At 42.8% G+C, this 576,716-nt stretch overlaps 1 protein-coding gene across 8 annotated transcripts; it reads right to left on the bottom strand.

Annotated features, from left to right (window-relative positions):
- Positions 1 to 197,129: 197,129 nt before the first annotated feature.
- Positions 197,130 to 562,130, bottom strand: Rbfox1 (RNA binding fox-1 homolog 1). Of its 8 annotated transcripts, XM_038326053.1 has the most exons (14): positions 562,032 to 562,130; positions 376,113 to 376,352; positions 319,654 to 319,797; positions 311,813 to 311,866; positions 304,632 to 304,724; positions 302,836 to 302,896; positions 293,455 to 293,508; positions 274,577 to 274,657; positions 251,364 to 251,496; positions 240,784 to 240,823; positions 228,909 to 228,973; positions 212,441 to 212,493; positions 198,847 to 198,922; positions 198,321 to 198,468 (listed from the first exon to the last, which is right to left on the bottom strand). In XM_038326053.1, the coding sequence occupies exons 1-14, from the start codon at positions 562,128 to 562,130 to the stop codon at positions 198,321 to 198,323; spliced, it is 1,341 nt and encodes a 446-aa protein (XP_038181981.1). The 8 variants fall into 8 exon arrangements, with proteins under 8 accessions (XP_038181983.1, XP_038181982.1, XP_038181986.1 ...); XM_038326055.1 differs by lacking the exons at positions 198,321 to 198,468; positions 212,441 to 212,493; positions 562,032 to 562,130 and adding exons at positions 197,130 to 197,252; positions 530,552 to 530,638; XM_038326054.1 differs by lacking the exons at positions 198,321 to 198,468; positions 212,441 to 212,493; positions 240,784 to 240,823; positions 562,032 to 562,130 and adding exons at positions 197,130 to 197,252; positions 234,637 to 234,679; positions 530,552 to 530,638.
- Positions 562,131 to 576,716: the final 14,586 nt, after the last annotated feature.

Genomic DNA, 576,716 nt, shown 5'->3' with positions numbered 1-576,716 from the left:
TGGCTGATGTCAGAGTATTTCTCTAGTTTTGTTCATTGTTGTCTTCTAGCTGTTTTACAGAGGATGCTCTGTGGATGGTTTGTAAATAAGGAGAAGTTCTGTGTGTGTTTATTGGAAGAAAATACATTCTATACCTAGAATGCTTCCTCGGGGGCTATATCTGCTGGGGCTAACTCACCAGGATCCTGGGACAATATTCAATCTCAAAGGTATATTTGGCAGGCTGGAGAGATGGCTCAGCCAGGAAAGTGATCATCTAGAAAGGATGAGAACTTTAGTCCAATTATCAGGACACATATTAAAAAGAAAGAAAGAAAGAAAGGAAAGGAAAAAGAAAAATCAGGCACGGAGGCTTCCACCTGTAATCCCAGTGCAGGGTAGGCAGAGGCAGGTGGATTCCTGGGGCTCACTGGCCAGTGAGCATAGTCTGTTATGTGACTTCCAGGCCCGTGGGACACACTGTCTCAAAAAAGGTTCATGGAGTTTGAAGAATAACCAGAGTGTCTCCTGATCTCTACATGTACATGGACACATACATGCTCCTGCAGATACATGAATGTGCACCGACACATGCACACTCCCTTCATTACAAGAGCCCTTTAAAAACAGGGTAGATGTGTATATTAAACACTTCAAAAAGCTTTCAACACACTTCGCTATCACTTCCCCCAAGTCACAGCCGCTGTCTGTCATCAGTATCACAAGGACAACCCCTGGGGTTTTTGCAGGAAGGGAAACCCTTACATATTTTTGATGGGAATGTAAACTAGTACAGCCACTGTAAAAACCAGTCTGGAGGTTCTTCAAAACACTAGAAGCAAAACTAGTAAATGACCCAGCTATATGAATCCTGGCATAAAGCCAAAGGACATGCTATCCTGCTACAAAGACACTTCTCACTCAGGTTCCTTGTGGCTCAATTCACAGGAGCTAGGAAGTGGAACCAACCTTGATGCCTATTAACTTGGAAATAGATGAGAAAGATATGGTACATATACACCATGGAATATTTAAAATACTTAAAAATAAATAAAATTATGATATCTGCAGGTAAATGCATGTAATCAGAAAATACTATACTGAGCAAGGTCACTTAGGCCCAGAAGACAGACACCACCCAGACATAGTCTCTCTCCTATGAGGAGTTTAGCTTCAAATGTTTTGGTTTGTTTTATATGTCCAAAAACAAAATGTGCCCTACTGGGAGGGGGTGTTTGAAAGGAGGGTGGATATTAAAACATGGATAAAATAAAAGTAGAGAGGAATATTAGAGATATATTTAAATTTGGCGGGTGGTGGAGACAGAGCAAATGAGGTCTTGGCAGAAGACATAAGCAAAATGAATGATGCATGAAAAAGCTGTGTGGTAACCTACTGTCTTCCACCTGAAGTAAAAAAAAATCAATTAAAGAGGATAACAGGTGACATGAAAGGTTAAGGGGTTATGTTCAGGGGTAAGGGATTGGTGTACATAGGGAAGCTGGGGAGAGGGGAAAGAAGAAAGGGAGGAAACCTAATGCTAAGGATGCAGGAGGAAGCTTTATTAAATCGACTGGTTTATTAATTGATTATAAATATGTAGGGAGCTGAAGAGATGGAGCAGCAGGAAGGAATGATGACTTCTTGTGCAGAGGACCTGGGTTTGATTCCCAGCACCCACATGTCGTCACTTCTGTCTGGAACTCTAGTTCCAGGGATCTAATGCTGTCTTCTGACTCTGAAAGCTACCAAAGGCACATGCTTCATACAATCTCATATAAGCATATAATCCTCAAAAATTGAAAATAAATAAATTTAAAGGAATACATTGATAAATAAGATGTATTTACATTAAGGGAGTTTTAACAGAAGTATGCTGCCTAGCTGGGCAATGGTACTCCCAGAAGACACAAATTATTAAATGAAAATCTCAGTGCAGGTGTAGTATACCTCTCTAGGAGTCAGTGCCAGGCATGACATACTTCCCTTGGGGTTATTTGTCAAGGAGGCCCATAAGCACACAAATCAACATACCCTATTGCCATCGCTCTTGGTTACTCACCATAGCCACATGGTAAGACCGTATTGCTGAAGATACCACTCAGACACAGAGAAATCAACCTTACATTGGTCAGGAAACTCTCCCTTGGCTGGGTAGCTTGCACAATACCGTAAGATGTTATTAAGTCTTCTGTGAAAAAAAAAAGACATCAATGGTCTTAACTAGCATAGGACCTTATATGCTCTAATGCTGATGTGCTGGCAGGAGTGCCCGCTGATGCAATGGTGGCACAGCACTTATTGGGGTAACCAACTGCTTTTTGATTGGTTATAAAGTCTGTTCCACTGGGGGATTTAAGTGGCTGTGGCTGGGATGAACCCAGAATATAAAGGAAACCTATTGTTATTTTGCTAAATGGTCATGCTGCCAAACTGTTTTCTGAATATTTATTTAGGAAATAGATTTTCACTTCTCTCAGTTTTGTTCAGAGATGCTTCTTTTTCCAGTGAGTAGTGATTAATATAGGGACTCCTACTCTGAGTGTTCAGCTATGGATGGGTTAGGGAATGACTTTTGCTGGGTAGAGTCCCTCATTCTGCATCCATCACACGTCTCATTTGGTAGTTGTGCTGGGTAGTTATATGACAAGTTGACACATGCTAGAGTCATTTTGGAAGAGGGAACCTCAGTCGATAAAATGACCCCATCTGACTGACCTGTGTGGTCTATTTTCGTAATTGATGATTTAGTTGGGAAGGCTCAGTTCATTGTGAGTGGTGGTCCACCTGGGCTGGTTGCCCTGGGTGCCATACACACCAGAATGAACAAGCCATGAGGAGCAAGCCCTCCTCCATGGCTTTTACTTAGTCCCTGCCTCAAGAGTTCCTTCCCTGACTTCCTTCACTGACTAACTGTGAAATGTAAGTATAAGCCAAATAAATCATTTCCTTTCTCAAGTAGCTGTCTGTCATGGTTTTATATCACAGTAATACAAGCCCTAACTAACATAACAGTATTGAAATGGCTCAAGAATTTTGTAAATCTACCTAATAGTGTGAATTCCACACATCTCGCTTGGATTGATCATGGTATACTGTACTAATTTTCAGTCAGTTTCATGAAGAATTGCAGGGTTGCAGTGAGCCAGGGCGTGATCACCTCGAGGAATATGTGTGCTAACGTCTGTGTATATTCACCACAAATCAGGTGGAAATGGTAAACAGAAATTTCATCAATGTTCCAATGAGTCCAAGCATGTGAGAAATGACCTTGTGGGAACTTACTGAAGTGTGGTCCTGAGCGGCACAGTAAGAGCAGGTGCATCACAGGACTTTGGAGAGAAATGGGCTTAGTGGAAAGACCAGAAGGAACCTCATCTAGTTTATCTCAAGGCAAGAGCACAGCCTCTGCCATGTTCTGCTCATAAAGCTTCACATATCACTCTGGTTTCTTCTCTTTGTAGTATACTGGGAACTATGCAAGCAAAAGTGACTAGCTTCACACAGGGACAACTGTGGTAGTTCTGACTGAATATGATTACAGTAGCGCCAAGCTAAATACATATGATGGGGATACACCTACCTCCAGCCCTCCAGATAAGTGAATAGTGACAAAAGAAATAAAATACCATGTTGAGGATTGGAGAGATGGCTCAACAGTTATGACTACTTGCTGCTCTTGCAGAGGACCAAGTTTGGTTGCCAGCCCCCACCTTCAATTGTTCACACCACTTAGAGTCCTAGTTTCAGGGAAGTTGATGTTCTTTTCTGGCTTCTACAGGCACCTGCACCCATGCACATACACATATAACACACGCTTACATATACACAAAAATAAAATAAATCTTTGGGTGGAGGTGAGGATAGGGAGGATCAGGGAGGTATTGGGGGAGGGAAAACTGTAATTACAATATATTGTATGGAAAAGTCTATTTTTAACTTAAAAAAAGAAATAAGACTTGGGATCAGGTTAGAGTTTTTGTCTGACTTGCTCAGGATCCCATATCCCACCACGTACTCATTACTTTTGTTAATCAGACATAACTTAGAGTTGCCTGGGAGATGGAACCGCAACTGAATAATTGCCCTTGATCAGAACGGCATGTGGCCATGCCTGCGAAGAATTGTCTTGAAGAATGACTGATGGGGGAGGGCTCTGCTGACCAAGGGCAGCACCATCCCTAAGCAAGTTGGTTTGAGTTATATAAGACAGCTACCTGAACATGAACCAAGGTTCAAGCCAGTAAGCAGAGTTCCGCCATGGCTTCTCTCCTTGAGTTCCTGCCCTGATTTCCATGATGGACTGTGACCTGCAAATGTAAGCTGAAATAAAATCTTTTTCTCTCTCCAGTTTGCTTTCAGTTGTGATGTTTACCACAGCAGCAGAAGGCAAAACAGGACATATCCTTGATACCACAATTAAAAACACCTGAAATGTAGGAAAATAGAAGTACAGCCATAGCTGTACGAAGTGTGTCTAATCATTAGCTGCTCAAAATTAAATGGAACTCATTTGTGTATAATAAAACATAAATATATCTACCGGCACAAATACATGAGAAAGATTTGCTTATTGTGACTTTAGATGTTACACGGCTCTCCTTCCGCACAAGAAGCATAGTAAAGAAAGTTCATTGGCGGTCCTGAAGGTCTGGGACAAAGATCCACAGCACTGCAACACACAGCAGGAAACCTGTGTGAAAACTGTGTGCTTTTCACAGAACAGCATCAACAATAGAAAAACACTCCAATCAACAAAACAATTATCCTCCTTCCCTCTCTGCAGAAAAAGAAACACTATAAAATTGTTGTCATATGAAGAAGCAATCAGAAATTTGCAACTAAAAGATGTGAGTAAAATGTATCCTGTAGGTGTTTGCTAAAGAGATAATAAGGAGAAATACATCATTTCTCTGCATTTTGTGATGTCTGTGCTGTGGTAAAATATGAAGGTTGTGGAAGGTGTGTCTCCTCATTTCGTGTGAATGTTCATTTTTTATCACATTTCCCTGGCAGGACATATTCTTTTCTTACATATGGCCTTGGGGATGGTGTGAGATAGCACGTCAGGTACTTGCTGCTGCCTGTGATGGGCTTCTGCCTGTCATGGCTGCTGGCCTGTGAAGGCTGGTCTTGGGTCTCAAGGGACACACATGTGAAGAAGAAGCCTCAACTTAGGAATGGAGGAATCGCCTCCAACAATTGGCCTGTGGGTATGACTATGGGGCATTTTCTTAATTGCTAATTCATGTAGGATGTCCAACCAGAATGGGGTGCTACCATCCCTCATCAGATGAGCCTGGGACAAATAAGAGAGTTATATGCTGGAAACAATTTAGTGAGCAGTATCCCTCCATGTCTCTGCTTCAGTTCCTGCCTCCCAGTTTCTGCCTTGGGTTTTTGCCCTAGCTTCCCTCAATGATCAACCATACCTGTAAGTCAATTATTTTTTCTCCCCAAGTTGTTTTTGGTCGGTGTTTCATCTCAGTAATAGAGAAGTAAACCAGAACACTGCCAATCCTGATGCCCTGGGACCCATATAGTAATAAGGAAAAAAACTGACTATCACAAGTGGTCCTCTGACACACACACACACACACACCACCCTGAAAAAATGAAATATAATACATTTAATAAAAATATGGCTGGAGCCCAATTTAGGTTCCAGAACCACAAGGTTAGCTCACAACCATCTGTAACTCCAGTTCTAGGAGGATCCCCCATGTCTTCTTCAGGCTTCCAATGGGCACTAGGCACACATGTAGGGCAATACATACATATAGGCAAAACACTGTGAATAAGCTTAATCTGAACTTAATTGATTCAAGAACCATGTATTTGAAATGTTATACCCCAAGGTCCCTGGGATCCTTACCCTTGCCATGCCCACAGGAAGAACGTCATGAACTTCATTGCTGATGCCACTCCTTTTCCATCATGGGCAGCCCCTTGCTTTTTCCCACTCCTTATTCTGAGAGGTAGGATGCAGAAGCCAGGGATATTTTGCTTGAAGGTCCATGCTTATTTTTTAAAAACTGATTTTGTAAGATTTTTACACAGATGCTGTAAAATAGACACGAAAAGAGACATGTCAAAGGCCTGACATTTCTCTATAGCACATCTGGCATCCTGTCCCGTTTGACTCCAATCTCCCCTGGACCATCTCTTTGGCATTCTGAGGTGCGTCGTGAGGAAATTCTTAAACAATTTAAGATAGGCAAAATGGCCTGCCTTGGATGCCCACAGCCTGATACCTCAGTCTGGGGGCCAGAATTTTATCATAGGTAGAACCAATGTAGTTGTCCGGTGTACTTCAAACTGGGAGGTCATCCAGGTTTACACAGTTAGGCTCAAACAATTCTGAAAAGTGAAAGAGGGATACCAAATCTACCATCAAATCAATATATACTCACAGAGGATCTCTCTGATTCTGTGTCATTTCATATGTATATGTATATGTGTATGTGTATGTGTATGTATATGTGTATGTGTATGTGTATGTATATGTGTATGTGTATGTGTATGTATATGTATGTATGTATATGTACATGTACAGGATCATATGCATATGATCTGGTTTCTCAGAGTGTGTGTATATTCATGTGTGTCAGGGAGGCTACATGTGTATGTAGGCCAGAAGTCAACCTCAGATGTCTTTCTCCATCATTTTCCACTTAATTTTTTGGCTCAGAATCTCTCACCCAACTGGAGTTTAAACAATTCAGCTGGACAGGTTGACCAGCAAGCCCCCAGAATCCTCCTGTCCTTCACCCTGCTAGCACAGGGATTATTAGTGCATCCCACTACAGTCAACATTCTTAATGTCTTTGGTATTGGGATTGAACTCGGGTCCTCGTGTACTCAAAGAAGGCACTTGGTCCACTAAGCCATCTCCTTGGCCTCCTCACATTTATGTTTACTGTATCAGCTCCACATGGCTGCTATAACAAATATGACCACAAACTCACTGGTGCAAATAGCACACATTATTTGTAACTGTAGGTCAGAATTTTGAAATAGATAGATGGAAGGAAAGATAGATGGTAGATGGGTACATAAATAATGCATCAATAAATCATCATAAGGCTAGGACAAAGCTCAGTGTTATAGTGTTTGCCTAGATATATCTCACTGAGCTAAAATCTAAGGTGTTCGTAGGGCTGTGTTGCTTTTGGGAGCCTCTAGGACACAACACAGTTTCTTAATTTTTGTTCCTTCTTCGGGGTTCCCACTACTGCCGTCCTGCCTTCCACCTGTTTAGCTAAATTGTCAAATTCTATGTTCACTGAGAGATTCTGAATCAAAATTAGGTGGAGAATGATTGAGAAAGACATCTCATGTTGAACTGTGGCCTACAACAACACATGTAGCTTCCCTGACACATATGAATATGCACCCACATTGAGATATAGGATCATTGTATTTATATATGTAAAAATGCCATTAGGACTGACTTATAATGAAGGAAACTGTATTGGCTACCATATGATAATGACTATAAAGATCTATGTCAAAGACAGAGCAGTCACTGTGGCCAGGTAGTGTTATGATCTAAGTGATCTAGCCCATGCCCTGAGTTTCCGATCTTTCAACTAAGAAAGCAAGTCAGAATCACCTCTTCACCAAATGGGAATCAGGTTTGATTGGGCTGCGAGGAGACAGGGCCATTGGACAACAGGCAGAGTCCATGCTCAGTAGCTCAGTTTCCAGTTTCCCTTTCTGCTAGTTTATAAAAGACAGTTTTCCAAGCTTTTCAAGCACAGACACATGAAAAGAGGCAGGAGAAAAAAACGTTAATAATTCTGATGTCAGTACACAGATCTTCCAATTGGTGAGCTGTTTCTTACTGTTTGCTTTCACTTGCTTTTAACCTCGGTGGAAATACTCTAGTACTCCGGTCAAGAGCATGATGAACAAACCTTCAAGAGCTGGTTATCTTGAAAGGATTTGTCTGAGTCTTTCCATGCTCTTGTGTTTGTTTTTGTAACTAAAGGCCACCGAGTCAACCTTCCTTTCCCTTGACTTCCTCTTCCACTAAATGTTCAGTTGCTGTTGATTGCAATCTCTTTACTGAAAATAGGTGATATTTTTCCCTGTGATGCCAGGAGCCCTGAGCTGTGTTTGCTTATTAGTGCTCTGTGCAGCTGAACACATCCTGGGCCAGCAACTGCCTGGGTAAAGGATTAAGGAGCTAAGTGAGTCTGACTAGAGAAGGAATTGTTCAATTTGTTGTCTCTCACTCAACTCTTATGAAAGTGATTTCTGTTATGACACACACACATACACACACAATTTGTGACGTCTGGTGACAAAATAATTACATTTCTCAAGATCCAATCAATGCATTTTATGCAACTTTGAAAATTGAAAATATCAGCTATAACTTATGCAGTCATTCAAATAAAGTTTTCACTAATAAATTGCTGTTCTATGCTTAGAGATACCCACCCCCAAATATATGCTATCTATTTACCTGCCTAAACCATTCATTCATCTATCTACCTATATATTTTCCTGATTACCTATTATCTACATTGATTTGGTTTATCATTTATCTATCCACCTCTATATTTATTTATCTCACTTTGTCCTATTTATGTATGCACATATTTCCATTAGTAAATCTGATAGAGCCACTTTCAGACACTCCTCATCTGTATAAGTACCTATTCATCCATCTTCATTCCATCTATCCATGAATCAGCATATATATTCTTCTGTCCAGTTATGTATTTATCTAACTCACTTATCTGCTTATGTATCTCTGTATCTTGTCTATTTGCCTGTATACTGACTTAGCTATCTACTATTATCTCTATTATATGTAGATATATATATATATATCTATTTTTAAATGTGCTGTTATTTGGTTAGAAGTGTCCCAAATACCTGTACTTACATCTGCATATATATATATGCTTTGGTGGTTTAATTGAGAATGGTCCCCCAGAGGTTCATGTTTAAATCCTTGGTCCCAGTTGATAGAACTCTTTGGGGGAGGATCAGGAGGTATGGCCTTGTTGAAAGTCATGTGTCAGTGAAGGTTGTTTTGAAGTTTGAAAAGACTCATATGATTTTCAGTGTTCCTTCTTTCTGCCTCATGGTTGTGGATCAAGACATGAGCTCCTAGCTGTTTCTTTGTCCCACCATTCCCAACTCTAACCCTCTGTGACTGAAAATCAAACTAAATGCTTTCTTTTATAAGCTGCCTTGGTCATGGTATTTTATCATGGCAATGGAGGGTAACCAAGACATCTACCTATCTATAGTTCTATCTGACTAACTATGTATTTTGACATCTGCCTTTATCATCTTTCTATCTGTCTCATGACTTATCTACTGTTCTATTTATGTATATACAAATCTTCATTAGAAAATCTGCTGATCTTTTAGTTAGAGGTGTCCCCAAATACATACCATCTGCCTGTATCTCTCTCCCTGTCGCCTGCCTGCCTATTTATCTGTCTGTCTGTCTGTGTATATCTATATATTATCTATTTGTTTACCTATAATATTTTCATCTCTATAGATTAGGCTATTTGTGCATCTATCTTTCCATCCAGAAACAAAACAATTCACCTTGAACACAAACAGAAATGGAATTGATTTCACTACCTGAAAACCATTTCTGCCAGACATATTTTAGTGTTAATGGTGGGTAATGACCTACAACACATCCTGACTGGTAAGAATATATTGCAGGGAGCTTTTTATATCTGAAGATGAAATAGTCAGGGAATTCCAGAGTTGAAGTGAAATCTAAACCTCTCTAAAGGGAGTGTCTGTCTTCCATTTTCTATGCAGTCCTACTATTCCTCACAAAGAGGACTAGAAAATCAAAGATGCTGGCATACATATGCTAAAGCATAGTATCTAATTTCAGGGGCCTCAATCAACTACAATATATATATATATATATATATATATATATATATATATATATATATATATATATAATCAGTCAAGATGGTGGCAATCCCAAGGATTATCAGCACCATAACTTGGCATGGACTTGACAGAATTACCATACCAAACTCTCAGATGTTCATGGAATGGTCATTCCTGCTTTATAGTTGAGGGAATTTAGTTCTAAAGTACTTAAGAAATGCTCCTATTAAGACCAGGTTTCTCAGTCTCAACAATATTGACACGGGGAGGATAAGCCATCATCTGTCATGGATGTCTCTCAGTGCTATGTCATATGTTGAGCAGAATTTCTGTTCTGTGCCACCTAGACCTTTCTTCCCTGGGTATAATCAATGGTCAAACATTGTTGTGGAACATTGCCACATGACCCCTGGAAATCTCTCAGTTGTAGTCAAGAGCACCATGCTAGAAAAAAATGGTATAATCCATACTTGTGATCACTCATATTATCTCAGAACTCCATTCTCCACACCATACTACCATTGCTAATTATTACTGCTTGTATCTAAAACACATTCCTTTTTTCAGTCTCTAGACAAAAGAAATGCTGTCTTCCCTCTTTCCATATATCCAACTCAGAATCTCATTTTATCTCTCTGCTATGGCTTTAATTTTTTATAGCATGTCTTATTTTTCCTCGTTGAATGATACTCCTCATTCCCTAACTGTTCTGTTTATTCTCCTCTCTCTCTCTCTCTCTCTCTCTCCTCCTCTCTCTCTCCCTCTCTCTCCTCTCTCTCTCTCTCTCTCTCTCTCTCTCTCTCCTCCCATCTCATAACACTGACTTTCAACATCACACTCCATGACTCAATTTTGAAACCTCACAGTCATTCTCAAGCTCTCTCTCCAGTATCATTTTTAACTTATAATTTATTTATTTATTTTATATTCCAGCCAGTTCTCCGTCTCTAGTATCTTAATTATTTATTTTTTGTGGCTCTTTCCTCATTATTCAATTTTTTTCCAATTCTCATGGGAATACATTCACAGGACAGAGACAACATGGACCCTTCAATGGTCAACCTTAAGAGACTACAATTAGTTGCCTAAGTATATTGATCATTTGTGTATTCATGTTCATATAGGATTGCTTGCTTATCTTTTGAAATCCATGGCATATCTGACAGTTTACCAACAAGGTATAGGGATCTCCAGTCTAAATAATGAATTGAGTCCCTTCATAATGTTGGTGTCCATCATGTAGACACCACCTCTTTTAAAATTCCAAGGACTTCTCAATACAAGTAGATGAGAGGATCAAGTAAGACCAATATGACTGTTAATGGCCCTGTCAGTAGAACAAATACTGACTGTGACTCCTATTTCAAAATTTAATTCCCCATGTGTCAGTGGCCTAAGAGTGATGATCCTGAGGTCACATTTACTGGACAGTCTGTGTTTGAGTGTTAGCAATGCCAAAGTAGATGGCAACACTCCCAGATGGCTTATTTTAAGGTCATTCATATGACAGTTGTTGAGATATTAGGGAAGTCCACAGTCCCCAATATGTTTTTCTTTAAATTTCATATCACTAAATTAATAATAGGATAAAAATTGTTTTGTTCCACAGTTATTCACCACTAACGAAAAATCATTATTTCATCTGTCCTGTCAGAGACAATATTTAAATTTAATTAATGAAGAAACATCTATCAAAACTTGAGATTTATGTCTTCCAGAAATCAACATATTCATTTCTTGATTTGGGAATAGCAGAAACCCAACTCCAGCTAACTTGTAGGAAAGAAACAATCAAAAAGTTTGGGCACAGGATAGCACTTACCATCCAAGCATTTTGCAACATGACTTCAGATCTACACCACCGACCTGTGAAGCTAAGGGGTTAGCATGCACCTATATTACCAGTTTTAAGGCTGGGGACAGAGACAGATTCTAGGTTCATGGGCTAGCCAATCTAGTCAAATCTGTGACCTTTATGTTCAGGAAGAGGCTGATTCAGAGCCGTAAAGTGAAGAGTGATTAAGGAATAATATGCCTGGGTTGACTTTTGACCTTTCACAACAACGCACATATGTGTAAACACAACACCACACACACCACACACACACCATAGAAGGAGATAGAGAGAGAGAGAGAGAGAAAGGAGAGCGAGAGCGGAGGAGAAAGGGGAGCGAGAGAGAGAGAGAGAGAGAGAGAGAGAGAGAAAGGGAGAGCGAGAGAGAGAGAGAGAGAGAGAGAGAGAGAGAGAGAGAGAGAGAGAGAGAGAGAGAGAGCACTAGTACAAACAGGGATTTGCTACTTAGTAGATTCTAGCAGAAGTAGGGAACTTGAGTGCTGTTGTCTTTGTAACTGCTTCCCCCCTTCAGGAAGCAAGACATTATAAAATTCAAAACTCTATTTTCTAGGCCTTAGCATTGGAGAAAAGGCTAGTATCCATACCTGGCTTTAGAGAACATTCTAATTGGTTCATTAAGTTCAGCCCTGATTCCTAATCATTAGGTTAAGGTTGGTAAGGTATTTTACTGATAGACCTGAACAGCCCAAGCCCAGGTTTGGAGATTTAAAAGGCCCTTTTAGTGCTGCAGAGGATGCGGAAATGGCAGTCCCTGAAGAAAAAGCTTGAACGCTACTTACTTCGGAAAAAATGGGACGAGTTGCTGCTAAGTCAAAAGCCAGATATGCTTGTCTCAGCACACATTTTCATTCCTGACATACCTGGTTGGTGTAAATCTTCTCACAGGATGCTTCCATCAAAGGTCAGCCAAAGGTCAGCATGCCAGCCCTAAGGTTGGGGCTGAAGCTCTGTCTTAAAAGCTGCTGCTTCATTTCATGGGGGTTTTCAAATCCTTCTCTGTTCAGCTTGTCTCTTTCTTACCTAACTGAAGGTGATTTCAGGAGGAGAGAATTTTTCATTTTCTCCTCCCCCCCTCCACAACCTGGTCTCAGAGTTTCCAGAGAAGAATCAACAACAGCATTCTTACCTAGCCTAATTCCCACCAGTGAGTTGCTTCACTTCCTTCGTGTTGGCCATGGTGATCTGTCCTAGATCTCAACACTCATTTCTTCATTTACCCAGCCTGCTACCCAATATGGTGGCCACTAGCAGCGTCTAGCTAGCAAAGAGTAAATTCAATTAAGCAAACAGAACATACAATTCTTCACTCGTAGCAGCCACATTTCAAGTACTTAATCCATGTGAAGACTGGGTGCCACGGTGATAACCCTGCACAGGGAATCCTCATTACCCCACATTCTATGAGTCGTAGCTGATCTAGACCCCAAGCTTACTACAAGTGAAGACTGGGTGCCACGGTGATAACCCTGCTCACAGCATCTTCATTATCTCACGTTCTGATCTAGACCCCAACGTCCCTACATTTCCATCTTTGCATCTATTTATAGTCATGCATATGGGCCAGCCACAGAAAACAAAAAAAAATAATTTTTCCTTAAAATTATAAGGAATAGGACTGAAAAGATGACGCAGCAAATGAAGCCACCACACCTGAGGGCCTGAGTATAGTGCTCAGAATTCTCACAGTAGGAGAAAACTGACTCCCATACATTGTCCTCATGCACACACGCACGCACGCACGCATGCACGCACGCACACACACTAAATAGATGAAAGCAATATTTTAATTATAAGAAGTAAAATGAATGCAATATTTTAATTATAAAGAGTAAAAAATGTGGAGTGCTGAAAATATACTACAAACCATATACCATTTACAATGGGCATTCAGTGTTGGCATAATAAGTACTCTTTCATTGTGACCCTTAAAAAGTTTATAATTCAATTCCTGGTAAATTAAGTATTCCAATTTTTCTTTTCCTATTTGTTGATTCTCATGTCTCACCTCTATTTAGTTATCCTCTGTCAGACTATGTTTGTCACGCTTGTTCCTGTGCTAGGATATCTTTACTTATGCATCATGGTCCCAGGGAATGATCTTCCTTGCTGTTCCCCACCTGTGCATCAGTCTCTTTCCCCTGCTCCTCAATGCACAGTTAGCATCCATGCAATGCCTTTTCATGCTTTTATTTAGGAAATTTGTCACCCATCGTGTGGTGATTAGCACTTTGTATGTCCTGGATGCTGTTTTCCCAACTGAGCCTGCATCACCAGGCCAACGACCCTATTAGATTTCAGTACTTTTTTTTAAAATTTGAACTCTGTCAGGATGTTGTTCAGACTCTAATGTAAATCTCACACTTCCTTTGCTGCCCTTTCACACAGACAACATCTCTTCTACTCAGGACCTTTGTCTGTTATTCTCTAGTGATACATGAGAGGCGTTTTGAACGGGAATGGTCCCCAGAGGATCATATGTTTGAATGCTTGGCACCAAGTTGGTAAAATTCTTTGGAAAGGATTAGGACGTGTCAGAGGGAGGGGTGTGTGTGTGTGTGTGTGTGTGTGTGTGTGTGTGTGTCAGTGGGGGTAGTGCTTTGAGGTTCAAACGCCCATGACATTTCCAATTAGCTTTCTGTGTCTCGTGCTCGTGCTTATGGACAAAGATGTAAACTCTCAGTTCCTGTTGTAGCATCATGCCTGTCTGTCATGGCCATGTTACCTGCCCTGATAGTCATGGACTTAATTTCTCAACCATAAGCCATAATTAGATATTTGATTTTTAAGTGGCCTTGGTCATCGTGTGTTGTCACGGCGCTAGGAAGGTGGCCGAGACGCCACCATAGTTTCCACACGTTTGTTATTGGTCTCACTGCTGGGACAAACCCCTGACACAATCAACCTACGAACGGGAAGACTTGCTTTGGTTGACAGTTTGACAGCACAATCAGCTTCCGGTGGTGGGAAGACACAGCTACAACACGCTCCAGAAGCAAAGAGAGACGAGCGCGGATGCTTAGCTCACCTGCTGCTTTTTATTCAAGCAGAGGTGCCACTGTCATGGCGGGCCCTCCTTCTTCAGTTAAACCTTCCAGGAAATGGTCTGATACATACAAAGACATATTTCCATGATGATTATAAAACCAGCCACACGGCCCGATGAAGATGGACCATCACACACCCAGGCTCTCTACTGTCAATAGAGACGCCTCTTCTACCCTGTAGCCCTCATCTTCCATAGCCGAGCTCATAGGCTGTTTCTGGAAACCCACCTGGAGCTTTTCCCACCTACATGGTTTGTCTGCCCCATTCCTCCCTGGTGATTCATACCGAATACCTCTCCTGAAGTACTTACCAAGACCTGAACCTTAGTTACTGTTAGTTCTGGCCAGATCTAGCCCACTCACTAGTGGCGCTCCACAATGACACAGACCCTGTCCTCCTCATCTCTCCTTTCCTCTTGCACTTAGCACAGGGTATTACTTGCAACAATTCCCTTTTTGAATTGAGTCTTTAAAACAAGGAACCCCATTCCCTCCCCCTTCAAAAGAAACCAAAGGAAAGGAACAGCAAGCATTTTCCTGAAGAGACTGCCATCAACTAAAAGGCTACCAGCTCAGATCAAAACCCCCCCCAGGGTCTCCGCAGTCACCTAGACATGGTTCCCTAGTATCTTTAGGAGCCCCCAGGCTTTCAAAAATGAGAAAAAAATGAGAAGTACAAAAAGAAAGAAATATGAGCAGAGAGAGGTGTTGATTCTATATGCTATGGCAGAGTTTAACCTCAGAGAGCTGTTTAAAGCCAAGACCCTCAGCAACGTGGAGTAACTGCATTTAGACACATATTTAGCTCCTGCGGTCCTGAAAACAGAAGCCACAATCCTGAACGTTTTAGAAGGCTGATGCAGATGTGATATACTTTCTGTTTGCTTTATTTTTATATTTGAGCCTGGGTCTCCCACAGCCTCAGCTGGTCTCAAACATGATTCCTAGCTGAGAATATGCTGGAAATTTATCTTCCTGCCTCAGTTTCCCAACTGTTGGGACTCAGACAAGCACATTCAGGCCTAACATTTTCAGTGACTGTTCAGTGAGGGTTAACAGAATGAGGTGTCCATAAGCATCAAGAAAATATTGAAGGGTTTTAAAGTAGTAGAAACCCTTCCACTTTGCAGGATTTAGAGGTAATCATTTACGCTCCCCCCCAACACACAACCTTGATTATAAAATTAGATCAAAGTGTTTATAAGTATTTTTATTTTTATTTAACTGTTTAGTTGCTTAGATTTTAAGTGACAGTAAAATCATACGGGCACTCATGTTATAACTCTATTTGCTTGATATTTATCATTGATTACCTGGGGAGATGCATTTTTCAATGTCTGTAGAAAAATGAAACCAAGGCAGTGCTCAAATTTCCTCAAAAGAGACAATGCTCTACGTTTTTGTCTGGTTTTTGATGAACCACGGGTAAGGCTTTCCAAGGTGCTTTTAAACCCAGTGCAGACGCAGCATACACTGACCATTTTGTTTTCCTTCCCAGAAACCGCCAACCGGAGATTCTAACAGACAGGGAACCGACTGTTCCCCCCCCCCCCCAGCCCGAGTCTGGGACTCTGAAAAACTCTATTCAACCCGCCACGGAGTCCGTGGCTTCGGCAGCGCCATTGTGTAGTTTGGTTGGTTTCAGAGACAATCTCATGCAACCCGGGCTGGGCCTCAAACTCACCTATGTAACCAAGGCTGACCTTGAACTTCATATTCTCCTGGCCTCTACCTACTCTAGTGTGCTGGGGTTCAAGTCTGTGTCACCATTGTGCACTGTTCTTGAAGAGTGAATATATGAGTTCAGAATGGTGTGTAACCTAAGCTTGCTGGAGGAGCATTAGAGCTCAGAGAAGGGAGGGGTTTTTCCCAGGAGACTCAGTTAATCAGTGAGATATTGACCTCCAGTTCAGTTTCTTCCCACACACCACTCGGCCCTGTTCTGATTTCTTTGCTGGTAATGGGTCCTGAGAGGAGTCCCATATTACAGACAAAGCCTATATAGGCAATATCTCAGAGTAAAGCCCTTACAGTACAAAACCAAGCAAGAAATCGTATGGTTGTGTGCCTCCACTTGGGAAAACAGCCTTCCTCTCCCCACCATCGAAAACGTGTTTTCCGAGTAGCCCATCTGGACTCACACTAAATCACAATGTGTTTCCTGGATATCAGCCTTTCTTCTCCAGCCCAGGATAAGGCTTCTCAGGGCACTCCCTGGACGAGGCATCCAATCATGAGCTGAGTTTGGCTGAGACTCTTCAGGTCTCCTACCATCCCTCACGCTGCTGCAGTCCACATGAAGGTTGTCTGGGTAAAGCCCGGGGCTGCTGGATGGCACTGAGCCTGGGTTCCAAAGGCTTAGTGCTCTTCTGCTTTTCCCGTTCAGTGCAGCTGTTAGCAAGGCTTCCCAGAGGGAGAAGTTGAAGAGGGCATCTTAATAGCCTTGTTCAGAGCTCCAGAGGAGAAATTAGACCTTTTGCAAATTCAGCATAGAGCTGTGTTTTGGCAAGACAGACATCTCAGATGGCCTTACTGCTCCGGGGGCTCTAGGAGGCTTAACCTTTCATCCCTGAGAGGCTATAAGTTTCTAAGAGATTGAGGGGATTTATATCCTACTGTATAGCTCCTAGCACATCTGTGGTTTTTAATGTGAGTTCCCCCAGTCTCACGTTGGGCTTTGTATTTTTTTTTTTTACAGTGCTGGAGAGCAGAACCAGGACCTTGTGCGCAGTAAACAAGTGTCCTATCTCAAAACCACAGCCCCGGGGCTGAGACTTTGTATTTTGAATGCACAGAGGCATGGCAATTCCTACCTCAGTTCCAGAGGTGACAACTGATAGCATAGTAATTCAGGTTCTAGTGACGAAATCCCATCTGGAGCCACTACTGGGGAAATGCCATGATCATTCTAAAAATTATTTTTTAAAAATAGCCTTCTAAAAGTTATGCAACAAAAAGCTTTTGTCTCCTCCCTACTAAGGATTTCTACTCTAATCAAAAGCTCGGAATTGGAGCTGTTCATGTTTTAAACCCAGAGAGAGGGCTTCCTAGAAATAGTTCTGTAAAGTGGAGACACAGTAGGAAGACTGACGAGTGACATCATGGGGTCACTGGATGGAAATCTGTTTGGACGTCATCCTTAGTCAAGGAAATTGCTGAGTGCAATGTGTCATTTAATTTGCCTAAGTATGTTAGAGTTGTGTTTCTCTTGCTTATAATTTTAAAAGTCACAACTAATAATCTGCTTATGAAAAATAAGAGTCACAGAGCCAAAATTAATTGGGCAACTTCAGTTCAGCAAAATTAAACACTGCCAGATTCTTTACACTGGAACAGAATTTCTTAATGATTTCCTTATGCTTTTGCATGCTCCGTAATAATTTATCAGATTATGTGGTTGGTTTGTGCGCTTCTGCTCTCTCTCTCTCACCTCTCTCTCTCTCTCTCTCAGCTCTCCCTCTCTATCTCTCTCTCTCTCTCTCTGTGTGTGTGTAGTATATGCACACCTGTGTATGTGTGTGATATCCGTGGTCCTGTACTATCATTCTCGTCCTTCCTTCTTTCCCTGAGACAGGGTTTCTCAGTGGACCTGGGACTGGCAATGTTCAGTTTTCTCTATGCAATTTGAAAATGCACGCCTCTTGGTTTTTGAATTAGTACCTGTATTTATTGGGCAGCACTCATGTGAGGGTAGATGATGGCTGGCCGAATTCCGTGGATCCAGAGAGCAGGTTGTCAGGCTGGGGCACAGAGTACCTCGTCCTGCTGACTGACATCTTTCACTGGTCCTTGAAATACACTTTATTCAATAGTTCATTTGGTATGCTTATAACACTAAGGTGTATGCACAGGAGGGAGTGAATAGGAGTTTCAGGTGCCTGTGGATGTCAGAAGCAAATGGATCTCCCTGGGGCTAGAGTTATGATGTAGTTACTAGCTGTCTGACATGGGAATTGAACTCTGATCTGTCCAAGAGTAACTAAAACACTTTAACCATGGAGTCATCTTTCCAGCCTCCAGGAATCATATTTAAGTGATACATAATATATGTGTTTGGTAGGAAGCAAAATTAATTGTGGTATTAAGTTAAAATATCTCCTTAGTAAAAGGATTGCAGACAATTCAGGGTCTGATGTCAATGATACCACCTGGGTAAGTATCAAAATACCAGCCCACAGTGCTTAGCGCAAGCTCCCCACAAGTGGCCTCATCCAGCTGGTCAGGACATTTGCAACACGTCGAGGCACCGCAAAAATAATTAGGGAGATGGGACTGGAGAGATGGTTCATAGTTAAGGGCCACCAACTGCTCTTGGCAGAGAACCTGGGTTCAGTTCCTAGCATGCACACAGTGGCTCACAGATATCAGTAGCTCCAGATCTGTGATATCTGGATTTGTCTTCTGCCTTCCATGGGCAACTGTGTACATGGAATACATTTGCATACATACAGAAAAATACTCATATATATAATAAACAAGTGACATCAATCAATCAATAAATTATTAGGAAGTTCCATTGGCCTACTTGTAATGTGTGGCTACAGAATTAGGACTTAATACCAGGTCACTGCAATGTCCTTAGCCACTCTGCTAGTCCTCTGTTATAACCAGCTTTTCTCTGCTCAGTTTAAATCCTTCCTTTAACGCTCTTGGGGACCCTGTATTAGTTACTTGTTTATGTGGCAGACAGAGTACCTAGCAAATACAACTTAAGGAAGAGAAGTTTACTTTGGTTCATGGTTCAAGGTTACAGACAACCCTGATGGGAAGGCATAACATCAGGCCTTTGGGGCAGTTGGTCTCATTGAATCCACAATCAGAAAGCAGAGACAAAAGAATGCAAGGCTCAGCCTACATTCTCCATTTTATTTAGTCCAGGATCTTAGTGCAACATTTAGGTGTGCCTTCTACCTCATCTGATAGAATCCCTCTCAGGGATACGCAGAGGCTTATCTCCTAGTGATAGTTGACTCTGTCAGTTTGTCAGTATTAATCATCAGAAATAACCAGGCCTTTTGTTTTATCTGCTAGAAATGCTGCCATTTTCCACAAGCGCCCTATTATTAGTGAATAGAAATGGTATATAGGGTTCCTATTTTGCTTCTTGTCATTTCTTTGTCTCTAACAATGTTGTCCTCTGGTCTATCAGTCCTAGAGATATGCCTTGAACTTCTGTTCCCTTCATCCCCTACCCTGATCTCTGCCTCCCATTGGGAGGTAATGCAGATGCATTTACAACATCCTTTTTTCTTTTTTTCATATTTTTTGATTAAAAAGTTTACTTTCATTTTACAACACCAACCCCAGTTTTCCTCCCTCTCTTTCCCCAGATCCTTCTTCCCATCCTCCATTCACTCTTCAGAGGAGGTAAGGCTTCCTTGGGGAGTCAACAAGGTCTGACATACCAACTTGAGGCAGGACCAAGCAGGCTGAGTTAGCTATCCCACTATAGAGAATGGGCTCCAAAAAGCTAGTTCATGAACCTGGGATAGGTCCTGGTGACACTGCCAGCCCCCCCAACAGACCAAGCCACATAACTGTCACCCACCATTCAGAGGGTATAATTCAGTTCCATGCAGGTTCCCCAATTGTCAGCTTGTAGTCTGTGAGCTTTCGCTAGCTCAGGTCGAGCTGTTTCTGTGGTTTTTCCCATTATGTTCTTGACTCCTCTTGTTCATATGATCCTCCTCCCTTTCTTCAACTGAACTTCAGGAGCTCAGCCCAGTGCTTGGCTGGGGTAACTGTATCTTTTTCCATCAGTTACTGGATGTAGGTTCTATGATGACAATTAGGGTAGTCAACAATCTGATTAAGGGGAAGGCCCTTTCAGACACCCCTCTCCACTATTGCTAGGAGTCATCCCTGCAGGTTCCTGAGAATTTCTCTAACACCAGGTTTTCTCCTTAACTTCATAACGGCTCTCTCTATCAAGATATCTCTTTCCTTGCTCTCCCCCTCGGTCCTCCACCAACTCTGTCTTCTTGATCCCTCATGTTCCCATCCCCATCCATTCCCTTTTACCCTACTTCCAGTTTACCTAAGAGATTTTAACTATTTTCCTTCCTGGGACCCTTCTAGGGTCCCCTTTTAACCGAGCTTCTCTAGGGTTGTGGGATTTTAGCTTGGTTATCCTCTGTTACACCTAATATTGACTTATGAGTGAGTACATACCATGGTTGTCTTTCAGGTCTGGGTTACCTCACTCAGGATAGTTTCTCCTAGTTCCATCCATTTGCCTGCAAATTTCAAGACCAATATCCTTCTTTTCACCGCAGGCCTTGCATTCCAGCAGTGGGCAGTGAGCTCCCCAGCAACCACTCTCATGGTTCCCACATTCAGAGTCTGCTGGCAGCTTAGGAGAGTCTCCACTAGTGAGACTTCATCTTTCTGGGACAACCCAAATCCCATAAGAGCTTGGCTATGACAGTCTAACATGCAAAATCTGCAGGCACCATCTCCTTAGAGCTCTTGCGCTCATGATGGCTGCACTGCAGCATTACCTATTTCTTTTCAATAGGACTTCCTCAGCTTCCTTACATAAGTATTGATCTCTAATCATGACCTTGGTGTGCCAAGTTCATCTCAGCATCTGCGTTTGGACACCTACCCTTCAAGAGAGTCATGGATAGTGTGAGACTTCTGTATTTCTAGCTGGTGTCCTCAGAAGCAAGTGCATATGGCTCTTCATGGTAACTAAAACATTTTTATATTTGTGTTTCTAGGTGAATTCACTCACTTTAAAAGTGTAGTAAGTATCAGGCATATGCTAGGCAAACAGGTTAGCTAAGTGCTTTTGATCTCAGCACTCAAGAGGCAGAGGCAAGAGGATCTATGGGTTCAAGGCCAGTCTGGTCTACAGCATGAGTTCCAGGAAAGCCAGGGCTACACAGAGAAACCCTGTCAAAAAAAACTAAGGAAGAAAGAAAGAAAGAAAAAGAAAGAAAGAAAGGAAGAGAAGGAAGAAGAAAGACTGAATGAATAAAAGGGAAAGGAAGGAAGGAAGGAAGGAAGGGATGGAGGGATGGAGGGAGGGAAGGAGGGGGAGGGAGGGAGGATGGAGGAGAATGAAAGGGAGAGGAGGAAGGAAGGAAGGAAGGAAGGAAGGAAGGAAGGAAGGAAGGAAGGAAGAAATTTAAACCCAGTGGTTCACTGCATTTCTTATATGGCTCACAAGGGCTCACAGAGCATCAATTCTTTGCAAAATCACAAGCAAGTGACAGCAGAGTAGGTATTCAATTTATACACTCTGTTAATTACTTTTCTCACTGCTGAGACAGAATACCCACTGGGGAAGCTTTCCAGAGGAGAAATTTAATTTGGTTCCCAGTTTTCAATGTGTGGTCCATAATATTGGGGAAGGTGCAGGGGTCTAGAGTTGGTTAACCTATGGTGACAGGACAGGCATTGTGCTACTTAGTTCTGTCTGATGACAGAAACTTGCAGTGGGACTTATGCACATCTTTGTAGTAGGAAGGCTGCTTGTTAGTTTCCCAGCTGCCCCGGCAGCTCAGAGCTGAAAATAATCACATAGAAACTGTATTTTTTAAAACACTGTTGGGCCTATTAGCTCTAGCTTCTTATTGGCTAACTCTTACATCTTAATTTAACCCATCTCCATTAACCTGTGTATCACCGCAAGGCTGTGGCTTACTGGGTAAAGTTCTGGCATCTGTCTCTGGCAGGGCTACACAGCTTCTCCCTGCCTCTGCCTTCTTTCTCCCAGCATGGGTGCAGTTGGTTTTCCCTACCTAGCTCTGCTCTACCCTATCACAGGCCCAAAACAGTTTCTTTATTAACTAATGGTATTCAACATATGGAGAGTTATCCCACATCACATCTTGATGGATTAGGAAGCAGAAATGCTAGAGTAAAACCAGGGTGGCATAACTTTCTTGGACTGGCCCAGGTGGCCCATTTCTGTCAGTTAGGCTCTGTGTCTAAAAGACTGCATGGCTTCAGATGCAGCAACTGGGGACTACTGGCTCAAACATCTAAGTCTGTGGAGTACATTCACAGGACATACTCTTTAATTTTTGGTTTTATTCTTCCTTCATCCAGTTTCATGTACCTAAAACTGATCAGATGTTCACATGAGATTTCAGGTCACATTTGTTGTGTCTACAACCCTCTACGGACAAGCTGGTTTACAGCTCTGCTAAGTGGATTGCTCCGAATGTAGCAGATGAGCAACCCAATTACCAATATCCTCCATTTCATTTTGGAATGGAAGAAGGCATTTCTACCACTCTGTCTGGCTCGGCCCCAGGCACATACTTCATGGCACTCAGTGGAAACTTGGAGTATCTGAGCTTGGCAATCCCTATATTTGAACACAGGGGCAAGCCCTGTGTAATTGAGTTCCTGGTCTCCAGGGTGCTCCCAGAATGCTATTCTTTCTGTGTCTTAGCCCCCAAAAGCAGTAAAGGATGGAGCACACACATGATGATGTCTGAGTAGTGTGGGTAGACACAGACAAACCAACAAAAAGAATTAGTCTACAGTAAAACCATACAAGCAGATGAGCTTTGCCATGCAAGTCAAGATTATGTAGGACAATTTTGAGAAAATAAAATCTGGGATTTTTGTTGTTGTTGTTTTGTTTTATTTTTATTAAAACAGGGTCTCATGTAGCAAAACCTGAGCTGAGCTGACAGAGCGCATACCTATCAGGCATGAGATTATGGGTTCCATCTTCATTGTTTTATAAGCCAGGCATGGTGGTACAGCATAAACTCCAAGTACTTTGAGGATAGAGGCAACACTACGAGAAGTTCAAGAGCATCTTCTCCAACCTAAAAAGTCTGAGGTCAACCTGGGCTACCTTTTCAGACAGAATTCTAATCTTAATCGCATTCATTCATATGTCCTTTAAAAACCCTCTTAGCAGAGTCTCTATGAAGCTTATCACTAACCCAAACCTCCAGGGCTGTCAATAACTGCTCATTGCTACATGGAATTCACTGTGGGGAAACAATTACTGGAAGAAGATGATGAGAGGGTTAATGAAAAAAGAGTCTAGCAATGCTAAGTCTAGGAAGTCAGATGATGGAGAGAGAGAGAATCCCTTAAATCTAATTTAAATTAAAAAGATGTTGTGAAACCCAAAATAAATCTCGCTCCACAGTGATTACCAGATGAAACATTTTAGTTAGTAGATGGTGAACTGGCCCATATTTCATGTTTCTAGTCCACGCGCCTTCTTTGCATTACCTGAGGGCCTGAGTGCTCAGCTGATAAATGTTCTGTAAGTTTAAAAGATCATTTATCACCACCATAGCTAATGTCATTTTGAAACTTAATCCAGAAGCACTCTGAGAAATGCCTTTTCTGCCAGAAAGTGTCTCAGCTGTCATTCTTTAAGGGTGCCGGCGGGGGCTGCCCTCCTTCTTGATGCCTCTCCACCTCTGATGGTCCCATGTCAGTGCTACTCCCAGTCCTAGAGCTTGTTTCTCTTGAATGTGTTTTTTTTTTCTCAACATAGCCGGAATGAAGGTCGTTTGGTTATAATATCATAACCTCTAGTTGCATGAGATGATGTTGCCTTGTGTCCTAGACCTAGTCCCTGGAGGTATTGCCTTGTGGGTGTGTCTGTGAAGAATTGTCTTGATTCTTGATTGATGTAGAAGGACTTGTCTACTGTGGGCGTTGGCAGCACTGGGCAGGTGATCTTGGGTTATATAAGAAAGGTGGGTTGTGTGTGACCTATGGGCAAGCCAGCAAGCATGGTTTCACCATGGTTTCTGCTTCAAGTTTCTGTTGAGTTCCTGTCCAGACTTTCCTCAGTGATGCAGCCTGGAAGTATGAGCCGAAGAGACCCTTCCCAAAGTGCTCCTAGTCACAGCAGGAGAGTGGAACTAGAACTCTGAGGAACAAGCTCCACAGTGGGCAGGATGCTTTCTGTAGAAAAACTGAGATGAGGAAAGATAATCAGGAAAACTTCATGCCTCAGTGAAGTGGAAGGACTTGGGATGGGACTTAGAAGGAAAGAACCATTTGTGGGCCTCAGAGTGAAGTGCAAGTAGGGTCTGTGTCATTTCAACAGGCAGCTCTGTCAGCTAAGGGGAGGTGACATCAATCCAACAATAATTATATAAACATTAAAAGATTCCAGTGGTGCAGATAGAAGCATTACCAAAGGGCAGAGAAGGAGTTTATCAGCAACAAGTTGCCATACTTTGCCAAGATTAGCATTTCATAAGTCGTCTCTATTGTTAGGATGATGTGTAGTAGACAACATGCAAGTTTCATGTTTAAATTAACACATTAAACATGATAAAGGAGCATAGAGTTTTATGACTGTCACCTATGTCCACCCATTTACAAACTGCTAAATCTAATCTCAACACATTCCCCTTAGGTATTTCTACTATTTTTAAGAAAATGAAATATTGATCTGAAGTTGGTGTATCACAGTTCTGTAATTCCAGTTGCCTGGGAAGCCCAAACCAGAAGACTACAAGTTCAAGGTCAGAGTGGGCAAGTTACTGAGATCCTGGCTCCATATAAAGAGTCAAAAGCGGGCTCGTGTTGCAGTCAGTGGTGCAACACTTGGATAGCACACACGAGGCCCTGAATTCAACCCTCAGCACTGGTAAAAAGAGGACAGAAAATATGGCACGTTGACCCTAGAAAATTTATTTTTAAGTATATTCCTCAAGTAAAATGAAGGGACATAGTTTTCACATCACCAAAAAAGCCACATTTTTAAAATCATTTTATTTATTACAATCATCTACATCTTGCAATAATCTAAGTGTCTTTCAGGGTAGAGAGAAGAAATAATAAATGTAGTACATCTGTACCAAAGAATACTATTAAGCAACAAATATTAAATAATTGCTATGAAAAACAACTTAAATGCATTGAAAACAAAGGTACATACTGTAAGGTTTCATGTTGATGTGATGTTATATATTCGTATTATGTTCACACTACATTTTGTGAAAAGCTAATTATATGGGCATAACAATAAATGTATAGTAGACATTGGAGGGAATTGGATGGGGGGGTATGAGAATAAGTATGAAAAGCATGAGAGATGAGAGAATGATAGGAATGGGGGATGAGAGGATGAGGAGATGAGAAACAGATAGGTGGATGAGAAGATGGGGGCAATGAGAAGATACTGGTGATGAGGGGATGAGAGGCATTGGGGAAACTTGTTGATGAGGTGGAATGAGAAAGATGGGGAAATGGGGGGGATAAGGGGGATGGAAGAGTCTGTCCCATCGTTGGATTTGTTGTGGCTGTTTTAATTGGCATTTGTGAAAACTCTCAGAACTTATCATTGTATTCATTTACGTTGTTGTGTAAATGGTTTTCGCATGCCATGGCGCATGTACAGAGATCAGAGAAAAACCTGTGGACATCAGGTCCTGGCCACCCACCATGTGGGACCTGGGTAATCACACTCAGGTTGTCAGTCTCGGTAACAAGCACTGCTGATGCGGATCCATCCTGCCAATCCAGTACTACATGTCGCAATGAGTCTTTAATTTCTGTTTCAGTTTGAAATAAAAAGGTAGGTTAAATTTTTGTGTGAATGGGGTGTGTCTCTGACTCAAAACTAGTGAGACAGCTTTAAAAAAGATGCTTGGTGTTCTAAAACTGGGAGCTGAAGACCAGAAGGATGGAGGGGCTGGAGGACAGAAGACGATGTGGTGTATATGCCAAGGCTGGGAGAGAGTTCCATCCGCCCTTTAGGTAAAGTGCTGCAAGAGTCAGTATCCATGAACTGCATAGAAATTCACAAGTCAAAGCCTTATGTGGGAAAGAAATCACACAAACAGTGAAAGCTGCCTCTCCTGCTCAGAGTGGGGTCATCTCTGCCTGCTGTTATGCTGGGTGGTAAACACTGACACACTCTTTCTCTCTCTCTCTCTCTCTCTCTCTCTCTCTCTCCTCTTCATCCTCTCTCTCTCTCCCTTCTCCTATCTCTCTCTGTGTGTGTGTGTGTGTATGTGTGTCTGTCTGTCTGTCTCTCTCTCTCTCTTTCTCTCTCTCTCTTTCTCTGTCTTTCTCTCCTTGTGGTGTGGGGCTGCGGGCCCCACCACCCTGCTCCCGGCCTCCTGGCTAGCATATGCCCCAAAATAACAACACACAAACTGTATTCATTTAAACACTGCCTGGCCCATTAGTTTCAGCCTCCTATTAGCTAATTCTCACATCTCTTGTTTTAACCCATATCTAACAATCTATGTAACACCACGAGTGGTATCTTACCGGGAAGATTCTATCGTACTTCCATCTTGGGTGGGAGCTTCATCGCATCTGTCTCCCTGAGGAGAGGCACGGCGGTCTGCCCCAGAGAGGCATGGCAGTCTGCCCCAGAGAGGCAAGTCATGGTGGTCTGACTAACTTAGGAAAGGCGTGGCATCTGACTGAGCCATCTACCTCACTTCCTTCTTCCTGTTCTGTCCACCCACCTAAGGGCTGGCCAAGGCAGTTTCTTTATTAACAAATGAGATCAACACAAACAGAAGACTCTCCCACATCATCTCCTCTCTTTCACACACACACATACACACACACACACACACACACAAACACACACACACATTTCTTTCTGGTTTGTTTTCCAATGAAAATGTATTGTTCTGTTTTTCCCTTGACTTTACTCTTAAAAACTGTTCTACACAGTTGTGGAAATGACCCAGGACTGTTCCTGCAGCACAGGCCTGTGGAGCTGTAACTTGAGAATGGTTTCGTTCTTCCAGCACTGCTGCTGCTGCAGGCTTTCAGGAGTGAGTGAGCACACCAAGGGAATGACTTCAATGCGGAGACTCCTCCAACATTAGGGGCCCCCGTGTCAACCTCATAAACTTCCAAAGGCTTCCAGAGATCCTCAGGCAAAAAGCTCCTGGAAGAGGAAAGCTGCTGGCCCCGAAGACACTTCTCCTTGCTTCTTTCTGCACGATCTATGTTTTTTTTTTTAACCTCTCCCAGCATGTTCTCTGGTGCAGTTATATGAAGCTGCCTTTCTGGTTGCCTGCCTCGTCTTATACACCAGAAATCTCCTGAACAATGTCACTTTTAAAAACACTTTCCAATAGTTATAAAGAAGAAGAAGGAGGGGAAACCTTCCAGTGAATCAGATTTTCTTAAATTTTCCACTTTGTGATCTTGATTGGGTCAAACACTTGAAAATTATGTTAAGAAGCCCGAATCAAAGTGAGTCAAATAGAGTTGGATCAAATTCACTGTAACTTCAGGCCACCATCACTAAACACAAAGTCATTTCCTGGCAGGCTAGAAGGGGGAAGTTACAGGCGCTTTCTCCCTAATGAGAAATTGAATGGCAATTGGCTGGGTTTGATCTCAGAGGCTGGGGATGGTTTATGATTTATTAAATAAGACATCAGCAAAAAGAGACAGCCAAAATAAACCTACATAGCTGAAATGTAGAATTACATTAAAAGCAGAGAGCAGAAATTCATGTTTTAAGAGGCAGAGAGTTATAGGAAAACAGTTGTCACAGGGGAAAGAACTAAAGGACAGATGGAAATGATGGACAGAGGCTCCGTGAGGAACCTGCACACCTAGGGGTCAGCACTCATGCTGTGGAGAAGATGCGCACATAGAACTAGAACACATGTGACATTACTGCTTGGATTTTAGTAAGACAATGTTAAGACAGAAAAGCCTTGAAATACAAATACAACAAACACTCATATATATCCCTTCCAGAGCTCACAATTAATAATATTTACCCAAACTTGCTTTAGGCAAACCTATCTTGTTCTATGTGTATATTAGTCTCCCCTCTCCTTTCCTTTCCACTCCCCTCACCTCCCTTACCTTCCCCCTCTTCTCCTCTCCTCCTACCTCTCTTTCTTGGTCTCTATCTGACTTTCCCCACCACCAGTAAAGTTGAAGATATCATGATATGATCCTTCATTGCTAAATCTCAGGGCATTCTTCTACATAACTTAAATGGGCTTTTCAAGCCATGGCCTGTAAATCTTTCAGGTCATAAAACTCAAAAACATATTCATTTCACTCTCTGTGAATTGTCTCTGGTCTAGAATGACTGTGGGCAAAATACATTCTGGCTTTGGTTTTATTCTTACTGCGTCTATTCAGTTTGTGTGATTTATTCTATGGAGAGGATGAAATAGCGACGCTGCCCCCCCACTCACCTGACAGGACTGGGAAAGTTTTCCCTCTGGGGTTTGAAGCCCAGTTTTGAGGCCGGAAAGTTTCAGGCTGAGGAAATACCAGCCTAGCGAGGTGCTGAGGCCTACAAGGTCAGACTTGAATCCACACATTGACCCCACCTATGTTTTTCAAAAGCTGGTAATGGTTAAAGACAAACACCTCTCAGACTCAAGGATGAGTGTGTAGCCAGGCCCTGCACTGGGAAGACCAGACACTTGCAACTCCATCTCTCAAAGTGGCTCTGGTTTTCTTCATTTAAATGTGCTAGTACAGTGACTAGAGACCACAGACTGGTGTCTTAAGATGACTAAGTTCTTTTCTAAGATGAACGCAAATGCTCCCTCCCATTGCTCTGGTTAGACTCACATGCAAAGCAAGCAGCCCTTGAAATTGGTCTGCCCCTCCAGGGCTTCCTTGACCAAGCTGTGTATGTTGACATAGAGTTCAACGCTGCGATTCCCTCACTCTTCGTGGTTTTGTGGAGAGGACATGTGATTCTTTCTCAAGCTACTTTAGACTATCTGATAGCCATGTGTGGTGGTTCACACCTGAGCCCAGAACTCAGAAGGAGCATCTGGGAAGACTGTAACTTCAAGGACATCTTGAGTTACAAAGTGAGTTGAAGGTCAGTCTGGACAACTTAGTGAGAACTTGTCTCAGAATACTCTGTGGGAGCGGGCGGTGGTGGCGCACGCCTTTAATCCCAGCACTCGGGAGGCAGAGGCAGGCAGATCTCTGTGAGTTCGAGGCCAGCCTGGTCTACAAGAGCTAGTTCCAGGACAGGCTCTAAAAATGCTACAGAGAAACCCTGTCTTGATAAACCAAAAAAAGAAAAAAAAAAAGAATACTCTGTGGGAGGAATTGGGGGAAAAGGGGAAAGAGGAGAAGGAAGGGACAGAGAGGGAAGGAAAGGGTAAAACGAGGAGGAAAAAGAACATGAAAAGAAAAACAAGAGAAGGGAAAGGTGAGAGGAGGAAGAGAAAGAAGAAAGATCAGGCATCACGCCTTCACTGTAACTGCTCTACTGTGTAGCAGACCACAAAGCAGCCCTCTTACGTCCAGCAGCTAGTCCTTATGCTTACTCACAACCTGGCCCCCACATGATCTATTGCCTGATCTCTTTATGCATTCATACACTCACCTTGAGAACTCCCCCTGAGTGGGTACCACGTTGGCAATCCCTTTCCTTTTCTTCCAATTGACTTCCAAAACAAATACTTCCCAGTGTTTGCCCTTATCCTAAGTAGTTTACATAGACTGACCCCAGTAAAGAACCTCCCTCCCAAACGTCAACATCAGTTTAGAAATGGACAGTGAATTTGAGGAATGTAGAATTGGAAACCAATTTCAGAAGAAATCTAGGTCTGACCCTGGCCAGACCACTTTTGTGATCACAATGTTCACATTAAAGGTCACCTGAGCCTCCAGTGAGCTTTCTGCTCTGTGGCCACCACCCAGGCCCCCAAAACAAATGAGGAAGAGAAGTGGGAAGTCAGTTTTTTGGAGCAAACATATTTTCTCCTTCTCAAGTCATAGTTGTATCTGAGACATTGGTGAAGGCTTACCAAAGTTCGGGAACATGGAATTCTGAGCAGCCTGGTCCCACCAGGGCCAGTCATTGCAGCAGGTGACACAACGTATTTAAGAGAGAGCAGAAGGGTACATATATGGAGAGCAAAGAAAGACAAATAAGTAAACATCTAGCTTGTAGGCTACATTCATGTCAGTTTAACACATGCTAGTCATTTTAGAAGATGAACCCTCAACGGAGAAATTGCCCCCCCCCACATTGGTCTGTGGGCAAGCCTAAGGCATAATTTCTTACTTGATGTTTGGCACGGGAGGGCATATCTCATTGTGGGTAGGGCAACCCTGGGTCTTAAGGCTCTGGGTGCCTTACAAAAAGCTAGGTGAGCAAATCATGAGAATGGCAATACGCCACATTCTTCATGGCCTCTATCAGCTTCTGTCTCCATGTTCCTGCCGTGACTTCCCTTAGTGACAAAGTGTGATCCGGAAGAGGATACAAAATAAACCCTTTCTTCCCCAAGTTGCTTTTGGTCATCGCCTTTTATCACAGCCTTGGAAACCCTAAGATAGATTGGTACCCAGTCATGGATATTGCCTTGACAGACATAGTCTTGTGTTTGTGGGAGGGTTGTGCATTTGAACTCCAGGCTGGAAAGCCACTGAGTGTTGAGAGCTCGGTGGATGCTTCCAAGGAAGCTTTAAAGTTAAAGATGTCAAGCAATGCAGGCCATGGAGGCCCGGCTTGTGAAGCCTGAGGGGAAAAGCAGTGGTTCTCTGCCTTTGTATCACTATGACCCTTTAAGATAGTCCCTCATATTGTGGAGAACCCCAACCATTAAACTATTTTGTTGCTACTTCATAACTATAATTTTGTTACTCTTAATAATCTTAATGCAAATATCTGATATATAGGATATCTGATATGCAACCCCAAAGGGGTCATGACCCACAGGTTGAGAACCACTGATTTAAAATTTTCTTTAAGATCAGCCATGATTAAAAAGAGACCATCACCACTAAAGTATAACCTTTGCTTTCAAGATAATTTATGCTGGTCAGCTGGAGCTCAGGTGTTAGTGGTGATGAAAGAGAGACCAGGCTCATTGGGGTGGTATTAGGGAACCCGAGCCTCTAGGGTTATCCCACAGAAACTGTGTCCCAGAGGAGGCCAAGGCTTTTGATCATGGTGTTTTGTCAAAGCAGTAGGAACCATAACTAACACATCCAACACTATGAGTCAAGATATTGAATACACTGGTTCCAAACACATCATATATAATCCATAAGTAAACTGGAAGGTCCTTTGTTTGGAGCATTGTCAATACTTTATTTGATATTCTCTCTCTCCCTCTCTCTTTCTCTCTGTCTCTCTGTTTGCCTCTCTGTCTCTGTCTCTGTCTCTCTCTCTCTCTGTCTCTCTCTCTCTCGTGTATGTGTTGCCACAGTGCTGTGTATTTGCACTGCTGCTCATGCCTTACCTAGGAGACCCCAGGAGACAGTGTCTTCAAAGCTCCTCCACCTTCCCCAGCCATTACAGTCTTCCCTCCCCTTGTCCCATGATGCTCCTTGGGCTTTGAAGGGGGTGATACAGATGACTCAAAGTATTTTCAATTTATACTTATCATTTAATTATTTTAATGATAATTTTGTTAACATCATTAATTTGATCTAAGTCAGTGACCTTCTCAATGGTGTCAAGTTGTGTTATCATTCTGTTCCCACTATAACAACATTCCTTGTGATTTCCCAGGTGAAGTCAGGGGAAGTCCACACACAGTGTCTCTAGGTTCTCTGCTCAAAGCTGAAGTCGAAGTTTGACTTAGTCTAAAATCTTATGAAAAGCTCTTCCTTTTGCAAGCTCAAGAATGTTCAAGGAATCCATTTGTTTTCTTTTTTTTAATTGAAAGTTTATTTTTTTCATACAATATATTTTGATTACGACTTCCCCTTCTGGGTCCTCCCCACCCCTCTACCCAGTCAAATCCACACCCTTTCTTTCTCTCTTTCATTAGAATGCAAGCAGGTATCTAATGAGTGTAGGCCTGGGGCCCTGTGTTCCTAGGAGAGCCTCTGTGGGCTGCTACTGTGGACAGCTGGCCATTGTTTTCCTTTCCTGATACTTGGATGATACATTATTGTGAAGTTTGCCTGATTAGCTCAGATTCACCTGATACAATCACAGTTCGGATTCACTGGCATTTTATTCTATTGACAGGTTTCTCTCACACTCAGAGTCATGAAATGATATGAACACGTGGCTCAATGGGAGGCGGAGACTTGAGATGTCATCTGCAAAGCTAGCCATTACAACTTACTGCTATTTGTAGTGTTAGGGTGATAGTTCAACTGGTAAGGTCAATAAAGTTAGTAAGCTTGCCTTATAAGTCAGAGACCCAGAGTTTCATTCCTAGAACCTCTATTAAAATAAAAAGATAAGTGGGGTAATCAATACTAGTCATCCCAGTCCTGGGGAGACAGAGACAGGAGGATCACTAGGACTCACCAGGCCACCCATCTTAGCCTTTTGGTGAGCTCAAAGGTGCTTGCAGACTCTGTTTTTTAAAAAAAAAGTTAAAAAACAAACAGACAAGCAAAGACTGGCAGGCTGGCAGCTAAGGGATGCCAGCAGGGACAGTCTTCTGGCCTCCACTGATACACAGGCAATATTGCGTATATCGACTTTTCTCTTTCATTCAGCCTTGGCATTACCCTATCTTAAACTATTTCCAAAGCCTTTATATTTATAAACGTGCATCCTAATTAGTGGTCCATGTTTCCCCCTCCATATGAATAAGCACACTGTTACCAGCTTGAAGTCTCTCTTCTCAGACACCTTCACTGAGCAGCCCCCAGGATGGCAACCAGAGGGAGGAACCATCTTACCCAGGGTGGCAATCAAAAGGAGGAATCGTCTCACCCAGCATCTCTACAGAATTTGTATCATATCCTTCTCAGTCCAGTGTTTACAATCTGTGTAGGTGTTGGTGATTAAAATAAAATGGACATGAAATCTTAACGGGGCTAAGTACATGTGATGAGAAAGAGGTGTAAAGTTGTGACTCGTGTTAGTTTACATGCAGCTGGGCTCCAGTGGGGTGTGCCAGCATCTGCTCTAGCCACAGGCAAGCGGTCAGGCCACATTATTGTTTTATATAATTGCCAAGCACGCTGGTGTAGCTGATTCCCGTGGACAACAAAGAAACAAACATACAGTAGCTTCTTTGCTCCTTGCTGTGGCAAAGTAGCTGAAAAAAGCAGCTGAAGAAGCCAGGGTTTATTTTGGTTCACAGCCCGAAAGTACACAGGGGAGGCATGGCAACAGGAACACAAGGGATGTGCTCATAGTATATTTACAGAAATGAAGTAGAGAAACGAATGCTGGAGCTCAGTTTGCTTTCTCCCTTCTTATTCAGTTCATGACCCTGGACCATAGAATGGTGCTGCCTATAGTTAGAGTGTGTCTTCCCACCCCAGTTAACCAATCCTAAATGACCCCTCATAGTTACCGCTAGAGCTTTGTCTTCTACGTGATCTGGGTCTTGTTGATTGACAGGCAATATTAACCAGCATACTGACAAAAGAGGGCAGAAAATAAAAGCGCTTGCATTTTGTCACATTTTTAAAAGCTATACTTTCCTGACCTTCTAGTACATATCTGTCTTCCTAGTTTACCTGGAGCCTGAGACAGGAAGATTCTAAGTTTGTAGTTAACCTGGGCTACAGAGGGAGTTTCAGGACCAGAATGGGCACCTTAAGAAAAGCCTGTCTCAAAATAAAAGAAGCGGAAAGAGGGCCAGGGACACAACTTGGTGGTGGAGCATCTGTCTACCGTGCACAAAGGCCCTAGGTTCAGCCCCACAACTAGGGTGGGAGCAGTAGTCAAGCACAACAGCCATTCTGAGAACCTGACTGCATGAGCAGATGTGCAGAGTGTCTTGGTGGTTGTCAGTAATGTTCCTTCTACCAAAGTGTATCCAGGCCTCCTGGAGGTGCTAATGCCCCTACTACCCTTCAAAATTAGATTTACTTGGTTACAAACCGCACACACTAAATGAGCAAAACTATTAAATGAGGAGGGCTGCTGAGCTAAATAGCTGAGCATTTAACGGTTCACCGTGGCATTACCATTTTTATGGTCTATTAAAGCAATTGGAAGAATACCAGCTGAACGACGAATCAGGTAATTTATAAATTACCACATGCCTGTGTAAAACACAGAGGCCCACCCCACATAGTGAGATGTTAGAAAGAAGCTGCCTGTATCCATTGGTGCTTCTGCCAGTGACCATGAACTCTTACCTTCCCATCCCTCTCCTCCCGAGTCCATGCCTTAGAGAGAATTACAATATTCCAGGTCCTGCCCTTCAATGTGTCTTTCTTCCCTGATCTATTTTCAATCCTACTGAGGAAGGCAGAGAGTCATTATTAAGAATTAGAAGAACCATTTTCTAAGTTGCTGCCCTTAACTTTGGCAATTTAAAATTGAAAAGAAAGGAGCTCCGGAGTAGCAGGCTGGCTCCGTCTCCTGCCAGCCCCTAATGAAGCTTGCAGCACCGACGTCACCTTCCACTGACTCTCTCCCCCTGAACTGGAAAAAAAAAAATCAGGAGAAAGAAAATGTGCTGTTCCCTTTTAGCCAGCTTCTGGGAGTTTAAAAGAGAAATAAAGAAGGGGCAAGATGAGCCCCTCTGCCTACCTAAATTAAAGTCATTTTGGAAATATCTAACTGTTCCTGGTGCCAGCAGCCCAATGACACTCCAGGTAGAAGAACTTTTCACAAATGGCTGCTTCATCACGACAGGGGATATGCAGAGCATGTCACATGCAGAGTTGCTGGCTCCCATAGTCCCTAAGAAGCCATATATTCCATGGTAGCTTCGGAGAGTTCATATGGGGGAGGGAGTAGTAGCAGAGATACCCGAAGAGTTCGACACCGAGAATCATGGAGCCGTGGGGATTTTGAGGGAGCACAGGCTGAAACCGAAGCGAGGCGGGCACCAAGATCTCTAAACAGAAGAAAGATTTCTGCCACTCTGAAAATCTGGAAAAGCCATCTCTCTCCAGATTTCTTCAAATTTGAGTAGGTGCTGGAAATAATAAAACCAAGAGATGTCAGTGAGGATGAGGCTTCTGAGCCGTGGGGGGAGGGGGGGAGGGTGCCAGCTGGACATTTGCCCTCGCATGCCCTTTTGCCCTGACTCTCTCTGACAGTCTTCTCTCTCTTTGTTCCACCATAGAAGGGGACAGTTAAGATACAGTTATGCTGTCTGCCTCAAACACTCTATTACATCCTTAGTCTGCCTGGCTATTGTTGAAGAGAACAGGACGTTACATTGGTGTGGTATCTCAGGCAATCTCCCAACACATACTCTAGGCGAACGCGCAGTGGTCATTAGAATATAACAAATCATTCGAGTGTCTGCAGTTGTTACACGAGACAATACTTTCTAAGCTTATTTAAGGCATCCACCCCTAGGCTATGGGGTGTGTCTATTTCAGCTCACCTGCATCTCCAATTAGTGGAAAAGCGCTGCCTATGGAACCAAGCTCACGATTCTTGTTTCATTTAATTCCTCTCTTCTCAGAACCTTATGAGATAGGAGATCTCATCATTTTTTTAAGATTTATTTATTTATTATGTATACAACATTCCTTCCATGTATGTTTACATGCCAGAAGAGGGCACCAGATCTCATTATAGATGGTTATGAGCCACCATGTGGTTGCTGGGAATTGAACTCAGGACCTCACCTTTAGCCCCTCATTGGGAAAATATTCTTGGAAGACCAAATATTAGTTCTGGAGTTTAAGTAACTGGGCCTTGCGGAGTTAAGTTTGTGTTGGATTCCAAGCATCATGCAACAGACAAATCCATTTCATTTTGTCTGTTGCATGATGCTTGGAAATAGGGGATTGCATCCCAAGCATTGATCTTCTTGTGTTCACAGCCCAGATCCACCATTTTTTACAGACTGGATGTGAAATGATACCCACAGGCTGAGCCCTTGTTTCCCAGTTGATGATGCTGTGGGACATTTACTAGATGGAGCCGAGCTATAGGAAGCAATTCAATGAGAAGGTGACATTGGAGCTTATACCTACCCCTGATTTCTGCCACACCCACTCTTTCTGCTTTCTGGTCTATCAAGATGCAACCAGCCTGAATCACAATCCTGCTGGCACATGCTGATGCCACCATGACCCGAGCTACCTTTACCACCATGGTCATCTGAAATAATGAACCAAAGTAAACTTTCCTTTCCCAGTTTGCTTCTTGAGATATTTACTCACAGTGACAAAAAACTGACTGCTCATGGGAGGACATCATTGAGCCTCTCAGGCCTCAGTTTCCCTATGTGCAAAGTATGGCTGACAGTATGCATGGCATGATGTAGAAGTGAGAAACTCCTAGGAAAGGGTGTAATACCTTGGCTTGGACCTGAGAAGAAGGCTCAGTGAATAAAGTGTTTGCTCACAATCATGAGAATCCCAGAACCCACGGGAAAGCCAGGTATGAGAGAGCGCATCTGTAACCCAGGGCACCTGTGAAGAGATGGGAGGTACAGGTAAGGGAGTCCCAGGAAGCTCCCCAGCACACAGCAAAACAAGAGACCCTCCGTATCTCAAACAAGGTGGGTCATGGAAAGCTCCTGTACATACAACACACACACACACACACACACACACACACACACGAGAGAGAGAGAGAGAGAGAGAGAGAGAGAGAGAGAGAGAGAGAGAAGAGCTTGGCTTAGCACTGATCCACAGACTTGCCTTTGTTGTCTGTTGACATCCTTTGATTGGCCAGCATGATCAGCACCATTCATGACAACATTTTCATTTTTATATGTTGGTCTCATGGCATTGTGATAGCACTTCAGAGTTTGTGTATGCAGAATTTGTGTGCATCTGTGCTTTCTTTGTGTGTGTGTGTGTGTATGTGTGTGTATCTGTGTCTGTGTGTGTATCTGTGTCTGTGTGTGTGTGTGTATCTGTGTCTGTGTGTGTATCTGTGTCTGTGTGTGTATACACATAGATGCTCATGTACATGTGTGCATGCTTGTGGAGGTCAAAGGTCAACCTCAATTGCCATTCACCAGCTCATCAGTTGTTATCCACTTTTGTTTGTTGAGCAGCGTATCTTCAGGATCCTGGACTCATCACTTCAGCTAGTGATGTAAGCAAGTCAGTAAACCCCAAAGATTTACCTGTCTCTACCTCCCCAGGGCTGAGTATGTAAGTACAAATCCCCAAGCTCACATTTCACAAGTGGATTCTGGGCACTGAACTCAAGGGCCCATTCTTGCAAAGCAAGCACTTTATGGACTGAAGTACCCATCTTCTCGACTGAGTTTGTCTTTCTCTGTGTATGAATTTCACAGTTCTATTGTAGTTTAATTCCTATGCCATGAAACTCACCCATATGCAGTCTGCAAGCATGACCAGAATCTACAGCTTGACATGTCCATCACTCTCAAAACATTCTGTCATGTCTATGTGCAGTTAACCCACTAACCCATCTCAGTCTCAAGCAACCACTGACCTGCTTCTGTCTTTATTGTTTTACCTTTTGTAGAAATTTATACATTGGCTTTTTTCTTTCTTTTGAATTCTAGTCCATTCATCTTAAACTCTTGAGTTGTTTGCTAAATCCCAAGGTTCTGCCTCAGACTTACTTGGTTGGCCTCAAGGGCAAAGACATCCTACAATTTAGTACATGGGGTGAGTGGGTGGGGGTATCTGCATAGAGCGAAATGTAAGCACCTTTAGGTAACAGACAGAGGATGGCAAGGTTTCTCCTGGGCGAGTAGATCCCCCACAGGTGAGTAGAGAGGTGCTAGGGAGACTGGTTCCCTGCAGAGAGAAACTGGGGGTAACTCCAACCAATTGCTTTGCCAGTGTAAATCCCTCAGCGTTACCATTAGGCCTGTCAACAAGCAGTCTGGCATCTTCTACCCCATGAGAAGCACCTGATGGACCCCAAGGACAAGCCTCCTTGGTTCTCATTAGCTTCTTGTCCCTGGGGAGGAAGCAACACCACCATATTTCAGGCTGCTGCTCCTTGGGCTGTCTTCAGGGAAGAGATCCTCAGCTCAAGCTATTCCTGAAGGATTTGTGAATCGTCCTCAGAGAGCACAGTCTTGCTAGGCCGCCATGAGCCTTCGATGAAGAAAGTGACATCCCCAACTACAGAGTGCAGTAGGCGGGGTCCACAGGGACAGGTGTTGACATACTGAGCATCTCCTGTGACTATGTTAATGTCAGGATGGAGCTTCCTAAGCCTGTAGAGACTCCCAGCTGCGATGTTTCATACCCAAACCGTGTGTGAAGGCTGAGGCTGTGCCAGCTCCGCTACATTGGTGCAGGTCCATAGAGACATGCTTCTGGGAGGAGAGGGATATGGTGATTTGCAGAATGTATGCATCAGCTAAAAGGGACAGCTATAGGTCAGTCATTGTTACTTGTCCCCGTGTAGGTTATAAAAGCCATCTTAACAGAACTACCGAGGTCCTGGACTGATTGAAACCCTAATCCTCATGTGAAATCTTCTGTCATAAGTGACAATAAAATCATATGCAGGCTGGAGAGGAATTCGGCAGTTAGGAACACCTGCTGCTCTTATAGGGAACAGAAGTTCAGTTCTTAGCACCCACACCTGGTGGCTCACAAGTGCCTGTAACTCCAACTCCAAGGAATCCAGTGCAAGCTTTTAGCCTTCATGGACATTGAAGTACTCCTACTTAGACACACATATACACGTAATTATATGTAATTATACATATAATTACACAGGAGACCAATGTTCTTAAGTTGCATATGTAGACAGTGCAATTTGGAAGTGTTCCACCCACTGAGCAACTGTCTTTTACTCTGCCCCTTCTCATGTAAACAACCATAGTCTATGCTTCATTGAGTCAGACTGTTTTCAGTGTCTCTAGTAATGGAGATCTTACAGTATCTTTCCCATCTGCACCAGGCTATTTCTTTTGGGCCACCAATCAGCTCTCATATCATGACAGAGACTTTTATTAGTTACAAATGCTCAGCCTTTGTCCACTCTCTCCATATCTCTTCAACATAGTTCTTGAAGTTTTAGCAATAGCAATAAGACAACATAAGGAGATCAAGGGGATTTGAATTGGAAAGGAAGAAGTCCAACTTTTGTTATTTGCAGATGATATGATAGTGTACATAAGTGACCCCAAAAACTCTACCAGAGAATACCTACAGCTGATAAATACCCTCAGTGATGTGGCAGGAAACAAGATCAACTAAAAAAAAATCAGTAGCCCTCCTATACACAAAGAATAAAAAGAAGCTGAGAGAGAGATCAGAGAAGCATCACCTTTCACAATAGCCACAAATAAAATATCTTGGGGTAACACTAACCAAAGAAGTGAAAGACCTATTTGACAAGAACTTTAAGTCTTTGAAGAAGGAAATTGAAGAAGATACCAAAAAATGGAAGGATCTCCCAGGCTCTTGGATAGGAAAGATCAACATAGCAAAAATGCCAATCCTACCAAAAGCAATCTATAGATTCAATGCAATCCCCATCAAAATACCTACACAGTTCTTCACAGACCTTGGAAGAACAATAATCAAGCTTATATGGAAAAACAAAAAATCCAGGATAGCCAAAACAATCCTATACAATAAAGAAACTTCTGGAGACATCACCATCCCTGAAATCAAGCTCTATTACAGAGCTACAGTAATCAAAACAGCTTGGTATTGGCATAAAAAACAGAGACATTGACCAATAGAATCAAAATGAAGACCTGGATAGTAATCCACACACCTATGAACACCTGATTTGTGACAAAAAGCTAAAATTATACAATGGAAAAAAGAAAGCATCTTCAACAAATGGTGCTGGCATAATTGGATGTCAACATGTAGAAGAATGAAAATAGATCCATATCTATCACAATGCACAAAACTCAAGTCCAAATGGATTAAACCTCAATATAAATCTGAACACACTGAACCTGATAGAAGAGAAAGTGATAAGTAGTGTTTAATGCATAGGCACAGGAGACCACTTCCTAAATATAACCCCAGTAGCATAGACACTATGAGCATCAATAAATAAATGGGATCTCCTGAAACTGAGAAGCTTCTGTAAAGCAAAGGACACAGTCAATAAGACAAAAAGGCAGCCTACCGAATGGGAAAAGATTTTCACCAACCCCACATCAGATAAAGGACTGATCTCCAAAATTTATAAAAAAAAAAAAAACTCAAGAAATTAGACATTAAAATTCTAAATAACCCAATTAAAAATGGTATACTAAACTTAACAGAGAATTCTCAACAGAAGAATTTCAAATGGCCAAAGGATACTTAAGGACATGTTCAACTTCCTTAGCTATCAGAGAAATGCAAATCAAAACAACTGTGAGATACCATCTTACACCTGTCAGAATGGTTTAGATCAAAAACACTAATGGTAGCTTATGCTGGAGAGGATGTGCAGCAAGGGGAACACTCATCTATTGCTGGTGGGAATGCAAACTTGTACAACCACTTTGGAAATCAGAATGTGGTTTCTCAGAAAACTGAGAATCAACCTACCTCAGGATCCAGCAATACCACTCTTTGGAATATACCCAAAAGATGCTCAATCATACTACAAAAGTGTTTATTCAACTATGTTCATAACAGTATTATTTGTAATAGTTTAACCTAGAAACTGTCAAGTAGCTCCTCCAAGAAGGTACTGTCACTCTCAGGACACATGTTCTGCAGAGAAAGTCCACAGCCTTGGCCTTCAGGAAAACATGTGCATACTATTTAATAATTAATGTCTCGTTGTTCACTCTCCAGTGTGTTTTGAATGGAGTCAAGATACAGGCACTCTTGGTGTGAGAAGATACTCCATTAATCCGAGCACTAGGGAAACTGAGTCAGGAAGTGTCTTGGGTTTTGTTTTTCCTTTCTGTTGCTGTAACAAAGCAACATAAGGGAAGGTTTGTTTTAGCTGAGTTACAAAGGGGTGCTGTTCCATCACAGTGGGGAAGATAGGGAGGCAGGACCATGAAGCAGTTAACCACATTGCATTAGAAATCCGGGAGAGACAAAGTAAAAACAGTTCTATGCTATCCAGACATGAGTCCCACCCTCCAGCAAGGTTCTACCTCCTACAATTTCCACAGCGTTCCCAAACAGCAGCACTGGCTGGGAACCAAGTGTTCATATGCCTATTGGGAAGATTTTATGTTCAAACTACCACAGGGAATCATGAGTTTCCGGCTAGCTTAAGCTACACAACAAGATCCTGTCTCCATATTAGAACAACAAGAACAAAGACAGCTTATGGATTTGTCTAAGCCAGAGTGACATAAAGACAAAAGCTAAAGCTGTAACAATGGGAGGATACAAACTAAAAATCTGTGTGAATAAGTGCAAATGGAAGAAAAACACAAGGCCAAGGGAGAGGGATACCTACCCCAACAACAGGAGCTTACAAGCCCATTCTTGCCATGCTAGAACAAATTTGAAAAGCAATAATCATTACTCAAAGGTAAGATAATATGAAAATACTAAAAATATATATGATAAGCAACACATACAAGGGACAAATTAAGGAAATGCAAGGGGGACAGATGACAGTGCTGATTGGTAACTGTCTGGTGTACAGGGAATACTTATAACTTGATGACATTAATAAAAATTTAAAAAATATTCGAACAGTCTGAGTGAGGATAATAGTTACGATAGATAAACATCAATGACTTAAAATAAAATGAAAATGAGTGTCCTTATAGGAAAGTATTCTGCAAATAGAACAAGAAGTTAAATGTCTTCCAAGACAGTACACAAGGAAAAGGTTCTAAAATGTAGAAACAAAACAGAAAACTGAACTATACGAATAAGGGACATGATGTTTTGTTAGAAAACTTAATATAAAATATATAAAAGACATACTTCTATTTTTAGATAAATAGTTTTAAAGTAACTTTTAAATCTTTTTTATACATACACATTTAATTAATTTTATTTTCCTGTACATTACTAATATTTTTGTTTGTTTTGTATTTTTATTTTTGTTCTCTCATATAGTACACCCCAATTACAGTTTCTCCTTCCTCCCTCTCTCCCATTTCCACTCCTTCCCACTCAGAAAAGAGCGGGCCTCCCAGGGACATCAACCAAATATGCCATAACAAGCTATAAGACCAGGCACATACCATAATATCAAGGCTGGACAAGACCACCTAGTAAGAGGAAAGGGTCCCAAGACCAGGCAAAAGAGCCAGAGACATCCCCGGCTCCCACTGTTAGGAGTCCCACAATACCAAGCTGCTCAGCCAAAGCACATATAGAGGACCCAGGTAAAATCCATGCAGGCTCCATTACCTCTGCAAACCCCCATGGGTCCCAATTAGCTCATTCTGTGGGCCCTGTTCTTGTGATGTCCCTGATTCCTTTGACTCCTCCAGTTTTTCCTCCCCATTCTACCTAATTTTGGATGGGGGACTCTGCATCCACTCCCATCAGTTGCTGAATGGAGTCTCTACATTCTCTCTGATGATGATTGTGCTAGGTTCTAGTCCCAGATTACTCTCTGGGCAGGACAGACTGTAGGCCTAAGGTTTTGAGGCTGGGCTGGTTTCCTAGTCCCTCCACCTGAGTCCTTTTCTAGTTACAGAAGATGGCCAATTTCCCCAATGCTAGGAGTCTTTGCAGGGTTTCTCTCCTAGATTCCAGGAAGTTTCCATTGTACTAGGTTTCTACCTTGCCCCTGAAATGCACTCCAAATCCAGTGGTTTCTGCCAGTATTTTGTCCCTTCCTCTCCCCAGCCTGATCCCTGCTGTTCCCAACCCCACTGCCCCCAATCCACATGCAAAATCTACTTTACTTCCCCCTTCCCAGGGAAATCATGGCATCTACCCTTATGCTGTCCTTGTTACTTAGCCTCTCTGGGTCTCTGGAATGTAGCATGATTATCCTTTGCTTTACAGCTACTGTCCAGTTATAAGTTAGTACATAATGAGTTTGTCTTGCTGGGACTACATTACCTCACTCAGGATCTTTTATAATTCCATCTTTTGCCATCAAATTTTATGATGTCTTTTTTTGACAGTTGAGTAATAATCCATTGTGTAAATAGCACCTTTTCTTATCTATTCTTTAGATGAGGGATATCTATGTTGTTTTCTGTTTACAGTTTTTATGAATAAAACTACTATGAGCAAAGTTGAGCAAGCGTCCTTATGGTAGGATAGAAAATGCTTTGGGTATGTGATATGGCCAGGAGTAATATAACTGGGTCTTTTTTTTTGATTCTTTGTAGACTGTAGATTTCATATCATGCATTCTAGCTGCATCTTGAGATAGATCTATTCCCAATTTTCTGAGAAACCGCCATATTGACTTTCAAAGTGGCTATACAAGTTTGCACTCCCGCCAGCAGAGGAGGAGTGTTCTCCTTACTCCATATCCCCTCCAACATAGGCTATCATTTGTATTTTTGATCTTAACCATTCTTACAGGTATAAAATGGAATCTCAAAGTCATTTTGATTTTCATTTCCCTGGTGGCTAATGGTATTGAGTGTTCCTGAGCCACTTGAGATTCCTCTGTTGAAAATTTTCTGTTTAGGTCTGCACCTCAATTTTTAATTGAATTATTTGGTTTTTGATGTCTAGTTTCTTGAGTTCTTTATATATATTGTAAATTAGCTCTCTGTCAGATGTGGGGTTGGTGAAGATTTTTTCCTATTCTGTAGGCTGCCACATTGTCCTATTGACATTGTCCTTTGCTTTACAGAAGCTTTTCAGTTTCCCGAGGTTCCATTTATTAATTGTCAGTCTTGGCGCCTGCACTGTTGATGTTCTATTCAGATACTTGTCTCCTGTGCCAATGAGCTCAAAGCTATTCCTACATTTTTTTTCCATTAGGTCCAATGTATCTGGTTTTACTTGATGTCTTTGATCCACTTGTATTTGAGTTTTCTGCAGAATGATAGTTAGGGAACTATTTGTATTTTTCAAGATGTAGACCTGCAGGTAGACCAGAACCATTTGTTGAAGATGTTTTCTGCTTTCCATTGTATATTTCTGCTTCTTTATCAATAATCGATGTCCATAGGTGTGTAGATTTATATCCGGGTTTTGGATTTGTCTCCCTTGATCGAGGTGTCTGTTTTTATGCCAATATCATGCTGTTTATGTTATTACAGTTGTGTAGTTCAGTGTCTTAGTTAGGGTTTCTATTGCTGTGAAGAGAAACCATGACCATGGCAATTCTTATAAATAAAAACATTTAACTGGAATGGCTTATGTTTTTAGAAGTCAGTCCATTATCATCATGATGGAACATGGCAGCATGCAAGTAGACATGGTACTGACTGTATCTTGATATGTAAGCAACAGGAAGTGGTCTGCCTCACTGGGAGTGGCTTGAGCATATAGGAGACCTCAAAATCTACCTGCACAGAGACACACTTCTTCCAGCAAGGTCACATCTATTCCAACAAAACCACACCTACTCCAATAAAGCCACACCTCCTAATAATGTGCCTCACTTTGGGGAGCATTTTCTTTCAAACCACCACAATTGGCTATATGCTTGCTGTAAACTGCCTTTACTATGTTTGGGTATGTCCCTTGTATCCCCAATCTTTCCAAGACTTTTTATCATGAAGGGGTACTGATTTTGTCAAAGAATTTTTCAGGATCTAATGAAATGATCATTTTCTTTTTTTTTAGTTTGTTTATATGGTGGATTACATTTTCATATGTTGAATCATCTCTGCATCTCTATGATGAAGTCTACTTGACTGTGGTGATAATCATTTTTATGTGTTATTGCATTTGGTTTGCAGGTATTTTATTGAACATTTTGCATCAATGTTCATGAAGGATATTGATCTGTAATTCTCTTTCATGGTTAAGTCTTTGTGTGGTTTGGGTAGCAGAGTGACTGTTGCCTTATTAAATGAATTTGGCAATTGTCCTTCTGTTTCTATTTTATGGAATAATTTCAAGTGTATTGGTATTAGCTCTTTTACGAAAGTCTTTTAGAATTCTGCACTAATACCTTCTAGATCTGGGAATTCTTTGGTTGGGAGACCTTTGATGACTGCTTCTATTTCCTTGCAGGTTGGTTAGAGGAGTACTTAAGTTGTTTATCTGATCTTGATTTAACTTTGTTAAATGGCATCTATTAAGAAAACTGTCCATTTCTTTTAGATTTTCTAATTTTGTGGAATACAGGCTTTTGAAGTATGATCTAATGATTCTTTGGGTTTCTTTGGTATCTCTTGTTATGCGCTCCTTTTTGTGTCTGATTTTTATTAATTTGAATATTCTCTCTGCCTTTCAATTTGAATAAGGGTTTTTTTCTCTTGCTGATTTTTTCAAAGAACCAACTTTTATCATTGTTTTCTTCATTTCTATTCTATTGATTTCATCCCTCAGTTTGATTATTTTCTGCCATCTTCTCTTATGTGTTTGTTTCTTTCTGTTCTAATTTTTTTATGTGTGCTCTCAAGTTGCTAGTATGAGATCTCTCCAATTTTTTTTATATAAGCACTTAGTGCTATGAACTTTTCCACTAGCACTTGATGGGGAAGCTCAGCCAACTACCTTGTTTGTGGGATGTGTCCCCTCCCCGGGGCCCCAAATAGTCTATAAAACCATCTATGTGTGCTTGTTTTTGCACTACTTTTCTTTATTGTGTCCTATAAATTTGGATATGCTACGCCTTTAATCCCAGCACTTGGGAATCAGAGGCAGGCAGATCTCTGTGAGTTCGAAGCCAGCCTAGTTCCAGGATAGGCTCCAAAGCTACAGAGAAACACTGTCTCAAAGAACAAGAAAACTAAAAAATGGGGTAATTTGGGTATGTTGTGTATTCATGTTCATTGAATTCTAGGAAGTTTTTAATTTCTTTATTTTTTTCCTTGACTAGTAGTCATTCAGTAGGGAATTGTTCATTTTCTGTGAGTTTTTTAGACTTTCTGTTTATTCTTTTGTTGTTGAAATTCAGTTTTAACCATTGGTGGTCTGTTAGGATGCAGCGGTTATCTAAATTTTTTTAATCTGTTGAGACTTGCTTTGTGACTGAGTATGTGGTCAATTTTGAATAAAGTTTTATTAGGCAGTGAGAAGAAGGTATAATCTTTTGTGTTTGGGTGAAATGTTCTATAGATATCTGTTAGGTCAATTTGATTCCCAATGTCTGTTAGCTCCATTATTTCTGTTTAGATTTTGTCTGGATGACTTGTTCATTGGTGACAATGGGGTATTGATATCTCCTACTTTTAATGTGTTAGGTTTGATGTGTGATTTAAGCTTTAGTAAAGTTTCTTTTACAAATGTGGGTACCATTGCATTTGGGACATAGATGTTAAGAAATGAAATGTCATCTTGGTTTATTTCTTTCTTTGATGGGTATGAAATGTCCTTCTCCATCTCTTTTGATTGATTTTGGCTTGCAGTCTATTTTGTTAGATATTAGGATAACTACACCAACTTGTGTCTTAAGTTTATTTGCTTAGAAAATTCTTTTTCAACCCTTTCCTCTGAGGTGATATCTAACTTTGATGATAAAGAATGTTTCTTGTATGTAATAGAAGGATAGATTCTGATTTCATATCCATTCTGTTAGGCTGTGTCTTTCTATTGAGGAATTGAATCCATTTATATAGAAAAATATTAATGACTAATGATTGTTAATTCCTGTTATTTTGTTGGTGTTTGTTTGTGTGTGTATGTGTGTGTGTGTTTGGGTGTGTGTGTGTGTGTTTCCCTTCTTTGGGTTTGTTGGTATGAGATTATTTATTGCCTGCATTTTTGTAGGAGTAGTTAACCTCCTTGTGTGGGTGTTTTCCTTCTAGTATCTTCTGTATGGCTGTATTTATAGATACCTAGTGCTTAAATTTGACTTTATCATGGAATGTCTTGTTTTTTCCACATATGGTGGTTAAAAGTTTTCCTGGGTTTGGTAGTCTGGCGGGCATCTGTCATCTGTTAGTCTGCAGGACATCTGTGCAGGCCCTTCTGGCTTTTAGAGTCTCCATTGAGAAGTCAGGTATAATTCTAACAGGTCTGCCCTTATAAGTTACTTGGCTTTACCTCCTTGCAGCTTTTAATATTTTTTCTTTGTTCTGCATGTTTAGTGTTTTAATTATTATGTGGATATGGGAGTTTAATTTCTGGCCCACTGTATTTGGTTTTCAGTATGCATACAGGCATCTCCCTCTTTAGGTTAAGGAAATTTTTTGTGATTTTCTTAAACATATTTTCTGAGTTTTTGAGCTGGGATTCTTCTCCTTCTTGTCCTGTTATTCTTAGGTTTGGTCTTTACATAGCGTTCCAGGTTTCCTGGATGTTTTGTGTCAGAAATATGTTATATATAACATTCTCTTTGGCCAGTGACTCTATTGTACTCTTCAACACCTGAGATTCTCTCTTCCATCTCTTATATTCTGATAGTGATGTATGCATAAGTAGTTCCTATTTGCTTACCTAGAGTTCCCATTTCCAGAATTTCCTCAGTTTGTGTTTTCTTTATTGCTTCTACTTCCATTTTCAGAATTGAATGATTCCCTCACCTCTTTGTTTTTCTTGGCTTTCTTGGCATTCCATAAAGGATTTATTGATTTCCTCCAATATTTTGTTTCCTTTCCCTTAGTTTCTTTAAGGTCATTTCTCATTTTATCTTTAAGGACCTCTATCATCTTCATAAAATTAATTTTAAGGTCATTCTTGTGCTTCATCTGTGTTGGAATATTTCGGTCACTATTCCAGGATAGCTGGGCTCTGGTGCCCTGGTTGTTGTTGACTATGTTCTTACACTGGTGTTTAGGCATCTGGGTTTGGGATGTTCATAAGTCTAGGTGCTTATTTCTGAGTTTGGATGGGTAGTTGTTTTCTTGGTCTCTGTTTCCTCTTTGATCTTCTAGTATTTGTTGCCTGGATTTCTGGCACCCGGTGTGACCACCATCTAGTAGGGATTCTGTGTCCTGGTTTCTAGAGTCTAGTTTGACTTTTGGTGTAGTGGGGGGTGTCTCTACATGAGCTGAGTAGTGGGGTAAGGTGATGAGGAAGGGGTGGGGATTGGAGCACTGAGTGATTGGAAGAGGTCTACTGGTAGGCAGCGAGTCTGTGGTTCTGGTGTCTGATGTGGTCTCTGGTCCAGCAGGGAGTCTCTGAGCTTGTTGACTTGTTTGGCCTGTACCTGTTCTTCATCCTGGTGTGGCTTGCACCTGGGAAGTAAAGGTCTGACCAAATTGGGGACAGGGCACAGCAGTGTGAGGGCACAGGCAGGATGGCAGGGGGCAGTAGAATGGGTCATTGGGAACCAAATACAGAATCTAGGGATTGAGGGAGTTCCCCAGGCAGGTCATTTACCTGTTATTCTGACTGATCTGACTTGCACCTGAGCAGCCGAAGTCCCCAATTTTTTAATCTTTAAGAATATAAAATGCAAAAGTCTGATTTAAAAAGAATGAGACTGTATTAGTTCTTACATTTCTCTAAGTCATATGTAATGCTAGAAAAATAAAATCTGAGATGTACATAGACGTCATTCAGATGTGTTCCCAGCCAAAGGGATTGGTGTGTTCCAACAGTAGCATGCAGAGAATTTATGGAGGAGACTGGAGATAGGAAGCAGAGGTAAAGAGTCTCTGGAAAATCATGGGCTGCTAGTCTGGTAGGCAGAGTGGATAACAAGAAACTGTCTCAAACAAGGTAGGAGGTGAGGACCAACTGCCCGGAGGTTGTGGCCTCTGGGCACGCACACTATCATGCATACAAATGCAAGGTATAAACACTCACATAATACACACATGCTCAGGCTCACATATGTGCACCTGTGCATGCACCATACACATATACACATGCAGATTAAAGAAAAACAGTGAAAGGCCAGAGAGCTGGCTCAGTGAGTAAAGGCATGACCTTGAAATGCGAAGCCCTGAGTTCAAGCCTTAGTACCCATCTGCATCCACCCCACAGCCCTAAGAAGAGAACCCAGAGAACTTGAGACTGAATAAACTGCACGCCAGCACCAGGAGCTTGAGCCACACAGTCTGTAGTTCTGCAGAGCACTGATGTTCAGCAGTTGTGAGAGTTATGGCCATAGAACAATGTAGACTGTCACACATGCCGTAAAGAAACAACAAAAATTCTTGAACAACCTGAACCGTGTGGGAAAGTGAGCTCATGATCCATTCATCCTGAAAGCATCAGCTCTCGCAATACAGTCACACCACACATTCCAGGACATTTAACCCTTGTATCTCCTGGTAAGTTGAAGGTACCCCGGAGGAAGGTCATATGGGTAGTGCAGACCTCATTGATGTTTGTTGTTGTTGTAGTTTAAAAGACACAGTTAGGCGAGCATGGAAGGGGTGTGCATCTGGGAAGAGTTTGGAGAAGGAGGTAAATATTACCAGACACATTGCTAAAAAGTGAAAAGAAATACATTTCTTAAAAACAAACAATAATTAGCTTGATGTTATCTAATATTAATGAATGTCTGAGGCAAGTTATATACTACTACTTAGTTGTTTACTGTATTTATCTACTCCCTCTATAAAATAAGAAAACATCCAGGTGCCATGGCTTGTACTTATGATTCTGAAACTGAGGCAGGAAGATCATTGAAGCCAAGAAATGGAAGAGTAGCCTGGGCAATACACTAAGATACTGACTCAAAAATTAGAGAGAGAGAGAGAGAGAGAGAGAGAGAGAGAGAGAGAGAGACGGACAGAGAGAGACAGAGACAGAGACAGAGAGACGGAGAGGTGGGGAAGGGGGAGTTGTTGAGGTCAGGAAGAATGAAATTATGCCATTTGAGGGAAAACAGGAGACCATAATGTTAAATGAAATAAACCAAGCCAAGAAAAACAAACACAGCATTTCCCCCTCTCATATGTGGAATCTAGACTGGACAATAATAAGGCATAAAAATCGAAGGGAAAGTATTTGGAAAGAGGACATGGAACATCCTCCATGAGGAACCTCAGCATCACAAATTAATCATTGAATGATTGAATAAGCAATCCTAAGAGAGGGAGCAGATGCCATCCTCCTTCGCGCAAAGTCCTTTCCTCTGCTGCATTCTGGTGATGGAGTTTGCCCCACCTGTCACACACATACGGTCTTTTCCATTTCATTAAACTGCAACCGCTGGGGCTGAGCAGGTGTTGCTATGGTGAAGAGTGTGCACTGCATTTACAGAGAGCCTGAGTTTGGTTCCCGGCACACATGTCAAGCAATTCATAACTGCCTGTAACTGCTATTCCATTGGTTTCAACATCTCACCTCCTTCTGACCTCCAGGGGCACTGCACCCACATATACACACACCTCGAGACACACACTCCTTCACACACCTGAAAATTAATAATAAATACTACAAAAAGAAGTTGGAACAGTCAAAAGGGCAGGGAGTGGATGCATTGCCACCATCACTCAGCTTCCTGGTGACACGGGAACGGGCACGGCATACTCAACACATATTTTGAGATGGATGAAGAAGTCCGGCTTCCTCCTGGTACAGTAGTCTTCTTCCCAACACTTGATCGCGGCTGCACTTCTGACTTGAATTTTTAAGTAACTGAAAGACTGAAAGCTCCGATGACCTTTTCCCAGCAGGAATCAGGAGGAGGCTAATTGAGACTGTAGGTGCTCAGCCCTTGCAAATCTGATCTTTGAGTTTGTATGTACATGACTTTTTCGTGTTGGAATGTGGCTTAATTAAGGAAAATGTCTTATGTGAGGATTCAAATCCCCATGTAGATTAAATGAGTCTATTTTGGATCCACTAAGACTTTGGAAGTTGGCTCACCGTGTAGTGCGTTACATTACATCCCCATACCACAGGGGGATAAAAGAAAAGTTCAGAGTGAGAATCACCGAGTGTTAGAGGCCTGTGGGACCTCGGAGACTGTTGAGAACAACCTCACATTTCTCCCATGAAAGCGACACACTCTCAAAGAAAATTGGCCTTGTAGAAGGAAGTGCCTGGTGATTTCTGCAGGAGATGCCACCCAATGATACTGTGGTCTGATGGAGGAATGAGTAGCCAAATTGCACAATACCTCAGTTTAGGGCCTAACTTTGTCCAACAACATAATGAGCAAATCCGGGAAAGTCAATTCTTTTTCTTTATTATTAGTTCCTATCCATGAAAATGAAAGAATCTTATTGATTCTTTGATTCCATAAAAGGTCTGGGGCGCTGACAGCTCTTTTAGTAAAGTTCTTGCTTTGCAGGTATGAGAGTCTGAGTTCAAGCCTTGCAATCCAAGGTTAGTACTTTAAAAAGCCAGGTACAGTGGCATGTGTGCAGAATCCCAGTGCTGGGGTGTCGGGGCAGAGACTGGAGGATCATTCCTGGCCTACCTGGTGCGTTCAAGGTCAGTGAGATACTTTCTCCCAAATGTGAGATGGATGGGGCCCGAGGAGTGAGTCAAGGGCATTCTCTGGCCTCTGTATGAATGCATATACTAGTTATATTTATCAGACCTCGGGAGAAATCAGGACGAGACGAATAGCAGCTAGGTTCTCCAGACAGCTCAGTTCCAATCTGGCAGTAGAATCCCCTCTCCTTTCATCTTTAAACATATGCCAGACTCTGCAACCCTGATATTAACCAGTTCTCTGATTTTCCATTGTCCCGTCCCCCTGTTCACTTCATAAAGGAAGTGACTTTGAAATGACCAACCCACTCGCTCTTTCCTTTCTTCCTTTCTCAGCTCTTTTCTGTCTATAAAACCATCTTCCTTTGCCTGGCTTACCCAAGTGGTTATTATTCTATTTTATGCATCTGATTCCTGAATCAAAGTTAAGCCAATTAAGATCTTGAAACAAAATTGTTGCAATTTCGTCTTTGACAGCGGTTGCTCGTCAAAGTTTATTATGGCAGCCATGGAATGCTGATTTAACAGCAACAATGCAATTAATTTACAAATTGGCCTGAATAAAGTTGAGGGACTTTAGTGGAATTTGAAACACAAGCTTAATCTAATCCTGCTCCTACTGCTCTTTTGATAAGCAAAGATCCCCATCAACATTGGCACTCATACTGACTTCTAGAAAAATACAGAATGGTGTGCATGTGGGTGTGTATGTGTTTGCCTTTATGCTTGGGCATGTGTTCGTGTGTGCCAGCCTGTGGAGGCTAGAGAACAATCTTAGTTGACCTTTTCCGGCACTTTCTACATATTTTTGAGACCCCATAAGAGATCTCTGTCTGGCCTGGAACTCACTAAGTTGACCTGGCTAGCTTCCCCATGAGTCCCAGGTACCCAGATTTCTCTACCTCCCAGCAGGGATTATAAACTCAGACTGACATATCCAGCTTTTTATGTGGATTCTGGCGATGGGACTCAGTTTCTCTCGCTTGTGTAGAAGTACTTTACCTATTAAACTGTTTTTCCAGCCTGGGAAAATCAAAACAGTAAGAGTACGTCACTGTAAGCAAAGGAACAAGAGCCAGGAACCCCACACAACCATGGGATTTCTTTTTGGCAGGTGTGCAATGGAACCTCATCTCACAAGGTTTACTTCTTATAGAAAGGAAAGGGCAGCTGAAAAAATGTTTTTCTAGAAACTCTATGGCCAATGAGACCTGTATTTATTTTGAGTGAAGTTGAGCTAAGTTGCCCAGGACGATGGCAATGGGCAAAGATCAACAACAATCAGTGTGGTATGCCTGTCCTTTCCCAAGAGAGACGTGACTAGCACTGACTAATAATAATGGTATTGCCACATGAAGTAACCAACCACAGAGGCCAAGCCTACGGGTCCATAGTTGAACAAAACTGGGTCTTATGTGGACAATTTTAAAAAATTAAATGTAATTTCTCTTTCGATTGAGCCAATTCTGTTGCTCAGTCTTTCATCATAGTCTCCTGAAATAAGTCTCTTATTGTTATTTCTTTTATGAAATGTTGGTAGAATAAATAATGGATAAAATAACAAATAACAATCATAGCAATCACTGGAAATTTTAGCATGCTTTTATACTTGTAACGCTTGCCCTAAATTTTCTGAGTCTCTTTGAATAGACAAATGAAGAAAACGCCCTAGCATTATAGAGGCAACCAGTTTAAATGCTAAGCCAGTTGTGATTAGCAGTTTAAATGAAGACATTAACCTGAAATCTTTGTTGTTGAGAACAGGGCTGAGTTGCATTAAGAAGAAAAAAATCAAATGACTATTAGTTGAGCTACCACAGAAAGAGGGCATAGGAAGTATTCATGGGGGTCTAGGTGTGTTGATGAGGGGTAGAGAGACTTGCTTAGCATATGACAGCTGTTGGGTTTAATATTCAGCACAACACAAGAGAAAGCAAGTGCCAGTGGCATGCAGATCACTTCAATTAGACATTATATTTTTTATTTATTCATCTTTTGCTAATTTGCTTTGAATGCATGAACCTCTATCTGACTCTCCGCCAGGTAACTGAACTCTGAGACCTCAGGCATTTTGCATAGCTCTTGTTTATCTCTGTTCCCTTTAGATAAAAGGTAAATAATGAAATCTACTGTGTACAGTGAGATAATGATGTGAAAATCTCCTGACAGCGAACCTCGTAATAATGGTGATTGGTAGGTGAGAATGTAGCCACATGCAATGGTGCTCACAAGCCCAGACACAAACATGGCTGAGAAATGCGTGGAGAGAGATCAATGGCTCACAGCAGCAGTCAAAGCTGCTCCTTCTGATCAAAAGGATTCAATTGCTGGCTTGGGTGGAGGCTTAACATCCCCTTGGGCTGGTCAATCTCCTGGGCAAGAGTCTATCCCTAGGAAGGCAGGTTCACCTCATGTGATGCTAAAGAGATAAGCAGAGTTGGTGCCACTTTAAGCAGATGCCAGGATCCCTGTCCCCATAATGGTCTCTTATAAAGTACAGTCAGGATGCCGGGTAGGTCAGTCTTCTTTTCTGACTTACTCAGATTTTATATATATATATATATGTGTGTGTGTGTGTGTGTGTGTGTGTGTGTGTGTGTGTGTATTTACTTTTTTCTGCCTCCATTCTGAGCATGCTTTCTCTAACACTGAGGGTTTCCTTTTTCTCTAAGCCTTCTTTCCCTGATGCCACAGACCTCAATGACTTAATTCAAAGGGCTTATGTTTTTTCTCTCTCTTCTTTTTTCTAGTTTCCTCCTCTAGGCAGCTGCTGAGATTTACATTTTGCCTGCCCCGAGGCTTTTTTTTTAACTCTAATAACTGAAGCTTCAGTTTGAGTTTCTTCTTAAATTATTATGTTAATGACTCTAAGAACCCAAAAAGAAGACCTCAATTTTCCTGGAATCATCAGGCAACCATTCAGGGATTCCCAGTTTCTATGGTGAAGAGAGCATAGGCGATCTTTCTGAAGCAAGGTGCCCCTCAAACAGAGGATTCATTTGTGGAGCTTGTATATACTCATGTAGAAAAGCAAGTAAGCACCAGCACGCTTCTCAAAAAACTCAGTTAAAAGTTCATTTCCCCAGAGAGTGCACATAGAGTCATTGTTTAAGAAAAACAGTAGACATATTTTTGAGAGTCCTTAGTTTAAGTTCATTACGTTTGAAGGGCTGGAATGGCAGACAGGAATGTATGGGAATGTTCATTTTGTATCATAAAAATGATAGACAAGAACACCTCTGAGCAAGCTCAGCTCATTTATAAGGATGGCTGACAGGAAGGTATCTGGGCATGCCCAGTTCATGTTGCAGTAATGGTGACCAGGAATGTTTCTGTACATGCTCAGTTCATGTTACCAAGATGGTGGATAGGAATATGTCTGGGTATGTTTATATTCTTTTAAAATGTTTTAGTCCAAAAAAAAAAAAACTCTTTGAAAATATCCATGTAGAAGTTGTACACTAAATATGGCTGCTTATAGAAATGGCAGTGTGTAACCGTTTTCTGTGATCATATACTGCTTCCTCTTTCACTGCCAGTACTCCAGAGCACAAGCTCTGTCTCTTTCATCCTCGAGTTCATTCTAGCAGGAACCCCCATAGATGCTGAATTAATTAATTAATTAGGAGGATATGGATGTCCTCCTCAGAGTTAACTGACTGGATTGAATACATTCTCTAAGCATGGAATTGTAGTATCAATTTCCCCTAACGATGGTTGTGGTGGCATTGTTAAATTTTCAAGGAAGAGCCCACAGAGAGCCATTGTAAGAACCTGACTTACACTTCCTGGATACTGATTGTGACAAAATATTCTAGCTGGAGACTACAGATGGTGTCTCTTCCACCATAAAGGTGTCTCGTCTGTTTGCCTTGCCACTTCGTAGGCTATTTGCTGTATTAAGTACAGCAGCAGAAAGTCCCACTGGCTGCTTTATGTTGTGTTTAAAAAGTTAATTAAATTGCCAAGTTGTTAAGTTGTTAAATTTAAAGTTTCAAAAAAGATTCTATTAGCAAGTTTCATTCTGATTAAAGCTATGAGACTCGTGTGTTTGATTTTCAACTTGGTCCTACCCAGCAATAAACATTAAAAATAAACCAATTCCATTTTATGACCAAAGCCTCCTTGATGCTTTGTGTATGACACATTAGGGAGAACAAAAGAGAGGGGCTGGTGGGGGGGTGATGGGGTAGGGGGTAGTGAGGTGGTGATGGAATGGTGGGTTGGTGGTGGGGTGATGGGTGGTGGGGTAGTGGGGTGATGGAACGGTGGGTTGGTGGTGGGGTGGTGGGGTAGTGGGGTGATGGAGCAGTGAGGTAGTAGGGTGGCGGTGGGTGGTGGAGTGGTGGCTAAACTGCAATTCATCAGTACACAAAGAACTTCCTAAAAACTTTTTTCTTCAGGCAGAGTGGGTAAAAGCTGAACACCTGTCAAAAGTTAATGCATGTCATGTTGTATTTGATGATCCGATCTTACGGCATGGGAAATAAGAGGCTCGTTCTCATCTCATTGCTTCTGTGCTATCTTCTGGGTGGATATCATCCTGTGGTGGTTTTAGGAGACAAACTGATCTTTTCTGATTTGCATTGGGGCTAGTAGACCTTCCTACTCTTCTGTCTGTCTGATGGTCCAGTGAGGCTATACAGCGGGTGCCTCAGAGACAATGAATGAGACCACAGCACACACCAGTCATTTTTAAAATGTAACTGCATTTGGAGAGACTGTGTTGTAAGGACAGCAGTCTCGCGGGTGGGTCTGTCATTCCCATGGCAGTGCAGCCAGAAGGGAAACCTGGAGAAGATACTTCATGCTGTTTCACAGGTATCAAACTGGTGAGAGGAGTCTGATGATGACTGGTACATATAATGTTTAAGATTAACATATCAAATAAATAAAACATAACTAATGCATAAAGGATGCCTAGCACTAAGTACATTATTTGGTATAGATAGGTTCTTATTATTAGGGGTTCCACATCATAAATGTTCTGGTGTGTGCCTATATTTGCAGTGTATCTATGTATTAGCTTATCTTTCTGTATCTATAGCCACTCAGAGGAGAAAATATAATAAATCCATACCTTAAAAGATTCGTTAATGGGGCCAGTGTTAGAATAACTGAAGTCTTGGGTTGGCAGAGGCCTTAGACAACATCAATTCTAGTATAACTGCTAAGCAAATCTACCTTGCCATCCTCTGATGGGTTGTCATTGGAAATGTGATGTGCAACTGTCTGTCTTCTGACAGCCTGTTCTGCCGCTGGACAGATCTAAGCCTGGGCAATCTCATTCTTCTATCGATCTGAAGCCCGCCTACTTCCCGGAGAGGGTTACGCTGAAGACATCTGCTCACTCTTCCACATAACAGCTCTTCAGAGGCTTGAAAGCAACAGTCAAGAGTCCCCAGGCTTCTCTTCTACAGGATAAAAAGCTCCCATTTTTCATGAACATGTGTTCAAGAGTCACTTGAAATACCACCACCTTTTGAAAGCTCACTTGCTCTCACTGGGAAGCACAAAGCACACTCCTCCCACAACCCTTGGGCTTTCCTGGCCAATTCTCTATTTGCCCCCACATTTCACTTACTATGGCTGCATATTTATATGATCATTTTTCCCAACTAAGCTGCTTTCTTAGAGGCTTTATGTTCTTTCATCTCTGTATCCTGATGGTGACTAATTATGGCTAAAAAATAGTACATGGCATGGTTGTTATCAAATAAGTAAAACTGGAGGCTGTAGAGACAATTCAGGGATTAAGAGCCCAAAGAAATTCAGAACACAGAAGAAAGTAACTAACAAACTGCCAATATAGATGGAACTGTCTGAAATTTCCTGCTTCCTGGAAAAGTTTGCAGGATACTATGGGCCTGGGGCTAAAGATGGATGCTCCAATAATACAGAAGAACTCTGGGTGACTGTCCAGGCAGCAAGACATCTCTGTCATTTCTAGAGTTTTGGAATTTTCTTACAATGCATTTCCTATTTACTTCTGTAGTATTATATCCTTTTGGAGTCTTTGATGAAGTTGAAGAACTTATAGTTATAGTTTTCCTTAGTTATGATAAAAGATAAAGTAGATATAATTATTATAATTGTAATTCTTGCTTGATAACTATTTTGTGATATGTAATTTTGCTATGTTAAAGTTAAAACCTTCCTTTTTATTTAAACAGAAAAGGGGAGGTGATGTGGGACTCCCCTCTGTATGCTGTGATTACCATTGATTAATAAAGAATTGCTTTAAGCCTATAGCAGAGCAGGGAAGAACAGAATAGGCAGAGAAAACTAAACTGAATGCTGGGAGAAAAGAGGCAGTGTCAGCAAGAAGCCATGGAGCCACTGCTGGAGGCAGACACACCAAAACTTTGCTGGTAGGCCCATGACCTCGTAGTGATGCACAAATTAATGGAGATGGGTTACATTAAGATGTAAGAGTTAGCCAATAAGAAGCTAGAGCTAATGGGCCAAGCAGTGATTTAAATAATATGGTTTCTGTGTGATTATTTTGGGGCTGAGCCTCCGGGAACAAACAAGCAGCTTCCTTCCAGCATTTGTGTGTGTGTGTGTGTGTGTGTGTGCCACAATATACCTGTGGAGATCAGCAGACAACTTGCAGAAGTCAATTTTCTCCTCCACAATGTGAGCCTTGGGGACCAAACTGAAGCCATCTATCTTGGAAACAAGCATCTTTACTTGCTGATCTATCTCTCTGGTCCTTTGGATAGTTTCTCATCCTATAGTTTTATACAGTCCATTTATCAGATGATGAAGGGAATTTGGCAGATCTGAATGGCAAGTATAGACCCTACTGGATGTTCTCTCTTCCTGTTGCTATCAGCCACATTTTCTGCTTGAAAATATTTCATTGATGTTCTCAACAGCACTGCAGGTGGAGAAGGTCTGTACCCAGGGTAACTATCTCTAGTCAGTAGAGCACACATTCAGTGAGACTCAGTTTTCCCATTGCTGATGCCATGTGAATGGTCTTCTACACTTACAGAAAGTAATTTTCCCCAGGACACCTGGCTTCCATCTTACCTTCATCAGGTCAATATATCCTTTGGCAACTGAGTCATCTCTCATAGAATACCAGTTTCCTCAACTAACAAGGCATTTCATTTTTCTTATTGTCATGAGAGCCAAGAGATGTACTGTTTGTAGTCATGTCAAGCTGCCTCTTGTACAAGTGCCTACATTCAATAAATAGTAAACTTGGCTGTGGGAAGCCATACAGTGAGCCTTGGCATTTCCTTCCTTAAAATGGGGAGAGTGATAGACATTGCCGTAGACTTGTTTTAAGATCCAAGGACATGACCTTTAGAAGTTGTTAAGGGGGTAGGGGAAGATGGCCTAGTTGGTAAGTTGCTTATCTTACAAACATTAGGACCAGAATTGGATCCCAAGAAGCCAGGTATAAAGACAGGTGTGGTGGCATGTGACTCTAATCCCAGTATTGGAAGAGAGAAAGAAGTGAATCTTTGGGGATCACTGGCCAGACAACCTAGCTAGCTTACTTTCAAACCATAGGTATTGGTGGGAGACTCTACCTCTAAGACCAAAGTGGTGCTGGGAAGATGGGTCAGTCAGTGAGGTGCTTGCTGTACAAGCATAAGGAACTGAGTGGGTATTCCAAGTTTTACATAAAATGCAGAAGTAGTGGAATGTGCCTATAACCCCACAACTGTAGAGGGAAGCAAAGATGGGAGTATTCCACAGGCTCTCTGGCCAACCATTCTAGCTGAATCTGCAAGCTCCAAATTCAGGGCTACATTTTACCTCAAAAATTAAGGTGGAAAGCGACACACAGTGTTGACCTCTGCCCTACATGCACACACAGATTAGTGTACACAAACACATGTATACACTAAAAGAACAATGAAAATAGTATTTTAAAAACAATAGCAGAGGTTGTCCTCTGGCCATATACATGTGTGTGCATGCACACACACATACACATATTTATGTACAAACACATGAACCCACTCATACACATGAACACACAGACACTTTCTTACCATGACACACAGCACTCAACTCACTTTAGTTTCTGCTTAAAAACTCCTTCCTGCTGTAGATTTCCTTGCTTGGAGGAAGTTTGTCCAGCCTAGAGACAGCAACCAACAAGAGCTGTGTCCTTGGTTAGGCTGTACTGAATGAGGACCAGAGTGTTCCTTTTCTATACAGTGAATAACTTGTTATCATGGTTCTTAGGAAAGGCAAGAAGACAAGACCCAGACACAAATGATTCAACGGCCCTTCAGAAGACATCACAAAGCACACATTAGACACTAGTCATTCAGACTTAGCATGGCATGGTTCATCTTGACTGTCAATTTAATTGGATTTGGAATTGACAATGGAGCACAACTCTTGGCTGGACTGTGGGTGTATTTCTAGGAATGATTTAAAAATGACTCTCTCCCAGAGCAGAGGAACTTCCTGTAGAGGCCTTAAGAGCCCTGCCTACCTTGCCCTCTTGCTGGTAACGTCACCAGTATCCATCACTGACAACGGGATAACTTTTTCAGTCTTTCAACTTGGAGTGAAGACCAGTTGCTCTCCAGGAATGCTCCATGACTTCAGAACCAGATAGAAAGCTCTGAGGCACTCAACCTCATGGACAGAGCAGCTACCGGGTTCTCAGCTTCTCCAGAAGGTAGTCCAGACTGTTGGACTACACAGAGCTTTGTAAATCCATTTTCATAACACATGTTCATTCTATCGGTTCTATCCTGTGGGGGCCCTCACGAATACCCACACCTAACTTTACGTTACTTCATTTCCTCTCGTGTACACCATATCATTTCTGCTTGAAGGGCTGTGGCATCCCATAGTAATCAAGAAGCTTTCCCCACTCACTTTGCTCATGTCAACATTTGCTTGTAGAGCCTGAGCCCTGGACTTGGAGCTTGACTTGCTGCTTATGTACCAGCACATCAGGATTTGAAGATATCATTTGTTTTTCTGCAGTCCCAGGGACTAAAACTACAACACACTTGCTGCTCAAGTCTTCTCCCAATGAGCTATATCCTTAGCCTTTTTAAAATATCACTTTTCATTTGAAGACAGGGTCCTAAACTTTCAATCCTCCTGCCCCAGCCTCTAGAGTAGCTGGGATGGTAGGACTACACCCAACATGTGACTTCAGCCGAACAGTATCCCACAAAGTCGCTGGCTTCCAGATTCAAGTCATGATCATTCCCTGTGTAAATGTGTTCTTATTCATGATGCCACCTCATGATCTTATTCTACATATGTTTGAAGCGTACCTCCCAAAAGAAAGTCTGTTGCCAAATCACAACTTGGACACATGAGTTTCCAGTTTCCAGAGCAAGATGGACAAGACCAAGTAACTGTGGGGTGTATCTCACACTGCCATTTGCTGAATTCCTTACATGAGGCAAACATTCAGCCTTCATTTTGTGAACCGTCAGCTATGGCTACACAGTTGCCTGTAACTGGATTCTGTTATGGAAATGTTGCTAAAGAGGACCACAGGCTCCAAAATCCATTAAACTGTTTTCTATTGGTTTACATATTCTTCTGCGGTAAAAATAGTCTGATATTTGAATTTAAGAAACCTCTGCCTAAAGGGTACCAGATGGATATTAAGAAGCTTATAATAAAGAGGGGATTATCAGAAAAAAAAGAAAATGGGAGTTGGGAAAAGGATGGTTCTCATACTTAAGTCAAATCAGTTTTGGGGGTAAAGTGCTTTGCAAAGTCTGATACGACCTTCTTAGGAAGGAAAGCCCCCCCGCCCTCCAGCATCTTGGTCACCCCATGGGGATCTGCAGTAGTGTACAGCTGAGTATTTAAGTCCGCAGCATCTTTGCTCCCACTGCCCATGGCCTGTGTGTAAAGCATCTCTTTCTGAAATCGCACTGTGCATCCTGAGGTCCCCTCCCCAGATTCACTGCTTAAAGGAACCTCTGTTGTCTGGGGCGATGGCTTAGTTGGTAAAGCTTGCTGCTTGATTCTGGCCCACTGCACTTCAGGGTCAAGTCCTGAGACAGGGAAGTGTTTCGGCATAAAGAATTGTGTCTGACTACTGGGTGATTTTCCCACAAGTGGCCGGCCTTAAATAGCTCGATCCTTCTTTATTTATACTTCAAAAAACAATCATGTTTCTCCATTCTCCAGGATTAACTTCCAGAAAAAAAAAGTTTCCTTCCTAACTTATATATCTAAACAACTTTAAACCAAAAACAGAGCTCAGCAATTTGTTAGCTTGGCTAAATATCGAGCCAGGCACATCCTGTCCTTACAAAGCTAAAAGGTGAAAAGCACAGGCACACATTCTCAAGAACAACAATATAGTTAAAAACTTGACAAAGCATATTTACAGAAACAGGGGTGATTTGTCATGAACTACATACATCCAGCCAGCTTGTATGTCTCCAACTGTTCCCTTGTCCTACAAAAGGGCCCTACATGTCTAAGCCTCTCTACAAAGGGTAAATTTGATAAGGCGCTCTTTTTCACTTTTAATGTTTTATCCCAGAATTAGGAGATGTAGTTAATATCCTCTGTGTTGCTTTCTTAAATGTGCCCATTAACTTTTATTGCCTCTGATCCTGTCAGCACTGAATCAGAAAAGTTCCCCAGGTCTGGAGTAACAGCTGGTATTTCCAGATAAGTAACCTGAGAAGCATCAGTTCCTAAAGAATTTTAGGGGAAAATACTGGAGAAAAATGGGTTTTCAGGAATGATAACCTCTGTCCCATGCGTGACTGTCACAGTTGAACTTTGAGTCACCAAAGAAAATCACCAACACTGTGTGGGAAAAGAGAGTGTGCAGGCTTCGTGGTCCCAGTAGCATTCTGTCCTGTCCCAAGGTCTCACTTACCAAGTGAGAGACCGTGCCCATGGACTTTGCCTCTCAGAGACCCATTGGACAAGTGTTCATTTGCTGACCCGAAACTAGGCCATAGGGCTCCCAACAGCTCTTCAGCCACAAGAAGCTTCATTTAAGGTTCCACATGTGGACGTGAGAGATAGCTGAATGCGAAAAGGTACTGGTTTCCAGGCCTGATACTTGGGGTTCAAATCTAGGGACCCACATGGTAGAAAGAGAGCACACTGCTGACTGAATGATACCCTCTGGCCTCCTCATAGGTACAATAACATGCATGCGACACCAAATAAATAGAAAGTAAATAACAGACTTTTTGAAATGCCCCCCAGTGTGGTGGTGCATACTTGTAATCCCAGTGCTGAAAAAAGTTATTTTGAGCCAAGGATGGATGCTGCTAAAATTTTAAGTGTGTTGAGTTTGGCAGAAATGCTAGTTTGTGGGAAGTGTATGGCTGTGTGTGAGAGGTGAATGGCTGTGTGTGGCTGGAGTCTCTTGGTGCTCACTGGTCAGCTGGTCTCTCAGCCACTGAGAAAATTTATCGTATTAAAAAGAGGGAAGGCTGAAGAGATGGCACAGGGTACATCCTGATCTTGCAGAGGTGCTGAGTTCATTTCCCAGCACCCCTTCGAAAATCACACAATTGCCCCAGGGAATCAATGTTCTCTTCTGGCCTCTATAGGTGTCTGTGCTCAGTCTACATACTCCTACACAGACAGACAGGCAGGCAAGGGGACAGAAGGGCAGGGCAGACAGACAGACAGACAGACAGACAGACAGACAGACAGACAGACACACACACACACACACACACACACACACATAGGAGAGAGAGAGACAGAGACAGAGACAGAGACACAGAGAGAGAGAGATCTTTCTGTTGTAACAATTATCCTCTGGTGCCTCTTCTCCAAAAAGAGTATAGCCACAGGCTTCAGTACCCCCCACACACACTGCAGTCACTTCCTACACACTGCAGTACACCTCCCCCACACTGTAGTACACCTCCCCGACACTGCAGCACACCACCCCACACTGTAGTACACCTCCCCGACACTGCAGTTCACCACCCCCACACTGCAGTACACCTCCCCCACACTGTAGTACACGTCCTACACTGCAGTACACCTCCCCCACACTGTAGTACATGTTCTACACTGCATGCATCTCCCACACACTGCAGCACACCTCCCCCACACTGCAGTGTACTTCCCCCAAACTGCAGTACATCTCTCCCCACACTGCAGTACACCTCTCCACACTGCAGCACGCCTCCCCCATACTGCAGTGTACCTCCCCCACACTAACATTTCTGAAAAATTAAACTCACTTAGAATTTGAGCAACATTCATCCCTGGCTCAAAATCATTTTGTGTTAATAAGTGGGAGTTACTGCTCAGAAGCACTAGCATTTGTCTTCTGGATAGTAACATGGAAGCCCTATTTGAAATCCAAAGCAGGTGCTTAGAGCTATGTCTTTCCCACTGGCTGCCAAAGGTTCCACCTCTCTTCTGATGTCCCTTTCTCCTTTGTCCCATGTCCCTGATACTCTTTACTCTCACAGGTACACAGAACATTGAGAGACTCAGTTTCATAACATCATTCAAATTTTCCAGATTATCAATCAGAAGCACTAGCTCTCATGTGAAATCTCATGATGTAACAAAAAATTGTAATTCTCAATGATAGGACACCACTAGTCAGCCAATGAGGCCTGATTTTAACATGATGGCTCTGCCTCTCTCCTGTTGGTGTGTCACTCTCTATCTGTTGGTTCTATTCACTGCTCTTCATGGTAACACTTTTTCAAGCAACTCATTCAGAAATGTATTTTTTTGCTGGTGAACATGGGTGATATTTTATCTGGTGGCAAATGGTTTTTGTCACTCTCCTTTTCTCACCATGAGATATCCAGTGTGTTCAGCATGGAGGCTGAAGAGATGGCTCAACTGTTATGAGTATTTATTTAGTTCTCTTGTAGAGGACCCAAGTTCATGTCCCAGCACTGCCATCAGATTGTTCACAACCATCCATAACTCCAGTTCCGTGTGACCCAATGCCATTTTCTGGCTTCCACAAGAATATATGCAGACATGCATGTACACACATATGCATAAACATAAATAAAACATTTCAAAATATTGATTATGATACGTAAGATGTAAAAACTCATTCTCTGTACTGGTGGCCTGTTCTTTTCACCAAAGAAGTGAGCAAAATTAATTTTAGGCTTGGTTATTTCCGGAGAATTTGCCAGTGTAATGTGCATTCATTTTCTCCAGGGGATATGAGTCCTTGTAATACAATGGTTCAAACGACAGTTCAAGTGTTTCTTTTTGTATTGTTTTCTCTCTCAGCCACTTCCTTCTGACTCCCATTACCAGCCAATATTTGGATTTTCATTTGCACATAAATAAAATGATGGGTTGTACACTAATTTATGTGTGGCTTTTGGATTCAACATTAATTTTCTAGAATTTATCTGGATTGCCTGATGTCATTACTCACCATTTTTATGACTGTGTCACAGTGCAATTTCCCATCCTGGTCCTGCACGTCCTGCTGGTTGCTTGGTGTCTCTAAAAGTTTAGAGACAGTATTTCCTTTTCTTCTGGGCTTCGTCTGGATAGCCCGGTGAGTATTGTCCCCTGCATTGCAGTCTTTGCTCTGGGGATTTAAGATCATTCTCTGAATATCTGATGGAGTTTGTTGTTGCTGACTTTGTTGATTTTTTTTATTCAATTTTTGTCTTTCCTTTGTTTTATGACTTGAGGCAGGGGCTCTGGTATCCAAGCTGAGGGTCCTCGGAATTCCAGATCCTCTTGCCTCCATCTCTCAAGTGCTAGGATGACAGGGGTGTGCCATGTGCCACCACAGATGGCTGTATCTGATGCCTTGGTTTTCCTTTGCAATATCTGAAAATAGACTCACCTGCTTATTCTGTGCACTGCTTGATATTTCCATGTGAACAACAAAGGCTGCTATAAACTTTTTTTTTACAGTCAGAAGGTCGCATACTTGCTTCATTTGCTCCCTACAACATTCCTGCAAAGAACTGACAGCTGTTTTATCCTTCTCACATGTCAGCAAAACCACCACTCAAAATGTGAAAGATCAAGAACAGGTTCTATTAATTACTGCTTCTGAATAGCATGCATCCTGAACAACTTCAGCATTCCTGGAATACTTGACTCTAAATGCATTGTGTTCTGATGATGGCCAGCTACCCGCAGTAGATCAAGAGTTAGCCATGGTACTCAGTACAAACCAAAAATATAAGTGAAACCAGGAGTTTCCTGAATATTTTTAGTAAATGTTAAGCTAAAAAAAGTTCACTTATTTTACTTTAACTACAAGACTTCAATGCTTTAGTAGGCTTACGTACTCTGGACATTTTCAAGGGGAAGACGGGAAGAATAAAGAGGGTAGCACTTCCTACATAGACAAGCCTTTAAGAGATTATGCTCTGTTTATTTTTTTCCAACATTCTTCTATGAAAATTTTCAAATAAATTCAAGGTTTGAATTATGGAGTGAGTGTTCACATACCTATTATCATTCAAACTCTAGAGTTGGTGCTTTGGTTTAGTTGCTTATTGTATACCCACCCATTCACCTATAGAGCCATCCATCCACCCACCTATACCCATCTATCCAATCCACCACCTACTCATTTATCCAGCCAGCCAACCAGCTATCCATTCAACTAACTATTCATACCTCTCCCATCAATCAACCCACCATCAATCTATTCATCTACCCTTTCATCCATTCACATGCCCTCTGTCTGTCTGTCTGTCTGTCTGTCTGTCTGTCTATCTATCTACCTATCTATCTATTTGCCAATCATTCTATCCATCTACCCATTCACCTACCCACTTAACCCATTCATTCATCCCTCAATCTATACAGATAACTAGATTTCAATATAATTTAGAATATATATATATTTATATATAGCATAATGGAATAGTCATTTCCCTTTACTTTGGACAATTTGTGTATATGTATATGATGCATTGTGATCATCTAGAAGTAAAATTGCATAATGCAAATGCACAAATTTTAAGGCTTGCTTCTTTACCGCTGATTTTGACGTGTGTGTGTGTGTGCGCATGCGTGTGTCAAGTTGATCAGCACAGAATGCTTCTTCAGCCTCTTCACAGACAACATCTCTCCTACCCACTCTCCTAGAGAGAAATTGCTGCCCAGGACTTTCTTACTACTGTGGAGAAAAATCACCATTCCATTTGCTGTTTCTCTCCCCCTCACACTAACAGAGGACTGGTTTTGTTCATTCTAAAACTTTATTTAAATGGAGCCTGCTTTCAGCTAGGAGGAGGCTGTGGGATTTATGCATATGTCTTTATGTATATGTACATTCTTCTTTCTTGAGTGTGTCACTGGGGGATGATGCTATGGAATACACTTTAGAGATGCTGGGATCTGGAGAAAGCTTTGAGAACTTAAGAAAACAAAGATTTTTATCTTTAATGTGAAGAAGTAACCATCACCTTTTGGCTTGGATTTATTTTATTTTAATTTTTCATAAGCTTTCATAAATGCAAGTATTGTATATTGAGCATCAATTTGGATTTTTAAAATGTCTTTCCCACATAGGTATGGAATGTTTCCCAACTAGAATGAAAGAGTCAACATTGTTTTTTTTTTTTAACTTATCACTTTGTTTTTGGTTTGGGTGGTTGTTTTGTGTGTATGCACATGCATTGGTCCCATATGTAGGGACTTCCGGAAGCCAGAGGTCAGTGTCAAGTATCTTCCTCAGTCTCTCTCTACATTATTTTTTAAGACAGGTCTTTCATTGAATTTAGAGCTAATTTATCGATTTTAGCTAATCTGATTGGCCAGTGAGCACCAGAGATATCTTGTATTGCCCTCTCAGTGCTGAGGTTATAGACGTGGGATACAGGGTCCCTGCTTTTTCCTGGGTTCCCAAAATCAGGCTCTCAGGTTGTGCAGTTAGCACAATCCATCTGGGCCACCTCCAGGAAGCCTGGATTATTTGTAGAGTAACATACTTGAGTAACTATTTCTATAACAAATTCAAGTTAATGTGCATTTGTTTCACAGGGTCACACACAATAGATTGCTTATAGCTCAGGGTTGCACAAAAATCAAAATGGACCATCCAAAATAAAGAACTCTCCTAACTGTAACGTTCTATGTGCTTGCTGACCATTGCCATTGCTGAAAACAACATGAATTTACTTTCCCCCCACTCAGGGCTCCTGGGAATTTAAAGTTGTAAGGCTAGGAAGATATTACCTAATTCACGGAGCACTTTAATTTTAAAAATATTTTATTGTATTTTTATTTCTTTCATGTGTGTGTGCACATAGGCCACGGAATATATGTATAGGACAGGGAAGACTTGCAGGGATCAGTTCTTTCTTCCCACTGGGAAGGGCCCAGGGATGTAACTCAAGTTATCAGGGTGGCAGTCAGAGCCTTTAGCCACTGAGCATCTTGCTGGCCCATGCACATCAAATCTTAGATATGCTTTTGAGACCTGGGGGAAGAATGGGCAACCAAATGGTTCTGATTGATCTAGGATTGTAATTGAAATTACTCCAAATGGTCTTTCAACTATATCCTTGTTATATCAAGATTTTATCTCTTTTAGAATCTAGCTTCATTAGATAGGTTAAAAACGTCCTCTGAATAGAATTTGGCTTTAACCAAACTTAGAAACACTTGTATCCACATGCCAATGTCTGCAACATCACTGTAGGGTCAGGATAGCCCTGCATCAGCCCTCAGAGTCCTGTGTGCCTCTAAGGAGTCCCTAAAACCTGGAAAACGATGCGGCTGGAAGCCCTAAATTTCCTTTCTGATTTGAAGTAATTTCCAATAGCTTCATTTCAAAGATCAGTCCCTCTAAAGGACAACCAGGAAAGACACTTCCTCTTATTCTTTCATTTTCTGCTCACATCAGGTGACAAGACCATAGAGGACATGTTTTAAGTGTCATCCCAACAGGAAGTTGTCTTTATCTTGTTATTACCAAACCTGCGGTGTCCCCACAAAAGCCAACAAAGGAGACTGAGTCCCATATGTATATGTAAAAGCAAAGAGCCTTTATTTTAAATCAAGTTTGCAAACTCGGTCTCTCCACATGTCCAACGTATTGGAATAACCAGAGAGCCCCCCCACCCCCGAGCTCAATTAGAACTGGGTTTTTATAGTAGTAAAGGTGGGGATGAGGTTCAGGACCCCTGATTGGCTGACATTTGTCTAGGGGTGTCCTGGTGAAGTGTGCTGGCAGGTGATCCTATCTACAGAGGTCTGAATGTCAGGAATTTTCTTTGAATGGTCTGCTCTTGAATGGGGGTCAGGTAATCTTAGCTTGTGGTGTTTTTCTGCTACCAGGTATTGCTTCAGGGTAAACTACTGAGACTCAGGCCTCTTATTTAAATTTATCGATGGCCAGAGTCCCAGGTGATTATGGTTGGAAGTAAAGAACATCCTTTGGGTGACCTGCCCAGACTTAACTTTCATGACTGGCCCCCACAACCCCACGGAGAGATGACAAGATAGTTAAAAGATAAGGATCTAGGAATTAATTTTCTACATGTGAAATTATCAGTGAAGGAATTTAATTTTAATAATCTTTATAAGCAGAGAGGAGACCCTGGCTATAACTCTCCATCTGCTCCTTATCAGCTGCCCTGATTAGTTTTGTCAACTTGACACAAGCTGGTGTCATTTTGGACAAGGGAACTTCACTTGAAAAAAAATGCCCCCGTGAGACTGGTCTGTGTGAAACTTCCTTGATTAACGATTAACGTGAGAGGACCAAGCCCACTGTGAGTGGTGCCACCCCTGGACTGGTGATCCTGGGTTATATAAAAAAGCAGGCTGAGCAAGCCATGAGGGAACCCAATGGGCAGCGCTCCTTCGTAGTTTCTGCTTCCATCCCTACCTTGACATCCTGCCTTGACATCTCTCAGTTATGTTACATGAAAATGTAAGATGAAGTAAACCTTTTCCTCCCCAAGTTGCTTTGGCCATGGTGTTTATCACAGCAATAGAAACCTAACTAGGGCAATAGCTATGTGCATTTGAACACTCACTCCATGAAGCCCCATAGGCTTTGTCTTTGGGGAGAGGGGAACGAGCATCTATCTTGTGTGACACTTTGTGGATGGAATGAGCTCACCTGTGCCCTGTGCTCTGTTGTGTGGCCAGCATAGGGTAGCATGCTGTCAAAGAGAGCCCTCTGGGGAGTGATGGAATTTCAATGCAGTTGTGACTTACGTTTCTCTGATGGCTGGTGATGTTGAACATTTTTTTTTACATGTGTTTTGGCTATTTGTACTTCAGCTTAAAGGCAACTTTCTGCTCCTTTCATTTTCTCTTTATTGACTGGGCTGAGAAAAACTGTTGCAACTGGAGATTACGATATTGAGCAAATGAAGGCGGTCTCGGAAGGGCAAATTCTTTATCTTTTCTCTCATGTGTGGGTTCTAGGTTTTCCAAAGACATAAAATGAGATACCCACAGATGACCTGAAAGTAGAATCAAAACTCTGGGGAGCAAAATTGATTAATGGGGAGGGGAGGAAACAAGCTGGAGTGTGGGGGCATGGGCTGCAAGGCCAGTGTGTACTTACAGGAAGGGCTGGGGAGCTGCCTTTGTGGGTAGAGCGCTTGCCACTCAACTGTGAAGACCTGAGTTCAGATCCCTGGCACCCAACCCATTCCAGATGCAGTCGGGTGCATCTGCAATACCAGGGCCCCTGTGATAAGACAAGAGAACGCAAGGAAGCTTGGGGGACAGCTAACCTATCCCACACAGCAGCAAACAAGAGAACCTGTTTCAAATAAGCTGGAAGATGAGGCTGTCCCCTGACCACTGCATTTGTGCCTTGGTACACATGTGCTGTGACACATACTCCCTTAGATCTATGCATGTAAGCACACATACACACACACACAAACACACACACACACACACACACACACACACACCATAAAAGCGTCGAAAAATGATTGTGTGTAACCTCACATAGAAAAATAAAAATAAAACAATAACAACCACAGTGCAAACAGTTGACTCTCCTGCTTTTCCTCCTGCTGTCTGAGCTTTGGGAGCGAGCATAAAGCCCAGATGGGAAGCAGCTTCCCTGGAGACCCTCCCCACCCCATGCTTCCTGGTGGGGTTCAGTAGGGAAGTTCTATTCTACTAGATGAAAAGCAGGAGCCTGGGCTGAACAGCAGGCATCCGCCCCAGCTCTGAGGGTTAAACAAAGAGGTAACTGCCTGCACATCGGGATGTTTTTGTCAGCCTCTTTTAAGGTAAACCCTTTTCATCTGCCCCGCAGCACCAGAGGGCATCTCACTGAAGTCAAGGTGAGACTCCTGCTAGCAATGAGACTTTAATTACCTTTCTTAGACACAAGGATGGCTCTTGTCTTTAAAGGGGGTGGTAGAGAGAGAGAGTGCGAGAGAGACAGAGAGACAGATTGAGATTTTACATCTTCCTCAAAGCTTGCATTCTTTCATCTTCGTGCCTTCTTTTTCCTTTCTTTTCCTTTCCCCCACGTAGTGAAACCTTTTGTTCCTGGCATCTTCCATATGCCACTCTTTAATATTTAATCAGCCCCCACCTCAGCAGAAGACTGCTGGCCTCATTAGATAATTAATGGTTGCCCACATCACACTAGCTTCAGTTAATACATCTGCAGCCGGCAATTAGCGCCCAAGTTTATTCGTTGTTCTGGCTTCATTTATTGGGGAAGCAATTCCGCCTTGATTGAAGCCACTGGGACTGGTAAATGCGGACAGCTTTCCCCCTGTTCTGTGGAATTCTTTTGTTTACTTTTTTTCTTGCTACAGTTTAGCAATAGTGTGCATCCAGACTGCCTGGAACCGTTGGTGGGGGAAGAGTCTCCTTTTATAATTTAGAAGATAATTGGATAATTCTGCACAGGAGAACACGGTGGCTGGATGATTCTACAGCGTTGGGCAGGTTGAGGGAGGGAGGAGGAAACTGCTGGATCGTTCACTCTTTCTGAAATGTCGGTTTTGCTTTGTTTTTCGAGCTACCGACCCAGAACTAGGAAACATGTTCAGAACTGTGCTAAAAGACAGGATCTAATGCATGCAGCAGCTGTGTCAAGGGTGTGTGTGTGTGTGTGTGTGTGTGTGTGTGTGTGTGTCGGGGGCTGGGGGAGCTGCCACTTGAGAAGAAAACCAATGCTCTGCCGTCTTCATTCTCTATAGTCGACTTATGCTCTCTGCCCCATCCCCACTCCACAACTGCTGTAGAGGTACGCTCTGCGGTGCCTCCGATGAAATCAGTCCATTCCAGGTGATTAAAACCTTGGCATATCACCAAGATAATATCCCTGTTCAAGCCCCACATGGCTGCTGATGCCAGGAACTGGAGAGATGGTCATTAAGAATGCAGCAATGGTGATGGCTGGGCTAAGACGAACTGGCCTTTTCATGGGTCTATGGGCAGGGGGCGCAAAGAAAGTGTAATTGAACCACCCAGAGGCAAAAATGGGAAATAGAAGCAGAGAGGAGCAAATAATGAAGTCACAAATAATGTCTTAGTTAATTTTTTTTTCCTATTGCCATGATACAAAATACTCTGACTGAAGCAACTTACAGGAGGGAGTCCATTCTGGCACACAGATCAAGGGTACAGACCTTCAGGGTGTGAAAGTGTAAATAAAAACACCTGGGAAGAAGCTGTGTCTGCAGACTGATGGACTGATTAGAATTTCAGGACTGTGAGCCGGGCGGTGGTGGCGCACGCCTTTAATCCCAGCACTCGGGAGGCAGAGGCAGGCGGATCTCTGTGGAGTTCGAGACCAGCCTGGTCTACAAGAGCTAGTTCCAGGACAGGCTCCAAAGCCACAGAGAAACCCTGTCTCGAAAAACCAAAAAAAAAAAAAGAATTTCAGGACTGTGGAGATGTGGAGAGCTTGGAATGTTGCAAGTTCAGAAGCTAATCACCTTGTCTGAGGCTAGTTCTAGCCATTCCTTGCCTCCCGTGTTAGATTTAACGTCTGTGACTAATAGGTTACAAAACAACAACAACTTTTGGAATCTATTATTTTAGCAACTCACTAGCGTCCACCAACCCAAACCTAAGGCTGTCATCAGATAGCATCTTGGGCCTATAGAATAGCTTTCCCCATCTTAATGTACCTGCCTCTCTGATGTTCCCACCAATGTATTTCAAATTTGCCTTGATTTATGACTTTCTTTGTTTTGTGAAGCTATAAAAACTTCATGAAACTGCTGCCATGGTGGAAAATGGGATTTGAGGTAAGCTAAATCTATATATGCTCCAGAGTTGTGGTCACTCAAAATGGCGCCAGAATAAAGCATCTCTTCTTCCCTTCAAATTGAGAGCTGTGCTTTTTGTATGGGCAGAAGTCATAGTGGCAGGTAGGAAAAGCTGCTGGTCACATTACATTGTCAGTCAAGAAGCAGAAAATGCTAGGGCTCATCTCCTCGTCTCCATATAGATGGTCCAAGACCCCAGCCCAGGGAATAGTGTTACCCACTATGGTCAAATCTCAAATAACATAACCAAGATAGTCACCTGACCAATGCACACACACATACTCACACACACACACACACAAGACATACACACACACATACCACACACATGTACACAAAACACACAGAGAGAGCTAGAGAGAGAGAGAAACAGAGACAGAGACAGAGAGAGAGTCAGAGAGAGAGACAGAGACAGAGAGAGAGAGAGAGAGAGAGTCAGAGAGAGAGAGACAGAGAGAGAGAGAAGCCTAGAGCATCATCTCAAAACTGCTTCTAGGTTCTGTCAAGTTGATAGCACTAACAGCTACCTTTTCTAATTTTTAGGCCAGATTCCTAAATGAAAACCAGTCTTCATACCTTCCATGTCAACATAAGGAAGCAATGATAGAGACAAAGAAAACAATTATTCATTGAGCATTTTCAAAATGTCTGAAATTCTACTAGACATATGGTCTTTAAAACTGAGGCATCTCCACACAGTTCTCATTCCGCAAAGGAGCTAGGAGACTCCACATGGGGCCACACTTCCTTTGGGTTGCTCGGCTGGTGGACATTAGTTCATTCGCCAAGTTCCATGCATGATTTCGTGCATTCCTAAATGAATGCTGGGAACTCATTGAGACAGTCAATTGCAAAAGACCACTCTGCAAATGGGAAGGCTATCGACATCCCAGGATTCTCTCAGCTGCCACCATGGCTCAAAACATCTGAGGGCCAAACTATGGCTTAGGGAAGGTCAAGTCTTTTATGTTTTTATTCCATGCAGGATAAGGTAAGAAAGCTTGGGATTGGGTGATTATGATAACTCCAACATCCTTTGGATAAGCAACTGCTTCATATCTTTTTAAGCTAAAACGCTAAGGCTCCTACATGTTTATTGGCTTCTTGACTGGTTTTGCAGAGTTGGTGGAGGTTTTACCCCTGAGCAGGATGTTGTAAGCAGGAAGACTCCCTGTGGTAAAGAAGCTGAGGGTAGACAGATGCTCTTACCAAACACGAGTGCATATGAAAATGAGATGAAGGTTGTTCACAGGTAGGCATGGGCCGTGAAGGGCGAGAAGATTCTGTAATTCTGAAATTCTTGCATGACCTTAAGGTGGGTATGCAATGCCTCACAAGGGTACCTTAGTGGCATTGCTAGTGTTTACAATCTGAAAAACCAATTTCTAGGCAACATCCTGGTAAATTCAATTAATATCTCTGGGGTCATACTTAAATTTGATATATTTTTAAGTACCTTGGGTGGTTGTGATTTATTTTCAAGTCAGGGTTTCTCTGTAGCTTTGGAGCCTGTCTTGGAACTAGTTCTTGTAGCCCAGACTGGCCTCGAACTCACAGAGATTCACCTGCCTCTGCCTCCTGAGTGCTAGGATTAAACCGCTCTGCGATTTTGATTGTTAATATTGATTGTCAAATTGACAGGTTTGAGAATCGCCTGGGGGACAAACATTTGGCCAAGCCTGTGAGAAAGGCTCTGGATTTGGTGAGTTGACATGGGAAGACCTACCACACATGTGGATTTGAAAGGCTAGAGCCTTGGGCTGAAGAAAAAGGAGACTGGTAACTGAATACCTTATTCCTCTCTCTCTGCTTCCCACTGAGGATCCAATATAACCAGCTGCCTCAAGTTCCTACCGGCATGCCTTGCCTGCCATGATGGACAACACTGAGCCAAGATGAGCACTTCCTTGTATGAGTCCCTTTCATCAGGCATTTTACTGTAGCGACAGAAGAATTATGAACACAGGGAGGCTAATATGCATCCGAATTCACCAGCTTAAAGGGAAAGGCGTTAGTAAACCAATTATCATTTGAGTGTCAGAAGCTGAAGGAGCAGACAAGGCAGGTAAAGGGTGTTCTCATTTACAGGGCAAGAATGAAGACTCCTGGACTTTCAGGCACCTGCCTGTGCCATTGTTCCTTAAGTGAGGCACACACAGAGAGTCGCGATCATAGCTCCATAGCATATGTTTTAGGTCACCATGACACATTAACAATGTCACAGTATCAACATGCTCATTGAATGAAATGCAGCCAACCTGTCACCTGCTGATGGACAGAGAGACAATGAGAATGAAGGGAACGGAGAAATGGGTGAGCTCATCACACCATCTCCAGTGGTGCTAGCTGAGCTATGACAGTTTCTAAATACGCTTTACACTTTGAGGGCTGAGCAATGTGAGGTTAGGATGGAGCCTAAGGCTAGGAAGGTAGAGGCAGGTGGATCTCTGTGAGTTTGAGGCCAGCCTGGTCTACAAGAGCTAGTTTCAGGACAGGCTCCAAAACTACAGAGAAACCCAGTCTCAAAAATAAATTAAGATAACCCCCCAAAGATTTGCCCACAGACCAATCTGATCTAGGAAGTTTCTCCACTGAGGTTCTCTTCAAAGGTTATTCTAGGTTATAGTAAGTTAGTCTTTAAAACTAACCAGCACACCATGCTAAGATCTGATGTCTTGGTGGACATGGTGGTACATGCCTTTTATTTCAACATAAGGGAGGTAGATGCAGAGAGATCTCCATGAGTCAGAGGCCAGCTTGGTCTACATAGTGAGTTCCAGCCCAGCTAGATATACCTAGTTAGGAAAAAATGCTTAGAATTTTCAAATGCTGTTGCAGGAGTCCCCGCTAAGAAAAAGTAATGGATGTGTTTAACTCCTGCTTCAAGGGTGTACATTGCAGCTGGGCTTGGTGACATGCTGGCACTTGGGAGGCAGAGTCAGGAAGGTTCCTAGGCAAGCCTAGAACAGTTGAAGCCTGTTTCAAAGGAGAGAAAAGGAGATGCACACTGCCATCACTCTTATAAGACATATTTTATTAGGTTGGAGTGGAATCAAATGTGTTCTTAGGTTAAACTGAATAAAACTACATTTTTTTTCTTGGTAAAACCATCAGCAGTCAGGTGTCTCCTAATGGGGAACTGTTAAGCAAGCCAGGACAAACTGTAATAACACTCTACAGCTGTCTGCAGCAAGGCTGCAGAATATTTACTAGGAAAGAGTTTGCTCAAAAAACAGTCTTTTGAACACGACAAGATAAATAAAAAGGAATTCAGCAAAACAACAAACAGTGCTATTTGTTTCGAATTCATTTATGCATAGACAATGATATAGCATAATTTATATCAGCCTTGTGGGCTTTTTCATTTTTCTGCCCTCCATGGTCAGGATGGTTTCTAGTTTATTTAGGAAGGCACTTTAGAACTAATTTTAAATAAAATCTTAAATGGCTACACCCAATTCTTAGCCAGTTGCTAGCCTCTCTCCGTCTGTCTGACCGTCCAGCTCTCCCCTGCCCCACGCTGCTGTCCCTATGCCAGGACTCCAAGTCATGTCCTTCCTGCTTTGCTTCAGCTTGTGAGCTGCATCAGGATGGCTTCTTGGCTGAACAGCCTCGCTGAACACACCACAACTCCAGGCTCCCATTTCTGGCCAATCGGAGCTGCCATCCAAGAAGTCATTGATTTCCTTCCTTTGTCTGAATCCCTCTCTCCTCGTCCACAGCTGGATTTCCATCTTCTTCACTCTCTGACCTCATCCAGACATAAACAGCTGCAAGAGGAATTCCTCCGCCTCAGTGGTTGCTGATAACACAAGGTCATTTGGTGGGAGCACAACCCCGTGTAGAGACGTCACTAGTGTGAGGATTTAAAGGCCCATGTGCCCACAAGTCCCTCAGACCAACTGTGAGGCTCAGTTCTTCTAGTGCTCATCTGGGTTAGAAGAGACGAAGATGGACAACGGATCTACTATGCTCTCTGTGTGAAGGGCAGCCAAATGAAACCTGGGTAAGAAGGATAGTCTGACCTCTAGACTGCAGACTAGCTGTGAGGAAAAATTTTATGGAGGAAATCCACTTAGTTCAGAACTCACAGGGACAATTTCTCCAGCCTCTGACCATAGTATTGGGGGAATTTTAGCTTCCCAAAATTGTATTCCCAAGTTTCTCAGGCTAATGTAAATGGGTTGCAGGCTCCTAGTTTCTGGGACAGCCTCTTTAGCTCCCATTTTCTGCAGGTTGGTTTGAACCTTCTGCCATAGTCAGGCTAACCCTTCCTGTGAGCATTCAGGGAACCTTCTCCTCTGTGGCTCTGGGACCACACAGGAGTGCACAATGATCTTACCTGGAGTCAATAATACTTTTCTCGTATCCCATATTTAAGACAGGAGAACTCTCTGAACTCCTCAGCTGTGACTCCATCAATAGAAATCCCTAAAATTCAGTTTCTTAGCACTGCTAATATTAAGCTATGATTATGGCAAATGAGCTTATTTTTACTTTCAAATGAAAATATAAATAAGTAATAAGTAAATATTAGCAGTCTTGGTTCCATAATGAATAAGGATAGAATCAGGAGCTGAAAGAGTATGGGCCCATTAGAGAAGCTGAGAGATAACATTTGTTGACATTTTGCTGCTCTTAGCTTTAATGTAAACGAGAGGCAATTAAGTTATGTGCAACACATTTCTCTTGTAAATATTTTCTGTTTCTCATATAGTAACCAAGATGTCTTACACCAGCGCCACATTAGTGGAGCTGGGAACGGGGAGGAAGCCTCACCTGTCATCTGCCGGGACAGAAATAGAAGGCGCACACACTTGAATAATTCAGTTCTGAATCTCTTCCCTCTCCTAGCCACGCTGTGACTCTGCCATTCACTGTGGCTGGCGCAGTCTACTTCTCCAATTGTTTGTTTGTTTGTTTACATTGTTGATCCCTAGGTAAATCTATAAATCTCTCCTCAGAGAAGATGAATCACCCAATGCTTGAATGGAATGAAGACAAAACGAGCTTGAATATTTAAACGTGCTGCAGCATCTCCAGTGACGGGGCCTTTCAGACACCGGCTCATTCTTTTCTTTGATATCTACTACTGGTATAAAGTCCCAGTTTATCATATAACATTACAATTTATGGTGTTACCAGCTTGTGCACTGACTATAAACCCTTCATCAATGCCACTGTAAAGGGTTTATAGTCCATAAATAGAAGAGCAAGACTGTCTTCCCTCCTTGTTTTGCCCACGACACAGCACTTCAGACATGTCAGCCTAGTTATTTGTTTTACATGCCGGCTGAGTTACGGGAAAATAAGTGGATGTATTGTTGTGCTCTCCAAAATCCAGAGACAGTTCAGGGTCACAGGGGAGATGAGCAATGTGATGCTGGCGAGGAAGATACGAGAGAACTCGCCGATCCCTGCCAGGTCATCAATCTGTAGGAAGGAAACAAAAAAATCAAACTCCGGCTTCCAGTCATTAGGAACACACTCCTGCTTCTGAAACCAGCTAACCATGTAATGATGTCACATCTTAAATGAATGAAGATGGAGAGCGAGCCCTGCAGCGTCTGCTGTTGTTTGGTCACCTGTCCCACAGGCTCATTCCTCTCTTTATCAGTTCTCTGTCAGGGAAAGGGAGCAGAGCCTAGAGGGTGTGAAGAGACCTGGGTTCAAATCTAGCATAGCTCTGTCTTCTATGGGAGGTCAGACAGGCCTTTCATCCTGGGAGACGAGTGTTGTTGTCTACAAATGCCAGGGAAGATTCAGCAATAGATGAACAGCAGGGTGGATGTGAGTGCTGACACTTAGGGTGGTGACAATGGTAGTCTTCGCGAGGCGGAACGATGGTGATGGTGATACGGCCATTGCGATCACGGTAGCGGTGGTGATGATGATGGTGATGATGGTAACGGTGACCGTAAAGAGGAGCGGTGGCATCAAGATGGTGAATGCAATGATGGTGAGGATGACACAAAGATGATGGGGTCGGCGGCAGTGAAGGTGATGAAGATGGTGATGGGGACTGTGATTGGTACTGGGGAAAAGTCACAGATGGTTTTGTGACTTTTTTAACCAGATGACCTTAAGTGTATAGGCATTTAGTCCCAGCTAACTTGTTTGTCAGAAGGAATGTGGAGTTTCACTGTCGTCCAAGGACTTGTCCACAGTCATGCGCACTGAGTAGGGGTTAAAACTCAGCATTTGTGCTTGGTAATTCTCTGTCTTCATCAGGGTGTCACATCTTCCTTTTACAGGAGAGTCAAAGTCACAATATAATAACAAAATTAAGTCTACTCTTCTTCTATCAGCATCAAAATGCATCAACCCATTCATCTTGCAGGGAGAACACCAGGAGGCCAGGAACTGGTCTATTCTTGCCTGTATCTGCATAGCCTCATTGCTTGAGGAACCAGCCATCCAAGCACCTCATAGCAGGCACTGGAGCTTAAGAAGGAGCTGATGTTTCTACAGCCTGAAGCTGACATCTTCTCTGCAAATCCCCAGTGCTCTGCAGCAGCTGATCTCTACACATGCCATCTTCATGGTACCAAAGACGAGTGAATTGGGAGAAAGTTGAAGAGAACACCCTTACTCCTCACTTCAAACTCTGCTAGTCTTCTTGGCTTAGGACAAAGATGCAATTCCGTCCATCCTTCCAGCCCCTGATACTAATCACTTTGACCTGGCCAAGACAGAGACTCCTACTTACTGGACCAGAAAGATGTGTCTGTGCCCATCAAGGTCAAGGCCAGTTTCCTTCCCATCATGCAATGACTGCTCAACTTTGCTGCGTTTTGTAGCAGTGGGAATGGGGACAGTCAACTCTGTACTTAGTGAGAACTTTTAATCATATTCCAGAATGTTCTGCTACTAACTAGATCTAGAGAGAAAACCTCCCAGGAAGGGAAAGGGCTCAGTGGAAAACGTCCTTCAGTCCTGAGTTGCTGAAGAAGGGAAGAAGGCCCAAGTTTAATTATCGACACATTTGAATATCTTCATTCTGAGCAAGGCACAAAGAGGCTCAGGTGAACCCTGAGGGATTTCGAGCCAAAAGCTGGCTAATCTCCAGTTAAACAGGGCCATTATCTCTCACTCCCCGGGAGAAAGTCAAGCAGAACTGATTTGATTAACAGCAGATTAACCTCTCTCACACAGCCATCCTGGGTTTTACACCTGTCACTTTAGTATGACAATTTATATTTATTCAAAAAGCCATGAGACAGTAAATTAAACATTGCCCTAATTAGAAAAGTGTCATATGTTACAGTGGGGAAGCCACTTGATCTAATTTTCCAACAGGCCCTGTGCAAAGAGCACTGGCAGTATGGCATTAGGCAAAGCCCGATAAACACCAGCACTCTTGGGGACACAGAGATCCAGGCAGCTGCTGCTCCATCTTCACCAGTGAGAGGAGATACGTGGAACTCAATCCACTAAGCGCTGGTCATGACCCTGCGAAGCACATGAAAGCGTGCTGTCCTTTGGCATCGCTTGCACTTGGGCAGGATTTGGCGCTTGAGGGAGTCGAGAATCCAGTAAGAACCATTTTTGCTTCAGATTTGTGAGGAATGCATACTCAATGGTTTGAAGGCAGATATGAAACACTTTTATCTAATGCAGCCGTGGGGACAGGGTGGTAAAACAATTACCCTGGAAGGGAACTGTGGTAGTTAATCTTAATTGTTAACGTGACAAGGTCTAGAATAACCTAGGACACAAACCTCTTGTTATGTTCATGAGGGAGTCTTTAGACTAGGTTAGTTGAGATGGTCAATCCCACCACAAACGTAGGGAGCACCATCCCATGGGCTAGGACCTGGACTAAATCAGAAGAAGAAAATGAGCTGAGCGCCAACACTCATCTCTCTCTGCTTCCTGACTCTGGGTACAACGTGACTGGCTGCCTCATTGATATACTTCCTCCAGCAAGGCTCCATGTTGTAATGGTGCTCTTACCTTCACAAAGGTTACCACCAGCTGGGAGAAAAGGGTTCAAATGCCTGAGCCTAGGCCAGAGATTTAAGACTTAAGCCAGAACATTCACCCCACTCTCTCCCCTAAGCAACACCACCTTCCCCAGCAAGTCCCCCTTCTACTATTTTGGTTTTGCTTTGTGGCCCACACAGTTTAAGCAGAGCCACTCACATGGGCATGGGTGTGAACAACCTTCCAATGGCTACACCACTGAAGAAAATGACTATCCCCTCTCCAAGCAGCTATTAACTACCAATAGCTCCCCGTGGAGGCAACATCTACCACCAGTTTCTATATTCTATTTTTTAACTTTATACATGAAATAATATAGCATAACGACTTGTCTAACTCCAGTTACTCATTGTTTTCTGTGTGATATTTTATTTCATTTAATTTTGTTCTTTTTATTTCTGTGTAGCATCTCATTGTTTGAAGCATCAAAGTTATTCCACCCTGTTCTAATGTTGATAGGCTTTCGGGTTATCAGCAGTTGTAGATAAGACAGCTTAAGAATAGAGATCAGGCAAGTATTCTAATGCAAGTCTTTTGGAGCATGAGATTGTCCCTTCCATTGAGCTCATACCAAGAAGGGCAGATATATGACCAGCAGGAAAGAACAGTCTTGGTATATATTTCCAGACCATTTTCCAAAAATGGTTATTATTGCAGAGTCCTAGCACCAAACAAAGAGATTACAGATAGTCTAATAATATATATAACATATATCAATTATATATATGTACATATATAATTTATTTATTATATTTACTTCAATTTAAATTAAAAGTACTACTATAATTTCAGGGATAATTCTGATGATTGCTTTATTCACTCATCATTGTTTAGTAGATGTAGGATTGTTAATACATACAGATGTAATATGATCTTTATAACAGTCTTTAGGTTCAAGTCAATACCCATTCAATATCTTTATACTGACAGATATGTAAAGTTTATTACAATTTATTTTAGTGAACATTTTGCATACCTCTTTGGACATATGTCTCTTTTCTCTTTTTCTCTTGTTCTGGAAATAGACACGTGTTCCAATTTTTATTCAGCATTGTAAAAACTCTAATTATGAATTTGAAAAGTCTGTATGTGGTATGTATGTTCTCACATGAGTGTGGCTGCCTGTATAGGCCAAAAAAGAAAGTAAAATTTCCGGAAGCTGGAGTTACAGGTGGTTGTAAGCCACTTGACATGGATGCTGGGAGCAGGGCTCAAGTTCTCTTGAAGAACAGTGCATTACTATTGACTTATTATTCCAGCACCTCCTTCTAAGTATGTATTGATAAATTCATTTAAAGGTAAATTGGAGAAGAGAAGGAAGAGGGAGACAGAGAACATGAATGGACAGGGTAAACTGTTACCAATGTTAAGGGCTGTTACTTGGTGGTTCCACAATGAGCTAAGATCCAGAAGAATTTATTTCCTTTTTATGATTCCCCATGGTTTTCTGGTTTCTATTAAGAAAAAGAATCCGAAGAAACTTGCAATTAACTATGACCATAACCCTCTGATGCAGGCTAAGCACCCTCTTCTCTCATTCACATTCTCAAAAGAATAATAAATTTAGACTAAAAGCCATGGGTATACCTATGCAGTGTAAGTGCATCCTGAAGTCACCATTGAGGTGAGCATTGCTTTCTACTCTCCTGTTAATCAGATGAAGCACTTTCAGCTTCTGAATGTTTATTTTCGGTGTTCCCAATTTCCCCAGGCCATGGCCTCCAGGTCTTGCAGGAAATGTGTAGTCATGCTTCATGCTGGCGAGAAATTCTACCATTGCTGTGTCAGGTCACGACCTTGCACCTGCCCAAATCCTCTGGAGCCCTCCAAGAAATAGGCCTGCCAAGTTTTGTTCCACATCTCAGGCTTTCTGTGTTATAACTTTGTGCAGAGTGTGCACAATCCTTCACAGCTGCTCCGCAGGTGAAGGTCTTTTCTCTGAAGGGAGCCATTTTTCTACTTACACCAGAAAAATGTCACATGATACACTCGACTCTCACCCTATCACATTTCTTGGTCACTGTGTAAATGACCAACAGAGCAGTGATATGGGTAAGACTTGGACCGTTGAATAATGAAGCCAATCGCGATAAGTACTAACACCGAGCACTCCCCGTGTGTCAGGTACTGTATTAAATGTTTTATACGTGTTGTTTTATTTAACCCTCATGACAGCACTATGAATTATTACCTACAATTCATTATTGAAGAAATGTGCTCAGTCAAGAGAAACGACCCATTCACTCCACAGCTTGTATGATGCAGAGGAAAGCAGAGCGGCCAGATCTGTCTTATTCCAAAGTTGACCCTGCTGTTATTTGTACGTAGGGCCACAGGCAGGGACTCAGTCAAATAAGAAATAAGATTTCATCAAAATTAGTTTTTAAATAATCGACACCCAAATGTTAAATGCTGCTTCCAGAAGGGACTCAGGAATGCCTACCTGTAGAGCCCTGGTTAAGGGGAGCACTGTAATGGAACAAATTCAAGTGTTCAACGAACAGGAGTCAATTAAGAAAATGCCCTTAATATGCACAATGGAATTATTGCAAACATAAAGAAGGGTGATGTTATGTCATTTGTAGAAAAAATTGCATGCAACTAGATAACATCTTTTTTTAAAAAAAAAAATGGAAGCTAGGGGAGCAGGTGACCACGCCTTTGATCTCAACACTCAAGAGGCAGGCTGAGGCAGACAGAAGACCACTGAGCTCAAAATCATCCCGGGAGTTCTAAGATGGCCAGGGCTGCACAGAGAAAGGGGCAGATGTGAACAAACAGACAATGGAGCGTGCTTGACAACATTTGATGTCCTCTGACCTGCACAGGTTTATCTGTCACACACCCATGGCTATGCACACACAGATGCAGAGTACGGATGAGGAAAGCCTAACTCTGGGACGCAGATGTGTCCCCGAGACCTTGTGACTGCTTTCTCTGTAAATCCGGTTGTAGGTGGAGTGGGGCAGACACCAGCCATCTCTCCCCTTTGTTGTCTCTCTACCTGCAAGAGCAGACAAATGGACCCAGGCCACGCTTTAGACATTAAAAGTGATTTTTTTCTCTCTTTGGCTTTGCTGCTTTTCAGTCTCGTGTACAGGAAAGATAAATAATGTTGGAACATAATAAAAATGCTTTCAGTTTCCCCGAAGCTAAGAAAGCATTTTAATGTAGCTGAGTGATGTTACAAGCCCTTCTTTATCAAGCAACGTGAAGGGAAAGCTCTTCCAATCTGGCTGCATTTGCAGACCTCTCTAGAGAGGGTCTGGGAGGGCTTTGGGGGAGAAGTGCTTGATTTACTCCATTGGCTGAACATTCCAAAAGAAGACACCAGGCTTCCCATGAGCTCTCCCACTCATTACCAGGGTGACTCACGCAATTTCAGACCCCAAGACAGACTCCTCACCTACCCATGCTCCACCTTTAATGATTATGCTTTCCCTTGCTTTTTCTTCTAATTCATGTTCTTGCTTTAAGAACTCCTGTCAGATATTTTTGTCCTAGAGAAGTGTTCTTTGAGCCTTTGGTCTCAGAAAAATGCTTTGATTTTCTGCTAAAATGCATTTGAGTAACTTCATTGTGCATATCTCCTTGAACCTCTTTCTCATATTTTTCTCTCTTCCCATAGGTAGAGCTAAAAGAAATCTCTATAATCAAGGATGAGAGAGAGGGCATCCTGCTAATATCATAATTTAATAAAACACGGCGCGTGTATCAGGCTGGAGAGCTGGGTTGGTATTTAATAGCTGGTTGTGCTTTTCCATAGGATTCTCTCTCAGCACCCATATCTGGCGGCTAATAGCCACCTGTAACTCCAGCTCTAGGAGACCAGATACCTTCGTCCATCCTTTGCAGGTATGTGACATGCATGGAAGACTCTCATACAGACACAAGCAAAGACACATGAGTAAACTGATAATTTTAAGTATCTCTCTAAAAGATGCTAGTACCAGCTGATGTATAATGAAAGCCATGAAAACTGCACAAACCTACGACTGATTCCAACTTAGGCTGCTAAATTTAGAAAAGAAGTCTAACATTCCAGAAGTCAGCCAGGCCCGGCTCCAAGTGCCAAGTGTCTCCACCACCTGAATATATGATTGACATGTTCCCAAGCCCCTCAGTGATTTAGGGGTGCAATCTCTCTGACCTTCAAAGTTTTAATGAGGTCACCTTCCTCTTGCCATGACAGAAGTTAGGACACTCCAGTGGCAGATAGTCTTTCAAGAGGCTTAAAGGAGGGATGTCGTACTTTTAGGAAATTTTTTTTTCGTTTACATGTACGTAAGTGTGTCTGCCTGTATATACATGCAGGGGTCTTTGTGGAGGCCAGAGGAGCTTCTCAGGTGACTTGGGTCTGGAGTAACAGGTGCTTGTAAGCTGAATGATATAGACTGAGGGAACCACACTAGGGTCCTCTGAAGGAGAATTGAGTGTTCTTAGCCATTTCTGCAACCCCTAAGAATCACTTTAAAGGTTTTCCATTACTGTTTCAAATTCTCCCACAACATGAAGTATAAAGTCATTCTGCTGCAGAATACATAGATTTGCTTGTTCTTAAGAGGCTTGATCCAAAAATGAAAAGAGCACAGGACTTGGTCATCAACGTATCAAATCCAAGACCAGGCAATTAGGCACAATGTTGGCTGTCAAAAGAAACTGAAGTCAGGACAAAAAGCTTAAAGTGGGGACAATGCTGATGGAACTGTACATGGCTCATAAAGCTGCTATGGAGGGTGAATGGTCAAGATGTGCAAGTCATTTAGAAGCACACACAAGCTAAACAGACACTTCATATGTGTTGCTGGAATATTATCCAATGTTAAGTACTGTGCTGGCCACAAGGGAACTAGAGATGCAGAAAAGTGTGAGGACACTGAGGATAATGAAGTAATATTTACCATTCCAGTATTTAAAGCTTAGCCTAAAGTGCTATTGACAAAGTGACTCCCATGTAATGAGAATAATAAATACTAAGAAGATAATGAGCACAGAGTGAGCCTCCAAAAGGGCCAATTGCTTATTCAATTATTCCAAATTGCTTATGTGCTTCCTATAGATTATGAATTAAGCCTACTTCTTCAAGCATGGTGCTAGACTTGTGTTTCCACATGCACGTCAATGTACATGTTTGCATGCTGTGCAGTTTTCTTTTCCTTTTTGTTTATTTGTAAGTGGTGATAAGGATAGCACTCTTTCATAAATTATTACCTGTTAACATTTGCATTTATCTATCTTTTATTGCTATTGTATTCTTGTGTGTGTGTGTATGTGTGCATGCACATGTGCCAAGGCACCCATATAGAGGTCAGAGAATAAATTTTAGGGGTCATCTCTCTTTCTACCTTGTTGGGTGAAGGTCTCTCTTCTTTCTTCTGTTCCAGCACTGTGTACTCTAGGCTTGCTTGTCCCTCAGCTTCTGACTGATTCTACTATCTTTGCTTCTCATGTAGCTTTTTTGGTTTTCTTATTTTATTGTTTTTATTGAGCTATATATTTTCCTCTGCTTCCCTCCCTTCCTCTTCCTTCCACTTCTACCCTTTCCCATCTCATGTGGCTTTTTATGTGGGTTCCAGAGACTGAATTTGGATTACCACACTTCTGCCTCTAGCACATTTACCCAGTTAGTGATCCATCTCCCTGGCTGGCCTGTTCACCAGTTAATACTTGGTTTCATAGAGACTTGATGTAGGAGTGTTTCTATCTATCTGTTGTTTCATTCATTAATTAATAAAGAAACTGCTTGGCCTGATAGGTCAGAACATAGGTGGGTGGAGTAGACAGAACAGAATGCTGGGAAGAAAGGTAGTGAGGTAACTGCCATGAAGCAGCTGCCATGACTCTCCTCTCCGAGATGGATGCAGGCTAGAATCTTCCCGGTAAGCCACCACCTCATTGTGCTACACAGATTACTAAATATGGGTTAATCAAGATGTGAGAGTTAGCCAGTAAGATGCTAGAGCTAATGGGCCAAGCCGTGTTTAAAAGAATACAGTTTCCATGTAATTATTTCAGGGCATAAGCTAGCCAGGCAGCCAGGTTCTGGGCGGCAGGAACGCAGCCTGCAGCTCCTCACTACAGACTTGAACAAATTTCTTTGTAACTATTTGAAACATAGCAGAACAATACTCAGGCAGCAGAAACCCACAGGTGGCTTGGAAGGCAGTCAATAGTCAGAGTTATCCATGTTCTAAGTCAAGGATGGCCAGGCACTTTACAGTTGCCTGTGCAGTGCAAAGACAGTAATGTAAGATGAAAATTAAGTAACTCTTGTCATTGCAAATCTTCAAATCAATATCACTTAGGTATAAAGGATAAAAATAAGAAATATAGAAATAATTTTTAAACTGTACCAAGCATGTAAAATAAAAGTATTTTGTTTGTTGCTCTAGGTTCTGTTCTTCAACCATAACTTTAAGAACTGTAAGAGTGTGTGTGTGTGTGTAGACATGCTTGCTATAAATGCTGAGATCAAATTTTATTTTATTTCCTTATTTTCTATAAGTGATTAGGTGCTATAGTTGTCTTCTACACTAATTAAAACAATCATCCTTTATTATGTATCTTTTAACCAACTTTGCAATGTAATTTTATACATGAGATTTATCCACCTTATGCTTCCATTTCAATAATTTTTCCAAATACTTTTATGTATATTTCACTACCACCATCAATATTCATCAATAAATCTACTGTGACTCTATTCAGTGAACTGTATCGATCCCACCCCCAGATTCACTAAGTTGGAGTGTTTTATATCTTGTTTATTTGATTCACATTTCTGTGTTTGTCAGCCTTTCATTGTATTTTACAGCTGCATAGTATTTCATTGTATGGGCATACCATAGTTTTATTATCATCTGTATTGCATCCTTTAAAGTTTTGGGCTATTTTGAAGAAAGCTCCTGTGAACATTCATGTCAGGGTACGGCCTCAATGGTATTCGCACATACCAGGGTAGGGGCGTGTGGATTAGAAATGACAGGCAGACAAAACAGAGATACAAAAGGAAAAGACAGAGATATAGACTAGAACTGGGAAGGCAATCCAGTGAATTCACCTTTGTTTATTTTCCATATGCTTTTATACCCTAAACCAAAATAGGGGGAAGAAGGAAAAAGACTGCTTTAACATGGAACAAAAAACAAACAGGGCAATTACCACTTCAATACCTGAAGTATCAAGCAACTATACCCTGAGTTAAATATTCTGTTTAAGCAGGACATGCAGCAACCACACATTAGACCAAATATCCTGTAGGCAGCCACTCCGTGGGTCAAGACTCTTGTCATATCCTTGAAGGCAGGAATATGCATGAACTGTGGCCTTTGGTCAAAGTGGACTGGATCCACCTTTGTGACCATCTTAATACTTAAAACACCAAGTAACCACACACTAGGTCAAGACATCTTGTTAGTAGCCACACACTTAAGTCAAACTTGTTGTCAACTTGAAGGAGCAAGACTAGGCCTGAACTCTCTGACCTCCAGTCAAGGTTGAATAGATCCACTTCTGTGGGCTCATTCACATTCACAAATATAATCTGTATGTAAATAGCCTCAAATTTGTAAGTTAATTTATGGTAGCATAAGCATTGACTTATATGGTTATGTTTATGTTTAAATATATGAGAAACCAAACATATTTTCAAGTGAAGCATCAAATTCCCCAGTAGTTCCATTGCTCTTTATCCTTGCCAACATTTGGTGTTGTCATGATTTGGATAGTCCTCAATGGAGAAAAAGCTGGAGGTCAGGTCATATCTTCACTCTGTCAATGATCCCTTGTCACCAGAACACAGCAGAGATATGTTCGTACATACGATAGGTATGTGGTTTTCAGTATAGAAAGAATAAGCCTGGTCTTTGTTAAACCATCACATTTAGAATGGTGAGGGACGGGGTTTATTTTCACCATCTAGCAAGATGCTTAAACTGTGGCTGTCAAGGACTCATATATACCTGTATATGTCTTATATGCTTCTTAGACTGTGGCTTTTGTCCTTGTGTTCACAATAGGGCTACTCTACAACAGAGCAACATGTCATCTAGAAAGGTAAAAATATGACATACCAATGTTTTATATTAAAATCTATCAGAGCTATAGAGTAGAAACATGAACTGTAAATTTATAGTCTTATATATTTACACAGTTTTTGGTATTTCATTTCCATGAACAGCTAAACAACTTAATACTTATAAATGATTTTCAGAGTTTCCCAAAAAGTGGATAAAATGGCATTTTTCATAATGAGAAAGCACTGTTACACGTTTATTCTGTTCTTTAAAACACAGCATAAAAGGCTGGAGACATGGATCCGCAGTGAAGGCTGGAGAGATGGATCCGTGGTTCAGAGCTCTTGATACTCAGCACCCATATTCTGTGTCTAAAAACTGGCTGTAACTTCAGCTCCTGGGAATCTGAAACCCTCTATGGCCTCTAAAATTAGTACACATGTGTGCACAGGTACACAGACACACACATGGAGAGAGAGAGAGGAAGAAGAAAGAGAAGAAGAAGAAGAAGAAGAAGAAGAAGAAGAAGAAGAAGAAGAGGAGGAGGAGGAGGAGGAGGAGGAGGAGGAGGAGGAGGAGGAGGAGGAGGAGGAGGAGGAGGAGGAGGAGGAAGAAGAAGAAGAAGAAGAAGAAGAAGAAGAAGAAGAAGAAGAAGAAGAAGAAGAAGAAGAAGAGGAGGAGGAGGAGGAGGAGGAGGAGGAGGAGGAGAATCTTTAAAACTAACATGTGAAATTGTGTGTGTGTTTGCTTTGTACAATGTGATCTTTTGGAATATAGATCTACAAATGAGAAGAATAAGAAAGAACACAAATACATATAATATGAAGTGGTGAAATCTGGCTAATTGGCACTATTGTTTTTATTTCTTTATTTCTATCTGTGTGAGAGTGTATGAGCATGTGTGTATGTGTGGTTCCCGGTGCACATGTGAAGACCAGGAGAGACACTCCTCTATCAGCCACCTCTTAGTCCTTTGTGTCAGGATCTGTGCCTCTCTCTCTCTCTCTCTCTCTCTCTCTCTCTCTCTCTCTCTCTCTGTTTCCAAAACAAAAACCATCCACTCCTTTGGTGACTATTTCACCTGATTTTAAAGCATATATTTATTATGTTCCTAAGAATGTAGCTACTAAATCTACTGTGTGATTTTAATTTAGTATTGATCGTGTAATGTCAAAACTCGACACAGATGACAGCATTATTTATTGATAGAGCGCTTCAGGGAAAGGCATGTGCCTGTGGTCCAGGTGTTCTTTGAAGACATGCATGGAAAGGTCTCCCTAGGGATTAATGATTTTATAAAATAAACTATCTGGAAGCTCAGCCTTCCTAAGTAAATTTAACTGTTATTCTCATGTCAGGAACAGAGGATGTACTTTCTTCTTGATGGCATCAAACTATCCCTTATAAGGACAGAAAGACATGCAAGGGACAAATCAACAAAAAGGGATGCTTTGCCTAGAGTTATTTTCCTCCTCACAGACTGAACCATACACCCCTAGTCATAAGCAAGAGAAAACAGTCAACTGCTTTAGTTGACACCAAAAGGAGATTGTTGAGAACCTGTGTGATAGGTCATTGGGTAATAGCGCTTGTTACCTAACTGTGTGAGTTGTATCCTTGGGACTTGATGGATTCTACTCCTGAAAATTGATCTCTGACCTCCATATATTTGTCATAGTGCTATTTCTCATAGAAGAATAATTCTGCTCTACACCATGAATATGAGGTACTCTCATTAGTTAATAAAAAAGCTGATTGGCCTATAGCAAGGCAGGATAAAGTTAGGTGGGACAATCAAACTGAAGATGCTGGGATATAGAGGGACCTGGAAGTAAGATACCAGCCAGCTTCTAAGGAAGCAGGACATACAGAAAATGAGGTAACAAGCCAGGATACACATGGCGAAGCATAAATAAGAAATATGGGTTAATTTTAAGAGTTAGATAGTAAAAAGCCTGAACAAACGACCAAGCATTTATAAGTGATATTAAGCTTCTGTTTCAGCTGTTCAGGAGCCGGCAGTTGGGACAAGAGAACTCCACCTACACCATGACATGTACATGACCTGTTATCTCCAAGCCAATGAATACATGTGGTTTTCAAAATGTAATGTTCAAATGAGCTCTACACTCGTGCATTAATTCAAAGCAGGAGCCACGAGCCACCTCCTGTGGTATGGGATGAGCTCTGTCCTGGCTGTTGCCTGGCTTTATTCAGCACCTTCCTTGCCTGACAATGGTCGCAGTGTCGTCTGATTTACAGTGTCTTCCTGACACCACAGCAAAGTCCCCAAAGGAAAGGGCTAGATTCCAGCCTCTGTGGGTCACTTAATGCTGTCTGAGCAAAGGAGTTCTTTTCTGCTCATAAACCCTAACAATTCCACCAGATCTCTCTACAACACTTAGGAAAAGCCCTTTCCATAAAGGAGAAATTCAGGATCAGATGAGCCAGGCATGGTGGTAGACAGATGTAATCCAAGCTTGCAGGACGCAGAAGCAGGAGTGAGGTAAGCTCTCTGTCATCCTGGACCACATTGAGACTGTCTCAAAGAAAGAAAGAAATCTGGGCATGTAGCTCCATCTAGCATGCAGGACGCTCTAGGTTCAATCCCCAGCATCACAGAAACTGGGGAGGGCAGCACAGGCCTGTAATTCAGGCATTCAGAAGGCAGAGGCTTGAGAAGGAGGAGTTCAAGGATATCCTTGCCTACATTGCCAGTTCAAGGTCAGTTTGAGCTACATAAGACCCTATCTTTAAAAAAAAAAAAAAACTGGGCTGGAGAGATGGCTCACTTGTTAAGAGGACCCAAGTTAGGTTCCCAGAACCTGTATCTGCCTGTAGGTCTAGCTCCAATAGCATCTGGAGCACCTGTAATCATGTGCGCTTTCTAGCTCTGTCTCTCTCTCACATAGAGCTATAAATAATGAAAATAATTAAGAGAAAGGACGAAGACAAAGAAGAGAAGCTGATGGAACTGCACCCCTGGATTCCAGGGGTTGGTCATGCCACTAGAGTTCTGAGCACCTCCCCAGTGGAGGCTGTTATTGCTTCTGGCAAGATAGAGCTGTTTTCCTTTTTCCTGTTAAAGATAAGCATCTCCTGCCCATGACACTATCCCTATGGGGGAGAAGCAGGCTCTGCATCCCAAATATGTCATGTCTCATAAGTAGAACTTACAGACACTGGAATCAGGGCTCAGGATATGGCTCAGTGGGTAAAGTGCTTGCCTTGCAAGAATGAGGACCTGAGCTCAAGCCTCAAGGACTTATGCTAAAAGAAAAAAAGAAAAGAAAAGAAAAGAAAAGAAAAGAAAAGAGGAGAGGAGAGGAGAGGAGAGGAGAAGAGAAGAGAAAAGAAAAGAAAAGAAAAGAAAAGAAAAGAAAAGAAAAGAAAAGGAAAGGAAAGTCAGCCATGGTAGTGTTTGCTTCTAATGCCAGCATTGAGGAGGAGGAGGAGACAGATGGGGCTTTCTGGCCAACCAGCCTAGCCTACTCCTAAGCTTTAGGCCAGTATGTGATCATTCTGAAAACTAAGATGGACTACTCTAGAGGAATAATAGCAGAGGTTGCTCTCTGGTCTCTGCACTGCATGCACACACACACACACACACACACACACACACACACACATGCATGCATACACACACACACAGTAACAGAAGCTTATTCACATAGACAAAGGTACGGATTTTGATCTTTCAATGCTAATTGATCTATAAAAATGTTATAATCCAAATGCCAGAGTGGCATTAGGAGAGGCTGCTCTTAATATCTAAAACAAGCATAGAAACAGATACACAGTTTTCAGACCTCACCCCAGCCTCTCACGAACCCAAGCCAAGCAGGACAGGCTCCTGCCTAGCTCCTTTTCTGTCTGAGTGGAGTTTTGGCAGATGTAACTCCTATGTGTTTGTTTTTGAGATTTGTTGTTTTGCCCGAGTAAGCAACAAGCACAAGGAAACCTGTGTCTCAAGGTGAAAAATTACTTTTAAATTTTCCACTTAGCAAGCTGTGTCTTGGCTTCTTCACTGCAGAGTCGCAGAAGGGTGACCCTTGGGGGCTCTGGATGGAGCTGAGACAGCTTGCAGCCAGGCCTGTCTGCAGAAGAGATCTCCCTTGCCTTCCTGCTCTCTATCCAACTTGCATGGTTTCAATCTTCTCTCTCTCTCCCTTTGTTTTTTTTTCCTTGGAAGGTCTAAATGACTTTGAAAGCCTTTGGATCAACAGATTTCCTCTGTGATGCCAATTTGCACGGTGCTTTCCTATTGATTTAGCTTGTAATTTATTTCTTTATTTCTGACACATTTCACTTACACTCCCAGGTAAGGGGGAAGTGCTGGAGCCAGAAAACTGTAATTAAATAATCGGGCTGCTGGCAGCCCTGGGAGAGGCTGGGAAGCTGGTGTGTGTTGTTCTCATCTCTCTGCCTGGCTCATCCACTGAAGAGGCAGTCTTGGGGTGACACCCCCTCCCAATGAGGAAGCAGGCTCAATTTTTGTAAAAATAAAGCAGGCTTGTACATTGAACTGTGTATGGCAGTGCCTTCGTAGTGCCATGAAATGGTCTCTGATGAGCCCCGGCATGCCTAACTCACCCAGCTGGAAACCAGTGAAGACACGGGTCCACCACATTATCCATACCAGACACTTTAATGAGATGATGGGGCGTACAAACTGCGCACCGCACCGCATTTTTTCTTAGAGTCAATCTATACTAAGTCGATAGCCTGCTGAAGCCCAAGGTTTCGTGCATTTTTTCAATTTAGTTGCTGTCGATGGCTCTGAAAGTGCTGATCACATCAAAGCGCCCCTCTCCCACACAGGCTTCAATAATGCTAGGAAGAGAGAGAGATCCTGGTAGCTAGCGATGGCTCCTCCAACAAACAGTGTTCCATCTTCCCTCTCCATCAGTTTCTACAACACGAGGACTTCTCACTGGGGGCGATGTTGTTACTGAAGCCCCTTGCCACAAAGGACGGCTGGGATAGATGTATGCTCACTCATCAAGTCCGGAGTGATTGATGGTGGTGATTTACTGAGAACAGGAGCTGTCTTGCAGAAAACAAACAAAGAGCTGGAGAGAGGATGGCTCAGTGGTTAGGTGCACCTGCCAGTATTGCAGAGGACTTGGCTTTAGTTCTCAGCAGCCACATGGGGCAACTCACAATCACCTGTCACTCCAACTCCCAGCATCTGATACCTTCTCCTGGACTCCCAGGGTACCTGCACTCACATGGTGCGGTACACACAGACGCACACACGTACATTAAAAAAAATAAATCTTGCAAAAGAGGAATAACAAAAGTAAATCACCACAAAGAAAAAAATCAACTCTGAAGATGGGAATGGCATCAAGGAATAGTAGTCTGGGACCAGTATGCATTTTCTACTAGGGCCACAGATGAGATAGTCTGTTTTGTTGGGTTAAAAGCACACCAGATACGTGTTCCCCATTGTGCCTGGTCAGGCTGTTTTATAACCCTTTAAACATGTTTAAAATTTAAAAGCAAAACAAAATGAAAACCCAGTTTATTTCAAGGACCACACCTAGAGAGGTTATGGCGGTTTGTCTTTTTCCAAATGATGTCTAGTTGGACTTGACCTCGGAACTCACTTTTATGGTCATGCGAAAACCCTTTGTATGTCACTGAGGAATCTTAGGGCTTATAGAATTTTTCCTGAGTTCAGCCTCAGCTTTGCCCAGTGTTTGTGGGGTCACTTGTTACCAGTCCTTGACTTCTCAGAGCTACATTCCTCTCATCTAGAATACATGAATAACAGCTGCCTTATCAAAGCCCAGAGCAGTCAGTTTTGAAAGCAATAACCTTGATTTTTTTTTTCAGTTCAATGTTCTAACCTTAATTCTTGCAGTAGTGGCTATCCTGCAGTATATGGTCAATAAATACTTAGTGGATAGGATTAATATTTAAAAAGGCATCTCTTATGAGACCTTTAAAAAACGCCACCTACAAGTTTGGAAACTATGAGCAGTTATAAGAATGAGGAAACGAAGGGCAGAAATAGCATACATTTGCTTCAAGAATATATCAGTGTAGCTGGGTATATGGTGCATGCCTTTGGTACCAGCTGTTTGGGAGTCTGCAGCAAGAGAGACCTGCTACAAACAAACAACAAACATACAAATGAAATTGAATAGAAATTCAAAAGTCAGTTCTGTCTCACAGCTAAATCCTGAGAGAGATGAAAGGGCAGCTCCTAACCGTGTCTGAATATCGGCAGTCTTCCTGGTTTGGTTCAAACTAGATTTTCAGAATGCTGGAAGCAGAAGAAATGTTCCTAATGCCTGTGAACATGCCATGACCCTGGGGACAAAGAAGCGTTGAGCTGAATGTCTATGTCAAAGTGGTTCAAGAATAGGGGGAACCAAGAAAACACCTGGTGTAAAGACCACCAATCAGGACAGGAAAGAGAAAAGGAGCAATCATTCCCAAGTTAGTTGCTGCAGGAAGCAGAATACATCACATGCTGGGGAGACGACTGAGTGGGTAAGGAACTCCCGGTGTACGAGGACCTGAGTTCCAGTCCCCAGAACATACCTAAAGCTGTACATGCTTGAAAACAACTGTAACCCACTGTTCTAGGAGATGAAGACAGGAGACTCCTTTGACGCTGAGAGGCTAGCTAGCCTAGTGATTATAGGGACAACAGTAAGAGACACTGCTGTGGAAAGCAAAGAACGTTGGCCACGATTGTCGTCTGTCCTCTGAGTGTGCACTGTGAAACACATACCTACATACAGACATAACACACACAGAAGCTAAAGAGCCATGAATACTGGAAGTGCTGTGATATTTCTGAAATTAGCATTTGAAATGACTGTGGGAAGTTATCATGATTCAGCCCGAGTGTTAATAATCTTGTTTGGTGGAATGTGTGGGGTGTGGAGAGGAGCGTGTGCAGCAGAGACCCTAAATAAACGTTCACTTTTTCTCATCCTTTAATTTTGTGAAAAAGCTGATCTGGGAAAAGGTTTGTCACAGAATCTAAAGTATACAAGAGGGAGACTAGGAGAAAGGAGGAGGAGAATTAATCAAAATAAGGGTGTATGTGCACGAGTGTGGTGTACATGTGTGTGTGTATTTGTATGTATATTAACATTTAACATATTTTGAAATAGAATGCTTTAGAAGTAATTTTTAAATACTTACCTATATCTCACCTGTACATCACCTATACACCACCTACACCTCACCTACATTTCACCTATACCTCACCTACATCTCACCTACACCTCACCTACATTTCACCTATTCCTCACCTAAAGCTGACCTACTCCTCACCTACTCCTCACCTACAGCTCACCTACATCTCATCAGGTCCATCATTGTCAGGCATGTAGTGACATGTGATGGGGTGCAATGTCTTCAAGCCTTCTGTGGCTCTCAACACAGAGATGGATGAAAAGTCGACATCCAGTACGTGTTTGCTGTGACCTTTGTGCGTACATTAGTTTGATAGACTGATGGCTTTTTCATCTTCTCTCCTGGGAAGTGACTGATTTGAGGTCAAGAGTATGTGTACCTCAGGTCATCCCACAACAGCTACTCAGCCAGTGATTGGGGAATTAAAGGATGGAGACAAATACTTTCAAATTTTTCCTCATAGGAGAAAGAAGATAGATCAAAGCATCTGTTGGTTATACCAATAGTAAAACAGGTTCTATTAGAAGGAACCTAAAACCTCCTTTTGATTAATTTCTTTACATACTGAAATCAGTGGTTTGATTTATGTGAGAACTTCCTGGGATTGGAAAAGATGCTGCAGAAAAGACAGTGGAATGTGCCCTACAATGGAACAGGATACAGCACACTCTCCCACCCCAGTGATGTCCTGCAAGTGGAACAGGATACAGCACACTGCCCTACCTCAGTGGTACCTTGTAGTGGAACAAGATATAGCACACTCCCCCACCCCAGTGAGATTTGACATCTTGCTGATCGATGCTATTAAAAGAATGAGAGGAGAAAACTCTGACTACTGGAAACTTTATGGGCCCAAGGAATTCTATGTTCACCCTGCACTACAGCGAGGTCAACATGTACAGCATTTAGACTGAGAAAACTCTGAAACTGACACATGTCTCACGTGAAACTTTTTAAAAAAATATACCATAGTGGGATGGGGATATAGGTCAATGGTGGAACTCACATACACTGCTCTAGGTTTGCTCTCCAGCATACACACATACACACACACACACACACACACACTCACACACACACACAAACACACACCTGATTTTGGTTAATCTTCCTCCTCTATTTCTTTACCAGTACCCCTGCCCTTCCCTAACTTGTACCCCTCTTCCCTCAGTGACCCCTTTTGGAGTTCTATGTCATATGTATTCTACAATCCCTTCCCTTTTCCTCCTTTCAAACCTTTTTCCCTTTCATGGACTCATTTCTAATTGTATGAGCACAATTACCACAACCACAACTACTTCCACATAACTATAAAATTAAATGCTAGGATCTACAAAGGAAAGAGAACATGTGGTGACAGTCTTCTTGAGTCTGGATGGTTTCATTTGATGTGATAACTCATAGAGCCATCCCTTTTCTGCTAATTTTATAATTTCATTCCTCTTATGGAAGAATAAAATTCCATTGAATATATACACATGTTCATTCTCTATTCATCTGTTGATGGACATCTAGGTTGATTCATTTCTTTGTCTTATGAATACAGCAGAAATGACTGTGAATCCATAAGCATATCAAGGGTGAGAGTTTGAGTACCTTGTATATATGCCTAATGTGATCAGCTGGATCATAAAGTAGATTTACTTTTGGTATTTTGAGAAACTTCCAAGTTGATTTGCATAGTGACTGTACCAGTTTATATTTCCATCAACAATCAACAAACTGGAGAATGTATTGAACAAACAGTTCTCAAAAGAAGAAATAAAAATGGTCAAAAATAATTTTAAAAGTATTCATCCTCTGTGGCTTTGGGACAATTTGAATGAAAAATATTCTGACATTCTATCTCACTCCAGACAAAATAAGCTCATAATATTAAAAATGAACTTAAAATGCTCCATGTGGAAGCTACACTGAAAGAAGCTATTCTGACTTTGGTTTCTGGCTATCTGTCATATGAAGGTGTTTAGCAGTAGGATAAAAAGAGAGAAAATATATTGTTTTACATAAGATGTCTTCCATGTAAGAGAATATTGGGTGAGAGAGAGGGATTCAAGAAAGCCAAGTTCCTGAAGGAAACGCAGGAGGCAGGTTTAATAGACAGAAGGAAGTCTTTGTACATTTTGTCATTGGCCATACAGCAGATTAATGACTAAATGACCACAAACTACATGGCCAGGAAAGCAAAAAAGAATGACACAGAAGGCAGCTATGCTCACCACCACCACCAACGCCGCACCAGGAGAATGAGAGGGAAGGCAGCCCAGCAGAGAGGAGTTTTCTTGGCAGATATATAAATAAATGGCTACAACAGTGGTCAACAGAACACGGCCCAGTTTAGAGAGAGAAAGAGAAGTAGGTATCACTTAGCATTCTGCTGAGCATCTTCCAGCAAGACAGGAAGGACACAGGTGAGAGAACAACTTTTGTGCTTCCTGGACCATGTTTTTAAAATGTCAAATAATTCGATAACAATGTTTAGTTGTCAAGGCATTTCACGGGATCTGAGATGTTGTATTGATCTGACCATTGCTCTTAAATAGCACATTATGATGTGAGTACGGAAATTAAAAACCAAAACATGAGCAAGTATTTAAGAAGAGCAGTTACTTTGCCAGAGCATCTTGACTAGGCACACAACCTGATACTTCAGTTGCCCCTGACAGACTCCTGGCTGGTCCAGATGTAGAGGATGGATGGTGTGGAGAGTGGGTTCACAGTGTCCTCGGTCATATGACAGTGAGTATGCAGATGCAAAGTAAACTATAGTGTAAGTTACTAGAAAATCGTAGGTGAGATCTGTGTCTTATGGCATGCTCCAGTCTTATTAGAATTTGGAAGCTAAGGAGGATAATGAGTTTGAGACCAGACTGAGGCACATAGTGCAATTCCTTGGACAGAGAGATAGGGAGGGAAATGTTAAAGGAGGAAGAGGACAGGAAAAAGAGGAGGTGGGTGGAGAGAGGAGGAGAACGAGAGGGAAGAGTAAACTGATTGGAAAATTAAGATGATATGAGAGATGAAAGAAAGGAGGAGGAAGAAAAGGAAGAGACAGAAGAAGAAGTAGAAGGGACAGAGGAGAGAGAGCTAAAGGGGAAAAATGACTGAGTAATGAAGAGAACAAGATGCATCTTGAAAGTCTAAATTTAGGCAAGAACTTCATCTCACTGATATCTACAATTGAATGTAGAGACCAATGTGGTTGTCCTACAGAACTATTGGAATGGATACTGTTTTCAATGTCTGTCAAAAGTAGAGGGCTAATGATTGGTAGCTCCTTGTTGAAAAGCGCCTTAGGCTCATTGAATTAGCTTGCTGCCAAGGATGTAGTACTGTTCATTAATTCTATTTTGTAATATAATTTCACAGATGTAAATTGACACATACTGAGCTCATTTACCATGTGGAATACCCATAAAACTCTCCTTTCCTCCTCCAGAGACCGTCTTTAATACCAACAAGATAAGCATCCTAGGATTTCAGCCTAAGGATGGAAGAGCCAGACCTGGTATACATGAGGGTAGTGGGGGCTCATAGGGTGGTTCTTCAAAAATAAGCACTATAGCTTTTCAATGGACTCTTAAAAACCAAGAGTAGGTGAGAAGCTTAAAGTTGAGATTGGGTTTGAGATAGGGGACAGTCTTAAATAATCTTGGGCATAGGAATTTCATCTTCAGTGATCTCAAGATCATTTTCAACATTTATACAGGAAGTCTATCAGCTTAAAAATAAAGAACCCAGAGCCACACTGAGAAGAACTTCTAAATTTTCAAGTGTCCACAAATCCCAAGATTCTATGGTGTCCAAACACTGGAACATCCTACAGAGGAAGCATGCATAAGTGGAACGTCACAGGTTCTCCTCCCATCTAGTGTCTGTTCCCTTAGTTTGCCATGCTTAGAGCAGAGGAGATGATGCCCCAAACATAAGGATATGACTCAGATCCTCAGAACCCACATAGAACTGGAAGTAGTAGAGCCATGACTGCTACCCCAGTGTTCCTGTAAGGAGATGGAGACTGAGACAGGAGGATCTCTGGAAGGTCACAGGAACCTGCACTTGCAGCAGTGAACAGAAGACTCAATCACAAGCAAGGGGGGAAGGACCGACATCTGACATTGACCTCTGATATCTACACATGTGACATAATATATGGACCTTCATTCAGACACATACAGAAACTGTACATGCAAACACACATACACACACACACATGAATGCATTCAAGCACACATGTACATAGAGTTTTGAAATAGTGCATTATTCCTCCATATTTAAAGAGTTAAAGAGTTTCACCTATTCACTTTAAATAACAGCTCTTTTCATAGTTGGATTTCTTCTTCTTCTTCTTCCTCTTCTTCTTCTTCTTCTTCTTCTTCTTCTTCTTCTTCTTCTTCTTCTTCTTCTTCTTCTTCTTCTTCTTCTTCTTCTTCATCATCATTTATGCCCCAGCAATATTTAAGCCTGCATGGGCAGCCTGTTATGGGGGTTCTCCAGTTGTTCCTATCGTGGGCAGTTCTAGATGCTTCTGCTATTGTCATACTCAAGGTTCCACAGTCTGTCTTTATGTTTCTATCCAGCGTTTTGGGGACCTTCTTCTTTGCCTTATACCAATATGGATTTCATTTCAGACTCTTCTAAATCAGTTCCCATGTCAAAACAAAGGAACAGATGCAAACAAAGGCTGAGTCACTAGGGTTTATTTACCTGTCACATGACACCCCCTTTTCCTTCCTTGATACCTTAGCAGAGGCACAAATGACTACAGGACACATCAATGGAATTTAGGTGTTTTAGAAGAGTAGAATCTTTGATAATAATAATAATCTATGCCTATCATAGTGTTTCTACTTTCCATGAAGACGTAGAGCATTGTTCAGTATCCATCAAATCTCTGAAAAGACAAGCTGTTACATTGATGATAGCAAACAAGAAGTACAAACACACACACACACACACACACACACACACACACACACACACACACATGCACAAACACATGCAATCACACATATAACCATACATGCTCAGAGTCTGTTTCCAGATCTGTTCATTGAAGAACTATTCATACCATCAGAAGACTGGAAGCAAAGAATGTCACCATTGAGAAGGTGAAGAGAAGCAGATAGCCCCAAGGCTCACCGACCAGGCAGCCTAGTTTTCTTGGTGATCTCCAGGTCCCACTGTCTTCTAGTCTCCATATACACATGTAAACTTGTGCACACACACACACACACACACACACACACACACACACACACACACACACACACACACAGAGATAGAGGAGGGGGGAAAGGGAGGGGGAAGAGATTTGCTGCTGCTGCATGCCCAAGGAGAGGATTACACTGTGGGGCAGTCGAGGATGTGATGCCATCAGGGGAGAGGGAGAAAAGAAAAAGAGGGAGGGAGAGAGGGAGAGAGAGGGGGAGAGGGAGAGAGAAAAGGAGGAAGGGGGAGAGAGAGGGGGAGAGGGAGAGAGAAAAAGGGAGGGAGGGAGGGAGGGATAGAGAGAGAGGGAGGGAGAGGAGCATTTTTATTCAGACAGAAAGTGACTGAGCCAGGAAGACCTTGGTGGCTATTTGTCTTCAGAGCTCATTGTCAAGCACTGACAGGAATGTGTCACTAGACTGAGTGGTCACATTGTGGAGACTAAGAGCAAGCACAGCTGCTGTCTACCCTGAGGCCTCTGCTGTGCCATGAACTGACTGAATACTTCATAGGTATAATCTCTAATACAAGGCGATCTGCTCAAGTAATCTGGTAACATCCATTTCACAGAGAAGAAAGCCAAAACTTACCAAGAGAGAAGTAACTCGTCCCTGATCACTTAGGCGATGGCAGAGATGTTATATCGTATCATTTAGCTACATCTATTGTGCTGCGGTTTGTGTGAGAAGTGTTCCTCACAGGCTTGTGTATTTGAGCAACTGGTGCCAGGCAGCAGGGCTGTTTGCGAAGGTGCTGGAACTGTAGGAGGTCCTGGAGGAAGAGCATCACTGGGGGTGGGGTGGGCCTTGAAGTTTTATTATCTCCTCTTCTCGTTCTCTATCTCTGCTTCTGGAATACGGATCAAATGTGATCACTCTGCTTTAAATAATAAAGCTTCTGTGTGATTATTTCGGGCTGAGCAGCGGCCTCCTCCAACACCTGACTGCCATGCCAGCTGCAGGATCCTGTGGTCATGCCTTCCCCACCATGCTTGGCCTGTGTCCCTTCTGGAACCGTGAGCCAAAACAACCTTTTCCCCTCAATGTTGCCGCTTCCTAGCATCACAGCAGAATAAACAGGTACACGTGGGTCAAATTAGTCTCTGTTAAGGGTGGGATGTTCTGCTAACCTTTGATCGATTACTCCAGTGTCACCACCATAATTTAGCCAACCTGACTTGTCTGAAGCCTGATGGGTGAGGCTCTCAGCGCTCGGCAGTCTCATGCTTCAGGAAGCTGCTACCTTGGACTTGATTTGACGGTAGGATCAGAATTCCAGGAGCAACGGTACCCTCGGTCAGAGCACCCCTTGGGTGAAACTCTTTAGACCAAGACATGTGAATTATAGGCAAGATTCCAAAGTACAGAAAGGGGGTGGGGCTGAAAAGATTGCTTGGCAGTTAAGAGCACTTCCTGCTCTGCGAGAAGACTCGAGTTTGCATTGTAGCACCCATGCCAGTCCGCCCAGGGGATCCAGTTCTGCCGTTTGGTCTCCATGGTCACTACACTCAAGACACACACATACGCACAAATAAAAATAAAAATAAGTTTGCTTGAAAGTGGAGAAAGAAGTTCCGTTTACTGTAAAAAGAAACTTAAAAGTGACAAGGTATACCGAGTCATCCAGAAAACACCTGAAAACTGGAGCCATTTATTCCTACAAAACTATGCAGGAACCAACCCAGCCTTGTGAAATTCGGAAACTATTGCGTACCTTTTCTTCATGTTAAGCTCTACTGAAAATTTGGATTGCCTCCCTCAGCTGAACTTATCTCAAGCGGAATTCTCCACCGGGCTAAATTCCCAGTGCTCAGCCCAAGTACCAGAGCAAGATAGCAAAGGTTTGCTGCTGCGGCTTGCCCAAGGAGAGGATTACACTGTGGGGCAGCCAAGGATGTGATGCCATCGGGGAAGAGCATTAGTAGAGGCCCCAGTTTGCAGGTAATGAGAGCCCCTGACAATCAACAACAGGCACGCAGCCATAATAGAATTTCAATGAGATAAATTCCACTTCCTACCCAAGTTTAGCCACTCACGGAAGAAACAATTACCTTGTGAAAATGGAGCACTCTCCCTATATTATCCCTTCATTAAAATATTCAAATGAAGGTAACAACACAGTTATAAGCCCATTTATAAAGAAAAATAACATTAATGCATTTAGCACTAATGCGCTTACCTCGGAGCGTTTCTCAGAGATGTTAAAATGTGAAGTTTATAAAATGTTCAGTGATGTTGAACTTGAATTACAACCTAATGCTTGAATTGCTACATTTAACATTAAAAGCATGTTATTAATCTCCAATTTAGGGGAGAATAATTTTCACTCACTGTGCAGAATAAAAAAATATCCAGTTATGATGGAATTTCATTCAGATCAAATTTGCTTTAATTGCAATTCTATTAAATTAGAAATAGACATTTTATCCTGATATGATTCTTTGATGTCTCCAGTTTTAATGCTAATAAAAGCATTATCGCCACAGGTGTGAGCTGCATTATGTACAATAATTAGGACTTAAATTAAAGATGTGTCAGGCTACCCAAAAGTAATTTGGGAAACTAACACAAAAGAATTAAGCTAGGTGAAACTTTGGGGCATTTTTAGTTCTCAGTACCCTTCCTGACATTAGTTTTTGTTTTTTCACTTTATTTTTATTTCAGTGCAGCAATAATGACATTAAGAGTAATACCTCTGAACCACAATAAATAAAACACTAAAAAGCAGCCGAGTGGAATATTTTGTAAACAATGAAAGACACTGTAGAATAAATATCTAATGAAACAAAAAGTGTAAACAATGAATATTAAGTCAATAAAAAGCAATATATTAGTATGGATAGCAGTTAATACTCGCAAAATATGCATAGAAAAGTCTTAGAGGAAATGCAGCCAAGTATTTCAAGTAGAGAATTACAGCAAATTTATCTTCTAAGGTTTCCTTCTTATATTTTATATAGTCATTATTATTTTACTTAGGGAAAACTACAAGAACTCCAAAATGTATATAGCATAACTGAGCTTGTGACAATCAAAGAATATGTTGTGCTTCTTGAATAAATCTAAATATCAAGATGCCTTTATGTAGATAGTATCCCCTGGAAGATAGCGTAATGGGTGCATGGATCGGTCGATGTGCAGGTGGCTGGATCCATGAACAAGCAGTTGAATAGATGGATAGAAGGATGCATGCTTGGACTAATAAATGGATAGATGGGTGGAATAATGGATAGAGAAGTGGCTGGGTTGATTGACGAATATGTGAATATATGCAAGAATTCCTAGACCTGGGGTTCAGTACAAACCTAATGGGAACAAAAATCATGAATTGTGGTTTTCAGGAATGGGAAAAGATGAGTCTTGAAAGCAGGCAGACTTGAGTCCAGCTTCTCAGAAACCACATCAGAAAACAGACAACAGCAGCAATAAAACTGTGGAGTTGGAGAGGTGGCGATCGGTTATGAGCACTGGCTGCTCTTCCTGAGGACCCAGGTTCACTTCTAATCTCCCGCATGGCATCTCACAATTGTCTCCAGTTTTGGGGGAACCAGACTTCCTTTTTTAACCTCCATGGGAGGGAAACACTCACACGGTGCACAGGCATACATGCAGACAAAGCATCCTTAAATAGAAAACTAAATTAAGTCCACAAAGCAGAGCATGGTGGGGCGGACCTGTAATCCCAGCGCTGGGGCAACAGAGATAGATGGATCCCTGGGTCTCACAATCAGCTAGCCTAGCCTACTTGGTAAGCACAATGCCAGTGAGAGGCTGTCTCAAAGCCAAGGCTCCTGAGGAAGGACACCCAGGGTTGCCTCTGTCCTCTGTAAATACATGCACACACAGGTGTGCATGCACTCAAACATTTTTAATAATTCACCTGCTGACATGCAAGCTTACCACCTCCCACATGCACAAACACACACACACACACACACACACACACACACACACACACACACATTACAGCTTTTAATAAACAAAATATCAGTATCAGGTATGTGGCACCTCTCTGAAGTCCCCAAACAACAGAAGCAATTGGCATTGCTTTTTGTTTCCCACCCTTGCTAGATACTAAGACCCAATTTCTGAAAATACCACACCCACTTTGGCTGCAGTATATAGAGAAATCAGCCTGGAATCAACCCAGAAACTTCTCTGATACAGGCCAGCTTCCATAGTGCAGGGAGAAGGTGAAGTCCTGAGTGAATTGTGCTGCTGACATGGGCGCAGTCATGTAAAGGACCCCACTACTTCAGCTCCATGGGAGTGCTAATGCCTTCCTTAGGTGAGGCTAAGAGGGATGATGGTCTTCTTCAGGTCTAAGTGTTGACTGTGCGCAAAAGTGTTTCCTGCACCTTTCTTCTCCCAGATAGTTACACTCTCAAGACAGTTCCCCTTCAGAGCCTGTTCCTACTGAGTTTAGCTAAAGGTGCTTCCTTGTTCAGCTGTATGAAATAATATTGCCTCCATTTATCTGTATGCAATAACTCAGCTTCCTTTTGCAGTTGTATGCAATAACCCCTCTTAGTTCAACTGTATATAACAAATATGCTGAGCTTTCAAGTGCTGAGGCATCTCCATCAAAGAGCTCACTCTTCCCAATCCCAGCTTTTGTGTGTATGTGTGTGCATGTGTGTGTGTGTGTGTGTGTGCACATGCACACCCTCACGTGTCTTTTGTACATTCTCTTTTGCCTCTCATTGGGGTACCAGGGGGGGTCTCATGCCTGGAACTCTAAGCCTGATCTAAAACTCATGGCTGGGAAGACCATAGGCCATAGGGGAGAGCCTACTGTTGCTTTGCTGAATGGCCATGTTGTAAACCTGCCTTCTAAATATTTATGTGGCACTACTTCCAGTCTTGATCTAAATAGCTTCTTTTTGCAGTAGGCAGCTGTGAAGGCAGGGGCTTATAACTAACTGGTCAAAGTGTTGAGAATCAGTCTTAAATTAGATACACACATATGCAGCTCACAAACACACAGAAACTTGCCCACACAATTCACACACACACACACACACACATGCATACACACACACACCTAACACACACGTGCATACATGCAAACACACATACACAGCTCAAAAACACACACATACTGCCCACACAGCACACCCATGTAGGCATACACACACACACACACACACACACACACACACACACTGGAACATTGACGCAGCAAAGGCACAGAGAATAGGCCTGGCATAGGATGGGGAGAGGTTCTGAGAAATACTGACTTCTGAATATGATGAGGCCATTGTTCTCATAAACAGCTGTGGTTACCTGTACAAGGTCAAATCTGTCAACCTTCTAGCACGGACTGAGGAAGGGCTCACAAAGTTCCACCTCTATCTGAGTTGTTGATAGCCATTGGTTTCTGGGGTAGCGATAGTTATTTCTCTTTGAGTATTTGGCCACTAGTATGTTAGCCATGCTCCACTGGGCCCCATACCATGTACATATGACAGTACTATTTGGATTCAGTGGTGTGTGTGGGGGGGGGTGTAGAAAGAGAGAGAGGGGGTGGAGGAGAAGACGGGAACATGAAGTTAGGAGGGTGTGTTGAGAAGGGGTCTGGGAAAACCTGGGTGAGAGGTCACAGATAAGATTTAAAAAATTGAAATTCTCAAAGAATAGACAAAACTATTATGTATAGAAAGAACTGTGGTCTGCTGTTTGCTTCTTTGTTTTCTTCCCTTCAAGACCTAACTGGATCCATTTACTGAAGAACATTGGAAGAGAGGTAGCCATTGTGACTGTGCAATGTTCAGCTTAGGAATGAACCAGATTTGGGCATATAATTCATATAACTAGACGGAAAGATCCTCGACCCTGGAGCTGGAGATGAAAATATCCCTCTGTTCACAGAGAAGTAAATTGACCCAGATATGGCAAAGCAGTGTTAGACTTCTGCACTTTTTCCCTAACCTTTGTTAAATATTTTATTAATGTCTGCACCCACTCTGTGTCAGGAAACAACCATATGCTGTTGAAAAGGCAAAAATAAATGAAGACATGTTTTCTGCCCTCAGGGTTGGTTGGAATAGAGCAAAGGGAGTGGGCTTTGAAACCTCATGTTCCTAGGGCCTAATTCAAACTCTCTTGGTTGAGTGGCAAGTGGCTCACCCTACTCGAGCACCAATACCCTCATTTAAATATAATGATTCTCTACCCTTTTTTTTTTATTAAACCATATGGTATAAAAATAAGTCATCCAGAATAAGACACCCAGGCAGTATCATAAAAGAATAAGAAGCCACAGTAAAAATGTCATGCAAGTATTTGGGCTTGAAGGAGGCTTGAATTACCTGATTTCATTTCTTCCCAATCCTGTTTTCTCTAACCGCTGAGGACAAAGGGGGATCTTCTGTAGCTACAGAAATCTGACACTATCAAGAATAATTACAGTGACCAGCACAGAGGTTGGGGGACATCCTAGAAATAGTGTGGACTTAGAGTTCCCCTTGGTGTCCTTATTCTTTATTCCCTCTGAATCTAAATCTCTGTTCTAAAATGATGCTCAAAGCAGCACATACAGATTAGCTGTTTAGTTTCTATGAGTCAGGAGGCAGGATTTGCCTAAATTGGCTTCTCTTATGCTGCCTTTGAGGCTGTAATCAGACTAGCCAGGGTCTCATCCCAAGGATTAACTGGGGAGGAACCGGCTTCCAAACTCAAGCACCCCTTCACACAGCATCTAGTAGATTTAGGCCCTGGAAGTCTGCTGATTAAAGGCTAGCCCGAGTTTACTTAGTGTATGGTTTCTCATAGGGTTGCTCACAAGATAGCCACTGGCTTACTCAGCCATGGTGACACAGAGACAAATGAAAGACAGAGACAGAGAGACAGGGAAGAAAGGGGAAAAGACAAAAAGAGGTGGAATGGGAGAGAGAAATGGAGAGAAGGAGTTAACATATACACACAACACTTGTTCCTATCAGGGGAGGGGGGGTGGGAAGGGGAGGAGAGGGGTGCGGATTACTATCTCAGGGAAACCATCACTTGCTTTTGTTTCACCAGTACAATGAACGCTCTTATTTAGGTCCAGCCATACTTGAGGGATGGAGTAGGAGTGACCACATGACTACAAGCATGTGAGGACGGGGAAGTACTCGTGAATCCCAGACCCCTTAGCACCATCTGGTGGCTTACAGGAATGCCCGGGGGATGCTGGGGCCTGGGCCTTCAAGGTAGAACTTGAAGAGATTGGATCGCAGAGTCTAAATGCTGACTGTATATTCATCTCATCTCAGTGATTTGAAGTCTGAAGACCAATTTCCTTGAGATATTGAAGTGAGTCAGGAGGAACAATATTTAAGACATCAAAAATGGCCAGTGCAAGCATACTTTAGTAGATGGCCCCACACATATTCACATATGGGTAGCACTAATTAGATTCAGTGTGTTGTTAAAAAAAAAAAACAGAGGGAATGAAATTGAGAGGATATGTGAGGATGTTGGGAGTGAATTTGAACAAAAACATTTTATATATATATATATATATATATGTGTGTGTGTGTGTGTGTGTGTGTGTGTGTGTGTGTGTATGTATGTATGTATGTATGTATGTATGAAGTTCTCAAATAATGAATAAAAGTAGTACATTAAAAATAACTGCTATTTTTTGCCTGGCGGTGGTGGTGCATGTCTTTAATTTCAGCACTCGATAGGCAGAGGCAGGCAGATCTCTGTGAGTTCAAGGCCAGCCTGGTATACAAGAGCTAGTGCCAGGACAGGCTCCAAAGTAAAAGAGAAACCCTGTCTCTAAAAATAAAACAAAACAAAAACTATTTTTAATTTTTAGTATTTATATACATTTTTTCTTTTCTCTTTTTACTTGCAGGTCCTTTGTGTATGCACTGACTTTCACTTTAGTGTTTTTATGGGATGCCGGAGTGTGCAAACTAGTGGGTCCTTGTTTTGTGTGTCTTCTCTTGAACCCATTTCATTCTGGTTGTCTGTTTTGTTTTGCATTTTATTATTATCCTTTAGGAACCTGTCTGTTTTCTAATGACAGACAGAAAGGGGTGGATTTCCATGGCAGGAGAGGCAGGAGGAACTGAAAGGAGCAGAGAGGGGAACTAGTAATCGGGATATATTACATGAGGAAAAAACTATTTTTAATAAAAGGAAAAATACTCATGGATCATAAAATGCTACATTAAAAATGCTTATGGACCACATAGCAGGTGTTTTTTTTAATCAGAATATCTCACAGTTTCTAGGACACAGAAAGTTTAGTGGATAGCAATTCAACAATGATTCTTTTATTTCAACAGATACTGGCTAAAATTGCATGGTTTCACTAGACAACCATGCAAATTCTAGAATTTCTACCCAGTTTAGGTGACCTTAACCTCCCGAATCAAGTCCTCCTACCACTACAACAATAATACCTCCTTAAGGGCTGCCATAATCCATGCATGAGACCATATTCCAAGTGCCCATTATGACACCCCACATCCCATAACTGTAGGTGGTATTATTATCTAGCTCATAAAAGACAACTTAAGTTCCATTTCATAATTCAACTTCCCATGTCTGATCTTGAGAAATGTCGCTCTTCCCATATTCTAAGAAACATCATATATTAACAAACATTATTTTAAGATTTATTTTTACTATTTTAAATTATGTATATTTCTTACGGTGGTAGCTTATGTGCAGGCAAATGCAGGTACTCAAAGAAGCCTGTGGGCAGGGGTTCACTATTCTGTAGCTGGAGTCATAGGCAGTTGTGAACTATCTGATGTAGGTACAGGGAATGAAACTCAGATCCTCTGCAAGAGCTGTGGGCCCCAAATACTTATTTTTATCACATCTCGTTTTGTTTTTTAAGATGTATTTATTTATTTTGACTTTGGATATATAAATGTTTTAAACTGTTTGTGTGTGTGTGTGTGTGTGTGTGTGTGTGTGTGTAGCATATGCGTGTCTGACGCCTTTAGATAGAGTGGCAGGGTTGTGTCCCTCCACCCAGCTAGCTTTACACCCGAAATAATTACACGGAAACTGTATTCATTTAAATGCTGCCTGGCCCATTATCTGTAGCTTCTTATTGGTTGATTCTCATATCTTGCTTTAACCCATATTTAGTAATCTATATAGCACCACGAGGTGGTCGCTTTACCAGGAGAGATCTTAACCTGCATCCATCTCAGAGAGGAGAGGCATGGCGACTGGCTATGGAGACTGCCTGAAGTGTCTGTCTCACTGCCTTCTACCCAGCATTCTGTTCTGTTTACTCTAATTTTCTGTCCTATTAAAGGGCCAAGGCAGTTTCTTTATTAACCAATGAAATTAACACATAGACACTCCTCCATCAGACGCCCTCTGAAGCCAGAAGAGGATTCCCTTGAACTGAAGACAGTGGTGAGCTGCCATGTGGGTGTGGGCAAGGGGCTAAAAAAATGTGTTATATTATGATACGGCGCAAGCGGGGCCATGATGGAGTGTAGCCAAGGGGCCTCATGGCAGGTGAGAGGCAGACACACCAAGCAGACCACGCTCATAAAGAGGGTTTTTATTGGAAGAGAGGGGGTGAGGAAAAAGGGGAAGGGGAGGGGGAGACAAGCCTCTGGGTATAGAAGCAGTGGAAGAGAGAGAAGGCGGGGGTGTGAGGGAGAGGGAGAGAGAGAGAGAGAGAGAGAGAGAGAGAGAGGAGAGAGAGAGAGAGAGAGAGAGAGAAGCCTCCCTGACTCTTCAGATGAGCTGGGGGAGGGAGGAAGCAACCAGGAATGGGAGGATATTGTCTCTTAAAGAGGACTTTTGTGCATGTGTAGTTATGTATGACCATAGGGCCCTGGGCTGCCTAAGCATTTGCCTGGATTGCTGACAGGCACAGCCTGCCAGGTGACAGGGGGCAGGTCAGCATAATGCCTGAATGCTAACAGCATGTCTATATGTAAAGAAGTCATTGTCCTTGGGAGTCTGCATGCAGAAGATAGGGTAGATGGAAGAAAAACTGTAAACGAATATGACCTGGACATTACATTGGTAATGCCAACGAATGCCTCTTTTTCCATCTTAGTAGGAAGCCTTCTGAGCATCACTTTAAATACTGCATACATAGACAAGGCTTTGCTGTGTAGAACTTTGTGTTCTTTGCATGTGTATGTGTGTGGTGTTTGTAAGTTTTTTGTGTGCGACTACTGGAGAGGTCTGTGTGCACTTATGTGAAAATGCACATAAAGGCCAAAGATCAACCTCAGGCACCCTCCTCTGGTAGCTCTCTACATGTATTTAATTATTTAATATATGTTGTAAGACCAGGTCTGCCACTGAAGTGGGAACTCACTGATACAGCTAGACTAACCGACCAACTAGCTCAGGGCCCCTCCTGTCTCCACTACCGGCCCCATCGCTATCATATGCTACCACACCCAAGCCAGGCATTTTTAGGCACACACATTCTAGGGATCTGAACTCACATTTAATGCTTGCACACAAGCCCTTTGCTAACTGAGACATCTCTCCAGCCCCCTTGTGTATATTATGTTTTTCTTAATCATTCTCCTATCATTGGCAATTTTTAAATGCTTCAAATCTGCTTCTCCAGAACACTGAATACCATGCAGTGGACACTGATATCGGAGCACCTGCCTTCAACGCTGCGGAGGAGGCAGAACCTGTGTGCTGGAATCAGCCAGTGTGACTCACACAGCTTCTTAAGCGAGGGAATATTCACAGTCCCCGAGGCCAGCCTGACAGCTCTCACCCTAGCTCCATTGCCTCTGAATTGGGAGAGTCAGAGATGTGCCTGAGTCAAATTAGACTTGACTTGGATTCTATTTTCCTCCATAGAAGCAAACCATCTATATTATAATATTCAGTAGCCAGCGCCAGGGAAGAACAACCAAGGCTTCGAATGATCACAGGGCTAAAATATCAAAGCATGGTAAATGCTTCCCAGCAAAGCCTTCCCCTTTCTGCAGCGTGGCTTCGCAGGAGATATAACTGCAGTCAGGAGGTTTTGGGTTTGCAGAGAGTGCAAGTGAAATGCAGATGTGTTTCCTCTTCATTCCATCCCAACAGCAGTTATTCATAACAGCTTAATGTGCAGCCTCCGCGTTTCCCAGATGCAATGTGTTGAGGGGCTCTGTGCAGTTAAAATTGGTTTTATAGGCAAGGGAAATGCCGCCAGCACTGCAGATTGTTGCTACATTTCTGCTTCCCTGAATCTGGTCCTCTAGTATGAGTGCTCAGATCCTAGAATAGTTGTTGCCTGGTAATGCAAAATTCAAACTGGTATGTCAGGATTATGCTTGCACACACACACACACACACACACACACACAAGCACACACACACACACACACTGCAGCAGCTTATATAATGCTATAAATTAAATATGATGCCTCTTTGTGCTTTCAAAAAATCCAACAGAATCAAAGGCTGGTACAAATTCTTCTTACTCTCCTTGGAGATATCACTGCCCTTGAAAGCTTTTGCCTCCTGGGTCCTGACACTGTTCCTCGGTTTTTGGTGTGTGAACAATCTACTGCCCAATGTTTTTAATTGTGTTTTATGATACTTTAAAATAGATTTGTCTCCTAGTTTTAAATAGCATGGCTAGTTATTTATTAGAAGATGAAGAAGTGAGAAGCTGTTGATAGTTCTATTATGTAATTTTTATTTTATGTATTATTGGCTTGTGTGTTTGAGAGTGTAGGTGTGTAGGTGCCATCATGTTCATAGGGTGACAGGAGGACTTCTTGGGGCCAGGCTCTCCTTCTGCCACATTTTGTGTGCAGATTCTCTCCTGGTTTTGGCATGCTGCACTTCCGTACAGACAGGCTATCTGGCCTGTCTGCTTCTGGCTGATGCTCCAGCATCTCCCTGTAAAGGTGTTGGGATCACAGATGCAGGCCACTTCATATGGATCTTTACATGGAGTCTGGGGGTTGAACTCTGGTCATCAGGCTTACATGGTGAATACTTTTGCCTGCTGGAACATCTCTCCGTTTTCTGTTCTCTTTCTTTCTTCTTTAAGCTCTGTGTGGCTCTTCAAAAGCAGTTCATTTACCTGCTCTGATTACAGTCAGGAAGACAAGTCAAGCTGTTACTAAGTACTTTCAAAAATTCACTGGGACACAAAGTACATGTACAAATAGACACACGTACACACAGAGAAACACAGACAGACACCCTCACTACCCCAGCACACTGCTCTTTATGTATAAAAATTTTGTTCTGTTGACATTGGCTTTCCATTATTGCATCTGAATGTATAGTCTGGTCTATTGTACAGGTCTTCCCTGCCTTAAGACCAGAGACTTTGTTTGCCTGTAGTTTTTATAATAGCTTTATGTTAAGCATTGGGATGAATCTGGGTCTTCTGATTCTGCTTCTGTAATGCAGAAAATATCTTAGGATTCATCACAGCTTTGAAACAATTTACTGGTGAAAACTCTAGCCCAAGCTGTCTGACTGATGGACAGAACTCCTTCAACAGGCAAAGCATATCCAGCATACCCAACACAACAACACAAGCAGACTTCAACATAACCAACACAACAACACAACACACACAGATACAAGCAGACTCTAACATAACCAACATAGCAACACAAGCAGACAACAACAAAACCAACACAACAGTGCCAAGCAGACTCCAACATACCTAACATAAGCAGACTCCTGTGAACTCAAACTTGCTATTGCTAAGAATTGATGGAGGACTCTCATTGGTTAATAAAGAAACTGCCTTGGCTTTTTTGATAGGGCAGGATGTAGATAGGTGGAGTAGACAGAACAGAATGCTTGGAAGGGAAGTTAGTCAGATGCCATGCCTCTCTTCAGTGCGACAGACGTGATGGAGCCAGCCGCCAGGTCAGACATGCTGAATCTTTCCCAGTAAGACACCACTCGTGGTGTTACATGGATTATTAGATATGGGTTAGTCAAGAAGTGAGTAAAAGGCTGAAACTAATGGGCCAGGCAGTGTTTAAATGAATACAGTTTGTGTGTTGTTATTTCGGGGCATAAGCTAGCCAGGCATGTGGGAGCTGGGCAGCAGGAACACAGCCCACCGCTCCACACTACAAAGGATGACCTTGAACTACTAATCCTTCTGCTTCTACTATTGTGCTGAGGTTATAGGCATGCGTCACCCTGCCTAATTATATGCAATTTTAGGGCTCAAATTCAAGGCTGCATACATGCTAGACAAGCACCCTGCCAACTGAGCTACTTCTCCAGACTCCCACCAAGTAAGCTGAGTGGAAGGGAGACAGGAGATACGCTTCAAAGAGTCCCTGCGAAGCACAGGATCTTCAAAGCACTCAGGTCACCAGTGATAGGTTCCTTATCATCATATGGGCAAGACCCACACTGAAGTTAGACTTCTGTAGTCAAGTGATTCTGCTTGCGGGAGGCAGTGGCTTTTGTGGAAATCTAGTAAACGATCCTTTCATGAGGACTACCATGAGTTGTATTTTCCTGCCGGTCATTGTTTAATGTAATAGAATCTCTGGGACAATTAAACAATGGCATGTTTGGGGCAGTCAAAGGCATCCACAAGGACACAAACCATTAGAAACAACCAGGATGCCCTCATTGGTTCTAATCAGAACCTGACTGAGAAGTTAGAGATGCCTGCTTCCATCAGAAATAAAATTCTTACAGCATCACTTCTTGAGTCTTCATTGGACCATAGACTTAAGCTGGACTGTGATTGGCCACAAGAAGCCAGTAAGCTCATCTGGAAACTGGGGATATGTTGTCTTTTCTGTGGTAGTTAGAACACAAAGGAGGATATTCTAAAGCATTAGTTCTCAACCTTCCTAATGCTGTGATCCTTTCATTCCATTCCTTATATTGTGATGACCTGAGACCATAAAATTATTTTTGTTACTACTCCATAACTGTAATTTTGCTGTAAATTGTAATATAAATATCTGTGCTTTCTGATGGTCTTAGGTGACTTCCATGAAAGGGTCCTTCAAACCATACTGGGGTTGCAACCCATAGGTTGAAAACCACTTATCTAAAAGATACCTGTGTACCCCCCTTTTTCTATCAGACTATGAAATAATAAACCCTAAAAATTATAATTTCCCTATAAATCTCCTCCAGAGAATAGAAAAAAGGCCCAGCAATAAGGGGAAATTTTGTCTCCCAGAAACAGAACTATAACATGTCAGGGGTTTCAGGGAAGACTGGAACCCAGATAGACCTCATCCTGACCTGGGCCCACAAATAACTCTGGCCATGTACTAAACATAAACCTCATGCCAAAAGCCTGAAAGACTGAGCTGTTGATGAAGAAGAGGGCATTGTGTCTCTTTGTCCCTCTTACCAATGTGGCCACATTGAATATATGTTCTTTATCTGCTTTTTACAATTATTTGTTTCTTTAATTGGTCTATTAAGAATGGGTGACTGGGCCTGGTTTTTCAGGGCTGCCAAGGACCAGGCAGTGACCATAACAACGCTGATAAGAATTAGTTTTCTTGTCTCTGTGACAGAATACCAGGCATGTACTTTTTTCCAGGGGATGTGGGAGGAGGGGGGATCATTGGCCTTCACTGCTCACTCTGGGATTGCATTGGGAAGCCTCCAGCAGATCTCTCCAGGCTCACCTGCAGAGCTTTGCTCTATTACACAAGAATCAGATTTGCTGCCTAATGGCAGACAGAGGTGAGAAGACAGCATTTGCTATCTCATGCCCACTTGGACCTCTTCACCCGTAGGAAGCTCTCCAGTTTTCCTAAAGAAATCCTTGTCATTTTCCTGCCCTATGCCCCCGACTGACTGCTACCCAAGGTGACTAAGTAATGTATTGTGGTTGTCAGACTGGCCAGATTAAGAAGAACCTTCACCTGGCATTGGATGGAGAAAATGACAGAGCCCCACATAGGAGCACCAGACTGAGCTCTCAAGGTCCTGATGAGGAGCAAAAGGAGGGAGATCATGAGCAAGGAAGCCAGGACCGCGAGGAGTGCTTTTACCCATTGAGACGGTGGGACAGATCTAACGGAAGACCACCAAGTCCAGTCGGAATGGGACTGATGGAACAGGGAACCAAACCGGACTCTCTGAATGTGGCTGATGGTGGAGGAGGACTGAGAAACCAAGGACAATGGCAATGAACATGAACTCTACAGCATGGACGGGCTCACTGTGAGCCTTGTCAGTTTGGTTGCTCACCTTCCTGGACTTAGGGGGAGCTGGGAGGACCTTGGACTAAACATAGTGAAGGGAACCCTGATGGCTCTTTGTCTTTGGAGAGGGGTGGAGTGGGGGTATGGGTGGAAGGGAGGGGAGGGAAGGGGGAGGAGAAGGGGAGGAGATGGAAATCTTGAATAAAAAAATGAGGAAAAAAAGAGGCTCCTTTATATATCTTTATAAAGATGCATTTTGGCCTGGCTGAGAGTGTTTTCAGAAAGGATTAAGTGAAAGACTCATCTTGAATGTGGAAGTACTACCCTGAGCTGGGGTTCTAGACAGAGGAGAAAGGAGAAGTAAAGAACACCAGGTGAATGCTGCATTCTTATCTCTATTTTCCTATACCTAAAGCCATAAGGAGGAAGTCTCAGCCTCATGCCCCTCATCTCCAGGGAGCTGTCTACTACCTCCTTTTAGCCAAAGGGAGGGACTGTATCTCATCAAACTGTGAGCCAGACCAGAATAAGCTGTTCGTTCTTCAAGTTGCTTTTACTAGGAATTTACAGCAACTGAAAAAGTTACTAATAGAGAAAACATTCTCCACCATTCACAGGTGGGTTTACATACGTGTGTGTGTGTGTGTGTGTGTGTGTGTGTGTGTGTGTGTGTAAATGTTGTGGAATAATCCTTTTGTACATTGTAAAGATTATTTGTCACTTAAATTGGTTTAATAAAAAGCTAACTGACAGGTAGTCAGGCAGAAAGTATAGGCTGGACAGTAAAACTGAGAATGATGGCAAGAAGAAGGGCAGTCTTAGAGGAGTCATGAGTAAATACAGAGAGACACAAGATGGCACATCATGATGAGAAAGGTACCAAGCCATGTGGCAATGCATAGATAAGAAATAACTCTTACATTTCATTAATTTAAATGTAAGAGTTAGCTAGTAACAAGCCTGAGCTATTGGCCAAGTGTTTATAATTAATATTAATCCTCAGTGTTTTTATTTGGGACCTGCCTGCAGGACAGGAAAACTCTGCCAACAAATGTCACCGAACATTCAGTAATTACATCCACATAAAACCTGAGAGAGCTTGGGAAAGGGTTCTAGACACAGAGAAATGGAGACAAGAGCAGCTCCTTAGTCTCATGTCTCTCATGCCAGCTGTGGTACAGGGATGTCTTCTCGTCACAGCCTATGGGCTTGAACTTCCATTATACCATGAGCTAAGCTGAATGTCAGGTTCCTGCTGTCTCTCACCCTGGCCACAGTACAGAAAAACTATCTCCTGGCAACTGCCTGTGGAGGGAGTCTGTCACAAACCTCCATGCACTACCACTATTTGCTAAGCTGAGCAATGCCAATAGCAGACATAGCAGTGCAAGATTTACTTCATGTGATCAAAAACAGCAGCAACCAAGAGGCAAACAAACACATACACATAGACACACACACACACACACACACACACACACACACACACACACACACAAATACAGATGATTAGTAAAACAGATCCAGATAGTAAAAAGCCTCTGAATGGGTTAGAATTTGAACATTTACATAGGCTTGGGAAAGAGAAGATTTTATATATATAGTCATAGATTTAAAAAGCCACACAAAGAAGAAAAATATACAGAGTCTGGATACTGTATGTTATTGTGTTGTCTTTGAATTTTTTGACTGCTGTGAAAGGAGCAATATCTGCTAAGAGACATTTGATCATAAATGCTGCTGGGTTAAACAAACCTATGTATGTTAAAAAAATATCTTCACTTCCAAATTGAAGTTGAAAGATATGTTACTTTGGGGAAGTGGTTATGCTTTTATTTCCACAGAAAATTAGAGGTTATGTATTTGATCAATGCTAAAGATGATCAGGTTTGATTGAGAAAGGCCCCCTGAAAATTCTGGCTATAAACATAAAGAAATAATCCTGGAAGAATTACAAGACACATGACATATATTATACCTTCTCAAATAAAACAAAAAAATATCTTTAACTGACTTGAATACAGCCCATATTCCATACTTGTAATGTATGTTTACCTTTAAAAGTTTATATATTTTCAGAGTAAGGGGATCAGACACCAATGAAAATGGATGGCTCTGGTGATCCAGTATCCAGAACAGTTTCAAGGCTGCTGGTTAAGATGGTTCAGCCTCATAAAGTATTTCAATCATGTCCTAACAATTATCCTGATTTTCTCATGGTTCCCCCAAAGATTACCAGCAACCCCAAAGAATAGGAAGTAGTCTAGAGAACAACACCTACATTCCCAAAAGATGGGTTATAGATATTTATTACTATTTAAGGTAGATTGGAAACAAGTCATTATTGGTAGTAGTAAGGGAAAAAACCAAGGAAAGGAGTTAAATTCAAAGATCTCCTTCTGAAAGAAGAAAGGGGGAATATAATATAGAAATGATAAGATAAAAGGGTAGATTATTGAATCTACTTTTAAACCAAAAATGTAACTACTAATTTAAATATTTTACTTTGTTATGGATTTTTGTATATTGGTATAAATTTAAAGTTAATTTTCTTATCCTGTATATATGTTTCTACTTTTGTTTGGGGTATTGTGCTTATGCAACTCATTTAAAACTGTAATGTATAATTAAGAAATATAATAGTTAAGCTTATAGTCATGTTACATATGTTTTCAAGGTCATACACAGATATATTTAGATAGACGGTCTTCAAACAATTCAAAAACCTACAGACTATGAAATCTCAAATATTTTAATAACACAAAGCTTTTATTGACAATGAGACATATCTGCTCCTGTCAGCACCAATTTACTTCAGAGAAAACAATAGATATTGATAAACCTAATATGAAGTTTGCTTTCTTTAAGGCAAAAAGAGCTAGCCATTTGACCAAAAACTGTCTTTGCCTCAGTTGCTGACAGTATACTTTCCAAACTGGACCGGCCAGATATAACAGAAAGTGACTGCCAAACTTTCCCCAGACAGGGTTGGACAGTCTTTCAAAATTCCCTACTTTTCAAAAATGTCTGTCAGATATATCAGGCCTTTAGGCCAAAGTTAAAAGCCCCAACATCAATAAGAACCTAGGGTGACTATCCAGGCAGCCAGATAGCCTTGTCATTAGGTAACAGTTCACCCTTCTAGGGTCTTTGATGGAGGTAAAGACTAAATAGTCATAGTTAATGTGTTCCTTAGTTATGATAAATGGTAAATTAGATATAAAACTATAGAGTCACAATGATAAGCTAGATAATAGAATATTTTGTCTAACTTTGCCAAATACAAATGGACTGGATAGTGTAACTGTAATTCTTACTTAATAACTGTTTTGTTATATATGGTTTTGCTATGTTAAGGTTAAAATCTTCTTTTTTTACACAGATAAAAAGGGGAAATGTTGTGCAATAATACTTTCATGCACTGTAAAGATTTGTTATTCAAATTGGTTTAATAAAAGCTGTCTAGCCCGTAGCCAGCCAGGAAGTACAGGCCATTCAGCAAAACTGAAAATGATGGAAAAAGAAGGACAGAGTTAGAAGAGTCAGAGCAGATGCAGAGAGCAGTAATATGAACGTGCCATACTGAGAAAAGGTACCAAGCCATGTGGCACTACATGTGAGAGTTAGCTAGCCTTAGCTGTTGGCCGAGCATTTATACTTAATATTAATCCTCATTGTATTTATTTATGAGCTACTGGTAGGATGGGAAGACTGCCAACATTATAACTCATTGGGCGAGGCTCATGCTACGGTGCAACTCGCAGGGGTTGGTTTTCTCTGTCTGCCATGTAACTCCCAGGGATAAAGGCAGCATTTTAACCAACTGAGTCTTCTTGCAGGCCTGAGGCTACTAACTTCTGACAGTGAGCCACCATTCAGTTCAAGTCGATGGAGATCCAGGACTTGAGAGGTAACAGTTTTTGTTTAAGAGATCTGGACTCTCAGGTTCTGTTTTCTTAACCAACTTCCCTGGAATCAATGGGTCCTTTTCAAGCATTTGTTATCTGTGAATGTCAGTGCAGGGTGATTGCTTGACTGTAGTCTGTGGTCTCTACTGTGTTTCAAATCTTTATAATGACACAAAAAATTAAGTTAATTTGTTTAAATACTGTAGTCCAGTGTGGCAAGTTGACAGCCACCACGGGGTCTTGTTCTCTTGCCACTTGGATGCCTGTCTCCATATGCCTTGTTCATGCTGCTGGTCCACCCAAACCCTCCATTCTCCAGAGGTCTCCTGTATCCTCCTTTCACAGCCACTCCTCTCCAGCACTGACTCATTTTCTCTTACCTTTACTTTGAGTCTGTGTTTCTGGACTTTGCTTGAAACGATCTCCTCAATTCTGCTGCCGACTTGTTCAGGACCTCCCCATTCTGGCACCTAAGTGATGCTGATGACTTGCTTTTCAGAGATGTTTACTGTCGTCCTGCCACCTGTAACTTTGCTTGGCATTTTCTGGGGGAGGAAGGAGTAAAGAGGGGTAGGGAAAAGGAAAAAAAGGATGAAGAAAAGAGAAGAAGAAGGAAGAAAGGAGAAGAGGAGAAAAGAAAGGAGAAAGAATGGAAGGATATTGGGAGAGAGGGAGGGTGGAAGAGAGAGAGGGAGGGAAGAAAGGAAGGATGGAGGAAGGAAGAAGAGGAAAGAGAAAAGGAAGGAGGAAGGTAGGTGAGATTTAGCTGGGAGGAAAGAGCCTGAGGCACAGACAGGCTGACTGGAGAGCTGAAAAAGAGGCAGCAGGTAGGAGGGTAATGACTTAAACTCCCACAGGACTCGATGCCTGTGTCTTTTCCTGTGTCCCCTCACTATCTTGATGGTTGTCATGCTTTTATGCACAGGTGTTTCCTGAATAATGTCCATATTTTCTGCATCGAAGTAACCCCACTGCTACTCCAGGTCTACCATTCTTGAGACATTTTCTTTGCCTCCAACTTCAGCTCTGCCCCTCTTCACTTGTGCTTTTCCACACGCAGAAGCTCTTTCGGCAGGTGCTTGAAAGTAACAGAGAGCAGTGTCTTTCTATTCTGTCTGCTATTGGACACTCAGGAGTCTGCGGGGAAACTAGGATAAATAGCTCCACCTCTCTCTTTGCACATGGCACCTGCTTCCTCACAAACATCTGTCCATTGATTATTCTTAGATGAAGAGGAAGTACACACAGGTCTGGGATGGATTTGGATTGTGTTTTAAATTATTGTTTAAGATAGTTCACATCTCGACAATCTCTCGAGTTTTTGCTTCGTTCCAGATACGTAAAACATCCAAGTAAAAGAAGCACCTGGTTTTTGATAATTTTTAAGTACTTACTAAAAACAAATACCAACAAAAAAAATAGAGAATTTAATCGAAAGAGAATCACTCTTGATCTCTATGAAAATGTAGCCAATTATCAAGACAGTTTCCAAGTCACCCCAAAGCTGTGTAAATGTCTCTCATCACCAGAGGAGTAAAGCTAAATATTTACCACATGCCAAATGAAATTAAGATTTATCTGGCACCAAAGGAAACACAAAGAAAGCTCCTGAAATCCCATACTACAAAGAGGAGCAGAGCCGGTGGAAAAGGAAGGCGTTTGAACCATGTTTACAAGGGGTATTTCAATGTTTTTGAAAGTCCGCTACTAAATAATGCATGTTTCTCAAGTGTAAAAATAAAGCAGACAAGTAGCCTTTTATTGAAAAAGCTTAGCTGTCCAGATGGAAGAAGACTCCAGAAGCTGAGGCAATATGAAGTTTTTATCTTTTCAAGATGGGTGGGGAGGTGCAGAGCAGAGGACCACTGGGGCTTGTATGTGATTTGTACTGTGTGTGTGTGTGTGTGTGTGTGTGTGTGTGTGTGTGTGTGTGTGTGTGTAAGAGAGAGAATGTGTGTCTATGTCTGTGTGTGTGTGTGTGTGTGTGTGTGTGTGAGAGAGAGAGAGAGAGAGAGAAAGAGAGAGAGAGAGAACAAGGGGACATTGGACAGTAGGGTGGTAGATGCAGTAGTAGTGTTGGATTAGAAGGTAGACTGTACTATGTGGGCCAGGGTCATAGGGTCATAATTAAAGCCCTTCCCTGTGAGCATATTGCTTAAATCCACTTACCTTGTAGAGGTGCTAGTGTTTCAGTTTAGTGGTAGAGGCTTACCTGGCATACACGAAGCTTTGGGTTCCAGTACTACGTACATACGAAATATACTACAAAAAAATTGGCCAGCCAGGTGATTCAGTGGGTAAAGATGCATGCAGCTTTATAATCTTTCTAAACTTTATAATCTGGGTTCAATATCCTGGAAGCCATGTGGTGAAAGGAGAGTACAAGCTCCCAGAAGCCTTTCTCTAGCATCTACAAGCACACTGCAATGAACAGCCTCTGTACATACATGCACACATAATAAACAAATACTCATCCCAGAAGCCTTTCTCTAGCATCTACAAGCACACTGCAATGAACAACCTCTGTACATACATGCACACATAACAAACAAATACTCATAAGCATTAAAAATGGTAATATGGGCATGAAGAAATAAATTGAGTTACTGCTCAATAACTAGTAGAGTGTTTTGAGAAAGGGCCTCTTATGACCCTGACTGGCTTTAAGCTCCCCATATAGCTGAGGATGACTGAATTTCCAATCCTGTCTCTACCTCCATAGTGCTGGGATTGTGGTCATTCAGCATCATGCCCAGTGTATATATAGTCCTTGGTCTGGAACCTCGGGCTTTGTGCATTCTAGCCAATCATCTATCAGTTAGGGTTCATCCTCAACTCCCCAAACTGAGATCTTTTTCAGCAACTCAACTGTGTTCTCACTTATTCATCTAATTTCAATGAAGAGATACAAGGATATACAATACCCAGTTACTGACTAGGTGGTGTAGGAGGTCGTTCTGTCTTTGTGTTGCTTTCATTAGTTAATAATGAAACTGCTTTGGGCCAGTTGATAGGACAGAACTTAGGTAGGCAGAGAAGACAGAACTGAATGCTGGAAGGAAGAAAGCAGAATCAGAAAGAAGCCATGGATCCTCCACCTGAGATGGACACCAGTTAGAATCTTTCCCAGTAAGGCACTGCCACGCAGAGATATACAGATTAATAGAAATGGGTTAAATCAAGATGTAAGAATTAGCCAATAAGAAACTAGAGCTAATGGACCAAGCAGTGTTTTAACGAATACAGTTTCTGTGTGGTTATTTCGGGTATAAACTATCCAGGCCACCAGAATGAACAAGCAGCCTCTCTCCTACAACAACTAGGGAATGCCCACTATTATTTTCTTGGCTCATACTGCTTGTGGACATCTAGTTATTCCTCTGTCCATGGGTTTAACCTACTTCAGATAAAAAAAAACTCAAGGAAACTAGACATCAGCATGGAACATGCAGCAAATACATGGATAACAATGGGGGTGCAGCATCTGTGAAGGATTAACAGGAACATGGACACCTGCAGATGAGCCATGAAGACATGGTGCTCAGTGAGAAGAAGTCAGTCATGGAAGACAGCATATGGGAATGGAGAGATGGCTTTGTGCTCTTAACTTCAGTCCCAGGGAACCTGATGCCCCCTTCTGGGCTTTTACACACACACACACACACACACACACACACACACACGTACACACACATGCACACACGCCATCACCATCATACATATTTTTTTAAATAAATAAAATACAATCTTAGCTGGGTGGTGATGGTGCATGCCTTTAATCCCAGCAGTCAGAGGCAAATGAATATCTGAGTTCAAGTCCAGCCTGTTCTATACAATGAGTTCCAGGACAGCCAGGGATGTTACACAAAGAAACCCTGTCTCGCAAAAGCAAAAATAAATAAATAAAATAAAGCCTTAAAAATAAGCATCGTACGATTCATTTTCAAAAAAACAAAAACCATCAGGAAGACTAACATTTAGGAAATAAAACTGAGGAACCATCAAGGTGGTTCAGTGGATAAAGGCACTTGCCCCCAAACCCAAGGACCGGAGTTTCATCTCTAGGAACCAACTCCTGCAAGTTCTCTTCTGACCAAGATATGCTTTGGTATACCCGCTTCCAACTCCCACATATTGACACACATTAAATAATAACTATAATAAACAATACTACAAAATTAACACAAAGGAAAGTTGAGTCACGATTTTGAAGCACTAAGATTAGCCAGAGTAGGGGAATGAGTGCTAGTGAGTCTGAGGGCTTTAAGGTATAGTTAAATTCTTTAAAATTGTCATGATGTTTACACAGCTCCCTAAATGTACCATCTTAGTCACACTTGAAACAGGTTAATTTCATGGTATGTAAATTCTATCTCATCAAAACTGCTTTAAAAAATGTCAAAGGCCAAAACTCATGGAATGGGGGCACAGTTATTTTAGGTTATGAAAACACGTGAGGTAACTGTTTAGTGGTTTTCTTATTTATTTACTGTTCTATTGGCCCAGCCTGGTCTGGAGCTCCCTATGTAGTTAAGGATGACCTTAAACTCCCAGTCTTGAGGTCATAGAGTCACTCACCAGTACCAAAACCAAAAACATACAAAATTAAAACTGCAAGCTTGTTTCCTCTCATCCTGTTTTCAGTTGGGTATCAATTACAAATTCCTCGCAGGAACAGACTTTAGAGAATTGAGAAACTCAGAGGAAAACTGCAAAGCAAACCAAATCATATTCCCCTTTTTTTCAAACCGCATCAAAGCGTCCATGCTGTCAGTTAGTGTGTAAACCACATCACAATATACAGAGCAAAGGACGGCTTTGATTTTCTTTCGTCTTCCTTAAGCTTCTGTCCAGAAGTCTCTACTCTCACCTTTTTCCTCCTTTGTCTTAGACTCACTCAAAATGAACACAGGGCAGTAGCACCAGACTGAATCCTAGACCCTGTGATACAGACACACTGTGTAACCCAGTGCCGTGTTCACGGTGGGATGCAGACACACTGTGTAACCCAGTGCCTTGTTCATGGTGGGATGCAGACACACTGTGTAACCCAGTGCCTTGTTCATGGTGGGATGCAGTCACAGGTGGCTCCCTTTCTAGGGAGATGACTGTTATTCTTATTTTACCAATACCATTTTCTCCCAGGTTGCCAAATAGTCTATTTTTAATATGAGTTTGGTTTGTTTCCTTGATCTATTTTAGTCATATGCCACAGTTCATATATAAATTATTTATTTATTTATTTGGTTGCATGCCTTCATGTGTGTACACACACCATAACATACATATGGAGGGCAGCTGATAGGAGGAGCTGGTTCTCTTATTCCATTCTGGAGGCTCAGAAGGCTAAGCCCAGGTTTCCTGGATCGACAACCTGGGTGGAAAAAAAATTGATTTCCAATAAATAAAAGAAAAACATGCTTTTTATAGCTTCATGGACATATTACTGTCCTCTGTCTTTCTCCACTACTGATAAAATCTTCTGGAAGTTCCCCCACCTAACTGAGTATATCTTGATAGCTACAGCTACTCCAGCCACCTCATTTCTGCAGCCTCAAATGGAAGTAAAATCAAGAATCCTTTTCTTCGCAGTGTCTGCCCATTCAGCAGCACGTCACGAGTGTGGGGTGATTTGTCGCTTGAACGACTGAGACAAACACTTGGCAGAAAATAGAAAGAAGTGGGATGAGACCCTAATTGGAATATTTGTCTCATTTATTTTTGATAATGTGCCATATTCCACTCCATTGGCCAGAGGTGATTGTTCACAAGATGTCTTACACCTGGCATCCTTGCTTATGAAAACCACATGTGAATCATTGTTACAAGCTATTTGAGGGCTGGAAAAATGGCTCAGTGGTTAAGAGTACTTACTGTTCTTGCCAAGGACCCAAGTTCAGTTCCTGGCACTCAAGTTAGATGGTTCACAGCCAGGGACTTTGACGCCCTCTTCTGGCTTGCACAGGCCCCTGCACTCATGTGACCATGCACACGTGTGCTCACACACACACACACACACACACACACACAAATAAAATAAATCACTTTAAAAGAAACTTTGAAAAGTAAGAGCAAGATCACTTACTTTTCACTAGTGCCATATTCCCCATTCTTTCTCTCTCTCTTTTTTTTTAAAGATTTGCTTTATTTTTAATGGTGGGGGGAACAAAATTACCAGAGAGTTTATTTATGAACATTCAGTGTCTGTGTCTCTGAGGAAATATGAGGTCTCATGACTGCCATTGCTTGGGTGATGTTCATCTACAGGCTTCCCCAACTTCACTCTCCCACAAATGAGTCTGGAGTTCCAGGGAGGAAAGGAGGGGAGGACCTTCCATGAGCCTGCCTATGAATCCGATCATCCAGCAGATTCCCCAGGTGTTAGGATCCCAGAAGAACGATGGTCACCCTAATTCTTACTCCAGATAAAGAAGTTAAAAGCCTCAGGCTACCTCCATTCCCTTCTCTCCGGGGACTCACAGACAGCACAATTACAGTCGTGTTCTATGAACTACTCCTCAACCACTGACATGAAACCTCCCACTTTCTGGAAGGGATCCAGTCTCCTCAGACCCCACCACACTCTCTGTCCATGGTGTTCATGACTCTTCTAACAAATTGCTCATTCAAAAGAGCAGTCCATTCAGTAAGCATCCCCCTGAGGCTGCACAGGAGACTTTCTGTCTAATTTAGGATTTCTATTGCTGTGAAGAGATACCATCACCACAGAAACTCTTATAAAGGAAAACATTTTATTGGGATTGGCTTATGTTTTCAGAGATTTAGTCCATTATCATCATGGCAGGAAGCATGAATGTGTAGGCAGACATGGTGTTGGACAAGAAACTGAGAGTTCTGTATCTTCTTGATCTACAGGCAACCGGATGTGAACTGAGTTACACTGAGCATAATCTGAGCATGGGAAACCCGAAAGCCAACCTCCACAGTAACACGTTTCCTCCAACAAGGCTGTACCCACTCCAACAAAACCACTCCCCCTAATAGTGCCACTCCCAGTGAGCCTGAGGAAGTCAGTTACATTCAAACTGCCACGCTTTCCCGTCTTGGTGGCCTCTACTTGTTCATACTATGCAAAAATTCAGATCATGTGATCTGCACAGTAGGTGGTTTTTACTGTCAGCCCGTGCAGAGAATGTCATCCTGGCTGCTGTCGCCAGCATAAAAGTAGACCTGTCCTTCAAGGAAGGGTATTGCTCAGGACAGCGGCAATGTGGGAGATAAGACCTGTAAACCACAGTGTTGACTTGGAGTAGCAATGATCATTCAGAAAATTAATATTCCAACCAAATAGGATAAACTCCATAAGGGAAAGGATTGCTGGCTTTTTCTTCTTCCCACTCTCCACCCCCTGACCCTTGACTGCTATTGACTCTATATCTGCATAATTGCTTTCCTTTCTCGTTTACTGCTGACTAATTGAATTAAGGTAGCAAAAAGAAAAAGAAGTAAAAAGAAAACCCACTTTAGACTTAGTTGCTTACAAACTCCTATAAATAATGCAAAAGTGAAGAAGACAGAGGTGCTCAGATCAAATCCAGAATCAAGGCTTTTTTTGTTTTCAAACTTGCTCATTCTTTTTTAAAAAATATTATTTCTTTTTAGACTGTAATATAATTACATCATTTTCCCCTTCCCTTTCCCTGTCCAAACCATCACACATACCCTTCCTCACTCTCTTTGAAATTAATGGTCTTTTTTAAAAATTATTTGCTGCTATAAACATATTTGTATATGAATCTATATGTATATGATGCATGTGTATATTTATATGTATGTGTACATGTATTACTGAATACATAATACAAACTGCTCAATCTGTATAAAGTTACTTGTATTTATGTGAACCTAAAGATACAAATTAACATCATCTCATCAATAGTAGATGATTTCAATACCGAGTTTTACCCAATAGACGGGTCATCTGGACCAAATAGCATGCTTGTTTAGCTTTTCTTTAGGTCTGGTATGTAGACTTTGGATAGATGAGTATTTCCTGAGAAAGGCATGCACCCTGCCTGGCCTGGAGATGTTTTCAACCACGAGGCTTATGCTTGCAGTGTAGGGAGGCGAGGCGATGCAGAAAGTTTCCAAACGTTAGCATTTAAATTGTAGGAAAGGGAGGCATAGCTCCCCAGTGTCACCCTCAGCAGCCTGAGATGTCCCCCTCAACTTTTAGAGACAACCACTCAGGCCAAACCAGGATTAAGACGTTGATGCTGAATACTTTTATGACCAGCTGGTTTAAGAGAGAGAGCTGGAGATTATGTTAAAGATATTTGCTAAAGGCTTAAGCCCAAGAAGTAGGAGGAAAAGCAGCACTTGTGAGACAGCAGGGCGCAGCCGAGAAGCCCCGCGGGGATGGACCTCTTAGAGTGTAGCTCAGAGTTTCACAGTAGCCAGACGAGGATTTGGGCGGGGTTTGAAGTGACTGTGTTGTTCCCCTCTGGCTCCGGACAGGCAAGTCTAGCTCACATGGATTCAGGAAGGTAGATACTTCACTGTGAGCAAAGCTAAGTTCTCTTTGAGGTTCTCAGACAGTGTCTAGGGAAAGGAATGTAGTCCTCTCAAGTTCCTATACCTTGAGTTCTTTGGTCTGGGTCACTGATACTTTAACATAAAACATCGACATGTTTGAAAATGTGAGCAGCCTTTGTCAACAGTCTTTACAATGGATGTTGTTATTTACTCTGGAGTTCTTGCTTCTTTCTCAGCTGCCAGGGACTTTATTCCCACTACTGGCTATTGGGCTCCTTTTTTTTTTCATTATGAGGTCCCCATAATTTCTCTGTCTCTCTGGCCTATAAAGCTTATGCCCTCTATCATCTTTAAAAGCTTTCTGGCAGGACTTGGAACAGGAATTTGGGGCCAGTCAATTGATTCCTCCTTCCTTTTTCAAGATGAGGAGTCTTAGCAAGGGGAAGACTGGGGAGCCTTGGGAAGACTGGGGAGAAGTCTCAGGGGGTAAAGTGCTTGTCTTGCACATAATCATGAGGTCCAATCCATGATTTAACAATCCATGTTAAAGCTAGGTGTGGAGGCACACCTTACAATCCCAGCACTGGAGGGATAGAGACAGGCAGATCCCTGGGTCTCCCTGGCTGAGCAGCCTAACCAAATGAGCTCCTGACCAGTGAGAACGGCAAAACAAGGTCAAAAGGCACCTGAAGCTGACCTTTGGCCTCTACATGCACAAGCACACAGATACACACACATACATAAAAGAACAGGGATACAAAAAACCAAAAGAATTCTAGCCAGATCTCATGCTCCTTGATTATCATCCTAGACACTTTCAAGGCTGTCAGGTTTATAAAATGAGTTCAAGGACATCCAGACAATTTAATGATACCCTGTCTCAAAGTAGGAAGCTAAAAGGGTTGGGATGTAGCTCGGTGATAGATTGCTCACCTAGCATGCATGAGACCCCACTTTCAATCCCCAGTATTAATCAATCAATCAATAAAAATAATAAAATCTTTACATGAATCCTACGAGTTGAGTTTGGAGGCACTTTGAAATGGGGGACTTACATCCTACCTGAGCCCAGGACCATGCATGTGGTAAGCAAACCCTTCATCACTGAGCTACAATCTCATCCCTCCTTACATTTAGATAAATACTTTAAGACTGGGTCTTGAGTTCCCCTGGTAGCCCAGGAAGGGCTTGAACTTACGATCGTCTTCTGTCAGCCTCTCGAGTTGCTGGGATGATGTGCATCCACCAACAGAGGATGGCTTAAAGTGTGCACTCTTACACTACGGGAACACAGTGGTCACAGTCTCTCTGGACAGTCTCAACGCTTGCCTACCAGACCAGAAAGGATGCTTGGAATCAACACAATGTAAGCATTTTATGAACTTGCCAGGAGTTCGAAAAGGCGCATATTTTTCTGTAAAGACGTTTAGTTATGGCTTGGATACAGCACATGTCTTATCATGCTCAATTGCATGTTAAAATTAACACTTAGAAGCAATTTTTACTTAAATACATTGGCTCTTTTCATGGTCCCAGAGGTAACTAAAGACAGAAGCAAAGCCTGGCATGTCTGCTTTTATGTCCATCGCCTCCCCTTTGTCTCACCTGCTTCCTTCTATGGATGCTAATTACTCAGAGAGAGTGCCTATATGCACAGCCCACCCCCTGAATGCTCAGAGACGAGTGGGCATCCCAAACCTTCAGTCACCTTTCATCCCAAGAACAGCAGAACTTTTGAAGCACAGACCTCTTCACAGGTGATGGTGACTATCCGTGGAGATAATGCTGTATCCTGGGTTGAAAATGATCGTCTCCCGGGAACCAGATTGGTCCCCAAGTAATACACACACTTCAGATCACCTTGTAGTACCAGCAATAAAACAATAATTTGAATACAAAAAGAGTGCCTTGGGCAGGCAAGGTGGCTCAGTGGGAAAGAGTACCTACTGCCTAGCCCAATGACCCAAGTGTAAGCCCCAAGACCCAAATGTCAGAGGAAAACAGTGACTCTCACACAAGGTGTGCTCTAGCCTCCAGCAGAGGCTATGATACGCACACCCCACACAAGCACATAAATAAATGCAATTTTAAAATTAAAAAAAATGAAAATACCTTGAACTGGGCAGCTTGACTGTGTGCTACAGTTTTCATTTCTCTGTTTAAACCCTGAGTTCCTGTCAGTACTACAAAGATGATTGCGGTAATTAGGCCACTTTATGCTCCTTCTTCTCTATGTGGCCTATTTTCAGCATTACAGTCCCTTGAATTGATGTATTTGAGATAGGTGGTGGAGCCAGTTATGACAGAGTTCAAATCTTGTCAGAGCTTCAGCAAACTTAAGTCCTGGCAGCTTCCTTCCCTTGAACTCTACCACTTTAACTCAGACAGGGCAATCATTCTTTGATCCTTCTTCACCCTGCAGAAGGAGAAGAAGAAGAAGAAAGAAGGAGGAGAAGGAGGTTGAGGAGGAGGAAAAGGAGGAGGAAGATGAGGAAGAGGAAGAGGAGGAGGTGGAAGAGAGTTCGAAAGCTGTCTTTGAACATTGTGGTGTCTTCTGCTTGTATTCCTAGCACTCTGGAGCCGAGGTTTAAGAACCACTAGTTAAAGGTTATCCTAGGGCACGCAGTGAGAACAAACTCAGAAAGAAAAAGAAAAGGATTAGGTCTTCATTTCTATGCCATCCTCCATCCCTGCTGCCGTGCTTCACCCCATCACTATGTGCCATCTCTGTCCCTGTCTAAGCCGACATCGCTGCAGAGGGAAGCACAGAGCCTGACTCGGCCCTTCATTCCAGGTCTGCATCACCCTCTCCTTCACTTGCCTTGCTTCAGTTCTCCTCTTCTTACAAGGGACTGTGCTACCTGCTTAGGCCTCGGCAAGAGGCTCTAGCTGGGAAGCAAATCCGTGTCACGGGAGGTCCTGCCTCAGAGCAGAGTCTTTCAAAGAGGGTGACAGACAATAGCAAGGACTGAATCTTTAAACTATATCCCCATAATGGTCTCTGACACCGTGGCCCCACAATATTGCTGAAAATTCTATTGTCCTCTCTCTCTCTCTCTCTCTCTCTCTCTCTCTCTCTCTCTCTCTCACTATTGCAGCCTCTCTCTGTTCTAGGAACAAAGAAAACTTTTATTTAAGAAAAGAGCAAAAGATCAAATACAGTCTTAACTTTTTTATATATCCGTGGAGCCCAGAGCACTGCTCACAGTAAGGGAAGGGTGGGGGTCGGGACAGCGGAGTAGGAAGCAGTGCCTAGGAACCACTGACATCAGATGGGATGGCAATCCTTTCAGGAGAGGAACCTGTCACCTCTAATTACATTCCCTGACTCTGGCTGAATGCTACTTCAGAAACAGAATACTTTGATGTGAAAAAGAAAAAATAACAACTTTCACCTTTTCCTATTGACACCCCGTGCAATGAGGAGAGCGCCAAGGCCTTTAATGTTGAATTATCTGAACAGCTCTCTAGGAGATTATGGAAATGGCATGCTTTTAATCCTTCTATAATATTGGAACCAGAAGGAGAAAAATGTGATTCATTTAGAAAGGCCGGTATTAATTTCTCAGTGCAGCCAAGGCAAGCGAATGGGTTAAAAAATAACAGCTGGGGCTTGGGATACAGCTCAGTGAGTACAAGAACTCACTGTATAAGGGTAAGGACACTAGCTCAAATCCCTGGTATCCTTGTGAAATCTGGATACTGTAGTGCACATCTGTAATCACAATGTTCCTACAGCATGATGGGAGGAGGAGCCATGAAAATCCCGGGGACTTGAGGGCTAGCTAATTCAGTGTGTGTGTAAGCAGGCAACAGAAGCACTCTTCCAAAGAGTATAAGGAGAGAGGGCTGACACCTGACTGTCTCCACCTGAGGGCCTGCAAACAGAGGGGGGGAGGGGGAGAAAGACGTGGGATGGTTAAAGGGGAGGGCTTGAGAAGCCTCACTGGGTAAATGTGATCCTTGCCATATTAGGACCTCCACACATGTAATACACCCTCAAGTAAACATGATTCGAATTTAAAAACAAAGACAATGACAAAGTAAAGGGAAACTTGGTTATTTTTCTGATTCAGGAGGCACACTGGTAAATTTCAATTCCTCCTTGAGACTCCCTGTTTATTAGATGCTAAGCAGATGTCCTCTTGGTCATTTAGCAGAGCTGTGGCAGATATTGTAAGGGAGCACGGGGAAGTGATCAGATACTGCATCTTAGGTATGTGCTGTCTTAGCTCAATGTGCTTGCATGCTAAGCAGCCTGCTACCCACTTTGTAAGCAGGCCTGAGTGGTGGCTTATCTTCCTCAAGGTCATGGATAATAAATTTATATATAATAGAGCACTGCTATGTGTCAGACCTACATTAGGAGTTGGAAAAACGGTTGCATATGCAGGCGACCAGAACAAGGGTAACAGCTGCCCTCAAGGGCTGTCAAGGCAGATGCCAGCTAAGACTCACAGAGAGGTGACTGCAGAAACAATAGTCCAGGGGCAAAGGACCTGGGTAGATGTGTTTAAAGAAAACAAGTAAGAGTGGACCGCGCGTAGAGCAGATGTCAGTCCGTCTCACTCACCGCCAGGGCCATGCCCACCAGAAGCACAGAGAGGGCCTGTATGATGCCTGATGGATGATTGCCAGAGAGAAGCGATGAAGCAGGTATGGCAGCGCTTGCCTGTAATGCCAGCGCTAGGATGGGGTGGGCTGAGGCAGAAGGATAAAGGGGCGAGGTCAACACAGTGGCAGAGCAAGACCCATGTTTAAAATAATTAAGCAAACAGACAAGTGACTGAGCAATAATAAGTGTCATCATAGCCACGGGCAAAATGAGAACACTGGTACACCCTGGCACTCTTGGTGATGGTGTAAGTTAGCAGAGTCATGATGGTAGGGTCAATAGTAAAAACAGACCCGAGATTCCACTTTTAGGTATGGCCTTGGGCAGCTTTGGGCCATTATGACAAAACATCTAAGATTGTATGAATTATAAACAATAAACATTACTTTCATATTTCAAAATTGTGAGGTGCCTGTGTATCTGTGTGTGCATGTGTGTGTGTGCTCGCGTGCACGCACACACATGTGCGTGCACATGTGTATAAGCATGTACATGTGTGTGTATAATAATGAGTATCTGGAGGCCAATTGGCATCCTTAGGTGCTGGTCCTTACCTTTCACCTTGAAATCGGATCACTCCTTCACTATAAATTCCAGGCTAACTGACTAGCAAATTTCTATGGATCTGGATCTGCCTCCCATCTCTCCTCAAGAGTGTTGTAATTCCCAATTTGCTCTGCTGTGCGCAGCCTTCACGGGGTTCTGGGAGTCAGAATGCTGGTCCTCGTGCCTGCATAGCAAGCAGTTTACCCACTGATCTATTTTCTCAGTCCAGAGTTTGATTTCTTAGGGTTTCCTATGGTTCCAGGTGAAGGGGTCCATGTCTGAGGAGGGCCTTCTCCAAGGTCGAGGGATCCGCATCTGGGGGGTCTTCGTCCTATAATAGAACAAGGAATTATAAGAAAGCAGCTGGGAGCTGAACAAGACCATGTAACAAATCTGCTCTTGGGATAGCAGTTCTCAGCACAGTTCTAGTGAGGACCGAGTTTCCAGGACATGACCTTTGGGGAACACATTCAAACCATACTGGATACAGAATCCAAAGAACTGAAATTGGTGTTTTAAAGGAATATTCTTTACAGCATTATTCATAATATTCAAGACGTGGAAACAACACAAGCATCCATCCATGGATGAAATAAAGACCATGTTCTCCATACATACACATGCACATAAATATATGCACACACATGTGTATGTGTGTGTGTATACACACAGTGGAATGTCGTTTAGCTTTAAGAACAAGAGACTCTTCCCAATTGTAACAACACCAATGTTTCTGGAGAGCATTGTCCCAAAACAATAAGCCAGACACAGAAGGAGAAATACTTGAGTATCTCAGGCATACAGGTAGATCTTAAAGTAACCGAGTTTGAGGAAGTAAAACGGTGTTTGCATGCATGTTGGGGGATGGGAAAAATTGGCCACTGGGTCAAGTGCCTTTGGATATGCAGTACATGCACCGGGTCGTAGTTTAACAAGCTGCATTCTTTTTCACGTGAAAATAGATAAAAACAGATCTTAAGGGCTGAACTCACTGTGCGAAAGTGCTTCTTGTAGACAAAGAGATCAGTTCTCCTGTAAGTCACCCTTCCACAATGCAGCTCCTACACCAGCAAGAAATCCTAACACTACACTACTTTCCCCATTGGTTTTTCTTCCAGCTCAAGGCCAGCAACGTTCTAAACAATCTCCTAAGGAGCCATAGCCAATACCGATGCTGAATCCAGTTTGTTTGGTTTTGCAACCTAAAGAACATAGGAATCAATCTTCCTGAAGGTGCTTTCTGCAAGCACATGAGCAGGTAAAATCCAAATAAGGTCTTTGTTTATTCTCTATTATTAAAAATTAAAACAGAGAGTGAGATGACTCAGTGGATACAGAAGCTTGCAGCCAACCCCGAGGACGTGAGTTTGTTCCCTGTGACCCACATGGTAGAAAGGAGAGAACCAACTCCCTCAAGTTCTTGCTCTGTCTCTCTCTCCTTTCTCTCTCATCACAGGTGCACACACACAATAATAATTTTAATCAAAATAAGCAAATGAAGGAACAACCAAAACCCAATTTGCCATGTATCTGGCGTCATTTACTCTGAAGTAGTTTCTCCATTTACAGAAGCCCTGGTGTCCCCCGCCCCATTTCTCTGGCCGATCTCCTTAAAACCTGCCAGGCCTGAGTTCCTAGAACCGATATCCAATTCCACGAGAGCGTGCTTGTGTGCGGGTTATTTTCTTGTTCCACCCCCACCCACCTCCTTCCCTTTTCTTTCTCCATTGGAAATGAGTGTCAGGACGGATACTGCAGTACTGTGGGCTGGAAACCCAAGCCCACGAGCCTGCGCTGCTATTAAAATGCGATTTCATTGGAAGGAGGCAGAGGGAGAAGGAGGCCTTCAGTGTAAAGGGCTTCTGAGAGAATATGTCAGGATGCCGTGAGGCTGGAAAGTTCGCCGGCCCGAGATTTGCTGCGTTCTGCTCTGCAGTCACAGTTGAAATCCAGTTGTCTAAAGTTGATGCAATTCAATAGAGTGCGACTTCTCCAGCGGCCGCGGTGAGCCGACCCCATTATTCTTCCCCAGCAAAGTGGGCATGCCGGGCTTGGGAACTTTTGAACTGTGTCCTCAACACTCAAAATCCAATTTCCCAGAGTTCTTCTCTGAAGAAAATAAAATGACTGTGGCTGCAATTGGTGGAGCTTACAGGATACTTTCCTTCTTTCTCTTTCCTTTTGTTCCCTTTAAAACAGAGAATGGATTTTTATTAGAATGCAGAGTTTAATTAAGCTCCTCCCAATCTACAGTAACCTGGGTGGTTAGCCTGATGGGGTTTGGGGGATGATGAATGCCCAAGGCTAGGTCCACTAATCTATCTGGTATCTTTGTTAGCATACTACCCTGGTTCATCTTTCTCCTGAACTCACCAAAATTTAGAATCACCCTGGGGACACATCTTCAAGTGTTTCTAAGGGTGTTTACAGAAAGAGGATTAAGGAAGGAGGGTTGACCTGCCCTGAATTTGGGAGGACACCATTTCACAAGTTGGGGCCCAGACTGAGTACATAGGAGAGAGTAGTCAGGTCTGTGACTCAAAGAACGGAAGATCAAGAAGTTTAAGAACAACCTGTGGTGTCTATGACCCCCCCCCCTTCTCAAAATGAAGCAGAGACGAGGGAGATGGTGCCACAGGTCACACTGGTGTCCTGCTCTCTTGTTCCTTGGCTTATTTCTCTGAGACAAGGTTTCTCTGAACCTGGAGCTTAGCTGGCATCTGAGAGGCCCCAGCAATGCTTCTGTCTCCACACCCAACTTTAACATATGTGCTGGATTCAAACTCAGGTCCTCCGGTTTGCATAAAAGACGATCTCGACCACTGAGCCCCAATGCATTTCTTTCCTTAGTAGCTTGTATTTTCATCATCACGGCCCTTGCCATGGTGGCTTTCTCTTCGGCAGGAAGCATGTTTTCTCATGCAGAGAACCGGCGCAATGTCTGTTTTCACTCGGGCACGCCTTCCATTCGTAGTTAAGATCTAACATTACAATCTCCTTAAAATTGAGTGATGCTTTCTGTCTCTCCTGGTGCTGGAATGAGACCCACACAACATGAAGAAATAAGTATTTAGTTACATTCCAGGGCCAATCGTATGGCTCAGCTGGTAAAGGTGCTTGCTCACCCGATTCAAGAGGAGAGCTCCACAATGGGGAGCTCCAGGTTCTACAAGATATGGTATCTCGGAATGGTTAAGTGATTGAGGAAGATGCCACCACACACACACACACACACACACACACACACACACACACACACACACAGTTTGTTCCATCTCGGTATCATAAAACAGTATTTACAAAAGCGGACTTGAAGGGAAGGGACAGTGACCAATTAACTGGCAGAGAAGTTTTCCTCCTCACAACCAATTTTCTTTTGTTAAATCACTTACCCTCCTCTTTTCTCTAAGGCACCGCACAGCAGTCTCTTAACTATTAATCTTCCATTTGTCTCTTTCCTTCCCTTCACATCATGAACTCTTTGAGAGCAAGGCTGACATTTTATTTAACTCCATGTCCCCAAACATTATCACCCTTCATCTCATAGTCACTGCTCCCTACATGTTTGCTGAATGACTGCACGGATGACCGAAAGAATACGGCACGGAAGCAAACGACAAAGTTGAAAGAAAGGTCCTTGTCAGAAAAAAGAAAGAAAGCTTGGAGAGCAGTCAAGGTGATAGACGCCAATTGACAGGGGTGTGTGTGTGTGTGTGTGTGTGTGTGTGCGCCCGCGCGCGCGCGCGCACATGCGTACTTGCATGTGTGCACGAGGAGACAGAGAGAGTTGTGAGAGAGTTGTGCTTCTGCGGTGAGCACTCAGCCAGGCAACAAAGACACAAGGGCACAGAGAAATCTGTTGAGGGTACCGTGAAAGTCAGATGCCCTCTAGGAACACGGCTGTGAGAAGAGATTGGCTGTGAAGAGGTGTGTAACCAGAACCACCACCAAGAGAACGACCCGGGTCAGGGGCAGAAGCAGCAGAGCCGACCTGGAACGTAGAACTCCCCAGAGTTGAAAGTCACCTATGCCCTCTGCTCCACTGCTTAGTTCACCTCTTCCTGTTCATCTCTTCCTGTGAGCTCCTGCTGCAGTTTCCCTGCCTGTGATGCAACTCTACCTTCCTGTTTTACTCCCAGTCAGCCTGGAAAGCTGGAGGTGATGGTCTCTTCTTCCTTGTAATTTCCCATTCACACTGACCTTATCATAGGCATCTGTGACTCCCCATTCTCTTCCCACAAGCTGACTAGAAACAACCTGTAGATTCTAGAAGTGAATCATGACCTCACAAGTGACTGTCTATGTGTATTTTACCTTCTCCTCAGTTTCTGCATTTGTAAGACAATCAAAATGATAGATATTTGAAACTGGAGTGTGTGAGCCACACAGGAGATGTTTTAATAAATTGGTCAGCACGAAGACTGTTGATGTGTGACGTATTTGTGTTGGTAGCATGGCATACTATAATAGCTTCCTACATCAATCTCCCCTCTCTGAAACACCTTGGAAGGGATGGTGACTTACTACCTCCTATCTTCTTAGAGCCTGGTGTACAGAGGGCATTCGGTGCCTCAGAAATTAATCAGAAAGCCAAGTATGTTGGCTCCTTTCTTTGTCATGCTGAGAAAAGTGACTTAAGGAAGGATTTTTTTTTTTTTTGACTCACCATTTGAGAGTGCAGTCCTTCATGGTGAGAAGGAGCGTGAGTGGTAAGCCTCTGTCTGAAAAGCATCTACGAATGGGGTTTTTGCTCTCTCCGATTCTTATTTCTGCTTAATATTTTCTGAAGTGTGATTATTTTGTTTCACTGATTTATAAAGACTGCTAAAGAATTGGAGACACTACAGAAACAAGATGTTAAGGCAGGCGCTTTTAAGTTTAGGAGTGAACTGAGAGCATATGTGATATTGGGAGAGGAGACACCTGTGTGTGGTTCCTGTTGTTCTACTGTTGCTGCAGTCAGTCTAAATTCAAGGTGTTATCAGGGCTGAGTTCCTGTGTACAAGCTCCAGAGGAGAATCCATCCTCTTGACATTTATAGCTTCTGCATAGTACTTACATACTTTGGCTTGTGACCAATTCACTGTCTTTAAAGCCAACAGAGTAGCACTTCCAAATCCTTCTTCTCTCTATGACTGTAAATCTCCTGTTCTCTCTTAAAAGGGTTCCTGTCATACATGTGGTCCTCATATATAACCCCCTACATCTTACTATCCTTAACTTCAACCCATTTGCAAAGTCACCTTTTCTATATAAAGTAATGATTACAGTTTGTGTCAATCCCACCATGAACGTTTTGGTGGAGGAAGAGGAGGTGGCCTTTTGAAGAACACCATAGGCACAATCTCTCTCCACAGTGTTCATTGCATTTACTCCCAGGAAGGTCAAATGCAAATATTAAGTGGTCTTAGGCTGGGCATGGTGGTCCATGCTCTACTCTCAGCACCCATGAAACTGAAGCCAGGCTGGGAACATACTTCAGTAGGTATTACGTCTGCTCAGTATTCATGAAGTCCTGGGTTTGATCTTTCATGCCCCATAAGCCGGGTATTGGTGACATACATCTGTAATGTCAGGATTTGGAAAGAAGAGCTAAGAGGATGAGAAGTTAAGGACATCCTCAGCTATACAATGTTTGAGACCAGTCTAGGATACATAAGAACCTGACTCACCAAAACAAAACAAGGAGAGAGAGGTAGAAGGGATAGAATCACTGTTGTATAACGAGACACTGGCTTAGAATATCCCACACCACCAATATGATTGCTCTCAGTTCACTCCTAAACTTAAAAGCACCTGCCTTAACATCTTGTTTCCGTTGTGTCTCCAATTCTTTGGCAGGGTGTCTAGCATAGCAGGGAAAACGGCATAGAATGCATGACCAACATACTGGTGAATATTGCTCTGTATTCTACCACTAGTCTTTCCCTCCAAATAGCTTTTCTCTGTAAGCAGAACAGGATGGGTCCTGCTAGCTACTGAACCTTACAAATCTTTGCTGCTAACGCTTGGGAGAGGTCTGTTGCCTTCATAGTTACATTCGAAAGTCCCAAGAACAATTCTGGCCAGTCCCTGGTAGTTTGGTCTTGTGAACCAGTCATTCTATGTAAGGTAGGATGATTTTCATAGGGTCTGATCTGGTTGTGAGTATGACTGGCATTCATGGTGTGAAATTCTCAAATAATCAATAAAAATATTATGTTAAAATGAATGTAATTCTGTAAATGCTAGGATTGCCCTTGCTTTCCATATAAATAAATGGGTGTTTGAATATATATCATATAGACCGATGTTCCTGTGAAGATGGGTATCTAACAGGCTGGATGTCCCAAAACAACCCATATGTTAAAATGCTATTGTCTAATGGAATAGTGCGATGGCCACATTTAATTGTCAACTCAACACTACCTAGAATCACTGGGGAAGAGGGTCTCGATGAGGGGTTATCTCCTATGGGTTGGCCTGGGGTATGACTGTGGGAGGTTGTATTAACTGATGTGTAATAACATAGTGCTACTATGTGTGGCAATACTTCCTAGACACAGAGGACCGAACTGTATAAGGATAAATACACAAAGCTGGCTACGAGCAAAAAGAAAATAGGTATGTATGCATTCGTTCTCTTTGCTCTTGACTGTGAAAGAAGTGTGGCCAGTGATTTGAAGACTCTGCCTTGTCTTCTCTGCTGGGACGGACTGTAACCTGGAGCTGTAAGCTGTACTGCTGGGACGGACTGTAACCTGGAGCTGTAAGCTGTACTGCTGGGACGGACTGTAACCTGGAGCTGTAAGCTGTACTGCTGGGACGGACTGTAACCTGGAGCTGTAAGCTGTACTGAGCCCTTTCTCCCCCCACGTTGCTTTGTGTCTGGGTGTTTTATCAAAGCCACAGACATTAAACAACAAGTGGTGCTCAAACTTCAACGTTCTGGAAGCAATTGGGTTGTATCAAGTTAGGAGACTAGAGTCTTGTGAAGCAATTGGTGGCCATAAAAGGAGGGGGAGAGAACTCTCATTCTCTGTGTGTTGCTGTCTCTCACACACACAGCACAGGTATGGAAGTACAAGAATCTGTCTGTCCTTTCATCATATCATCTTGGAGCTCACCAAAAGCCTTTACTTGCTGAGTCCTCCCAGTCCTTGAATGTTTCACTTTATTTCTAAGACCAGATCATGGCCCAACACCGCCGTCTACAACATCACTTTGACCACAGAGGTCTTAGATCAGTGTGCTTCAGCCCTGCCAGACCCCATACCCCTCCCGTTACAAATAACTTCTGATTCCCTTTTTACACTCGTGAAGTGAAGCCCATAAATAATGTATATATTTGCACCATTTGAGAACAATTAGTTCTCCAAGAACAGAAGAGAATTGGGAAGTAATTGTAATAAATATAGTTCGTTTTCACAGCACCATTTATCTAGTAAATTCCTCCCCACAATTCTAAAAGGTTGGTTGGAGGCACTTCCATTCCTATTACAATTTATGTCTAGTTCCAATTGGGTACAATGTATTTAATGAACAACCAAATTCTGCCCTGTCCAGTGCTGATCCATCTTTGTCACATGATGCTGTTGTGATCCCTCACCACACCTTTTCCTACCTGCAGCTATTTGGTTCAATGATTTTGACTCACTCATTGACTGTGTTCTCTACTTGAACATAAACTACATGATTGCGGGAATGTTACCTGTCTTGTTCAATGCTGGAACATTGCAGAAGTTCATTAAGCATGTGTGTATATGCATATATATCTCTATCATCACACACACAGAGAGACATACACACACACACACACACAAACACCTATTGGATGATTGAATCAATGCATGCTTGTTTTTTTATAAACAAAAGCACTCCGGAGCTAAAGAGACCATTTTTAAAAAATTTTCTTGATTACACCAAGAGTCAGAGAGTCTGTAATCTCACCCTTGGTTATACAACTATTAGATAGATGTATACAGGTCCTCTGGGTCCCTATTCTGTGCCCTTACACACAGACAATACCACGCCCATGTGATTTTATCCTTAAGTGACTGAAAATGAGATGTTTGCATTAAATGACATGGGTGCTGTTTCTCCTTCTCCTAACTAATCAATGGAAATTTGAACACAATCATATTTCATAAAGGTGAGAAATATTTAATGCATGCTAGCTATGATGTAGTAGATTTTATTTTTTTCTTGATAAAGAAGCTTCCTACATATGACATGTATGATCCCAGATTATACTCCTAGGTACTCAGCAGCATTGGTTCATAGCAATTAAGCAGTATAGCAAAGGCTTTCTAGTGTTTCTGACACGTCTTCCAGAAAGACACATTTTTATTGATTTTTATTGAGCTATATATTTTTTCTCTGCTCCACTCCCTGCCTCTCCCCTCCCCTTAAACCCTCTCCCAAGGTCCCCATGCTCCCAATTTACTCAAGAGATCTTGTTTTCTTTTTCTTTCTACTTCCCACATAGATTCGTTTTCCATGTATGTCTCTCTTAGGGTCCTCATTGTTGTCTAGGTTCTTTGGGGTTGTGATTTGTAAACTGGTTTTCTTTGTTTTATGTTTAAAAACCACTTATGAGTGAGTGCATATGATAATTGTCTTTCTGGGTCTGGGTTACCTCACTCAATATGATGCTTTCTAGCTCCATCCATTTGCCTGCAAAATACAAGATGTCATTAATTTTTTTTTTCCTGTGTAGTACTCCGTTGAATAAATTTACTACATTTTCCTTATCCATTCTTCAGTAGAGGGGCATTTAGGTTGTTTCCAGGTCCTGGCTATGACAAACAATGCTGCTGTGAACATAGTTGAACATATGTCCTTGTAATACGATTGGGGATCCTTTGGGTATATACCCAAAAGTGGTATTGCTGGGTCTTGAGGAAGGTTGTTTCCTAATTTTCTGAGAAATCGCCACACTGACATCCAAAGGGGCTGCACCAGTTTGCACTCTCACCAGCAATGCAAAAGTGTTTTCCCTTTTCCCCACAACCTCTCCAGCATAAGTTGTCATCAGTGTTTTTGATTTTGGACATTCTTACAGGTATAAGATGGAATACCAGAGTTGTTTTGCTTTGTATTTCTCTGATGACTAAGGATGTTGAGCATTTTCTTAAGTGTCTTTCAGCCATTTTAGATTCCTCTGTTGTGAGTTCTCTGTTTAGATCTGTACTCCATTTTTTAATTGGATTATTTGTTCTTTTGATGACCAGTTTCTTGAGTTCTTTGAATATTTGTATTTTGAAGATCAGACCTCTGTCTGATCTGGGGTTGGTAAATATCTCTTCCCATTCTATAGGCTGCCATTTTGTCTTGTTGATCATGTCCCTTGATTTACAGAAGCTTTTCATTTTCAGGAGGTCTCATTTATTGATTGCTTCTCCTAGTGTCTGTGCTACTGGGCTTATATGTAGAAAGTGGTCTCCTGTGCCAATGTGTTCAAGTGTATTCCCCACTTTCTCTTCTATGAAGTTCAAAGTGGTTGGTTTTATATTGAGGTCTTTGATCCATTTGGACTTGAGTTTTGTGCATGGTGATATATTTGGATTTGTTTTCATTTTTCTACATGTTGATATCCAGTTATACCAAAACCATTTCTTAAATATGCTTTCCTTTTTTCCATTTTATATTTCTTGCTTCTTTGTCAAAAATCAGGTGTTTGTAGGTGTGTGGATTAATATCTGGGTCCTCTATTTGATTCCATTGGTCCTCCTTTCTGTTTTTATGCCAATACCAGACTGTTCTCAAGACTGTAGCTCTGTAGTAAAGTTTGAAGTCAGGAATTGTGATGCCTCCAGAAGTTCTTCTATTGTACAGGATTGTTTGGGCTATCCTGAGTTTTTTTGTTTTTTCCATATGAAGTTGAGTACTGTTCTTTCAAAGTCTGTGAAGAATTTTGCTAGGATTCTGATGGCAATGCATTGATTCCATAGATTGCTTATGGCAAGATTGCCATTTTTACTATGTTAATTCTGCCTACTCAAGAGCATGGGAGGACTTTCTACTTTCTTGTGTCTTCATTAGTTTCTTTCTTCAAAGATTAAAGTTACTGTCATAGAGGTCTCCCACTTGTTTGGTTAGAGTAACTCAGAGATATTTTATGCTGTTTGTGGCTATTGTGAAGGGTGATGTTTCTCTGATTTCTTTCTCAGTTCATTTAGTATCTGTATAAAGAAAGACTCCTGGTTTTTTTTTTTTTTGAGTTAATCTTGTATCCTGCTACATTAAACTGAAAGTGTTTATGAGTCATAGAAGTTCCTCTTTCATGAATCAGGAACTCTGAAGAACCATCCCATCTTTAGGCAAGTTCAGCAGTCATTTTTTTATGTGGGTCATGCATGCCCAGTTCACAAGGCATACTATCAAGCAATACAGGCAACAGAGTTTCTTGCCCAAATTTCTAACAAATTCCATAAGGAGCCTCTTCAATGCCAATCTTCCTCTTGAAGTAATTAGTGCTGCTAGGAGCAGTGTGCATCCCTGTCATGAAAAATCCTAAGTTCTTAAAACATTTTAAATGCCATATTCTGTAGTCTTTGAAAAATTTGAAGAATGCCTATCCATCTGAAAAACATCTCTGTATATCTAGACAATCTAACTAATATGACTATAAGCTTGGCTATCATAAATGACTATTAAACTGTTTTTCTTAATTATACATTATATTTTTAAATGAGCTGGACAAACACAATGCCTTAATCAAGATCAGAAATTCATACACAGTATTACAAAATTGACCTTAAATTTGTATCAATAAACCAAGATCCATACCAATGCAAATTATTCATTTCTATAGCATATCCCTCTTTAAATGTAAACAAACATTTGTAAACATTATTTGGGAATATGGGCAAAGTTCTCTCTAAACTGCTTCCTACTTTTGTTGGGTAAAGTAATGGGTAGGTATTTTCAATGACCTTTTGAGGGGGGTCTTTGTCCATCAAACCACATTAGTCTGGAAGCAATCCACAGGTTCTCATCTTCTATGGAAACAAAAGAAGAACCTTTTTTCCAAAGCAACATATCCTTACTCAAATTCTGACATCAAGATACCTTTAAAGTATATATGTAGGTTACTTAGTTCCTTCACAGTCAAAAAACTCAAAGAAAACACAATAAATATACATAATCCAGACTTTCTGTGTATATTTCACCTTTACATGACTTATTTGTTCTTACTCTATTGCTTTGTAATAGTTATTTTATTATCCTTACTCATTTAATCTATGACTGTCTGTACTCTGTCTCTTTAGAGACTGTAGTTTTTTATAAACCATTTACTTCTTTTTATAACTCTCTATACTCTTTTTCTTTTTCTCTTAAGCCTACATGAATTTTTTAAACACATTGTGTCTTGTTTAGAGGTATTTTATATCTGAATCTGTCCTATTGTGTATCTGTAATCCTTTTCTGTACTAGAGAGCTTTTAAAATGGTAAACATCAGGGCTGGAGAGATGGCTCAGAGGTTAAAAGCATTGCCTGCTCTTCCAAAGGTCCTGAGTTCAATTCCCAGCAACCATGTGATGGCTCACAACCATCTGTAAAAAGGCCTGGTGCCCTCTTCTGACCTGCAGGCACACGCACAGACAGAATATTGTATACATAATAAGTAAATATTTTTTAAAAATGGCAAACATCTTGGTTGCAGTGCCCCTGAGTGCTGACTCTGCTTTTCAAAATGACAGTAGTACCATTACCTCAAGCTCTGGGACTGCCAGGTAGGAGCCACACTTATCACCTTAACTCTGAGAAGGAGCATGCAGCAATAAACCCTTTTTATCTAAGCAATAGCTAAATCTGCCATGCAGCACAATACTTGGTCTAGAAATATCTCTGGATATGGTGGCAAGAATTGACCATACTCTCCTGCCTGTGTATGCCTAGTAGACATGATTGTATCGCCTGCTCAGGTGGGGAGTGCTGAGCAGTTGGCATGGTCTCAGTGACTTTCCTCCCAACCCTGAGTGGGTATACAAACACCTGGACCCACAAATGCCATTCAAGTGTTCGACCTCCTGAAAGAGCCAGAGTTCATGCTGGCAATAAGGCCCAGGAAGCTGAAATTTGAAATCCATGCTTTATTTTTCTACTACAGCCGAATCAGCATGCCTTTCTTAAAGGAGAAGCAGCATGCTGCCAGCTTAAAAATAAAGTGTGGGCAAACTTTGGTTTTTGTGTGTGTTTAGAGTTCCTTTCCAAGCTTTCCCAGGTTTTACATGGATATAGTTGACCATGTTGGAGTGTCAATTTGTAGTAGGAGGTTCCTTGTTTGTATCCCAGCCACCCAGACTCCCAAAATAACCACACAGAAACTATATTATTTAAATCACTGCTTGACCCCTTGGCTCTATCTTTTTATTTGCTAACTCTTACATCTTAATTTAACCCATTTCCATTATTTTATATTTTACCATGAGGCTCATGGCCTATGGGCAAGGTTCCAGTGTGTCTGTCCCCAGTGGCAGCTCCATGGCTTCTCTCTGACTCTACCTCCTTTCTTCCAACATTCAGTTTAGTTTTCCCAACCTAGCTCTACTCTACCCTATCACAGGCCTAAGATGGTTTCTTTATTAACCAATGGTGTTCACAGCATACAGAGGGGAACCCCACATCAGTACAGGATTTTAAAATATGACCTGATGATTCTCTGTATTTCCTCCATGTATGTTGTTATGCCCCCTTTTTCATTTCTGATTTTGTTAATTTGGAAATTCTCTCTCTGCATTTTGGTTAGTATGGATAAAGGTTTGCCTATTTTGTTGATTTTCTCAAAGAACCAACTCTTTATCTTTTTGATTCTTTGTGTTGTTCTCTTTGTTTCTATTTTGTTGATTTCAGCTCTCAATTTGATTATTTCCTGCCATCTAGTTCTCTTGGGCGAGTTTGCTTCTTATTGTTCTAAAGTTTTCAAATGTTCTGTTAATTCACTACTGTGGGCTTTCCCAGCTTCTCTATGTAGGCATTTAGTGCTATGAGCTTTCGTTGAAGACACATTTCTTACTGAAGAAACAGGCAGAGTGTGCTTTATACAGGGCATGAGAAGGGAACTAGACAGGGGAGTGCACATTGCTGAAAACGACACATGCCAAAAGCTTCTTCGCAACAGCTCAGGAATTCCACCAGCTCAGGGAGGCTTCAGCTGCAGCATGCCACTTGAACACTCACTCTTCCCCCTCCCTGTTCATTCTATTCAAAGTGGTGCTACATCTTGGCGGAATACAAAGCAATCCTAACAGCAGTTAGGGTTGCTCAGATTTAGAAGTGAGCTGAAAGAGCAGTTTATATCTACTTTTGAGCTTCCATGTGAGAGGAACGCAGTGATTATTTCCAGCAACTTTGAAAGTCATCTTCTAAAAGCCAGAGAGAAGCCTGTGAAAAGGCAGCACCAGCGCACTTAAGGCAGAACAAAGGCAAAAGAGTCGATGACCAATGCAGCAGTTACTACAGGCTCAGAGATAACGCCTGAGAATTCACCCCAAACCAACGAGGATATGGATTAGTAAAGGAGTGATTTCAAGCCGGGCTCTGGTGGTGATGTTACCAAGTCCACTCCGCTTCCTTCCTGATCTGATAACATCCATCAAGCCTTACAAATCTAGGTGTTTTATTTTTCTTGGCATTGTGGGTGATGTCTTTAAAATGTCACCACCCCTGCATGGTGAGAAAATTTACAATGTAGCAGTGATGCTTCTTTTTTCTTCTTTTTGAAATTTATTTATTTATTTATTTTACATCCTGACCACAGTTTCCTCCCCTCCCTTGGCTCCTCCCATTCCTTCCCTGCCCCTGTCCGCCCGCTCAATCCACTCTTCTTCTGTTTCTGTTAGGAAAGGAGCAGGCCTCCCATGGGTATCAAGAAAGCATGGCATATCCAGTTGCAGTAAGACTAAGCACTTTCCTTGTATTTAGGCTGAACAAGGCAATCTAATAAGAGGAATAGGTCCCAAGAGCTAGACAAAGCCTTAGGGGCAGCCTCTGATCCCATTGTTAAGAGTCTCATAAGAAGACCAAGTTACACGACTGTCTCACATATGTAGAGTGCCTAGGATGGTTCCATGCAGAGCCACGTGTTGTTGGTTCAGACCCTAGGACCTCCTGTGAGCCAGGCTAGTTGCTTCTGTGGGTTCTCTTGTGTTGTCCTCCCCTTGACTCCTGCAATCAGTCTTCCCTCTCTTCAGAAGAATTCCCCAAGCTCTACTTAATGTTTGACTTTGGCTCTCTGCTTCTGTTTTCTCTATTTACTGCATGAAGGAAGGCTCTTTGATGACAGTTGGGATAGTAACCAACCTGGTCACAGGAGATGGCCAGTTCAGGCTACTTATTCCTGGGAGGTTCCCTTGCATCACATTTCTACCTGAACCCGAAAAGCACCCTCTTTCCTGTCATCTCTTTTAGTATTTTCCCTTCCACTCACACCCAATCCAATTCTTCTAATTCCCATCCCCACCCACCCCTTGTCCACCCAGGAGATCTCTTCTATGTCACCTTCCCAGGGAGATCTGAGTCTCCTTGCTACCTATCCTCTCTAGGTCTGTGGATTGTATCATGGTAATCCTTTACTTTATAAATAATATCCACTTAAAAGTAAATACCATGTTTGTCTTTCCAGGTCGAAATTACCTCACTCAGAATAATTTTTTCTAGTTCTATCAATTTGCATTCAGATTGCCTGATGTTGTTGCTTTTAACAGTTGAGTAATATTCCATTGGGTAAATGTACCACATTTTCTTTATCCGTTCTTTGGTCAAGGGGCATCTATGTTGTTTTCAGGATCTGGCTATTACAAATAAGGCTGTTATAAACATAGTTGAGCAAGTGTCCTTGTGGTGTAATTGAACATTCTTAGGGTATATGTCCAAGAGTGGTATCTTGGGTTTTGATGTAGACTTTCTGAGAAACTGCCAAATTGATTTTCAAAGAGGCTGTACAAGTTTGCACTCCTACCAGAAATGGAGGAGTGTTCACCTTGCTCCACATCCTCTCCAGCATAAGCTGTCATTTGTGTTTTTGATCTTAGCCATTTGACAGGTGCAAGATGGAAATTCAGAGTCAGGTGGTAGTGGTGCACACCTTTAACCCCAGCACTCAGGAGGCAAAGACAGGCAGATTTCTGTGAGCTCAAGGCCTGTCTGGTCTACAGAGTGAATTCTAGGACAGACTCAAAAGCTAGAAAGAAACCCCATCTCAAAAAACAAAAACATAAACAAAAAAGATGGAATTCAGAGTCGGTTTGATTTGCATTCCCCTGGTGGCTAAGGATGTTGAACATTTCTTTAAGTGTTTCTCTGCAATTTGAGATTCTTCTGTTGAGAATTCTCTGTTTAAATCTGTACTCTCATTTTTAAGTTGGATTGTCTGGGGTTTTTATGTCTAGTTTCTTGAGTTCTTTATATATTTTGGAAATCAGCCCTCTGTTGGATGTGTGGTTGGTGATGATCTTTTCCTATTCTGTAGGCTGCCATTTTGTTCTATTGATGGTGTCCTTTACCTTACAGAAGCTTTTCAGATACATGAGGTCCAATTTATTATCTATTTCAGTGTTTACGCTATTGGTGTTCTATTCAGGAAATTGTCTCCTGTGCCAATATGCTTAAGGCTCTTTCCTGTTTTCTCTTATATAAGGTTTAGTGCATTTGGATTTATGCTGAGGTCCTTTATTCACTTGGACTTGTGTTTTGTATATGGTTATAGATATGGATCTATTTGCATCCTTCTACATGCAGACATATAGTTACACCAAAACCATTTGTTAAAGATGCTTTCTTTTCTCCATTGTATAATTTTGGCTTCTTTATCAAAAGTCAGGTATTTATAGGTGTGTGAATTTATGTCTGGGTCTTCAGTTTGATCCCATTCATCTGCCTGTTTTCATGACAATACCATGCAGTTTTTATTACTATAGCTTTGTAATAGAGCTTGGGATCAGGGATGGTGATACCTTCAAAATTTCTTTCATTGTACAGACTGTTTTAACCATCCTGGGTTTTTTTCCATATGAATTTGAGTATTGTTCTTTCAGTGTCTGTAAAGAACTGTGTTGGAATTTTGATTGGGGTGCTTTGAATCTGTAGATTGCTTTTGATAAGAGTGCCAGTTTTACTATGTTGATCCTACCAATCCACGAGCATGGGAGATCTTTCCATCTTCTTATATCTTCTCTAATTCTTTTCTTCAAAGACTTAAAGTTCTTGTCATATCAGTATTTCATTTGCTTGGTTAGGGTTAATCCAAAATATTTTATATTGTTGCTGGCTATTGTGAATATTATTTCCCTGATTTCCTTATCAGCTCCTTTATCATTTGTATATAAGATGATTTTAGTTAATGTTATATGATGTGGGATTTTCCTCTGTATGCTATGAATATGCTTTATTGCTATTGGTTAATAAAGAAGCTGCTTTCAACCAATAGCTTAACAGAATATAGTCATGCTGGAAAATATATATATATATATATATATATATATATATATATATATATATAGAGAGAGAGAGAGAGAGAGAGAGAGGGGGGGGGGGAGAGAGTAGGCAGAGTCAGAAAGACACCATGTAGCTGCTTCCAAAGGAAACAGAAACCCAGGAACTTTACAGGTAGACCATGAGCCTCTTGGTGATTCACAAATTAATAGAAATGGGTTAATTTAAGATATATGAGCTAGCAATATGCTTAAATGATTGGCCAAACAGCATTGCAATTAATATAGTTTCAGTGTGGTTATTTCTGTTATGGATGGCCAGGAAAACAAACATGTGGCCTCCATTTACAGTTAAATCCAGCCACTTCACTGACGTTGTTTATCTGCTGTTGGAATTCCCTGGTAGATTTTTGGGGTTGCTTATGTATACTATCATATCACCTGAAAAGAGCAATAATTTGACTTCTTCTTTTCCAACTTGCATCCTCTTGATCTCCTTTTGTTGTGTTATTGTTCTAGCTAGAACCTTAAGTACTATATTAAACATATATGGAGAGAGTGGACAGCCTTGTCTTGTTCCTGATTTTAGTGGAATTACTTTACATTTTTCTACATTTAATTTGCTATTGATCAATAGCTTTCTGTATATTGCTTTTATTATATTTAGTTATGTTCCCTGTATCCCTGTTCTCTCCAATACTTTTATCATAAAGGGATGTTGGATTTTATCAAAGGCTTTTTATAGTATCTAATGAAATGATCATGTGAGTTTTTTCTTTCACTTTGTTTATATGGTAGATTACATTGACAGGTTTTCATATGTTGAACCATCCCTGCATTACCGAAATGAAGCCTACTTTGTCATAGTGGTTGTACTTTCTGATGTGTTCTTTGGTATGTGGTGTCTATCTATAAAATTTTGTTCATTTCTTTTAAATTATTAAATTTTGTGGAGTACAGGTTTTCAAAGTATGGCCTAATGATTCTCTGGAGTTCCTTGATGACTGTTGTTATGTTCCCTTTTTCATTTCTGGTTTTGTTAATTTGAATGTTCTTTCTCTGTCTTTTAGTTAGTTTGGATAAGCGTTTGTCTACCTTGTTGGCTTTCTCAAAGAAGCAGCTCTTTGTTTCATTGATTCTTTGTATTGTTCTCTTTGTATTTGTCATATTGATTTCATTCCTCAGTTTAATTACTTCCTGCTGTCTATTCGTCTTAGGTGGGCTATCTTCTTGTCGTTCTTGTTGTTGAGACCAGCATAGTTTACAGAGCAACTTGTTGAGTTTTCATGTGTGCTATTCAGTTGCTAGTATGAGATTTCTCCAAATTCTTTATGTAGGTGTGTAGTGCTATGAACTTTCCTCTTAACACTGCTGTCATTGTGTTTCATAAGCTTGAGTATGTTATGTATTCATTTCCCTTGAATTCTATAGGTCTTCAATTTCTTTCTTGTTTCTTCCTTGACCAAGTTGAAATCCAGTGGAGTTTTGTTCAGTATCCATGAGATTTTAGGCTTTCTGTAGTTTGTGTTGTTGTTGAATTTCAACTTTAATTCATGGTGATCTGATGAGATGCACAAGGTTATTTGAATTTTCTTGTGTCTGTTAAGACTTGCTTTGTGAGCCGGCAGTGGTGGTACATGGCTTTAATTCCAACACTCAGGAAGCAGAGATAGGAGGATCTCTGTGAGGTTTGAGACCAGCATAGTTTACAGAGCAAGTTCTAGGACAGGCTCCAAAGCTACAAGGAAACTTTTGGAAAACAAAAACAAAAAAATGAGAGAAAGAAAAAAGAAAGGAAGGAAGAAAGAAAGGAGGATTTGGACACAATTCCATGACATGTTGAGAAAAAAAGGTTTCATAGATACCTATTAGGACAAGTCATAATGTCTGTTAGTTTTTTTATTTCTCTGTTCAGTTTCTGTCTGGATGACCTATCACTGGTGAGAGTTGAATATTGAAATTTCCCTCTATTAATGTAAGTTATTTAAACTTTAATAATGGTACTTTTACAAATGTGGATGCCCTTGTATTTGGGGCATAGATGTTCCAAATTACTGTAATGAATATGAAATGTCTTTCTATTTTTTATTACTTTTGGTTTGAAATTTATTTTGTTAGATATTAGGATAGTTACATCAACTTGCTTATTAGGTATATTTGATTGGAAAATCTTTTTTCCACACTTTACTCTAAGGTAATGTCTGTCTTTGATGTTGAGGTATGTTTCTTCTCTACAGCAGAAGGATAGATCTAATTTTTATGTCCATTTTGTTAACCTCTATCTTTTTACTGGCAAATTGGATCCATTGATATTAAGAGATATTAATGATTGGTGATTGTTAATTCCTGTTATATGTTGTTGTTATTGGTGGTGGTGGCAATGGTGTGTATGTGTGCATGTGTGTGTCTGTGTATGTGTGCATTTCCCTTCCTTAGATTTTGCTGATATGGGGTTATTTACTGCCTGTGCTTTTGTAAGTGTAGCTAACATTCTTGGTTTAGAGTTTTCTTTCCTGTGCCTTCTGTAAAACTAGATTTGCAGATAGATATTGATTATATTTTACATTTTCATGAAATATCTTGTTTTCTCCATCTATGGTGATTAAAGTCTTGATGGGTATAATAGTCTGGGCTGACATTTATGGTCTCTTAGAGTCTGCAAGAATGTCTGTTCAGGCTCTTTTGACTTTTAGAGTCTCTATTGAGAATTCTGGTGTCATCATGATGGCTCTGCCTTTATATGTTACTGGGCCTTTTCCTTTGCAACTTTTAATATTCTTTCTTTGTTCTTTGATCTATATGTTCACTGTTTTGATTATTATGTGGTGAGGGGACATTTTTCCGGTCCAATCTGTTTAGTGTTCTGTAAGTTTCTTAAACCTTTATAGGTATGTCCTTCTTTAGGTTGAGAAATTTTTCTTCTATGATTTTACTGATTTATTTTCTGGGCCTTTGAGCTGGGATTCTTCTTCTTCCTCTATCCCTATTATTCTTAGGTTTGGTCTTATCCTAGTGCCCAGGATTTCATGGATGCTTTCTGTTAGGAATTTTTTAGATTTAACATTTTCTTTGACCAATGAATGTATTTCCTCTATTGGATCTTTAATGCCTGAGATTCTCTTTTCCATGTCTTGTATTCTGTTGGTGGAACTTGTAATCTTTGTAATCTCTGTTTGATTACCCAAGTTTTCCATTTCTGGAATTCACTCAGTTTGTGTTTTCTTTATTATTTCCATTTACAGGTTTTGAACCATTTTATTTGTTTTGGTCAACTGTTTGTTTAATTTTTCTTGGTTTTCTTGACATTTTTTAAGTGATTTATTAATTTTCTTTCATTTTTTTGTCTTTTCCTTAATTTCTTGAAGGTGTTTTTTTCATTTTCTCTTTAAGTACACCACCATCATCATAAAGTTCTTTTAAGCTTGTTTTCTTGTGCTTCAGCTGCATTGGACTAGTCAGGTCTTGCTGTTGTAGAATGGCTGGGTTGTGGTAGTGACACACATTGCCCTTTCTGTTATTGGTTGTGTTCTTACACTGGCATTTAGGCATCTAGATTTGGGATGCTTTTAAGTCTAGGTGTTGTTTCCTGTTTATCTTTTTTGGAAGTGTGTTTTTCCCTTGATTTCTGTTTCGTCTCTGATCTTCTGGTCCAAATACCCAAGAATTCTAGTGACTGATAAAATTTCAGATCCAGTAGGGTGTCTCTGTTTGGGGTCTTTTGGGTCCTTTGATCCAGTTGGGCCTCTGGTAAAGACAAAGTCTTCTTGAGTCTCTAAATCTGGTTTGGCCTCCAGTAAAGCCTGTGTATTTCTTTGGTGTACCTAGCACCAATCTGGCACCTAGTAGAGTTGCTATGGCTGTTATTTTTACTTGTGTAGAGTATACATGAGTCTACAGCATCTGTTCTTCCAACTGGTATGGGCTGTGTCTAGGTCTATGGAGTCTGCTGGACTTCTGGGGGAAGGGCCACTTGTCAGCTGGTGAGGGCAATTGTAGCTGATATGGTCTGAGCCTCAGTGACAGAAGTACTCTGGGTTTGGGGACAAGGCCTAGTAGCAGTGTGGCCAGGGACTAACTGGACTGGCATTGGCCTTGGGAAGGATCATAGGGGACAGAATCCAGGGGGTAGCACATTTCTGCTGGCAGGTGGTTCACTCACCTGTTGGCTTGTGTGGCCTTGGCCTGCTTGGCAAAAGTCTTCTGGGGTCAGTGGGAGGATTGAGCAAAGGAAGTAGGGACTAGTTGGTACAGCGTGGGTGTGAGGAAGGGTTACAAGGGCAGAGTAGTAGATGCTTCTTAATGCAAAATGATCACATTAGGTCTGAATTACTGAATTACATTAACATTTTAACATGATAAGTTAATAAAATCTTTACTTAAATTCTTAAATTGCATCCTGTAAGTTGAAACAAGTGAATTTTTCATCATCATGGGTAGAAGGGATAATTATTATGTAGCACTCCAATTTCTTTTGGCTTGTGATCTAGTCTGTGGTGAGTGATGAGCTGACCAGGGTCTGGAAGTAACCAACCCTGACTCCTGCAACCGAAATGAGTAACCCTTTCAAGTCACTGTGTCTTGCGATTTTCTCTGATTTTCCCTTTCATGTGTGTGTGTGTGTGTGTGTGTGTGTGTGTGTGTGCATTTGTGCTTGTGTGTATGTGTGCATTTGTGCTTGTGTGTGTGTGTTGTACATACTGTGTGAATATGGGTTTGCATGCTCATGCATACACCAGCATGTAGGTGGCAGAAGAGGACTTAAGGTCCCTGCTCTATCACTCCCTGCCTTATGTCCATGAGACAGAATCTCTCCTACTGACCCTGGAGCCAGAATGTAGCCAGTATGCCCCAGCACTCTTCCTGTTTCTGCCTGTCACAGCAGTGGAGGTTGCAGGCGTGTATGCCTGGCTCTTCCTGTGAGTGCTTAGGATTCCAACACAGGTCTTTTTGCTTGTGCAGCAGGTGTCCTTGCCCAGTGGGCCATCTCCCCAGCCTCTAATTAGCATCACATTCTAGAGCACATTATGTACCTGTTTTGTGAGTCAGTTTTACCATCTGTGAAAGAATGTAGACAAACTAGCATTTTCTTTGTAGAGGTGGTGCTTGGGATAGTGTCTTGTCAACTTGACATGTGCTAGATCAGTGGTTCTCAACCTGTGGGTCACGACTCCTTTGGAGTCACATATCAAATATTCTGCATATAAAATATTTGCATTATTATTTGTAATAGTAGCCAAATTACAGTCATTACTGAGGTGTCACCACAGCATGAGGAACTTATTAAAGGGTTACAGCATTAAGAAGGTTGGAAATCACCATACTAGAGTCATCTGAGAGAAGAAAATGTCATTGAAAAAAACATTCCTCCATAAGACTGGCCTGTAGAGTCATCTGGGAACATTTTTTTTTTTTTTTTTTTGGTTTTTCGAGACAGGGTTTCCCTGTAGTTTCTAGAGCCTGTCCTGGATCTAGCTCTTGTAGACCAGGCTGGCCTCGAACTCAGAGATCCGCCTGCCTCTGCCTCCCGAGTGCTGGGATTAAAGGTGTGCGCCACCACCGCCCGGCTAGGGAACATTTTCTTGATTGGTTATTGACATGGGATGGTATAGCTCACTGTAAATGATGCTGTCTATCCCTGGGTAGGTCATCCTGGGTTATATATAAATCAGGCTGAACAAGTCAGGAGGAGCTTGCCATGTTTTCTGATTAACTTCCTACCTCAAGTTTCCTGCCTTGAGTTCCTCCCCTGACTTCCTTTAATGATAGACAATAATCTGTAAAGTGAAATGAACCCTTTCTTCCTCAAGTTGCTTTTGGTCATGGCATTTTATCATAGCAATAGAAAGCAAACTAAGACAGATGGCGAGCAAGCATTAACACTGAAGTGTGTGAAATTCTTCATTTGACTCTGGTCATCTCCAACATACTCACCAGTAGCTTGCTTTCTTCTCAGAGCCATGATTCCCTCTTAACATCAAAACTATATTTGTTCGTAGTTCTATGCATGGGTAATGAACTGGCTGAAGTTATTTCAGGGTGTGTGTGTGTGTGCATGTGTGTGTGTGTGCATGTGTATGCGTACATGTGCATGTGTGTTGTTTCATGCATGCTAGGTAATTGCTTTGCTACTGAGATACATCCTTAGTTCTGATGGGTTTTTTTGGAGACATTGTCCTCCTATGTAGCCCTGGCTTGCCTAAAATATAAGATCTTCAGTCTTATCCATAAATGTTAGCAATACAAGTCAGAACCACCATACCCAGCAAATATTATAGTTATAAAAGCTGGGACAGAAGCATCCAAACAGAAAAACAAAGCTACAATTGAATAAGCTGTCTGTCTCCTTGACTTGTCTGCACAGTTCTCCAATTTAACTAGATTTCATTTCTTTATTGAGACATCACACACAATATAAGCTTAATCTTTAACCAAATGGAGAGGTTTTTTATATAGTGTTTGGTTAATGCCTGTAGGCAGTTGTGGACGGTGAGTGTTTCACCCTGTATAGCCCGCTGTTTAAGCGTTCTTTTTCTTTTAATTATTTAGAAGATAGTTCAGCATTTCAGCCATACTCTTGGCTGCTTAGGATTAAATCATAAAAATCAAAATGCTGATTTTACTGAAACTTCCAGTGGCAATGCTGAGAAGATAAATCTCAAGGGGGTTTGTCTAAATCCTGATGATGTCTTGAAAAGATAACAGGAGACCAAGTCATTCCACAACCAGAGCCCCAGGCAACCAGAGTACAATGAATGTCTAATAAGTCACAAACATAAAATGTAGCAAGTTCAGAAAGGAAACCATTATGGTGGCAAAATAAAACAGGTAATGTTTAACTAGTGTAAGAATAGGGGTAGACTTCTCATCTTATGTGAAATTTCTTTTTGTGTGTGCTATGAGGAAAATCACATGGAACTTACTATCTAATGAGGCATGCACTCTACAAGGGTAGAAACTTGACCTACCTTCCTCATTGCTGGGTTCTCAGTGCCTAGGAGTGTGTGTGCACGTTTGTGCACGTGCATGCATATGTGTGTGTGTGTGTGTGTGTGTGTGTGTGCTAGCTAATGTACTGTCGTGTGCAAGAGAAACCCCATGCCATTTACTGGCACACAACTGGGCACTTGGACTGCTTACTTTCCTCTCACTATTATAGTACTCTGGCCCGGGGCCTGCTGGTGAAACTGGGAGAGAAATGATGTCACTTCGTCATGGCCTCTCATCTTGGACGAGATAAGGGTACAATTAGAACTCAGATATGAACACGAGGTCTGTAGTCCTTCCTTTGCAAAGGTCAGACTTCCATGCTATAATGTCAGAAACTCACAGTTGGAGTCTCAGCCAATAGCCAACACCACCCCCATGTCTCTGTGACAGTAGAGGGTATGCGGGAGCCTTTGAGGCAAGGGGTCTCCAGAAAGTGCTGGATGAGAAGACCTCATCTCTTCCCCATCTGGACATGTCACCAAGTATCCCTTCCTTCATGACTGTTCTCACTAGGTTTCCTCTTCCTATGGACAGACATAACTCCAACTCATTTGGAGCAAATAAAAACATAAATTTTTATATTCCAGAGACTTATGTAAACATTTTCAGTCTACCTAAAATGTGATGCATCCAAATCACTGGAAAAATACTTTCAAACTAATTTTGTTTTAAATTATGTGTGTGAGTGTTTGCCTGTATGAGTATATGTGGTTTGTCAGTTACCAAGTGGGTTCTGGGAACGTAACTAGAGTCCTCTGCAAGAGCAGTCACTGCTCTTACCTCCATTGGGAATTTTTATGATTAATTGTTTAATATTATTATGTTTTTATTCCACTCTACATTTTCTCTGTTTTATATTTCTTACTCTTTTTTTCTCATTTTTTATTAAAAATTTCCATCTCCTCCCCTCCTCCTTCCCCTTCCCTCCCCTCCCCTCCACCCATACTCCCCATCCCTCCCTCTCCAGGCCAAGGAGCCATCAGGGTTCCCTACAGTATGTTACTCTTTCTGTTGCTTTTTATTCTGTTCTTCCTTCCTTAAAAAAATATTTAATCAATAAATTAATTTTTATACTTGTTTTTCTTGGTTAGTGCAGTCTGTCATTAGACAGGCTATGTGATTGGGGATAACTTTGAACTTCTGGTCCTCCTGCTTCATCGTCCGTGTTCTGGAATTATAAGCCTGTGCCTGACTGGTGCAGTTCCTGTGCATGTAACCCAGGACTTGCTGCATGCCAGACGAGCCTTCTACCAACTGAATCGTATCCCAGACTTGCCTCATGTTTTCTCATCTGTGTACATATGTTTAAGTTTATTTTATTTTATTTATTCATTGTGTGTGTGTGTGTGTGTGTGTGTGTGTGTTGTGTGTGGTTTCACAGAGGGCAGAAGAGCACATCAGATACCCAGGAGCTGGAGTTATAGACAGCTGTGATCCACCCCATATGGATGCTCACAACCAAATTCAAATCCATTGGAATAGCAGTATGTTCTCTTACCCATTGCAATATGGTTTCAACCTCATCTGTGATTAAGCTGTGTGACATCTCACTTTTTAAGGAAAAAGATGACTGTGTACTATCTCTACACGACCCCTCTCTGTGTGTGCACGCACATGTGTGTGCACATGTGTGTGCACAGGTGTGTGCACAGGTGTGTGCACAGGTGTGTGCTCATGCGCACACATGTCTCCAAAAATACCTGATCCCTTTGCTATCCAGTCTTGAGAACTTGAACTCCAGCCAGTGCAAAGAAATAGAAATATTGCTGGCATTCATTTCAATCAGAGCCAGCCAAAACAAGCAGGCATGCTGAATGTTGTTTTCTGTTCCTGTCTCCAAGAGCAGCCATCATAGGATTCTAGCCCAACCTCATCCTCTTTGGAACAAGGGCCATCTCTCTCTTTTGCAAGCTCTAGGGCCCTAAATCTGACTTCCTTGGAGGGGAGGACAGCTCTGGTCTGCCAAAGGTAACAGAGGCCCCCTACATCTGTCATGCTGATCCATCCAGTCCTCTGGCCAGATCGCACATGCTGATCCATTATGCTGACCTGCAGATACTCACATTAGTGTGTGCACACCCAGCGCCAAAGGCTGGAAACCAACTCTATAGCAAGGAGCTGAATGGGCTGGCCAAAATGAACCAGGACTTATTCTATTAGAGAGAATATTCCGTTTGCTCCAATAACGAGAACTCTATTGAGATCGGTTAATTCAATTCTGCCCATCTTATCAGATTTATTTTTAATGAAACTGAACAATACTTTCATTTGTTATGTTATTAGTTTTCCCAGTAGAAGCCACGAGACTTCAGTACAGAAAGCAGAGCAGACAAGCTTCGCCAATGTCTCTGGCTTATCAGTGATGCGTGCCAGTTTGGATATTACACACTGAAATACTTCTCTCCTCCTTGGGGTCCCTTTCTTGCTTTTGGGACCTAAGAGCCGTGAGGCTGTCTCTCCTCTCATATTGCCTCCATGGGCTCTGTCTAATCTTTCCATTCCCTTGTTAATTAATCTTTCAGGGCCCCTTATTGCCTCATTTCCACTAGTTACTAGCTGAGTGATTTTGGCAAAATAGCTTAACCTTGCTAAACCTTTATTTGTTTTTGCTTGTAACATTTAGAAAATGATGATAAACCAAAACTTTTCACAGCTTTTCAACAAGAATGTAGTGCATCTTGAAAGTGTGTCAGTGCCTATAGTGGCACAGAGGAGGTATTCGGGAAGTACTGTCATGGATATATATATATATATATATATATATATATATATATATATATACACTTTTTTCTCCATCTTTTTCATGTTTCTATCTAACTTTCTTTCAGAGCATAATGACTCTTTGTTTGTTCTGTTTTGTTTGTTTTGGTTTTCTGTTTGTTTGCTCAATTTTTGTACCAGTAATTGAACTGGGCCTTGTGTGTGCTACGCAAGGAGTCTTATGCTGAACTAACCTGAGACCTTTCCAAATCTCTCCCTCCCTCTCTCCCTCCCTCTTTCTCTGTGCATGTGTGTGTGCGTGTGTGTGTGCATGTGTGTGTGGTATAAGTACAGGTATGTACACAGGTATATATGCACATGTGTGGAGGACAGGGGAAGACATGGGGTATCCTGCTCTATCACTTTCTCTTTTAATCCACTGAGACAGGGTCTTTCACCCAGACTGGAGTTTGTCATTTTGGCTTTACTGGCTAGAGAGGAAACCCCAGCAACCCCTTGCCTCTGCCAGAGCATGGTGCTACCTATGTAAGAGGCCTAGCCAAGGATTTCTGTGATGCAGGGGATGTGAGCACAGTTCCCTAGGCTTGATCAGCAGGCATTTCTCCCAGCCTCTGTGCTCTTTATTCTAAGACCAGGTCTCACCAAGCTGCCCAAGATAGCCTTGTACTTACTAAACAGCCTTGTTGGGTCTTGAACTTGTGATCTTCCTGCCTCAGCCTTCCTAGGAACTGAGGTGGATGACAGGCCTGCATCAGCATCCCCTGTGTATGGTGACCTTGTTGACACCTATTTCCTGTGCCTGTCTGAACAAGTATTTAATGACGATTATGACTAGCATTTTGCTGTGTCCCAATCTATCTCCATTGCTGTCATTCTGATGTGTTTTTCTATGATACTTCTCTTGTTCTTTCATGTTTTAGTGCAGGTGTCTCTTCTCTCAAGCCCTCTTCTCATTACGGACTCAGAGAATATATTCTGGCAGCCTCATTCTCACTTTATGATAATTTTTTAATTAAACAAATGTACAAACGCATACCATGCTTCCGCCAAAGCTCATGTTTTAAGAAGACACTGGTCACCTTCGATTTGGTTCTCCATAAAGAAAGCTTTTCACTCCTAGTTAGTGATGCTTATTGTGAAGGAACTCGGGAGAAACAGTGAATGGAGGAATGCCTGGCACACACGGCAAAGGAAAACGTGAGACAGAGATTGGGCACCCTGGCAAGCCTAGCCTCAGCTTACAGTACATTCTAGAAGGTTGATCATACCACTGAAGTTTCCCAAATCTATCTATCTATCTATCTATCTATCTATCTATCTATCTATCTATCCATCCTCCATCTATCTATCTATCTATCTATCCATCATCCATCCATCCATCCATCCATCTATCCATCTATCTATCTATCTATCTATCTATCTATCTATCTATCTATCTCTATCTATCTATCTATCTATCTATCTATCTATCTATCTATCTTCTCCATCTCTGTGACAAAAACACATGGCGGAAGCAACTTCATAAAGGAAAGATTTCCTTGGGCTCATAGTTTTGTAGAGTATAGTACAGCATGACTGGGGTGTGTGGTGGCCACATTGGCTTGGGAAATGCTGGCGTTAGCTTGCAGCATGTTCTTTCATCCCTCAGGAGATGAAGAAGCAACAAACTTGGGCCGGAACCAGAAACAGTGTATACAAGGCCTGTCCTCAGAAACCTATGTCTGCTAATGAGGTTCTGGAGACTTCCAAAACATCACTGGCACCTGGAGTCCAAGATTAAATACAGAAGTCTATCAGGGGCGTTCCTTATTCAAACTGTAACCCTATTTATGAGGGAAGGGCCTAGGCTGACTGTTCAGTCATGTCATTTGGGCTCTGATTTGAAATACCTTGGTGGATGATATACACAAACTTTTAAACATCTTAAGAGGTGTCCCTGACAGTCAGATCTCTCAGAGTTCGAGGGCAGTCTGATCTACAGAGCTAGTTCCAGTACATCTAGGGCTGTTATACATAGAAACCCTGTCTCAAAAAACAAACCTTTTGATAAAAAACAAATCTTTTGATAAATAAAAGAGGTATTCCCGGAACTGGGGCCCTTGTGTACGCTAGGCAAGTCTACCACTGAGAAATATCCCCAAGTCTAAAATCATCTCCTATGCGTGGGTACAGATGTGAGGGGAGAAGAGTTAAACTCTGCAGTTTTGGAACGAGGGATACTGGGCTGGGAAAGAAGCAGAAATAGGATGTCCAAAGGTCTGTGCTCCAACAGCCATGGAAGCCACTGGGTTTGGGGCCTCTAGAAGAAGCTCTGTGTCCAACATCTTACAACATCCCAGGAGTGCTCACCATTCCAGGCTCTGTGCCAAAAGATGCCTGGAAATGTTTTGGTGATATTCCAGAGATGAATCATTTAGTATTTCTTTGAGGTTGAAAAAAACAATAGGGTAGGAAGAGTTTGGAATAGTACAGAACTGATACCTCCCCCCCCCCATACTCCTACTTCCATTTTGAGCATGTTTAATTGGAGTGCTGTGTAATTAATTGCATGTCTATTGCAATATGGTGTTTACTTACAAAGCACTGTGGGCCATGTCAGTGATTAGCCGCTTTCTCTGACGTCTGTTGGAGTGCTAATTACAAGCAAACACGGTACACTTTCCCTAACAAAGACACAGGCAGCATGGCAGAGGTTTCTATCCTGCTCAGCACACCTTTTTTGCCTGGATGGGGCTCCTGGTTTGCTTTCCTGGAAGTGCTGATCCAGCAGTGCAATGACGAGTTGCCAAGAATCAAAGATGGCCCAAGTTTCTATCAACGGTTCAATGGTATTGATATTTCAGGAGCACTCCCCACCCCCAGCATGTTCATGGCCCCAGAAATTGGAAAGTACCAGACAACCTGTGTCTAATAAATCACAGCCCTGGAAATTCCTTGCTTGTTCACAGTCTCTGCCAAACAATTATGCAGCGAAATGTTCTAATTGTCCTCCGATTTTAATGTTAATACCCATTTCCATAATTCCTCTGGATCTTTACGACACTGTTTGACACTTGCCAGTGAAGCAAATGAACTGAAAGGAACACGCACAGATGGCTTGCACTCCACATTAAACCTGCACTCTGGGATCGGCTTTTTGTTCCTGTTAGTTTAGGTGGCTGCTCTGTTCTCAGAGAGGCTAACCCTAGTGCCTGCCTCCTTTTTAATATGGCCACCTCCACACAAGCCCATCTTGGCTGGGGAGAAGACACAGGGATCAGAGCAGAGTGTATTTTGCTGGGTCGGACGGGGTCCTCTGCAGAGCATCCTCTGTTCAGTTGCTGCCTCACTGTGCTCCTGGACCAGACCTTCTGTAAAAGAATGAAGCCTGCCATCACTGAACTGCTCATGAGCTTGCGTACCTAGAAGTGCAAGCTTTTATGTCTTCATCCTTTGAATTTCTGTGAAAAACGTTGAACAGAATTATTGAATTATTGCCCTAGCCCTCCTGAGTCCTACAAAAGAGTTCAACACGACACCAATGCCTTTTGTTTGTTTGCTTCCTCCCACAGTCAGGACTGGATCAGGGAATGGGATCCCATTTCAAGTTACAGCAGCATGGCCTGGTTGTCTTCAAAAGTGTCTTCCCTTCAATGGCAGACAGGAACCCAAGCACAGTGGATGAGTGACAACAGCAGCTAGAAAAACTGGCTAATTCACCTCTCTTTTCCACGCCTGCATTCCCCTGCTGTAGCTCCAACCATTTCATGAAGTCTATGACTCAGCAGGCCAGGACTTCCTGCTCTTGTTTTCCACGGATGCCGGTGAGTTCCTCAGAGCCAGTGATCATCTGTATTAAGAAAACACAGTCTACCAAGGAAATGCCACACTAGATCCTGAAGAGGGACTCAGCCATTGTAGACTGTGGTATGTTTATGAGACTTCCACAACTTATCCTGACCTACACCCACACACACACACACACACACACACACACACACACACGGATGCACGCGCACACGTACAAATAATAATGTTTCTAACAGCCATGTGTAGCCACAACTACTATTATTGGCATTTCATCAAAAGGATGCCTTGGGCTTAAGATGCTCTCCCCACTGCAAAAGGAAGAGCTGGTAAATTAACATAATTTTCTTAAACTTCAAAGTTCATGTTTGGAAACACGCATACTTCCTCTCACTGTCAGGTGTGGTACCGGTTATTTTCCAGAAGTAATTGAGATGACAGTTTCCCAGTGATGAGGACTATGGAGCCCTGAAGAAGATATGAGGTGCAGTGAGTAGCATCCTGCATAAAGGATGTCATGAATGGACATTTGACACCAGGATACTATACCCGAGGGAATGTCTAGGAACCGTGTAGGTCGCAGCACCACTGGAGAGGGCAAAGTGGAGAGAACTTTAGAAAATGATACCTTTAAAGCTCTACATGCTTGCTGGTGTTGAGTACTTTCCATGTGTCTACTCATACAATCTTCCACTGCAATCCTGCCCATCCAGAATCATTCCCGTTAGAGTGATGGGGGAGCCTAGAGTTCAGTGCATGTCTGCCTAGCACACCCTCAGAGGCCTCTGCTCTTTACACAAGAGAGTGGTCAGGGTTATCATGAGGACTATAATCACTAGTCAACTTCACATTGGAAAAAGGGCCAAGAAGAGACAAAAAGGGAATGACTAGTGACCTTTGTTCCGGCTTATATAGTTTATTAAAGTCATATCATGAGTATCTGGCCTAGATATTGAGGCTTGGATGCTGGTGCACCAAGATTTTATTAAAACATTCCCATGCTATTTTTTAAAGGGAATGTGAGGGCAAAAGACAGGTTCATTTCCACAATTCAAAGGTAAAACTAAACCGTAAAGTATATATTCATGCGGGTGCAAGTCACTTAAGTTGCCTCTAGACCCCAAGATACAGCTATATCGTCATGCTGTAATTTGCAGAAGTGTTTGACTCAACTGTGAAGATAACATTCTATTCAGTACTGTTTAAAGCTTTAGTAGCTAAAAATCACAAAGGCATTTGGTTTTGTGAGGGAAAACACCCTGTAATTTACATGCTTCCATTATTATGGGGACATATACGTATGGGGTGAGGGGAGAGATTATTGTATCCACATCCCATTCCTTTGGCAAGTAATGCATTTAATTAATCTATGTGGAGTTCTAGTACAGCACAGTTGATTAGCATAGTAGACAGTGCCTTTTTAATATAACAACTCTACTGAGAATTATTCTTTGTTAATGAGTTGCATCATTCGGGGAAAGGTTGTCTTATAACCAGTTCCTGAAAACAGCACTGCAGGTTTTATGCACATGCTCAGAGCTGACAGAGCCATCCTGAAAATGCATGGAGTCGTTCACTCTCTGGAATCCCTTTCTCAGACTCCCACAAGCTCTTTTTACACTCGCTAGTCAGATGTCTTATGAATGACTGCAAAGGGAGGCTCTCCCTAGGATAGTGAGTCTTGATAGTTTGGAGGGCTTTAGCATCACCATGGAAGCAAATTTGTAGGTATCTCTGTGGGGATTGTCTAGGCTAGAGCAACTGAGATAAGAATAGCAATGCTAAGCATGAAGAGCACATTCCACCGGCTGGGTTCCTGGACTGAATAGAAAGAAGAAAACAAGCTGAGCATGAGCACTCACTGCTCTTTGCTTCCAGACTGTAGGGGCAGCGTGGCCAGCTGCCTCCATGTGTCTGCTTCCATAGTCTTCATGTCACGCTGGTGTGTGTCTTATAAACTTTCAATGAAAGCTTCTTCTATGTCATTTGAAGACTACATTTATAACCAACATTTTATAATGAGTGGTTTTGAACCCCTTTCTGAACCTGGGTGCAAACCAACCTTGCCATGTTCTGCAGGAGTATATATGGATGGGCTAGTTTCTACACATTTATACAGAATGACTACACCAGATAGGTCTCTCTCTCTCTCTCTCTCTCTCTCTCTCTCTCTCTCTCTCTCTCTCTCTCTCTCTCTGTGTGTGTGTGTGTGTGTGTGTGTGTATGTGTGTGTATAAAATTTCACTATGTAGCCTTGGATGGTCTGGAACTTGCTAGGCTATGATGGCCTTGAACTCATAAAAATCTGCCTGTCTCTGCTTTCTGAATGCTGGCATTAAATGTGTGTGTCAAAATGCCTAGAATTCACTAGGTTTATATATTTATTTATAAATACCTTATATTAATCCTTGAGAATTTCATGCATGGATTCAATGAAATATGATCATATCCACTCCAAACTTCTTTCTCCAACTCCCTCAATGGAACTTCAACATGTGACATGTCCATGTCGTCCTCCCAACTTCATTATTTTTATTTTTTCCTCCTCCTCCTCCTTGTCCTCCACCTCTTTCTGCATAAGATGGTAAGTTTTAAGTCTAGTTATGCTACCAGTAAGTGTATAGGTGTGGTACCATCCACGGAGTATGAGAAACCTACAAGTGACCAATGACCCCAGGAGAATGTTTCTTCCTCCCCTAGCAGGTATCACTTCCCAAAAGTTTCTCAGTTGGGGAGGGGGCATTGAGATCACCTCCTTCATTTATGTTGGGATTTTAACTGCTTTGATCTTGTGCCAATGATCTACAGCTTCAGAAAATGCCTCACAAATGCATATGAAGTTTGAGATACAATTTACATAAAAAATTACTCAATTTATAACTACTCAGTCCCCCAAATTTAACAAACTCACACACCTATATAACCAGATTCCTATGAAAATGTTCAATTAACTTCTTTTCAGCTAGAAAGGTCTCTTATTTACCACCCAAGTCAATCTCTAAAGATAGCATTAATCTGATATCCATCCCCACAACTTCATTTTTCTTGTTTTAACAATAAAGATGAATAGTATTCCATGGTGTATATGTATTACATTTTTTATTATCCATTTGTCTGTTAAAGGACATTTATGTTGTTTCGATTTCCCAGCTATTGGGAATAGAATAGCAATGTAGAATAGCAATGAAATAGCTCCAAATCTTCAAATGTGATCTGGACTAACCGCAAAAGCCAGGAGAGTAAAAGGGACCATTGTGGGGTGGGAGATGAACAATAGAGAGGGAATATCAGAGTACAAGTGATGCGAAGGGGAAAATCAGGGGCTCTAATTAGGCAGGGGCAAGCCTCAGCCCTAAACAAAGAAATGAAGAAGAAAAGAGGATAACAAAATAACTGTAAGGACGTCTGAAAAATCATAAGGAGCCATACTATTAATTATCTACCTAAAAATACCTAGAATACAAACAAGTAGGTCAGCATTTAAATATACATTTACAAGTTAAAGATTTCCCATCTGGACTGACAATGCCCTTCCCCAAGAGCCAGAAGCCAGTTAACAAAAACCCCAACACCAGCATGAGAGTCCTTATTTAATTTAAAAAAGAATGTTGGGGATTAAGCAAATAACTATTTTTCTGAACCAGGAAGATGGTTCAGTAGTTACGAATATTTGCTGCTTTTCTTGGGGACTCAAGTTTGGTTCCTAGGACCTACATTGAGTGACTCATAACTGTCTTTTACTCCAGTATCAGGGATCCAACACTCTCTCACCCTGAGGTTCCTATTTCAAGTTGTGCTCTTAAACATAGGCAGAGACATGTACATGCCCATTAATAAATAATCTATCTAAAAACAGAGCAAAGCAAAACCTGTCATGACTTTCATCATGTTATGCCCAATTTCCTTCATAATCTTGAGAGGAAGGTTGTGTAGTGGCATTTCATTTGTATTTTAATAAATAAAGCTTGCCTGAAGATCAGAGAGTAAAACAGCCTCACAGGTCTTACAGACCAGGCAGTGGTAACACACACCTTTAATACCGGCAGAAACCGGGCAGTGCACGCCTTTAATCCCAGCCTTAGAGAGGAATATAAAACAGGAGGAGACAGCTCTCAGACACAGTCCCATTCTGAGATTACTGAAGGCAGGATCACCATTTTTGAACTGAGTTAGAGTCTAGCTGCTTTGTGTTTCAGGTCTTCAGACTGAACCCCAATTTCTTTCTCTGAGTTTTTTTTTATTAATTGTGCTTCAAAGTTGAATATTCTTACCTGAGATTCTTGGTGTCTCAATTCCCATTCCAGGTTCTATGTGGAGATAAGTTGAGATGGATTTCAGGTAGGAATGCATTCAGTAATTGTGAGGCCCAGGAACCCACAATGGAGGGTCCAAGCTCAAGCTTGAATAAAGGCTCTTTGTTTTGGGGTAAGAGTTTAGAACCTGTGGTGGTTTGGGTGGACCCCATGATCCAACCATAATATGGTGTAGGAGGTCCTTCTGTTTATGTGTTGCTTTCATTGGTTGAATAAAGAAACTGCCTTGGCCTTTTAATAAGGCAGAGCTTAGGTAGGCATGGAGAAGACAGAAAGGAATGCTGGAAAGAGGGGCAGAGTGAGAGATGCCATGGATCTCCTGCCTGAGATGGATGCTGGTTAGAATCTTGCTGGTAAGCCACAGTCATGTGGTGGTACACAGATTAATGGAGATGCGTTAAACTAATATGTAAGAGTTAGCCAATAAGAAGTTAGAGCTAATGGCCAAGCAGTGTTTTAATGAATAGTTTCTGTGTGGTTATTTCAGGTGTAAGCTAGCCGGGTGGCCAGGTCAAATAAAGTCCCCCCACCCCCACTCTCCATGCAACAATAACATTTGGGGGCTCGTCTGGGATTCCCCCAGGCCTACTAGGACCACTGCCAGTAGAACCTTCAGCCAGCCTGTAAGTTTTCTGTGTTTATCTTTGGAAGAGATAAGACAAGTAACCTCTACCCACCTTGAGCATTTCATTAGAAAGAATCAGCCTCCTTCCATTGCTTTTGGCCCATAGTGCACTGGCAACATGAGCAGGTAGGGCGGCTTGCCTTGGAATGCCAGACAAGCATGGGTAGGGCTGCAGGGCAGTATACTTGTGTGGTTGAGGAATACAATGCAGCAAGGCTGCCAGTCACAGCTTGCAAGGGGAGGATGATATGCCTCAACAGGATTTCAACACTGAACAGAGAACCTGGAGTTAACCGCAATGGCCAGAGAAATCAATCTTTATCCCCCCTGCTCCATGCCACCCCCTCCCATGTTGGTGGGTGGGGTTCTCATGGCCTGCCCTGAGGGCTGCCTACCTCCACTTCTATCCAAACCTGCCTAAGGTTTTGCTCCACAGGCCAAGGGCAGGGACTCACTACCTATGGTTGCTAAGCTACAGCAGTTGTTTTGCGATGCTACAGTAGAGTAGCTGGTTATAGTTGGACACTTCCCTCCACCACAGCTGCTTTGGTCATTCATATCCAATGGGTTATAAATATCTGTCATCACTTAGAGAGGTTGGTTACAAATTATTGTTGGTTAGGTTAAGAGAAAACCATTCTTAGTTTCAAGTGCTTCATGCTAGTATAAGTTTGTATGTGTTGATGCAAATTTAGTTATTTTTATTATAGTATATGCATGTTTCAGTTCTTGTTTAAAATATTGTAGCCATACAATACATTCTAAACAACTGAGGAAAACCACAAGAAAGACTTTGATAAAAATTTTTGCGTTGTCTGGAAAGTGAGAGAGGAAGCAGGAGATGGGAATAATGAAGAGAGGGAAAGAGGAAGAGAAATTTGGCTGAAGTAAAAATGTTTGAGGTAGCTGCGTGGTGGTGGAGCACACCTTTAATCTCAGCACTCAGGGAGGCAGAGGCAGGAGGATCGATGAGTTCGAGGCCAGCCTGATCTACAAGAGTAAGTTCCAGGACAGCCAGTGATACACAGAGAAACCCTATCTTTAACACACACACACACACACACACACACACACACACACAGTTTGAGAAATTAGAGGAATAATCTAAAGGTATGTAGAAAGTTATAGAAAAACAGAGGGGATACGAACTCTATTTGCTATGGTTTCTCATACCTGCAAATACTGAATTTGAAAAGAATCCATAAAATAAGTAGGAAATTTGAGCATATTAGGTTAATCCTGGTTGGAAAGTTTTGTTTTTCTTGTTTGAAAGTTTTGTTTATTTCTTAAGAAAGTTGTGTATGCTTGTTTTTTCTGTATTTTTTTTTTTTGGTGTATTCGTAATTTTTGTTTTGCAAGTGTAGAGCTGAAACAGAAATGGTTTCAATGTTTTTGCTGTCTCTGATGCTGGCAATAGCCAGTCACCACTTAGTGATACAGTGGCTGCATTGTGGTCAGGGCTCTGAATTTACCTGTTAGCTCTGGTCACTGGATTCAGGATAGCAGGAGTTTAGATGTCTTTTTGATGTAGATAACATTAAAACTGTTCTATGCTGGCTCTAGAGTTGGATTGTGGCCCTTCCTTCACTAGACCCAGGCATGCTTATTTAAAAGTTTTCTCTTTGTCGGTCTGTCTGACAGAGCCCCTGGCACAGAGACAGAGAGAAGAAAACAAAGCAGAACAGCTAAAAATTTAGACTTGGTTTATATGAACATTCTGTACCTTGAGATTCCAGAATTTATTTTGTTGGATATGGTTAAAATATGTTAGAATTAAAACTAGTTTTAAAAAATTCAAACTAGTAACACTGGAAATTGACAACTTAAAATTGAAAGTTATCAATTGAAAGAACTATATGACATCATTCCATTTTGGATTGATATCATTTTTTTGTCAACCACATGACTGTTTGCCATTTTGCTAGAGTTATGACATTATGTGATTTAATGATATTTGGTGATCACATTTCTGGCATCCATCTTTGCTAGGGTCTGAGAAGAGGCTCTCATATGATTTCTCCACCATCTTTATTAAAATGACCATGTTGAGTGGGCCTACTAAGGAGGCAACAACAGGTCTCTAAGATATGTTGGATTGGGGTGGATTTCTGATATGTCCTGCTCTGAAAACAAGGTTTATTTTTAAAAAATGGGTTTTTAAACAATGCTTGTTTAATAAGATACTAAAGCTGCACCTCAATGGTTTTATACAAAAGAATATGCCTTGCTCTGGCAGCTGAACTTTGTAATTTAAGATTCACTCAGGTGATAATAGTTTTTTTTTTTTGGTTTATTTTTTTATATTTAAAAATTTCCATCTCCTCCCCTCTTCCTCCCCCCTTCCCTCCCCTCCCCTCCACCCATACCCCCCTCCCTCCCTCTTCAGGCCAAGGAGCCATCAGGGTTCCCTACTCTATGTTAAGACCAAGGTCCTCCCAACTCCCCCCAGGTCCAGGAAGGTGATCAACCAAGCTGAGAAGGCTCCCACAGAGCCTGTCCATGCAGAAGAGTCAAAGCTAAAGACATGAAGGGACCATAGGGAACAGTTGAGGTTTGCAAATGTATGGCAGGGCTAGGGTTCCAAAAAGAGTCCAACTTTCTCTTTGGAACCTTAACAGTTTTAGAGATAGATGCCTGTGACAGGTGATACCAGAAGCACCAGCCACAGTGAAATGGAGCAGCTTGAAATCTAAAAGGCAGGCTTTGTACATGCTGCTGAGGGTGGGGCCCAATCCAAACCTCTCAGAAGAAAAAAAAAGAGCCAAAAAAGATTATGAATGAATCCCAGATATTGAACTTTAAATTGTTTGCATTATTGGAGCTTGGTTTTGCCTTATACAGATTGTGGTTATTGTGATGGTAAAATAAAAATGCTGCAGGTTCCCAAGTAGCTGCAGCAAGCAGCAGACAAATAGTCCTGGGAGCAGCCAGTCCCAGGCAGGGGTGGCACAGGAGACCCTGTCTCCAAAGGCAGCTGGTCTCGGGCACGGAGCCATGAGGCAGGCGAAAGAAAGACTAATGGGCACACCATGCAGAGCGAGGTTGGATATTTATTTAGTGGGTTATGGAGGGGAAAGGGAGAAGGGAAGAAGGAGGAGGAGGAAGAAGAGGAAGAGGAGAGAGAGAAAACAGAAGGGGGAAGTGGGGAGAATGGAACGAGGCAAAAGCTGTATCTTCGGGGGGAGAGGGAAAAGGAAGAGACTCAGGCTGCAAGCAGGAAGGAAGATCTGCCTGTCTCAGGAAAGGGGAAAAAGTTGCTGGGGCTTGTCTCTTAAAGGAACAGGACAGATCGTTATAGTTATGCCATGTTTTTTCCCTCTTTTTAAATATTTATTTATTTATTATGTATACAATAGTCTGTCTGTGTGTATGTCTGCAGGCCAGAAGAGGGAACCAGACCCCATTACAGATGGTTGTGAGCCACCATGTGGTTGCCGGGAATTGAACTCAGGACCTTTGGAAGAGCAGGCAATGCTCTTAACCACTGAGCCATCTCTCCAACCCCTTTTCTCCCTCTTAAAGTTAAAAATAGTACTTTATTTTTGATATTTCAGGAAGACATTTGAGAGATTTTAAACTTTTTGAGAGGAATTTTAGAGTTTTACAAAATTTTTTAAAAAGCGGATTTTTTTTTTTTTTTTTGGTTTTTCGAGACAGGGTTTCTCTGTGGCTTTAGAGCCTGTCCTGGAACTAGCTCTTGTAGACCAGGCTGGTCTCAAACTCACAGAGATCCGCCTGCCTCTGCCTCCCAAGTGCTGGGATTAAAGGCGTGCGCCACCATCGCCCGGCTTTAAAAAGCGGATATTTTTTAAGGAATAGTTTTTAAACTATTTAAATTTACAAGGCTATGGTGTTATGGTTTTGGTCCCTGGACCCTTTAAGAGACAAGCCACGCCCACTCCCTCCCCATGTGCTGAGGCAGGCTGATCTTCAGCTTCGGGCCTGAGCTCACTCTTTTTTCCATCTTCATACTGGAGAGGCAGCTTCACTTCTGCCTCTCTCCCCACTTCTTTGCTTCCCCCGTCTCTTTCTTCCCCCTCTTCCCCTCTCTCTCTCCCCCCTCCTCTTCCTTTCCCCTTCATAACCCCCTGAATAAATATTCAACCTCACTCTGCAAGTCGTGTCTGTCCATGTCTCTGTCTCCTGGCCGCATGGCCCGCCACCACCGATCGGGGCCACTGCTCTGGGACCAGCAGCCGTCTCTGCCTGGGACTGGCTGCTCCTATGGCCCACTATCTGCCGCCACATGACCCGCTACCACCATTTGGGACCTACAGCATTTCTGCCTGCCTATAGCTGCCACCTGGGACTTGATAGCATTTTTTTAAAGAAAAACATATGGGACATTTTAAATTTATAAAATGTTCTATATTGTTAATAGTTGGACTTAACATAAAAGGTTAAAAATTAGAGTCACTTCCATAAAGACCAAATACTAATCAGAAACTGGGATGTTCATTTCTTGTGGTGCAGCAAGACAATAACCTAAGCACTCTGGCAAATATCATGGAGCAGCTTCTGAGTCTCCATCCTTTGTGGGTTGAAAAACCTTTTTAAAGGGGTAGCCTAGGATCACTTGCTCGACAGATGTTTGCATTGAGATTCATAGCGATGGCAAAACTGCAGGTGTGAATAGCAATGGGAAAAATTCTGTAGTGGGGGGGCTGGGGAGAGGGGATCACCACAACAAGAGGAACCTATATTGAAAGGGAAAGGTAAAAGCCAGTGGCTGAGAGAATCTCTCTCCATACTCAAGGTCTATCGTGTGTAAGGATGTACATCTAGCTCCTTGTCTTTGCTAACTTTGTTAAACTTAAGCTATTTGGATAAACTGAGTCATATGAGTATTTAAGTGTTTTATATTTTACTAAAAGAAGCCTCAGTTGTTGTTTTTTCAGTCTTTTCCCCAAGGTCAGGCATTTAAACAAAGCTCCCATTCCCCCAGAGGCTTGGAGAAAGAAAGTTTCTTTCTTTCTTTCTTTCTTTCTTTCTTTCTTTTTTTTTTTTTTTTTTGAGAAAGTTCTTACTTTCTAAAAAGGGAGTCACCCTCCTTATCTCTGGCAGGAGATAAAAGGAACTTGTGGCCCTTCCATTAGCATTTGACTGTGGCGGCTAACTTGTCAAGGACAAGGCTCCTCCCTGTTCCCAGTTTGCCCTATGACCTTTCCCTTGTCACTTTTCTTTGCCTTCCCAGGAGACAGCCTTAACAGCTTGATACAAACTTGGGTTTTGTTTTTACCCATGAAATGGCTAAAATCCCCACTGATATACCAGGAAAATAGACTCAGAGTTGTCAATTAATGGATTTATTAACTAAAAAAGTTCTTCAATAAAACCTTGACCTTCTTTATGCAGAATCAAAGAGATATTATAAGGCTTCAAGAAATTATTATCTGTATATGAATAATTCAGCATTATAATCGGGTTGTACTCAAAGATCAGAATTATAGGACCTTAAGAATGGCAATAGAGGCAAATGCTTCCCCCCCAAAATATATTAGCTAATGGCTCTTAGGTCCCAATACCACCCCCTTTGAGCCCCTAGGCAGGCAGGACCCATGATTGGATCCTGTCATTGGTACTTGTGAAGAGGGAATGTGGGCCAAGGGAAGTTTGGCTTTAAGGCTGCCATAACAGGCTCAATAGAAGCCAGTCAATAAGGTGGTCTAAGTTGCAGTTTATCCTAAGGCAATACCTTATTCCAGGAAAGAACCCAAACTGAGATCATCCAGGTACCACTTGGAAAGGGACCAATCACCATCCAAGGGGAAAATACCTAACATTTCAAAGGAAATACCTAACATTCCAACCATTGTAGATAGGCTCACCAGCTGTCTCTTAGCCCAGCACACACCCATCCACTTTCACCAAGACTCTAGACAAATGTCAGCCAATCAGAGGCCCTGAACTTTAGAAATCCCCTCACTCCAACCTCTGCTATGATTAAAAAAACAAAAACAAAACAACAACAACAACAACAAAAAACTAGCCCAACTGGCCTCAGGGATTTCTGATCTTATGGCTACATGGGACATACAAGAGGGTCCAAGCTCGAGCTTGAATAAAAACTCTTTGCTTTTGCATATGAGTTTGGACTCTGTGGTGGTTTGAGGGGTACTCAGTGATCTGAACATACCAGCAGTTTTGGCCATTCTCTGCAGAGGAAGCTGGGATAGGACAGCATCAGTCCACAGAACAAAGGAATACTCTAAAGTGTATAGACTTTAGAGGGGAGGGTTCTGAGCTTAGAGGACCATGGTCTCTGAGTTTAGGTGGGAAGGGTCCCTAAGGGAGCCTCTGAGTTTAGCAGATTAGTGAAGGTACTAAACAGGATGGGAGGTGGTAACTCAGGAAGCTGTTCTTGCTGTCCCCACCTTTCGAGCACTGCTCCATACTCTAGGAACCTTGGGGCTCCTGGAAGCAGTTAAATGGGGTCTACAGGATGCTGGCTCTATCTACAGCTTCACATCTGTGAGCTAAAACTTGGGACCAGAATTGTGGGTTTCAGATTATGTTTCCTGATTTTAAAATGATTGCTTACGCATCAATAAGATATCTTGGAAATAGGACCCAAGTCCAGAAACAAAACAAAAGTAATTTTGTTTATGTATACATAGTCTGAAGGTAACTTTATTCAAATATTTCAAGTAGGTTTCTGCATGAAAGAAGATTTCTGTATGTGGAATTTTTCCATTGTGATTTGCTGGTTTTGACATTTTATTTACTTATTTATTCATTTACGATTTTTTTGAGACAAATTTTCTCTGTGTAGCTTTAGAACTTGGAACTCGCTCTGTAGAGCAGGCTAGCCTCAAACTCAGACATCTGTCTGCTTCTGGCTCCCAAGTGCTAGAACTAAAAGGCATGTGCCACCATTACCCATCTGGCCCAAATATTCTTTTTGTGCCCTGCATCCTTTATAAGGGTGCTGTGTCTGGATCTAAGGCTCAAGTAGGAGGAAGTCAACTTCCTGTCTTGAGTATGTTGTTGAATTTGGTCACATTTCCATAAGACAGGAACTTAATTCCAACGCTTAAAAAATAAGAGATTTTGAACAATTAGAAAAATGAACGTAGACTCTAAATTGCTTCCTAGGAACAACTGAAGTTGAGTGATAACTCTGCTAATGGGGTCTTGGGTAAGGGGGGTCATCTAAGGGTACTACCCAGCTCACTGGACAAATAATTGTACATCCTGGGAAGAATGCCTGTGCAGTCAGGAAAGTAGAGTGACAGCTAGAGACAGAAGGGTCCCTGACAGAATCACATCTAGAGATCAGAGGCAGGGATGGGAAAGCAGAGCCTCCCAACAGCTGAAGGTAATAAAAGATGGGAGCCCCTGCCTGAACTAACAGCTCAGTGGAAGAGCGGCCCAAGAGTGAGGGTAGAGATTCTGATTGTCCTGGACACAAAGTAACAGTTACAGCTCCTGACGCCCTGACAAGAGAGTAAGCTGAAAGGGTTCCAGACACAGAATAACCATTATAGATCTGGGGCAGCCGACAGCGTGAACAACAGTTATGGATTGACGGAACTGAACCGCCAGCCACAGGAAGAAGAGGAACAGAAACTGCCAGCTTTGTCGTAGCAGAAAAACAGCTCCCATCAAGGGCTCAGGAAGGACAGCAAGGTGGGAGTTGATCAAGTTGCTCTAAGTTGGACTTTTTTATAGGTTCCTGTGGGCAGGACTTTCCAATTTTATTGGTCCTACCTAAGCCATCCTTCCTTCCTTCAGTAAGCTCTTTTAACCCTGCTGGCCTTTAGCAATTTAGAATTTTTGCAATCTCTTGGGGTTGCATGAAGCAGCCCTTCTTAAAGGAACCCATCCCTATTACCCAGGTCTGCACAAATTCCTCTGACTCCACACCTTCCCAATTACATGAAGAGAGATCTTCATTATTCTTTACACTATTACCGACAGCCAACCTGAACTCCATGGTATTTGACTTTTATTCTCTTTTTTTCCCCACTTACGGATTTAGCAGTGTTGGAGTGGGAACTAGTGTTCCATGCAAGAAAGGCATGTGCTCTACCACTGAGCTCGACACTCAACTCTCTTACTTGCTGTTGCACTGGAGGGCTTGTGTGCAAACAGCTTGATCTGAGGCTTTTATTTTGCTTATGTACTTGTGTATGTGAGCCTGTGCTACTGTTGTACACATAGGACAGTCAGAAGACAATTGCAGAGTCTGGTATCTCATGCGTGTGAGTCAGTCTTGGCAGCAAGGGTTTGTACCTAACTAATCTCAATGATCCCTATTTAAGATTCTTTTAAGTGGCTCTAAGTAGAAAAACAAAGCAGAGCAAAACATCTCCTGAATGTTAGGTCCCTGAAAACTCAGTACAGTAAAAGGGAAAACAAAGACAGAAGAGAAAGACGAACATGGAGAGAGGAATGAAGTATGTGGAGCGAGAAATACATGGAAGGAGGATGACAAAGAAGAGAGACAGAGGGAGAGACTTCCTCCCTAAATGATCTAGCACACATTTGTATGTGTAATAGATGCACAGCTTACTTTGAACCTAGCGGTTATTAGATGCACTATGGCATTTTAATGTTTTAGCCCAGAATTCCACTTCCCTTTTGTCATGTTTTTATCCTTATTTTCTCTGGTATAGTTCCTCCCAGCCTTTCCACTGGCCTTAGCCAAAGGAGCCACACTGTAAGGTACATAATGACTTTTAAGCTGCCAAATAGATTGGCAAAATAAACAAACAAGTATATGATGGATTTAGGAGCACACCATGTGCATGTATGTGTATGTGTGTCTCCTGCCTCTGCCTTCCATCACTCATTGCCAAAAGCGTTATCGTTCCAACATGTCATGAACTTTAATCACATGACGAAGATGGCTTTGCCACGCCTCCCCCTGCCTCCCCCCCCCCCCCCCCGCTATCTGTGGGAGCTCACACCACAGCATGCCTCAGGTTGGACCAGCCATGTTTCTAGCGCTCTAGAACTACAGCTGATTCAGGGCTCCCATGTCAGGACCATACATCCTCCCACCTCCAATAACCCAATTGCATATCTTCATCAGGTCTTCTCGTAACCTAAGCCTTGGGATGGAGCTCACCCCGCAGGAGATGCTATCACCATCCTGCCATTATTGTCAGATAGTGAGTAGAGGTAGGGCCTTGTTTTCCAGCCCCTGTATTCTCATAAAGGTTAAGACAGGCTTGCCCACATCAGCTGCTATCCTTTCAGGAGGTTTCTCCTTAATCGTCTTCTAGTTGTGGTTATTAGTACACAGATTCCTTTAAAGTTGGCATCAGGGCTTCACCATGCATGGTGCTGGTGCATGGTGCATGAGCTGCATAGACATTTTCATACAGGGATGCATGGGCTGCATAGACATTTTCAAGCAGGGATATAGCAAATTTTGAAAATAATATTGACGCCTTACCCAGAGCATACTCAAAGCTTGTCCTTGGGAGGTTGCTGTGACCAAGGTAGGACATTCTGAGTCCTGAACCACAAATGTGGATGACATAGCAGTCACTTAGAGCATTAGACTGCGCAGAAACTCCACACGGGCCCCAGCTCCACACGGGGCCCTATACCCATTGCCATGGGCAAACAGGACAGGTGTCGTGATCATAATGAGGCCACACAACAACATAGGCTGGATACTCTGAGCTTCACTCCACCCTTGAGCAGTAATGTCTTTATTGTGTGTGTGTGTGTGTGTGTGTGTGTGTGTGTGTGTGCATGTGCAAGTGTGTGTTAAACAATTACACTGTATCTTTAAAACTCTACACCTGAGGCAGGGCTTCAGGTGCCCCCAGGCTATGTGGAGCAGGAAGGCCTGAATGTGGCTGCTCTCTTTGGGTAGCACACCCCCATTGCAGGCTCAGGCATCCAGCTGCACCACTTTGAACTCGCAGCTCCAGGAATGAAAATCCGGGTGCCTAGAAGCAGATTTTAGAGTTGGCTCCCTCTTCACAGTATCCTTTTTCCTATCTCTCAATCAGAATCTTGATACACAATGGCAGCCGTGTGTACGTAAAACGGGTATTATCAAGCAGAACTATCTGGAAGCATCTATTTCCAATCCTGAAGGGAGCTTTACCTAGCATTTGTCATAAACCTATGTATTCTTCTCTTGCAGATGATTACAGCTGCCAAGTAGGGCTTGCTTTGACATCTGTCAAAGGACAGCAGTGTGCCACTACCCTTCTGTGGACACCCCATACAAACACATGAAACCTATCCCTCAACCTGAACCTTGGAACAACAATGGAGGACTACACAAATGAATGTGGAAAGCCAAATTAGGAGAAAAAGAGCGACAAGCTTAGAACCACTCAGCAAGGTGTTTGCCACAACAAAGCATCACTGGTCCCTTCACAAACATCGTAAGAAACCGAACACTACAGGAGAAAGGTACTGCTCTAGATGCCATGAGCATCAAGGAAATGTTGCCAGTTGAGAAAATGCAACCTGGTGTATTAGTTAAGATGTTATGCAGAAAAATATGAAAATATTGAATGGAAGAAAAACAGACACATACTTAAGATCTCACTATTTCCAAATGTAGGTTGCATGGGTTCAAGACCCAAGATCATCTCAGCTGGAAAGAAGATGTTGACTACAGTAGACAGAGACGAGTTTCCCAATCTCATCATGGTTATTAGCAGAACTGGGTTCCTTGAGGATTGGAAGCCCTATGCTTAGGCTGGCTGTTAGCGGGTGCCATCTCTTAGATTTCTGAATCTGAAAACTACCTGTAGTTCCATCCTTTGGGACCTGGTGGGAGCTTTACAGTGCGAACATTTGTCTGCTTCTGTGAGTGCAAGCACAGGGGCACCTGTTGATTTTTCGCTTTCTCTGGTTAGCATGGGATCAACCGCTCCAGACCAGCACAGTCAGTGTCAGAAGAGCCCAGCACCATCACCAAGGTTCTCCTATGTTCTCACAGCATCAGAGAAGCCCAGCACCACCAAGGCTGTTCTATTGTCTTCAGGCTACTCATCCTACCTGCAAGAGCAGATTTAGACCAGAAGTTTTTATAAGAATGAGAAAGTCTTGGCATCCTGATGGAGGAGAGTTATCTGTCTATGTTACTTTCATTGGTTAATTAATAAAGAAAACTGCCTTGGCCCTTTAAGAGAACAGAAAATTAGGTAGGCGGAGTAGACAGAACAGAATGCTGGGTAGCAGGGTTGGGGAGATGCTTCAGGCAGTAGCCATAGTGAGTCTCCATGCTTCTCTTCGAGATGGACGCAGGTTAAAATCTCTCCTGGTAAGCCACACCTCGTGGTGCTACACAGATTACTAAATATGGGTTAAAGGAAGATGTGAGAATTAGCCAATAAGAGGCTGAAACTATGGGCCAGGCAGTGTTTTAAAAGAATACAGTTTCCGTGTAATTATTTCGGGTGTAAAGCTAGCCGGCGGCCGGGTGGCGGGACGCAGCCCCGCCGCTCCTTCTACAGCATCCTTCCCATGACAGTTGTTTACATCAACAATGGTTTGAGATTAAATGAAACAATGTAGGGCCTCATTGATTAAAAATACTTGCTCTTCTGCAGAGGACCAAAGTTTGGTTACTCACAATCTCCTATAACTCCAGGTCCAGGAGATATTAACAATTTCACTTAGCCTTGATGGGCTTTGTTCTCGTGAACACACACACACACCACAAATACTATGTTTTTTCATGTAGAAAATAATTTTCACTTCTGTTATGGGAGGCTGCTTATTTGTTTGCTGGCCACCCAGACTCCTGAAATAATCACTCAGAAACTATATTAAGTCACTGCTTGGCCCATTAGCTCTAGCTTCTTTCTAGCTCTTACATCTTAAACTAACCTGTTTCTATTATTTTATTTTATATTTTACCATGAAGATTATGGACTACCAGCAAGTTCTGGCTGGAGTCTTTCCCCTCTGGCGACTCCTTGGCTTCTTCCTCACTCCGCCTTCTTTTACACAGCATTTAGTTTAGTTTTCCCTGCCTACCTCTATTCTGCTATGCCATTGGCCATAAGCAGCTTCTTTATTCATTAACCAATAAAAGCGACACATAGACAGAAGGACTTCCCATACCACCCTCCCCTCAATTCTTTTCGAATCCTCTCTCCTTCTCTACCCACCCAACTTTAAGTTCTTTCTCAAAAACACAAATAAAACTCAAATTTCCCAAACCAAGAAAACAAAATAAAGCACCACCCAAAAAAGAAAAAGAAAAAAAATTAAAGAAAATCAAAACACTAACATATAATCAAATAAAAGGACACACACAAAAACAACTGTGGAGTTCCTTATATGTTGGTCAGCTACTGAACATGAGGTTTGTCATGGAGTAGTTGATATACCCAGTGTCGTCACCAATGAGAAAACCCACATAGTTCCAAGCCTTCTCTTTTGTAGGAACTTGTACCAAATACCAAGTATATGCCAGAGAAGGTTCTGGTTGGCCCTCGCTGTTCTCTTCTGGAGAAGACTGGCTCAGTGGCATGGACATTTCCTTTGTTACCACAAGAGAGAGGCTCCTCAAAGAAATGTCTCCGAAGTTGAAAAAGAAGAGAGAAGGGGAGGAGAATATGAAGAAAACTAAGGATAAGGGGAAGGAAGGGAAGAGAGGGATGGATGTAGGGTATGAGTTTTCAAAATGAAAACTCCATCCCACTGTGAGTTGAGCAACCATAACACATCACGACTCCCGAAATTTTGTCATTCCAACGTGTGTCCTCAGTGGCACATGATAACACTGGTAAAATTGAGGAACAAATGTTAGCAGTGAAGACACCAAAGCATCATCGAAATTTAATTTTCTCTACATAAATGACTGTAGCCATTCAGACTAACCATTCTCCCCATCCAAGAGTTACTTTGTGAAGCCTTGAAGAAACCAGAAACACAGGCATTGCCCACTCTGCAATCAGTCTTTCCTGGTTTGGATGTCTGCTGAGCTAATAACCCACTGACTACAGTTTAGACTTTTGAAAGCTAAGTTCTAACATCAAACTTTCATCAGGGCAATAGCAGCCTGTCTCTAATGAATTTTTTATTTGTTTACTCATTGCGTCTCTGGGATATGGAAGAAACGCTCATCTTTTTAATATTAAAAATAAAACTTTAAATCAGGACCTCATCCAATAGCAAACTGATGAGATTCCCTTCAGCCAGGAGGGGTTCACAAGTGGGAAAATTGCACTCTGAAATAAAGGGAGATGGGGCAGCAGGGAAAGGGTGGCATGCCGTTTGAGTGTTCTTCTGCTATTTCTTTTTAATCTTTTGTGAGCAGAGGTAAATTATTCATAGCAAACAATGTACTGTACATCATGTGAGTTCCAGGAACTCATCCACCAAACAGCTGAGCACCCTCCCAGCTTTGCAGGACCTGACTCTGCTCGCTGCCCTCTGTGCTCCAGCTGTTTGCTCCCGGGGGCTCAGGAACCCACAGAGCAGAGAGGGTCAGGCAGAAAAGAGTGGAGTAGGGGGTCTAGGTGTCACTTGTGCTCTGGGCTGTGCAGCTTTGGGTGTAGCGGACATGGTCGGTCGGCAATTGGAAATAACCAAACTAGCCTTATATATAAAAATACTCAGCTTTAATAAAAGGAGAAAATGGGAGAAACTTACAGAGCCAGAGTTCCAGTGAAGAGCAGGGAACCAAGCAAGCCAAACAAACAAACATGGATCTTTTAAAGGTATTTTGTGCTCCGGAGGGGTCACGCCCCTCAGACAAGGGAGTGGTCAGCTTCCTCATCATTCAGGTGCTGTTTCTTTTACTTGTTAGAGAATTCAAAAAAAAAAAAAAATATGTGCAATTGGATAAGAGCAAGCTACAGGATGTGACATCCCTGTAGACAAGGCACTGGAAGCATTTAACACTGAGAGTGTTGAATAAGGTTATTCAAGGCAGGTAAAGGAACGAGGGCTCTACCAAGAAGCAGCTGGGAACCCCCAGCAATGGATACATATGGTTAGCCCTTCCTTCGTGTAGAAAGAGGTCACAGCCCACTGAGTGTGTATTTTGCGGTGTTTTTAATGTTAATCACATATAAGGGCTTCATTCTGAGATGCTCTGACCTGTCCGGCAACACATGGTCCTCAGCTGGTTGTACTAGTTTAGGAAGCTGAAGGTACTTGGAGAAGTAGGCTAGTAAAGACAGGAGTTCAAATCCAGCCCAGCTTTCTTCTGCCTGCTGTAGGCATGTGACCAGGCATGTGACCAGATGCATACTTCTGTCCATCCAGCTGTCAAACCCTCTCTGCAATTATGTCCTGATATTACCTGCCCCTGGGACCCAACAGAAACCCTATCCTCTTTTAAGTTGCTTCTGTAGAATACTCTGTTATGGCAAACTCAAGGTTAACACATTATATATTTAAAATCCTATTAACACCCACACAACTACAGGATTTGGAAGAAAAGCAATAGGTGTTTGCTTCAAACTCTGCCTGTATTTGCTACAAAGCATGAACTTTGTCTCTGAATCTCAGAGATAAAACTCACAAACTAGTGTTACTAACCTTTTCATTTAGTTGCAAAATTAATGCAATAATGAGACCTGCCATGTTATGCAAAGAAGTATTCATCAGACTGTGTGGTGGTGCTTGGAAGAGGAGGCAGGACGATCAGGAGTTCAAAGTCATCTGGAGCTTCATAGAGAGAGTAAAGCCAGCATGGGCTACAAAAGCACTTTCCTCCCAAAACCCCAAAAACAAAGAAGAAAGAGGAAAAGGAGGAGAAGAGCAGCAGGCAGCTCAGCAGGAGGATGGGTTGGGGAAGAAAAAGAGGGCAAGGGGGAGTGGAAGGAGGAAATGGGGAGGAGAAGGAGGAGGAGGAAGAAGAAAGAAGTGCTTAGTACTGTCATTGGTTAGCTGACGGTGTCTCTACTTCCCTTCCTTTCTCTCCTCTCCCTTGTCTACATGACTCAGAGGTATTTCTGCTGGAGATACTTCTTATAATGTCACATCAGTCCCTGAAAGTTGAAGATCTATCAACAGTACAAATCTACACTTGTTAATATATATAAACTAAAAGGTGTCAGGTTGACTGTGGATGTTCCTGTGTCTTCAAGACATTTCTGATTAATTTAATCTGTGTCACATTCTACTATGTGACAGTGAACCATATCCAATTCCTAAAAGATTTATGAGAAAGGTATGTGTTTTCTGGAATGCCCCAGACACCGGCTCTTTATAGAATGTGGCTATAATGTCTTCAAATACTCGGAAACATCTACCCAGCTCTAAAAATTCACAAGTGGTTTACTATGCACGGTATCTTGGAATATTCCTTCATTCTATTTGAAATAAAAATTAATATATAAATAATAACATTTTTTTCCTGGAACTGGTCTTTGCAAGACTTCCTAAAACAAGATATACCAGTGTTCTAGTCAGGGTTACCACCGCTGTGATGAAACTGTGACCAAAGGCAGTTTTGTGAGTGTTTAATTGGCTTCTGCTTCCACAGCCCTGCTCATCACTGAGGGAGGTCAGGGCAGAAACTCACATAGGGCAGGATCCTGGAGGCCAGAACTGATGCAGAGGCCATGCAGGGGTGGGGCTTACTGGGTTGCTCCACATTGCTTGCTCAGCCTGCTTACTTCTAGAACCCAAAACTACCAGTTCAAAGATGGCACCACCTACAGTGGGGCGGACCCTTCCCCCATCAATCACAAATTAAGAAAATACCTTACAGTTTCTATAGCCTAATCTTTTTTCTTTTTTTATTCGTTTCTCATATATTATATTTTGACTGAAGTTTTCCCCTCTCTTCTCTCTTCCCAGTCCCTCTCCCTCACCCCAGTTTCAAAGAGATGCACTCCTCCTCCATTTCCCTTCAGGAAAGAGCAGTCTTCCCAAGGATATCAACCAAACATGACATAACAAATTACAGTAAGGCTAGGAACATATCCTCATATCAAGGTGAGATGAGGGAGACATCCCAGTAGGAGGAAAAGGATCCCAAAAGCAGGCAGAAGAGTTAGAAATAGCTCCAATTCCCACTGTTAGTAGTCACACAAGAATACCAAGCTACACAACCATAACATTGGACCTAGCACAGACCTGTACAAACCCTCTATTTGTTGGTTCAGTCTCTGTGAGCCCCTGAGTCATAGTTAGGAGTTTTGTACAGACAACTGACTCTTATGGAGGTGTTGTCTCAATTGAGGCTCTCTCCTCTCAGATAACTTTAACTTGTATCCAGTTGACATAAAGTTAGCCGGCACAACCAGGTTCATCTAGGACCCAAGAAACAAACACATAGCATTCCAGGTTAATATACTGAAGTCTGGAAAATAACATATTAACACCTGGCTCTCCCATTTCCTCTGTGGATGAAGCTAGAAAATTCACTTAACATCTGTAGACCTAACTTTCCTCACTCTCAGAGGAACTTGACTGGTGTCAATATGAAGACAGATATCCAATGACTCATTCATGTGTATGAATGTGCGAGTGTTTGTGCACATGTGTATGTGTGTGTGCATTTGAGCACATGTGTGTGCAGGCGCACATGCCCAGGTGGAGGTCAGGAACTAATATCAAATGTTTTTCCTTGACTGCTTTTCCATCTTTTTTTTTTTTTTTTTTTTAAAGTTCCGCCCTGGAGCCCCTAGGATTTGCCTGTATCCCTACTAGTTTCTAGTTCCCAGTAATGACATTACAAGCCCAAGGCTTGTTTTTTAGGTCAGTGCTGGGGACTCCAACTCAGGTCTTGAACTTTACCCACTATCTCCCCACCCCTGACCCTCTGCTGTCAGAGGGCTTTGCTATATGGAAAGTGCTTCCCAACAATCCTGTGACATCACAGGTGGGGAGACAAACAACTACGGGTCCTCACCGGCATCTCCTTATATTGTTTTAGAAACAGGATTCTATAACCCCAGGGGGTCTGATGCATGAAAAATAAATACTCAAGGACAGATATTAGGGTTCAACCTGAAGGTCAGAAAAGCAAAACAGCCAGTCAATGGCTCTTACTTCTACTTCACTCCAAGATAGCGACTCTGCCTCCAGGAATCTCAGAATAAGACTGAATCCGCGAGCTGTCTCCTCCTGTTTTTATATCCCTCTCTGAGATTGGGATTAAAGGCATGCACTGCCCAGTTTCTACGGCAACTAGTGTGGCTACTGGGATTAAAGGCGTGTGTTAACACTGCCTGGTCTGTAAGACTGACCAGTGGGGCTGTTTTACTCTCTGAACTTCAGGCAAGCTTTATTTATTAAGATACAAATGAAATATTACTACAGTGTCCCTGCAGGGGAGGATGGAGTAAGAAAGCCTCTTGGAGGATAAAGCTTTTCTTGAGTTTAAGCCTCTTCCTTCTATTTCAGGACAAGCATAATCAGGGTTCCTTGCATTTGTTTACCTGGGTGTCAACCCCACCAAGGGATCCTCAGCCCCTCCCATCCCACAGCAGATGGACAAGAGGACTGCAAGTAAGAACACTATGCCATCGACCTAGCATCCTAGCAGGGGCCATTGACCTACTCCTATGTAAGCCTGTTTGTCTGCTCACTACCCAGCATGTGGTCTTGTTACTAGGGTTGCTTTGCTCAAGCACCAGATTCCAGTTGGTTCTTTCCCTGAATCTTTGGGTAATCTGGAGATTTCTCCTCTGCTCCTCAAATCTACAATTGCTGCCTATGATAAAACAGAATAAATGAAGCTATGCAGGATAAAGTAGCAGTTACGAAGGTTCACTTACACCTGGGTGGGAGGTCAATACAATGCGTTCCTGCTATTGCTATCCTGATCACTTTTATTCCAGATGCATCTCTACAGTTGGACACATTTGTGGTGGGAGTGGGAACTCCAAGAGCATCTTGGTGTTCCTGTCCTTGGAGTGGAGTTCATTGTGTATGTATGGCTTCTTTTCTGGCTCCTTGGCCTGGATCTCTATCGGGATAAAGGGTTTCTACTGACAAATTTTCAAATGCATTAGGAAAAAATTGAAGGGAAATAAAGAAATAAAAAGGATTGCACTATTGCTGAAAATTTTTGTTCAAGGACAAAAATGGGCTTGGTCAAAATTCTGAAGGCATTTCAAAAAACTGTAGAGTATACTCCACTTCTCTTCTTGAAGATCAGAGGATCTGGTGCATGATGTGGGCTGGCTGGGGATGAGGACAGACATTAATGCCATACTGGCTTCTCTGAAATCTCCACTGACTCTTTCAAATGTCTGCAGGTGAGCACTCAATAGTATGGGTGCTCTATCTTGGTATCTGTGCTCAGCTGAAAGCCATGCAAAACTGTATGCTGCCCCATGTCCAGCTGTGCACTGCCCCATGTCCAGCTGTGCACTGCCCCATGTCCAGCTGCATGCTGTCCCATGTCCAGTTGCGGACTGCCCCATTCAGCTGAAAATGAGAAGAATGGTTATGAGATTTCACTACATCTCATCTACCACAAACTCCAACTTCCACAACTGACAAATGGGGCTAATACTGTTTAAAGATCCCAGGTGGAAAATCCAAAATCTAGAATTCCCCTAAATATATAAAATATTTTGAATGTCAAAAAAAAAAGAAAGAAAAAAAAAAAGAAAACTGGGTGGTTGTGGCACAGGCCTTTAATCCCAGCACTCGGGAGGCAGAGACGGGTGGATCTCTGAGTTTAGGCTAGCCTGGTCTACAGAGTGAGTCCCAGGACAGGCTGCTAAGCTACACAGAGAAACCCTGTCTTGAAAAACCAAAACAACAACAACAACAAAGACTATTTGGACTGGGACTGTAGCCCAGAGTGGTGAAGTATTTGTCTATAAAATGCTGGTGTGATCCATAGCATTACAACAACAAAAATAAAAGTTCACTTCCTTCCTCTGGGAAATGAGAGTTTGAAACTGGTATTTTTAAGACAACAGCAAGGACATATTGGAGTATCCAGGGATGTGATATGCTGTCTTCCTCCAAGGCCATTGACCTTTCCTAAATCCCTCTTTTCCAAATCCCTCCTTTCCTATGCACTCCTTGATTCATGAGGATAAGTATGGTGTTGTACCAAGAGAGAAGCCAACCTGATGGCTAGGGACTCAGAACAGGGTTGGTCAAACATTCATCCAAGCCCTTCCAGAATCCCCTTAATCCACAGTGGCCTGTATGGTCTGCATGCATGACCTTCATTTCCCCTTCCTTCCTTCCTTCCTTCCTTCCTTCTTCCTTCCTTCTCCCTCCCCCCTCCTCCTCTCTCTCTCTCTCTCTCTCTCTCTCTCTCTCTCTCTCTCTCTCTCTCTCCTTTTTCTGAGACAGGTTTCTCTATGTAACAGCCCTAACTGTCCTCAAACTCACAGAGCTCTGTCTACTTCTGACTCCCAAGTATAGTACAGGTATTAAAGGGGTGAGCCACCATGCCCAGCTCATTTTTTTAACCTTTCATTTTCTGATCCTAGAATCTATGTGTGTGTTGAGGGGGGTAGGTGTTTTGGTAACTGTAGCGTGTGCATGCGTGTGTGCGTGTGTGTGCGTGCGTGTGTGTGTGTGTGTGTGTGTGTGTGTGTGTGAGAAGAGTATGGGGAAAATGAGAACATATATGAATGAGAGCTGTGAGGGCCAGAGAACAACCTTGGGTGAAATTCCTCTGCAGTTACCCATTTTAACTCTTATTCAAAGTTTCTTTTTATTGCAGTTCACATTATATTGGGGAAGCCAATCAATCCAATTGTCTGCCAACCACATTCTCTGCTGTCTTCATTACGTTTCTCCGCCATAGTTTATGCTGCTTCAAATTCTGGATGTTGAGAACTGGAGCCCCAGATGGTTGTGAGCTACCATGAGGATGCTGGAAATGGAACCCAGGGCCTCTGCAATAGCAAGTGCTCTAAACCATGGAGACACCTCTCTGTCCCACACCTCATTTTTTTGAGACAGGATAACTTATTGGCCAGAGACGCTCAGGGACTTGCCTGCCTCTGCCTCCCCCAAACCATAATTATAGGTGTGTATCACCACACTAGACTTTTCTACATTGATCCTGGGGGTTGATCTCAGGTCCTCATATTTGTAAGGCGAGTGCTTTACTGACTGAGTCATCTCTCCAGCTCTCTGAGTTGGAGGCAGTGTTGAGACTCTTGGAAGGGAAAGAACGGTGAGGTGGATCCTTAACACATTTCTCCCACATTCCTGTATTCTGAGAACTCTGCTGTAAATCTCTTTCTGAATCAGATTTCAGGGAAATCAGAGTTCCCCTATGTTCTTAAAGAGGAAGTAGATTGGATACAGTCATATCTTTACCCCAGGTCAAGTGCAATAAATGACACCTACACATGGGGCAGAGTGGTCCAGAAGCTAGTGTCCTGCTGTTTTGGGGCACCTGGACATCTGGTGTTGTCTTGCAGACCCAAAGAACTGTTTGCCGGTATTTTACTGGATGGTGCTTGTGGGGCACACGAACTGCAGGACACTGTGAAGATGTTCCAGTATTTCAATAAGTGAGCAACCCTCTATGCTTTTTAATTTAATCTCACTTGGGGTTCTTTGTTTATTTTATCAAACACAATGTCTCACTTTCAAATATGGGGTTTTATGTTTGTCCTCAAGACAAAGGCAAATGGCTTTTCCAGAACCCAAAGCTTCAGGGCTGTACAGTCTTGAGCCCACACTGAAGCCTGATGAAGCCACCCACATAAAAGCTCAGGGAGGCTCATTCAGTTGCTTAAGATCTTGGGGAAGAGGTAGGATGTAGAAGGGGAGGGTGATGTGAACACAGGTGGCATAGATGGTGAGAACAATCATAAGAAAAAATAGAGATTAGTCCAGAAGTTGTTTTAAAGAAATAGTTTTTTTAAAAAAGAAAGAAGGTAAGAAAGAAAGGAAGGAAGGAAGGAAAGAAGGAAGGAAGGAAGGAAGGAAGGAAGGAAGGAAGGAAGGAAGGAAGGAAAACCTTTAGCCACTAAATTTTCTGTTCTGTCTCCTATTTGTGCTGCTGCTATGATTAGGTCTTTGGCCTAATGGAAAACACCCATTTCTGGGTTTTGTTTTTGTTTTAAACTTGGGTGAGTCATTTTGTTTTAGTATCAGGGAGGGAATTTGCTTTACAAAAAGGCAGGTTTTATGTTTTTCTTCACTGTACTAGGCAGAAGTAACTCTGGATGTCAGTGTTTGAATTACATAATGTATATTTCTATAAAGTGAAAATATTTATAGGTTTGCTCTTCCTATGCCTCTACCTCTTTTGGTAAAGCATCATTTTGGCTGTCTTTCGGCATCTGCCCCTCCCCCAGCATACATATACATGTTTGTGAGGGCGGAAAGGGTCTTTGAACAAAGGGAACTGGTTGGAGAAACATCATCTAGTCAGGAAGCTTAGGAAAGCTCAGACAGGAGAAGACTGCAGCCAGCTGGTTCACTCCCAGTGCCATCCAGCAGCATGAGGGGTTGGGAGAGGTCCTCCTCCAGGTAATGAGCTGCAATACCTCACTCTGGGCAGCCTGGGAGTGTTTGGAGGAGACAAAAGGCCCCCAGCTGTGTGCTATACCTCTAACCTGCTTTCTCAGTTCCACACTACTTCCTGATGTGGCCACAGAAAGTTTGACTTTCCATGTGTGAACACAGTAAGGGGCTTGGCTACCTGCAGTTGTCATTGCTGTATGCTCCAGGGTGGATTTTGCAGGGAGCAGGAGCTGAGATGCAGGGCTGTGGGAGATACAGTATTTGTTGGCATCTGGAGGCTGAACTTCCAATTTGCATTCCGAGCCTTCTTAGCCATTCCCTGCCCGCTTAGCACCATTACCCTACTTTTTTGGGTCTCTGCACTTCTATTTCCTACCTACACCTGCTATTTTTTTCCCTTCGTTTCTCGAGCCTGGGGAATACTCTTGCTCTTTCTGACTTTTTGCTTCATTCAGGCGACACACCATCTGTCTATTTCAGTCAGAGAGCTAGATGTCAAAGTCACCAGCACATTCAAGGTGTCCTGAGGGAGAATCCTGGGAGCAGTGATCTGTCTGCTCATAGGTATGCAGAAGCAAGAATGGGAGGTAGTCTCTGGAGGCCTTAGTGGTATTATTTCCACTAAACCAGTGGTTCTCAAGCTCTGGGGTGAGACCTTTATGGGGATCAAATGATCCCTTCACTGGGATCACCTAAGAGCATCAGAAAACAGATGTTTACATTCATTTCATAATATTACAAAATTATAGTTATGAAGTAGCAACAAAAATAACCTCCTGGTTGGGCTCCCTACAACAGGAGGAACTATATGTATTAAAGGACTGCAGCATTAGGAAGGCTGAGAACCACTGGACAAAAGGCGCATGACCATGGTTAGTGCAGGGATTCCTCCCAGTATTGAGACAAGAGTGAAAGGTTTCTGATTGCACAATGACCCCAAAGCAATTCCAACTGAAGGAAGATGAATTCAAGTTGTTTCTGAAAGTGCTCACCTATGTGGCATCTCAAGACTTCACTGCAGTATTGCGCTAAACCCACAACACATGCAGTTTGCATTGTGCCTGCTGTCATTTCATACCCTTGGAGATGCTCAGAACACCTTGCTTTAGGTTTGAGACCATTGTCTGTCATGAATTGTAGTCTTAAAACATTTTTTTACGATTTTATTTATTTTGTGTGTGCACATGTGTGTGAGAGGTTGGGGGGAGTATGTAATATCATGATGTCCAATGGGAGGTCAGAGGACAACTTTTGGGAGTTGGTACTCCCCTTGTTACAGGATGGATCCTGGGGAATGAAATCAGATAATTGACTCGGGGGCAGGAACTTCTACTCTGCTGAGCCATCTTGCTGGCCCAGTTGCTGTGTTTTTATAATGCATGTTTGCCCACTTTTTTAGAATTGTTATGGTGTAATTATGGAAAGCAAACACTTCCAAATATCTTTCTGTCATCATCTCTCAGCATGTTGATATCAAATTGGTGTGTTTTTTGGATTGCATTTTGTTACAAATACTGGCCCATCCACTTTTGGTGTACATATTTGCTCCTTAATACATACTCCATTATACATACCATAATTGTTTTAGAAAGTATTTCCTTAAGATGTTTATTAGTGAATGATTTATATATTTACTTTATATACTTATATACCTAGTGTCATATCAAAATCTCTTGATGGAAAAAGGATCATGAGTGGAAAGATTTCAAGTGGCTCTGATCTAGGTCAGGGTCTACCAGACAATTACTGGAGGCAGACATCTCTGAGAGTGCAGTATTCCAGAAGGGAAGAACCCTGGATTTGGCGTGTATCTCCAATGCTTCTAAGCTTTGGGACGTGAGGCTAATTACTTACCTGGGCTCCTGCAAGAAGTTTAGGATGTGTGTGAAACCTGTGTTTTCGTGGGACAGCAGAAACTCTGGAGCCAGTCAGAGCGTCCCAGTTCTGCTGCTTAGAGCTGCACACCCTGGGCATGTCTCCAGCCTGTTTGAGTTCCATTTCTGGTGGGTAGACAGTCGCAGTACTATACCTTAACCATAGAGGGCTAAGGAAGAACCAAATAATAAGTATAGCAGCAATAATAGTCACAAATCCCTTTTTCTGCTCACTTACTTTAAATGAATGAGCATATACTTAGGGAACTATTTGTTATGCATAAAATTAAATATATTTATTTAATGAACATATCTACATATATTTAAAATATTTTAGAGCTAGGTATGGCAGTGAATGCCCCAAATCTCAGCACTTGGAAGGCCTAGGGAATACTGTGGTTCAAAGCTAGACCATCTTAAAACAAATTACAATGAAATTGTGGGCAGCAGAGGCAGCATCGGTGGCAGAGCTTCGTGAGCAAATATGACAGCTGAGCTGCAGGTGCGGTGGTGTTTGTTCGCAACCCTATAGCTAGAGAGATGGAGAATGGTGGGGCCCCGGAGTGTGATAGCCTGCCAAAGTGCTGGCTTTTTACCAAGGCTCCTTCCCAGGGAGTAGACGGAGGATTTGCATGACAAGGTCTCTCACTGAACCTGGAGCTGACCAGTTCAACAAGAGTAGCTGGCCAGGAGCCTTCGGATCCTCCTCAGCACTAGGACTACAGCTGTGTACCATCATGCCCCGCCCTTTCTGTGGCTTCTGGGGACCTGAACTCAGGTTCTCATGATTGTACAGTAAGCACTTTGCTAAGTCAGCTGTCGTTCTCATCTTCAGAATCCATGATATTTAGGCAACGGTTGATGTAGAAAGAGTACAAGAGACCAAAGGTATTCATCAGACATTCAGGGTAGAAATCCTGCTTCTTAAGTCCTGATTGGCCGTTGGAAACAGTCCCCATCATTGGCTCTGTGATCTTACATTAACTAAGCTCTTTGTACCTCTACTGTTTTACTGGTAATACTAGTCTATCATTCCTGAAGGGTTGCTGCAGGCACATTATACAGATGGCAGTGAATTTCATGTGTATGAGTGTATGCATGTGTGCATGCTGTGTCTACAAATTGGCAAAGGGTTTGGATTCCTCTGAAACTGGAATTTTAGGTAGCTTGGAGCTGCTTGTGGGTACTGGGAATGGAATCCAGTTCCTTGGGAGGAGCACAGGCACTCTTGACTTCTGAGCCTTATGTTCACATTCCAGAGAATTAGGAGGTGCATCCACCTGGACCAGATCGGCGAAAAGCCTATGACACAGGGATGTTGTTTAGCTTTTCTTCTCAACTTTTTGACCTTTGTTGTTTTCAGATTGACAGGATTGTTAAAATAATTACATGAGACAGGATTATTTCCAGCACCCATGTCAAGCGGTTCTTAGATGCCTGTAATTCTAGCTCCAGGAGAATCTAAAGGTTCTGTTCAGGTACCTGCATTCACACACACACACACACACACACACACACACACGTATATACACACACACACACACAATTTAAAAACAATTGATTTTGCAGATAGGTTTCACAATGTGGCCCAGACTGGCCTTGAACTTGAGGACAATCTTCCTGAGGCTGGGATTACAGGTATGGGTTACCATGCCACAAACTTCTGGTGGGCTTTTTAAAAAATATGTTACACATTCTGTGCATGTAAATTCATGTGTGTGCCACAGTGTAAATACAGAGCTCAGAGGGCAACTTGTGGCAGTCAGGTCTCCTTCTATCATGTGGGTTCCAGGGATTAAATGCAGGTCCTTAGACTTGGCCAGACACGTTTACCTTATCTCTCTAGGTCATGAGGGGATTCCTAAGTGAATAAGTTCGATGAGAAACCCGAAAACAAAACATGCTGCCTGACCCATCCAAGTGCCTAGTAGTGTGAACTCACCAGCGTCTGCACAAATGCCCCAAACTAGCTGTCTAATTACTTCTATTTGAAATTTATAGTGTGCTGATGTTGAGGCAAAACCACAGACTGTATCATGCTGGAGAACAGGGAAAGTTTGGTAAACTGTTTCTTACACACCCTTGTATGTGTCCATTGACCTTTTTGGGTAGACAAGTATGGAAAAAAAGGATCTGACCCAGAGGAACAGGGTGGCTACAGGAGCATCTGGTCTACCCCGACCACTATGTATTTTGTATTTTGGTGGCACCCACCCCAGACCCCTGGTGGGCACAAGGTTACAGGTGTGTGTGTGTGTGTGTGTGTGTGTGTGTGTGTGTGTGTGAAATTGACCCTATAAAGAAATCCACAGAGGCAGAAAAACTCAGAACACCAACTTATAGGTACCTTTTCAGACTAAGCTTTTATTTTTTTGATATTACAAACCAGTTTTCTTTATTCACAAACCACTGTAAGTGATATAAACACTAATTTCTAAAGACAGGTATACACATTTCTGGGTTTGCAGATTGAGTGATGTGTGTTAAGAAGTCACTATATGCCACATTAATCTTTTTTCCATAATTCATAATAGCAATAGTTATTTAGATAAATGAAAACATTCCAAATAAATACTGTTTTTTAAAAAAAATCCAAAATGTTTGTTTACACCTCTGACATGACATTTTAAAACGACTTATCGGCAGCTCCGCGGAGTTGCCTAGACAGAAGATCCTGCGACATCGGTTGGCGCCCACTTGCTCTAAATGAGTTTATTAAAACTACAGACAGCCGTGGGGGAAAGTACATTTCATTGATGAAAATCAAAACTGCAAATGAGTTTTACTTTAGCCAGCACAGTAAGAATTCCATGTTTGTGATTTCATACACAATGCAGGTTCTGGGCTGAAAGCTGGGGCGGCTGGGAGGGATCCGTCGACCCTTCTGCAGCCCTGTTTCTATCACTATCTTTATCCCATCTGGGGTCGAATGCGACAGCACGGCAATAAGTTCTTGCCTTGGGTAGCATCAACCAGGTGCACACACGGCCATCCCACTGAAGTAGGTGGGAATGGGGATTTTCAAGACTTGCCGCCAAATAGTCTCCTCTCAGCCCTGTCTCTCCCCCCTCCGAAGGGAGAGAAAAGCCCAAGCTCTAGGTTTTTCTCTTCTTAGCAGTTCAGCAGTTTCTCTCCCTTCCCCTCCTGGCCCTTTCCTTTTCTTCCTCTCCCCAACCATAATCATCTGTCTTAGGTATCAAAGCTACAGAAACTTTGTGTTCAAATCTCATGAAACTTTATTGATGGTTTAATATCCAACCGATCTTACGGGCATGCACGTAGGATGACTAGGAAAAGCTGGATCACAAACACTTTTTTTTTCTTTTTAAACTTTTGTTTGGTTTAGATTTTTAAAGCAGTTGTTACAGCGGACTGGCAGGTTCACAGCGTGAGTTGATACTTACTAAAGTGCGCGCCATGGCCTGCACTGCACACACAGGCAGTAACGCTACTCAGGGAGACAGCTTGCTGATACTTTATAATTTAAATACAAAAACAGGAAGACCCATGACAGATACCCCAACTTAAGTTAACTTGTAAACAGGACAACATGGTGGGGATTCAAACAGCAGAAGGTCACAAGCTGCAATTTTTCGGCTGTGCTGCTCTGGCCCTGCGTCCAAGAAAGACGGGGCAGACGCTGCTCTCCGGGGGAGGTGGGTATGGGGGGGAGGGTCTAGTTTTGGTTTTTGTCTCGTTTTTTTTTCCTTCTGACACAATCCTCTTGGGCCTTGGAGACAGAAGTAAAGATACCAGTTTAAGATAACCCTGGGGCACTGGGGAGGGGGAGGGCGGGCTCTCACAGACTGAAAAATTGCAAGTTGCTCACAGGCGTCATGTTTTCAAAAAGTATCAAGCTGATGAAAATACCATGGTTATCTCTATCCAATGATCGCGATACTTGTAAAATGCGACTATAAATCCAGATATGATTATCATGTAATTCCATAAAAATTATATGTCTGTCTCTAACAGTTAATCTACTAAGCTAAAACTAAAGCCTCAGAGACTGTTTCTAGAACATAACTCCACTGCACAGATGTAAATTTTATACATATTTTAACTGGTACAAAGAATTTAAGTTTTTATTACTTTCTTTTTTTTGGAAAAAAAGAAAAAAATAGAAACAGTGCTTTTTTAATCACCTTTTTATTAATGTTAATTTTTCCCTCCCATAATATAAAAGTCAGCAGTGATATCAATAATTTCTCATACTGGAAGAAATATAAAAAGAATGCTTATTGATGGCCTAACTAGTAGTCTTTGCTTAAATAACTAGTGGGTAGGTAAGAAGCTGAGCACTGCGGGTGGAATGATAAGAGGGTGGACTTACACAGCTTCCTTCACCTCCAATCTCAGTGCCATAAGAAGTGGTTTCTTAGCAGAGCCTTTGGCTTGACTTTGCCAGGAGTAACTTAGAACCATAGATTTAGGATCGTTGGTGCAGTGGGTCATTTTAGATTCATCAGTTACTATATATATCTATGTATATATATAATTTTCTTTCAGTCAAACCCCAATCCCAAACCCCTAAGCCCCTCCCGGCCTCCCCTTTCACAGAATAAAATAATATAGATGCAGAAAGAATGACTCGTCACCTAGACTCTTCCCAAACACCTTAACCCCGGTAGCTTCGTGGTCAGCATATAATTCATTTACATAATATAGCACTCTGGATATGGCCCTAAATCGGTTTTTATTCATATCTAGCCTCTCTCTAGATCAACCACAAAAACTTCTACAGCCAGCGACTGAACTACGAGAACCTTCAGAAACCAAAGACCCACAATATTAAAATACACAGAACAAAATATCTGAGGTATAAGATAAAAAATGTAATTTTTTTCCTCTTTTTATTTTTAGTTGTTTTCTTTGAGTTGCTAAAATGATGTCCTACTGCGTGTGTTGCAACACTCAGGCCTCGGGAAGCTTTCTCTCTCCCCACACTGGAAGGTTGTTTTTGTTTGTGTTTGTTTGTTTGTTTGCTATGATTTGTCATTTAATATGGAGCAAAGCGGTTGTATCCCCCTCGGTATATACTAGCCTGCAATGAAGAAAGAACGAGACCCACATCATCAGCATGGCTCCTAGTCTTGGCATCAGTCAAGGGCGCAAAAGCATTCTGAAACAAAGCAATTTGAGGGGTGTGGTTTTTTACATGTTTCCTTTTGTAACATGTGGATCATCAAAAAGACTAATGTTAAAAAAAAAATAGACACTCAAAACCAACCAAAATAGAGGGCATCCCCTTCCCCATTCCAGGACCTATTCAGAAAGCTAATTGGTATATGGTCAGTCCTGACCTCTTCCAGCAACTCCTTACGGAGAACAAATCCCCAGGAAACTGAGTGGGTCCACGGGTCCTACTAGCAATGAGGACTCCAGTGTACAGACGGGACGGTGGATGGATAGGCTCTGGCTCATTTTACTGGATTGTTTCCTTGGTGAATGGATGGATTGACCGATACGGTGCTCCACTGGGAGAAGTTCTAACTACAGTCAGTGATGAGTCTAGACGGTTTGTTGGATGTAGGGATTCCGTTCTCCTTTCCTCCCTTTCCTCAAAAGGCCTAGGTGTTGAAATGGAGTTGTTGAATGCCACATTGAAGAAAAGAGAAGGGGGGAGGGGATCTGGCCAGGAACTTTTGGGTTCTGATGTTGTGGTGGGGGTGGAAGAGGGGCACTGCTGGGTGTGGTTAAGCTTGTGTCGACGTAGAAGAGTAGAATTTTCTAATCCTGCTTGGGCTTTTATGACCCAGGGTCCAGGGACCTGTCTGACCAGAGCTTTCTATGGCTATGAGGTGACCCTTAACCATTTCTTTTTGCTAAAAGTATTGGCGATTCCAATGAATGCCTGTGGGGCTGATTTCTTAGGAAGAGGACTGGTATTCTTGACTCAAGCAGAAGACTGCATGCCAAAGCGCTGTACTGATCGCATAGGCTCTCAGCGATGGGCACGTCTTACTGGACTCAAGAGTTTTAGTGCATAGAAGTTTGAACAAGTACAGGCAAATTCACCCCACCCTTGCCCCCCACGTTGCCCTCCCCTTGCCCTTCCCAAAACAAAAATAAAATCCCAGACTTCCCGCCCCACCCAAGGAAAAAAAAATAAAAACAAGACAACCCCCAAAGCCAGCTGATTCCTTAATTTCTTATATACTAGGCACACACACAAAGTGTGCCCCACTCTCTACTTTCTCTCCTGGGCGACTATGACTTTAAACATGAATTGTAAAAGGGGAGGAGAGGCAGGCAGATTCTCAGCTGCCTGACAGCAGAGGCCTGGAAGAGTGCAGCTTAGCTCCTCTGAAGTCTGTGCTGGGGCTGGAACCTTGGGGCTATGTGAATGAGCAGCACGGGAGGGAAGGGAAAAAAAAGAAAAAAAAAGTTCTGCATTGACACTGCATTCCGTTAGTGATGGATTTAATTATCAAAATGACTAATTATTCCATTAAGGTAAGTGCTCGCTAGGTGAGACTTGCAAAATTAGAAATATAATAACTTACATGCACTACATTGCCAAGAAATTAAGACATTTATCAAGTTTACTGGGAGGATTAATGTGGCATTTTAGCTGCTGTTAGCACAAGAGACAAATTCAATTAAGGGAAAGTGAGAGGACTTCAACCATCAGCCCATACTGAGGCCCCAGCTGGGGGTGGAAGGGCAGGGAGGAAGGGAGGAAGAGCAGAGGGCAAGGAGGAATTGCTACTCACCATGGCACCAACGCCGTAGGTGGGGGCTGGAGCAAGTGTGTGGTGGTAGGGGTCGGCAGCATAAACTCGTCCGTAACTGCAAAGGAAGAAGAGGTGAGACTGGTCCATCACATAGGGTTCCCATACTACCAAGACATCGTGAAGGAGCTGTACTCATCCTAAACCATGAAACATCCCCACTCTGCCACAGGATACGAAGCAGCTCAGTCTGAGCATGGTGGTCCATTTAACACAGCTGGTCATACAGACGTATTCCACATAGTCATGTGCAAGCTAATGACAGGGACCCATTCTGAGAAGCGCAGCATTGTAAGATCTTGTCTTTGAAATATCATAAAGTACATTTACACAAACCAAGAAAACCTTGGTGGTGAAATACCAGGGAACCATGGTCATAGGTGTGGCATGGACTGTAAGCACATACACATGCGCGTGCACGCGTACGTGCACACACACACACACACACACACCACACCACACTTTCACATTCTCCCCCACTGTGATAAAGTTACTTCAGAGTCTGAGGCAGACAGGAAGCAAACACTAGAGAGACTGTTCTTAAGAATTCCAGTGTCCCAGACAGAATTTAGTGCTCAACAGTAGATGGGTGGATGAAGGTCTTTTCATCTAGTTTGACTGTCACCAAGCAAATGGGTTCTGGCACATCAGAAAGAGTGCAGAGATCTGTCGGTGCAGTTCCTGTCCAGGACTTCCTGCAGATTGCCAAGTAGCGGCTGTACTCAGGTGAGACACCAGGAAAGGTCTGTCGGGGCTCCCTGGGTCAAACAGAAATCATAGCCTGGTTTGGTTTTGATCTTAGCATCCCAGTATCGCATTTGTCCTTGGCCCAGTTCTTGAGATAGGAATATTTGGAGCAGCGTATTTTAGTCATACTTTCTGAACTTTTGACTTCTCTTCTATCTCTATTGTCTTTCTTCCTCAACTACTGTAGCTTCAAGGGCTCGCATTAAATGAAAACAAACAAGGGACAGAAGCAAGTGTCCTGGGTGTTCAGTGAATTTCTAGATTGGAACACTACACACATGTTGAGTTTATTTCATATGTTGTATGGTGGACAGAACTGGAGGGAACTGTGGAACCTCTCAGGGTGACATGCATACTTGATTCACAATATGTCCTTGCTTGTTTGACAACCCTCCCCAGACACTTTTCTGGAGATGGTTTGAACAGTGAGATGTTGATACTAATCAAAGATCAGATGCAATCTGAGGATAGGATAGAATAGAATAGAATAGAATAGAATAGAATAGAATAGAATAGAATAGAATAGAATAGAATAGAATAGAATAGAATAGCATAGGAGGATAGGCTGGGCTGGGATGGGACAGGATACGTGACGATAGCATGTGGTTTTACTTTATTGATTTGTATTGTTTCTTAATATTTCACCTGGCAAATCTGCTTATGTTAGCAGAAGACACAGAACAGAATTCCTAGGGCATGTGCTAAGTGCCAACTCACAGAGTTCCTCACCGCGGGTGTAAAGATGGAAATTTAGAACAATTTGTATCTAATCTTGAGAATAGTTTTCCTGGAGCAATACTGGACACTTTGGACTGGGGCCGTAGTTTACTCGGTCAAGTGCTTGTTTTGCAAACATGAGGACCAGAGTCAGAGCTCCCAAATCCATATTTTCAAAAACGCGATGTGTGGTGGCACTGGAAAGGTAGAGACAGGTGGGTCGCTGGGACTCAGTGGCCAGCCAGTCTAGGTTATTGACAAGGTCCAGGCCAGTGAGAAATTCTCAAAAAAAAGAAAAAAGAAAAAAAAATCTCACCCTCCCACAAAAAAGTATGGGATGTCTTAAGGAATGGCACCTGAGGTTGTCCTATGGTCTCTATACACAGGCACATATGTGTATCTGTGCACATATACATATATGTGTGTCTATGCACATACACAAAAGAGTCCAGTTTTGGGGAACCAGCTGAATGAATTGAGTGAAAACACAGCTTTCATCTTCGATTCTGCTCTAATCATTTTGGGGCTCTGATACTGGGCATAGCTTCAACCTTTGCAGAAAACTCGAAGTAACAATTGGGCAAACACTCTCTTCCAAGGCTGAAGAAAATACAGCAGCCCCAAACTGCTCCTCCCAAATGAGAAGGCACTTGTTCCCCTCAGGGTGACCTCTGCCTTCAGAATACCATGGTTTTTTAATGATTAATAAATTTCATTTCCAGGGAGGAAAAGGGACCCTGTCAGCTCTAACAGAGAGCAAGAAACTTCTCTTCAGATGCTAATCTCTAGACACGCCCTTGTGTGACACCACAATTTAGACACAAGGTTATTGGGGACTAGAGTACTGTTTCTTCAGCAGAGATGCCAGGCATGTAGGAGCACCAGTGTCCTCAGAGCTGGCTAAGCACAGCCTGAACAAGAAGCAGCAGTTTCCAGAGACCTCTGCAAGCATGAAGGAGACACTTCTATAGCTGCTGTGTTAGGATCTGACCTGGGATGAGGTTATCTTTCACATCATTTCTGGGAAAACTGGAAAAGATGTAATCAGCCTTTGAGATTCTCCTGGACCTAATTCCAGCAAACCAGCTATCTTAAGGGAATATGAATTTGCTCATTGCATTCCACATATCACTACCCTGAGAGAAGACACCAATGTTACATCAGATCAAACTTAGCCACCTTTGCCCAACTCTAATCCTTTCCAATCAAAAACCATTTACAGTTCTCAGATCCATGTAATCTGTTCATCCATCCTTTCATCAATCCATCTATCCATTTCTCTACTTAATTAAATGTAAATATATATAAATTGTATCATCTCATCATTTTTCTGCTCAGAATCCTTTAAGTGATTTCCTGTGGATTCTAGGACCATATCTTTTCTTCCTCTTTCAGTCCTTAAGTTATTCCTATATAGTCCATGGTCTCTGTGTTCTAGGCACTGGTCTCCTAGTCCACAGACACGGGCAAACCGTGCCTTGGGACCTGAGGTATTCACTCTTCTTCCCCTGGAACCACGTCTTCTCAGCGTTTATGTTTGGGATTATGTCCAAATGCTGCCTCCTCCTCTGACCACCCTTTCTGAAAGCTACTTTCTATCCCTGTCCACGGTTAATGCCACATCTCTGATAATTTTATTTACTTTTCTACATGGTTGTTTATCTTTTCCCACTATGGTAAAAAAGGCCCGTGGGGCTGAGGCTATGTCTTTTTTGTGGATATGGCTATAGGGTGAGAGAGGAGCGAAGAGGAGAGAAGCAGGATTCTAAAGATGTTTGTAAGTATATTATGATTTTTTTAATTTAAAAATTATATATATAATTTATAATTTTATATGTGTATTGTGTAGTGTGTGTGAGTGTGTATGTAGGCATGTGTATGCCACTGTACATGTCTAAAGGTCAGAGGACAAAATGCTGCTTAGTTGAACCTCTCCTTCCACTGTGTAGGTCCTGGAACTTGAGCTCAGGTTATCAGGCCTATCGGCAAGCATCTATACTCATGGAGCTATTTGCCTTGGTTTTATAATTCCATCATTAGCATCTACCATTGTGTGTGTGTGTGTGTGTGTGTGTGTGTGTTTACTATTATCATTCTTCACATTATTGTTTTGCCTTCAAATCTTTCACTGAGCCATACTGACTTGGCTGGCTGACCACTGAGTTCTAGGAATCTGTCTGTTTCCATTCTCCAGTTCCCCGGTGTGAGGGTTACAGGTGCATGCAGCTATGCCTAACATTTTACACGTGCACTTCAGATTCAAACTTGGATCCTCACACTCACAAACCGAGCACACTTTTCTGACTCAGCTATCTCCCCACAACCACACTGCATATTCTACCAGTAGAGAGATCCTTTAGGATATACTACTGCTAAACATTCTGCTGGCCACTGACAGAAATTCAAAACTCTTCAAGATATGGAAAAACAAACAAACAAAAAAAAAACTGAGGGCTCTTGAAATGGAATGTGGAGCTTTGACCCCTGCTTGATTACAAACACGAGACAACTGGCTACAAAATCTAAATCCCTTTCTGAGAAACACACAGGATAATGGATGCCTCTCTTGTTGGCCACTTCATGATGCTTTACAGCCATAAGGGCTCAAGTTAGAACAAGGAGGCTACATGAGGCCTTAGGGAGAAAGCCAAGAATCTCCACATTCAAGTTCTGTTTTCATACTGTCCTTGTTCTTTTAAGTCAGGCAAGACTTCTGTCTCTCCCAGAGCCACATCTTTCGCTCTCCAAAATCGTGTGCATCTATTTGAGCTCTGCCAAGTTTGCATGGGAAATGCTCAAAATCCATTTTCAAAGCATCCAAACAGAATGAAAACATTAGGGTACAAGGCTTCTTATGTGGCCACTCACAAGATGGCCTCCCCCTGTTACTCATAATTTTGATGTCAGAGGCAACTGAAGGGTTCTATTCTAATATGCTCACAGGTAGTTCTAGCAATCAACTTAAAAATGCCATGGAATTAAGATCCATCTAACTTATAAGTTACAGCTGTAGCTTCAATTACTGTCCTTGAGCTCAAGGTTACATTGCAGTGAAGTGAACAATTCTTTTATTTGTTGAATGGGAAACAGGAACTTATGTTTTTATTTGTATGCATATGGATGGGCAGGGTGTGTTTGCATGCATATGTATTTGTACATGTGTGCTGATGCATCCACATGTAAATGCCAGGTGTTGATACAGGGCATACATGTGAAGACCAGAGGTTAATGTTAGGTATCTTCCTTGCTTGTTCTCCACTTTATTTACTGAGGCAGGATCTTTTGCTGACCCTGAGGGCTTGCAAATTTGGCTAGTCTAGCTAGCCAGCTTGCTTGTGGCAGGCTGCCACACCCATCCAGCTTCTATGTGAGGGCTGGGAATTTTTTCAGTCATCTGCATACTTGCATGGTAAGTGTTTTATCCACTGAGACATCTTCCGAACCCTGAATCCAGTGGTTTATTTTTTTTTCTCACAGTGTTTCTCTATAGCTCTGGCTATCCTGGAACTTGCTCTGTTGACCAGGCTGGCCATGAACTTAGAGATCCATCTGCCACAGCCTCCCAAGTAGTGGGACTAAAGGCATGCACCACCACTGTCTGGCACTCTGAATCAATATATTTTAAAAACTGTTATGCCAATTCTACTGAGACATATAGATAGTACTTATTATTGATGTTTTCAAAAATCTAGTTAAGACAAGCTGGGTGCTAATGAAATACGATGTGCTTGCGTGGGTAGCTCAGACAGCATTATAACAGTCTCACAGTTTCTTATAAGGATGTAGTAAGTACAGTGTAATTAATTTCACCCCTTTTCAATTAAGAATCTTTTATGATCTCTTTAGAGAAAGCGGGGAGAATCCCTGTGGGGCAGAAAGGTAGGTAAAGTGTGTTCACTTTGGAAATGAAGTTTCTGAGGTGGTGTGACCTTCCGAGCCAGTTCAGTTGTGCCAGAGAAGCACTGACTTGTGTTCCTATCCCTCCTGCAAGAAGAATGACAGCAGAGGGTACGTTCATATCAGCATGTTTCACTGAGACAGTGAGTGTACTCCACTCTGTATGGTGTCTCGAGGGACTATTGTACCCCTTTTCCTTAAAGCTGGACTATATAGTCTGTAGGTATTTAGGGAAATGACTCCAAGCTTAATCACATACATATTGCACAGGTGTGAGGGCCCAGAAGCTGGGGTTAGTGGAGCTTCTCACTCACCTTCCAATGGAGAGCTAACAAAGTCTACAAAGCTTGTTGGCCCATACCCCCACCCACTTTGGCGAGACTCTCTGAGACAATGTGGAAGGAGGAGATGGAGGCTTTTATACCATCCAGGTATGCATTCTATTTGATCATTCTCATCTGGTGAATTCTAAGGACTTTGCCAAACGAAGGTGAGAAGATTCAAAGAAAAGCTTGTTGCCTCCCTTTATTGCTGGCAGAAGGCTCTGGCGAACTATAACTTCCTCCCATGCAGAGGGGAATACATTCAGAACACATAGAATCCTGAACAAGTGGGTGCTTGTTTGGGCCACACCCCCTGTTCTCCCCAGGGACTGGAAGGGGGAAGGAGCTGTAGCGAGCATAAGGGGAAGGAATAGCACTCGAAAGGCACACGGCCTTTAGGGACTTCTGTCTCCTATAGCTGGTGTTAATTCCTTCCTTGACTCTGGCCATCCATTTTCCAGAGCAGGTGTAATGAGCATTATGCTTTTCAAATCAACCAGGTGCTATTCTCACCTCCAAAATCAAGAGAGCACACAAAAGCCTACCAACAAACAGAGCAAGGTCTTAGAGACTTCAACATGGAGGTATTTGCTCAGCAATCTCTGGTAATTTTGCAGATACAGACTCTCATAAACCCCAAGGCTCTCTCTGAGCTCAGAATGGGACAAACTTCTTTAAAAGACTCAAGAAATATTGCTTGGGTTAGGTTAGCCTGAAAGACCATCTATGGACAGTCTCTCAAGTCCCTGGGCTGGACCATGTTGACCTATTTCTGAAATGAATGAGCATCCTTTTCCTTCCATGTAATTAAATATCTACCAGACAACCCAGGAGAAAAATTTCCCCTGGCCAATGCTGGATTCCTCTACTTTCTGACTTTTAAGCTGAGGATGAGGCAAGATGTTCCATGTGGAGCAGGTTTTGAAACATGCTGGTTTCCATGTCTCTCTGACAAAGCTGGACATCCACAGAGGAAAGGGAGGAAGTACTAGCCAGTTTCTCCCATGAGTTCAGCGCATCCTGACTATTCACCTCACAGTGCTCAGGAAGCAGAGAGGACTGTGCCTATGGCAGTCGCTTCTCTCTTTCCTTCTCATTCTATCTGCATTGCCAGCCTATAGGGATGGTGTTTTATACATTTAGGGTGGGCATTTTTCCCCTTAGCTAATGCCCCAATGGAACACCCTCACATGTACTTTCAGAGGTGCTTCCTTATAATCTTCTAGGGGATTCCAAACCAGGTTAAGTTGACAATGAAGATGAACCATGCTAGGTTCATAGTAGCCCCTATTTGTTTGGGACAGATCTTTCAGAGGCAATCACATAGGTCTGTAGCATCCTTACTGAAAGATTTAATTACCAGCACCATAAATCATACAGCCTGGTTTTCTGCAATAGGATCTTCCTGAAAATATTAAGATGACAATTGCTTTTGTGCTTTGAAAAGAATTCAAAGGGCCACAGTTAATCCTGGGAATGCTTCTGTTCACTTTCTTGTGAAGTGACCAACTGAAGTCTGAGTATCAGGTCTCAAAATATTTCCCTACAATAATACTTGCAAAGACTTATTTATAAATCATGGACAAGGCACCACCCTTTAATTTACCCTAAAAGCTATAGATTAGGAGAACTAAACCAGACCCCAAGTGCAAAACAGCTGGATGCATCAAGCACTCTAATGAATACACAAGTAGAGATGGAAGACAACTCAATTCATCTTCACAAGGCTCTGTCTGGTTTTTCAGATTTGAAGTAAGTGGAATTGAGCAGTAGCTAAGAATCCATAGGCTTCAACTCCCTAGAGTAGTCTGTCTCTGCTACTCCTTTGCTAAATCAAGGTGGGAATCCTGACAGTACGGAGCGTCCAGCTGTAGTGGGGATGAGGTGAGGGTGATGGCTTGTGAGCTGCCAAACAGACATCAGTTACAAGCTGAGAGTGCTATACATGATGCCCTCTGTCTCTTGGCTCTGAGATGGGGTTACATATCTGAGAGCTGCCCCTGGGTTGGGCCAACCACAGCTCAGGGCTCAAAGTCAAGCTAGTAAAGGACCCACATCCAGAAAACTCTTCAGTATTCTCCTTACTACCAGATAGAAAAGACTTCCCAGCTCTGCGCGGAACTCAGCTGTGGAGCTGCCTGGAAGAGCTTGCTAGAAAGCTGATATTCACACTCCCTTTTAAGACCCAGGAATCCAATGCCTAGGGTGAGGGTGGTGAGGTGGGGGTACTGAATGGGCTCACACTCTGAATTTAATAATGATACTTCTTTCTTAAATTTTTGCTGCTGTCACCTTTTATTTAGGTAATCTTAGAGTTATCTATATATCTCTAAATTTACCAGGTAAATGGCTAAGGACATTTTGTTTTTATGAGTATGTTTTATTGTTATTGCATGCCACACGCCTGGAACAGTGCCTCAAATACAGTAAACTCACAATAAACAGGATATTATTTTTACTAAGTACCTTTGCTTACATGTCCCTTCTGCATTTGGTACTTCTAGCAAAATACACATCACATTCCATTGGAAACAATACCAAATAACCACAAATCAGTTTTCTTTGTGACAACTTTGCTGAGCAATCAGAACACTCGGATGCAGGAGGACAATTAGAGGGAGCATGCTGAAAGATCCATTAGAGGAATGGCCAATTTAGCAATTTCTTCTAAATATTATCTGAAAGTTTATTCCAAGTGTGAGCATGCTTGTAGGCTCAAGGGTAATAAAGGAAGGAAACAGTGCTCACACTCAACGTGGTACCCTAGATGTGCCAAATACTGCTTCACTGTTTAAGAGACCTGCCGCACAGTGGAAGGCTCCAATGGCTTTTGCTACTTTCATTTAGCTGGGATTTTTCAGAGACACCTACTGGGGTATCATAAGCATTAGAATCTGGGGCTGCTTTTCTGTATTAGTTCTGGTGCTTGAAATCAGCTCTTCATGATTGTACAGCAAGAACTTTACTGACTGAGCCCGTTCTCTAGCTTCTATTGTGATAAATGTGTGTGTGTGTGTGTTTATACACTCATACATATACATGTGTATATATCCTAGCACACAGAATTCATTCAATAATAGTAAGTTATTGAAGCATCCTGAAGTAGGGTCCATAAAAGAGACAGCTGTTACAGGGACAAAGGACTTAATGCAACAGTCCACACTAGGAAATGACTCTCATACCTCAGTAGAGGAAGAGAGAATGTTGGGATGGTCAGTATTGATTGTCAAGTTGACAAGGACTACCACCATCTAGGAGACAAACCTCTGGCACATCTGTGAGGAAGATTCTAGATTGATTTGCTCAAGGAGGAAGATCCACACTGAAGATAGGTGATTTTATCCCCCATGGATGGAGTCCTAGACTCAATAAAAAGAGTAAAGCATTCATTACTCTATGCTTCTTGAGTGTAGATGCAGTGTGACCCACTGCCTCAGTCTCCTGCCACTGTGCCTGCCCCACCATGGTGGATGGTGCCTTCAAGCTGGGAGCCCAAATCAAACCTTTCTCTCCTTAAGTTGCTTTGGAGGGGCATTTTGTCACAGATGGAAGAAAGGTGACTGTAATCTAGGAGTCACATTTAGTATGGACTGGACTTGTGTTTCTCAGACCTACCAGTACGTCCTGCTTATCCTCTTATCGAGTATTGTTCAAAACCGAACATTCCTCAGCATTCCGAGGCCAAGTGTCACTGGCAGCTGCCACCACCGCTCTCTGTACTTTCAAGAATCTCTGTAGAGGTTTTTATCCCCCTGTTCTTATCACAGACCTTTCTGGTCTCTGTCAAGATCTCTAACTGACTGTGCTAAATAATGAGATCAAAATGAGACCCCCCCAGTGATTATGGAAAATGGCAGACGGTTTCACAGCCCTCTAATCTAGTCTTACCTTGTCTGTGCTGCCCTCTGCGCTCCTACGATATCTCTAAGATATGCTGCTCTGAGCACCCTGGACATTTTGCTCCTGAAACTGTAAGCATGCCTAATTGCATGGCCTCTGTCCTGGTTGCCCTGTGCAACCTGATGAAATTTCAGTTGCAAACTCCGGGGTGCTGGTTAGTTACGAGTGTTAATGTGTTGCCACTTAGACTCTCGAGAAGAAAGTCTCAGTTGACTGTCTTTATCAGGATGCGCTATGGACATGTTTGGGGTAGCAAGACCTAGCCCATTGTGGGCAGTACCATTACCTGATCTGGGTCCTGACCTACACAGAGCTGAAGCAAGCCGGATGAGAGCAGGAGTACAGCACGTATCATTGTATCTTTCTTGCCAATGGAGTGATGTGACTGGATATTTGAGTTCCTGCCTTGCTGTGTCCCAAGAGAAGGACTGTAGTTTAGAACCACAAACAGAATAGACCCTTTCTACCTTAGGTGGATTTCTGTTGGTTGTTTTTTTTTTTTTTTTTTTTTTTTCACAGCAACAGAAATGAAACACTTGGTTCATCCCTTGACTAGATTTGAGTGTCTTCACAGTGCCACCCGAGCACCCGAGTCTAGAAAGTGTCACTGATCATGGAAGCTAAAGCTGCATAGTATCTTAAAGTTCTTCTCCCCTGCTACTTTTTTATTAACTAGAGATGTTGCAACTCTTTTAAATTTATTTTTATTACATTTTAATTTTTATTTTGTGTTCATGCATATATGTATATGTATGGGTTTGCATGTGTCATGACAGGTATGTGGAGCTCATAGGGCATCTTTGGGGAATTGGTTCTTTCCTACCATATAGGCCCTGGGAATTAAATTCAAATGATCAGGTTTGATGGCAAGCACCTTTAATCACTGAGTTGTCTTGTTGGCTCCAGCCCAACTTTATATATAGGCTATATATGTTTTGTTCATCTATTTTTTCGTCTATATGATTTGTGGTATGCTCTCCATTAGAATAAAAATTTATCTGTGGATGGCTCATCCTGAATTATTTAATGCTGTGACCTCAGGAGTTAGATGCAGTCCCTGAATGTGACATAGCTCTGTAGCTACTAAGACTTGAAAGAATCATAGTCATTAAGTAACTTGGTTTTCAGCTATGTTCTCACCTAACACCCATCTTGTTCTGCTACAGTCACTAGTTTATCCTGGAAGTGTTCTCATGAATCACAGAGGCAGGGGGTTTTCCCAGAAGGAAAAATCATCCCCAGCACGCTTTACACCTCCTGCTGCCTCCAAACTATGAAAGGTTCTTGATGTTATATGGTAATAGATGGTTCAAGGGGGGTAGGTCGATGCAACAGTTAGCTCTATACCCTGCTGCTAAAGGGACAGTCTCTAGTTGCTCCCTTCAAAAGTGACCAACTCAAATATTGCAAATTTGGAATCACAGAATAAGAAAATTGTTGTTCCCACAGACAGTCTCCCAGAGAGTTATGTGGATGGGTAACTACCCCATGCAGCTAGCAAAAGCGGAGTCAGTGTGAGGGCATCCTCTGCAAAATATGTGCCCTTTGCCTTGGGGAGCTCAAGCCCCAGCTCATGACCTGCCTTTGTGGATGCCAAGGATCTCAGCACCACTAAGCCACAAACTGCCTGCTCATGTCTCCCACCGTCTATAGCCATTCCCAAAACCCATCCTTTTAAGAATTTTTATAAAATCCAGCAAGCCTTACAAAGCAAGATTTTAAGAATCTTGATTTTTTTTTAAAAAAAAATTCAATGTAGTGGATCAAGCTCAGAGGTTTATTCCTTCTAGGCATGTTTTCTACCACCAAGCTCATCCTCAGTCTAGCTCACTGATAAGTTTCTCCTCTTAAGAAAAAGGGAAGTGCCTGTTACTGAACTCTGGTTGTTGATAGAGACCAGGATGCAACAGACTTGGTGCCCGTGGTACTGCAAGTGGGGGTCCTTACAGGTGGGCTGTGAGGATATACGTGCAGTGGGATTTTGCAGCTTCCAAGGGAAGATCTCTTAGAAGACATTAATTTCATTGCTGTTCTGAGTTTTCATTTTGGCTCTGTATGGGAAGTAAGCTATCTGCAAGGGAATCGGATTAATATGGGTATCTTTTTCTTCCTGCTTGATTTAAAACTTCCAGTTCAAATGAGACCTTATGAAGCACACAACACATTATTAATATGGCCATCAGAGCAACAATGGCATCTTTGAAATGTAATCCATTTAGCAATTCATTAAGAATTTACTGAGCAGTTCTCCAAGAGAAGACAGGATATGGGGAGAGCTGAGATGTATTCATGCAAGCATTACATGTTGCTTCTTTAGGTTGCATGTGGACCACTTGATAACCTTACAGGGTTTGTCAGATCATGGGATGGAATTAATATCTTTGATAATGTCTTTGATAATGTCAGTTTCCAGTTTTTATCTATGATGTCAAAATACAATCTGAGATGCATGAGTCTGGAATACACGTGAAATGTAACACCACACACCCACAGACAGCAGTCCTTCACATGCTAAACCACCAACCTTCCCAACCCCATTCTCGTCCTATCCCATCTCCTTTCCGTTGCTCCACTCTGGAACTGTTAAGTTATCCCAGTTGGTATCCCAGAAAACTATTTCTCACCCTGTCACTCTCAGAAACGCAATTAACAGGCCACCTTCCATTGGAAGGCCTTAGTGTGGTATCAGCTATAGCAGCACCTCTAACTGGGAGGAGCAGAGATGTGAACTTAGAGACGGGGAGGAGAGAGCAGCATTAGCAAAGGAGCTTTGTGTAAACAGAGTAAGCAGTTGCGTTAGAAAATGGGCTTGTGTAACTCTTGGAATAAAACCTCAACCCCATTTTATAAAACGCAGAGAATGCCTTTCTAAATGACCCATGTGCGGAGTCCTGTGTGGCCTTGTCAGAAGCATGTTCCTAGCTAGCTCTGTCCTTCCCTTCATTCATTTTCTCCTAGGACTCGGAACAGGGCCTGAAACATTCTTAGTACTTCGCACCTTTGATTACTACTCCATTGATAAAAAGTGACTGGCAACAGATGCACGCTGTGTGTGTAAGGCTGGGTGGTATGTTTGCTTTCAAGCATCATGTGACATGCTTGGTTATGGCTGTTACATCCACTTTCCTTGGTCAAAAGCATCCCATTGGCAAGACTGCCTAGTGATTATCTGAGGTAGTTTAGGCTTTAGCCCTCTGCACACACATACAAAAAAAGAATGAGAAGAGAAAAGAAGAGAAGAGAAGGGGGAAGGGGAGAGAGATCTAGTCTTCATTAAGGGATCTTGGCATTTAGTCCAGTAATTCCAAATCTAACTGTTCTGAACCACATCAAAGCAAAATGACAGGGATTATTTTGATGAACATATCATGCAACTAGGTAATTTCTATTTACCAAGGTCCTGGCTTTGGTAATAAAATGAACCCTCCTTTCCTTAAGCCCTGATACTTGAGCATATGTTGAAGGAAGGAAGCAGAGGCTCCTTAGCTAACAAAAGGAAGATCCCTGTCTTATAAGACAGACATAATTTTATTTCCTAACTCACTGGCTTCATGGATGCAGTCTCTTATGGCCAGTAACATTCTATAAAGATCCAAATAATTCCCATTTCAACCTCTGTGAACATAGATACAATGTGTCAAAAAGCATGGAAGTCACGTTCTGTCCCTAAGCTCCCTTGGTCAGCATTTTACAATAAGAATACTGATTATTCCATGAATTTTATTGTGAATTTGTTCACCACAAGTGTTAGCCTTCTGAACCACGTATTAAAATCAGAAATACAAACATCAGAGTTAGCAAAATGCCTCATGTATTTTTCATGTGGTAGGTCCTAAAAGCTTCAGCTACACTCAAACGTATATGGTCTCTTTCGCTCTTTATGAAAACTAAACTTACTATAGTGACTAACTGCGGCATGTGAGGAAGATAAAAAGAAAAAAAAGGATATTGAGACTCAGATGGGAGCATCAGGAAGTAGGAATGTCTGTTACCTGCAGAGGTGTTACAAGAAATTTCATCTGTTGCAACGAAGACGAACTGATTTCTGGAAGAGAAGATAAAATTCACAATACTGCTCACTCAGGGGGAAACGTGCTCTCTGGCAATTGGTTCCATGTGCACAGGTGAAGGGCGGGGAAGGGGCTGCGTCTGCATGGGTGTGGCAGGGAAATGTGCTGATGGACTGTGGATTTGGAAAGCTTGGAAAGATCACAAAACAGGCATGCGGGACCACTTTAATGAAACCATGAGGGCATCGGGATGTGGGCGTGTTCAAGCTATCATTGTGCCAGGGCATTAATATTGCGTGTTACCGAAACATGCCAGGGTATATAGCTAAGGCCAAGCTATTTCAAGTTGTGCTTACAAAGGTTTTTGTATGCTAAATATATTAAAACTTTTTAAAAATAAATCTATGATTAGGAAAAGGAGTGTACTAACTAGAAAGCCATAAACTCCATATATTATAAAGCACTATTCAAAGCTGTTTTTAAAAGGAAAGAAAAAGATACTTTCATTATAGAAGAGAACATTATATGGAATCAGGTTATGGATAATAATTTCTTATCAAACTAAGCTTGCTATATGAAGACAAAAAGCTCGCCAAGTGAAACAACACCTATCTTTCCAAATTATCCTTTTAGCTGGGGCATGCATGTGCATACCACGATGCACACACGGGAGTCAGAGGACAACCTTGGTATTGGTCCTTGCTCTCCATCTTAGTTGAGACAGCATCTCCTGTTATTTCTAGCCATGTACACCCGGCTACTGGCCCATGACTTTTCAGGCATTCTCCTGCCTTCCACTGTAGGAGTGTTGTAATTACAGACACACACCACCATGTCTGGCTTTAACTGGGTCCTTGAAAGATTTGAACTCAGGTCCTTACAGCTACACAGCAAATGCTCTACCCACTGAACAATCTCCACTTCTCTCAAGTTATTTTGTAAAGAGGCATATTGGAAAGAAAATTTTTAAAAAATGGAAAATGCTGTTTTGCTTTGGTTTTCTAAATCCAGACGATAAAATCCCCTTAAGGTATTTTCAGTGGTGGCAATTCCACAGTGTAGGGTGTTTGAATGCAGAGGTACTGTTGATTTCCCTAGAAATATGAATATCTATACTGTGCCTGTTAGAATGGCTTGTTGATATTGGCTAGGGTCTTAAATGCCTTAAAAAACCCCAGAGAGGTGCTGGGTTCTCATTTTTTAGAATTTTTACTGTGCACAGGGATCAAGAACCCAGATAAATGCATTTCTGGGAGAGTCTTAGTATGATTGCTTTTGTTCCAATGTTTCAAAACGATCCAGCATGAGCATTTCATAAGACATCTTAGGAGAGCCTTACAGTCCCAGGTGGTGCACCTTTGAATGTAAACAGAGATGCCTCGCAAATGTTCCCTGGAACTTAACATTCGGTTGAAAATTCTAGTTGCTTCTAAACCAATAAAATCCTAACAAAATTATACATGCTCTGAGAATACTGTCTTCTATAAATCAAAAGTCAAAACTCAGTTCATTTGTCACCTATCTTAAAACAATAAAAGTTAGTTTTGCTGGATCTTTGCTACATTTTTATTATGTTCCAAACTTTTTGAAACAGAGAAACTATTGGGTTTCACATTCTCTAGGTTTGAGGAGCAAATAGAATTGATAAATCTGAAAATGAAAGATATGGGTGATGTGGAATTTGATTTAAGGGGTAGTGAGATTTGGCATGCCAAACCTGCAGGTAGAGTATTCCCAGCATGCATCAGACAAGCACTTAGCAGGACCTCTGTTCACAAGGTGCCCATAACAAGAGCTCAGCCATAACTGAACATGGCAGCTTTGCCCAATCACAGGGTGGGCCCTTAGAAGAGGCATTCCCATATTCACGATGTGTGTGAGCTCTCCCTGACTCTGCTCCTCAGTTTTATAAGACGCTGCAAACTTGTATGTTGCTTCTACATGACTCCCTTCTGAGGAATAGCCTATATAACTATTGATAACCTTGAACTGATCCCCCCTCCTCCACATCCAACATGTTACAATTACAGGCATGTGTCTTGACACCTAGTTTTACCTGGTGCTAGGGATCTAACCCATTGGTTTCATGAATGGGAGGCAAGCATTCTGCCAACTGAGCTACTACCTAACTCCAAGGTTGCTAGTTGGGGTGAGCAGGGCTGATTTAGGCAACCCACACATTGAATGTTATTGAATGAATAGAGAAAACTGACAAAATTAAATAAATGCATAGGTTATTATTATAAATTAATTAGATCTTAAATTTTCCAGACATTTAAGCAATATGATGTTGCCTTTAAGAGTGATTTTTTGAACACTATAATTTTAACTTTTAAAAAGCTACATTTTTTTCTCCTACTGTTCTTTTCTCTTTGCTTCTTGCTTTCCTTCTCCCTCTCTCCCCTCTCCCTCCTTCTCTTCTTCCTTCCTTCCTTCTTTCTTTTTATTCTTTTTCTTCATCCTTCTTTTCTACCACCCACCACTGCTTCTGGTAACCTTCCTCTCTTGGATTTTCTCTTCTCACTGGGTCTTTTTTATTTTTGTTTGGAGGTAGAGTCTTAGTATATCATACAATCTGGTCTCGAAGTGCTAGGTTCAACCCATCTTGCCTGAGGCTTCTGAGGAACTGGGCCTGTATTCCAACATTTTTACAATTCTTGACGAAGTTTTTGAACAAAGGAGATTACATCTGTCCTGAAAACTCACTTCCTATAAAGAATTGGCTTAGCTGGATTCTGTTAAGTAAGGTTAAATCTCAAAAATATAAAGGCAATTTCCAGTAGTAGCAAAGAGAAGGGAATGGCACACACTGTTGTAGTACCAGAAGGACTTACAAAAAGTCTTTCCAAAATTGATGGTCATTTAAAGCATCTCTGTGCTCTTCTGCTTTATTTTCAAACACCCATAATCTGTCACATTCACTATCAGAAAGAACCCCATAAAATGTCAGTAAAGCGTTTTTCTACAGAGCTCATTATATATGTCTGTGTGGCTACCAGCCTTCCAAGTGTTTGCTTTCATTTTTTATGAGTAAGATCAAGAAGACAGTTGTGTCAAAGAGGCTCAGAAAGGAGGGCAATGCGATGACCAATCAAGCGATGGTCCTGGGTTTCTCAAGGCCTTCACATTAGTGTCCATCACCCTGTCCTGTGCCATTTTATGGACATTTCTGTTCCTTCTACTCTGAAGGACCATTTAAGAAAAATGTTCTATTTAGATGCATGTAAATAACCCTTGTGCTGATTTGTTCTATGAAGCCATTATCCCAAATTACCAGAGAGAGACAAATAGGAATGCAAACTATAGCTGAAAAGAGTGTTGTTTCCAAACAAGCTCGGAAGGAATGGAATGATCCTAGCTGTGAATGGAATGATCCTAGGAGCTGTGGAGCGAGCGCTCAGGATAAGAAAGGAGGCTGGAACATGGGCCATCTCCTTATGCTAACCATCAGGCGTTCTCCACACTCTGTATAGACCCACACATTTAAACGCCACCTTATACCTTATTTATTTATTTATTTATTTATTTATTATTTATTGCAAACTGGCCTGTATGTTGATCAGATGACAGTGTCTGGCTGAGTCACTCTGAACCTTGATTGAACATGGTGATTACCTGGGGAACTTCTGATAATCCTGGCAACTGAGCTACACCCAATACTCACTGAATGAGTATCTTTGTGGGTGGAGCTCCAGCATGGGCTGCATCTGCTCTCCTGATTATTTTCATGTGCACTAGAGTTTGAGTGCTGCTTGTCTGGTTGAATGGTTTGTAGTTTGCCTCATCCACAGACCCACAGCGAAAGCTCAGGGGAGTGTACTGGCTGGGTCTCCTCTGCTCTGCATTCTGGTTTAGCTGATTTGGGTCAGAGTCCAGTGGGTGGTGTCTGAAGGTGATCATAGACAAATAATGAGACTGAATTGGTGAATCTTTACTTCCATATGCTAAGAGCTATGCTTCTCAAGACTTCAGATTCTATCAAATACGGATTGAGAACGTGCCTGTGATATGAGGATGCTAAGTATCATTCATACCTATATTTTTATTTCATTTTTCTTATAATCCCTCTTCTGTTTACCCTGACAAAGGATGAATAAACTGAGGCAGGCCACTTGAGGCAAAATGCATAATGGTGGAAATGGAAGATGAGCACAGCTGTCTGGAATCCAGCCCTCTACCCTCGCTTCCTCTGAGATTCTGGACAGGGGATGTCATATGGGGAATGCTCCAGCCCTACTAGTAGTGCGCCTCTCTAGGGAAATTTCGTATTCTATTGTTTTAAATCTTAGCTTCTCTGAGACAAAATGATAGATAGTTGAAATCCTCTTTGTACATAAGATAACTGAAGCTTGAGAGAGATGATTATAAGTACATTCAACTTTCCATGATGTAGAAATGGCTTATTTAACTTATCCACAAACTTCCTTCCATTTTAAGATGGTTTCCATAGATCAACCATCCAGAGTCCATCCTGACTCAGCTGGTGGCATATTTAAATTAGTCTTGTGGCTTACTATATATCATCTTTATTTCTCACTCCCCCCACCCCTAGGTTAAATCTCATCTATTTGCAATTTTCTTCCAAAAAATAATTACCCATCGAATTCTAAGTGTCAAGTGTAAAGAGTGGTCTGCTAGCATTTTTCAAGGGGGTTTGAAGAGTCAGACAGAGGTTAAAGGGTAGGCTTTGGCATTAGCAAGTAAGTGAGGCCTGACTGTAATTGTCCTTTCTCCAAGAGCACCGGTGCTAAGTTTTATTGATAAAAGTTCTGTCTCCTCATTCTTTGGTTTCTCAATTCTCTATTGCTATTTTGTTAAAAACAAACAAACAAACAAAAAAGCTCCAGATCTGTGTTCCTCATAGTGAGTTTTTGTGAATCAAATGCTGTAGATTTCAAACCGAATATAGCATCTATGCATATTTAAAACCCTGCAAGATGCTGACTACAAAAATCCTTACAGCCTTATGAGAGTTGTTCTCTTAACTTGGAAGGTGACAGCAGAGGTTCCCCAACATAGAAGTTGGGTGAAGTCAATTTGATTCTACCTGTAAATTCTGAGCAATCTGCTAGTTATAGACCCAGAAGGTCCCAAACTTGATGATCAATAAAGAAAGATGTCTCTCTGTCTCTCTCTGTCTCTGTCTCTCTCTGTCTCTGTCTCTCTCTGTCTCTGTCTCTCTCTCTCTCTCTCTCTCTCTCTCTCTGTGTGTGTGTGTGGGTGTGTGTGTGTGGGTGTGTGTGTGTGTGTGTGTGTGTGAAGATGCTAGGCCAACTTTGGGTGTCATTCCTTCACTTTTTATCTTTATTCTTTGATGATGATGATGTTTGTTTTGTTTGTTTGATTAACTCACTGAGATAGAATCTCACTAGGTCATCGTGGCTGGCCTGTTACATGCTGGATAGAGTGAACTGGCCTCATAGGCAAAGCTTGCCTCCACCTCCTGTGTGGTTGGATAAAAACAATATGCTACCAGGCTCAAAATACATTAAATACACTAAAATTTACATTCATTTATTCGTGTGTGTGTGTGTGTGTGTGTGTGTCCATCCACACATGCCACAATACACAAGTAGAAATGAAAGGAAAAGTTACTGTAGTTGGTTCTCTGCCATCATGTGGGTCCTTGGGATCAGGCCACTAGGCTTGATGGCAGACACTCTCACCCACTGATCCACTTTGCTAGCTCCATTGGTTTTTCGGATGATCATTGAGAACACAGAGCTAAGCCACAGGGATGGGGCATGTTAGGGCCTTTGTATGGTTTTAGAAGGCCTATGATGGACATGTCAGTCTTCAACCTCATAGTCTCGGGCATATTTCAGTTTTATTACTTAGAAAGAGGAGAATGATACAGTTGCTTGTCACCATTGCTCAACCTCCCTTCCCATGTCCAATCCTAAAATTCCATAAGGTACACAAGACTGCCTTCCTTGTGGTCATTTTTATTTAAGTTTCAAAGTATATCACATATATTATACATATGTGAGATGTGACATATGCATACAAACCTACAAATAATCAAATGAAATAAAAAGGCTCCAAAGAGAGCTACCATGATCTCTTATAAAAAAGGATGAATATATGAAAGCATATTTAGAGTAATTGCATGTAGGCACAACTCCTTTGATTATATTGTATTAAAAAGGCTTAAATTAAGAGAGTTTCCAGTTTCTCCTAAACTTGACTGCTTGACCAAACAACTCTGGACTTTGGAAAGTCATTTCTAAGGACCCTTCTCTTACCTTGAGACCATGTATACTTTCCCCATCATCTCAATCTCTCTAACACCTACCATTTCATTCACTTCCCACTATATTCCCACTCAGATGAAACAGAGCTATCAGCAAATCCAGTACAAGTTGTGTCTCTTTAGAAAAGGTATTTCAACTTTCAGGGCTTTAATCTTCTCACTGGGAAACTGAACGAACAATGAAAATATATGCTCTTCATAGACTGTGCAGATTTAACAGAAAATAAAACAGTGGAGAAGATAGTGTCATCTTTTGCCCCATTCAAAAGAAGGGCAGTGAGCAGTGGTTTGGAGGCTGGGTTTGTCACGGAAGGGGTTAAGTGTCTGTTTGAGGAAGCTCGTACATCTCTGTCACTCCATCCCTTCTGAAGGTTCATAAGGAGAGGATCTACATCCAAGCAGAAGCATGAGAATGGGGGAAATGTGTTTGAACTCACTAAACCCCCACGGAGCTGAGTGACACTGTTGATGTTGATGGTGATGATGGTGGTGATGCTGATGGTGGTGATGCTGATGGTGGTGATGATGGTGGTGATGCTGATGGTGGTGATGGTGATGGTGGTGATGCTGATGGTGGTGATGGTGATGATGGTGGTGATGCTGATGGTGGTGATGGTGGTGATGCTGATGGTGGTGATGATATAGAGAGTGCTGACCTCAGGCTATAGTTGAAGAGCTTCCATTCAAAACCATGTACATTTTACCAGGAAGCCAAGGAGCTAGTGACCCATATTTCTCATTTTATAAATAAGGCAAGCATAAAACTTATAATCTCTAGAATCTGCCCATACTCTCTCATGGATTAAATAATTCTACTGAGATTAGATTTGGCTTTACCCTAAATTTGTGATTATCTTCTGTATATCAGTAGCAAAGATTCATTAGCATACATATGCATTAAAGACCATGGATGATACATAAAAGATCCTATTTAAGAACATAACTCAGTCACATACTATTGTGAGCTACTAAGCATCATGTAGAATCTCAGCATAATGCTGTTCTTGTGAGTCTTAGAGATGATCAGGCAGAAAAACATCTCAGAATTTAAATGGAGTTAACTTATTGCTGAATCCTCCATCAAGCCTGTAATTACAGTGAATCATCTCTAAGACAACCATCAATCAGAAATTACATAACTAATAACATTTGCACCAGCTTATCAATTTATAGCATTTGCCTCATTCTTATAATGGGTCTGTATGATCTGTCCTCTGAGTAGATGAGAAAACTAAGGCTCAATTATGTCCAAAGTAACCAGATGCAGTCCTTGCAGGCTTTGTTTTATATTGACGCCAGCCTACTATGCAGTCAATGACAAGATCTTAACATGGGAACCACTTTCTCTTCTTGTGACCTTGGGGGTTAAAAAAATAATATGGCCAGAGGCCAGTTGAAGCAGGTGGTCACAAGGGAATATATTGTGAGAGATGCCAAACATTTAGGAGGTCACCAAAGAAGAGGAGAAGGAGGAGACAATAACAGGTGTCTGGAAAGATGGGTGAAGGTTATCAGAGATGTGGCATCCTTCTCCTATCTCTGGCTAAAGCATTTCAAGGTAAATTATGAAGATAGCTAAGGTTTAATTATTTGAATAACACTTAGGTTTAATTATTTGAACTCCTTGGAATCTACTCTCTGTCTAAACATTATGCATTATTGCATAGCAAAACTGAGCCCGATGCAAGGCCAGGCAGCTCGCTAATTAAGTCTCTTCAGTTCTCTCCCACCAACATCCCATCTCCCTGACAGTAAGTAGGTTTCCTTCTAACTGTTCTGTATGTTAATTAAGTATGAAATGCACCACAGTTTTGAAGAGCATTGAATTCCTGAAGAATCAATCACAGTGTTCTCACTGGTGAGAAAAATCCAAAAAAAAAAAAATCATCATTCATTTCTGTCAGATGAGTTTTTTGCATAAAATGGCTACATACAGATATAGAAATAACTCAGATGCCACAAGCCAGTGGCAGCCAGTTCTGGAAGTCAAGCTGTGCTCTTAGGCACCGGGTCATAACTTGATTTGATACCCTTAGAAAGAGTAGGAGAGAGTTTTTATGGAAAAATTCCATCTCATTCTAAAAGATAACAGCTTTAGCAAGTGAACTAAGGTCAAAATAGAGAACAGAAAGGAAAAGTCAGCCCCCAATAAAAATAACATTTAAAGGAAAAATACGGCAAAGAAGTTGAGTGTTTTAATTTGATTTGAAATTTGTGTATGTACAGGTGTGGTATATGTGTGTAAGCACATGTGTGTGCGCCAGTGCACGAGTGTATGGGGCCACAGGTTGACAGCAGAACGGCCTTCAACCACTCTCCATCTCGTGGCTGAGGCAAGTTCTTCCCTGAATCTGGAGCTTGGCATTTCAGTGAGGCTGGCTCTCAAGTAAAGTCTTCAGATTTGGCTGTTTCCCAGCATTGAGATCACATGTGCATGTCACCAGGCCTTGCTTTCATATGACTGCTGGGAGTCTGAACTTGGGTCCTCTTGCTCCGGTTTGAGGGGGAGACATCTATAAGTATTCCATGAGCTAAGATTCTACCTTAGTATGTATCCTTCTCTTCTGCTGGATAAAAGTCATTACCAAGTTTACTCTTACTGGTAGTAGAAAAGGCTCACCCAGAGGCTGTAGAGTCTGTATTCTCACTACAGGTTTCTGACCTACCTCTAGGAAGTGAACATTTTCTAAGCATTCATTCACAGTGGAAGGGCCATGATGGTAATACTTAAGAGATGGGTTTCGTTTGCTTTTTTTTTTTTGTGACCCATTAAGCCAATGATCTGCAACCTGAAAAGCATGTAATCAGGTCATGGCATGACCAAAGGAGCTGTTATACCTTGTCTTGTCACCTGCAGAAGTGGCTCCCCACGTGGCTATGACAGCCATGGTCTGTTGGGTTTGGAATGTCCTTAATCTCTCCCTGGCCCCTTGTTGGTCCAGTCTGTGGATTATTACAAGCCTATTTTTTAACTGTCTCAATTACATATTCATCCAACAGTGCATCACACTAGAGAAGCTATGGTAAGTTATGGCTAAAAGGTAATTAGCCTCTGAGGCAAAACTTGGGCACATTTAAGGCTTGAGATAACCCTCTCTCTCTCTCTCTCTCTCTCTCTCTCTCTCTCTCTGTGTGTGTGTGTGTGTGTATGTCTGTGTGTCTGTGTGTCTGTGTGTGTGTCTGTGTGTCTGACTATGTGTGAGTATGTATGTGTGTATAAACATGTGAAAATGCATGTGTATGAATGGCCTCAAGTCAAAAATCAGAGAAAACTGGAAAATAGGTCTTTTATAGCATCAGTATTGCTCCTTGCTGTTCAGTTTGGCATCCATAGACCCAAATTTCAATTGCTTTCTGCTTCCTTCGTTAGGATGTCAGAATAATCTTAGTGTTCTCCAATCAAATCAATAACAAGTTAAAGGGTATGTTGGGAGAAAGTAGAATTGGCCTAGTCCTAACTTTTTGGAGAATGTAAAATCAGAACAATTTTTAAAAGCAGTGACATGTGCACATGGCTTATTAAAGAATTTGCTTTTGCCTGGCATTTCAGTCTTATGGCATAATTCTATCAGAAATGTGTTCCTTTTAAATATCTAAGAACTTTCTAGAACAAGAAACTTCTCTTTCTTTTCTTGAAGGGGCTGTGTGTCACTCAAAATTGTGACTGAACCTGTTAAGGAAATAAACTTTAAATTAAAAAAGACATAAAAATAAGACAATGTGCATAAATACATATGGATGCACATGTACCTGTGTGTGCATGTGAGCATGCACACGTATGAATGTTTTCAATACAGATATTCAATAAATTCTGACTATACTTTCAGCAGAGGCTTGGGGATACAAACGGATATAAATAAAGACACTGGTGACTCATTCTTGCTACATTCCTGTTACAAGGTGACAGAGCATCTTTTGTTTGAAAAAGAAAAACTAGAATTGCTCATCACAGTGACAGAAATGACTAAAAAACAAAAACCAAGAGCAACTTCAGTCAGTTGCTCTCATAGGCGACTGAGAAAAGGGTTCTTCTCACTACCACTTCATGCCTGAAAGTCAAGAATGACGTAAGTGGCTTTATCTCACTGGGCCATGCCACATAATACTCTTGGGTCTGCCCTGAGCCCTCATGACCTATCTATCCCCTTAGCCCTCTGCTAACCTGGGAGTATCATTCTTGTTTGGCATGACCATGTTTTGTCCTACCCTCCTTAGGTTCTCTCAAGAGTTTCTTAAATAGATTGAAATGTGGCCAGGAAGCCCTCACACCACTGTAAGGGTTTATTTTCCCAACACAGTGTCCAGAAAGAGAATAAACTAACAGAAGAAGACACAAAGGTACCATGTTGTGCTGTGGCTCATTATTAGGGGAAGAGCATTTTAGCCGCATGGTAGAAGGAAAAACAGGCAGAACTCCCTAGACCTCAAAGAGAGAGCTGAAGGCTGTATTCCACTTTCCCAGCTCTCCTGGCCCTGGAAGGCAGGGTGTCTGTGAACTTAGCCCCACCCTTACACATGCCTTGAAGAACAGGCATGAAGCTTGCTTCTAGTTTCTGGATTAGCTGAAATTCTTATCACACCTGTTTTGAAAAGGAAGAATTGAGAAACCATGAAATGCCCCTACTCCTCTGTGCTGTCTGTTCTAATTAAACATTCTACACGGTCTATATATTAAACTCTATATTTTAATGTATGGCTAGAAGAAAGTACAAAATCATCAAGTTCAGATGATACAGTAATTTTTGTGAAATAATCTTTCTATAATAACATCCTTAAATGTATTAGCTGGTGAGCTATTTATTCAGGCTGCTTTCTTGCTTTTACGGTGCCAACACCCAACATTTTCCGTGTGTGTGTGTGTGTGTACATATACATATATAAGGATGCTAAGTAAAATGGTTTATCATTTTAAATGAAGCTATTTGCCTATTTTCATGGTGGAAATTCGGTAATCTTAAATCAGAATCCAGAAAATAGCTCCTAAGATAGACTGAGGGGCTGTGCTAGGACTCAGATCACTCAGCTGCATTAGTCTTCAGACAAAAGTTTTACATAAGAATTTCTTTCTGTTCTATGTAGATTTGCTCATGATGAAATGGAAGAGAGAGAAAAGATGGTATGTTGCTCTTGACATTTCCTCTTTCGTTCTTTGTTCTTTCTTTCGTTTTTTTTTTTTTTTTTTTTTTTTTTTTGAAACAGGATTTCTCTGTGTAGTTTTGGAGCCTGTCCTGGAACTCGCTCTGTAGTCCAGGCTGGCCATGAATTCATAGAGATCCACCTGCCTCTGCTACTGGCATGCTGGGATTAAAGGTGTGCACCACCACCGCCTGGCTGGCACTTCCATTTTCATTTCTTGTGCCCTCCCTCCCTCTGCATGTCCTGCTTCTCTTTTCTTCTTTCTTTACCCACCTACCCATGGATCTAAGTACCATCAATTTCTATTCTCATCCAGCCAGCCAACTATCTCCCATTTACATGTGTTTGGCATTTCTGTCCCTATCATCTATAAATTTTATACCAAAGACATGCCTATTTGTGCCTATTAAGTTTTACAAAATTTACTAATCTATCTCTCTGAAATGAACCCCCTCTTTTTCAGCTGCGGAGTGCCTGGTTTGAATGGTGCTTAGCATACATCATGTGACTGCCTAAGCTCCACAGGTCCTGGCTTTCTTGTTCTGAGATTTATTTCCAAAACTCTTAGAAGTTCCATACAAGTGTGTAAGATGACAAAATTTTGTTTGGGTTTATATTAGGTTGATCTCTATGGAATTGCCAATACTATACTGTCTTTTCTTATCCTATAAAAACAATAAAACTTTAAGGGCTCAGAAAATGAAGAAGAATAAATTGAAAGTGGAACCCTGCTGCTTGCAGCCTCCTCGCTTAGTCTAAGGACACCTGTGTTCCTGGTTCATCACTTTCTTGTCAATTCAACTCTGTCGTTTGTTGATCTTTAGAGCAAATAAATATATAGGCTTATAGGTTTGTCTGACTTTCAATGAGCATCTCGTACCCAGAAGATACCTTTACATAATTGTGAATATTCCACTCTACCTTCTGGAACATATATTTTTGGTCACTTAAAAATGTATTTTTATGTAGTATACCAACTCAAAAACTTTCAGTTTAATAAAAATATAGGGAAATAAATTTAGGATAAAAATTATTTGATAAAAATTATTTTTAACATAACAATATTTTCTAAAAGTGTCAGCTGGGACACTAAATTTCCATTGAGAAGATCCCTCTACTCTAAACAGAACATGATAGAAATTATTTTCCTTCCTAAGTGATTGATTGTTATGCCTCAATTTTCAGTATTATGCACTATCTTACTTTTCAAAATGTAGCTATATTTGTTTGAAAGGAAAATCATGTTTCAGTTGGTAGAAGAAATGGTCTCAGTTACAGCCATATTGTTGTTAAACTTGACAGTAAGACATCCTGTCCTTGGTTCTTTTGTAACCTGCCTGTGTCTAGCTATTCTCTTCCGTAACGTAGAGGGACACTTTCATGTCCCAATCCCTAGGGGGTGTTAGAGTATCAGCAAGCAGGCAAGCATGGCCAGGGATTTTTTTTTTCTAGCCAGAGTATTTCATCAAATGCTATATACACATCACATCTATTCCCCCGATATGAGTAGCATAATTCATTGAACAGGGTACCTTCCCCACTTCCCACCTCCCAGTTGGACAGCCGAAAGATGCAACAAGGATCAAGCCATAAAACACAGGAACCAAGAGCCAATCAGTAAAGAGAGACCTGTACCCCAGGCTTATTCCAAGCAAGCCATTCATGGAGCTAATGTGATGGACCTATCCAACCCAACATGTACCACAGACACATCAGCAACACCAAGTAGCATGCAATGACCAGATGACCACAGGCCCCACCGCCATGCTCTGATTGGTTCAAGCTCAGAAAACAATCTCCTTGAGAGTCTGGACAGCTGGCTTCCATTACATCAAAGCGAGATGAACAAAACAAAGAGTTGATCAGGTCAAGTGTTTACCAAATGTTTATAAAATGTCGAGGAAAGCTGTTTATTCTGTTTCCACTCAAATCATCAATGAAGGTATAATGTTCAGTTCAATCTTTGTGATTTGGGAAAAGCTTGGCCCGTAGCAGATGGTCTTATTTAGGACATCAACACCCAAACCCTCTTGGGCTGCTCTGAGATTGTCAGCATGTGGTTATTTAAGCAGAAAGATGATGGGCAGGGAGCTGCAAGGTGCCCACTAAAGACCTTCCGGGCAGCACCACCAGAGTTAGCGTGGGTCAGTAGTTTTCAAAGGGTTCCTGAATCTTTTATACGGGTATGATTTGCGTTGAGTAAAGGTAAAATTCTATGAATGGGAGGGGTTGGGGCAGCCCACTGGATGGATTTTCACTTTGGAGAAGACTGAAGATAGGTCACAGGGAGGGTCTGTTCCTGGGCTTCCTTGAGTCCAGTTGATAACCAGTGACCATTTCTCAACCATTCCCAACTTCGATTTCCCTACAAGTTTGAAAGGGTTTCTTTGGGTTTGGAATTATATCTCTTTGTCTTCCTATCTGTCTTCCAGAGAAGAGGAAGTTAATTACTACTGATGCTATGGTATGAAAGTGTTAAATAGATTATCATACTGTTGCCCTGATAGTCTCCATCTTTAGTAGAGATCCAAAAGCTCTTCTGCTAATTCCCTATTTTCCCATGAACATATTTTAATAAAGCCCTTTCCTTGCCTGCATTGATTAAAAACTAAAAAGAAGGCTCCACCACTTAATAATGATAAATCAAACCAGAAATTCTATTTTAGAGATTGTTTTCTGGTAATTCACCTATTACTGAATTTACCTTAATGAATAATTCCATAGGTGACAAGTATTCTGCTTACAGTAAAGTTAAATAGAGCCAGTAATCAATTTCCACAGCAACAGAGAGGACCTAACGTTCAAACATCTCTAATAAACAGCAAGAGGCCAATTACATGGAAAAGAATATAGTTAGCGGATTCCTTCAGCCGCAACTGTTACACTAAACTGGGAATTGCAGTTATTAAAGATTTACCAATTCAAGAAAGAGTGTTTTTCAGTAGAATGTATCACCAATAAGAACTCTTAGTAATGTTAAAACTGCAGGTTTTATACAGATATTTCCATATATGGTGTTCCACAATGCAGAGAATTTGGACAGTTTCAGATGGATGCAAGGGAGAGAGTGGGCTTCATCAGTAACTCTAAGCAATGTATTAAACACTTTGTTTTGATCAAGTGTCTAAATTGATCTTATTGAAGAGGCGATTTAAAGTCTATCTTTGTAAATAACCTTTCTTCAACTTGGGGCTAGATGCACTTAATCTGAGGAGAAGCAAGAAAAACACTCAAAGAAATAAATCTGTTTAAGATTCTTATAATTAGACAGCAGGCTAAAGTTACTATGATTATAATTACATACAAAGTGGGCGTTTGAGAATTTAGCATCTAGAGATATTTTCATAAAAATAATTAAGGGCTGTAGCTGAGCCACACTACAATTGAGACTGTGTGGATCTTCAGTGCATGGAATTTAATAACATTTAAGCCTTTTCATTTGTAGAATGATCTCAAGTATTTCAAAATTGTCATCATTTTTATTAGCCTTATTGACCCTCTCAATTTTCTTAATCCGGTGTCAGAGAATACTGAAGATAACAATTTATATGAAGCATCTTGCATCTTGGCAACTGATGATTGGGGAAATGGATAATTCATGTATTTACAAGTGTGTCTGGCCAGTGGCTTGGATTTCTTTGAAGATTCTCTACAATTTAGAAAATGTGTTCTGAGTGCTCAAGAGAAAACAGTAATAATTCCTGTGCGTAGCCAGACAGCAAATCTCACCTTGGCTTGCCAAAGAGTCATTTATGACAAGTTTCTCCGTGGAGCTAAGTACAGCATTTTAAATTCTGGAATTTCTTTTGCTTTATTAAACTGCAGAAAAATTATGCAGCTGCTACAAGCTAACAACACTTGTTGTGAGAAATGGATGGAGGTGCAGAAAAAGCGCACCACTGCAAACCGAGAGGAGCTGCATGGCTGCAAGCCAGGCAGAATCCCAATGTCTTCTGACAGTCTCCTTCATGGGCCACATCCCTTGCCTGCTTGCTTACCTGTCTGATCCAGCATGCCTCAGCCACACATGCAAATCGTTACCATTATCATTTTATTCATGAAACATATCATTAAATTAAGACAGTCATCACGAGAATAAGCACCCTCCGGGACATTCATGCATGCCGAGCATCTGAACATTCACATTGCTGTCCTCAGAGATCAGAGCCAGGAAGTCGCATTCAGTATGGTGACACACACATTTTGTTTGTTGGCTAGTTTACTACCCCCTCCCCAACAAGGCACCTATATAGAAATAGTTATAATTGTTTTAGAAACCATCACATCGCCAAAGCCTGGGGACCAAGGCAGTCACACACATCCATTCGGAATTCTGCATTTCTCAAATACGTGTCTGTACCTCCAGCTGCCATTCTTCATGTGAGGTGTGCTGTGCAAATGAAAGCTGGCTTATGTTTGTAAGTTTGGGTACTGGGCACTGCCAAGATCAATGAATCCCCTTATGGAAGCCGGGTATTCTGCCCATTCCTTTATTTTGAATTCAGTGGAGCAGAGGTGACAGCCTTCCTGGGTGTCAGGAGGGAAGGAGGTGAACCTTCAGGCTTATTACTTTGTCATTTTCTTCCTATGAATTAGGCGAAACTATGGTCTTACATAGAAGGCCACGAGAAGGTTGAGCAGGTAGGTGTGTGTGTGTGTGTGTGTGTGTGTGTGTGTGTGTGTGTGTGTGTGTGTGTGTGCTTGCATGTCTAAGATGTATGGTTTAGGAACAAAGAGACCTGAAAACAGCTATCCAGAGATAGAGCAGATTTCTTTTTTCTTTTCTTTTCTTTCTTTCTTTCTTTCTTTCTTTCTTTCTTTCTTTCTTTCTTTCTTTCTTTCTTTTTTGCATTGCATCTGTCAGGGTGAGGAGTTTACAATGAGCAAGGCTTAAGCATCCGAGTTCTCTCCACATAGCCTGTGCATAACTTCACCATGGGACCTAATTTCCAGGGGCTTCCTCTTCGGTAATCATGCATGTTTCAAGCAAGACCAAATAAGAATAAGAATTTCCTGTCCCACCAGCTGTTTTCAAGTCACCGAGAGAAGGAAGACCCGTACCTGTCGCTGTAGGCAGCAGCAGTGGCAGGGGTGGGCTGGGCGTAGCGGTATGCAGTATAACCACCCTAAAACACAAGGAGAGAGGAGGCTTAGGGATGCAGAGTTCAGTTCAGCAATACCCAGAGGTGAGGAGCCCGCACCAGAAAAGCAGGTACCCAAGTCCTCCCATCCAAGCTTGAGGTTAATGGAAGCTTAGTATCAGAGTGGAAGAGAACAGCACTGGAGAGAAGAGGCTGAAGACCCGTCCTGGCTGTGTGTTAAAGGTTAGGAGTCCTAAATGTATCCTCAGAGGCAGAACCCAGAGGCCCTTTGAGGGAAACACACCAAAGTGTTAATGGTGATGGTCTGGCGGTGAGGATAAATATTCTTCCTACTTTGCTGAACTTTCCAGGTTTCCAGAATTGACCATGCTTTACCACAACTTACCAAATATTAACTTAAATTTTATTATATTATCTTTATTTTTCATAAAACTAGATGCTCTCCTGCATCATATTGATTTTAGAAACAAGATCAGTCAGTTTCTTAGCAATTGTGTATGTGTGTGTGTGTGTGTGTGTGTGTGTGTAGTCATTTAATCACTGATGGCTTTGTAGAAGGCTTTATTAATGTTCCATAATTATTACAAAAGTGAACGGCTGTCAGAAATCTGTCTTCTCAGTTGAAAACATCACACTGCTACTCGCCACACAAATTCAGGCGGAGGATTTGGTTCAGGGATGGGGAAATGTGATAAAGTCTTACAATTTGTAAATAAAATCATTAAGAGAAAAAAATCTGAAAAGGAAAATAATTAACATTTAGTTCTGTGTAGCAGTAATTGCCATTGTTCAATTAAGCAAAGAGAAAGAGCAAATGGGCTTATTGAAAAGGAATTGTGTGCAGTGGAGCATTGATTATCAAACTGAGAAAATAACGGCATCTTGCTCAACAGACCAGGGCAATATGTCAGCCACCATGGAATGATCTCAGCACAATTAACAGACTGGATCCAGAGTCCAGAAGAGACAACGGGCTTCTTCAGGTTCTAGTGAGAACGCTCAGTACTGCAGTCCCTCAAGGGCTGGATGGAACCTCACCTTTACAGTGAGGGGCTAACTCAGAGTAGAGTGGCATGTCAGAGGGCTGGCGACAGCTCGATGCCCAATGACAGCAGGACAAAGTTGACAGGGGTCATAAGTGTGGCCTTACACACAGAGATGAAGCCAGGCTCCAAAGTAACGTTAAACATACGGGTAGTAGCGCTCGACAGTCTTTCCAATGTTTCTGACTGAAATCCTGTATCCTGTGTGTCATTGCTCAAAAGAGCCAGTTTTTCTATCAGGAAATTTGTTCTTTGGATCAGCCTTGGTAAAGATACAACCAAGACATCTTGGTGGATAATCACCAATAATACAGAGCCGGGAGTTTCTCTGACAGCTTTCCTTAAGGAAAAAAATGCGTAATTTAAAACAAAAAAGGTCTTAGCCAGACACCACCTGGTGTTCCAAACACAGTGCTCTCTAATGAGGAATGGAGGAACTCATTAAATGTGCTGAGAAGTCACAAAAACAAGGCAGGTGTCAGCCCAGCACTGAGCTCCAGAAGAGGAACGATGGGCCATGGAGAAAGCAGGCCACCAGGTGTCTACCGTGGTTCTTTTAATCTGCCTGACTATTTGTCTCGGCTTTCATGATCTATCAGAATGATATAAGTATGCAAGTATGTGCATTAAATTTAATGAGGTAGGAAGCCGTTAGGATTGGCCAGCCAATGACTATGAGGCTTCAGCAACAACTGGATAAAGTGTGCGTGTGCATGTGTGTGCGTGTCTGTCTGTCCAGAGCAAAACATTTTTAAAGTTATTTGCACAGATATATCAGATTCCCAGTAAATTAGAAGTGATGATGGAACCTGTACACAGCAATGTCTGCTCTGCAAGCCCTTGGACGCAGATTTTTTCGTCTGGACATCCGCCGAAGGGTCTGTCATGAGAGCAGGCAGGAATTAGACAAAGGGAAGTTTGGCTACAGTGTAAACGGAAGTAACTCATATGGGCTTTATTGCCTACGAGGCTGACATTTGTCATGGGAATGTAAATGCAGCTATGCACACTGGCACTGCCTTTTAAAAAAACTTTTTTTTTTACTTTTTCTTTTTAATTTTATAATTTGATTGCAATTTCTCTCCCTTTCCTTCCCTCTCTCCTAAATAAGATGAACTATGAGAGTTTGGGAATGATCTCTTTATTGTGTGTATTTGTGTGTATTTATTTATGGCTTCAGCATTGAGAGGAAATCAGTTTCTATGCCAAACAGCCACAGTGGTCAGGACCCTGAGATTTGGTCTGTTGCTTAGGAGTTTTGCTTTCAAATACTCATTCTCTCTCTCTCTCTCTCTCTCTCTCTCTCTCTCTCTCTCTCTCTCTCTCTCTCTGTCTCTGTGTCTCCATCTCTCTCTCTCTCTCTCTCTCTCTCTCTCTGTCTCTGTGTCTCCATCTCTCTCTGTCTCTCTCTCCCTGCTTTGTTTTTTTTTGAAGCAAGATCAAATATAGCCCAGGCTAGCCTCAAACTTGTTTTGTAGTTAAGAATTACCTTGAATTTCTAATAACCTGCCTCCATCCCCTGAGGTGCTGGAATCACAGCTGTGTTCCTCCATTCCTGGCTCACAAGGAGCTGGAGATCTCCAGGGCTTCATGAGTGCTGGGTAAGCACTGTACCAGCTGGGCTACATCCCCATCCAAGTTTATGTTTTCATTTATTGATGTGTATGTATGTGAATGTATGACACATGTGTGCATGTGCCTATATAGGTCAGAGGAGGCCACTGGATACCCAGTCTGTGTAGTTATGGGTGGTCTGAGCCGCCCCAAGTCAAGGTTGAAACTTGAACATCCGTCCTCTGGAGAGCAGCAAGCACTGGTGACTGCAGCACCATCTCTCCACCTTCCACCAAGTATCCTTCAGACTCCATAGCTTAGTCTGCTGATAGGTTCAGAGTAAGAGAGGTGGGTTTGAGCTTGGCAAACAGATCACGTGGTGGTGACAGCAATGCTCTGCCTGTTTCTTGTCCAGCGTGGTGGCCGACAGTCTTAGGTGTTTTCTTATTACTTGAAATGCGGGGACAATATTGTTAATTAACTTAGTTATGTTACATTAACTTTCATTAATTTGATTTGCTTTCACCTTATCATTTATTTTGTGGTACTAGGATCTTGTACACGCTGGTGAAATGTTCCACCATTAAGCTATGTCTCAAGCCCTCCCTCCTTTTTAAAACTTTATGTGTTACTTTGAGGTAGTATCTCATGAGTTCAAAGCTGGCCTCGAGTTGATCCTGTAGCTAAGCAAGCCTTGAACTTGTGATGTTCCTGACTCCACCTCCCAAACACTGGGATTACAGTTACACCAGATTAACTATTGTCAAATGAATTAATGTATGCTGCACAAGTTAAGTGAATTAATGTGTGTTCATGTGTGTGCAGCTGAGTGTGCATACAAGAGTTCATGTGTTTGAGCCAGAGGACAATCTCCTCAGGTACTGTAAACCTTCTATTTTTCTTTCCTTTTTTCTGAGACTGGGCTCTCATTAGTATCAGACTTGCCAAACAAGCCCTACAGATGCTTTTGTCTGCCTTTCTGTCTCTGGGGTTAGAAAGAAATGCCCCCATGGTTGGATTTAAAAAACAAAAACAAGAGAAACACAAAACCCCTCAGTTCTGAAGATCCATCACAGGTCTTCCTGCTTACAAAGCAAGGACTTCACCAAAGGAGGCTCCCCTCAACTCCTAGCTAATTTAAATGTAAGCCTCTATGGGCTGGTGGCTGTAGTGTGTGAGAATGGGGTGAAAAGGATTTGGCAGCTCGATCAGGCCACCTCTCTTCACTGTGTGTTGTCTTTCCTAATACTCTTCTACATGAGACCCACGGTACAGCAAGAGTGGAGCTGCATGCTAACTTGGGGCACATGCGCACGCTGTAAAATGGCCCACAGATAAAACTGCTTTAATTTGCTTTGCAAAAAGGAGACTCGGGTGAGTCGCATTGCTCTGTACTCTGCAGCTTGCTGAACACAAGCAGAGCTTCTGCGTGGTGCAGTGCTGATGTCTGAAGAATGAAGTCTGCCTCCTGTTTAAGGACCGCAGACACAGGTCTTGTTGAACCTGGTAGCTGCAGGTCTAGTGGTGAAAGGTGTCACTGACAGGCGACTTTTCCTTCCCTAAACCAAATGAGAAAAACGTACAGCAGTTTTAATCTATTCTATGCACACAAATACTCTTGTGTGTGTGATATATATATACATATATATATACACACATATATATGTACATATATAATATATATATATTATATATATATATATATATTGCTGGACGTTGAACCCAGGGCTTTATGCACATTAGGCAAGTGCTCCTTCACTGTCCTACAACCAAAGTCTTCCTTTGAGTTTTTGTTTTGACACAGGCTTGCATTAACTGCCCATGGTTAATACTGACTTACCCTGTGGCCAGCCTTGAACTCTCAATCCTCCTGCCTCTGCCTTTCAAATGCTGTGATGACAAGCCTGGGCCGTGGAGCCATCTATGCTACCATCTTCCAGTTGCATGGCAGTTTTAAGATTAGCTGTAGACCACATTTTAAGACCCTTGGCCAGCGGTAGATGTGTTGAATTTTTTTCTCTTTTTACTTCCTATGAATTTACCCATTTTGGTGTTTCTTTGGCAATGAGAAATAAGGTTGGCAACTGGAAAGAAAAATTTCTAACCATCTATAATAAAAGTGGTGAGTTATAGAAGATGGAAGGTTTGCAGCCCCTCAGGCTGGAAGTATAAGAGAATTTTGATTGAAAGATTAGTGTATTCTAAGAAAAGCCAACGATTATGGAGAAATTGATTCTAACAAAACCTCTAATCTCCCACCTCATGGTGTGTGTGTGTGTGTGTGTGTGTACATGTGCCATGGTATGGATGTGAACGTCCCCTTGAGTGTTGGCCCTTGCCTTTCACCTCTCTGCTTCTTCCTATGTACACCAGAATGCTGTCCTGTGAGTACCCTGGAATGCCCATGTCTCCTCCCCACATCTCTCTGTAGCAGTGATGGATGACACACAATTGGTGCTGTGTCCAGCTTTATTTGGGTTCTGGGGAATTCAAACTTTGGTATCATGTTTACACAGGGAGGGCTTTGTCTACTGAGACATCTCCCTAATCTGAAAATTATTTCTTTCTAATTTATTATTATTATTAATTAGTGTGTGTACATGTTGTGAGTGTGTGTTTGGTGTGCAAGCATGCCACAGAATGTAGGTGGAGGTCGGAGAACAACTTTCAGGAGTCCACGTTCCCTGGCTAGCTACCTTAGTTTCTGCAGATCAAACTGAATTAGGCTGTTAGGTCTTAGTAGTTAACGCTTTTGTCTGTTGAGACATCTTCCTGGCCCTTTTTTATTTTTGACTGTTAAATTTTTATAATTCAAGAAATTAAAAGCCACATTAGACCTCTACTGTGGCATATTCATGATGGAGCCAAGTGTACAGACACAGTGTTGGTATCTGGAAGGAAGTGTCTCCAGTCCACTGTGAAAAATGTCAGAAGGTAAGAGATGAATCTGTGTTAAAACTGGAAAATTCAGATAAGGCTTCCCTCTGTTAGAGAACACTTGCCCTCCCAAGAACCATCTTGTTAGTCAGAATTTCAGAGCAAACCCACAACCATGTGATGAGTGTTTTTCCGTCAGTCAGGAATTCATACCTGTAGCAATTTATTGCCATACACTGGCTCTTGATACACTACTCTATAAGGAAACAGAGATGTAATGTTTTCAATGCAAAAATGAAATAAATAAAAGAAAGTGCACAAATCAGACAGCAACCCTGGAGCAATTCATTTACAAGTTTGCTTCTCTTAGTTCAGTGTTGAACGTGATCCCCCAAACCAAAATGGGGCTAGGCATGGCCCAGTACTGGACTTGCAAATCCCCACACTGCTGGTTCTAAGGGAGGTGATCATGGAGCCCAAACCATGCGGTCTGCATTCAGGATATACCATTCTGTTTTTAAGATGAAAGGATAATTTCACGGCTTCTCGCCTTTTAATCTGCATCCCAACAGTTTCTGTATGATGATTCTCTCTTTACCTCATGGATGGGAATTTCTGGCTTACCTGAGGATTCAGTTTTGATGTTAATGACTTAGTTGGTCAAGATCAACAGTTTACAGGGACAGCCATTTCTGTTCCCACAGCAAAATGGCACTTCCCAGCTGCCTTGACCGCACTGAGGTCCTTCCCTAGTGAGTCTGTGGGCGCACCTAAGATGGTTATGTGTGATAACCATGTTTCACTCAGACTTCATTTCAGGAGAGCCCCACAGACTGAGAACACCTGTAAATGAAAGAGCTGTCCATGTGGCTACTTCATGCCGTTCACTGGAGGTGGGAGAGGAATTATTTGTGTTGGAAGAGAAAGTCTCTGGCTTCCTTGGCAGATAGCAAAATGGTTGACTATTTGAAGACATTTAGGGACCTGCCTTATGGATCTATGTATGCATTTTTAAGTTACCTGGCTTTCCTTGCTTTTGATGACATTTAACTTTTCTCTGCTAAAATTGAAGATCATGGAGCTACACCTATCCAAATTTACTTTCATTCCCTCTTCTCTCCCCTTCCTTTCCCTCTCTCCATTCTCTTTCTCTCTTTCTAGTTTTCATTGTTTATTTGAATGTTTCAGGGACAGATAAGATTGTCTAGTGGTCTGCTCAGCCCTTCAGATGCTCTTTTCTTTCTTCCTATGTGTGTGAGTGGGTGTGTCTTCATCAGAAAGGCCAGAATTCTCATCACCTGATTTATTTTGTGGGTCCAGGGTCTAGACTCAGCTCCTCGTGATCGAACAGCTGTTAACTGTAAAGCTGTCTTCTCAGCCCCACCCCTCATAACCTCTGTATTATCTTCCCACCCTCTTCCCCCACCCTGTCTCTTATGGAATTTCTAGAATCCCACCCTTTTAAATTAACCTATTTTCCAGTGCTTAAGTATTGAACTGTCTTTGGATCATATGGGCTCAAGCTTTGGTGTCAGAGAAGATTTTTGAAAAACTCATTTCATTTTTTTTTCTGGAAGGAAAGCTCCCCTCTCTGAATAAAACAGAGGTGATAAAGTCCCTGTCTCATGGCTGTGGTGAGGAAGAGAAACTGTGGCAGGGACTGGATGCTGATGTCCTCTTCCATGTCAGCCTCTTTGACACCACTGAGTCCTCACAATGACTGCGGAAGGCTGGTCTAATGCTCATCCCTACCCGGATCCCTTTCAACATACAGTCTTGGAAAGAAAAAGCTTGAGGGTTAAGTTTGCAAGATTCCTGGTCTCTGTGTTCCCAAAGCTCCAGGCTCAGTCCTCTTATTCCCGAGCTCACACAACATGGAGGGAGCACACTCTATTTATTTCAAGTGATTTGAATGAAAAACAGTTTTGTTGAAACACCAGAAATTCCAACAAAAATTAAGAGTAGTGTGAAATGCACTGGAATCTTGTGGAAATTTACACACTTGGGGTGGTGTAGGGGTCTCAGCATTGCTCTTCCTTCAGAAACTTGGGGTATTCCTAACGAAGGCTCAGGTAACAGTGATTGATACTCTATTCTTTCTCCTTCCTCTCCGCCCTTCCATTTCTATCCTACTATCTAATTCACTGTTGTCTTATTCCAATTTCCACCAAGCATTAACCACATTTCCATTGCTCTACTATAATTTCTCTGTCCTTTGTCCATTTTCACCACCGCTGATCAGATGCTGTCTTTGAGACTCCCTGTTCATGTCAACTAAGTAGCACTTAGTTCCTACTCCTTGTGCAGCTTTGAGACCTCTGTAGCTTCACTGGTGACGGATGACCTGGCTTTGCAGGTCTAGGGAAGTTAATTTCCACAACTTTCACTTATTGCTCTTGCTATTGTTTATTATTTAATTTGATACATTTTTAATTAAAATGATCGTGGTAGGTAATTAATTATCACCTCGACAGGATCCAGATTTACCTATGTACCACACTCTAGACATGTCTGGCAGGAAGTTTCTTGGCTGTGTTAATTGAAGCGAGAAGACACACCCAAAGTGTGGGTGGCACCCTCCCATGGGCAGGGGCCTCAAGCTGACCAGAAAAAGAAAAAGCAAACTGAGTCCTGGCTCTCCTTTCCTGACCGTGGATGCCTGTGACCAGCTGCCTCAGGCTCCTCCTCCTGTGCCTTCCAGCCATGACTGACTGTACAAGCAGACACTATCCCAGATAAGCCTACCCTTCCTTAAGTTTCCTTTGTTGAGGATTTTGCCACAGCAGTCAGAAAATGAACGTATGAGTTTATTTCAGTACTTTTCACTAAAATGCAAGCTATCTTTCAGACTCAATAGACCGTTTATAAAAATGACATCTCTGTCTTTTAAAATGGAAGTGCATGTTACAGCCTCCTTGGGAGGAGGACTTGGGTGATAGCCCTGCACATGCTCTGCTCTGACTCAGAACTACCCGTGCCTGTGATATGTAACCATCTTCACAGTGCGCAAGCTTGTCCCAAAGCCCAGGGGCAGCAACTTTCTGGCAGAGACGCCCCCACCGCCTTGTATAGGAAGGTTGCTTTTGTCTTCATAGATTTTTTTTCTGATCACGTGATCCATGGCATTTCTTTATTCTCTATGGCAATTTTCTGGCATCCACAATCATTTCTCCCTCTTTCTTCAACTTTCCCTTCTCTGAAAAGTTGAAGAAGATCACTGGAGGTGGGAGCTGGTGGCTCGCCTATCAGAGTGGTCTGAAAAGTCTTTCCAATCCTTGGTGCTCCAGTAGTACTTAAAAATCCTAGAAATGCCCAAGAGACTCAGCTTCAGGAGGTATGGGAGCAGGACCTCAGAGGACAAAATGAGAAGGATGTGGAGAGCAGCGTACGGGGAATGAGGCAGTAGTTGGGGAGCGTGTTCTACCATGGGTGTGATGGTCCTCTCAGAGAGGCTGCAGGGTGGAGAAGGGATTGAGCAGGAAGAATGTTCCTTGATTAGATCAGACCAAATGTAGAAACTCAGTGTTTTAGCTAATGGATTATAAAGACATATGAGATAACACTCAAGTGGAGACAGACTGAGCTCACACATCCCAGAATCTCTGACAATTACCCTGGACCTATTTATTGTGGAACATTGTAATGAGATTGTCGGCCTAAGGAATAAACTTTTCTTTAAGTAAAACAGAATCTGAAATGATTTTCCAGAAATCTCTCCAGCAACCATCACTTTAAAATGTGTGGTCCTCAGGCTGTCTCTGCGACTCATAGTTCAGACTAATATCACAGCGGGGCAGCAGGCCTGTGGCTTAAACCCACACATTCAGGGTGAACTTTCCAGTGGGGCCGAGCCTTGCTTTGTGCAGGAAATAATTCATGTCGTTTGCTTCCTTTGAACTTAGAGCTGCCCGTGGTGGCCTGCTCTGCTGCTGAGGTGGAAGGGCCACCAGGCTAACTCACTCCCATCTAACTGGCACTGTGGGAGCCCAGAGGACAAATACTGGGCAAGCGGTAGGCTAACCTAGTACTTCAGCAGGGTAGGTTCATCACATATTTGGAATATTGAGAAGACACAGTGTTGTCACGCTACCAAAAAATATCTTCCCTTCAAGGCTTGAGCCTCTCCTCATCCAGCACAGAGTCTCGCAGACCCACATTCCTGAGCCTCCTTTGTTCTCTCTGATTTTCTGATGTAGCCCCTAGCACCCCAGGATACAGTGCTGAAATCACTCCCCTCTTTTCTCTCTCTCTCTCTCTGTCTCTCTCTCTCTGTCTCTCTCTCTCTGTCTCTCTCTCTGTCTCTCTCTCTCTCTTTCTCTCTCTCTGTCTCTCTCTCTCTGTCTCTCTGTGTGTGTGTGTGTGTGTGTGTGTGTGTGTACAAATGCACACATGTTGGGGTGTGCATCCATATGCGGAGGCCACTGTTTGACATCATGTGTTACTCTCAACCATGTGTCGCCTTCTGTTATGAGCCGGGTCTCTCACAGCACCAGGAGATCACCAGTTCACCAGGCTCAATGTTCTTAGGTCCCACGGCTCCACCTGCTTCTGCTAGCCCCGTTCTGGGATTACAAGCATACAAAGCTAAGCCTGGACTCTTTATGTTGGTGCTGGGACTCTAAACTCGGTGTCTCTTGTTTTCATGGCAATCACTTAACTGACTGAATCATCCCCCGACTCGTGCTTTCTGTTCTTGTGGCAGCCTTGCCCCTAGCTAACACTGTCTTCAGGCTACACAAGAATATATAAGGCCAGGAAGAGATAATCCATTTGAAACATGTATGGGAGGGCACAATTAATGAACTATTATAGCTTTTACGTATGAGAAAATGAGGCACAGAGAGGGGGTACCCAATAACTGACAGCCAAATTATAATGATTTTATTTTTAACTGGGGATATCCATACTCCTTTTTTCTTGAACAGATATTAACCGAGATAGTTTTCTTCCTAGTGGACTTATCTCTTATGAACACCCTTCCACCTCTCAAGTTTAAGGGCATAATAATAAAGCTCTAAACTCAGTGATGCTGTGCCCACTTACATAATCCTCTCCAGGCTACCTAAGGGCTGTGGCTATGGACCGACGCTCAGATTCATTTTATACCTGAGTGTAGGACCAGGCTCTCCCACCTCACATTTGAAATGCATTAACTGAAGGTCTGGAGAACAGGGCATGGTATGGGCAGCTTCAGTTTTGTAACTGAGAGGAGTTAATTGTTTGGGGATAAATGAAAAACATGTTCACTCACACTCGTCTAGCAAGATGCAAACACTGCAGTAACCTGGAGGTGACAGCGAGTGTCTCAAAAACAATCAGATCCAAACTAAGTCCATCACTGATGTAGATTAATACCATGCTGCCAGACTGTAGCAGTGTGAAATTCAAAAGGAATAAAAGAAAATAAACAGTGTCTCTCGTTTTTTAACAAATAGCATCAGTTTGCACAGAAATATGGTTTGATTTTTTTTCTTATCTAGTATGTGAAAAATAAGTATGATTCTGGAAACTTAGGTGAGGTCATTAATGGTACATCTGTGTGCTCGTGTGTGTGTGTGCGTGCGCGCGCGCACGCACGCGCGCGCACGTAAGAGAGAGAGATTTAGAAAATGGACTCCTCTGCTACCCACTTAGCTCAAACTCTGTTCCAAGCTCCTTTCATCACACCAGAGCTGCACTGGGGTCTAGACCAGGGTAGGGAAGGTTCTCTGCAGTTCTGAAGATGAGACACATCTTTCTAAAGAGGCCTATCATGAGATGGGGTCAATGAGCAAACAGCTCCACCCCAGAGAACTGTTCAGAGAGGGGAGAAGATGAAAGGTTGCAGAGGAGGGAGCTGACACTCCAGGCCGCACACATTGCCAGGGCAGAGAGTTAGTGCTGTGCTCGGAGAAAAGAGAGAAAGGCAATATTCCTAGTGCTGTGTCGATAAATAATTACACTTATAAGGAAAGCATGGAAAAGTACCAACCATGAAAATCCCTTCCAGTTCTCAGCAGCTGGTAACTACAGCTGTTGTTCTGAATATCAAACTGAAAACACAGAGCACATATTGAGAACGGTAGAGAGCATGTCACTGTGGGCGGAGCTTTTAATTTGGCAAGAGAGAAAAACCACCTTTTCTATTAGATGCAGTCATGTTCATCTGTTCCAAAGTTGAACAAGTCCAAGTCATTAATTCCCCTCAAAGAGCAAGTCATGTGTCTTTTGAGCTCATGATCACCTTGAAAGACACACTATGGTGGGAACTCCTTGTTGACCAGGAAGGGGTAATCTGTCCCCACTGAGTTCAGAGCAAACTTGTATAAAGAATGGCTCCCGGAGGTAAGGAGGACGACATGCACGTTAATGAATACTTACATAAATGTCTGCACCATAAAATCCATCCTGGTAAACAACACTGTAAAGATGCACACACAAAGAGAAACATTCGGATTAGTGCAGTTCCCCATGCAGACGCACCAACCCCCGCACGGGCCAGGTTAGTCTGCTCTCATGATCCGAAACACAGGAACGGAGGAGAGTGGCAAACTGATTAAGGAGGTTGGAGACAACAGCTGTCCATCAAATCGGGAACTTTAGGCTGGGGTTCCATGTGGGACCAGGGTCTGAGTGGTTTTGCTTGGGCACCAAAATGAACTTCCCACTCTCAGAAGAAGGTGCATTGCACGGCTTAGAAAGGCGAAAGGACTGGTGTGCATTTCCAAGTGACCTACACAGGCCTGAGAGTCTTAACAATATTAAAGTTTACAATCAAACCCCAGCTCCCATCCCCAACAAACACGAAACACAGCATCTGTTAAAGAATGGGCTTGCAAGGGCAGAGACTCAGAGCAGAACACTTTCATGATGCACTAGAGTTGAATGGCCTCAGGGGATGCCTAGGTGGTTCAGATGGGGTCAGATGGTTTCTTCTGTAAACATTTCATACAGTAGCATTACCTGTGGTCGTTCTGTCAGACTTTGTCAGTATAACAGAAAACCTATCTGTGTGTAAACATATGCAGATATGCATATGTGCAAAATATGGATATTTTCAGATGTACAAATGTATGCGAGTGCATATATGTGTTTATATGCATCAAGGTCTTATATATTTGTGTGTGGGGGTTGTGTATGTGTCAGTATTCAAATAAATCATATTCGGGCTAAGGCAAGATTCTACTTTATGACAAATAAACCTAACTATATGGAAGCTTTGCATAGTGCACCCAGTCCCTGGACTTAGAATCCCAGGAAAAAGCCACTTTCAGGGGGCAAAGAATGATCTTGGACTTCTCTGAGTTCCTTGGAATAGCAAGGCAAAGAAACTCATAGGAACATATTCTATGACTTAAGTGTCTGAGTGAGTCTACCAAGGCCATATGTACTCTGGACACCTCGCAGGCTTTTGTGAGGGCAGCAGATACCCTAAGTACAAAAGGCTGCATTTCTAAACTTTTGCTTTCAGGTAGTCATCAGTAACCTCCCCTAGCATCTTCCCATGAAGTTTCTGGATGATTTATGATGCTGGCAAAGGATCAGCGAATCCATTGTTGAGTCAAGCCAGGGCCCTAATAGAAGCACAACTTTGATACGAAAGGATTTCATGAGTAGAATGAGCACGGAGAAAAGCCAGCCATCTCAAGCCAGGGGAGAGCGCACTTCATCATCTACCCGCACACACAAACGCACACGCACACACAGCAGTGACACTGGCTTGCTGGAGAACACGGAAGTGCACTTCTTTCCCAGAGCTCTTTCAGAGCTGATTGGCAAACCCCCAAGGACCATTATCCTTAAAGTGTGGCAGGGATGTCACACACTAAGGAGGTCAGTAGGAATGCCTTTCAGCTGTTGTTTGTGTTTGATCCTGGCAGGCTACAATGCTAGGAGCACTTGTCAAGCAGTGCTAAGCCCTAATCCAAAAGGCAGGCTGAGGAGTGTAGGGTCATGAGCAAGCTTTGAATCTGCGTTTGACATTAGCAACGTAAAAAGGCACTGTCTGTTGTGGGGTCAGGAGGCAAGGTCAGCTCCTACCAACGGGCCTTAGAACAGATCTGAGAAAAAGCAGGCAAGCAACTCGGCCCCAGAGCACAGATCAAGCCTTAGCTGCATCAAGACCACGCCTGTGTCAAGTTTTCATGCCACCATGCCTTTATTCATGCTACCACTTGGTTGCCAGCATCTTGTCTACCAGTATCCTCATTCAAAATCAGCTAGATCACCACTGAAGAGGCAGGCAAGGTGCAGAAACACGGACATCTGTATCAAAGTGCTGCTTCCCTGGTATATGGCTTCACAACCGGAACAAAGTTACTAAGACAGCTGAGCTTGGTTAACTCTTTGCAAAATGAGAAAAGTGGTAGCCAAGGGGCTACCTCAAGGCACACACGTGCAAAGAGGTATAGGATTTAGTCAGGTGATGCTTTCGAAGGAATGCTCAGCATGCTTAGCACTGAGGCAATAAGTTCTCTAAATGAGACCCAGGCTACCTGAAGCTGAGTTCCATGTCTTCCCTGTGAGTACCAGCGTCCATGTGTCAGACTCTGTCTATCTAGGCGGCTCATTAGTTTCCTCCCCCAGAAAAGGCATTTGTGTCTGTGATTTGTTTGGACATCGAGGCTGCACTCATAGGAGTTCCACCTATTGCATCTCATCTAAGGTTTAATTTCTTATTTCAGGCCCAGAAGACATACAATAACTATCTATTCAGAGGATTGTGTCTGCACCCTAAAGAGGTGCAGAAGACAAAGAGTCTTTTCTTTGTCGGCTCCAGGTAGAACTTAATCATTGGTCAGAGAATGATGTCTCCACTTGAAGCTTAAAGTCAGGGCTCTAATTCGAACACAGCACAAGCCTCTTGGTGAGACACTACCTTCTTATTTTATAATTATTGCTGCTGTTGTTGGGGGCCTGAGGTTTGAAGCTTGTGTTGTGTGCTGTAACAGTTGTTGGCGTTCGAGGAAAAGAAAAGAGATAAGATTAAACAATCCTGAATCCTACCAGTACAGAAGACTAGGGGGGTGTGAATAAATATCAATTATTTTAAAAAAATATTATTCATGTAAATACTGGAAGCCTTGCATTTTCCCAACTGTCTACTGGATGGACAAGGTCTGTTTTATTTTGTGGAAAGTAGAGAGAAAAGCCAAACCTAGGCCTAGGGGGCTCAGGGGCACACAGCATGGAGCAGGGTGGAGAGCCATGTCATGTGACTGAGACTTGGGTCTTACTCTGCCAAGGAGATGAGGAAGAGCTGAGCTGTGGTTGCTGCTTCCTCCAGAAACTGCTTGTGCATAGGGGGCACTGCCATGTCAGTCTCCCCATCAGCACTGTGTTAAGAGCTCCCAGAAACCAAGGAAGAACACATTGTGCCATTTGCCTTTCAGAGCCTTTCCTGTGGAAAATAGCCCAGCTGCTGTGGTTTGCCCTCCACCACGGGCGATGGAAGGTTATAAGGTTATTCTGAATCCTCTGATACCCCAAATTTGTGAGACGTGGAGTTGAAGGGAACCTGGGGGCAAGCTTCCTCATTCTGACAAGGGCAAACAAATGGAATGCAACTAGTCTTCCTGAACTGGAAGGTTTCCTCTCCCCAAGCGCTGTGCTGGGCATCACAGGTGAGTCTCTCCCACCACTGATCTCTAGAGGTCTGGCGTCCCCAGAGGGGAAAGTGCAGCCACAGCCATGCATCAAGCTGCAGTCACAGCTGCAGCCTTTGCTGCAGAATGGGGAAATGGGGGTATCCTGAAAGAGTAAACAATAGGAAAGAGGCAGGACCAGGGGAACCTGGAAGGACTAGCAGGAAGGCAAAGGGAATGACAAGTGTGAGGACCCATGGTTAGAGGTGTCTGGATCCTTGGAGGGCCTGGAGGAAGGGCACAGTTAGTGGCTTTGGGTCCCAAAATCCCTTTATAAGGAAGATGGTGGTATCTGAGCAAAGAAGTCAAGAATTTCATCTGTTACCAAACACAATGAGAAGGATTGCTTGCTTGTGCCAAGTATATTTTGGAGGCACAAGGGAAACAGTGAGTGATATAACCTTCATGATGTTAATAACCCCGGGAATCTATGAGCTGATAGAGCCATCCTCATTTTACTAGCAGAGTAGAATAAACCTCCAGGAATGGGCTGTCAGTTTCACAAAACTGCTATTTCCCCTACATTATTAGTCATAGCACAAGTACCATTCCTGAGATGATGCAGGTTCGCAGGATGACTGCTCTGGGATGGGCCCATCAAAGCCCCCTGTGATCTTTACCATCCCCCCCACCATGGACAAGGCCCCCATTCCCTCCCTAGACATGAATAAACTGACTTAACTAATAAATATTCTAGTCCAAGTCTTTTGGTTCCATAGCCAAACTCTTAATGACATGGCAGGCAGCAGTGGTTGAACTTCAATGTGCCTGAGATTCACCTGGGGGACTAACTGAAATATTGATGGCTGGGCCCTATAGCCAGCCCAGAGCTATTGATTCAGTAGATCTGGATAGAGTGGGTAGCTAAAGGATTTGTATTTCTTTCAGGTAATGGGCAATGTCACTGCTGGTAGTTCAAGCCTTAATTCACTATGCAGTCAAATACAATCTTGAACTTCTGATCTTCCCACTTCAGCTTCCCCAGTGCTTCGAAAACAGATGTGAACCACTATGCCAGGCCTTGCAGTGCTAAAGATCAATTCCAGGACTGTATGCATGTTAGGCGAGCATTCTGCAAATGGGGTGACATTGCAGCTGCTAAGGTGCTGTTCTTGAGGCATGGTGAGTGTGGGAGAGCCCTTGCAGAGCTGAATGGTCCTTTCTGGGAATGGCTCCCAGAGCTTTTCTAATGCCTCAGCCAACAGGTGCATTAAAATACCAGATACATATATGGGAAAAGAAGATGGGGTTTCACGTGGAGGATGCAGCTATAGATACACAACGGTTCCCACACTGCAGAAGGGAATTGCTGTCATGCACTGAGCAGATGCGGTCCTATTTTAATGCAGAAATAGTCTGTCTAGTCATGCAAAGGTAATTGTGTTGCCTGTCAATCACTCTAGGCCTGCAATATGCTTTTGCAAGAGCATGATGCAAATGCACAACTCATTTTCTTAAGGAAGTAATCATGGTAGTTAAATATTTGGATAGAGGCAAGCAGGGAACGATCGCACTATAGCAAATTAGCTTACTTTAGAAAAAGAAAAAAAAGGAGGAAGGACAAGAAGGAACAAAGGCAGAGGATGCCCCAAACTAAGCAATCTGTTTGTGTAACAGTATATATACCAACCACAATGTATTTTTGTAGGAAAGGCATTTAAAACCTCTTTTCTCTACTGACCCTTTTGCCTGGAAAATAAATTATATTTTTGAATATGTTCAAATGTAACTGTCTAGAATGGTTATCAGGTGGCTCCATGCACACACTGGGATTTGTACATAACTGTGCATGTGTTTGTATATGCACATTTTCCCAGGGAAAGTACTTATTTTTGAGAAGATTACCAAAAGAATCTGTGCAGGTCCTGCCCTCCCTGGAGCCATTGTGAGTATGTAGGATGAAACACACCTTTCTTGTGCCCAGGGTGGGTTGATTATTACTCCCATGTGTGAGGTGGAAGGCTCCTAGGGACTTGCTGGTGTCTGCGCACAGAACCCTGAGCCTCTGGGTCCACATCTTCCTGGTGACCCTTGAGTGGACTAATGTTGGATGCTGAGGGTTCATTACTTGCTGTGCAGGAGCCTATGGCTGTGGTCTTGGGCAGTTTTAAGAAACTTGCCCCTGGGATGCTGTCTGATTTTTATTGTGGTGGTACTGAATTATCCTAAACTACTTTTCCAGGTAACTCTAGAAACTGTGTACAAGTATCCTAATAAGTTACTAGAGGATGTGCGGAATATCACAGTAACAAAAGACTGCAGTGGTTAATAGATGATTAATAGATTATCAATTAGACATGACCTAGAATCACCTCGAAACAATCCTCTGGGCATGTCTCTGAAGAAGTTTCTAGATTTGGTTAACTTTGGTGGGAGGAACCATCTTGGCTGTGGGCAATGCTGGTCCTGGGGTCTCAGAATGAACAGAAAGGGAAAAAGCCAAGAGAACACGAGCAAGCATTCTTCCTCTCTGCTTCCTGATTGAGGCTGCAGCGTGTGCCGCTGCCTCAAGCACCCGCTGCCTCAAGCTCCTGCTGCCTTGCCTTCCCTGCTGTGGTGAACTGTATCCTGTGTGAGCCATGATAAAGCATTCCTTGCTTTCTTAAGTTGCTTTTGTGTGGCCTTTTGTAGTAGCAACAACAACAACAAAATAACACATGTTATAAAGACCATAGAACAAAGACTAAAGCCCCATAGCCAGTGCTGGATGTTTAGCCAGTTTACGTTTCCTGGAATGCTTCCTAAGGGCAGTATATTATATCACCATGCAACATACATAGTACATACATGATAAACATCTACTTAGCGTGTGGTAAACCAAGACCTATGCTACTGTTGCTCTAGCATTGGGGTTAGCTTCTGTGTCATTTATGGGATGTTGTGCTTACTATAGTGAGTGTGTATCCAATTCCACCTATTTTGCCAGCCTGCAAGCTACTTTAAATGGTTGAATTTAAATGGAGAATTTCTCATGAATATGACTCATTGGATGATAGGACATTGTGGTTTTCCAACAAAATGTCAGTAAAAACAAGGAGAAATAGGAAAATCCTTATACAATGAACTCTGAGAAAGTCCACTAACTAAGGTTAACTATGATTAGTATATGGAATCCACTAACTTTTGGTGTGCCTCTCCCTAAGACTTTGCCTGTGCTTTGTAGTGGTAATACAAGGTTTGTGAACTGCAGGGGCTCCCTACTAAAGAGGTGAACTATCCACGAAGGAAGAGACACAAGATTAACCCTGTATCACCTAAAAGGGGGGGAAGCACTGAGTGAGGGGAGCATGGGCGACTTACAAAAACGTCAATAGTCACATCAACCTCAACAAGATTAGCTGCAGTCCAGCCAACAGGCCCTAGCATTGGTCTTACTGAGCCGTAACCTTGTGGGACTCTTCCTATTTCATCCTTCGTCAACCCTATGGAGCTGGTGCGTGCTTTACTCTCCTATCAAGTACACTGTGTTCCTTATAGCTTTCCAGGGTGGTAAAATCCGATATTCACTGTCCAGAATCTGATTCATTTACTATTGGCAGTGGGTAGTGAGTAGCTGGCTATGTTTAGTGTCGTCTGCTTATTCCTTTGATCCCTCTATTGTTCATGGGCAGCAGTATTGTTTCAGGAGTGATGATCACATGTTGATATTTCCAGATTGCTCTGTTTAGGTATACCAGAGAAAACAGAATAGGACCTCTTCATAATCTACGCAGTTTTACTGCGGGAAGGGCAGAAAACAGATCCAGATAGGAATGCCTTTAATGAGTTTCCTTGGATTCTTATATCAACGTTGGATCTCTTTAAGCATTATCCTGGGCTCCACAGAGGTAGCTACGAAGTTTTTGTTCCATGTCACATGTGTGAGTGTGAGAATTGTGTGTGAATGTGAGAATTGTGAGTGTGTGTGTGTGTGTGTGTTTTCTATCAGAGAAAAAGTACGGAAGCCCGTGTGGACCTAGAATAAAGAACATATTTAGGGCTGTAAGTTTTAGTAACATAGACTCCTTTTGGATATTGTATAAAATATAGGTTGTAGATAGATGTCATTTGGTGACAATAAGAAAAATATTCTTCTTTAGTAAATTTTGTGAGGCAATACCAGAGAAAAGATGGAGATGGCTGGTATGTGGGTCCTCACAGGACAGGATCTTACTATGGCAGTTTGGAACAAATGGACATGACCTTGTAACCCACGTCTTCTCTTCTGGGAAGCCTTGTTTAGACACCCATGCTGAGCTAAGGACCCTTCCTTGGTAAACAGGCCTCTGTCTTACCATCTATCAGGTCAATTGCAATAGTTAGCTTGCATACTGGGGTCCAGATCTCACATGCAGAAATTCTCGTGAATGTGCCACAGGTAGCAGACAATGGGGCACAAAATGTGGCTGAATGGGGATGGAGGAAAGATGGCAGTCAAGCCTAGAAACCTTCCTCCAATGGACTTTTGAGAGAGTAGCTCTGGGAATTCATAGTTTCCAGACCACCTCCAATCTGGTAGGTCAGGCCATGGAAACAGGCTTGGGTCTACTGCACCATTGCTCATTGGGTCAACTCAGAATCAGGTACCTCTTTCCTCTGGGAGACCCATGCTCTTGGTACCAGGTTGTTTTCTTCAAAAGATGGCCTACCTTCCTTGTAATCTAAGCCAATGAATCCAGAAGGGAAAGGGGGAACCAGGCACCTAACCAAATCTCCATTTTCACCAGTACTTAGTGTCTTACAGATACTTGATACCAATCTTCGGCCTCCATGTGGAGAATCTTTTATAATTAATTAATTACCGACTATAATTTGTGTGTGTGTGTGAGTATGTGTATGGTGCTCGCACACAAGTGCGCCTGTGAGTTTCTATGCAGGGCAAGGCAGGGTCTATGGCATTTCTTATCATCTCCACCCTACTATCTTGAGACGGGCTCACTGAACTGGAAAGCTTGTTCTTTTGTGCTAGTCTTGCAGGCTAGAGAGTTCCCAGGATCTGCCTATCTCCAACCTCCCAGTGCTGGGACTACAGGCATGCCTAGCCATGCCTAGTTTTTTTTTTTCCCTAACATGGTGTTAGATTCAGAGGTCTTAATGTTGGCAAAGCAATTGCTCTAAGTCAGTGACCTATTGGTCCAGCTTCTGGCATTGAGGATTCTATTTTAATGTCTAATTCCAGAATTTCAGCCATAAGATCATTCCCTGAGTGTAGTTCACTAAACGAACATCTTTCCTCGGCACTTGACATTATTTGTGTTCTGTTGTGTGTTCTGCATGGACCAATGACACGGTGAAGGAAGCAGAGGGAACAGGTCACCAACGCAGCCAGGAGAGTTAGGAGGACTCCTGGAATATTACATTTTCATCCCTTCCAAAAGAGTCACAAACATGTCGTGTACCATTTGGAAGTGCCTCTTTCTCCCTGGCAAACATGGCATTAATTAGTGATGCATGGTTATTCCTGGCAAAGAGCACATTCATTATAAGTTAGTAAATTCCAATTTTATAGCAGCTGGGTTATGTTGGGGGTTTTACAAACTGTTCATGGGAGGATAGGCCATATCATTTTACTTATTTTTTTTTCCTTTTCAATATAGTAGTGAGATACTGACTAGGGGGTCAGTGTATATACAGAGAAGCTAAATTACCATGTACTAAGATAAAGATTTTCAGACAGAATAAAGTGTCCATTTTACACGTATGGCTCACGAATCTTTCTTTAGCGCTAACCTGAACCCAAATGATTGTTTAGCTGTTTCTGCCCCGCCATGTTTTCCATAACCCACTTATCAAATGGGCTCCTGCTAGGTGGGCATTCTACTGGTTATAGAGTCAAAGGGCCTTTGTATGATAGGTGGATGCATTGGGGGCATGGGAGACAGTAAAGCCAGTTGGCTCTTACTTTGTTATCATCTCCAGCCTCTCTTGTCATTTTGACCCTCTAAGAAGCCCTGCACTGACTAGCGCTAATCTTCGTCCTCCTCTTGCCTTTTTGCTCCTGTTTTGATGGATTCCTCCCAGCCTCCTTCCTGCATCGTCTCCAGCCTGCTTCATGCTCTCTGGCTTTTCACACCCTTCATATGGGCTCTGTGCAGTGGGCGGGATATGAATAAATAACAAAAGTATTTCCTTTGTTATCAGTACAGCAAGGGAGCTGGGGTAATTCAGGCTTCCTAAAGGATGTATGTGCCGCAAAGCTTTTAAGAAAATGCATTTAACCCTTTCTATATGATCACGAGCATAGACATATTCTTTCTATAGATGAGAAAGCTAGTCCTTGGCCTGCAGAAGCTCATGCCAGATTCTCCTTAGTATAACCGAATCTTCTCTGCATCTGGAGAAGTAAGTGGAGCACAAAGCAGACTCTGAGCCAGACGGTGCTTTGCCCTGAGGGTGGGACTAGCCTAAGGACCACAGTATGTGTAAGCAACATGTCTGGATTCTATCCACTAGATACCATCGCCCACGTCTACTCTGTTGCACCAATCAAAAATATCCTAGACCTGCCGCTGCCTCAGAGGCACCTCTCTTCTTCATGCCCAGGGGCAGAGGAATGCCCTTCCAAGATCCCCAATAAAGAATAGAGGAAGTGCCATTTCTGGGTGGTTTCCTTTATGTTAGTCAATCTTTCTTTCCCTTTCTCCATTCCCCTTCCCTCCTTCTCTCCGTCCTTTCTTCCCAACCATTCCTACATCTTTAGTCATCAGGGACAATATCCAATCACAGAAGGCCTCAGATGGCAGTAAGAAAGAAATCCATTCTCAGTTTCCCTATGAAGGAGAAAGGCCAGGCTGGGCTATTTTGGAAAATATAAGTAAAAGGCCAATTAACCATAATTTCATTCCTGTCTGGAATGTTGGGTTTGACTCAACACCTAATCTTCTCAGGCAAAAGTTCATCTGCCTGGGAGTGCAAAGTGTGTATGGGGAGGGGAGCAAGATCACCCCAGGGATTTTTATGTATGGGAAACCTCATGTCCCTTTGAATTCAAGGGGTGAATGTAGTCCAACCTCCTTAATAACCAGATGCTTGCAGTCATCAGAAATACATCTTTGGCTGTAACCATTTCTCTGTTCTCCAGCATTCAGTCTCAAAGAGAATTTACATAACAACATGTGACACGTAGAATGCTTAAAGGCACCAACCATGACCAGACAAATTACACTCATTTTTCAATACTCTTTGCAAGGTGCTTTGCAGCAGGCGCATGGTAGGCTGCATGCTGGGGAGGTTTTGGTGGGGTGGTCAAGACCATCATGCACTCGCAAACACTCCGTGCCTCTGGGGAGGGAGAGCAGGTGCAGGGAGACCTCCCTCCCAGGAGGGTGCGGCACTTACCCGCCATAGGCCGGGATTGGGGGTGGGGGCGCTGCAGCCCTGAAGGTGTTGTACACGGTGCGGCCTCGGCCCCTCAGGTGGGCCCCTCGGTATGCAGCTGCAGCAGTGGCGGCTGGATATGGAAAGCCAGGCACTATGGGAGAGAGGAGAGAGGGGAGAGCAGGATACCGTGAGATGCACATGTAGTCTGGTGAGGACCGTTTTCCCAACCCTGTTTGTGCCGGGTCTACCCTTTCTCAATAAGATTCAAAGGGCAAACAGCAGTGCAGCAAGACTGGAAACAAACGTGGTGAGCATGGCGTGGGTATGACAGTGGTTTCTGACCATGAGGATATAGGAAATGACAGACATTTATAGAGAATTCCTAAGGACAGGGGAAACCACACAGCTTTTCAGAAAACATGCTTGTATAGACATGATTTTGAATATATCCTGTTATCCTGAATATATATATATATATATATGTGTATATGTATATATATATATGCAAGTGTGTATGCAAATATTCATATATTTTTTTATATCTACACATATACACACTTTTTTATATGCTGGCAGTTGTCTTGGAGGCCAAACTGCATTGAATTAAGAGTTAATTACTTTTTCTCATAATTTCCCCCTATATGTATTCATATTCTACACTCCTTTTATATTCATTCCTGGCTTGTCACAAATTTAACTTTTTTCGGGGGAAATTGTTAGGTTGGAATGCAAGGCTTTAGACATTCTTGCTAGCCTAGTGCTCCTCCCTTCAGCAGCATCCCCGTCTTTGCCAGGAACTTCTGTTTGAAACATTCTTGCAGATGTGTGCTGTGAGTGTGAAAACCGCTTATGTCCTCAATGGTTTACCACCATGGCATAAGCCCCTAAGCATCAGTGCACATATGCCTGTATCTGCACATAGGGAATCTGATAACTACCTGTTAGGAAGAAGTGGGTACCTGGGTTCTCTTGTTTAGGGAGACAATATCAGGCGTGGTGAAGAGTTGGGAGAGAAACTATGTCTGACAACTCCTCAAGTCTTAAATTCCTCTCGGGTGGCCATTCCACCCATGCATGCTGATATGAACTCCTAAGGAAGGGCCAAACAGCCATCAGAAAAAGAATCTGCCTCTAGCTTCCCAGTCTCTTGCTAAGCCTCACAGTGCAACCCATGCTGACTCCCCAGTTCACTTAAAAAGCACTATACCCCAAACCTCATCCCATACAGAGACTGAATTCCTAGAAAATGTATATGAAAAACCACTGTTTGTAAAAGCTACAGTAAAGACCCAGGGAGCTGAAATGAGAGGCACAACAGGAAGTCTGTAACAGCCCCACACACCCAAATTTTCTTTCCCAGGCTTCTGCAGGGCTTCTGACCAAGTGAGAGCATTCTCATTTATACCATGCTAAAGATATTTTCCACCTGGTATCCACACTGCCGGGAGGGACCCAAGCCCTTTCCAACCATCACCTTTAGACAGAAGACTTCTGCCCCAGGTATCTTACATCCAAGAGTCTTTTCCACGCATGCTTAGGTGTGAACATGGATGGGGGTTGTGGGAGCAGCACAAAAAAAAACCAAGAAAGTACATTGGAAAGACGTGCAAGAACCCCCAGGAAGTACCTGCTTGTAACATGAATGGGGCCTGCTTGTTGGTTTTTATGTCCTGCCCAGTTTCCCATAACTGGCAATCCCCAAAGAAAATCACACAGAGATCTCCATAAGTTATAAGCTGATTAGCCCATTAGCTCAGGCTTCTTATTAGCTCTTATGACTTATATTAACCCATTATTCTGATCTATTTTAGCCATATGGCTCGGTATCTTTTTCAGCTAGCAAGTCAAATCCTGCTTTCTTGGTGGTCTGCGCAGGACTGGGAGGAATCAATTTCCTCCTTCCCAGAATTTTCCTGTTCTCATTGCATCATTTCTACTTCCTGTCTGGTTTTCCCATCTATACTTCCTGCCTGGCCAATCAGCATTTATTTAAAACATGATTGACAGATTACAGACAATTCTCCTGCACCACCTGCTCTCTAGGAGGTACCACCGTGACTCTGGAATTCTTAGAGCCTGGGTACAGAGTAGGTTTGTGCCTATGTGGAGGGTGAGCCAGAGCCTTTCATGGTTCTGCATGTATTCTTAGCAGGGATCATTCCCTTAAAGTGAAGATCAACTGTCAGTGATGGTCTGGAATTTGGTCCACATCCTTGAACAGGGGCTTTTATGACACTTTTCTTTGCAGCATGAGTAAAATGCTAAGATTGCAGAACAAAGCCAGATGGACTTTATCTTCCTATTTCTGCCTGAGGTTTATGTTGGACTGTTTTTTATGATTTTGATTATCAACAAATTGTGCAAGCTTATTAAACTCTTATGCCAGTCCCCAGCACCCAAGTTTCAACCAATATGGCAGAAATGAAGGAAACAGGAAATGCTGAGTTCATTCAAGCCTAGGGCTATGAAACACAAGAAATGATCGCTTCAGGATGGGGAGATGCTTGGGAATGCTTCCATCCCTGACTCCAGTTCACCATTATTTAAACAAAAATTTTCATAGAATGTTTTCCATTTTGAAAATAAGGAAAATGAGAAATATAAGTCTGGTTGAGCAGCTGGCTTGTTGTGTGCAGGCACTCAGTATGCTGACCCATTTATATTCCTGCCCCCCCCCCATTCCCCATTCCCCCTATGGAGCCACAGGAGCTAGGCCAGCTCTCTCCCAGGTGATGAGCTTTTTTGGAGGGTTTAGCTGTGGAGACGAGATGCCATGTGAAGCAGAAGCTCGACACTGGAGTGAAGACAGCAAGCGCAGTCAGTGTGCAGAGCCAGGTCTCTATTCTGAGACCCTCTGCTTTTCTGGGGTGGGATAGTGTTGCCTGGAGATACTGAGATGAGGCTCTGGGCTCTTCCATGCAAAGCTCGTTAGAGAATGAGAGGGAAGTGGGGAGGATAGTGCTTGGACACCTCCATCCTCTCATTCTCTCCTAACTCCTGCCTCCTTTTCCTCTCTTCCTCCCTCCTCCACCCCTTCTGCCTCCCACTATTCCTCTTTCCTTCCTCCTCTCCTCCTTACTTCCTTCCATGTTTATATTCATCTTTTCCTTTCTTTCACTGCTTCTTTTCTTCATTTTCATCTTTCCTTTGTATGCTCCCACATACATAAAACTTCTTTCTGAAGACAGAAGCTCTGGGCCTCCCACGTCCTAATCAAGTAGCTTCAACTGTATGAAGACGGAAGGAAGCACTCTTGTTTGGTGCTAGAAAGCCAGCTCCATGGGGGCAGGGCTCTCCATCCACCCTGCTCTTTGATTTGGAAGAGTACGTAATTGAATTCAACCCCAACCTTGGTCATTCTTTGGTACCTAACTGCCTCCTTACTTCCAGGGGAGCATGGCCCCTCTTCTTCACTGTGCACTTCCCATCATTGCCCAGAACTACAAAAAACAAGCTGCACAAGTGATAGAGTTTGTCATGAGCCCTAGAAAGATCATTTCTACTGTGGCCCTAAGAGATGCTGAGCTGATCCAGAGATGCTAAGTACACAAGTTTCCAGCAGAAAGAAAGACTGCTTCGTGACATTTAGAAAAATCCTCAGTTTAAGTCACTGTGATTTTAGGGTAGACAGCATGGTTCAAAAGTGGTTCTAGGGCTCGGTAAGGAAAGTGCTTGCTTTTTAAAGCACAGGGAACTGGGTTTTTGAGCCTAAGAATCCATATTTAAAAACAAAACACAGGCATCTAGTCTCAGCACCAAAGAAGTGCAAACAGGGGCTGGATGTCTGACACTTGCTGGCGAGCCAGCCTAACCTAAGCAGTCAGTCCCAGACCATGAGTGACCCTACCTGAAAATAATGAGGTGCCTGGCTCTTCAGGAGGATCAGAACCAAGTTTACCCACAGGTATGCACACTCCCTCCCCACTGACACTACACATAAGATGTTGCTTATTCTGGGTAAACTTTCCCAGAGGTAGTACCTACCACAAGCTACTATGCCACTCCATCCAGACAGCCCATAAACAATGTCCTTCCTGCCCAGCAACAGCTCTCTCTGAGCACAGCAATTTAATGCCCATCCATATGATAAAACTTTTGGAGAGTCACTGCTTGTGTGTCTTCCCTTCTTTCAATGTTTTTCTCCCACCACTGCTGATGACAGCATAGCTATCACGTGACACAGTCACATTGTCAGTTTCAAGGACAAAGAACATGCCTTCTTCATCAGGCTTCTTCTATACTGACAGGATGGAAAAGGTGGAAAGTTTCTTACTTGCAGACTGGGCATGTATTTACAAATGCTGATATGTGGTCAGTATGTACCTGAAGCAATTGTCTGGACAGATAAACCAGGCACAGATTTATTCTTCATATATAGGGAGAAATACCTCTCAATGATTCATTTCCTTCTTGGTGCAACACTTATATTACTTAGTTAAAAATATTTTATCATCTATGTACATTTTGGTTTAAGAATTTGCATCCATTAAGTACATAAAAAAATGCTTGGTAAATGCAATGTAGGGCCAAACAAAAAACACACATCCTCTCTATTTCTGTAATCAAGTAAGCTGGCATTAAAATAAAACGCATAAAAGTCACCTTGGCTAATCTTTCTATATAAGCTGAGTTTAGTGGGTCCTACCTGTAATCCCAGCACTTACAATGCTGAGGCAGGAGAATTGCAAACACTGAGGCCACCCTGAGCTAGATAATGAGATCCTGTCTCAAAGAAACAAAATAAAAAACAAAAAGATGTCGACTGTCGACTTATAGACATCTTTAGAACCATAACTTTTGCCTTGGCTCCCTTACCCCATAGATAACTTGAGGTTATTAAACACCTAAATAAAACCACCACTAAATGACAAAGGTAGCATTCAGGTTGATTTGTGGATGCAGAATTCAATTCTGGATTTCCTACTGGGTGGAGAAGATGAGGGAGGGAAAACTCATACATACCCTCTTAAACCTGTGTAGCATGAATCAAAGTTTGGAAAGTCGGGTATCAACAAAACAAAATTGGATTTAGCTCATAAGCTACAATGGAACACCAGAAAAGCACAGGGCAGAATCAAAAATCCCCTAGGTGTCTGACACATCTCCATTCCCAGCTCCACCCAGCCCCAACCGAAGCCCTTCAGATAGAGAGATGGGTATGAGAGCAGGTACATGGGGTAGGGGTGTCACATCGCCCTTGGGAATAGCAATCTTCCTACACTGTGGAACAGAAGATTAAGGGAAGGAAAAAGAGGCACTCTGTGAGACTCAAGCATCAAGGCAAATCAAGGGTTTTAAATGGAAGACATTTGGGTGCATCAACCAGCCAAATAAGACATTTACCGAAGTGTCTACTGCTTCCTGCCTATGTCTCCCTCAAAGACAAAGCTCCCACCTTCAATGAGCTTCACGTTCATGTATTTACAGTGACTAGTACCTCCTCCCTCTCCGTCTCGTTTATGAACATGGTGCTTACCTTGGAAAATAAACACAAATGAGATCATTTCACCAGCCTGGAAATCCCACGAGAAGAAACACAAAGCCAGTGGAAAATACTTGAGGGTTATAAACTGCATATTAAAGTTTTAGAGCCTGGGAGAGGCAGAAGAATAGCAGATGCAAACCCCGACAGGGGGCAGATTCTGCAACAGAGCCATAAAAATATACAGCCCGCTTTAATGGGCAATTATTCTTCGCATTTGTGTGCTGGGTTGAATTTGCATGAGATTGCCAGATGCCCTGGTAAAGGTGTTGCCATCAGAGTGGGTTCTCTTTGTCTTGTGCCTTCCACTCCCTTGCATCCAGAAGCCTCACTGGTTTTCCCATCCTTTGAAGACACGAAAGCACAAGTGCACACACTAGCCTATTGGTGAATTATTCTGCAGACCATGGATGGTGGGGAACATTCAAATGCTTGAACTTGGAGGTGCAGATGTGCCTTTGACAGCAGGTTCGGGGAGTCACTTGTGGCAGGGACTCACATTTCCTGTGTCAGACTATAAATTATGATACGGACACCCTGGGGTGCCATAAACAGCCTGAGAGGCAGGGCATTGTGCAGTAAACATCTCCATGAGAGATCTAAAAATCGGATTATTTTTTTCAAATGGCCAAAAATACTAACTTCTGTTGTCAAAATGAATCCAAGATTCAAGTCCACCAATCTGGCTTGGGGCACAGGGTTCACACGAGACCACATCATTTCTTTATAAGCAGAATTTGGTAGCAAACGGAACATGGCAGAGCACATTAAATTCTAGGTTAATATAGAAAGGTCCTCTTTTAACCCAGTAATTTTAGGGCTTGGGGAGAAATGTGATTTTTTTTTTCTTTCTGTCATTTACAAAAGGATCCCAGACAGCCGCTTAGTTAACAGAATTTCTGGTGCTTCTACTCACAAGTATTTATGTCTGAAACCTCCATTTAGGATCCACTCTTGTTCAGCATAAATGATGTTAAATGTTGCTGCTTAGAAGTGAATAAATCTACATTTTGGACAAACTGGTTCCTTATAGGACATCCTCATTTGAAATGCATTGAATGGGAAAACAAAAAAAAAAAATTCTAATTAATGTACAACTCTAATCACCATTCTCCACATGGAAGAGTAATTTTTCACTGTTCATTTGCTTGGTTTAATCTCAAACCTGACATAACAGAAACGCAATGCCCTATAAATCTCCACTCGTTCCTTTTTTTAATATTCATATTCCATTGAACTGCAGAGGCTTGTTGCTGCATTCTACCACAGCATCCGAAAGCGTCGATAAAAATATTGTGAAAGGCGAGATGTGTTTCTTGCTGGCTGCGCTGGCCATTTATTGGGGGGGGGGACACAATAAATGGCTGGTGGATTGTCCCTGGCTGGCTGGCTGGTGGGTGATTAGTGATTAATTACCTTGCAGCAAATTGACACGGCACCAGGAAATTGACACAGGCCTGATTAATTAACTTTTTATGGGCGGTAGTTACTCACAAAACACTGCGTACCATAATTGAATCTCTTTACATAACAGTCATGGTACAAAAGTTTTAGTCAAATCCAAATTAGCCAGAAGTTGCTAAGGCTGCTTGGGTCTGATTAGGATGTGTTTGTAAGAACTGGCAAGGATTTGAACTTGGAGAGAGATGTGTGGTCTTGGAAGGAGAAGGGGAGGGGACACAGTGACACCTTATCAGCTTGACTGCCAAGGCAAAATGTATTGATCTAAGTCTTTACTTCAGCTAGACTGGGAAGGGAGACCGAGATGTCTCATTTTTCTCCTGCTTCATGTGGCTGCTGCCTCTGAGTGGCTCTGGCAGATTCTTTCCCTTTTGTTTAATCTATGAAGATTCCATGAGGCAAATTTTGTTCTGCTGCTGGGCTCCATCTTTTCACGCCATCTCTCACATCTTGTCCCTTTATGCTGATGCCACCACATCCTCCACAGTCATGTTTCCTCTCCCTATTGTTTGCTTTTCTTGCCACTTTTTTTTTGACTGACACACACTTCTATGGCTCTCCATCAGACTATCCTGAGAACTATATTTTGGGGACTACTGTGTCTCTAACATGAACAAAATGTTCTGGCACAAGGAGATCCCTGAAATGTTCTGATTATATTGCTAGATTCTGCAGCAGTTCTTTTAGAGGGGAAACTGGGACTGGGTGGCTAATCCTGACCCTGAATCTGGAAGTCTTAAGATGCGGCCTAGGCAGGTGGTTCACTCCAAGGACAAAGCCTCGTTTACTTATGATGCCAGTGCTGAGAGATCCTGGATCTCACTTGTCTAAACCCTGGGCAGAGATAACTGGAGCAATCCTAGCAAAGATGTGATCACAGTTGGCAGAATTTTAGCCTGTGAGACTCCATTATCAGATGGAAGAGATTCAACTGCATGATAGCAGCTAGCGTTTATTAACACTTGCTAATTGCCAGATGCACAGATTAACCCATTAGCTCTTCAAAAAACCATATGAATCTGGAGGATTGCTATTTTTTTCTTTTTCGTTTTTGTTTTTTGGGGAGCGATTTGAAGTCTAGAGCAAGTCTGCAGCTATCTTTCCAAAGTTGAGCCCCTGAGTCTCATGTTTTTAATCCAACCCCCTAGGTATCCCCAGTCCATTTTCTACTGTGCTTTCTCTCCCTGTCTCTGTCTCTGTCTCTCTCTCATTGGAGGATAGCCCAACGTGGCTTCCTTCTTATTGCCTGCACAAGCTGCAACATCCTCTGCTGTGTTTTTAGCTCATCTGACAGATTCAGCCTCAATCCGTCATGGATTGGGTGAAATCCAATCCATCATGAAAGGAGAGGACTCCTTTGACAAACTTCCTGGAGATCTTAGTGTATTCCTTGTTGGGGGAGGGCTATGCCGTCATTGTTCTGTGTGTTTATATTCTGAGATTTCAAGACACCTGCGAAAGCTTCAATGCTCTTCCACTAATTAGGTGCACTTCACAGAGATGATCATTTAGATTGATAAAAATCTAAAAGTATCTCATTTCCCTTCCCTACTGGAATTTATCTATAGATCTGGATATAAGCCAGGGGTGTATAAGTAAACTATCCAGCATATTGAGATGTATAAGTAGAAACAAGGGTTACACTAGGGCTGTGTCAGTAGAGGCCTCATTTGTACACACAAACCTAGTTACTATAAGTTTATGGTAATTCAATTCTGCTACAACTTTTGAATTTGGGAGATTGGAATAAGAAATATATTTGTGGGCTTGGGAGATGGATTACTAGTAAAGGAATATCCTGCAAGCAAGGAGGACCCAAGTTCAATCCCAAAAACTCATATTAAATAGCCATACGGTGACATAAACCTTTAATCCCAACACTTCGGAGGTAGATACAGACAGATCCCTGGGGCTCACCTCACTGGCCTGTCAGACTAGCCAAATCAGTGAGTTTCCGGATCTAGGAGAAACCCTGTCTCAAAAAATCAGGTAAAGAAAGACAGAGGAAGACGCTTAAGTCCACCTCTATCCTCTACATGTGTGCACACACAGGTACACACACAGGTGCACACACACTCACACCCATGAAAAAACTCATTTCAAAAGCTGGGGCTTTTTGAATATAAAACTAATTTACCACCGAGGGCTGCTGCATTTATTGTTCTATATGTAACTGATTTGTTAATTCCGCTATCACATACCATTTCACCCACAGCTTGGTTTGAAATAAATCTCCTGCTCGTACATAAATGGATGAGGCACAATGAACACGCAGGGATTTGTTCTGGATCGCAGAACTGGTGTTGCCCAAGCAGAAGGATTTTTTTCACCCAAAACATCCCATTTTGAAAGGCAGAACAAAACCCACACTCGTTACCCATGCACAGGAATATTCTCAAATCATTCATCTGTGTGGGGCTGAGCAAGAATGAAGCTTTGGTCTCACTAACTGCCCCACTGTTCCCACTTCCTGTGGAACCTAGCGTGTTTCTCTCCTGTGTTACAAATGGCAGGGTTAACACAGCAGATGCATGGTGGGTGCTTCTAGGCTGTGGGGGTTGCAGTCCCACACTTTCTGTGGAAGAGGTCCTTGTGATCTCTCTGACTTACAGGTATCGACAGACCTCCCCCAGGCAAAATTTTTGTAACATTTCATTTCAACAAAATGGAAATGAATCTCCATCTTGGAGTGTTTAACTTGGCAGCACTGTAGCCGATATTTGCAAAAGTGCTCTATGTTGTTGGAGGGAACATAGAAGCTGGAATCTATTTTAATTTAGATGGAGCCATTTGCCATAATCTCTTAGTTTGACAAAATCAGTACCAATGTCAACTTGGTTTTATTTATTTTTATCCCCCAGGAAGCCAAGGGGGAAAAAAGAAACCAAATAGTTTATATAAATAATGATTTTATCGAGTGCATATATATACAGTAAAGGTTCAATTGTTAAATCATTCATGATCTATCTAACAGCTGGCCGGAACAGTGAGCTCGATGGATTGCCTCTCAAGGTAGGAAGCAGGGCAAGTGAGATAAATTAGCTGCCTTATGCTGGGCTGGATTTCCCATGGTTCTCTGGGGCTGCTACAGCTCTTGAGTTTGAGGTCCTTAGAGGGGGGCTGGCAGTGACTCACAAGACAGGTATGAGATGCAGATGCAAGTGTTCATTTCACATCCAGCCGTCACTGTGAGGGGAGCTGTTCTGTCTGTCAGGGTTTGAGGCTAGCTGCCTCTCAGTGGCAGCATTTAACTTAAAACACAACAAAAATCCCCGCAAAAGCAAAAACTGAGTCTAAGCCTCTCATCAACACCCAAAGCAAACCTGGAGGACAGGTGCCCTCTGCAGCTGCTGATCTCACACCTGCTTCAGCGGCTGGCATCCCGGGGCCCTGTTACAGACAGGCTGAAGGAGGGCCATTTGGAAAGTGTCCAGTCGTCCAGTCAGCACACACACACACCTTCCTAATTAGGTTCTGGGGGAAGTCAGTCTGTTTTTTTGGGTAGCGGTTTTGACTCCAGAAGTCTGGAAAAAACTTACATCGTCATTTCTTTAATGCCCACATATAAGCAAGTGTCCAAGACGACTGTCAGCGGCATCCCGGCTACCGCACAAAGAGATCATGCTGCCTATAACTATAACCCCAGCCTTTTCTCTATGTTACGGGAAGGTGCTGTGAGGATTTTGTGATACCAGTGATGGGAACCAGGGCGTGTTAGTGGGAACTAGGACACTGGAGTTGGAGGTGATGGCTGTGTGGGAGGCTGGGGTGGAGGGGCGGAGTACACAAGCGTGCAGAGGCTAGGTAAGCTTCAGGTGTCATTCCATGGGTGTTTTGCGTTTTTAGGACAGGGTCTCTCACAGGGTTGGGACTAGTCAACACCACCACCAAACTGGGCTTCCAGCAAATTCTCTGAATCTGCCTCTCTCCTGATTCACCCCAACCCTGGTATCATAGCATGTGCCAACATGTCCAGCTTTCCTTACATGTGAGTTCGGGTCTGAGCTCAGGTTCTCAAGCTTGCATGGAAGACACTTACCACTGGGCTACCTTCCCAGCTCTTTCTTGTTTTTACACAGAAAGAAATTAGGTAGCAAAAACCTGCATGGCATGAAGATAAAACCCAAGATTGATGCAATGTATGTGTGCAGTTGGGGTGTTTGGGCCTAAAGCTGCATTTCCTTGTGGGTGTGCTCACATTCTCTGTAGCCCTACATTGGCCTGTGGTGGCTTTTATCTATAATTGATAACATGATTTAGGGAAAGTTCCATTAGCAATAAAGCAAATGTTTAAAGTCTTGGGTGGATATAACTCTCACAGGTTCCCTTTCCTTCCACCAGAGACAAGCTCCTCCTCCTCCAGACAGCCTTATCCTGGGTGGGGGAATTTGCTTCTGAGGAGGGGGCGGGGACCCTTACTTGCATTCATGTCTCTTTGATCAGAATATCCATGCAGAGAGGCCCTGGAATCTCTCTTCCAGCTCTTGAAATACACATCTCTCATCCCTAGTCCGTTGTTGCTCTTCTACAGGTCTGCAGACCTGGGGGCCTCTGGGTTAGCTGCACACTTGGCTTAATTTGCAAATCTCAATCTGCCAGAATTGTATGCCGATGCCATGATATCACACTGCCCTCCCTTGCCCTTCAGAAACCGGACGTGTTTTTAAGTTTTCACCTCTAGAACATGTATAGGCAGAGATCTGACCAGAGAATACTGGGAATGGCCCAATCCCTTACTATTTTTAAATTCATTGTAGTTTTGCGAAGCAGAGAAGTGCAGAACAGCACTTAAAATATAAACTTCTCAACATAAGCTTCTCAAACTACTGAAGGATTTCTCTGCTAGCCCTGTCGGGGCTGGAGAATGGGTGGGCATTGTCAAGGAGCTGAGCATATGAGCTACACCAGGCAGTTGATCCTCTTAAGCAAAGGTGAGCATTAAAAAGTGCTTCCTCTCAATACTATCACAGGCCCTGGTGTTTCCAGGGGATTTCCCCAGCACAGCTGCCTCACCGCTTTTCCCAAGCCCCTCATCTCAGCCCTGTTCTCCGGCTTTGTGTGTGCTGGAATCCCAGGGCAGCATAGTTTATTGTTTTAATATCTGTCTGACACAAAGCAAGCGCATCCTCCAGTGACTCCTTATCTGTCATATGTATTTCTGTGAGAGAAATATCAAGACAAATAAGATGTTTGGGGGCACACCACAGGATGGGAGCGTTGCAACTGGCAGTCTTTTGCAGAAGCAGACCCCCATTTGAAAAAGACAAAAGCCACTGTTCTGCATTGAGATTAATAACCAAATGAAGGATGCAAGACAGTAGTCACTTGAAAAAAGGCTGCTGGCTGCTAAGCCCTTCCCTTCAAAGATCTGGGGGTATAGCAGGGAACGGTGGCACATATCCATCACCCCACCTCTCTGAGAGCTGAAGCAGGAAGATGGAAAGTTTGAAGCTGGCCTGAGTTACGTTGTGGGCCATGTCTCAAAGTTAAGGAAGAAGCAGCAGTATTCAGATACTCAGGTAGTCACCTGTTTTATTTTCTAGGGAGATAAAATAATCACCACCCTCCAGGAGAAGAAGGTGCCATGACAGTGACTCAGCCAGAGGAAGCCCGGCTCAGACGTTGATGGAGCTGGGGTGATAGCAGTGGGGAGCAGAAATGCCAGTGAATTTGTTTACTAAATATTTTACCTTTATATTTAAATTTATATTATAAATTAAATATTTTAATATTTTGCAGTTTTGTATATGTGTGTGGATATGTGTGCACATTTGGTTCCCTGCTGGGGCCAGAGGCCTCCGATCCACTTGGAACTACAGTAATAGGCAGCTGAGAGTCTCCTCATGTGGGTGCTAGGAACTGAACTTGAGTTCTCTGCAAAAGCAATATGTACTCTTAACCACTGAGCCATCGCTTCCATCCATGAATCTGTTCTTAAAATCTGGCATCCAGAGATAATACTTTAATTTAACCACTTCAATAATTATCTCATCATGAATCAGATCCAAGTATGCTCCATAAATATATGACTATGTCACAACTAAAAGTACTATTCTCTATAGAGTTTTGTGCCAAAAGGTTAATATCCTTCCTTCTTTCTTTCTTTCCTTCCTTCCTTCCTTCCTTTGTTTATCTTTTTTCTTTCTAACTTTCTACCTATAGCTATATCTAGATAGACAGACAAATAGAGAAATTTAAGTCATCACTAAGTGAATATAAACTAAATAAGGAAATTAAACACTAAGCAGTGATGTTTAAGGCCCTGGGAAAGCAGGGTAGTGAGTAAGAAGACAGAATTTTACTGATGGATAAACCTGGAGCTAAGCGCACAGCCAGCAAGTCCCAGCACCCTTTCTGCCTCTGCCCCTTCCCCAAGGACTGGGGTTACAGATGCATATGTGGCAGTGACTAACATTTGAGATGATTGCTGAAGATTTGAACTGAGGTCCTCATGCTTTCTCGGCAAATACTCTTACCCTCTGAGCCTCCTCAGCCCATGCTTGTTTTGAAATGTGATACATTTATACAAAACGTTAGTTACCCAAAAATGACGATTAAAAGATTTTTCCCTCTCTTCTCAGGTAGCGAGTTGATGTGCTTTGCCTTTGCAAGTAAGTGAAAGAAATGAGAATGGGATTGGTAACTGAGTGCCCTCGAAGCTTGTCTGGCTGCAGATTATTCTTGTAAATAAGATATTCCCGAGACTCAGCTCTTCACGTATGAACAGGTGTACATTCCCTGGTGATCCGTAGAGTGGTCCAGCCCCTGTCCAAAGCTGGAAGAACACAGAGGTTGGCAGGGTGGCCCTGGCTGGGCTTCTGGAGAGCTGTGCTGTGAGTGACCAAGCTGCTTCCCCAAATCATGGAATGAGCATGAGAAAGAGGATTGTGGTCCAAGGAGAGATGCAAGCCAGCTTGTCTAGGGGTCCAGAAAACATTCCCTGATCTGCTATGCTTAGGAGCCCAATGCGAGATTGTTTCCATCCTCTAGGGATCAAGTTTAAAAGGGTAGTTAGCAAGAAAAACACTGGGAGTCAGAATATGCGGGGAAAAGACCCTGCAAATGTCGTGGCAGTTTCCTTAATCCATTTGAATCTAAATTTCCTGGTGAGATAAGATGGTATTATAATAACTGTAGTGTTTTTCTGAGAATTGTAGGAGAATGATCATAAAAAGGGTTTAGCAATGCCCTGAAATATAGTAAGTAAATAGCCACGTCTCACTGCTTCAGGCCTAGCAGTAGGTACAGCCAAGTAGGACTGTTACTCTGGGGGAAAGCAAGAACTTAGGAGGGACTCCCCCGCTCCCCAAATTCAGTAATCGATTGCTTTAAAATCAATTTTCTGAAAAAGTAACCCATGGCAAACAATTAAAGCGTCCATGAAAACACATCATGCTGAGGTATTAACACTGGACTCAGTTGGCAGAAGAGAAAGCGAATGCCCTTCTTGTGGCAAATTTCAATATTCCTTGTCCCTGGCTCTTTCCCACTCATCTTCAAATGTAGCAGTATTAAATTAAAGCATTATCAATTCATTTCATCCTCTTCGGCTAGGGGCTCTTTGCATTTTGTCTGAGGTTTGCACGCTTCCCTTCTGTATCCTTGTTCTCAAGGATCTCATGCAGCTCCTCCAGATATGTTATGGGAAAGCAGCTCAGAGGCAACCAGGACGCTCTCCAGCACTGGCAACAAGACAGAAAGCCAGTTCTGTCAACCGACATGTCAGGAACACGGTGGCCCTCATGTGCTCTATCTGTTGATTCTTTCTATACTGAGGAGAGAGAGGCAGCTGGGAGTTCATTTTTGTTCTCACTTTAGTTACAGAAGCAACAGCAGCCCCACTTGTGGCCTGAGACTACAGTTGGGGCAGCTTTGATTGGTGCCTGTTTCTGCCAGGTAATTTATTGTTTTGGGGGGTTACGCAGTCGCTTCCATAAAACCGGAGGTCAATATATCAATTAAAGGCATTCCATGACCACTTGCCCTTGAGATTCATAGAACTGAATAAAGTAGGCAATGATTCTACAGTTTGATAACATCAAGGATTCTGGATATCTGCATCTAATTGCTTAGTTGTCTATGGAATAGGACTTCAGGTAAAACTGTCTCCTTAATGTTCATCTTTACTGTTTGTCCCACATAGCTGCAAGGATCAGCTGTGGTTCCCTTAGAATGATGAAAGCATCCATGTGTGTATTGGCAACAGATGAAGCTACACAGACATTTCTGCAGAAGCATGCATCTGCAACGCTCTTCAGCTGGGTGCTTCTCTGTTCAGGTGCTTGCTGCCCACTGAAACGCCTCCTTCTGCTCCAGAGCCCATTGCTGAAATCCTGATGTTCAGGGAATGTTTGGAGAAGGGGTTTTGGAGAAGTGGTTAAGTTTGGGTGAAGGGGACCCCAGAAAAGGATTGGTTAGAAAAAGACCTACGTGCTAACTCCTACTTACTCGCTTTGCCACATGAGGGTTAAGAAGGTGGTCATCTGAAAACTAGGGCAAGAGTCATTATCAGAGGCCAACCATGATGGCACCTTGATCTTAGATGTCACCTTCCTGAATATGAGAGAATAATCTGTTGCCTGGGCTGCCCAATTTATGGCATTTTGCTATGGTATTACACTAAGGGCTTCCTTGTAGAGATTTTAAAAATCTGCAAAGAAATTTAAATCTGGAAATATGAGAAAAGACAGATATATCTGCCTATACAATTAAAAATATGTAATGGCATGTGAGTAATATATTAAAAAATAACTACACAATCAATATGAATGCTTGTCACAAACTGCAGTAATGAACAATGAAAAGAATTGGAATTCATAAGAGGTTAAGTACAATCGGCAAGTAAATGCATAAAAGACGTGTTTATAATGAGGAAGAGACTCATGCAAAAGATGCTTTCTTTTATTTGTATTATTTGCAACATTGATAAGACCCAAAGCATGTCATTACAGTGGAGCAGGTTGAGATGGGCTCAGAATCCCATGACTGGAGCTAAAGATGAGGACTCAGAAGCATGTGTAATGCTTGTACAAGGCTGCTATATGTCTACCACAGTCTTAGTGGGGGATGCAGAAAGTGTGGCTTGGTGTGTCAGGATCTGAGTGATGGTTTCCCTGAAACAGCTTGGTGATGTCAAAGAGGCTTCAGGGGTGATGGTCACAGAATGTCAAATAAACCCCAATGTGATGATGCAGAATATGCGTATAGTGTGATTATGAGTACTTGTCTCTACGTGAAACCACAGGACAGCTTTCCTTGCCTGTTGCAGAGTATAGTCTTCACATTACTTGGGAGGAAAAAAGAATGATCCAGGAGGCCACGTAGGCCACAGGTTTGTAGAAGGACATTGTTCCAAGCAAATGTGGGTTTGCTTCCACATGTAAAATTTCAGTTTTTAAAAAGAAAATTTATTCATAGGCTTACAAACAAACAAAGCTGATAGCATTTACTGTCATATACAAAAGAGTCAACCAAAAGCCATGACTCTACTTGCTCACCCATATCATGAGTGGGTTTTTCCCTTTGTCGAAGCAGTGTTTGCCTTCCCTATAGCATCGCTTTTGTCTCTAGCACTTGGAGCTACCTGCCCTTTCTCTTCTGCCTGAAGCTGAACCTGGTGTTAATGAGCCACGTGTCGAGACAGGCTAGGCATCAAGTTGGTCACCAGCCTGGCCCATCTCAAAACTTCTCTAAAAGGAACTTATGTCTAACAGCATTCTTAGTAAATATGTTACTTCTGTATGAACAAATTCTACCTAAATTCTTGATGTTTTGCTCTGACTTTCAGTTTGGTATAGAACGTATAAGGCATATCTGCTTTCCGAGAGTTGTTTATTGGGGCATATGGAAGCCTCTACAATGTCTCTGACACTTTGAAGTCAGCATGAAGTGTGGGGTCAGATGGGAAGAGCAAAAGGGACTGGGTTGTACTGACAGGCAGTCCCAAGTGAAAGATTTCTCCCTTAACGCTGTTAATAGCCTGGGTTCCATCAGGAAGATTTACTTAGAAGAGGAAACATTATGCAAAAGTGCATCTTAAAAAGCAAATGACTTCAGTTGGAATTATTTTCATTACAGACTCATCCAGCAGGGTTTCCTTAAAAGCTGTCTCCCCTACTGAATGTAAGGGTGTTATTGACAGATGATTATCTATTGGCTAAGAATATGGACAATTTAATTTGAAAACATTTAAGGCTAATTTAAAAATGGAGAGAAACTCTATTGAGAATTCTGTAGACTTATACCCCATTTAAATTGGTTTTTTTGTTTTTTGATATCTAGTTTCTTGAGTTATATATTTTTTATATTAATCCTCTATCAGATGTATCATTGATATAAATATTTTCCCTTTCTATAAGCTGCCCCTTTGCCCAAATAATGGTGTCCCTTGCCATGTAGGAGCTTCTCAATATCATAAGGTCCCATTTATTGATTGCTGTTCTTACTGCCTGTACTATTAGTGTTCTATTCAGAAAGTCTTTTCCTGGGCCAGCATGTTCAAGTCTATCCCCTGCTTTCTCTTCTACCAGGTTCAGTGTGTCTGGTTTTATTGAGGTCTTTGATCTATTTGGACTTCAGTTTTGTGCACAGTGATAAGTATGTATCTATTTGTATTCTTCTCTATGATGATACCCATTTTGACCAGGACCAGTTGTTGAAGATTGAAGATGCTATCCTTTTTTTTTTCAGTGTGTATTTATGGCCTCTTTAGAAAAATCAGGTGTCTATAGGTGTGTGAATATATGTCTGGAACTTCAGTTTGATTACATTGATCAACAAACCTGTCTGTTCTTATGCCATCACCATGTTGTTTTTATTACTATAGCTCTGTAGTATACTTGAAATTGTATGATCTGAGAAACACTTAAAGAAATGCTCAATATCGTTAGCCATCAAAGAAATGTAAAACAAAACTACTATGAGATTTCATCTTCTGTCAGAGTAGTCAAGATAGTCAAAACAAGTGTCAGCTCACACTGGTGAGGATGTGGAATAAATACTCACTCGTTGGTGGGAGTGAAAACTCATATAATCCCTGTGGAGGCAGTTTCTCAGAAGGATGGGAATTGATCAACCTCAAGATACAACTATACCACTCTATAGCGTATCCCCAAAGGATGCTTCAACCTATCACAAAGTCACTTGTTCAACCGTAATAATTGCTGCTCTGTCCACAACAGCCAGGACCTGAAAACAACCTAGATGTCCCTCAACAGAAGAGCAGATGAAATAAATGTGAAAAATTTATACAATGGAGTATTAGTCATTCATTAAAAAATAATATAATGGCTAATAAATGAAACTAGAAAAAAAGTCATCCTGAGAGAGGTATTCTAGACCAGAAAGACAAATATGGTATGTATTTGCTTTTATGTGGGTAATATGTTAAACCAATTAAAACAAAGCCACAGTCTGTAGAAGCACATAGGATAAGGAACTAGATGGAAGAGATAGATCCCCTTGGGAAAAGGAATAGAATAGATAATTATGGATGAACGAGGGCAGGGGCTGGGGTGTGACTATTAAGAGGGGAGGGGGCAGAGGAGGTTGTGAGAGGGAATACAGAGGAGACAGGTAAGACTAAGGGGAATTTGAGCGGTAGCATTGAAATAATACAGCAAACTTCCTAAAATATACACATATATGAAGACAATCTAAATGAAATCAGCAAATAATGGGAGATACAGAGCCCCAATTGTTCATCTCTTGTTACCAAAGAAGTTTCTAGTATTTGCATTGGATTTATTTCTCATTGAGTTTCTGGTCAATGGGGCCCCCTTGGGAATCCAAGACTATAAATAGGTTGCTCTCCACAAACTGACAGCAAGACTCCATTGCTGAAGACAGCACCTACACAACTCACAGAACATGGAAATGTCAATCTGGTGCCTACAAAGAGCCTCTGCCCCTGTGTTCTAGTATATTTAGTACAGGAGAATACTCTGTATGCTACCAAATGAGAAACATAAAGGCTCAGCCTGTCACAGATGCTTTGATTTAATGTGGTATACCATCTGCAAGACGTGCTAGAGCAGTGGTGGTGAACAGATTATAGGAGTCATCAATAAGGCCACGTCATTAGATGGAACCCATACCAGCATTGCTTCGGTGAACAAGAACCTGAGACTAGATAGCACAGGGACCTAGGGTAAGCTAAATAATTCTGGTCTTAACAACACCAACAGTGATTAAATGACTCCTAATGATATTTTGCTATACTCATAGGCCAGTACCTTGTTCAGCCATCATCAGTAAAGCTTCCCACTGCAGTTGCTGGGAATATTCATACCCACATCCAGGTATTATGCAGAGACCTTGGAACACTCAGTACTAAAAGGGTTATTTCCACCAAATCCCCCCCCCCCCAGAGCTCAGGAAACCCCATGGAAGAGGAGGCAGAGAGTAGGATGGAGGATGCTAAGGAAACAAGGGCCTCTAAATCAACACAAGCAAAGCTCATATAAACTCACAGAGATGAAAGTAGCACACACGTGGCCTGCATGAGTCTGCACAAGGTCATCTCTACCTCTACCTCTACCTCTATCTCTATCTATATAAATAGAGATAGATACAGATAGATAGATAGATAGATAGATAGATAGATAGATAGATAGATGGATAGATGGATAGTTAGATAGATAGACCTAATGGTTTACAATTTAGTGTTTTTCTGGGATTCCTCAGAGATTGAGTGAGTCTCTGATTCTTCTTTCTTTTAGGCTCTTTTCCTTCTGTTGGTCTGTCCTATCAGACTTTGATATAATATTTTTTGTTTAATCTTATTATATTTTTATATGAAAAGTGAATGAACAGAATCTAGTCACTCAATGAATGAAAACCTAGCCCCCAGAACAAAGGTCATCGACAGAACTGTCACTCATACCTGCTGGGAGTGGGGAATCAGTTTTCTCCAGCAGAGTGACAGCTCCTGGAGGAGCCTCATGTGCAGGAGCAGCTGACCAGTACATAATGGGCTACATATGGGTCAGGGCTATTCATCTATTCATTCATTGTGTGTGTGTGTGTGTGTGTGTGTGTGTGTGTGTGTACATGTGTGTGTGTGCATGTGTGCGTGCGTGTGTGTGTGTGTGTGCACGTGTGCGTGTGTGTGTTCTTTAAGTTGGTTACAGTTTGGTAGTTTTTGTTCTTTTGTTTTCTATTTATGTTGTTTTTCTTGGTTTGGAGGAAGTTTGCTGTATTGAGTTTTTGCTTTTTTTATTTTTTTGAGAAAGAACTTAAAGTTGGGTAAATAGGGAAGAATAGAGGGTCTACAAGGACCTGGAGAGGGGAAGAACATGGTTAAAGTATATTTAAATTTAAAAATTGTTTTAAATAATAAAAATATAATAAAAAAGAGAAAATGGGAAGACCCTTCAGACTGACAAGCAGTATCAGAGGTTAGCTTACATGAGAACAATTCACAGTCTAAGTGCCGTATACAGTTTTGTTTTTTTTTTCCAGGAACACTACTGTCAGTAAAAAATGAGAAAAACTTGCATTCTCAATTTCCCTAAAACATTGCTTAGAAGTAAGAGAAAAGAAGACAAGGTTCCTAGAGAAAGACTCGGCATCATCAGCCGTCAGGGGCAAGGCTGGATGGGTGCTCCACCGTGTGAGAGCCTGGCCTGAAAGAAAGGGGCCTCACAGGTTGGCGATGGTTTGGGCAGAGCCTCAGCATGGCTCTAGAGAGCGTGTTTACACCTGGTAAGAAAGAGGAAACCCAGACGAATCTTGCCAAGGTGCCAGCTCTCTGCAAACAGCTGGATCAAAAAGCAATGAAGGGGAAAGGAAGCCTGGGCAGTGTGCCCAAGGGTCACAAATAACCTTTACACACCGCTATTAGCTAGTAGAGTTCCTCGCTATGACAAAACCCTCACCCAACTTGCCAATCCAAATAGCACTGCTTAAGATAAATACCCAGGGAAGAATCTTAGTGGAAGAAACTAGGTTGTGCTTTTTATAAAAAAAAAATAAAAAATGAAATTAGTTATTAATTGCTTCCTTTAAGACTGCTATAGAAAAGGGCATTGATTTTTAATATATTTGAAAATAATTGTTATGAACCTGAAGATTCAACAATTGGGGCAACAGATTAAAATATAATTAAACAACAGCATAGGAGAAGGCCATTATCATAATTTCTAAAGGTCACATGGCCAATCTGTGACAATAAAAAGTTGAAAATACGTAGGTGAGATGACTGATGTGACTTAAAATAGGAACTAGCTAAGCTTGTGCAATCATACACGTGAGGCGGTAATGTCACCACATAGTCTTAGTGCTGAAAAAGTCCTTCTGCATGGGCTTAGACACTTTCTGTAGAAGACAACGTGTAATAGCTTAGAATATCAGGCACCTATGAAGAATATATATATATTTAAATAATATAAATATAAAATGCACATTTTCTTTCTTTTATTTTGAAGAGAGGTTCTTACTATACAGCTATACGCCTGGCTGGTATCAAACTCACCTGCCTCCCTAGTTTCCTCATTCTGGGATCAAAGCCATGTGCCATCACATCTGGCGATAATACACATTTTCACTCAGATTGGTTTTACAGTCCTAATAAAATGGGTAAAGATAGAATCTGGTCTGTGGCTTTTGTTTGCTAACTCCTGACATCCTTTCCTCCATTAATTTATCAGAGTGTTTATATAATGTTTCTATGATGTATAAAACCTGCCTCCATCTTGCTTTAGAACTGCTAGACAGATCCAAATGAAATCTTCCTGAGGTGTGTCTGGTTCACTCCTTAAAAACGATGGAAGCACATCACACTAGGATACAGAGCCATTCTGCCCAATATGCTGTTTGCCCAGTGTGACTAATTAACGCCATGAATTCAAACCCTTATTGTCCTGTAAAATGGATATGTAGAGAACTTGTTCTGGGAGTTCTGTAGACCAACACTAACACCATGCATCAGCTCTTCTCCAGATAAGAAGAGAGATCAGGAAGAACCAAACCTGTCTATAAAGGCCCTGGAGTTGAGTAACTCCCTGTCCTCGGAGCCCTCCACTTCCTCTGTAAAACAAGCCATGTAGTACCTACCTGGAGCAGGCGTGAAGAAGGCTACCATTTACAGTGACTCACAAGGGACAGTTTGCTTCCATTTAGAAAGAACAACTTTTTTTTTTATCAGGGTTAGAATTTCTCGGGGCATGGAAATGTACACCCCTCATTGAAACAATTCAAACCTGGGTTTGAACGTGAATAGCTGCCCGGTCCACATACACTCAGTGTGGCCCAGGGCTGTCATTATCAGTGGGCCCCAGGTGACCTGTCTAGTTTGTCCCACTCTCTCATTTTGGGAATTGAGGTGTCAGGTTCTTCCCAGCCACGAGGATTCCCTTCTGCCTTCATTTTTGTGACTGTCATGAACTGCCATTTCCACTTTACCCTTCTTTATCCTGTTTGGAAGCCCAGTCCTTCCCGAGGACCTACAGACTAACTTTCGGGCATCAACAGTGAAGGAGACACATTTGCCAACTAGGGGACTCTACCAGGACTATATATAGTGCCTGTATTAAATAACAAATAAAGAATACTTACTAAGAGGAAAAAGGAAAAGACCCATAGGGCCTAGGTATGGCTTTAGTTATCCAGTCTGGTCTGGACATCAGGTAGGGTGCTTCCCAGGCCTTCTTTCTAAGCTTATGTTTCCTTTCCTGCCTCTGCCTCTCTGTTGACCATATTTACATATATGTGTATTTATATACATACATACAATTTAATCAGAACATTTTTGTATTGCTGCCTTCCAGTTAAATCGGAAGAACCTTAATTTATCTGCCTTCACTGTGAACTTCTGAGCCTTGAAAACTAGCCATCAATTGGTCATATTTCCTACAGTAAACCTTCCATGTACAAAGGGACAGCTCGAGACACCTACTACACTATGGGGAGACTTTTGGGTGACTTGCACACTTAAAATACTTTACCATTAATTGACAGAGCTGTGATTAATGCAGGCAATGGCCTTCTTTCCCACAACCTTCCTCACCAACCAATGCCCACGTACCATCCTGACAGTCAGTCATGACAGGCTTAAAGAAGAATGGGTAATACATATCAGGAATGTGGGCTTACTGCGAATGGGAGAAAACAGAGGGATTTAGGTACTAAGGCAATAAAAAAACAGGCATGTTTATGAAACTCCACTCCACCCTATGGAGAGGACACCATGAAGGAGATGAAAGGAGAGGTAGAGACTTACACGGCAAGGAGATGAGTGAACTCATATATACATATCACAAAACAAAAAGAGCCACAACTGTGGGCTTACTTGCAGAAGTATATACAAGTGAACTGGGGCCACTGTACATGGAAGATCCCTCCTGGTTGGCCTGGCACAACAGCACCGTGCCTACGAGAGAGAGAAAGAGAGAGAGAAAGAGATGGCGTCTGGTTTGGGGACAGCATACTATATCTGGGAGCATGGTAACATAAATAAGGAAGGCAGAGAAATGAAAACACATCTCAGAGCATGGGAAGCCAAAGAGACCAGAGGCAACCCACCCACTTCCACACCCCCACCAAATGCATGCCGTGCCATTTCACACAGGGTTAACTAAAGCGTCTAATTAGTGCTGTACAGCCCACTTTCATACCGGCAATGGGAGTGATATGGCATTCTCAAAGGGGATCTTAAGAAATAGCAGCAAACCCATTATTCATGCCCCTGTAAGCATCCCCGAGCATTTGATCCTACCCACCCCAAAAAAGGAAGTACAAGAGAGACCTTGGAAGGGAATTCGTATGAATGGGAGGAGAAAAAGAGAAGATAATGGAGGAACTGATAAAAAATATACACATGAAATGTCATAATGGAGGTCTTTATCATATGTAATTAATATATGCTATTTTAAACAATCTTTTAAAATATCAAGAAGAACCAGACAGTAAACTGGACGGAAACACCCCTTAGCTATGCAATCTTTATAAGTCATTGTGCCTTGCTAGGCTTCCGCGTTTCTATCTGAGAAACAGGGATAAATATACCTACCTTCCAAACGTGCCCATAGCAAGGGCTATCACGTAATAATTACTCCACAAATGGGAAGTACAGGTATTGATTTGTTTTGAGGCAATTTTTCCTACCCCTGCCCTAAATGTTTGTCTTGGTGGATGACTTCTTTAGGGGAAGGGTAGGAGAAAGGCAAGGCAGAAAAGAAAGCTATATGTTGTCGCTATAGCTCATCCTGGATGCATGCCCGACACCATGAGAGATGACTGCCTGCCTACTTGCTTCAGGTTGCATCCTAGGAGCTCCCTGCCTCCTGCTGTGGAGTGGGCTTAGCTGACCTGCAGACTGCCAGGCACTGCAGCGTGGGCTTGCCTCTGCCTGAGTTAAAGAACAGGGCAGCTGGCTCATCCCTGTAAAATGGAAATTTACAGCAGGGTAGAATAGGAGCCCTGAGACATTTCCTTCTGGGCCATGCTTTGAACCACCCACCCACATCAAGGAAGACTGCCCGAGGCCTCTTTGGAGTGTTGATTTGCCTCTGCTACTGCTGCTGAAGTCCAACACAAAGACTGCAGAGAATGAGCTGCATTTGGTGCACACGAGGTAAACCAATGAAGGGCGCTGGAAAGACCTTCCTGTGGTTTCTGTTGACTTCCCTGACTCGGCAGGGCTAACCTTTTTTACTTGATACTGCAGATGAATATCATCTTCCATGAAAGAAGTCTATCTCAGGGGCACACTTCAGGAGCAAAGCCATGCTGTGGAAGAGGTCTATCATCCTGTCCTCCAAGCTACCAAGGCCAACAGACATGTAGTCAAAACTCCCAAGGGTCATTTGGGTTCCAGAGACAATAAAGCTGATGTTCCTGCCTGCCCTGCACACCGTTCAACCTCTTCATGTTGTATCATGAGACATGATACATCCGAGAGATTCTAACAGTTTTCCTCCAAACCCCATGCCCATCTTCTCCCTGTGCTTCTCTAGAGATTGAAAATTATTTCCTGGCTAAAATAAAGCTGTGGGGTGGGGCAGCAATCGATATCAAGTATTTTCTATTGCTCTCCATCTTTTTTTTTTTTTTTTGATGAGGTCTCTTATGGAACTTGAGATAACTAATTCAGGTAGGCTGACCGGAAGTCCACTGAGCTTTTGATGTGGGTCCTGGGGATCTGACCTAAGCATCTCTCATACTTTTATGGCATGTGTTTCACCAACTGAGCTATCTCCCCGGTACCCCAAAACAAAGGTTTTGTTAAAGTCAAAACCCATCTCTTCCTCTGCCAGTCCCTGTCTTTATTAATGCCATTCCTGTCACTCAGAGAAGTAGCTCAAAGACATCATACCTGTCTTATGTTTGTTCTTGGAGAAGAGCCATCCACCCCTCCTTTTCCTTTGTACTCAAAATAGTCCTGGCATTAAAATGAACCCAACTGGCAGCTTGAGAGTCAGTACTTTAAGAACTTGGGTGGGCCCTTGTCAATGATCAACTTCTGCTGAATTGAGTTCAACTTCTTTTTACTTTATTAAATTTACCGTCATGCAAGAGATAGGCCATGGTCTAGCTCACCTTCCATACACATTTCTAGTTGCAATGAGTGACTGGCAAGGGAATGAAGAGCAAATAACCACAGCGAGGAGGAGTGAGCTCTAGAGTCAATCACTGGGAAGTGAACTACACAGCAGGACAGGCAGTTGCCCCCCCCCCACCCCCCGGAACAAGTCCTCTGTAAAGCGCTTGCCGTAGGGGGGAGGGCATCTCACCTGTTTTTGCTCATTGCTAAAAATCGTATGGAGAAATGTAGGTTACTATAGGACACGGAAATAGTTATGATTCTGAATCTCCAACGTGAAGATCCTGGTGGATGGATTTTGAGACAATTCCCATCACTCTTTCCTGCACATTCCTGGCTAAAATTCCACCTTGACAACAAGAGGTGAAGCTTCTTGGGGGAGGGTGTGCCGAAATTTCAAAAAAGGGAAATCATCTAATTTTAGCCAAAACACAGCTAAAGGCCATTTCGGTATCTGCTATTAAAGCTCCCGGGTCAAGTTTCAATATCCTCAGTGCAGTCTGTAGAATTCCACTGAGACCCAACACAGATTTGGAATTGAAAACTAAACCCCAGCAGGGCTTAATGAAGCTCTCTCACTCTTCCCGAGCTGTGGGCCCTGAGACACTGCCAACTTAGAATCATGTCTTTGAACTCCCTTAGTAGTAAAACGGAACAAAACGGAACAATCTTTATGCAATGATTTTGACCTTTTGTAAAACAAAATCTATGCTTGGTCATAAGACCTGGGTTTTATTTTACCTAAGAACATCCTCTAATTTAATTTGCAAGGCAATTCTAGTGAGTTCTCTTCCCACATTGTGACCTCTGCTTTAAAGGAAAGCTTTGGATCCAATAAAAACAAAGCAACCGAGAGGACTGGGGCAGCTTCCGTACCTCTCAGGAAGAGGGCTGGCTAATGCATGTTTGTTTTAAAAAGTAGGTCAAGTAGCTAATAGAGGTACAACCATCCTTATAAAGACTGTTTACAAAATCGTTGGAAGCACTTCTCAATACAGCATATACACAGCCTGGCAGAGTTCCTTGAATTCTGTCCTCTGTCTTCTGTCTTCCTCCAACAGCTAACAGAGACCGCGGCAAACACTGAGGATCGGCATCTGTAATCACAGGGTGCCTGTATCTGTTCCTACATGTGATCTTCCCGGGCTTATTCAACTCTTTCAATGTGAAGAGTAACAATGGGTCCAAAGTAGACTCCTACCTAACCACACTGCAGCCAGGGCAGACATCACTAATCAGCTCTAAGATCACCTATTCATCCCTGAGTGTCCGGATTCATTCTGAACCTGGCCACTGGCAGTTGCTGCCAGCTGATGTGAGCTGTTAGGAAGGGGAGATCTCTACGCCCTCTTTGCGCTAACCCTGAGTTAAATCAGATGGAATTGGCCCTTCTACCTCTGACAGGAATGAATTTAGAAATTGCATATGGTGCAGCTCTTTGCAAAGTTGTCTTCGCCTGTCTCCCTTCTGCAGGGTTTCAAAGTGAACTCTTGCAGTCCTAGTCATCAGGAGTGAATTAATTCCTCCCTCTGTGATCCTACCATATTCACTTTAATCCCCTGGCAGATCCTTTCCCCTATTTACATATGGGTTCCCCTGGAGAGCCCCCCAAGCAGGGAAATCACGCTCATCATTTCACCTCTGGCACCAGTGAGATACCTGACCCTGGCAGGGTCAGGGACTAATGAGCGGAGGTGAATTAGGACACATTTGTTTTCATGATCTAGTTTTATTTTCCTTGCTAAAAATAGTGCCTTCTCCATCCAGCCTCTTTGAGAGGTGTCTTTTTCTTCCTCATGTTTGTGGCTGGAAATTCATTTGCTTGGAGCTCAAAGATGCTCTCAGCTTATCTCTAAGATACTCATCTATTCTGCCTTTTCCTTAGGTTTAGTGTGTGTGTGTGTGTGTGTGTGTGTGTGTGTGTGTGTGTGAGAGAGAGAGAGAGAGAGAGAGAGAGAGAGAGAGAGAGAGAGAGAACATGGGTAAAGGTGCTTGTTACTAAGCCGAACAATTTGAACAATTTGACTTGGATTTCTAGGTCAGGACAGGATATAGGGATTTTTTTGTTGTTGTTGTTTTACTGGTGCCCAAATTATTGCATCGAGACAAGGCCTTTCACTGTCCGGGAACTTGCCCCTTTCAAGGCTTACTTACTAGACAAGATGGCTAGCAATGAACTCTTGGAATACATCAGCCCTCACCCCTAATTCTGAGGTTCCAGACAAACCTCCACCATGCCAGCCAAGTCACTCAATGGCAGAGCTCTCTGCTTGTTTCTGCGTGCATTTTCTCCTATCATGGAGCCTAGTAAAGTAGCAAGGTGTGTGAGAGGAAGGCCAAGGGCTGAGGGAGCGCAAGAAGTTCACTGAGCTCAGTCGGCTCTCTTCCTTGGGTCGTTCAGGGGGACGATGGGGCTGTAAAACGATCACACAGTGTTCCGTGTGCAGGATTTGTGTCTACAGTGTGTCAAGTGACTCCTTAGCTCTAGAAGCTATCTGTGGAACTCCGTGTGTGTGTGTGTGTGTGTGTGTACCTAAAACACCTAACATACTATTGCACTATCCTTTCTAAAACTCATATGATCAGGGACAAAGACAAATACAAGCAAGAAAAAAAGAAAAAGAACAAAAGAAAGAAATGGTTCTGAGCAGCGACCTGGACCTAGGTGATCAATTGTATGATTCACTGGGATTAATGAAATTAATAAGCTATTTCAGGAAAATTTTCATTAACTATAATTATGGCTGGCAAGAATGATTTTTCTTTCTTTCTGCTGTCTACAGCAGACAAGACTGAAACAGCTTAGTATAGTTCATTAATACCAGAAATATTTTTGAATTCGTCTGCGTAGGGAGGTGGGGAGGATCTTGAGGAATTATGAGAGAGGAAAATATGATCAAAAATCTATTGTAGGGAAGAAATTAAATTAAAAAAAAGGTATGTATACGTATGTGTGTTGCCATGTGTGCAGGCGTGTGGGGAGGCTGGAGGAAAAACACGGGAACACTGGCAATTGTTTCTCAGGTGCCATGCACCATGCTTTTTTAAAAACGTGAGGCAAGCTCTCTCTCTAGCCTGGACCATGCCCAGTAGCCTAGGCTAGCTGGCCGGAGAGCCGGGGTTCTTCTGTCTCCACTATGGCATGGCTGAGAATATGATACACACAACTATGGTTAAAAACAAAAACCCTGGAGGTTGAGGACAGAACCGAGGTCTTCCAAATAGTGTTGTTTCTTTAGTTTAGTTTTTTAAAGACAAAAAGCCTATTGTTGGTCACGCCAATTCCGGAGGAGAAGCAGGATCTCTGGGCTTCAGTGATGACCTCCTTCATCAATGCAAATATTTGCTTCTCGCCTCTATCGCTATTGAGTGATTTTTAAAACCCTTAAAAATTAGCTCGAACGTAGAAAATGATCTTAAGTTAATGACCCAGCTGTGGACACTGAGACATGAGCACTTTGCTGAAGCAGAAACCGGCCAACTTCTTTGTATGCAGCACTGGACTGTAATCCATTATAGGGAGCTAAAATAACCTGGGGGTAGTGGAAAATGGGGTCTCCTTCCAGACATCTAATTCAGAGGTTCAGCATTTACATAACCAAACAAACAGCAACCACATAGGTATGCATAGAGGGATAGAAGTATCAGCCTGGCTTAAGAGATCTAAATATTTTCCCCTCTTATTTGTTTGTTGAGAAACAGTATGATGTAGCCGAGGCTATCCTCCAACTCACTATGTAGCCAACAATGACTCTGAACTCCTGATTTCTCTGCCTCTAGGTTTCAAGGACTGGGAATGGGGGGATTACAGACATATGCCACCACATCCAGTTTCTGAGGTTCTGAGGATTGAACCCCAAGCCCATCTCTGAACAAAATGCAATATTCTTTTTGTCCTCCCCATTTAACACATAATAGATAGTTGCCTTTGCTCTGCACCCTGGGGAAGAGTCGTCTCTTCTCTGACACTTATTCAGTATTCAGTGAACTGTGGAGGTGGGCAGCTAGGCAGCTGCCAGCTACGTGATCCTTGAGAAGACCTGGTGGGTTTTCCACCTGAGGGAAAGATGTATAGCACTCCTCTCTGCTATGGAAGAGATTGCATGTCACAAAAACCTGTATGGTCCAGTCCTAAGCCTCAGGAGTTCAGATCCTGGCATTCCAAGAAATGATCTTCAAATATTCCAGTTGAGTTAAACAACGCTGCCTTGGTGGAGCCTCAGAGAACAAGAGTACTGCTCTCCGAAAGGGCAATTTGGTTAAAGTCTTGCAGAGAGGGAAGACCAGATGGATTTACAAAGGTGGCAGCCATTTTCACAAGCTAAGAAAGCCTCCAACCCACCATCACCGCAACCTTTTGCTGCTTTCCTTCAGAATTTTGAAAATAATCAATTGTCTACCTAGTCTGCGATACCTGGTGAGGTGCCAGCAAGCTAGTGCACACAACCGTCTCTTCACTCTCCTGACTTGAGAGCCAGCTTGTCCTCCCAGGTGGCACCTTACGAGCCCCAAACTTCTGCTAGACTCAAAGGTTTAGAATGTTACCATTAAGTATCTAAGATAACAGACTGTTTCTAAATGACAAATGATAAATGTTTCTAATTGACAAAACCACAAAGAACAGTGGATGCTTCTAAAGACATACATTTTTGGACATCAGACTAGCATTAAGCTAACACTACCATAGCTAGTATGCTGTCCTCCCAGAAGCAGAATATTCTTATACCAGCCTGAGAGATGTACTTCTCTGCAGGACTACAACAGAGCTCTCAGTACATGGATATTTCCATTTCTCTGAGCACAGATGTCACTGGGAAATGTTGCGTGTATATATAATTCTTATAAATCGAAATGCGTTTTAATTGTACTGGGAGATTTCCATATTTAAAGGGGCCCTGGAGCAAATCTATTCTGTAAATAATCCTTCAACCTAATTTATTTTTGTAAGTTTTGATTTTCATAATATTCATAAAGAAATGCATCATTTCTTATCTTTCTTTTCACTTCTTAATTTGGCACAATTTTTCAGCATTGCATAGAAGTTCCAAGAACAATTCCAAGAATCTGTTTACAATTTTCTCCCTAATTATTTTTATAAAATTTCAAGAAGCTCACTCTCTTAGCAAATTTTAGTCTACCTGTGGCTTAACTCAATATGAGATTAAGATTAACAACAATAATTTCAGAAGTTTCTTGTGTGTGTGTGTGTGTGTGTGTGTGTGTGTACATGCACACTCTACCTATATGTACAAGTGTGTGTAGGTCAGAGGTCAACATTGGGCATCCTTCCTAGAGCTGAATGGGAAAGGGTCTCTTACTGGCCTGGAGCTCAACAAGAAGGCTGGTCTGGATGCCTATCTCATCCAAGAATTCCTGATTCTGCCTTCCCAGTGCTGGTCTTACAGAACTCATTTTTGCCTGGAGACCACATTACCAATTGAGCTTGTTTCCCAGCACCCACAAATTTCTCAAGGAACCATCAAGAAACTCCAATTCCTCTTTGCACCATCATCTACCCTTAAGATCCTGTAATATCAGAACTACTAGCTAGACATTGTGGCATATATCTTTAATCTCAACACTTGGGAGGCTCAGGCAGGAGGATCATGAATTCTAGGTAGGCATGGGATACATAGTGAAACCCTGTCTCAAGTTATATATATATATATATATATATATATATATATATATAATATATAATATATATATATGGCGTGTGTGTGTGTGTTTGTGTGTGTATAATTATACCCATTTCATTTCACAAATAAGAATACAGAAACACAAAGAGATTTATGATCTTGCTGACAGTCACATTGATTTGTGGAGCTAAGTACAAATGAATTCAAACAGATCCTTCAATTTGAGGTTTAAACATTTCCAATGAATTATATCATCTTCAGGTAAATCTGGCTACCACCAATTTTTATTATGTTCTGTACACTAAGACTCAGCTTTACACAGCTGAAAAGGAATTAACAGGATATCATTGTTGATCAGTGAACTGGGCTTAAACTTGTTTCAGTGTCTATGGATAAAGTTTTATTGACTCATAGCCATTGACTCATTGACTCATCCTGATGACAGGATTGTTTTTTTTTAAACTGCCTCACTTTTTTTTTTTGACTCACTGTTCAAATCTGTGAGCCAAAATCTGTGGGTGTGGTGGTGGAGTAGAAATGATTCCACTGGGTCCAAATGGATGTCTAGCAACTGAGGAGCAGCAGAAGCAATGAAAAGCATTTTTATTTCCTAATGTGTAGACTTCAGGGATACAAGGGCCCACACAGAAAAAGGGGGTGCATTTCATGCATTTCACACCCTGCTATGCTGTGTTGTCTGGTGTTTTCCATTCAGGCTGCTGTCCAGCAGGTCTGGGCTGTAACCTGAGGTTCTGCTCTCTTTCTTTCCTACTTTCCTCCCCCATCATTTCCTTGGGAATATGGCTGGCCCCTAAAACAGGGAAGAGTTTCAAGAGCTGCTTGGAGATGCTCCCCATGTCTCCTCTTTAAACTCTACATGCTACCCCATAACTCTGTTTTAGGATGCTCTGGCTAAGTTTATGGACTGAAGGAGCCCAACATCTTGAATTGCCTCCTTAAGAGAAAATAAATTTCACTTCTGACTTTCTCAGAAAGTAACTACAACAGTTACTTAAATATGCTTCCCAGAAACACACACACATGCACACATACATGCACATGAGAAAGAGAGAGAGAGAGAGAGAGAGAGAGAGAGAGAGAGAGAGAGAGGAGAAAGCACTTAAGTATTAACTATAGAATAAAAGCAAATGTAATATTTCAGGTAGTAAAATTTATTTTCAAAAATGACAGAGAACTATTAATAACATCCAGGGTTCCAATTGTGTTAATATCACATGCACATCAAAGAAACATCAGAAAGGCTCAAATAGATGCTTCTTTTTTTCCCCAGGGAAAGCATCAGTAATATTGGGGTGTTTATGTCTTAGAATGATAAAGGGCTTAATATAATGATTACTGTACATCGATTAACCTTTACATCAGATTTGAATATGTAACCCATTAACTAATTTAATCTCTGAAACAATAACAGCCATTGGCATTATTCTTTGAATAATCCTTGCTTAGTTTCCATAATGGTATACAGTTAATGAAAACCCCATTAGAATGTTGCATGTGGCATAATTAATTCTGGCTGTTTTCTTTTGGTGTAAATAGCTAATGTAGATACTGAATTCTGTTTTCTTCTGGCCTTATTAATTTTTCATAAGCCAATATTTTGCCTGTAATGGGTTGTAACAGCTCTAAGGAGGTTCCAGAAACACATTAACTCCTAGCGATGCGGTTCACCCAAGTGTGATTGTGCCATGTGTGAGCTGCTTCTTCAACACAAAGACATTTTCAAAAGACAGTGAAGGGGAAGAGTAGGAGATTTGCTTAGTGCTCATCTGCTGTTGCAGAGGACCTGAGCCTGGTTCCCAGCCCCCGGATCTGAGCCTGGTTCTCAGCACCCGGCTACCACTGGACGGTTACAACCAACTAAACTTTTGACTCTAGGGGATCTGATGCCCCTGGCTTCTGATACCATTGCACTCCGTTGCATATACCCTCCCCACATACACATAATACAGAAAATACTTTTTAAAAATTAAAAGGCAATAAAATAGTTTTGTTTAAAATTTTTAGAACACGTAATTAACACAAAGGATATGATAAAATATTTGGCCAACTTGAGTCTATTTATCCAACAACTTAATTAGTTGGACAGATAGGAGGAGCTATAATTCCTTTTTGGAAAGCATATTTAATGTGGGAAGCAAACATGCTAATCTAGAGCACTGAATACTGTATAATCAAAGGGCAATGCAACATAAAGAGCTCTAAAGATATCCACTGCTTTCTGTTTGAGGGATCTGGTAATTCTCTTGTCTGGAAAGAGGCTTAGACAGAAGAAAACTGGTTCTATGGTCACTTCCTTTCTGGTCCTAGCTTAAATCAAGTGTTCATTTCAGGGGACTGAAGAGTAGATGTCGGGAAAATGAGGTTTTCTTTTGTGTGTGCGTATGCATGTGTGTGCACAGAGGACAAGGAACAGTCTTGAGTGTCATTCCTAATTTTCTTTTGAAGACATGGCCTCTCTCTGGCCTGGAACTTCACCTGCAGACAGAACTGACTGGCAAGGGAGCCCATGAATTGATTTTACCTCCTCAGTGCTGGGATTATAAATAAACATTGATACTGTCCTTTTTATAAAAGTGGGCACTACAGATTGAACTCAGTTTTTCTTAGCATGGATTTGGGGGATCAAACTTAGGTACTTTGTGCTTGTGAGCCACTGAGCCATCTCCCCAGTGCAGTAACAGCCTTTATTAATAATGGTATCTGGCTATGCACGTTTTTTTTAAAAGTAAACTTTTAATATATTGTCTCAAAATTTCATATGTGTATATATAGTACATTTTAAATGATTCATTTTGCTCTTTTTATTTTTTTCATGTTTAAAGTTGACAAACCACGAACGTCTTAAGCCATTATATGATCTCCCAGCAGAGCGTGTATTAGTGGACTCTCATTCCATTGTCTTACCCACCTCTGTTACTGGCGGTCTCCCTTAACCATCTCTTCCCAAGCTCCTCCCTTCATGCCCGGTATGTCCTTTGTCCACCCTGTCCTTCCTCATCAGACAGCTCTGAGTATGTGTGTAGGTGTACCGGACCAGCAGACACTGTCATGTGTTTGTTTTTGACCGTGCTCTCAATGACAGCCTACCCCTCAGAGGACACACTCCAGAATGCATATTCCTGCCTGTGGTATTTTCAGCAACATTTCTGTTGAAGACATCCTCTGATCTTAGCAGATCAATACTCCTCAGCCTTTGGAAAGAACTTAACTTCGCCCAGAAATTCCCACCTGTGGTAACAGATAAAGATCAACTCCCTCCGTCTTCTTGATTCCGTTAGAATTTCTTAATGGAGTCTAAAGTTAAAGGTTGAGGGATACCCTGGGACTCTCCCAACCTTCCTATCTCTGCAGTCAACTTTTCCTACATTTTTGTCAGATGAACTCCTATTTATCCTCAAAGACCCCATTTGCATCACCCTTTTGGTTCCTAATGCAGGAGCAATGACTGTTAGCAGTGGTGTGCATGTGTATGCATAGGCATGTGCGTGGAAGTTCCATGTTGGTGGTGGTAACTATGTGTATATGCATGTATTTATGTGTATGTGTGCAAGTTCCATGATGTTGGTGTGTGTGTGTGTGTGTGTGTGTGTGTGAGTATGTGGTATCTTTTTTGTACATTGGGTATATAGTTTGGCATTCTTCAAAAACCCTTATGTAGTTGAAGGAAAGCATAGTTCATCTCTGTTACCTTGGCTAAGTGCTTGACCTTTGTTTCATAACTTCTTACTAAAGAAGGAGTTAGGGTAAAGAGATGGCTCAAAGGAAAAGGCACAAGCATAAGAACCCAAATTTGAATTCCCAGAGCCCACAGAAAATCTGGACCCAGTGTTCCAAATGAGAGATGGGAGGTGGAGGCAGAATTCCTGTAGGCCCACTGACTAGCTAGCCTCAAACAGACAACCAACAACAACCAGAGAGTGACTCTAATTTCAAATAAGGCAAGAGTGGCAATTACACAATCACACACATTGGGCTCACATACAAAGGATACTGGACACATACTACATATATGCGGGCAGGATGAACGAGTTAATGGAAACAAATGGGTAGCATTTTTTTTAAGTTAGCAGGGATCTCATTCTTTGGTTATTCCATGGTGAGTCTAGCACAGCTATGGTGCACCAGTGGAATTCTGTGCATCCATGTGAAGCCTAATCAAACAGTGGAACCCTAACATAATCCCTGAAAGGCACTCTCTCTGTGTGGCTTCAATACAGCTCTTCTTATACCAGAAATGCCCTGCCTCCCTTTGCCTTCAGAGGAGCAAGCCTTGACAGACTCCCGTGCAACAGAAAAAGAGCAAATTTATTTAAGAAATGCATTTATTTTAACCATCTCAGCAAGTCCTGATCCTATCTGAAGATCAAAACCCCCCACAGGCTTCATCAAAGATGAGGGAAGGACACAGATCAAATATTAAGGCCAAATGTGGGCCAGGATGGAGTAAAATCTGATAAGACAGATGTGGGGAAGAGAAGAGGGCGGGAAGCAAAGTGAGTCTCATCCCAATGAGGAGGCAAAGGTAAACAGATGGACAAGATAGGGTCTCTGAAGTGGAACATTTCCAGCTGCAAAGCCTCTGCTTGGGGACAGAAATCTGGATGCCCCTGTTCCAGCTCACTGAAGTGCACTGCATTTGAATTTAGCCAATGTGTAAATTACACACAGCAAACCAGAGCCAAAGGTCACTGCTGGCGAGAACATTCTCTTTAAGGACAAAGCTCAGCATCCAAGTCAAGCCTTCCTCGGGGTGGGGATGTCAAGACAGTCCTGCCATGAGGGATGTTGAAATATTTACTGCTTGGAGGGCTTGGAGCGGCAGTAGAGACTTGCAAACATACACCACCACATTGCAAGGCGCTAAGGTTGTATGGTAAATTTCACGGTTTATATCACACAAGTACTCTGGGCACAATCTTCAAACACAAAGAGATGTGCCTGGGAACGCAGCTACTCTGGCCTGGTTTCCTTTCATGGTGTGCTGATAAAATTCCCGGAAAAAAAGCAGCTTAACAGAAAAGGGTTATTTGGGTCACAGTTCAAGGGTAGAGTCCATCAAGGTGGGGAAGGAATGATGACAGGACCTGGACACATGGGTCCACAGTTAGCAAGCAAAGTGCAATGAGTAATCATGCTAATTTTGCATTCTTCCCTTTATCCAGTCTGGGACCTCAACTCATGGAACAGTGCCTGCTATTTTCTTTCATCCCAATTACCGTAGTCTAGACACCCTCACAGACAAGTGCTGACACTTGTTTTCGAGGTGATTCTCTTGTCAAATAGACAAGAGAATATTAACCTTCATACCATGACCTATGAACAGTCTTAGATTTTGCAGATGCTAACATTCAAAATACAGGGAAAAAGCTAGCTACAAACTAAAGCACATAAAAAGTCATCCTTTTAAATGTACTGTGCTCAATGAAGGGCAAGTGGGAAAGGGGTCCCATGCCACCTTCCTCTAACCCAGTTCTGAGATGAATCATAGCCCACAGTGGCCAAACACTCCTAGAAAACCCACACACTTGTACAGATAATCCAAGGTCAAATACACCTGCCCTCTTGAGATAAGCAATCACACAGTGCTATATCCCAACTCTCTGTTTTTAAACTTCACATTGAGATCTCAATCTGCTATCACATCACCTGTTCCCATGTGATATGGTACAGGGCCCGGCTCCCTGGTATGGACATAGCCAGTCGAGGCGACTTCAGTGATCACACTAATCTCTTAAATTCATATCTTACTTCGGAGTCAGTGAGATTCTCCTGCCCTCATTATTGTCCCTGATCCTACCCATGACCTTGGCATCAGCTTGCTTTAATACCTGCTCCCCTTTCAGATGGGACTCTGCAGGCCAGCAGGCCCTTTCTTTTAGAACCTTCTTATTACCCCTCCCCCCTCAGAACAAGTAACAAATGCTTTCAGGTGTATCAACCTAGAGTCCTTCCCTTCAACAATACTGCTAATGAGAGTGATGGCCCACAGGGCCACTTCCCTCCCCCTCCTCTACCATCTTAGCTTTCCACTTGCCATAATCTACCTCTCCTTATTTCCCCTTTCTTCCTAATGGTAACCTTCTCATCTTTCAGCCATCACCCTATCTTTGATCTGCAATTCACTAGAAGTTCCTTTCCTTTTTCTATTGATTGTGTCTCCTGGAGTAATGTAGCTAAATTGCAATTTCCCTTTGCAGGCTGGGTGTTCTCGCAACACAGGAGTGAGTTATGTGTGTTCAAGTGCTACATCTTCTGAATCTTGTTAAGCTGTGCCACCTTCTAGCCCCACTGATGGAATATTTAATCACAGAAATGAGCTGGCTGATATGATATACAGTGTGGGGAAGCTCTGTCCTGTGGATCTTACCGGCAATTGAGGATCAGAACAGGGCCATTTGTCAGTACTACCGTGACAACATTGAATCGCCTTCTGTTTCTTATTTATTTTTGCCTCACTTATTATGGATATTAAAGGTATATTGAATCAACCACTTTACTGGGTAGGTAAACAAGAAAACACTACATTTTCAAGCTATGAGGATTTCTTAGATGTGCAGGTGTGGATACACACGTGTCACGCATGAGTGCTATGCATGTACATGCAGAGGTAACGGGGTAGGTGTTGCTCGTCAGGAACTAGCTACCTTGTTTTTTGAGACTAGGGCAGGGTGTTTGAGAAGTAGGCTAGAGTCACTGGCTGTGAGGTCCCAGGAACCCATCTTTCTTCTCCTTCCCCAGGCTGAGAGGATAGGCATGCTCCAGAACACCTCGCTTTTAACTTGAGTTCTGGAGACTGAACTCAGGTCCTCATCATGCAAGGCATGTGCTTTATCAGCTAAGTCATCTCCCCAAACCTCAAAATATTTTATTAGAAAAGGCAAATAGGCTCCTTTCTGTTCAGGGATCTGGTAAGAATCTTGCACGAGTCTTCTTTATTCTGAGTCTTAGACATGCACTATCTAATTACACCCAGTAACTTGAAGAATACTGATGGGAGCAGATACCCACACATATCCCATTTCTATTAGAACCCCAAATTTTATTTAAGCCCTAAGATGGTGTGGCCATACATATTGGTCAAAATCGTTAAGACCCATGTGTGCCTTAATTGACTTATCAATCATTTGTCTTGAGAATAAACCTCACAGGGTCTAAAGATAATTAGACTTGGGGAAATAATCAATGCTGCTTAGCTTTATATGAAAACACCCACCTGTCTTTGAAAAGATTTATATCTGTTCCTAGAATATGCAGATTTGTGTACATTTGCTTCAGCACACTTGCATTCAATATGAATTTAAAAGAGTTCATAGTATGACTGGAGGTGAAAACAGAAAAAAATACACTTTCTAAAATGAAAAACCTTTTCAAATGGCTTTCTAAATGCTTCCCAGGGTTGTGTGTATGTGTGTGCGTGCAAATGTCATAATCTATCAAAGCAAATTAATACTGTTCAGCTAATAATTAAAGGTCTTCATTAAGAAGTACGTTCTCCCTCCCCACCCCCATCCCCATCCGACATCAGCAATAAAATGCACTGGGGGGCATCAGAAGGTTCTATAGGAAAATCAATAACTTGCCATTTTATAATTAAAAGAGAAAATAAATGTTAGGGGAAAGTCCACTAAATTAGGAAAATTACCTTTAGGAGAGATTGAAAATATTGATTTTAATTTACAAAATCTGTGAACTTTCCATGGCCCATTTTGAGAGACAATTGGAGGCTGGATGGTTCATTCTGCATAAGCTTGAGGAAAATCAATAATTATGCTGTGGGAGTGTCATGAAATCTGTCATGAACACATCTTAGACTGAGAAATGACTAATGAGTCTGGCTTTCCATCTTGGACATACATAGAGATGACCTATGAAATCCAAAGCAAGCCAATGACAGGTCTTTACTTATGGTATGGAGCCACCCTCCATACTGCAAGAGAAATCCAGACTCATTTCTGTAGCTAAGGAAGTTTAGATGCTTTGTAAAACTCCTAGCATGGGTACGCAGCTGAAAGGTATAGGTCATCAGACCCATACTTCACACTTGTGTGAGAAGTCAGCATTTTGCCAACTGAGCTAATGTCTCAGCATCTCTTTTCTTTTCTTCCTTCCTTCCTTCCTTCCTTCCTTCCTTCCTTCCTTCTTTCTTTCTTTCTTTCTTTCTTTCTCCTTCCTTCTTTCCTTCCTTCCTTCTTTCCTTCCTTCCTTCCTTCCTTCCTTCCTTCCTTCCTTCCTTCCTTCCTTCCTTCCTTTCTCTTTCTTTTTTTTTGTGTGAAACAGGGTTTCACTTTGTAAGCCCTCAGACTCAAGGCAGTTCTGTCTCAGCCTCGCAAGTGCTAAGATGCAGGTGTACACTTCTATGCCAGGTTCCCTGCTAAGGAAAAAAAAACAAACAAACAGGGCAACAATAACAACAACAAAAATCCAAGACTTTAATTTACTGAGCAAACCTCATACGAACAACATCGGTCACTCGGGTTTCTTCAAGACGGTCCTCACCCAACCAATTCACATACCTAACTGTGGTGGTGGCACTACAGCAATACAGACAAGGTGGCTTGTCTCACTTTCCTGGTTTTGACAGTGGAATGACCACAGGGCACAGCCACAGAAATGTAGACTTAATATTCATAAAATATAAAAAGTCATGGTATCTACTTACAAAGGATTCAGCCTAAGATTGAAAAAACAAGCAAACAAAAAAACCCTACTTTTCTGTGAAATCCTAAAGGAGACATATACCCTTTCTATACTTCCGTGTTTTAATTTGCAAAACTACAACAAGGATTTAATACAACCTTGTATGGAGTCTGCTTAGACTAGTGCCAGCCCACAGAAAGTGTTGAATACTCATTACCCCTCCAAACTTGCTCTCCTTCTGTACCCCGGGGACCTCTCTGTCTAGTCTGGGCTTTGATCTAGTTTCAACTAAGTTTGATGCTGTTGAAGGAATGCAGACTCCTTTATGTGTGCATATGTAAGTCAGTCTAAGCCTGTCTTTGTGTTCTTCAACACCAGCAGGCATTCACTATGGCCTGGAATCCCAAATAAAGGAGATAGTGGACATTTTCTTCATCAGTAGAGCAAAAATAACCATTAGAAAGGGAAAACTACACAGGACTCTCAGATCATGCCCACATCTGTGACAAACTCCCCATGAGAATATTTTCGGCTTCTTGCTCTGGACCCCAATTCTCTGGAGAGAATAATGTGAACACAAGCACATATCACAAGCATTCACAGGCTAGAGAACCTGCCACTGCCTTGGATCAGTTGCTGCAGATTCCTGGCTGTCTCTGAAGGTATGTGGAAGCCAGATCTTTTCTGACCTTTGAGGAGATTTTGTACTTTTACAGCTTTGGAGAAGATGTAGCTCCAAACACAATACCTTCCAAGGTGCACCTTGCTTCTGAACAAATAGCCCTGCCCCTAAGACCAGAAGTTAACAACCCAAGTTATTATGCTGAGAGTTCACAGACAAGTCCTTTTACAAGTACTGAAAACAACTTGAGACCAACAATGTGTTCAGGGCTCAGGAGTATCAGTTATTAATATATCCCCTCCCACCATGACACAAAGGTTAAATATTAACTTGCTCATTTTTATTCAACAAATATTATATGATGCTGCATAAGTAGTGAGGGCTTCATACAGCCCTACCTTATATTCTATTAAGCTCATATGCACTTCTGCTATAATTCAACTTGAGAGATGAAGAAACTGAGGTACAGAGAGGCTTAAAAACTTGTCCAGAGTCAATACCTGGCAAACAGGGGAAGATAGTTTGAGTTTGGGCTTTCTGGTTCCTCGCCCACATTCCTCTCTTTCTAGTGCATCCTCTCAGGAGGTAGGGTACACAGTAGAACTGTTGAGGAGCCTTACACTCAAGTGTATCCTCCCCTATAAGTGTGAACATAGCTGCTGCATGGTGGTGCAATCCCTAGACTTCATCTAAACTCACATAGGAAGAGGACTGCAAACACTGTATAGCTGAAATACAAATCTCAGCTCTTGTATGCCCCCTTCCCAAGTCTATCCAAGTTTGGTTTGCCCATAAGAGTAGTTAAGTACTGATCTTTTCAGATCCTCTAGTAGTGATGTTTAGTTTCAGAAAAATGGCAGGAATTGGGCAACAGGAAGAAGTGAACCACGATCTACCTCACCACTAAGATAAACTTTATCAACTGTGATGTTCAAGAGGCATGCCATAGGAAGGCTTGCTCCCCACATACATAAGGAAAGTCTTCCAGGGTACTAGACTTTCAAGACAGCCTTGTAACAAAACCTCAGAAGCAGTGGCAGGTTAACTTGCCATGTCAAAGTAAAGAATCTTAGTTGTGGAGGCTTCTGGCTCATTCCTTGATTTGTTCACTGAGTTGTCTGAGTGGGTAGATTTCCCTACTAAGAGGCAGTTGGTACTCAGGTAGGGAATAGGGGAGGAGAGACATATGCATGGAACAAAGCAGAGAGAAGTGACCATGCTAAGCCCAATTGATCCATGGAGAAAGAAAGACCCAACTCATGGTTTTCCCCCTAACTTTCACATAAACTATCTTGGAAACTCCCAGTTTGCACTTGGCTGAAATGATTGACTCGATCCTTTGCTTTCTTAGGAATGAGGAAAGCAACTCTGATGGAAATGCACAGCTAACAGGTGCATGGCAGGGGTACTGCATTAAAATGGGAAGGAGCCACCACCCGTCTGTCCAGAGTACTGCGGAGCAAAACCCCAACACTTTCCTAGGGAGAACCCATGTGAAATGTCATGAGTGGTGGATCCCCCTGCTTACCTCACAATCACTGGAGAGTTGGAAACACTCTTGGTTTTGCCCCCAAGAAATTGTTGGGAACTTGTTAGGATGTGATTCCTCATTTGGATTAAGCTACAAAACCCAGGATGTAGGGGCAGGCAAAGCACATTTAGAAATGGCCAAGCAAGACTTTGGCGTGCAAAGCAAAGTTCCTTACCTGCATAGAAGTCTGGGCTGTAGACGGCGCCCACAACTGGATTTAATTTCCAGCCTTAAAACAAGCACAGAAGGATTACATCACACTTGAGTCAGGAACTTCTCCCCCCATCAAGGCAACCACAGTGACAACAGGACCGAGATAGTGCATTTGTTTGTACTGGAAACTTTCAAGGCTCTGTAAGTTGAACATGCACCAACTTGCTTGCCAATTCTGGGGTCTATGTTTTTGGTTTTTTGCTATCGCACATAAATGGAATGAACACCACTGACCGGCTACAGGTGAACCTTGCGAGGAAGACAGAATTCAGGCTCAACCATATCAGCACATCCGCTATTGTAATTTCAGTTTTTGCCTTACTTCATAGAACATTGCTAGATAATCCATCACTTGCTGTCTTGCATTAATGTCACAGACATTTCAAAGCTTGCCTAAACAGAACTTTGAGGGAAAGCATTCTGATGATTAGCCTACCTGATGGTGACCTCTAAGACTTCCAAGGGCTGTGTGGTTTGGGAATAGCAGAGACACCAGCAGTTTATCCCCATTAGCAGAGATCTGCTGTGGAATACATTCCAGTCCTTTCAGGAGCTGGGGAAGCCTTAGTCAGTGTTAAATATCAAAGATAACCTTCAAGTCACCTGTCTAGGCTATTAACAGTAGTCTCTGACTTGCTAAATGAGATTGGTGGAAATACAGCTTAAGTATGAACTCAGTTCCTTAGAAATTTCCACTCAAGAAGACAACACACAAGAGCAGTCATAATCTGGAAAGCACATTGTGGACCTGTTTGGTTTTGTTTATTTGTTTCTGCAACATCAGGAAAGAATGATTATGCCTCAGAGCTTGTGACTGTTTGTGATTTTCCTAGTAAATCTTTAAGGAAATTAATACTCATAGAATTGTTTTTGAGACAGAGTCTTAAGTAGCATAGGAATCTCATGTAGCCTGGGCTGGACTTGAACTCATTATGTAAACTAGGATGGCTTTGAACTTCAGGCCTTCCTGCCTCTTTCTCGTGAATACTGGGATTGTAGGTTTGGGATACTATACCCAGTTTATGAAGCTCTGGGGATTGGACTCAGTACTCCATGTGAGCCAAGAAAGCATTTTCCTAAATAAGATCCACCCTGTGTGACCCTATGTGCCCTTGTGTCTTGGATCAAGGGTCAAACACTAAATACCTTTCAGTAGTAAATGGACCTGAGAAATAGAAATGGCTCATTTTTAAGTGCTGTTATGGTTTGCCTGAGACATGTCCCTGTGGGCTTCTGTGTTTGAACACCAGAACCTATCAGGTGCTGCTGTTTTGAGAGGTTGAATAACCTTCAGGAAGCTGAGTTTAGCTGAGGCAGGGAACTGCTTGATTTTGGACACTGAGGTGTATGAAGACCTGATTGAACATGAAAGACTGTTTAAGTCAAATTTGGGCCATATGACTATGCCACATCCCTTCTTACCTCAGACCCGTCTTCTAAACAAAGCTTCTTGCTCCCCAGCAGGAAGCTTGAATATTTTTCTTTTCTGAATCTTGTTGAACTGGATGCCACCTTCTACTCTCCCTTCTCCCCTGAAATGTGATTCTCACCGGGTCTTCCCCTTCAGCCAATGGCACTTCCATCCATTGGTCATTCAAAATTCTGCTCGGTAGTTGCTACCTTACCATCATATCTCATATGCAATCCATTAAAAAAATACTCCATTAAACTTGGGACAGTGCCTTCCTTCTTTACAATCTATTTCTTGCCAGACAAGTCATACCAAGCAGAAGAAAGCAATAACAATAATTAAAAACTACCCTTAGGGATGGAGGGAGAAGCCCAATGTACTGCTTTGAAGGAAGCTCCCATGCATCCATGTTTTGGGAAGCTTACAGCCATCTATAACTCCAGCTTCAGGAGGCTCTGGAACCTTCTTCTGACCTCTGCAAGCATCTGCATCCACATGGACTTACCTACACACCCACAGGTACACACATGCACACAAACACACACATATGCACACATGCACACATATGATTAAAAATCAATCTCTTCAACAATTTAAAATAAAAGACTCATTCATTCTCCTTCCCTCTCCATGCATTCTATTTACAGTGGCCAAAGAGTTATGGAAGAAATCAACCATTTGCTCTGTTCCTCTGCTCAGAGCTCTCCCCTTTCCAGACTCAGGAGACGCACAATCTCACTCTGTTGGTGAGATCATACTCTAACCAAGGTCCATTCATTTTGCACCACTGTCTCCGTCTCTCTAAGACATAAAGTGTTGATTTTTTTTTTAAATCTGAATAAAACCATCCAGGCTATCTGGACATCCAAAGATTTCCCAGCCTTTTTTGGAGAACTCTTCTCAAATCTTTCTCAAGTATCCAGGTATTGTCTGGGTCTCCAATTCCTTCCAAAAACATGATGCTCAATGTCACACTCCTGCCTTCTCTTAGGGGCACTCAGCGATTCATCACTCAGTTAAATTTTCTGCATGGGTACTAACTACATAGTCTCTCTCATTCTTTTCTCTTCTTTTGTTTTCTCTACCATTCTCCCTCATTGGAATTGAGAGTAAAGCTAGGAAAACTGTCAAGTATGAGTCCTAGACTCTTGAAAACATTTGACTAATACTAAATATTCCATAAACACGGACTTCGGATTATTGTAAAAATTAGAAGGCACAAAGTGTTTTTCCAAGTGGTCTTATTTTTTCCGGCTAGGATTTGGTTTCTTTGTGCCCTCCAGATGCTAAATGTTCTACATGCAATGAAGGACCTCTTAGGGACTGCCATCTTCCAGTGAAGGCAATGAGAGCTGCCCTTGAAAGTCACCTCTGTGCAGACTTGCTCAGACTCACAGACCTGAGGTAGACTTATGTAAATGTATGCAAATCACACGCAAATGGACTTCTCCTTTCTGTGGCTCCTTCTAGTACCTGAAAGAGACCCTAGGGATAACCTTGCTGGAAATACAAGCCTGCACTGTCAGGAAGATGGACAAAATGATCCCTATTTTAATTTCTGAGACAGTTTATGTATGTCCCCAGGCTTCACAAACTCTGAGATTTTCATCAGGGACATTAAACCGAACAATGAGGCTTACAAAAGAAAGAGAAAAGCAGATAAAGCCTACCACTCCCAGCCTCCCAGGGTCCCATCCAACAAGGCAATGAAGCAAAGCCCAGGCAGGCACGTGGAGATTCACCCCTCTGAGATGGGTCTTCAGGGAGTTGCATCAAATCAGACTCCCTGCCTCCCTGAAATGTAGCTTATCCAGGGTTGTGGGCTAGCCTGCTTTAGAAAAACACTGGACAAGATCCCTGGTGTACAAGCCTTGCTATCGTGAATGCAATAAAACTTTGGAAAATAACCTGCATACATTCTAAACGGAGACCTCATAGATTAAATAGAGCAGGAGGCAACATTCAAAGGACAGATAAAGCACTTATTCATACGCTGAGCACACGTACTGTGTGGCTGTTTATTTTGAGTCAATCGGCATTTTTTCTTCTTCTATTGGTTAGTAACATGTATTCATAGCCAACATATAGATTTCACCTAAAGTGTAGGATTCCTGGTTCTCTTGAAACATTGGAAGAAATGGCAATTTTATGTTAGGAATCCCCTCAGATAGCTTTATTAGAGGTGACCAGAGGCTATGATGTGTGACTGCCCAGACAGTAACAGTCAGCCAGCAATAAAGCTCCCCCGCTGTGACCATCTGTTGTTAAACTGGACTGTTTTGTCTGCTCAGAGAGAAATCTCTTGCTTTACCCAGCAAACAAACAGAAGATAAATGTTTCAGTCAGGCCCCTCATCCTAGCTGTCTGGGAGCCTGAGGCAGGAAGATTTCAAGTTCAAAACTTATGATGATTACAGAGTGAGTTCAAGGCCAGGCTGGGCAATTCAATAAGACCACTTTAAACTAAAAATTATCAAGCTAGTGATAGAGTTCAGTGGTAGAAGTATATTATAAACAAAACCAAGGAAGAAGACAGGAGCTGTGAAGTGCTCTTTGTGGGCATGATGTGGCTGCAGTTCTCAGGAAGGTCTAACATTGGGTCTGTAGAGAGCAAGTCTTTAAACATCCAGCCCCCCATGGGAATGGACTCATGGGGCCCGCCTGTCCAGGGGAGCTCAAGGCAGCCTGACAAAATCATTGTCTTCCTCGGTGGAGCCACTGCGAAGTTACTCTGGCTCCCATGGGCAGCTCCACGCTCATAGCCAAGCAAGTGGCCTTGCTACAGCACAGTGTGGCCCAGAGCAAAACCAAACCGAAAACAAAAAGACAAGGAAATGGCAAAGATGGAGCATTGGTAGAAGGTTGGGGTGGGGCAAGTCTAAGAGATGGAATAAGGATGTTTGTGATGAGAATGTATCAAATACATGTATGAGGCTCACAAATGACAAATTAAAAAAAAGTACAATCAAATACTCTAAACAAGGAAAAAGCATGACTGAGTTTCTCAGATTCCGTTTTTTTCTGTTGTTTCCTTCAACTAGCTTCATTTAGCATCTGAACCTTTGCTCCCACAACTTGGCACAGAAAAAAGCATGAGATGGCCGATTCAGACCGAGCCCTCTCTGTAATAAAATACTGTTGATCCGCAAGCAGCACTCGAGCCCAGAGCACTATCTCCCGTTCCCACCCTGGTGCTACTTTACTTCTGAAGATCACAGACACCTGGGATGCTGGGGTACAGCTCCTGCTGTACAGAACCATGTGGGGGAGAGTTTTTATAGCTCGAATGCATGTCAGCAGTCACCAGCAAAGCCCACATTAGATGCTAAGACTGTCCACCTCCATGGTCTTGGGTATTTTTACTTGATTCCAGCCTTGTAAGCATTTCTAAGGAAACAGAATCCTATGTAACAGCCATGTTTTGCCAATTTTCAGGAAATCCCTCTAACTCCAGTTCTCAATGCATAAGATAGACCCAATCTTTGCCATTCAATGAGGACAGTACTCCCTCTACAACACCCCCTCTCACAGACACACTTTCGGGAGAAACAGAGAAACTCTAATCACGCCTTTCCTGGGCTCTCTGACAGGTGGAATTTGCAAAACTTCCATCCTATCTCCTGCTATGGTGTTGTATCATATCTATGTTAGAAAGTCATGGGTGCCTCTTAGATCCTCCACATTAATAGCAGCCACACTCTTTTCCCGAAGATGCTCCTTCTCACGCTCCATCACATGTTCCTCCATGCACTGGGGCCAGTCTGAGGCTTCACTGAAGGCAACAGCAACCCTGAGGCTGTGGAAACCTCTGCTGGATTACGACAGAGGGAACTCAGGAACACGACATTGGCAGCTAAATTTTATTACCATACTCGGGCTTGAAAGTTGGATAACTTATAATTTGGGGGAAAATTATTATTTCCATGGCTTATAGGTCATTCAACTAAGAAATAAACCTCAAAATGATTACTTTCTTAGTCTGGCATGACTTCATGGGTATTGACATATATTCTGGGAGGGTTTGACTAGATAACGCTCCTCAGAGGCTCATGTGTGAAGGGCCTAGTTACCAGCTGGCAGTGTGTGGATTAGACAGAGCCAGCGCTAGCCTCTACATGGTGGCCTTTTAGGGAGGAGGTGAAAGGTGAAAGATGCAGGCTTCTGAAAGAAGTTGGCCTCAGTGAGCATGCCTGTGAAGGTTATTTATTCACAGTGCCTGGATCCGGGCCACTTCCCAGCTTCCTGTTTACTGTAAGGTGAGTGGTCTCTGTCAGATCTCTGCCCTTGTCATGTTCTGTCTCACAGGTCACGTGGCCATGGGCTATGGCAGGGACTTTGAAATTATGGACTAAAATGAAGCTTCCTTCACTATGCCAGGTAGCTTGCCCCAATGATGCAGAACTTCCCTAATACAGTCTCTTACAAAACCACACCCTCTTTGAGTGTTTAAGGGTCTTTATTTTCCCAATTGATTCCATTATAATTTGTAGAAAATTGTAGTGGCAGTGGCGGTACTTCATACACAAAGGAAAAGGCTCCTTTCTCTACTTCTGCCCTCCTTTTCTGCCTCTTCAAAACCTGGGTGATGATGCTCTCTTTCCAGGCCTCCGTTTTAGGGCACTGGCTTTGAAATGTCTCATCTAAGACATAACACATAGTGTTACAGAAATACCAGCTATTTTGAGTGGGCTTTGAATTGTGCTTCAAATTCCTATAGGAGGTAGATTTAGTCCTTAGGTATGGAATCGATCAATATTTCTTCCTTTAAAAAACATGTATATAAATTACATGCTTATGGAATTACATTTGAGTTTTTTGCTTTCCATTTGTAGATATGCATATATAGTGTGCATATGAATGTGTGTGTTTGTGTGTATGTGGACATCTGTGAGTACAGGTTCATATGGAGGCCAGAAGGTGATGTCACAGTGTCTGTATTTTCCTCCATCCCTTTCCACTTTATTTAATAAGGAAGGTCTCTCACCAAATCCAGAACTCCATGATTTACCTAGCCTAGCATTGTAGATTGCTCCCCAAATCCCCCATCTCCCGTTTCTCAAATGTGGGCACTACAGTCAAACAGGCATATCCACTTGACATTTCCATGGGTCCTTGGAACCTGAGCCCCAATCCTCATTCATAAACACTTTACCCACTGAGTCTTATTTCATTCTTTTGCTTTTCTTTCACTCGCCCCTTTCACATCTTCATGGAGCATACAAGCACACCTACAACTGTGCAGCACACACACAAGCACACACAAAGGCTATGCCATGAATTTTGAATGTACAGCATTTGCGTGGATGTTGGTGTGAACACTTGCCAGTAGCAGAGTTATGAATTTTACCCAATAGAAAAATCATCTTAAACATGTCATTCAGAGGTGTTGGGCACTCAGAGAAACTGCTTATCCAGTTCAAGGGCATGCTCCCCCAGTTGCTGAGGCTGGGAAAACTGGACAGCAGAATAAATTATCCTTCTGTCCTTTCAACGTAATGTTGAGGGTATATATCTGTTTAATAGCATTACTTTTCATGCAAGAACACCCTGACATAGTCAAATTGGTTGCCACGAGCAGAAAAAAAGAAAAACTATAAAATGCTAATGTGTTTGCAATAGTACAAAAATAGAAACAAAAATAATGAACTGTCAGTGAAGGCGGAAGATCTGAATCAACCTGCGGAGTGCTATCTAGCCACAAGAAAGAATTAGTTCCATTTTTACGGATCAGCATCTAAAGATGTCCAAATTGTTCCATAAGCACTGATTAAAAGCTATGCATGTCATGACGCTATTTATTTCAGGAATATGTAGATCATACTATGAGCACTATACACACAGATCTATTGTATGTCTAGGTCTGAAAATGCCAAAGGAATTGTAGACAACAGCCTGTAATAGTGGCCTCTTCTGAGGGGAGGGAAGTCAGCCCGGTAAGAGTGCTCGCCAAACATTTCTTGCTTTGGTTCCTCCTTGGTTGTTTTCCGTTTTAAAATAAATCTATGCTTCACATATAATTAAAACTTATAAATAGAAATCCCATACATTTTCTTGTTGTGTAAAATAAAATCACATTATTTTTTAAAACCTGTAAATCAAAGAAAAGTATCTTTGTATCTTGATATCCAACATAGCATCACCATTTTGGCAGAATTACTGCCATTGGTTGAAATCAGAGAGTAGGCCTGGGTTTCATTATCCACATTTTCTTTCTCATTATAATCCCATGATTACCTTTACACAGCTCATTTTAATGGGTGTAATATTCTATCATGTTCTTGTACTTTAACTTCCCGAATCCCTTTTACTTACTTTTTTTTAAATTTATTCGATATGTGTGTATGGATATGAGTGTTATGTATGTATACATACGTACATGTTAGGAGGCCAGAGGCAGACTTTGAGTGTCCTGGTTAATTGTTCTGTGACATTTTCCTCTCCAAGACAGGGTCTCTCGCTGAGGCTGCAGTTAGGTTTATGGACAGCCAGTGCTGTGATCCTTCTGCCCCCGCTCCTCATGGAATTGTCCTTACTGGCAGCTCTGTAGCCACACCTGGCTTTTATATGGGTGCTAGGACCTGAACTCAGAGCTATTAACTGCTGAATCATCTTTCCCATTAAAATAAAAACAGAATTCTCCCTTCCTATACCTTAATGGATGCTTACTTTGAAAAGGAGTAATGACCAAATGTGGGAACGTATTTAATAACTCTCATATAAACAGGAAGCCCCTTTTTTTCTGGTGATGCTGGGGATTGAACCCAGAGTCTCGTGCGAGCTAGGCAAGCACCTTACCACTGGTCGACACCCACAGCTGCCTGTCAGTCATTGTTAATGACAGGTCCTTGGAAATGTTCCTGGTGACCTCAGAAATTCTTTGCCTTAGAGGAGTCTGCGCCACATATCCATAGACTCGCGTGGCCCCGTGGCGCTTGGGGATACATGCTTGGGAAAGAATGGCCCACTCAGACAGCTACTTTCCTATGGAGCTCAGCCATCAAAATGCTTTGACAACCAAAAAGTCTGAAAGCCAGAACCAAATTCTGTAATTACACTTCCAGAAATGACAAATTATTAAGGATATATGGCTTTAAAATTAATAAACAGAACTTTTATTCTCCTCTAAATTTGCTAGAATTACAAGAAACTAAATGATGCGAATCATAGCTAATGCCAATCCTGGGAGCAGTTGAGCAGCAGTTCTCAACCTTCCCAGGGCTGCGACCCTTTAATACAGTCCCTCATGCTATGGTGACCCCAACCATAAAATTATTTTTGAGGCTATTCCATAGCTCTAATTTTGCTACTGTTATGACTAGCTATGTGAATACAGGATATCTGATATGTGAGCCCATGAGGGTCATGATTAACAGGTTGGGAACCACTGCTATAGAGAGCCAGGATGGCTGAACTGGCAAACTATATTTGCTCTTCTGTGAAAATCCTCTCTGAGGTTGCTCACTGTAGCCGGTCAGCAATGAAACAGTAGCCAGGTAGGGCCAATGTGGCACATGGCACACATGAATTCATATCAGATGCACAAGACCTGCACAGTTAAAAGAAAATTCAGCATACATGGGAGGGAGGTATCTCAGGCCCTACTCCTAGCTGAGGAGTTGTGGGCAGTTTGTGACAGCTGGGCGTGGGAGGGCCACTTTTCTTTAAGAGTTTGACTCCAGTGGACCAACCCATGCAATGCTAATTGGAACCAGTAGGTTAACATAGATAAGTAAGGCATGAAGTTGGATGGGAGATATGATGGGGGTTCCTGGGAAGGACTGGAGGGGGAGTTAGGAGGGCTTGTGATAAAAATACAATGTACACAGGTATAAAAGTTTTAAAGAGCAAAATGAAAAAGGAACAGATTCCCTGGTTAAAAAACGCTGGAGTGACGAGCAGAGAAGAGGTCTGCGGTAGGCAGGTGTCTACTTACCATTGGTGTAAGGGTTGACAGTCTTTTTATTAGTCATTACACGTGCTGTTGCGTTATTGACCTACACACATAGAAAACGCAAGTGAGTCTGGACGCCAAGGCCAGCCCATGATTCAATTAGTTGCATGCATTATGACTGTGATTACTTATTGAAATCAAAACCAAGAAACAAAAACTTAAAAAAAAACTACAATGCATTTTAATTTACAAATGGCAATAGGTGCATAACCCAAAAATCATACATTTTTATAATTACATTTACTTCATAACCAATTTAACTTTACAAATCATTTCAATAAAGCAATGTCATCTCATTTAAAAGTTTAATAAAGAGACAGTAAAAGCAAATTAAAAGATACTGCATAATTGAAGATTGAAAAGCATGCGTGTGCTCCATGGTGACACAGAAACAAGAGATAGAGTTTTAAACAGAAAATAAAGTTAATATGAAAGGGGCATGCAGTGGAGAATAGGGAGGAGACAAAGTACAGGGGACATAAATGTCAAAGAAAGGTACAGACAGGGTTAAGCCGTATGCAACACTTTGGGAGGGGAACCATGGGGAAGCAACATCTAGCATTCAACACTTGGAACAAGAGCCTTGTACATCGCAAGAATTAACGAGTCATTCAAGCTTTAAGGTCACAGCTAACAAAAGGATAAAAGAGAGGGTGCATTGTGTAACACAATATGGAGTTAACGATCTGAGTAAGATGTGCACTGGTCATAACTCAGTCCAGTCAGAGCCTCCCAGGCTAGCTTAGAACGTACACTCAATTACAGGCGTACCAAAGACCCAAAAAAATAGAGCATCAAGAAAACTTAATACAACAAGTCAAAAAAATCCACGTGGTAGAGAGATATGTATAGAGATATATCAGCACTAAATACGTGAAGCGGCAGATGGACTCCGTCACTTACCATTCACCACCATCGCCAGCATGGGTTTGTATACAGTTACCATGGTTACTGAGGGTTTGGTGAGGGGCCTAAGCGTTACCGTCGAGGGGGGGAAAATAAAAAGGCAAAATATGCGACATCTTACTCCAAAGACTAAAGCATTTTAACTGGTAATTTTTTTCTTTTTTAAGTTTTAACAAATATGACCCTTTGATTGTGTTGAAGAGGAACCCAGTGGTACAAAGGGCAGGTGCTGAATGTCAGAACACGGGGTCTACATTTCCGATCGACAGGGGCCATGGCTGAAATGGGAAATCCTGATTGCTAATTCAATATCTGTAATCAGAGAATGCAAAAATTCAAGCTGGTTTTGGTTTTTAACTGCAAGAATTAATGACAAGTGCCTCTCACTTGTTCTGTTTTAGTATTTTGAATGTCATTGTTTGGAAATTTGGTCTAATTTGCAAACCACTGTGGATCCCTCTTCAACCCTAAAGTGGACTAAAAAAGAAGCAAAACTTGATATATATTTGGTTTGGCTTGAATACTGTGTCTTCTTCCGAACCTATTGCACCCATTGTTCATAAAACATGGAAAATAAAGTAAAACAAACAGAACCTTTCATATTTATCTCCCTTTCATCTCATTTTTTTTGCCATCTACTCTCCAGCAATGATATAAAGAATAATCTAAAGTAAAATTTAACCAAAAAGTAAGGCCAGTTTTCCTTTTTATATATAAATATATATATATAAATATAAATATATATAAACAATGAGAAGGGAGTAGGGTCACACACGAGACACCAATGATGCACCTGGAAGGACGAATGAGCGTGAAGCAGACATTTAAAAAAAAAAAAAAAAAGAGGAAAAGGAAAATATTTTGACATGCACCTCGATTTTACGGCCCTCTACCACGGTACCGTGCAATTTCTCCCTCGCCCTGTCCGCATCCGCACTATTTTCGAAAGTTACGAAACCAAATCCCTGCATGCAGGAGGGAGAAGGAGAACAACATGCATATTATTATTTCAGTCAACGACCGCTTGGCAAAGTTCTCTGGCTTTCATTGCTATCTCTTGTCCTGGCTTCGGTTCTGTAACATGCAAATTAGAGAAATTATAAGAACACTACGATGTGCAGTCATTAAGCAACAAATGTGAACGAGTTTATTTTCCTGTCACCCGTTAGCTGGAACCCCTAAAGAACTCAAAGATGGATATGAAAACGAAAACCAAACCAACAAACAAACCAAAAAAAAAAAAATACCTTTCTAAACATCACTACGGAAAAAAAGAAATCAAACAAAAAGAAAATGAGATCAAAATAAATGTGCAGTGTCTTCACGGAGAATAAACAAAATAACGAGGAAAAAGAAAGGGAGCCAGTTTCTTGACGTGCAAATTAAAAAATCAAACAAAATAAAACGTGTGCACGGGAATTCCACAGTGAACGCTCAGGTCCTGTCACATTGCCTACGGAGTCATGCTGCGTGGATTTAAGAACCGTTCTTCTTCATGCAAGTTAAGGTTATTTGATTCTGTCAACTGTACAGCCTTTGCTTCTCAAACAAATAAAAGTAACAAGCCTAAAAAAAGGAAAGACCTTTTTTTATATATATAATAAATCTTGAACTTGTGGTTCTAATAAACAAAAGAAAAATCACATGAAATGAATAGAAATCAACCTTTGTTGGTTAACAACGTAGATAATCAAGTCCCCTTCTGCATTTGTTCTTTGCCCTCCCCCTCCCCAAATAATAAAAGGCTTTAGAGTCTGACTTTTTAAGTTATGCTATTAACCAGAAAACAAACTTCCAGGGCACTGGGCTAGCATTCAACAAGTACCAAAGTAAGGACATTTCCAGAATGGGGAATCTGTGCAGCAGACTGAACCCATCCTCTTGACTGATGATGAGCAACAAATGTTCCCTTTGTTTCATCACAAATACAGTTTTTACTTTTGATATTTCAACTTCTAGCACCAACCCCACTAATCCATATTATTAAAAAGCCACCTTTATTCTTCACTGACATGGTTTCTATGGTGAGTATAGAAAATCTGACATACTACTTCTAAAATCCTTGAGCCTATTTGTATATTTTGTTTAGAAATATATACACCAACCTTTGGAATAATACAGGTACATTAGCTCCACATTGGTTTAAGTGGGGAACAACTTTGCGCTGTGTGGGAACTATCCATTTGCACAGAATAAACTGCACACACAGTCAAAACAGTTGCTTGACCCTCATGCATGGCATTAAGCTTTACAAATAAAATGTGCAATAATTACGCATTCTGAGTGGTTATAGCCATCTGATATTAGTCCTATACTGGGGCTTATGATGACCTCATGATTGAGGGATATTTGGAGAAGAGTTGCTGGGTGCATGAGCCAGAAGACACTATGACACTAGTCTGTCTGTGGAGGGGATGAACTATGAGTGCTGGGAGATGGACCTTTGTCCATGTCACACACACAAAGAAATCAGATGGATTTACTTGGACTGAATGACTTTACAATGCATTTTCCAGAGTGAGGATTCATAAGTAGGGCATGCCTGAGTGATCCAATTAATATACAGTGACATATTCCACAAAAGCTTTGTACGTGTTGCCTACCTAATCTGGGTCCTCAAAAGTACTTGCTAATAGTATTCTAGTTTTGGTGAGAAAGGAACAAAAATGTCCTTTGATAGCAAAGGACAGAATCTGAGGGGATGGGCTGCTCCATTTGACAACTCTATCTTCCAGCCTGTGGTCCCCAAATTCAGTTGTACAGCAGGTTACATATTTTAATTCCTGGGCCTCATTTTGGTTTTGCCACATGAGAAACCCTGAGTAAAGGCTAGACATCCGTTTGCCTCATAAAACTACCTACATGACTCTATGGCTGGATTTTCCTGATTTTTCTCTTTATTACACACCCGTAAGAAGAACATTTCATGTGCTAGAATAAGAAAAACTCTGCAGCACTGCTTCGAGAACGTCACCAGTGGGGCTGCATGAGTTTATGACTTTCTCGTTTCATGCAGAAATGTAGGGAGCACAGCAAAGATTATAAGCCCAAGATGTCTCAGTTATGTTCCTTCTCTCCTGTAGGCCCAAGTTTATGAGCATCCAAGTCAGACAACTAGGGATTATTAAGAGAAATAAGGGATTTATAGTCTCCCACCAGACAAGAAAAGATAATCTTGTTTCTGCCTTACGGATAGAGAGAAGGGTGGTGTCTTCTTTTGGTTTTTCAGGACAGGTTTTCTCTGTGTAACAGCCCTAACTGTTCTGGAACTCACTCTGTAGACCAGGCTGGCTTCGAACTCACAGAGATCCACCAGCCTCTGCTTCCTAAGTGCTGAGATTAAAGGCGAGCACCGCCACTGGCCAGTGGATGATATCATCTTAATTGGCATAAAAAGTCTCCATTACTAAAGCACTGCAAAGAACACAGCTGTAAACACTGTCCAAGGAAACTTGTTCTAAAGTTCATTGACCCAGGGCAAACCCCCTGGCTTAAATGCATGTTATGCACCTGAAGAAGAGCTAAAGATGGAGATAGAAGTACTCTTGCCATTCTAGAAAACATGCAGACTGAGGAAGAAAAGACCCCTGGATGGTTCCTATTCCAAGGAATGACTTGTTGAGACTTGAGAAGGTTAGGTTCAAAGCTGAGCTTGTCCTACAAATGGCCCCCTAAATATCCTGCAGGCTTGAATAATTCTACCTCCCATCTAGCCCTACAATGATACATCTTTCTCGGTACAAAAGATGATCAGAAGTCCTACATGGAGACTCCCATCTGGACTGGAGATGTGGTTTCTGGTCCTTTTGGCCATTTGCTCTATCCCTAAAGCCCTGGGTCCTGGTGTCTCAGAAAGTAGAAGCCAAGATGTTGTGGTTGTTTCTATTGACCTGCCCCATGGTCAAGATTTCATATAAAAGAGCACCATGCCACCCTTAAAAATATGGACTTTTTTGTCCTTGTATTGGAATGAATTAAACACCTTTGTTTTGAAGAGTTAGGGGCAAGATGAAATAGCGATGTGGAATAATGAAGAGTGTTAAGAAAAGAGGCCATGCAGAGTCAGGTAGAGCAGTACAGGCCAATCATCCCAGATAGCTTCTAGACTGGGGCAGGAGAGTCATGAGTTCAAGGCCTGCCTGAGTGACTAAGGGAGACCCTGCCTCAGACAAAAATAAAGAGGGCCTTGGGGTGTAGTTCAATGACAGGATGCTTGCCCAGTGTGTCTTACATTTGATTGCTAGAAGTGCACAATTAAGAAGAAAAAAGAATAAATGCAAAAAAAGAAGGAAGGGATAGAAGGAGAGAAAAGGGAATGAAAGGAAATAAGGAAATTAAATAGGACAGAAAGGAGAAAGAAGGAATGAAGAAGGGAAGAAGAGAGAAATGAGGTGGCATGGAGTTCAGATTGTCATTAGCATCCTTCCACTGAGAGTCATACCTTCTCAGGTCTACCTGGACAGGTGCTCAGAGAAGAGACAATAAGGCTCCTGGCAGAGGGGTCTGTGCTGTGTAGATGGGCATGAAGCACTTGTGACCTAAAGTGGAGACCTACCTGGAACATGGTTTGCTGATCTAAAAGCCTTTCAGAGAATTATGAATTCACACAGTACTGAATTATGCTCACTTCCCCTTCCTAGTACTAGTGCTTTTAGGCAGTGGATTTTCTTTGGGGCAGTCATGTGAACACCATATTTTTTTTTAATCTTAAGTCAAGATTCCATAACTTCCTGGAAGGTGGAATGAATACGCTCTATTCAATATGATAACTCACATTCTCCCATCTCCAATGTAGGGAACTCATGCTTAGTTGGAATGGCCATAGAAATTAATTTTCTTGATGACTAAGTGTCTGATATTTCATCTCTCCAATGACTTCTGCAAAGACAGCCCATTCTTCTTTGTGAGATATTTTCTTTTTCTGTTCTTCCTTTCCTCCTTCCTTCTCTTCCTCCTTCCTTCCCTTCCTCCTTCCTTCCCTTCCTCCTTCCCTCCCTCCCTCCCTTTCTTACTCATTCACCCTTAGCTTAGTTACTTCTCTCAGAAAGTATCTTTACCTTCAGCTACATGCTTAGAGTTTCAAGAGCCCCTGTGGTCATGGCAAAATGCGACAATTTTATGACAGTTGCCCATGACTGGTCTTTCCTGACACTCAAGAAAAGCTAAGAGCTAGAAGCAAGTCTGTCTTGCTCAAGAATCATTCACCTGGAGAGGAACTAGTGAATAGATACATATGAGTGCATACATATATACTAATTCAAAGGCCAAGTTGCATATTTCTTAGGTATAATAAAGAATAGCTAAATCTGACAGTATCCCCAGAACAAAGCATCTCAGAAGCAAAAGAATGATTTTAAATCTCTTTAAAGAATAACTGAATTGTGCAATTCATTACTGCCCCCCCATGTAGTCCTGTTTTGTTATCAAGGCTGTCCTTCCTTTTGAAGATGTGCGTTTCCTATAGTATCTAGCTATACATAAAATACTCAGCCTATATGTTTCCAGAACACTACAGATACTTCCTGTCTCTGCATGGATGTGTGTGTGCGCGCGCGCGCGCACACACACACACACACACACACACACACACACACTTATGTGTAGAGTCATCCTCTCTCAACTTTGAGCCATCTGCCTCAGGGAGTGTCCTATGGAGAATAAGGGACCAAGATGAGAGTTCCTGGTCCTTTGGGGCCCCTGGTTTCCTGGTCAACTGGGGCAGTAACTGATGGAAATGAGGTCCTAACAATGCTTCCGTTTCTTGAGGGCAAGGATGGAAATGCTCCTCTAAGGCCCCTTCTCACCCACACAGGATGCCAAATAGGACAACTAGCCTTTTCTAAGATGCTCCAGGTAGCATTCCCAACTAGCTGGTTTCAGGGACATTCCCATGACGTGGCACCAGCCAGCAGACACACCTGCAAGGCAGAGTACTCCAACCCACAGAGACAAGAAGGCCAGTTTGGATGTTTCCTAATCTAAAAAAAAAAAAGGAAAAGAAAGAGCAAAGAAAGAAAAACAAAACAGTCCAACAAAATTCCGAATGCAGATGCTGAAATGGAAGTACTCTTTTCCCTGAAGCCACCAGGGATGGGCTAATCAAGGAGAAGATGGGGAAATTCCTTAAAATAGTATAACATTGTACTTTGAAAATAGCCAACAATACTGTAGTGCTGTCCCTAAATATCTCTAGAAAGAAATGAAACAGCTTTCTTCAATTGACAAACATCTTTCTAAACAAAATTCAAATTAAGCAGAAATTTAAAACAAGCCTCAGTCAACAAGGAAAAAAACGAGTCCCAGAACACAATAAGAAGATAAAGAGTTCAGAATCAGGGCAGAGTCGGGACACATTCTATGCTATCTTCACCAGTTTTGCCAGGAATCCACCAGTCCCAAGCAAGAAGGTTTAGACTTGAGTATATCTTTCTCTTAGTGCATCTTACTCTGCAGGTATAAAAATAATTGCTTCAATGGTTTCCATATAAGATACAGCTCACTGCTTCCTCTCATCCAAATTCAGAGGTCAGAGTATAAAAATGACTGGAAAAATAGCTAAATCTGACAAAGAATGGCCAGGTCCCTGAATGAGCAGAAGTGCAAACTTATAATTGATTGACTCTCCACTCATCTGGCAGGTTACAATATCATTTCGAATGTAAAGCAAGCCCTGGAATTTATTCCCTCAATTTGGATAATACTGTCCTCCTCAGTCAACGTTAAATCTACTTAGGATGGGGTGGGTGGAGGGCAGATGCCATAAGAAATAATAAATCACACAGTTTTCTTCATAGTGTGGTTACTGTGCCATGTGACACACTACAAACCCAGCGAAGCTTAGGGGCCCTCCTGGTTGCCTATTGTCCTGTGTTGCCACAGAAGGGGCATTGTTCAGCCCACCTAGCATCTCTCTGTGTTTGATAGCAGTATTGCCAATGTTCATTTTCAGAGGCTAAGAATGGAAGAAAGATGGGAGATTGAGGTTCCTTAGGATCCGATTGGCTGTAGGTGTGTTCTAGTCTGAGCTATTCAGAGCTGTGCTTCATCTGGCATCTAGGACCACTCTTTCCTTACCCAACACCATTCTCTGTGACTACACAGGTGATGCTGGAACATCTTATGAATCTGTTTCCTACGAGGGGTGTTTGAGTGAGGCTCTTGAAACTTCTCAGAGTACACAAAGACAAAACGTAGGGTTTATGACAACAACAGAGACAGTGCCAAACACTTGTGGGCAAGGGCTGGTCTACATGCATGGGAGGGCGTGGCCTGATATAGATTGCTGGGACCAGCCAGCATTAGAGTTTCTGATTTGGATGTCTGGGCTGGAGATGGTGGGCATGTATCTTTAATAAGCTCCTGTAAGCTGCTGATACTACAGATTTGGGACCACATTTCTATAGCCATAGATAAAGAGCACACATCGGATGGACTGGATGTTTACATCTCCTGTGTAAGGTACTGGAACCTTCTCTCAGAGTCTTCTACATATACTTGTCAGCTCCAGGAAAAAACAATTTAATCATTGGTTTCTTAGTAAGGAAACAACAATCTCAAGGCAAGAGCATACTACATAATTAGGATTGTAATATACTAATGAATAAAATTATATTCAAAAGGTTGGTGTATATGTGATTTTTCTCCTCTGCAACCCAGGAAAAGAACTGCACTTTATTAATACAGAGTAATCACATATTTACCTGCTCATGAGACTATCAACTCACTTTTAATATAAACAACATAATTATCACTGAAAAACAAAAAATGTAGCAATATCATTATTTTTTAAGCATGGGTAATTTTCCTCTGGAAACTTAAGATATAGAGTTATATCTTTCTCTATATTTAAACCAGCAATTAAAGTTTAACCCATATATATTTTAAACTGAACCCAATGCATTTCCCAACATTAAGGAAATGGGAGGTGGTCTCTAAAGAAATTCCCCCCAGTGCATTTCTGAGGTATGGACTCAAACAGTGCAGTTATTTCCCTTTCTCCTAACAGACAGGTCACAACCAGCTAAGAAATTCCAAACTGAATCAAGTTGCTTACCTTCGAGCCTCGCTCATTAAAAATAATTTCAACATCTAATATTTTACCAAATTGCTGCAAAGAAACAGAAATATATAATAAGCAAAAAGAGAAATCAGATAAAGTATACAATATACACTAGCAATTACTCCTCAACTCAGAGAGCCTTCCCTGAGTTAAGAGTACATACATTTTTATGTTGTTCTGTTACTAAGTCACATGCTTGAAATAAGGAAATGCGGGTATATTTATTATCTTCAATATATGGCATTTTCTAACAGGTGAGGTATACAATAAGTGCCCAGGACAAAATTTTAACCAAGACGTTAATTCTCTCTCTCTCTCTCTCTCTCTCTCTCTCTCTCTCTCTCTCTCTCTCTGTGTGTGTATGTGTGTGTGTGTGTGTGTGTGTGTGTATGTGTGTGTGTGTGTCTTCCCAGGCACTGAGCAGCAGATATTAAAAATGGCTAGTCATTCTCTACATAACATTTCCACTAGTTACAAGGATAAACACCCTAGGGGAGCTGAGATTTTGATAATAAAATACCCAACTAGAATGTGATGTTGAAGGTTTGCAGCTCTGAGCTCACAGCAAATCCAGGAGCACCCAGACCATGTGAGAAAAGTGAAAACACAAAGGGTCCCAGGTGCATCATAACCAGACATCTGCAGAGTCGGCATGGGTCCGGGATGATGCTAGCCCCCAATCCAGATGACAGTGTGTACTCCTAAACACAGTTGACACCCCTAACATGAGCTGGCTCTATAAAACACCCAGAAACCAAGTTTCAGTTATCAAATAACTAGACTGGCAAATAAAAGGCAAATGACCATTGGCATTTAAATTTCAGGCTTTATAGGATAAGTAACATTTGTAACATATAATTTTGTATTACATATAAGCAATTTGTCCCACATACTATTTAGAATATAAGATAAGATACTTGCTGTTTATATACAATTCAAATATAACTACTGTGTCGTGTGCATGTGTGTGTGTGTGTGTGTGTGTGTGTGTGTGTGTGTGTGTGTGTGAAAATGGAAATTTGGCAGTCTGGATGAGTATTGCTCATCATGCAACTCTTGATTAGGGCATCTGAAAGCACGAGCATCTAATATCCCAAATCTCTCTAACTTAAGGTTCTTGTGCTTCCTAGATGTCATAGAAAATGGAGCAAGTGTTTCAAGCATGTAATTTGTTCCCCATAATGTTGGTGGAAGAAGCTATTGTAAAGCAGGCAGTCTGGCCCAGGGAAGAATAAGACGGGACTTTTGCCTCAGTGCAGAATGGAAGGCAAACATCCATTTTATTTTATTTTTTTTCTTTGTTTTTTTTTCTCATGGTTTATGATTGAACAAAGAAGCAAAAGCCAGTGGAATGCATCCTGCAGGTTTTCCTTCCTTCTTTCCTTCCTTCCCTCCTTCCTTCCTTCCTTCCTTCCTTCCTTCCTTCCTTCCTCCCTTCCTTCCTCTCTCCCTCCCTTCCTTTCTTCCTGTCTGTTCTTTATTTTCCCCAGTATATTTCCCTATTGATATTTGGAATATACCACAATCATATTTGTTTCCCATTCCTTCTAGGTCCGCCTCTCCACCCTTGTGCCCCTCCCCCAAAAGAAAAGAATATATCAAGGTCAATTTGTATTGCCCATACACTCATGGGAGAATGGTCAAATCTCAGTGGCCAGGCCTGTAAGGATAACTGAGGTTTCCCCAACATCCCCACCAGAAGCCATCAACTGTGAAGAACTACAGTTTACCATCTTTCTGTTTTCGCTTGGTGGTTTCTGCCATGCCTGCCTGCCTGTGCACTGTGGATATTCACTGCTACCTTGTTACTTCAGGAGAGTCCAGGCTGTTCTTTCATCCTTGGTTGGGAGTGTTAATCAAGGCTCTATAGCAAAAGATAGCAGGGTTGGGAGAAGGATGAAGTCAGGATCAAAGGGGGACAAAGAATAGTAATTTTGAGAAGCTGAATAGTCTCCCTGACCAATCCGCCCGGGTTTATGAATTGCGAGTAACTTGGAGAGTCGATGGCAAGAGATATCTGCTAGTACTCAAGAAAATAACTATTATTTTAAAAATTTCACATTTATTTAATGTGTTTGTGTGTGCACCAAGGCATGTATGTGAAGGTCAGAGGACTAGGACTTGAACTTAGTGTGTTTAGTTTGGCAGCAAGGACTTTATCTCCTGAATCATCTTGCCTGCTCTTTAGAATGTTTTTGTGCCAATTTTTAGGGTAGAGGGAAAAAAACTCATTAAAAACAGACAAAGAAAACTTTCCAATGTGACAAATGAAGAATTGGCCATTGAGAGGTGAACCCAGATCCATAGTAAAGAATCTGCCACTGTGTAAGCACTTCAAAAGAACAACGGCTGCAGAATATTCCATCCCCACAGATGCTTTCCTATTTATTTCAGGCATCAGAGCCAAGAAGCACATATATTTATGGAAAGAGAAGGCTGAAAAAGACATCTTCCGACACCATGAAGCAAATGTCACCCATGGAACACTCCCTAAACAGTCAACACAAAAACGCTTCCCTTCAAACAGGAACTGGATGAGACGAACCGATCAGAAAGCCATCCTAGCATGTGTCATTCCCTAAATGAAGCAATGACACCATATGCCCTGGAATGATCTCCAGTGTTTGCTTCTTTGGCAGGTGGCACTGGGTGGATGGGTCTGGAAGCCAGAGAAACGAGTCACAGGAAGAATGCTGAAGCAAGCCCGTTTTCCGAGACAGTTGTGCACTATATTTATAGTATCAACCGTTTAATTGAGAAGTTTGGTACTAATGATGCCAACACAGCTGGCACATCTTCAATTTAAATAGACACGACTCGTTTGCAGACATAACTAGCATTTGTTTGCTCAACGGCAATGTTCATGAACACTGAGCAGCAACTTGGGCCACATGAGGTATCTCAATGGTTGTGTCAAGACCCGAATCTGGATGCCCATATGCCTGTGCTTGGGCAAGAAAGTACTGAGCAGCTTAGACATCCTTAGACCAAATGACACTTCACAGAAAAACTGTGAAGGATACTCAGCAGGTATAGCATAAACCTGAAAGTGAAGTTAGTTCAGCGTGAGCAGAGAGATTAAAGACGGGCTTCATGCTGGTGCTTCGTTTTAATTTTTTCTTTTATTTTTGAGATTATAATTTAATTACATTTCTCCTTTCCATTTCCTTCTTCCAAACATGTCATATACCTTTTTCTACTTTTCAAATTCATCTCCCTCTCTCCTTTTACTAACTGTTATTGCATACATATGCAAATGTATATGTCTATACATACATATTTCTAAATATAACCTAGTCAGTTCCTATTGTGCTGTTTGTATGTTTTCGGGACTGACCATTTGACACTGGGCAGCCAATTGGTGTACTCATTCCTGGAGTTGTTATTAAGGTGGTTGCAGTGAACAAAGAGAAGGCACTGTGATGTCCTCAAAATGACTTTACTAGCCGGGCGGCGGTGGCGCACGCCTTTAATCCCAGCACTCGGGAGGTAGAGGCAGGCGGATCTCTGTGAGTTCAAGACCAGCCTGGTCTACAAGAGCTAGTTCCAGGACAGGCTCCAAAGCCACAGAGAAACCCTGTCTCGAAAAACCAAAAAATAAAAATGACTTTACTATTCCCAATGCCTTAGTTTATGGAATGCTATATTAACATGAAAGGGGTATGGGAGTCTGTCAGCACCACACCCACCGAAAGGATTCATCCAAGTGTCTTTTTCACAAGTACAAAGTCATGTGTTTTGTCTTTATGACTAAAGACAGACTTTAATGGATCATTTTTCTATCCAATGTGTCTTTATTTATTATGTGTCTATATACATTTGTGCTCTGCGCATGTACAGATGCATGTATTTGTGCAGGTGCTGTGCATGTGTGCATATGTGTGGAGTCTAGACAACAACCTCAGGTATCCTTCCTCAACAACATCATTTTGTTTTCTGAGACAGGGTCTCTCATTGACTTGGCCCTTGCCAAGTTGTCTAGGCTGGGAGGCCAGCCAGCCTAGGGAGACTCCTGTCACCTTTACAGTGTTGGGATTATACCTGGGCCAACACTTCTAGATATTTTTCACATGGGCACTGGGGATGAACGCTGGCCTACGTGTCTGCATCTCAATCACTTTATGACTGAGGCATCCCTCCAGTTCCTGGAGTACCTTGATTTTGATAACAAAACCTAGAGGCTGGGACAACAAGGGCATGCTGCAAACTGCAGACTGCAGACTGATCACACTGTTTCTAAAGTCAAACAATTCTGGGGTGCCTTGTGTTGTACCGGGGGCCTGGATGCATCATAGTCTACTCTCATTTCTAATCCAGAAATGTTTAAATTTTAAACATTAACTTACATTACATATTTTTCTTTCAAGAGCAACACATTGTAATTAATTTGGTTGTAATCCATAGAGTTCTTTCATGAGATCAAGAATTCAAGTGTAGAACTTTGATATGAAAATACTGATGTCTCTAATCATGACTGCTTATGAGCACAATTATAAACTTGGCAGATGAAGATGACACAACCTTCTCCTAAATCAAGGCAGTAAACTCCCCAACTGCTTGCCAGAAGATATATGAAATAAAATATACTTACTAAACACTCTCTAAGTATGGGCAAGAAAAATCTCAGATACATTGTCGCATGCTTGCATCCCCACCGTTTTAGAAGATGAAGCAGGGGGATTGAGAGTTTGGGGTGAACCTGTGCTACTCAGCAAATCTGAAGGCAGTTTTGGGTTGCATGGTGAGAGTTTGTCTTGAAAACCAACAAAAAATAAAACAGAGCAAATGAAAATTCAAATAGGAGGGGATGTGAGCGTAAGTGCTGTCCACAGCGCCCCTGGCAGACCTCAAGAGGCACAGTCTGTGCTGAGACAAGTAACTTTTCAGTTCCCCTACCGAAACATCTGGAATAAGTGCTCCTAACAACCGCACTAGTCCCATTCACTCACAGAGCTGTGCACGATTTAAAAGGACTCTAGCTACTGCTTTGACTATTGTAGCGTGCACTGCTCTCCCAAGGAATGAATACAGCACCTTCAAAGACGGCATGCAAAGGAACAAAATGTGAAGCCCAAATCGATGTTGATTTGGAAGAAGTGCCCCCCGACCAAGATGCAAGTGGAGAATGGGAAACACACAATGAAGAGAGGCAACCATAATGCCCATCTCTCTGGAAAGGTACAGAAAGCGCAAATTAAAATATACCACTAGCTGCCTCTTGGCACCATTAGGCAAGTAGCTGCTGTGCAAAGCACGGGGAAAGTTTCGGCACTTGGAGAAGCGGGGCACTGCCAAGTTTGAGGCAATTTGGAAAAAGATAGTACTTTGTGTTGTGTGATGCTCTTGACATTGAGATTTCTGTGCCTTGTTTGAACAATAGAGTCAAAGGAGGCAGGAGGCACAAATATCTTTGCGGTTTTCTCTGTAACAGTCCTCATTTAACCCCTATTCAGCTAGGGGACAGAAGACAGAAGCAGAAGAGACCGTGGCAAAGAAAAATACTGTCTCATGGTCAAAGACTTCATGGTAGCTAACTGAGACTAAAGCATGGCTGCTTACAGTAAAAGATCTCAAAGAGGAAACTGTGCTGAATCCCCTAAACTCCACCGTGGGGAGTCAAGCAGAAAGTTCCAGATGCCTCTCAGTATGATTCATGCTGCTAAATGTATCATATAATAAAATGGCTTTGTGACCACCAGTGTTCATATTAGGAAAATGCCATTTCTTTAAAATAGCAGTTGTAAAAACCAAAGAGGATTCCCAAGACACTACAAGCGGTCCGTGAATCCATATGGTCCAATAATTTTTATAGATGAAATCCACACCACACAAAATCCACACAAACTCTTTAACATAGACACAGATGTTGTTTGTGATAAGTAGAATTAATTTCAGTGTTCATGAACGTATACTGTGTTCCCTTAACTGACAGATGCTACGGGTATATCTATCATCACATCAAATCAACATCTTGTTAGCTAGCTGCGTGAAAATTTTGACTCAAAAGAAAAAAACGAAACCAGTGTTTCTGAAACAAATAGATTTCTATCTGGGTTTAATGCCAGGTAGCATGACAAATTACAAGTTCTTTCTCTGGGCCATCTGCCCTAACCCTAAAGGACCGAGAGATTCAGACATTAACATACACATCTCATCTGTGTGTCTTCCAGCTGCGAGTATTTTGACTACTTCTCTGACTTAGCCCTGTAGCCTCAGGTAAAGTTCAAGATAATCAAAAAGTCCAGGGAAGAAAATAGACCCTTAAGGGTGAGAAGCTGGGGTTGGCTGACTTGCATGTCACCATAAAAGATTGTGAGAATGGTCATTAAGAAACTCCAGCTCAAAGCCAACATCACGGTGACACTTGATGAGTAGAGACAGACCGAATAGCAAGACATCCCCTGGCTTGACATGGCAAAGAGAATATAACTCCTCCAGCTACCCATCAGTCAAACTGGGTCCCACTGCTTTGCACACACTTAACCTCGACTCTCACTTCGAATGCTCTGCACTTTTCAAAGTCATCTTTGACCTGAGAGTGCCCGAGGGTATCTTCGTTCTGCAAGAGTTAGAGGGCTTAACTCAAGGTTATTACCAAATGAGAGAGCGATAAAAGTGCGAGAGTTGACCTTTCCCTCTAAAATGTCAGGTTTCAAGCCTGGGTATCTAAAATATTAGGATGCTTGCTCTGCCTTTGTGTCACACGCATACTTGATAAGCATCATGTGTGTTAAGGCAATAAAAGGTCCAAGCTCACCCCCGTCCCGAGATCACGGAACCCCCGAGTAATGAACCAGGGCTTTGTCTTCATGCTGAGAATAAGATGAGCTTTGCTCACAGTGAGGCATCTGACCTGGCCTCTTCTTGCCGCTGTTGTGATATTTGCGGCTCGCCACAAACTCTTAGAGGAGTCTCCAAGCAGCCCACCTTTGTTCGGAGTCAAATGTTAAGGATGTAGTTCTTTGGTCTAATGCACACACGCTTGCTGCCACTCCTGGGGTTCATGGATATACAGAGTAACTACATCTCAAAACACAAAGCGTTATCTGAGCCTCATCAAAGCTATCCTGTGTCACAACTGAGACCAACTAAATGGTAAAGTCCTCCCGTCTCTGGGTGGACTGTTCAAACATCTTCCAGAGACACAAACAGGGTACTAGTGACCTGTGAGAAAGCAAAACCATCCTTAATCCCCTCAGGGTGAGTGGTGGCTTCTGGCTGGTTCTGTTTCACTGTGACGCCTGCCACAGTGCCCTTTGTCATCCTTGGTAGCATGGTAAATACCCTTGAACCTTCATCCAGGAAACTGTATACTTCAAGAATCAAATCAGATTTAGAAACTGGTAGTTTTTGTTGTTGGTGGTGTTGGTGGTGGCAGATTTTGAAGACTAAGCTTAATATAGAACTAGCCATTCCTTGCAGCTGCAGTGCACAGTGCCTGGGGAAAGATGGGGATAGAATCACTCACAGGTCATGGTCATCCTTTTATGTAAGCAGGCAAGGGCATCAACACTTGTTTTAGTTATAACGTGAGGTCCTGGGTTGCTGGATTTGTGATCATCAATGGGCCTTATCATCAGTGGTTTCTAGAGGCAACTCTTTTCTGCTTGCTTTTGAAGTTACTTATTAGAACAAGACCAACTGGCAAAGCACAAACCCCATACGCACAACTAAAATGAGTAAGTGGATCCTGCCACCCCTAAGGGATTCTAGCCACTATAGACCCAGGCATCAGATACTAAAATGCCTTTATCCCACAAGAATATTCCACCTTAGAATGATGAGTTCACAGAACTCCCCAAAAGAGGGAAACTGAGGACAAAGGTAGTACTTACACCAAACATTTGTCGGAGGTCTGGATCCCGGAACCGGAAGGGGATGTTGGACACATGCAGCCGCTTGGGCTGGGACTTGTTTTCTGTGGTTTCAGAAGGTTGTGTCTGGGGCTGGCCGTCAGTCGGTGCTGCATCGTCTGTCTGCTAAAGGAACGAAAGGAAAGCAAAGAACCTGTAAGTTTCCTGTCCCAATGCCACCCCCTCCCCATTTCCCTGTGTGGCAGGACGGTGCCAGACAAAGCTTCATGGCTGTTTGCTTTTATATTTAATAGCAAAGAGTATGTTTTGAGCATCCACTGAGTGTCCAGCCACAGATCTGAGATTCCATATCAATCAAAGCAGTCAAAAGTCTCTGCAGTATAACTCTCACAGTGGGAAGGCATAATAAAAACAATTCATAAATAAATGTAAAGTTGGGAGGAAGGAGACTGACAATGTGGGAAAAATAAAAGGAACAGAGGCTAGGAGGGGCTTGGGGCTCAGGGTAAGTAGTGCAAACTTCATCAGAAAGGGAGTAAAATCATTAAAAATAAGATCATGCATCCCTTAATGCTGTCTGAATTCTTATGCTATTCATATATAAGCACTGAGGCTATCCAGATAAAATATTAATAAATGTCAAAAATTTGCAAAGGCCCTTTGGTGATTTGTCATTCATCCAGAGAGGCAGATGATGGACTTAACTTTTTCTTAGGATGTTAACTTTTTTTTTTGAGACAGGGTTTCTCTGCAGCTTTAGAGCCTGTCCTGGAGCTAGCTCTTGTAGACCAGGCTGGTCTCGAACTTACAGAGATCCGCCTGCCTCTGCCTCCCGAGTGCTGGGATTAAAGGCGTGTGCTACCACCACCCAGCTTTTAGGATGTTAACTTAGCTACTTCATTGTGCAAATCTGTGTTGTCTATTGCCACGGACCCCATTAGATTGTTTAAATTTCAAGTAAATGGGTTTGCTTGCATTTGTTGCATTTGAAATACTCAATAGCTGCATGTAGATAGTACCTATGTTGGAAAAGACAGAAACAGAATGTTCCCATCTGTACGAAAGCTCTGCTGGGCTATGCTGGTGTAGATAGCATAAGGTCATTAGCCCAGCCCATTATTTCTTTTTATTTTCCTCCACACTTGAATAATTAGGATACCACGTTATTGCTCTGGTCAATATAGGCAAGAATTAAGAGAAAAGTCACATTAACTGTTGCAGTTGTGGACAGACACCCAGCTTTTCTGAACTTTCTCTGCAATTAGCATATTCTGCCTGTAGGTGGCAGTAGAGCTGTCCACTTAAGATACATACTTCTTTGAAATTACTGTTGTAGGGTCTTTGCCAAAGATGAAATTTGTGATCAAAAACTCATCCTCCTCTATTTATAAGCAATTTAGAAGCCTATAACTAGGACAGGCATCCAGGTGTAAAATAATAGAGCTTAGAGGCGACAATCTTACATGGTGAAATGTAACAGAAACACCCAAACAACAGGAGCATAATTAGCAATTTTCCCAGCGTCTCTCTGGAGTACTAGGGTATTTTATTTGTGTCCTCCTTTAGACACTGTGAATTACATGTTGACATCAGGGGCTCCTGGTGCCTTGTGCACCATTCATCTACAGTGATTTGGTATCAGAAGCCCTACCAGATGACTTTGCCAACTTTCAAGTGTGACCCTGAAAACCACGATATTTTGTGGAAAATGTGAAGAGGAGGATACTCTAGGAAGTGGAGGAAAACCAAAACCAATTACAATGCAGTGGTTCTTTGTGGGCGTGTGGCCTTTAGTCACACTAACCACTGGACATCCCAAGGCACATTAACGCTGGCTTGTAGAGAGAGGTACTAGGAGAGGCTTAGGGGACAGATTCTGTGCCTAGAGATTGCCCAGCATGTGCAATGACAGAATGATGTAAGGGGGAGCTCCTCATTCTGGGGAGGCTACCTGGAGCCAGACAGAATACATGGGGATGAGCAAGAGAGAAGACTTCAGAGGTAGGTAAAGGTTGTAGACCCAAGAGTCCTGTACACAAACACAAGTGACTGTCAGAAGCCACTTCAAGATGGCAGCCTTCACTTCAAGAAATGAGCTGTGACCAGCATGCTATATGAATGTGCACTGCCTGTTTAATGATTGGCTGATGCAGTGACAGACGGAAAGTGTGAAAGGTTAGTGCACTACTAATCAATGAATAACAAATAAACGAGTAGATATCACGTTTGTCATCTTCGGGCTCTAGTTAAGGAACAGCAATGTAAGCTAGGGAGGAGGCTCACTGGGTGAACTGCTTGCTGTCCAAAGACAAAGGCTTGAGTTTGCTGCTCCAGAACCTACATAAAACTGGATGCAGTGATACATGTCTGTAATCTCAGGGCTCTGACAGGGAAATAGGAGGTGGATGCAGGAGCATTCCTGGAAGCTCAGAGGTTGGTGACATGTAAACACAGCAATGATAAACAAGGAAGAGACACGAACTAACAACTAAAGCTGATCTCTGACCTCCACGTACACACCAACACACACACACACACACACACACACACACACACACACACACACACACCCCATTCTCTAACCCTGAGACCCACACAGAGCAGGAACCATGATTTTCTGTCTTGTAACAGCACATTAGGTTTCACATCAGTGAAAAAGAAATTACTTGTAAATCATGATATTGCTACTTTGCCAAAGAAGAAGGCGGTTTAAGTGTCTTACCACAAGACCCTAAGTTGGCATAAGCAACAGCTAAGACCTTAAGTTTCCAGCCCATTTTCTCCACTGTATTAGAAATTGCTATGTGAATAAAAATTAAAATGACTTTCCCTTCCTCCCAAGAAAGGGACTTAGACTTGGATTTGTGCACAATTGCTGAATGGCTCAGTTTAATAAACCTAATTAGGAATTACAGAGATTATGATTAAACATATTAAACGATTAATAGCATTATGCTGCTCATGTAAAAATTAAAATTAATCATCTCTAGTCAAACAGGACTTTGGAGAAATCTTTGTGGTGTTTCCTTTGATAAAAACATACAATGCTCGATTAATCGTTTTGTGTTGTACACATTTACACAAATACCCATAAATTATTATGTAGGGATACCTATGGCTAAAAGTTTTTACTGAAAATATGTAAAATGAAAAATAAATCCAAATTGTTTTCAAACAAAAAAAAAAAGGTTTGTAAGAAGGAGTGAAGAGGGGAAGAGGGGTGTCATCCTCTATAAAGTAAAAAAGAACAACGAAAAGACCATTTCAAGTTGAGTGTGCCTGTGTCCGATGGGACTCACTGTGCTACAACTAGGGCACCCCATCCAGTGTGCAATCCCACTGCTACCAACCGCTAATCCAGCGCAGGGCATCTTCCATCTCTGCACCTACAGTTTGCTCGTCTGTGACAGGACAATAAATGGCCTATGGCCTACAGGCTTAGCAATATAGGGGCAGGTACAAGAGATAGTAACCTCAGAACAAGGAGCCCCTCATCTTTTATACTGAAGCTAGAGTACTTGTTACTTTTAAGACCAAAAATGGACTTTTCCTGTGTAGTTCTCTTGATTTGTTCAAGGAAAATATCTCTGGAACAAATCTATGCTTTTCTGTGTCCATTAGGGTTTAGAGCTGGCATATTGTCTACATGCATTTGATACAGGCTCATTGAGTAACCCTTGGCACTGCGGGAGTGCGCAGCACCTGTAAAGCTGACAGCTCCTGGAAGGAAATGAGGTCACCATGGGAACTGGACCTTAACCTGCTCTTTTTCTTCTTCTTCCGTATCCTGCTATCTCCAAGTGAATGACCCTCTACACATCTCCCCAAAGTCCTGCTCTCTCATAACTACAGGCTGAAAGTTCTGAAACCACAAACAAGATACAGCTCCCCGCTGTAGAAGCTCTCATTCTCTCACAGCAGTGGGAGGCTGACCAAGACATCTCTGGGTTTGTCTCTGGTCAGATTATCACAAATTTAATGGCTTCAAATAATAGAATATTCTCAAGCTGTAGTAATGAGGATAGAAATCTAAAACCAAGGTGTTCACAGGACCAAGCTCCTTCTTTTTTTTTCTCTCCCATCTTCTGTGTCGGGGTAGCTGTTGGTTTGGGGATCTGTGACCTTCATCTGCCTCTATGTTCACACGTCATCTTCCCTGCATTCCTCCCTCAGGTCTACTCCAGCTGACTCTTCTGACAAAGACACTCATCATTAGGGTTAGAGACCATGCTACACCAGGATGACTTGAGATCATTGCTGTCTCACATCTGCAAAGACACTTTTCCACAGAGATGGCCTCAACTACTCAGTTGACAGAGCTCATATCATCCTATTGAACCATGACAGGTCCCTCATAAACACAGACTGGAAGAGCATATTCAATTAGTGGCTGTGTTTCAGGAATGGCTATGTTATTTCTTAGGACTATGTCTGTACACTTGGACACTCTCCGAAGAACTAGCCTCTAACAAAAGCCAACAGAAAGGAGAATGTTCTAGCCTGGACAGAGATGAGACAGGTACCTTCCATTCACCAGGCCAGGCTGGTTACCTCCCCTTATGTTCTTGGTTATAGATAGAGATGCCTGTCCCCTCTGCCAGGGTGAGAAACTCTATATCAGTTTATAGAAAGGTCATCAACACTCTACAGTTTAGTCTGAAAATGAATAAAATGGTAATTACTCCTCCGTTGCAGATTTTTCTGAATAAGACGGTTATGGCTAAGCCTCCACTTAGCAAGCCTCATGTCATTCATGACCTTGATCACATGTGACCTTATGTCACTCATGGTGGCCACCAACAGTGCTCGTCTCAGGTTTGTTCTCAGCTTCTCTGGACCAAGGACATATACAGCTCTGAGATCAAACAGCCTTCTACCCACACAGGAAGACTCACAGACCCTCTGCATTGGAGATCCATTAACTCTGAGAGGCAGGTTGCTCAGAAGCACTTGGCAGAATTTCTGAACAAGTGCATTAAGACTCACCATGCCTGGTTTCATGTTGGCCCACTGCTGCAGAACCCTTTCAGGAGGCAGGCTGTGGGCTAAAGAATCTTTCTTAATAAACAAACTCCCCAGGTATTGGCACAGGTTCTAAATGTTAAGAAAACACCACTGGCACTTTAATCTCCTGAAGATCACTTAGTGTTTCCACAAAGACCTTAATAAAGAACCGTGGGGCTCCCTCCACCGTAATCGCTCCTAATTCAATGAATAGCTCTGAGCAACCCACGGTTAATCCTAGTGAAATTGGATTTTGATATCGACCAATCCAGGGATGACTGTTTGAGAGAATACACATAGAAATGGGGTCCTTCAAAGTCTGTCCCTGCCCCAGTGTTCCTTCAGGTTACTTAGACACTGTAGAGTCAACTGGCACCCCCGATGGGTACTATGTAACTGGGTGTAGAAGCATTGGGTAGGGGCTGTTTATGGATATCTCTGAGTTAAAAACCTCATCCTCCACAGACTAATCAAGCTGAGTAAGCCCTACTGAATCTTAGATTCCCCAGATACTGACGAGCCCAGGAGACTTTGAGGCTCATGAGTGCTACAGATGAGTTAAAGCTGAGGACGCTTGAGCAAAGCATGGTAGATGGAAACCTACAAGAGAAATCAGAATTCAGAGAGGAATGGGAGCTCTTTACCGCAGCAGCCAGCCAAGGATAGGGAACGGGCAACAATTAGAAAAAAGCAAGAACCAAGCTATATTTGGTGGGAATTAAAAATACATGTATGCATAACCCAGTACTAGATATAGCTCAAGGGTGCCGAGGAAGCACACTTGGGTAGCCCTGAACAAAAAAAAAAATAAGATGTGGGCAGCAGATGTAATTTTATAATGTCTGGAAGACACGTGTTTTTAAGAGTGTAATGCAATATGAAATCAATCTTATGCATACATTCATTTTAACTATTTAAAGCATAGTATTGTGATACACCATCAGTGCAAAGGGCAGTTAAAGTATTTTTCTGCACTAAGTTTTTGACATTTACTGTATACTTTGTGCTTCTGGGTCCTAATCTCAGGAGGATACATTGATTTCTTATTAGAAATCTTTGATCTATATTTAAGCTTCAAAAAAAGATAGTTGAATATCCAGCTTTTTCACTTACAGTTCAAAAGTCCCAAATGACTGAAACAAGGGTCAGTACTTTCATTTAAGACAAAGTTTAATTAAATTAAAAAATCTGTCCCATCAGTCTTAATAGGGCACTTTCAGATGCTCAAAGGTAACATGAAGGATCCCGTAATGATATTTCTAATCCCTACAACTTGTGAAAAACTTGCTTTATAGGACAAAGAAGTGGGAAGGATGTGGACAGAATTGAGGTCACTGATGGCCTCACCATGAATTAGGTCATTCACGAGTTCATGGGGAGGCTACTATGACACCAAGACCTTCCACAGGAGTTCAGAAGTAGAAGAGCAACAGCCAGTGACACTGGACAGCATGTGAGAAGTCCACCTGCCATTTCCGGCCTGGGATGAGATGACGGACGAAGGACAGAAGCCCAAGAATTAAGGAACTGGAAAATATAAAGGTTCAAGAAAGAAAGGCCATCTTTATGGCTGGAATTTGTTCCTTTACCCAGTGATCCCTAAGCTGGGCTTCAGACACCCAGGGGCCATAACATTACACGTGGATATTTGATCCAGTGTTTGCTGCAGAGAGAGAGAGAGAGAGAGAGAGAGAGCTTAAAAACATCATCGTCTACATGACAAATCACAGGTATACAACATATCCAACATTCCAGAGATTAAATCAGTGTGCAGGAGATAGTAAGAATGAAGACAGGGATTCAAGGGAGACAAGCAGAAGGATGGGGAGAGGAGAGGAATATATGCAAAAATAGAGGTAGGTATGGATTCCCTTCAGAGTTTGAGCTGTGTTCTCAAAGGGGGTCACTTAGCACTGTAGAGTCAACAGATCTGCCATCTTTTAAAGAACAAGCATTGCAAATAACACCCATCTCACACACAGCTTGTGTCTCCAGAGCCTCTGTTGTCTGTGGCTCTTGCTGGGATCATGAGTGCTATTATTTGTTACTATTTCTACCATCACCTAAATATATGTTTCTTAACCCACTTCTGTGTTCCTGGACACACTGAGGCTAGATACCCTTTGCATAGGGTGTAAGTGTTGTGTGTGTGTGTGTGTTGGGGGATGCATGTGTGTATTCCAATATTTGTACAAAATCTCAGGAAGTTTCCAAGCTTCCTGGGGGATACGTAGATGCCACATCTAAAAGCAACAAAGGACATCCACTTGCTTTTGCCATGCCCCAGACTGAGGCAAATGGTTGCTGACTGTCAGTGACTTCAACTGCTACCATTCAGTGCTGGTTTATAAGAAAACATGGAAATGGGTAAGAGACAGAGGGATTTGAAAGCTCTGCTCAGATACCATGAGCTGGGGATATTAAAAGAGGTCCCCATGCCTTATGGAATCATCAGAGCTGCTTGGAAGGCTGAAGCTCAGAGAAGTGAAGTTGGCTGTACAAAGATACACGGCTAGAACCCTGGAGGATTTCGGGTTCCAGGTACTGACTTGTTTTCAGCCTGTCACAGCCTCTCTCAAGGGGAAGGCAAAGATGTTGCAGGAAGTCTGAGAACAGGACAGAAGACATGTACAAAGCACACGTGAAGGAGTAAAGATTCCACTGCAGTTTCTGTGCAGGAGCTCAGTGCTGTGGCCAGGACGAGATCTGTGCTAACCCAGCTGCTACCAAGCCAACATGTCCAGGCTCCTTCAGACACCTCCTGTGCATCTCTCTCTCAAAGCTTCTCTTAGGCTCTTATTAGTCATAATTATTTTTAGTTTACCTTAAAAAATCTTTCCATTTTTTTCACATTTAAAGATGCATTGTTTACTCATGTGTTTGTGAGCGAGTCTACATGTGTGAATGTACCCACGCATACAGGTGTATGAGGGGCCAGAGGAAGGCGCTAGATCCCCTGAGACTAGAATTAAGGGGCAGCTGTGAGCTGTCTGCTGTAGATGCTGGAAACCAACCCCTAGTCTTCTGTAAGAGTAGCAAGTATTCTTAATTGCTGAGTCATCTCTTTGGGCCCCAGGCTTGAGCTTAATTATCACACTATCCTGGTAGACATCTTCAAGGTAACGTAGTTTTCATACATTTACCTGGCACATAGTAGCCCTTCATATGGCTTTCCTGAGTCATTCTAGTCTGTCTCTTTAGGTCAACCTATCATCTATGTACATGTTTCCCAAGCTCTGCCTTCAAGGCTTGGACAAGAACAGCAAATGGTTTCCTTTCCACAAGACTGGCAAACACGCAGCATCTTTCCTCTCTGGCCAGTTCCTTCCTTCTCTGTATAACACTCTTCGCACTAATAAGTAAGAAATAATACTTCTGAAGAGTCTACTGCTTTTCACCTGTCTACCAGTCAAGTTGTTTCTTAGAGGTGGAGAAACTTGTAAGAGTCTTACAGGCTTGATTTGATTACGTTGACAATATTATCTGAGCAATGGTTGAGGGCCAATGCGCTGTATTTTGTACCAAATTGATTTGTGTAACAAACACTTGCTTTGTCTCTTCTAGTAGCCTGACTAGTGGGTCTTGATTCAGCCTGTGATGCTAGGTGCCGGGTGAATTTGCACAGTCCATGCTTGTTCTCCCCCCCCCCCGCCTCTCTCTGCAGAGAGGAGCAAGGCCAGAGCAAAGGCTGGAATAATTCAATACATTGTGCTAGAAACTCAAAAAAAATAATATCACATAGCTCTGCAATATACCTATTTGATTTGATTTGTAAACCTGATAAAAAAGCAATTGAAAAAAAGTTCAGGGGGAAAAATATATACGTTCTAAGCAAAACTGCAACCATATTGAATGTGTACAAGGAACCAAGAAAGGGAGAAGGGAGGGGCTGGAAAATCAGGCGCATCCAATCAACTTCCTGCCTGCATTAAACAATATTGCACATTCTCCATTTAAAATGGAGAAAGACTGTAAAAAGTTATTTTCCATTAAAGCAATAATAGCATACCAGGGGATATAAATTAAAACTCATGTCTCTGGATTTCTCACAATCTTACTTCAAAACGGGGCTGCAAAGAGTCTCCGAGCTTCCTGCCCTTTTCATTTTAGCTCTGTAGGCAAACAAATAAGTTAATCACATAGCTTTGGATATAGTTAATACCTCATTCCCAGTTCTGTAGGGCCAATTCTGTACCTGGGCAAGGCACACTTAAGAAATACATTACATTTCCCCAATCTCAAATAAATTCAATGCTCAGCTCAAATGATGGATTCCTCAGAAAGAAGGACGGGAGGCACGAGACAGACTGACTCTAGATTCCTTTGCTCTTTTAGTCTTCTGAAAATATAGGAAGAACGCAAAAGGCATTGGGGACTCCACATCACTAGAGGACATGGATGTCAAGGTGACCATATTAATCTTCCCTGGCTGCTGAAACCAAATGCCACCAATGAGGTGCAATGTGCATTTATGTCTCATTGTTTGGGAAATTGGACCTGTAAAACCAAGGATTACAGGTCAGTACCTTCTTTCTATGTCTTCACAGGTCAAAGGGAGTATATCTCTATACTCTCTCTTTTTGTAGGAAAGCATTAATTCCCTCGTGGGGACCTCATCCTCATGAATTTATGTAACCAATTACCTCTGCAACACCCAGTCTCCAAATATCATCCCATCAGAGATAGGGACTTCAATGTAAAAAAGGCATAGTAATATAGGTGAGGAGAACTCAGAGATACTTTGGGATAAGAAAGCATGTTTGTCTTATAGAGAGACAAGGGTGTCCTAACGTTATCGATCATTCAGGATACATCTATCGAGAACTCTGAACAGGTGAAGCATCACAGTGTACCAGAGCCATGGGTGACCAGATGATACAGAAAGTGATTTTACTGACTCTCTGAATTCTGAAGCCTAGGCCTTTCATGTCATACACAAAAACTCAAAATGATACTGCCAGCAGCTATACTAAATGACATTATGCTTATTACAGTTCTGGCTACTGACTACTGGCATCAATAAGATAGTACCTGTGTTGCTATTCGATACCCTCTATGCCAGTGTCAGCCACTTCCACACCTAACTGAAGGAACATCATTCTCCACAGAATCTTGTTTCTGCTTTCTGGAATCCTAAGGATAAGTCTTTCAATTTTCTAGATCAGTCAGCTCCAGATAAAAGAGCTGGCAGATCCCCTCTGGCTTGAACACCTATCCTCCTCAGTAGTGACTCTCTTGCAGCTAAAACCCTCCCTGCCCAAATAGCCTGATTGTCTTCAATCCTGGAGATTAAAAAAATTCCAAGATACATCAAGCCTCTATTAGAAAGGAAAAAATGTTTTTATTGAAATCTCAATTGCACCTAGCTCAAAGATTTCTCCTTAATGTATTATGCAATATTGAAATGAACCAAATGTTAATTCTATACATTATGGTAATTTCCTAGGACTGAGAAAACTGCCAAAAGCACAATTCAGTTATAGAACCTGGAGATGAGTCTAAAAATGGAGCTGATCTCAGTAAAGATCCAGGGTTTTCCTGACTAATTGCCTCTCATTCTTTATATGTGATTCAGTCATAGAAACCAGTGTTCCAAGCATTTTGTTCTAAAACTGGGTTTTATCCCCAATATACACCAGGGCAGATTGTTACTATCTGTGTGAACTGTGATAGCTTTATTCACACAAATAAGGCAAGAGTCCTGCCATGGAAATTGCACCATTTCTTGCAGTGACATGACTTGGCTTGCTTTCAAACGGCAAATCCCATTTCTCAGTGGGCTTACTTCTTCCACACTGTAGTGTGGGGGGAAAAGTCAGTACACTGTATGCTGGAAAACAGAAGTGCTGAGAAACTGACTTGTGACATACGTGTTTGTGCCTTCTTTCTCATGTGTTCTTCAGCCTCAAGGTAAATAGTTTCACTATGTGTGCCATTCTGTAACTGATACATATTGATGCAGCCTCAGTAACGTGTTGAAAAATGAACTGTGACCTTATCTGCTTTCTCATAAAACTTTATTTATAAAAGCAGACAGTGTGGGCTAGATTTGTTCTACAGGTCATAGCTTTCCATGGTCTGAGTCTATAATTCTGCACATGTTTATCATTTAGAAAGCACCTGTTGGTATTATTAAAAATGTTTGCGATTGTTAGAGGTAAGAATGAGAAGACATTGGGGAATATATTCTGGGAAATTAGGGAATATACTCTGAGAAATTGGGAAATATACTCTGAGAAATTGGGGAATATACTCTGAGAAACTGGGAAATTTCTCATTCTAAAAAGTGGGATGATAAGAAGCCATGTACCTAAGAAAATGAGTGCACAGTGAATGAAGGACTTTGGACTGACAATCGAGTCAGAGGAGCTGAGAGAAGAAGCCTTAGGGAAGACTCGTTTATTTAGTGCACAGTCATCATGAATGACATCACTGAAGCCCGAACCTTCGGTGCCATTGAGGACCAGGTCCTGTCATGTATGGTGGCATGAACCCATAATCCCAGTAGTTGGGATGCTGGTGTACTGGTGGAAATTCAAGACAGCAAGGCCTATAAAATAAGTTTCAGGCCATTTCTGGGTTACAGTGAAAGGCCCTGTCATAAATACAAAAACAAAGCTGTTGGAAAGGTGGCCGAGGTGGGGGTTAAGAGCACATGCTGCCTTTATAAAGGATCTGAACTCAGATCCAAGAATCCATGTTTGGCAGCTCATAATGAGCTGTAACCCCATTTCTAGGGGGATCTAATGCCTCTAATCTTTGATGACATCTGCACACACATAATTAAGAATAACTGAAAAATAAAGAATAGGAAGAAGAGAAAGAAGAGGAGAAGCAAAGAGGATAAGGAAAAGGAAAATAAAAAGAAAGGACAGAAGAAAGATGAGAAAAAGAATCATCTACTGCTCTGGTCGTCCTCCACTAGCTATTTACAGAATCCATGCCTTTGGTGCCAAGAGAGGTAAGTGGTAAGATCTGAGCTGGAAGCATGGAGCTGTGTGACTGTGAATAAGCCACTTACTTTCTCTGAGTCTATAAACCTTTGTTTCCAGTGAAAAGGCTTAGTGGATGACAACACCTGCCCTTGACATCAAAGAGAAATTCATAAAATTTTGTTTTAGAAAGCAGTTTGGCAGTTTCAAGGTACCCCTGCATCTGTAGCCAGTCATTTCTACACCTTACTGTTTGAGGCAGAGTCTCTCACTGAAGGTGAAGCTCACCAATTTGACCACAAGCTCCAATGATTCTCTTGTCTCTATCACCAACGATCTGGGATTATAGATATATGTCACCATAACTGTCTTTTTTGTGGGTTCAGGTTCTAGGCATCTGAACTCAAGTCCTCATATTTGATGGAAGCACTTTCTTATTCAGCCACCACTACAGTCCTAGTCAAACATTACTGACTGATCATCTTCCATGTAGTGCGAGCAGGTATGACATGCTAGTGAGAGATATCTATTTTTAACTACACTCCTATCTACCTTCAAAAGCAAAGCGATATGGAAGACAGATTCTAAGGCTTGGGATGGATCTCCTGGGTCTTAGATTGTTCTTGCATCTCTGGACTGCCCTTGGCATGGAAGACAAACTTTTTTCCCCAAAGTAAAACTTCTCTCCAGAAAAACACTTCTATTTTGAAGGGGACAGGGTAGCAGCTGGAGGCAGGAGGTATTTCAAATGGCTTCTCTGATTGAAATTGTGCAAACCTTCCTTACAGACCTTGGGTTGCCCCAGTTTCTATGAGGATATGATTGAAGGGAGAAAGATGTAGATGGATGGATCACAATGCAGTTGCAAAGCTGAACTCCTTGGCAGATGGAACACACTGATGGGGATTTGCTGTTCTCTCTGATGAGTCAATGTTTCCACCTTTCTACTGAATTTTAGACTCTAAGCAGAGTTTACACTCAGCCTTGTCCCTCTGCTTTTCCCGACATTTTATCTGTGCCTAAACTGTTCACAAAAGGTCTCTGACTGATCTCTTAGACTGGCTACGTGGAAATAGGATTACTTCTTTTCTAAGTAGGCAGCAGCCATTCCCCATTGAGCAATAAAATAAAATATAAAACAGGATAAATTTATTCACTTTTGAAAGTGAGAGAGAGGAAAAAAATCCTTTTAAGAAGAGTAACAGTGAAATCCATTTAACATAACAACCTAGAACATTAACCTGGAATGGGGAGCCCATCCATACTACTGCATACTTATCGTGTATGTGTTACCATGCCCTTCTCAATGTCCTCTTAAGAAGGCAATGGGATTGGCTCTGCCATTTGCTTATGGACCAGAGTTTTCAAAATATTGAGAACTGCAGAGTCCAGATCCCTGTTCTTTATTCAAGTTGAGTTGGCTTGGTCTGGGGCCTATGATGAAATGCTAGGGCGTGTTCTGTGAGCTCCAGTGTACTGCTAAAGCCTGATTATCAGAGATTGTTGGAATCTGCTGTGGAGATAGTCTTTAATAAAAGATTATGAATATATACAGGAAGACTAGGGAGATGGCTTGATTGGTAAAGTACTTGCGTTGCAAGCATGATAACCTAAGTTTGAATCCATAAAATCCCAGAAAATTTGGGTCACAGCATGTGCTATAATCCTAGCTCTGGGAAGGTTGATCCAGAAAGGTCTCTGGAACTCACTGGACAGAAGACCTAGTAGAGCAGATGAGTTTGATTCAGTCAAAGACCCTATGCCAAAAAGCAAGGCAGAAAACAATTGAGGGAGTCACTCAACGATGACTTCTGGCCTTCATGTGCATCACATGCAGACATGTGCATATACATCGATGTGTACACATGTATACACCTATACAAATGTGTGTGTACATCAAGCACAAAGTCAGACAGGCACATAATGCACAAATGTCCTGGATTGCCAAACCTCACCACATTCCAGTTCTCATACTAGATTTCAGTAAGTTGTAGTGAAGACTCCAAGCCTGGACCACTAGACCCAACTTCCATTTTCCCTTGCATTCTATCTGTATGGTATACATTCTACACTGTGGTTTCAGCTATTTGGGAAGCTTAAACAAAAAGATATCAAGTTCAAGAGCACCCTGGGACACAAAAGAAACTCAAAGCCAGCTGAGCAGCTAAGACTCTGTCTTAAAATATAATGTGTGGGTCTGGCAAGTTGCTCAGGGGATAAAGGATGTTTTTTTCACAAGCCAAGTGAACTGACTTTCATCCTCAGCTCCCACATAATGGTGGAAGGAGGGGACCATTGCACACTGCTCCTAATTCTGCATGCACCGGGAGGAGGGGACCATTGCACACCACTCCTAACTCTGTGTGCACTGGGAGGAGGGGACCATTGCACACCACTCCTAACTCTATGTGCACTGGGAGGAGGGGGCCATTGCACACCACTCCTAACTCTGTGTGCACTGGAAGTAGGTAATCATTGCACACTACTCCTAACTCTGTGTGCACCAGAAGGAAGGGACCATTGCATACCACTCCTAACACTGTGTGTGGTGATGGGGTGTTGGTTGTTTACAAAAAGATGTTCTACCATCATTGAGGACCATGATAACTCTGTGAAGTGGTGCTAAAGTTGTATCAGTTTACAGGTAAAGAAACACACTTGGAAGGAGCTCACATAGCTAGGCAGAAGGAGAGTGGGTTCTACAGCTATGGGTGTGCACTTGCAAGCTATTTATGTCTATTTAATACCAGCCTTCTAGTTACAGAATTATTCATATGAGATCATATGACTTAGAAATAAACAGACCCAGACAGAAGAAATCCAAGGCCAAAGTTTCTATTGTATAAACTGTTAAAAATATCCAGAACTCATGTGGTGCAGGACAATTATGTATTCTGTCTCTCTAACACAAATCAAAATCATTCAAACAACAACAAAACAAAAAGAACAACAAAAGCCAAGGTAGACGGCCTTAAGGAATGACAGCCAAAGTTGATTCTGGCCTCCACCTGCATATGAACAGGCGTATACACATCCACACATGAGTACTCACATCCACACACCCACATCACACACAGAAAATTAATACTTACATTTTAGGTTACCATGGCACCTCCACCAAAATCTACCTCATTTAAGTGTTAGCATAATGCTCATACCACCCAAGGCATCATTCTTCAATTTAGAATGTAATATTTACTTTCAACACGTATCCATCAAGTGCAAGGTTCATTAGAAGATCATTTTCTTAAAACTAGAAATCTAGTAAGAAGGGGAAAGATAAGTCTTGGTATGATCGATAAGTTCGTACATACCAGGCTGAAAGTAGCACTATGGGGCCAACCAGTAGCCCAAAAGGAACAAGGAGTGTTGGGTGGGTTTTGAACTTCCACTGGAAAGCTTTGGTGAAGCTGACATTTGGAATGAAAGTTCAGTTGAGTCACAGGATTAACATGCAAAGGTCCTGGGGTCAGAAAGCACCAAGGAAGAAGGCAGACACGAAGTGTTAATAGGAAATTGGATCTGACATGGGGCAGCAGAACGAACATGGAGCAACACGAGGTCATGTCGACTCAGAATTTGGCTCTTTAAAACATTCTTTGCATTGTGAAAATGGTTTTATATTTATTGAAGAGTTACAAAAAATTGCCGTGTGTGTGTGTGTGTGTGTGTGTGTGTGTGTGTGTGTGTGTGTGTGTGTACAAATGTGTTTTAAGGCCAGAGATCAGAGGACAACCTCAGGAGTCATACTCAGAAATGTTGACTTCTACTTCCTTTGAGACAAAGTCTCCAGCTGGCCTGGAACTCGCCACTACGTCAGCTGGGCTGACCAGTTTGGGGCACAGGGAATCTGCTTGTCTAACATCAGAATTGCGAAGCTAACCAATACGACCCCACTTTTGAGGGGGTGTTGTGAGATAGGGTTTTACTGTGTAGCCTTGGCTGTCCTTAAATTGCTCTGTAGTATAGGCTGGCCTTTAACTCACAGAGACTCCCTGGCCTCTACCCCCCTAGTGCTGCGATTAAAGGCATGTGCCACTGCCACCTGGCCTGGCTCCCCTTTTTGTGTGGGTTCTGGGGATCAAGCTCAAATCATCATGCTTCTACAGCAAGCACCTCAGCTCCTAAGCCATTTCCTGAAATCTCAGAACACTATGTCTTCATATACCATTGCCCAGTTCTCTCCTAACACTTAACACCAACACTTAGCAAAACAAAGACAGTGAATTTGCTCTATTTCCATTACCTGATCTCCGTGTTTTAGGCATATTCGCCCAGCTTCTTTTTCACTAGCGTCTTTTCTTCTCTCCCAGAATCCAACCTATGATCTCAGGCTGCAGTTCCAGGATTTTAGCTTTTACACTGATGAAAATGAGAGTCCCTAGAAGGCTTTTAGCAGAGGAAGAAGATAAAATGGCTTATGTCTTAGCAAGATGTCTGAGTGTTCCCTTTCTGTATTTGAATTTTCATTGCAGGCAAAAGCCTAGGAAGATTACGGGAACTGTAATTGAGTAGGTTCCCACACATCCTCCTCCCACTACCCGCAAGAACAGAAAATGCCTTTTATCAGAATTACACCAAGAGAAATGGCCAAAAACAATTATCAGGCATTTTGCAAACACTTGAGACTATGGAACCGCTGAATAACTAACAGTACTTCATTTCCTTAGTGTTCTACTTGACTTTTATTACCAAGATGCTAATTGTCCCAACACCTTGGATTTATGTGACTCCTTCCTCCTAATATCCCAGTATTTTCAACTTCTATTTTCCTAATTGTTTGAACTAATAACCTCACCTGGTTTGAACACAGAGATAATATGGCAAAATAATTACAAGTTTGATATCAAGCATTTGGCTTTAGACAAGAAGGAGGAACAAAATTAGATTGCTCAACATACAACATACACAATCACACACACATGTGCACACAAACACACATACATATTTGTATGTATATATACATATACATACACAACACACACACACACACACACATATATACATACATATATGTGTATATATAATGATTTCTCTATGGTGTCCATGCTGACTCAAGTAACTGTCTCAGCCTCCAGAGCAGCTGGGACTACTATGGCACACCAAGGTTCCAGTCCCTCTTGTGTCCTTTATCTCTGTGCTTAGCACAGAGCTACTTACTCACGAGCAGCGTCTGAGCAGAACTGAGCTCTCAGAGAACACCTAGCACCTAGCTGAGGTTGGACATCATCGTCTACTTGAAGTCTTGTCTGTTCTTGACACACAAGCCAGACTATTGGCTCACAATCTTTTCAAGACTGCACTAGGGTTGTCTTCACATGTCAGCCAACTCCATCGAGCTGAAGAGTGCCCTGGCAGCTGGGAGTGACTGTGTAGCTCTGGCCAGGTGCTATGAGGCAGCATTTTCTGCAATGAGCTGGACCTTCCAAGAACCCCAATAAGTGGAGCTGTTCACCTGATCCGCATATCCTGCACATGGAGCTACCTCATCTTGTGGAATGCCCATCGGGGCTGAGAAGGGCCTCTGTCTTATAGGCCTAAAAATGCTGTCTGTGCAATTTATCTAACTGCTCCTGGAAGATTTCCTGTACTCTTGAAAATGGAATACTTTGGAAAATTAAAAGAATAAAGAAAGACTGGAAAAGAAAAGAGTAGAGGAAAAGAAGAAGAAAAGAAGGAAGGGAGGAAGAAAAGGGGAGAAGAAAGAGGAGGAGACACAGATGGAGAGAGAAAGCCAAGAAAGGGGGAAAGGAAGGGGAGGAAGTGGGCTAGGAGAGAACAGAGAAGGAAGGGTAAGAAAGGGAGAAGGGGAAGAGAGAAGAGAGAGATGGAAGGGATGCACATTATCTGCTCCTTCTGGAGTATGATTTGTTAGCCAGAACATATATCAGAGAAGGTAATGCCCCCACAGAACAAGCCTTGGAAATGCTTGAGATGGAATCCGCACAAGGTCATGAACTATGGATTTTGTCTCTGTTCTGCAGTCCAAATTAAGAGCCCAGTTGGGGGTTGGCTCAGATTTTACCATAAAATGCATCATTGTCAATGAACCCTGACCTGCTGATGGCTGGGGCCATCAGTCCTCACAGCTACCCCGGCAGGCTCAACTCTGCAGCTTCAGGGACAGTCTGGGCTCAAGGGGACACTTTTGGGAAGAAGAAGAAGAAGAAGAAAAGGTGTTCATCTCAAGGGTTGACCTTCTGATTGTGAAGTCCTCTCCCCTGTGGGAATGCCAAGGATCCTAAGGTTATGTAAGAAGCAGGAGGAACAGCCAAGGCCCTCACAGACAGAAAGAAAAGGTAAAATTCCACTATGGAAGCGAAAGAGATATAGCCTCTGAACAGAGGGACGAACGAGTTCAGGAATACACAGATTCAGGTGTAGAAACAGTGCGGGTATTTAGTGCAAGCATGTGGACAGAACTCTCAGGATTTTCATCCATACATGATGAACAGTGACTGTTCACTGATGTCATGGCAAAGTGGATCTCTGCAAAGCCCTGCCTAACCACCTAGCTAGAAACACGCTGGCAAGAGATAACTCAGGCAGTAAAGTACTTACTATGTAAACACGAGGACTTGAATTCCAGCCCCAGAACTTAACATTTATAAAAGGAGAAAACTGAGTATGGTCACATTCACTTGTAACCAGATGCTGTGGTGGAGAACAGGTCCACAGACAGATCCCTGAGGTGCATTTGGCTAGCCAGGCTAGACTTGAATCTAGTTCAGGCCAATGTGAGAGTCTGTCTCAAAAAACAAGGTGCCTGGCACCCAAGAAATAATGCAGATACACAAGCGTTTGCATACAGATTTGTACCTTTACACACAAACATGAAAGTGAAGGGGTATGTGTGCATGCACACATACACACACACACACACACACACACACACACACACACACACACATCTCTAAAGTGTCTTTACTGCAATCATTTCACCATGGCTTCCTTCAGCTTGCCAATGGAAGGTCAATGAACACAGACATGGAAAGACGCTTACCAGGCTCCTGTGAGCTAGTTCAGTGGTTGACAGCATTGGGCCCAACACTCAGTCACAGTGCTCTAGTGTAGGATCTCTTAATTCCTTCTAGTGTTTCTCATATTCTCAAATGTCTCCAATTGCTTGGCTTAGCAACCCTGTCTTTTTTAAAGACTGAAGCAAGTTTGGAGCTCACTTGATGTCCACAGCACCTTGTGGCAGGCCTCACCAACTACTCTACCAACGATCCCTGTTTCTGCCTCACCCTTAGACCTGGGGCTTAGAAATGATCTCCACTCACTGTGCTGAAGACACTGTTTGATCTTCTTTTTTTTTTTTCCTCTTGGTACATGCTGTCCTTCGAATGAAAATGACTCCTCTTAGCCATTAGGAAGTGGTAATATTAGGAAACGGGGCCTTGCTGGAGTAGGCATGGATTTGTTGGAGGAAGTGTATCACTGATCGTGGGCTTTGAGATCTTAGATGCTCAAGCCAGATTCAGTGTCTCACTCTCTTTTCTTGCTAGCCACTCTCGGCTACCTCAGCAGCACATGTCTGCCTGCATGCAATCATGCTTCCCACCATGACAGTAAAAATGGACTGAACCTCTGAACTGCAAGCAAACTCCAATGAAATGTTTTCCTTCATAAGAGCTGCTGTGGCCATGGTGTCTCTTCACAGCACTAAAACCACAACTAAGACAGGAGCTGGTACCAGGGGCTGGGGTACTGCTGTGACAGGCCAGATCATGCGTTTGTTTGGAAGAATATTAGCATGTTGCTTAGAGACTGTTCTTGTGCTATTTTGGTGAAGCACATGGCTGCTTTCTGTCCTTGCCCCTCCACCCAAATCTGCCTGAGGCTAAAATAAAGAGTTCTGGATTAACAGCTTTAGCAGAGGACATTTCAAAACAACATAGTATCGACTGTATTTCTTGGCTATTAGTGGCCATGCTTAGGCAGATGTATAATAAAAAGGAAGAAGTTGAACAAGAAAAAAATACAAAATGGACAGTTAATACAGAAAGGGGGCAGCAGAAAGTGTAAACAGATTAAGGAAAAGCCTGAATTGGAATAAAGAATGTGGTGACCTCAGGGCAAGACCCCAACCATCCATCTAAGCTTCCAGTTTGTAAAAAGGAAGGAAAGGAAAGCTCAGTACTGGCACACACCTTTAATCCCAGCCCTCAGCAGACAGAGGTCTGTAGATTTCAGAGATTAAAGTCAGCCTAAGAGTGAGTTCTAGGAAACTCAAGCCTAGGTAATGAAGGAAACCACTGCAAACAGAAAGCTAATGAAAATGTGCTTGAACAAGGAGCTATGTTCTAGCCCCAGTCAGCAGCAGAACTTGGTAGCTTTGGCCATGGGGTCTGGCTTTAGTCAAGGATACAAGAAAGAGGATATGAAATCTCCCTCTGGAAGGAAAGCTGCTGAAGCCAGGCATATGTCAGGAGGGTCCCTGAAGGGAGGCCCAGAGAGGTCATTGTGTGAAGCTGTGAAGGTGAAGCCTGGGTTGCCTTGGAGACCCTAAAGATGCTGGAGATGCCAGAACCCTGGGATATCTTCCAAGGAAAGCTACTAACAGGGATGGAAACAGCCCAGGAGAAAGAAGTATGTTACAGTCAAGCAAGCTGAAAGGAGTTGGAGATCTGAAGAGCACTTTGACATCAGACATGGAGATGCAGAGTTCGGAGTTTGTCCAGCTGGTTTTGAGTCTTGCTTTGGTCCAGCATTTCCTCACTATGTCCCCTTTCCTCCCTTTAGGAATGGTGATGCATATCCTGTGTCATCCTATCTTGGAAGTATGTGATCAACTTTCTCATTTTGATTTTACAGAGTCTTGGAAGAGACTTTGACTTTGGATTTTGAACAGTGCTGGTACCGTGATGAACTATGGGGACTTCTGCAGTTGGACTAAATGCATTTTGCATTATGATCTTGTTACAAGATTTTGGAGGCCAGGGAGCGGAATGTGGTGGTTTGGATGAAAATGGCCCCATAGGTCATTAGGGAGTGGCACTACTGGGAGGTATTGCCTTGTTGGAGTGGGAAATGTGCCACTTTACTGTGGGTTTTGAGGACTTAGATACTCAAGCCAGGCCCAGTGTCTCACTCGTGTTCCTGCTACCTATAGGTTCAGACGTAGGACTCTCAGCTAGCTCTCCAGCACCACACCTGCCTGGGTGCCACCACGCTTTCCACCACGACGATAATGGACTAAACCTCTGAACTGCAAGCCAGCCCCAATTAACTGTTTCCCTTTATAAGAGTTGCCATGGCCACGAGGTGTCTCTTCCCAGAAATAAAACCCTAACTAAGACAGTGCATATAATCATTCAACGTCTGCAAAGCCTGTTTCTTATTTATTGGAGATTTGTATGAGTGTATGTTTGTGTGTTGATGTGTGCAGAAGCACGCGTGTTAATGTGCATGCTGAGGCTGAAGGTGCCTTCCTCAGTCAGTCTCCACTCCATTTTTTGAGACAAGGTCTCTTCCTAAGCCTGGACTTCATTGATTTGTTTAGACTGCCTGGCCAATTAGCCCCAAGGGAACACCCTGTTTCTGCCTCCATGGCTCTAGGATTACAGGACATCCAGCTTTTAAAGCAGATTGTTATGTTCTAAACTCAGGGCCTCGTGTGTTCTCAGCACTTCACTGAGCGAGTTTTCTTTCCAGAGCCCAATGTGCACCATTAAAATTCCATAAAACAGCAATGCCAACCCAGGTCTCTTGGCACCGTCATGGATAAGAATGGAAATCCTGTAAGCTTGTCAGAGCTGCCGTGAGTCAGACAGTCACTGTACTTAATGAGAATGTTAAAATTCTGAGCAATGTCTGAAAATTACATTCTAGAAATTTCTAAGCCTTTTGACTTCTATTAGGTCAGATTTTGAAATCAGAATCCTTCTCGAACACTGTTTGTTAACATGAAAAGCATCACTTAATTAGGACTAATATAAGAGGCTCTGTAGAGTGATAATTTAATAATTCGGCCGTTTTATTTGTATAGTGCCTCCAGGCTCCTCGTTAAAAATGCACGAGACCTCCAAAGGGACAACATGGCTGTGTTGCCACATACATGTGAAGAGCTCTCAGATCATAAAGCCCACCCTCCAGGCCTTGGGAGAGCCATCTCTCTATCCTGGAAGAAGCGTTTGTATTGTAACCTGAGTGTACTTGGACATGGGACTCCCTGAAACCACTAGCTTGTCCTGGGAGGCTCGGGGCAGGGGTGAGGGATAGTGTTCCTCAGCCCACCAGAGAAAGCTCCAGAGGAAGGCATGCTTGCCGCTCAGGAACTCTGCCATAACTTCCACTTGGTTGCATTTTGTGTCAAATCTTGGCAAGCCCCATTTTGTAAGCTGAAATATATCTTTGCCTCTTCAGTCTCTGGAGGGCTTCTCTGCCCTATCAGTGGTGCCCATTTAGGGATCGTTTTCTGGACAGGCGTGTCAAGTGCTTGCCCGTGTGTTCCGGTGGCCATATGAGTATGGAGGTCAGGAAATCGAGAGTCCTGGCCCTTACCTGCTGCCTTGCAAGGCTCTTGTTTGCCACTGCGTACTCCCAGCAAGCTGACCCAAGAACTTCTGGAATTCTCCCGTCTCTGCCTCTAGTCTCACTTTAGGAGTATGGGACTGAAGCTGTGTGTTAGCGTGTGCATCTGGGGGTCTGAACCCAGGTCCTCATACTTAAACAGTAAGTATGTGTAAGTATTCACTGCACTGTCTCCCTCAGCAAGTGCCAAACCCTCAGACATTGCTAGAATGTCTTCATTTCCTGGTTCAAAGTCCTTGCATCTTTGGTTCCTTTTCTCTGGAGTCCCATTTCTTCCACTACTTTGCAAACTTGATCTTGCTCTTATTGGAGTCACTGGCAAACAGCCCTATCTTGCCAAAGTCCCTGGGTCTCTCTGAATGACACATGGTAGCCCTCTTGTCTAGTCTCTCCTACCACCAGACAGATTAACAGTTGGCAATATCATTTTGACCCCTTGGCATACAAGTTCAGTGACGGTGAACCCTCCTTTGACTTGTTCAATATCCTTCCAGAACACTGGGAGGTAGGCTCCTAAGAGTGAGTGCTAAGTCCTAATTCATTCACGAAGTGGGTCCTTGACTAGTCGGTGTCATCAAAACATCACTTTGCCTAAAATTCCATCCCTGCTCATTTCTGTAGCTGAGCCTGATGTCAAATAGAAGTACAAATGACAGTGTGACAGGTGGAAGAGACTAGTTTCCTGTAGTGCTATTTCGGCTGAAGGAGCAGAGGAATGAATGACTAGAAACTAGCAGAGAGGACAGTTCTGAGGGCCTTGTCCCTACTCCTTCAGTGTTCTGAATGACCTGAGAGGAGCCCTTTAAGTGTGCTCAAGATGCAGTGTTGATGTCGACATCCTCAATGCCCAGAGCACAGTGTAGTTTGTATGTGTGTGGCAGATTCTATGTATGGCAGTATGGCAACATGTGAGGGAGAGAATGTGTGGGAGGGTGTGCGCGGAGGTCAACCTCATCCCTCAATAAATGCCTGTTTTTTTTCTTCTCTTTTCTTTCCTTCCTTTCTTCTCTTTCTTTCTTTACATTCTTTCTTTTTGCCATTCTTTCTTCCTTTTCTTTCTTTCTTCCTTCCTTCCTTTCTCTCTTCTTTTTTCCTCCCTCCCTCCCTCCCTTCCTCCCTCCCTCCCTCCCTCCCTCCCTTCCTTGAGAAAGGGTCTCTCAGTCCCCTGAAACATGCCGAATAGGCTAAGCTGGCTGACTTCATTCCCCACAGTTCCCCTGTTTTTGCAGCCCCAGTCTTGGGATTACCATTCTGTATAAGCATACATATCTTTTCTCTTGATATACATGTAGCTTCTCTTTCTGAACTGCAGAGTTTTCTTTAAACCCAGACACAAACAGCCCTGGCATGAGATGCAGGTGAATGAAGGGATGCCTTGGTAATTCTTTCCGCAGTGCCAGGAGCTTGTTTCATCACCAGAGGAGCTGTACCGAATGGGCACACACCTGGCATGTCGCCCCTTCCCCTAGATGGAACTATTCCTGTGCTTTGACATCCGCCCAAACATTAATCATAGTTACAGGTTTCAACTTGAAACCAGTTCATCCAAAACAAACACCAAGAACTACAACACCTGTTTCCACCTGGATAAAGAGGGAAAGGGGGAGACAGTCAGGCTCTCAAGATACAAAGTAACTCGGAAACTGAGATTCTGACCATACTTGCTATCTCCTGCTACAGCGGTTTGTCATGTCTCCTTCAACTCTAGTGTTGCCAACTCTAAGACAGGCTAACTCTGAGTACTTAAGAGAAAAAGATGATTTGCTTTGCTTTTTTAACTTCAGTAAATTATGCTCTTAAGTACCCCTGGCTCACAAAAGGATTGAAAACAGAACCTCCAATCGATCATGCCCTTTTCCTACTGTTCTCTCTTTTATTTTTTCCTTCCCTCTTTCCTTCCTTCCTTCATTCTTTCTTTTTTCCTTCTTTTCTTTTCTCTCTCTTCTTCCTCATAATCATTCCCTTACCCTCCTCCTCCTCTTCTCCTTTTTCCTCTCCCAATCCCCCTTCACCTTCTTCCTCTTCCTCATCATTTTTGGCATTTAACGAAAGGCAAGGTGCCCGCTTAATAAATTGTGTTTGCAGAGACTGCACTGCCAAGAGACACAATTATGCACTTGTTGAGTTAGTGGGCACTCCTGCGCAGACTTTGTAAGCCGTCACACTTCATTGTGAAAGGCCCCCATGCATCATGATGATCTAGCAGGTAGCCTGCTGCATTTTACAGCACTGCACACTACATTAACCTTTGGTTCTCCTGATATTTATGACCTTATTAGAAAGTATTTATCAAGCTGAAAGCCAATATGGAGCCCATGTTTTAGGCAGGGCTGTTTAGAGGCCATTATCACTTCTTTCTTTGGGCATTTTAAATCTCTCTGAGATAATGCCTGGTTGGGATGTGAGAGAAGAGTCTAGACATTCCATGAAAGTTGGTGTGAGTTTAACTTTTTTCCAGAGGGTGATATTGAACGTTTATATGACTATCCAAAGATTTTTCAATGTGTATTTTTATTCTTTGACCCGTTGGTTCTACATCTGGGAATTTTCCTGTAGAAACAATCGAACTATCCAGAGATTCCAGGAAAGGGGAGACATCATCCTAAGTCTGCTCAGGCGAGCAGCAAGAAGCAACCTAAGTACCCAACTCTAAGGGATTTGGTAACTAGAGTATCTCGCATTAAGACAATATAAAACAACAAAGCACAAAGAGGGGGTAGGAGAGGGTGAGGGAGAGAGGGGGCGGAGGTTGAGGTTTAATGACTTTGAAGGGAAGATAACTCAGTCAGTCGAGTGTTAGCACAAGCATAGGAATCTAAGTTTATGTCCCCAGAGTCCACCTAAGGAAGCAAGCACAGAAGCCTGGGCCTGTACCCTCTGTGCTGGAAATGGAGACAGGAGGATGCCAGGAACTCACTGGCCAGTCACCCTAGCCTAGTCTATTTGGTGAGCTCCAAGTTCAACAAGGCACGATATCTCAAAAAATGAAGTCAAGAGGGATAAAGGAAGAAGCCAGAGCCAGATGCTCACCTTTGCATGGGCATGCTCTTACGCACACACACATACACACACACACACACACACACACACACACACACACACACACTCACATATACATCACATATACACAACCACCAGGAAAACCATTTCAAGGGATATTATTACTACTATTCTTTATGTGAGATCGTTCTCTTCCCCAGCTGGTCTCAAACTCCCTATGGAACCGAGGATGACCTTGAACTCCTTCCTTCTTCCTCCACTATGGAAGTACTCTGATTACAGGTATAGGACACCGCCACATCCAATGATATAGTGCTGGAGATTGAGCTCTTACTTTCATGCATGCTAGGCAAGCATTCTCCTGATTGAGCTATATTCTCAGCCACATACACAGTAGTTCTTCCTTGCTTGTTTCTCAAGCCAAGACTTCTTTGTGTATCCCTGGCTATCCTGGAACTCACTCTGTAGACCAGACTGGCTTAGAACTCGGGGCTCCACCTGCCTCTGCCTTCTAAGAGCTGGAAATAAAGGCTTGTGCTACCACCACCTCGCATTCGATATAATTCTTTATTTAAAAAAAAGAATCAAATATGTGACAGTTGTGTGGTTTGTTCTGTTTGTGGGGCTCCCAGAAGTGGGATCAGGACCTGTCCTGGCATTTGAGCTGGCTTTTAGGAACCTGTTCCCCGTGCTGGGTTGCCTAGGCCAGGCTTGATAAAAGGAAAGGAGCTTGTTCCTTTCTCCACTTGATGTGCCGAGCTGTGTCACAGCCATGGGAGGACTGTGCTTTTCTGACCAGAGAAGGAGGAGTGGATGGTAGGGGTAGAAGGGAGGTAGAGGGAGGGAACAGGAAAAGAGGAGGGAGGGGAAACACGTCAGGATATAAAATAAATAAAAAATTTTAATTAATTAATTAAAAAAGAAAAATAGAACAACTATTTCTTAAAAAGAATCACAGAATTTTGAAGAAACATCAAGAAACATTTTGAATTCTTCTTTATCTTTAAATTTGGGTAAAGGATTAGAGACTCTAAAGATTTAGTGTCCCAGCCAATGAGGTGATTTAATGACCACATTTGTCATCAGTGCTTACCCAGGTTTGTACCTTTCCTCTACTGAGCATTAGTTACTTCCACCATGTAAACAGTCCTCTGGGCCTGGCTGTCTCCTGATCCACAGTGCTTATTGCAGAACTAGTAACTGATTTTTTTTTTTATTTTTTGTTTTCAAACTAACTTGAAGGGTCTCAGATTCAGGTGAAGACTGTTTCAGTTTTTAAAACACCTCGAAATGATTCCAGCATAACTTGCATCTGATTTCTCGCGAGAGTCTCCAGGCAGTCCTGTCAGGTTGTCTCACCACCAAGCATGCCAGGCTGTGCTCCTCAGCTGTTTGTTCCTCAGGTATACAGAGCCTGGGGTGCTAAGCACACAGGTGATGTGCTGATGGTCACACAGGGTCAAGCTGAGCTATGATCATCAGTCAGCTTCTGAGCCTGCATTCCTTCTCTCAGTTGTTTATCTTTTCTGCAAAGAACAGCCAGCATGAACAAGGTGGCCACAGGTCTTTGGAGACACTGTAGGGGTCAGCTCTTCACTCGGGGCAATTGGCTTTACTTGAAATTCAGTGGGTTGGAGGCTAGTGTTAGCAGCGGCCAAGCCAGAACTCAAGAGAACAGACAGTTGTAGGACTCTGTCTGAGGCCCCTGAACCAGAATAACCCTGTCTGAGGCCTATTAACATGGCTTGCAGCTTGTGGAGGCTGCTCGGAGCAGAGGGGGGTTGCTGCTGGAGTTTTGATGTCTCCCAGAATTATCGACTAATGTGTGTCTGTTGGACAGGGAGAGATCAAAGCTCTCTGAAGAGAGTGAAGGCGGAGGCCTGGCCTCAAGCAGGGGGCTGCAAATGATGCCCCCTCCCTAGTCTTCACTGCCAGGGTCCTGCCTCTCACTGGTGGGCTCCTGGCTCATAGGACAACTGCTGTTTCTGGAAAGGGGGGGGTGGAGCTCTCACCTGTCAATCTCTACCAAAACATCCTTGAACTATGTTCTCTTAGTCCACAGAAATATTCAAGTTCACCCTGGCTCTCAGAAGGGCCCTAGAAAAAAAAATATCCACCATGCTTGGAATGGTAATTATAACAGCTTTTGTTTTGAATGTATGCTTTTGGCTGAACACTGCTTGATACATTTTTAATATTTTACACTATTTGATCTTCAACACAGCTCAGGTCCTTCCTTTCTTCCCTCTTCCCCTCTCCTTCCTTCCTTCCTTCCTTCCTTCCCTTCCCCTCTTCTTCCTTCCTTCCTTCCTTCCTTTCTTTCTTTCTTTCTTTCTTTCTTTCTTTCCTTCCTCCCTCCCTCCCTCCCTCCCTCCCTCCCTTCTTTCTTTCTTTCTTCCTCCATTCCTTCTTTCCTTCTTTCCTTCTTTCATTTGTATCAACACATTTTTACTGAAATTGAGCAAAGAGCCAGGCATGCTATGACCATGAACAAGATACAGCACAGTTTCTGGTATCCTCGGATGGCTGGCAGGCAGGAATGAGTAACCAAACTAATAAACAGAATTATTACAAGCTGCAGCAGGTCCAAAAAAAAAAAAACAAATAAATAACTCTGATGTTATTGGTTCTGTATGGTGACTGTAACAATTATAACAAACTTAATATCTGAAATAATGGAAAAGTCAGATGGGGATGGAAAACCACAACTAGAATCTTAGTTGATAGGCTATCTTCTAGGGTTGCATAGTGATATCCTATCTCAAAATCAAAGAAAAATCAAATCAAAACTAAACGACAAAAACCATAAATGTATATTCACACAGTTCCAGGGCAAGAAGTTTGATGTGGGAGAGTCTTCTGTTTGAGTTGATTTCATTGGCTAGTAAAGAAACTGCCTGGCCCATTTGGTAGACCGCCCCTTAGGTGGGTGGAGTAGACAGAACAGGAAGAGGAAGTGAGGTAGAAGGATCAGTAAGATGACACACCTCTCCTAAGTTAGTCAGACTGCCATGCCTCTCCTCAGAGAGAGAGATGCCATGAAGCCAGCCACCAGGTGAGACACAATGAAGCTCCAGCCCAAGATGGACGTAAGCTAGAAACTTCCCGGTAAGACACCATTCGTGGTGTTACAAAGATTATTAGATATGGGTTAGTCAAGATGTGAGTAAGAGGCTGAAAATAATGGGCCAGGCAGTATTTAAAAGAATACAATTTGTATGTTGTTATTTCGGGGCATAAGCTAATCAGGGCGGCCAGGAGCTGGGCAGCGGGAAGCGGCCCAACAGCTCCACACTACAGAATGGCGCCCAACGTGGATAACTGAATCCACAGAAAGCCTGAGAAAGCTTGGGAAAGAATAGAGTAAAGCATGTTTTCTCGGTAGCAGCAATTTCTCGGGTTTGGCTTTGCTTGCTAGAGCAAGAGCTCTCATCTAAGAGAGGCTTCCTGACTCAGCTTTAGCTGCAAAACCCTGCAGCTCTTTTAAGAGGTCCTGCCACGAAACACTTACAAGGTGTTGATGAAAAGCTGAATGCATGTTTTTCGGTTTTCAGCTGTAGCAAGAAAAAAGTTGTGCTGTTTTAAAATGCCGGCTTTCTGGGCCGTCCTGCCAGGGCAAACTCTGACTCTTTCAAGCAGGCGGTCCTGACTATGGAGCTTTTGATTGTTGTTTAACACTGTTGCAGCTTGCTTGCTGGCAAGTACCTTGAAACGCCACAGAGTTGTGGTAATAAAAATGGCTCTAGCAAGTACCTCTGCCATGAGGCTGGAAAGCTAAGGAATGGGATGGATCTAGATGGCAAAGCCACGGCTTGAATCCTACCCATATTGCTCAGTAATTTAAAGACTTGTGTGGTCAGAAAGAGAGAGAGAAAGATAAAGTAAAGAGAGATTCAAAAACAAAGAAAACCTCTAAATGATTTATAGTGTGTTAAAAATATATGCATGCTAAAGGTTAAAGTTCTTAGGGTAAAAAAGGAAGAAAGAAAGTAGTTAGGTGTGGTAGTACACACCTTTAATCCCAATACTTGAGAGGCAAAGGTAAATTGACCTCTGTGACTTCGAGGTGTGGTAGCACACACCTTTAATCCCAGTGCCTGGGAGGCAGAGACAGACAGATCTCTGTGAGTTCAAGGTGTTGTAGAGCACACCTTTAATCCCAACACTGGGGAGGCAGAGGCAAGTAGATCTCTGTGAGTTCAAGGACAGCCTGGTCAACAGAGTTATTCCAGGACAAAGATATACAGAGAACCTGTCTTAAAAAATAAAAGTAAAAATAAACGAAATAGAGGTAAAAATAAAGCTGTACAAAGATGGAAAATACACAGAGAATCTTGATGCTGTATGCTATTATACTCTCTTTGAATTGTTTAAATGCTGAGGAAGAAGCAATAGCTGCTAAAAGATATTTGTTTATAAATGCTGCTGAACTAATCCAAGAAAGATATTTTGAAAATACCTTGACTTCAGAATTTGGATCTAAGGATATGATACTTTGGAAAAGAGATTCTTCTTTTGTTTTTACAGAAAATGAAACCCTGTGGATTGGTTCTATCCCAATATGGTATGACAGACCACGGCCTCCTGAAAGGTTGCTGTGACCACCTTCAGAAAATTACTTCATCCAACTGATGACTGATATGAACCTGGCACACAGGTTACACCATGAAAGATCTGATTAACAGCGTCCCCATTCAGCAGGAAGCAGTTTGGAGAGAAATAACTGTGCCCATGTTCCCAAATATTGTTTATAAATGTTCTTTTACATTTAAAGGGGGATATGATATAGATAGGAATAATTTGCATTGGTATGGATTTTAAGGTCAATTTTGTTATATGTATACGTATTTTTGATACTGATTAAGGTATTGTGATTGTGTAGTTCATTTTAAAAATGTAATGTATAGTTAAGAAATATAGGTTGTTAATGGATAATCATCAATAATAGTAAAGCTTATAGTCATGTTAGTTAGATTTTCTAGATATATAGAGATATATTTCAGTTAGATAGACATTCTTCATATCTTTCAAAGACTACAGAATATTCCACTTAAATGTTTTAATAACTTAAGGCTTTTCATGACAATGAGACACGTCTGCTCCTGGCAGCACCAATCTACTTCAAGAAGATGATGGGCATCGAAGAGGATCCTTATGGAGTTTGGTAGCAATTTGGGCAAGAAACTGCTCTTGCCTGGACTGTTGCAGAAACTGGACACAAAGAACCCACAGAGAGAGGACTGTTGAACTTGCCTAAAGGTGAGATGATTCTTTGGGGTTCCTGACTCATGAAAGAGTCTGCGAGACATTCTGCAGGACACAGCAGATACTGACTGAACTGCCTTTGAAATTTCCTGCTTCATGGAAACGTCTGCTGGAAACTATGGGCCTGTAGGCCAAAGATGGATGCCCCAACGGTACAGAGGAACTTTGGGTGACTGTCCAGGCAGCGAGATGTCTCTGTGATTTCTAGAGTTTTGGAAGTAGCTTACTTCTTGTTCACCTAGGTAATATTATATCCTTCTGGAGTCTTTGATGGAGTTGAAGAATGGATAGATAGTTATAGTTTTCCTTAGTTATGATAAAAGATAAAGTAGATATAAATATTGTAACTATAATTCTTGCTTGATAACTGTTTTGTTATATGTAATTTTGCTATGTTAAAGTTAAAGCCTTCTTTTTATTGTTTAAACAGAAAAAGGGGAAATGATGTGGGAGAGTCTTCTGTTTGAGTTGATTTCATTGGCTAATAAAGAAACTGCCTGGCCTATTTGATAGACCGCCCCTTAGGTGGGTGGAATAGACAGAACAGGAAGAGGAAGTGAGGTAGAAGGATCAGTAAGATGACACACCTCTCCTAAGTTAGTCAGACTGCCATGCCTCTCCTCAGAGAGAGAGAGATGCCATGAAGCCAGCCACCAGGTGAGACACAATGAAGCTCCAGCCCAAGATGGACGTAAGCTAGAAACTTCCCGGTAAGACACCATTCGTGGTGTTACAAAGATTATTAGATATGGGTTAGTCAAGATGTGAGTAAGAGGCTGAAAATAATGGGCCAGGCAGTATTTAAAAGAATACAGTTTGTGTGTTGATATTTCGCGTGTAAAGCTAAGCATGCGAGAGCAGGGCGGCGGGAAACCGGCCCACAGCCCACCACTACAGAAGTTCAAAGTCAGATGTTTGCATAACCATGCTCTCTTCCAAGACTCTCAGAGAGAGTCTTTTGGGGACCCTTCCTAGATCCCAGTAGTTCCCAGCAAGTGTTTGCTTATAGGTATATAATTCTAGTCCCCACTTGCTGTGGGACAATAGTATTTTATCCTGTCACTTATATTATTTTTAATAAAACACTGAATGGCCAGTAGCAAGGCAGGAAGTAGAGACAGGGTGACAAGAACAGGAAAATTCTGGGAAGAGGAAAGCTCAGTCTACAGTAAAGGATGCAGATGAAAATGCCTCACTGATGAAAGGTACCAAGCCACATGGCTGACACAGACAAGAATTATGGGTTAAGATGTAAGAATTAGTTAATAGGAAGCCTGAGCTAATGGGCCAAATAGTTTATGATTGTATTTCTTTGGGACTGAAAGACTGCAGGACCTGATGGGAAAGAAACCTCAGTCAACAGCCACTTTTATGGTCACCTGTCTTTCTGACTCCTGTGTTTTTATGTAGAACTTGTATAAAGATATCATTCATAGAAGTTAGGACTCATGTCTACAGCTATACCACCTTTGATGTACTTTACTTCATCTGATCTAGGAAGCTAAGGAGAGTTGGTCCTGTTTAGTACACTGGTGGGAGAATTTAAAACGTACCCTAATCTAGCATAACTTCATTTAGTTCACTTATATATTTCTGTGGCTCAATATTTTAGCAAAGTCTCATACTGAGACTTGAAGTAACATGAATTTTCGAAGACACTTGGCAACCTAGGATATCACTGAAAAAAAAAACAGTGGCACCTCTACCATGTACTTAGGCACATGGCATCTGACACCAGCATTCCCTCAGGCACATGGCCGTCTGGCTCCAGCATTCCCTCCCTGAGCTGTATTTTTCCAGAAGCAGCCAAAATACAGGAGGGAGAGAGAGTACAGCATGAAGCCCCCATGCTAGGAAGAAGCTTAGAGACGTTCTGGTTTCCTGAAACTGCTCTGTGGAATTCCGGGACCCTCTCGTGCTTTGTAAAACCTCTGAGAAGACAAGCAGAGATAAAAGTACTCTAGACTCTTAGAAATTTCCAGCAAGCAGCAGATGTCAAATAAATGACAGTTTTCAATGAATCTTCTAACAATGTCTCTTGATGTTTAGGTGCAAAAAACTGTTTGAAATGTTGTGTGGGGGCTGACAGGATGTCCCAGTATGACAGAGAGCTTTCTCTGAAAGCATGAGGACCAAAGTTCAAATCCCCAGTACTCACATAAAAAGTCAAGCATGCAGGGTATCAAGATGGCTTAGGGAGTATAGGCACTTGCTGTCTGATGACACCAGTTTGATAACCTGAGTTGGGCCCCTAAAATCCACACAAATGTGGAAGGAGAGTACCAGCTACACAAAGCTGTCCTGTGACCTCCACATATACAGCAAAGCATGTATGCATATCACATGGAAGGCGGGGAAACAAAGAAACAAGGAGGAAGTAACCATCGTAGTGTTGCTGCAGGCACTCGGGGACACCATCAGGTCATCCAGAAACAGGAGGTCTTATAGGGGCTCCCCCATGCCAAGTGACACAAAGAATGATTAGCATCTAACTGTCCCTGGGTCATGGTAGCTGGTGGCAGCTATCATTACTGTTCTCAGTCCCGTGATGTTTTACATCAGGTTCAGATACCTTCCAGAGCTATACATTGTTTATTCTAAGGGAACATTGAACATAGTTCTTCAATCCCTTGTGTAAAGTCCTGTCAGATTAGTTTCGTAAACTTGCTGCAGGAAATTGGCAAAAGTAGATTCCAACCAGACATATAGGTACACATGTATGCTTTTAGTTCATGGGAAGCAGAGGCAGAACTTCCTGTTCAAGGGCAAGTCAGGCTACGTAGTAAGACTGTCTCAAACAAATACCCCAAACAAGCAAATAAACAAACAAAACCTAGATTCCCCAGCCATACCCTCAGTGGCTGAGGGGTCCTATGGTTCAACACTAACCCAAGATTACTTCAAATCATCTCTGGATGGAACAACAGGAAAAGAGGTTGTGCGCTCTGCCCACGTTCGCTTGACTTCAAGGCCAGCCTATCCACTTCTGTGAGGTTGTGTGCTCTGCCCACGTTCACCTGAGTTCAAGGCCAGGCTATCCACTTATGTGATCTTGTATACCCTACAGCATTCACTGAGTTCAACCCACAGTGGAGGCCCCAGTCTCAGGATCATCAGCTTATGGGGTCATGTCATAGGACTTCTGCTAATTCCATTATGTTTTAAGGGAAACAAAGATTTCAAATGGGTTGAGCTATATCCTTTCATTTTTGTTCCCCTTTCTCTCCTCCCTTCCATTTACTTCCCTTTACCTATCCTTCCATTCTCCTTTCATTCCCTTCTTCTGTCCTGCCTTCTTTTTTCCTTTTTGTTACCTTTTTCTCCCTTCTAATTTCTTTAATCTTGTCCCTCTACCCCTCCCCCCGCCACTCCCAATCCTATTATTTCCTTGGTTGCAGCTGTCTGTGTAAGTAGCTGGAATTGGCCCTGTAATCCAGGCAATCAGGACAGAAAATGGAACTAGAAAGCCAATACAAGTTTCAGGGTCTAAAGCCATCTCTGCACATCCCTGTGTTTGAGCATGAACCAAACTTACCTTGATATGTTAATGAGCGTACTGGTTTCCACTGTGGTCACTGTCCTCTATGACTATGGGGAGGGAGGTCACAGCCTGAGTTTGGAATGTTCAAGTTCCTATCCTTTATCATATTGAATATCATAGGATGCATACCTGTCATTCCTGAGAGAGGAGTGGTGTTCAGGTGAGAGCTCACAGGCATCCAGAGAAAGTCCTTCATACCCATACCTGTATATAATATCTTTGCAGGAGACTTTCAGGTGCCTGTCACAGCAAGCTCTACCCAGCTCAAGACCAGATCCCAGTTTCTAGGCCAGCTTTCTGTGTACTGGCAGTAGTGCTGCCCTTTGGACCTTGGCTCTACAGGAAACTGGGCTTCCTTGCCTTAAGATGTCTTTGTAAGCACTGATACTATGGATGGTCTGGAAGATTCCCTAAGCACCCACATCATTCATATTATTCTGTCTCATCTTCATGACAACCAACAAAATCATTTGCCAGGTGAAGGACTAGAGACATGGAGAAAGTGACAAGCCCTCAGGACATATGGTTAGTGAGGAGAACACCTGCCGCTCAGACTCCTGCAGACCAAACGCTGAGGTCCCAAACCTTCTGAGCCTTTCTCAACAATCTCAGTGTTAAGTTCAATGAATAGACAGTCCCTAAACCTTTATGCACACAATAATATCTGGAGTATTACTAGTAGAATAAGCAGGATTCCCATAGCAAATTCGCACACTTTTCCTACATCCCGAATATTAATGAACATCAAACTGAAAAGAACAAATAAATAAGATACCACACCCATTAAAAAAGGCACTGTCGCGGTGGTGGCGCACGCCTTTAATCCCAGCACTCGGGAGGCAGAGGCAGGCGGATCTCTGAGTTTGAGGCCAGCCTGGTCTACAAGAGCTAGCTCCAGGACAGGCTCTAGAAACTACAGGGAAACCCTGTCTCGAAAAACCAAAAAAAAAAAAAAAAAAAAAAGGCACTGTCATTCCCATCAGATACAGGCTGATGTGGTAAGAGGAAACAGGAGCCGCACCCTGGTGTCAGGATTTTTCTGGAATAAAAACTGCACGTATAACAACATGCTGTACCTGGGCCTAGGACACTCACTTGACCTTGCAGCCAACAAAAGGTGAATGCTCCCTTTCATAGCTCCAGAGATGAACTCTTCTTTATGAGGGAAAGCAGCTCCTGCTATTTGGCTGAACAACTTATCTTTGAAACTGAGTGGGAGCTCTTTGTACTTGTCCTCAGATATGTTTCCTGGATAATGAGGGTGAATTATCTTTCTGTTCAGGGTTTACATAGCAGCCGGGGGCAGAGAGGGACGTCTGTGAACTGCACAAGCTCGGGATTTCTGCACAGGGTACCTTGTGAACAGAAATACCGTGAGTTTGGGAGAAGGAAGGTGAGGTTGTAGTTCCTCTTACCTTCTAAGAAGTGGTCAGTCTGCAATTAGAATCAACCAGAGCCATCCCGAGGAAGGTCATTGGGAGCCATACAGAAGCTGTTTGCTAGGGGATTTAGATATAGATGGAAATAAATGCAGCCTGATTGCACAAAAAACAGAGTTTGGGGCAAGGTATAAGACTTCCATAGGCTCAGATTTTTTGAGAAGACAAAGGAAATCTTTATAGGATGCTAATGTAGATGCTCGGGTGACCACAAAAGACACGTCTACAAAGCATATCCTGTCATTTGATGGCTGATTTACCTTATAGCTCTGTTGGGGGGACAGGCATAAATACTGATGGCACCTGGACACACTCAAGAGTATTAGAAGCAAATATTCATCTATTACTACTCATCAATAAACCCACCCATCCATCTTTTCTATTTAAAAAAAACAGGCATAAGTAAGTATACAGAAGAAGATCTGTGTGCATTGCCAAGCTCTCTAAGTCTGACAGTAGGCTGCCTCTGCAGTCGTTCATTTGGGTTGGCCTCCTAATGACCTTTGGAGACAAACATTTTTATAATTCTAATTGTATAGTTGATAATAAGCGACATAGAACAGTTGTCTCATTTGCCGAGACTTGAACAGGTCCTATACGAGTGGGGAGAAAGCCTGTACTCTGTCATATTAGTTCCAGCATCCATAGAGCACCATACTGCAGAGTTTTAAACTCCAACTAATAATACAGCTAGGGACTTCTGGGGAGGACAGCGATCTAGAGGGACCACAATCTTGCCAGGGATAACAGATGTCCACACAGCATATGATAGGAAGGGAAGAGCTAAGCAAGAGACAAAGGCTAGAAGAACCCCCACTCCTCCCCGAAAAGGTGTTTTCCTTTCTGAGCTTTGACAGAAGTATCCTGTCTTATCATAGCCACAGGGTTGAATAGGGCTAGCTCAGGGCCATGGCTACAGCACAAGTGGAATGATATAAAGGTCCCACTTCCCCACTTTGAGAGCCCCCTGATAGTCCAGCCACATGCGTGCGCATGTGCCGTGATGATATTCCTGTGGGAACTTTGATTAGCAAGAGACCTCTGTGCTGAGAAGAAGCCCAAGCCTTTCCAGGGGTGGCTCTGTGTAGAAAACATAATTGTCTGTGTACAGACTTTGGAAAGAAACCCTGAAATGTACTACAAACCTCAGCCTCTAGGAGGAAGTCAACCCAGTCAATGTGTTCGGCTGAGCCTCACCCAAATTCTCAAAGTACAGGACTCTGAGCAAATAAGATCGCTTGTATTTCACAGGGGAGGAAACAAATACTATGAATTCAATTATGATGTCATAGTATCTAGTTGTTTCAATCTATCTTAAATGAAGACAGATTGTCTCAAAACTACGGCTTGTTTCTCCCTCTTGATCTCCAGTGTTTGTACTATTGTGGTCACTCATCGAATAGTTGTAGATGAGCTGCTATTAACTAGTGAGAAGGGCACTAGCAGGAACACTCAAAAGGGTAGCTGGAGTAGTGATAGCAGGACAGGGTTAGTCACGGCGATACAACTGCAGTCCCGCTTCAGGGGGATCCAGTGAGAATGCTTAGCATGGCTGCAAGGCAGAAGGCCTCAACAGGTTCATAGGGATGGAGTGGAGAGCAGCTAAGAGGAAACCATGCCGTTGCAACTACAGGCGGGCCACGGCCTCGCCTCGGTTATAGCTGCTCGCTCACAGATCTTCTGGCATGCTGTAGTTCTGCTGCTTGGCTGTGTGTCTCACATGGAACTCTCATACTTACAACCCCCTCCCCCATTTCTCTCAGCCTCAAGTCTAACCCCGAGCGTCTGGCTCACTGGGTCTCTCTATCGATTTCTTACTCTTCCTAGGTAGGGACAATATCTGACTCATCCGTTTCCCAGCAAGATCCTGGCACACAGTAGGTGTTGATAAATGTTTTCTGAACAAAATGGAGTTGGGACCAATGCCCAAAAGGCAGATTCTCTTGTTTTCATTGTTTAAAAATACCATGGATTTCCTTTTACGCATTATGCATTGCACAAATTAATTTATCCACAACTGTTTCCCCATCCACAGCTTCCAGAGGCTTTAGCCCACATTCCAACAACAACAGGTCTGCTCTGGGGGCCCGACTAGCATCTATTTCTCATGCGAATTCCCACTATCACTTGTGAGTAGGCCCAAGGAAAGGGGCTGAGGGAAATCATGGCAGACGCTGCTTCCCTCGGCAAGATCAGGGTATTTTCTAAAAACACCTGAATTAGTTAGATTCCATGTGCTGAGACAAACATAACAAAATCAGTTTAAGGAAGGCCAGGTATATTCTTGCTCACAGTGGCGGGTACAGTCCACCCTGGTGGAGAAGTCAGTGGCTGGAGGTGGTGTCTGATCACATTTCATCGGGAGTCAGGAAGCAGATGGAGAGAATGCTTTCTGTATTTGATTAAGTGTGGGAACCCAGCTAAGGCAACGGTGTCATGTACTTTTAACCTGGATATTCTCACTGCAGTTAATCTAATCAAGACAATTCCTCCCTGGCATGTCCAAAGGCTAGCCTAATCTAGACATGATCTGATAGGCGTGTACCAAGGCTTGTCTCCTTGGTGACAAACAATACTCAACCTGTGGGGCATGACCCCTTTGGGGGATTGCATATTAGATATCCTGCATATCAGATATTTACATTACGATTCACAGCAGTAGAAAAATTACAGTTATGAAGTAGCAAGGAAATAATTTTATGGTTGGGGTCTCCACATGAGTAACTGTATGCAAGGTGGCAGCAGTGGGAAGGAGAGAGCTACTGTATAGCTCCTGTCAGTGATGACTGTGACTAGCAGTCACAGCGCTTTCTTTGATTGTCTCGACTTCAACAGCTTCTTTATTCCTGCGGAAAATGGCGGGAGAAGCACTGACTTTTAGTTAACAGTGCAATTGTGCCTCAGACACCACCAAAGGAGTCGTAAGTGTTGTGGCCCTGATAATGTCACCAAGCCTCGGTTTCTTCAACTGTAAAGACCCCACCAAAGGACAGTCATGAGTGCTACAGCCCTGATGATGTCACCAAGCTGGCCTTGATGATGTCCCCAAGCCTCAGTTTCTTTAGCTGTAAAGAGAGCCAAGCCACATGTACATCTAAGGCCCACTCTAAAGATGGATCAAGAAAGCTCTACATTAACTCAGTGTAGGAAATGTCTCATGCCTGCGAGCCATGTCTTCTAGAGAGCATAGGCAGACTCCCTGGCCAGCTGATGGTCTGTGCTAACCATTCCCCAGACCACATGAGATCGTGGTGCCTTGATCCTTTCAGGAGGAGTTAGTAATTGCTATTTCCGCCATGACCTATTGCCATTACTGCTTCTCTCTGAAGGCTGTCTCACCTTCCAGTCAGACCACCCTAAAGCGGCGGTGAAACACAGCATCTCTCACATAAAGTCCTCCAGTGACCTCTCCTTTGTGCCAATGATAGAAGACACCCCAACATGGCCAACAGAATCCTGTGTGTTTCCTATCTGCCTACTGATAAGGGCCGCAGAACCCCAATTTCCTCCTCCTTAGGCTTCCACACTGGAGTCCTTCATTTGAACGAGGCCATCGTCCTTTCTGCCTTGATTCGATGATGATATTGATGGGCAGCTCTCCAGCAAACAGAACCAGTAAACCCCTGGCTAGCCACACTGCCAAGTTTCCTAGTGGACAAACTCGCCAAGTCACACCAAGCTCTGTTAGGAAGATGTGCACCGGAGGTAAGTGCAGGTTAGTGGAAGCAGCCTCTAGCTCACTGTGAAACCTTGGCCCTGCTTCCTCTCTTCCTTCTACCTAGAATATGGTGCTCTTCCTCCTTCTCCTAGTTAATTTCCCATCATTTCTTGGGGCCAGCTTAGGGTTGCCGGACTTGCAGGTCTCTCTGTAGCTGGGAGACTGGAGTCTGCCTTCACAGTCGTTTAGGTTTCCACAGATGTGAGCAATCGGCCCACATCATTTTTATTCACGGTGGGGATGCTGGCCTGCCAAGTTATTCTGCTCATTCTGATTTTAGACACCTCTTTGAGGAAGTTTCTGGATGGTCCACCCTGATTTACCGACCCCCCCATTACCTGTTTACATACCAACTTCCACTTTTATTTTAAGTAGTTTTCTGAAACTCGATGAAGTGAATCATGCGATTTATGAAGAGGATAGTATATGCGTGCAGCATTCACCCCTGCACCACCATGGCCTCTGTGCTGTCTAAACAAAAGGACTCAAACAATGGCCATCTATGAATGATGCATGTCCACCGCGGTTCAGACGCCATTAGGAATAACAAAGAAATGCATGAGGTGCAGCGGTGACCTCGAGGACCTTGTAACTCTTGTGCTTTTACAGTGAGAAATAATGTTGTGTGACTGTAAAACTCTGGAGTGTGCATTTAGTAGATTGATCTGTGTTTGACATCTAGGAGGAGTACAATAACTATTTTTGGATGTCAAGCAAAAAGATATGTTTTCCTGGCATTTTCAGTGTAAGAAAAGAGAACCAGCCACGGTCCTGAGATGGTATCTGGAAAATGTTCAGAGAGAACAATGATTTGATAGAATCTCCAGCACAGGCAATTACGAAGACTTCAGAATTGCCTTCCAGCATGAGCAGGCTCCCTTCTCTCTCTAGCTTCCTTCCTGAGTCCATCGAGCCCAGTTCATTTTACAGCTATGCTGAGTATCAGCAGTCGTCTGTATTACTGAGCAGCAGCATACAGTGAGATGTCTGGGAACTTGGCAGGCCAGCATCCCCACCGTGAATAAAAATGATGTGGGCCAATTGCTCACATCTGTGGAAACCTAAGCAACTGTGAAGGCAGACTCCAGTCTCCCAGCTACAGAGAGACCTGCAAGTCCGGCAACCCTAAGGTGGCCCCAAGAAATGATGGGAAATTCAATTTCAAAAGGGCTGTTTGCAAAGTAATCCAATACATACAGTGTGTGCATTATTATTGTATTATATTGAGTAATATCACATTTAAGGAGATTTCATAGCATCATAGCCTTACACAAGGGAATATAAAAGCAGTTCATAAAGAGAGGAGCACAATTTCCCTTCAGTGTTCGTTATGCTCCCATTATCCTCTGAATAATAATCAGAGGTCCACTTAGTCTGACTTGGAAAGGAACAGATCTGTAATTACTTCAAGTCTACAATGTCCTTCCAAGGGCTCAGCCCCAGTATCGGGACAATGAATCCACAGAGCTACTGCAGCTATCGACACTGAGGTTGCAGGAGGAACACAATAGCAATTCCAACACACCCCCTCCTCTCCCGTTGTGGTGAGTATCCAGAGTGGACATACACTAGAAAGATGGGTCAGATGAAACTGCTCCCAATGATTTCCTTCTACTGCAGCTGGCACCAAGAAAAGGAGTCTTATGATCCCCTTGATCCTGCCACCAACTTCAGTTCTATCTTTGCTGAAACTCCTGAGGGAAATCGAAAAGTAATAGGCTGAAGATCTGCTGAGAGAAATAGAAGACACTTTAAGGACTTGATCCCAAATGACTTTCCATGGCTCTCCCCACATCCTATGAGGTTCCTCCTGGGAACAAATACCTATCTATGGAAAACCACTCTGGGGTTACCTCGATATGCATGCTTCTCTAGAGAAGGGGCTTCAGCTACCCATTTTACCAAAATATTGCTTCTATCTTCTGTACCTTTGTTTGTTTAGGTTGTCATGGTGTTTTAGAAAACGTGATGTCAGGCTAGGAGTGGTGGTGCACACCCTCAATCCTAGCACTCAGGAGAGAGAAGAAGATATGATGTGGGATGTCCTTCTGCATATGTGTTGCTTTTATTGAATAATGAATAAAGCTGTTTTGACCAATGGCTTAGCAGAGTAAAGCCAACTGGGAAGTCTGAACAAAGATATTAGGTGGAATCAAGGAGATGCCATAAAGCTGCTGAAGAACACAGGTGCCAAGCCGGAACTTTACCTGGTAAGCCACAGCCTCATGAAAATATACAGATTAATAGAAATGGGTTAATTTAAGATGTAAGAGTTAATAAGAAGCCTGAGCTAATAGGCCAAGCAATGATGTAATTAGTACAGTTTCTCTGTGATTATTTGGGTCTGGAAACGAACCCAGGAAACGAACATGCACTCTCCTTTTACACAGGTAGATCAAGTTCAGGGCCAGCCTGGTGTACACTGGGAAACATTGTCAAAAAACAATTTAAAAAGAAAAAAAAGTGAGGAAAGAATGTTAACTTCCCCATCATTCAGAATGGGAGTCGGCAGGGGAGCATGAGATCCATATCGCTCATCTCCCAGTGAAGAGATTTAGGGAAGTTTGAGGAAGCTCTTTGACTCTCTTCCCTTAGCTATAAAAGTGAGGCTAAAACTGCTCACAATAGCTCTAGAATTAGTGGAATTGAGTCACACACACATTGTATACTATCCATGTCAGACACTTATTAAAAACTGATCATGATGGTGATGGCTGTTATCCCAGCATGAGATAGCTAAGGCAGGACAGTCATGTGATCTGGGCCAGCCTGGGCTACACAGTAAGGCACTGCCTTCAAAAATAATGATAACAACAACAACAATAACCATTTCAATACTCATTCTGTGACTACACCTGCCTGGATTTTAAAATCTGCATCACTAGTGGCATAGATTTCCAGTTCAAAGAAGGAAAGTCAGGTCAATATCTCTCTGTGTGTCTCTATCTCTATATATTTTATATATTTATCTGTCTAAATAACTATATACAGACTATATAAATGATTCAGCTGTGTGTGTAAATTGATGGGTGAGTGAGTGAGTGGGTGGGTGGGTGGAATTGGAATATATTATTAAAAACATAACCCAGCAAATCCACATATGTAGAGCAAATATTGACAAATGCCTATGAGGACCAGTTCTTGCCACTGCCACACAGACCTGGGACATACAACCCCAATCCCAGGACTATATATGTTGTTAGATCTTTTCCATCTTTTAATCAGAACCAATTGAGCCTCTAAAAGCTCTCATTTTAAAATATAACCAATGTATTTCATTCATGAATCCAATAAAACATGCTTGAGGTCTGAAGAAAGCCAGCCAACTAACAGTATGTAAACATTTGCCAAGACCAGGGATTGGCAACTTTTCCCTTTGCAGGTTAGACGGAGAGTGCTGTTCCTCTGCAGGTCACACTTCACTGTCACCCTCACTCAGCTCTGAGACTGTGATGCAAAAGTGGCCAAAGGCCACCCATGAGCCAATCGCTACAGTGTGTGCCAATAAAACTTTATCTTCGGAGACATGTGGTAGCCTAGAGTTATATCGGCAGCCATTGTTAGTCAGCTCCTGGCCTAGATTCTTAATGCCGAGACTAAAAGCTTGGAGAAGTTTTGAGATAAGGGAGCAAAGGATGAGTCAATGGTGAGCTTGGGTCCTACAGATAGCTGTACCCAGCAGGGAGGAAATCTGTGACTGTTTCAGATCGAACATTCTCTCTGGGAGAGAAGGAGGTGCGTCCACTGAGCACCTCGAGCTTACAAGACTCCCAAAGGCTCTTCCTCAAAGCCACACAAGCAGTGAACAATTGCCTAGGGAGAGGAGACTATGGTGGAACTGCCTACTGTCTGAGCAAGGGAATCCAGGAATGCAACCTTCTCATTTATCACTACTAGGGGTGGCATTTACCTTCACCTGTCATTTTCCTGTGTTTTCGGGATGAATAGAAATAGTCTCCTCTGGAAAACTCATGCAGCAAGAGCCTTAAGTTCTAGCAAGTGCTGCAAAATTCTTTTCTTCTGCTTCCATCAGGTCCCCTCCAGTCTTTTCCATTAAGAGCTTAATCATGCTACGTACTTGGACCTTCAAAAACTTTATCCAGGTTTTATGAGAATCTTCCTGGGTTTAATTTTCCCTTTAAACAGAAAAATTCCTAAAATCCAAATGCCATCTCTATTTCCTCCCTGTCGTTAAACTTCTGTCTCCTGGAGGTGAGGTGTTTGTGAGGTATTCTCACATGCACACCAGTTTTCTGTGTCCTGGAGGCAAGGTGGTTGTGAGGTTTTCTCACATGCACACCAGTTTTCTGCTCTTCCTTTTCTTATGTTGCCCCTGTATCAGTGCCTCTGAGACAGTGCCTGGAACCCTAGGCAATTCCTCTAATAATTGTTGGCCTCATTCCTCCCACTTGCAAGCCAATTAGAGAAAAGAAAATGGGACTAAGTCCATCTCCTGTCATTAGAGTAGCACTGCCACCATGGCTTTTCTTAGTTCAAAACAAAGGGTAGCTAATTCCCCTCCCTACATAGGGCCAGGGAACAATCTATTCAAATTACAGGGATACAATGTGACACAAAGATGCAAAAGTCAAATACAATTTAGGTTATAATTAGTGATTTTATTGTAAAAAAAACTCTCTAGGAAATCTAAATCTCTTCTATTTGTTTTGCCATGTGTAGGAAGTCCATGTTTCCTCTCTGGGACCAGTGGACACCACAAGCATAGGGAGAGCTAGTGTTGGGGAAATGAAGACAGAAAGACAGAGACAGAGACAGAGAGATACAAAGACAGAGACAGAGAATGCATGCCCACATGCATGCTCTTGGACATGCACACTGAAGTTACTCGGAGTTAAAGCTAAAGCTGCAGAGACAAAGGTTGTTAAGATATCTGTCTACAGTGATGTTATGCTTAAACTAGAAAGTAATTAATGTTGATAGGTGATTTCCAGTTTGTTCTGGAATCCACCAGGGCTGAGTCTGCCTTTACTTAACACTCAGATCTCAGTTTCCCTACTGCAGTTTTAGCATCCTTATACTAATCCCTTGTTGGGTTGTGTGAGTTAAATAGCTCATGAAAGAACTGAGTGAAGAGGAAGGAAGAAAAGCGTCTCTGATTGCCAATCAAGTCTAGCTCTGCCTTTCTCCACTTTGCTACACTGAGTATCCACTTCTCTGTGCTCTGGGTTCCTCGCCTAGGTAAAGAAGGGTGAACTATGGCTACTCTGGATCTTCTGGGGATTCAAGCAGATGATGCATACACACGTGAAGCTTTGCTACCTCTGCCTTTAGCCTGGATGCACTAAGTGCTGGTTATCCCTCTCCTTTATTGCCAATAGTGACAGTTACTTCATCTTGTTTCCTTCTTTTCAGTCCAAGAAATTCTTATTTATTTTTCTCCATCTCAAGATGGACATTTATATTTCTCCTTTAAAATACCCAAACTATTAATTTTTTGAATTTGAATTTTATAATGTGCAATGTTACAACTAAAATACCCTTTTTACCTTTGAAACATGACTTCCTTACTTGACCCTACAAATTCCACTGGTCCTGGTGACCTGGTTTGTTTGAGATGCACAGTTGGAAAACCTAGATTTCTTTTTTTTCTTTTAAAACAAACTTGAACTTAGCCATGCAGCTTTCTTCTCAAGGGCAGTGAAACTGCATTAAAGTCAGGTCCTCAAGGATGGAACATTCTGTTCCTGATGTCAGAAGGATAGCTCAGTCCCTAGCTGGAAATAGCATTCTTTTTAGAGCCCAGAAGACAGAGGTTCTATGAGGATTTGGGACCTCCAAGATACCCAGTCCAACTGTCTTGTGAGGTCTCTTTTCTCTCCCATGATGAGTAGAGTTAACTGCTGTGTCCCTACAGGTCTTTTGTAATGACATGAAAAGTTACCATTTGAGAGTTTAGTAGTTACCAGCCACCACATGCCTCAAAAACACAACAGTCAAAAGCTAGGCCCCTATTAGAGTGCTGTGACGCTGGAATGTCAAGTAGGTTGAAATCTACATAGCTAAGGACGCAAATGGCAAATTACAGAGAAAGAGAGCCCAAATATATTGTATAACTACTGTTGGAAGGGCACCATTGGGTTTTGTCCATGTCAGTGTCCTAGGTCACCTTGGGTACCTGCATCCTCAATCTACTGTGGAGTCCAGGAAATAGAAAAAAAAGGGAAGGATGGAAAGCCAAGAAGATTGCACAGAGATAGCTATGGTATAGGGACAGCCTTTTTTAGGCTATTTCCCTTCCAGTTTCTGCAATGGTATTTCCTCTGTGATTCAGGCAGATAAATTTTTTCCTCTCTGGATACAACAGGTAGTTCAGATAGGTACTTAAGGTCCTGCCATCCCACGAGGTTTTACAGTCAGGTTAAAATACCCAAGTGCCCTATTTAGAAACTTGAAATATTTTCTCTTTATAAAGGTTAAAGTTTCTAATTTCAAAGCTTTTGTTAAAATATAGCACTATCTGATTAAATGAGAGGCCACAGATCATTATCAACCAATGCAAAGCAGGTAACAAAACTTTATAAAAACAAAGAATACACAGAGAAACCAAATTACTGCTTACTTTTAAGAATAACTCAAAAGATAAAGTAACAGATCAACAATGCAAAATGCCGACAAACTATTAAAAATGAATGCCAATAAAAATGGAGTCTACAATCCGAATGGCAGTTACCTGTCAATCACAGGCCCTATCAAAGGTTAACAATGCGTCATGCCTGCTAGTTGATAATTCCGGTATCATTGGGAAAGTAATCAGTTACAATTATTTGTTGCAAATTGGCCTCCATCATAAAATAGTCTCTTCCAAGCATGTATATTACATGCCTAGGCCCGAAAGCATCTGAGTTTTTACTACAGCTTATGTGATTATGTGATTATTTTAAAATCTACACAGTGAGAAAATCAGGTGAGCTCCTTGGTCCCAACCAGTTCTAGCATGACAGAACTCTGCATGAACTATTCCTCTACCTCTGTCCTCAGAGAACAGTCAGCTTTTTTCTATTCATTTCCATATACAAAGAACACACATTTTATAGAAGCTCGATATGAACCTAAAGAATCTATAACCACAAATTAAGGACATGAACTGACGGTTGGCTAATGATTCCAAGTAGGACCTGCAAAATGAAAGGATGTCTGCTTCTTGCTTTGCTCAAAGCAAACATGGGCAACATCACTGTTCATTTTGCCTGCGACCTTAGTAACAGCATGTACGACTTTCAGGCATTTGAATCAGCACTTGGTACATAGGCAGTCCACTTCATGTTCTCATTATCTGATCACTGCCACAACGTCTTCAAATTCCACTATGTCTACACACTCTCAAAGACTAACCTCTATATCAGAGATAGACTCTGAGAGATAAACCGAATGGAAGTAAGCATAGGCACGAAAAAGCACAGAGCATCAAATACAAAGATGGACGGAGTTTCTCCTGGGTACCACTCTTGTAATGGGAACATGAACACAGGCCCCTATGGAAACACTCAGAATGAGCCAGAGCTTCACTAATTTAACAAAACAAAGTATTCTCAATATTACGAGCAGAATATCAGGCATCCATTTTTTAAAGTGAATCTTCCATCACCCAACTCTTGCTCTAAACTCAGGTCAAGGAACACTTTGTATCAATCTATTGTACTCAGACATAGTATCTGAAATATATTTATCTATGAATCATTAAATACCAAAGTGAATCTTCAAATCAATTTGGAAATGCGAGATTCACTTTGGCTTAACAGAAAGCATGTTTTAGAACTCCCATGGTGTGTTCATCTTCCTGGCATGAAAATCTCCATCCGACTCTTCACCTCCTCACCCAACCTTGGACTCCACATTTCAGGGGCCTTCAACTTATGATCCTCTTACTCTCGTCTCATGAGTCATGGGGTCACCAGCCTATGGCAAAAGTTCAGACTCTTGAGAAAAAAAATCTTCAGTATGAATAACTCCAAGTCAAGGGCAACCCTGACACGGGGTTTATCTTTGTGCCAAGCTCTTCTCTGATACCTCAGAAATTCAAGGTTATTTATGTGTCCTATGTGAAGAAGAAACAAAAGGCCCAGAGGCTAGATGACATGCTTCTGGCTCCACGTGGGTCAGAAATAGAATGACAACTATAGGTCCTTTCCTTTCTCTAACTTTCAGTGTATGACTATTATGACTGTGTACACAGGAACTGAGTAATTGTGGGTGAATATACACTACCACACATGTGTAGAAGGTCTTTGCCATCTTCTTTACTTCAGACTGGTCTCTTTTGGCTTGTTCTCTACTAGCTGTAAGGCTGCTCGCTGGTCCATGAGTTCTAGAGCTCTCTTGCCTTACCTTCTCCTCCTATTTTGCTGAGAGAACACTGGTATATGTAAATATATGCTACCTCTCCCCCATTTTTTATGTGTTCTGGGATTTGAAATTTGGGTCTTTATTTTTACCAGGCAAAGTTTCTAGCCATTGAGCCAACCCTGAGAACTGAGAACTGAAGGTTCTTTACCTAGATTCTATGATGCTCACACCCAAGGATATTATCTAGGCCATTTTCCTCTCTCTCTCTCTCTCTCTCTCTCTCTCTCTCTCTCTCTCTCTCTCTCTCTCTCTCTCTCTCTGTCTGTCTGTCTCACACACACACACACACACACACACACACACACACACACACACAGGTCCTTTATTCTCAGAACTGCTTCACTCCTGTCAGACATCTTATGTTGAACTCCATGATGCTTGTCGGCTTCCAAACATTAAGTACTCATTATCCAAATGAGACGTTTGAACAGTAAAAAAGGTCTTGTATCTTGCTTCCACTTAGCGAAGACTGTAATTTATTCTGAAAGTCATGGGCATGCACCCTGAAGCCTTCACAAGATGCCCAGGCTCATGAGGAAACAAGAGGCAATACCTGTAGCCTTAAGAAAGTGGATCTGTTGTTGACAAGACAGCTCAGTAACACTGTCATCTAAGAAGACAATTTTGAAGCCACCAAAACATATATTGGAGTTTGCTTAAGGTACAGGTCTCAGGCAAGAGTGCATTCTAAGACTGTAATCTCAGATCTGTAGGGGCCATCCCTGGGGGGATGTGAGCAATTCTCACACAAAGGATTCCTGTCTGCAACTGTCATCTATTCAGTAGAGTGCATCATACAAGTCCCAGCATGTCTGGAGAAATCCCTGGAACCTCCAGTCTATACCACTCTGGTCTTATATCTGGCATGCCTGGGATTGAGCATCTGCTCCTAGTTTTTAACAACAAGGACCATGTGCAAGGCACTTGCCTTGGATTCTGCACCTTTGTTTTGGGATGGTAGCATCCCATCCAGTTTGGGTGGGCAAGAAAAAGATGACTTGAGGTTGTTCAAAAACACTGCAATGAACACACTCTGATGCTGAACAAAAAGGACTATTTCTGAGGCTTGAAGTCTCCGCTGCCCAAAGTAATGCATCTCTCCTATTTTTAGAAATGCTATTTCTCAATGGTTTTGCCAGACTTCCAATGTAATTCATGAGACTGAAATCTCCTCCAAAGGACAAGACCATGGTGTTCTGTAAATCATCGATTGATGGTCTGTAGAGGGAAAGGAAAGAAGGACCATGCAGAAAGGAGGCAGTGGGAACCACAGGAATGGAAAGGTCCATGTAGCAGCTGGTTCAAGGCCCTGTGAGCACAGGGTCAGATATTTGAAAACCTAGAGACCACAATTTTGGCTGATGTGCTATCAGAAATTAGAGTGCAAGAATAATAATGGTACCAGACTTGGGGACAATTCTCTGTCTGTGGCCCTAGCCTCAAGCACTACACTGTTAAGGGGACAGATTGGGAATAGACAGAGGGCTATAATTTGACATCAGAAAACCTGGGTATATAATTCCACCATGTTATTTCTCAACTCTTGACATCATTTCCCTCTATGCCCCTTTACCTCTCCAATGCAAAATGGGGAATTGCTGATACCATAGAAGAGATCCAAATCAAGTGTGGTGGTGAACACCTGCAATATTGATACTTGGGAAGCTGAGGACTTTGAGGCTAACCTGGCCTACACAGTGAGTTCAAGGCTAGCATAATATTTATAGTAAGGTACCATTTCTAGCAAAACAAAATAAAATCCCTAAAACAGAAGTTTGTGGGAAAATCAAAAGAATGCCTGAGAGCCTTACAGTCTGTGAGTCTGTATAGCCCTCAAAAATGTGTGTGTACCCTAGTTTCTCTTCTCTACAACCCCAATTCTTAAGGTACCTTTTTTTTTCTTTCTAAAAAGGAGGGATGGCCACATCCAAACACACACAATCGAGATGGCTATGGATTGAGAGTTGGCTGCTATACTGTGATGAAAAAGCAACTTCTTCAGGTTCAAATTAATAAATGATTTCTGCTAGTGAAATGATCAATGTGTAGATTTCAAACCCATGTACTCTTCAAAGATGTACCAAGAGATAATAAGAAGTAGGCCATGATATTAATACTTCACTCTTCCCTGTAGTTTGATTGAGAAAGACGACAAGACCAGACCAATCAAAGAAATCGTCTACATCTCCCCCACGGGGATACCTTTGTCTGTAAGAATTTGCACAGAGGTAAAAATAATTTCAAAGCATGGTACAGACCTTCTTAATCCAGGGGTGCTGAAATAGTTGCTCTGTGGGTATCAGCTCGACTGTTTTGAGAATTTGAGCTGGTGAATTGTTAGTGGATATACAGATTGGATTTGTAACAGACCACGGGGATAGAGCTACAGATGAGAGCAAGAAAGGCCGGGATGAGGGCTTGGGTTTGCTTCTGCATAAAACACTTCTGGGAGGGAAATGAGATTTTGGTTGCACCTGTCTCTGGCAGCAGTTCCTACAAACTAGGGGTGTGGATCTGAAAGACAGCTTTTTCTGTGCATCTTAAAGTAATGGACTATATAGTTGTGTGTTGTGTGTGTGGATGTGCACACAAGCATGTCTATTCAAGCATTTGGAAAGATCAGAGGTTGACATCAGGTGTCCTCCGCAGTTACCTCCTACATTACTTGCTCAGACAGGATGCTCACTGAGGCTGGAAATCTGTGCTAGGTAGACTGACGACAGGTCATGGAATCCTAGGATGCTCTGCCCCTCCCTTCCCCCAGTACCACGCCTGGCTTTGACAAGGACACAGGGATCTGAACTAAGGTTCTTATATTTTCTAAGTAAGTGCTTTGCCCACTTAGTCATCTTTCCAGCCCTGGATGATTTGATTCTTAACAGTAGTTTTAAATTATAATTTAAAGTGAATACACAAAGTAATGAGTTCCACAGTGGCATTTTCAAATGTGTGTGCCACTATGCTTTGTTCTAATACGTCCCCTCTCCATCACTGCCGTCCTCCATTTCTTCTGCCCCACCTCTTGCTGGACCCCACCTTCCTTAAAATAGCTCCAGCTTTCTACTTTTATGTCAAATGCATTCCATGAGGTTCCCTCTTAAGATTTTCCTTCCTCATTTTATGAACACATAAATATATATCATATACTTATCCTCAATTTCAAGTCTAGGTGCCAAAGTTGAAACAAAACATGGTAATCGTCTTTCTGAGTTTGGCTTATTGTACTTAACCGTGATTTCTAAATCCATCTATTTTTCGAGAAGGAGGAGGGAACCCTCCCTCACTGTTGCTAGGACTGCAGTCTTGTGTAGCCTCTATAGAAATCAGTGTGATGTTTTCTCAAAACAACTAAAGCTAGAACCACATACATCTAAAGGGCTCTGTCGCCGCACTGTAGAGCCTCGCGAACTTAAGTGTCTGCTGCTCTCTCAGTCACAAAATCCAGCAAGTAGAACCAGCCTAGACAAGTGGTAAAGAAAATGTGGAACACAGACAGGATAGGAATTTTCTTCAGCAGAAAGAAAAAAATGTAATCAATGTTTGACTTTTGAAACCTTAAGTTTTAATTGTGAAACAATAAGCTATTTGTTAAGCAGCATTTCATCTTTGTTTATATCTGTCATCCCCAGATCTAGACTTACTGCATAAAAGGTCAGGAGTAAGGCCTCATCACCTCATCTCTCATCTGCCTGACAGTGTGAAAAGGGTCTGAGGACACCACCAACACTGCCACTAGAAGCCAGAGGCTTCTTAGGTGGTTCCTCTGCCTGTCAGCAAGTGCACGCTGGCGACTCAGTTCAGGGACCCGTGTTCTTTATCCCATCAGAGTTCAGAGGGAGGGAGAAAGTGTAGGAGACTTAGGCAGACTGCAGAACACGTGTTAAAAATAGAAGTCAAGATGCCATTGGAGACACACAGAGAATTCTCCACTCACAAGTCTCTAATTATAATATGTCAAGAGTAAAATACCTCATGAGAAACAGCATCCGGGAAGAGCACAGCGAAGGCTCTGTCAGCACAGTGTGCTGGGATATGTTTGGAACTGTACACCAAATAGAAACTCAGCAGAAAACATCCTGCAGGGAGTTGTCTCAGGCCCTGGGGCTGGCTTTTCTGCCCATGCCTGACTTAGGTCTGCTTGGGAGCTCAGGGTTGCCACACCGCCTCCCTTTTGAGATCCTGCAGTTTGTGTGAAGTCATGCGCATATATTAGATGCTCTTCGAGGCCACCATATGGATGGGTGTTTTCTTTTACCCTGAACCATTCCGTTTCTCCAAGAAAGCATGGCCTCCAGGATGTCCTTAAAATGCCATAGATATATATGCCAAAGGATGGTTATTCCAGGAGTAACACTCTCCTGTGAGGAAGAGCCTAGCTGTTCGCCCAGCATTAACCTTTTCTTCCCTAACCATGGTTCATGCTAAGCACATGCGATAGAACTGGGCTACAGGCTCTGCTCAACAGTCACGTCTTGCTAATATAAGACTGTATGTAGCAGTGAGAGAAACATCTTTTTGACCCACTTTGAAGTCTAGTTCCTTCCATACAAAATGAAGAACTTGAGAGAAAGAGAAAACAACTCCATCAGGATGTAGGGAGATGGAGATGATTTGAAAGTAAACTTGTCACACAGATAAGTTCAGATTAGAAAAAATTATGATTCAAAAGGAGATAATGAAGGCAGAGAGAAGGATTGGCAGGCAAGAGCATGTGTGCATAAGCCTGGGGACCTGGGCTCTGCTCCCAGCCAGCAAGTACAATAGTCAGGTGTGACCACCGTGTGCTTCCAAGACAGGGGCAGTGCAGCTGGCCCTTGGTGGTCTACCAGCCTAGCTGAGAAGACAGTGAGCTCCAGGTCCAGAGATAGACTCTGTCTCAAGGGACTAGGGTGGACAGCGATAGAGGACATTCAAGTCCTCCTGTGTCCTCTGCATGGGCATATACCTAGACATGACAAGTGTCTTCCTTTTTGGCCAAAGAGAGAAACAAATCTGCATATTATTGTCTGCAGCAGAAAGGACGGCATCTTTCTTCAGTCACCCCCTTTCCCATAGTGAGTATCAATTACATGTGATCAGAGAAGACAAAGCAATGACCAGCCCACCACATAAGCATGTTCTCTAAACTTGGGAATTCCCTGCCTTCAAATAGTCTAAGAATTTTCAGCAGTATATTCCTGGCACATTTGCCCAAATTCAGAATCACCCCCCTTTCCAAACACCACCCTTTAGTTAGAGTGGAAAATGAAGAGCACACAGATTAAGAAAACGGGGGTCTTAAGAAAGAGCCTGCCTCAGTGTCTGCTTTGGAACCAAGGTGTCTCTACCTCTAGCACACCTATTCTGCCTTCTCCTCCATGTGGAAATTGATATGCTTACTTGTGTTCACATTAGTTTCCTTTTCTGTTGAGCTAACATGGAGAACAACCCAGATATCTGTGCATAAGTCAATGAAGAAGCAAGCTGAGGGATGTCCGTGCAATGAAGTGGTATTCAGCAATACAAAGAAGTGAGCTACTTATACAACCATCTTCATGAAATGAAAGACGATCAGCAGAAGACCTGATCACACCATGCTGACTACACTGATATGCACACTGGAAGCCAGGTATGTAGTGGGGGGAGGAGGCCAGTTGGATGCCTAGGAACGAGGCCAAGAAAGAGAACATGAGGGTAATAAAGGTGAAGGAAAAATTACAGGTGATTATATTTTTGTTACTTTTAATATTGGTTAAAGTTCTATGCATGTGTTCATTGGTACAAGTGGATCAAGCGTGCACTTTCCAGACATGTATATTGTATGCACATTATGCATTTAAAACGTTGCAAAAGCATTAGTTTCCCCTTTCCTCTTATGCCTGTTCCCTAATCTGAATGCAGCTTCATTTCTTTCTCTTTCAAGCATGCTGTTGCCCCTCCCCCATGTACCTTTTCTTTGTCTTAGGTCTTGTCTTCTGTGTCCCTTAGAGATATCTTTCCCTTGTTTAAATTAGTGAACTCAAATAAACCAGCCTATGAACTTTTTGTGTATTTTTTCCTCTATTGATATCGTCCTTCTTTTCTCATTGTCCCCACTGCTTAAGATGTGGGGAACCCCTCCCTGGTACCTGGATTTCTGACTCCCAGTCTTCTCACTCCTCTCTCCACTCAGGTTTGGCTCGTGGCCTTCCTGCATTGTCTCTTCACCTTCTAGTCTATCCTGTACTTGACCTCTGACCCTCCTAGGGTTTCTTTCTACCACTGTACCCCCACCCAAAGTCATTCTTCTAGGCCTTCACTGACACCTGTACTGCCAAGTCAGCAATGTAGAGTTCAGGCCCTGGGTTCCCACGGTCTTCTGGTTCTCTTTATAATCTGATACCCAGTTTCTGTCATTCAGTAGCTTCTCTTATTCTAACCCTCACCATCTCAGAGTTATTATTAAATATTATTATCATTATTAATTATTATTGTCTTAATAATTATTGTCTAATTCAGAATTTTGTAAGTTCTAAAACAATATACTCAGGCCCTACAATCCCTGATTGTCACAAAACTATAAACAGATGACAAACAGGCATCCCCTGTTCTCCTTTTGCCTATTTTCTGTTACATTCAGTTGCTCCACACGGTTGCAGGTGTAAATAGCTCCGCCCTCTGCATTGCTGAGGACTAGTCCATTGGATTGATGCACTACAAGTTGTTTATCTGTGGGCAACTATTTGAGTTTTCCATGCTGCATCCCTAGCTACCATCTCACAACATGACCACGTCACAACCTGGCTAAGCCAGAAAACCAATCTAATGTACACATCCCCAAGGCAGGCCAGCCAATACCAAGGGGTGATACTGAATAGGAAGAAGGGCCCCAAAGGGCTTTAGCAGTTGAATATATCACTTACTCGTCTCCTCTGCACAGAACAGAATACCAATGTCAATGAACCTTGGCAAGATTAAGCACAAATGAAAGAAGCCAGACACCAGAGGCCTTGTATTATAGGACTCTAGACTGTGAGACAGGCCCATAAGAGGCAAATCTAAACAAGTTAGAAAATACACTGGAGGTTGTCAGCCTACCAGGGAAACAGGAATGGCAGAGGATGGGGGTAGAGAATGGGGGATGGGTATGGAATTTGCTTGTGAGGAGATAAAAAAATGTTCTAGAACCAGCTGGTGGGGATGTCTGCAGTCCCTGGGAATGTATAATGCCTCCAAATTTTGTACACTGGACATTAATTATGAGTGATATGTACATTTTATAGAAATAATAAAAAGGGTGGAGACAATAGAAAGTTTCACAGTCTATGCTACATTTAGTATCTTCAAAATAGAGATAGATACAAAGACAAGCAGCAAAATTACCCAGTGATTTTCCTAGACCTCACAATTGTGTCATGTGCCCAAGACACGTGTGTGCAGTGTCAGGATTCTGGGTTTTCAGGATCCTGAGGGTGGAAGGAAGAGGCGAGGTAGCACTGCTTTACACCCTTGTGTGTGTCTATGTCTCTAAGGGATCTTGCAGAAGGAGTTTCCCTGATGTGGCTTACACAGGGTTATGGATCCTTAATTATTGTAGGTGGTCCACAGATGAGCACCATCTAATATCAATGCAGTTACTGGAGTCCACAGTCATCCTACCCCACTATACTAGTTTCCACTAGGGTGGTGATAAAGCTGTGTCATCTGTTTTCTGATTTGTTTGCTTAATCCTAACCCAGCAATTCCATCTTTTTGTTTATACGCTTAAGGTCCAACAGGTTTCCTACCCAACTAATATTCTCTCACATCTATCCCTTCCTTATGTGCCAGCAACAAACTCCCACAGACTACAGCTAGACGGTATAGCTTAGCTGGAAGAGCGCTTGCCTAGCATGCACCAAGCCCAGGGTTCCGTTCTTAGCACTGCAGAAACTGGACATGGTAGTGCACCCCTGCAACCCCAGCGCTTTAGAGGTACAGGGAGAAGGATCAGAGGTTCAAGCTCATTTTTACTGTACAGGAAGCTGCGGACCATCCCGGATTAGTTGACATGATCCAATGAACAAGCAACACATCACAAACTAAGGACACATCAATATATTATAGACGAGTCTCAAATGTACTCACCCAAGAATGAATATGGCTGGCCTGCAAACGGACCCACGCTTTGTTTTAAAGTCAATAAACATGTTCTAAAATCAAATTTTGGCAACGGTTACACTGCTGTGTAAATGTTCCTAAAATCGGCAAAGCATACACTTAAAATAAATAAATTTGCTATATCTAAGTTATGTGTCCAAGTTGTGTTTTTTGTTGTCTCTTGTTTTGCAGTGCTGAAGACAAAACCCAAGAACCTGGACATGATAAACAAGTGCTCTGTCTTTGAACTCCTTCTCCAGACCCCCACATTTCCACGAAATGGTTTTAAAGTACGCATTCTACTGCGATAGCATTCTGGAGAACGCATCACTTTAGAGACAGGAAAATAGATGCCTGCACCCGGCTACAAATAAATTCAGCAAACAGAAACATGCTCTAATAGGGAAGGATATCCAGTCACTAAGGAAATCTTTGGGAAGCTGGTAGTATAAGGAAAAAATTCCGAGCTGCTTTGCTTGATAAAATCCCCAGCACACCGGGTACACGGTCCGCTAGCAGCTGCAGGGTTGCTGCAAGGGCTCAAGGACAACACTGTCCAGGTCCAGGATGCAGAGTCCACTTACTGTGGCGGTGCCGGAGACGGTCTGCGCGCTTGTATCAGCGCTCTGCTCCGAGTGCGTCTGTGTAGGAGGATACAGGTTTAGTGTGTGGTCGGGGACGGTGGTCTGGCCGGTGTACTCTGGCGCGGGATGGGGATGAGGGGCCGTGTATTCTGCGGGGATGCCATTCTGAGGTGGAGCGAACTGGGCTGAGGCATAAGGCTGAGCCATTGTGTCGGGGGCGGCCGCTGCTTCCTGATTACCCTGAGAGAGAGGGGAAAAGGGAGAGGGGGAAAGAGAACACCATTAGTACTCTGTAAAGAGAACAGTTCTCCAGAGTCCAGGGACTCGAGTAATAGTACACTTTCTAGGGTCCAGTGATGACCCCCCCAGCCCAAGAGAGACCACCCCAGCTAACTCTCAGGAGCAAATACAGCCATCGTTATTTTTGATCTATGGAGGCACACAAGGATGAAGTCACTTTCCCCAAGATGTCCAGTCTAACTTGCTGAGACTGTATGATCTGTCCACCACTGGCTGAAACTACAATCATTGAATTAGACTGTAGGGTCCACCCACCACTGGATGAGACCATAGAAGCTGCCCAGCACTGGCAGATTCTTTTTGTTTCATCTCAATTTTGGAAGAACTTAACATTGTGTTATCTAAGGTGACAGTGGAGTTCCAATTTGGTACCGTGCCAAGAACAACCAAACTGCTTGAGTGTGTACTTGAGAGAAACATTTGGACTTCTCCAATTATTAGGGCTTTGGAAGGGCCCTGGTAAAGATCTTGCTGGTGTGAGTGTGTGTGTGTGTGTGTGTGTGTGTGTGTGTGAATGTGGTACTGTTGTTTGCATATCTGTGATAAAATGAAAACTTAAGTCTTAATTTAGAGATCCCCTGTGATGGTCCTACTTTCCCCCTTTTAGATGCTGGGTTTAACTCTTAAATCTCATTATCAATGCCCCCCATCCTGTCTTTTAATATATATATACATATATATTTTTTACAGGGCATTATATAACAATTCACCCTTCAGTTATAGCCTAAACATGCGGTATGGTAATTACAGTCACGTCAAAAGAATTTAAAAAAACCCTGAATTCAAATGTTTCCATTTCTGGAAACATCTCCCTCCCTCCACTTCCACCCCCATAACTCCAACTTCCTTCACACACTCTGCACACACATATGCAGAACACATAAGAAGCTGTAGTCCAGAGGTCTAAAACTTCATAGTCTCCAGAGATAAAACTGTACAGTCAAAAAGAAAGAAAGGGGGGAGAGAAGGAGGGCAAGAAGGAAGGGACGGAAGGAAGGAAGGAAGGAAGGAAGGAAGGAAGGCAGGCAATTAAACTCAGCAATTAGTGGCCTCTCCCATTTTCTATGGACAGTTCCATGTGACTTTGATCCCCCTGCAAGAATTGCAGGGCACAAGCATCTGTATGTGCACCAACAAGAGACCTCAACCTCTGCTACAGTCACTTGTGCAAGGCACAAATACAGAGCCCATGCTTTTGTTAGAGCAGGCCCTTAACTGTGTGGTATTGAAGACGGAACACGTAATAGACACAAGCTTAGCATATGTTTAAAGACTTTTACAAGGAATGCATGTCCACCAGTTTTTTCTTCCTCCATAATAGATCCAATATCTGTTTCACTGAGGGTAAAAAGGGGCATCCTCGTTTCTGTTCTGACCCTTTTCCTATAGCACTGGGGGCAGCAGTAGGTGGGCCCTGGCTGAAGTTGGTTGGCTACAAAGGAGCATCAAACCCCAGAAGAGGACAGTGACTGTCGCTGGGACTCATATTGTATACTTAATTCTTCAAAGATATTTTCCATTCTGGTAGACACTGTCCCTCTGCTCATGCTGTGCAGAAATGGCTATACTCTGTCCTTGGTGGTCTCTGAGCGACCACCAGAGTCAGCCACATGACATCAGCCGCCAGTTCCAGTGTTGGCTCAGGGCCATTGATTTAGCTAACACTTCAGTTTTCTTTCTAGTCTTACCAATGAGTTCTTGTCAGCCTAGGACATAGTTATAGAATGTGAGCATCTTTCTTTCCTCTGTGATACAGTAGCCGAAATAATTGAAAACTTTAGAAATAGTGTAAGCCTGGGGCTGCCAAGGAGTGCCATTGAAAGGGAATTGCCTGCAGGTGGTTACACAGAGCAAAATGGTGCCAAGGAGCTGGGCAAAACAGAGGAAACTCTCAAGGCTTGGTGTCATCATGTCAAGATTAAAGCTAACTGCATGCGTAGTTGGGAACAGTGCTGTTTGACTTACAAAAGGTGATATATATTCTCTTTTTCAAAGCTTTCCTAAGCAACCGTTAACATAGAAGTGTACGCATTTAACGGGCACAACCTGATGTTTTTATACACATAGACAATGTGAAAAAAAGCTGCTCCAGATAATCAGCCCCCAATACCTCTGTGCAGTCACCATTTGCCCACATGCCTGTGTGCTTACGTATTCTTGAGGAGATTTCCCTTAAGGTACATCTTCCTAAAACCATGCATGACAATTATTTTGGGGGGCATTTCAGAGACAGGTTTCTCCATAGCTTTGGAGCCTGTCCTGGAACTAGCTCTTGTAGACCAGGCTGGTCTCAAACTCACAGAGATCCGCCTGACTCTGCCTCCCGAGTGCTGGGATTAAAGGCGTGCGCCACCCTTGCCGGACACCACGCATGAGGTTTTGAACCATTATCTCCATTCAGCATTTTATTTCCCCAGAACAGCTTCATTGTGCATAACTCAAACTTTTAAAATCATATTTTAAAATCACATTTCCCCCTTTCTTTGTTCCTCTTTTTTTGTGGTAACTGATGAAACTCAGGGCCTCATGCGCTGTAGTCAAATGCTCAAGCACTGAGCTCTACCCCCCCTCTCTCCTTTGACTTTCCATTTTTGAGACAGGGTTTCATTCCACAAAGTCGTCCAGGTAGACCTTGTACTTGCCACTCTCCTACCTCAGTCTGCTGAGTAGCTGAGGTTACAGATATGAGCCCTCAGGCTCAGTGATTGTGCCACCTTTTTGGTGGTTTTCTGTCCCTTAAGATGCAAAGGACACAATGTGACGTGTGTGTGTGTGTGTGTGTGTGTGTGTGTGTATGTGTGTGTGCACATGCGTGCGCGCCCATCCTGTGCTGTTTTGTTACGGAACCTAAGTACTTTTCTTTTTGGGGAGGACCCTAGAACCTAGCCTACAGAGGCCAGCTTGGCAAACAACTAGTAGAGCAACCCTGCGCCACTGTTGATTTTTGTTAATAAAGCTTCATTGGGACATAATCCAATAAATGGGCTCATTTGTTTAACAAATTGCCTATGCTGCTTTTGTACAGCAAGCACAGAGTTGGTGTGTTGTGACAGAGACCATACAACCCTCACAGTCTAAACTGTCTGGACCTGGGTAGGAAAATCTTTCCAGCAGGGATTGCAGAATAGCATCAGACATGGAGAACCCAACTAAGCAATCACTATTGAGCATAGAATTTGGGCAGGAGATGAGTCTAACAGCCACATAGGAGGAGAAGAAAGGGCAGATATTCTGTCTCAGCAAAGGAGGGGTAATCGTCGGCTGCTCCTTGACTTGGCAACGGTGAATAAGTTAGAATCCCTCTTCTGCAATTTTCTTCACTTCATTAGATTTGTGATTGTAAACTTAAATGGACACACACATACACATGACACCACCCCCAACACACACACACACACACACACACACACACACACACACACACACACACATGACACCACACACACCCACAAGGCACAGACCATGCCTTTTACTCATTGGTGCTTAGGGCACAAGCTGAGCAACATCGTCCTTCACCTCCAGCTTGGTACTTAATGTCAATAGTTCAAGGCAATGACAGGAGACATTTTTGGCTGTCACAGCCTAGGAAGGCTGTGCTATTAGCATTCAGTTCTTAGACACCAGTGATCCTGCCAAATCCCAGTAATGCACAAACTCTCAAAGGACTAGCCATGGGGTCCAAAGGCTAATAATGCTGATGTCAAGAGTTCTTGCTTTGCATGTACTAGAGCCTTACCTAGTCTACTTAACTTAGTTGTCAGAAATGTTTCTCAGTCCATTTAGAACTGAGAAAAAAATCATGCAAGATCCAGGACACAGACCATTTATGGGAAAGCAAGAAGCAGAACTAAGACCCATTTCTGCTTTCATTTGTGAGAGAATCATCTGCTGTAGAGGTCAGTTCAGTTTGTAAATGACCACACCCCTCTCTGTAACATATATCTTGGAACTCAAACTTATTTTGCCTCCTCTGATGGGGAGGTCAGGTGCCGAGGTACAGGATGCAGGATACCAATAATTCTGTTTGCCAGATGCAGAAGGTGACCCTGGATACTTGGTGGCATAGCAGTATGGGAAACTTGAGTGCCAGCTCAAGTTTGAGGCCTATCTCCAGAGTACCCGGAGCCTGGCATAAGAAAGGCAAGGACCAGCTAAGGTCCCTCGAGCCAGAGCAGCAAAATCTCTCAAGATCTGCACTGCTCTAGCAGACAAAGGTGTCAAGCTCTGAGGACCAGTTCCGTGAGACTCAAGTGGACAAAAGCTAGCTTGTTCAGGTACACTGGGGCTCTGCATTGTATCTTGTACCTGGAGGTCTTAAACAGATGTTGGCAGGACCCCCTACAGTTACTTATTAACACCGACAGCTGCTCCGGAGAGACCCTAATTAATATTCCCAACATTTGCACTTTAGGCTAATTACAGCTAATATTTAATTAAGAACATTGTACTTCCTATGGAATATTTTTCACCTTCAAATGACTTGAGAGATGTCTTTGTTCCCTCCCTAGTGATGCTCCTAGGTTCTCAGCTTAGGTTGAAATAAATTTCCTTAGAAAATTACACAAATGGCAAGGGCACCCTTTCTGCTTTAGGTGAGGACAAATTCCATATATGTGAACCAGATCCTGGTAGAAGGCTAAAGTCGCTCTCCTGTGTGTGATGGTGACAGGTAAAATATTGAGAGTGTTCTGGGTGGGCATTCACTGGCAGAAGCTGCCTCTTCTATGCATGTGCCATGCCTCCACTTTCCCCTAAATAAATGGAGCGGTGAGAGAGCTCCAGCTATCTGCAGAGTCAGACTGCTGGTGGGGGTCCCTCCTTTATGGGGAGGTGATTCTGCTTCGCAAGGATCCCCCACAAGCACCAACCGAGCACTCCAAGAGCCTGTGCAAACTTCACACCCAGTTTCCTCTGCCAAGACATTCTTAGGGTGCTGCTAAATATAAGGAAAGGGGGAGCAGGTGGAAAGAGGTCGGGATCTCTCGTGTCTTAAAACCCACGATGCTGCAGAGGAGAGCTGTGTGGAAGCGTGGAATAAATAGAGCCTCCGAGGGTAAGTGTCGAGGAAATTTCCTTATCCTTATAGCTCAAACTTCTCCATTAATCAGATCAAGTCAGAAGCTGCTCAATGACATGGAGTCCAGTGTTGTCCAGGATGTTCCACGGGGTTTCTTACACTTGTTTACTAAGAGCAAAGGGATTTTTAAGATGCAAACAAATCTTATTCCTTAAAGAAAAAAAAACAATCCCCAAAAGTCATTTCAATTTAAGTGTTTTACTGAAGCATGAAATAGAGAGAATATTATTGCTATTTTAAGTCAGTGTAATCTATTTAGCTTCATGTATGCACACACTCAGAGCCACGTCTCAAATACAGAGTCCTTACACTGGCACCGGAAACAATCGATGCCATCTCTGGGGTGGACACAGGAGATGAGTCCCGTTCTTGTTCTCCTTACCACCTCTCCACCCTGCCCCAGATAGTCTTTCAGTTGGGCACCACTCGGAGTGGTTTAGTAGAGCTCTTCTTAGAGGAACACAAGATCAAACAGCGGCAGCCAGGCTGACTTTGCAAAAGATGTCATCTTGAAAACTAATGCAGAGCGCATTTTAACCAAAAAACAAGCATAGTCCTTCTGTGGCAAGAGAAGGAAAGGTGCTTGACTGCATAGCTGCCAAGGGAGACCGGAAAATAACCAAGTGTTTCCCTGCAGGAAGAGGTGTGTATGTTTGTGAGTGTGCATGTGTGTGCGTATAGGTGCTTGTGTGTGTGTGTATGAATGTGCATGTGTGTGCACATGTTTATGTGTGCATGTGTGTGTTTTCTTCAGCTTTTACAGTCAAACTCCCTTCCTGGGGTACTTTTGCCTCCTACTTCTTACCCTAAGTCCCTCTCCTGGATTACTCCAGTTCTTAGAATGAAGTACACAGGAATCGTCAAGAATTAATAAGCCTGATGATTACACATGCCCACATGGCCAAGGAAAACACCTGCTGTTCCCAAGACACCCTCCCCCCGACAAGACAAGCACATACTGAGGTAAGCTCTTGAGGAGCGAGCCTATCCCCAGTGGCTGCTTGCAGCTTTCAGCCTTGCTGACAGTTTGTTTTACTTGAGTTCAGCAACCTGGTCTGCTCTGATCTACTTCTTTGGCAGGAAACTGCACATTCAGAGAAAGCCTCTTGTGCTGAGCTGAACCGGGCTAAAACACATCATGCCCCAGGGGCAATAAAACAAAGAGGCAAAATGACACCATTAACCTGCTGGTCCTAGGACAAGCATAGATTCATGCAAAGAACACCTCTTTCCCCACCCCCATGTATATATTCACACACACACACACACACACACACACACACACACACACACACACTCCACAATACTCCTGTCCTTTTTCCAGGCATAATGCAAGATGAAAATTGTCTCCCAGAAATACCAGGCTTAACACTGAAAAACACAAGGCAAAAGCTTCTGCTCCATCCAAATCACAGTTTCAATTGAAAATTCAAAATACCTGCTGCACCATGCTGCATGCTCTCTCCTCCATAAACTTAGCAGCTGTTCTAATCCCACACCACGGAGCATCTGCCTAAAGCAAGCCTCGATGAGGAGCAAGGGTATACAGGCTGGGCACTGTAAGAATGATCGGGGTGTTGGCGGAGGGGGAGCTGAGGCTGCCTGGCTGACCTCCCCCTCAACATCTGACTGCATCCAAAACCAGCCCCAGATGGGACTCTTCTGCAAGGGAGGCCTTGCCCATCAATCACAGCTAGCTCCTCCTCTGGCTGCTGCTCTGGGTTTCAGAGTGCACCACTGAGCAGATGATTATGTAGTGGAAGGGAAAACACACACACACACACACACACACACACACACGCACACGCACACGCACACACACACACATACACAGCTCCACTACACTAATAGCTATTTAAAAAACATTAGAAATGCTATTCTATGCATAGCCTGGAGCTGGAATTTTTCATTACTAAACTAAATATATGATATGCAAAGTTATAAAATCCACTGGGGAGCTTGCTACTATCTTACTTCATTTTCTGAGAAAGGAAGGAGGAATGTTTGGGGGATACAGGGAGAGCGATAGAAGGAGAATGAAGGCGGCTCAAAGAGATCAAGAGATAATCACAGGTAAATTAAAAAATGCCATAATTACCATAATGGGGCTGGGGAGATCATACGGCCAGTAAAGCACGCATCTTGCAAGCATGAGGACTGGGCTTTATTTCCCTGGAAACCATGCTAAAAAAAAAAAAAAAAAAAAAAAAAAAAAAAAAAAAAAAAAAAAAAAAAAAAACCCAACATGGTGGTGGGTGCTTGTAATCTTAGTGCTGTGGAGGCAGGTAGAGGTAGACCCTTTGGTTTCTGGGTTTCTTGGTTTCATGCCTAGCCAGTGTTCTTCTAGGCTAATGAGAGATCAATCTGTCTTAATAAATAAGGTGAAGAGTACCCAAGCAATGACAGTTAAAGTTGTCTTTTGGTATATACCATGGGAGCATAAATGCACACATGCCCAAGTACGGTTCCCCCTCATGTTCCTCTACACACACAAGCATATGTATATGCATGTTACACACTGGCATTTGCATGCCCATATACAAACACATGCACACAAATATAGCAGAAGAACATGTGAAATATTTATGATACAAACGTGATTAATCATAAATTAATCCTAAAATAAGGTCACCAGTGGTTGCTGAGCAGACTCTTGGCAGACTGGCTGCGTACTGTGAGTTAAGCTGCCACCACTGGATGCCTCCCCTGGCTTCTGTGAAATGGGAAAACAGCTCAATGTATTATTGTGAAGAGAAAAGTATTTTAAACATTAAAATTGAAATTGAAATCAAGGAAAGAAGAGCCCAGGATGAGGCTCATGTGGTACATGAAATTATCAGATATTTTACTCATGTGCCAAGCAATGGCCTGAGTTGCAACATGGTCCCTATTCCTGTCCCATACAACTTAGATAAGAACTCAGTGTATCGACATGCTCTCAGTGAAGGAACCCACAGGACTCCAAAGCCCAGTGACCATGCATGTGTGAGGAACAGCACAGGGATCTTGCTGCCTCCTTTGCCTCTCCTGTCTCTGTCTGTCTCATTGTTTGATCTTCTCTTCCAATGAGTAAAGATGAATGTCGTCATGTAAAACATTCACTCCTGCAGTCTCAAAGCCAACTTCAATGTCCAAACCAGACCCTTTGTTTAAAGCTGAAGATACTTGGCTCTTCCTTCTTTATTAAAACCGGAACAATCAGAGTGAAACGTCAAAACAATGTCAGTCATATTTGGCCATGTCTTTCTTGTTCATCGAAGGAGTGGTTTCAAGGGTCCCCTGCACCTCTGTGTGGATAGCTACATAGCTGTGGAATGAGCTCCTGCGTGAATGGAGGAAGTGGACGGGGATTCTGAGGTGACTGCACTTGTAATTAAATGATATTAGGGAGCAGGTGAGGGGCAAGAAAGCCTGGAAGACTTCAGCCTTCCTGTCGTTCTTGTGTACTAATTCAGGAAAGCCTTTGATGATCGATAACTTTGTTTTTTAAGTCCCTAGTTATCTAGCACTGGAAAGAAAAGTCTAAGATAAAAATCATTCTTGCTGTTCTTACATTGCCAACCATACCCTGGTCTAAGCCAATACACTAGCAGTCAGGGTTAAACCAGCAGCACTCAGGGGCCTTATAGGATATGCTGGCTATTCTCTCTGAACTGCTTACTCTAGAGAACCCAGGTCTGGCCTTGCCATATACAGTTCAGCGACTCCTGCCAAGAGCCAAGTATTCCTTGTTCTTACTGACCACTACAATGCCAAACTTCTGTCCTCCAAGCTGGGAAAGGAGCAGGGAGTCCAATGTGGACCACCTCCCTGAGAATGATAAAGAGAATTCTCAAAAATCATAACTATAACTACTAAACATAGTAACCAAAGAAAGTAGCAAATGACTGGTTGAATCAATCAACAAACTAGTAATCACTGTCCTGGGGTCATCAGGAACTAGGGGATTCTTTCCAAATCATCAAATCTCAAAGGTCTGGAGCAAAGCTGATATCTCAGAACCACAGAGGGTGAGACCCTTGCCAAGCACTGTCACGGGTCTCCCCAAACATGCTGGTTCATGGTACTAAGAGAAGATAGGTTGCATCTTTCAAACTGTGGGTGTGATACCTTGTATTATAAAACCTATGAATGGGGGCATCACACTGACATGTGTGTGCTCATTCATAGACAGATGCAGACATCAGAGGTCTATGTCAGAAGCATCTTCCTCTCTTGTTCCCCACCTTAGTTTTTAAGAGAAGACTTCCCATTGATCCTACAGCTCTTGCTTTGGCTGTATTCGCTGGCCAATAAGCTCCTGGGATCAACCAAATGCCAGATGTGGATCACGTGCCTATAGCCCCAGTGTTTGTGTGGGTATTTGGGATCCGAACTCCCATCCTCAGGCATCTAGAGCACTTTATCTACAGATCCAAATCCCTAGCAGCCCCTGCCCATTTTTTTTGAGCATTAAGTGAACCATACATTGTTTAAAATACTGTTGACAGACTATTCAACAAAAACGTTGCCTACATCACCTCATGGGATTTGAACTCAATATGTGTGTTTGGTGGTCCCCATTTTTAAGAGACATAAAGGTGTTCATGCTCAGAAAATCAGTAAGCGAAGGTTACCCAGCCTTTCAGACTCATTTATGCTTCATTTTTAGGTAGTCAGAAAAAAATCCAAAGCTAACCTCCACTTGGGCAACATACAAAATTTAGTTCCCTAATTCTTCCAACTTGTGGAAAAGCACCTCTTAAACTGAGAGCTGGGACGCTGCCCTTAGGTCAAGAGTTCACAGCAAACCAGCACAAGGACAACAATAATCCATACCACAGACTCCGAGGAAAGCAATTTGTTTCTGCTCGCTTCCCCAGCCTCTACGTGGAAGCTCGAGAGGACAGAAGCCATCTCGCCACGGCTGACAAACACCAGCCCCAGAAACACAAACCGCCTGAGTGGGCGGCAGACTTGCAAAGATGAGGTGTCATGTTTGCCAAATTTTCCAGCCCGATTTTTCCATTTGGAGTTACAGAAGGCGATGTAGAGGTTGTTTCTCTCCACTTTTTAAAAGTTAGCAATCATCAAATATTTATGGCACTCTGCTCAAATCAAGAACCTAGCGAAGGTTGCTGAGGAGGTGCTATTTCCAAAGGGGAAAGGATTAGCGGGGTCATGGGGAAGTGAAACTCCAGCCAGGAGCATTAAGCTCCTAGGAGGGAGGGAGTCCCATCTTGCTCTCCACTGTCCCAGGGCACAGGGGACCCAGTCTTTGCTTGGAGAAACCGGCAGTCCGGTAATCGTGGTTACTAGGAGGCCTTGGGCTCAAACTGTTAAGTTCCCTGAGCTTAAGAATCTCTCTCCTTTGTGCTTTCATACCTGTTGCCTGAAGCTTCTTAGGGTGTGACAAGCACACATCCATACACGAACAGACACATGCAGGCACACTTAAAATGTTTACCTGATTGAGAGATAAGTCCTGCTTCTGTCTCTCTGCACAGAGACGTTCTCTGACTATTGAGTACCGAGATCCTGGCCACCACCGCCCACCACTGCTCTGCACTGGTGAATAATGGTCCACATTGGAATTACCCACTGTAGGACTATGGGATGTCTTGTCCCAAAAAGAGAGAATATACACTGGATCTCTCTACAACCCACAAGCTACCTGTGTGAACTACTGTCTCTGACGAACAGAGCTAACAGGCAGAAGCTGCAATGCTTGAATACTGCCCTACACGATACCTGACCTCATTTTCACAAGAGCTCTGTGAGTGAACAGTCTTAGTCCACCCAGTCTCCGACACGAAGTTAAGGCTAATGTTCTACAGTGATGCACCCAAACTCCACCCACACATCCCTCTGTTACCTACAGTTGACCTCTGTGCACTCAGACTAGGGATGACATGTTCATGGATAGCTTTGGAACTACCCAACTGAAAGTACTTTTAAAACCTGGAAAATGTCTCTAATATCCAAGGTGAGGTTGGAGGTTACCAAAAAGTCATAGAATTTTATTCCTACCATCTTGAACTCCAGGTAGCTAATAAGGCTGCTGCTGACAGTGATGCTGCTAAGGGTATTAGTAGTGATATAATTAGAAGGATATTTTCACCATATATATGCTTGCCGTTGTGATAAATGATCTAAAGATGTCACTCTTTGGATGCAACCCACAGTTCCATGGTATGGGTACAGACATTACCTCAATTGTATAGATACCACACAAGTTATCATGAGGCCACTGCAAAAGTGTGAGATAACATTTGATCCAATATAATTCTGGTCCCAGAGCTTAACCTTATAACAGTTATTATTTTGAATGTTTTATTTTCAAATTAGTACACAGAAACAGAAAGTTCTAAAGCAAAATTGAGGAAGGTTGTTCTTGGAAGCCTCCACTCACTGTTCTCTGGGAACCTTCTCGACACTTGGGCACACTGTCTGAACCAGGAAAAGGAGTTGGTACAGTCATTTCTTTACACTACTGCAGATGTTACTCCCCTTATGTGGCAGAAAGTTCAGCAGCTCTGACTAGTCTACCATCAGCTCCATCATGCCATCACCACCTACCTCTGAGTGACAGGTACATCAGCCCGCCACCATTATGAATAGAGTCATGTGGACACAACGGCAGATGAACACACAGGAAGTAGAATTTTGTAAATAAACATTGGAGAAAAAGTTTTCATAAGGGAAGGGACAGAAAAATTCTATTTACAAATGTTTATTTAGTTATCATTAGTGTGTACATATATGAATTGTGGGAGCACATGTGCCGTGGTGTGCATGTGCTGGTCAGAAGACAACAGTGTGGATTCATTCTCTCCTCTCCCTTCCTTTGGGTTCCAAGGGAGCATCTTAAACTTGCTTTGATCAGCAGGCTTCCATAGCAAGTGCTTTCACCTGCTAAGTCATCTTGCTGCTCTGATAAATGGACTTTAAATAATAATTCAGTAAGAATTGTTCTGTCCTGGATAGGAAGGACATAGCAGTTTTAAAAAGATTTCACAATCTACTTATTTTCACTCCCCCACCTCTGCCACCACAGCCTTCACCACCCCCATCACAACCACAACCTCAACATCAGTGCCAATTCCCTGTTCAAGATGAAACGACCTCGGCCATTGCTCATTTTGCCATAGTGAATTTTTCCTCCTTCAGAAGCTTGTTTAAAGTTACCCTGAAGATATGATTTGGGACAGCAACAATGTCACCTACACCTTCGTAGCGAATAACATTTTGTGGATGTGACATATAGTTTTTTATTAAGACAGAAGGGCAGCATTGAGGTAAAGCGAGTAGCCTAGGATGATGAAGGCACAACTGTGGGTACTATTGACTATTAAGTCACCAAGAAATCATCACATATCTGTCCGCAGATTGGGATGGTTGAGACCTTAAGTCACACTGCTGAACTAGAACTATATACCTTATCCCCATTGGGATGATGAAATAGATAATGAGCTGTTTCATCAAAGGAGAAAACAGACATTGCAAATACAATAAACACATGGCTCCTTTCAGATCTAGAAAGTATATGTCACATAGCCATGGATCAATCAACATATCATCTTCGTCTTCAAGCAAGCCCTTCACAAAGCTGGATACATAAACACAGCCAATTATTATGTGGTTTTCATGAAATATGACCCAGTTAAGAGTCAACAAACACCTTGGTAATGGTTAATCTCAATTATCAAACTATTGGGGTTCTAGAATCCCCATGGAAACAAATTTATGCACATATCTGTGAAGGTTTGTCTAGCTTTGGCTATCTGAGGTGGATAGACCCAGTTTAAATGTAGGCAACATCTTTCCGCGGGCCAAAGCCCATTCAATAAAAATCAGAAAGTGAGCTGAGTGCCAGCATTCATCTTCCTTTGGTTCCTGACTACAGATACCACATGACCAGATGCCCCACTCTCCTGACTCCAGGCCTTCCGCACCAAGATGAACTGTAACCTCAAGCTGTAAGCCAAAATGAACCCTTTCCCCTTTAAGTTGCCTCTTCCAAAGTGCTTTGTTAACCTTGGAAGATGAAGGCAATCCACCACTCCCATTCTATCTATGCAGAGTATATAAAAGCACAATTTGTTTGTATTTTAAATAACCCAATTTTGTACCAGGGATATTCAAAGGGCTCTCAAAAAACTATATAACGGTGGGTGTTGTCCTAGGGATCGTTTCTATTTCCCTCTTGTTCACCTACAGTTTGTAATCAAGGTGTTTGACATGATAAATATCAATTGGCTGGTATTCACCTCACTTGTAGAAAAGTGTCTAATCTAGTTATGGCAACAGGCAAAGATGATAAAGTATGACCTTGTCTTACACTGTGCATTGCATAAGTTTTAGCCTCTAATAGTTTGCCAGCTAGGAAAAAACGGCTGTCATAAAATGAATTATTGTCAGACATAGAAGAAATGAAAGCAGGAGAGACTGCCAGGAAGTGAGCGCTATGACCTAGTCAAAATGCAAGACGGACTCCACTCAGCCCAAAACAGCAGCTCGGTACTCCACATCTTCCCAGGTGTGACTAGGGGATACAGCAAACTAGAAAACCAAGGCCCAGGCACACGCAAGACCCAGGAAGACCCGAACCCAGGGATAGATTTGGAATTTTCTGTACAATGGGATTCACGTCTTGAGAGGAGGAAAGAAAATAGCTGAAGAGTCAAGAACGCCCTTGAAGAGAGCTGATGTCTAAGCGTGGAGTGGAAGAGTAAGCAATAAATAGTACGGGGATGAAATAGTCAGACAGAACATTAAATGGAAGGTGGATGCAATGTTAAAATGTGGTAATACATCCACATGTGGAGTGACAGGATGAATGGAAGGGAAGCAAAAGGTGGTATTCAGATTATCCTCTGACATGACATGTAGGACTGACAGTAAACTATTGGTTAAAGGCAGGGGTCCACATCTGTCTTACAGAGCACTATGGGCACAGGACTGCACAACAGAGGAGATGCAACCATGACACTTCCTATGGGAAAGCCAGTCACAGTAACAAAGAAGGAAAGGGCAAGAGATCTGAGCATACGGCCAACTTCCAGATGTAGCATTCTCATGGAAAGCAACCCAAATGCTTGACCATGAAACAAAGAGGAGACAGTTCTTCAGTTTAATTATGGAGAACGGGGGATATTCATGCCTCCATTTCTCTTTCTTTCTTTCTTTCTTTCTTTCTTTCTTTCTTTCTTTCTTTCTTTCTTCCTTTCTTTCTTTCCTTCCTTCCTTCCTCCTTTCTTCTTTCTTTCTTTCTTTCTTTCTTTCTTTCTTTCTTTCTTTCTTTCTTTCTTTCTTCATTGGTACCCTTATAACATCTCAGCCAAAGGTAGCACGGAAGGTTCCTGGGAGCAACTCCACATGATCTTCCTGCCTGAGCATCACACGCAATATCGGAACTGGGAGGTGGGTAGAAGGCATCTTGCACGTCCATTTAAGAGAAGTAGCCAAGAGCAGCTCATTCACTAAAGTCACAAAGGCCAGGCAATTTATACATGTTGCTGGAGCTTGAAGGTGAACTCTAGGTACTTCCTGACTATGTACAAGGCTCCCTAAGTTCTCTATCTACACCACCCAACAAGTACAGCAATTGCAATAGGCTTTCACATTCCGGTGCATTATGGATCCCATTCACTCTCCTAGTAACTTTCATATAGGGAGTAGGGGATAAGAAAGCTGAACATGGACATTATGATGTGAGACACAGAGCACTAGGCATCTACTTAGAACCAAAGGGGACTAAAACCTCATGGTTTTCCACATTCAATAAAACGCAACTGAGCAGTGCATGCTGGTAATTAAAGCCCCACTATTATTCTTTTCTTCTTCTTTTCAGTAGTAAGTGTGAACCCAGGCCCTTGCACAAGCACTCCACCACTCAGCCAGAGCATGCATCCAGTTCACTACTTATAAATGTGCTTAAAGAGCCTGAGGCAATGGGCTCCATCTTCCTAAGTCCTGTAACGAATTCTGCCCTTCCTTCAGTAGCTCTGAAATCCCACGTACACGCCAAAGTACCATTCAAGATTGGAAACCTGCTGATGATTCACATGGGGTTGATCAGGGCATCAGTACTGTTCTTTTTTTTATTTATTTATTATGTATACAGTATTCTGTCTGTGTGTATGCCTGCAGGCCAGAAGACGGCACCAGACCCCATTACAGATGGTTGTGAGCCACCATGTGGTTGCTGGGAATTGAACTCAGGACCTTTGGAAGAGCAGGCAATGCTCTTAACCTCTGAGCCATCTCTCCAGCCCCAGTACTGTTCTTCTACGGCTGAGGCTGTGTGGTCTTCTGAGGACACCTGCCTGTTGGAACACTGAGATGGGTGGGTGGCAGAAGCAGAGGAGCACGGGGCTGCACTGACTTAAGGGAGAAAAGGTTTTGTATGAAATCAAGGCAAATCCAAAGGAAGCCAGGTATTTCTACAAATTTAGAAAAAAAGCTTGTGGTTTTGGCAGAGAGGATGGAAGTAGCCCAGAAGAGAGAAATTTTGTTCGGATGTTAGCAGATGTTGTTAGAGTCTAGGCAAACCATAGTGTGTAACCTACAGTGACATTCTAGTTAGCAGATTTAAGAATTCTGAGACCACAATGCCTAAGAAAACAGAGGCCAGTGGAAATTTAATTCAATTCCAAGCCATCAGAGAACAACAGTAACATTTTCCACCCTGTTAGTGTAGTGTGTTTTTGCATAGTGCATTCTGTCCACGGGCAGCCTTGTTTCTCTGTCCTCAATCGTTTGTCTCATTTGATTTCCTCTATGTCTATCTTCAGGATGGATGGAATAACCCTGGGACCTCTCTGTGTAGCTGAGCCATCCTCTTTATATTCAGCTATTCTATGTCCACCAACTTGACTTAAAGTCATCATGCATTTTCTTATAGGTTAAACTGTTTTAACTCAAAGTGACACATTAATGTTGGGACCAGGACTGTTGCAGTGGTGGTTAGGCTGGGATCATCCAAGAGTAAGGACACATGGGTGTCCAAAACAACTGTATCTCTGTGTGTGCATGCATATGTATGTATGTACATGTGTGTGTGTGTGTGTGTGTGTGTGTGTGTGTGTGTGTATGTATATACCAGTGCATGTGGTGACCAGAGCAACACTTTGGGTTCCTTCCTTCATTCTCCATCTTTGTTTTTTATTTAGACAGTTTCTCATTGAACTGGAGGTTCACAAATTGGCTAGACTGGCTGGTCAAAAAGCACTAGGGATCCTCCTGCTTCTACCTTCCTTGTGCTGGGGTTATACATGTATGTCATTGTGTTGGGCGTCTTACATTCTTCCTGGAGATGAATGCATGTTCTCAAGGCAACAAAACTACTCCCTAGCCCTATGCAACTGTATCTTATGCAATGGAGCTATTTGGACATAGAGGCACACCTAAGGATAAAGATGGATGTAGACGAAGGCAGAGGCAGGGGTGATGTTTATACAAACTGGACCATGTCAGTAAACAACAAGAAGTTGCAAGAGAGACACCAGAGATTTTCCCTCCTAGTTCTCAAGGAAACAGTCTAGCCAACATCGTGATTTCTGTTTTCTGAGTTGCAACACCGTGACACAATAGATATTTGTTGTTGAAACCTCACAATTTGTGATCCTTTGTTTTGGCAGACTTTGAACACTAGCACACCTCCTATGTGCTACCTTCCAGACAAAAAGCTAAATGAAATCACTCCCAACCTCATGACGCTTAAGTTTTATAATAGAAACAAAGCAACCATGTGACTCAGTTAATGAAGCTGCCAGACTCTTGGTTACACTTTGAAGAAGCAGATCAGGGTATAGGACAGTTTCCACATGACCTCATTTGCTCTCTGGAAAACGGACACTGTTCTGCAAGCTGCAGAGCTTTAGACGGTGAGATCTGTTCAAGTGTGCAGCGCTGTGCCAATGCAGTGATAACTAGCTGTGCAGAGGCGTCAGATGACTCGGACGGAGCGGGTCTGAACTCAGGCATGCTCTGTATGTAAACTGCATTGCTCTGTATGTAAACTGCATTGCTCTGTATGTAAACTGCATTGCTCTGTATGTAAACTGCATGAAGAACACAGTGAATGTACCAGGAAGATAAGGCAAACCAGTCCTAACGTGTTTATCTTGATCATGTGTTGCAACGACAACAGTTGCATAGATGAGGCTAAAGAAAATATTCTTGGTTACATAGGAAGCTATATTGGATTGCATAAAACACTAAAGGTAAATGTAGTAATTTCTGCTTTATTTGCCTTGATGTGGTTACTAGAATATAGCCTTAAAACCTACACTTGTGGCTCAAGCCTCACTTGATCTCCCTCCTTTCTTCCCACCTTCGCCGCATTGCCATTTTCCACTCTTCCCTTAGTGCCGGGCTTTCCTTTAGTGTTTATCACTGAACTACACCTCTCCCACCTCTATTACTTTACTGTTGGGCATTGCTGGAATTTCCACTGGTGTGGATGCCATAAGTTGTTTCTGGATGCATCATTGGCAAGTCTATTATCAGAGCTGAGATCAAACTCAGATCACTGAAATGTGAAGGCCCAGCTCCTCACGATAGCCACTTGCCATCTTGTTACCAAAGATGAGCATCTTTGCAGGTGCTTCCATGGAGATACATCCAGCAAGGCTGGGTTTCCACCGTAGCCCACTTGTTAACCTAAAAATCCTGGGTTTTTTTCTGACAGATTCCACAGAGCTGAGACATCAACCCCAAGGCAGCTTTCATAGAAGTCCTCTGCATTCATAATGCTACTTTTCCTTTACTGGATCTGACAAAGCTCCCAAGTCTTTGAGAACCTGTCTAAAGTACCTAAGACAAGAGAGGCAAAGGCTTTCCAAAGCTTGTTAAATCTGGGAGAAATCAACTGACTAATGTTCATACTGGGCATCTTTCTGAAAAGAGGAAACATGCACTGCAGAATACAGACCTTCCCTGTGCATAAAGTCAGAGAAGCACCCTTGAACACACTCCAGTATGCAGGCCGCTTAAGGCATCAGTAGACACTTGGAGTCACATCTTACTCTATGAGGCCAGCAATGGAATTGGACCAGAAAGAATCAATTTCTTTATTTAAGCCATATAGATAGATGTTAGCATGTCATGAATCCATGCATCTGCCCATCCGTTACTTCATTCATCAACCCATTCATCCATCATCCATCTACCAATTCACCCATTCATCATCTATCCATCCATTCATTCATTCAATCATTAAATATATATATTTCTCAATAAAGTAATACTGATAGTAATTATAGCTTTGTTTATGGTGGTGATGCCAATGCACAACAATGCGCATTTAGCAATGAGAAAAAGTGTCCTTTAAATTGACATTTAAATCTGAGTATAGATAGATACAGAAAGATTGATGATCCAAGTGTCAGAGATTCTGCAAGCACAAAGTATTTAGCAGCCGAAAGGAAGCCTCTGAATCTAGAGATTAAAAAGTACCAAATGGCTCATGAAGGCTCTGTTGAGATGACCCTTGAGAAGATGAGTGGATTAGGAGAAATCCAGTGAAAGGGAAAAGCAAGCATATTGGTACCAGAACACAAAAGAATACAGGGAATGGGACTCTATGAACAGTATATGAGTGCATGTGTGATAGAAACTTAGCATGCACTAAAAATAAAAATCAAAGTTGAATACATGAAGAAAAACTGAATAAATAAGAGCAAGTAGTTTGCATTTGATGCTTTAATGGGAGGTCTTGGAAAAGCACCAGAGATGGAAATCGGGCTTGTGTCTTAGGAAGTCAGACGGGTGTAAAGTGACCATGGACTAGACAGGAAAGCTGCAGTCACACACAGGGCATCAAAGATGGCTGTGGTGGTCAAGGTAAAGAAGGACACAGAACAGGCAGAGAGGTTCGGGGGTTCAGCTGGTACCAGTGGTTCAAAGAACGCTAACTTTCTCATCTTTTCTATGTGCAACGCAGGATACTCTGATTTTGAAATTATTTCAGTAGGATCCCAGGAGTTTCTCCTCCTGAAGCAGGACGGAGAAATTAGAGTGACTCATGAAATAAGCCGTTTTGTATTTTGAAGGTTGCTCTTGAAAAATACAGAGGTCCTGTACTGCTCAAGGTCCAAGCTATCCTCCTGTTTTGAGCTCTTTTGATATCTGTGATGACAGTTGTCTCTTGCCTCGTCCAGTTTATAATCTTTCCTTATGAGGTCACTAAAGATATAGAATGTTATAAAACACATATTATTATTAGAAGCTTTATTGTTGAGACTTAAATCTGTTCAAGGGTATACTTCCAACATAATATAAACTAGCACTTAAATACATGATATAGGCAGGAAATAGAGAAATGAGTGTTCTGGTCACAGTGTCATCCTTTACAAAGCCCTGTGTCCCCAAATGGCTTTCATCTCACTGAATGTTTTTTAGGTACTTAGAGGTGGAGGTTGCCACCCCATTTAAAAGATGAGGAGGTTGAGGTTCAGAATGAAGGGTTGATTCATTCACTGGCATGCCATTAGTACACGCTGAGTCTAGAGCAGAAACATGGCCAGGCATATCTCCATTACATATGCTGCTGAACCTCTCTGGGATAGTCATATTGGTCTGCCCTCTGTATGGAGACCCTGACCAATAATGGAAAGACTGGAAATATAGCCCAGTATCAGAGCAATAGCTCAGCAATGCAATACTGTGAGTTCCATGTCTTGTACCTCAAAATTAAAAAGTGTCCAAGCCAATTTACATGGACTATTTTAAAGAGATTCTCCTGATTTTCAAGTAAATTATTCCTTGAGCAAGGTGTAAAAGAAAAGATAATCACATTCCTGAAATGCAATAGGAAGGAAGAATGGCGTTTTTCTGAAGAGTAGAAAGCCAAGGGCTTGAGTCTGGAATTCCGCTGAGTGATATGCACGATGTAAGTGGCTCCCCACCCCATGCTTCAGCTGATATCTCTAGAAATGTGGTGACCTAGATGCATGGGTTTTGTTGGGCCATTCATAAAATGAATTAGATAATGCCCATGAATTCTTCACCATTACTTAAAATAAATCAAGTATTTGGTAAATGTGTGTTTCAAATAATCATGTAACCCTCATTCTTGCTGTTGCTATTATTTAAATAAGGAAATAATTTGGATGACAAGGTACACTAAGTAAAGAAAAATTTCCAGAATATAAAAGAATTCATCAAAATTCAGCCATGGTGGAGAGGGGCATGGTGAGAGAGTAGAGAATCAGTTTGAGTCATCACGCCCAGGGTGCCACACAGATTAAGAAACAGATTACCAGGGTCCACTGGCAAGAAGGACAGAAATATCCCTGTGCTGCACCTATTGGAATGAACCCTGGTTCTCATTCGACTTCAGGGTTTTTTATTTTTTTGTTTTTTGAGGTAGGGTTTCATGCATCTCAAACTATCCTTAAACTTATTACATAACGGAAGATGCCCTTGGACTGCTGATACTCTCTCCTACAATCCAAGAATTGAGGATATGGACACAGGAGGGTCCTTGGAGTTTGCCTAGCCTAGCTGATAAGCCCCAGGTTCAGTTAGAGATCTTGCCTCTAAAGATAAGTTAGAAACTGATACTAAAATACCTGACACCCACCTTTGGCCTTTGCAAGTATAGTGCTGCTATTCCAGCCATGTGTTTCCACACCGAGCTTTGTACATGAATAATGGAGATCTGAAATCAGGTCTTTGTTTGCATGGCAATCACTTTATCTACAGAAGAAGCTATCCAACCCTATCTCTTATAGTTATGAACATCAAAGGGCCAAAACCTGTTTCAATGAAATGTACTCAAGGTGTCATTGGGAATGTGTTTTGCTTTCTATAGGCTTTTTAGGCTGTTTTCATTTGTTGCTGCTACCAGCCCTGTAAATCATCACTTCACAGCCTTGTTCTGCAACTTCAAAACAAACAAGCCTATCTTTGCTTCCGTTGTGATTTGTCTTCCTCTCTCGGTGCAGCTGGCACCTCAGCTCCTCTCTTGTGAAGACTACTGTGACTATATGGAGCCCAACCAGATGATGCAAGAAAATCTTTCCATTTTGATATTTGTATCTTAATCACATTGATGAGGTCCTTTTTGCCATATACAGTAGCACTCACTGACTCTGGTGATCAAGATGCAGCTCTAATGGAGATCATTTCCAAATCTACCCTAATGCTATCCCGAGGACGTGGAGTATGAAGCACTCTGAGATAATGGAGACACTGCATATCCGGGATGTCTGATGCAGCCACTATTTGCCATGTGTAGCCTCCGAGTGTCTAAAGATGCATAATGTAACTAAGCAGTGGCATTTTAATTTCATTTACTTTTAATCTATGTAAATAGCTACATGTAGCTAGAATCTGTCCTATGCGACAAGACAGTTCCCTGGTAGATGACAGTCAGCTCCCATCATGTCAGCAACAGCGTCTATAGTCCCAGGAAATGAGACTAAAGGATGATTATAGAGAAACACCTGATCCCTTGTCACATAGTCATTTAAGTATAATCGCATTGTTAGGTTGACAAAGGCAGAGAAGTTGACTTGGATATCCAGGGATGTGTTCAGCACCCTGGACAGAAACACAAAGCCTTCCACTTAGATGCCTCCCTCTCTTTACTAGTTAATCTGCATTCTGCTGGAATTTTTGCTATATTCTGTCTAGCAGACGAATCTCAACTGAGTTTTATGCCTGCTTGCTTAGATCACGTTTGGAATGACAAATTCAGAATACAGTCAAAACCATACAAAGCAGTCAGTTTATTATAGAGCTTTTCCACCTTTTGACATGGTAAGTTTAATGTGGAGTATTGAGCTGGATTCATGAAATACAAGTGTGGAACGCAGGGTCCAGCTGCTAAAAAGTGACAGAGGTGCTTGTCCTATAATAATGAGGCTGTATTAATCAATATTCAGAATGACAAAGAAGAGACACACTGAGTGTTGGGATCAAAATCAGTAAGATGTGGAAATTCAGTCAGGAAAGCAGGGTACTGCTAAAACTTCAAATTCTCACTATAATTCTTATAAAATAAGAAGAAACAATGTTCTATTTATTATTTTTAAAATGTTTGGAAACAAATGCAATAGTATAAGAAGCATTAGTGTATGACATTTGGTGTATATGTATGCATCAGAAGAGGAAAGCCTTGATAGACTATATTTTAAGAATTGAGATGCATGTATATATATGTATGTATATATAGGTATATATAGGTATATATATATATATATAATTGAGAATTAAAGTCAGACATATGCATTGTACTTGTTAATTTTTTTTCTTTTTTCTTTTTTTGGTTTTTCGAGACAGGGTTTCTCTGCAGCGTTTTTAGAGCCTGTCCTGGAACTAGCTCTTGTAGACCAGGCTGGCCTCGAACTCACAGAGATCTGCCTGCCTCTGCCTCCCGAGTGCTGGGATTAAAGGCGTGCGCCACCACCGCCCGGCTTGTACTTGTTAATTTTATGACAACTTGATACAAGCTGGAGCCTCAAATGAGAAAACACCTCCTTAAGACCAGGCTATAGGCAAGCCTGTAGGACATTTTCTTAGTGATTGAGGGGGGAAGACGCAGCCCATTGTGAGTGGTGCCATTCCTGGGCTCCTGGTCCTGGGTTCTATAAGAAACCAGGCTGAGAAAGGTAGAGGAAGCAAGCCAGTAAGCAGCACTCCCCCATGGCTTTTTCATCAGCTCCTGCCTCCAGGTTTGCCCTGTTTGAGTTCCTGTCCTGACGTCCTTTGATGAACAATGTTGTGGAAATGTAAGTCAAATAAACCCTTTCCTCTACAACATGCTCTGGTCATGGTATTCTATCACAGCAATATAAGCCCTAACTAAGACATGTATGTTGATTTATCATAAAACAATGGAGGGGGGTTAGAAGAGGAGAAAGAGGAGGAAAAGGAAGAGGAAGGCAGCAAAAACCACCATCAATAAAAGCCTGGCCATGACTGCACACTAGAGTTTAAAAACATAAATGTAATTTCTTAAAGGAATTCTGAATTGAGAGAAGCCACATACTTAATATGGCTGGCATCATATGTGTGTCTGGTCCAGCTCTCTAAAATGCATTTTTTTATGATGGGGGAAGTCCCTTAAGCAGATTGAATCTTAAATAAAAAATGAAGGTGTTTCCATTAGTAAGATATTAAATCAAGGTCAAGATCAAGATTACAGATCATAGCAAAACAGAAGTGAAGGTATGAGAGTCAACTAAACAGGGTGGGAGTGTTGGCATGGGTAATACCTAAGACAGAAGAGTGCTGCATAACCAGACAACCAAAACATCACCGGACAACCAAACACGGGTTGACTGTGGTTCAGACCTGGCTTCAGAGAAAAAAATTCAGGCTTTTGACGTCATAGCACAAATAGCATTCTGCTGACATTATTTCAGGGTCTAGATGCTAGAAATAAGGTGAGGAGGCACTATAGCTTTGTGATTCTTCCAAGGTGGCAGTGCTATGATCAGAGATTTTTTTTTTCTGCAGTCTACACAGAAATAAGGCACTGATTTGATCTGAAGCTGTATGGGATTCTCATGATGGTAAAGACATCCTATTGCCAGAACAGAATGATCTGAGAATAAAAAAGGTGCTATTACTACACGTAAGTGGAATGAGATTATATTTACCCAACTTCCTCTTTTCTACAACATGGAAAGTTTGTTTCATGAAAACCATGAAAAGATAGACCGTTTGAGGTGAATTAGCATCTCGTAAGCTCCCACCTTTAATTAGAGGTAGGAGGACTAGGATGGATGGTATTTGCCTACTGCCTCTCCAGGAAGAGTTTCTTTATCCAGGTTAATGAGGATTGAAACTGTTATAGTTTAGTGGAGTTTAATTCTTATTCCTCTAGGACAGGAAAAGTTGAACTCACTATTTCATGTCAGACCCAACCCCTTCAATTAGGAAGGCAGTCTCGTAGGCTCCAGGATTTGGGTCACACCCTCTAAAATCAGAATTCCAGATGATTCATATGAGGAGGGTCAGATCCCAGATTCTGAAGACATAATCTCACAAAGATGAAGCTCAGCAGAGTCCTGGGTTCCTGCAGGCCTCCCCGAGCTAGCAGCATCAAGACCAGAAACTCTACAGGTCTGATAAGTGTCTAAGCGCTTGCTGAGACAAAGTGTCATTCTTGTCTCCGTAATGAGAAAAGCATCTGCCTTGAAGAAGGAGAGAAAGTCAAATCAGACATTTCTGCCAATTTATTTTGGCTCAGTAGACGGATAGAAGTTCTGCAGTCTCCTGGAATCAAAAGCCAGCCCCTTGGCCACGTGGTGAAAATGTTCACTCAAGGAAAATGGGACACTGAATTAAAGGGAAAGAAAAAAAAAACAGGGAAACTCTAGGAGACACATACCTGTCTTCTCATCCACTTGAAAGAAAAACTGGAGAAAGACAGATGTGTAGCATGGTCCCTATAACTGCATTGCTGAAATTCTGACTTGAGATGACTAATTTTATCCTTCAAAGACACTATGCATGTGTTTTTGAACACAGAAATAAGGTCTTATCTCAGTGTGAAATTGTGTATTATGGACAATACAAATGACTCTTTTTTAAAATAATGCTTTTATTTTTAATATGTGTATGTATGAGGGAGGATACAGACATGTCTGAATGCAGGTCACTGCAGAGACCAGACAAGGACATTAGGATTCCTGGAGATGGAGTTACAGGTACCTGTGAGCAGCCTATATGGGTGCTGGGAACAGAATTCAGGTCCTCTGCAAGAGTGTAAAATGCTCTTATCTGTGGAGACAACTCACCAGTCACCACAATTCTAAGCTCAGTTCTTTCATTTTCAAGTTGGAGAGAGATGGTGCTACACAGGACTAAACATGCCTAACAGTAGAAACTAGCACACACTAGGATATTAATAAATGTTCTTAATTACTAAATAACGGTAAAAAGGTACCTCAGGCAGTTCCTTGTGTTCATGTATGTTTAAACAATGGCCTCTTACATAACACAGAAAATAAAAAAAATAACACTTGCTAGAGGCTTCCTCACACGGACACATACAATAGGCCTGTGGGACATGGAATAGCAAATATTAAGGTGAGCAGTGGGGAAAGAAGGGTGGAGTGGGGAAACTACACACAGAGACATAGACATGAAAGGATAAAGATAGATTAACAGAATTGTTTATAAAGAGGTGGCTAGACAGATGCTTGTAAACATACAGAGAAATGCATAGATACATGCAAGGAGGGATAGGCTGGTGGATAAATGGCTATAAATATACAAATATAATTATATATGGACTATGAATTATTTTCCATCTATCAATAATCCTGATTATATTCTATGGATGTTTATACATATGCATATATACATACACACATATATATGTGTATATATACATATATATCTTCTACCTGTCATATTCTCTTTCATTTTCTTTCTTTGACCCATTTTTCTATCCTCTTTATTCATACATACATCATCTATAAATCCCTATAGGCCATCTATTTTCAATCTATATATTCATGTATGTATCTATTTACCCGGCCATCTATTTTCAATCTATATATTCATGTATGTATCTATTTACCGTCTATGTACCTATCTCCTAATAATCTATCTATCTGTCTGTCTGTCTGTCTGTCTGTCTGTCTGTCTGTCTGTCTGTCTGTCTATGTATGTATGCATGTATGTATGTATGTATGTATGTATCTATCTATCTATCTATCTATGTATCTATATATGTATCTATCTATCTATCTATCTATCTATCTATCTATCTATCTATCTATCTATCTATCTATCCATTCATCCAGAGACCCACCCAACTGACCTCCCACTAAAGGAAGAGAAAGCAAGAGAAGAAAGCAGCAGAAAGAGAAGGAACACTTGTACATCAAGGCTTTTACTAATCCATGAAACTTGTTCAAGGCAAGTGCCTTCACTGAGAGCTGGAGCCCCTCCTGCCTGTGGGGACTCATGCACACTGCAGATGAAGATGTGGGGGAACCAGCTCATCAATCACCATCATGCAGGGATACAAGAGCCAGACGGAAGGATTAGCACTACAACCTGCTCAGATCTCTTCTTCTAATGGCATCTCTTTAATTAAACATCACCTCCAGTGCTCACTTCTGCAGAGTGCCCTCTCTCCTCACAAGGTTGGCTTTTTGTAATCTAGGCTCCTGAGTTAATTAGAAAGGGGGCCTTGGAAAAAAAATCCATTTCAAGAGTGAAGATGCCTGGACAGAAATTGTAGGATGCTGCTAATAAAGACCTGCCTTCCTCTGTAAAGGCGTGGATTGTTAAGTGACTGCCGAAGAGCTAAAGCTTTCGTCTACATAAGACTTCTCCATTAGAGCTAACGTGCTTCTCAGCAAAGAGGCTCCTGGGTTCTCTCTGTGGTTAATCAAGAAGCACTTAGACAAGCTGCACACCATTGTTCAGGATACTCTGTCTGTGCTGAGCATTTGGGTCCCAAGCACCAGCATAAAAAATCCAGGCAGGTATGGTATCCACCTGTAGTACCAGGACGTGGGGGTCAGAGATGGGGCATTCCTAGGGAAAACCAGGTAGCTAAACTATTCAAGTCAGCAAGCTCTACGTCCAGTGAGATACCTTGACCGAAGGAATTAGGAAGGCAGTAAATGAAATGAAAAAAATTAAAAAACCACCAGATGTTAACCTCTGACTTCCATGTTGTTGCATGTCCATTTGTACAAATTTGTGCCAGCATGTGTGGCTATGCATACATGCACCGCCTGCATAAAACACACACACACACACACACACAGACACACACACACACACACACACACACACAAATGCACACACACAATCCAGATGGATACACCTTAGGATTTAAAAGGTATGCATTTCTGTTGTTGTATCTCAGCTCTGCGGTTGTAATGAGAAGCATCTATTAACAATATGTAAATTATGGCTATCGCTGTGTGCCAATAAAACTTTATATAAAAAAAATGGTGGGACAAATTTATTCCACAAGCTGATACTTAACCCTTGGCTATGCATAAGAATGATTATTAATAATAGGTATAGATAATACTCAAGGGATTTAATATCCTGATATATAAACACACAATATATATATATATACATATACTCATATACACATATAGGTGTGTACATATGCATGTGTAAATATATATATATATATATGTATATATATGACAATATAATACTAATTTCCACATAATGATAAATGGGTATTACTTAGAGTCACATAGGTTCACATTGGATAGTCACCTGTTTAAAATTTCTTCGTACAATCCTGGGGTAGTGACTCTTATGTGGCCCTGTCAGAGGGTTTAGAGTGTTTACCCTGAGGACAAAGGCCACATCCTCAGCTCATTCGGTTCCTTATCTGCTATTTTTCAGAACTAATAAAAAGCACAAATAGGACATTACAGAATACAGCTGGGTTTGGGGAAATCTACTACAGTCCTTTGGAAGAAGTTATAGGGGAACCTCCTACTGCAGAAACCTCCTACTAAGCATGGTAATCCATTTGCAATCCTACAGGAAGAAATGAAAGCATGAAGCCGAAGCACAGGCAATAGCACAATCTTTTCCAGCAGTGGAGTGTGTGGCAAGGCACAGCATCAGAGAATCACCATGGAGGATGACTTCCAGCACCAGGAGGGAACAATGATACACAGGTGTGTGTCTGTGTATGCAGGTGCATGCATAGATGAAACCTGCCATTAGAGTCATAAAGCAAACGTTGTCCTTGCCCATTAAACACTGTATCCTTTTTATCTACTCAGATGGTCACACCAGGCAGAAACACTTCAATACAGAAGCGACTCTGACTTTGGCACACCTTTGTTGTTAAAATAATGATAGATTAATAATATCATAGAAGTCCAGAGAGCAGTTCTTAATCCTCAATAGTTTTGAGTATGTCAGGACTTACACCCTGGGACAGAACACTTTTTTACTAGCCTAATGCTGGCAGTGTCATTGTTCACTTGAGTCCAAAGGTGAACATTAAAGGAATCAGAGAGCCTCTATGAAGGGCAGATATAAACGGGCATTTGGGAGCTGTGAAAGCTACATACTGGTGGGAATTCAAAATAGTACAGCCTTGATATGCAAGATATTCATCAGTATGGCTATAGGATCTGGCCTTTTCCGGTTCCCTCTCCTCAGCTGCCCAAGGAAGTAGCTGGGGGCATCTCCCTGGATACCTGGGAACCCCTCTAGAGTCAAGTCTCTTGACAACCCTAAAATGGCTCCCTTAATTAAGATATATGCTTCCCTGCTCCCATATCCACCCTTCCTGTATCCCAACCATCCCATTCCCCCAAGCTCTCCCCATCCTCCCCTTCACATTTTTCTCTCCCCATCTCCCCTTGCCCCCACCCCACCCCGCCTCCTCAAAAAAAAAAAAAAAAACCAAAATAGTACAGCCTTTAGGGAATGGTGATACCTGCCTGAAACCCCAGAAATCAAGCAGGGGTAGGAGTATGACTACAAGTTCAAGAAGAGCTTGGGCTATACAGTGAGTTCTAGGCCAGACAGGGCTATGTAGGGAGTCCATGTCTCAAAATATTCCCTTCAATAACAACAACAAACAAACTCACTCAAAACAAAGCAGACTCAGAACAAAGCCACACTTCTGCATTTGAAAACAGCATCTTAGAATGTTAAATTTGAAGTAGTGTGCCATGCGTCAATTCTACTCGAAGTGCTTTACCTGTGAACATAAAGTAAGGAGTCTACACATTGACACATTCAAGTCCACAACCTTCTCAACACCCCAGACTAAACAGACATGTAACTAACTTGTGCACGCACATGCAGAATGAGATGCATTGCTTTCACAGATACACAAGGTCATGGCTGGACTTGAGAGACAGTAAATTAAGTGAAAGGAGTCAAAGAAGAAAAGCTTCCCAGGAAGATGCCACGGGCAAAAAATTCAAAATGGACAGAAGGCAGATCTTTGGTTGTCTAGGGTCCAGGATGCAAATAGAACAGACTAAATCCAGGGATAGGAAAAGTTCTGAGAATGAAATCTCGGCAGAGATGATGTAAGACAATACATTTATCAAAATTTAATATTCACGCTTAAATGCGTGGGTTTTATTATAATAAGTAGTGGCTGTCAAGTGTCACTTATGCCTCTCTCTATCTACCTATCAGCTATCCACCCATCACCTCTGTAGCTATGAATCACGTTATCTTTTATCTCTATCATCTCCCTCTCTGTCTGCCTATCTATTAGCCTGCCTATCATCAACCTACTATATATCTCCATCCTCCCTTTATTTACTTTTGACAGTCAGGGCTGGGAATTGAACCCATGGCTTTGTTCATACTAAGCAAGTACTCAACTTCTATGCTGCATTCTAGCCCCTAACAATAACATCCTAACACCTAAGGGTGACTTAATTCCAAACATTCCCTGACTGTCTCCCCTCTAATTCGGTCAAAGCAGACTTTATCAGGATAAAAATCTTGTTGATTTTCAGGCCTTACCCTTTACCATAGACATGCACCTACATTGCCAAAGAACATGTTTTCTTGCACTTACACCCATTAACAACTGAATTTTGAAGCAGTGATATTCCTCATCCTGCAAGACAAAAATCATACTCTAGTATCTACTGCTGCAACAAGACCATTGCTGTGCAGGTGTACTCAACCCACACCCGCATTCCCAGGAATTGCATAGGCATATGACAACATTGTCATTGTGGGAGGGTCTGGATGTTAATGACACAGAAGCCAGCCTCCCATGGACTAAGGGTTTATTAGGTGTAAGACACCATGCTGAGCATTTATCTAATAGACTTTTATTTTCACGAGACACACACTATTGCCCTCCTTGCACAGATGAGAGAAAGGAAGATAATGGAAGATAAATAACTGTCAAGGTTCTCATCTTTAGCAAGGCCCTGCTGAGGTACAGCATAAAATCTGTTGGAACTCAAAGGCGGTGCTCCTCTCTGGTAGCCTGAGCATTGCCTCGTCTTACTGCATCTGTCAGCACTTCTAGCAGGGTCCCCAAGTAGTCTGACAAGTCTATTCTAACAGACACCTAAGATGATAAGAAATGTGCCTTGCTGGTTGGGAGGATTCAGCTCTGCAAGCCCAGGAAAGGTGCTCATAATGACAGCACCTCTTGGTCCGGGGAGGGGGGGGGGTGGCTTCCCTCTCCTCCCACACCGTTCCAGGCGGAGACAGCACCCAGGTTCATGGCCTGAGAAAACCAACTCACAGTGCTGATCATGTTGTCAGGTCTCATACCCGGGCGAAGGTCTTTTGTCAGCGTGCAATCAGTCTTGGAGATCACTCACTGTGGGCACACGCTGTCCCCTCCGCAGATCGTGTTTGTGTAGCGGCAGCCGAGCCCATCTCCTGCACATGGCGTTTGGATTTTGAGGACAGCACATCCCAGGCTTGTGGGAGGACTCATTTGCATAGAGGTGGGCAGATAGGGGCTCACCAGCACATCTAGGAGCATCAGCAAACACCCAGGAAGGAAAATTCCTTTCTTGCTAGGGGCTCTAACCTCAAACAGTGGAGCATCTTCATGTCAGCAGGAGCCTAACCTTCACATCTTCTTCCTTCCCCCTTTGCTAGGAAAACACACTTGGGGCCAGGTACCATCCTCCCAGACTAGCTATCAAAATGAACTCCAGGCGGCTGAAGGGAAGTGGCCCACACTATTAGAAATTGACTTTTGATTTCAAAACAAATTGGGAAGAAGTATAGCAGGGAGTAAAAGTGTTCAAGATTGTAAGGAACACAGTACAGCTGGCACCCGAAACATAGCACCTGAAGCCAGGAGTTATTATTAGCAGAGTGGGCTGGGCAGTGTTCACACAGTACACACATGAACCACAATGACTATGGTTGGCATCACTTGATTTCCCACAATGAAATATGCCTACTATGGGCCAAGAAGTCTGCATATATCTTAGTTGGGGTCTCTATTGCTGTGGTAGAACACAACAGCAACATGAAGAACAAAAGATCCATATAAGCTTACAAATCTCAGGTAACAGTCTACCACTGAGGAAGGCCATGGCAGGAACTCAAGCAGGACAGGAACCAGAGGAGGGTGGGAACCTGAAGGCTTGCTCCTCGTGGCTTGCTCACTCTACTCTCTTGTATCATCCAGGACCACATTCCCAGGGGTAGCACCACCCATAATGGTTTGGGTCAATCCACGTCAATCATTATTCAAGATACTACGTCCCAGGTTTTCCTCATGGGGCAATCTGGTGTGGAGGGGTTCTCAATTAAGGGCCCCTCTTCCAAAATGACTCTAACATGAGTTAAGTTGATACAAAACTAGCCAACATAGCAAATATTGCATCACGCAGGCCCTTCTGTGACAGGATAAGGTAGGAGCTTCAAAATACGCTTATTATTATAGACCGGCAAAGCTTCTCATTATTACACCATACTACTCCTTGCTGTGTGCAGACACTGTGCCTGCTGATTTATAGGCATGAGCTAATAAGATGCTCAAAGCAGGATGGTAAGCTCCAGTGCAGAGAATACCAAGTGACTTTGAAACAGGAGACCTGGCTGTTACTGTTCTAAGGAGGACTTACTGCAGGGACTGCACAGCCCCTGGGCACGGCAGGAGTCACTGAACTTCCCAAACAGCGTGGCAACAAAGCAAAAGGAAATTAACACTTAGTGGACACTTTCCAATTCACGGAGATGCAGCAAGCTGCATTAGAAACTCAATTTAATTTTCCACCAAAGAAGGATAGCTGACATCACAAATAAGATAGATGAATGATTCAGCAGTGGTTTTCGAGCTACCGCGGGTGGGATGTAGGCTCTGCCCACAGAAAGGCCTGTGATTATCTACTGGTCTATACACTACAGACTCTAGGTCAATACACTTTCCCCGCACACCATATTCACCCTGAAAATGTCTTCCTCATTTAACATTTTATTCAGAGGCCTTTTGAGTGTTTGCTGTGTTTCATTCGTATCATTAAATTTTTGATCCAAAAGCCTTGAAGAGTGTGTGACATCATCACCACTTTACCAAGAGGTACAAATAAGATTCCCAAGGAAAGAATACACCCAGAAGAACTACGGAATGAGGGATAGAGGTAAATTCTTAGGCCAAAATGGCTTCTCTTGAGTGTCAGGCTTCTAGACTGAAGTCACCATCACTTGGATACTGGGCATGGTAAGCAAATGAGTACCAGCCCTGAAAATGTCAGAGACCCAGCCACCCCTTTCGAGGGCTCCCACGTCCCTCAGTGAAGAGCCTCCCCAGAGGACAACTCATATCTGAGAAGCTGTTCCAATTCCCAGTGGCCTTCTGTTTCCTTTATAGGTGCCAAGACCCAGCAGATCATTAATTATGACTTCTCACAAATGATTGCCCACATCCCTCACAGGCATGCCTGTGCCCTGGGAAGGAAACAGATTTCTCAGCAGCAGAAAGTAGCCTGAGCTTCCAGGCTCCAGGCTCTGCTCTAGCATTGGCTCTGTTCATGCAGTACTGGGGCCTTGGGGCAGGAGGGGATGCACAGCTGAAATGAAGCTATGTTTGAGACAGGGAGGGGGATGGAGAGAGGGTTTGCAGGCTGAAAGAACTGAATGGCACAGGAGCAGAGGGAAAATCAAATACAGGAACTAGTGACCATTGGGATAAAGAAGGAATATTCAAGCATATTAATTTTTCTGGAACAACTCCCTTTACCTTAAATGGAATAGAACACTGTCCCAGGCTGAACCCATGCTTTGTGCTCAACACCGTGTCTCATCATCTGAACCATCTAATGGATCACCACTAACTCCAGTTTGCAGACATAGAAACCGAGTCTGCAGAAGACACAGGACAAGTTCTCTGGCTTGCCTTTCCCAGTTTCATGCTTAAGCCATGAGCCTGTTCCATGAGATTAGATGCTTTTTTTAGGCTAAGATGAAAGCTCTATCTAAAGAGCCAAAGACTAGATCTCAAGAGTTTGCTCACGTATTCCTAGGCACACAGCCTTAACAAACAGTCAAAACCCTATGACATTTCACTTTCCTTCAAGAACTTGACAACAATCAGCATAAAGAGGCCATTCAAGCCAAAGGAAAGTGCGGGTTCATCAGACACCCACTCCTCGCAGAACGGCTCAGGGAACAGGGGGACAGACTTGCCAGTCTCCCTGCATTTTCTTTATGACTCTGATAATCACCTAATACAAAGGAGAGGAACTCTCAGATAAAGCTGGAAGATGAAGTTGGAAATACCAATTATGTGGGCCAATAACTCATGACCTTTCTACAAATACTGTTCTCACAGAGCACTGTTAAAGATCCAGCATACTGGGCTAGGACTCAGGGAATGGGCTCTGTCAGTGAAATTCTTCCACATAAGCCTGAGGACACGTGTTCAGTCCCCAGTGCTCAAGTACAAAGGCAGGTATGTTGGTGTACACTTGTATCCATGGAGAGCACTGGGGATGCAGAGAGAGAAGGGCTGGGGCTGACCATTATGGCTTTCTGGCCAGTCAGCCTATATGCTACTAAAGAGTTCAAGGCCATTAAAAGATTCTTTCCCAAAAAGGAAAGATGAACAGTCTTGAGGAATGGCACCTCTAGCTTTTCTTCACATGCTCACACACCTACACTTTCTCTCGTAGGAACACCACTGCACACACACACATACCACATGCGTATATACACAGCCCACTGTACTGGGGGAGAATGCAAAGCTAAAGTTATCGTATACAAAAGATCTATGCACTATGTTTGCGCACATGGTCTGGACCTGGTAGAACAAGAGGTGAGGGCAGCTACCTCTTACTTCCCTATTGATGAAAGACATGCAAAGGCTGTGACATACTGTGTGCCTAGTTGCACCTGCTTGCCTCATTCACATGTTGAAAGTCTCCTAGTCCAGGATGGGAAAGTATTACAGAGGCAAACATCTGGGAATGAACTCACTTTTCCTCTTGGTACTACCTGAGCAAGGTGTTGCATATTCACTATACTTAAAGCAGGGAATGAGTTCTTCTATGTTCACACGGTTAAATGAAGACAGTGCATCAATAGCCCCCTTCACACGAACGCACTGTAGGGACAAGTAAGTGATAATATCCTCACCACTACCCAGTGAATCAGCAAGCCAGCCTGCTTGGAGGCCTATGTGGAGAAAACATTTCAATTTATTTGTCCTGGGAATGAGAGACTATGCAAATATCATCAAAATCCTCATGATGTCTTTGGTATCAGTGGAGATCTGTTTGTTTAGGGACCAGGACTATATCAACACAGGAATTATTGCAGTCACGTTTTGATTACTTTAGCTAAGAAATACAAACTAAGATTCAGTTGCCCCTATTCAGGGGATACGAGTTCTGAGGTAGTATGTGACAAACCGTCAATAAATAAGGGGGTGGAGGATTATTGTGCAAGCATGAATGCCCAAGTTGAAATCCCAAGAACCGTGTAAAAAGATAGATGTGTTCACATGTGTGTATAAACCCAATGTTACAGCTGGAGGAGGGGGGATGCTGAGGCAGGAAGATCACTTAGGCTTGGGGGCTGCCTGCCTAGCTTCAAGGTGAGTGAGAGACTGTCACAAGGATACAAAGCAGAGAGAGATAGAAAAAAACCACATCCAAAATCTGCATCTTCTGGCCATGTCCATGTGTCCACTGGTACCTAGTGCCACCACACACATGCGCGTGCACACACATGTACACATACACAAAGGGGGGAGAGAAATAAATTCTGAACTCACCATAATCATTTATAGTTTTGGTCAGTATATTTGCGGGAAATCATCTCCAATAGGTAAGCTGGTGTCTAAAACTTAGAATCTAGAAGAACTTTCAGCATCCTGAAAGATGTCCCCTCTCCATGCACTGCAAGCTCCCACCTCACTAAGAATACTTCTGCATATGCTCCAGTTGCATTCTCTCTCTCTCTCTCTCTCTCTCTCTCTCTCTCTCTCTCTCTCTCTCTCTCTCTCTCTGTCTCTGTCTCTGTCTCTGTCTCCCCCTCTCTCTCTTCATTCTGCATATCCTTAAAAATCCAGAACCCAGACTTTCCACTGCTTGGATATCCTCCCCATAAAATACTTGAAGCAAATTCTGTGCCTCCTTTTGCTACTCTCTCTACATATTCAAATTAAGTGATTCTCTGGCCTCTTAGGAGGCTCCATTCTAGTAAATACAGTTCTCTGTAAAATATGGAAATCCACAGCATAAAAATGGTAGCCACATTTTCTGTACATCGCATATAAAATGACGTCTCGCAAGGGCCTGTCTTTCACGGAGCCATTCTCGCATTTGCCTACCATCTAGAAATGTACGCTTTAACTCCGGCCCTTAATCACTGGGTTACACGGGCTTATCCACTTGAAATGCATTGATTTGATTTGGAGTTAATTTTCTCCATGGCTTTCAAATGAAGGAGGAGCTCAAATTAGATACTTATAAATCAAAGTCAAAGTCTCAATTATGTGCAGGAGTCCAAAAGTTCAGAGAGTGGAGAACAAGCAATAAACATGAGCACAATGACGCTTAGATGATGCTGTCAGGCAAGTCTGGCGACCCTAAGAGAGCCATTGTAGCTAAGCTCTGCATTTTTCCAGTGGTACTCCTCCCACTCGGGGTCCACGTTTCCCTTACCTTCTTGCAGCTCTGTGACTGTGCGGAAGAGAGGTGAAGGCCACATCTGCAGTGGAGGATGTTGCCCCTAATCCCACCTTGAAGTCTGAGGCTGCTCTCTGGGGTCCCAGGAAGTAAAACCATGCAGCGAACTTGACTTGCATGTACTTACTGTCATCTTAATAAGGTGAGAGCAGCTTGGGGACCCCAGGAACATGCATCCTAGGCTTTGCCATATGGAACCAGCCTGGAAACTGTCAAGTTCACTTAACACATTTTCTCTTTGGGGAGCTAGCCAGGCAATCACCGGGGGTGGGAGAGGGGCAGGAGGGAGCAGGGAGGAGAGTGGGCAGGAAAAGGCTGTTAAAGACACTGAAGCCGATGGCAATGTCAAGCTCATGCGCACATCACCCTTCCACCCTCCACCAGGAAACAGGTTTTTTTCCTCCTAGACTAGGGCTGGAGATGAGATACTGACAGTGATTTAGGGCTATGTAGGGATAGGAACTAAATAGCTGGTAGGAATGTATGTATTTCAGGAAGAAGTAATAAGCATGTTCCTCATTGTCGGGGAATGAACCCCATTTGCAGAAACATCTTATTTCTGCCCTGAACAACACAAGAAACAAATACAACAATTTGAGCATCCCCAAGCATACTTAGTACGTGTGTGTGTGTGTGTGTGTGTGTGTGTGTATACACTTGTATGGATAATTTTGTGATCTTTGTGTGATAGATTTTAAGAACAAAAATAGCTCCCAAAAGGCTGTGAATTGGGGAGAGGGGTGCAGTTTGGAATAAAGAAGTCAGTCAATAGGGAGGCTGGTACCTCACTGTTCCAGTCTGACAGCAAGCTACAGATCCCCTTCCTAGGAAGGGATGCAAGGCACGAGACTCCACAGCAGCGCAATTGTGCTGTGATGGATGGAGCGGATGAAGGCATCTCTGCAGAGCTTTGGGGGAAAAGCCAGAATTGAAAATGTAATCTCCATTTCATACTTTTCGCTGATATTCAGCATAAAAGCAATGCTAGCCCATGGCTGGCCAAGTTCAATGCAATTTATATGCAGCCTCATACATCTTCCCAGGGATTTCGTGGTGGGGGGGGGGAGTGGATTGGACTCACGTCCTCCCTTGTCTCTGCAGTACAGATGTGTGTGAGGGGCAGAGCAGTGCTTCTGAGGGGTCTTTCTGGGGGAAATGAAGTGAGGGATTTAATTTTGTACAGTTTATAGAATGTGCCCCAGAGGTGGCATCTCTGAGGACAGCTGGGTAGACTTCTCCCCGGAGCTGAAGAAGACGTCATTTTCAGGATGTCACTCATTCGGCCCCTACTCCTAAAGAAGAAAGGACAGAACCCGAGTCTGTTCCTTGCATCTTCTGAAATATGAAGCCTGCACAAATTATACTGCCTATAATGGGCAGTGTGCACTATGAACTTCCCAGAAGTTGCAGTCCCCCAGGAGGTGGACCTAAGGGCATGGCTGTTGCAGATTATCTTGATTGAGCTAATGAAGGTGGGAAAACTTGCCCACTGTGGCCATGCCTTCCCTGGCTAAGATCCTGTGTAAGTAAAGGAACTGAGTTGAGCAGAAGCATGCATTCGCTACTCTCTGCTGTCTGAGTTCACACGCAATGTGACCGGCCATCTAGCGACTTACAACTGCCATCATGTCTTCTGCCTTCCCCACCTGCTGCAATGTCCTCTCACCATGCTGGACTGTATCCCTTTAGAACTGCAAGCCAAAAGAAGCCCTTTCTCCCTTGCATTGGTTTGATCCAAGTATTTTGTCACAACAATAACAAAGTAACTGAGCTATGTATGACCTAACAGTAGTGATTGTTGGGGGATAGGAAAAACCACCATTTACTAAGTCGCCTACAAATGTTAAGCTTTTGCAAAGTGTAACACATAACACAGACAGGGAAGCAACAGAAGAGTTATGGAGACTTGCTGAAATCACAGGGCATAACCATGGGGGTGAACGCTCAAACTCAGATTCTGACTGCAGCACCTGTTCTTTGAGTTATGAGACTACACCTGTCTCTCTAGCATGAAGTCATCTGCTCAGCTCCTGTTTAACACTAATCACACAATAAATGAAAGCTCAAAACTGTCTGAATCATGGCCAATGGAAGTAGACTCTATATATCAGGTTTTCTGGGAGTGGTGCATAGACCTTAGAGCGAACCATACTAGTTTCATATAAGTAAATGGATGCCTGAGCTGGTCCAATAACTTATCTACACTCGCTCAAGTGCTAAGCAACATGGCAATGATTGTAACCTGGGGTTCAACAAACATGATATTAGCACATCATTATACTCAAATGCTTGTCTAAGGTACATTCTCCCAATGAATGTAGCTATAATCTCAGTACTGAAAACAGACCACAAACCCTTCCCTTCTTTTGTATTGAACAATTTATTCTTGGGTTTCTGGCACATGCTCCTGCTGCCATGCCTTCCTTGTTATTAGGGACATAGTTTCAAACTATGAGCCAAATAAAACAGTCCTTCCCGAGTTGCTTCTGTTACGCTGTTTTATCAGCAATAAAACAAGTAACTAACACATGCCTCACAAGGACCACTTCATGCTCTCTCTCTCATACGGCTCTCCTCAGATGCTCTAGGAGCCATTTCTACGACCATACCCATTTTATAGACGGCAGAGTTGAAAACTGAAAAGTTAAGGATTTAAAGCTTCATCTCAATCTATAAAAAAAATTAAAATATGGGACCAATGTGACTCTATACCAATGCCTCCCTGTTTGTTTATGCTTTGTATAGCGCTGGCTGTCCTGAATCTTGCTATGGATCAGCTAGCCTTGAACTCACAGAGATCCACCTGCCTCTGCCTGCAGTATTAAACGTGTGCACCCACACACTAGCTTCCAATCAGGATCTTTACTAATGGACTGTGTGTGAGGTCACTGGAAGACAGTGTCACATGTCATTTCATTTGCCTAAGGAATGAGTCTACCGAAGTGTTAGAACACTACATATTAGCAGACAACCTTCATAGCAGATTGAAGGGCACTCAGGAATCTAAATAGGAAAGAACAGGCCTTTTATTCATATTGGGGGAGAAGATAATAGCTGGAGAGATGAAGAGTCTCTTTATAATGAAAAGATCATATTAACAGCTAACAACCAGTTACTTGCCAGTTAATAGACAGTTCAAAGGTACTTGAGCAATTTGGAGCAGGTGTTAGAGTTGGATGATACTTGGGCACTTGGCACACATCCTCTCACCCTGGTCCATAATTACTGCCATGTTATCACTTTAAGAACTACATAGGAAGAAAGCAACTAAAGAGACAAAATGGATATCTCCATGTTCCATTCATGTATGATCCCTTAAGAGTAATATTTTAGATACAGAATAAAATATATTTTTTGGTGTTTTGAGGCATGGTTTCTCTGTAACAGTCCTAAAAATAAATATTTTAAATGCTAAAATATTAAAATAATACAAAATTCATAATAGTGAAGAGATTAGGAAGTGGGGAGAAGACTGAAATTCTAGAAGGGATCAGCTCTGGTCTGCACCCTGTAATCCTCTCTCCTATTAAGGTGGACAAAGCAGAGCTCAGGTAGGTATGGGTGTTACAGGAATTTTCTCAGCCAAGTGTGAGTTGGGAAAAAAGGGAGCGAGCAAAGCTCATCCATTGATCATTGCTATGACCCAAGTTCTTTCTAAGCAACATTCGTTCATACTTGTATCTACCTCCTGGAAACACAGACTTTCTTCCATTTGAAAATAAGGAACATATTAGCAAGAACTTTCCAAAATCACAGCCAATGAAAAGCATAGTCAAATCCATGTGGTATTAATACCATACTTAATGAAAATAATCAGAGGACAATTAAGAGGCATGCTACCATTTTGTGGATACATATTATGCTAAGATTTCATCTGATAAATGCTATAAAGCAAGTAGATGTTTTTGCACCTTGTATTTATTCTTTAAGAAGATTCATTTTATCATTTTCAATTATGGGTATGTGTGTATGTGAGTATGTATGTGCTCATGAGAAAAAGTTCCTATGGAGGCCAGAAGAGGGTACTGCGTCTTCTGGAGCTGGAGTTACACGTGGTTCAGAGATGCCCTGATGTAGATGCTGGGAACCAAAATCAAGTCCTCTGGATGAGTATCACACACTGTCAACCAACGAACAATCTCTCAGGATCCTGTACTCTACCGTTTGTTTGAAATAGAATGAGTTTGCAATTGCTCTGGACTTAAAGTGAATGCAAGTTACCAAAAGGTGACATTTCTGTGACCACATGCTTAGATATTGATGATTCCTAGACTAACACACACTAATTATCACAATGGCACCTCTGGGGAGAACTGCTGCAGTTCTGGGAAGAGAAGCCAAAGGAGGAAAAATCACAGCAAATCCTATATGTGCACTGGGGTACTGTACAAATGGAATATTCTAAAACAAAGTACGTTAGATCAAAATAATGGAATATGTCCTCTGAAAGTTTCATAGCACTGTTTCCAGACTTAAAATGGAGAGGAGATTGAGGAAATTGACTTTCAAGTGAACTACCACGGAAAGCAGTAAGTATGAAGAGTTGCCAGACAGTCCTGTTGACCATGAAAAACAATATGTCTGCATTGCTCTCTCCTCATTACAGCACAAAGGATGGTGACCAAACTAGCCACATGTTTAGAGCAAATTATGAATGATCCATGTTTGCGCTTGTGTATACCTACATGCTCACATCTATATGAATACCTGTATCTATATTTTTTGCCTTTATTTTTTGAGACATGGTCTCTCTCTTATCATCCAGGTTTCCCTTGAACTTATGCTACCCCTGCCTCTGCTCCTGAGCACTGTGATTATAGAGGTGCACTTGCATGCTGTTTTTATCCTCATCTTTTGAAAAGAATACCCTTGTCTTCAGGAGAAAGAGAAGATCTAAGAAATCACATTCAACATCCTTTATTTTATTTTACCATGGGAAGCGTTAAAGGAGAGGCACCAGGCAGTACAGTTGTGTGGAACACATGCTCAACTGTTCTCACTAATTTCTCTACCATGTTCTCCTCTGTGCACCATAAAACACAGCCACAGAATCCTCACGTCAGCTTCTCCACCTACACTGAGTAAGGCTGACATCTGACCCATAGAAGCTGGAAACGCCATGCAACAAGGGCATACCAAACCAGTGACATTTCTTGCCAGCATTAGTGACAGCCAAGTGGCAGGTCAGACCCTCGAGCTTCCAGACGGTAGAGAATCACACATCCCTCTTAAGGGATGGAGACTGAAGGTCTTAACCTCTCCTGTCTCTCCTACTTTAAATGGATCCACCGAGGGCAGGAAAACAGACAGAACTTCAAATCAGATCTGAGTTTAACATCTCTGGATTCTTGCCTCTTCTCATCTGCTATGCACAATTCATGGGTACAGGTGCCATCTTCTCCCCCTTTCAGAACTGATTACAAAATAGGGACTATCATGACTCATTCCTTGAAATGTCCTTGTAATATTTAGGGGGAAAATGGACTTTATGCAACTGGGATAAAGGAGCCCCCTAAACTGTGTTATAAACAATAAGCAAATGGTGGAAACAACCAAAATGTCCACTCTCAGATTAGCAATAGACAGTGCGTGATGCACACATACAATGGTGTTCTAGTCAGCCTTTAAAAAGGAAGGGATCTCCGACACATTCAACAGCACAGATAAACCTTGAAGAGTTTATGGCCCGGAAAGATGCTCACCACAATGCTGACATCTGGTCCCATGTATGTGATGTGCTTATAGTCAACAAATTCACAGAGAAAAGGGAGAATTACAGTTTTCAAGGATGGGGAGGAGGGCCGAATGAGGAATAGGTGTCTGCAGGTACAGAACCCAGTTCTATCTGAAGAGGAAGATTGCTCAACCACGTGACTGGATGTGAAGACCCTGAACTCTACACCAATCTCACATAAATGGTTGAAAATTCTGATTCATTGGCTCTGACAAATGTGCTGTAGTACAAACAAGGGAAAGAGCAGGGGGGACAGAGAATGTCTGCTATCTACCCAAAGCTGCTCCAGCATTCAGTGTTAATTTGAAAAGTCACTTTCAAGGTGGAAACAAGACAGGAGATCTTAGAGAGGAGTGGGAGCTACTTGAGTGGATCACTATGCTATGCTCCTTTCAGACTGAGGAACTCCATGGACAGAGGTCCAGTGGGGACACGTGCACAGTCTCAGAAAACAAATAGTCAGGAGCCTGACTGGCAGCCGGGTTCTACAGCCCCAAATTCCTAGACAGGCCCATTGCATAGGACCCTACCACAGTCTACTAAAGCAGTCACCACCTACCCTGAGTGTGGCGTGGGCACCACTGGGAGCCATCAGTGGAATGCCTTTGCTCACGGTGCTTGAAGAGACAAAGAGTGAGGAAAATGCCTACAGAGGCTGTCCTATCTTTTACAAATTACTTAGTGTGTGTATGTGTGTGTGTGTGCGCGCGCGCGTGTGTGCACACACATGTGTAGAGGCTAGAGGCCAACCAGAAAGAGTCAGTTCTCTGTCGCTATCAGATATGGGTTCTAGGAATCAAACCCACTGGCAAGCACTCTTAGCCACCCTTCACAGCAACGTATCTTTGGGAAATATTAACAACCCCCCTATATACAGTGTTGATGGGCATCTTTTCCTCACAAACGAGCTCTGTAAGTGATCACAGTGGGACTTGCATGAAACTCCAGAACACAGGAAAGCCTCGCAGTCCAAAGGTTGCATGTGAACCGACATTAATAACTTGATAGAGAAATGGAAGGGTAAAAAACTCCAATATATTATTTTCAAGTTGTCATGCTTAAAAAAAACAACATTGAACGACTCAAAAATACGCAGTGTGGTGAGTGCTAGTGGCAGCATGAATTTATCTCTGTAACAGCTTGACACAGTGTCAACAATCTAATCGGGATGCACGCAGGGGACAAGAATTTATTGTTTTAATTATAATCTAAAGCGCAGCCCTATTTCTTGATAAGATGCCAGAGTCTATACTCTTTGGGATTTTACTAATGGAAAGGTTTGGGCGAGCATGCAGAAGGGAGGCTGCTCATTGTCTTGGTCCCCTTGCGGCTCTTTTGATCCTGTGCACCAAGCAATTTTGCTGTGGAGATTTAATCCTAGGGTTTTCACACACAGCTTGTTACCTTCTTGCCGGCTCAACCAAGTCCTGTGAACCTTGCTTATTCGCAAGCAGCTAAGCTGATTCTGTTCTCAGAAGCCCGGTGGTTAACAAGCCTGAATTAGGTATTTTCCTCCTGTTCCGCTTGCTGAGACCGTATTGGATTCAGCTAAAGATTCTTCCTCTTAGCAAAATAACCTGTTGTCTAAAATGTACAAATTATGGACAAGGCAACTCCAGTTCAAGGACCAGAGCGCCTGGGCCGAATGAGATCAGGCTCATTACACCGCCTAGACTGAGCTCTCTGGAAACAAAGAAGTCCTCTCTAGAGACTGAGGGCAGGTGGGACAGCAATATCCTGGAAAGGGATGAGGCAGAAGCAGCACAGACCCTGTAGGTGCAGTGCATATGACCAAGAGAGTCCTTGCAGCCAGACCTCAGCTCTTTTTCCTGTTTTTCCATGGGTACACAATTTCACTTAATCCCCAAGCTATCCAGCAAGGTCACACTTATTATCATACCACATTTTTTGGAGCTGAATTATCTTACCCAAGGTCCCACAGCTAGTAAATGACAGAGTTGGGATTCCAACCAGCATTTATTTGATTCCAAAATCTATGTGTTCAACCATTATATTATACTACCTTCTCTAACAGTCAAGGGGTTGAATGTTCTCTTTGGGCATTGGGGGTTTATCAGTCATTGTGGTTGCTATATTCCACTATTTTCTTTGTCCAAATAGCATGTCTTTAAGAATACTCTTAAAAGACACAGGGACACGAAGTCTCTAGAGTCTGGAGTTGACATCAGAGATCAGTAGAGCTGAGAGAATGGAGATGCCTGCAGTCCCTGCAGTCATCATGCAATGTAGTTATCTGACATTGTCACCTGCTCTGTGTGTAAGCATCAGGTATAGAAACAAGACAACTGGTAAAAGATATGTTACTAGTTATGATGTAGCTGGGTACCAAAGCAAGAATACTTTCCTAACAGCCCAGGCTCTATCTTCTTGGAAAGCCTATGTGAAGGTAGCAGAGACTGAAGAGGGAAAAATTGGTTCCACACACCCCCATGATAGATGTCCATAAAATGAAAGTTTCACAACCTGGCTCATGGGGTATGGAGCACATCCAATAATGAGACATAATTTGAAGGTCTTAGCCTGCCTGATACAAAATAAGCAATCACTTAGTTTAACCATCATTAAAATGACCACATTGGTTAGATTAGGTAATTGAAGGGAAACAATGACATAATCTCCACAGGCTAACTGCAGATGGGGTGGTTAGTGCTCTTGTTCTCTGGATCCTATTTATATGGTGTGCAAAAGACATCCATGCTAGGTTTTTGACAGTAAGATCCACTTGCTGCACCAGACAGTCAAGCGCTATGCTCAGTTCCAGGACTAGCTAGGTCTGAGGAGAGCCCCTGAGCAGACACACTCCAACCCAAGCTGGCAATCAGAAAAACAAAACTAGACCATTTTCACTTAAAAATGGAACAATGCAATTGATAAAAAGGACATCTGTTCCCAACTGTACAGGCTATGTGCCTTGGGGGCAGTGGAGCAGGCATACATACGCACATATAAAATGAAAGCCGGAGAGAACTCTCTGGGGCCTTGCTCAGGTGCTAGCCACCATTTTGTTTTCAGAAAGAGTTTCTCCTGGACCTATGACTCACCATGCAGGCTAGGTTGCCTGTCAGAAAGCTCCAAGGATCTACTTATCTTTGCCTCCCCAGTGCTTGGATTATAAGCATATGCCAACATGACCAGCATTCATTTTCTCTCTCTCTTTCTCTTTCTCTCTCTCTTTTCCTCTCTCTCTTTCTCTCTCTCTCTCTGTCTATCTCTCTTTACTTCTGTTCTCTCTCTCCCCCTCTTTCTTTTTTCCTTCCCCTTCCCTCTTTTTTCCTTCCTTCCTTCCTTCCTTCCTTCCTTCCTTCCTTCCTTCTTTCCTTCCTTTCTCTCTCTCTTTTCCTCTCTCTCTCTCTCTCTCTCTCTCTCTCTCTCTCTCTCTCTCTCTCTCTCTCTCTCTCTTCCTTCCTTTCTAATGTGAGTAATTTTGAGTATTGAACTCATATTCTCATGCTTGCTGGGCAAGTACTTTACTAAATGATCTACCATGCAAGTTCTGTTAGAATTCTTTTAAATAACTAAACTGCTTAGGTTCCTGGGAAGTGCAGGCAGAAGGATTGTGAGTTCAAGACCAGCCTCCACTCTGTAGCAAGTCCCTGTCTCAAAAATAAAATAAAACTAACAAAGCCAAAAACAAAAAACCACTTAGATAAGCAGCAGGGGTACTTCTGTTGAGAACAGTAGACACAAAGGCAAGTAGCCATTACCATGGGATCAGCTACATTAGCTATCCTAAAATTTCTACATATATGACAGTAGTGCTGGATTCCTTCTTGCTTATGCCCATTCTTGGCTCTCTGCACTTGTGGCTTTGATCTTGCAGACTGAAGACGATCCCATGAGCCTTTATTTACTAACTCTCTGCTGAGTCAAAGGCAGGTGACTCTCCAGTGAATGGCTTGAGAACTCAGCACATAAACTGGCTTTCTCAGAGCAAGCAGAACAGTCCAGCTCCATTCCATATCAGGTCTAGAAAACAGTTGAGTATTACCATGCTTAGTGGTGGTGGTGTGTTTTCATGAGCTAACTCAGCCTGATAGCACTTCCCATGAAGCTGGGGACAGAACATGGATGGAATTGGAGAGAAGGCTGTGGAGAAAAGTAGGGACAGTCTTATTATTATCCACATGTCTTTTCCCAAACACCTGTGGAGCTTACTATGTGTCTGATGCCAAGAAACCATGACAACCCAATAGAAAAGAAGACAAGAAAGGTCCCTACTCCATAGAGCTTAGAACTGCATAGAAGATTCTCTACAGGCAAAAGCAAGAAAGACCACGAGTTTACTTTAAAGGCTGTGAGTTTTACATAAGTTAATGTGAGAAAAGATGTTGCTAAGGAATGGGCCATATTCACTGTAAGTCTAAAAGGTTCAGCAAGGATGTCAAGCATGGCAGAGAAAGACTTCCTAGTTGGGAAAACAAAATTTGCAAAGTCTGGAGTAGGAAAAGGCTTGGATTTCTGAGGAAATGGGGAAAGATGGCTACAAGGAGGACTGTGAGATAATGTTCAAGCCTCAGGCAAACCCCAGGACAGCAGAAGAGATACTTGGTGTCTGCAGATACGTGGGAGGGAATACAAGACTGCAGATGCAGCATTTACAAGGAGGGAGAGGGGAAGAGAAGGGAGCAGGAAGAGAAGGAGGGAGACAAAGAAGAGAGAATGAAACAACGGTGCAGAAACAGTCATAATCAGTGGCCAGTGGCATTAGGTGATTCTACATGGAGACATCAACTATCGTAATCATATAAGTAGAAAATGCCGCCTGTGATCAGTTGCTTCCCGGAGAATGTGGTGGGCAGTGTCCCTGGCCTCATTTACATGCTGGCTCTGTGCATAAAGGCTATTACAATGGAAGGTTCCCCGCAGTTCTAGTCTGCCCACTGTTCTGGTTTGTCCTTTGGCACGTTAATGGGAAAATCCATAACATTTTTATCCGGAACATCACAGGAGACCGAAGAGTGGTAAGAGGAGGTGAGGGGCATGGCACGCTTTGGAAACAACACTCAAGGCTATGCGACACTGAGAGCTCCCCAAAGAAACTACATATCTTTGGGTCTCAAAATGTGGCTGAGATCAACTTTAGTCTCACCTTTTAGAATATCTGATTGTTCAGGCCCCACCCTAGAACACCAAATCAGAAACCAAGAATACACACCGTAATTCTGCACTCTGGCAAGCATGTATTCTAGGTGTTTCTGAATAGCACCTATTTTCAAGCTTGAAAATAACGGTTATAAGTCAACCTTGGGCAAATAATTTCTTTTGCTAAGTGAGTACGGGGGCTGAAACAGTCTGGCTTAGGACAGCTGAACCGGAGGCTTTGGAGCATTTCCTGGGGTGGGGGTGCAGTTCTCGTTTCTTTTGGACTGTGGTTCCGGGAAGAAGGGCTGATATCTTAGGATCAGTAGTAATGCCAGCCGAAATGGATACTCCGAGAGAGTGAAAGTGGCAGCAGAGAAACACAGGGAGGACAGGAAGCCTTAATGGTATTTTTGAATTTTTAAATTATCTAAGTTAGCCAACCATACAATTCGTACCTTGTGAAGTTCTGCTTTCTGAAATACGCATGCCCCCTTTCAATAAGCTACTTTAGATTCCCATTTCAATTATATCATGACAAAAAGGTCAAATCATTAGATGTAAACCATCTAAGTAGGATTTCTTCCTCTTATGAGTTTGGAACACAAAGAATTATTCAGCAGGTTAGAAAACGAGGCAATACATTCAAGCCAACAGTCATATAATCTTGTAATCCCAGTTCCGGGGAGGCAGAAGATCCTGGAGGCTTACTGATTAGCCACTCAGTCCAGCTGACTCTAAAGTCCTAGATTTCAATGAGAGAAACCCTGTCTCAAACAACAAAGTGGATAAGAAGTAAGGAAGACACCCAAAATTGTCTTCTGGTATACACACAGACACACACACACACACACACACACACACACACACACACATCTTCACACATAACAACAGAAAAAAGTAATCCAGTAGTGTGCATATATTAGGGTCTGAAAGAAGTTAACAAAAGACAGAGTGAAATAAAGCCAAAGTGCTCAAATCCTCTTCCCCATATTTTCTGCTGCCTGTTGCATCTGGAAAAGATACTCTTGTGCTTTTGCCAGATGCAAGCCATAATCTGAAATGCCAAAATGTTGCAATTTCTAGATCATTCCTATGATTGACAGAAACAACAGGAGGCTATTTGAAACTAGAGCTTCACCCTCAAATTCAAAGTGTAGGTTGACCATGTCAACACATTTTCCAGGTGAAAACTGAAATTTGCAGCCACTCAGCAGGGTGGATACAATGCTTTTCTTTTGGTCCAGGCACATCAAACATACAATGATTTGTAGCTTAAAAAACCCCACTTCTTTCACCTCCAACAGTTTTTGGAAGATTTTACTTCAATGATCACCTTCAGTTTGTCAAGGAAGGGACAATGGAAAGTTTTTATATAATAAGGAAATGCACAGTAATTGCCCATATGTATCGAAATTAAAAGAACTTCTGAAATTTCTCAGAGTGTGCATCAAAGTAGAACTTTGTTATTCAGTCTGAACCCATAATCTAGAAGAGGAAGATCACTGTTGATATTAAAATCTAAGGCCAAATTCATTTTTGAAATCCACCTACCCAGTCATGTAGTCACCCAACCATGTATTCATTCATACATCTATATGCCTAACTATCCATCTATCTAGTCAATATTTATCTATATGTCCATCATTTTGTCAATCCATTCACCCAAGCACCTACCCATCCACCCATGATTCTACTGACCTATACAGGTACCTATCCAACCATCTAACCAACAAACCAGCTAAATCCATTCATTCATCCACCCATCCATCAGCACATGCTTCTATTCATTCCCCTATCCATCCATTACCTATCCATCCAGAGACACAGCAACAAATCAAATAAGTAAATGACCTTCCTTGGTGGAAACTGTGTACTAGTGAGGTCCAAACAACTGAGATGACAAAGCACAATGACTCTGAGATGGCAGCCAAGTGATATAAGGTGAACTGCCCATTGGGGGAGGGAAAGTGAGGGAGGAGGAGCCTCAATTCCATGGAGTTCAGGAAATTTCTGCCTAAGAATTTATTTGTAATGAATTGAGAGGCAAGAAAGGAGCAAGTTGGGCAAGATTGTTGTGAATCTGCTTTCTAGGAAGAAGACACAGGGGTTACAAAGACCTGATGAAAAGTGTAAATAGTAGAGGAGTCAGGAAAACCAAGGATGGGGTATTCTGAAAATAAGTCAATGATGACCAATGTCTCTGCCCCTAACAATGACGGAGGAAAGACAATAGTGTTATAAAATAGATGGATGAACATGAGGATGGTAGATGGATGGACGGACAGATCAACTGATGGATAGATGGATTACTGGATGGGTATGTAAGTAGATAGCTAGATGATGGATGGATTGATAAATAGGTGACTAGATGAAAGGCTGCATATGTGGATGGGTAAATGGAAGTCAGAGTATGAGATTCCCTTTTTCACCAAATATACACTAGGTGAGGTTTAAAGAATAAATGCATATGAGTTAAAAACATTCTGTAAGCAAAGGCATGTAACTTACATCATGAAAAGAACATGACTCTGTAAGCAAAGACATGTGACTCATGAATAGAAGCATGGCTTGTTAGAGCTAAGAACACAAAGTCCTCTTCTAGTTTAGAAGGCTAAACAGGAATTAGATGACTAGGGAGATAATATCTAATCAAGCATGAATGGACACGTGTCTGACGAAACATGGCAGAGCTGGGAGTATAACGATTGCAAGGAACCAATTGTGCACCTGTCCTGTGGCAGAAAGAGTGTAATCTGATTTTTATTTTGAGTTCTCATTTCTGCTGCTTGTTGGGAGGTTTACAAGGAGGGCCATGAAGACTTGGGATAAGAAGAAACGACGCTGGGGAAAATGAGAAGGACCTGTGACAATAGGAGCTTCGTATGGGCAAAGGCCCCAAACAAGAGTGATGAAATCCAAGTCATACATTTGAAACATGTACAAGATCTATTTGTGATTGTAAAGAGGTTGAAGAGAAAGAAACAAGGCTCAGAGAGCTGCAGGGGAGGCCAAAGCAGGAGAAGACAGTCCAGCTTCCCATGTAATTAGACAGGAATGGAGGGAAATGGAGGGCAGTTGGGGACCATGAACAGATGACAGTATGTGCCTCTGTGTGTGTGTGTGTGTGTGTGTGTGCTTGCACGCGCGTGCGCTCGCATATACATATGCATGTGTGTTTATGTAAATGTATATGTATCTTTCTGTGTGTGGTATTACTATTCAATGTTAATACTTCAAACAAGAGACTGATAAATTGTAATATAATTATAAAATCCCCACTTTGGAACCGAGAACTCAGTCCTGAAAGCCATGGCCAACATGATGGCCCCGTAGTCAGCTACTAGATTCACTAAATACCTAGGGCACCTGGAGGATTTTTCCCCTGCTACAAATCCTATTTAATAGGCAAATCTTAAAGTCAATTTGGAAATGACCACTTGCTGCAGATTACATCAAATTTTGTTAAACCAAAGAGGATAAGACAGAAGACCTTGTTCCTTGGCAAAAGACAGTGGGCGTTGGGAGCCATACTGTATTTGTGGTTATGTTATTTTTTTCAGATGAGTACTTGAGATTTGTTTTTGAATTAATACAGACCCACAAGACAAGTACTATATCAACATAGCAGATGGACTGAGGTTACTATACAATAAAAGGTGATTCACCTAACAATGGGACTCTACCACCAGCCTAGAGATGGAAACAGACCCTGTCCATGTTCCTGCAGGTCAGACCCCTGTTGGATGCATGATACCGAGTAGGAACCACAACACAAGGGAACTCTTCCTCAGCCACAATGTTTGATTAGACCAGTTTTTGGCCCATTTTGCCTTTGAACACAGATGGCTAAGTACTTTTGAGGCTTGGTAGAGAGGTGAAGTTTGAAGCCATGTTATACAATTATTAAGAATTCAAAATACAGCATTTGAGTAACTGTGAGCTCTTTTAAAACATAGAGCCTTATGAAACTGTCCTTAGTGAAAGGGATTCAGCTTGACAATTCCAAAGAATGGATGCTAACATTGCCTAGTCAACACGTGTGCCTTAAGAATAGAGGGTAAGAGTGAGTCTTAGAGCCCACAGTGATCTATAGCAATTACTATTGATTAAAATGTGAAGAAGAGTCAGAGATGGTATTACCTCAGGACACAGAGGCTGAAGCAACAGGACTTCACACAGAATTCCTAACAAAAATCCTGTTGTTCCTAGTGATGTTGTATTCCAGATACAATCATAGGCTCAGAATGGCAGACAACCAAGTGCAGTTTATGATTAAATCCCTGTGCCCATTATCTCACCCACCCTATGGTCAGTGCCCTGAGGTGGCTGAATATGAACCTAACAGCAAAACCTGGAAAGATAAGCTTTCACATACAGTGCCAAGAGTAGACTTTAATCATCTCCAGTGTGGTGGGTCTTCACATAATGGTCCTGTACCATCCTGGCCCCAATGGCTCTCTGCAAGTTCAAGACAAAGTTCATGAAGGAGAGAGAACACAGATTAGAAGTGTTTAGGCAGAGGTGGGGGAGAAGGCTGGATTTTTGCCTAAAACAAATCCCATTCCTTATCACATCCCTTCAAAGTCCCACCCAAATATTTGCAGTTAATCAGGCAGATTAATCTTGTCCTTTTTTCTCTTTGTCTTAGTTCATCTTATTGAGCTTTCACATCATGGCGGATTTTCTTCAACACCAAGGCAAAAGCTTTCATTCCTACTGGCTCACATGTGTGGGGGATTCTGTATTTTATGAACCCAACCTTTTGTACTCTGACAACCTGTAATAATTATAGCCAGAAACAGAAAGCACAAACTCTCTCTCTCTCTCTCTCTCTCCTCTCTCTCTCTCTCCTCTCTCTCCTCTCTCTCTCTCTCTCTCTGTGTGTGTGTGTGTGTGTGTGTGTGTATTTATTTTATTCACACTGTTTTCTCCCTTAGGTCTAAGATCTGGAAAGTCCCAGGCAATCTACCATTTTCTTCCACTATTAAATCCTCAACATCAGAGAAAATATGTGTTACATTTCTGTGAGAAAATAAATTAGGATATCAATTGACTCCTCACAGTTAAGACTCTAAGTCTAGAACACTGACTATTTACCTACCTTTTTTTGTTCATATTATTGATAACAAAGTAACATCCCTTTTATGAGAAGTAAAGTGCCATTACCATCCCAACATGACATCAGAAACCATTCTGGACAGATGGGGACACACTGGGCATCCAGTGTTAATTCTCAGGTCTTAGAGTGATTCAGATCACCTACACACTAATGGGATCTGATTCATTCTCCAGTGATGTAGTTTTCATGGAAATTATCAGGTTACATTGTTACCCTAAATAGAATATTAGTAAAATGTTTTAACCAAGCCAGCTGGAAGTCCTGACATTCTATTCATATAGTTATTTATATGCATATTTACAACTGCCACCTGCGTGTGACTTTGCTGTATCATGAAGTAGCATGGCTCTGCTGCTTTATTACACTCTGACAATTTACTAAAGCCACATTGCTTCCTTCTTCCTTGGCTTGCACTTGCTCTGCAGTCTCTCTTGAATGATGCTGATTTCATCACAGCACAATAGTTCTCTGTTGTTGCACCTTTTTCTTCCTCTCCTTTCCCTTACTATCTATGCCTCCCCTATCCCATACCCGCATGGTCAAAGGGGAACCAGTACCTGGACCCCTTCAGTTCAATTTCTGCTGCTTAAATGAATCCCCACAAACTCCACTGAGTTAGATTCGATTAGAGAATTGGGAGGAGAGCATCGGGGCTGGGCAGTGATCGCCACTAAGCCTGACACATATCTGGCCCTTCCACTTCGAGATGGAGAATAAATATTTCTTCCCCAGAATGTTGTTTAAGGCTGCTGCTCCAGAAAAGGAATGAGGGAACAACGCCAAGAACTCTATTAAAAGCAGGGAGACTTAAGTGCAAAATGTTAGCAAAGTCCAATCTGAAAGAATGTTTGTAACTCACTTGGAATAGAAAGTCTAGACTCCAAAGCCAAGGGGAAAGGTGAGCATAGAGCCCGGCTCTCCCATTGCATTGCTTAAATGAAGTGAAATAGCCCTGGGAGGACTCTGGGTTTGCACTGGGGTCTCAAACTCTAGCTTAATGTGCACAGTGGAGTGGCAAAGGAAGGACCAGTCACACTTCATTCAAGAAAGATGCAAGGTTGGCAGACAGACTTCACAGGACTGAGTCCCATGTTAAGGGATGTATGTCCTCACCTTGAAAGCCGTCTTCAAAATCCAGGAAACAAAACATTTCCTGTCCACTGTGTGTGTCCTCACACACCAGGAAGATGCCTGTTAGTTTTATTTCCCCCTCCTGTACTTTAAACAGATGCTCTCCCGGGCACAGAACACTTCTCTGTATCAGTTAAAGACTCCCAGATGCCTCAGAGTGAATCCCAGGTGAGATTACAGCAAAGAATGGCATAGCGCCATACATGGGCTCCACCCAGCTGACCTCTAAGCAGCCAAACTCTGGCATAGACACATGTCCCTAAGCCCACTCACTCTACTGTGATCACTGTGATGTTGGCTACAAGATATAGGCCTCACACTAACCCCAACCCATCCCCTAGTATGTGGAGCCAGAGATGCAATTCTGTACTCTGTGCACACGGACAGCTCAAGAGAACCCCTCTGAGATTCCTCTGAGGCTTTTTGCCAGTCTGGCTTACACTTTGAGCTCGGATGCATGCACACACACACACACACACACACACACACACACACTCGAATATCACTTTTGCCCAGCTAAAAGTATCTTTTTAATGAGTCAATACTAAAAGCCTACTAGACACCAGGGACTCTTCAGACTCAAAGGGGCATAGATCTCATCCTAACAGAGATAAAAAGTTTAATGAGAATGAGAAAAGAAAGTTCCAGATAAGTAAACAGCATTTACAAGAATGGTGGAGCTACAGAATAGGGTGATGTAATACAGCGTGATCCAAAGAGCGACATCTGCTTGACAAGGGACATAGTAGTACTGGAATAAAGCCTGGCTAGTAGCCAGTAAGGACCAATTCCTCCTAGACATGAGCAGAGAGCACCCAGCAAGGAAATCAATGACAGTGCAAAGGTCCCTTGCTACCGATGGAGAAATGAAAAAAAACAAAAAAACAAAAAAAACAAGAATCCTGGGGAGCAGCCCTCTCCATTATTAGCACGCATGAAGAACAGAGCTAGGCATAGGGGTGTAAACCTGTGACCCCAGTATTTGGGAGGTTAGGGCAGGATTGAGTTCAGGTACAGTCTGGATTATTTAGCAAAAGTTTGCCTGAAAAACCAAACAAAAGGAACGAAGTAGAAAGGTTCCATTGTGATTCCAGAACTAAAGAGTTTTCAACAAAGCACAGCATATCCGAGTTTCTCATAATACAGTCAGCTTTTCCCAAAGCCTGCCCAGGCAGAGGGTGGGATGGCTCCCGGCCTGGGCACCTGCTAGCCTAAGTCCTCTTTCCACATTTACATCCGCAAAGACCTCAGTGCTCCAGCACAATGTCCCAAACCTCTGGGTAAGGGTTTCCTGGCTCAGACCATTCTCCAAAATGTTAAGGAAACTCTTAAAGAGTGCAGCCTCTTCATGGCGACACGCCTGGGCATGTCATATGACCAGTACTTATGGGCTTTTCTCCTTCCCTGCTACCCAATGTCTGTTTTCCCATTCAAGCTTCACCTGCCACACTGCTAAGTCTTCAGTTTTTTTTTTTTTTTCATCCAAAATTGCCATGGGAATCTGGTCTAGAGATCTAAGATGTCTGGGACAGCAAAGTATCCGTTTCCTTCAGACGCCATGAGCACTCAGGTGTGCCTGGGCTCATGTGTCTCTTCTTCCTGCCCACCTCCACCACCACGCCGCCTTTACTTGGTGTACCAAATAGACTATCTCTCCAGGGCTGACACCTACTGAAACCCTATAACACAGTCCAGTAGAAAAACAAGGCATTGGTGATAAGACTGTTGGGGGTGAACTCACATGTGAAGCACAATTAATAAAGCTGAGAGAGAGAGAGAGAGAGAGAGAGAGAGAGAGAGAGAGAGAGAGAGAGAGAGAGAGAGAGAGAGAGAGAGAGAGAGAGAGAGAGAGAGAGAGAGAGAAATTGGGGTTTAACCTGAAGATTTGAAAAGTAAGACAGCCAGCCACTGGCTCTTACCTTGACCTCAGACCGAAAGGACGATCCTGCCTCCCAGAATCTCAGAATGAGACTGTGTCTGAGAGCTGTCTTTCCCCCTCCCCCTGTCTTATATTCATCTCTAGGGCTGGGGTTCAAGGTGTGCAGCACTGGAATTAGGGGCATGCACCACCCGATCTCTAGGGCAACTAGGGTGGCTACTAGGAATCAAAGTGTGGGTTACCATAATCTGGTCTATAAGGCTAACGAGTGGGAATGTTTTACTTTCGAGTCTGTAGGCAGTCTTTATTTATTAAAATACATTTGAAATACCATCACACTCATGGGATGGGCTGAAAATTCAGTGACATGAATTTCTAAGCATATATGAGGATGGAGACTGAAGTTGGACCTATTCACATATAAACCAGACACATGGACAGCCTAGAGCCATATAAACTTGGGAGAGAGGCATAGAACTGATCCCTCTCAGGAGGAATCAAGGCTGCTTACAGACCGACTCCAGACAGCTTCCAGAACCAAGAAAGATCTCCCTCTCCACTTACATCAATTCATCACGGAAACCTCAGGAAGTTTAATATATACTTGGTGATTTCCATTTACTCTTTAACCCTCAAATTAATGTTGCATCTTTGGAGCAGCAAGTCATCAAAGCTCCTTGGGTTTCAGAGTTCTGGAAGGTGAACTAGTCTTAGGAACAGAGTTCTCATTTTGACTAGCCTTCCTAAAGAGGACTTCCAATTGTGTACATCTCAAGTTATTTAGCTAACCTCACCCCGACTGGAGAGACCGCAAAGGTGAATTCAGGATGGCAGGAGTGGATTGTGTTGACAAGCATAATGCTTCTGGTGACACTGGGATTTCTGGTTGGGACTGCAGAGACAGCTGTGCTGAGCTCTCTCCTAGGTCAAGCAGGATATGGACAGGCACATTTTGACAGCTGAGGAAGAACAGCGCTGGATGAGCACCTTGAGAGAGAGATGTGTTCCTGAAGCTGCTACAATGATGTCTGCTCAGTACTTAGTGGATGCTTAAAATTCACTAAGCCTCGTCTTTCCTCCAAGCCTCTCTTCCTCTTCCAAGCTCACTGGAATATAATTCATGCGTAGGTAAATGCGGGTGTGGAGGGAGAGCCTGCTGGAAACATGGCTGCAGTTCTGCTAGGAAAGTGTGGCCTTATTGTGCTTTGCCTCTTGACTTTGGGAAATTAGAGCTACATATTTTTTCTATTCCAGGACAGCCTGGATGAGGTTGCTCTCTAGTTGACAAACTCAAGTGACAAGCAGCTCAATCACAGAGCTGCAAACGAAGGCCCTCTTTTAAGGGGAGGCTCAATCGTTGGGCAAACATTTCAGGAGCATTGCTGGTTACTAAAAGCCCTATTTGTCAATGCCAGTGCTGTCTCCTGCTCGGTGTTAATTAGTCATTTCACACAGCACTGGTGACAAGGAGTTAAGTCCCAGTTAACCCAGACTTCAGACAAGATGGAGTAGCAGAGGAGGAGAACCTGGCTCCAGAGGAAACATCGTCAGGACTGTTCACTTGGCTGCTGATCAGAAGAAGAAAAGTGCTGGCCCATGGGAATGGGCCTGCATGGGAAAGAAAGGAAGGATAAGAGAAGGAAAAGGAGGCCTAACAGCTGAATTAAAATGGAAAACAATCACCACCCAACTCAACCTATGTCTATATTTGAGTTCTGAATACGGCACCCAATAAACAGTTGCAGAATGAAGGAGCTGTGGGTTTGCTCATCTTTGGTTTGCTTCCAAAGATCCCCTGTGGACAGAGGCAGAAATGAGAGGTGGCACCTATGCTCCGAATTGCAAGAAAATTCTGCATATTCTATGCAGTAACTTTTCTGGTGTGGAAACACTATCCACTCCAAATCAGGCAATGGCAACCATTTTGTCTATAGGGTACCAGTCATTTGATGCTTTGTGGATTACGTGTTGAGAAGTCCATCTGATGAACCTCTTCAATGCTCAAAAGCTACTACTGTTTATAGAGATGCAGTGCAAATATTGTGATTCCTAACTTTCTGTTCTCAGAGTCAGTTCGTATGGGGATGCTGAGATTTGGGGATCTGAAAAAGAGGAAGCAGAAGGAGGGAGAAGTGGGGATTCCACTGTAATGACAGATCAGATAAGCTAATAGAGACTGTGGCCATATGGGCACACACAACATGACTTTCATCCAATTACTAATTTCCCCCTTACTGTTTATTATCCATATTAATACTACTGTAATACCTTCCTTTATTTACTCCTTTGTCACCCAAGCACATACATAACCCTTTATAAGGGACCATACTTTTCTTCCCAGGATATCCTTTAAACCCAGCATCCTTCAACAACAAGAAAACATGCCCTCAGGCAGCAATGAACTTTGATTTTCATTCTTTCTAAAAAAAAAAAATCAAAACATTAAAGTAAGACTTAGCCACAAGAGCAGAGGATGTTTTTCTATCCTCCTACCATGATGGCAGTGTGGTTGCTGAGACTTTGAATCCATCATAAGCATTTCGGGATGGGTCAGATTCACTTCCCCAAATCAAGCCAGGCAGCAAAAATCTGGTCGGAAGAAAGTCCGCAGCATGCTATACCCATAGTGATTCTCCTGGCTGTGCTCCTATGACTTTTGTCTTTGTTGTCATCTCTGCTACTCCTGCTCCTCCTTACCACCCTCACTTTGCTCTCTCAACTTTAGAGGACACTAACTAGTTGTTTTATTTTAGTGTGTGTGTTTGTGTGTGTGCATGTGTGCATGTGTGTCGAGCATAACGTGACTCACCAAATGGCATGCACATGCTTGGTCTTGTCTAACCTCTACAGACATGTAATAAAGCAAATTTCAAAACATACCTCACAAACCACAGAATCATATGACAAAGGATACTTATTACACAAACCAGGTTGCTGGGTTTTATACCTCATAAAACACGAGGGCTTTGATAGACTAGTTACACTCTCACATGAAACCACATACGGAGAAAGGGGAAAAGAAGCCAAAGAAGGGTTAGGGACTCGTGATGCCAGAGCCTATTAAATCGATTACATGATTAATTTGAAGGATAGCATGTGAGAGAGAAGAAATGGACAGTGGTTCATGCCATGCCATAAAGGCCGCTGATCAAGCGTTTTCTGTAACCTTCTAAGCCACCAAGAAAATTGGCTTTTGGGAGATGAATCAAAGTGGAGCAATATATTCGTTGGCAGCTATTCATATTAGAAAAAAAGTGGGAGTATATGAAATCTCTTGTACCACTCAATGCCACAATTGACAGATATTAGGAAACATTAGAAGCTTCTCCACAGGAATCAAGAATGACGTTTTAGCCTTGGTCAGACTTTTCTTTTCCAACTGAAGCGGGGAGCTATAATTTTGATGTGAATGGGGATACCAATGGGGGTAGGGGAATAGGATATTAATTAAAGTGTTTGATGGAGTTTCCTTTCCGGTGCACCATGGGAAAAGTCTGCACAAACCCCTGATAGTTCCATACAAGACCATTCGTCAGGATGACGGAAGTCATCCCCTTGATGGAGTTTTAAGATGAATTCTTTGTGGGGGCCATGGGCCAGGTCTTGAATCAGAAAGTAAATAAATAAATAAAATCACCCAGCCATCCCGACCAAATTAGCTGATCTAGTGGGTGAGAATGGAAGGCTGAGGCCAAGGTTTCTATTAGCAACTAGGTCTTTCCCGTTCCAGTTGACAAGACGGACAACCGTCCACCCTCGTAAAAGATTCATGACCCCGACTTTGCACTCTCGACTGCTTGCTTTCTCATAAAAACCAGTGCAAATCCTATCAAAAATTTAGCAGAATCCCTGCCTCATCTGTTTAGGCCTGAAGCTAGTTGCAGGGACAACTCATTAGGGACAGGCTCATTAAAACCAGCCCTTGGGCAAAAGCAGTTTGCGGGGCCTCCTCATTTCTATTCACTCTTACCTCTCTGGCCCAGCTCCTGCAGCCCATAGACAAGAGGGCTTCTGAAGGTTTGCATAGTGCGCAGGTCCACTTGCAGAGTCGCAAGAACCAGGGCTCAACAAATGCTGCTCTTTACATCTGTCAAAGATCATCTTTATCTGCTCCTTTGTATGCACTGGGAAGGCTGATATGGGAGAGGGAGGAGGGGTCCAGGAAGTGGGGAGGGAGTCCTGATGGCTGGCATCACCGGGGCTTGGTGGGAAATAACACCCGGCATTGTGGAGGTCACAGAAGCCCCATGGACAGGACAAAGCTTGAGCTCTAGCCAAATGAAGGCCAAAAGGCAACACCTTCTGGGTCCCCTTCCCGAGTCATGTACAGCCCAGCTGTCAGACCCATGGGCTCCTGGTGCCTCCGCAACAGTCTGCCTAATGGACTCACTACCAGATGTTTTCTGCTATGTGTCAGGGATGCTATTCTCTACACAAACTCGTGTTTGTGCTGAGAAAAAGTTATGGATAAGCATAAGAGATATGAACAAGAATAAGCAGCACCAGGATTGACACAAAAGTATCCAGGTGTCACTGTTGTTGGGCAAGACTTCTTTTTCTGCAAGGGTACAAGACAAGCCTGTAGATCTGATAGCTGTGGTACCCAGCAAAAGCTGAATAGGGCAGGTCAAGGTTGAGAAGGACCAGGCTGTGCACTGAGAAGCTCATGCTTACATGTTACATGTAGATGTCATGTAACATGATACAGAGTATAGGGGCTTAAAGATGGTCAACTTGCCCAATAAGCCAATGAAATTTTTGTGCATGTACATGCGTTCACATGTATGTAGGTGCAAATGCATATATGTGCATGTTACACATAGAGGCCCCAGGTTGACCTTAGGTATTATCTCCCAGCTACTCTCCACCTTGAATTTTTGAGGCAGGTTCTCTCACTGGGACCTGAAGCCAGCTGATTCAGCTAAGCTGCCTGACCATGGAGCCTGTCTCTCCTACCCCTGCCTCTCCGGTGCTAAGAGCATATGCCTGCCGACTCACCTGACTATTTTATGTGGGTTCTACAGGGGTCAAACTCCTGGACTCATGCTGGCATGATGAGTACTTTACCAACTGAGCCACCTTTCAAGACCCCCAGCATGCTATATCTTCACTTTTCACAAGAAGCCAGAAATTCATTTTGGGGTTTTTTGGGGTGGGGGGGTTAAAAAAAAACACTTTAGACAGCTTTGCTCTTCAGTACAGGTGGAACATGGAACTCACCATGTATCATGTAGCCTAGGCTGGTCCAGTTCTCCACCATCCTGACTCAGACCCCCATGTGGTGGGAATTTAGAACCATATCGCTGTACCCACCACAAATTCATCTTTTTCTAAACATCTCCAACTAACAATGAATAGTTCATCAAAGCCATGGGGCAAAAAGTGTGAACTCAGATTTGTAATAACGGATGTGAAACTGATAGGAAAATGGGAGCGATTTAGACAGCAGTCGTCACATACTAGAAAACTGGTAAACCCCAAGAGCCACTTGTAACGGGGGGCAGGTGACATGATCTCCTGGAGAAAAGGGCTGTGACTAATAGCTTAAAAATAAATTTTATTAGATAAGTCTTATCATTTCCAAAAGCACTTTACCATCACAAATGGAACTCATATGCTAACAGCCCCAGCATGAGCAAAGCCCTTGATGCCAATTGTTCTGAAAACATAGATTATTAGCCTAATAGAGCTTCCAGAGGTGGGACTGCCAAGTCACATGCACACAGCATCAATTCCCTAATGGAACTGGGCTTTCAGAGAGAGGGGGGGGGGAAGGAGGGAGGGAGGGAGGGAGGGAGGGAGGGAGGGAGGGAGGGAGAGAGAGAGAGAGAGAGAGAGAGAGAGAGAGAGAGAGAGAGAGAGAGAGATCAAGGCTGGCTTACTATGTACACAATAAAAAGGAGGGCTAAGTCTAAACTAAAACTTCCGGGATGTGTAACATAATACTGTATTCCTCATTCTCTTGTAAGAGGATGCAGACAGGTGGGACTGATCTGAAGGCGGCATCCATTCGTTCCTGGGACACTGCTGGAACTACTTGGAGGTTGCTATGCATAGGAGATGGAGAATAAGGGATGTGAGGAGACAAAGCCGTGAGGCGCATTGCTCTTCCTTCCTTCCTTCCTTCTTTCCAGCTCCAAACAGAGATCCTCCTATTTCTAAGTATTGCTGAGTGTGTTTTCCTGAGCTTTGTGTACAGTGTGTAAGGCTCAAAGACAAATAAATGAGTGGATTAGATAGCCATCAAGTCCAAAGCAAAGAAATTAGAACAGACTCTGTGGATTCTCTTTCTCTAATCCTAACTATTAGACAGCCCAGCAGAGCCATTTCCTGACTGAATCTGGATCTGACATTCTAGCTCTGTCTTTCCATGAGATTTATCCACAGTCAATAGGACCTGGAAACAACCATGGGTATATCAGTAACTTTTGCACAGCTGTCCCTAAAATACCCAACAGAAACAACTTAATGAAGGTAAGAGTGATTCGAGCTCACAGTTTTAAGTGCATCAGTCTGGGATGAGTTTAAGAGGGTTTCACAGTGAATAGCATCATACTTACTTGTAACCAGGGAGCAGCAAGAGGGGCAAAAATGAAGAGAGATAAGATATTCCCAAGATCCTTTTCCTTATGACCTAATTCTGTATTGAAAGGTCTGCAAAACCTCTCTGTTAGCTCCACCATCTGAGGACTGTGCAGACAACCAGTGCACCCGGGCAGGACACTCCTTATTCTACATTAACAGGAAGGCCCAGGAATAGGCTCCCCATCCTACAGCATTAGCTCAGCACATTCACCGCCTTTGCCACAGCACTAATTTTGCATGCTTACTTCCTCTCTCCTCGTAGCAAGGGCCAGGCAATCCTCTGCCATTTACTGGAGAAGCAATCAAACCCTCTTTGCTAATTTACTTTCTTAGGACTTGAATAGTCTGTGGGTGGATGATACCTGGTGCTTGCATGCAAGCCTCTCCCAGTGCAACAGCTTTCCGTTCACTCGTAACACGTTGCTGAAAACCTCACCATCTATGGCACTGCCAGTCTCCTCCAAAATCTCTCCAAACTCTGGGATGAGGAGGGAGGAGAACACAGACTTGTAGGTGGATGCTCAGGGAGGAGTACACATAAGAATAAGTCACATCCATTAGCAACGCCGATGCCATCACAGAATGAGATAGTCCTGGCATGCAATACACCTTGAAAAGGTGTTATTTATTCCAGGAAAAAAATTGTCTCTTTGGGGAAAAAATAGGCTCTATGGGGACTCAGAAAATCCAGAACTTAGACATAGAGGACACATTCTTCTCATTTCCTTCTTATTAGAAGGGTTAGCTGCACATCTTTAGTTGGAATGATGTTTACGGATTAGAGATGGCATAAGCTAAGTGGATAATTGTGGGTTAACAAAGCCCATCCCTAGGACATTTAGTTGAAAAGGAGATAATTTGTGGGGTATAGAAAGATGAAGGGGAAGAGCGTGAAGGTAAATATGATCAAGCCATATTATATATATATGTGTGTGTGTGTGTGTGTGTGTGTTTTCAGTTTTCAAACTATATATATATAATTTGATAATAACCAAAACTAAAAAAATGCAAGTAATTTATTCTTTTTATATAGTTGGTATAAAGGTATAAATTTCTCTCTATATAAAAGTAGGGATGCTATGTTTTTGTTTTCATTTTTAATCTACTTTTCTTAGAATTCTAGAGCCAGTATAGATTCATGACATTCTGTAAAGAAATGAAGAGGCAGTCTGGAATCCTAGGTTCTGAGGATGCCACCCAGTCAGGGTGGTAACATCGCTTGATTCATCCAGATCCATGAGTTCAGGGTCTCCTGTAACTATGAAGCAGATGTGATACACAGACCTGTGTAAAAGACCTGGGATGTCAAGGACATCCTTCCCCGGTGCCATGAATGGGCTCCTAGACACATTCTATCTGAACACACAGAGACCTCATACTGGCTCAACCAAACAAAGTATAGGGACTTGTGTTGAACACCAGCCAGCAATGGTGTGACCTGCCCTCATTAAAGATTCTCTACAAACAGGTGCCTCTCACTGGGTTCACTTCTGAAATGGCTTTCTTTTTATTCCCAGGGACACATCAAGAAGTGAGGGAGGGGGTTCATGCAGTATAGATCAGTCGGTCATTGACAGCGCATCAGGCTTTGACAAGCTGCTTGGCTGGGTTGAAAGCCTAGGCTAGGCATGGGCCCGTCAAGGCTACACTATTGAATTATTGACAGGCGCTCACTGTGGTGCAAGGGGAGAGCAACCACAGCGTCAGCTCAATAAAGATGAAATGGAAACCCTCTCTGAAGCTGACTTTAGCACGTTAAAGGAGTTTTAATGGGCTGGTTTAAAATTCAGTAAGAGAATGCATTAGGCTGATTATATTTTCAATGGCTAAGTGCAGACATGCACACAAGTTTGGGGCTTGGAAGGGTTTACAAGTGAGTGGGAAACCTGTCAGCGTGGATCACACCGGTCCTCTCAAGCAAAGCAAGAGGCCATGCATGTTCCAGGCCATTCTCAAGAGCTGTGATTTTCTGCATTCTCTCCTTTATTTCCTTATCTCCAGACTGGGACAATGCTAATCTGGTGTTCTTGAGGTGAGGATGCAGTAAACAGAAGCTATTCCTCATCCTGGTCACCTGGCCTCAAAAGACCATGCACTGAGTACTTAGTAACGTTTGTGCTGTTACCTCTATCCCCACCTTTCCCACCACCCAGCAAGAATAAGGGGCAGGTCCTCATCTCAATGTCTTACTGGAAGGGCTGGAAGACTCTCTATACTCAATGTCCCCTTATTTAGCAAATTAATATTTTATTCTGAATTTTCTTATGTAATCTTTTCTTCTTTAAATTTCCGCCTGCCAAGATTTACTTGTATTTTAATAGCTGATGTCAGACAAGCACCAAGCACCAAGTCTCATCTCAGGACTATAATTTTAAATACAATGAGACGCACATCAACTGTCGCATTGACATGCGGGGAAATTATTCCACGTGGACTTTTAAAGTGCATCCTAAAAGCTTCAAAGACCCAGCACATTTGAAAAGAATTTAAATTGATGATCTTGGTATGTGCCTTTTTTTTTAAAAAAAAAGCAATTTGTCTAATGTGACCCTATATTCATTTTTTTTCTGATTTCTCTTCCAATGGGCTGTCTCCTGTCAAGTTGCCGCAAAGACCAACGTGCACATCTAAATCTGGGTTCATTTGCCTGCTGCAAGATTATCTTTGCCATGTCGAGCCATATGAGTAAATCAGAGACGCTTTTCCAGGCTGCAGGAGTAGGCTAATCTCCAGACAAATATTTAGAAGGCAGCTTTGCCGACTCTGGCCTTAATCGTTTCCAACTGATTTGACTTATTCTAATTACAGCCTTTATGTTATAAAAGCCATTTTTATGTTGCCAGGGAGCAGTTTTATTGCAAATACATGAAATTTTGCTGAGTTTTCCTTCCCATGTTGATTATGAGAATAGTATTCCACGGCTCAGCTCTAATTAGAAAAACATACTGCGTGGAATGTCAACAATTTTTAACATTAATAACATGCCGACACTGTCCTTTGTCTCTGGTAACATCCTTCCCATAGTGTGACATGAGAAAGCCTAGAATTCACCAGGTTTTGGAAGGGACACTCATTTATCCTGTGTTTGATGGGCAGGAATCCATCCCCTGCTCATAAGTGGGGAGCACCATATCGGAAGGAGAAGGATACCACGTAATATAGCATAACGGGCAGGGAATAAACATGCAGTTCCAGCACCACTGAGGGCAGTGCATTTGCCTCCTAGTTATGAAGTTGGCAGCACAAAGCAGATGAACCGGTCCCGTGGTATATCAGTGGTTGCTGGCATCTGGGACTTCCAGAGCTTTCCTTTAGCACCATCGTAGTTTAAAATGTACCAAGAAAACACCAGAAAGGAAATCAAGGTATGAGACTGGAGACCAGCAATCAGGTGTCAAGCCCTGTCATCCTCTCAGGATTCTATATACCCTGGGGAGTACCTATTGGAACAGAAAATGCCCTGACACTTGTTAGCCTCTCTCTCCCATTCCCATGAATGAATATATAGAAAAGAAGGCATATCTGCTCATACTTTAAGCAAAGATTTCTCATAGGCACTTCTTTTCAATGGAGACAATAAGGAATGCAACAGAGGGAGACAACCTGTCTGGGAAGAAACAACCCACAGGATCCCAGACAATTACTAGGATGAACATCATGGTTGCTAAGTTACTCTAAAAATATGTACCACTCGCTTCACCATCATGGTCTTATCCAAACAACACAAGGCCAGCATTAGCATGAGGCGAACACCCAATGGAGGATTGCCCTACAAAACCCCAGTTGGTACTCCTCAAAACCACAACAGTCATCACAACCAAGTGAAATGGGGGGGACAGTAGAAGGCCAGAGAGAACCCAGGTGACAAGACAGGAAAAGCAAGATGAGATCCTGGGTGGGACACCAGGACTGAGAGGGAAGAGGTAAAAAGGTAGCAATATTTGATACAATAGTTGCATTAGTTAACAACAGTCTGACACCACTGGTTCATTACTTATGATGAATGCCCCTTACTAATACAGATGTGAAGGTCAGAAGGGATGGGATGCAGGCAGACCTGGCCCTGCAATACTAACTTTGCAACTGTTGTATACATCTAAGCTACCCAAAAGGCTTATTAGAAACACTATATGTGATGGGCCTCCCAGGGCCTTTCTGGATGCAGTCCAGTGAGACAGGCTGACTACGCTGTATTTACCAACTGTGTTCCCAGGTTTCTCTCAGCGTGCCTTTGCTATCTTGTGGGGCACTATCCTCTGGTGACAGCATCATCTCACATCTGTCATCCATTTTACTAGTGTGACTCCTAAGTGTGATACATTCATCCCTGACCTCTCCAAGAGCAGCTTCCAGTCACATCAGTTATTAGCTATCGACACTTGTCAACCCCCTACCCCAACCCCACCCGCTTCTTTGTTCATTAGATCCCATCTAACATTCACATCTACCGTCAGATCCAAGAATCGCTTACTTGTGTGATGGGCTCAGTGTATGTGCACTAGTCACAGATATGGTCCATGGATCAGGTCAGCTCACTCCTTGTTTTTGTGAGTACATTTTATTGGAACAGCATTAACACCACTCATTTATGTGTGTATCTGGCAACTTCTACTTTTCACCGGCAGTGTAGATGAGCTACACCACTGACCAGATCATTTAAAGTCCAGAGCGCTTATATCTGGTCCTTCACAGCAAAACCTTCCTGAAAACCTAGCACAAGATGGGGAAGCCTATATCTTTAAGAAGCTCCATCCCCAAACAGCCTCAGTGGGTGCTCTGGATACATTAGCTGAACAGACAAAAGCATTCTCCTCTGGGCATAGGACCCTAGAAGCTTCTGATCAGCTTGATGAGCTAGGTAGCAAATTAGTTTCTTATCCGGAAGTTAATTTCCCCCTGCTTGAAGGAGTCAATCGTATCCTGTGAGCCACAGCACTCCCTGCCCTGTTTAAAATAAGGACCTGAATTAAAAGAAGTGGATTTCCTGAGGGCTGCATGCCTGTTCCAGATGGAGCTCCCAGAACAGACCTGTGCTGTGGGGTGTTACCTCTCATCCCTACAGACCTGGGGGATTTCTACAGGGGAGCATAGGCTGGGGGGTTCCTGCCAGGGTCAGAAGCTACACCCATCTCTGGGCATAAAATGTCAGAGCAGATAGGGTCTCCATGGGCCACAGTCTGGCCACCAATAGGAAAGGCAGGAAGTCTCTGATAAGCACATCCCCGTATCTTCTGGGTACTAAGCCCTGCACACTAGGTGGTGTTAGACTGAGGAGAGGGGTACAACGCGACACTCAAGTAGGACATCATCAGTGTAGACAACTAATCGCTACCAATGAGAGGCAGGAGTTCTTGTGCCTGGTTCAGCCTTGCTTTGATGTGAGCTGTACTTCTGTGAAAAGCAGGAGGCTGAGACCCTTGTTGGGTCAGTACACAAAGCTTGTTCTCTCTCCATTCAACTTTACATGATTAGATGTATCTGAGTCTGAAAACTGAGCTAACTAGGATTCGTAGGTATCACGCTGGTTCTGTCCCAGGCATGTCCCCACATGCAGAATGCTCAGGACACCCAGGCTTGCTGTCCACATACAAGGACACCAAGTTGAGAAAAGATCAATTGATTGGCACCTGAACATCCATCTATCCATTGGGCTAACTAAGGGTTCAAAGTGGAGTCTGGTCATAGAAATTGAAATTCAATACTCAATCCATCACCATTCTCTCAAGTTATAATGAGATTAAATGGTACCAAATGGCTGTGGACCTTTTTAATTCAGAAGGAAGCTGTTCAAAATAGTCCTTTCAGTGAACTGTGGCACTGCAGTCTTTGGGGATGGATAAATAAAACCAATCAACTCCTTCTCATACTTAGAATGTGTGTGCAGAAAGACATGAGGCTAGAATAGCTACACTCACTCTGAGGATTATTAACAATTAAGAAATATTCAAATAAATAAGCATGCTGGATGTATCAGCTCTATAGTATTAGTGGAAAATCAGAAACAAATATTGGAGCAATCAGTCAGTTTCCTTTAACCATGGACTCCATAAAGAACTGAATTAAATGTTGGGACAAACTGTCATAACAGATGGCCCTTGGCCAAGAAATACTCAAAAATAATAGACAGAAAGTTAGTAGGCAGACGTTAGACTGTGATATAAACCCCCAAAGACAGGACTTCCTTAGACTTCATGTTTACTGATGAACTCTCCAGTTTGCCAAAGGGTGCCAAGAAATAGTATAGCGGAGTGATTGCTGGAGGGAGGGAAGGAGGGATGGAAGGACAGAGGGGACAAACAAGATAAGGAAAGAAGGAGGTCAGAAAAGGAGGGGAGGGATGGAAGGATGAAGTCAGAGGCCTGAGAGTAAGTTCTAAGAAGTAAGCATGGTTTCCAACATCTGTAATCCTAGTACTTGTGGGGCAGAAATATGGGGATCTTGAGTTTGAGGCTAGTGTGAGCTACCCAGCAAGGCTGTCTCAGAAACCAAACAAACAGCACGACCAAGTAAAATGTGGAAGTGGAATACGTGGCTTACATTCTATTTACTGTCCTTTCTCTAACAGTAACGACTCTGCTTTCCCCAGGGAAACACAACACCATCACCCACCTTTCCTTGTGCCCTACGTTTACAGGGCAGCCTTGGCCCATTCTCTCATTGGTTACCCATCCACAATGGCTTCCAGTGTACCTGCTGCCTATTGCTCTGAAACTACAGTGGAGGAGAAACAGGTAGTCCTGTGGACACGTGGAGCTTCTTGTAGAATAGCAGACAAAAACACGGAGTGCACGCATGATGTTATAAAATCTAGGACATGATTGCAGCTAAGAAAGACTACTTGCTGGGCAGGAGTTGCCTTAAAGGGCGGGGAAGAGCAGGCTTCTAGGAATCCGTGACTTACAGAAAGTGGGATGAAAGGAGGAGGGGTATAAAGTCCTCCAGAGAATGACTGAAAACCCAAAATGCCCCCCCCAAAGGAGGCTGAGAAAGGTCAAACAGGATATACTGGGGTAGCCAGGGAGGATGGGGTGGCTTTGTCTCTATCAGTTACCAAGACCCTCTCCTTCCTGTGACTCTAAGGCACAAGAAAATACTCATTTGATTATTTTAATGAGATCCAGACAAAGTTGCCCCTCCTCCTGTTTCCCTGACGTTCCCGAGGGTCCTCCCCACTTCCAGTCAGCTTCACACGAAGGGGAATATCCCAGAATACAAGAAATGAAATAACACAATCCTCTGATGCACTGAACGTTTGCAAAGGAGCAGGTCCCAGGCTGTGCTTTTTCTCGCTTGTATTTGAAGGACAGAAGCAGCGCAAGGCTGCCACCGTTGGTGCTGGTTCAAGCCAACTTACAAAGGCACATTATAAAGATGGGCAGCACTGAGTTTCACAGGAAGGAAATGAACCGCCCTCCAGGCAAAAGCCAAAGCAAATAAAACTCTCAAATATAGTTGTTCAAACACTCAGATACTAGGGGTTTTCTGGTTCCAACATCTGGTCTTTTCCACTCCATACCTAGTCTCATAACTCACCCTGGCCTCCGAAAGACTTAATAATGATTTGTTTAAAAAGCACTTGTGTGGTGTGACTGTGTGTAGAAGCTGCAGAAGGCACTGGAGAAATGGCATGCGTCCTTGATTTTGTTGTGTTGTATCTGCTTTGTTTGGCGACCAGGTATCTCTACATAACCCAGACTGGCCTGATGCTGGCAACACTGTCTTCTCTAACTGCCACGTGCTGGGAAAACCCGAGTACAAGGCAATGCCTGCCTTAGGGAAATAAAACCAATCAAGGGGGCCAATGATGATCAGGAGTAAGACATATGGACAGCTGGGTGAAGCCATCAGCTAAGGATCTACACGGAGCTTAGGGTTAGGGTTAGGGATTTGGACTTAAAGAGCTGGCAATGCAGACAGGTCTCCCAGAAAAGGTTATACTTAAGCTACCGATGAGTGAGGGAGAAACAGGAACATTTGAGAACACAGACAGTTACATTAGCTTGAGGGAGGGGAAGGAGACACAGGACAGACTGCATGGACAGACCAGTGAAGGCCTAGAGCTCAGTTCACATGCTGAGCATCAAACACTGCAAAGCCTCCGTCTGTCCAAGTCAGCAACACCTGGGAGGTTGTTAGAGCGCAGGCTCTCTAGTTCCACCTAAGACCTTCTGAGTTTGAACTTCTGAGGTTGTGTGTTAGTCAACACCAAGTCTGAGATCCCCTGTGCTGTTCCACACTCAGCCTGCTCTGAATCACTAATCTGAGGTGTGGTAACCTCAGAGGCTGCTCGGCTCAGGCTTCCAATTGAGATGTGGTCCAGTCACTCTTCTCAGGTCCTTGCAGGAGGAAAAGGGAAATTATTAGCCAGGAGACCAAGTGGGGTCCCAAGGATAGAGTCTGTCTCACTTCTGGCTGGTTTACAGAGAAGCCCTCTTGCTCTCTCTTCTATATGTTCTACTGCATGGGGCACCAGACAACTGCTTAAAACTCAAACTGCAGTTTGGAAATGCTCATTAGCTAAAGGAGCCTGTGAGGTGGCCTGCTAATGGTTAGACAGGCCAGGCTAGGGTGAGGTGCACACCATGGCCTGGAGCTGATGTTAAGTGGGGATTCACAACTCCTCTCCAATCACCTCTTGTTAGCAGCAACCATAGGCAAATTGCTAGAGAGGATTAAGTGGGGGGGGCAATGCTGGATCACTGTCAAGCAGAGAAAAGACTCAATTTGTGGTAATCACATCTCTCTAATCACTTCTGCAAGAGGTCTTTGTGGCTGTGCTTCCCTTTCCAAGGTATGGACTCAGACCAGGAAGCAGTAGACAGACAGCAGTAGGTTGGCTTTTGCTTGAGTGTATTAAAATGAATCCTCCCCTCTTGGCTATTAATAGTACGTTCCCTCCATGGGTCTCTCTCCCAACATCTGAGGCCCAGATGCTCCATAAACAGTTGAATATCACTGTGCATAAACAACTGATCTGATCTCTATAAACACAGGAGAACCTAGAAGGAAGCTTTACTGGGGGAGTGGGGGATGCACTGCACTTCTTCTATGTCTGTCTGTGTAAGGTGTATGTAAAATAGAAGCAAAACGAGGGAGTACTTTAAGTACACTTACACACCACTGTTTGAACTAGCAAATACACCTTGCCCCAGTCCAAAATAGGCTTATTTAAAGTGGGTGAAGGCTGGGAGCAGGCTGTTTATAAAGGTTGTGTTCCAAAAGCCCCTGGCCAGGCCTCTACCAACCTCACTGTTTTCAGACTCTGATCTGAGATGTGTGCTAACAGAATGAAGGAGAGCCCAGGCTATTATAGAGAAACACTTGGCAACTCTGAAACAAAGGAAACTGTAGGGATAAGATGGTACTAAAGCCCAGATGCAACATTCTCTGTTACAGATGCCACTTAGGTTCTTGGGGCCCCTCGTGTAAAAAAAAGTGGGTTTTGAGCAGGTTTCCTTTGCATAATTGGGGGGGGGGCGAAAAGGGCTGGGAGAGAGTAGGAATGGATAAGAAAGGTGGGATTCTCAGGCTTTTAGGGGTGGGGGGACTGACCCTGAGTGCCTCTGACGCTTCCTCCCTTGAAGGGTTAGAAAGAGCCACAGAGAAGGCAGTCCAAGCACCACCTGTCTCCTTCAGCTTACGTCACAAACCCACATTGCAAAAACAAAGAAGTCAGCAGTACTGGGATTTTAGCATGCTATATATACAATAAGAATGAACATTTGAGCTGGCGAGATGGCTCTGGGCAAATGATGCTCGCCGCCAGGCTTAATGACCTGACTTGATCCCTGGGACCCAAGTGGTAGGAGAGGAGAAGGTCTACTGTTGACTTCTCCATGCACTGTGAGAAACATGTGTCCCCCCCACAACATACATAGACACAAAACACAATAAATAAAAATATAGTAAAAAATGAATATTAAAAATCATTCTTTAAAACATAAATGTCATACTTTTCTCTCACTGCCCAAATAAGGTTTTTTTTTCAACAGTATATATGTGTATGTATGTATTTAGATATATAAAAGTCAACCATTACTACAGATATATTCAAGTTTCTCTTGTTTCAAAATAAAAGCTCCAGAAGAGTGTATTGTACTGTCGTACTGATATCTCAAGCACATTTATTCTTTATGCCCAAACTTCTAAGCATCCTGTCTATCTATATTTGAGGGTCAGTTTTCATGTTCCCCTCTTTAATTTTACCTCTTAGTGGGCCATCCAGTTAAAAATCACACGTGTTATTCCCAAAGGAGGAGCTAGAGCCTGAAGAAAAATTAGCTGAGGATCCCAAGTGGGGGCTCTGGTAACTGCAACTGGCTCCTTACTTGTTTGTTAAGACAACACCAAAGCTCTGAGAGATGAAACAGGAAAAGATAGAAGGCTACCCCCTCTCCCCGCCTCATGGGAGCCTGGGTCTTTATTCTTCTGTGTGATACAGGCGGAGGAAACATAGACTGCCAGCGCACACCTCGTGCATGGGTGTTTCATAAACAAAACGTTACCACTTACCACATTCCTCAAGACACAGTGCAACCCCAATCACACAAGTGACACTCGCAGTTGGTCTACTTGTGCTTCTTTTCCTTTTTAATGGAAAAAGAGCCACAAGAATCCTTGTGCCATAGAAGCATTCTTAGTCCTGAAAATTTACTGAAGAATCTTCAAACATTTTATACACGTGTAAGCACATCTGCACACACTCACCATAAACCTCAGAGATAATCAACTCAAAAGACAATTTCCTGCCTTGCCCTGCGTGTGCAAATGTGTAAATAATTGTGTCAAACTCTTTTAGCGCCAAACTCTTGGGATTTTGCTGTTTTAAGAGAATCTTCCAAAAGATGGATTTCTGAGGGCAAAAAAACCACAACAGTTTACCTAAAGAAGTGTGCTCTGTGCTGGTCAAAGCAGCTTGTGTAAACTACGGAGGCCCCACCCCCCAGCTTCTGCTATTTCATGGTTTCCAAGGGGGGTGAGTTGAGCAGGAAGCCTTGTGGAAAACAGAGGAGAGAGCTAGAGCCACTCAGGACCCTGTGGAGTGTGGGAAGGAAGTGGTCTTGCCAGCTCCTCTACTCCTGATTCACCAACCTGACACATGAGCAGATTAGCAAATCAAAACAGAGACCCCCCCACCCCCCTTAACAGACACCAAACCAATACAGCAAGCTGAACCACATGGAATGTCCAACTGTCCCCCCATCAGCATCAAACACTCCTTCCCTTTCCAAGCACAAATGTAAAACAGGCAATGCAAGCTGGTGAAAGAAGTTTTGATTCAAAGGACCGCACATCTCTCAGAGACCTAGAGCAGCCTCCCAGACTCTCGTTATTTCTCTCCTCAAACCCAGTGTCAGGTGAAACTCTGTCACCCCCAAGTATCTGAGTAACAACAGCCGGGCCATGACCTGCCGTGGTGGCTTCTCTTTATTTCCTCTTTCTGACTTTTACGATGTGCACTCCTAGTGTACAGAGCTGCTGAGAGGAGATGGGATTAGTTCAAAAAGAGATTTCTGTGTGGCAGCTGAATTGGGGTCGGGGACAGTTATTCACTAACTAGCCTGGCTTTGTAGTGCACCCCTAACAAAAGGCCAGGATCAAACACAGCAGAGTACAAATCTCTCTCTCTCTCTCTCTCTCTCTCTCTCTCTCTCTCTCTCTCTCTCTCTCTCTCTCTCCTAGAACCACAGTCCCAAGTGGGAGGCAATACACTCACCCCAAGTGTGGAGGAAGCAGGCACAAGGTTGAGTGGCGGTGTCGGGGTCAGGTGCTGGAGATTAGCTCCATGGACAAGAGGGTGGGCCACGGGAGGGAAAAGGAGGGATGACCAGGCTTTGCAAGGGGCAAAAAGCAAATGGGCAGAAGAAAAGCATCAGGAATATGTACCAAGAAAAAAAATAAGGCAAAGGGAATGGGAAATTAATAATCCAACAAGCAGGATGTCTCTGTGTTATTAATCACACTGCCTCAGAGAGCTGCAGAGGAGCCCAGAGCTGCACATGGGAGAGGAGGGGTTTGCGTGCCATTGGCTGCCTCTGCTCACTCCTATACATCTCAGCCAATCCTCCCTGTGCCTTAAGGTACAGATAGATCTGCGCTGCAGTTCCAAACCACTGGCAGCTGAGGAATGGTGCTCCGTAGGGTGAGGCTGTGCTCTGTCCAGTTAATGCACTATAAACTTTATTTGAGCTGACTTCTCACTGGATCCCCCAGTGACGGGGTCAGGGGTGCAAGCAATTCCACCCCAAATCATGCCATAATCGAATTGCTGCCTATTTCCCGAACCTATAATGAAAAAGGCAACCGAAATAATGCCGGTAATGTTGGCGGTCTCCCTTGCCTGTCCGACGCTATTACCTGCAAATGCCTGCCGCCATTTCCTGGGTACTCTAACAATGAATATATTTCACAGCTCACTGGCTCTCCTGCGTGGGTGGCGTGGTATAGACACCTACATGATAGGAAAAGAAATCTAGACAATAAGGCTGTGTCTGAAGGCTGTGCCTGACAGCCCACTAGGGAGAGAGGCCGTTTTATCCAAGTGGTATACACACACACGAGAGAGAGAGAGAGAGAGAGAGAGAGAGAGAGAGAGAGAGAGAGAGAGGAGAGAGAGAGAGAGAGAGAGAGAGAAACAGTGCATGCAGAAACACAGTTCAGTCCAGAGCACAGCTTAAGCTAACACCAACTTGATTTCTCTTTGTCTCTTTAAGTCCCAGCGTAATCACCTGCGGCATAATAACCCGGAGTTCCACTCCTTCATCAAACTCAGGTGGTTTTGATGCTATGCTCCAGCCTCTGAACAAAGTACGACAGATACAGCTTTAGGGACTGGGATGCAATGAAATAATGCGCGCGCGCGTACCTTACCTGAAAATGCCCTTGAAGTCTTCAACTCCCCTTCGAAACAGTTTCTTAAATCAAAATCCTCTATTTACATGTCCTTAAAAGCACAAGCCAACATCCCCATGGTACTTCATGCCTCAATAAACTGCTGATAACAGCAGGATACAATGGTTCAGAAACTCAGGGCTACAAAAACTCCAGTGCCCAGGTGTTATCTGAACAGCTGCCTGCTGGGATAGAGTAGCCCCTGGCCAGTGGGAAGCTGCAGCTGGATTCTGGGTGTGCCTGAAGTCCCTGAAACCTTAGGACACTCACAGGCTTACAGACCTCGCTAATGTCTCCCTCCAGCTTGTAGGTTTGGGTTACTCCGAGCAGTTATTTCAAAACTGTCCAACATCAGATCCCTGCTTTATAAACGTTGGCTGTGCCGGAAAACGTCCCTGTGCCCAACCCAAGCTCAGTGTGTCCGGGGGCCCTGACTTCACACTGGGGAGATGTGTACTTGTGGCATGTTGATCACTGAGACTCAGCTCTGCACAATGCCCTGGGCCAGCAGACAGCACAGGCTACCAACGTCTGTGATGGCAGAGTCTCAGACAAGTGGTTCTGCAAAATGAGAAACACCGAGTATCCAAAAATTATCTTCTAAATCGTTGACAAGAACACTCGCATCTCCCGTTTCTTTTTGATGTCGTGTTTCATCTCCCTTTTTAACGTACGAACCCCCATCTTGCAGTCTTTGCTCCATACCAGTTTCTAGTTCAACAGAATCACCTTCTTTGTCTTCACCCCCTTACGTAAAAGAAACAGTCTGAGTTATCACCCAGTCGCAAGTATGGGCGGTAGCCAGGTGAGACAGATCTAGCAGGGTTGGTCAGGTATTATCTCACTATTGCCATGCCCCCGCCATATAAAGCATAGAGCAAAGAAGGAATCACATTTTTTTAAAAAGATACATAGAGGGCATGCTGACACTCGCAGACAAAGAATAATTCTTTAAAATACTCAGCACTATGAGCTAGAGAGACCAGATCTTATAAGAAAAAAATCAATATAAGAAAAAAAATGCTCTGGATGTAATTGAAGTCCCACATTTGTACACAACTTCTGCTATACGCCCAATTACTGCTATTTATCAAAGAGTAGACAACATTGAAACCAGCAGCATGAAAAACAAATTTTACTAAGTCAGAGGGGAAAAAAATCATCAGAAAGGAAGGGGGTACAAATAATAAATAATTCAATATTCTTGAGAAAATCTCTTGCAGAAAGGGCCTGGTTGATTCAAACATCAGACGTGCGTCTGACAGGAGACGTATCGATTCGGACGATCCTATCATCATTATTCCAGCCAGAGTCCTGCACGGAAGCTGTTCTTTTTGCTCCTGTTTTTATTGCTGTAACCACTAACCTCCTCCACATACCTCCATCTCTTTGAACCCGCATTCCTTACAGCTTATGTCCTAAGCCTAAATGGAGGAAGGTGATAAATACATCTAGGGTCTGCTCGGAGGAGGCAAGGGCTCCGCTGCCCTAAAATCTAACAGGATGAGGGGCTGGTGACAATCTGCTGGGATTTCAGCAGTCTGGAAGGAGTGGTAGGCCCCATCTGTGTAATTACCAAGGCAGAGTATTTAGATTCCAGGGAGAGCACACATCCCCAACAGATCAGACTCATAACTAACAAAGAGTGGTCCAGTGCCGAACAAGAAGAGTGACAGCAAATCTACTCATGTTACCTAGAGCAATGAGGAGCAAAGTGACAGCCGCTGACTGTAATGATCTCATCCTCTGCTGCCCAAGGGTCCTCAACTGCACCAGCTTCCCCAAAACAAATAAATATAAATAAATAACAATGGAAAGGAAAAGAATGAAATGGGAGGGGAGCAAGCAAGAAATAGAAAGATCCTTTCAGGTCAATGTGGATCAGTAAATACAGTGGGGTAATTAGAGGAGGAAAAATACCTTCATTAGCATTCTGCATAAAGCAGAGCTATTTCTCCAATGTTCGATGTGTTAATTACTGCCAGATAGGAGGTGCCACCGAACATTAACAGTCCCACAAAGGCACAGGAGGTAAACAGATGAGGCAGAAGCCACCAGAAGGTCGGGAGAGCAAGTCGGTTTTGAAGAAAGATAAAAGAATCTTCACTCTGTGCTGGTGGAGGAGAAGGGGACAGGGCAGCAGGCCCTGTTAGACATGGTTAATTAGGCAAGGATTCCAAGCTTGCACAGGGTGCAGCATTTGCCATGGTAATCAGGCGTATTATTCAAATGTGCAGGAAAACAAAAGGCAGGCAGTGCCTGACAAGACACATTATAGTTGGCCCCGTTCAGAGCTGCCCTGTGTACCAAGTTCTTCTGGGAGCGAGCTGGGTGTACTTCTCAACACTGAGGAATAGAGTCCCCTTAAACTTAGATGACTGAACAGGGACATGATCCCTGAAATAAAATATTTCAAATCTGTGTTTGTTATCAAGCTAGAGAGATCCTGAGGAAAAGACTGGAAAAACAGCAGGTTGTGGGGACAAGTCTTATTCCAATGTTAAAAGCAATGCCTAGGGACGCTGGAGATGGTTCAGTGGGTAAAGTACCCACACGGCATGAAGACCGGAGTGGGATTCTCGCAGAACCTGTGTAAAAAAAAATCTGTGTGCTGTCATCTTTCTCAGCACTGGGGATGGAGAGACATGGGGAGCCCTGGGGCTTACAGGCCAGCTGGGCTAGTCCAATCAGAGTGAGCCAGTTAGTGAGAGACCCTGTCCCAAATAAAAGATACTGAGCAACTGAGGAAGAAAAATGAAGTTCGCCTATGGCATACACACAACACACACACACATCACACACACCCCAAACACACACACACACACAAACACACACGCACATCACACACACCCCAAACACACACCCACACACTAAACACATACCCTCCCACACACACGCTAAACACACACAAACAACACACATACTACATACACACCATACACACACACCAAACATACACACACCACACATACCACACACCAAACATATACACACACACTACACACCAAACATACACACACACACACACACACACACACACACACACACACACACACCTATACATGTACACAGCAAAACAAGCAAGAGAAAGAAGGTAAAGGTAAGAAGGCAATGCTTAGACAGTGAAAGGGGTTCTAGATTATTCTTTGTCTAACTTTACAGGGAAAGAAGCTGAGAATGGGAAGGAGAAACACAGTGAGAGGGGCGGGGGTTGAGGGAAGAGAGAGAAAAGAAAGAGAGTGAATGACAACGACAATATTTTGTGTAAGTTCTGCAGAGTGAGTAGTGCAAGAACCGTCTTTCCTTATGGTTTCAAAGAGGAGGAAGGTAAACATTTTCCATATTCAAAACTCAATCTTATTAAACAAGGCTCTAGGGCAAATGGCATGTCAGCCACTGCTGCTCTTGCCTTTGGAACCCAACAAGTGTGGAGGAGGTACAGGCAGTGGCTTCAATAGTTTCAGACAGAGTCAAATGGTGAAAGGTTTGAGCTGGACACACACATAACACCTTATATCCTCAATGAATTCTGGCTACAGACCCTATGTCCATGTATTTAACTAATTCATCGTTGAAAAAATATGCTTTCTTAAGTAACGTGTTTGATGATAGGGCAAGTTTATAATCCTAGTTACTCAATAGGCTGAGGCAGGAGGATCATAAATTGAAGGCCAGTCTGGGCAACTTAACTGAGATTTTTGTCTTCAAAGCAAACAAACAACAAAGCATCAGGAAGAGAAGAAAGAAGAAGGGACAGGAAAGAAGAGAGGGGAAGTTAAAGAGGAAGAGAGAGACAAAGAAAAGAGCAACTTTCCACATACTATCCTGGAAGCAACCATTTTGTAGAGATGGAGGAGAGATGGGTAGTAGACTAGTTAGGGAGACAGGTGAGGGGCAATCTGGGAGTCTGCAGTGTGCGGACTATGACAGCCAGCACAAGAAAGAGAATATACTGCAAAGCAGTCAGTGTAGCCATCAATGTGTGCATCCAAAGCTGGAGTCCCAGGACAGTGGGCTGCACTGTTGTGATGCTGCAGGGAACTCACACCAGGTGTTACCCTCTAGAGCAACTGGGGTGCCGCACTTTGAAACCGTCTCTTTTTACTTCTTACACTGGAATCAGCCTTCAGTCAGCTCAAACACCAGAAAGTCCTAAGATAATGTTCCCACATGTAAGACCTTGAGTAAATCTTTTAAGTCCCAATATGGATAATCATAGTTCCTGTTCTGAAGCATCATTGTAGGGATAATATGGCATAGTAAGTACTGCGTGCTTGGACCACTTGCTGGCACTCCACAGGGGCTCTAGACCCGCTAGCTGTTTTTTCTCAATATTATCAGTTCTACTTTTACACAAAAAGTGTCCAAACGGGCTTGGCAGATAGCTCATTGCATAGCTTGCCACTTAAGCTTGAGAATGTTAGTTTGACTCAGCAGAATCCACGTGAAAGCCATATTGTCATCCACTGTCTCCCCCTACATTCAGAAGGGACTCAGGCCCCCTCCCACTGTTCTTCCCTAACAATTAGAAGGTGGTGGGGGTGACACCAGGTTACTCCATCCCATCAGTTAAGCAATACGGGAAGGGACAACAGGGAATAAAAGTCTCTATTCTGATCAAATTAACTGGACATGGATCAATAGGGAGCCTCAGCATGTCCGCAAGCTGAGGGTCTGTGGATTCCTGGCACAGAGTCATCAGAGAAAGAGAGAAAGGGAGCGTGAGAGGGGGGAAATATCTGCCTCCTCGGCACAGAGAGTTCCTTTTATTGAATCTGTCACTTCCCATTTTGGTTAACAAACTGCTGCACAGAGCTCATAGCTGGGCAATGTTACAGCTCCACGGAATACGAAGTGCGAACAATTGTTTCAGATTGGGGGTTTAATAGGCAGAAAGGGCAAGGAGAGAAGAAGGAGGTTGGCAATTCGGCTCCTTTGAGGGGAGACCATGGAAAGAAGACAGGAAGCAGCCAAGTTCCACTTCCTTTCTTCCTCTCTGAAATCACTGACAGCCCGAGACTCAGAATAAGAATTCACCAAGTAGAACACTTTTTTTCCCCAGCAATATGCAAAAAGAACAGTTTTATCCTCCACTGTAGAAGAGTGGGTTCTTTTGGCAGGGGTAGGAGGTTGTTTTGTTTTGTGTTTGAGACAGGATCTTACTGTGGAGTCCTGGCTGGCTTTGAACTCACTGTGTAGAACAGGCTGCCCCTTGAACTCATAGAGATCTAAGGGTCTCTGCCTCACCAATGCTGAGATTAAAAGCATGTGCCCCACATTCTACCTGGAGAGATGACTTTATTGTTTTTTTTTTTTTGTTTTTTTTTTTTTGTTTTTTTTTTGTTTTTCGAGACAGGGTTTCTCTGTGGCTTTGGAGCCTGTCCTGGAACTAGCTCTTGTAGACCAGGCTGGTCTCGAACTCACAGAGATCCGCCTGCCTCTGCCTCCCGAGTGCTGGGATTAAAGGCGTGCGCCACCACCGCCCGGCTGTTTTTTTTTTTAATGCAGTAATTTCTTCTACTTTTCCACAGTGGGACTGTAGCAGTCATTGCTCAATACATGAGAACTTCTGGCCTTTCCTTACCTCTTGAAATGGAACTCACGTTCTTTGATTGAGCATGATATTTATGAAAGAGAAGAGACTGTATCCTTACCAATGTTAGCTCCCACAAACACTCGAGCATATTCACCAAAATTACAGAACTAGGAAACAGCAGAGCTGTGGACACTGTGGCGTGTGTTGATTCTACAGCCTATTTCTGTCTGTCCATTCAATGACTTTTCTTCCTCTTGCTTCTGAGAGCTGCATCACTCAAATGATAATGAACTTCAAGTGCACTGTTCACAGCAACCCTCTGCATATGTATTCTCAACCAGACTCCAACTGGCAAGCAGCCAGACATCTATCAATCTTGGACCATTGATAGTCAGTGGTACCCAACACTGACAGAATATTAGAGTCATCTAAACACTTAAACTCCCACCTACCCAGTCCTTGATCTCAGTGGAGTTGAAGATACAATGAAATATGTAAAGCAATGGGCACAACAATAGTACAAACAAGAAAACTGATAATGAAGGAACTAGGTCTTCATGAAGATGGTGACAACAGTGTTAATGTTACTGAGGACTTCAAATACATATAAAGATCAAGTCTTTATATGCCAGAGTTAGTAAGTTATGGTGAGAAAAGGTAACATTGCCTGTTTACTATTTAATCTCTTCAGGACTTTTCTTATTTATAATTACATGGTTATAAGTATTGAAATAATAGTGGACAACTATAGAGAATTATGCTTGGGATAATACAGACCCTCAACAAAATCTACTGTACTAGCTGATAAGCCAAAAATTTCCATTAAGAAAACATTTAAAACAAACAATGCATATATGTGTGTTATGTTGCACCTGAAGATTCTTTCACATGTTTCTGCCTTTATTTCCTCTAGTGTCTTCTTTTCAAGACCGCTGACAAATGATGTCCATCTTCTTGCCTCAATGAATCACTTGTAATGACTCAACCGTTCACCATACATACGTTCCAATTGTCATCATCTCCATAAGGATGGGGATTTGTCCGGCATATCCTAAAGCCCTACCTGGCTCATAGGTAGCTATGAGAAATCTGTGTTGAATAAACGAGCAATGGTAGACTGTCTATTACTTGATCTGGGTTAATCTAGGTTCCTTACCAAGTGTGCATATTCACATCCTACCCCTAGACTTGACGAGTGAGAATCCGTGGAGACAGCATCTGGGACTTTGAGTCCCTCAGGCTGCACAGGTGAGACAATTTTCTGGCCTAGTTAATTGGGATTACTATCACTGCGCTGACAGTGCAGGCTCTGTGCACATTGGCAAAGAAGATCCAGTTAATCTGCACAGAAACTGAAGAAGTGTTTCTGAGTCTCTTCACCATGAGGCCATGGATGTTAGGAGATGTGCCCAAAGGCAATTTAGACACTCAGTAATAGACCTGTCTAGCTCTACACAGGAACAGAAAAAAATAAATTGGCGTCACCTGGGCTCCTTCAAGAACTACACATTTTGGGGATCCCATCTGAGACCCCCTGAATCAGGAACTATGAGCATGGGGTCAGTCGTTTGGGTTTGAACAGGGAGGGCAAGTGTGGGAGCCATTAATAATGAGGACGGATGGGAAGAGGGCAAGCTGCTGCGGTGGTGGGATTTCTTGGGGACAGAAATGTGTTAAGAGGTGATGCTTCACAGCAAGGCAATAATGAAGAGCTGCAGGCATGGGCAGAGCAAGCTCGGTTCAAAAGTGCATTCTGGAAACACTGGTGCTCAGGAAGTACCAGGACTCAGGAGCAATCAGGGCCCTGTGCTTTGTTCTATAATTATTTGTCTAATGAAGAATCAGTTTGGGGAAAGTGGGCAAGCCCCACAAATGTGCTACTGTTTGCTGTGAAGCTGCAAAGCCGTCAGGAGCCTCTGACAGACCATGAATGAAAACTACTAATTAGTGAACATCTAGAATCTGGGGACTTGTTTCCTATTTTTATGCATGCCTATAATTTTTTCCTTTATATTAGATTGTTGAATTTCTTTCTTTGAGGGACATGTATGTTATGGTACACATATGGAAGTCACAGGACAACTTGTGGGAGTTGGTTCCTTTCTTCTACTATGACCTGGGACCTGAGGACTGAACTTATGGTATCAGGCTTACCCACCAAGCCACCCGGTCATCCCAATGTTTCCCTTTGAAAGCTAATTTTAGAAGTGTAGATGTGGGCATGGTCTTTATACATGGCCAGTGGAATGTGTCTAAGACCTTAAGGCTCACCAGCAGTTGAGGAAAGGGTAATAACTCTCTTGTGGCAGGAATAAACTGAAGTCTTCATCTCTGAGGTTAGTCTCAATTTTATTTCATAGGGAGCTCGGGGATTCTGTAAGTTGCTTGTACAACTCAGGATACACATTACAATTATAACACAATTTCCAATGGAGATACATTTGGTTCATTGAACTTAGAGATGCTTGTTGAATGTTTAGGGCTGAGCCACAGCTATGACCCAGTGCAGATTAGCTATCATTTGAATAGTTATTGACAGAAGTCGTAGGAAGGTAACCATTCTATATGCTAACAATTGTCAAATGCTGACCCTTTCATATGCCATAATCTACTATTACCACTACCATCATCCTGGAAGATAGCAACAGCAGTGTAGCTGAAGCAAGACTGAAGCTACCCATGTGCCCAGTGCTTCCCTTGATCACCTTATCAGAAACACACAGACAACTGGCAGTACTCCCCTCATTTACGGGCCATCTTGAGCAGCCCCTCATCCCATTTAAGACATCGCCGTAGCTTCATTTTCTCCACACTTCATTTTCTCTATTGCCCAGCCTGAGCCGTATCAAAGAAAAGGCACTAAAAGAGAAATTTCATAGCTCCTGACCTTCAGTGAGGAATGCCCAGGAGCAAGGATGAATGAAACATGACGAAGTCTCATGAATTTTTCTAGAAAACCTAACTTTCAATGAAAATTGGGAGGGGTAGAAGGGTCAAGGGAACAGCCAGAGATAGAAGCCCCAACTGGCAGCAATTGGATTACATCCCGTGGCCTGTGACTCTTTATTAAGACCATCCAAACGAATGTAATATACATTGCGCACACATACATATTCAGCACACAAATCTACTGCTTAGGAGAGTGGGAGATAATGGAAACAAGGAACAGTTGGCAATAACTTTCCAACGCAATTGTGTTCACGGGGCCCTGTGTTGTTTTCTGTATTCCGTAACAATGGGGAAAGGGGAAAGAAATGTCATTTTCTAACCACTAGAAATAAATACTTGTGTTATATTCTGTTCGCTCCGCAATGAATAAAACAGGCATGCGGGTTTATAATATCAATTCGCAGGGCTCTTTCTGCTCCAGTGAGCTGTTACTGAACGGTTCAGAACAAAGCTACAGGCAGATCGGACGCAGGCCCTCTAACAGGGTTGACATTAGGCTCAGCCTGATAAGAACGCATCAGAGGCTCTCTCACTCTGCAGCCCCTCTGATCACAGCAGCCAGAGACTGAGAGCTCCTGCAGGCCCCCAGCAGCCGCTCATGGGCCTGCTTTGCTGATCTACTTAGAGCGACGCCAACAGCAGCTCAGCCTTATCAGGCGAGGCTGAGAAGTTCTGGGCAATCTGGTGCTGGCAGCACATTTAAACAGAGTGAGGTGAAGTAAAAGGAGAAGCAGGTGTGGGTGAGCTCAAGGCACCAGCGGGAAAAGAAGAAACATTCCCCCAAGGGGAACACACAATGATAGCACGCAAGGAAGGGACAAAGACCCTAAATGTGCCAGCACTGTTCCATGGGCTGGGGTCCCAGGCTAAATAAAAAGGATTGAATGATCCTAAGACCAGGAATCACCTCTCTGCTTCCTAAGGATGGATGGATGCTATGTGACCAACTGCCTCATGCTTCTGTTGCCATGGCTTCCCCAACACCACGGACTATATCCCCCCAAACTATGGTCCAAAATAAACCTTCCCTTCCTTGGTTTCCTTTTGCCAAATATTCTGTCATGGTAAGGAAAAACAACCCGGTGTAGCCACAAAGCAGCTAAGACCAGAGACATCACTGTCTCTGCCAGAGTACACAGGGCAGCTGCAGATGCCACATAGATGATCCAACTCAAGCACAGTGAGCAGCAGCAGGCAAACTACTCTAGCAGATTGCAGCTCTGGCTGCCCGTCCAGATGCAGCCTGGTTACCTTAAAAGATCAACAGGTGAGCTGTTAAGCACAACTATCTCTATGCCTAGCACAGGCCATGGGTGGCAGGAGGTGAGAGTGGAGAGCCATGACTCCACCCGTGAGCAGATCTGGGTCATCCGTGAGCGCCTGTGGGATCTTTAAGTAGAGGTGCAGTGTTGACGCCTGACCCTCTAGACACAGTGCCACTTTTACAATGTCTACTGTGTTCCCAGCAGAAAAACCTTGACCTTTCCCATTTCAAAACGAATATAGTTACGATGTTAACTCTCTGCTTTTGCTGCCAATTACAAATTACCACAGCTGAGCAAGATCCATCTCAGTAAATACACGGGGGCGGGGGAGATTCTAAACAATGTATGCCTGTATCTGTTGATTCGGGCACTATTTGTGAAAAGGTTAATAGAAATAACTTACTACTGATACTCTAGCAAAAGATGGGTTCTGACATTGGAGCAGCCCACAAGTTCGAATGTTGTTTTAGCATGAGAGATCACCAGCACACAGCTGTCTGAAGCAAAGGCTTCCCAGCTCTGTTTTCTGCAAAGAGGTAGAGCGTTGGTACTTCAGGCATGACAGTCCAAACCATTTTCCCATTACTTAATCCTGCCACCATAGTAGAAAAGCGGCCATCAATTATCTATACAGAAGCATACACCGATGGGCTCCCATAAGAGTCTATTCAGGAACAATGTTTGTTTGCCAGATGTGGCTTGAGGGCTAAGTCTGTCCACCTCTGCTCAAGGAGAAAGACCCTCGGTATGATAGACTTCACCAAGGAGACAGGATTTGCCAGGGTGTTCCAGGTGCTTCAAAATCAGTGAAGTTGCCAGGTTATTATCGAACACATGAATAATCACTGTGCTGCCCGGAGGCCTAGCAGGAAGAAAAATGAATGGCTATGCTGTCATACTCTGCTCATATGCACACACTTTCCTCTGGTTTTGGCTGGACTCTGTATTTGCATTACATAGAAAAAAAAGCAAGGGACTGCAGAGTATGAGTCCTTCCAACACGCAGATCTGGGTACTAGAGGGACATGATATACAATGACCATACCTGGCTATCATAGTGAACATTAGCATTCTTCTTTTCTGAATGGTGTTCTCTGCATAAAATAGATACACAGGCACAGACACACACACACACACACACACACACACACACCTCAATCCTCATCCAAGCCCAGAGACAATAAAGCCCATCCTCTCCTAACCAGTAAATCTCTTAGTGGTCTTTATAAAGTAGATGTATCAGGCAGAATAACACCTTTTGTAAGAAAATGACAGTAAGGATATGGCTTCTTAGATGTGGCTCAGTTCCGGCTTTTAAGGAGGAAGGCCTACGTTGGACTATCTGGGTGGGCTGGAGACAATGGAAACATAAGGGTCCTTAAGAGGTTGCAGAGACAGAATCAGAGAGACAGTTGAAAACATGACACTAGTGACTTCGAAAATGGGGGAGGAACCACTAGACCAGGGGCTTCTAGGAGCTTGAGAAGGCACAGACTCTTCCAGCTGCCAGAAGCATCCAAATTTGTGAACAATTTGATTTTTACCCCAGTGAGACTCATTTCACGATTTTGGTGTCTTAACACTAAGAGAGTAAATTAGGCTGTTTTGAAGACAGGATGTGTATGGTATTTTGCAATAAAAACATGAAGAGGTGTGTGGGTGTGGGTCTGTGTGTGTCTCTGTGTGTGTGTGTCTGTGTGTGTGTCTGTGTGTGTGTCTGTGTGTGTGTCTGTGTGTGTGTGTGTGTGTGTACCAAAGAACCACCTTAGTTGTCATTCCTTAAGGTGCCATCCACCTTGGATTTTGTTTGTTTCCTTGTTTGGTTTGTTTTTGTTTTTTCTTTGAGACAGGGTTTCTCTGTGTAGTCCTGGCTGTCGGGGAACTCTCTCTGTAGAACAGGCTAGCCTTGAACTCACAGAGATCTGCCTGCCTCTGCCTCACATGTACTAGAATTAAGGTGTGCACCACCACCACCTCATGCCACAGCACATGCATGGACTAGAAACCAGATTAGCAATGTGCTTGTCATGTACAGAGCTGCACTGTTGGTGTCCTGTCACTCCTGCGAGCATCCCAGGATACGTCATGATCAAGAAGAGCTCTCTAGAATGACCACAATTGACATGATCTGTTTTAAAGAATGCAACCTTTTGTCAGCCAAATTTCTGTCTCTAGGATGAGGTTTCTCATCTTTCAACACTATTAACATCTTGGAATAGATCATTCCTCAGGGTTGGGATCTGCCCCTTGACACAACATAATGTTTAGGTTGGGTCCTTGACTCTATTTAGGAAGTGTCAAGGGCAGCTCTCTCAAATCAATAGTAGTGGCCATTCATTGTACCTCTGGAGGTAGACTAATAAGTCTTAGGGACACAGAAATACACCTGACCGAGGAACACTGATCTAGGCCTACCACTTCATTGACATAGACGCAGAGTCTGGAAAAGAACAGAACAAGTAAGCTGCCTTTACAAAAGAGGGGAAATCCCCAGCCACAAGGTTGTTCCATTCTGGGTTGCCCAACACTTCCAGGAAAAGCCAAAGGCTAGCCATAGGTGCAGTGGGATTTGGGCTGGAGGTGTAGATGCACACACTGGATGTGAGAACATATGGGAAGACCCAAGTGTGCATCCAAACATTGATATGAGATGGGAGGCAGGGGTAGGCACTTGGATATTTAACTGTGCACAAGCGAGGGCTGTTCTCATCAGCACAACTCATTTAATTGCTGTCTCCCGAGCAGCCCATGAGTTCCAGACCAGCTGCAAACATGCTTCGCCTAGAGCCTGGCTCTGCTCAATGTTCTCTGGCAGCACCTGGTGGAACGGAGAAAAAACTGCACAGAGCCTTGGCTTCAGCATCTGCACCCGCTATTCCTGTCTCAGCGGAGGATTTCCAACGGCACAGGTTTGCAGCAGGGGAGCTGGGCATCAGAGGCCTTGCCTCTGGGCTGGCAGCAACACTGTGCTGGGCTCATCTCTGCTGTTTTCCTCTTTCAGTTTATCAAACAGAAAGCCAAAGCTGCTGCACTGCCGGGCGTTTTCTTAGCATAAGGGACAGTATTCCTACTACAGCCTTGCTAGAAATATTTCTCTAGGCTGTGCCCAGAAAGCTCTCAGGAGTTATCCAGAAACTTAGCATGCATTCTCCAGCTTTAAAAACACACCTTGGAGCTATTACTATATGCAAAATAATACCATTTGTGGTTTGGCTAAGCAGTCATCACTACAGCTGCAGATAGGAACATCTCTCCATGGAGTTGAGGGAATGGGGAATAGAAACTCAGACATCTAGTCACAGGAAAGAAAATGCCTTAAAAACTTCATTCTGGCTCTCAGCCTTCACATAACCTATCACATTCTGGGTGAGCTGATGCCCACTAGGGATGGGTAAGGAAGACGTCCTCACTCATTAATCTTTTACCTGATAATGACAAAGCAAGAGGCAATCAAAGACTTTCAAAACTGCACTTGGACTTTTGGTAAAATGTTCTCTAAAAACCCACATACTTGCTACTTACTTCCCAGAGAGGCTGCTTGGGATGAAGTCCTAGGGCTAGAGAGATAGAGATAGGCAGACCCCCGGAGCTTCCTGGCCAGCAAACCTAGACTACTCAGCAAGTTTCAGCCATCAAGACATCCTGTCTCAATAAAAGAAGTTGATGGTACTTGAGGATTGACTGGGAGGGCATTCTTTGGTCTCCATATGCACGTGTGTGTGTGTGTGTGTGTGTGTGTGTGTACACAGAGATAAATAGACTTGAGATAGTGTAATTAAACTGGACATAGAAGTATGCAAAGAGATGCGAATTCTTTCACTATGAATACCAACACCCAAAGTTGTACTTCTTAAACACATGTAATTCCCATTTCTCAATTATTCTGCAGTAAAGCCAGGGGGAAAGCACTCAGTTAATTAGAGAAAGCAAGCCCAATTTGTGACAGAATTATGTCATGAATGCATAGTTCCGGGCTCACTGTTTATTTCAAGATCACTCTTGGAAATGTTCTGTGGGGTTTCTGAAACCGTCTCCAGGTCCGACTGCCAGACTGTTGTCCTTCCTCTGGCATCTGAAACTGTCTCCAGGTCCGACTGCTAGACTGTTGTCCTTCCTCTAGCATCTGAAACCGTCTCCAGGTCCAACTGCTAGACTGTCGTCCTTCCTCTAGTATAAAACAAAATACTTTTCTTATAGTTGAACTGTCCCTGTGGTTAATGCTGACATTCAAAGTCTTCCAGAGTCATGGGCAGCAACTTACTTGTCACACTGTGTTCTGGTGGCTACCCGATTAGGCTCATCCTGAACACTGCAATTAGCCGAGGGGAATCTCACACACTCATATCTAACTATGTAAAAGGCTTGGGAAGCCAAGGATTGTCTTCAACAGTAAATGTTTAAAAGATTTCAGGTATGTTATTTCTAGTTGTTACCCTCTAGAGTAGAAAGGACTCTCTACCTACCTCTGCTCCTGGTGAGGTGTTCTCAAGTGCAGGAGGATGCAGCTTTGTTTAAAACTTTTGTTTAAGATAATTTTTATAGATGATAACCATTTATATCAAAAGACAATGACTTCATCTCAAATTATTAAAGATAGATAATGGAGCTTAGGATCATGGTATTTCTCACCTCAAAGACAAATTATTTTTGTTTCCAGGACGCTTAACCACACCCCAAGAACAAATCAGTTACTTTGTTCCTTACCCTTGCAGGTTAAGCCCAGAGACAAAAGCTTGGAGAATTTTTAAATAAACATTGAAAACATTGCACATATCAACTAGAGTTCTGAGAGCTCGCAGATAGAGTTTTCAGTTTGGGCAAAGTTCCCATTCTATGCTTTGGCTAAACTTTTATTTTTAGGGAAGTATCTGATCCTGTGGAATTTACCACTCTGTGTCTTAAAGAAACAGCTACACAATGAAGACAAAACAAAAAGAGCTTTGTCAAATGGGAGAAACCTACCATGCTTAATGTAATGACCTAGTTACCCTTCTGATGGGGACCTAGCCTTATAGATATAGGACATGACTTTAAATAGGAGATTTCTTTAGTCAACTTTGCAGGATAACCAACTTTCCTTGTGGAATTCACTTGGTATGTGTATGTATGTGCGTATGTTTGTGTGTGTGCGAGTGCATGCGTGCACACACACACAGAAAAGGCAGAAGACAACCTGAGTGACATTTCCAGGAGCCATCACCTTTATTTTTTTCTGAGACAGGTGTTGCCCTAGCCTGGAAGTCACTGTGTAGGCTAGAGTGGCTGCCAGCAGGCCACAGGCACCCCACCCGCCTTCACCTCTTCAACACTTGAAGTGTACTCACATGCCGCCACATCTGGCTTCTCTGGAAGGGTGCTGAGGATCTAGACCAGGTCCCTCGCTGCACCAACATGCCTGCTAGGCCATAACATTTTCACAAACCTCTGTTGGTATCTCACTGTATTCTCAACTCTGGAAGCATTAAGAGTGATTGCTTCCTGTACTATATAAATGGTAACAATGAGGTATAAAAAAGAAAACAGTAAAATAACATAATTCCCAAATTGCTGCCCTCAGATGCTTCTCCACTCAAAGTCTAGCTTCCAAACAATTTTCAGTGTTTTCTTCTTTTTGAACCTAACAGTCCCATCTGCCTGTATAAACATATGTCCTATTGCTATTTATCAACCTATCCACCTGTTTGTAGTTTTGCTAAAACACTGGCCATGATTCTAAGACAAGCTTGAGTATTTAGCAGAGAGAAGTCTGGAGCATGTCTGATGACTTACAAAGTTTTCTGCTTCAGTAGGAGGATGAGCTGGAGCCTGCTACAAAATTGGAAACTCTACCTTTTAGAACACTTCTGCATGGACTGACTCATTTCACAGAGAGCAACTGCATTCATGCCCATTGTTTTGTGAGGAACTATGGATACATTAGTTTAAAAATACTGTCACAGTGGGCTTTATGTATACATATATACAAAATTACTGTCACAAGTGTCTATGTGTATACATAGATACAAAAGCACTATCATAATGGCTATAGGTATGCATAGATACACAACCAGTATCACAATGGCTACAGAAGGGAGATATGGTTAAAATACATTGTTTGCATATATGAAATTCTCAAAAAGTCAATACAAATGCATTTGAAAAATCATCTGTTAAACAACTTAACTCTCTTTGATTTTCTGATGCCATCACTTGTTTCCACCGTTTATACAATATCTTTAGAATGTTCTGGTACTGATTTCAGATAAATTCCCTGAAATCAACTAAAAACATTGCAGGTATTCTAAACTTAAAATCCGTAGCAAGAGAAGACCTTAGGTACTCTGCCCCCAAACGTAGATAACACAAATAAGTGTGTATGGTGATTGTGATCCTACCACAATTGAAGACCTGTATTGAAATCACGTTGGACATCTTGAATAAGTGATTCCTGTTGGTCAATTATATTACAGTAAGTAGTAAAGGGGGCAGTTGGTTAAACAGGGAAGATACAGTCCATTTCATGCATAATTGTATCACACATGACATGAAGTTTCATGCTTCTGTCTGTTTATGTTCTGAGGTTGCGTCACAACCTCACTACTGACAGAGCAGCATGGAAGGGGACAAAGTGCCACTATGGGAAAAAAAGCCACTTCAGTCTTGCTGCTTCAGCAACTGAAATCACTCAACACGCGCATTCTGTATGATGGGAAGACCCTTCAGCGTCCCTTCATGCGGTGTGCCCTGGTGACAGTGTGGACCCTGGCAACCCGTGACATCACCACCATGTTGTTCAGAGTGAAAATCAATTTTTAATTGACTGGATTATGATAGGCTGAGGTGAGTCTCCTGTGCACCACTGAAGGATTTTTCCAGCCCTGGCTCTGTGGGTGCCATCCATGTGGAAAAGCTAAAAGCATTAAGGAGCGAGATGACTCTGCTGCAGCCAGGGCTGGGAGCAAACCAGCCCTTCTCACCTTTCCCAGGCCAGGAGGCAGGGAGCATTGCAGCAAAGACCAAAAGTGGAAGGGTAGATTAGAATGCAAAAAAAGCAATTAACCAAAAATATTAAAAATTAAAAATACTTTAAAAAACAACTGGAGCTCTTCTGTGTGTGTATTTTTTCCTTTACTTTTGAGGATTTTTCTCTTCAGATATCATGTGAATATAACTGTGTCTAGGCAGTTACCTGAAGGATGGGTTAAGTGGGAGGAAAGAGGGGGCAGAGTTACATAATGCAGTTATTTTAAATGCAGATCCTGGCCCTCCTCCTGTATCCCCACAACCAGAAGGCTCTAAAGATGGAGCTTCGAGAAAGGTAGGATATTAACAATCCCAGCAGAATCCTAGGCATGGAAAAATGCAAGAACTTCAGGCATCAAGATTCAAATTATGAAGTGGCCTTTGTGGGTCAGTGGGTAAAAGCACTTGATGCTAAGGCTGGTGACCAGGGCACAAGATCCATTCTTGTGTGCATGCATGCACACACACACACACACACACACACACACAAAAATTAACTTTTTGCAAAAATTCAGAGCATAAGCCCCAGTATTTGAAATGTAAATTTGTAAGAGAGGCATGATGCCTTTTCCTTGGTTCAGGGACTAAGAAAAGTTCAGTTTCTCATCAATCCATAAAGAAGTAAAAACCGTAGCCTTCAGAACTGTGCAGGCAAATTTTCAGAAAAGAATGCCATAGTCAATTCTTGTGACAGAGTAAGTGCACAAAACAACATGGACTACTTATATTATTGTGTAATTGTTAGGGACTGATTCATGTTAGACTGATTGGTTCTCCACCCAAAGATGCTAGACAGTGACATAGAAGTGGACCTAACAGTGTTTCTCAATGTCTTAAGCACAAGTTCTATACATGTGACCTTATTTGGGAAGGGGGCCTTTACAGATATAATTACTTGCTATGACTTCACCCTACATTTGACTAAGACTTAATTCCACTGTCAGATCCTTACAAAAGCAAAAATAAAAGATAAAGGAAAATATCAGGGGAAAGGTAGAGAGATGGCCTGGTTGATAAAGAGTTAGGCTTACAAACATGAAGACTTCAGTCTGATCCCCTTGTAATCCCATCCTGGGGAGGCAAAGATAAGAGTAACCCTGAAGCACACAGTAGTCACTAGTAAGCCTAGCCTACTTGCTGAATTCCAGGCCAGGGAAAGAGCCTGCATAAAATATGTGTCTGGGAGCCAACATTTTGGGAGAGAGGGTTGGCTCTCCACAATTGAGGGCTTTTGATAGGGTGCTGGAGGGGAACAATTCAGTTCTACTCAAGGGCCTGGCCACTGAGAGTTTCAACATGCTCCAGTGAGTGTTTGAATAACAGAGATTTGACTTTTACTTTTTTGGGGGGAGGGGAGGAGGAATGGAGGTTACAGGGGACTGGGGAGGACATAGAAAGACTTGGAAATGAGTGTGATTGGGGTTCATGACATGAAATTTTCCCCCAAAATCAATTTTAAAATGTAAGAAAGGTTGGGTAGGAACACCGGAGAATGACGCTTGAAGTTGTCCACCAACCCTCATGAGGTATCCATGCACATTTACAGTATCTATCACACATGCGTGTGCGTGAGCACATGCACACACAGAGAAAGAAAGAGTGCACAGAGCAATGGAAAGATAGAGGCATTTTGATTTTAGCCTTTAGAGTCTACAACAGAATGAAGTTTCTCATCTAAGGCCACCACATGTGTGATAGTGCAGTTTGGACAGCAGCTCTAAGACGCAACCATGTCTTTAGTTTTAACTTTAGCGTGAGGACTGAATTTGAACAGTCTCCAGGGATTATCTACCCAGGTGTATCTGATGCAGCAGGAACTTCCCAGGGACAGACACAGAACTTGATGGCATACTTGCCCATTCCACTGATTGTCCTGACCACAGCCCACCACATGAGCACATTCCCAGCCTAACCTTCACTCTACAGAAGGTTCCTGAAAGAACGAAGATGCTCCCTTCAAAAGATCTCTGAAAGTAAATGCAGAAGGCATGGCAGGTAGGGGTCAGAGGTAAAGTCTCTCAGGACAGTTGTTAGCCTCACTGGGTCTTCTCTCTCCAGTCTCTCAACCATTGATTCTTATTCTCAGGTAACACAGAAGTAACAATAAACAATGATGATGGTGATGATGATGATGATGATGATGATGATGAACACATAGAGAATCTTCGACAACCTACATATCGACTAAACCCTTCAATATAATCATCTCCATATTTTTTCTCTACATTTTCTATAACTGTGTGTGAATTCCAGTCTCTATACTACAGGGGACGAAGTAGAGGCTCAGCAAGCTCAGCATCTTGTGCGTGCCACTCAGAGAGGAGGGAAACCCAGAGGTTCCAGCACTCACCCTCTCCACTCCGACGAGTGCTCTGGCAATGACTGTGGTACTTACTGATGAAGATCGGAGGCATTAGCCCTTGAGTCTCTGGTACACTTTGAACAGGTCCACCTGAGGCGCACATCATCTCCACGCAGAGTCTGACTGGAATCTTATTCAACGAGAGCTCATAAACAGTCCCAGGAACAGAAGCCTCTGGGTAAGCTCAATCTCCAAATAGTCACTTTGAGGAGCTTGTAGGCTCCAGCAGTTTATAAAATGAAGCTTTGTTTACTGAGCTAGGAAATTATAGAACCTACTGGGGCCTGAAAAATGGGTAGTTTTATGTGACGATTTCACAGATGAGAACAATGAGGCTCAAACAGACTATCAGGTTTATTGAGGATTAAATAATTTGCAAAATGACAAGACTTAAACCGAGAATACATGATGCGAGTGGTCTTACTATATGGGTGTGTTACTTTCTTGCAAGGGTGGAAGATGGGAGCTACAAACATATGTCAGGATTATCCTAGGGTACCAAGAGTGTCCTCATGTAAATGGGACTCCATTTGGAAACTATTAGCACAGTGGTACCTCTACATTAAAGATTATTGGCTTTAATTCTTTCCTTCAGCTCACCCTTCTTGCGCCTTGGTACCAACTTTAAAGACTATGGTTTCTGTCATGTCTATGTCACAATGGGCTCTAGTCACTTCCACAGAGAAAATTCAATGCATCTCAACACTCAAAGTGACCTCTAAGTGACAGATAGAAGGAAGGAATGCCACCGGTTTTATGTCTGAAGCTCCCATAAACTAGTGTTGACAGCCTGGTGCCGTATTCCATGGATAAGTGCTCTGGCGAATTCACATACACAATGAATGACATGCTAAAGATCTTGTCATTTGATCACAGAATAAATATACACCAGATTCAGATACAATCCTATAAAAGTCTCCAAGAATCTCATTCTGTGACTGCTTTTGGATAGAATATCAAAAAAGGATAATATTTGCAGGTAAGACATTATACCTCAAAAAAATTTTAAATTAAGTATAAAATCATCATTTATTCGCTTATTTAAGACTAAGGGATTTTTGTTTGTTTATTTTGGAATAAAAGACACATGCAAGGCAAGTACTCTACCACCGACCTTGGCCCTAAAAATAACCTTGGCAGATCATATTCCTAGTTTTTCCAAGTCAAGTCCGGCTGATGGAAGTTCATGCTTGCACAGGCTCACAGGAAGCTGTGTGTTGGGACATCTTACCCTTCATTTATCTACACTGACCTCCCTGCTAGGCTGGGAGATGTGTTCCCTTCTCTGTGGAAAGAACTAAGCAAGGGGATCAACAAGGCTTGAATACATGGTAAGGGCACAGTGAAAACTCAGAACTCCTGGACTCAGTACAGCACTGGCAGCTTCGGCTGACCATGTCTTGCATAACCACCTAACATCCAGATATGCAGGAAAATGGAAAATGGTGATCCGGTCCTTGAGGATGTGATCCTGTGGAATGATGCACAGAATGACTCAAGGAGAAAAATACAGAAGAAAGCACACAGCTCCGATCTAGTTCTTTAAGCCTTCTAGGTGCGTCTGTTTACGATGCTATAAGTTTCTCTGTAGGACGGTTTAGGAGCTGTCCTCCTACCCCCCAGGGCCAGAAGTTATAACAAATATAGACTTATAGCATCACCTGATGCAGCCTCAGGTTTGAAGGCACACAGAGAAGCCAACTCCAAGAAATCTGCCTTCTCAGAGAAGACATCATCCCTCCCCTACTGTGGCTTCTGCTCTCCTCAGTCAGTGAGCAGTCCCTCTATGCCTTCCCCCTCAATGGACATTAACAAGCTGACGAAAGGAACATGCACAGAATATAAACCCACCATTCCTAACAAAAGCCTTCTCTTCATCACTGGGAAGTCCCTCTGTCCCTGCCATGCCTCACTGACAGATGCTTCAGCACATAATTATCTTAATTTAGGTGTATATTCTGTGACAATATTTTGGATAACCCCAGCACCTACTCTTCTCTATTACAAACATTTGTGTAACCATGCCAGCCAATTAATCTAAAAGATGTGGCAAAAAGATGGGAAAATTTCACCCACAGGAAACAAAAACCTCGTCTTTGAAGATAAATATGTGTTCCAAAATTCATAACTTATTATAGGCTACTATTGATATTTCAGAAATGTATTCATCCCTTGGTCATAGTCATAGAGTATTTTCAGGTCTATAGACATACTTGTTTTATCACCCTCCCATAAAATTCCTCCATGCTACATACACAAAAGGACCTGTATACCCCTACGATCCCCACAGCAAAGGCAATAAGCCTTTGTCTCGCCTCTCCCCCCCACACTGCTTTAAGCATTTCCCTTAATGAGCTCTGCTTCTTTGTAACTCAAGAGATTTAGTATTCTGTCCAACAAAACAATTTATTGCCCAAAATGTTCCTAGCGAAGATAAAATCGTAGCTTCCCCAATACTTCTGGCTTCACGGTTAATACTCTAATGTTTCATTTACAGCCGAACAAAGCGGCTTATCTCCACTAAAAGGGGAATTAGTAGTAAGGAATGATTCCCATCATCTGCTGAGTTTCAAGGTACAGCGGTGACTTCAGGAGTCTTGCTTCCATCTGGTGACAGGTGTGTTGGGGCTCTCAGAAAATAGAGCAGTTCTGTCACCGAGACTTTGTGGTTTGAACAATGCAGCTACATAGATCAGGCGAGAGTTAGGTCTTGGCTGTCAGGGAGGGAAATCTACATTCCGAAATTTGCTGTAGTCAGCTGTTCTTAGCTACAGATTGGGTACTAACTCAGGGGGAAAAAATTGGTTTGAATCAACAAATGCCTCACCCTGCCCCAGCCTGCAGAAAACTTATTATATACCTAAAAACACACAACTGTAGTCTATTATACTTCCTCAGCACGTACACACACCCACACAGCACTGTGACGCCTATCTACCCTGACACGTGTGCACAGATATGAAGACTGCAGGAGGCAGAGGGAGGATGGGAGAGGAGATGACTCTGAAAGACAGGGAAGCAGCGGAGCAGGATGAGGCTGTGGCTGCGACCAGTTTACTTACAGAGGACGGGGAAGCCGTGACTCGCCCTCCTGAGAACTGCAGGGGGAACTTCAACCTCTTACAGCTCCCATCGTACCCTTCACACAAAAAAGTCTGGAGGTGGTTGCCCAAGATATCTAATCTGTAAACTGGTAATAGGGGTGTGTTCAAGGACCAAGACACTGGACTGACTCCCATTTGGGGGAGACAGGGAGGTCATAATGGGTTCTATGTACCTGATGGATAAAGAGAATTGCAAAGGACTAGAAACTGCTGGTGACCTCATCTCTGTGCATCGGAAGGCCTGCTGACCTGCCTCCACAGCACTGCTAAGCAGGAAATAGCCCCTCGATGCTGAAGTCTGAACAGATCTTGTCACCCTGATGGATCTCAGGGTCTATTCTAAGGGATCAAAGTAGAAGATCAAGGCAATGAAGAGACAGGATGGGATGGAAACTCATCAGGAAATGTAAATAGAGAGGACTGTTTATAAAGAAATATCTCCAAGTTGAGATATTATGTAGTCTAGAGACCCTTAAAGTTGGTATCTTGGCACTCATTCTCAGCTGCTAGTTGAAGTAAGTGTTGGCTACTATCCTTTCACAACCTGAATGCTACAAGGAGTTGAAATTGACAGGCAGGATTGGCTTTAGCTAGAAATGCCTGGGGTGACAGTAGGATGGGGGCTGTGGGGTCACTACCTCTCCCTTAATGCACAGTGTGGCCAAAGACAGAGGAAAGGGAGGAGTTTGGCTATGGCTCTGTATGAAGCCATCTTTGGCATAGTGACACCCATAGGATCACCTCAAGGCTTCATTTCCACATATTTTCTTTACATAACTTCCCTTCTGTACCCCAATTCATTCTCTATAATCTAACACATCTTTCCAATGAATGACTTGCATAAAAATGATACCCCTTCTTGGGCCTTAAAACATGACCTAAAAGGTAAAGGAAACCATATGTAATACTATATGAAAAGGATACTCAAATGAATATGTACTTCAGTATAAATAAGATTTGTATGGGATAAATTTATCAATGCAAACTGGTTAATTGGCACCCAGGGATAATATGTCAGGAAGTGACAAATCACTTGTCAAAGACTATCTTCCTGGACCCGTATACAGGAACTAAGAGTCAAGAATGGATTTAGATCTCACATAATTTTCAACTCTTCTCCACCATCATGCATATTCTTCTAAAACTCACATCCATGAGTATTTGCAAGGAGGTATTATTCCTGAAAACAACAATAAAGAGACACAGATAGACAACAGAAAGGAGAGCATTCAGCCCTTGTGACCAGCCATGACTAATGTGTCATCAAAGCCAAGTTCTTTTGCTCGAATTATGTTCACACCAGCAAGGCACTTCAGAATTCTGCTGGTAGTCAGGTACCACCTAAACACTACTTAGAGCTAGCTGTGGAGCATCCAAAAAGCGGCCACTGTAGGTTTTCAGGGTGAGGCGGGTGTCTTCAGAAATCCTCAGAAGGTGAGCAAGTAAATAACCACCTAATTGTCTCACCTCCTTTTGATTCTCAGTGCCTCCTTTATCACTGTCTCTAGAAGGTTCATAAAGGACATTTTATCTTTACCCACCATTTGTGGAGAGCTTATTGTGAACTGAATCCACCGTGATGACCAGGACAGATGCAATGAGTTTCCACAAATAGCTGGTACTCCCAAACCTAGCAAGCATTGTTCAAATAAAAATATGCATTTCATTATAGCTCTGTGAAATACTTTGACAGAAAATAAAAAGTACAAACCAAGAAGGTTGTAAGAGTAACTAGCCTGAGCATCTGGGGTCAGGAAAGGCTTCTGTGGGCTGTTTGTGCAGAGTTGGTAATGTCTAGGGCATGATAACATGTTTCTGTTCATGGAAAACGGCATGTGATGATCACCAAGGAAGAAACAAAGCAAGATATAAACTCTGAAAATAATTTCAGCTTAAACAGGGAACTACAGTAGAAAAGGGACAAGGGATCCAATAAGATTGCTGAGATCAGGAGGCTTGTGGGCCACGTAGTGATGTTTCAAAGGCATCAGAGAAGCAAGAAAGTAATGGAGGACAAGGGGTAGGCTAATACAAGTTCATATCCTTGTCCCTTTTATCAGAGACTTTAATCTATCTCAAAGAATAGATATCCTGAGGAGACGATCATATAGCCTTTCTTCACTCCCTCCCCCCCTCCCCATCTATCCCTCCCGTTTTTCCTTCATTTCTTCTTTTCCCATCAGTCACTCACTCAGGTACAGTTTCATCTGCTCAGTCATTATCAAAAGCCTAGTGTGTATAAGGCAAGTAGGTCCTGGGGGGATGTAGAGAGAAATTAAAATGATATAGAGTCTTTCTCTATGGAGTGCACAGTCATGTAAAGAACACCAAAGGGTACAGAGCTGAAAAGATGGCACAAGCTAAACACTGCATCTGAGACTGCAGGATGATACAGTAGAGCTGCGTGGTTGTTCAGGAGAGCCATGGCACTTTAAGTAGAAAAAGAAAGAAGAAAATGATTCAAAGGCACAGGTCAACATTAACTTGGGAAAGAAGGAAGGGGGTAAGTTGGGGGGCTGTAGAAACCACGGGAGAACTTCCAGAGTGAGTATGAAAGCACATTTAATCCTACGTGACATATTCTTAGGGTCCTTGTGACTGAGAAAATTTTCCGTGCATCTCTCTCTTTGAGCATTTATATCACAATAGAAAGACATATGTCCTGAAAGTGTGCTTAACAGGGACCCAGCAAGTGGCCTTCTCAAAGAGACTGGCCTAGAAAACCAAGGCCAGCACTCAGGTGGATTGGAGGTAGGGCCACCAAGGACACCGGTGGTGCTGGGCACGCTGCCCAACCTCAGGACAGACTGACTTTCACAAATTCAGTTCAAAAGGTCAACCAAGGATAAGTGGTATGTTCTTCAGGACAAAGAGGAGAGGAAACAGCCAAGTGAGGAGACCTATGGATCCTATCCCCAAAGGGAGTGTCTACATACCCAAGTTTCACCAAAGACTTGAGCTCCAAGCCACGTACTTGAGCCAGATAGAAAAGAAATTCTTCTTTTTGGACCTTTTTATACTACATTTGTAATTTTCTGACATTGCCGACTCCCCTCATCCCTGGGGCATACAAATCACAGTAAACAACCTGATTGTTGGAATTTGTCTTCCCTTAAGCGCACACGTGTTCTTAGAAACGGAAAGAAAATGGTCTCCTTGTGAGCTATTGAAATAAAAAAAAATGCAACAAATCTCTAAATGCATTGCCAGTTCTTGTAACTACTAATTCCTCTTTAAAGAGACAGTGTATCGATTCTTTTCATCAAAAGCTGCCAAATTTGTAAATTCACCATCTAGGAGACAATCCAAAAGCAATTTATTGTCTAGTGGTGATGCAGAATGAGGCACCTTGCTCTTGTAATCTTCCTGACACTCAAAGATATTTCAAGCTCGTTTTCTCATTAAATCTTTACAATCTAAGAAAGAAGATTTTTTCTATTTACTTACTTTTCTCCCCAGTAGTACTGGGGATAGGGCAGAGATCCTTGCACATGTAAGGCACGCACTACCACTGAGCTGTATTCTCAGCCTTCTGAGTTGCCCAGGCTAATCATGAACCTAGCCTTCAGCTAACCCAATTAAGGAAACTGCTCAAAGACGTGTCCATAGGTCAGCACCTGAACATGTTCTGACTTCCCAGCAAAAGTATAGAAACCTTCATCTAAGCAAGGTCCCCAATAGCACAGACACTGGTAGAGAGGACCCTACCTGAGTAGTCCCTAGAATCCGACCAGGACAGGAACATGGGATTTATCTTTCTGTGCCTATTCCATGTTTGATCCACCAGTTGCTTGCTCATAACCCCATGAAAACGATCATGTCACAACGAGAGAAGCATGAGTGGGTGTACTCAATCTTGGTTACAAACAATGAAAATGACTTTGGGATTCCATGTAAATTTAAATTTAAATAAAATAATCCCCCAAAGAGGACACTACATCTTTTTTTCTTCTGTGTGTTGGCCTTCTTCTTTTGTTCATGGCCTAGCCAAAGTGTTGAGTTAGCATTTAAGATAGGGATACTGTCATTTTGCAATAAAGGCATTAAGTAGAGTTGAAAGTAAAATATCAAAGAGCACATGGTCACAAAATAAAGACATACAAATGGCCAAAAGGTTACAGAGAGCTTTTACAGTGATGGTAAAGCCCATGCCCTACAGCATTTAAGACACGGGAAAGGTTTTGGATCATAAGGAGGGACATAGACTATAAACATAGTGCACACCATCTGACCTGTAGCTATTTAGGAATGCCATTCCTCCTGGCACCCCACCCTGAACACCTGCAGTGTGAGCTTTCCTCCAAGCACATTCCTTGTTCCCAGCATTCATTCCAAGAGCTCTCTCAAGTGCGTATTTACTGTTATGGTCTCCGATCAATGTATTAGTCTTTATTTATCAGCAGATATAATTGAGAAAAGAAACTAGAGACATGGTGTTCTACTTCCCAATCACAGATCTGTACATCCAGAAGATGTGAAAGAGCAAACCCAGGTCTCAATACTGGAGAGAGAAATTCCAGTTCCTCTCTCCATCTTCAAGGAGATATTAGGCAAATACTCAGTTTTCTCCCATATAAAATGAGTCAGTAATGGATGCCCTATAGTAGGACTTCTAAACACTTAGCAGGACAATCAACTGATACTCTGTCCTTAATGTAAGACCCCATGGGAGGCAAACATTCCGAGAACTGTTTATCGCTCCTTCCTTCTTCTCTTCCCCACACTTCTCAGGCCCATAGCCTTTTCCCCCACTGTCTGCACATTGCTCTTTCTGTTCCTCACCACTGGTGACACAGCATGCTGGCATGAGGCATCCACACTGCCTTGGTTTCATTACCTCCAAGTATAAAGCCATCTGTCAGCTGTAGATGAATGATCCTCATGAGAAGCCATCTCTGGACCATTGAACACTCACAAATACTACAAGAAAGGGTTTATTTTTAATTATTCATTTTCAAAAATTCTGAGAAAAAATTTAAGAGTGGAGCGGGGCAGACTGTGTATACTAGAAGGGTAATATCCCTCTGGAACCTTAAGCCTTATCCCTAATCCATCTGTCCTGTTTTTCCCAATACCAAGGTGGAAGAAAGGGGAACCATATGTGAACATCTTTTCAGGTCTACCAGTTGGGAATGTGAGAAAAGATAAACAAGGAAAGAGGGATAAACAGGAAGAGAAGCAGGGGATGTTTTCACACCACAACCCTATACTAGTTTTCTTCTAGAGAGGAATACAGCTAGAAGAGAACGTGATAATCAGGTTGGCTGTACTGGGAATTGTTCTCAAACACGGTATTTTGCTATTATAGTTTGAACCTTTAAGGTCTTACATTGCCCAAACAAGGCATGGTATTCTTTGAAAACTCACACAATTAACAAAGGTCCTTTCTACAAAATCTAACATCTATGCCAAAATAGACTCTGAGGAGCATGTCTCTCATTTTTTTGGGAGGGAGAGGAAAGAGGCTCCCAGTTATTCTTGATCAGGAATATCCAAAGGACCATGTCTTATGACCTGACTGATGTACATGTATATGTATATGTATATATGTGTGTGTTTGTATATATTTGTGGATGTGTATTTGTGTGTTTGCTATGTACTTCTATGTGCAATATTTATATGTGTGTATGTATTTGTGCATGCAGCACATTTATATTGTCTGTGTTTATGCATGTGCATATGTTTGTATAGTTGTGCGTAAACAGGTGCATTTGTGCATGTGTCTGCTTGTGTGCATGTATATTGGTGTGTGTGTGTGTATGCCTGTATGTGTGTGTATGCATGCACGTTTGTGTATTTCTCTGTGCCCATGTCAATACTGATACTGAGATTTCTCTTAGCTGTATATTGCCATATATTTTGTATGTATGTGTGTATGTATATATGCATGATGATATATGTGCAAGCATACATGTATGTGTGCTATATCCACACATGAGTGCTTACGTACATGTGTACAGGTCAGAAGTCACCCTGAGTTGTTTTTCAGGAGCTCTTCTCCTTATGTTTTGACACAAGGTCTCTTGTTGTCCCAGAATCCTCTGTGTATGCAAGGATGGCTGACTGGGAGGTCCTAGGGATCTGCCTGTCTCCACCTACTCAGTGCTGAGATTATAAGCACATGCCACCACACTTGGCTTTGTCTCCATGCATTCTCGGCATTGAACTCGGGTCCTTCTGCTTGCAAGGCAAGTGCTTTACCACTGAGCTATTGCTCTAACCCTGTGATAGGTTTCATAAAACATTCCTTGGGCCTAAATATTTCTTGAATAAGATTTGAATTCAATACACAGAAGGGAAACTGAGTTAAATCTAGACTGATAGAAAAAATATTACTCTTAGATTCACAAAGTCATGTATTCTAAGTTATCAAATGGGCCAGGTTTTCAGCACACAGAGAAAGAGAGACTGGGGAGCGGTGGGGTCAGAGTGCCAGGGAACCCATTCACTGAGAGCTAAAAGATGGCTTACCAGTTCGCAAACTCCTTAGCACCTTGTCCCTGCCTAGCACGAAACGCATATAACTATAGGGATTATCTCAGGGTAAAGGGGCCATGACCTCATGTACTCAGAATGATTCCTCTCATATAGTTGCCATCAGCACTTTTTTCCTCCCCTGGCGGATCTTATTCTGTCTCAGCAAAGAAGTTCACTTATCTTACGAAATGCCTGCGGCTTCTTCAGTTTTCAAATAAGCATCTTTTTAAAAAAAAAATAATAAAACAAGAACCCGGACCAAAAAACTGCCTGGTAAAACCAGAAAGTTGGCTAATAGGAGCTAGCTAAAGACCATGTTACTCTCCTTTTCTTGCAAATGTCAAAGAAAGGTCTCTGTTCCTTAGGTGTCCCTGGCCTTGCACACCATTGTGTGAAGGCTAATGAAGGGCTCATTGGCTCAGTGTCCCTTTCCTTCTGTACAACATGGAGCCCTTTTCAGGGAGATGTCTAAGGACAAATATCTAAACTAAACTTACTCGATTTAGGCAGCTCACAGCCCCTTGACTTAATTGCATTACATGTCTATAAGAAGGAGCAATTTACTCTGAAGTGGTACTTAGACTGCATTCCTCTTGGCTTCTCCCGCAAAGCACTTGGGCTAAATTTCTATTTAATGTATGCTGGCTTTGGAACCTAAGTACAAATAGCGGGATGTGTATTAACATTTTAATTATGTGGCCAGCCACTGTTGGAAAATGAATCCAAAATGGACATAGAATTTCACTCCTCCTAACTATGAAAAACGTTCTCTCTCTCTCTTTCTCACCATCTTGTGTATTAATCAGTCTGTTTGAATGTGTATCTGTGCCAGCCTGTAGCCTGAAAATGTAACCAATTCTGTAAGTTTCCTCCTCTACATTATCTTCCTAATGTTGTCAGTATTTAATAAGTGCTAACAAGAAGCCAGCCACTTTCATTTAATTAAAGCCATATATCATTTTTAATAATTAGTCATAATTAAGGTAAATGATTAGCTAAGAAAGATAGGAAAAATATATATCCCAGATAAAGCTGAACATTAAATTTTGAAAAGTCCAAAATAAACTCTCGAGGGCTATGCCTAGTTTTAAGTATGATATAATTTATCGAATGAAATAAATCTAGGGTGTTAAAATATTTAGTGGGACTGAGAATAATGAGTCGAGATAGAATTAGTTTAATTAGTTTACCGCAATGGAGTCTCCCAGTAGCTCAGTGTGATATACTGGCTTTTGTCACTAGAAATAAAAAAGAGGTAATTAGTCCCTGCTCAAATATATTGTTTTCTCAGAATAGGCTGGGTTTTATTTTAGGCACTAACCCAGAACTAACAGTGAAAACTGATTTATAAATGTTCAAAGAAAAGATCATCCTTCAGACAATTTAGCAGTCTCCATTATTTGAAATCAGTGGGTCTTAGAGCAGGGCTGTGCCAGGAAATGCAGGGGGCATCTGGCTATATCCAGAGGTACCTTGAATGTCACAATGGCAAGGGAAGGACAACCAGCCTCCAGAAGGTGAAGCCATAGATGCTGGAAGCATCCACTAAAACACCAGCCAACCTCACCACAGAGGTTTACCCATCCTAAGAGCATCAGGAAATGCCAAGGTGGGAAGAGCAGCTGTAAGGCACTGGACACCCATCCGAATGTCCCTGCTAGTTCTTAGAGAGGAAGAGAGTTGCCATTGTGATTTGTAAAGCCCCCAATTTATACTACACTTCATATCCGGCACCGCCAGTACGTATAAGAGTAATTTTAAAATGAACAACAAAGGTAACCTCTCCAATAAGGCATCAAAGAGAAATCAAGAGGCTGAGAACAAATTTAACATCCCTCGCTTACAGCGTATCGATGTGATAGAACACAGGGGGCATGAATGATAGCAAAAGAGCAAAAAGCACTGGCTGCTCTTACAGAGGAACTAGGTTTAGTTCCCAGCACCTTCATGGCGCCCTCTGTAACTCCAGTTCTTGGGAATTCAATTCCCACTTCTGGGAATTGAATATGGCACCATGGTTGTGTGTGATAGACAGATGTATTTGTAGTCAAAACACACGTGCATAATGAAAAACATCTTTAGAGAAGCAAACAAAACCAGTAAAAGCGCAACTGCATGGGATAGACTGGACATAGAAGGGAAACGAGAATTAGAGTCTATTTTTCTATTGTTAAAAATCAGTTAGGAATTCTGCCAACAAAGACTGTGAATTATCCTTATGTATTTAAAGAGTTTTATTTGTAATATGGTGTTTTTTCTAATGGCTTACTGTATTTTATAATGTTCTCCACATGTTGTGTGTACTATGTACCCAACAACTGTGAGCTGAGACGGTAAACTGAGACTAGACTGGGAGCCATACACATTTGCGCTTTAATTTGGCTTTGCCAGAAAAGACCTTTGCACTCTGATGAGAACTCTGTGTAGGGAGCACCTCGTGAGGTGCTTAACATGGGCCACGGTCATAGAACAAGACTTTGTGTCCATTCACTCTTTGTGAAGCCAGGACGCGGAGCTTGTTTGATGCACACCATCGCAAGCATACCTGTGAACTATGACTTACATCTCAAGCAGTCAAATAGAGAAAATAAATTCTTTTCAAGTTCAAAAGATCACTGGACACGTCTGTCTTTTTTCCACTGGGAAGTCATAGAAATTCAAAACTTCACTTTTAAAAATCTTGTTCTTTACACTTCCTCTCTATAAGTGAGCATGGCCATTTACAAAGCCTTTGAGGAGTCCCTGGTCCCGATTAATCTGAATTGTTTGATTATTAGTTATAATCCCCCTAGAGAATGAAACATTTGGGGTGCTATACTGGCAAAAATAAAATTCAAACTGCCTAGTGGTGGTATGACCTGGAATTGCTTTATTAGACTCAGAGGCAGCCTGGGGTTTGCAAAGAATATCTTCTGTTTGTTTTTGCTCTTGTTATTTAAATACAGCTGTCCATTGGGGAGGTGGTGGAGGCAGAGCTTGAACAAACCATAGGGCACAGAGAGATGACTTATAAAGCAAGTGAAATTAATGTGAGGTCCTGACAATGAAAGACTGATATGCACCTTCTTTTGGGTGGTAACACAAAATCACAGGTCTCATATTGTGTTTATGTTTAAGTGTGTGAGTGTTACAAATTTACTCAGCAAACATCTGGAGACATTATCTATTAATAATTGCTAAATGATGGGAGAGGAGAAACAGAGGACACCAGATTTGTTTCACTTTATGCTCTTCTATGTAGTGACTATGGTGGTAGAGGTTGTTAATGACTCAGAAGATATATTATTTTAAAATATAAAGTTTCAGGGCTACTGAAATATCTATAAGAAAATACAAACATGCTCAGACAGATATGGCCACTCTTAAGTAATAAATAGATTTTGGAACTAAACTCACCCCTAAGACTAGCAGCTCCTTGTCCCTCACCTTTGAAGTAAGGGTCTCGTGACACTGAGGCTGGCCTTGAGCATGCTGTGTGGCTGGGGGTGACCTTGAGCTCCTCTGGCCTCCACCTTCTGGGCTCTGAGATGGCAGCTATGTACCAATGCACATCTAATTGTATATGGTGCTGGAGGTAGAGCCCGGGCTTCGTGCATGCAAGGCGAGGCCAGCACTCTGCCAACTGGTCTTTTCTTTAACCTCTTTATATGATAACCACATATGTGTAATCTGTTCAACAGCACTGAGAAATAAAACACCCACATGTTTCAAAAATCTGAGTAAATTGTCTTTCCTATCTTCCATCATTCACTCAGGAGTCCAACTGGATTGACAGAAGTCATTTTTCCCTCTAATCTGTCACTATAATTTACTTATTTCCCTGCTTTATGATATCCACTATACACAAGGGTCCTCTTTTAGCATTGGTGATGTTTTGATTTTTTTAAATCAGCTAGCTGCTGGTTTTGTTATCTTAAAGGACCCTAAATATGAAAGAGAAATTGAGTAAGGAAGGACAAGACACAGTTATTAATAAACCTCTTCAATTTTGTGGCAAAATGTGACAATGGAGTATCATCCCACCTCAATTATTTTCCCATACAAATGTTTCCCTCACCCAAGGAGAATGCAATTGAGCACGGCTGCCACTGTTAACAGCAAAAACAGTCATGCTTATGAGGCTCAGAGACAGACTGCTGTGAAGTGAGTACCCATAATATTCCCATGTTACATGTGGACCCCTGGGCGTACAGAGGAAGAGCCTGCCTCGTGCTGTCTGGGACGGTCACAGTGCTGGTGATGGGGATGTTTTGAGATCTGATTGTTGCTCAACTGTATCTTCTCGTGAGATAACATGCACTTGCATGAATCCCTTCCCCAGACCATTTGATGCAGGTTCCTATTATTTTAGAAAGTCATTCATGTCCCATGAAAGGAATGTTCTAAGATGATACTAGCTTAGGAGCATGTTCAACGCAAACTGTAGTGAGCGACCATTACAAAAAATAATAGCAAAGATCTCTCCAGGGGAACAGAGGATACCTAAAGACAAGGGTCAATGTGGAGTGGTCAGCACTGAGCATGTACCAAGCAAGCTTCATGGAAGATGAGAAATAGCATAAGATATCATGTTACCAATTGAATGCATCTCTATAGCGGAGTCACCACTGACTTGGTAAAACAAAAGATCCAGATGGAAAACCCCCTCAGAGAGATGGTTACAAAACTACCGACAAATATGGGAGCAAGTAGCAGCTCTGGGATGAACTTGGACTGGCTTGCATGGCTACCCCTTATTGGGAAACCCCAATGATGTGAGTAGTCATGATCTGGCTGAAAGAAGCACATTCACGTTCTCTAAGCCTGTGAACCTGGAAGATGTCTCTGTGTCACTGCTGCATTTCCCTTTTCCGGCCATTGGACAAAGGGTCAAGTCTGTGGGCACTCATCAATACTTGTCACGTGAGTCATCTTCCCAGCCACTGAACCCATATTCCAGGCTCCCTACATGACATCTACTGATGCTTATCTTGTACTTACCTATCTACACCCTTTATTTTGGCTTATTCAATGTGTTTACCCCAAACAATAGTCTGGCCACCTAAGCATTCTTTCTTCTTTTTCAGATAGACCATGCTTGTTTCTTCTTTGAGACTTTTGTATGTTCTGTTCTTATTCTCTGCCTGTTTGGTAATCTCATAGCAATCCTTTCTCATCTAGACTCTTATCTTCTTAGACATCCTTTGAATCTCTAAACTAGAGCACCCACATTCTCCTTTCACAACATTCTTTACTAGACATCCTTTCCTGTGCCTGTCACTCTGGGTCTCCTCTTGGCCACTATCTGACTCTCCAGCAAAACATGAGTGAGTGGGCACCGGTACTGCTTATTCACCCCTTTATCTGTGCACATGATAAGCAGCCCTCAGCTCTCAGGCAGCTTAAGGTCCCAGCAGGAGAGAAGACTGTCATCTGGCTCAGTCTGTAGAGTGCTTATTCAGCCTGCACAGAGCCTTGAGTTCAATGTGCAACACTGTTGTGAGATATTTGTGCACTGTGTGGAAATGTATTGCTGTGATTGGTGTAATAAAAATCCAAGCAGCCAATAGCTAGACAGAAGGTATAGGCAGGACTTCCAGGCAGAGAGAGGAAACAGAAGGTACAAGATGGAAAAGAGGTAAAAGTCACATGGTGGATGTAGATTAATAAAAATATGGGTTAAGTTGTAAAAGTTAGTGCGACAAACCTAAGCTCAGGTCGAGCTTTTATAATTAATAAGAAGATTTCATGTCAGTATCTGGGAGCTGGCTGGTGGGACAGAGAAAGACTCAGTGTACACAGCATCTCATTAAGCCAGGGAGATGGTGCTAGACTCCCTCTAATTCCAGCCCTCGGGAAACAGAATCAGGAGGAACAGAAAATCTAGGTAGTCTGTGGCTACATAGAAAGAGCAAGACCAACCTGAATGACACAAAACCCTGTCTCAAAAACAGGAAAAGAAAAACAGAATTCAAAAGAAGAAAAGCACTACAATCAGTTCCAACAAATGTTTTCCTGTTCTGAAAATAATGGTCCCAGAGCCAAGGGGTTCCCATTCGCCTTTTGTATTATTAAAGTATCTTTTCCTGAATGATTGGCAGGCATGTAAAGCTGTCACCATCCATGTATCTTAATGATCCAATAATTCTTCAGAAACTCAACTCATGAGTCGTCTATAGTGACACGCATAGAATGCAAACAGGCCTAATTCCTGTGAATGAAGATGTCTGATGTTTTTTCTTCAGCAGACAAATGCGTGCTGCCAGCAGACTTCAGTGATTCTGGTACCTCCTGTCCCTGTATGATCTGCCCTAGGAACCTTTGGAAGCGTTAGAGGTAACGGATATGTGGCAGAGCTACTCCTATTGACATATATTTCATGAGTGGAGGAGAATACAGTGAAAATAAACCTATGTTAACAACAGTGTGTATGTGTGTGTGTGCAAGCGTACATGTGCAGGCATGTGTCCACGTGTTTGGGCACCAGAAAGTAACATCAGTTACCATCTTCTAGAATACCATCCACCAGAATGTTGCTCAATGCCCTGGAGCTCACCAATTAAGTTAGTCTATCTAGCCAGTGAAATCCAGGGATCCCCCTGCCTCTGCCTCCCCAGCATTGGAGCTACAGACATGCATCAGCACAACCAAATTTTTTACATGGGATATGAAGCTAGAACTAAGGTGTTCATGCATGCAAGGCAAGGGCTTTACTAGCTAAGCTTCCCCCCTTAGCGGGAATTTTATTATAGAGAACTTAGAGTTGTTTAAAGAGTAATTTTGGAACTAGATTGTTTTCCTACGAGAAGCATGAGATAAAAAAGTCGAGCCTGGAAATTTTTCAACTTTACATGCTCTTATCTCCTGTCACGCCTGTGAAAATCTTTACTAGGACCAACAAAAGCCACTACTTTTTATCACCCCCATGATGCTTAGGAGCATAGCTGAAAAATACCACCTGTGTTTATTTCCCCAACTCAGCCAGCTCCTCACACAGCAAACGCACATGGCCTGGGTAATTCCTTGTGCCCCATGCAAACTGCTTAGTATCTAGGAAGGGCTATTTTCTATACTAGGGCAGATGAGTGCTCCATTCATCTGTCCTGCTAGGCCCTTCTACCAGGAGAAACTCAGACCCCATACTTGTGTTTGCGTGTTCCTGTTATTTAAGCATCTGAAAACCAGATTAATTATACTTGTACTTTAGAAAAAAATAATTCCTTTGCTGAATGAACCATGAAAACAAAATGCACTGATGATCTTTAAATGACCCAGAAACCAAGATAATTATAGTTGTAATTAATTACATAACATGATGTCTCCTGGTAGTTTTCTAGAGGTCTAACCCAGAAAACTCTGAGGTCGGGATATTTTAATTTGGAGGCTTATCACCCGCACGGAGCGGGGCAAGCATGCACCGGTCTCTAATCTTTCTCTCAGCGCCTGTGGCCCGAGGAGAAATGATCACTTAACCTATTGCTCTCAGACATGCTCATCTGTGAAATGGGGATGGAAATGCAGGATGATCTCCACGCACTAACTGTGTGGAGTCACCTTGCTGACAGGAAGTAAAATGATTTCCATGGAAAGCATCAGGGCAATCTCAGTCAAGCTGGGGCTGCTGGTGAAATGACGTGGAGAAGCAGCAAGTGTGGCCACGACACATCGTGGATCAGCACAGCCTCTAGGGCTGCTGTCATTGTATCTCTCACATATAGGTATGTATGTGTGAATACATTAACTCAGACACACATATGTAGTATCCATGACATTATAACAAAAATATCACCTTTCCTATACACTGAATAGCCACGTCAGCTATTGCTTCAGCAAGAGCCACAGACATGCATAGCAGTGGAAAAGAAAAGCACACATCATGGTGATGCCAGTCGCAGGATCCTAGTCTCTGATTTAAGGCCAGATAAGTCTCTAATTCTCTTGTCTCCATCTACCAAATGCTTGCTCCTCACTTTTTCAATATAAGCAAAGACATGATGTGCAAAGTTCTTTTCTCTCCAGATTATCTTGTATCTAAGAACATTTGCCTAAAGTAAAATCAAATAACATTTAAAAATATTGTTTGTGTCATCATTACAAAGTAGGCCACAAACGACACATTAATGCCGAGGAGAAGAAAGAATATAAACGAGATGCCAGAAGAGATCTTTTATTTTGTTTTCTGCTGTATTTATTTAGAGGCAAGACATTCTCAGAACAAACTTTCCCAGATCAACAGAGGAGCACATGTTTTAAGCTCAGGTCCTTTGTGCCTTTCAGAAGGTTCTGAGGTGAGCACACAGACAGACACATCTATGGGACGCAGGCAAGCACAGTTAGAACGCAAAACACAGCATCTCACTCTAAAAGCAGTGGCGGTGCACACATTTAATTCCAGCACTCCAGAGGTGGAGGCAGGTGGATCTCTGTGTTTGAGTCCAGCCTGGTCTACAGAGAGAGTTCCAGGGCAGGCTCCAAAACTACGAAGAGAAATCCTGTCTCAAAAAAACCAAATGAATAAATAACTAAATAAGAAGAAAACACTTTTGTCAGACATGAACTCAATTCAGGCCACGCTTGAATGAAGTAGCGATGCGGTGGGCAATAATTCAGTTTTGTCCTCTTCCTAGAAAAACAAGGTTCCCACACACTCCCCTTTGACTCACCCTCACTACACATTGCTATTAACAAGACTAAAAATATTTTAGACTCTGTGTACCTTGCAACCAGTAGGTTAATACAAGCAATTCTGGAAGGAAGCAGTCCTAAATTTGAACATTATTGTCATTTGAATCTGAAACGTCCCCACAGGCCCACATGCATTAGCAATTGATCTCCAAAGGATGGCACTGTTTGGGGGATGTTGTGGAACCTTTGAGACACAGAGCCTAATTGGAACCAATGAGGAACCAACTAAATGTAGGCTAATGTGTAGTCCTGCCCTGATTCATTGTGTAAGACTGAGAACCTATGAAACTGTGAGCTGAGATAGGTCCTTCCCCTCTTAAGTTTCTTTTGTCTGGTATTCTGTTTATGAAAAAGAAAAGCAACACACACAATGTATACTTTGTCACTTTGGGGTCAGCAGTTTGGCCCGAGAGGTTCTTGTACTTCCTTGGGCTTCAGAGACATTATCACTGAACCTAGATAATGGCATAATCTTCCAAGGTTATAGAAAAGATTTCCTAAGATAATGAATTAAAAGGTGACTATTTAACATATGTGAGATATAGTAGATATCAAAATATCACTACCTCTATAATAAAACATTGAATAAAATCAAACAAAACAACAAAAAACCCCATGGGAATTTTCTAGAAAGCACACTCCATTGCGTTCTTGGCTTATAACTGCATCCTCCAATGCCACACAAACATATTCACTCTCACAGAGACACACAAGCATCTCCTTCCCCAATACAGGTGTCCACACCAACCTAATTTACTATAGGCTCCATGTAGACCTATCCATTACTAAGGCTCTCAAATACAACTGCAAGCTATAGACAAGACACATTCATTATGGGTTGAAAACTGTACTTACTATGAGTGGCTACTTCAAATAAAAAAATAGTGAGATGCACAAAAACCTCATAATAACTGTGAGGGCCCCTATAATATGTTAATGATGAGTAGGCAAAGCCATTCAATACTGCTATGGACTGAAGACATAGATCAGTTAGCAGTGTCTTTACTTAGCATGCACAAGGCCCTGCGTTCTTCCCCCCATGTGTGGTGGTAGATGCCTGGAACCCCACCATCTGGAAGTGGAGGCAAGAGGATCAGTGCAAGGTCATCTCTGGGTACATAGTAAGATCTAGTCCAGCATAGGCTACAAGCATACGACTCTGATGTGGTGTGAAATACAGGCAGAGGCATGTTTAATACTTTCTGGAAGAGTCTCACAAGGCTTTTGTTGTTGTTGTTTGCTTGTTGTCCCCACAAACTATCCTTCCTCTCAGGTAAACATGGCAGTGGTAATGAAGAGAAGGCCGAGGTCCACGAGAACCAGGTTCATCTCTTGAATAAAAAGCATTAATATACATATTGGCTGGAGGCAAAAATCCATGAGATACTATTAGACCTGATCATGGCACTTAAATGCTAATCAATTATCCAGCTCAGCAAAATAATCAAGTATAACTAGCGAACACGTCTGCTCCAGGAGGTGCCCTACAGAGCACATACACTATCCAGCTATCTGCCATATACACAGCGTCAAACACTGCAAGAAATACACTCTGCTAATGCCTCTTCACAGGGGAGGTGGAAGACAAAAGAGCTAAGAAAAAACAAAACACAACAAAACGAGGAAACTAGGTCCCCTGGAGCAGTGAGTGTATAACCCACACCGAAAGCCATATCTGCCATGTCCCCAAGTCCGTACTGCACAACACTTGCCCTGAGTCAGATCATTCGCTAAGAGGGAAAAACCCTCCTCAATGGTCCCTTCCCTCCTTTCCATCAGAGCTGCTGAAAAGCTCACGTTGTCTCCTGATCTGTGTCTGCCTCTCCATGTGTGTCTCAGAAAGATACTTTATCTTTCAAGTTTTATGGCTCATATCTGTGACTAAAATATCATTTATGACAATTCCCATCTGCTAAGCTTCAAAAGTGATAGAGTTTCACTGCAAAGGGCTGCTACCAGGGACCCAAGTTGTAAGCCAAGATTTGAGCAGAATCATAATGCAACTAGATTCTCTCACAAGAAGCCGAGCTTCATTAAGAGGCATTTGCTTGTTTCCAGAGAAAGTTGTTTGGTGAACATAGCAGGCTACAAAGCACAGAGCCTGGTGGCTCCCCCTAGAGCATTAAAAGGGTGAGACCCTTGCAGCCCCAATAGCCCAGACGCCATTTCTTATTCTGGGTGAGAAAGCAGAAAGCCTGGTTCTTCTGTCTTGCCTGACAGTTATAGACCAGCGCTGCACCTTATTAAAGATTAAGGCTTGCTTGGGCACTCTCGTTCAGCCATCTCCGGTTCGCAGTCCAGCATTTATTACAAAGGGGTCTGGAGATTAATACCATCCATTCTGCCTGCAGAGAAGGCTCATCAGTGAGTGGCCACACAAAATCGAGGGAATGCAGAGAGACAGAGGAGCCTTTCATTTTCTACATCCTGCCTTTCAAGGCTACCTGTACCTTTAAGACTGTCTTTATTTCTCTGCAACACTCACGAAGCCTTGTTTCACATGTGACACCTGTTCTGTTCCCCGAGGTCAAGTTCAGAATATAAAAATGCTCAAATAAAAACCAACCTAGAATACTCTCCATATTTTGGAGTTTATTTTACATCTACCCTCTCCCCATCCTACATCCTTTTCCACTTCTACCATAAAGGTGTTTTTATGGTGACATAAAATTTCTTTGTAAACTCTAAAAAAAAAAACCATAATAGTAGCTTACATTTATTAAGCAAAGAGAAACGCTGCTCGGCAGGCTCCTTTGCTGCTATTCTGTGCCCCAAACAGACATTGCTAATCAATTGTTCAACTCATTCTCTGAGTCTACACACAGTCCTTCTCCAAACAGCTGCTACTAATGAATCTGAATCACCACCGTGGCTTTCTTTCTCTGTATCTGCTCCCTGCTCTTCAGAAACTTTCACTCCAACCGGGCAACAGAAGAAGCAATGAGGGGAACTGCCTGCGACACGGAATAAGCCGTCTAGATCAATCTAAGGCTATCTGATTATCCCCATTAGAGTCAGCTGACACCTAGATATTCTGTTTCATATGGGGCATGGAATGTGAAGTGGTTTCTTTATCTCCTATGACCTCCATCCCAGCAGCACTGTCCCCAGCTTTGCAGGATCCCCAGCACCAACTCACAAGCGCAAGCAATGCTAGCTAAGTCACTACAACGTGACTGCGGTGAGTGTATATATGTTCTCTTTCTTGTCAGCTATCATCAAATATTATGTCTGTGCCAATGACGAGAAAGTGATAGAAACTGAGCAAAATTTCTCATCTCTGCCTATGGAGTAGGCAGGAAGGTTGTTTGTGACAGAGCCTTATTCTGTTGCCCATGCTGACTTGGATCTTTGATCTGCCCAAGTCTACTTGCCAAGTGCTCACATTATAACGTGTGTGCCCTGACATGAAGGATAACGAGGTTGGAATTTGCAATTGGCAACATGTCTGAGGCCAGCCTGGTCTACTTAATCAATTCCACGCTAGTGAGGGCTACAAAAATATCAAACCAAACCAATCAAAAATCAAATAGCTAGATGACACAAACATTTTAGCCCTGTAACCACACTGCTAGGAAATTAATGGGCCCAGTTAAAAAGTAAGTGAGGTTAATGCATCCATGTTCTGCTTATATATTTATAAAGATTTAGAAAGCTCTATTTATACTGGTAACTCAGTGTGTATGTCTGCTATAAATGTTCCCGATCAAAATACCACAGAGGCCATCAGGGAAGTGATTAAATCAGGAATACAAAAAGCATACAGTAGAGGACAGGTCAAGGAAACTCCATAGCACAACGTAAAATACAGATAGGTAAACATGAAATGGGGCAACTGGCTTGATGTGGATTTGTCTTTGTGGGAAAATAAATCACATCGATTTCCACATATACGTATTATCAATTTATATACCTACAGATCTTGGGATCCTCTCTCCTCCTCCAATAGCAACTGAGAGCGAGTAATTAAAGAAAAGGTCATGAGCCCCTTCCCTTTGTTGCTGATGGTGATGCCTGATTATTAAATTGTAGCATTATCATTTTAACTTAATAATATATGTTTGTCGCTTGGTTGGTCTGGGTATTGATTATCTGATACCTGTTAGTTTCCTAATGGCTCCCGAAAAATATGTACCACATGCATACTGTTATCAAAGGGGACCATGAGTCTCAAGTGATGGAGAGATAATTCTGAGGGAAACAGACAGGGCAGCCCATGGCCACACAAAACATCACTGGAGGCAGTTGGTGGTACACGCATGTGAGCACAGCCCTTGGGAGGTGAAAGCAGTGAGATCAGGAGTTCAAGGTCATTCATCCTTTGCTACCTAGTAAGTTCAAGGTCAAGCTAGACTACAGGAAATTCTGGTCCCGAAACGAAAAAGAAAATAAAAGTATCAATATAGCTTCAGAAAACCTGAACAAAACCAACCACTTTTGGAGGAGAGGAGAACAAAATATGGGCAGGTCAGAAAATCAGACATCCTGATGTGTGTCCCACAGATACCACCTACCAGTGGAGAGTGTCCCCTTTCTGAGCTCTGCCTCTGGGGTCATGGGCATTAATATTCTACTCACCACTGCTCTAGTCATCTTCTCTCCCCATTTCTTTTTGACCTCAAGCATTTTATGCATAAATGTCAGTGTTCTTTGCAATTAATCATGCCTACCGCAGACTAATTGTGGACAACAGGCCTGCAATTAGCCAAAATGCATTTCAAATATGCATGAACCTTCAGAAAGCACTTCCATTCCAAAATCTCGGGTGCTGAAACAGGAACAATTGGCTACTCTTTCCTAAGTCCCTTTCAAATTCAATGTGAACTAGCAAGATAATCAGATCATAGCTAATGTGGTGCCCATGCCCATGGTCTGCTAATGAGAAAGTGACATCTCAGAAAGCCGCTGTGAACTGTGCAGAGCGGTATATCTGGAAACACTAAGACTGGCCCTAGAGGAAGCATGGGAGTGGGGTTTCACAGAGCACATAAAACAAAGATGTCTTTGATTGGGAAGTACAATGATTCCCAGCAGAAATGAATAAAAGACTCAGAAATAGACACAGGAGGTCACATATAACACAGACTCTGCATATGCTTATAGCAATGTCACCTTAATGCCACCATCACCAGCAAGTGAGCCTAGACAACAAGCTTGCTTCTCAGTCTGGACTTCAGATATGAAAACCAGACAACTGGGGCTGTCAGGGTGTCTCACCAGGCCAGAACTCAAGAGTCCATGAAAAAGGCCAGGGAAGTGGCTGTTCTCACAACTCCAGCTCTGGGCAAGGAGAGGCAAAGGCAAAATGACCCCTGAAGCTCACTGGATTGCCAGTCTAGCTGAATCAAAAAGGCTCAGTTTTACAGAGATTCCATCTCAAAAAATAGCAGTGGAGACTGGTTAAGGAAAGACGTCATCATTGACCATACTGACTTTGAGCTTCCATATGCATGTGTGTATTCCCATGTGAATGTACATGCACACATAACAACATATACACACATGGAGGGAGGGTAGGAAGGTGGGAGGGAGGGTAGAGAGAGAGGAGGGGAAATGAAAAAAGAAAGAAAAGGAGGCTACTAAAAGCAGTGGTACTCAACAGTCCCCCACTTTCCCAAGGGAACTTTGGCAGCATCTGGAGATGTTTTGGTTGTTGTGAGGGAGGGTATGACTGGTATCTGAATGGTGGTGGTCAGGGATGCTGTTGAATGCCTACAAAGCACAGAAAAGTCCATGAACTACAGAGAATTTTCTAGCAGTAATGTAAAGATAAAAATGTCAATAATGGGGCTGTTAAGTTGGGCGAGTGGGTAAAAGCATTCATATGCAAAGACAAAGACCTCAGTTCAAATGCCCAGCATCTGTGTAATAGCGCTGGGTATAGGGTAGCATTGCAACCTCGAGCTAGGGGAAGGCAGAGGCAGGAATATTGCTAGATCTTACCAGCAGACCCTGTCTGAAGGTGCTAAGGCAAAGAGTGATAGAGGAAGACACCTGACACCCTCTTGTAGACTCTACATGTACATACATAGGCACATATCCATACATACATGTGTGTACGCCCAGCACACACACAATGTCAACAATGCTGAGGTTAGGAAATTTTCTCGGCAACTGGGCACATAACGGTGCTGTGACTTTGAGCAAGTTCTTTTCCCGTCTAAGCCTTAATTTCTCTCTCTGTTTAGTGGGAATAATAAGAGCCTTTTTGCAAAGTGGCTGCAAGAATCTGAGACAATAGAAGGAGAAACACCTGCTAGATTATATGCGGGAGCTTTTGTGATCATTGTAATTATTACTGTTTACTTATTTTCCAATCACATAATCAAACCGAGACAGAACCAATGTTGGCGAGTTGTGCAACTGCCAATCAGGCACCATGGCAAATATCCCCTCCATCCTCCCAGGAATAAACTAGTCTCACTTCAAACAATTGTTACAGTTAGAATCCAATTGACTCCAGACAAAAGTATTGAGATAATCAGCATATTAAAGCCAACACTATAACCATATGTTAATTATGTAAATGATTCATTTTAATCAGCTAGAACCATGTAAAGAGTAACTAGGAATGCAAATGGAGGGAGTTATTAAAAACCTCATTATTATTCATCTTGGTTCCATGCATGAACGTATCCATCCAAACAGATGAATTAATAGTGAGAGGAGAGATGAAAGTGCTTGGGGGAGAGGCTGCGGGACACCATCTGTCTGCCTCGCCTCTTGCTCTGGTCTTCCCTTTGCAGGAAAACTGGATAAGGGATGTGGGGGGAGGGCTTAGGTACCAAACTATGGATTTCAATGGACAGAGTCCCTGATCCATTCTCTCTCTCTCTCTGTCTCTCTCTGTCTCTCTCTGTTTCTCTCTCTCTGTCTCTCTCATCTCTCTCTCTCTCTGTCTGTGTGTGTGTGTGTGTGTGTGTGTGTGTGTGTGTGTGTGTATTCATGAATACATGGCTTATTCAAGTGTAAGCACATGTATGTGGAGGTTTACTGTAGGTGAGGGATATTGTTCCTTGGATACAGTGCATCTTCTTTTTAAGCTAGAGTCCCTCACTTTTGCTTAGCTAACTGAGACGTGGTCTCAAAGCCTACAGCAGAAAAAGAGTTAGGGATATAGATCAGTGTAGGTTGTTTGGAATCCATGTGAGGCCTTAGATTCAGTACCAATGTCTAAAAAGAATAGAAGGGAGGGATGGAGAAAGGGAGGAAGGAGGAAAGGACATAAGGTAGGCAGGCAGAAAGCATTATGGGCAGGTCCCTGTGCGGGAGAAAGGACCTTGGGGTACAGGGAGGGTCACTTGTCTACTTGAGGTTGAGTTGGAGGTTTGAATTTGAGCTCAGGTCTATTTGGCTCTTGTTTTCCTTTCCACTCTGAGGATGAAACTCATCCTTAAATCCATCACCTCTTTCTGTACTAATGAGTAACTAGTGTTTTCCTATAAGAATGCATCCCATTATGGAAGGTTCTGTGTCTGCACTACCCAGTATGGTAACAACCAGTCCCACCATGCTCCAGGACATTTGAAAATCACCACATATATCTATGGAACCTATGTTCTAACAATTACTTAGTATTAATGAACTGAAATCTAAATAGTTAAACAAGGGTATAAGTTGTAGAATGAACTGAATAGCTTAGATGTCCAAAATGCAACTGTACCATCCATCATCCCTATTCCAGGCTTAGGAAAGCATTTTGAGGATGAGGGCTCAAGTGAACTGATGGACAGCTGCAGAGGTACACAAGGCCCATATTAGGAGGATCATCTGGGGTTCTTCTCCAGTTCCTGGTTCTTCATTATTGTTGCTTTGTTTGAAATAGGATCTTTCTATATATACACTAATGCTTGCCTCTGACTCCTTACACAGCCCAGGCTGGTTTCCACTGCCTACATAGACCGTGCTTTCAGCAAACACAATTATTGCACGGGCTGTCTTTGAACTCACAGTATAGTCTAAGTTGGTTTCAAACTCACTATCTAATCTAGGCTTGCTTCCAATTCATTAAATAATGTAGACTAGATTCCTGCTCACCATTTAGTCCACCTCAACTAATTTTACAGCCAGTGCAACTTCTGGCTCACAAACCTGCCTCAGCCTCTGGAGTCATGGGAATTCAGGAAGTGTGTCAACATGCTAGGCCTTAAATTTGCCTGTGATAGAAAAACAAAGATTCATTATCCTTACTTCCTCATGACAATTGGGTGGAGCCTTCTAGACACAGGGATGACTTTCTCTGTTGCCTGAACCTGTAGATAAGTCTCTAGGGCTCTTCCCTCACCATCACCCCACCCTAAACTATGCCAGCATATATGTGCCCCATCTTCTAAAGGGAATTAAAATGAACGGTGTGTTGCCATCTGCATGAAACCTTTTAAGTTGAAAAACATTTGATCAATGATGCTGGTTTCCTGATAATGCTCAAGTTTTCCAAAAATAGCACTTCTCAAGACAAATGACCAGAAAGAAAAATGCTGATGGAATGTTGGGTACAAGTGTGGAATTACATATGGCCATTCTTTTTTCTCTCTCTCAAAAGAGATTATAAAGATGTAACCCTTGGGCTAATGCCATGTTTAGTCATGGAAAAAAGACAAGAGAAAGTTGTGGCAGAGAGAGAGTATAAACTTTGGTGAATAGCTTCATATAAACTAGATTTTTAGAGTTTCTATTAATGTATTGGGAAATCTGGAAGCACGCAACCATCCCTATCACACGGAGAAGTACGAATGCAGCCAGAGTGGGCAGTCTCTTTCAAACGGAAGAAGGAACAATGGGGTGTTTGTTCTTGCTCTTTATTGTGACTGAGAAAATGATAAGGAATGGCGTGGGCATGCAAGTCTGTGGTGGAAAGAGCGAGGGTTTGAATGAGCTTGTGTGAGTCTCTAACTCTGTGCTACAAACCTAGAACAAACACTGATCATGTGGTTGGAGCGGAAGCCTGCTTTTCTCTCACAGGAGGACATAGACGTGGTTTCATTGTAGGAAACTGAGGGCAAATCAAGCAGGTAAATAGAACTTGAACAAGAACGCACTGGGGTCCGCAGATGCAGATGAGGCTCCTTTGGTGAAACGATTGCCTAGGGTGCGTGAAGCCCAGGACTTGAACCCCAGCATAACATAAACACACATCTGTAATTCTCCCATTTGGGAGGTAGATGCAGGAGGATCAGAATTTCCTGGTCAGCTGAATAGTGAGTTCAAAGCTTATGAGACTCTGTCTAGGTGATCTGGGGCTGAATGAGACTCTGTCTCAGAGAGGAAAAAGAGAAAAAATGGAGAGAGGGAGTAAAGGATGGAGAGAAGAGGGGAGAGAAGAGGGGAAAGATTATGAAAAGGAAAGATGCCAAACAAGAGTCAAAGACAACTTCACTGAAACTGTTGCCTCACTTGATGTGGTTCTGCTGTCATGAGATTTCCCCAGGGCTAACGTGAGACTCACTACAACCTGACTGACATCTCCCCATCTCAGAGCAGCAAATCTCCAATGGATACCAGGTAGGTTAGGGTCTCATCCCTACCACCAGTCAAAATGGGGCTGGGAACATTAGCCGCTGCCCAGAGAACAGCTGCCAACCTCTCAGCCAAGAGTGCCTCTGTCAACTCAGGAAATGTGCCCACTGGCAATATTTCATGACGCAACCACTACCATGTTCTCTAAGACCGAGGAGGGAAAAGAAAGATGGCGAATGGGGGGGGGGGTGGAATAAATTCAGAAACCTATCTGCAATTCATTTTACACCAGACTTTGAAAGCATGTCCACCTGACAAAAGAGTAATCGATCATTTCATTTTACTTTTTGAAAGAGTAAACAGGCTGGAAATTAAATGCTTCAGGGGTGTGAAGTCAGGGCACCCAGGCAGCTCTGTGTGGCTTTGTTCTCTGTCTTCTAATTCTTCTGTGATTCTCTGCCTGGTGGCTCCTAATGTTTTCGCTGGAATCCCTTTCTGATCTTTAATCCCTTTAAATGTTTCTCTGTGTTTACTCTCAAATGTCTCTGTAGCTTCTGCGGTTGGGCTCACTGGCACCAGTTTAATAGAGTTCAGCACGACGCAGCTTGACAAATGTCTCCTGAGTGGACTTCAGAGACATGCTATCAGTGTCAGTACTGGAAGTGACCGGAGTTTGCCGTGCAGTAGAACAAACGTACCATGGCTACAAGGTCTCACAGTCAGAGCAGCAAGGACTAACGGGGCCACGTAAACCGGAGCCTTCCCAGCCCATCTATCATAGAGAATTCTAAATTCACAAGTCTGAAGACAGAAGGCTGGACCAGATGACTTTTCAAGGCTCAACCAAGTTCAGCATTCTCACCAGAAATGTCAAGGCCCAGCTTCCCTGGAAACACACAGGCTCTGCTTCCTCTCCAAGAGCCTGTGCTGTTGTGATATTCGACCAAGGTGTTCAGCAATCTGGCAAAGACTAAGTGGCATTCTCTGACATAGCTGGGCTGGAAACAATGTCAGATTTACAAATGCCCTGGTGGTAAGAGAACATGCAGTAAAAGCAGGCCCCAAGAGGAGGGGAAACCTGGTCAAAATAACCTTGGTTTGCCTGAGAAGAACTATGCAGACACAGAGCATTGAGAGCATGCCTGTTACAATCCTGCTCCATACCTGGGTCGCAAGCTGATAGCTTCAGTAGAGACCATAAGGCCTGTGCCAAACCAATAAACTTCCTTCCTGGGCACTTCTGAGAATATGATAAAGAAAAGACTTAGCCTCTCCTAATTTGAGATAGATAGACTTGGAAGCTCTTGGTAGCCTGTCCTCAGCTGGGCAGGAAAGCTAGCTTGTGGACATGAAACTGGCATTAAAAACGACACCGTTCTAACATTTTGCCCATCTCTAACCTGCATTCTCCATGCTAGAAGCTAGTAGCTTGCTCACAGCCGAGTGAGGGTATTCATATCTCTAACATCAAACTAGAGTCCCTCTGACTCTCTGCTCCTTCTAACGTGGGTGCTTTAATTCTCCTTTGCAGGATATTATCCTTTGTGGTGTAGGCTGTTAAAGAACATGTTTTTCTCTATCTATCAGAGGCCAGGATCATCTCACGTCCAGTCGTGACAACTAAAAATGCCTCTACGCATGGCCAAGCAGGCCCTGTGGGGGAGAAGCTAACCCTGATCTAGAGTCAACTCACCAAAATGAATCTTAATGCAGCAAGTCAGAACTAAGAAGCAGTCATCTGCATTTGCACAGCTTGGCTGTGCCTAGAACTTGGAGTGTAGATTGAGACTTCTAAAAAGGTGAGTCTCAAATTAGATTCTTAGTTTTGCAACGACTCTAAATTCCTCCTTGCTACAAAATATCTGGCAAGCTCCTCCATGTATTTATGACGCTGCGGAGTGCATCATCTGGAGATGTGGTTTCTGATGGCATTTATATCTTGCTAGATGTTTATGCTTACAAAGAGAAGACGTTCTGCCCACTGATGACACTGGGCTTGAACACGATGCACTGCTGAGACAAGAAGGAAGGCATTTGAGTGAATGGAAGGGAAGAAAAGGGATGGTGGGTGGGCAATTAGAGAGATAGAAGATAGGTAGATGCATGGATAAATGGATGTGTAGATAGATGTGTACGTGCACACATGGGTATGTGGACAGATATGCAAATATGTGAGAGATTTGATACACAGAGAGACAGAGGTAGATCGTTTAGGGGGCAGCCTGGTAGACAGACAGATTCTCCCACAGTAACTCTTATGGTCATTGCACTAACACATGAACATTCAGACACGTGACAGCTAAAAGGCTTACACAGTAGAATTCATCACACTTCCCTATAAACAGCAATTTCAGCAGTCACAACTTCACAGTTTGTGACCAGAAACATATGGATCATGCTCCAAACGGTTCCCGGGACTTCTTCCAAAAGACCCCCATAGGGCAGGAACATGGCCATGCCCGGGACTTGGGACAGTAACCAGGGTGACACCTTCGAAGAGTCATCTGGGGAACTGTGCCCCTGCTATTGGCAGTCCCTAGCAGTTCAACATTTCCCCCCTGGGTGCCTTCCTCAGCATTCCTGATAGTGCACAAGCTACTGGATCTTTTACTAGTAAGTGCTCCTCCCTGCTAGAAGAAATCACAATAAATTTTCAGTATTGAAACCTGGCAACTCAACCTAATGCCACCAAGAATGGTCAAGGAAATGTCAAATTAAGAAAATACAAAGCCAAAACCAAAAACCGCTGACATGCAAAGACCCATGAATTAAAACCATGATGTGTCAGTTTTTTTTCTTTTAAAAAGGTCAAATTCAATAACCTATATTAAAATCCTTCCTCCACACAGACTGCAAGATAAACAGATTTTATACTTAGGAGAGGAAACGCTTCCCTGGCAGCCAAGTGCCTAGAAGATTGGGGAAGCTGCTATCCTCGTTCACCCCTCGGCACCCATGTGACAGACAAAGCTGTCAGCAAGACACAAGCCAATATAGATTCCGAAACCCTCAACTGTGAACAGGCAGGAAGACAGATTCCTAATCTTGAAAATGCTTTGCAAAGGTGTGGGCTGGCACGGGACCCAGGAGCCTGGCAGCTGACTGGCTACTCTACTTCTTCTCCATCACACCCACAAGGACCATCTTGCTCTAGCTTCCTGTTCAGAAATATTTCCCCTCAAATGCCCTCTCTTCCTCGTGGAGAGATACCAGGAAAGCCATATGCCTCTCCCTCCCCAGCCCTCGCTGCTGAGTGTCAATAATGAAAGCCAGAAGCTGACATGTGCGAAAGCCGCATGTCCCTCCCACTTCACAGAGATAATAAACAACCCCAAGGAGGACACAGGGTTTAGGGCACTTCTTTGCACCCCTAAAACCAAAATCCACTCAAACTTCTATGAGAAGTCACTGAACACTCCACAGACATGTTCTTGGCCTTGAGTGAGGAGGTTTTATCATCCAGCAAAAGCAACTTAGATGGTCCAGCAAGAGTCTGACGGCTTTTAGTATCAGATGTGGGGAATTGGCAAACTCAGAGTGGCCTTTTGCACCTGTTAGGCGTACTGCCTCATAAGCCATGTGACCTATTTTGTGCGAGGCATTTTGCCCAGCCCCCCTAAAGGAAAAAAATCCTTTAAAAGATCTCCAGTGTTTATATTTTTCACTAGCTATAGGGGCAGGGGTGTGACTTATTATTAAGAATTCAATCTGAGTCAAGCACAATTCTAAGCCTGCCTTGTCAAAGGCCTCTTGTGATCATGGGATGGACTGGATTTGCTTTTTGCCCCCTTGAGCTGAAGAAGTCTCATACCCAGGATATGAGAAGAGAGACAGAACCCCTCAACTGCAGCTGCTCTAGGTAATGGTAGTATCACCCTGGATTACACATCAAAATCATAAAGCCATGATCGAGGGAGATGACAAGCTGCTCTGTGGATCTACCGCTGCTGAAAATCTTGCAAAAGCAAACAGCAGGAAAAATCATGACAGTACCTCCAGGCGGGAAGGCCAACATTGCAGCATCCAGATGATCACTTACACTGTGTGCCAGACCTTGGGGTGGGTGACTCACAGAGGCTCTTGGGTAAGCCTGAAAGAACATGCCATGTGGGTCTATGTGTGCTTGTATGTTCACTTATAAATGTGTCTTCATTTTATGTAGTGCATAAGCATTTGTGTGATTGTGGGGGGCATGGTATTGTATGTATATGTGTGTGCATGTACGTGCATGCACAGGTGAGCCTCTGTGTATAAGTTTGTGTGTGTGTATGTGTGTGTGTGTTTTGTGTGTGGTATATGTGCATGCCTACATGCACAAGTATGTATATGTGTGTGCATAGGTGTATGTGTGTGTGTTTGTTGTGGGCATGGTGAAGTATGGTGTGGTATGTGTGTGTATGCCTACATGCACACATGTGTGTATATATGTATGTGTGTGTGAGGGGTTGTGTGTGTGTGTGTGTGTCTATTCCAGACATCTGCATCAGGTATCTCTTTCTACCATACTCCATCTTGCTTTTTCTTTTCTTTTTCTTTTCTCTTTTCTTTCTTTCTTATTTTTTATTTGTTTATTTTTTGAGACAGGGTTCCTCTGTGTAATAGCCCTGGCTATCCTAGAACTCACTTTGTAGACACGTTGGCCTTGAGCTCACAGAGACCCACCTTCCTCTGTCTCCCTCCAGAGTGCTGGGATTAAAGGCGTGTGCCACCACCGCCAAGCTCCAACTTACTTTTTGAGGATCGCTACTGAACCCTGTGATCTCTGATTCAGACAGATTGACAGGCCAGCATGGATCTTCCTGTCTTTGCCTCTCGAGCTCACCAGCACTGGGACTGCAGGCAGGCACCACAAGGTCTCAGTTTGAATGTGGGTTTGAGGATCTAAATGTAGGCTCTCACGCTCGTGTAACAAGCACTTTACTGACTAAGCCATCTTGTTAGCTCTCCACCTGTATCTTAACCATTTATTTTTATATATTAGTAAAATTAAGATTCAGGGAGGCTAATTGACCTACCCACATTTAGCTAGCATAGTGGAGTTTGGAAGCAATTACCGCTGCATCTGCCATGTACTGCAGAATCCTGACTCAAATACTATAAAACACATACACATATTAAAACACACACACACACAGACACGCACACACACAGACACACACACACACACACGTGCACGTTTATCTGCCTTTTGACAAAGCGTGGGAGAACCTGCTTTTGGTCCGTACCACTTTTTCACCCCCTAGACTTTGGCACACCTGGTTGCAGCATGACCAAATTTCAGAAATCTTCTTTTCTATGTTCCTTCCACCTCCATCTGATGTGTGAAGGTGGATCCCATGTGCTTCAGTGTCTGTCTTTACCCTGTTGAACAGAAACGAGGCCAAGAGCACCTGCCAAGGAAATATTCTTGTCTCTGCCACCTGCCTCCCTCCAACTCACCTGGGCTCACCTGGATTGCCTCCATTCCAGGGATTGGAGACACCATCAAGCAGAAGACAGGTGGGTCTCTGTGGAACACAGCGAACCCCTCATCCTTCACACCTTGGTAAAGTGCCACCACCTCTTTCTTTGACGCAAAACGGTTTTAATCTTCCTCAAGAGCGAACACCTGCTAACCAGGAAGCTTTCGAAGGCAGCTGTGCTTTCTCTGAGGACTCCCTGGCACAGGCAGCGCGGTGAGCCAAGACTGCTGCACAGTGAACAGGGACAGAAGCGGGCCTTCTGATACCAGAACCTGGTCACAACTCAAGCGGCTAGTCCACACACATTTCACATGCAGGTTAGGAGCTCGGATCTAGAGGAATGGCTTCTGGGAGAGGAGAAGGACTCTCTCTGATCCTGCACAGGACATAGGACTTCTCCACTATGAGCCCAGGGAGCCCCAGGAGGCCTAGAGTGAGCAGCCATGCATCTAGGAACAAAGGCGGTTTCTCTGTGCGGCTGGTGTTAGGCCATCCGTGTGGGAGTTGGTGCACAGGTAGATGTACATATGTACACACGCTTTAGGTGCTCATTCCGGTGTGTGGCCTGGGCTTGACACCTGATGTCTTCCTCAGTCTTTCTACAGTGAGAGACACAGGGAGTGTCTCCCTTTGAGACAAGGTCTCTCATTTAACCTGGAGCTCACTGATTGGGCTTGGCTAACAGCAGCAAGTCTCCCCAGTGCTGGGATTACAGATGTAGGTCACATGCTCAGTTTTTGACACGGGTTCTTGGGGATCAAATTCAGATCCTATAGTTGTCAAAGCAAGCATCATGCTTACTGAGGTAACTCCCCAGCCCTGAGCCTTTCTTACTAATGGGGACACTCAGGATTGGGGACGCCAATGTTGCCTTTAAAATGGCTGTTAAAAAACTCCATACCCAGAGGATGTGACTGGCTTTGGGTGAAGATAAATTAAAGGCCTGTAAATACACTCAAAGACTTCAAGGTGACCTGGGTGTAATCTCTGGGCAGTGTGGATAGAATGTGGGCATCTAATTAATGGCACTGTCTGAAGGAAGGGACTTTAAAAGGAGACCTGGCCAATGCTGGTCAGAAACAAAGAGAGCTCTGAGCTGGGCCCTGGCAGTGGGCCTACAGCATTGCCCAGAGATTCAATGAATCCTCAGAATGCAGGTTCTCCACATGACGAGAGGATGAGCATCCTGCCCCATGGGAGGCCTGACTCCTCCAGCTTTGCAGCCTCTACAGGAAAGTCACTAGAAGCCAGGCTATGCATCACCAGCAATTCCAGCACGTGGCCTTCTCAGATTCTCTGATACCAGGAATCCTGTAGCCAGATGAGTATGGGGAGCTTTTCCCAGAACTAGAAAGGGATATCCTATTTTTCTTAAGTACACATGGCAATCTCTCTCTCTCTCTCTTTCTCTCTCTCTCTCTCTCTCTCTCTTTCTCTCTCTCTCTCATACACACACTACGGAGGAGCCTCCTGATTTTGGAAGCAGCAGAGTTGTTACTTCTAATCTTCTTCTCAGGGACACTGTGGTTAGCTAGTCATGGAAACATTTGACACACTTCTGTCACCAAGTCGCCACTAACATTTGGCATACTGTGAATCTCCACTAGCAATTCCGGGACCCCTTAAGTAATCGTAACCACCTCAGAAATCAAAATGGACAAATGTCAGTGTTCTTCTCGTGGAGCATGGAGTGCCACTCTGCACTGGGCGGTGTGTCCTGTGCAATGCCCACAGGGCTTGTAGGGCGCTAAACGACACAGCAGTGAAACAGAAGCTCTGGCCACCTTTCTGTGGACTGACCCATGCTCCTACCATGGGAGGAAGGAACACAGAAGGTGGCCTAAGTGAGGATTCCACAGCAACAACAACATCCCTTGGTTTTCCAGAGTGGTTCAGTTTGAAATGCAATACAATGGTTTTGAAACCTCTAATGAAGACATACAATGCAGACGACAGGTTGGACCACACACAGCCAAGGGTGATTGTACACAGTAGCTTTTCCTTTTGGTTATGTCCTGAACAAGGCCACACAGCACACACTCCCTTCACTCGGAATTGTGCTTAAACCCTGGGAGTTTGATGAGCACATCCGTCTGTGAGTTCTCAAATGGCTATAACTACAAATTCCCCCTTTTGTCAAAGTTAAGGGATGGTTGAGGCAGCAAAGGTCAACTCTACATTTCCTTCTTCCTAAAACACATGATTTAGTTTTGATTTTTTTTTTCCTTTAGAGTTCTGAAATTCTAAACTTTGGGAACAAAAATAGTAAAACTAGGAGCCAAGAGCAGAATGGCTTCACACCTACCCAGAGAAAGCTCACCTATGGCTTACAATGCTATCACTTAGGCTATGAAGCCTTTCTTCTGCAGTTCCTGGGGTCTGGCACATGACATTACTATGTAGAAGCTCACCGATTACCCACTTTCTAGATTGGAAATGAAAAATCCATGCTAATTCAGAAGATGCTTCCACCATGGCTGTCACCTTCTCTGTTACCCTATGCAAGGCAGGACTCTCTCCTTCCCCTTCATGGTTTCTGTATACAGGAAACTGGACTGACTGTGTATTCTCCAAAAGCCCACCCACCCTCCCAGGACAATGTGTACCTGCCCAGTGATGATAACACAGACATAATTTATCTTCTGGCCTGAGTTATGAAAGTTAATCAATATGAAGTGGAAGACTTATAAATTATCTATTCAAAATCAGCCTCTTAAAGATTCTTCTCCTATAAGGCCAGTTGGAACTGAGCTTTCCAACTGCGCTGTTTATAGCCCACGTGTGAGGTAATGCGATTCTCAAGCAGACGAAGCAGGACTTGTTATCAAGAAAGGGACAGTAAAAATAAAAATGAAATGTACTTTGCAATGGCAGCAAATCCTGTGGCCATGATTGCCAGGATAAAAATAATAATAAAGTGGGGCTGAGTTCAAGGGGGTAGAAAATTTTCTCTTCATGAAGAGTAAATAGGCAAAACCTTGCATTGAGTTTCCCCAAATTCAAAGTAAAGTGGTTAAAATGTCACTAGGCTGTAAGGAGATCTGTAGTCACCTGCTCTCTCCTCTCAGGGATCTGGGCCAGGGAAGGAAAGAAATCCCTTAACACAGTTCATACCCTATGAAGGCTACACCAGGTTCTGTGACGACCCAGACAAAGGGCTAGCTATTCCCTTATGAATTCAAACAGTCCCATCTGGAGGAAGGCTCGGTGGTTCCAGAGTTAAGAAAACTAACAAGTGCCAAGACATCCTGAAACTTCCAAGATTCGTGAGGTTCCTCCCCGGGTTACATAAGCAATAGCAATTCTTGGGGAGAAGACACACTGCAACTGACTGACCCACTTCAAGACGTGCTCAGATCCCTAGGCACACAGCTTTCATGAGTACTCAGTCCCAGTAGGCTCTGAAGGGATTCAGCTGCCTTGAGTCGGCCTTGCTCCTGTAGAAATCCCTCCCTAGTGCTGACCCCAGTAAACACCCGGGTTCATTCTTATAGACTTTGTTGTCACTGTTACTTTGACCACTCCACAGTGACCCTGCAAAATCAAATTGACATTCATCCATGTCTGCCCAGCAAGAGTCACATGATAAATGGATGCAAGGCTTGGTTCTGTGTTGAGGAACCACAGGTCCAGCGCACAAGACACACACCTGGGCAAAGCTTCCGGGGCAGACCCAGGTAGGTGAACATGAACAGTGATGGAAGTAAGAGCACTGCGTTTCCTCCAGCAAAGACAGCTCAGAGATCTCCAGGGAAGAGAAGCATAGGCAGAGAATGGGGAAAGGGAGATGTACAAGCTCTGCAAAGAGGGCCGATAAAGCTTTGCAAGAATACAGACTGTCATGTTCCAACAGTGACTGTTGTTGGTCTTTAAGCTGCATCAAAGTTGCTAATTCAAGAGATTTTTTTTTCTTTGAGACAGTTTTACTGTGGAGATGGGGCTGTACTTAAACTCACTCTCCAGCCCCCAACGGCCTTAAACTTGAGATCCTTCTGCTTCAGTCTCCCAAGCTATGGTAATATAAGTATATGACACTATGCCTGCCTGAAATCTTTTATCTTAATGTCCCATCCTAAAGGATTAGCTGCAATGAAAACTAAGGTATCACACAAATAGCCATGAATTTTCCTAACTAGTAGACTATTACAGCAAATGATACCTTCCTCTCTTCTATCCACTGCTCCAGAGACTCCCCAACCATGTGGGTGCCTGGTAAAACCCAGATGCTTATCTGATCAAGTGCTGGCCCCAACACACTGAGCACAGGGCTACCCTTTTCCTCCTCTTTAAGGACACTATTTGAAACAAACATGTTCATTTGCACGTGAAAAGCTGCAAGGCAGATACCTGGATTCCTGAGTCAAAATGCTTTATGCGGATAGGAAGTGGCCATAGGTAGAGGACCCCCAGCAGTCACAGAAGAGAAAGAAACTTGAGAATCCAAGCTTCTGCCTCTCATTGTTTCCACACACATTGGTCTTAGTGCAGGCTCTTTCTACACTCTGATATGTTATCAATCAGATATCGCAGGCAGGAGACTGTCCATCACTACAGGAGTCCCCCACCCCACACAGTGCACTGAGTATACTCAAGGGCCTCCATACCGCTCAGAAGGTTCTACAGAACACACACCAGCATGGCCCCACTGAAACAGAACCTTAGGCTTATTATTGATGGGGTTGGACCACTTCACTAGTCCAGCCTTCAGCACTTATACAGAGTCCCCACAATTACCAGACTACACTGTCGAGTAAAAGCATTGCAATGGTTCCTCTTCCTAGCGCCAGGAAAACCAAACTCATGCCCATGTGGTGCAACAGTCTTGCGACACTTGGCTACTGACCACCGGGCCTTCTTACCACCATTTCAGACCACTGTTCTCCTTTAGGACAACCACATGTGTGAAGGTTTTCCAATGGCAAAAGCTCCTTGCATTTCTTCTCTTTATTCCACCCTCTATAATCGGCCCTGTGACCTGGAGTTTCTCTTTCATTCTAGTCTCTTCCTTCTTAACCATATAGAAGGGTAAGGAACCCGTGCCCCAACTTTTACCTGCCCTTTAGAATGCAAGTCCTGTAAGAATGGGATTCTCGAACCACTGTACAATGCTGGGTTCTTGACATCCTATCCTGTGCCTGACCATGAATGAATATCCAATACCATCTTAATGAATAAATGATTAGATGATCGTATTGGTCTGACAACTGATCACACCACATTAGTCAATAGTGTTGGAGGCCCAAGGTTAAGACCTACAACCTCACTAGAGAGAACTGTTTAGATTTGTTTCCTACCTCTTTCAAACCAACAAGGGATTATCTACCTTGTTTGTGTATTACAAGGGAAGTGTCTACCCAAGTAAACATCCCCTCCCACACAAAGGGGACTCTCCATTTTACCCTTGACCTCATTTTGCCTTTGGCAGGATGTTTCTGGCTGTCAGCTGTGAGAAGCCTGAGAAGAGCAGGTGCAGGAGGGTGTAAATGACCCTGAAGGTTAAAAGGGAAAGAAATTATCACCAACAGATTGAGAAACAGTTGAAAGATTCACTGTGTTCATTTTGGACACGGATACAAAGAAACTGGCTTCTCAGACCCTCTGTGAGGAAACAGTTGGCAAAACCATTTGTCCAAGAGAAGTTTGATATTCTCTGTCAGAACAGTGAATGTATATGCCCTTAGGACTAAGCAACTTGATTCTGGGATTCTACCTCAACTGGATTTTCCACACATGTGCACACACAGGCCTATGACCTGATTATCTACAGCTTTGTGATATAAAATAAGTGAAAGCTGCTTAGAAACTTATAACATGGCTGGGGGATGAAATGGTTCAGCTATTGAGAACATTTGGTCTGTCTTGTTCCAACTTTCACCAGCTCTTTAGAATATAGGTTCTATAAGAATGGTATCTTTGGCCCACTGTGCAATGCTGTGTTCTTGAAGCCCCATACATAACTGGCATTTATAACTGTTCAGCATGTTAAGGAAATATCTACAAATGCACTTGGGTGAATAGTCAAGCATGTCATTGGATAAATAAAACAGAGTGCCAAGCATTGTGGACAGAGAGCTCCCATCAACTGAACACATAATGCTATGTCCATGAGCCCCAGCTCTGCATGCAGTCAGAGAATTCCACACTGACAAATTTGCATGCCTTTTCCATAGCAACTCTGGCTGGTAGATGTGTGGGAGGGAGGAGGGCTAGGGTCAGCCCGGGTCTGCCTTTACTCTGCTTTCCTACTCCTTTCTTAGAACAGTTTTGACAATACATAGTCATCACATGACAACTTCGAAAGTAAAAGTGGAGCTGGGGATATGTCTTGGTGGGTAAAGATGCCTGCCAGGCTAGTCTGACAACCTGGGGTCCATCCCTGGAACCCATGCAAAGGTAAAAGCAGAGAGCCAACCCCCCACAGTTGTTCTTTGACCCCCACATACATGCTGTGGCATGACCTGCCACCACAATAATAAGTAAAGAGATTATAGGACATTGTAAAAGTAAAATTGTTGAGAGATATCCAAAGAATTCTGCATTCTAGGCTGAGACTGGAAAGTATCTGGTCTTGCTAAAGACTTTAATACTAGGAAGCAGCCACTAGGGCAAAACGGACAGAATCTAGTGATTTGGGTTCAAATTCAGGCTTTGTTATAAGAAAGCTTTCTGATGTTCAGTTTTCTTATGTACAAAACTGAAATATCCAGTAGCAACCTGTGGGAGACCCTGGGCCGGTAAACTGGGAAAAGGCATGCTCGGTGACTTCGCAGTCCAGAGGAAGCACTGATGGCATTCATCCATCTTCCCCTGTCAATGTGCTATAGCAAAGAAAGGAGTACTAGTTCAAAGGGACTATAAAATGGTAATATGACGAGTTAAGTCTTCTAAAATTACCCCATAGAACTCTCTTCAATAAACTACATCTTCTGTATCATGCTGTCCAATACAGTCAACAAAAGCCATCAGTGTTTTGTGAGTTCAGGATATGCCAATGGTATCATTTATGCATGGAATTTTAATATTTAATTTGCAGTAACTTAATTTAAGTAGAATTATGGAGCTAATGGTCCTCTCTATCACATATAAAGTCTTTCTAGAAAATTCTATTTTCTTGGATAAACTATTCTAATTCTTTCCTAATAATGACTAGTACAGTTTATTAACATAGTTAACAACAATATGAAATAGTATTTCACTTTTCCTTTGTAGAGCAGCTGACACCAGAATGCTATAGAGGGTGGTTTCTTCTTCAACTTCATTCTATTTTTTCCAAATCCTTAAAGAAAAAAATGTTAGCTGTTTTCTATCTATGACATGGTCTTCCTCACCCTCCCTCCCTCTCTCTGTCCCTGTCTCTGTCCCTGGAGTGTGTGTGTGTGTGTGTGTGTGTGTGTGTGTGTATGTACACACATGCACGAGTGTGGCATGGTATCTATCCTGTCTGTGTGACAAGGTCTCACTAGCTCAGGCTGTCTTCGAACTCACAGATTTTCTGCCTCAACCTTTCACTTGCTAAAATTACGGGATTGCACTATGTCTCCCCGCTAACACTTTCTAATCCCTTCTCTGTTCCTGCGAGAGGACAGATCTTGGGTATAGCAAATACCTTCATCAACCACAGGCAACAGGGAGAAACTGATAACATTACTTTGTTGTCATTGGCTTGTTCAACTGAGAGATGATTAATATTCCATGGAGCTATTGGACAATGAAAAATTTTTCACACCATGAACATCAAACGCTCACTCCTCCATGCTGCTCCCCACAGGCCTTGACAACAACAGCTATGCTTTTAGTCACCACAATTTTGCTTACTCCGGACAATATAATTATTGTTGTAATTATTGTTATTACAATATGTTGTAATATTTTCAATGTTCATTCATGCTTTTCCACACATTAATACTCCATTTTGTTTGTGCCTACAAAATATCCCATTGTAGGGTAGGTCACATAGCTCCGCCATTCACTAGTTTTTACATACCTTGGTTCTCATTGTTCATCATTATAAATAATACTGCTATGAACATGTGTGCCCAAGATATTGTATACACACACACACACACACACACACACACACACACGCTTGCAGTTCTCCTAGGATCCACCTTTTGGATCATACTGTAATTTTATGTCAGTTTCTGAGGCACTCCTAAGCTATGTCCCAAAGCTGACATTTACATTCTTGCGGACAGTGCCCACACGCTACCTCTCCCACCTTCCCAAATGCCTGTTCTCAAGAATGTGATTAGTATAATTGCCATAGAGAACGCCATGTATGCCTGATGATACAAACAAGAAATGAGAAGTCTCTGCACGCTATTCCATTAATAATAATTGTAAAACAAAAATAAATTTAAATAAAACGCCCCTTGAGTTTAATGTGGGTACGATAAACATTTGAATGTGTAACATTTAGAAGACTATGTTCAAAGACATGGGGTCCTTTTACTGAGTACTTTTATAAATACGTATCTTTAAGTAACATTGAAAATTGATGTGGTTTCTCCATCGATGCCTAAGCATTTAGGAGAGCTAGGACAAGCGTGTAGTCTTCAAAGTTCCTGTAGCAGGTTATTTTCTGGATGTACACACACAATTTAAGTGCAAATTTAACCAGGATGACTCCTCTGGAAAAATAATTACATCATTTTTCTTTATTTATAATTATAGCTTCACCTCACTCCTCTTAGAGTTAGGATACCAAGGGATCTACAACAACAGGGCTCACCATCAGCAGGATAAGCAGCCAGAAGCAGCTTCTCAGTGGGAAGAGAGCTACATCTCTTCCACACCCTGAGCTGATCTCACTGCCTTACAGAAGGAACCAACTGCATATCCCCAGGACAATCGTAGGGATGAGTCTTCTCAGAGTAGACCATACAACATTCAGTTCCCTCCCATCATCATCTGGCCTGGCCTGGGGAAACAAGGCCAGTTCTTTTTGTCTGTTTGAGGACATGTTCAAAGATTTAACCAAACTAACTACTTGGAGAGGCCTAAGGAGGGTTTCTGCCCAGGAGCCACAAACACACCAAGTGCCAGAAACACCACAGCTGTTTCTGCAGCAGAGATTCTTAAACATGCTGCTGCCGTAGGGTGGGAGAATAATCAAGTCATAGTTACAAACTTCTCTGCTGCAAGAACATCTGCTCACAAATCGATTTGCAACTTCAGATGAGGCTGGTGTGAAGGCTCACTGAGTGAATGAGCTGGCTGCCAACCCGATGACCGAGTTGAATTTCCAGGACCCACTCGGTAGAAGGAGACAGAAGAGCCTCTTGCGTGTTGTCCTCTGACTTCTACACATAAACTGTGACACACAGATTCCCACATCCATATATACATCCACACAGAATGTGTGCATGTCTACATATAAACTTATCAATTGATAGGAAGAGGAGCTGCCACATCTCAGGAATCCAAACCCACAAATCGCTACCCAGGGACCTCTACTTCCTTCCTAGCTGAGTAGATGGAAAATGTCACTCACAAGAGTCATGGGCTCTTTACCTGGGACTGGAATCTCCTTGGCAACAGATCTGAAAAAACAGCTGCTGACAGCTGCAAACTCCGTGCCCGGGCCTGAAGATCAAGTGATGGAATGTTGGTTTCCATGGGACTCCCAGGAACAGGTGACAATCTGAAGCTCTGGACAAACACATTCCCCTCTCTGCAGTAAGTCAACTGCTCCCTGTGAACATGTAGTTAGGACCCAGAAGAGTAAAGAACCAGGTATCTCTAAGTCAAACAGGGATAGGAGGAAAAGGATATGTGAGCCCAAGGAAGCTAGACCCCAGACTCTGTAGGGTATGAGTTCAAGGCCAGGTAGTTGTGACCATTCTCCCCATCATCACCTCTTTCTTCTCTCCTGTGTTATTTTTCTCCATGGCACTACTTGCTGTCTGTAATCATTCCATATATCCCGCAAAGCTCATAGTATTGGTTTCATCTCTTTAACCTTCCAGAACACAAAATTCCTATAAGAAAGGTAACAAGTAGGTCTGGGAAGTGACGCAGTCAGTAAAGTGTTTGATCATCTGAGCCTGACCCCTGGCACTTGTGTAAAGGAAGGCAACTATTGCAGTATCTGCTTGGAATTGTAGTGCTGGGTAGGAAGAGAAAGGAGGACGCTTGGGTAACTCTGGCCTGCCAGCAAAATCTGCTCATCAAGTTCCAGGCTATTTAAAGAGCTCTCTATAGAAAAAAAAAAACAGACCACAATAAATAATTATACTGAAGACTGTCGTTTGGTCTCTGTGTGTGTGCTTATACACATGTCACAAACCTGTACACATCTAAAATTGCACATCCAGACACACACACATACACACACACACCACAAAAATCACTTGACTTCTTGAGCCCTGGGTTTGATATAGATATGAATAATTTGCATGGATATGGATTTTGCTTTAGTGATTTAAAATTAAGGTTAATTTTGTTATATGTATATGTATTTCTGATACTGATTAAGGTATTGTGATTGTGTAGTTCATTTAAAAAATGTAATGTATATAGGTTGTTAATGGATAATCATCAATAATAGTAAAGCTTATAGTCATGTTAGATTTTCTAGGTATATAGAGATATATTTCAGTTAGATAGGCATTCCTAATATCTTTCAAAGGCTACAGAATATTCCACTTAAATGTTTTAATAACTTAAGGCTTTTCATGACAATGAGACACATCAGCTCCTGGCAGCACCAATTTACTTCAAAAGGAAGATGGGCATCGAAGAGGCTCCTTATGGAGTTTGATAGCCATTTGGGCAAGAAACTGCTCTTGCCTGGACTGTTGGCATAAACTGGACACAAAGAACCCACAGAAAGAGGACTGCTGAACTTGTCTAATTTTGGGGTTCCTGATTCAAGAAAGAGTCTGCAAGACATTCTGCAGGACAGAGCAGATAGTGACTGAACTGCCTTTGAAATTTCCTGCTTCATGGAAATGTCTGCTGGATACTTATGGGCCTGTAGGCCGAAGATGAATGCCCCAATGGTACAAAAGAACTTTGGGTGACTGCCCAGGCAGCGAGATGTCTCTGTCATTTCTAGAGTTTTGGAAGTAGCTTACTTCTTGTTCACCTAGGTAATATTATATCCTTCTGGAGTCTTTGATGGAGTTGAAGAATAAATAGATAGTTATAGTTTTCCTTAGTTATGATAAAAGATAAAGTAGATATAAATATTGTAACTGTAATTCTTACTTGATAACTGTTTTGTTATATGTAATTTTACTATGTTAAAGTGAAAGCTTTTCTTTTTTGTTTAAACAGAAAAAGGGGAAATGATGTAGGTGTGTCTTCTATCTATCTGATGATTTCATTGGATAATTAATAAAGAAACTGCCTGGCCCATCTGATAGACCGGCCCTTAGGTGGGTGGAGTAGACAGAACAGGAAGAAGGAAGTGAGGTAGATGGCTCAGTCAGATGCCACGCCTCTCCTAAGTTAGTCAGACTGCCGTGCCTCTCCTCAGAGAGAGATGCCAGATGCGATGAAGCTCCAGCCCAAGATGGACGCACGCTAGAATCTACCTGGTAAGGCACCACTTTGTGGTGCTACACAGATTATTAGATATGGGTTAGTCAAGATGTGAATAAGAGCCTGAAAATAATGGGCCAGGCAGTGTTTAAAAGAATACAATTTGTGTGATGTTATTTCGGGTTTTAAGCTAGCCCGGCGACCAGGAGCAGGGCGGGACAAAAAGCAGGCCTGCCCGCAGCTCCACACTACATAGGTTCCTGATCTGATGTCCACCACTGAACCTTTCAAGCAATGGACTCTCAGTTCATGCCTTAAGGACCATCAGAGAATTGGGCTAACTGGCTGCAGAGTAAGTAGCCTTCTCTACAACCACTTGATATGAGACGTTTCCCTCAATTTTATGCAAATACAGTGACTTTCAATAAATTTCAACCTATTTAAGATCAAAGCTAACATGGAGCCAGAACAGTTCTGAGACCCAGGTTCTGTCTAACTCTAAACCACTAAGTTGTCCACCATTGTTACAGATGTTAAAAGTAAGAGATCCAACCCCAGGGCATCTTTTCTACTTCTGCTAAAACACAGTACGAGGCGAATCAACCAACCCTAAGACAGTACTGCCCTGTGATAGAAAGCCTGGTCCTCACACACATGGCCCACCAGATGTTGCAAACAGCTTTGGTACTGCAAGATTTAATAAAAACACCCACAGTGGACCCTGTGTGCTCCAGCAGGCTTTCTTGAAACCTTTGGGTGCATTTTTGGGTCATTAATAATTAAACACACATGCTTCACACACCACCAAAGCAACACACATATCAAATTCAGCCCCATCAAGTCCTACGATCTCCGGTCCTCTGCCTCTCTTTCTGTAAGAGCAATATCTTGCTTCCCACTTTACATGCCACTGCCAAACCATCCAACCATCTTCCCCAGCCAGTGACAATCAAATATATGCCAGTGTGACATGTGACTATACCACAGAAAACATGGTGTGGGTGACTTCACCTGGAGGCTGTCATCTGTGCCCAACGATTCCATGTTTGTCTTGTTAAAAGTCATTGTCAACCTTCATCTACCTCCCAGAGCCATCTTTTAAAAACTGGAAAAGCAGACCCTGACGTTGTTGTCCTATATAAAACCTTCTGGGATTCTTCACCCTTGGGTCTGGGGCACAGCTCAGTTGATAAAGTGCTAGCCTTACAAACACACAGACAAGCAACTCACTTAAATAAAGAATAGTTCAACTCACAGATAGTCTAGTTATGGAGATGCATGCTTGCAATGCCAGAACTAGGAAAGTAGAGGCACATGGATCCCTACGGCTTTGCTAGCCAGGCAGTCTAGGATCTTTGGTGAACTCTATACCAGAGAGAGATCTGTTTTCCCCGCCTCCCCTCAAAAGGAGGGGGTAGCTGAGGGACAAGACCTGGTGTTCTCCTCCAGCCTCCAAATGCACCTGAACAGACACATGCTCACACACATAAATAAAACAAAACATATGTTCTCTGTAACGTTGCGGAACATGGCTTCTTAGGTATCTCAACTTCACGGCTTTATTTACTGTCCTTGTTATCCCCAAGTCTCCATTTCTTCTTCCACCTTAGGTCTACACAGGTTCTCTCTATTTGTTACTCTCTCTCCTGAACCCAGACTTAAGCCAGCTGACTCCTTGTCATCGGGTCTAAGCTCAAATTTCTCTTGAGTGATCTAAAATAACGCCCTATGTCACTCCCGTGTAGCCTATCTCATTTCCCTCACGGAGCTTTCCAGTGGCTTAATCTCTGCTTACTGCTTTTTCATAAAAGAATCGAAGGACTCACACCTAAACTCTAGTGCCCAACACAAACTGTAAGTAGAATTTTACCAAATCAATAAACATACAAAAGCCAAGCAACCACACCCTTCTGAACTCTTAGAAGATAGGGCAGACGCCAGCACCCACTTTAGACTGTGAGGGTGAGACAGAGAGAGAAATAAGTTCACTGGTCAGCTGCTGAGTGCAGAAAACAGTCTTTAGATTTTAGGTGCACATTCTAACAAGGGCTGCCTGGTAGATCTCATCCAACCGCCCCTAGTGAGCGCAGTCTGTCATTTCACTTTTTCCAATATATAATTTGAAAATATTATACTTTTAGGACTTAAAGGAATTAGGATGAGGATTTTGATTTTAAGAGAGAAAGTAAAGTCATTCAAATTGAAAATCAATCTCCTCTTTTAGATGCACGTGCACGTGGTCTGTAAGAGAAACACTTGGTCAGCAGTGAGGAGGGACAGAAAGGCAGTTGAGGGCTCTAACTGGCTCCGTCTCAGACCAGCAACCCGGTTGGCAGCCTGGTATCTTGAGCAGGCTGGTTTTTAAAAGACTGAGCACGTACTATCTAGAAGTCTGAAGTGCCCTTGCCTCTCTGATGGCTACAGGGTGTCTCTGTTCAATGGCCCTATTTCCTGGCATGTAGGAAGTCTTAGTCATTTTCCTGGCTGGTGGGAGCCAAAGGACAGTTTTTTTGCATGTGATTCTCTGATTCCCTAGGGCCTTTGCGTGGTTACTTATCTTTCTGACCTAACAAAAGAGATATTTGTAAAGAATAAAACCATTCATTTTAATTCTTTACGGTATTCTGGGTTTTTTGTGTTTTTTTTTTTTTTTTTTTTTTTTTTTTTTTTTTTTTTTTTTTTTTTTTTTTTTTTTTTTTTTTTGAGCCTGGCCTGGAACTAGCTCTTGTAGACCAGGCTGGCCTCGAACTCACAGAGATCCGCCTGCCTCTGCCTCCCGAGTGCTTGGATTGAAGGCGTGCGCCACCACCGCCCGGCTGTTTTTTCTTTTATTTTTGAGAGAGTCTCACTATGTTTTCCTAATTAGGCTTGAACTTGTTATATGTTCCAATCTTTCCTGCCTCTGCAAACCCAGTGGCAAAGCATAGAACAACAGATTAAAGAAGAGGCCTTGAAATAGACAGGGAGTGGGGCCATGGGAGGAGTTGGAGGCAAAAGATGAGGGGCTAGAAATGATATGGATACAGAACTCTTACGTAAAACTCTCAGAGAATTTAATTGAAGAGACAGTTATGGAACATTTTTTAAAAAGGAAAAGCAGGTTGTTGGTAATCTCTTTTTCTGTACAGAGAGGGCATGAGAAGGCAGTGGGCAGAAGCGAATGCCCAAGGAAAGACCAAGAGACACAGTGGTTTTTAGTGGCTATGTCTGTGTGCCCATGGGCTGTGCTTCTATGTTCTTTCTGTGTTGTGTACATGTTTTTATGTATTTCCTTGGGTCGTTGATGAAGATTTACCAAACTGATTTTACATATACATATATGCTCATATCTATACTAATATATCCCATATTAATTTTGTAGTAAGAAATGTAAACAACTTTGAAAATATTTTATTGAAAAGAACTTATGAAAAAGACCATAAATTTAAACCAAATATTAATCTAACTGACTTCTTGCTAAAATTGATGCCAAAACAATGCTTCCTCCTTATAGGCAGAGCATGGTGGGACCAGTATTATCCAGAATAGTTTCAGCAATGGCACAGGGCCAAGGGGAGGCTGCCTTCTACCCTCTAATTCATTGCAAAGGAGAAAATTATTTGCAGGAATCTTCATCCTATTCCCGTTTCCTAGCATGGCTCAGCGGAGCTCCATGTGAACTCCTAGTACTGGAAGGTCAGAGACTGAGGGGCACTGCATCTTGTAGCCATCAGATTCTATTCTGGAAAGTGGGAATTTGTTCCTCTTGCTTTATAAAAGGACAGATGGGACCCCTGGCTTGGACAGATATCCTACTCCTGAGTCACAGTCCCATTTCTGGGGTTGCAGCTGTTCATCAAGACACCTAGGCTGGTGGTCACTGTGGCTGCGTTTTTGTGCTGGAGGACTTCTCAGCTTTGCATTGGTGGATAAATATTAAGAAATATATTGTGCATATTTCCAGCCTTCCTAGGAATTGTGAGCTCCCAGGAGTAGTGCTTTCTGGTGTGAAAATGGAAATCTATGTCTAGACATTGTAAAATGCTCCAGTAGTATAAAAATTCAGCCCTGGATGAAAACCATTCCCGCAGGCAGATGTCCAAAAGGTCTCTGAGCCCTTTCTACCTCCTGTCTTAGCCCTGTTTTTATGTTACTTTCTTTTTTTTTCAATTTAGGAGTTAGTGTGTACTCATTTGTTTAAACAATACATTTCAAAATACAGTAAAGCATTCACGCCTGCACCACTGTACTTTCAAAACTAGCCAGACTTGAGTGTCTCTCTTTCTAAAAACACTCATAGTCAAGAAACAGTTTGGTTTACTTTTCTTTGCTATGGTTTTTAGAAGTACTGCGCTACTTTATAACACAGACTGACCTGGAACTCACTATGCAGTCCAGGAGGAATTTGAATTCATGCCTTTGCTGCCCCAGTACCCTCACCCTGATACCATACTGCTAGGATCATAGGCATGTACCACCATGCCGAGCTGTCCACAGTCCATCTGTCCTCACTCAACCCACGGTAAAGTATGGGTCTTGCACATTCTGCCTCAGTCCTGAAGCTGATCACAGCATAAATGCTCAGTGAAGCAGGTGCTCCCAGGCCTTACGGGACCCTGAAAATATACCAGGCTGTGTCAGCAAAACAATAAAGATGGCAAAAGAATGCTCTACACTTTGCTGAAAGAAGGCAGAGACTTGACTGCATGTGTAATTTTATAGTCCCCACAAGGAGGTAGAGGGACCCACAAAATAGAGAGCTCACCAAACTTACATATTGTCCTTCCCCAGGAGGCAAGAATATCGAGTGTCCCTTTGTGTGTGCATCTCTGGGCTCTCATAGCCTGACAGTAAAGAAAATGGACATGTAACTAGTCCAGCCTCCACTGTGATTTAGACAGATAAGAATCTTGTATGTCCGAACTTACTCTCATGCTCAGGCTTCTCATTGTCCCTAGATGGCTCCATGCAGCAAGTGGGCACCCTAGTCACTCACAGCAGATAAGGATTCAGGTTGAGATGCTGACGCACCTGGGGTGATGGGTCATGCCCTCTGTGTCTGCTGGGTCCCACGCTGATCCCAGGCCCTCTAACAAGCTACAGCAAGTCCCTTTACTAAGTCACAATGGGAAGCGTCTGAACCAGGTATGAAAGAAAATTCTACTAGCACCCTGAGCCCATACCCAGACTTCTAGAAAATACTGCAAGCAAAGTAGAGAGCTTCTCTGAGAAGCGGGACGCCTGGTTTATTAATATCTAGACAGTAACTGGTTGGTTATCATCCATGTCACATGTTACCGAAACTGCCCAGAGGGCAAGCAACTCCTTCTCACCTGAACAAATGCACAGCTGTTGAAGGGATGAAGACACACCAAGGCAGTAACAACGGAAGGCACAGCTTGCAGGCTGTCCGTGGTCCCTGGAGTAACTGACATGTTTGATAGATGATGTGTGTTTAGGGGAACCTCACGGTGTATCTCCAGTAGGGGTAGACACTGATAACTGAAAAGACAGTCTTGTAAGCCAAGCTACAAGGGTCCCCTTCCCAGCAGTCCCCTCCTGGCTCTGCATCAACAGTGTGTGTCCTGTTGTGATGGGTCCCCCAGGAACCTGACTTCCCCCCTGGGAACAAACCCTCCTGACAGGCAGTTGCAAGACTCAGGGAGGAAACCTGATAAGATATGACAGCAGAAAAGGACCGCATTAGCCTTCTGCTCAGAGTGCCTTCTACACAGCCATTTCCCTAAAGAGGGCGGGTAACACCTCCGCCACTGCCACTCAGATTCCTGGGTGCCCAGAGCACAGGCCTGCAGAGCACAGTCTGCCACCACCTTATGCTTCCTGGGAAATACAGTCAGTTCCCTTGACTTCCCCCTCTTTCCTTTGAAAAATATTTACATCTTAATTGGTTTGATTTCTGAGACAAGCTCTTGCAGATAGCCCAGGCTGGCTTGGAACCTGTGATCTTCCTGCGTCAGTTTCCTGAGTGCTGAAAATTACAGGTACTACCACATGCCTGGTTTCCCTCTCCTCTTCAAAGTAAATTTTTACAGGAGGGTTCAAAGTAGAAGGAATATTTTAGAGAAAATTCCAAATGGAGTGAGTAGCAGACATTTCAGTAACGGCAGAAATGAGGATAATGGTAATTTTATATTATATGTGAATTGCACATATCCTACCATTAAATATTATATGCTAATGTTTATATAAAATTGTATAATGACTATATGAATAATGCTCCAGTGTGTATGTAACATTATACCATATGCATCTTGTATCCTGATTACATATTACATAGTATATATGCATACAATGTGTAGAGATAAATAGAACAATTATGGGTAATTACTTCTACTCTTTTCTCAGACATTCTGCACATGTTAGTATTAGAAATGTATTACCAACACTCGTTCTTTAGTGCTCAGGAACATCTGATGTTATCCCCATCCTACAGAGAAGAAGGTAGAAGCTGAGGCATCTTTTGTGTACTCATTGTAGGTGTGAAAAAGTGCAGAGAAGAGAGGTTCTGGAACTTTCTAATGGAGGCAAAACTGACTTTTAAGCAGGCAACCCGGCTCTAGGCATGTTCTCTGGAACACACACTGCACTGGCAGCCACACAGAGAACCCTGGCAATCATCACCATCAGGCCATGACTAAAGGGTCACGTTGATGGCTCTGTAGAGCACTTGCTGATAAACTTGGGAATATGTTTGAGTCTTGGCCAATTGCTATGCTGTTTACAGACTATGTTTCCTTTAACTACCAACCAATGGGATAAAACGCGAGGAAGAGAACAGTTCAAAGTCAAGGTATGTGCACCCAAAGTCACCCGGGTGCACTCTCACAGTGGTGGAGACAGGAGAGGCTCAGCCCCCATTTCTGCACTGCACTGCCTCCTGCTAGCCTGTTTTGCCAAACTGAAACATAGTGCCTAGATAAGATGCTTCAGGTAAAACACTTCATCCATGGCCTGGTACACAGTAATGCCTGAAATCAAGCAGCCACTGTTGATATAATTATGACTAAATGTGAAAAGCCCCGGGAGGCATCTTCCTCCAAGAAAATGACAGAAGTCTGAATTTATGGTGCCGTCTGCTCCAAGGGCAAATCCTTCACTCCTCTCTTAAACCTCAACAAAGCCGTTGCATTGTTGATCAACATGTTCCTGAGCCTAGCTTCCCATGAGAAAAGCAGTTACTGGGCCAGGATCCATGTAAACAACGCAGACAGCCAGGAGTTTGGTGCAGTGCCCACACTGGCAAGACACTTGTCTACACTCTGATTTCTAGAGGGGTAGGAGGTACCTTAATGCTGTAGTCTGCCCCACCACACACATACACACACACACACACACACACAAGCTGCCCAGTACCACTCTGCACTCACCCATCCTCCCTGCCACCAGGCACTGACAGATGGGAGCTATTCTCATTATTTAACATTTATTAAGCGCCCACAGTGTGCCAGGAGTTTCACAGAACAGGGCTGTGGGTGGTCCCAAAGAGTCTGTCCCCAGAAGGCTGTAGCCACATGGAAGAGATGAGACGGGCCTCTCCTCTCCCCACTACAAAGGGCAGCCTCCACCCCTGCCACCCAGCACCAGTATGTTCTGCAGGAGAAAGTGGGAAAAGATGTGTTCTCATTGGTCTCACCATGACCTCTTCTGCATAACCATTGTCTAGAAGTTTCAGCAATCCAGGCTATCACTCAGCAGTGGGAAGTGGCCAGTGGGCTTCATGTATGACAAGCAAGAGTGAATAAGGGTCTTCAAAACATCTAAGAAGGTAGGATTGGTGGGCTTCACAGCACACAGGTGAAACACCTCATATGTGGCCTGAATATATGAAATCTAAGACCTGCTCTTGGAATAATTATGATTCAGTGTGAAATCCAGACACAGGACGCACTTCGTTTTTTTCAAGACAGGTTTCTCTTTATTGCTTTGGAGCCAATCCTGGAACTAGCTCTTGTAGACCAGGCTGGCCTTGAACACACAGATATCCGCCTGCCTCTGCCTCCTGAGTACTGGAATTAAAGGCGTGTGCCACCACTGCCTGGCCAGGAGGCACTTTCTTGGGGAAAAAAAAAAACCCAACCAACCAACTAAAGAAAAAAGACAGAAGGCAAACAGCCCATCATCCCAGCAGAGCGATCAGGAATTAAAGGTCCTTCTGGCCTCAGGCAGCTTCTGTCCCACTTGGACTACACAAGACCTGTCTTAGTTCTACCGCAGATGTCGGCTCCATGGCCATTCGCTCAGCTCTTCTCCACGGTGCTCTATAACTGAACCCCTACGCTGTCCAACTGCCCTGAAGGAACCTTCTCAGAGGGTGGCAACAGAGAAATGCAGCTGTGCCCTTCATCCCATCTAGAAGGTTTTCATCCACAAACATGATAGTGCAGACTGCTGGGAGAAAACAAAACAGACCAAACAGGACAACAGCCAGTTCACTATCCCGCATGGTGTTCCCACCAGATTCTCACGGCCATCTGTCAGGGAGATGTGGCCTCCCCCCCCACTTTCAAAATGAGACAGGAGTGACAGTCACCCAGAGATCCACTGCTGACTAGAACGGACTGAGCCAAAAGTCCAGTCCTAGTCATGACACCTTGTCCTCTTAAAACCTCCATCACACGAAGCCTCCTGGAAGGGTCACTTCTGCACTCTCAATTCTGACAGAGGCCTTGGAAAACTGTGTACCTTGGCAGCACTTCCATTTTACAGATAAGAAAGCAGAGGCTTATAGAAGTCAAGTTTATATAGAGTTACACACAGAGGGCCACCACATACTTAAATTTTGCCTCTACAAATGTTGCTTTCCTTTTATACAACTGAGTTGTCTCATTAACTGAAAATAAACAGATCTTAGTAGTGTGTCACTGAGAGCAGGAAGGGAAGGTTTGGAGGAATTGTGAGCAGGGCACAAGGTTGGCCTCAGAACTGGTCACGCCTCTGTCACACCCCTCTCCTTATCATCTCCCCATGTCAAAAATACTCAAACAGAAACCACCAAAACCTGTTTTCTGGAGTACCAGAATTGCTGTCCCTCAGAAAGGATGAACAGCTTCCTGAGATTGTCATCAAACCTGACTTCACGCCCAGCTGTGGTAAAGATGTCAGGAATTAGTTGAAGCCAAGGACTAGGGACTTGAGGAACTGATAGCCAAGCTGTTGGATTGATTTCCAAATTAACTGCCCATAAGGAAGCTCTCCAGATGACCCCCGAGGACAAATGTTCCACCTAATCATCTCAGTAACTTCAGAGCTTGAAAGAGATTCCAATGTGGAACCCATAATCAATAAATAAGCATCTATGAATGAGCTATATGGAGCCTCTGCCTTCAGCTTTTAATAGCCCAGCGTGCTCATTCTGAAAGTGCCTAATGCTAAAGACAATAGTTACAGCTCCCCAAAAAGGTCTGAGCATGGAGTACCATGTCTGCAGCTCATCAGTTAATAAAGTAGACATACTGGCTCCTTGCACTCTGGGATGTACACGTGATAGGTCTATCTTTGGATGGGAGAGAAACACAAATAGGGGTAAGTATCCCCATCATAAATCAACTAGGCAAAGCACTTACCCAGAACAGGGAAGAGGTGTCTCACTGCCAAGGGCTCAATTGCTACACTCAGATTTATATCAACTTGAAAGTAAAATCCACAGGCCACAGGTCTTCCAACTCTCCTTAGACTGCACAACATATAAAAAGCATACTTGCTGACATAGCATGCCTTTGAATGATCAAAACGATGGATGGCTGCTGCAGAAACACATCCTCTTTATAGGACGGTATTAATCACAAAGATTGACAGAGTTCCTTTAATATTTTAATTTTTTAAGTATATTTCTATGAACCTGGACATAGAACACCACCAGAATCTCCAAGTGCTTTGGAATGATGGAAGGCCTAGAATATTTCAGATTCTATCACTAAGAGGTTTTTCTTTGTTTCCTGTATGTAGAGATTTTCTTCTGTATTTAAGAATAGAGACTATCACAGATACAGGCTGGAGAGGTAGCTGGGTTAATAAACAGTCTTCTGTGTAAGTATGAGAGCTCGGGTTCAGATCTCTAACACCCACATGAAATCTGGCCAAACGGTGCAGAGCAACACCAGCACTGCAGTGGAGATATGGTAAAAGGGGGACCCCTGAAGCTTATTAGTTAGCAGCCTAGCTGAACTGAGAACTCCAGCTTCAGCCCCCGGGATTAAAAACAAGATAGAGACTGATCAAGTGAGATACCTGAACGTAATCTCCAGCCCACACAGGCACATGCACCTGCATACTCATACACAAGTATATGTACACAAATATATCTTTCAGAGGGTAGCATTTATACTGGATATTTTACTATATTAGACATATATATATATATATATATATATATATATCCTTGGGCCAATACTATATATTGATTTAAGCATGGCTAATATAAAGAGTAAGAGTTAATCTTCTGAGATCATTTTAGCTGGATTGCTAGGGTGGTGAGTGTCCTAGGGTTTTCCTGATTTGCCTAGATTATAAGATTCTTAGTGTGAGAAGATGTTGGGTAAAGAAGCTGTATCTGGCCATTAACAGGGAAGCTGGTGGGCAAAAATGATGGAACATGTGCCCCATGAGTGTGGGCTACTCAATCTCCAGATCACAACCCCACCTCTTTATCCTGAGAATGAAGGACTCCCTATGCAGGGAGGAGGGTCATGTTCGAGTGTAAGAGCTTTCATTATTATTCTTGCTGATGTGGAGAATTTGGGCTTTGCCTATCCTGCATTCATTGGCTCAGAGTTTCCTAGCTGGCCCTGCATTCCTAATTCACTCAGCTCAGATGTGGATGAGTACAGACTGTAGCAACAGTCAGGGATGCTAAACCCTGGAATTTCTGCTGGGACAGATGAGGAAGAAATACTCTAAAATGAGGGAGGGTGTACGTCCGGACATGTTGCCAATCAACTTTGTCTCTGTGTGGCAATGACATGTCATTGGATTTAATGGTCAACTTTGTTACCCTTAAGGGGGCCTTCCATTTGACCCCTGAAGACAGACGTTGCACCCATTTACCTCAGTGTCTGCAGATTAGGGAAGATTGAGTAGAGACAACCCCTGTGGACAGCAAAGAGGCTCTCTGTTTATCACCTGAGCTCCTGGATCCAATGAAACCAGAAACTATTCCTTCAGACAAATAAAACGTAGACTTTTATTCCTTACAGATAAAAGAGTACTCATTAAGTACACACACTGTCTCTTTCTCTCATTAAAATACAACATATGTGTATATATATATATATGTGTGTGTGTGTGTGTGAGAGAGAGAGAGAATGTGTACATAATATCCATTCTTTCCCATATAATATAATCTATGCTCCTTATACTTCTATGCTTCCTTACCACCTACTCTTGGTTCTCAGGCCTGCACATTACAGATAATCAATAAATAAAATAGATTATGAACTATACCAAAGGCAGAAGAGAATACTGCCAGTTCGTTCTTCCAGGTTTGATGCACTAACTGAGAAAAACTGAGGCACGGTGAGGATAACTGACAAGCCCAAGGCCACACGCTTAGTCTACGCCAAAGTTAATTTATCAATCTGGACCCTGCTTGACTCCAAATTCTCCCTGCCACCTTTCTTACTGTTTAATTTAGTTCACTGTTGACATGGCCTCATTGGCAGTACAAAAAAGTCACTCAGTGACTAAGATGGAGTGGCCACCAAGTAAATGACACCACCAGCATTTATATCAGGTATCCACGCTGATGTCTTTCCCAACCAATGAACTCCCTAAACAGGCAGATCACATCATGGGGCAGAAATACCACAGAGAAGAGAAAATGGCTACCCCAACCATGAAATTAAAGGAGTCCTTTCTAAGACCAATCAGAAACATATGCAAATGATGTGTTAGATCTCCACCCTTTCCTAAAGGGTAGGCAGGCTCTTCTCCCACCACTGGGAAAAACCAACCTTTCTGTCATTTCCAGTAGCACCACAGAAAGGATAGAGAATTCCTGTAGAACCCACTGCCAGCACAAGGAGGCTGATGTCTCCTTCAGAATACACGGAGCCTAGGGTTTGTGTGCACAGCAGAGAGACATGACGCAGCAATTTTCTGTACCACGGAGCTATGAGGAGTGTGTAGGTGTAGGAGGTCATCAGCATTTGGAGAAATTACTATCTCAGAGGTAAATAAGGCAGTGAGTTAAAGGCACCCGGACGTTGATCATTTGCCTTGTAAATCCACAGGAAGGTATTATGGAACTCTTTTCTCCACGGACAAACAGACTCGCTGTAAGGGAGACTCTTTTCAGAGGTTCCTCCCAGCTCCTTTGACCTGTGTCATTTCCTTTTGGAATCCAAACACCATCACATTTCACAGAGCTAGTAAGATGGCAAAATTCCTGAAGGGGATCTCTCAGTGTGACAAATTCACTGGTGCGTGCCAATTGGTGTTTACCCAGCCCCAGTCCCGTGTCCACCTTTGGAACTGTCCACTTTCCCTTTTCCTCTTTCCATCTCTCTCCAGACAGTGTTTGCCCAGATTCGCAGTTTACCTGCTCTGTTGTCTTTCTTTCAACCTCTGTTAAATGCAGTCCTGATGATGCCTTCTGAATCCATTTTTAAAAATTTTTAAATAAAACAAAGAACCCAAGAAAGAAAACCTTAGGTTCCATGGTACTATATTTTCTTTAAAGACTGTATTTGTGCTTTCCTGTACTAACAGACAACCAATATTGCGTGATATTGTGTGTTGGCATAGAATCATTTTATATGCTGATGGTTTCAAGCACTTTCATTCAAGTGTGTGATGTATTTTGATTAAATCTATTCACTCAACACTCCCCTTTCTTCTCCTCCTGTTAGTATTCCTTTTTTCCTAGTTTCATTACTATTTTCATGCCATATTCATGAGTACATGTATGTATATATAATTTTATGCATGCATGCATACATATAACACATATACATATCATCTAGGAGCCGCATTTTTATCTTTCTGATTCCTTCATATTTTGTTTTTAATCTCCAATTCCATTCATTTTCCTGCAAATGACAGACATCATTTCAGAAGCCATCATCTTCGAGTCCGGAAAGGATCTCAAAAGACGCACTCTCTATAAGTGGAAGGCTGTTTAGCCATACGTGCAGGTGGGTATGTACAACAGGGTTGCAGATCTAGACTTGTTCCACAAAGCCAGGAAAAACTAAACTCAAACAGTGAACAGCCATATAAGCGAGTTATGAAGCCATATTCTAATTTGACAATTTGGAGTGAGGCCAGTTGTGTGATCAAGGCCAGTGGCTTAAGCAAATCCTGCCGGCAGGGCCTGGACTCAGGAATGACAGTGACAATGGACTTGACTTCCTATGACAGCAGAGGCGACTCAAGATGGCATTGGGGATGAAGGACAAGGAAGAGGCCCCAAGGAAGATGCCTTTGTTCTTCATCCAAACCCACCAAGACTGGGCTCTATCCTGAGCGTGAGCTGTAGTCTATGAAGTGCCATAGTCGTCTCTCAAGTGCCATAATAGTCTATGATGTGCACTTTGTGTTTTTCTGCATCTTTTTGACTTTTTAGCACCCACGAAATAATTCAACCTGTCTTAGCATAAAGCTCTACAACCGATCCATTATTATCCATATACTTAGATGAAGAAAACAAAACAACAGCAGCCAAACAACCCTATTTGTCATATTTGCCTGTATACTTAGTAGGTTTAGACATAAAATAATGGATTCATGGACTACGGTACGGTAGACTATGGCTTTACTGAGGAGTGAAGACAGGGTCGGTGTTAACTCTGGGACTGACATTAAATTAGAGGCCATGGGAGTGACCTTACTAAAACGGTGAGGACACCCTTATACACTATCTGCAGCGTGAGTCAGATACACTCTTAAAACCTGAATATGAAAATTACTTTTCCTTTAATAAAATTCCTGAACAAAAATTGGCCCATGCTGGTCTGAACTTCAATTGTCACAGAGAACAATAGAAAAAAGTATATCTTTGGCCATGGGGTTTGGAAAGACTGTCTCTCAGACAGCCAACCAGTGGCTCTTCCACATAGCCACTGATGCTGTTCCCAAATCTCCAAACACAAGGTGATCCTAGCAAGGAAGGACGTATATCCTTATCATTTTGTAGTCTCGCTGACATCGGTAAGTTGCTACAGAAACTTCAGTTTCTGTGGAAGGGTCTTTATTCTTGACTTGGGGTGGAACTCTCCAAGGCCAAGTGCCAAGAGAACTGGCACGAGAAGCATAAGCTAAAAGGTGAGTGGGTGCTAGAATTTTCTACCCTTTTGTATTACACCTCATCCTTCCCTGGGAAACATAATTGCAATGGGAGAGATTTTAGTTTCTTTGAGCTAAATTGTGCTGCCGGCACAAACCAGCAGCAGGGTTAGGGCCTTCGTGTACACAGACTTTCAGTGCTCTCTGTGAGCAAGAGTGTGGAAGGATAAAGGGGGCTCCAGCTGCTCATCAGAGGCTCCTCACTAAACCATCAGAATGACTGCTAGGTCACGAGTTCAGAAGTTTCATTTTGGGAAACAAATGAGAATAGACCAGGTCAACATTTGCAAGTAAAATAACTTGTTCTCTCCCAAACGAACCAGTTATGTTTCTGGAACATTCTGCCAAAGAGGAAGAAATAGGGCCTTCCGAACTTCGCAGTTGGCTCTGGCATCTTCTCATCTATCATTGGGGTAATACGTTCAGAGTGGCATTTTGTAATGACAGAAACATCCCAGCAAATCGATAGTTATTTAATTCCCAACAAGCTCTCGAGTCCATTAAACCTGATTACATTCACCCATTTCTGTGGGTGCCGTTATTCTCCTGCGCCAGCACTTAATCCATAACAGGAACTTATGAGAACTTTCAAAAGCAATTTTAGCATCAATCAGCACCAAGCGAAATGAGCGATTTGCTTGTAATTATTTATTGGATGGGGGAGCAGAGGGGCAGACACAACTCCAGCCTTTGACCTTCACCCCGAATTTCTAAGAGAAGCAAAACGAACTTTACGCTGCTTTACCATCAAGGCCCCGGTTTCATATTTCATCCAGCCACAGATGAAATGTCCCATTCTCATTGTCAGGGGCCATTCCCCACCAGACCTATTTAGCCATGACACAGAAGCCTAGCGACACGCCACACATGCTGGGTAAATGGCAGTTCTAGAGCTATCTGGACTGACTGCCATCGAATAGATCCCACCACCCAGATTCTGACAGTTAGCAAAGGGTAACAGTCACATTCTCAGAAAGAGAAGATTGTCTGTTCAGGCTACCCCTCAGAAATTGTAATTAAGGAATTATAGTTCAGTAGAACTTTCAAACATGGAGCACTAGGGGTGGGGCCACAAGAGGAAAGCTGGCATGTTGTACTGCATATATTTAATTTTCCTTTCCCACAGAAAGGGGATTTAGAATTTATTACCAAGGACTGGTTATTCTCAAAAAACAGCAACAAATAGCCACTTGCTTCCTACAATGACCCACTTCTACCACGAGTGGGTTGGCTTTCTAGAGAATTACAGGCATACACCCAGAAGCGACGGTTTTGAATTACAGCACAGAGGTACAATAAGGCAAAGAAATAGGTCCCTATTTTTTGCTAGCATGTGAATCTCTCTGTACATAGAATAAAAGCCTTAGAAGTCAAAACAATGGGCTTCTCACCTTCTCTCTTGCTACAGAGAAGACAAACAATAGATATGCAATTTCCAGAATAGCCTCTGAATATCCTAAAGAAACCACTCTGTGTTCCCTCTTGCTGACGGGTCACTTCTCAGGTTTGGAAGGGGCTGGTGGGCTTCTCTGCAAACATTCAACCCATGTGGGGTATCCTTAACATACTCCGTATTTCCTGTCCTTCTGTCTCCTGGGTTAAAGCCTTTAAGCAAGCCATCTCATGATAAGTTACTGTGTCTGATGATCTGTTCTGGGAGACAGAGTCCCTCTGAAAGCTGGGGAAGAGAGCAAATCTTTTGCCCCCTGGTCAACCTCCCGAAGCAGAGACATGAATGTTAAACAGCACCCAGATCAATACAAGCAAATACAGCTCAACTACACCATTTATTCATCCATGAGAGATGTCAATAGCCAGATTAAGGTGATCCATCTTTTTGATTTCCTACTGTCTTCCCTCTGACTACATGAGGGCTTTTCCCCCCTTCCTGTATTAAAAGTGTTTGCTTTCTCAACCATAAAAATTCCAATTATTACTCGGAGCATTCTGGAGTTAAGTTGCTTGCTGGCAAAGGCCACAAATTACCTGCATCAGTCCTGGGAAGTAGGGGGCAGCAGGCACAATCATGGGCACGCCATAAGAATGCAGAAGGACTCCTTGCGACGCCAACATGCTTTAAGTGGAGGCTTTATTCCCTCCAAGGCTGAACACATCAATAGAGAGTTAGAGGGGGAAAAAAATCTATAGACCCAACTTCTTCTCAACTACAAAGACGAGAGCCAAATCGCTTCTGTCAGGAGCCAAGTGCTCATCCACAGGCGGCAGAGAGGGGAACGGAAGGAAAACCTGCATCAGCAACTCTTTATGTGAAAGTTTTCTTCCCAGACAAGGAAGGGACGCGGCAGCTGCAGGGTCGGAGCTACCAAAATGGAAGGAGCTATTTTGGGAACAGCTCGCCCAACATGACTAACCAAATACTCTCCATTAATTTAGTTCTCAGACAGAGGGAGATGGAGTGACGGGGATTCGGGTGAGGATAGAGGCATTTGTCCTGAGGAAATGGGCCAAACTGCAAGGGGCTGGGTGTACAGGAGATTTTTAGAGAGAATAAGGAGTGGGGATATATACAGTTACATGACAATCAGCTTAGAGAGCTTAGCTCTTTGCCCACTTAAACGATCAGCTCGGCCCCTAGATTTAAGTTCTATGTTGCAACTGCTTGCCGTGTAAACTTATGTATTGCCACACACGCATGAGGACACAAATTTGGATCTCCAGCACTGGTGTAAGAAGCTGGGTCATAGGGCACACGTCTGTATTTCCACGTCTGGGAAAATGGGGATAGGAGCATCCCAAGTCTCAACTGGCTAGTCAGGATAGCCAAACTGAAAACTCCAGGTTCAGTGGTTTAGTGATAGACCCTCTCTCAAGAGATAAGTAGAAAGCAAAAGCAATAAAGGAAGATATCTGGAAGTCACCCTCTGGCCACTACACATACATTTGTACACTTATACCCCCCCCCAGATATGTAAAAAGGGAAAACAAACAAAAACATTCAAATCTATCAGATTCACATGGGCAGAAGATCAAAATTACTTAAGAAGAATCCAAGTATTGGAGCAAACATCTATAGTTCTAGAACGAAGATGTGAATAGAGGAAAATCAGCCTAGCTGCATAGCAAGCTCAAGGCCAGCCTGGGCTACATGAGACTGTCTCAAACTATTGATGATGGTGATAATGAAGATATTCCCTCACTTTTCCCTCCCTTCTATGCCAGACTTCAGTGTGAAGGGGCGATTCATAGTAACAAAATAATAGCAGCTGAAATCTGAGTAAATTTATTTTGCGGGTTATGGCATGTCATTTCCTCATCTCTGGAGCAGGGGCTAATCTCAGACCCAGGAAACAAAGTAGTAACGGAAGGGAACCCAGGCTCACCCTAGGCAGTTGCTTTGCAACCTGTAGGAGGCAGTGTCAAGTTTGAAACACCTCATGCACAGGCACTAGTGAGGTGACATTGAACTGTGATGTGCGGTCTAGGAATGTGTCAGGTAGCCGTCAAAGCTATCCTGGGGCCACAGAGCAGGTGCAGTCTTGCTAGCGCTGTCTCATCTGTAAGGATTTCACATGGCTGGTATGTTAGTCTTCCAGCTGTGATCCATGAATATATACAAAATCAAAGAAAGATGGCACCCCTCTCTCAAAGATGAAAAAAGATGTTAAGAAATCCCCAAATTGGGAACTGAAGACGCATTACTTGGTACAGCAGTTGCTATGGGATTCAATGAAGTTGAATTGTGGTGACTGGGGCGTTCTTTTCCTGGCTGCACAATCTCTTGAACAACTTCATTTGCCTCCTAGACTCCAGTTCCATTTGGGCATGTAACAGTGACGTGAAGTCTTGTCAACTTCCTGCGTTGTGCAATAGAGGTAACTGGTTGCCATGGTTTCTGCTCTTCCCTTCACGGTTGGTATTGACCCATCTTTGACTTCAGACTTGAAGGCTCAGATGATAAACTGTCATTTTTCCAATTTTCATACCAGAAAAGATGTGTGCATATTTAGTGCTCTTCATAGTAACATGAAGTTCTGATGAGGTGAGGTCTGCAGACAACTGAAGATCGCCTCGACGGGGTTGGCAGATATGCAATGGGTGAGCTGCTTGCTGAGTAAGTGTGAAGACTTGTGTTCAGACACCCAAGACTTATACAAACATAGTAGGGCAAGCCTACAGTGCCAGCACTCAGGAGGCATAGGCAGGAGGATCCCTGGAACTCATGACCCTGGTCTTGATGAATCTGTGAGATCCATATGCAGTGAGAGATACTGTCTCAAAAACAAAAAAGGAAGTTACCAGACATTGACTTTGGGATGTGTGTGTGCATGCATGTGCGCACGCACGTGTACACACACACACACACACACACACACATACACACACACACACACAAAGTCACCTTCAAATCAGACATCCCCTTGCCACAAACTGCTTCTCTCTCTAAACAGGATGCACAATATAGATTTTTGTCAAAATGATGAGCACGAGAGCTCCAAACAGCTCCACACATATTCAACTATTGGCTTTCTCTAAGCCCAATGCCAATTCTTCCACTTTTAGATAGCCAAGGTGTTTTTACACTACACTAATTTTAGTTGCTTGATTTAGCTACATAATTACATTTCTAGATAACGACAGCAGACAGGGTTTGGCAGAGAATTCAATTATTTAAGGCTGGATTTTTGGCCATCTTGACAAGGTTTCTCTGTAATTGATTCTCATGCATTGGAGTGGCCGTGTTGTGCAATCCCGAATGCCCCTGGAACAGCTGCACACTGACCCATCCTATGCCACTGCCTGATACTGATTCTAACTTTAGCTTCTGACCATGACTTTCACAACCACATTTCTGAGAAGTTACCAGCAAGGACAGACACATCGCCAGGAGATGGGTATATTTTCTAGCTGACTTCCTTTTGGCAGTCAGGGAATAGAGGCACTCCCCAGTGCTGAGGGAAGGTCCCAGGCACATTGAATTTTGAATTTTGGCTCTTTGGTGCTATACAGTTCAGAGGCTGTGGCAGTGGGAGGCAGGACACACAACTTAGTGGTTAAGGGGAGACAATGACATATTTGCATCTTGACTTCACAGGCGTAGAAGCGACTAAGGGCAACGTATGGGGGTGCTTGGGAAACTGGAGAGTTGCATAAATGTAACAGATTAGCAAAACTGGTGCTGGAGAGATTGCTCAGCAGTTCAGAACACTTGTTCCACAGAAGACCCAGGTTCTCTGCACCAGCAGAGCGGCTCACGATGATCCCCAGTTTCCGTTAAAGAAGATCTGAGGGCCTCTTCTGGCCTCAGGAGCCCAAACATACACATGATGCACATACATGCAGGCAAATGTGCCAACAAATAAAATAAAATAAATAAACAAATGTAGTGGCTCATCTTATGGATCACGCATAAGTATACACACAATTTTATTGAAGAAACTGATTGTTCAAGTTAAACTGAAATGGGATTGTATGGACATAGTGGTCTATAGCTACAGATTTCGTACATAGATATTTTCTTTCTCCATTTTCAAAGAAACAGTGATATAAATGCTTGCTTTCTCTATTTAGTCTCTTCCCTATCCTGTCTAAAACAAAAGGCTAGGTTTTTTAGTTTTTTAGTTTTTTTCTTTGGTGGGGGATTCTCTTTAGTTTCCCGGCTAGGAAAATTAGCATCAAATGAGAGGTCCAGCACTAACTACCTGCCAGCCTTTGTGGGTTGCACATGCAAGTCTTGTCTATCCTGACCACCCCAGAACTGACCACAGTGACTCCCATTTCCTCTGATTCTAGATCATTTACATATTACTGTCTTGTATGATCACAGTCACTACATGCTCGAAGCCCAACACGACTACTAAGAATGTGGATGAATGATGAATGACTATTTAAATGGATTAAATGAAGGTTTTTTCTCTAACAACTGCTTTATTTTCCCAAGCAGAATACACCTTATATTAATCTATGATTTTTTTCCTTTTTGGTTCATTTATTAGAAGTTGTGCTACATTTTATGTAGTTCCACATTCTCCAGGGGCTGGTATAGACACTTTGTGGTATGTGTTATATATCCAACATGCAATATTAAGCTCATGGTATATTTTGGGAGCATAATCATGAAAACAGGCAAAGAAATAATAAGATGTAGAAAGACGTGGCTAGAAGCACAGACAACTGCCTCAAATACCTTGCACTCAAAATGAGGGTCCTCATAGTGTTGACTGTCCTAGGACTCCCTGAATATTAACTATAACATAGAATTAATACATGTTTTTGCTGTGGTGTACCTTGTTTTCTCAGTTGCAGTCATTCAATACCTGGCTATTTTAGCAGATGAAGACATTCACTGAGAAGTGTAAATGAATGACTGGGGTCGGGTTTCAATACAACTTAATTAAGAGGTATTGAAATTTATGTATCATAAGGTGTTTATGGTGCATGGAATATTTTTCTACCTTAAATTCTTTCAGCCACTTACAGGTGTTGAATAGGCAAGGCAAGATGGGCATGATGGTGCCCACCTGTAACTTCAGAAATGGGGAAACTAGTTCAGGAGGATTATAATTTCAAAGTTATTTTCAGGGAGCAGAAGAGGAGAAAGTGGGAAGAGGAAGGAGGCCAGTGGAAAGAGGGGGGAAAGAGAGTGATCCTATTTCAAAATAAAGAAAATGGGGAGGCGGGGAGAAAGGAAGGCTAGGTACGGAGGCGCACACCTTTAATCCTAGTACTCAGAAAGCAGAGGCAAAAGGATGTCTGAGTTTTATGTTAGTCTGGTCTACAAAGCAGGTTCCAGGACAGCCAGGGCTACATGAAGAAACTGTTTTATGGAAAAGAGAAGAGGAAAAAAAGAAAGAAAAGGAAGAAACTTTAAGGGAGAAGAAGCATTCTTAGATGGATAAGTGATACAAATATAAAAAAAAAACATGCTGACTAGCTGGGATCCAATATTTGCTGACTCTTGGTATACATTTTACTAGAGAAGCCAGACCTTAATATCTACACTCTACACATCCAAAGGTTTCTATGGTCCTTTCTGCTCCTAGAATCATCTTTTTCTTTTTCTCGTGGCTATCTTATCTTTCTGTGTCAGCAATGTCTATCAAAGATATTCTTGTGCCTAGCAAGTGATACTTGAATCTTACCCTTTCTCCTAGAAACCTCACCCATCGCTCTCTCCCTTCCACAATAATTAGCTGCTAACCCCCACCCCCAGGTTAAATCAGTTCTCTGGTTGTTAGCTACTGTGGTTCTTTTCCAAGACCTTAAGGATCAACATCAGCCTCTTCTGCTGCCACAACCCCACCTGAGTTACAAACATCCACACGTGAGGAGAGCACAGGATGTCAAGTGTAAGCTGAGGGACAGGCCATTCATGTCTTAAGGATTGTGGTGACCAGAAGAAACCCCCAAGAAACTATGTCCAGTCAAGAGAGGGAATAATGATGCCATGTGTACAATGTGAAAGGGATAATATGTGGTTAGCGTATTTGTGTAAATGTAGGTTACGGTGCCTTTTGAGAGGTCTAGATTTAGGCTCAATGGGTTGCCTGTCATCAACCCAGCCATGGCTCACCTTGGAAGGTGCAGTGTCTCCCCTAAGGACACACCTCTGGACAGCTTCCCCAAGGCAGCCGAGTTTCAGGCTTCACAGGCGAATCACCTAAACAAACGCCACGAAACCGCAGTTTTCCTGTGATGCTGCTCAACCACTTCAGTCCTGTTGCTGGGAACTGCTTTCCTCATCATTTAGAGACTGGTCACGTGTCTTGCCGCATGGATTCCCACAGATGGCTGAATTATACCATCCCTTCCCAAGCAAAGTTGGGCAACTGAAGACTTGTACACTCTCACTCAAAGTTGGGAGTGACATTCTTTTTGTACTTGGCCATGTTCAACTTCTAATATCTACTGTTCTTTCTAACAAAACACTTCTTTTTTTCTCTTTCTCTCTTTTCTTTTCTTTGCGAACTTCACCAACTAATTGCCTTTGCTGAACACTGCCACGATTCAAATTCCCTTCCAAACTTGCGAACTAGAGAGAAATACCCTCCTATTTCATCCTTTCCTCCCTCACAGGCAACTTTGTTGGCCTAAGTAGAAGACCATATTTCCCTAAAGCCTTCTGTGCCTCTGCATGCAGAATTCATTGCCCTTCATTTTCTGAAAATATTTTATCGCTACACTTTGCTCCAAATGTTGCCACATTGCATCTTGACTCCACGGGGTGTGTGACCGTCCCACCAAGAAGATAGATTTAAAATGTGGGGGGAGAGTTAGCCAAATGGTAATTGGATAGCATGTGAAGCTGTGGTCAGTGGCTAGAGAGTCTGACTACTATGCACAAAGTTTGATCCCACGCACCACTACTATAGCAAACTCTAGCGACAGTACTACATACCTGTAATTCTAACATTCAAGAGGTAGGGGCAGGAGGTTCACAAGTTTAAGACTGTCCTTGGTCAGGATGGGATATAGGAAATCCCATCTCAAAGAAAAGAAAGAAAGAAAGAAAGAAAGAAAGAAAGAAAGAAAGAAAGAAAGAAAGGAGGAGGAAGGAAAACAAAATCATCACTAGAGAAAAGAAACTTCCTGTAACACTTTGCATAAAAATCACGTGAACATGTTTAAGCAAGATGGGGAGGCTGTCTCCCAGGAAACCAAAGCATTATCTGTAGCTCCCAAATCATCTCAGGGGATGCAGGGGACATCATGGCTCATCAGAAAAAGCATGATTTAAAGGTGGAAGGCTGGCATCACATGCTCACCCTGTTAGGGTTTCCATTGTTTGTCTGCTCCAGGATGAACCTCTGTCTGGAACTCCCATCTCCATGGCAGTAACACAGAGTACCCATACCATCCCACAGGTGTGCTGAGGCGGGACATGATATGTGGCATGTGGGTGTTTGTGGCATTTAAATATCTTCAAAAGCAATAATTTATTTTTGTTGCCTTCTTTGGAATGTCTGTAACATGTCTCTGCAAGGTACCTTCTCATCTCTAATCCTCATGGGAGACCCATGAGCTCAGTGTCCCAGAAACACCCTACACCTAGGCCTTCAGAGCCTACCCAATAATCTACTTATTCTTCACAGGCCCTCATGCACAGATGTGCCTGTCCCTCTGCAAGCAGCTAAGTGCAAGGAGGTCTGTCCATCCTGTGACTCTGGACATCTATGAAGGTGGCCCAACACAAAGTCATAAACTTTCTTAAAAGAGAGTTTGATCTTTTTGTTGAGACAGGTTCTCATGTAACACAGGCTGGCCCTAAAATCACCATGTATCTGAGGATAACTCTGAATCCCTGATTCTTCTCTTCTACCTTCTGAGTGCTGGCATTATAGGCACACATGGTCACCTCACGCACCATTTGTGTGACCCTGGAGATTGAATCCAGAGTTTTTTGTGAGCTAAGTAATCACTTTGTCAACTGAGTCACATCCCTAGCCCAGTGACTTCTTTGCAGCTTGATGACCCAGTTTTCTGGCATAAACTTTGCAGGTGCCTTCTTGTCACAGTGTGAAAAGTTTGGACATGTTTGTTGGAGCTTCTGGACAGCGGCCCTGCTTCCCAGTTTTGCAATCTCTTCAGCTGGGATCCCCACACATGGTAGTAGATTTATCCCAAGGTAGGAAACATATGGTTGGGATTTTCAGGGATGCTTCCTTTTGTCTGCCCTTCCTTCTCTCCGTTTTGAGTTCCCTGCTTTATTTCCCTACATGCCCTATCGATTATCAAGAAGCAGCTATCTGTACCTGCCAGCTCATCAAGAAGGATCATGCCCAGAAAGCAGCTGGAACCAAGAGAAATAAATGTGACTCACCACCGGATACTGCTCCAATTCCATCCAGTGAAGGTAACACGGTTGCTTGGAAGAGCTGTATAGTCCTCAAAATCAAATTTTTGTCTTGTTACGTAATGCTTACGTTCTTGACTGCCAAGGACATAATGATTGACTAGTTAATTCCCAGAAAAGAGGAGATGGGTTCCAGGAGGGACAGTAGCACAACACTCGAGTCACAGAACCTTTAAATAGGATACTAGGGAGGGAAGCTCTTTATAGAAAAAGCCTCCACAGACCACGGGCAGCACACACTAGGCCATCAACCAGCCCTTCCTTTGATTACAACTGTCCCCATTGTAATAGCATGTTTTGTGGGGGACCAGTCTAGGCAGAAGAGTTACCTCACAGGATACTTTTCAATTTAGATACATAAGTGAGTTTATCTATGGAAAGGTCTCACATCAATGCCAAGTTCAGTATGAGTGTTAGTTACTTTAGTATTTATCTATTTATGTGTCTACATGAGATCATCTATACCATAAACATGATACATATGCATACTTGTGAAGGCCAGAGGGAACAGCATCTCCTAGAACTGGAGATACAGTAGGTTGTGGGCTGGCTGAGGTGAGTGCTGAGAATTGAATCTGGCTCTTTTGTAGGAGAAGTGAACACTTGATTGCTGAGGTTTCCCCATATACCCAACACACTAGCTGTTCTTGGTGCCTTGCTATCTAGTCTCTCACTGCCTAGCACTCCTCATCGTGCCTGGTCACCTCATGGAATACACAGTGTTACCCATTATTCAAACTCTGTGTCCAACAGATTGAAAATCTATGACATGAGACTGTGGTTAGTTGATGTGGGATTCCCCTCTGTATGCTGTGAATACTATTGGTTAATAAAAATAAATGCCTTGGCCTGTGATAGGGTAGAGTAGAGCTAGGTGGGGAAAACTGAACTGAATGCTGGGAGAAAGGAGGTGGAGTCATGAAATGCCATGCAGCCACAGCCAGAAACAGATGAGCCGAAACCTTGTTGTAAGCCACAGCCACGTGGCAATACACAGATTAATAAAAATGTGTTAAATTAAGACGTAAGAGCTAGCTAAAAATATGGTTAAGCTGTTGGCCAAGCAGTAATTGAAGTGATATAGTTTCTGAGTGATTATTTCAGAGTCTAGGCAGCCAAAAAATGAACAAATGACTTCATTTGTTAGCAATCCTAACTTATAGAGTGGTACAGAATTTAGTGTGTGTATATGTGTGTGTGTGTGTGTCTGTGTGTGTGCGCGCACGCATGCGCGTGCACGTGCAGATATGCATGGCAGGTGTGGACACCAGAGAAGAACCTTGAATGTTTGTCCATGGGTACCTTTCCCCTTTAGCTTAAGGCAAGGTCTATCTCTCAGTGGCCTGGAACTTCACCATGTAAGCCAGGCTAGCTGGCTTATGAGTGCCACAAATCCTCCTGCCTCTGTCACCCTTCTTGTCATCCCTGGAACTACAGATATGCACCATAATGCAGTTTCTTATGTACATTCTATGAATTCAAATTCATGTCCCCATGCTTATGAAGCAAGCACTTTTCTGACTGAATCAACTCCCCAGCCTTAGTCTGTGATTTAAATAAAAACCATATTCTACAGTGTCTAGCTGGAGAACTGGCACATGGCAGTAGCTCCTGCCTGGTGACAGTTGTCATAGTCACAATAGAACAAGCAGCAACTGGTTTGGCCCACTAAATGAGTGATCCCAATATTCTCACTTCCCCACTACTAACTGGCTAACACGTGTGCTTACAAGGTCAAACCCATGCCTTCCCATTCCACGCGCTACTTTCTTCCCTCTCCAAGATGAAAACTTAAAATACACATATTAACAAAGGATATGTATATGGCTTCTGTGCATAGCAGAGAGTTTTTAAACCAAACAATGACAAATCACATGAACGATAAGTTCATGTGAGAGTTTTTGAAATCAAAGGTGCCTTCAAAACGGGAGCAAACCAAAGAATCTGGGACAATGTGTTACTCTCCCCAGCAACACTGCCCCATCTTCTAAAATGGCTAGGAAGATGCACAAAGAACCTTACGGTGGGTCTGTCCATGCAGACACCACCGACCATTGTTAGAAGCCGGAGCCCCCAGTGGTGCAGATAACACTGAGCTTCGTTTGGTTCATTAAGTACTTCTTGACCTGATTCTCCTCCTCGGAAAGCCAGACTGACTGGCTGAATGAGCAAATCTAAGAATATCAGCCCTATGCACCATCTCTGCTGAGTTCAACAATGCTTCAGGAACTGACCTCTGACCTGTCTGGGGATAAACAGCAACTGGGTTGGGGAATTAGTTGACCTTGCTAGAGGCAAACAAATATTCCCCGAGGACTCTCCAAATATGGACTGAATAATCAGCTGCTCCTTGCTTGTTCCATGGTGCCCTCCCTGCATCCCCTGCCTTCTGTAGTGCAGGTGTCTGAAGAAGCAGGGCACAGACAATGCTCCAAATAGCTCCATACTCCCGCTCTGGGAGGGAAGCATCTCTGTCTCATCCTCATGCTGCTGATGAATGGACTGAGCTGCCTGGACTTGGTATACACTGCTTTCTGCTCCTCCGAGCTCCACACCATGGAGCTGGTGTGGAGTTCCCAAAATGGCACGCTGCATGGCAGAGTCACTGGATGTTCTCTGTCCATATGATCGATGGTCAAGCAAGTACATTTGAAGATTTATCATTCCTCTCTCTCTCTCTCTCTCTCTCTCTCTCTCTCTCTCTCTCTCTCTCTCTCTCTCTCCTTTCTGTCCCCTTCTTTCTTCCTCCTCTCTTTCTGAGATTCTAGATCTAGTGTTCAAGAATATTTGAAAAGTCTCGCAAGACAGAAAAACTGCTTTATCTTATTTAATACAGACTTTTCAAAAAGATCTAAAAACCAACATGCCATATCCATTCCTCAGTTCAGTAATCTAATTGTCTGTCTGTCTATCCATCCATCCATTCTCCAGTCCTACTACATAGCTATTCACATCCCTATCTATCCATCAGTCTCTCTTTCTGTCCGCACCCACCTACTATCATCTCACCCAGCGACCACTCATCCACTCATCTGCTTACTCAGCCATGCATCTGCCCATCTATCTCCACACACACCATCTACCTATGTGCATATCCATCCTCCCACCTACCCGCCTATCAACTCCTCTACCAACTTTGTTCACTTACGCGTTAACAACTTGTTGGGTGCTCTTTTTCTTTTAGTTCATTGTCTCATTCTCCAACTTTTCAGTCTCCATAACCATTAGCTTAGTCACTGATATATAGTCGATGCTTTTTGGTCCCTACCCACATTCATGCCCATCTTTTTCTCGGCTTCTCTCCCCCATTGCATTGAGGTAGATCTTCCATTTTAACTGCATGTCTAGCAAGAAACCCATGACAATGAAAAGGGATGTGACAGGACACATGAATAGCCTATGTCAGAGCTGGACCCTGACCTAAAACAATTAGACAACACCTCACTGCTAACAACCAGGGAGGTCAGTTTTGCCATATTAACATATTGTTAGCTTGGGCTAAAGCTAACATGGATGGCCTCTCCATTGTCAACCCTCGGCTTTCCAGTCTCAACCACTCTAATGGTAACTGCATGTTAACAGAACACCAAAGCAAAAGTGAGCCAAGGACCTCCAGGTGTGCAGACAAGGTGACCTTTACAATTGTGCTGACTCTTCTAAAGCTGGAAATAAACTGTCTAGCAGGAGGGCGTCCACTGCACCTGACTAAGAAGCTAATCCTAGAGAACAACAGGAAAGCATTATCCTGGAAGGAGAAGGGGGAGAGAGAGGACCAAAATGACACCCAAGGAAGGCATCTTCTTGTGCTTGTCCCTTGGGCTCACACAGCTGATGATACCTATGAATGCAGTCACCCACAAAATTGGGAACGTACTTAAAATGTGAGATCTGGCTTTTTGCAATTATTTTTTTGTTTTGTGACTCAATCACATGGTTCTCGAGCAAGAATGTTTTCAATGATGACTGTGTCTCACGTCACATGAAGTAAATATCTAAGTGTACTTGAAACCTGAGGCTTGTGGGTTGGCACGAATCCTCCCCTCTCCTCCCCGAGTATGGCTCAGAGGAGCAAAACTCTTGGATAGCCCTGTTTCATATCTCCCTAAGGGATGTTGCAGCTCTACATTCATCCCCAGGGCTAGATAGTCCTTGATTATTTTTCCCATAGTAACTTCTTCCCCGGGGCTGAAGCATTGATTCTCAGTTCTTATCTGAGATGCATGGACCACTTGGATAATTTCATCTTTATCCCAGAAAGTGGCACATCACTTAGGAAACCTTCATGTCATTCTCTGTATGGGTGTGATGTCCCCTCTGAGATTCACCTGTGGACTCCAGAACCTGTGGGTTCTGAATTGATGTGAGATTTTGTATTATGGCTTTTAGAAGGGCTGGGTGTGTGTAAAATGAGACGCTCTAATCGAGGCTCACATGAACAAACAAGATGACCATCCTTATGTGAAACCAGGCTGGTGTGCTTGCCAGCTCCTTGTCTCTGAGGACCCAGACCTTCTACTCAGAAAACTCATCCACACCTTGGCAGGGGTAGGAGTTCAAGGTGGCAAGAAAGCTGGGATGGTTAATTTTAAAACTTGATATACTTAGAGTTGCCTTGGTGGGGATTCTCAAGGAGGGACTGCCTAGACCAGGTTGGCCTGTGAGCATGTCTGAGAAATTGTCCTGATTACGTTCAGTCATATGGGAAGATTCAGTCCGAGAGGAGTGGCTCTATTCCCTAGGTTTAGTTACTGGACTCTATAAAAAGGAAGAGCAGAGATGCGCTGAGCCCAATCATGCATGAATCCATTCTTTCTCTGCTCCTGACTGTGGACATGACTAGCTGTTTCAAGTTCCTGCTGCCTTCAGTGCTCCAGATAAGTGAATGTGAACCAAACAAACCTTCCTTCTTTAACTTGTGCTTCTCAGGTTGTTTTATCAGGGCAACAGGAAGCAAAATTAAAACAACAGTACTGTGGGGAGGGATCAGTGTGTGCCTTCTTCTGCTGAAAAGCCCCTTTCAGATTCTGGCTGGAAAGCAGTACTATCGAAACAGAGAGAAGAGGCAGGCATCATAGAACACTCACTCAGCAGACTGAGGGAAATATAAGAGGAGGGGCATACACTCGTGTTCACAATCCATGCATCCAATATGGACTCAGGACAGGACATAAAAGACAGGACCCCAGAGCTGCTCCAGACCAGCTCGAGCTTCACTGAATATTAGCTGGAGAGCTGCTGCTGCTGCTGCTGCTGCTGCTGCTGCTGCTGCTGCTTCTGCTGCTGGGTATTTTCTCCTCAGTGTCGTGGCCAGGCAGCTGGTGGCAAGCAAGAGCCTCTGACAGGTGGGATTCCAACTTCCCAGATTAGCAGTGTCCTCTGGGACACACTGGGGACATCATAAGCAGAACCACCCTGAGTGACCTCATTTCCTCTGTGGCTCTTACATTACAATCTATTTTTAGATCATTTTTAACAAGCCACAGACAACTACTTCTTATTTGCCAGGCACCTTCTAACCTCCTTGTTTATTAACTCATTTAATCTTAATAACAACTCTATAAGCTAAATCCTATTACTAACCCCACCATACAACTAATAGGGAGGAATACTGAGCAAGGAGACATTATGTAACTCACTCAAAGTTACAAGATTTGTCAGTAGTAAGTCTCTAAAATTCCTCCACATGAAGATATATATGTGGTTTTTTCCCCTCTTAAGATCTTTAATTTACTAATAAAAACCTTAATTTCTTATCCTAAGAGCAGTGTATTATGTTTGTAGTGACTGTGAACTTAGGCTAGAGCCAATGTCAAGTTCTGACTCTAAGAGTTCCTGTCTCTGTTGCTCTAGGCAAGTTACTGATCTCTTGGAAACTCAGTTCTTCTCTTATAAACCGCGGGTGATCATACTTTTCTCACAAGGTTCCAAGGTGAAGCATTCCCTAAATAGTTTAATAGTGCATTTATCACTGCCTGGGTATCAGTTTAGTTAGAAGGATCAAAGTTCTGTGCCCTGTCTGGTCATAACCTAGGTGAAATATCAGACATTTAAGTGGCTGCTCAAGTTATAATCTTTCCTGGGTCAACAAGGCCTATTTTTTGCTTACTTTGATTTGACTTGGACTCCTGCTCTCACAACTAACTCATTTCATAATATATAAAAATAGCTAGAAAATGAGATACCTACTTATACATGTGAAAAGAGGAAGTTAGACCTTTAGCTTGTTTATCTATCTGTCTGTCTGTCTGTCTGTCTCTGTTCTCTCTCTCTCTCTCTCTCTCTCTCTCTCTCTCTCTCTCCCTCTCTCTCTCTCTCTATATATATATCTATATATATATATATATATAGATATATAGATATATATATATATCTTATCTATTTACCTACATACTTACTGTTCCTACCGTATTTTTTATCATTTATCATTTATTTTTTCTGTATCTATCTATCATTTATCTGTGTGTGTACAGTTGTGTATGTAGGTGTTTATACATATATGTGTGCAGTGTGCAAATGTCAGAGGTCAATTTTGACCATCCTTCTTTAGACACCCTCTGCCTTGTTTTGGAGACAGACTCTCTCGGCAGCCCGACATTCTCTTGACCAGGCTAGGCTGCTGGCCGGTAAGCCCAGGGATCTATGCATCTCCAGCTTCACGGATCTAGGATTACAAGCATGCACCACCATGCCTGGTTCTTTAAAGTGTGCTGGAGGGATCTCCCTCTGGTTCTCAAGCACTTTTCATACTGAGCCACCGCTCTGACCCTTGATCATTTGTAGAAAGCAAACTTTGCTGTTCTTTTGTGATGGTTCTTTGTTATATAGTCCAAGCTGGTACTGAACTCAGAATCATTGTGCTTCCTCCAACTGAACACTTAGGGTCCAGACCTGAGTCACCCACACATCTGGCTCAGATAGAACTCATTATGCATTGAATACAATTCTCATCACTGGGAGACTTTGGCTCGATCTTTATAACAATTCCATGACCTCATCAGTCCTCAGAGGGCCCCACCCTACAGACAAGAGCTTTGGAATTCCAGTTATTTCCCCCAAGGCTACACAAATGACAGCATCAAGGCCACTGGGTCCAATTCCCAGTGGTCCCTCCCTTCTTCTAGGCACCTACACTCTAAAGATGTGTGGTAGTTTTACTAGAAAAAGGGATCCTCCCTATTCAGGTGCCCCCATAACAAACAAGCATCACCCGGAAACCTCTAAATCCACAGAAAGCCTCTGTGGGTAGTGAAGGAGAGTTCCAAAATATCCTTCCAGAGAAGTGCCAGTGCTTTGGAGCTACATCAAACAGATGGCACAATCTCTGCTCTATTTGTACCCAGGCATAGAAACACTGATAGGAAAGAGACTCCCCTCTGTCCAAATCTTTTCAAATCATGGTTGGCATGGAGGATTGCCTGTCCCTTCTACCGACACTGGGAAGTGCACAAGCTGGCATAGATACCAATGGTTCTGCATACCCAGACATCACAGGCCTGAACACAACATGTCAGCATTCCAGGATATGCCTCCTTCATCTCCCTCAACTAATGGCTTGGAGGTGAAGGTGGGAATTCACAGATTCCAAAAGGCAGACATTTGTTCCAGGATTACCACATAGATCTTACCTCCCTGGAGATTCCATAGCTGGCCTCAAAGATGAATGTGCTTTTAGGATCAAAATAGAACAAAGGGCTAAAAAGGAACTAAAGGATTTAAAATTAGGATAAAAAAAAACAAAGAAAGGGGGAAAGAAAGGGGAGGGGTGGAAGGGAGGGAGGGAGGGAGGGAGGGAGGGAAGAAGAAAGGAAGACCTTGCTCTGGATTGGCCCACCTTATGTCCAGTTCTGAGTATACTGGGTCTCCATATGTCTGTCTCCTCCCGCTGGGACCCACCATTTGCTGGATCTTTTTATCTTGCTGGATAGCAGTGTGCTCATCTACCTGCCTTGCGGAGCAGCCTTAGTGTTATTTTTATAATGACTCGAAGCTTTTTTTCATGTTACACTCTGCCAGAGCTCTGGAGTGCCACACACCTGTTCTACACAGAACACAGAGGAGACGGAGGTGGGACTGGTGGAGGGAAGAGGCAGGTGGCCCTTCCTGCCTGCTCTGAAAAGCAGGATGAAAAGAGGAGAAGCTGATGGAAGCCACGAGGAGTCTTTTCCGCCTTTGAGGCTGTACTATTTGCCAGCAGCACTTTGTTTAACCAACACGCACTGTACTCATGGGTTTGTAGAGAGCAGCAAGTATTCGGACTTGTTTAGCAAATATGAACTCAGCGCATCCTCACAGTGACTGGACATAAGCACCCAGTTCCTGTTTACAGATGAGAAAAATGTGCTAAAGGGAAAATGGCACCCAGGGGCTTATGGGTGAAACCCTTCTACTGTGTTGTAGCATCCCTGTGCTCACCTATCCATTACTGTTGCCTACAGCAACATCTGCCCCTCTCCTGTAGACACCATTACTACCACAAGCATCTCGATCCTAATTTCGGACTCCTACCAAGAAGACATCATTCCACTATCCCTATGACCTTCGATGTCATCTACTATCAATATGTCCACTACTTACTGGAGCTCCATCTCCAATATCACCTGCTATGACATCATAGCCACGGTCACCACCTCACCCTTACCACAAGCCTCTCAACCATCGTCTCCATCATCAGCTTGTGCTGTGTCATCCAGCGCCATCCTCATAGTGATGGACTATGTTTCCACCGGACCCCCAGCATGTTCTCTAACAAGTGGTCCCTTCGAACATCATCACCACCATCTTCACCTCCCCATCACGTTCTCTAGCACCATGTTCATTTCCACTGTCACCTGCTTTATAGTGAACTTTAGCTCCACTGCACAGCCAGCATCTTTATGTCTCTCTCCATCATCACCTCCATGACCTTCATTTCTGTGGAATCGCGGACACTAAGTTTCTCGGCAACACATCCCTCTTTACTATCGCCAATAAGTGTAGAGTGGAGACATTTGTAGAGATTCTCCAGTAATGGATAGCATGCTGGGTACTTCCTGACAGTGCTATGGCCTTCACCCTGTTATCACTTCTGTTTGCCAAATATGGAAACTAAGTCCTAGAATGGTTCATCATTATGCCCAAATTGCTAGTCCTCAGTCCTAAAGATTCATGATATATTTAGAATCCAAGGCTAGGTCGTCCGATGATGGTCTGAACACATTTCATCCCCACAATCCCTTGGACAGAGGTATGTGTGGGGTAGGTGCATTTCCACTGAGCATTTCATGAAGGCAGTTTCCAGGTTAGAGATCTGGCACTCGGATGGGAGCAACTGACTTGGCGAGTTGGGGTCCCTGTGGGTGGTGACGCTGCTACCCAGCAAGGTACAAAGAAACTGCTGAGGTCCTCAGTAACCCAGAGAAAGCTGCTCCAAGATATACTGATATGGGCCTGCCAGTGAGGTCCCATTCAGCTCCTCTCCTGCTGCCCCAGCCTTCCAAGGTCAGGTCCTAGATGCTCAGAGCCTCAAGCCTGCTGTTGGCAGCTTCCACTGCTGCAGTCCTGTCTATTTCCTGCTCTGCATTCCTGCTCTGGACAACCTCTAGCTCACGGAGCCCTGATGCCTGTGTCGTTCACCTCCAACTTGTTGCCTTCCCCCTCACCAACTTTCTGCAGTGCAGAAAGATGCATCCTTCTTCAGATGCATCCAGTCCTTACAGTGGCCCTTCCGACTGGATATTCACTCTGGGCCCCTTTCTGCCTCTCCCATCTCTGTCCCTCACAGGGATTAACTCCACACAGGCACAGGATGGCCACCGGATATGAGGCGTGCCTGAGAAAGGAAGTCCTACTCCTCCCTAACCTTTGCTTCTCTTCCCTCTTCCATCTCAGCATCTACACTACTTCTTCAGCATCATCCCCGGATTCCACCTCTGCTTCCACCAGGGGGACTGCAGCTCTGGCTAAGCCCACCTTGCATCATATGGCAGTGACTTGCCTCTTTAACTACCTAGGTTTTGTCTCTCCCTTGTGAGCCCACAACCTCCCCGGGAAAAGAAATCAAAAGTTGTTTTTCTTCTCTATGCATCCTTTATGACTAATTTCTGAGTCAGATAAGAGTCTAAATAAATATACTGTGGATGAATGAATGAGTGATGAGTAAATTACTGACCTCTGACCTTCATGAAAGGTTGAGGTTTGACGTGATTCATTTACTTATTTTTTTTATATTCATTTCACTCTCTCTCCTCTTTCTCCTCCCCCTTCTCTGTGGTGGGGAAAGGGTTGGTCAGAGGATGATTTGGAGCAGCTGCCATCTCCTTCCACCTTGTGGGTACTGGGGATCGAACTCAGGGGCTCAGTTTTGGCATCAAGCCCTTCTACGCAGCGAGCCAGCAGCTGTTTCTGAAGTGGTTTAGTTGTGTGGCCCTCACATGCTCCGCAACACCTGTCTAGATAGTTTTTATTACTAGATCATGTCGCGCTAGGAACATGTCACCAAGGGTTAAAATCAGCATTTCTTCTCTCTCAAAGCTCCCTAGAAACTCTCAGAAGCCTGTCTTCCCAAGTCACACACCTTTGTCATGTGCTCCATTGTAACGACTGGCTTGAATTAAAAGACATGATTTGAGAAAGTTACACATACACTCTCACACCACACACACACACACACACACACACACATACACAGCATATGCTATAAGGAATAAAGAATATGCTTCTCCCATCCACACATCATCTTCTTCGTAGCGTGATGAGGGAGGGAATGCAGTCGGATTTTTATGTTCTTTTTTTAAAAAATTGATATTTTCCACGATGCCATCAAAAGCTATCAGAACAGAGGGATGTTTATTTGGGTGAATCACCAGCTTTGCACAAATCCCAAGTGCTAATTGCATAATGGGTCTTTACAGAATGCCATAATATGGGTTCGGCTGGTTTCTCTGTTTTGGGTTTGAAAAATAGATTGTTTAATAAGCCATCAAAGCTATATGTTAGCCAAGTAAACAAAGGAGCAGATGTTGGCTGCCGTCTTGTGCCTCGTAGACATAATTAAAGACAACGAGGCACTGGCGGGTTCCGAGAATAGAGGACAAACACCGACACAGAGATGTGCACAATAGGACCATTGGTGTCCCTTTCTGGGCACCTGCTTTCTCAATCTGAAATGCTGGATCCTATTTCCGGTCCTGAGGAAACATGGCAAAATCTTTCCTTATGTAAATCCACATCTATCCTGCTCTCTGCTTTTCCGAAAGACAGTGTGGTAAAAGTCAGTCTTTCTCAATGAACGAATCTGTCTCATTTTCATGACTGCTGACCGGCATATTCTCATATGTTTCAAAAGAAAAAAAAGCAGTAAATTTTGCATAGGCGTAAATGTTGGTAGGTACCAGTTAGCACTCAAATTTGTCTATTTATTGAGGAGATTCCAGCCCTTTTCAGAGTGGGAGGCAGAGTGGGGCGTCAGCATTGGTGTGTCTGCTTTTGTTTTTGTGTGGGGTGCCTGCTCAGCTTTCATGCTTATTTCTTAAAAGCTTTACACTTGTGTTCTTCTTGTGTAACAGCATTTTGAAATTCAGGATTCCATCTATGCAAAACTCATCTTCTTGGATAGAGCACTTAAAACACCGCTTTAATTTCCTAAATATTTTTGTTTCTCCCTTCCAGCTCCTCCTCAGTCCTATCTTGCTTGTCAGTTCTTGGTTCTACACGAGGAGAAAAACACTGGCACATATAAACCGGAACACATCATAGAATTAAAAATGCAGTCCAGAATGAAAACAAACCAAGAGGCAGACTAAACCACAGAGCAGCTCTCTGAGCATATCATGAAAGAATTCACAACTCCAAATGAACCACACGATTAGAACATCTCTTTCTGACACCTAAAAGCAAGACAAACAAACAGCCTCTGAGCTTAAAACCCGAGTGTTCTAAGGCTCTACCGCTCACTTCACGGAAGTTTCCTAGATCCAGCCTTCCAGGCCCGCATAATAAACACTCCCACTCATGTTCAAAACAAGACAGAACTCTTTTCTGGTGAGTCAATGAAATTGTTGTAATTCTTAAAAATGCCCCAATCGCCATTGTTTAAAGAGCACAGGAAGCTGGTGCTGGCTGGCAGTGAATGAGTGGTGCTAGCCTTCAGTAGGCTTGCTTCCTGCCTCCTCTGCAGGTTTTGATGATGCAGGAGGAAGGGGATTCTAATGGGGTTTGCATCTCTTTATGCTAATAAGGTTGCATTAGCCCATTTTCATGGGCAATACCGGAAAACATAAGTATCAAATGAGAAACAAATGGGGCCAGGAAGCTGCCAGGAAGCCCAACCCCTTGACCCTGAAGCACCTAAGACCAATTGCATCCTCTCCTTCATTCATTCTTTACAGAAAGGCAAAGGAGCCATCCCTAAGTGAATCTGATTCACGCACATACTTGTGCATGCACACATGCACTCACACTGCACACACATGCACGCCATCTCAGAGCTTGGAAGCAGCAAAGTACCAGGCTCCTTTGATTTATGAAGCAGCCTTCACAGCATTGAGCTAGCAACATGGCCACCCAGGACCCCACTCCCTGAAATGCCTTTATGAACAGGACAAGGCCCTGCTCGTGAACAAAAGGAGCGGTGTGGCTTTATAAATCATTAATACAGACAGAGCTAGGCAGGGACTGTGTTCCCGGTTAGCTGGAGAGCTTTGGTTCAAGGCGGGGCTTTGGAGGCTGGAACTGGCTTTGCAGAAACACACTCTATCACTGTCTGTGGACACTGCCTTCTAGCCCCACAATTTCTCTTTGAATCCTCTGCACCCCAAACTCAAGGCCTACTAAGTGCCCTAATGTACAAACCCATAACCCCATTGACTTAAGATAAAACCAGCTTTCTCATGCCTGTAATCCCAGTACTCACAAGGCTGAGGCAGGAGGACTGCCATCAATTTGAGGTTACATCATCTATGCCATACAATGAGTGTGAAGTCAGCCTGGGTTACCGACTGAGATCTTCTCCATAGCTATCTGCTTCAAGGAGGAAGGATGCTCAGATAATCTCCTTTCTGATGATTTATCCCCCCGTTAAAGCAAAGCTGAGGAACACTCTGGACAGTGGACAGACAGCCTGGCTTAGGCCTCTTAAATCAAGTTCTACCAGAAGCCTCCACAGCAAGGGGAGGCAGACAGACCAAGTGGTCTGAGAGACACAATAGCAGTGTCTCTCAGTGTGAGGTTTGGAAAAACTTCCCATGGCTTTAAATACCACCTCTCACACCTAAGTCTCTTGTTCTCTGTGTTAAAGAAAGAGAGGAGGGAGAAAGTAGTTATGTGGGTAGGTGAAACCTGTGCAGGACTTGCTGTTACACACAACTAAAATCCCAGCATGAGGAAAGCTGAGGCAGGAGAATTGCTATGAGTTAGAGACCATAATGAATGATACAGCAAGACCCTGCCTCAAAAGAAAACAAGGAACAAAGAAATAAGAAGTAAATATAACTGACTCTCTGGAGGCCTATGTGTGAGATTAAAAGAGAAAAATCCATGTAAATTTGCTGAGTCATGTTCTTGCCACCCAAGACTCCATAAACGTTATTGATTATGTCACTATTTTAATTATGTCATTGCCATCATGGTGCTGAGGATAGCAAAATCCTCTGGTCCCCTCAAAGGACTCACAGTAGCTCTTCCTGTTTCCAAAACAATCTTCCTTTCCTAAGCTGAACCAAAAGAGAAAAACAGGGGGGGAGGGGGAGGAAAAAAAGAGAGAGAGAAGAAAAAGAAAGCGTGAGGAATCCGGAGTTTAACACAGAGACCCCTAGTGGAAGGAACTGAAATTGCACCAGCAGGCAAAGACTCCATTCATTCCCTTCCTGCTTTGGCAGCTCTTTGGAATCTTTAGAGAGGAAGGTGTTGAAGGGGGGAAAAAAAGAGAGAGAAGAAAGCAAAAAAGGAAAAATGCACAGCTTTTGAAAGATTATCTGGATGAGCGAGCCTGTCAGCCCATGTAAGCAAAGGCAATGGATGGGGAAGCCAGCACAAACTGTCTGTAGGAGGTGCTTTTGTGTTTCCAGAAACTACGGGAGTGACCCAGTTGAAGTCCCTTACACCTTGCTCTTATGTTCCCAGAATAAAAGGAACAAATGATCAGACAGCAGAGGCTCTGTTCTTTCCCACCACACTGAATCTGGACCCATGTGCTTTATCAGTCCTAGTGTTTGCTTTGGCCTCCAAGTCAGGGACGCAGGCACCGTAAATGCACAAAGACTCCTCTGAAATGTCCACTTGTCAGCAGCCGCTCACATGTTGAAGTCTACTGGATTCTGTATCACCATGTCCGGAATCTCCTGCACCAGGGCACAACGCCATTCTCAATAGAAATAAATGAAGCCCCTGCAGTATGATTCTGTCAGCTTTTGAAAGTAAATAAGTTTGCTAGTGACAAGAACAACATGACTGGTACTTCTCCTCTTCCTGCCATGGAGCATTAATTGAGCTATGCAGCCATGCCACAGCTGCCGCCACCACCAGCACCAGCACCACCACCACCACCACCACCAGCAGCAGCACCAGCACCACCACTACCACCACCACCACCACCACCACCAGCAGCAGCAGCAGCAGTAAAGACTCAGAGGAGGAAGGGGGAGCAGAGAATTGAGCAGCCAGGATGTGACCCCAGATTCCTGGTGCCTGTAACCTCAGCAGGCCATGGGCGCATCAGTACTCCTGTTCAGGAGAACTGGGAAGTTTCCAGGAGCAGGCCCTGTGTTATCTTAACACACTGGGACATCTCTTTAACCATCTACGTGAGGATCTCTTTTTTTAGTATCTTGGGCATCTGCCGGCTATGTGCTGCATCTCAAGCCCGAGTGGTAGCTTGCTTCATCTCAGGAAGAACAATATAAAATGACCATTCTCATCTCGATTTTTTCCGAAGAAGCAATTAAGGTCCAAATCAAGTTAAGTGAGTTGCTCAATTCAGTCAGATCAGCTCATGAATAACGGAGTTGGGACTAAGCCTCAGAGCTTGATTTCTGCTCTATAGAGCAAGAGACACCTGCTTTTCACAAATCACATTTTGCAGGGAAAGTCAGCTTGCAGGTTTCTAAGGGAAAACCAGCTTTTGAATATGAACCGGAAGGACTCTCTCCCTGCCTAAGATCCCACAGTTGCTGCTCATTGCTCTGGGAGCATTCCAGGAGAGGGGCATCATCTCTCAGCTCAAATCCTCTCCCGCGAGCCGAGCACTCCCCAACCTAGGCATAGAAAGCAGTTCTTCTGGAAGGAGCACACAGATGCGTGCTGCTATTTCCAATAAGAAAAATCCAGTTCTCCAGGTGAGACCCAGGCAAACATCTGCCACAGAGGAAAGAAAAGACTCATTAAAGCCAAACCCTCCTTGCATTTCACTCTTGAGTCCGGGGAAATCTGAGGCCCTTAAATCCTAAAGCTGCCATACTTCGTTCCACAGCCACAGAAGAAAAAGGAAAATAGTCATTAAGTCCCCAAGAACACACACTTGGCATTCCCAAACTACTTACTAGTCTGTGTGTGCTGAAACAACGCAGAGGAAACGATCAAAACTGGGTGCAACTGCACGGCAAACAGAATTTGATGAGCCCTAAGGACCGCAGCAGCAGCCTTCTGACCAGCCCACTGCTGCAGAACCCTCTGTATACTGTATACATTAAATACAGGCTGTCTTTCCTTTTCTGTGGGCTACTATTTGGACAGAGGGGAGGAGAGGTGCCGTATAGAAAGTTGTAGGTTAATTATATAGTCTTGTTCTTTGCACATTGGATCAGAGGAAGGAAAGAAGGAAGGATGGAATCATTCCCGCCCAGGAATGGCATAAGATTCCTAACACATGCAATGGGCCAAGCTGATCTGTGTCTAAATGCAGCACTGATGATGCACAGGCAAATGATGCTCTTCCAGGGATGGGGGAGCTCTGGCCCTTGCTTACTGAGGGCATCTGGCACCCTTTGGGAGTTCAATAAACACAGAATAAGAAGAGTGTAGTGGTGGCCCAGGCCTGTCATTCCAGCAACTAGGGTGATGGAGGTAGAAGAAAGGAAAGGTGAAGGCCAGCCTGGGTGATTTACTAAGACCTTGTTTCAGAATAAAAGGTGAAAAGAGATGGGAGGATAGATAAAGTCAGTGGTAAAGCACTTACTTAACATGTCGTAGGCTCTAGTTGAACACCAAGGGACGCAATAAATGAGCATACACATGCATACATCACTGTGTGGACTCTACAAACTTGGAATCAATAAGCAAATACAGGAGTGACTTGATTGCTATGGATACTGGAAAACTTATCTATCGCCACTGATTGGGCAAAGATACTTGCCATCTTAAGTGTAGGTTAATTTCGGAATTAGCAAAGGTGTCAGCTGTGGTAGTGAGGAGGATGGTAGAAATGAGGAAGGGACTGATGGAATAGCTAACATGGAGAGAGAGCAAGCCATCCTTCTGTCATTTCTCTGACTCACTCATTACTCATGGCCCTGGACAAGATTACAGAGCTGCCACCAAAGAGCCTTGGGGCCTCTTGGTAAATACCATTCCCTAGGCGTTTGATCATACTCTCCTCCTACCTACTGCCACTGTCCTGGGTCCACACCTTGCAATGCATTATTCTACAATTCTGGAATGTCATTAGGTCTTCTTTTCACCCTATCCCAATTCAAGCCAGAGTGAGAGTACAGGACAGACACTGTGCCTCCCTTCCTCTATCCCCAAAGACCGGACAACCCTGTATGGGACCCATTTCTATTGTTTCCTATCTCCGTGTATCTAAGATTGCCATGGTGTCTTCCATAGCTGAAGATAATTCCGTGTGTGTGTGTGTGTGTGTGTGTGTGTGTGTGTGTGTGTGTGTGTCCTTGCTGGTGCATGCATATATGTGTGCATGTAGCCCCCAAAACAATTTGCTACACTCCTTAGCCACCGTCCCCATTTTGCATTTTTTTAAGATGGGGTCTTTCCTGACTTTAAACTGGCCTGGACGGCTAAGCTAGTGATTGGAGAGACCCAAAGGTCCTCTTGTCTCTGCCTCCCCAGGGCTGTGATGTTTAAACATGGGCCAACAAACCTGCTTGCCAACTCCCTCCACCACCACCAACAGGTGCTCACTAAGCACAGGTCTTCACGCTTGTGAGGCAAACATTTTACCACTTATGCCATCTCCCCAGCCAGATTCTTGCTCTCTTCTACCCCTAGACTGCTTTCTCTAGCTCCTCCCAAGCCCAGGATCCTTGTGCCTCAGCTCCGAAGAGCCATCACCTCTGCAGAGATTCCCCTGAGCCTTAGCCACCATCCTCTTCATCTCCTGCCTTATGCTCCCCCATCTGAAGCTAGTTTCTGGCTTCACCCCTAGCCACATCCACCTTTTCCTGGAGCCTCAGCCCCGTAACAGTGCTGACACTTCTTAACAAACTGAAATGGCAACAACACTTGGAAACAATTTCCCACAAACAAGTGACTATATGTACCTGATCCTATACATAGCAGAGGGCGGTGAGTACTGTCTCCCCTTGTTTCATAGTTCTGTCGTGCCAAACCCACATATTCATCTATCGCTCTCTTTACTGAACAGGTACACCCTCTGTAATCAGCCCTGAGGCGAAGTGGCTGAAATTTAGGAAAAGATGGAAAGACCTCAACTATCTATCTCACCGTAGAGCTCAGAAACAACACCCTGGAAATGGTCAAACACTTGTTAAATACTTGTTAAATGCAGATCAGTAGTAGAGGAATCTAAAGGGAAGATTCTCAGGCAAAGGACAGAAATCATCTTCTGCTCTTTCTCAGCTAAATAATCACAGTTTCGATATGCTGGAAAAACAGAGGCAACTGTAAAAACCCTACTTCCCGGCCATGTCAGAGGTCTGGGAATTCCGACCTTTGCACTTTCCTAACCTTATGAGGCGCTTGAACACTGAATTTGGGATTTTTTGGTAATCCATCTCCCAATTGCTCCCTCTTGTAAGGGCAGACTGTGCGACCACTGCTCATTTCCCCAGCTGGTTTGCACTCACTGTTGTAGAGGAGTCAGGGCCCTTCTGAGCTACTGTGCTTAAGAGCTGACACTATTTGACACAGACTCCTCCTCAACAGAGCCAGGAGCGGCAAGTGGCATCAGGGTGACAGCCACAGTCCAGTGCTCAGTCCTGAAAGACTCTCTCTAGCTGCTCTGCAAATAGGCAACTTTATTGATGAACAGAACTCTCTATGCTTTTCTTAATTGAATTAAGCAGCACACTGGGACACCTCTCCCTGTCCATTAAAGAAGTCTCTGCAGATGGAACAATTACACCCATTTCTGCCAGACCTGCTTCTTCCTCAGGGTGATACCCCATGCCCATCAGCAGCCCCCTTAGGCACAGATGCGCCAACCTGGTTTTGTTCACTATGCCACAATGCCTTTCTCTTCCAGAAGACCATGATTTGCCTGATAAACTACACTGCTTCTTACCAGCCAATATGAATAAACAAGCATTATGTTCTCTCTTGGGGCAGGGAGCTTGGTGAAATGAATTAGAAACCCTTAAAATGGTCGTCTCCCCTCAGCACATCGTCTGCCGGACAATCACTCAAGGGCCGGCTGTAAGGAAAACAGATGGTGCGTGAGCACTAATGACTGGGCTTTCTCCATTCTCAGCTCAGGCAGAGCTGCTGGCTCGCATGTTCTGACACACAACCTACCACGAAATGGCAGGCAGAGAGTGATGGCAGAGGAAACGCCCGTCTGTGGACAGACGGATGCATTACTGTTACCACAAATGAATGTCGCTTTAAGTGACTTTAACGAAGAGGCAACCCAGGTAGGAATGTAGCAGTTTCGGGGACACAGTTCCCTCCGTGGAGGGGGGAGGCAAAGAAGAACCCAGACCACTGGACGCTGGGTCTCATTCTCTCAGAACAGCTCCAACACACATACATTCTCTCTGTCTTTAGAAAAGAACAGAAAAACCAGCAAGCTTTTATAAAAAAAATTATAGCAGACAATATCTGAAGACAGAGGCAGGCAGACATCTCATGGTAAACGGCTAGCCAGGCCTACCAATGTGCTCATTCTAGCTACTTAGATCGCTTTAAACAATTCAGACATGAAGATAATCTATCCTAATTCTTTTCTGCGTTATTGGCACTATTGACTACCCCCAATCCACAGCACTGTCTAATAAATCAGTATGGGATTAAGCCAAGAAGAAAGAATGTGATAAAGTGTCATTTGTCCCCTCCGTAAATCATCAGATGGAGACGCAGGGGGAGCGACTGCGACGAGAACTGAACTTTCCTATGCAGCAATAATTGTTACGCCTTACCTAATGTGTCCCGAATTTACAGCCAGGGACGGTGAGGAGAGGCGAGTCCCCGCAAAAACACCACCATCCGGCCTCCATAAGCCAGCCCTCTACCCCAGTGAGCTTCCACACTGAGCAGCACTTTCTAATTAAAGACAGAAAGGGCTGATGTGCGGGTTTCAGTTCAATTGCTTTCGATCTGAAGGTGTCCACCATGAGCAATGGCTTCATTTACCAGGAATTACCCTTTGTACAAACCACTTCACTATTTAAAACAAAGCTCATGCATCACCATTAGGTGGGGAAAAATGACCCATCTTTGGATATTGACAGTGGCGTGGGCCACTTTAGAGGCCCCCTTTTCCTCTCCTCTTTAATGTGGATTTTAAGTATTTGACTCATTGTTAAATTTGGGCTGATTAAAAGACTGGGAGTGAACAGCACTTGACAGATGAGAAGGCTTTGTGGAACAGAACTGGAGACAAGGAGGGTAAGGTAGGAACAAGGAGCAGTAAGTTCATATGCCACTGGTTCGCTTTACAGAGGCAGAAATCCAGGCAAAATACATCTTTGGAGGTCTGGGGCATGAAGTGTCCCTCAAGAAACAAACCTTAGTGTCTGTGCTGTTTGCGTCCTCAACATTCCTTATGGAGAAATGGGTGTTTGGTATTTGTTCCCTTGATTTAGGAGAATTTTGCAGTGTGTGTATGTATGTGTGTGTGCTTGTGTGCGTGTGTGCGTGCGTGTGTGTGTGTGCACGCGTGTGTACAAGAGCATGCACATACTGCTTTCTACCAAGCAAACATAACAGATTCTCCCTTGCTATCATTGCTAATAAGCTCCAAATTTGGAACTGGAATTCAGAATTCTCCCTCAATGAAAGTAGGTTTAAATGAGTACCCAGTTAGCAGCTAACACCGGGAAGAATTTCCACTGGAAGTATATACAAGCTGGAAGTCAAATTGTGGGACAATGTCACCATCAAAGGAGTCACAGAAAAGGGCCACTGCAGGGTGTCAAGACCCAAGTCTGAGGCATGTACTTCACCTCACCAATGAGGAGAGAGCCATCTTCTTCAGTAATACGTCACCACTTCTATGGAGAAGTAGGCTACAGCCATAAGCCCATACAGTGTGCTGGCGGTTTTTAATGTGCATGTGTGTACATGTGCGTACATGCAAGCGACGACAGCATCGGCTACCAAGCTTTCTCCCATCTCCCTTTTCCCAACTAGAGCAGCAGCTTGGATGCTAGAAAAGGGAGGAGAAGAATCACAAAGAGAAAAGAGAGAGAAAGAACAAATCATGAACTTCAGGAAAATATGTATGTAAAGAGAAGTGATTAGAATATGTAAACAAATGACACAAAATAATTCAAACAATGCAAACACCGAAGACACCACTTCACTGGTCTGAATAAATAAGCCATTTGCAGCAAAAGGGTTCCGTTGTTTTCACTTGAACATTCAGTATATATTCCCAGGGCTGAGGGACCCTAATTGGTTTTTGTTTTCATGAGTCGTTGTAAGGACAAATATGAGAGTATTTAGGGAGGGATGGGATGTTAATATCAAAGCCAGTGAAAGCATATAACTGAGTCATTTTCCTCGAGTACTGGATGGGCAGAAGTCCCTGTGTAAGGCTTCATTCTAAGATAAAACATTTCAGTGAAGACCCAGGAGTCCCTTACACATGAGACTATGTTCACAAATAAAAACAGGATGAGAAATGTTTCAAAAAAGATAGGAGGGTTTTAATTATTTTCTCATGTAAACTGATGATGAGCATGACAGTGGTCTCTGACACGTGCCGTTTTTCTACATACAAAATTAAATGCTTCTAATGGAGGCATTGCTAATCATAAATGAAGCATGATTCGTTCATCTATTTGATCAATATGCTTTGGAAGTATGAACTAGCTCTCTGTTCATCAAACGCATGGCTATGCAATACTAGCTACAGATTAGTAGCAGAAAAAAAAAGTCTAGTGGTTCCACCCCGGCAGAAGATATGTAGTCTGGACTGGTATGTAGCTTGTGGAGATTAAAGGGACTGTCTCCCCTCTAAATCAGCCAGTTGTCTGACCTTGACTTTGCATCGTGGCATTAAAAGGCCAGAAGAGATGACCCCAAGGCACAGGTCTCTGATAGTGGGATTTTGGTAAGAGTAGTGGTGGCAGCTAAAACCCTGGATTGTAAAAAGGATAATCAAAAATAAATGTCTGCCTGTTTTTCCTTCAGAATTTTAGTAAACCTCAGTTAGAGACATCCTTCTGTCACTCACACCTGTTCTGACCCCGTGTCACACTCATTCAAGTGGAGAACACATTGAGATCTCCTTTCAAAGCCCATCTTCCATAGACCTTCCTGGGGAACCATGCTGTTGATAGAGTCACCTCTAAATATTTGCTATGGCTGCCAGCACTTCCTGTGAGGCTCCCTCTCGATAGCAGGTGTGTTCCACAGTGGGAAAGCCTCGGTGCCACATGATACACCCATCCCTTCATAGCAAGGATAGATGCTTGTTCAAAGGCACTGTCCTTCTTCCTAAGGTCTTCAATGGGCAAACCGGTTTAATGGTGAAGCAGAAAACAGATTAATTAAAATACGTAAGAACCAGAAAGAAAGTATTAAGCACCTATAACATTCTATGTTTTAAATAACATTATTCCAGTCGACTCACAAATAAAATAAAAAGACATGAATATAGGATTTTTTAAAAAAAAACAGATATTTTAATAATTTGATTCAAACCAGTTGAGTCTTAACAGCTGAAGAAATGCTCCCTGGGATATTCTCATGGCTAGAAACTTATGTAAAACACACAGGTACTTGACAAACAGTCACAGCTGAGGCAAAGAAATGGTAGAAGTCGGGGGATCATATACTATCAATAATACTATCAATACGTTCCTAAGAGATAATTCCTGGTCTGATTTACTAAACGGGAAACAAAATAAAACAAATACAAGTATAAGCCAATTTGTTCACAAGATGTTTTTAAGGGGGCTGTTCTCAAAAAAGATTAGCAGCAGTAAATACGCAGAAGAAAATTTTGGCAACCAAGCTGATAACAAATTACGCAAATGTTCAAGCCAGAACCCCCAGCATTTTATGAAGACATATATTGCTGCAGCACAATTCAGAACAGGGCATCTTGGAGGCAAGTGGCTCCTTTCAACTCTTGGAAAGGAAGTTTGGTTAACACACCACACACACACACACACACACACACACACACACACACACACACACACGTAGTCAGCCACATCCTTAAAACGAATTCATGGAAAGGCTGGTAGAAGGATTACCCCTAATGAAAACTTTACAGGACAGGACAGAGGGAGTCAGGCCGTGGATTCTCACAGCAGACAAAAAACCTCTAATCTTGCCAACTCACAGCCACAGACCCCGCCCCATGACACAGCTGGCCTGCCTCCCCACAAGACAGTGTTAGGTCATTTCCAAAGCCCTGGAGGAATAGACTAGGCAGAAGCCTTTCTAGTAAGACAGGGAAAACCCAAGTGAGGCCCAGAGCAGACACTCAAAGCAAGTACGGAATCCAAAAATTCACAGATTTGGACTGGGTGGGAATGAAGCCAACAGACATCCGGGCAAGACCACTCTCTGTCAAGGGAGTAGACAGGCCTGGGGTATAGAAACAACCAAATAAGCAAACAAAACCACCTTATGTTCAGGACAGTCAAGACAGTATCTGCCCATGCTCACCCAGTGCTGGAGAGTTTCAAAGAAGATTGGGTAGGGTGCTGTCAGATTGCAAAAATCCCAATGTTCTGAGTCTTGTGGAATGGATAGAAAGCACAGACAAACTTAACAAAGATTTCCTCTCTCTCTCTCTCTCTCTCTCTCTCTCTCTCTCTCTCTCTCTCTCTCTCTCTCTCTCTCACACACACACACACACACACACACACACACACACACACACACACTTGCACGGTACAGGCACACTTTGTGCCAATGATTAAAACAGCTGAATTGAAACTACATGCTTCAGGATATCTTCACAGAGCCCCAAACTCTCTCAACATACTAGGGACCACCCCTCACCTCACCTCTGGGACTTCCGACAGGAGAAAACATGCTCAGAAGAAAAAGGCAGTTTTTCATCTTCAAATTCCCGGTCCCTGAGGCTGGGGATCAGTGTTCACAAAGTATTCAGACAGGTGAATTAAAATAGCATTTTGGACTGACAGAAAACCAGAGGCTCCCACCCAACCTCATCTCGTCCCAGTGCTCGAGCCCCCCAATCCAACCCCCCCTCCCAACACACAACGCGAAGCCCATTGAAGCTGTACCAAGTCTTGCCAAGCTGAGAAGGAGCTGCCGCCACCGAGAAAGAGCCGCGCGTCTTACCTGCTGTAAGTACATAAAAGTCAAGGCACACGAGAGCTGGGGACACATGCCCACGTTGGGGAGTGCCACGCAGGTGGCCCCCGTCAGAGGATGCTGCATCGCGATTCTCGGGTGCCCGCAGAGCGAGAGCGGAGATGCTCACATACAATCTACAATTGCGTTGCTTTTTTTTTTTTTTTTTAAAAAAAAAAAAAAAAACCCTTTTGCCTAGTCGCTACAATTTTTTTCTTTTTAATTTTCGCTGATTATCTAACTCACACAGCAGTGGCTGTCCCTCTTGCTCTCTCTCTTCCTCTTTCGTCTCTCTCTTTCTCCCTCCCCCCACCGCACCCCAAGAGAGTCCCTCCTCCCTGGCTCTCCTCGCCCTCGGGTTTGCTAGTACCCAGCGTTCATCAGCTTTCAACTAAAGACACTTAGAGAGGCTGGGAAGTAGTGTTGGCTCCCCTTGGTTTTATTGGGCCTGTTGTTGGAGCGCTCTTAAAGTGGAAGATGCCCCTCGCTCCACCCCTGCCACCCCCTAAAGGTGACAAGAATGGGTAAAGTGGACGACTTCTATGAAAGACAGGGGTTAGCTTACCCCGATGGAGACGCTAGAGAGGGGAGAGGGGGAGATGGAGTATGGAGGGGAAGGAGGAGAAAGAAGGAGGGGGTGAGGAGAGGAAGGGGGAGGGGGAGGGGGAGTAATGGGGGGAGGGAGGGAGGGAGGGAGGGAGGGAGGGAGAGAGAGAGAGAGAGAGAGAGAGAGAGAGAGAGAGAGAGAGAGAGAGAGAGAGAGAGAGAGAGAGAGAGAGAGATTTTGACTCACAGCTTCGCTGTCGCTCACTCGCTTGGTGCTGATGCTGGGAGTCTTCTCATTTGTCAAAAAGGTCCAGGGGCAGGGTTGTTCGTTTCTTTTTTCTTTTTTAAAAAGAACTCGCCAAAATTCAAATTTTGTCTGCTAAAATCCTCCGAAGGGACTGAGAGGGAGAGCGAACGTGTGAGCGCCCCACATCGCCAGCAATCAAAGGAGCTGGACCATTAACAAGACTGTTCAGCTGGGACCCTGAGGAGTCCGGGAGATTTTCAGCCGGCGGTTTGTTTGCCTGACTCGTTGGCAAATAAACACAAGAAAAGGGATTCCCCTTTTGTAAGAAGCTTGGGGGTAATAGACATGCCAGGGGTTGGGGTGCAGCGCTGGGGTAGGGGTGCGAGAAGGAGGTCCCTGGAAACCCCCGCTGCTGGGGGGCACTGCTTTCTCCCTGGAATCAGCCTACCCCGGGAGGCAGCCCCAAGCGCTGCGGCTTATCCGGAGAATCCAGCAGCTGTTACACTAAAATGCCAGCTCGGGGTGAAGGCAAGGGGCCTTCTTTCAGCCTAGAACCCGTTGCTCTTCTCAAATTATAAATACACGGGGTAGACAAAAGTCCCTGTCTTGTAAGAGATTACTGTTCGTGATGCGGAGAGCAAATTGAAATAGTTTTATTTTATATTTCCCCCCCTTGCCTGGCCTCCTTGGCCAAATTAATATTCCACTCTTGCAGGCGGGTCTCCCCCCTCCCCTTATCTTATGAAGTAATAATTATTCATTAGTAGATTTCGTTAGTCTTTATGCAATAAAATAAGGGATGTGATCTGTGAATTAAGAGAAAATATGAAGACTCTTAACTCGTCCTTGATTCCCACAAGGGGGAAAATTCTCACAATAGTAAAACTATGATCAGGAATAGTTGCCATATTTTATATAGATTTATTCTGAACCAGTGATGGGGTATCTTCTTTATTCTCAGAGCAAGGGTCCACTGGATGGAATCTTTGCCTGGTTGCTAGGTTTCCTGAAAGAATTCCAGTGGAAGATATGGACCGGTTCTCCAGGGTAGAGCTGGCCCCCAGAAGGGAAAGATTTCTCTCATGAGGGACACTGAGGCGGAATCCTGGGATTGACCTCTCCAAAGGCCATCCCAGGGGTGCTCCCCACACACTCCTCAGCAGAAGGAAGCCTTCTAGACTTCTCCCTGGACTAGCAAAACACAATTCACTTGGCAGGCTAATCAAAATGCTTTTTTTCCTTTTTCTTTTCTTCTTCTTCTTCTTTTTTTTTTTTTTTTTTTTTGTTTTTCAAGACAGGGTTTCTCTAAAACGCTTACTGATGGGAGATGGGAAGGAAAGGAATCATCCCATAGTTTAGCATTGTTTCTCTAAAATGTCATTAAAATCATGTCCCCAGTGTGCTCCAACCTGACTGGCTGTTCATTTCCACCTTCCACCTTGCAAGCCCACTCCTCCAACCACTTTGTGGGGGCCTGGTGTCCTCTCAGCTCATTAGCATATTCAGCCCTTTGCAGTGGCTGTCCAGAGAAGCTGGGACCACCAAGGCCAGGGCTCCAGGACCTGCACTGGGGTTGAGAAGGCTGGTAAAGATCCTTCTGGAAAAGGCTTGCTGCATGTCGTCTCAGAAATCAATGGCACTTGTCACATGAGCACTGATTCACACAGACCCCAAGTACCTCTCTCTCTGTTTTCCTTCTTTGTACTTAGTTTTATTTTGCAATTCCTCAAACCAAAGAGAAAGAACGAAAGCCAGAGACCATAGCTCTTCAGTCTCTCTTGCCTTTTCCAAGCTCTTTCTTGTGCTTCAAGCAATTTTTTCAACAATGGAGATTTTTTTTTCAGTCTGACACTGGAAAAACTACAATGTTCCAAGAACAGGGCAGAAATTTCTCTTCCGCTCATTTTCATAAGGAATGAGATAAGTAAAACCCGGCGCTCTAATCAAACCGTGTCTGAATGGTTTAATGAAACACAAATACCTCCTGGAAGGAGCCACTCACAGCTCTCACCTGCCTGGAGCCCTGTTTCCTCCAAACAGGAAAGCTCTCAGCAGGGACTGAGTTCCTTCAAACCCATTTTGAAGTAATGGCTCACTCTTTCCCTTAGACTTCTGCTTAGAGTCAGTCACACTGGGAATCTGTCAATGAAGCAATGAGCTCGCAGCCCTCCTAAACCAAATCAAAATGACTTGAAGGTAGATTCTGTTCTCCGGACCAACCAGCTCAAATGCCCCTGCACAGCATGAGCAAACACAATGGCTAAGTGCTCTTTTCCTGGACACTTTGGCTACGAGAAGCTACTGGAACAGAAGAATGGCCTTTTCTCCCGTGGGTAATGTCAGTGTAGAGCATCGAAGTACTCCAAATGCAAAAGCATATTCTTTCGGTGACCATCTTTTATACACTTATGGCAAAACTTGGTGACGCCTTCTAGTTGGCATCCAGGAGTGTCAAATCTGAACCCCCAACTCATTGGCATAAGAAGAAAAATTCTTTCTACATCCTTTAATGGGAGAAGAGAAAATGTGTTTGTTTCTTTCTACAGAGTCCCTGGCACTTGAGATCACTTGCAGGTATGTGCTGTCTGTGAATCCTGGGGCTGCCCTGTTGGCTTTGGCTACAAGGATCCTTCCTTGAATGGAATACATGCCCTGTAGGAAGCCAGAAGGCTCAAGAAAAAATAACAAAGAACAATAGCATCTTCAAATGGTAATTCCTTTGAAAGCAACTGCCCAAGTTCTTATTTAACCCAAACAATAGTGTTTGTAACATTTCCCCCTCTCCCCCAAATGAGCTAAGAGCATGAAATAAGTCATTTCTACCTCTCTTCAACTCTTATTATAATTTCCTAAAACTGTCAACAGAGTAAACCTTGCATTGAACAATTTTTTTTACATGGGGATTGTCATGTATCAGAGCAAGAAAGACTCGGGTAAGACTGAAGGATGTCTGGGGGTAATTCATAAGCAATTCGGACCACTGTGTTAGCTCAGTGACGATAGCAACATGACGCTTGGCTAAATTTGAATCTCACTTCCAAATTTTAATACACACAACTACATATTTTTAATCTTAAGTCAAGTAAGAATGAAAGAAGCCTTTTTGAGACCTTTATTATCTCTATCCTGAGCATCACTTTGATTGACTGCCTTGCAAACATTTGAATGCAATTTAGTTAGTATTAACCTCACTCTAGGGACTGTCCCAGTCCCTGGAGCTGTATTGGTCCAGGAGGACAAACAAAGATCCCTCACAACATAGAGCTTATATTCAAGTGTGTGTGTGTGTGTGTGTGTGTGTGTGTGTGTATGTGTGTGTGTGTGTGTGTGTGTGTGTGTGTGTGTGTGTGTTAAACAATAAAGGTAAGAAGCAACTATTTGTACCATCACATAAAGGAGTGCCGCAGGGAACGGGCAGAGACAAGTCAGATGAGAGGACGCTGGAAGTCAGAGGTGGGGAGGCTGTAGTCAACACTCACAAGTGTGCCAGCTCTGCAAATTGCAGTGTCAGCCTTCAGAAAGCCCCCAGCTTCCTGCCCTTTGCAATCTGATTCCAAGTCTCAGGGTTATAATAGATGAATTTTGGAACTCTCTGGGGTCCATCCACAAAACAGCAGTGGTTAACTGGCACTCCTAATGCTGTACAATTGGAGAGATTTTCACCCCCATCTTTGATCACTAGACATGCAGGGTTTAATGCACTGCCTGAGAATATAGGATACACTCAAACATTACTAACATTGAAGAATGAATGTATGGATGTGTGGGTAGGTGAATGGATGGATTGTTGGATGGATGGATGGATGGATGGATGGATGGATGGGTAGATGGATGGATGCAACAGGACCTTGGATTATGTCACCTCTTCTGTCTATTTCCACTCAAAAGCATGAATTACAAGTGTTGGCTAACCTTTTACTTCTATGTATTTTAAGTTGCCATGAGGTCTCAGTCCCTGATGTTCCCTCCAAGCCACCCTGAGATCTGTTTCCATACACAGTCCTCCAGGTAAAAGCATCCCTCCCTGTCACTGAGTCACTGAAGAAGCTCGGCCACAGACTCACTCAAATGAGCTCATTCTGAGCAATGGGCTGCATCTCTGGCAGTGACCAGTCCAGTGTCTTAGTTACCTGCTTCACATGTAATGACAGGGTCCAGCCCAGAGATCAAATTCTGCTTGTACAAAGAACCCTTAAACTGCTGGAGTTTTCTACTCTGAATGTGGGCTGTCAGTAAGCCTTTGACTAAAAATAAGCCACGCTTGCAAAACAAGAGCAGAAGCACACGCTGTACCCTCATCTCATGAGCACACATCACAATATCTTGCCTCTCTGTTATTTTAATTTTTTTACGGTTTTAAATTTTGTGGTACAGGGTTTTACTCTGTTATATAGACCTATTTTGCACTCATAGTAATCCTCCTGCCCCAGCTTCTAAATTAGTGGAACAGAAAGTCTGAGCCACCACATTCAGCACACAAATGCTCTGCTGGGAAGGTTGAGGCAAGAGGATTAGAAATTCGAAGTCATGTTCTACTACATTGGAAATTCCAGGTCAGTCTTGGTTATTTCAAATGATGTTTTGCATTTTCTTTTTTGAAAAGAAGTTAAAATAAAAATACATTCAAATGAAAACTATGGTCATTGTGATTATTACTGCCTTTTGTTCAAAAGACTGATAGTAATTGCAAAAAAAATTATAAAATTTAGATGGTAAAATGCTACCAATAATAATAAAATTGAAGTAGTTGAGGAGAGACATACAGTCTCACCTACTTGTCTGGAGGTCAAAATTGGTTGAGTCTTGAAGACAACATTTTGGTATTGACAATCAAAATGTTAAAATGTTCCTGTCTTCTCCAGGAACTCTTCCAGTTCCCTATACCTGCACTGCTGAAATAGCTGTGCTGGACACAGGTGTGCATGTGCCGGGATATTCACTCTCATGATGCCCATGAAGGCAAATGGTACAAAGCAATGGGGAAGGGTGTTTAAAATGTAACTATCATCCACACACCTGTTCACAGGAGCCAGAAGCATCTGCATGCTTTACCTGGGAGATATCACTAAGGAAGTATTGTAAGAAGCTTCAGAATACACAGAATAATATTTCTGCATGAAATCAAATCAAATAACAGTAAAAGCTCACAGGTAGAAGAGCTGGCCATGCAAGCCTGATAACTGGACTCTGATCCTCAGAACCCAGAACTCCTATGGTAAGACAGGAAGTGAATGCAGAATGCTTAGGGGAAGTGCTAGGAAACTCATGGACCCAGCAACCTGTAATAAGGAGCAAAGCAGCAGAAACAAGGGAGATCTTGTCTAAAGGGCTGGAAGAAGAGAAGTGACTCTCCAAAGCTATCTCCTGATGGTCACAAGCTTGCCATGACGTGCATGCACCTACATACGCTCTCTCTCTCTCTCTCTCTCTTTGTCTCTCTCTCTCTCTCTCTCTCTCTCTCTCTCTCTCACACACACACACACACACAGAGAGAGAGAGAGAATAAGAATTTAAAACTTAAAACAATAACAACAAATTAAAAACCCACCATTTATAAATAACAAGGAATTATACATGTGTAAATGTAAATACACATTTACACCAAATGCTTAGCAAAGGGCCAGGAGGACAAGGACTAAAACATATGTCTTATCCTTAGAGTGATGGGGGATTTGATTTTTACTATGTGCATGCTTATATTGTTTGGGTTTTCATACAGTGCCTATGTGTAATTACTTTGGAAAGAAAACATCAAACTGGACTCTCTGAATGTGGCTGACAATGGGGGCTGACTGAGATAATGATAATGTCACTGGGATTTGATTCTACAGAATATACTAGCTTTTTGGCATCCTAGTCTGTTTGGATATACACCTTCCTAGACTTGGATGGAGGGGGGAGGGCCTTGGACTTCCCACAGGGCAGAGTACCCTGGCCTCTCTTAGGACTGGTGGGAGAGAGGGGAGAGTGAGTGGGGGAGCAGGAGGGAAATGGGAGGAGGAAAGGAGGTGGAAATTTTGAATGGTATTATTTATAAAGCAATAAAAAATCTAAAAAAAGAAAACAAAACAAATCTAACTATTGCTGCCTCATGTCACTCACAGTTGTAATCATGGAAGCTCCAGGTTACAGGGCTAGAGAGACTGCAGAGCAGTTAAGAATGTGAGCTACTCTGGAAGAGGACAGGAATCTGGGTCCCAGCACCCAGATGAGGTAGCTCACAACCTCCTGTAACTCCAGCATCAAAGTAGCTAATGCCTTCACCTGACCTCCAAGGGCACATGCGCACATGACATACATACATACAGAGGCTCATGCACATGCATCTACTATGACAGAAATACATTTCATACATACAAGGACTAGGGATCAGTCCTCAGCTCCCTCCAAAAATATAAAAAGTAAAGAAAAAAGATCCTGGGTAAAAGGTTTTGGGATCCAAGAACACCGTGCTTGCTTCAAGCACTCCTTCCCAGGGACAAAACACGTGTATTTTATGTGCTCATATAAGAAAGGAGTTGAATCCTTGCCTACCACCCTCTCAGATATCAAGGCTGCTGAGAAACAGACTGGCAGGTTGGCATCTTGCATATGTTTCTGTAGAAAATTAGGGGTATGGTTACTTTGCAAGCTTGGGTATGTCGAGACTTCAGTTGAGTTCCTCCCAAGATGGACAGTTTATCTAGGCACCAGGCCTAAAGTAGAAACGGTACAGGTTAATTTATACTCTTTGTTCCTGCAGGACTCCTTCTCTTACCTGCACAATGACAAGGAAGCTCAGGGGTGTAAAAGGGCACCCCTTCTTCTTTTACCCTCTTTTTTCCTTAGGTAGGTATCTCACTGGCTGTTACTGCTGGGACGCATGCATATGAAACTGGTTTCTGAACACGGAGACTGCCTATGTCACTGGGAGAGCCTGCTGCATGGAATGCAGTAGCATGCTGGTGCTAGCTTCTACACACATTTATCTACACTGATTACATGTTTTAGGATGAGCATAAACAACAAACAGAGATACAGAGAAAAGGGACATACAGGTCTTCCCAGGTGCCCTTGACTCTATTCTTTCAAGGCAAGGCAAGGGACACAGTTGCCTCTATGCAGCCTTGAGGAAATACCTAGAGTCTGTGAGGCTGTTGTTGACTCTAGTCTGTGCCCTCAAGATACCCCAGAGTCCAGTGAAAATGGCCAGGGGCGGGAAAGGGAGCCACTTAGGTAACAGTGGTATTAGGCCCTGATGAAGTCTTGCTAGGTCTCCAGTTGTGTCAACTGGGTTTAAATTCAAGTTTGGTACTTGTAAGAGATATCAGTCTGGGCAAGGAGGAGCGCCATGCCAGTTTTTCTCCTGTAAAATGAAGTCAATAATGAAAAGCTCCCTCTGAGCATGGTCCTCTCTAACCACTCCCCAACCAGAGGCTGTTACAATAAAACTTAAAACAGGGACTGCATGAAATTAACAACTTTTACATTTGTAGCCAAATTAGGACACACACACACACACACACACACACACACACACACACACACATATACCATCTGCCAGCTTCATCACTTCAAAAAGGAAAGGGCATTTTACACCCAAAAGCAAGAGCGCAAGAAGGACATAATCTCAAAATAAAGGACGGCCTTTCAAATTGATTAAATTTAGGTCTATTAAAATTTTCACTAAATTGCCCTTGATTTTCTCATTTAGCTGCAGTCTGTTGAAAATGCCATTTGAGGAGTCCGATGAGCCTGTGGGTCAGCATTTGGGAAGCACTGAGATAATGAACGTAAAGTGCTTTTCAGCCCAGGCACCCACATGCTTAGGATCAGGAATTCTTGGTAAGTGTCATGGGGATGCTTGGAAACAATTAGCAGCAGTACTCCCTGGGCCTGCGGCCTCTTCCTGCTGGCTCTGTGCAGCACAAAGCCCATGCCCTTCCCAGTTCTGAGCATTCTGACCCACAGAGCACCTTGACTTTCTCATAGAAGAGGTGTCGGAAAGGTCAAGGGAATTGATTATGATGGATCACCAGAGTTTATTCATTCTCCTCAATGACACAGCCCTGCTCCTTCAAGGCCACTCTACAGCATAACTGGGATGAAGTATACGGAAGCTCTCTGGTTCATGATAGGGTGTGCAGTCTCCTGCATGGGGGAATCTGACTTTGCAGCTCCACCTCATGGGCATGATGCTCATACTTTACTATCTGATAGAAATGTCTGTGAAGAGGTGGAGATAAAGCACTGTTGTAGAGTGCTTGCCTAGCATGCACAAAAACCCTTGGTTGAATTCATAGCACTATTATAGAGTGCTTATATGAACAAAACCCTTGGTTGAATTCATAGAACTGCAGAAATTAGTCATGGTGATACATGCCTGTAATGCCCACTCTTGGAAGGGGAAGGCAGGAGGATAGGCTGTTCAATGCCTTTCTCTGCTATAAAACAAGCTCGAGGTCAGTCTGGAATGTGTGAGACCCTATCTCTACGCCCAAACTAAACAAAAGAGTCTAGTGACTTCTAAACTCTTAAAACCTTAGTTCCATTCTCTAATGGAGGATAGTAATATTGTTTTTAAAAATAAATTTGTTAAATGCTAAAATATAGATATACATCAATGTCATGAGATTGGAACATATGTTCTGGCAACAATAACAAACAGCAGCAAGTATTATTATGAATTATTTTTACTGTCTCTAATGAGTTAATGAAAACAGACTTATCCTTTTGCCAAATAAACAACTAACTAAATAAATCACACACAAGACCAGTAAAGTCAATACATTGACAGCATTCTGAATTCCAAATGTAATTTTGTTCTTGAAATGGTTTTTAAATAACATGGCATTATTGGAAAATGTATAACCATGACCTTTTGCCCTGGCTTTCTGTCTGTTTGTTTGTATACTTGTTTTATTTTGTTTATGTGTTTGAAGGTTTGTGTTTGTGTGTGGGAAGACATGGAACATACAACTCAGGCTAATATCAGCCTTGCTGTCCTCTGTCTTCAAGCTGCTAGAATTACAGGCACATCATACTTCGTCAATGTTGACTTGTTATGTTTTAGTGATTAAGACAGGATCATGTTGGCCTTGAACTCACCATGTAGTTCAGGCTGTTCTCTAGCTTACGGTCTCCACTCTTCAGTCTTCTGAGTACTAGGACTGTAGGCATGCACCAGTATTTTCAGCCATGACCTGATTTGCTACCTGCATAACTTAACCTTGCTAACAGACCAAATGTACACATTAGTCCTCATCCACTCTTGATGGAGGAGTGTTTATGTGTTACTTTCATTATTAATAAAGAAAACTGCCTTGGCCCTTTAAGAGAAAATTAGGTAGGTGGAGTAGACAGAACAGAATTGTGGGAACAAGGAAGTAGAGTGAGGGAGAGACGCTTCAGGCAGTCGCGTGGTGAGTCTCCATGCTGCTCCTCTCTGAGATGGACGCAGGTTAAGATCTCTCCTGGTAAGCCACAACTCGTGGTGCTACCCAAATTACTAAATATGGGTTAAAGGAAGATGTGAGAATTAACTAATAAGAGGCTACAGATAATGGGCCAGGCAGTGTTTAAAAGAATACAGTTTCCGTGTAATTATTTCGGATAAAGCTAGCCAGCGGCGGGTGGCGGGACGCAGCCCCGCCGCTTCTCACTACACACTCTCTTCCTATCCAGGTTCTCACATAACATATGAAGTTAATTCCTCTCCGTGTTTTGGAAAGGGATTGATTAGCATATTCTAGAATATGACTTCTGACCAGATGGTAACTAATGTTCTTATTTTGTTTTTACCTTCACAAACCCCTGTAAGATAGCTTTTGAAGGCTCTCAACAACATGCGAATATATCCAAGGTTGAAATTAATGTATGCCTACTTGTAAATAGGGAGAAGAGAGGGATTTCCCTTCAGGTTTGAAGAACAGAGTGAAGGGTTATCACTCCAATGATCAACCATGCCAGTAGCAGCAAAGGTGCTGCTTCCAAAATCATGCCATCAGAGCTGCCAGTATCATTGTCGTAGTCACCTTCATTATCACCATTAGCGTTTCAGTCTCTTTGAGCACCTCACCTGAGAAGGCAGTCTGGCATGGTACTCCCCTTTCCAGCTAATCTATAAGCCTTCCTCTCCCAGAAAACAATCACTCATCCCAAACATCTATTTTTATAGAGTGACATTATCCCAGCTTTCTACTCTCTCATATGACAGGAGGTGGAAGTACCACAGCATCCACAGTCGCCCTACACATTTCAAAGAAAAAGACCCTGGTTCCAGGGCCTCTGCAGCACTCTCTCCTCCCCTCCTCTGGCCAAATAAAGCAGACAGTGTTGTATGACATTAGCCAAAGTGCTGGAGAGTGCCCCAGCATACCCCTAAATTAACAAAAGCATCCAGACGGGGTGAACAGCTTCTATTCCCCTAGGAGCTGTGCTGAAACCATAGGTCCCACGAGGAGATGCTAGGGGATAGAGTTCAATGTTTGGCAGTTTAAAGGGTGGGAGTCGACTCCCAGCACACAGGACAGAATGTTAGGAGCGTGGGACCCAGGAGGGTAGGCGGTAGAGACAAAAACGGCTAAGTGGTGATTTCTTCTAATGAATATGTGGGTGGGAGGTCTACTTTGGGAAGCCTCCACATCCACCCACTCATGTTTCGACTTTCTGCATGGAACTTGAACAAATCTGAAGGCAAACAAATCCTGCAGAGTATTCTGCCCTCCCACCCACCCCCCACTGCAATAGATCCGGCCTCAGAGTTCTTTGACCCTGTAAATGGTGAGAAATATTTATCTTTCTGAAACTTGAGTCTCCCATGAGCTTCTCTGACTAGATGTAGCTTCACCTCTAACCTCTGAATATCTGAATTAATCGAGTTTGACCTTAGCTTTCTCAAGGTCTTGTCCTGGTACCCAGGAAATAGGCATATCAGGGACTCTCAGCTCTCAGCATTATACACCTTTAAAGGCTGGTGGCTGTTAATGGAGAGTGTGGAAGGATATAAGGACATACAATACTGGATTATTATAGAAAGCCTAGAAGGTTATGATACAAATGCACTGGTTATTGAGTAAGAAGCTCCGTAATTATGAAGACCTTGGCTCATCAAATCTGCGCTCTCTGGACTTCCAAGTCTTACATAGGAGTTGCATCTCACAGTGACAGGCATCTCACATTTCCATAACCCCATCTGGCCTGTTAGCTGAGATATATATGTACTGTCTCTGGACTCACACACAAAACTAAGCCACTCACCGTGTTCCCCTTATATCTGTTTGTAGGGGTGTCACAGTCAGGAAAACTGGAAGACAGAATTAGACAACCGAAATTATTCTCGAGGATTCTGGACACATTTCATCCTCCACAGAGACACTGCTCTAGCACCAGGGACTTGATTAGATTCCTTAGGAACAATGTTTCATTTGAACATTTTCAACTTCACTGGTCTGTTTTGTGTTTCCTGATCCTCAAAAGCTTAACATCAATGCCCCCTTTTGTCCTTGAGGGCATCATTTTCTGCTTAAGGTGCTTTAAAACCATTCTCCTGAACTGAAACTTTTGTACCCCACCAAAATGATCTATCATGTTCACTATCATTGCCTTTACCGGGCTTCAGATGTAATTAACCAACACTCTCAGCATATTAGTGTACAAGAGAAGAACTATCTCCTCCCTGGCTATACTATCTCATGTGCAGCGTAGAAGACTCATGTTCTGCACAGACACCCCTTGGAGACATGCGCTCTCTGTAGTGTGTGCTTTATCAGGTCTCTTACTCTCCCTCTCTCCCTCCCTCTCTCTCTCTCTCTCTCTCTCTCTCTCTCTCTCTCTCTCTCTCTCTTTCTGTGTGTGTGAGAGAGAGAGAAAGAGAGAGAGAGAGATGCCAGGTGTGGGGGTGAAATGTGTGTCCCTATGGAGACAAGAGTTCAACTTCAGCTGTTAATTTCTCAGGATGCTGTCTACTTGGGTTGTTTTTGTATTTCTTTTTGTTTTGAGACAGGCCCCCTTACTAAACTGAAGTTTGCTATACACATAGCCTAGGAATTAGACAAGCTAGCGTGCTTGCCATTTTTCAATATGGGTTCTGGGGACACAACACAGGTCCTCATTGTTGCAAGGCAAGCACTTGACTTACTGAGCTATCTCCCCAGCACAATGTCTCTTGTTTCCTAATCATTCCTACCTATCATGACTTCACACACACACACACACACACACACACACACACACACACACACATGCACACACACAGAGTTGTGGCTGACATATTTTTCATACCTACGAAGGATTCTAAGCAAAGTTGACACATTTTTCATACCTACGAAGGATTCTAAGCAAAGTTGAAATGCATTGAAACAGCTCTGACTGAGTAAGTTCTCTCAACAGCCATGGCCCGAAACATCTCCACACAGGGCAGGTCTCAGGAATGCTCATGAACTTCACAGAGCCTTCAGAATGCCTGAGTACCAAGACCCAGTCCTTTCTGCCTCTTTAATATTCCCTCAGACAGTTTGTTCCTGAAACTGGCTGCTCATGGAAGTTCCTCTGTTCCACTTACCTGACCTGAAGCCTCAACATGAGCTCTCCACAAATCCCCCTGCTGTTCTGAATCACGAACCCAAACAACATCACTCCAACACGCTAAACCTGCAGCTATAAATTCCCTTTTGAGTTTCTAGTTTCTTCCATCACCATTGAACCAGGGAGTCACCTTCTACTATAGTCCTTTTAGTTTATAGTAGAAATCTGTTCTTCTACCCAACTAATTTCCTTCACTTTCGGCTTGCGCTATCCCCAAATCATGCATGTCCCATAATTGATTTTAACTGTATAAAACCAGGCCTGTCAATCCTGCCATGCACAACAAACAAAAATGAGGATATCCACTGTCGGCCCATGCTAACAGTTTCTGTGGTCTGGGATGTATCTCCTGCATATGTAACACAGTCAGCACTTCTAAATTATTCCATGTTTCAGCTTCTGGCCACCTCCAACCCTGTGTGATGGCTTATGCCAGCACACAATGATGTATCATCTGGTGTGTGTCCCGTCTCAGCCTTCTTTAAAGATACGAGGATACAAAGGCCAGAATGCTCAAGACCTAACTAGCAATCACAGAGTGAAATGGGTATTTTCTTATTTTTTGTTTGTTGAGATAGTGATGAACCTAACAGTGCCTTCTGTAGTGTCTGGTTAATTGCACATAAGCCGTACTGGGCACATATAGGCAATACCATGGTCACCAGGAGGATGCCATACTCCTGCCTTAGGGAAGCACCCTGTTGTTTGTAAGTGGCACAGCATTAGCAGTAGCGAGTTCCTTGTCTATTTTTGACACTCCATTCTACACACATATGTAGGCACATGTTCTGTGAGAAGTTCCGCTCTGTCTCTCACCCCATTGTTCCCTCATCTCATTAGAACACCCGTTATCTAATAACATGTCCTGATGAAATCATGACTGAATGATTGGGAAAATTTGTAACTGCCACACTCTCCTGCACTTCTGTCGTTCCTATTTGCTTTCTTTACCGATTGTTTAATTTACACATTTCCTCATCAGCCACAGTCTGGATGCATTTGCTGTGCCAAACGTGGCAACCAGATCTGGAGATCCCATGACTGTATGTTGAGAGACATACCGGAGGTTCTACGCTAACTAGACATTTCAAATCCACCTAATTAAAAGAATTGCTCTTAGCTACGCTTAGCATATGAATCAGCATTTTTCTCAACACCATGCGGCACATTGAAAGAGTGAACTGTACTCTGGGGCTAATTGAAAGCAGTATTACTTATCCATACTCCCATTTTCAAATATTAGTGTTCACCAAAGACTTAGCTCTCTCTGATTGGATGTACCATAAAAGTTTCCTATTAGACATTATAAAATTCAT

Source organism: Arvicola amphibius, chromosome 4, assembly GCF_903992535.2.
Source record: "Arvicola amphibius chromosome 4, mArvAmp1.2, whole genome shotgun sequence".
Lineage (NCBI taxonomy): Eukaryota > Metazoa > Chordata > Mammalia > Rodentia > Cricetidae > Arvicola > Arvicola amphibius.
This window is presented reverse-complemented; position numbering and strand designations above follow the sequence as displayed.

Coding starts and splice junctions, on each gene's coding strand:
- Rbfox1 (XM_038326053.1), bottom strand. CDS start 562,130: ATGCAGCATCCTCTGACGGGGGCCACCTGCGTGGCACTCCCCAACGTG. Junction 311,867..319,653: donor ACCTCCGACAAATGTTTGGT/GTAAGTACTACC, acceptor GTTTCTTTGCAG/CAATTTGGTAAAATATTAGA. Junction 198,923..212,440: donor TTCTTGTAACACCTCTGCAG/GTAACAGACATT, acceptor CTTCCTTTGCAG/TTACGGACGAGTTTATGCTG.